The sequence below is a fragment of the Neofelis nebulosa genome, chromosome 8 (assembly GCF_028018385.1).
Source record: "Neofelis nebulosa isolate mNeoNeb1 chromosome 8, mNeoNeb1.pri, whole genome shotgun sequence".
Taxonomy (NCBI): domain Eukaryota; kingdom Metazoa; phylum Chordata; class Mammalia; order Carnivora; family Felidae; genus Neofelis; species Neofelis nebulosa.
The window spans coordinates 32,258,704-32,835,419 of NC_080789.1; positions in this window are offsets into that span (position 1 = coordinate 32,258,704).

The window sequence follows — 576,716 nt, forward strand, 5'->3', positions numbered from 1 at the left end:
AGTTGGATGCTTCAACCAAGTGAGCCACCCAGGTGCCCCATCTTTGGTACCTTTTTTAAACTTAATTTTTATGAGGGTTCATATTCCTGTTACTTTTGTGCATATCCTATATGTCCTGTGGGACTCTACCCTTCTTAAGAGCAGGTATAATTTCATTTATTTACCCAGCAAGTATTAATTACTTATTATGTTCTTGATCTCCTTCCCCAAGCACTTAACACAAGACAGAACACACATACAGTAGGTGCTAAATAAATGTTGGTAAAAAGCTAACAAAAGATAATATTTTCATTTTCTCATGCTCCTTGGAATAACTTTCCTCACTACGTCCTTAATGGTCAGAATGGAAGACTGACATGAGGGGTCTCTGTGTATATTTGGGGTCTCTGTGTATATTTTTGGTAATTAAAAAAAACTCCCACACCATAAAAATATCATTTGGATATGTCTTATTTCTAAATAAATGGTGAGATATTTGCTAATGTGGGGTAAAACTTTTTTATTTTCTCCCATAGAAGACATACATGCTGTCATTGTAATGCAGTCAGCCACCAACACTGCAAAGGAGATGGAAGAAACAAAGAATATGACAACAAAATAGGATTTTTAAAAACTGTGTAAACTTGTCACAAATTTTGAGTTCCTACATTTAACTGAAGTTTTATCTATGCTTTCTATGATTCTAATTTCTTCTGCAAAGTACAAATTGAACAATTTATGGGTTGAAGGAAAAATCTTGGCCAATGATATATTTAGAATATGTTTCTCCTTTTCTAGGTTGTGAATCCCTTGAAGATAGGGATTATTGTGTTTTTTCCATTTTGGAGTTACAACATTTCTGTAATCTCTGTTAAGTAGTAAATGCTTAATGTTCACTGAATGAAGTAATTAATTTTATATTTCCTTATTGACCTCTTCACTCCAAGATTTGTTATCTCTGTCAATATGAGGTATTTTATTGCTTACTGTATTTAAAAAAATTCTCCTCTAGAATAAATTAAGAATAAACAACATGGGGTTTTTCTCATTTTATTTATTTATGTTTTTCATCATGATAAGTGTACTCTTTAATCCCCATCTCCTATTTCTCCCATTCCCCCATCTATCTCCCCTCTGGTAACCATCAGTGTGTTCTCTATTGTTATGATTCTGTTTCTTGCTCTCTCTCTTTTTCTCTCTTTCCTTTGCTCATTTGTTTTGTTTCTTAAATTCCACTTATGAGTGCAATCATACATTATTTGTCTAAACTGATTGACTTATTTTGCTTAGCATTATACTCTCTGAGTCCATCCATGTTGTTTTAAATGGCAAGATTTAATTCTTTTTTTTATTATGAATGTATATACTTACATATATATGTATATGTGTGTGTGTGTGTGTGTGTGTGTGTGTGTGTGTAATATGTATATATACATGATGGACACTTGAGATGCCTCCATAGTTTGGCTATTGTAAATAATGCTGCAATAAACATAGAGGTGCATGTATGCCTTTAAATTAATATTTTTGTATTTTTTTGATAAATACCCAGTATTGCAAATACTGTATCAAAGGGTACTTTGTACAGTACAAAGGGTTCTATTTGTAATTTTCCATACTGTTTTCCACAGTGGCTGTACCAATGTGCATTCCCACCAACAGTGCCAGAGTGTTCCTTTTTCTTCACATTCTCATCAACATCTTTGGTTTACTGTGTTTTTGATTTTAGCCATTCTAACAGGTGTGAAATGATATCTCATTGTAGTTTTGATTTGCATTTCCCTGAGGATGAGTGATGTTGAGCATCTTTTCATGTGTCTCTTGACCATCTGGACATTGGAGAAATGTCTGGTACTGTCTTCTGCTCATTTTTAAATTGGATTATTTGTTTTTAGGGTATTGAGTTATATCAGTTCTTTATGTATTTTGGATACTAATTCTTTAACGGATATACCATTGGCAAATATCTTCTCCTCTCCCTTCAGTAAGTTGCCTTTTAGTTTTGTTAATTTTGTTTTCCTTCACTATGCAGAAACTTTTTATTTTGATGTAATTCCAATAGTCTATTTTGCTTTTATTTCCCTTGCCTCAGCAGACCTATTTAGAAAAATGTTGCTAAGCCTGATGTCACAAAGATAACTGCCTGTGTTGTCTTTCAGGATTTTTATGGTTTCAGGTCTCACACTTAGGTCTGCACTCCATTTTGAGTTTATTTTTGCATATGGTAAATGAAAGTGGTCCAGTTTCATTGTTTTTCATGTAGCTGTTCAGTTTTCCCAATACCATTTGTTAAAGAGAGTGTCTTTTTCCTTTTGTATATTCATTCCTCCTTTGCTGAAAAATAATTGACCATATAATTTTGGGTTTATTTCTGGGTTTTCCATTCTGTTCTACTGATCCTATGTGTCTGTTTTTATGCTAGTAGCATACTGTTTTAATACCATCACTTTGTAACATAACTTGAAATCTTGAATTGTGCTACCTTCAGTTTTGTTTTTCTTTTTCAAGATTGCTTTGGCCATTCTAGGCATTTTGTGGTTCTATATAAACTTTAGGATATTTTGCTCTAGTTCTGTGAAAAATGCTATTGATATTTTGATAGACATTGCATTAAATGTGTAGATTGTTTTGGGTAGTATAGATATTTTAACAATATTTTTCTTCTGATCCATGAGCATGGAATGTGTTTCCAATGTTATTGTTCCAATATTATTTACTTGAAAAATGAGCCCAAGCTTCATGTACTATGAGATTAGGCATACATGAGCTTTTAAACATTATTTATGTTTAGAACAAATATATTTAGAGGGGGTTCACAGTAAAACCTTCAATCACTGGAATTCCCACTGTGTGGGAAAATACTGAGTGATTGAAAAATATTTTAAAGAATAAAGGTATTATATTTCCTCTGAAAACTGCCTAAAATGATATCAATGAAAGGTGTCAGCTTAAATTATTTAGAGGGGTATCTATTGGAGACAGATACATGGTAAAAAAAAATACTCTGCAATTAGAAGAATGAAACATTGTAAAAGCAGAGAGGCTACAATACAAGTAGTCTCTTTTGTGTCTTAGATGACAACATAAAGCTTCCTGATTGAATAGACAAGACCCATAGTTCAGTTTCCATCTTCTCTTGTGATGTTGTGTCTGGTTGAATAGATAAAAGCTCAGCTCTGAGATGAAACACTTTCATAGACTTGGAATCCCTAATCCCATTTAAAGGGTAGGAAGACAAAGGAACAATATTAGCATATTAAAGAATTATAAGGGCTTTTTTTTTTTTTTTTTTTTTTTGGTTCTCTTTCTGTGTTTAGTATTAACTGTGGGAAAAAAAGTGATGTACAGGAACTGGCTCTTATTGGCTTGTGAGAGCCATTGTGCATATCTTCACCACCTTGTGTTTAATGTGATTTGAAATTGGCCTTGGTAGGGGCATTTAAATGATAAAAAAGGCAATTGCTACATGTCGACATTTTTTGTTTTTTCAGAGCTGGTTTATTATTGCTACTGCAAAAGATTTAGAAAGTTGATCAGAAATTTTAAATTAAAAGCAATTATTCATTATACCTTTTACCAATTTTCTGAACTCATCCTCTTCTCTCTATCCTGGTTTCATCTGCCTGCTAGATAAAATGCACCCATCTCAGTTTAAGGTACAGGCAAACCATGTATTGGTCCCTGTGTAGTTCCTTAGTAATTTAGCCATATTTACAAGCAGTCCATGTTTTCTTGCCTCTATGACCTTTTGCATATGGTGGTCTTTCTGTTCAGAAAACTTTCGCCTGTGCTTGTTTCTCACCAAATCCTACCCATTCCTTAAAACTCAGCAACAGTGTATATCATTCCTTATGGAAACCTTTTCTTGACCTCTTTCACCCCTACCATGATCTGAATTAAGCATTCTTCTTTGTAATCCCATTATAAGCTCTGATTACCCTTATTATGCCATATTTATGAAATATAGTCTGCATTAGTTTTCTATTGCTGCTATAATAAATGACTTCAAATTTAGTGTCTTAAAATAACACTTAAATTTATTCTTATAGTTCTGGAGGTCATAAGTTTGAAATGGGCCACAGTGGGCTGAAGTTAAGGTGTTGATGGGACTGTATTCCTTTCTCAAGTCTGTAGGAGACAATTTGTTTCCTTGCCTTATCCAGTTTGTAGAGGCTGCTTTTATCTGTGACTCAATGGGTGTCTTTTATAGTCAAAGTCAACAATGGCTGGCCAGTCTTTCTCACTTATTACTCTGACATTGACTCTTCCACCTCTGTCTTCCAGATTTAAGGATTCTTGTGGTTACATTTGGCCCATCTTGATAATTCAGGAAAACGTCCCTATTTTAGAATAAGCTGATTAGCAACTTTAATTACATCTGTCACCTCAATTTTCTTTTGTAATGTAACATAATATATTCATAATTTCTGGAGATTAGAATGTGTACCTTCTTGGGAGGCCATTTTTCTGCTTACCACAGAGTTATAAATATTATTTAACTTGCATGTATATAGCTACAGTTTCCAGCATTGCATAAGGGCTCAATACATAATTTTTCAATAAATTCGTATTTACAAAACCATCAATTTTTATAGAATCATGCAAGTTTAAAATTAGAACAACTTTAATGCTTTGCTCTTTTATATTTCTTGAGCTGTGATAAGGATTTAAGAAGTTAATTGGCTATGTATTCTTGTATATGTTTTAGTCTGTGCTCTTATAATACTCCCATTTTTACTCTGCTACATAACAAGTAATTGAACACATCACAATGATGACAACATATTTAGAAGTGCTCAATTTTAGTAAAAATCCACTGGACAGACTTCCTAAACCCCTGGTTAAATATTCTCATGAACTGCAAGTACTTTTGAATATTTCACCACCATTCTGTACAGTTTTTCAACATTCATCAAAAACATCATTTTCTGAACAGAAATCTGACCTCCTTAGTGCCTAGCATAAACAGTAATCTGCATTTGATTTTTATCAATTGATAAGAATTTAACAAATATTTGATTTTGATGAATATCAAAAAGTATGCCCTGTTTAAAGTCACAGGAAAAAATTCTATCTATAAGCCTCTACCTTTTAAATAGATAATGAAAAACTTTGTGTTTTTTTTTTCCATAATGAGATATGGGTTGGCAATTTAATTTGGGCTAATATCCCCAAGGTAGTCAGAAGGTTATTTCAAAATAAAGAAAATTTAAAGAAATATCTTACCCAATAGTCCAATGACAATATATACTCTCTATCTTGTCCAAATGAGAAAGGTAATATTCTCATCTTTAAATGTATTTTTACTCAACAAAACTTGCTGCTTAACCCCATAGTTCTTTATAACTACTGTGATTTTGTGGAATGCTATATTGGAGAAGCTGATTGTAGTGTGAATTAATGTAATTTAAAATTAATGCAATTTAAAATCAGAATTTTAGTATTTAAAAAGACTTTTTATACAGTGTTTTTAAATTATATTATGCAATACCAGTGTATCGATTTCGATAATGCCCATGGTATGGTTCTGGAAAGGCAAATTAAGAGAGGACATAAAAATTCAAAGGAACTTAATGCTGTTTACAAAGACATGGGGTTCTTAAATTGGAAAAATCAGCCAATTATATTAACAAAGCTAGATAAATAGTCAGCCACCAAATAATTTCTGGGCTTTTTCATATCTAGTTCAAAGTAATTTATCATATTGGACTTCCCTTCCCCCTTCCTTTAGGTATTAGGATCTGTGAAAAGTTGTCTCTTTCTACTTGTGAGATAGGATTTTTTTGGAAACAATCTTTTTTGTTTGTCTCTTGAGGTTATTGTCATTAAATTGTTCTTATTAAACACAAAATATGCAAAGTACTGTGCTGCATTATGTAAAGAACATTCAGCAGACATGGTCCAGCACTCTCATTTCTATAATCTTCACAGTTGTGCTACAGAGTTTCTGATTGTATAATTTTGTCCTTTATTTCTTTGGTTTTCATGCCTGTGAAATTGCTGATGCAATTACAGATCATGGCCAAAATTGTAGACTTGATCATAGACAGCATAATGAACCAGGGAATTATGAGTGTGAAACTCAGGGAAAGTTGTTGAACTCTGAGCTTCAATTTAATAAAATATAATATATATATTTCAAGAAATATATCTCTATAAAATATATTATAATAATTTTATATTACAATATATAACAATATATCAATAGGACAATATTAATAAATAATATAGTGTCTAAAATATATATAACATATAATTACTGTATAATAAATGCCACATGTCATATAGAATATATATATATCATATTAATTAAATATATATATATATAAATTTTCTTTTAGAATTAAATGAAATTAAGTTAAATACCTAGTACAGTTCTAGCACCTGCTATAATCGAAACATATCAAACTTTACTCTCTGGAATGACTGAATCATACAACAGAGGTACTTTTTGAAGCCCCAAAGCACAGGGGGTCCCTGAGGAAAAGTCAAGTGTTAAAGTAACAATCCTAAAAGGCAAGACTGCATATGGATATTCAGTAATGTTTTTACTATTTTACTCAAAGTTGGGAAGAGAATGCCCTGAAGGCAAAGGTTAATGGTAATGGCATAAACAGAAATCCACAAATATTTTATCCCATTATGTTTTACAAAAAGAAAATTTGGGATAATTAATGACTTACCCACCATCAATCATCCCAGAGGATAATAAATATTTTTGTCTGATTGTAATTCTTAAGCATGATTAAGGATGATGATTTTATAAAATTCATTTTTCTTTTGGAATTAATTAACCCTTTGTGGCCTTAATTTTAACTGTAAAATAAATAGTTTATTTCTGTGATAGCTTTCTCTTTAATATAAAGGGGACATGTGGTCAATTCCTGATTGATTTTATAGAACTGGTCCCAGATAACTTTGTTTTTATAGCTCAATTAAATCTTTGGGTGAATGCCAAATCATGCATAGCTACAAGTTGAAGCTAGAGTTCTGGGTAGAATTCATGTGTCCCATGTTTCAAGACACAGCGAGGGAGGGTATGTATCAATAATCTGAATAATAGCTTCTATTTATTGAGGACCTACTATGAGCAAGAAACTGCACTTGATGGCTTATTTCTATGATCTCACTTAATATTCACAGTAGGGCTACTAAAATGATTCATGTTATACTTTGAGAAGAGACAAAGAAATAGTCTCAGGAAGGTTTAAGTGGCTTTTTCAAAGAAGTCACATTACCAGAAAATGTTGGTGTTGAGGTTCCCATACTGGTCCATCTATCTGATTCCAAGTGGAGGCTGTTCCACTGCTTTTAGCCTATTTTAGCCTCAGGCACTCCATCATGGGGGGGGGGGGGCGTGTATATTGTCGAGTAGTTAGGCTGGAACTATATTTCCCAGAATTTCCTTCTCTGCCTAGTTCTGAGTTAGGGTTAACCACAAGAGAAGTTGCACACAATTTGGAAGACAGAGGCAAAGCAACAGCCATTGTGCTCTAAATGTCAGTGTTGAACTCCAGGCATCACCAAAGCTCACCTGGCTGTGCTGATATGCTGGTTTACCTTGTTGTGGAACAGCCACCAGATCCTCAGCTCCTTTATCTTCCGTGAGTCCTGGGCCAGTAAGGAACCAGTTCTAAGGTGAAGGCACCAGCTTCTCCTGTATGTCACTCACTCAGATCTACATAGTTGTAGGACCTGTTTGCCCTGATAGGTTTCAGTTTTTCTTGAGGGTGCCAGATTTTTCTGGCTTTCCCATGTCAGCTTTTCTTCCTTTCTCCTGGCTTTGCTTCCCTATAGTAACTTTAGGACCACTCTCAAACTGGAAAGAAACAACCTTCTGTAGAGTTCTCAATCAGCACCCACAAATTGGGCAACACTTAATCTTTAAAATAAATCACTTATTGTATATTACACCCTAATGCTCCTGCCCCCCTGATAAAACCATGACTGCAAACCTATAAAATATGTCTTACAGTGGTGCTCATAGATAATTTCTGCAATATTGTGATGGTGTTGTATCTTTTGAAGCAAACTATAACCTATCTCTGTTAAATTACAAGTTAAACAAAATCATTTTTTCCCTTGCTTAAAAGTGAGTGATTTAAAAAGCTAAGATAATCTCTCTAAAGCTTTTCTATTGAACAACTACATCAAACGTATTAGAGTCTCAGTATGATTTACATGCTAAAATTTACAATCATGAGGCCAAAATACCGGCTTGTATTACTTACTGGCTCTTGACTATAAATTTCACCTAAGTCATCCAAACAAATTTGCATCGGATCAATCCTAATCTTTGCTATTGAGTGTTCTGTGCTTTGTATTAATTAAGGTGATTGGCTTGTAATTACTTCGTTACTTATGCCTGTACTCAGTTTCTGCATTACTAACAATTATGTTGTCTTTAATACTACAAGAAAAGTATTACATCTAGATCTAAATTGACTTTAAAGTATTTAGAATCTATGTACTACATCAATATGTCTTCCTTTTTTTCCCTTCAGATTACACAGAAGCAGCTTAATTTAGTATTTAATTCAAGATTTTTCGATCATGCAAGCTGTGGACCTGTGTAATGTCAATTATAGACCTGATCAGAACTTCCTGCTATCTAAAATGAAGTAAGAAATGCATCTAATATGTTCTTCCATTTCCCCTATTTTTACCCTTTGTTTATATTTTGTGACTCTCCACAATAATGAAGAAACTGAGAAATGTAATCTGGACAACAGAGGCCCATTAATCTGGTAATAATAAGAACTAGTAAAGGAGTCAGAAATATAACAGCTTCATTTGTGTCCTGTTTGATGTTTAAAACCCTTCTGTATGCATTAACTTAATATTCATAAGAAATGTGTGGGATAAACAAATCTTATCAGCCTTATTTCAAAGATGAGGAAATTAAGACTCAGTGATGTTAATGCTAAAATCACAGTTCAAAGAAGTAATTGAGCCATCAATTATTGACTGTGTTGTTTGTTTAATGTAAAGCAAGTAGTATAGATAGTGGAAAGGCTATATATTATAGGTTTTATGACTCTTTCTGAATCAAAGATCTGTAATCTTAACTAAAGTCCTGTGACTTTGGGGGCGCCTGGGTGGCGCAGTCGGTTAAGCGTCCGACTTCAGCCAGGTCACGATCTCGCGGTCTGTGAGTTCGAGCCCCGCGTCAGGCTCTGGGCTGATGGCTCGGAGCCTGGAGACTGTTTCCAATTCTGTGTGTCTCCCTCTCTCTCTGCCCCTTCCCCGTTCATGCTCTGTCTCTCTCTGTCCCAAAAATAAAATAAAAAAAAACGTTGAAAAAAAAATTAAAAAAAAAAATAAATAAAGTCCTGTGACTTTGACTAAGTTAATTTTCCTGATCTATTTTTTTCTGATTTATAAATGAGAGTCACAGAAATTTATTATGAAAACTCTCCCAATATGTTTTATGGTATGGAATACTTGCTTATCAGATTTGTGAATAATTAAAATATTATTATTGGTCTTTTAATGAATATTTGTTTTATCTTTGAGTATTTAATCCTAAAATGTTTGAATCCTTATGCAATTATATTATTTTTTTTAAGTTTATTTTTTATTTTGAGAGAGAGAGAGTGGGAGAGAGAGAGTGGGGAAAGGGGAGAGAAAGAGTGAGAGGGAGGATCCCAAACAGGCTCCATGCTGTCATCATAGAGTCCGACGTAGGGCTCAAACCCAGGAACCATGAGATCATGACATGAACTGAAATCAAACGTTGGATGCTTAACCAACCAGGGGCACACAGGTGCCCCTTATATTACTTCTTAAGATTATTTTTATCCATAAGAGTATGTATCTAATATTATAGCATAATAGTTATCAAATTTTAGCATATGTTACAATCACTTGTTAAAACACAAATTGTTGCAACATCGGACTTTGTGAATCAGTAGATCTGGAGTGGGCTCCAAGAATTTGTAATTTTAGTAAGTTCTGAGTTGATACTACTGCTGCTGGCTCAAGGGCCACACATTGAGAACCTTTGTTATTGGTGAAAATATCAAAGAAAATAGAATATGATGAATAGAACCTTATTCTCCCAAAACAAACAAGCAACAAACAAAAAACCCAAAATACATGCCAAGAAAACACTTGACTGAAAATGCATTTTTAAATTTTTTTTTGTTTAAATTTTTTTTTAATTTTTCTATTTTTAATTTTATTTTGTATTTTTTTAAAAAAATTACATCCAGGGGCACCTGGGTGACTCAGTCGGTTAAGTGTCCGACTTCGGCTCAGGTCATGATCTCGCGGTCCGTGAGTTCGAGCCCCGCGTTGGGCTGTGTGCTGACAGCTCAGAGCCTGGAGCCCATTTCAGATTCTGTGTCTCCCTCTCTCTCTGCCCCTCCCCTGTTCATGCTCTGTCTTTCTCTGTCTCAAAAATAAATAAACGTTAAAAAAAATTAAAAAAAAATTTACATCCAAATTAGTAAGCATATAGAGCAACAATGATTTCAGGAGTAGATTACTTAGTGCCCCTTACCCATTTAGCCCCTCCCACAACCCCTCCAGTAACCCTCTGTTTGTTCTCCATATTTAAGAGTCTCTTATGTTTTGTCCCCCTCCCTGTTTTTATATTAGTTTTGTTTCCCTTCCCTTAGGTTCATCTGTTTTCTCTGTTAAAGTCCTCATATGAGTGAAGGCATATGATTTTTGTCTTTCTCTGATTGACTCATTTCACTTAGCATAATACCTTCCAGTTCCATCCACATAATTTCAAATGGAAAGATTTCATTCTTTTTGATTGCCAAGTAATACTCCATTGTGTGTGTGTGTGTGTGTGTGTGCGTGTGTGTGTGTCTGTGTGTGTGTGTGTATACCACATCTTCTTTATCCATTCATCCATCAATGGACATTTGGGCTCTTTCCATACTTTGGCTATTGTTGATAGTGCTTCTCTAAACATTGGGGTGCATGTGCCCCTTCGAAACACTACACCTGTATCCCGTGGATAAATACCTAGTAGTGCAATTGCTGGGTCATAAGGTAGTTCTGTTTTTTATTTTTTGAGGAACCTCCATACTGTTTTCCAGAGTGGCTACACCAGTTTACATTCCCACTAGCAGTGAAATAGAGATCCTCTCTCTCCGCATCCTTGCCAACATCTGTTGTTGCCTGAGTTGTTAATGTTAGCCCTTCTGACAAGTGTGAGTTGGTATCTCATTGTGGTTTTGATTTGTATTTCCCTGATGATGAGTGATGTTGAGATTTTTTCATGTGTTGGTTAGCCATTTGGATGTCTTCTTTGGAGAAGTGTCTATTCATTTGTTTTGCCAATTTCTTCACTGGATTATTTGTTTTTCGGTGTTGAGTTTGATAAGTTCTTTTTTTTTTTTGAAATAAAAATTTTTATTCTTATCATTATTTTCTATCCCTTAACATTTTTTTTAATATATGAAATTTATTGTCAAATTGGTTTCCATACAACACCAAGTGCTCATCCCAAAAGATGCTCTCTTCAATGCCCATCACGTACCCTTCCCTCCCTCCCACCCCCCCCATCAACCTTCAGTTTGTTCTCAGTTTTTAAGAGTCTCTTATGCTTTGGCTCTCTCCCACTCTAACCTCATTTTTTTTTCATTCCCCTCCGCTATGGGTTTCTGTTAAATTTCTCAGGATCCACATAAGAATGAAAACATATGGTATCTGTCTTTCTCTGTATGGCTTATTTCACTTAACATCACACTCTCCAGTTCCATCCACATTGCTACAAAGGGCCAGATTTCATTCTTTCTCATTGCCATGTAGTACTCCATTGTGTATATAAACCACAATTTCTTTATCCATTCACCAGTTGATGGACATTTAGGCTTTTTCCACAATTTGGCTATTGTTGAGAGTGCTGCTATAAACATCGGGTACAAGTGCCCCTATGCATCAGTACTCTTGTATCCCTAGCATACAGGAATGGGTAAATTCCTAGCAGTGCTACTGCTGGGTCATAGGGTAGGTCTATTTTTAATTTTTTGAGGAAGCTCCACACTGTTTTCCAGAGTGGCTACACCAATTTGCATTCCCACCAACAGTGCAAGAGGGTTCCCGTTTCTCCACATCCTCTCCAGCATCTATAGTCTCCTGATTTGTTTGTTTTGGCCACTCTGACTGGCGTGAGGTGATACCTGAGTGTGGTTTTGATTTGTATTTCCCTGATGAGGAGCGATGTTGAGCATGTTTTCATGGGCCTGATGGCCATCTGGATGTCTTCTTTAGAGAAGTGTCTATTCATGTTTTCTGCCCATTTCTTCACTGGATTATTTGTTTTTCGGGTGTGGAGTTTGGTGAGCTCTTTATAGATTTTGGATGCTAGCCCCTTGTCTGATATGTCATTTGCAAATATCTTTTCCCATTCCGTTGGTTGCCTTTTAGTTTTATTGATTGTTTTGTTTGCTGTGCAGAAACTTTTTATCTTCATGAGGTCCCAATAGTTCATGAGGTCCCAATAGTTTTTCTTTTAATTCCCTTGCCTTTGGGGATGTGTCAAGTAAGAAATTGCTGCGGCTGAGGTCAGAGAGGTCCTTTCCTGCTTTCTCCTCTAGGGTTTTGATGGTTTCCTATCTCACATTCAAGTCCTTTATCCATTTTGAGTTTATTTTTGTGAATGGTGTAAGAAAGTGGTCTACTTTCATTCTTCTGCATGTTGCTATCCAGTTCTCCCAGCACCATTTGTTAAAGAGACTGTCTTTTTTCCATTGGATGTTCTTTCCTGCTTTGTCAAAGATGAGTTGGCCATACTTTTGTGGGTCTAGTTCTGGGGTTTCTATTCTATTCCGTTGGTCTATGTGTCTGTTTTTGTGCCAATACCATGCTGTCTTGATGATTACAGTTTTGTAGTAGAGGCTAAAGTCTGGGATTGTGATGCCTCCTGCTTTGGTCTTCTTCAAAATTACTTTGGCTATTCGGGGCCTTTGTGGTTCCATATGAATTTTAGAATTGCTTGTTCTAGTTTCGAGAAGAAAGCTGGTGCAATTTTGATTGGGATTGCATTGAATATGTAGATAGCTTTGGGTAGTAGTGACATTTTGACAATATTTATTCTTCCAATCAGAAGAATAAACTTCCATTTCTTTGAATCCTCTTCAATTTCCTTCATAAGCTTTCTATAGTTTTCAGCATACAGATCTTTTACATCTTTGGTTAGATTAATTCCTAGGTATTTTATGCTTCTTGGTGCAATTGTGAATGGGATCAGTTTCTTTATTTATCTTTCTGTTGCTTCATTATTAGTTTATAAGAATGTAACTGATTTCTGTACATTGATTTTGTATCCTGCAACTTTGCTAAATTCATGTATCAGTTCTAGCAGACTTTTGGTGGAGTCTATCGGGTTCTCCATGTATAATATCATGTCATCTGCAAAAAGTGAAAGCTTGACTTCATCTTTGCTAATTTGATGCCTTTGATTTCCTTTTGTTGTTTGATTGTTGAACACTTCCAACACTATGTTAAACAACAGCGGTGAAAGTGGACATCCCTGTCGTGTTCCTGATCTCAGGGGGAAAGCTCTCAGTTTTTCCCCATTGAGGGTGATATTAGCTGTGGGCTTTTCATAAATGGCTTTTGTGATGTTTAAGTATGTTCCTTTTATCCCGACTTTCTCAAGGGTTTTTATTAAGGAAGGATGCTGAATTTTGTCAAATGCTTTTTCTGCATCGATTGACAGGATCATATGGTTCTTTTCTTTTCTTTTATTAATGTGATGTATCACATTGATTGATTTGCGAATGTTGAACCAGCCCTGCATCCCAGGAATGAATCCTACTTGATCATGGTGAATAATTCTTTTTATAAGCTGTTGAATTCGATTTTCTAGTATCTTACTGGGAATTTTTGCATCCATATTCATCAGGGATATTGGCCTGTGGTTCTCTTTTTTACTGGGTCTCTGTCTGGTTTAGGAGTTAAAGTAATACTGACTTCATAGAATGAGTTTGGAAGTTTTCCTTCCCTTTCTATTTTTTGGAACAGCGTGAGAAGGATAGGTATTATCTCTGCTTTAGTCTACAGCCATACCACCCTGAACGCGCCCGATCTCGTCTGCTTTAAATGTCTGGTAGAACTCCCCTGGGAAGCCATCTGGTCCTGGACTCTTATTTGTTGGGAGATTTTTGACAACTGATTCAATTTCTTTGCTGGCTATGGGTCTGTTCAAGCTTTCTATTTCCTCCTGTTTGAGTTTTGGAAGTGTGTGGGTGTTTAGGAATTTGTCCATTTCTTCCAGGTTGTCCAGTTTGTTGGCATATAATTTTTCATAGTATTCCCTGATAATTGCTTGTATTTCTGAGGGATTGGTTGTAATAATTTCATTTTCATTCATGATTTTATCTATTTGGGTCATCTCCCTTTTCTTTTTGAGAAGCCTGGCTAGAGGTTTATCAATTGTGTTTATTTCTTCAAAAAACCAACTCTTGGTTTCATTGATCTGCTCTACAGTTTTTTTTAGATTCTATATTGTTTATTTCTGCTCTGATCTTTATTATTTCTCTTCTGCTGGGTTTAGGCTGTCTTTGCTGCTCTGCTTCTATTTCCTTTAGGTGTGCTGTTAGTTTTTGTATTTGGGATTTTTCTTGTTCCTTGAGATAGGCCTGGATTGCAATGTATTTTCCTCTCAGGACTGCCTTTGCTGCACCCCAAAGCATTTGGATTGTTGTATTTTCATTTTTGTTTGTTTCCCATATATTTCTTAATTTCTTCTCTAATTGCCTGGTTGACCCATTCATTCTTTAATAGGGTGTTCTTTAACCTCCATGCTTTTGGAGGTTTTTCCAGACTTTTTCCTGTGGTGGATTTCAAGCTTCATAACATTGTGGTCTGAAAGTATGCATGGTATGATTTCTATTCTTGTATACTTATGAAGGGCTGTTTTGTGACCCAGTATGTGATCTATCTTGGAGAATGTTCCATGTGCACTCGAGAAGAAAGTATATTCTGTTGCTTTGGGAAGCAGAGTTCTAAATATATCTGTCAAGTCCATCTGATCCAATGTATCATTCAGGGCCCTTGTTTCTTTATTGACCATGTGTCTAGATGATCTGTCCATTGTTGTGAGTGGGGTATTAAAGTCCCCTGCAATTACCACATTCTTGTTAATAATGTTGCTTATGTTTGTGAATAATTGTTTTATATATTTGGGGGCTCCCGTATTCGGCGCATAGACATTTATAATTGTTAGTTCTTCTTGATGGATAGACCCTGTAATTATTATATAATGCCCTTCTTTATCTCTTGTTACAGCCTTAATTTAAAGTCTAGTTTGTCTGATATAAGTATAGCTACTTCAGCTTTCTTTTTACTTCAAGTAGCATGACAGTTCTCCATCCCCTTACTTTCAATCTGAAGGTGTCCTCAGGTCTAAAATGAGTCTCTTGCAGACAGCAAATAGATGGGTCTTGTTTTGTTTTTTTTTTTATCTATTCTGATACCCTATGTCTTTCGGTTGGCACATTTAGTACATTTACATTCAGTGTTATTATAGAAAGATACGGGTTTAGAGTCATTGTGATGTCTGTAGGTTTCATGCTTGTAGAGATGTCTCTGGTACTTTGTCTCACAGGATCCCCCTTAGGATCTCTTGTAGGGCTGGTTTAGTGGTGATGAATTCCTTCAGTTTTTGTTTGTTTGGGAAGACCTTTTTCTCTCCTTCTATTATAAATGACAGATTTGCTGGATAAAGGATTCTCGGCTGCATATTTTTTCTGTTCATCACATTGAAGATTTCCTGCCATTCCTTTCTGGCCTGCCAAGTTTCAGTAGAGATATCCGTCACTAGTCTTATCGGTCTCCCTTTATATGTTAGAGCATGTTTATCCCTAGCTGCTTTCAGAATTTTCTCTTTATCCTTGTATTTTGCCAGTTTCACTATGATATGTCGTGCAGAAGATCGATTCAAGTTACGTCTGAAGGGAGTTCTCTGTGCCTCTTGGATTTCAATGCCTTTTTCCTTCCCCAGATCCAGGAAGTTCTCAGCTATCATTTCTTCAAGTATACCTTCAGCACCTTTCCCTCTCTCTTCCTCCTCTGGAATACCAATTATGTGTAGATTATTTCTCTTTAGTGCATCACTTAGTTCTCTAATTTTCCCCTCATACTCCTGGATTTTTTTATCTCTCTTTTTCTCAGCTTCTTCTTTTTCCATAATTTTATCTTCTAGTTCACCTATTCTCTCCTCTGCCTCTTCAATCTGAGGTGTGGTCGTCTCCATTTTATTTTGCAGCTCATTAATAGTATTTTTTAGCTCCTCCTGGCTGTTCCTTAGTCCCTTGGTCTCTGTAGCAATAGATTCTCTGCTGTCCTTTATACTGTTTTCAAGCCCGGCGATTAATTTTATGACTGTTATTCTAAATTTACTTTCTGTTATATTGTTTAAATCGTTTTTGATCAGTTCGTTAGCTGTTGTTATTTCCTGGAGGTTTTTTTGAGGGGAATTCTTCCGTTTTGTCATTTTGGATAGTCCCTGGAGTGGTGTGGAACTGCAGAGCACTTCCCCTGTGCTGTCTTGAATAACTTGCGTTGGTGGGTGGGGCCACAGTCAGACCTGATGTCTGCCCCCAGCCCACTGCTGGGTCTACAGTCAGACTGTTGTGCACCTTCTCTTCCCCTCTCCTAGGGGTGGGATTCACTGTGGGGTGGCATGGCCTGTCTGGACTACTTGTACACTGCCAGGCTTGTGGTGTTGGGGATCTGGCATATTAGCTGGGTTGGATCAGTAAGGTGCACAGGGGCAGGAGGGGCAGGCTCACCTCACTTTTCCTTTGGAGATCTGCTTCCGGAGGGACCCTGCAGCACAAGGAATGAGTCAGACCCACTGGAAGGATGGATCCGCAGAAGCACAGCATTGGGTGTTTGTATGGTGCAAGCAAGTTCCCTGACGGGAACTGGTTCATTTTGGGATTTTGGCTGGGGGATGGGTGAAGGATATGGCACTGGCGAGCACCTTTGTTCCCTGCCAAGCTGAGCTCTGTCGTCCAGGGCTCAACAACTCTCCCTCCCATTGTCCTCCAGCCCTCCCGGTCTCCGAGCAGATCTGTTAACTTATAACCTTCCAGATGTTAAGTCCTGCTCGCTGTCTGAACACACTCTGTCCAGCCCCTCCGCTTTTGCCAGCCAGACTCAGGGGGCTCTGCTTTGCCGACGGGCCGCCCCTCTGCCCTGGTTCCCTCCCGCCAGTCCGTGTAGCGCGCACTGCCTCTCCGCCCTTCCTACCCTCTTCTGTGGGCCTCTCGTCTATGCTTGGCTCCGGAGACTCCATTCTTCTGGAGTCTTCTGAAAGTTTTCTGGGTTATTTAGGCAGGTGTAGGTGGAATCTAAGTGATCTGCAGGATGCGGTGAGCCCAGTGTCCTCCTACCCCGCCATCTTCCCAGAAGCCTCCGAAAATGCATTTTTTTAAATACACTTCTTGAAAGAACCATTTTAGATTTATGGAAATATTGAGAATATAGTACAGAGTGACTAATATACTGCATGCTAAGTTTTATTAACATTTTATATTAATATGATACATTTTTATAAATAATTAAACAATATGATAGGTCATTATTAACTAAGGTCTATAGTTTACTTAGATTTATTTATTTTCTTAGTTTTACCTAATGCCTTTATTTGGGGGTTCTAGACTACGACATTTATTTGTTTTTGAGTACTTCCTTACTTTTTGGGGTTTTCTTGTATGTAATTTTTTGTTTTTGATTGTTTCCTTATTTTCTGGTATAAGTTACTCCAGACTCATTTTGTATTAGTTCCTTCCCTAGGCCTTGATTTAGCCACTTCTCCAAGGATCCCTGGTTACTGTTACTGGGGATGGTATTAGAAACCCAGTTCTGATACTAGGTATGCTCATTGCTCCTGAGTTGTTTCTTTTACATCAGCTCATCTGACAGAGCAAAAAAATATATATGTATTTATACTAACTGTATTTATATATCTGAGCTAGGGCTGACATAACAAAAATACCATAGACCAGGTGGCTTAAAAACTGAAATTTATTTTCTCACAGTGCTAGAGGTTAGAAGTTTGAGATCAAGATGCCAGCTTGATGTCAGATTCTGGTGAAACTTTTCTTCCTACTTTGCAGATGGCCATCTTCTTGCTATGTCCTCATATGGCCTTTTCTCAATGTGTTCACATGTAGAGAGAGACAAAGACAGAAAGAGACATTTCTTTCTTCCTTAGAAGGCCACTAATACCATCACAGAGGGCACAACCTTTTGACCTAATCTAACCCTAATTTCTCCTGAAAGGCCCTATAGTTAGGTAGTATCACACTGGGGGTTAGAACTCAAAATATTAACTTGGAGAAGAGGACAATCATTTAGTCTGTGGCATTCCACATGTAGGAATGGATTCTAAGGATGTAGGATAGTGGTAGATGGATTATAAAGTTGGATCAGGTTGAATTTATTGATATGAGCTCACTAAACAGATTCTGCATTTACTTTTATAGCTAGGAGTTAGAAAGAATTCTAACAGTTTGGTTGAATTAGCTGAGAATTGGACCAAAAGGTGGCTCACAGTGAGTGAGTTGGAAATGTTGGACCTGGCTTGGTTTAATGCATGTAAAGAAGTTCAAAGCTTAAATACATTGGAATGTTAGAGTAGATTTGTCATTTAAGACACACATACCCATGTTGGCAGTGTCAGAAGACATACTTTTAACCAAGACTGTAATAATTAAACTTATGAGGAGAGAAGAGCCCTAGCATCTGTGAAGAGCCTGGTGATTGATCTTTTCTATAGGCCAGAGCTTGCAGTGGGAACTGTAATCACTGAATTGGGAAACTTACATACAATGGGAATAATTGGTTTCTAGGATGACAGGGCCAAGTGGCCACACTCAACCAGCAAAGGCAGGATGAGCTTGGTGACTGTAATGGACAGTGTTCTGGCAAAGTCAAAAGAGCAACCAGAATAGACTGACTTGCATAGATCTGTGGTATTGGCTAGTTGATCATGGTGTTCCTGGAAGTGAAATAGATAGGAAATCTACTGAATTCTTAATTTGTATAAACACAAAAGTTCTAGGTGAAGTGAACATAAGTCTAACATGGATCATAAAAACAGAGTCATAGCTCTTCAGTCAATTTCCAGACACGACCAAATTTATAGACTCAGAACCATATGAATGAGAGGAAAGCTGTGTTCTCCTGAGAAAGCACCCTGATACACTGACAAAATTTTATAGTTAATCTTTCCTTCAGTCTTCCCAGAGGGATTTCCACTTTCTAAAAGTGGAAATAAGCACTGAATAGAACATTTGAGTCAAATATGTAATAGCAAGATATTTATTGATTGCTGGTTTGATGGAATTAGTAAATTCACTGATATGATATTGAGTATGGAGGTCTTAATGAATAGGACCACAACATGGAAGTTGTACTAACCCAATGTGAGACACCATTTATTCTTTCCAGGTTTAAGACAAGGCAAAATTGAGCTATCAAATGTAAAAGTAGTTGAGAGAGCTATTCATTAATTAGATCTTCTGTATTTTAAGTTTGAATCCTTGAAGGTCAAGTTTTAACATACATTGGGGCACATTAACTATTTTAGTGGAGAATCCTTAACTTCTAACACCCATGAAAACTTTAATATATAAGTTATAAGGGGTAGTTAATTAATTCAGGCTTTCCCTCCAGTATTCTATAAGAAACTAAATTAGTGCCCTAGGGCCATTTCCAAAGACAGTATGGAGTGCCAAGTAGCTAAACAGAAAACTACTTAGTAAATTAAAATCACATTTGTAGATAATAATGAAATCAATACTATATCTCATAATGATGAACTTAGACAACTCCTCTTTGGTGAGGAAAATCAACATCAGACAACAAAAGACTATCAGTGCAGCTCTGCAACATTCTGTTGGCTATTGGTCTTGTTACTCTTGGTCTGAGTGTTTTCATTGGTTTGTGATCTGGAGGTCCAAACCCTCCCAATTAAGTCATTGTTTCAAACATGCATGGCAGATACTGAGGTCTGCATGTCATTGAGTGGCTAAATACAAGCCCTGCAGCACAAAGACCTTGCTGGCTTGCCTGTTACCAACTGAACTGATGACTGAGATAAAGGACTGGTAGTAATTAGTTAAACTGGAGGGCCTGACTATAAGCTAATGCTAGAGGTGCAATCTTAGCCACAGATAATTTACTTAACAAACAACATGATACCCTATTAACAAATTAGGCCATGTGACTCCTAAAAACAATAATGCCTATTGTCTCTTACCTGGGCAAAACCTTGGATTGTTGAGAGCTTTTAGATTCAGCTACCCTTCATGGGAGTTTTAATTGTACTGGTCAAGTTCCAGTGCTTTATTCTAACGATTAGAGTCTCCCAGATGGCAGTGTCACAGATTATGGCACTTATGCATCACCTTTGCTAGCTATGAAACCACGAAACCTCTTAAATTAAAAGATATTTGTAAATCAAGCTCTCAGGCCCAATGTTGCTTTCAAATTTCAAATGTACCTCAGATTTGTTATTTCACCACTATAGCCACAAAAACATGACCCCTATCAACCTGAGTGGATATCCACTTGGGAAGACTATCCCAGTTCCATATCTCAGATGATATCAGCCTGACCTTGGAACTCACTGCTAGAGGTAACATTGCCTCAGGTAACATTGCCCAGCTCAAGTCATCACTGTTGGAAATAACTGCCCCCTGCACCAGAGTCGACTTTACCCCAGACAATTGGACCACTCCCGGCAACACTCATGGGCTGCCTCTCCTAAGGACTGACAAATTGGACATGGAACATTTATTATTTTTCTTCCTTCAATATTAAGGATTCTATTACATTTCTTGAGCTCACTGTTTTCTTTGCCCATGATCTGGTATATTCCTTATTCTCTGTCAAAATATATACCCTACACTCTCATGCCTAATTGAGGGTTTTGAAGTGGGTGCTGCTATCTTTGACACTCTAAAAAAATAATGGAGCATATTACTTTTATTGTCAGAAGCAACTGCCTCATATTGATCCACCTCTCAAACCTCTGGGAAGAGGGTTTCTCACTATTGAGAACCTTCTCATATTCCACTCTTCCAACTTTACACAATGGTTCTCCCACCCATGTCTCTATGATTATCACAATTACTCCTTACCCTTGCTTACAAACAAATACCAGTAACCTTTACGTATGCATTACTGAATTATCACTTCATGTCCTCCCACTATATAACTGCTGGACCTGCAAACTTGATCCAAGGAATACAAAAATATATTATTGTCAAGAAAAACATAGCTGATAACTTTATACACTTTACACCTATACCAAGATATTGTTAGAGACCCTAGAAATTTCACATCTGCTTTCTTGACTAATGCCACATAAATAGGGAACTTGGTTATGGGCTGCTGTGTAAAAGGCTCCTTATATTTCTATTTGTTTTTCTCCTTTTTTTCCCCCTCTCATAATGTTTCCTGTACTTACAGGGCATCTAATATCCTCTTCTCTGGAAGCCTCTTCTATTATTCAGGCCACTCAAATACTCAAAATAATTGAGTTCAAATTTATGTCAATACGTCAGTGGGTCAATTTGTAATATGGACTTTTTTGAAATGCTGTCTTGACCCAGTTTTGAGGTCCTGACTAGAGGCCAATCAGTTCTTTTTTTTTTTTTTTTTTCAGCTGATTAAATCTACACACCAACCATTTCCTTTATGGGGCTATCACACACTGGGACCACTATGCACCTGCCCTAATTGCTTCTAGGACCAGATTTGACACAACTAGGGACAGCCCCTAGGCCCTGGAGTCTGAAAAATTATTCAAATTAGCCAGTCCACAGAGAGCCTTAGAAACGTAGCTAACCCAACCCTGAATGCCATATATAAACTGCCCCCATACAGCTCCAGCTTGCTGTTACCCTGTCCCCAGTTACAACCTCGTATTTGACTTTACTTGCAGCCTTCTCTTGTTTGGATCTGTAAGTAATAAAGAGTTTGACCTTTCATCTATCTGAGTGTCATTCCATTGTGTCTTGCCATCAAAAGAATCATTAAGTTTTATAAAATAACTTGCAGTGTTCCAGACCAACTCTAAGATCTGACACATTAAACCTGTATACCTGTAATAATACCACAAGAGTTGTAATTCTTTTTAGTGGATCCCACACCTGCTTTTCTGCTGGTGCCAATAAAGAGGCCAAGGGAGTTTCAGGAAACTTAGCAGCAAAGTAAATGTAAGCCTACAAAGGAGCTAAAGGCACCAATTCCACATAGGAGGTAATAAATACAAACGTTTTGATTTTCCACAACATATTAGGCATAGTTCATCAATCTGGAAGCCAATTTAACCTTCAGGAAGATTTTACTAAATACTGTCCCTAGGCCCTTACCCAAGACTCTGATTAGACTCAGATATTGGTATTCATTAAAGTTTTCCAAGTGACTCAAACACGATGACAAGTAAAGGAATCATTACCGAGTTACGGGAAGCTAACCCAGGGAAGCAAAGATGCAAGTATAAGTGGATGCTGGGCTAAATAAAAGCAACATAGCAATAGCCAATCGAAACACAGCTGAGAACCACTAAGAGCTAAATATATGATGTGTATCAGAAATTGCTGATTGCCTAAAGATAATATTTTTTCTTCTCCTTCTATCATACAGTGTTGTTTGGTGTTGTCTAGAAAACGATTATTTTCCCAATTCTTTGCATTTAGGACCTGTGTCTAATTCTAAGGGAATGCTACCAAAAAATGGTATGTGGCACTCTTAGGCCAAGGTAATTAACAAGAAGTATGTATCTTTTCCAAAGACTTTCTTCTTTCTTCTGTTGGCCAGATGTCAATGTGCAGCATAACCTTCATTCAAGTATTAAATGTGACATTGTCTGTGTCATCCTGAGTCCATGTCAGAACCTCCTCCAACTTGGAACACTTGTACTAGATTATTCACAAGAAATGTAGTTATATCAAGCTATTGACATGCCATATGTATTTATTATAGCAAATATTATACTCACATATAAGAAATTAGTAATAGGGTGCTGCCATAACAAATATAAAATACGTAGCCATGGCTTAGTGGTAGGGTAAATGTCAATAAAGCAAAAGAACTAAAGCAGGGTGGAAGTCAATGCTGTTGAGTGATGCTATGGGGAAGCTACTGTCTGTGGGAACTTTGAAGGCAGCCTGTGCCTAAGGAACCTAAAGACTGAGGAGAAATTGAAAGAACTAGAATGTCATAGCCTGTGTTGGCTATTATTGGATGTCTGTAGCAAGATATTGTAAGAAAAATATGTGCTCAGAAAAGAATTGATTCATTTTCAAACAAGAAAAATTATGGAATTATAGGTGAAACACTCATTATCATATCATTAGTTTGCAAGCTTAATGTTACAGATTTTAAAAAAATAAACATTTTCATGTATTGTAGAGCAGATTTAAAAATATGGAGCTCAAATAACAAAATATGTTTTTAATTTTCTGTCAGTTTCATATTTTGATTCATCAATTTGTATTTAAAAGGATTACGGTCAAAGTAATCTATCCCTATAATGGGAAAAATACACATTGTTATAATTCTGGCAAGAAATATCATACCTTGCAACTGTTTTTTCATCTGACTCAGAGAAATGACTGCCAAGGAACGTAGAAAGGAGTATTTGCTCATTTTTATAAGCCATCTGTTTTTTGCATAGAGCTTTGCAATTTATGAAGTATTTTTTATAATCATTTGATATTACAGTTGAGCATGGAATAGAGAGGGCAAGAATTACAGTAATAGGAAAAAAGGGTTGATGCTAGGATTAGAAACATGAGCTTTGGTGTTAGACTGGCTGGATTCTAACCCTTGTTCTTCTAGCTCCATGACTTCAAATGAATTACTTCTGTGTCCTCAACTATAAAATGAAGGTACTTTATAGAGCCTCCAGGATTGGTGTAAGGATTAAATGAGATATATACACAAAACATTTAGAAGAATATCTGACACAGGGAAAACACTCAAAACATTTTAACAATTGTTAGCAATTATGTTCTGAATAATAAAATTGTGATCCAAATAAATTAATTTACTAAAGATTACATAATGAATAAATTTATGTTCCTAGAGTAGACCCAGAATCACCAGACTTCTGATTTAAGGATTTTCTTTCTTCCATAGCACCTGCATTTTGGATAAATTAGTATAAATACTTATTCACTGATTTTCAAACTACGAACTTGTCTAAACTATGCTACTATATACAGACTTGAAAAAGATTTATGTGCCACATGAAGAACTATTAGTTGTGCTCACCACTATATGTTTGTTTACATTTCCTGGGCGTATGGAAACTTATTTCCCAGCATTCTTGATAACTGGCCACATGGCTGGCTCTAGTGAATGGACCAAGAGCAGAAGGAAGTCTGTGCATTTAAGAGCTTGTCTGTGCTTTTTCTGGGCTGTATTTCCCCACCACAGAAAGAGTGGATGCATTAGTTGAGATGGAGTGCTTTAATATGGACACAACCTGAATTTCTCAGCACCTTAAGGAGTCCAGTTGCCCTGAAATACCCAGATCCTCAGCCAACTTTGTGTAAAGAAAAAATAAACTTTAGTTGGGTTAAGACATTGAACTTTGGGGTCTAGCTGCCATATAACCTAGTCAATCTTATCTGTTAATTTTCATCATCCACTACTCTTGACACTACTCTCAAATTCCTTCTCTTTAATCAGAGCATACATACTACTATAACTTCTGTCCAATGACCTGCCCTGTGCTATGGTACTGAAATTGTGATTTCCTAAATATCATATTTCAACCTCTTCATTTTATATAATTGTTGGCCCTTTTTACTCTTTGGTACCCAAATCTCACTTCTTAGTCATTTTCCTCATTTAGGAGGCTTTTTTTTTTTTTTACTTCTTCTAATGCATCTTCCTCTCTTATCTTGTTATATAGCTTCCTGAATCTACTCTTTCTGTAATGTTTTCTTCATTATAACTGTTCATATACTTAACTGTTTTCATTGTTAATCATGTAAGCTCTGTGAAGAAAAAAAAACTGACTTTTTCTTCGTTCATCAACGTACCCTAAAGACCTATCCTATTGCTGGAAAGTAATTACTTTCTAATTAATATTTGTTGAATGAGTAAATAGTGATTGGATGAGTATAAGCATGCAAGCTTCAAAATGTCTTTTGATTTGCATTGATCCAAGTCTGTTTCCTTCCTTATTTGGTAAGCTAGGGTGAAATCACATTATTCATTGTGAATTTCTTTTCAGACATGAGGAAATCGCATTTAGGAACAAAATACTCCAAATGAAATAAGGCAGTGTTTATTAATTAAAGTCTTTTCAGAAATACACACACACACACACACACACACACACACACACACACACACACCATGCAGCAAGCAACCTTTTGTAACTAACGTCCTAGTTAAGTTTTAATTATTGATTTATTGAGCTCTCTGATGAAATGGATTTTTCCTCCATAAGATGAAGGAATAAAATCTATGTAGCTATATAATGGTGTGTGGAAGAGATCCCTCCTGGAGCATTGCACCCTAATGTTTTAAATACAAGTATCATTCTTACCAAAATATTTAAGGAAGTTTAAGAAATGGATGCAAATATATAAAGGGAAATAGGACTCTAGATTTTGTGTTGCAAAGATTTATATCTCTTTAAAATCTATAACCTTTTGTAGCTAAATCTAAAACCAGTATGTTTCTTGAATCCTTTCAGATGAAAATAGTGACTTGTACATTTTAGAAAGAACTCTTTTAAAATCAATCAAAATCAATATGATACCTAATTTGAAACTATAGTGTATAAGGCTTCTGGGCATAGAATTCTCCCAAGAATGCTCACAGTTCAAAGGAATCCCTTAGGAAAAGGGTGTAATAATTGGTAAAAAGATGGTAGAGATACATCTGTGATATTAAAGAACACTTTTTCTAGTACGAAAAGGAAGCAACTAATTGAAAAAAAATGCTGTGAATTAAAGCCCATTCTACCCTAGGATAACAAATTTAGAGTGGCAGATAAACTGGAAAGTGATTTTCAATTTGCTATATATTACAATTTATGTATGTTAATTTACATACATAAGTAAAGTATGTTAATTTAAAGTATGTTAATCAGTGAACTGAGTTTGACTATCTCTCAGAAAGAGATGCTGCTGCCCTGTGTACATTTTAAGTGAGCAAATGCCCAATTTTCCCACATTTATGAAATCTGTCTTTACTATATAATCATATATGTGAGCGCCATTCTTCACCTAATCATATGATTTGGGGCCAATGAAATATTCCATTTGAACCTCTTGACATGAGGCAGCCAGAGGCCACAGAAACAGCTCTAGAATTAAAGTCAATATATTTATGTCTAACTTCCTCATTAGATCCTTTGGATCCTTCAATTATTAGTGTCTTAGTATATCATTTAATCTCTGTTAACCCCAGTTTCATCATGTAAAATGGTATAGAAATACTGCCTAACCTTTTCAAAGGACGTAACATTTGTGAAAGTTTTAAAGAAACTATAAAATAGTTTAGAAATACTAATATTTATCAATAATTGTCAACAATTAAGTTGACTACGTTTTTTTCTTTATTTAGACTAATTTGAGTTGACTAAAACATTCCTTTGGTATTTTATAGACAGATTAATTAATTGTAATTAATTGTGGGAACAAAAATCAACAAGTGGTAAAGCATGCTTGAAAATTTCAAAATATATCTGCTTTATCAACCTGGAGCATTTGTCAGTCAGAAACTTTATTGTTTGATTCCCAGACCTGTGAATCTTCTGAACCAGTGAGGAAGATAGTTCCAAGGCATGTTCTCTTAGTCTTAACTAACAGAGTTTTGTTGTTATTTGTGTTTTTTTGTGAGTTTTTGTTTTTCTTTTGTCAAGCAGAAACATTAAAAAGCAATGGTCATCTCTTTGTCGCCATTATTTCAAAAAATGAAGACAATTGGAACATTTTCCTCTTCCCTTAAAAAGGAATATAATCTCAAATTAAAAAAGAGTCTGAACAAATAGTATAGTATGCTTGAGAAACAAAAGAGGAAAAAGGAGACTATATGACTCAGAGAGAATAGTTAATTTTAAGAGACATGGTGCCACAAGAAGACTGAGTTTTGTAGCATGAAGAGAGCAGGTATCAGAAAAGAGAAAAGCTTCCCACTATTACGGTGATGAAGGGATTCTTTTTGAGATAGGGAGCAAAGTGGGTGAGGCATGAATTGATTTCAGTAACTTATAACCCAATTTTTAACTGTGACTGGCAGGACAATTTAGATTCTACATAGATAAAACCCAAGAAATCCAACCAGATATAGGAGTTTGAGTACTTTGATCTTTTGGTTAAATTGGGGGAACTTTCTTTATCTCATTTCCTCTAAAAAATCTTTTCAAAATAAGATTGCATTAAATAGCTGGTTCTCTTAAAATATATTAAAATTCATTTTTTTGTTTACTATATAACTAATACATAATTATAACCTGTCAAAGATAGTTAGATGTTTTGTCATTATTTGGAGTAGTTACCTCATGTGGTAGAAAAGGTACTGAAATGGAACTCAGGAAACTTGTTATCTATTCTCAATTACTAATTGATTGACTTTGTATAAGTTACTTGATCTTTCCAAAATATAATTGTCATACTATGTGCATAATATTCTTCACAGTGGAGACTTTTAATAATTTTTTGTTGAAAAGAACTGAGTTAAATCAAGAAATTCTGAGAGTTGGGTATGATTTTTCAAGTTCCTGCTATATCAAAAGTTCTATGATGATTCATTCATTCAGTACTGTGGGTGGCTTTCACTGTATCAGAATATTTGTTAAAAATGTTTAATGTCATTATTTCTTTATCTACTAATTATAGACTCACATGTATTTAGGCTTTCCAAGATGGTTCAGAAAAATGAACTACATACTTTACGTATCTTGAGGACACTAACGTATTTTCTGACTCAGCTCCATTTAGAGCTCTTTTTCCAAGGTCTTTTTAAAAATATATATAATGCAGAAGTAAGTACATCCACACGTGAAAACACATACACATGTTTGTATATGTATATAATATATACATGAATATAATGTGTATTCATATATATACCTATACATACATACGCATTTCCTTCCTTAAAATGACTTCTCCAGGGGCGCCTAGGTGGCTCAGTTGGTTAGGCATCTGACTTCGGCTCAAGTCGTGATCTCCTGGTTCGTGAGTTCAAGCCCCGCATTGGGTTCTGTGCTGACAGCTCAGAGCCTGGAGCTTGCTTCAGGTTCTGTTTCTCCCTCTCTCTGTCCCTTCCCTGCTGGTACTCTGTTTCTCTGTCTCTGAGGAAATATATAAACATTAAAAAAAATTTTTTTTAAATTAAAAATATGACTTCTCCAATATTTTCATATTACATATGAAGATTCTGAGGCAAATAAAAGTTAAGTGATTTCTTAAAGTCACTTAAGCTTATTATTTTTTTAAATTTTTTTAATGTTTATTTATTTTTGAGACAGAGCATGAGCAGGGAAGGGTCAGAGAGAGAGGGAGACACAGGATGTGAAGCAGGCTCCAGGCTCTGAGCTGTCAGCACAGAGCCCGACGCAGGGCTCAAATTCACAGACTGTGAGATCATGACCTGAGCCGAAGTCGGATGCTTAACCGACTGAGCCACCCAGGCGCCCCAACTTAAGCTTATTATTGACAAAACTAAGAACATAACTTATTTATAGGATCCAATCTGTATGCTTTTATGAAGTACCATTTTATTTTTATCTTTTTGTTTTTTATTTTTTTAATGTTTATTTTGAGAGAGAGAGAGAATCCCAAACAGACTCTGTGCTGCCAATGCAGAGCCCGATGTAAGTCTTGTACCCACAAACTGAGATCATGACCTGAGCTAACACCAAGAGTCAGGCACTTAACTGACTGAGACACCCAGGTGTCCCAGTACCATTTTATTCCTAAAGAGAATGCTCTTATGTTGCAGATTTGAACAGTCACAGAAGAGCCAGTAAGAACATTAATTTTGTTTAATCATGGCAACATACACTCTATTTTGGATTATAAACAGATTAAGGATGAAACAGTCTATCAGTTGGCTATTGCTGCATAATGAACCACCTTAAAACTCAGTGGCTTAAAAGAATACCCACTTATGTGATCATAAGTCTATGGTTTGGCAGTTTTGTCTGGGCTAAGCAATGTAGTTCTTTTGGCTTTGACTAGGCTCATTCATGCATCTGTGGTCAGCTGCCAGATTGGCTGGAGGCTGGCTGATTTAAAAGGGCCTCAGCGAGCATGATTTGAAAGTCATTCATGTACTCACATATCTTGCTAAGCTTGTTCACATGATTGTTACAGATTTCCAATAGCAAGAGGGAAAGTATGCAAAATGTTTTGAGGGACACATTTAAAAGTGGCCTGTTATATCTTCTATATTTTATTGATCGAAACAAGTCATAATGCCAGCCCAGATTTAAGAGATGGAGAAATAGTAGCAAAGTTGCTTTGCAAAAAAGAGTGGTTACAGAAAGGGATAAAGAATTAAAGTCAGTTTTTGCAATTTGGTACGAATAGCATTTTTGTAACTATAGTACCAAATAGGTTTAGTTTCACGGCCTTGCTGAGAAGGGCTTAAATATCAAAATCACAGACCCTTCTTTTTAACAAATTCTGACATATACATACGTATACCAACTCCTGGAATGTATGAAGATCAACCCATGCTGAGAATCCCAAATGACAGTCATTTTGAAAAACAATTTGGCAGTTTCTCATAAAGTCCATTTCATTAGATGTTTATCTAACTGCCAGTTAAAAACTACTATTTTCTGAACCTAAAAAAAAAAAAAAAAACATAACTACTGCCATGGTGATAAATGACTATTTTTTTCAAATGTTTATTCTTTTTCTGAGAGAGAGATAGTGACAGTGTGAGCGGGGGAGGGGCAGAGAAGGGGAGACACCAAATCCGAAACCAAAGCAGGCTCCAGCCTCTAAGCTGTCTGCACAGAGCCCAACGTGGGGTTCAGACTCATAAACCACGAGATCGTGACCTGAACCAAAGTTGGACGCTTAACCAACTGAGGCATCTAGGCGCCCTGGTGATAAATGACTATTGGTACATAAGTGGGTTTTTTTTGTTTGTTTTTGTTTTTTAGTGACTTCCTGTACTAACGGCATCTCTGTCAGAAAGTTACAAAATGTGAACAATTATGATTGTGTTACATGATACAGGCAAATGTATACTGTCCTTCATTTCTTTCCTAGCTCTCTTGTTCGCTTAACTTCATGATATATAAAAATAGGAGAATGGAACAAAAATAAAGCAACTAATTAAGAACTTTTGTCTGGGATAGGGATTGGGCAAACTAGTACTTGTGGGCCAATTTTGACTTACTGACATTTTTTGTAAAGCTTTATTGGAACACAGCCATAAGCGTTCGATTTCATATTACCTATAATTTCTTTTGCGTTACAATGACAGAGTTGCATAGTTTTCATACTGACCATATAACCCACAAAGCCTAAAGTGTTTACTCTGTCATCCTTTACATAAAACATTTGTTGGCCTGGTAAGTTCATTTGTTCACCAAGCCTCTTGAATAAATTAATTTACCAATAAAAAGACTTTTTCATAATTTATTATGCATTACAAAAACAGATTCAGAGATTCCATGAAGTAAATTTGTTTTATAAACAATAAGATGATAATTTAATAAATGGTATATTCTAAATCAAACCTGGTTAGTCCTTCAGCATGGCAGAGTTAGCCCATTGACCCAAAAAGTCAATGATGGAATCAGAACAAAAAACCCAAAAAAGTGATGTTGGAAAAATATGGAGCTTATGAATAAAAAAAGAAAATTGGCTTTTGATCTAGGATCATGAAATAAACAAATGCAGAGATTTCTGCAGTTTGGACAGAGTATTTGTAGGTATATTTATGCTTTGTGTGAACAGAACTTAAAATTAATTATAAATACATGTTATAATGGAATAATGGAAGAAATTTTCTATCTTATCTCAACTGCTACAATTATTAGGTTAGAGACCATTGGCCAATGTTATCTTATTAGGTAGATTATTTTGCCTTTTACAATGGGACATGGTTTCTTCTATGTGGTAACATATGGGCTTGATTAATTCTCATCAGAGGAACATGGCAAAGCAATGTCCAAACATTCCATTTCCAGAAAATAATTTATACCAATATACAACAAAGGAATTCAATTAAAGAATTTTTTTTCAGTTTTTGCATTTGACTATGTCATGAAACTTCTTGCTTGATATAAATGCTTATTACTTTGAATTATTATTGTCAGAGATTGGAGAAAGCCTGTCTTCCAGGAATCTCATTAAGAAAGGAAAAGTCATAATTGGAAATCCTCATAATTCATCATTTTGAGTTAAAAAGAAAAATAACTTCTGGGGATGTAATATAGAGCATGGTGACTATAGTTATCAATACTTACTGTATATTTAAAAGTTGCTAAGAGAGTAGTTGTTAAAAGTTCTCTTCACATGAATAAAAAATTGTAACTATATTAGGTGACAGTTGTTAACTAAACTTACTGGGGTGATCTTTTTGCAGTATATACATACAGATCTTCTTCAATTTATGATAGGGCTGCACTCTAATAAATGCATTTTAAATTGAAGATATTGTAAGTTGAAAATGCATTTAATATACCTAACCTGCTGAACATCAGAGCCTAGACTGGCCTACCTTAAACATGCTCAGAACACTTACATTAGTCTACAGTTTGGCAAAACCATCTACTACAAAGCCTATATTATAATAAAGTACTGAATATATCATGTAATTTATTAAATCCTGTACTTAAAGTGAAAAACAGAATGGCTGTATGGGTACAGAATGGTTGTATTAAGTGTATGGGCTGTTTATCCTTGTGATCATGTGGCTAACTGGGAGCTGTGACTCCCTACCCCTGCCCAGCATCACCAGAAAGTACTGTACTGCATATTGGTAGCCTGGGCAAAGATCAAAATTCAAAATTCAAAGGATGGTTTCAACTGAATGTGTATTGCCTTCACACCATCAGAAACTTGAAAAACTAAATCGAGCCATCCTAAATTGGGGACTGTCTGTATATCAAATCATTATGTTTTATGCCTTAAACTAATACAAAATTATATGTCCATTATATCTCAGTAAAACTGGAAAAAAAGATTTATTCCCCCCCCCCAAAAAAGGCCCCCTGCTGGGAGAAATCAGCTTATATTCATTTGCTGTTCTCCTCTAATAATGGAGAATCCCTGCTACTTAGAAGCAGGAAATAGTTCAAGGACAAGGGCCTCGCTGGCAGAAGGCTGAAGAAATGCTGTAATTTCTAATTTTACAAATTTTGTGTTGAGTGGAAAATAAAAAGGAATCTCATCTATTGGTATAAAAAATTATTGTATATGAATCTAATATAGTGGATGAAATGTGAAAATTGTCTAATATTAGTGCACTGTTGAATACTGAGGTAAACTCAATGTGGCCATGGGATGTTATTTTGTTTATCAGCTCCAGCATGCTACCATTCTGTTTAGGATATTTGCATGTATATACATGAGTAAGGCGACTCTATAATTATCCTTTTTTTATAAAGCCTTTGCCAAGTTTTGTGTCATTATTCTGGCCCATGGAATGAATTTGGCATATTATTTTTCTCTCTGATCTCTGGAATAAATTTCAAAAGTTGGATTCATGAGTTTCTTAAAAATTGGTCAAATTTGCATATAAAACCTTAGGCTTGGCATTTTCTTTGTGCAAAGATTTTCAACTATGACTAAAATTCTTAGTAGGGGGCCACACATACTTTCTATTTCCTCTGGTTATATTTTGACAAATTGTATTTTGTAGGAGTTTCCAGTTATTCCAAGTTTCCAAAATTATCCTGTAACATCTTTGTTGACATTCTTATTTTTGAGATGAACCCTAAGATATGCCACCTAGATTCCCCTTTAGGACTAAAGAACTTGCGTAAGGTGCTGCCATGAGATGACCACTAGCAGGCAGCCCATTTCAGAATTGGCTCAGTAGAAAAGAGATGCTTCAACCATAAAGGGTCATGTACCCTTTATAGGGCATTCTGAATCCACTCACTGATTAGCTTATGGATATAAAGTCATGTCCCCTCATGTGAGCTAGGGACCTTCTAGAGGAGCATCCCAGCTTCAGGTCTCCCCAGAAGGTGCTTGAGGCCTTTGTTAATGCTGCACAGAAGCCTAACTTCTCCTTTAACCCATTGCTGCTTCATTCCCTTCCCTTCCACAGATGATAATCCTAACACTCTTATAGCCCTCATAATCACCATCTCAGAGTTTACTCCTAAGTATGCCCAACCTGCAAATTTTGGTCCCACAAATGGTCCAAGAAAAGAGATGTTAAGAAGAAATTTGTAAATTGTATAACATACTGGTTATCTGTCTGGCATCAAGGATCTAATCACTGGAGGTTGGTTGCCTAATAGTCCAAGGTAAGATGGGATCGTCTCATGTCTTATATTCCCTACTACTGAAAAAGGAGAACAAAGGCTGGTAACTCTCTTAAGAGTCTAGAAGCAGCATGTTGGACATCTGGGAATAATGATCCAACCCATATATTGGATGCCATGAAAGGCTTTCAGCTAAGAGCATAGACATAGAATAGAAAGGGCTCCACAGCAGTCCAGACTGCATTACAAGCAGTTTTCTTGCTTGGTCCTTATAACAGTAAATCTGTGGCATTCGGGGTATAATGGTGGGAAAAGATCTTTTTGGAGCTTATGGCAAGCCATATGAAACATGAGAGAGTCACAGAGGAGACCCTAAGTTTCTAGGGTATCTACAGTGGAAAATTACATACCTTTTCATACATAAGCTCCTGGTATGTTACTGGGCCTTGGAAGAGATGCTGTTTGACCTTGGGGCACAAAGTAACCATGAAACCAGAACTGCTAATCTGGATTCTGTCAGAAATTAGCACGTCAAATGATCAGGCAGGCCCAGCAGAAATCACTGTAAAATGAAAGTGGTACATCCAGGATACAGCGTTACCAGGGCCACCTGCCACAAATAAGATGCGGGAACAGGTATCCAGATCTCCATGTCACTTCTGTCCTGACCCAGAGGGATTAAAGCCTTAAAAGAACAAAAGCAAAACTGAAATTTTAGAAGAAACCAAAAGATAAATATCTTTCTGATCTTGAGTCAGGAAACATTCTGAAGATGAAAGTTAGGAAAAATGTCTGTAAGGTTGATGCATTTGAATATTTTAAAAATAAGAATTTCTGTAGACAAAAAGATGCTTTGAAAAGACAGCATAAAGTGACAAATTGTGACAACGTGTTTGCAACTTTTAACTAATGGCAGATTATTATTGAGGTGTGTAAGAAATTTAAAAATTAGGGGCATCTGGGTGGCTCAGTGGATTAAGTGCCCAAATTTGGCTCAGATCATGATCTCGCAGTTCATGGGTTCAAGCCCCGCTCAGGATCTGTTCTAACAGCTCAGAGTCTGGAGCCTATTTCAGATTCTGTGACTCCCTCTCTCTCTCTCTTCCTCCCCTCTCACACTTTGTCTCTCTGACTCTCAAAAACAAATAAACATTAATAAAAAATAAATTTAAAAATCAATAGAAAAAATAATCTTAAAAAAAGTGGGCAAATCACATGAAAAAAGCATTTTAGAGAAAAGAAAACCTATTTGGCCTCAAATCATAAAAGACTCAAACTTCATTATTGTTCATGGAAATGCAAAACAGGTAACATAGTGATGACATTCTATTGGCAGAAAATAACAAGTCTGACAATATTGTTTGGGAAAATGGAGAACCAGCATTTCCTTATCCATTGCTAATGAGGGTGTAAATTTGTACAAATATCTATGAAAAGTTTGTCAATGTCTTATAAGTTGATCATTCATATTTCCTACAAACTGGCAACTCATTTCCTAAGTATATCCAGAATCAGCTTTTACATATGTGCACCTGGAGAGATACATAAGCATGTCTAAGAAATGTAGTCTTTTAATAGCATAAATTGGGAAAACAAACCTCAAATGTCCATTCTCAAGAATATGGGTAAATACATTATAATATAGTGATGAAATGGAATGATAAGTTACCATTATATGAATGAATCCATATGAATGAATTTTAGCAATGCAATTTTCAGTGCAAATAAGAAGTCTTGAAAGATTTCAACCATAATGACATCCATTTTATAAAGTTTAAAATAAGCCCAGACTAAACAGTTAAACCCAGACTAAACAGTTTATTCTAAGTAATATTTTATTTAGGTATACATGTATATATGATTAAAAAAATAGGTAAGAAGTAAAAAATCTGGACTATTGGAGAAGAGGCGGAGTATAAGAGAGGAAAGAAACCTGCAGGTGGGATTATTTATTTTTAGTTCTTTGCTCGGGTAGTGGGTTCTCAGATACTCATTTTATACGGAAAATAAATCAGCCAATTCTATTAGTTTTTTTCTTGCTGTGTAATAAGTTACAACAAATTTAGTGGCTTATATATAAAAAACAACTGTTTGTTAGCTCACAGTTCATTTAAATTAGAAGTTTTGTCCCAGTGTGGCTACTCTTGTCAGAGTGTCAAGAGGCCAAAATCATGTGCCATCTAGGTTGAGTTCCCATGTGCAGGCTCTAGGGAGGGAAAACAAAAAACAAAAAACAAAAAACCCTGCTTCCCAAATCTTTCTTGATGTGTGTCTATAGGACTTATGTCGTCCTTTCCTTGCTAGCTTTTGGTTGAGAGTCCTCTTAGTTACTAGAGGCTGCCTACATTCCTTGACTCAGAAAGCTATCAAAGATATGCTGAATGCTTCTCAGGCTTGGAGTCTCTAATTTCCTCTTCTGCAGCCAGGTGGAAAATTTGATTTTTAAAGGGTTCATGTAATTAGTTCAGGCCCACCTAGATAATCTCCCTATCTCAAGGTCAGCTGTGCTATATCACGTCACCTAATCACAGGAGTAAAAATCCATGCCATTCACAGTCTGGCAGATTATTCAAGACTTGTACACCACAGGGAGGGAAATCTGAGGGGCCATTATTCAATTAGCTTCCCACTTCAATAAACCAATAAAATCAACTAACAAGGAGCCAATAATTATGATTAATCCAATATGTGCAGCAAAGTTATACTCTGATAAAAAAGCAAATAAATAAAAAATAATTTGTCATCTATTTGATTGTCTGAGCCTTCCAGTTAATATTTTATTGAGTTTTAAAGTTTAACTTTTTTTCTTAAGTGTGAGACAGTCTCCTCTGAAAGTTGGCCAAAACTTCTCAAGTAAAAATTACCTTTGCTTTAAATAATTAACTTCTCTGGGCAAGTGTGCTAATATGTAAAATCTGTTGTTATAGCAAATAGTTTCTACAAATGTAGCTTCCTATAAAATATTATGAGTCTAATACTCTAGAGATTTTTTCTTTTTTTGAGATTTTTTTCTTGATTATCTTTTTTTTAAGTATGTTTTAAGTTATGGGCATGAGATGTGGAAATAGTATGAATCTAATTCATCAGTACAACATAGCATTAAAGATCTTGAGCTCTGGAGCCTGACTTTATAAGTTTAAATACTGATTCTTATCAAACTCAAAACCCCCCAAAATAAATAATCTAGTTAAGAAGTGGGCATAAGACATGAATAGACATTTTTCCAAAGAAGACATACAGATGGCTAATGACACATGAAAAGATGCTCAATATCACTCATCATCAGGGAAATACAAATCAAAACCATGTTGAGATACCTCCCACCTGTCAGAATGGCTACCATGAACAATTCAGGAAACTGTGTTGGCAAGGATGTGGAGAAAAGGGAACCCTCTTACTTTGTTGGTGGGAATGAAAACTGGTGTGGCCACTGTGGAAAACAGTATACAGGTTCCTCAAAAAATTAAAAACAGAACTACCTTATGAACCAGCAATTGCACTACTAGATATTTACCCAAAGGATACAAAAACATTGATTTGAAGGGACACATGCACCCTGATGTTTATAGCAGCATTATCAACAATAGCCAAACTATGGAAAGAGCCCAAATATCAATCAGCTGATAAATGGATAAAGAAGATGTGGTATATATATAATGGAATATTACTCAGCCATCAAAAAGAATGATATCTTGCTATTCGCAACAACATGGATGGAACTAAAGAGTATTATGCTAAGCGAAATAAGTCAGAAAAAGACAAATACCATGTGATTTCACTCATGTAAGGAATTTAAGAAACAAAACAGATGAATATAGGGGAATGAAGGGGGAAATGAAGAGAGAGAGAGGCAAACCATAAGACACTCTTAACTATAGAGAACAAACTGAGGGTTGATGGAGGGGAGGTGGGCAGGTGATGGGCTTAGATGAGAATTAGGAGGGCACTTTTGATGAGCACTGTAAGTGATGAATCACTAAATTCTACTCCTGAAACTAATATTATTCTATATACAAACTAGAATTTAAATAAAATTGAAAAAGGAAAAATAAAAGATAAAAAAAATACTGATTTTGTCACTTATTAGGTGGCTTTGGACAAGGCATTTAATTTTCCTATGTCTAAGATTTCTTGTTTACAATGGGAAAATGTTTTATTTTCTGAGGGATGACATTGATACTGCATTAAAGTAATATAACAAGTCATACAAACTTTATAAATATTAGCTATAAGATTATGCTCATAGTCATTTTCATCATAAAGATTTATTTATTTAGAAGTGTCCTAGTGCACATGACACTAATACTTTAGTTATCTATTCCTTTAGCCTTTTCAAAAAATGCAAAACAAAAGATAGCTTACTCAGTGTTTTATAATGTTAATTATATCAGTTGTCCCTTTTATCATTTTTAAATATTTGCATGCTATTAAATATATGTCATTTTTTATTTTGACTCTCTGTGGCTAAAAACCCCTTTCATTTTCCATTTCTTCAAATGACTTGAACCTCCTTAGTTGCTGTCTGATGTTCTTAAAGTAAATCCACTGAGGTTTTGCCAAGTCCTTTCTGCTTTTTATACTTTTTGAGACTTTTTTCATTGATGTAATATATGTGAACTGACAGGCTATTTGTTGCAGTCTTACTCATTTTTCTGTCAATGGTTTATTCTTTATTAAAAGGGAATGGGAAATTGAATGAACTTGTTAAACATTTTCATTTTGTTTGCCTTTTATACCTCCTTTTATGGAGGAGATTTTAGTACACTTCTCATTTTAGTCTTATAAGATATTTTGATAAAATTCCACATCACTTTATAGTAAAACATGAAAGAGAACACTTCACCATTGAAGAAGTCAGCATTTTTATAAATCCTTGTGCCTTGATTTTTGAACGTTTCGTGAACCCAGAGTGGGTTAGTTACAACACAGTGATGTGTTTCTTTTTTTTGTCAGGAACTGCCAATATGACAACTCAAGGAAGTAAATGGTAAAATGAGAATTAGAGAAACCAAGCCAATTTCCTCTATGAAATTACATGCCATATGCTCAACATTTAGGTCAAAAAATGTGATTTAAAAATAATGAAAACAAAAGAAATGAATCTCACTTATGCTAATGAATTCTCATAAAAGTAACCAAGTAAATATAAAATAGAAAACATCCATTACTGGAGTTCTTTCTTTTTGAGATAAACATTGAAGTTCCAATTCTAGGATTTTAGAATTAGAAAGCAAGTAACCTTTTATAGACATTTGCTTAGGATTCATTGCTGAAGGTAGAGTTTGGTGCTCTATGGGGTACTCAACCCTTGAGAAATGGATGTACATGCCTGAAGGATGCAGATGTGATGGAAAGGTCAGGGTCATTTGGGTTTGAAGGAGACCTCAGTGATGACAAACAGTAGAACTCTGCCATTTCTATTAAGGGCTGGGTGTGGAGAAGGATGTTGTCCAAATGGGTTGTGGGACATTGGCAGGTGGGAGATAGAAAGGAAGTACAGAGAGATTCTTGGAGGGTTTCTAGAGTTGAAATTACCTTTGTCAATATATTAACAGAACTAAGTGGAATACACATTGGTGGAAACATATTAGTATTTAGAAATAGGGATCATCTGTAGATAAGCTGGTAGAGTCAAGTAGTAATGACCAGCCCTAATCCTTTAAGCGGAGTATGTAAACTGATTAATCCATTGCTACTGATGCCATCTCAGTTTTTTGATGCTAAATGACACAGGCAGAAAAAAATAAGAGAATGGATCTGCGAATAGATTTCTTTCATAGTGTCTTCAAATTAATCCCAGTCCAGTAAGCTAGAAGAGAAAAAAAAAATCGTTCCTTGGTAGTCAGATTAAAAAAAAAAAAAAAGTTGTTTTTTTTTTTTTTTGAACTTGTAAAACACTGAAAGGTTGTCATGCCTGGGAAAGTGTTGGGAAAAACCTCTCGGGCAATGTTGTCTAATAGAAGGATAATGAGAGTAACAAAAGTGATCCATATGTTTAATTTGAAATTTTCTAGTAGTCACATTAAAAGAGTAAAACAAAACAGATGAAAATAAATTTTTAAAATGTTTATTTTTGAGAGAAAGAGAACACAAGCAGGGGAGGGGCAGAGAGAGAGGGAGATGCAGAATCTGGAGCAGGCCCCAGGCTCTGAGCTGTCAGCACAGAGCCTGATGTGGGACTGGAACTCACAAACCGCGAAATCATGACCTGACCCAAAGTGGGGTGCTTAACCGACTGAGCCACCCTGGGGCTCCAGAAAATAATTTTTAATTTATATTTTATTTATCCCAACATGTAAAGATATTATCATTTCGAAAGGTAATCAATATAAATTATTGCTGATGTATTTTACCTTCATATTTGTATTAAGTTTTTGAAGTCTTGTGCGCAGTTTACCTTTATAGCACATATCAATTTGGATTAGCACACTCAGACGGTCAAGAACCACATGTATTGACAATTTATCTCTAGGCAATAACCAGCTCATTTTATATGTGGAATTGATGGCACAAAGAAGAAAAGAGATTTTGCCATGGCTACTGTTAGCCGGTCACTGGCTTAGGCAGAGCTAAGAATCTAGTTTTTTCCTACACTCCCCAGCAAATTAAACACATTAGATGAGGGCACCTGGGTGGCTGTCGGTTAAACATCCAACTTCGACTCAGGTCATGATCTTGCGTTTTGTGGGTTCGAGCCCGGCGTCAGGCTCTGTAGTAACAGCTCAGAGACCTGGAGCCTGCTTTGGATTCTGTGTCTCCCTCTCTCTCTGCTCCTCCCCTGTTCACACTCTGTCTCTTACTCAAAAATAAATAAACATTAAACACACTAGATGAATTGGAAAAATACTCTATTTTGTCATCATATGTTTGCATTGACAGAGTAAAAACATTTTTTAAGAACAGAAATTATTTAACTCAGGATGTTCAGAAAAGTAACAACTACATTTTGTAGACAGAAAGCTATTTTATTTGCAGACAGACACAAAGTGACATAACATAAAGATTTCATTAGTGATATAATTTATATATAAAGTATATTTTAGTAAATCCTGAAAGTATTTCATTCACTCACTTTTACTAACATACCACATAAGATAACATATTTAATTTTCCGTTATTGAAATGTTGTCTTAACCTAAGGGATATTTCAAGCAAGACTCTGAGTATTAAGGAGCAGAAATCATTTCAACTGAATTTAATAAAGAAGGTACACATTACTTGCTGTATGATCAGGTTTTATGACATGTGTAGGATGCCAATATTAGTATCTGGCACTTTATAGCTTATATGACACTTGGACAATTTTTCTGCCTATTCAAAGGGATAGATACTCAGGTAGAATCTCTTTTGGCCCCATCCTCCTTATTTAATATGTCATGTGAGGTCATTACACAGAGAGCCAGGCATTTTCCCTTACCTATACTGTTAGATTCTTCATGACAGTGATTGTTTCTTATTATAGGAGTGCAGATGCTATAATATTTAGCCATAGAAACACACTTTTATTTTTTTTAAATATTTTTAATGTTTATTTTTGAGACAGAGAGAGACAGAGCATGAATGGGGGAGGGTCACAGAGAGAGGGAGACACAGAATCTGAAACAGGCTGCAGGCTCTGAGCTGTCAGCACAGAGCCCGACGCGGGGCTTGAACCCACGGACCGTGAGATCATGACCTGAGCAGAAGTCGGACTTTTAACCGACCAAACCACCCAGGCGCCCCAGAAACACACTTTTAAACAAACCAAAAAAATCATTATAGATAAAACAACAACCCTATAGAAGGTGAGGATGGGTCATATTTGTAAACAGTAGATGAACAACACACAAAACTAAACACTGATGAACTGTATAAAGTAAATAATTGTCCACAATTATCTATGCTAATTTCTTTCTCAGATTTAGGATTATATTGTTTGTACTTCATATTCTTTACTCAGCTTTTAAAAAGTATTTGAAAGTGATTTTGCATATTTTTTCAAGTGTTGTCCTTGTTTGTTTTTCTTGTATAAATATATTTTCAATTGTGTTTTGTATTATTTGGCATATATTTCTGCCTGGGTTTGATTTTTATGTTTAGAGGGATAGGGAAGGCTAGAAAGTTTTGAAATTAACTTTGCCCACAACACACCATGTCCATAAAAAGCACTGTAAACAGATCAGATAATAAGAAATGTATTGGCCCTCATCAAGAATATTAAAAAAAAAATTTATTCTATTCTTTCTTTTTTTTTTTTCACTTTCTCAAACACCTTAACATTTAATAATGTAGAACTACTGGCAATGAATATACTGGAAAACAATATAATTATTTCAATATTAAGCTCTGTTCTATTTTATTTTTTATAATACTTTTTTTTTCACAAAACTGGAGACATTAGGCACCTAGAGACCCAGTTTTGATCCTGTTTATAGTAACAAGACTCTTTTAAACTAGGAGATCCCTGTGCCTCTACCTTTAATCCTTTGGGGAATTTTGTTTGGTTCTTTACTTTTGTACTGACTTCCAAATTGTGCTTTTGTCCTGACTTATACTAGCAAAAATCAACAACCTAACCCCCAATAATACAGCAGCTGTCATTAAAACTTACTGATAAGACATTGTTTTGATGAGTTTAAAGGGACAGCAACTTAATTTTCTTTTATTTCATGATTGCCCCATGGAGAAATTTATAAAACTGAAAAATTTCATTTTCACGAATCTTGGCAATGCTCTGTTATTTTCCTAATTTTAATGAGTGTGTTTAAATCCACAAGATATCCTGAACATTTCTCAAATCCTCCTCATCCCATGATCTACTGCCTCAGAGTTCTGCTTTCCCTGTTGTCTACATATGTTTTTCCATTCATGGTTTGTGACTATTTGAGATGGAAGAGTGAGTACTTATTGGGTGTGTCCCATTCTTCTTCCATATAATGCTGTATAATACACTGTGAGGAAGGTAGCCCTGTCTCAAGTTTACACGTAGAGAACACGTCACATTTTCAGAGCTTAATAACTTGCCACAGCTATCACGAGCTTTCACCATCTCTGTCACTCTCACCTGTACACCCTCTCTATCCTGGATGTTTGCAATAGACTTATCTCCACAGAATCTAAGTTTAAAACTTTAAAATATAAGCCAGAGAAAATAAATATTCTTCTCAAATCCCTTCAATGACTTCATATCTCACCAATAGCCAAAAGCCAAAATCTTTACAATGATCTTCATGATCTGGCCCCTTACCCCCTTCCTAAGTTCATATCCTACCACTTTTTTTAAATTGCTAACAGATATCCTGAGACTACTGGAGGCCTGACATTGGAGAGCTCACATGCATACCCAGAGCCAAAAATGTATAAAAACTTGTAATTGGTGGTAGAGTTTACTAGCTATCCATGGTTAAATAACATATTACTTGAAGACTGAATGGCTTCAAACAATAGTTGTTCATTATCTCTCACAGTTTTTGTGGAGAAATTAATGAGCAGTGTGGCTGAGATGTTTTGGCAAGGGGGAACTCTCATGGCATGGCACTTGCAGTTACGCGTTGGCCAGTGTTGCAGTCATCCAAAGGCTTGATGGAGACTAGAGGATTTACCTTCAATGAGGATTGCACACATAGTTGGGGAATTGGTGCTGGCTGTTGTCAAAAGGTCTTACTTTACTACCAGATGATCTTCTCCACAAGACTGCTGGAACTTCCTCACTACATGGTGACAGGCTTCCCCCAGGGTGAGTGATCCATGAGGCCCATGTGGAAGATGTTGTGTCTTTTAGATGCTGCCTTAAAACTTTCACATGGTTGTTTTTATATTATTCTATTAGTGGTACCAATAAACTTTGATTCATTGTGGGAGGGCATGAGTACTAGGAAGCTAGAATCATTAGGAATCAACTTTGCAGCTGGCTACCACACATAAGTTGAGTCTTGGATAAAACTGCGTATGAAACTTTGAACTGTTTCTGTTAATCTAATTTGGGTTGATTCTTATGTCAGTTCCAACACATTGAATCCTAACTGGTACAGTGGAGTCCTAATTGATTCATTAATTGGGTAGTTTAAGAGCTTTCAATCACAGGATTAATTTAAACAACAGATTATTAAAAATAGGGAGAATTTTAAGGGTTCATCCTTATAAATATGAAATAAGAGGTGACTAACTATTAATCATTGCATAACCTTCAGGATAGATTTATTTTGCCTGAACTGTGAAAACTGATACAGCATGACTTACAGTAATTAAACATATTAAATTTTTGTTGGGCTGCACTCTTGGAAAGATAGTTGTTCCTCAGGTTACATGATGGCAAAAGTTGGAATGCAACTTTATGGCTAAGTTATATTAGTTCTCATAGAATGTTAAGTTTTGAAGTAGCTTTTGAGAATGCTTATTCTTTTTTTTTTTTTAATTTTTGGGACAGAGAGAGACAGACAGAGCACGAACGGGGGAGGGGCAGAGAGAGGGAGACACAGAATCGGAAACAGGCTCCAGGCTCCGAGCCATCAGCCCAGAGCCTGACGCGGGGCTCGAACTCACGGACCGCGAGATCGTGACCTGGCTGAAGTCGGACGCTTAACCGACTGCGCCACCCAGGCGCCCCGAGAATGCTTATTCTTATGTAAGTAAATATATCTTGTTGGCATGGAGAGTGGAGGCTTGATTTTTTCATTTCTCTGCTGCTTTTGGTTAGGCATTATGTTATAAACTAGTCATTCTACTGTCATGAATCTTGTAAGACCTGTCTCTACTCTGATTCAACATTGTTTTATCACCTAAGGCAAAGAAGATGATTTTTAGTGACTTTTTAGCATAATATTCGGTTTTGCTATTCCTTAATAAATGTCCTCTCTTTACACATCAAAGAGAATATCATAAAACTTATTATGAAGCAGATATGAATTGCAAAGAAAAAGAAAAAAAGGAAAAAAGAGAAAAAATGATTTACTTAATATTCAACATTTTTAATTTTTTTATTTATTATTTATTATTTTTTAGGAACTTATTTTCAGACTGTTCACAACTAAATAAGCAAAACCTTGTTAATTACTCTGGCATGAACACTTAGGTACTGAGATTTAAGTCATCTAGATAGAGGAATATTTTTAAAGTATTAATTTTAAGAATGTGATATCATTGTTAAAATTCTTTTGCAAACATTTCAAGTATGATAAGGTATATAATAAGGTAATAATTGGAAACCTCATAAAAATAAAATGAGCCTTAACTACTCCTCTCCCTATTCAATTTTATTTTTCTTTTTCCTCAAATCACTATATTTGGTATACTCCTTTATGCATTTAATTTGCTTGCTTTTGTAAATGCAATTAAGATTTTGGCAAATTTACAAAAGAGGCTAAGAAATTGCTGTGAAAACAAAGGCGGACATAAAAAAGAAATAGCCATTTTGGTAAATTTGATAGCAAGAGTACTAAAATCTATCAAGCTCTTCTTGGAAAAAAATGGATAGGAGAATGTGAGAGGTGCCTTCAGCCAGCTCTAATTGAAGATGTACATAAAACAAAGAAGCTGGAAGCCATCATTATGACTCTTTTTATATAGCAGCAAACAAATACATTGGCAGTAAATAAACAAGGGCATATGTATGTGAAAGATAAGATATACATGAGCATTTTCTAGAATTTTGTGTAGAAAGAAATCGTAGGAAAGAAAAGGGATATTTAACACAATTTAGAGATAACAATAATTTTGTTAGGAATTATATTTACAGCAATAGCCCTTGACCAGATTATGTAGCTGATGAATTTTTGACCTGTATTCATCTTTCTGTCAAGCTTTTACCTGTAGATCCGTCGTTCTCCTTGTGATTTCTCAGAATTACAACTAGACATGACTTACCACTTTCACTTAGAGCCAGATGAAGGCGAGAGTCAGCCATTTAACATTAGGGCCATTTAACAATAATAAGGTGCTAAGACATGGATGGTAATGTAATTGGATGAAGAAATTGTATTTATGAATACTCCTGTAAGGGACAATTCTGAACAGTGAACTTGAATCTTATATTAATTGCCTTCTGGCAAATATGATTCCAGTGACCACTGGGCTTTTGCTTACATGAAACAAAAGGGAGATATGAAAGCTTCAGGCTAGTACCAAATGTCTTTGAACAATGGTGTGAGGCAAACTCTTTTATTCTTTTCCCTTCTCCCACATGACATTCAAACTCTCCTATAAATAAATATTTAAAATATATTTAAAGAACTTCAGTTTAAAGTGGTTCCAAATTTTAGCCTGTTTGTTGGGCTGTCATATTTAGTTCAAAGTTGTCTAATTTTGTGGCTAAGCATTCCCTTCATGCTCTACATCTGGCACTTGATGCCCTCATTTCCCTGTTTCTTTTTTTCCTTTATTTTTTTTAAATTTTTTCAATGTTTATTTATTTTTGAGAGAGAGAGAGAGAGCGAGCAGGGGAGGGGCAGAGAGAGAGGGAGAGACAGAATCTGAAGCAGGCTCCAGGCTCTGACCTGTCAGCACAGAGCCCGATGCAGGGCTCAAACTCATGAACCATGAGATCATGACTTGAACAGAAGTCTGAGGCTTATCTAGCTAAGCCACCCAGACGCCCCTCCCTGTTTCATTTTGTCTCCTTAGCACACATCCTAATGTACTTTGTACTATCACTAAGTTTCAACCTAGATGACATTTTCTATGAAAAACCTTCCTTGACTTGGCTAGTTGCCTCTACCATTTGATCCTCTTTTTGACCTTTAGTACTTTGGGCTTCTCCTTATCAAAACCCTTGTCATCTTGTGGGAGTAAATTCTAATTGTACTGTCTAACTGCCTTTCTGAATCATATACCTGGTGAGGGCATATTTTATCATTGTCTACCTTGTTCACTATTTTATACAAATATTAACATGGTAATTCTGCCTTTAATATATTTTTATCAAATAAATGAATTATTGATTCCAAACAACTGATGCTGTTAAATCTTCCTGGCGTGAGCTTTTAGATTTGATATTTTGGAAATTCACAATCTGTTCAGATTGCTTATTGGTTCTGTCCTGTGGCTACTATGGAAACATGCATCCAAGTTGCTGCCTATAAGAGGGTTAACTCCACCCTGGAAATGCCTAGCTGTATCTCCTTTAAGTTTGGCCATCTGTAAGTCTTCCCTTTTTCTTTGCCATCTGAGTGATGTCATTTAGATGGCCATGATCAGGTGAGGGCTTAGGACAGAGGTTTTTAATATGGAGTTTATGAAAATCTTTTCAATTGTAGACAAAGGAATACCAAAGGATGGCATTTCTTGATGATGACAAATTTCTTCCACCACTCCAACCAAAAGGAGTACCTTAGCTTCATATGATGCACTGTAGTTCACTAGGACACCACCCTGAGATTTGAGGCTCTTGTATGGAATAATCCCTTTGTGTACATTCCTCAAGAATCTGTGACAAGGGTAGACATCTAGTTGAGGACTAAAGATCTTAGATTTTACTTGTTTCTTTCAGTTTATTTTTTGCCATAATGATAGGACTAATACTAACCACATCACAAGGGGCAATATTAATTAAGACAAAAATAAACAATAGGAATAAAAAAATCCCAGGATGACAAATTTAAGGAAGGGCAATCATGAGACTGTAAGCCCAAAGACCAGTCCATGATTATGGCTATCATGAATTTTTTTTTATATTTTAACTTTTTTAATGTTTGTTTATTTTTGAGAAAGAGAGAGACAAAGTGTGGACAGAGGAGGGGCAGATAGAGAAGGAGACACAAAATCCAAACCCAGCTCCAGGCTCTGGGCTGTCAGCACAGAGCCTGACATGGGGCTTGAACTCACGTACTGTGAGATCATGACCTGAGCCAAAGTCTGATGCTTAACCTACTGACCCACCCAGGTACCCCTATCATGGTTTGAACTAATAGAAAATCCAGGGAAAGGAAAACATATTTACTGAAGGAACTGATAGTTATACGCATAACATTCTACTAGAGTGACGAGAGTGGAGAGTGGCTTCACTGGAAGACCTGTAGATTTATACTCCTTACTCATGTTTTTAGATGAGATACTTTCTAAGAACAATGGGGGTTCTTAGACAAAAGCCTTTTATTTTTTCCATTTAGAGAGTTAAGGCAAAAGTTTTGGTAAATGTGGTAGGGTCTTAGAGATTGGTGATGACGATGATGATGATGATGATGATGATGATGATGATGATGACTGATAACAATTAATAAGAGTTTAACAGGTGCCAGGGATTTTATCAAGTGGTTTATGTGATTTATCTAATTTAATTTTAAGGACAACTTTCTGAAGAAAGATTATTATTAATCTCATTTATAAATAAGTAAATTCAGTTACAGAGAGGTTAGATTACTAACCTTAAAAACAAGTGGCAGGAACAGAATTTTAAAGTGAGACTCCAGAGACCAATCTCTTAGGCACACAGATGTGAAGAAAAGAACATTGTAAATAAAGAAATATCATGAACAAATACAGAGAGTTATGAGATCAGAATTTTTGCTGTGAACAGAGATTGTATAAATTTAGCAGGAGCATAAGGATGGAAGAAGTGCAGGGGTGCCTGGGTGGCTTGGTTGGTTAAGCATCCAACTTTGGCTCAGGTCATGATCTCATGCCTATGAGTTTGAGCCCTGCATCAGGTTTTGTGCTGACAGCTCAGATACTGGAAACTGTCTCAGAGTCTGCGTCTCCCTCTCTTGCTCTGTCCTTCCCCCGCTCATTCATATTCATTCTCTCTCTCTCTCTCTCTCTCTCTCTCTCTCTCTCTCTCTCTCTCATAAACATTAAAAAAAAGGGGGGGGGGAGAAGAGCAGTGGTAAATCAACTTGAAAATACAGCTTTAGACCAGTTGAGGAGGACTTGTCATACTAAACAATTTGTACTTATTGTTGTGGGTGTAGATGTGAGAAGAAATGCTCCAAAGGAAAACATAAATTGAGAAATTACCAATGCTAATAGTATTACCAAGTCTAGTAGTCCTCAGAAAGGCAAATAACTATTGGTGAGAGAGGGAGACTTTTACATTTTCTGAGACCATTATGAAGAACAGAGTCAACATTGCTTTTCTTAATGTTTCAAAAATAGAGAGAACTTCAGAATAATAAAACTAGAAGCACAAAGTTCAAAGATGGTTAGGGCTATCATAACAGTAACTCCTTAGGTGCTCATAAGGTAAAATCTCTTTAAATATTTTGTTAGAAAAAAGTTGTGACAGACTTTCAAATGGGCAAAAAGATCATTGGGTGTCTTTTCAATAAAATGTTGGCCATTGTCTAGTGGATTCCTCGGGTTATCTTATTATATATGGATCTGACCTTTAATTCTCCTTGAGATATTTTATACCTTTATAAATTGTAGAAACTGATAGTACTGGAAATGATTATTATATGTAGAAAAGCAGTTGAATTTTGTCTGGTGGTGATATTTTGTATATGTTGAATAATATTGCACCATTCAATAAAGTCATTTCAGTTTTCCTGATTTCATTTGTGCCTGTTCTTTGAATTCTTCTTTAATTATTATTTTTTTACATCTTCCTATCTCCCTTATTAATTAATATGATAAATTTGTTATGTTTACATTTTATATTTGCATAAGTCATTATTTTTCTTAAAAATGTCCTTTAACATTTCTAATTACAGTTGGCCCTTGAACATGAGGGTTAGAGGTGTTGAACCCTCACATAGTTGAACACCCATGTATAACTTTCAACTTCCCCTAAACTTAACTACTATTTGCCTACTATTGCCTGGAAGGCTTACCACTAACGTAACAGTTGATTAACACATATTTTGTATGTTATATGTATTATACACTGTACCCTTACAATAAAATAGGCTGAAGAAAATACAGTGTTATTAAGAAAATCATAAGGAAGAGAAAATACTGCACTATATTTTTAAAAAAATCGCATATTAGTGGACCCACACAGTTCAAACCTGTGTTTTTAAAGGGTCAACTGTATTTAATCTCTAGATCAGTGTTGAAAATTTGCTTACTCTTTATAGTATAGCTCTTGTTATTGATATTATTATGGGTTTATTTACCCATAATGCTTATCAGTAGGACATTTAAATTGAATTGAAAATAATGACAATATTGAAATAGTTAATGTTCATTGTACATTGGTTTCAGGGATATTTTCATTCATTATCTCATTTCACTTTCACAAAATACAATGGAGTAAATACTATTATTAGAATACTTATTTTACACATAAAGAAAATAATGCTTAAAGAATTCAATAACACTGTGTAACAAATAAATGAGAATCAGGATTCGCACACAACTCTTGCTAAGTAAAAGTGTTGTGCTTTAACAACCAGACCACATCCTTTTTTGAACTTACTCTATAAGGCCCAGTCTCAGTTCCAACATGAATTATGGAACATAGTCCAACAATAAAAATGAATTCAAAATAACTTGTTATAGCTTCTTGATTTACTCAATACATACATAAACCCATTACAATAAACTAATGTGGTTGAGTCAGATAAATAATTCAAACTAGCTTAAATGAAAAAAAAATAAAGGTGAAAGAAATTTTTGCTTATTACACTGAAAAGTCAGTGGAGTCAACTGGTCCATTTAATGAACCAGCTGAAAGAGCTAAAATAATATTTTGAGGGTTTTCTCTTCATTTCTTGCCTCAGTTTCTCTGCTCAGTGTTATCCTCTCCAAATTAAGAAGGATAGCTCCATGCCCCCAGGGAGATGATTGCAGGTAGCTCGAGGTTACATGTCTTTATAATTTATAATCTAGAAAAGGGAAAAGCATCTTTGCTGATAGTTCCATTAGAACAATCCAAAGGAGGCTTACTACAATATATTCCACCACCGGACTAGATTGTGTAACATATTTCTGTTGTATTTCCAGTTTATTCAAATTACTTGAGTATTTTTTCTAAACATTGGCCCACAGATGTGCATAACAGCAGTCTCTTATTCTTCTATTCCTCCATTTTCTCCTATTTTCTTTTAATTCTGTATGGCAATATTTCAAATAACCACTCTAATGATAGTAGAAATTTCAATGAAGAGTGAAACAGGAAAAATATGAAGGCAAAACCAGTAAAAAATTAACACATAGGAACCTGTTCTACTTTGTTTTTTAAGTAAGGGGGATGGATGCTTTGAGGTTCTGTTTCTCTTAAAGTTTACATCTAAGAATAAAGGTCAAAGATGGTATGGTACAAACTGAAAAACATTAGAGAGAGAGCATTTAGATGGTTTGGACTTGAGAGGTGGCATTAAGAGCTGTGTTGACAAATCAAGGTTCTGCATTTTAAGTTAATATTAATCTATTCAAATTAGTTCATTTTACTTTTAAACTCCTTTTTATGACTCTACCCTTACCTACATTTCCAATATCAAAAGAATATCCAAAGTGTGATGTAGGTTGAGTTAATTAGCTCTAGTTCAATGTCATAATAGGTTAAGTGTCACCTCCCTATACTTTCAGCTCACACCCTTAAGTATCAATAAATATTTTAGCATTTGTAGTTTCCTGAACAAATTGTTGTCTGAATTAGATGATGTGAGGCTTATATATTTGTATTTCTTCTGAGCTTAAAATATGGTGGCCTAAGTTATTTCTCCTCACAGGGAACCCTTCAAGACTTTGGATTAGGTAAGTAGTGTGATCAGTGAGCTATTTTAGGCAAAATAATCTTGTATTTTTAGGAAGAATACACTGGAGAAGCAGAGGCTTGGTGTTAGGAAAACTAGTTAGGAGACCACATCAATAATGGATAAGAGGGCATGTTATTTGCACTTTTATTTTTTCAGGGAGACTAGAAAAGAGGGGATCAATATAAGAGATGTATTGCAAGTAAAATTGACAAGACTGGACAAGTAACTAAATGCGGTTTGGGTAGCAACTAAGTCAAAGACAGTTTTCAAATTTTGAGGTTGGGGGGCGCCTGGGTGGCGCAGTCGGTTAAGCGTCCGACTTCAGCCAGGTCACGATCTCGCGGTCCGTGAGTTCGAGCCCCGCGTCAGGCTCTGGGCTGATGGCTCAGAGCCTGGAGCCTGTTTCCGATTCTGTGTCTCCCTCTCTCTCTGCCCCTCCCCCGTTCATGCTCTGTCTCTGTCTGTCCCAAAAATAAATAAAAAACGTTGAAAAAAAAAAATTAAAAAAAAAAAAATTTTGAGGTTGGGTGACAAGGATAGATGGTGGTTCTTCTCATTTTGACATGAAACACGGCTCCCTATCTCAGTCTTTGTAGAATCTAAAATACAAGTATTGAGTGACATTCTCTAGCAGAGTTAAAATTGGGCACTTCTGTGTATAAAATTCTCATGATTTTCTATTACTTAGGAAAAAGAATGTGTCTTATTTTGATAGCAGATCTGTGGCCAGGAGTTAAACATACACACACAGCATTCATGCAAATAGAAGCAGCATGAATTAACAGCAGGATAACTTTATGAACAAGATTTTTAGTACATTTTTGTTTGAAAGCACTAATAAATCAGTTTTGTAGAAAACCTTTGCCCTGATACAACATTTACCCTCAAGGTAATGAAGATGGTTTCCTCATTTATTACTTGTCTAAGTTTTAACCTTTGTAACTTCCCCTGAGTCAGCTTACAATTTGGGTTTTAGTGTGATGATTTATGTATCATATTATTAAATATTCTGTGTAAAATATACTTGTACTCAGTATCCCGTAATGCCATTTTAGCTAGTGGTTTCATTTTTGTTTGTTTTTTGTTCATTTATTTTTCACTCAGTCTTTCTTTAAATCTGAAATTAAGGTTTTTAGAAGTAAAAGAACAAAAGGACATTTTTTCCCCTTTTGGCTCTTTAGGATACTACAATATTTCTCTGTTGGTAGGGAAAGGAAAAAAAATGTACTTTTTTGTAGAAATGAGGACCAATTCTCAGATTCAGGCTTAAATCTGTAGGTAGTTGCTCACCATGACCTTGTAATTGACCTTTGATCTATGAATTGACCTTTGATCTATGTATGGGGCCAGGGAACTATCTTTGAAACAATTAAATTAGCTGTAACTATAAGGTAAAATAGAGATGCTGTAGTTAGATAACTCAAGCAAAAACTGATTATCTCAGGTGAACTAGCCTAAATTAGCAATCTTTCAATTAATTTTGTTTTCATAACTCTGGATTATTTTAGTCAATTGATCTAAGAATACTGTAAAACTAACAGTGATGATAGTTGCCATATATTGAGAGCTTACTGTTTTCCCTACTCTATGTTTAGCAATTTATGTACATTATCTTGCTTAATGCATATAATTACTTAAGAGTTTAGTATTATCTTTCATGTTGACATTTGAAGTGACTAAGGCTCAGAGAAATGAACTTGCTCATGGATATATAATTTTCAAGAAGCAGAGCTATTTTATGTGATGTCAAAGGCTATGCCCTTAACCACTGTAGTAAAATTACTTGATAATGCCTTTATTTTTCTTATTACCATGAGTGTCCAAATTTATACTTTAAATGAGGTTTAAATGCCTTGATTTATTTTCAATGTGTTTCTTACAGATTATCCAGTGTCCTATTTTTTCTTCCTCTGGTCTATAAATGACTATTTGATTCATGCAAGTCAAGATGCAAGTTTTTTTTTTTTTTTTTTTTTTTTTTTTTTTTTTTTTTTTTTTTTTTTTACGTTTTTTATTTATTTTTGAGACAGAGAGAGACAGAGCATGAACGGGGGAGGGGCAGAGAGAGAGGGAGACACAGAATCGGAAACAGGCTCCAGGCTCCGAGCCATCAGCCCAGAGCCTGACGCGGGGCTCGAACTCACGGACCGCGAGATCGTGACCTGGCTGAAGTCGGACGCTTAACCGACTGCGCCACCCAGGCGCCCCAAGATGCAAGTTTTAATAGAGGAAATAAATGTGTCAATAAAACTCTTGATTCTGCATTGAAAATTGCAACTGTAAGAAAATTATATTATATTAATGGGAATTTATTGACAAGGATGATACATTATTGGTGGTTAAAACAAATATCACTTCTATAAAGATAATATTAGAAGTTGTGTCTTGCAAGTGATCTGTCAAGTGTATTTGCAAATGCTATTCTTTCCCAGGAGAAAAGAGAGAAACTTCTACTTTAACTCAAAAAACTTTCAGTTTGAAATATTAATAATAAGCATCAGAATGAGTAAAGATTGATAACTGGAATTATTTTCATGGACATGGGGAATAGTGTTATCCATGCCTAACTGTATGATGGACTGGAATTATAACACTTGCCCATAAAAGTAAAAGTTCTCAGTTATCCCTTCCTGAAGATCACTTCCCACTGATGAAAGTTGAAATGTGCATGTGAAAGATGGAGTTGGTGCTTCTTAAATGCCTGTTATTTACTTTATTGCAGACCTCTGTAGTTTTAAAAATCATTTCAGAATAAAAGTTCCATGAGCTTTGAGGAACCCATTTCAATTTTTTCCTGAGATATTTATGGATAATTTCACTATTAAATTAATATCTGCAATATTAGAGACTGAGGAAAGATAGGATTAATTTCTTATGTGAAATCACTTGAAAATATGTACTGTGTGTATGTGAATGTTTTTGTATATATGTGAATGTGTATGTGTTTAAACATTCATAATGTAAGCCTCTTATATTAAGTTACCTAGGCTTGAGATACTGGTTTTAGTGTATGACATTATGAAAAAAAAATCAAATAAATAACCAAATGGAGATAAATCATGTTGAAAGTAATCTTGCATTAACATTTATTTGGTGCCTTCTTGAGCTTAATACAGAGAAAATTAAGTAGATATGATCATTGGCCTGCAGCACATAAGCCTTAATAAGCATGAAAATGGAATAAAGATGTAAAAAGACATACACGTTATTGTAAAAATATCTAAGTAAGAGATCATGAGAAAGACTAAAATGATAGACAGTAAAATAAAATGTCATTACTACTCCAGTGTGCCTTTTCATGGTTATTGCACTGGAGCTGTTCTATAATTTCATCAATGGTTCAGGCAGGCAGAATATTTGGCAGTTTTATTACATGACTGTTCTATTTCTTGCCCTGATAAACCTTTTTCAGATAAGATAAAAAGAGAGTCTGCTTTCTTTAAGTTTACAGTGTTAAAAATGGCTTCATAGATTATTCTTATTCCCTCCTATTGTTCTTTGAAGAATTATTTTCCAACCTTCCCCTTTTTGATGACTATTCACTATTTCGTAAAAAATAAAATAAGTATCTACTCTGTGCCACGTATTGAATAAAGTATATACTTTCTGTGACTGAAGTACAACCTGTTTTGTGGTTTTATTGGCCCAAAACTTGTTCCTCAATTTGAAAGATGGCCCTCTTTGAAATTTTTATCACTGCTTTGATTAACTTTCTGAAATAATACAAAATATTACACAGTATTTTCACAATATTCACAAAATATTACACAATATTCACACAAACCTACAAATTAGAATATAGCTGTTATTTCTCTTTACCTTTCTGCTATACAAATTTAAATGTCTATCTTTCTCATAGTACATACTTTTAAGATTGCTTCAGTGACCACCTTGCCATTATCAATGTCCTTTCCTGAAAGCAATCCCAGGATTTGGCATAGTGCTGTACATATACTTTAAACAGAACACAATTGTGGGGAAATGTTTCCTCTTGGCAATGGGCTTGAAATTCTCATCAGTTTGGATAATTTGGTATTCTGATATATTTCTCTAAGGAGTATATAATCCTAAACTTTGTAATAGGATACAAATAATATTGGGAAGCACTCTCCATTTCCATATAGCTTACTATTTATTGAATTTCTTTCATGTTTTGTTATGTTGCCTGATAAGGTAAGATAAGATAAGATTTAATATTCTGGAATTTGATATTAAAACATTATTTAATCATATACACATGTTTTGAAAGTCTTTGATAGATAAATCCATATTGGGAGGAACAAAGACAATTCAATTATACTGTATTAGGCAAACATAAAAGGTATGGAGAGGTTCAGAATCTATAAGAGGACATGATAACAATCCCCAACTCTACTTTTAGGCAAAAGTAGCAAAATACAGTAGAGTTTATTAGATGAATATAAAGCCCTGAAGATTAACTATCTTTAAAGTTAGCAAAGATGACTGCCAATAATTTCTTTTATTTATGTATATGCACAATATTCTTCCCATCTAGCAGGGGAATACATTTTCTCTCCTACTGAACTGGACTGGCCTTGATTTCATTAGCAAAAATAACGCAATAGATGTGACATGGTATGACTTTTGGCCCTTATATTTACAGAGCGTATAGTTTCCATTTTTATTTTTTGGAAACCGGCCTTTGTGTAGAGAAGTTCAGGATCTCCTCCTGCCAGGGAGGCTACGTAGAGTAAAAGAGAATGAGAAATCACAAGAAAGTAAAGAAAACCCTGAAGAAGAACAAAACTTCCCCAGTCAAAAAGTAGCACATACACACACTGCCCCCTACTACCCAATGAATATGTGAGACCATATTGAATAATCCAGTAATAGTAGAGCCATCCAAGCCAGCCATACATGGGGCAGAGAAGAGCCACACAGCTTTTGCATGCTCTGTGTAGAAGGAGGAGCAAGTAATTTTTGTTTTAGTGGTCATTTTGGACCATGAGTTGTAAGCCACGTCTTAAGGACATGATTTTCAAGCAACAATTTAGAATGAGCTTGTTTTCCAAAAGTCCTGGAACATTATTTTAGCTCTATGCTGTGATTAGAGAGAAATGAATCTATATTTGTTTAAGCCACTGCCAGTTTGAGTTTCTAAATCATACTACTAACAAAGACTCTCTCCTAACAAAACACATTTAAGCTCTCTTGTCAACCTTGGCCTTCTTGCCAGACCTGCATTGCCCAGTTTTAGCAAGAATTCTGCTAAGTTAGTTTAGAGAGAATTTCCCCACCCTTGATATCTGATGGCTCTCAGTATCTGGTCAAGTTCCTCATCTTCAACCTTTGATGTGTCAGTGTTTGACCTGCCTTCAGCAAGAATCCCATTTTCACTTTAGCAAGAATCCCCTGTTGATGTCTCTTCTCAATATTTTCCCATCTACTGACTCCCTCACTCTGTTCTTTGGTTGCAAATTCTCAACTGTCTTTGCTGTATTTAGAGTTGTGCCAGATCTCTCTCCCCTGTTATGATAGTCTTGACATCATTTGCAACTTTCCGGAATAAAGTCTTCCTAACAATTTTACCAAGTGTCAGAATAATTTTTTCAATACCATCAGAGCTACTATCTTCTGATTCAGGGGTCTTTCTCAGATATTAACTTTGAGAACTCAGTGATGATCAGGCATCTAGGTTGATTTCAGAATAGCTTTTTTTCTTTTGCATTGACTGCTACCATTATCTGCATTATGGGACTAATAAGCCTATGGGGCCCCATCAATAGGAGATAGCTTACTCTTTTATGAGGAGGTAAGGAAAGTGATGCAAGATATAGAAATGTTTTAATATCTACTCTTCTAATAAGTAAGTTTCTCTTTTAAGAATGAATTATTCGAGGGAGTGTATTTTGATTGGTGTGGTCCATATTGTGGAAGTTACTAGGAATTGAAAATGTGCAGAGAAAATATGCTATTTCTGTTTGTATCTCAGACAAATTTGGGACATCTATTCACTTTCCTCAATTTATGGACCTAGTCATCCCATTGCTCTGACTCCAGAAATTTCCCCTCCAACATAATTGTCAACCAAAAATCAAATTGTTTGGTTTTGGCCCTAAGCCACAGATTTATAGAATTCACTGTACCTTTCGGGATTTCTTTTGTGTTGTCTCTCTTTTCCCTTTGGTCTTCCTGGCTTTTGATAGATACAGCTTTTTGTTTGATCTGGGAAAATCAAAAGCCTGGATCCTAGCCAGAGTAAGTCCTGCAGGGTACATATTTAGGAGAATTACATGGAAATAATGCTAGTCGGTCAATGGAATGAAAATACAAAGTCAATTTTAAACAAGAAGATTCTATGTTAGTAAATATCAGTATCATTGAGATGTCAGAGATTCTGCTGGGAAATATTTACACTTCTTAGAAGAAATTGTTATCTTATTACCAGACAATATTCTACCAATATTTTAATTTTTAAATAAAGCAAAGAATCGTAGATAGCATATAAATATGAATATATACTGTAACAGATTAAGGGAAAGTTTTAGATAATCCTTGGACAAGATAACAGATCTAATTATATATATCCCGAATTATAACAAGAATTAAAATAACTCTGGGGAGAAAAAAAAAGAAGATACATATTGGGGCTAAACCCCATAAAGATTGTGATTGTTAGAAAAATAAAATTCTTTTTTTCCCAGTAATGAATGGTGGGAAAAATGAAATCTGATGAGTGAGTAGAGACAAAGTTTATTATGAACGGACTGGATTTTTCAACAATGGCTATTAAGTTTTTTTTTTTTTTAAGAAAATCTTTGTAGAAGGGTGCAAAGAATATTTTTTTAAAGTAGGGGAAAATGTCTATTTCTGGATGGCTTATAAGATTAGAAAAATGTATGAGATGAGTATGGGGAACTGCTGTGGGAGACCAAGAATTAGGTTGTTGCTGGTGTTGCTCTGATCACTTATTTCACACTGCTTTGCAATGCAGTTTTAAAAATCTGCATTCCAATCGTGCGAAAGAAGTGGAGAATTGAAGCATTTGTCCAGATAAAGTTGTTTCTGCAAATGTATTACTAGCTTGAGTTATCTGGATAGTACAAATTTTGTTCTTTCACATGTAGATAATTATTTTTGTGTTCTCCAGGATAGGCATGGGAAAGACAATTTTTAGCTTTAAGTATGTCTGATGTATGGAAAATGGCTCTTTGTAAAATATTCTTTACAAATGATTTCCAGGCAAAATGCTGTAATTCCCTGCTCCACTGGTTGTGGTATGGGACACTCCCATTCCATGTTTTCCTGGTGGCTTTGTTCACGTCAGGGAGCTTGTTAATTTCCCAGTCCCTGAACATATGCTTTCACAAGAATGTACTCTCTGTGTTTAATTTCATTTACCTTTGTGTAACTCACCACACAGATAAGACAATTCTTTCCCAAATACAAATGCTGAATGTCTTATGGATATATATGATGAAAAAAGCCTTTGGGGATGTGACTTTTATGTTGAAAGAATGAATGAATGAATGAATGAATGAATGAATAAACTGATGGCAAAATCCCAGAGAAACTAGCAAATAGAGAATTGGCAGATTTGTGGGCTGTGCTGTCATCACTGTTCAATTCCTGAAGGAATTATAAACAGCAAAATCCACTTTTTGAATATATTATGAATAATTATTCTCTTTAAACAGAAGGTGAGTAAGGAAAATATTTCAAATGCATATCTAATTATGATTTTTCATCATCTTCCATCTTGACCTGAATCTTCATGTTAACCCTCTTACCCTAACAAAGAGGAATCAGGAGACCAACTTTATTTCATCTAGCTCTCCTTGGACCTCATTTATTTCAATTTCATTACTGACAGGACAACATCTGTGTTCTCTTCCCTTTTACCTTAGTTCTTAAATTCACCTTCAGAAATTGTACGAGGAAGTATTGGAGAATTTCTCAGTCTCTTGTTTTATTCTCTGTCAACTTATTCAGGAATAAAGACCTTCTCACCTATCTTTAAATTTTATAAAGTTCTTGAATCAGGCAAAGCATTCTACCACATGATGACTCTATTCTGATTATTAATTATTTTGAAAGGACCTTAGGTTTCATTAATTACATTTGCCGTAAAATGTAAAAGTTGTCACTCTTAAGAATATCTAAAAAGACATTTCCATTTCAATTTTTTACATTTTGGTTTTAAAATTACTTTAAAATCATTTCAGAAAGTAAGAGAATTTAAGAATTTCTTCCAAAGGTCAACGTTGTCTTTGATTCATAAGCATATGTTTGCAGAATCTAGTAGGTGGTGATATTTCATGCTTTGTTCCTTTGCAGGTCATATGCTTAGTCAGAGTTGCCCTCCTTCACCTGATACTCCTGGAAACCAGTAATAAACTTTAAATTGATCTCCTCTTTCTTCCTAACATTGCAAAAATAATACTTAGTATAAGAAAACTTACACAAACTTCTGCATCAAATTCGTCCACTTGATGTATGTGTATTTCTATTAAGTGATTAAAGTGTTGCCTAAACTCATTCCCTCCACCTGTTCTTTGAATCCCATTCCTTGCCACTTATTATTTCAGGACACTGTTTCTACTGTCTCCAGTAGCCTCCACTGTATTTCCATGCTCCTTTTTATAGCAAAACTCCTCGGAAGAATTGTCATTATTAGCTGGCTTTACATTTTCTATTTGTGTTTCCTCCTGAACCCATTTCAGTTGGACTTTTGTCAGTTTATTATACTGAAACACAACTTTTCATTGTTGTGTACAAACTCTAAACCACCAAATCCAATGACCATATCAACTCAAAGCAGTCAGGCTGTTGGTGGTATTTGACCCATTTGATCCATCTTTTCTTTTGAAATTCTTTCCTCAGATTTCTTGCAGGACATAATTCTCTTACTTTTCTTCTTAGATAATTGGATACCCATTATCAGTCTCCTTTGCTTGTCTATACATTTCTTAAATACTAATTTGGGTTGGGATTCCAGCCCTCAGACCACCTTTTGACCTATTTATATAAACTCATCCTGATGATGATGATCTCATCCTGCTTCATGTCCTTAAATACTGTATACATATTGACAGAGCTCACATTTTTATTTCCAGTACCAACTTTCTCCCCAATTGTATAATTTTTATTCTAATTTGAAATATTTCCATTTAGATATTTAATTGACTTGTTAAGCTTAAATTTTCCAAAATCAAACTCATGGTTTCTGCATTCCAAACTTATTCCTCCCATGATGCTTTTCATCCGTAAATGATAGTGAACATCTACCAGTTAATCAGGCCAGAAAGCTTAGAATCACCCTTGACTCCTCTTCTATAAGAATCCACACCTAATCCATCCACAAATCCATTCTGCAATGCCTTCAAAATAACACTCCAAATCAAACCACTTCTAATCCCCTCTACTGCTACCTTACTGTAAAACAGTGCTCTTTATCATCTGGATTATTGCCATATCTTCCTCACTCATATGTCTGCTTCTTTTTGTTATGTTATTAAAATTAGATAGAAGAAATGACAAAGAGAAGTAATGGATATACTAGATGGAGGTTAATTAGATTTAATCAATCTAAAGTATTTTTTTTTTTTTCTTTTTGGAAGGAGTAGAGTTCGGTTTCAGTTTTCATTTAAAATATGTGGAAAAAGAACTGCAAAAACCTGCATAAGGATCTCCTTTAAGTCTTTGAGTATTAAACTGTGCATAGGAAGTGTTAGATTCCATAGGGCTATGCAAAGAAAGAGGCATCATGAGGAATCTTCACACTAAATAATTACCAGGAACAGGGCTGAGAGACCTTTGAGTCTGGTAAGTCAGAATGGAGAGATCAATTTGAGAACTCAGGAAACTCCATAGAAAACTCTGGTCATGACAAAGAAGTAGAACTAAATCAGACAGAGTTATACAGAAGGGGATCTATACAAGTAGTAAACGTGTAGGTAAATATAATAGACTTGATTGTATTTTTATTTTTAAAAATTACTCTGAAAGGTTATTACCTATTTAAAGCAAATGATAGCAAAGTGTATGGAGTTTGTAATATAGGGAGAGGTAAAATTTATGAGAATAATAGTAAAAAAATGAGATTATAGAGACTGTGATGAGTTAAAGATGCATAGTTTGCCCAATAGAACACCTCACAAAAGATAATTGAACAGAAGCCAAAGACAAGATATAAATTAATACTGAAATACTCAATTAGTCCAAATGTTGGAAGGAAAACAAAACAAATAAACTATGAGATAAATAGCTGGTTGCAAAGATAAACTTAAATCTGATTATATCAATAATTATATTAAATGTAAGTGAACTAAACATGCCAATTATAAGATGGTGGCCCTCAGAATGGATAAAACAAAGTGATTTCCAACTATATAGTCTCTATAAGAAACACATTTTAATTATAATCATAGATCATTTCAAACTAAAGGATTAAAAATAATATACTGTGAAAAGTCTAATAGTAAGAAAGCTGATGTGCCTATATTAGTATCAGACAAAGTTGACTTTAGTACAAGAAATATTACTAAAGATAAAGGTGACATTTTCCAATGATAAAAGAGTAAATTAAGAAACATAATAAGCCTAAATGCCTATTCATAACACATAAAAACTTTAAACACATGAGACAAACACAGACAGTCCTGAAATCTCAGTAGGTAAATCCACAATTAATGTTGGTAATTTTAATTCTCCTCTGTCAATAATATAACAGGTCGACAGAAAATCAGGAAGTGGGTAGAATACTTGAATGACACTATCAACCAATTTAACCTAATTAACATTTATACAGCACTATATCCAGTAACATATTACTTTCATTTGTATATGGAACATCAATCAAGATAGACAATATGCTTGGCTATAAAAGTCTCAATAAATTTAAAAGAACAAAAATCACTTTAGAGCATGTCTCTGAAAGCACAAAATTAAGTTAGAAATAAATAAAAAATACCTTTGGAAAACCCAAAATATTTGGAAACTTTATACAATACTAGTTCTAAATTCATGGGGTCAAAGAGGAAATTATAAGGGAAATTAAAAAAAATATTTGAAACCAAATGAAAATAAAAACACAACTTATTAAAATGTGTGCATTGCAGCAAAAGCAATATATTGAGGAAAATTTGTGCTTTAGATACTTCTATTGGAAGGGAAGTTTGAGATCAGTGATCTAGGCTTCTGAGCCTGCACCTTAAGAAGCTCAAAATATAGTAAATTTAACCCCAAAAAGTATAAGGAAAGAAACAATACAGATAAGAGTAGAAATAAGAGAAGTAGAAACTATAGAAGATGGAAAATTATATTTTCCAAATATAATTTCAATGTATTATATTACTTGTATTTGCATACTAGCAAAAGAGTGATAGTTTGTATGAAATTCGATAGTATAAGCCTTAAAATGGGAAAATGCAACAAAATTATAATTATATGATCACTAAGGGCAATATTTCAAAACAGTATTTATTGATAGAACTATCCTGTGCTCCTGCCCAACTGTAATTCATTCACACTTTGAATAGAAAATGGGGATGGCTGATTCCTTTGGGAAGCAGAATTTATCATGCAACATGTTTTGTACTATAAGGAAAATAATAACAATGCTCTCTCTATATAAAGCCCCTTTCTTCAGAATGAAGCAAAGTAGCTTATGCATAGGATCTGTACAATCCTCCCAGGATCTCAGTGAGGAAAAGAGCAAGTTCTATGCACTTCTATTGTAAATACCTGGAACACAGCAAAATGGCTGGTAGACCCACCAAAAAAGTAGTTGATCTTGAATCCAGGTTTAGGATACTATTCCTGTTATTTCTAGTTGTCTGTTAATATGAAGGAAATGGACATTAAATTGCAAAGTTATAAAAATTAATTATGTACGTTGCATGGGTAGAAGTAAGAGTATTTCTATGCTAGGAAAAGAGACTGGAAAACCCACCTCTTATTGGATACTTCCGATTAAAAAATCGGAGTTATTTATGGCTTAATTCTATTTTCAATTAAAAAATGTTGGGGGCGCCTGGGTGGCTCAGTCGGTTAAAGCGGCCGACTTCGGCCCAGGTCCCGATCTCACGGTCCGTGAGTTCGAGCCCCGCGTGGGGCTCTGTGCTGACAGCTCAGAGCCTGGAGCCTGTTTCAGATTCTGTGTCTCCCTCTCTCTGCCCCTCCCCTGTTCATGCTCTGTCTCTCTCTGTCTCAAAAATAAACGTTAAAAAAAAAAATTAAAAAAAAATGTTGGAAAAATTTTCTGAAATTTGTAGCATTTTAGAATTAGTAGGTAATTTATTTTTAAGGTGAGCACAGTGCTTGGTACAGGGTAGGTGTTCATATTTACAGAAAAATATTCACAAATAGTAAATGATGTGGCCAAGGTCTCACAATTAGTTATGAGAGTTCTAGGGCTCCTATGTAATAGTCAGGTGCTCCTTTCCTTTAGGGAACCATCTTGTTAGAAATTAACTCCATGAAGTGAATCTTTGAAGAAGCTAAATGCAAAACACCAAAACCATTTTTAAAGCAAAGCCATACAAAACAGTAAAGGGAAATGAGAATTGTGCAGTTGGAAGAGCTGTTTAGATTACAGTGAGTGAAACATAACATAGGTTGCAAGATAACTATCTCAGACAATTAGATATGTGGTTCAAAGTATTAGAAACTAATTGATTTTTCTAATTTATTATATTTTCTAGTGATTTAAATTCATTCCAAGTGTCTTATATGTACTTAGGAATTGGCAGTAGAGTCTTGTAAATTAGTTTGAAATTTTCTACTACAAAAATTTTTGATTATTTAGAAATAAATATTTGTTCTGTTGAAGTAATTCTGTGATTCACCTGTGATTTATATTTTAATAATATTTTTTTTAACTTTGAAATATGGGAAAATATAAGCTTAAAGGAAAACAGCCCATTATACCCTATCTAGATAATATCATTAAAAAAACACATGTGCGGGGGGCCTGGGTAGCGCAGTCGGTTAAGCGTCCGACTTCAGCCAGGTCACGATCTCGCGGTCCGTGAGTTCGAGCCCCGCGTCAGGCTCTGGGCTGATGGCTCGGAGCCTGGAGCCTGTTTCCGATTCTGTGTCTCCCTCCCTCTCTGCCCCTCCCCCGTTCATGCTCTGTCTCTCTCTGTCCCAAAAATAAATAAAAAACGTTGAAAAAAAAATTAAAAAAAATAAAAAAAACACATGTGCATCATTTAAAAGTTCATCATAGAAAGCTTTAATATGAAAGATGGTATCCTCTCTTGAAAATGAAAACACAATTAAGAGTTTCTTATGTATTCTTCCAGATTTTTTTTATGCTTATTCCAATGCCTACATCATGTTTTGTTTTTACAGTAAAGAGACATTATACTCATCTTTTTGTATATGCTTTTCAATTCTAAGGTATGACAAGATCTATAAAATTCTCTTTATCAGGGGAATAATGCACCCATTTTAAGTATAGAATGTTATGAGTCTTGACATATAATTTGTGTACCCATGACCACAATCAAGCATTTCCATCACCCCAAAAATTTCCCTCATGCCTCCTGCTCCTCAATCCTTCCCCCCACTCAGTCACTGATGTGAATTCTGTCATGATAAATTCATTTTTTTCTAAGAATTCAAATATACTTACATACTCTATGTAAGGGCATAGTCTATGCACTTTTGTGTCTGAGTTCTTAGTTGTTTGTCCCAATGCCATTTATTTAAGAAGCTCTCCTTTTCCCATTGAATATTCTTGGCTCCTTGTCATAAATTAATTGACCATATATGCATGGAATTGTTTGTGGACTCTATTCTGTTCCATTGATCTATGTCTGTTTTTATTCCAATACTCTACTGTTTTTATTCCTATAGTTTTGTAACATAGTTTGAAATCAGGAAGTATGATATATCCAGCTTTGTCCTTTTTCAAGATCACCTTGGCTGTTGGGAGTCTTTTGTGGTTTCCATACAAATTTTAAGGTTGGTTGTTCTATTTCTGTGAAAAAATACTATTGGCGTTTTGATAGGGATTCATTGGATCTGTAGATTGCTTTGGGTGATTTTGTATCCTGCAGCTTTACTGGATTTGATTAGTTCTATCCCCCACCCCCGCCCTGCCTTTTTTTTGGTGGATTTTTAGAGCTTTCTGCATATATCATGTCATCTATAAATAGTAGCAGTTTTAGTTCTTCCTTTCTGGTTTGAATGAATGCCTTTTGTTTCTTTTTCTTGCTTATTTTCTCTGACTGGGCTTCCAGTACTAGGTCAATTAAAAATGGTGAGAGTGGATATCCTGATCTTAGGGGAAAAGTTTTCCCCCTGATCGTAGGGGAAAAGATTTTAGTTTTTTACCATTGAGTATGATGCTATCTCAGGGTATACTTTTTTATAGGTGAAGACATTCTGTTCTATTCTTAGACACATGCTGGAATTTTCTGCTGTCAATGGGTGTTGAATTTTTTTCAAATGTGGTTTCTTCGTCTGTTGAGATGATACCTGGTTTTTTTCTTATTTTGTTAATATTGTGATAAAATATTGATTGGTGTTTGCATGATGAAACTACCTTTAATTGTTAAAAACCTCCTGGACATTATGTTTTATCCTTTCTATATATTTTGTAGATTCAGTTTGAAATATTTTTAAAGATTTTTTGCATTTATGTTTGTAAGGAATTTTTGTCTATGGTATTTCTTCCTTTTCTTTTTCTTTCTTTTAAATGTTTTTGGTTTTGTTATCAGAGTATTTCTGGTCTTACAAAATGAACTGGGAATTATCCTTCCTGTGTATATTTTCTGAACAAGTTGCTATAGGCTTTGTACTATGCTCCCCTAAATGTTTGACAGCCTTCTCCAGTAAAAACATCTGGTCATGGAGGGTTTTTTTGTAGGGCTATTTTAAATTGCAAATATAACTTATTTAATTAATATAATACTTTTAGATTTTTTATTTCTTCTTGTGACAGTGTTAGAAATTTCTAATTTTTTAGGGTATTTTACATTTATGGTATTTTTACATTTTATGTCATTTATTGAATTTATTGCCATAAGATTGTTCAAAATATAATCTTAGATTATTTTTAGGGTCTGTAGGAGGTATAGAAATGTCCCCTTTGATTCCAAGTATTGGTGAGTTCTGTTTTCTCTTGGTCAATCTAGCTAGAAGTTTATCAATTTTTATTGAAATATTTCAAGAAAGGACTCTTGGCTCTGTTGACTTTTTATATGGTTTATTTACTCTTTCACTGATTTATGTGCTAATTAAAAAAATTCTCTTATATTTATTTTGACTACCTTTCTCTTTTTTCAAGTTTCATAAAGTGAAAACCCAGTCCACTGAATTTGAACATTTCTTTTTAGTTGGTTCATGAAACTATATATATTTTTTATTGTAGTATACTTGATACACAATGTTAACGTTAGTTACAGGTGTACAACATACTGACTCAACAACTCTGTAGGTTTTATCAATCTTCTTCTTAAAACTGTTTAGCTGCATTCTTTTGATACATGAGATATTTAAAAATATGCTGTTTAATATACTATTTTAGAGACTTTCTTAGTAGTTTAATTTAATTATGTTGTAGCCTGAAAACATATTCTTCTACTAGTTCTATCAAAATGTAGAAAATTTTGTACAATCTGTACAAAAATGTATTGGGCACTGTGTTATTTATGCAAAAAGAAAATGTATATTTTTGTATCTTTCTGGTGTACTATTCTATAACTATCAATGAGATCATGTTTGTGTTTAGTACATTGTTCAAGTATTCTGTAAGCTTATTTTTTTAAATATGAAATTTAATGTCATTTTGGTTTCATTACAACACCCAGTGCTCATCCCAACAGGTGCCCTCCTCAATGCCCATCACCCACTTTCCCCTCCCTCCCACCACCCCCCTCCATCAACCCTCAGTTTATTCTCACTTTTATTTAAGAGTCTTTTATGGTTTGCCTCCCTCCCTCTCTTTTTTTTCCCCTCCCCTCCCCCATGGTCTTCTGTCAAGTTTTGTAAGCTTCTTTATTGTCTATCTGCTTTATAAGTTTTGCAAGAGACATTTTGTAATAATTAACTGTAATTATGAATATGTATTTTTCTCATTTCAGTTTTATTTTTAACTTCTCTTATTATTTGCATACTCTTTTTGATTGGTGTGTTTTCTTGAAGAATGTTTACTTTTATCATGATGAAATATTATATCAGGTAATATTCTCTCCCTGAAGCCTATTTTATCTTAATACCAGCTCTCCAGCTTTCTTATTATTTGAATTCTCATGATACATATTTTACTTCTTTTCACTTTTAACTTTTATCTGACTTTTCATTAAAGGCTGTCCCTTATAGACAATTTATAGTTTGGTCTTTTTTTATATCCAGTGTGACAATATCTGTCTTCTAATTAGTGTGTTTAGACTTTTTACTTCGAATACAATTATTACTAGGTGAAATTTCATTGTACTATCTCGTTATTTGTTTTCTATTTGTGCCACGAATTCCTAATTATTTGTTTCCCTTTTTTACTGCTATGATGGTAGGTTTTATATATTAACTTGGCTAGGCCATAGTCCACAATTAATCTGCCAAACACTAACCTAAATTTGCTGTGTGGGCATTTTGTAGATGTGATTAACATTTACAATCAGTTGACTTTAGGTAAAGGATATTATCCGTAATAATCTGGATAGACTTCATACAACCAGCTGAAAAATTTTAAGAACAAACTGAGGTTTTCCTGAAGAAGAATAAGTTTCCCTTACGGACTATAGCATCTGCTCCTGCCTGGGTATTTCCAGGATGCATCCTGTCCTGTGGAATTCAGCTTACCTACCCAGACTCCACAATTGCATAAACCAATTTCATGAAATAAATCTCTCTCTCTTTGTGTGTATGTATGTATGTATATGTGTATATATATATATATATATATATATATATATACACACATATGTTTGCACACACATATGCACAACCCATACACACATACATACGCCATATACATACACAATATATATATATATATATATATATATATATATATATATATATATATATATTTGTTTTGTTTTTTGTTTTTTTGTTTTTTTGTTTCCTTGGTGAACCCTGATACAGATTTTATTTCCAAGAGTGTTTCTAGAAGGACAATCTTAAGGATGAGTTTTTTGAATTGGTTTTGGGTTTTAAAAAAATTTTTATCTTATATGATTAGATTTATAGACATTAATGACTCTATTTTCAATAGTAAAGAGGACATAGGTAATCAATGATAAGAATGACAATAGAGATAAGTAAAATATCATCATTGATTACTACTAATCAAACACTGTTATGGATTGAATATTTCCCCAAATATCTCCCCAAAATTCATATGTTGAATCCTAATCCCCAGTGTGAGGGTATTTGGAGGTGGGGACTTTGGAATATAATTAGATTATTAGGATGGAGCCCCCATGAATGAGATTAGTTTCCTCAGAAGAGAGGCCAGAGAGCTAGCTTGCTCTCTGCCCTCCACGTGAAGATATGTATAAGAGGTCAGCAGTCTGCATTTTGGAACAGGTTCTTCGCTGGAACATAACCATGCTGACACCCTACTCTCAGACTTCTAGACTTCAGAGCTATGAGAAGTAAATTTGTGCTGTGTATAAGCCACCCAATCTATGATTCTTTGTTATAGCATCCTGAACTAAGATAAATACCTATAGAAGGCAGGTGGAACATATGTTCAAAATTAAAAGCAGAATTTATATATTTAAATTATAAATATAAGTATATATCTTTTGTACTTATAAAGTCAATCTAGGACAATAATAGGTCAGTTATGCTGAATGTAAAAATATTAAATGTGCAAGTTAAAAATAAGTTATCAGTTTATGTTAGTTTTATCATTTAGTTCTTTTTTAAAAAATATCCTATGTTGAATTTATGCTTGTGTATTTCCTTTAAATTGTTAGACAACTTAAATTTACTAATTTCTGTTATTCAGAGAGGGGCCCATATTCAGCCTGCTACTGCTGCTATGTGGTAATATATTTTTAAAACTGAACTTGCAATTTTTTCATACTCTTCAATTACAAAAGCACAGTAGGGGAGTTTTTATCTTAAGTTTGTCTCCAAGTTGAATTACCTCCAAAGTACAACTCAAAGCATAACTCAAAACTAATGACAAATAATGTGTTGGTATTCAGTGTATGATATTGCAGCATGCATATAATATGTTACTATAGGTTTTAAAAATAAAGTTTGAATAAACACTGATGGAATTACCCAAGCTTTATCCATGGTTAACAAGAGTTCTATGACACATATTTTGGCATAAATAATATATTAGGACCCTTCCTTCCAATTATACATTGATTCTAAATTTTCATTTTTAAAACTAAAAAAGTCTAAATTATAAAAATAAATATAGCATGGCTGGTAACTATTCGCTGATTTGTTTCACTTACCATAATTCCAGCTTGACATGTAATATGTAGTTTTTATATTTAACTATTACATTAAGATTAGTCCCTGCATTTTCTAAACAGTGGAAATAGATGAGGGATTTAATATGACAGGTGCTGATTTAGTAGGCTCCAATGGAGAGTGAATTTTCTTCTTGACTGTGTGCCTAATACTTTTGGAAGGCATTGAGCATTTGCCTGAGGCCTGTAAACATTGAACTTTTAGTTCAAAATGATAGAATATATATTAATGCAATTCTTTATGTGTGCTTGATTTAAAATAAAAAAAAAATTCCTGTAGAAATTTTCCTCATTAATCTACCCACTTTGATTCAACAAACTTGGACTCAGAGCTATGAAATGATTTGCTGAATAGCTAAATGGTAAATAAGCCTAATGGATATTAATACTTGAAACCTGAGGGTAATTTATTTGACTTTGCTATCTAACTCATTCTAAATTATGAGTAACTAAAGATAGAACGCCCCAAAATTAAACTTATTAGTCCCATTTATATATTTTTGTTGTTTCTTATTACACAATTACCATGAGGAATACAGGAGGTTTATTTGAAGGTTAATATGACATATTTTAAAGATTGACAATAACCATCTGCTGTTTCTTTCCCAGATATAAACTAATTTTATCTGATAACAGATTCACTATATCTTTTGCAATGGGGAATTTTCATCTTGTGCACGTGAACCAAATCTATATCTCAAAATCTCTGATTCTCATTTTTTCCCCCATAAATTGGATCCAATTTTCCTCTGTCTTCTGGACATATTTATGTATACTTTTTATTGGGCACAAACCCAATTTTGACTATTTCCACCTCAAAACTCTTCTTTCTTTTGAATTCCCCTGTCTATAAGCTCAATATTTCTCCACCACCAAAACTTGAAACTTAGTTATTTCTTCCTCCCTTACCAGTCTCCCCATCCCATTAGTTTGGTGTCTTGTACATTGTAACTCTTTTAAATCTAGGCTTTTCCTTTGGATGCCTCCTGCTGGCTTTCATTACTCTACACTTGGTCTATTTAAATAATTTATATTTTCCTTCTGATATAACTTTGACATTGCTGCCAAGTTGCTTTCAGCAATGTTCAGTTCTGATATCATTCTCCTGCTTGAAAAATGTCAGTTCCTTCCCATTACCTACTAAGGGGCACCAGGTCAGGCACAGTAGTCTTTCCTAGAAGTTTCAGACAGGGAATGCCTATGCAGCTCCTGTTACCTTGTCATCTTAGCATTCAAAGTTATGTCTGGAGAATATTTGCATAGATATGGTCTACGGATAATAAGGCCACAACTGGTTAACAGAAACAAACAATAGAGAGAGGCAATGGGTGATTGCCTATGACTCTGAAGGAAAGCTGTCACGTAGATGGCTGAGATGCCTGAGCAGAACATGCAATTATAACCAGAGACTAATCACAGTAATTTTTAAAAAAAATACAGTTAGAGAGAAGGAATTCTGGATAGCTAACAGCTGAAAGAAGTATCTTCTTTGTAAAAGAGTGATATATATATATATATATATATATATATATATATATATATATACACACAACCCTTTGTGCCAAGGAATCTCATTTTTCCAAGTGAGCTCTTTGAGCTGGAGAATATGATCACAGGAGGAGGAAAATGGCTTACAGTGGAAACTCTCTAACCTTTTGAACAGAAACATATCTGGTAATAAAGTCAATTGCAGTGCATTATTATTCCAACAATTATCTTGTCAATTGAGGTATCTGTTTAATGTGAGACAACCCTAAGACTCATGTAAGGCTCTCCATAATATAGCCTAATCATTCTCCAGACTTATTTTTTACAATTTCTTTACAAATGTCCTGAGTTCCAGCTTTGCTCAATTATGTATCCTTACTTCTCTTGCTCTGCCTGGCAGTGTTCCCTGGGTGTTTGGTAAGCCACTTAATGTGTAAAGGGCAATCTCACCAATAGGTATCTGTATATGAAATGCATTTCAAGTTAAAAACAAGAGTAACAATGTTTTGGGAAGAAAACATGGGAATACCCATGTCCATTCTCAGAAGTCACTCTAGAACTTAATTTTTCCTTCTATACTCCATCAACTATAAGCCCTATCCTTCCAACTTGGCTCATCGAGAACCAGTATATCCTGGACGGGCAAAATCCAAACCTAATTTCTTAAGCTTCACCATAAATTTGAGATTTCTAAATTACTGTAGTCATCTTCTACAGCATTGTATCTATCAGTGCTTTCTTGGCTAACAGTTCTTTTTCATATGTAACAACATAGCTCCTCGAATCAAAAGCAATTTTAATTGTAATTTATATTTCATACAGAGCGTCTTGCACATGGTAGGTTTTCAACAAATATTTGTTGAGTACAATCTAAACAGAGGTTTTAAACTACATCCAAAAATTAAATTTTGATAAGAAGAAAGGGAAAAATGAGAAACTTTTTTAGACTTACATAAAATAAAATATTATGTGATAAACCTCAAGATTTATGAAATTTTGACTAGGATTTATAACTAGGATTTATAACCCCTATAGAAAACTTTGCTTTCTCTCCTTTTTAAAAAAGTGACAACAACCATGGGGCGCTTGAGAGGCTCTGTCAGTTAATTGTCCAACTCTTGATTTCGGTTCAGGTCATGATCTCATGGTTCATTGGATCAAACCCCATGTAGTCCTCTGAGCTGACTGCTTGGGATTCTCTCTCTCTCTCTCTCTCTCTCTCTCTCTCTCTCTCTCTCTGCCCCTCCTCTGCTTGCACACACATTCTCTCAAAATAAATAATTTTTTTAAAAAGTTACAACAGCTATATATTAAATATAGCAGCTGCAAAAGGATATCTTAATGTAAAATTTAGTGTTTTCTGATGAAGGGCAAGAATAGAGTGCTTGAATATATATGTATAAACAATTTATTGAAAAAATAAGCTATTTATTCTTATGTAAATATTATGAACCTTTGATATATTTTCATTAGGATTTATATTTTAATAGGTAAAATATTTGAAAACCTTTAGGTATAAAAGACTAAAGGATAAGTAAGTTTCCTTCTGGAAAATGCAATGAATACTGTGTGAAAAAAGACATCTACATACAAAAAAATATATATGTGCATAACACAAATATGTTACTTTGATACCTGAATGATAGGACAAGATAAAATAAGAACTACATTCTTGGTGGAAAAGATGAAAGTAGTCAGTTGAGTTGGCATAAGTGAAACTTCTAGAACATTACAATTATATGTTAATAACATTGAAAAAACTTTAGAAAGATCTGTATGTGCTTATGGAATATGTTCATTTCAAAACTCATAATGCTTCTGACAAACCAAATTGGCAATCTACCTGTTGCTAAAATCCAGATGATTTTCTTTGCTGTGACACTGAAATGAAATTGAATTGATGATTGATTCTGACACACACATTACTGCATGACAGACAAATTCCAGTTGGTGGAATATGAAGGAAGTGATTTGCGCTTCCCTCATTGTTTACCCAATTGCTCAGAGATGCAATGTCTATGAGATCTCCTGAAAAATGACACATAGATTGGGATGTAGTTTTCATTCTTTCCTTAAACTTATTTGCTAGGATTAAAAAGGGGAGATTTGATCATGTGAACCAAGACAGAGGAAGAAAACATTTCCCTTTTAAAATGGTAGCTAACTGGCAATGTAATTTTATTAAGAGCTCGTCTTGGCCAGCTGTGGGTGGGTCTCCCACTCTCTGCATGACTCCTTCACCATTTCACCTGCAGTCCACTTCTTTAAGAAAGGGTGCTGGGCGCCTGGGTGGCTCAGTCTGTTAAGTGTCCAACTCTTGATTTCGGTTCAGGTCATGATCTCATGGTTCCTGAGTTAAAGCCCCGTGCTGATTTCTGTACTAAGTGTAGAGACTGCTTGGGATTCTTTCTCTCCCTTTCTCTGCCCAAGCCCTTTTCATGCTCTCTCTCTCTCTCTCTCTCTCTCTCTCTCTCTCTCTCTCTCTCAATAAACAAACAAACAAACAAAAAGAATGGGTTTTAAAGTTATTACGTGACTGAAAGCCTGTGTTAGAGTCAAAGATGTAAAAGGCAAAATAGGGGCGCCCGGCTGGCTCAGTCGGTTAAGCATTTGACTTTGGCTCAGGTCATAATCTTGCAGTTTGTGGGTTCAGGTCCCATGTCAGCTGTATGCTGACAGGTCAGAGCCTGGAGCCTGCTTTGGATTCTGTGTCTCCCTCTCTCTCTCTCTGCTCTCACCGTCACACGATCTCACTCTCTCTCTCTCTCTCCAAAATGAATATGTTAAAAAATATTAAAAAGTAAAAGAAAAAGGTAAAAGAAGTAAAACTAGAGAGTCTCCTTAAGGGAAGTGTGTATTTCCTCGTGACTAGAATTGAAAATGTCCTCTGGCTGACATGAAGGGACATGTTAAAGAAAGGCATGAGGAGAGGGGAGTCAAATAGGGAGGAGGAGCCACACATAAAGGGTTAACCTCCTGAAGAGTCCATATGATCTACTTTCAATTCTCCGAAAATGCCACCAGATTAACTGTCAATGACCTCTCATTCACCTTAAGCCAAGCTTATCCCATCCTGCAGTAAGGGAGACTTAACCTTGCAACCTTTGTATATTTTGGGGAGTGCTTCTGAGGTGTGTGTGAGGGTTTGGATTGCCAAGACCATATATTCATAAGGTTTTGGGGTTTGGTAAGTAGGTCTAATTTAACTGATGTAGAAATTTGGTTAGTGTTGGGTGATGTTCGTGTCAGAATTGCTTAGGATTGGTGGACATAGTGAGGTGAGGATTTGATGAATAAAGTATTTTCATAAGCCAGCAACTTGCTCAGTTGAGTGATTTATGACCCTAAGAAGAAGGTTATTTACCCTAAAGAGAAATCTGTTTTCTTGAAAGAGAGTTATTTGAGAAGTGTGTTGTATAGAGAATAACTTTTTTAAGTTCCTGAAATAAACAATAAAGTCAGTCACAAATTTATGTGCCTAATCTAAAACTTCCTTGAGTAGCAAGGTCTTGTTAATGCCAACTGCTGAAATATTTCTTGATTATATTAAGCTATGTGGATGCAGGCAAAGTGTTTTAACATGGGTTGGAAGATTTCACTCAAAGCTAAAGTTAAGGCCTATGTTGGACCTTATCCTCTGCTCTCTATTATGTGTAGACATGTATAGATGTAACTTTTTAAACAATAAATAACTCAAATTCTCCTTTCTACTAACAATGTTTCTCATAGAGGCATATTTTTAAACATAATTTAAAATTTTCTATCTTGAAATGTATCAATGACAAAGACAAATTTCAAACTAGAAAAAAAAAGTATATTCCTCTTTGATGACAAAGAGAATTAAATTTTTAAATACACAATTCCTTCAATTATTAGGAAAATATGATTAATACAGGAAAAAGTTGTATAAAGAAATGACTAAGGATGAAAAATTATAGAAGTCATAATTATGAATAAAATTTAACTTAATCAGTAAATACAAGAAAAACATATTAAAATATAAATGAGATGACTTTATTTAAAAATTAGCAAAAATTCCAACATGAGAATGTCCAGTAAAATTTATAATATTTTGAATTGAAACATTCATCTATTGTCTGTGTAACTGTATGTTGCTGCAACCATTCTCGAGTGCAATTAGAGACTGTCCATCAGATTTATTAAACATGTATTCAGTTTCCAAGGACATCAGAGATGTCCCTACAAAACAGTCAGAGATGTGTATTGGATTCATGTTCAAGAAAGGTCAGTAAAGAATTGCTTACATATAAGTAGAGTTCCAGCTATCACACTGCATTTTAAGAAGCAAACTAAAGGTCTGAATGAAGGATAAGAGACAAGGAATATACACCAGCTGTCAGGGATGGTTGCAGGAAGCTTTACCTTACATTTTACTGTCTTTCTGTAGTCACATTACATGAGAGAATGGAAATGTTTTAATTTTAGGCCGCCATGTAACCAGCTGAAAATCAGCGATTCTATTATAGTGTAAGAAGGGGAGTCTCTTTTACCTGTTTCACTGAGCAAATGAACTCCAATTTGTCTCAGTCTCTCCAATCTAGTCTAGTCTCTCCTTAGAATAACTAAAGAGCTCATTAAAGTTTATTCCAAACAAAAAGTTGTTCTTTTGTTTAAAAACCTGCCACCATCCTAGAATTTAGATAATTGTAGTCAGCTTGTTAAAAACAGCCACTGCTTCCCTTTGGAAGATAAATGATAGACTGCAATTCTAGAATGTTTTGTTTTTATTTAAAATTTTAAACACATGTGGATATTTGAATGAATTCAGGAAATAAAGCAAAATGTTAAGAATTATTTATTTTCTGTATAGTAGGATAATGGATTTTTTTTTAATTAGAGAGGGGGAGAGAGAGAGAGAGAGAGAGAGAGAGAGAGCCAGCCCGAATGGGGGAGAGGGGCAGAGGAAGAGAAAAGAGAATCCCGAAGCAGACTCCACACTCAGTGTGGAGCCTGATGCAGAGTGCAGTCCCACAACCCTGGGATCATGACCTGAGCCAAAATCAAGAGTCAGGTGCTCAACCGTCTAAGCCACCCAGGTGCCCTGATGATAGATGATTTTAACTTATGCCTTGTATTTAATACATTTTCTAAATGTTTAAAAATAACTATATCCAAAAATCAGAAGAGAAATATACATTTCTACATAAAATATCAAGAAATAAGTCCCATTAATTAATTCATCACTTCTTCTATAAAATGTATTTGTATATTTTATATTCCGTGTACCAAACATTATAAACAAACTGTAGTCCCTATCTTGAAGGTACTTGCCACTGGGAGAGGTAGAAACATGCACCTACAATTACAGTAGAATGTCTTTGATGCACTGGGTAGAGGTTTGTATAGAATAGTATTGTAGCGCTAAGTATTCATTCTGCCCAAGCTGAAGAAAGTGGAAAAATATTTAAGCTGAGTCTAAATATTGAAATGGTGGGTAACAGCACAAGAAGGTGCCAGGGTGAATCTGGGAAAGCTATAGTTCTAAAAGGTTATCCTGTTGAAAGGACTGCATGTATATATTGATGTGACTAGCGGAGAATGTGTGTGTGTGAGCACATGTGTGTGTAATAAATTAGACCAGAGGGATTTGCAGTGGCCCTGAACATCATGATGTGTCATCACAAGAAGTCTGAATTTGTTGTGAAAGGTTCATGTAGACACTGAAAGGTTTACAAACAGGTTACTGCTGTCATAAGATTTGCATTTTAGGAAGTGTCACATCTCATGCCCCTTTAATAAGTGATCCAAGTTTCCAGGTAAAGTTCAAAGTATACAAGAAAAATCCAAAGTCAGGCCAATGAATGTGTTTATTTGAGAACCTTATAATGTCTACATAGTCCCATATTGTTAGTCCATGATACGACAGTATATGTTGCCTCTCTTGAATAGCCAAACTATGAATTCAATATCCATTTAAGTTGTTTCCGTTTACATAGTCCATTTAACAAAAGTTCAGCTAGTCTGTGCACAGATTTCCTACCTCTAGTTCAAACCCTTTCATGACTTATCTTTTAAACCCCGAATACTAACAACACAGCACCGCTTATCTCTGAAGTATAGTACACATGTACAACATAGGCATCACCATACCCACGCTTATCTCTTAAGCCCAGCATTGTACATGCATTCATTTTGCTATCCTGTACTTGTTGTTTCTTTCTCAATCCTTTTCACTCCCTAAGAAAACAGTGTAATTCTTGATGGAACCAAATGTTAGTAGTCTGAATGGCATCATGGAGGAGGGCAAAACTGTGTGTAGGGAGGGCAACCTCACAGAATCGACAGCTGGGAATATTAAATTGGCAAATTGGTTGAATACAGACAGTACCTGAAGGTAATATTTACAATAGTTCAAAAAGACCTACGTGTTTTTGTTTGTTTTTATCATAATTCAGGTGAAAGGTGTACCATTTTATCATGGAGCATTAAGGATCATTGGGCATTCAAAGGTATGCAAGCTAAATAGGCTGTGGAGCTTTGCAGACCTTCCTCTCTTGCCTATGAAAAGGAAAGCAAACACAAAAACAAAACAAAAACTTGTAACAGCATATGGAATCACTTTAGGAGTATTTCCACTATTAATTATGGTATTATTATCTGTGTTTACACACGAATTCCCCAATACTCAGAGAAGTTAAATAACTTGTGCAATTTCACACTGGTACAATATGATAGGATCATAGTTATAATTCTCTGACTCTAAAGCCTGTGTTACTTTATTATAGATACCATCAGTTTAAGTAGCGTTCATCAACTTCATGAAATATTGTCATCTTTACCTCATAAAAATGAAAAACATTAATTGGAACCTCCTTCTCCAATTTCAGTTTTGATTTTTACAAATATCGGTGTTTATAGGGGTCCCTGGGTGGCTCAGTCAGTTAAGCATCTATCTTGGTTTCAGCTCAGATCATGATCTTGCGGTTCGTGAGTTCAAGCCCTACATTGGGGTCTGTGCTGACAGTGTGGAGCTTACGTGGAATTCTCTATCTCTGTTTCTCTGTGCCCCTCCCCTGCTCATGTTCTCTCTTTCTGTCTCAAAATAAATAAATAAACTTAAAAAAATCACAAATATTGATGTTTATAGAACTGTTCCAGGCATTCTATGTAAAACCAACTAATAATATGACTCTAACAATTCTGCTTCTAAATATATGTGTTCCTGTGTCCTTGTCCTTAAAAATTATTGGGCATTTTAGACAACCTTTTTTTCATTTTTGGTACTTAACACTGTATGAATCTGAATTCTTTGAATACTTAATTAAAAAAAAAAAACTCCACAACTTTTAAAATAGTTCAGTTATGTTAGACTAGTGCTTTTAAAGCTTTCCCAGCTAGTAGGGAAGAGGAGAATATGAATAACCCTGGGTATTTGTAAGTATATCCCCAAGAGGCTGACTATAAATGTGAAATTTCTTTACAGTCTCATGTTTTTTCCTAAAATATTCATGTGGGTTTATATCCAATTCTATAATATATCCTTGCTTGGTTTAATAAAATCTGATTTAAATTATTTATTATCTATAAAAATTCTTCTGGTTGTTTTGCTTTATGGGCTTGGGTCCATTGCATTCAAAATAAAAACATTGCATTGGAAATAACAGAGGTTCCCATGCAGTTGTTAATTGAGAGCACTCTGCCTTAAAAGTAATTTCTACTGAATAAACTAAATCTGTGAACGACCCTTTATCATTTAGGTCAGCAAAGTATTGTATTGGATCATTTTAGCTTGGTATAGCTTTTGTCACATTTTTATTTCATTTATGCAAAAGAATAACAACTCAGTTTAAAAATCAAAATCCCTGAAATGCCCACCCCCTCAAGTTAGCCATTGGATACTTGTAGGGAAGCATTTTCAAGTTCCTTTAATTAGAACAGGACTATGTAATTCAGGAGATAACCATTCCTGTTTGAGGAACTCCTCAAACTATGCTGAGGGAAATGGAGAAGTGAGGACAACAAAGTTTGTTTAAAGCTAAGTATTTGAGTGTTTGTTATCACCTGAATGTGAGATAGGCATATAGGATGGCTGTACAAGATCCCAAATCTGAATCTAAGTAGAAAAGGAACTTAAAATATTATTAATAAGAATACCAGAGTATAGAGGGAAACATGTTTCTAAAATGAGAGTTTTTACAGGATGACATAAGTGAAAACACAATGAAATAAGCTGAAACACAGTGCATAAATGGCATTAATGGATTGAGACTATGTCCCTTACAAAGACACAGAGGTAGTATAGCTTAGACATTGCTCAAGTGACCAGTTTAAGTGTTTTTGTTTGTTTGTATTTGTTTTTTATATATATCAGACCAGAAATTTAAATTGGGTAGATTGGGCTGTCATTTTGCCAAATGAAACTGCAGTTGATTAAATGGTGAAAAGTCACTAAGTTATAAATGGTCTCGTATCTTTTATTTTTCTTGTTATTTTGCTTTCCAGTTCATTTTATAATCATTTTATGATTACACTGTCATAATGTTGGCTCCACTCTCCACTCTCTATGACTGTTTTCTCTTGACCATAGATTATTTGGCCATTAGTGGTTCTCTTATTTAAGGAAAGTCAATTTGTAAATGGTGTCCTACGTTGTACTGCAAACAGATGATTTGACTCAAACACGTTTCTCTCTTAACATTTTGTTTTTATCTAACTTAATTTTATAAACTAAACACATATGTTTTTTTGCATCTTACTTTTGAGCTCCCATGAAAGTGATCGTAAAGGAAGAAAGAGGTATAAGTAAATAGAAAGTTTGTGTGTGTGTGTGTGTGTGTGTGTGTGTGTGTGTGTGTGTGTAAAGCTAAATTAATTTACTCTATGCCTGAATGACCAAAAACAGATTGGGAGAGTTGCTGCATACTGAATTATAGTGGAGAGGGGTGCAACCAGGTGAGAACTCTGACCTGCTTTGGAGACAGTCAGAGAGATTCTGGATATAGAAACTGCAGGTATGACAGAGAGGAAGAGGTAAAAAGCAGAGCGGAATCTCATGAGGTTGGACAGGGTAGCAAATCTGTAGGAAAATATATGGTCTATGCAATACTACAATTTTCCACTTCTCTAATTCCTTTGGAATTTATCTTGATTGAGGAGTGAAGTTCAGATTAACTTTTTTATTTTCTTAAATCGCTACCCATTTGCCCTAACATAACTGCACATTAAAAGATGCACATGTGCATCTTTTAATCCATGATATTTACACTCTTTTCTGTTGCACTGATGGCTGTATTTATGTACATATTTATGTATTTATGTAAATATTGAAGAATTCTGCATTTCAATAGTGAAGCTATTTAATTTATTTTAACAGTAAGTTTCTCTATATGGTTATTCATTTTCAGATATTAACTGACCATTCTTACCTGATTATTTTTCTATTTACACTCTATAATCAGTTTATCTAGTTACAAAGAAATATAACAAAAATAGTTACTATGTTTACTAAATTGTGCACAGCATATTAATTGACTTAGAATTAATATTTTATGATGTTGAGCTTTCCCACTCAAGCTCATCTTTCCATTTGTTCAAATATAGTTAACTTGATGGATCTCTATTACTTGCAATCAAACATGAAGACAAAAACAAGTATGTATTTGTTATTGTATGGCTTGATAAAATCATAGATTTTAGAGTATACAAAAAATTTTAACTTTATTCTAATACTTTATGGATACATAGGATTACAGGATTGAATTTTATAGCAACTTGCTCAATGCAGTAGATTTATGTCAAACCTGAGATCAAATTTATTTATTTCTCATTTAGCATTTATCTCCATGAGCAATTAATATGATATGAAAGTCTAAAAAATATGTATACCATATATTTATTCAGTTTTATATATTTTTACTTTTAGTAGCAAGCCAATAGATTATTTAAAGTATTTATTTGTTTTTAATTCATGAACCACATATGAATTCTTGAAAACTGAATGTAAAAAATAATTTCTTAAGGTGTATTATACTCTACTATACATAAATTAATCTAATATATTTTATATTGTATTGTTCAATTACATGATTCAACAGAACCTTGATCATCAATGCATATCTGCACTGGCTTCTTTTTTTGTTTGTTTATTTTCCCCATTTAGGAATCTTTATAGCAAAACTTCCTGAAAGAAAGAGTTGTCTACATACGGATGCCATCTCTACTTCTTTACTTCTAATTTACATTTGAACAAATCTTTCTAGCTTATGTTTCCTGCCATGTCATTAAAATTACTGTTGAACAAAGGTCATTGATGGCCCCCATGTTGCTCACTGTGTTGGACCATGGAGACCTGCAGGATCCCTGACCACCCTTCCCAATTCACTGAACAATTCTTTTCTGATCCACTGAGCCAAGGCCACACTCGATCTTTCAGAGTCCCTAGAACATACCAAGTTGTGTCACTTACTTCATGGCCTTCTTGCTTACAGTTACCCTGTCTAAAATACTTGCCCCATTTCCTTTCATTGATGACTTTTTCTAGTCTTCCAGGACTCAGTCTAAATATCTTCTATGAGAGTCTTCACTGATCAGTCACCAGATGAAAGTAGCTACCATATTCTCATGCATTGTCTTGGTTTATGATACTTATTATTTTTGCTCCCTTATTTATTGTTTTAGTCACAATTATATTCCTATCACCAAGCAAAGTAGCTATTAGCACTAATTTCTTAATTAATACTTTTGCATAAATCAATGAATATACAGGTGCTTGGTTGAGAGCTTATGTGTCTTCATCCTGTAAGAAAAAAGTGATGGTTTTGGGTAACATGCCTAAATTTAATACATCTCAGTTAAATATACAGTTTTTGACAGCCAATAGAGGTCTAGACTGGTTGTAAGAATGCTATGTCAGTTACTATCTGTAGAGGTCTATAAGCAGATTATTTTCTAATCTTTAGAATGGAAATAATGGATCATAGAGTATACTTGCTGTGTTTGCTACATAAAACACTTGCCTACTTTAATCAGGTATGGAAAAGACTGTTAAGACATTTTCAATGCTATTAACTACTATTATTCTTAAACTGTTTAACATTAACATTGTTATCTTAGCTATTTGGTTTCACTGCCCTGTATAATCACAGCTGTTAGTATTTGACCATGCCAACGATCAAGTTAGAAAAAGAGGAAAGAGAAACGAGAACTCTCTGTCGTTGTATAAAGTATTAAAAGGTAGGCTAAAAAAATCCAAAAGACTTCTGTTAAACTTTATCTGAAAAATACTGTGGTTTATTTTAAGTGAACTTCCCTTCACTTTTCCTTTCTGAAAACCTTGGTAATTCATGGCTTTTCAAAAGGTGTTTTAGTTCAGAGGTAAGATGGAGAGGCTGCACACCTGAAAAGAAGATGACCCAGGAACAAATGAAAGGTGGAGCACCACAGTATGAGAATAAGCAGATGGCAGAGATCAAGGCCTCAGGCATGGTGAAGAAAGTGGGAAAAATTACAGAGGGCACAGGGACTAATGCCTCAAGATTTCAAAGATGTTGCTTTCATCATGGTCTATAAGAGAGAAGGAAGAAAGGATTGATGTTCAAAGCATCGCAACATTTTTGTTGCTCATAAAACCCTGCTTTCCATCCTTTGATTTAACTTTTACCAGCAGTGCATTTTCAGGATCATGGAGGGTGCTTAAGATCACAAACTCAGTATGGTTACTATAGATTTCTTAGCACTTAAGAAATTGCAAAAAAAATCAGAGAAAACCATTGACTTCTGCATTACTTTCTAATACCTAACACTTCCCAGTTGCTAAGCTCATTTGTTGCATAAGAAAAATCCTGGGACAGGAATGAAGGTAAATAGTATCAGAGAAGAAAGTTGATGAGATGAAAAAGAGAGATAGTAGGAAAGTGCCCCTTACATGTGCAGAGTTAGAAAGTTGATGAGATGAAAAAGAGAGATAGTAGGAAAGTGCCCCTTACATGTGCAGCCTTAGAAAATGAAGGCCAGGAAAAAGACTTGCCTCCTCTTCCCCAATGTATATCATCAAAAGGATAATATTCAGCTCATATTTTACAGGGAAGCATAAAATTAATGCCAACTCTTGCTACTACTATATCCTAACATAGCCAGTCCTTGACATGTGATTTTCCCCCCACCTATTCCATATCCTTTCTCCTTCCTTAATAAAAGACAAGTTGTGGCATAAATTAAGAATCATAGAAAGGCAAAATGGTATAATTAGGCCATTACAAGGTAAATCTGTATGCAATACCTTCTCAGGCTTGTGAGTAGGGAAAATTGAGTATTTAGGAATAGCTTTGATTTTAATTTTTTTTTTTTTTTCAACGTTTTTTATTTATTTTTGGGACAGAGAGAGACAGAGCATGAACGGGGGAGGGGCAGAGAGAGAGGGAGACACAGAATCGGAAACAGGCTCCAGGCTTCGAGCCATCAGCCCAGAGCCTGACGCGGGGCTCGAACTCACGGACTGCGAGATCGTGACCTGGCTGAAGTCGGACGCTTAACCGACTGCGCCACCCAGGCGCCCCAAGAATAGCTTTGATTTTAAATAGAAGTGTCTGGGATAGCTCTCTTTTGTCCCTTTTGGAAGGTTTCATGAGAAATGATGGGAAACTGAGGTATCTTTTTTCTCAGATTTAATACATTTGAGGACCAAGCAAGGTTCACATGAGAATAATTAAATAATTAAGGGAATAATGAGAATGTTTGGCATATCTATATTGTGGCTCACTTCAGCAGATAGTCCGGATAGTTCTGCCCCAAAATACGAGTGTCCACTAGAGTATCTTGTATCTGAGATTGCTCAGAAAACATTAACATCATGGGAGTTGCTTGAGGCTTAAAAGATTTAGGGTTCCAATTTAAAGATGACTGACATTCATGTCAGATCTCTCCAATCTCATTTCATTTTGTTGTACCTTATATATATTCTCGGTTTTTCTGCTACCCCTTTTGTCTGTGTGTTTTATCTTCAAATTGGGAAAGAGAATTCAATGATGACTTTGTTTTGTATATATTCTTTGGAGCATTGAAGTAAAGGGATAGAAAACAGATGAACAAATTTTATTAATAATTAACTAATTGTATATTATTTACCATCTATCCTCTTCTTTGTAATGGAAAAGGCTCCATTGTTAGGGGATTTGTTTGTTTTGTAATTTAAGCACCAGTTAGTATTCTGTAGTCTGTTTTGTGAAGTTCATATTACCGTTTTTGTATATGACTAGAAGTTCTATTTCTCAGAATCCCTTTCCATGCATACTTCTAGGTCACAGAGAGCCAAGAATATAGCTTGTGCATGATTTGAAAAGTGGAATTAAAATGGAAGCCATTGCTCTCAGAAAGTTATAGTCATCAGACATGGCATCAGCAAGCTCTAGCTTCTAACTTGTGCTCTGACTATTGGCCTTGGCAACTAACAGAAGTCTTAAGCTAATTACCAAGGGCTTAATTGCACTTTGTAGAGAAAAATCTTCCAAAGATCTCTGTATGGCTTCTTCTCTCCCCCATCTCCTTAGTACTACCACTTTGGCAGCCAGATATACATTATATCTGGGATTTTTCTGTAAGCTCTGACCTGTCCACACAGACTGGTACTTTAATGACTCTTCTGGTCCTTTAACATTTTTCTTTTCCAGAAGTTAACTTTCTCAGCTACTCTTATATGTGTGTATATGGTAATTCCTATAGCAAACTACTTGTTTGCATAGAATTTTTTGTGGCTCTGGTTTCCTAGCTAAGCCCTAACTGATAGAGATTTTAGGTGTCAGTTCTAAGGGGTAGAACCTTAAGGCTTTGATTCTGGAATTGGTTCTTTGATCTAATTAGATTTAAAGATATGAATAGTTCCTTTGCAAGTAGTAAGTGGAACACTGGGAGTCCGTCGCAAAAGAGTTACTTAAATTATCACGTTAGTTATCTGGATGGCTTTGGATGACCACATAGCTGCTGCTTTTGAAAATTATATGGAGATAAAAAGTACAAGGACCCTGGGCTTGGTTTCCTAGAAGTGCATTAGAAAACTTATAAGAAGAAAAATGAAAACCTCAGTGCTTTCCATTCCCAGCTAAAGGCCAAAGTAAGTAACTAGCAAATTTTTGTTTTTCCTGAAAGAAATCCTTATCTCCTGTAATTACGGGTTTAATATGTATGGAAACCAAACCTAAATCTGTTTTGTGGGTGGCAAAATTACAATGTAAATTAAAGTTATAGTCTTTCAGGGTCTCATGTAAAATTTAGGGTTTTGATCAGGAAACAGTAATGTTCAGAATATGAGATGGGAATATAAAGCAGATAATAATAGTTTGGCACTCCAAATTTGGAAAAATCACCCCTATTAGTGCACCCTTGCAGGAGAAGTTTAGACAATTCTTGTCTAAATTACCTGTAATGACCACTTTTAAAGTAAATAAATAATTATTTGGTAGTTGGCTAAAAAAAAGTACCTCTTGATAATCAGGTCCTAATCTTTTGTACCTATACATGTTACCTTATTTGGGGGGAGGGAGGATGGTCTTTATACATGTGATTAAGTTAAGGATATTGAGATAAGGAGATAAACCAGGATTATCTGGTGTACGCTAAGTGCTGTCACATCACAAGTGTCCTTAGAAGTACATTGAGACACCACAGAAAGAAGAGGAGAAAGTGATGTGAAGACAGAGGCAGATATTGGGGTGGTGTAGCGACAGGCCAAGGAATTCTGACACTCACCAGAATATGGAAGAAGCAAGGAATGGATTCTCTTAGAGAACCTTCAGAGGGAGCAGGACACCTTGATTTTGGCCAAGGAAACAGAGATTGGACTTGTGGCTTCCAGAATTCTGAGAAATACATTTCTGTCATTTTAATCCACCAAATTTGTGGTTATTGTTTTTTAATTTTATTTATTTTTTATAAATAAAATTTCTAAATAAAATTTAGGTAACTAATAGAGTAGAAAATGCCACATTTCCTCAAGACAGTCTTCTAGCTCCTCCCTGGCTTCTAGAGCTATGAGCAGACTCAAAGTCCGCTAGGCTTCAGGAGGTTGGATACACAATGTCATTAGGACCATTTGTACTAAGATAATTGCAAGACTTTTATAGTTGAAGAGGAATATGAGAACATATTATAAAGGTGCTGGATTGGGGTAGAAGGATATGATGCTGGAGAAGATTGAATTCATTGATATGAGACATATCAATCTGTTGATAGATTGATATGATAGAAATTCTATATTCAGTTAATTAACTTGAGAAAATTGGAGTAGATCCAACAGTTTCCATGTTTGGTTGATTGGAATCTGGACACAAATGTGGTCAATGCTAAATTCAGTCAGAATTTCCTTGATATTTGGCAGAGAAAGACATACTGACATTCAGGGAGATGGATGCTGGGATGCATTTACTCTGTATGACTAACTCTGCTTTTTCATCTCTCTTCTTCATGCTCTCTAGGAGGGCACAAAGGTTTTGACAAATGCATTGGTAAGGGTAGTATAAGCATCCTGGAAGGGCTCTGTGGTAACTTTTACAAGTAGGTCAGCAATGACAGTGGGAGAAGTTACCTTTATTTTAACGTTTATTTATTTTTGAGACAGAGAGAGACACAGTGTGAACTGGGGAGGGTCAGAGAGAGAGGGAGACACAGAATCTGAAACAGGCTCCGGGCTCTGAGCTGTCAGCACAGAGCCCGACGCGGGGCTCGAACTCGCGAACCTCGAGATCATGACCTGAGCCGAAGTCGGACGCTTAACCGACTGAGCCACCCAGGCGCCCCAGAAGTTACCTTTAAAATGGGCATTCTTCTGGATGTAACAGTGATCTGGCTGCAACATCTGTCATCCCATTGATCACCAGGGTTGATTTGGCTGATTTGGCTGGCTAGGCGGGTGTCCCCTTCCTCATGGCTCCCTGCGTGTCCCTCCTGAACCTGCACACTGCATCAAAGAGGATGACCTTCTCTGATAGAGGAGGGCCATTCATTGGTCAAGGGTAATAAGTAGCTGTGCTCCCCTGCTAGAACCTCCAAACAGGCTCTCAAGGACCATTTATAGAAGAATCCAGAGTAGTCAAGCCTCTAAGACTCCAGACACATCCAAATGAGGCGCTGCATGTGGCAGTTTTCCTTTCTTAAAAAAAAAGGACACTCTCAGTTCAGTTAGGATGATGGGATCCTGCAGTGGTGGGAGCCAAGTGGCAACAGTTAACCTGCTGTGAAACTGTAGGCATGGTTACCATATGGGCAGCAGGACCAACAGAATTAATCAGGATGGTTTGACCTTTAGGAATCTTTGGCTTTGACTGATTGATTCTGATGTCTCTACTAATGAAATAGATGAGCAGCCTACTATTCTCTATATATTATTTGATTTGATTTGTATTTGGCATCTATTTGTCCTTATTTCAACTGTATAAACAGAAGCATTCTAAGTCTGGTAAAAAACAAAAACAAAACTTGAATTAACACACAATAGAACTAAGGACCTTTAATCAGTACACAGACTTGAACTTGTAAAGAGGTTCAGAGAGATTTTAAAATCTTTTTTTTTCTTTTCTTGCATCATCCTCTCATCTAATAAAATACTAACGGTTAATCCTGAATCTCAAAATGTACATACATGATACATACAAAGAGGAGAGTATGAGTCCACATAGAGAGATTCTAACATTCAAGTTGTCTATCAAAAGAAAAGAATGAGAAAAATCCTTATGAGAGGTATAGGTTCTGCTTGAGGAGGAACTAGAAATACTCAAAGAGGAACAAAAGACATACAGGATGCTTTGTACTTCCTTTTAATAAGAGGGCTACTGTATTTTTTGGTTTTATGAGGAATAATTGCACTACTTTAGTGGAGCTGTGATTTTGCTATTGTTTTAGAGTTAAAGATAATTAAAAAATGTGTAGATGGATATTACAAGAGGATGGTGGACTGTGGTGGATTGTGTTTCATCAACATGCATTTCTACTTCTGTCTGAGGCTAGGAAAAATATTTTCCATAATCCCTCTTTCTTATTGGTGTCAAGGTAGGGTTGACCAAGAGAGGGATTTGCATGAGATTGGAGGATACAAGTATAGCAGAAGCCATTGGTCTTGGAAGGGTGTTGACAGGCTCCAGCTTTCAGATCATCTTCCCCACTACTAATCTAGTCAACAATAGTGGCTTCTAGCACTAGAATACACTTTGCATAAAAATAACAGGTTCCAAAGACTTCTCCATGACCCTTCTTTATGGGTCTGCTTCAGCAGCCAGAAGAGTATGATCTTAGGAATTTTCCTGCAAGTTCTGAGTGGCCGACTCAAGTCCATGTTCAGGCTGTGATGATGAATGACCTTGTTTCTCCATCTCCTATCTTCCAGAACTTAACTTCTTCATCAATAACTTCCCTTTTCCCTATAATAGTTTTAACTCTTCCTGAATGAATATTGACTGATATAATTAGTATTTTAATAATATTTAATGATACTGAATTTCTTATTTCTGCTGTTAATGCTATGTAAATTTCTATATGAACTATTACTATAACATAGTCATGAAATGCAATGGATAGTAAAACTATGCTCTGAAAGTAGTCACTTTCATGAAAAATCATGAAAAATCTGCTCCTCAGTAAGTAGAAAAATGTATCCTTAGTGAAGATTATATCTATATTTTTATAGATTAATTATTATTTTCTCAGTGACATCCTGCAAATATCAACTCATTTACTAATAAGACTTTTACTTCTCTTATAAATGCTATGATTTCAGGTATTTTTTCTAGTGCTATAAAGGGTGTATTAGTTTGAAGGTAAAATACCCGCTTCCAAGTTTGTGGATTATGATAGAATCCAATGGTAGATTTTATCTACTTATATGTTCTGTTCTTAATTTTTTTAAATGTTTGAAATTCACCCAGCTACTACCACCTGACTATCCAATAAAAGAATCACTAAAGCAGAAAGCATTACCTGTGTTTGCAATAAACAAATAAGTAAGCAAATAAATAAATCAATACTTTTGAAAATATTAAAAATTACCACATAAAGTAGTTTTTCCCAAATGGCATGAAGTTATTGCTTTGTTTTCCTTTAAGAAAGCAGGGAGTCTTAGTCTCCCTGATCTTGACAAGAAAACTCTGCTTATCTTTGATATTTTCATAATGCTGGCCATATTGTATTTAATGCTTTTCTTTTCTAAAACTAGCTTAGAGAGTAATATCTACTACAAAGGTCATGACTTTAGAAGATGCGTGAAGTGAAATGAGTGGCACAAAACAGTAGGTAGGAAAGCATCATACAAGTCAATGAACAACAAGGTCAATTGCTTCATATCTACTTGTGGTTGAACACAGCTGGAGTGAAAAAAGTCATAATGCTTGACTGGCATTGTGCAGCAGTGTAATGTGGAATAATAAGGGAGCTGAAATCATCAGTTTACAAAAACTGTTAGTCTGACTAGGCAAACACAGCAAGAAAAGGCAAGTTGTCAAAAATAACGGTCAAGAAAAATCCATGTGAGAAACACAAGGGTGGAATACAAAAGCACATGCCCCACACTCCTTTTAAACAACAGACCTGGAATATGGTAGTTGCTGTTAAGTTCTATTTAAACTCATATTGAACGTCCTTTGAAAGTAATATCTGTTCTGTCTACCATTGTCTGAGCAAAAATAGGATTTTTGTATGTAAGTAATATGAACACAATTTTTATTCGAGGAGTCGTCATAAAATTTTTAACTAATAAATGCTACGGTTATGCTAACATTTCTTATAGCATATATCTCAGGACAAACCTCAAATATGAAAGGTTTTTGTTGTGTTTTTCTTTCTCTCTAAAAAAGTTGTATCAACACGTGCAATTAAATATACACAAATCAATGTAAACTTTAGGGAAACGAATGTGTGGGAAATGGAGATTGTATGGTGTTAAATTAACATCTTATAAAAAATAGCACCAACATTCAGAAGAAGATCAAGCTTCTTCAAGATCAAGATGTTCCCTCTCCCTTTCCTGAAGTTTCCAAAGTATTTAAGGACATTACACATTTTGACTTCTTAACCATGGATTTACCCCTGATAAGTAGAGAAGCACAGGGCCCACTGACATCAGTGGGTTTATTTGCACTACCAGCTGAAATGAAGTACCCAGGAAATGCTTTTTTCTAAACCAAGGTACTCATAGTGTGCCTGCATTTTTTCAAGGAGTCACAGCCACCTTGTACCCACAATCAGTGCTCTCTGTACTTGTCTGGGGCTGCAAAATCAATTATAGGAACATTAAAATGGAGCAGTGCTCAGCTAATGATGCATAATGTTGGAGGTGTAGCTCTTTGCTTTTGTCTTTTTTACACATTTCCTTTTTGAAGTGAAAAATCAATTAAGAGGGTAGCAAAACACACCACAGATATTCTGAAGAAGTCTTTTCCTTCTCTTTAATGTGTTTTAGAGAGCTTCCCAATCATTAACTAAGTCATATTCAGTAAGTCTCTTGTACTAATTGTCTCCTTTTCACCTTTACGGGTGAGACAATTGACTTTCATTTAGTAAAATGCATTTGTCATTTTCAGAGACATTCAGAGAATACCATGTGGGTGGGCATCTGTGCAATTTGGGATCTCCTCTGGAAAGAGATTCTCAAGTACACATATTCAATAAACAGGAGAGTTGTCAAAACATATCCTTAAAGTTTATACCCCCAGATTTTTCATCCATATTCGTAGGAATTAGAAACATAAGGGCATGTTTTCCTATTTTTAGGGTGTCTATGTGAAGGAAAAAAAATAAAAACACAGATCCCAGTATGGTCTATAGCAACCTCCCCCTGCCAAAAAATTATGGAATACCACTCATTTAGGGAAAGGAAGGATCACAATTGGGTAGAAAAGAAATGATATGGTAACTATTTCTGTTTTCATGAAAAATGTTCAGTGGTTAGACTTTAAATCTTGTTTTTCTGCTTATAAGGTTAGTGTCCAGTTTAGATAAATAAGAGAATAAAATCAATCTTCTGGACAGAATAAATAGCAAGCCTTTAATTAGCTCTCCACACTGTGACCAATGTATTAGTAATACTGCATCTGCTATGCACAAATAATAAAACATGATATAATATCAACCTCATTTTCTCCATTTATATTCATAATTTTTACTTACTTTCATTCTGTTTGTTCCTTAGCTAAACATAATTTCTTTCTAGCTCTGCAGTTTTACTCTAATTTTCATAATTTTGTATAAATAGCCACAGTTTATACAATATGAATTGTGTTTCAATTTCAAGTCGATCACTCCAAATATAGGTAGGCTATGGTCTCTCTCTACCTTCCTATTTGTCACCATTATATAAATGACTGATTTTATTATATGAAGATATTTTCAATGGTTTTCCAGAAAATAAGATGTTCCAACCTTTACCTATAAATGATCCTTTCTCTTTGTATAGCAGTTGATTAATTATGTTTGCCATGCAGGCATTTAAAGTATTGGGGCTATGGAGAGAGGGAAGGGGGGCATAGGAAAACAATTGATAAAAGCTCTGACTTCAGATTTCTATCAGTTAAGGGCAGCTTGCACAAAAGCAAACTCCCAGAGCTAGGGGGAGTCTAGTTTACTTAGTGGAGTAAAACTGGAACCTATCAAAAATTTCCTTTAAAACTGATTTTTCATTTTGCAGTAATGCACTGTGCATGGTCTCTAATGAAGCATTTTAGATGCAGTACGTGAGAAAGGTTTCTCTCCCCTGGGAAATATCAATCCCAATAGGAAAAGTTACATCTTCCTTTAGCTGCTGGGATGGAGAATGTCAGATAAACTTTGTTGTTCTCATTCTGTCTTGCAACACAAGCTAGATTTCTGACAAGCTGTCAAGCTGACCAAAGGTTTGCATACCCTTCTTCCCTGTAGGTGATGCCTTCCCCAGCATGAATTGAAATGGGAGAGATATCTAAAAACAGGATGGAGAGAATCAGGGAATGAAATAATTAAGGTTTTTCTGATCATCTAGTCCTTGTTGAGGAAAGAGATCAGCTATTTAATAGGACTTGTTTGAAATGGTTTTGCAGTGTGAATCATAGCATGTGAGAAGGGAGTTTCTTATCTGGGACTGTGCCGTGCTGTTTCTAAATGTTGTCCCTGAAATTTTGGAACAAACACAGGAAAGGTTTTGGCTAAATGACTTGGTGGCATGTCACCTTCAAGGTTTTCTTTGAACAATTCATCTCTGAATATTTTTGGCTTTTTGAACAAATTTCTGATATTTTGCATTTCATAGATTCTCTTTTGTCCTTTTTATAAAAACAGCCTCAGAAGACTCTGAGTAATTCCTTATTTTTTCCTTCAAATCCCTTTTAGTAAGTTAATGTTTCTTTTTATTTCACTGCTTTTAAGGTTCTTGTTATCATAGCATGACTTAACTCCAATTGGAAAAATAATACATGTATAAAAGTGTAGATTATTGAGAGTGAGCATTACTGCAAAGTACAAATCTCTGAGCAGAGAGAAAAAAAGTTATGTGATACACCGTTTAGAACTGGAATTCTGGGGGCGCCTGGGTGGCTCAGTCAGTTGGGCGTCCTACTTTGGCTCAGGTCATGATCTCACAGTGGGTGGGTTCGAGCCCTGCATAGGGCTCTGTGCTGACAGCTTGGAGACTGGAGCCTGCTTCTGATTCTGTGCCTCCCTCTTCCTCTGCCCCTCCCCTGCTCATGCTCTGTCTCTCTCTGTCTCTCAAAAATAAATAAATTTGAAAAAAAAAGAAATGGAATTCTGGGTATTTCGGAACTGAACTGGGTGAGGTTTTTGAGGCACCTAAATGAGCAATATGTACTTTGGAGGGTTTCGAAGTGAGAAGCATGGAGTAGAACTTTGTTGATCTCTAAAATTGATTTCATTCTAGCCTCATCTTTCTGATCCCTGCAGTCTCTCCAACTAACCTACAAAGGGAAGTGTTTCCTTTCTTGTTTTTAAAGACTCAAATAATGGCTCTAGAATAATTAAAAAAAAAAGATTCTCTTTAACTCAATGAGGCAATGAAAAGCTTAAAATTTCTCTTTTTCAAGTCTTAGAGTTGTGATCTTTATTTACTTCAATCACGGTGCAGTTTTGGGTTGTGTTAGCTCCTATATGAAGGAGGCTGGATGTTTGAGATCCATCTGTCTCTTCTGCTGCTGGCACTGCAGCTCATTCCTCCCTGTGCATACCTCAGGAACCTTGAACTTGACTTTGCCAGTTGACTGTTTTTTAGTACATTTTAGATTCTGGGAACACACAAAAGCACACACTGAAAATACTGAAATTGTTGGGTGCCTGATGGCTCAGTTGGTTAAGGTTCGGACTCTTGGTTTCGGCTCAGGTCATGATTTCACGGTTTCCTGAGTTCCAGCCCTGCATCCGGCTCTGTGCACTAACCATGCGTGGAGCCTGCTGGGTATGCTCTTTCTCCCTCTCCCTCTGCCCCTCTCCTTCTTTCGCACTCTCTCTCTCTCTCGTTCTCAAAGTAAATAAATATTGAAAAAAATAAAAACAAAACAATTACCTACAAGGACCTGAGGGAATCTGCCTAAGGATTGTTATGAGTTAAGTTGAAGTTACTGCAGAAATAAAAGTACACACTAACACTTCAATGTTTAATATCCCTCGTGTCTTTATGCCAGACATCCTTAGCATTATCAATGCCTAACCGGATAAGTAAAATCAGTGCAAATATTTGTATTTGTCCCTCGTTGGAAACTAAAAATCCTCTCCAAATCCAAAAGGCTGATATAGTAAACAAACACATTTTCAAAGCCCTCAGAAAGCTTAAATTGTATTGTTAAAGACAGAGGAACTCCCCCACCCCCATAATGAAGCCAGGAGTTCCATTTATAATTTATCAATTCCAGTGTATTTTTATAAATAAATAGCCAAAGAGTTAATACAAATGAAAATTGCCTTTAAGCTTTGCTAAATATTTAAAGAGCTTTTGATGAAGAATATTGAATGCAAATACAGTATAACATTTGCAACATAAATTAAACTACCAAAAAAAAGGTCTTTAGGCTGTAATGATAGGTAGGCCTACATACATTTTAATTTGCAATCACAAATAAATCAAGATATGACACCGGTAGCCCATATTTAAAAATCCTTTACTTATGGGGCGCCTGGGTGGCGCAGTCGGTTAAGCGTCCGACTTCGGCCAGGTCACGATCTCGCGGTCCGTGAGTTCGAGCCCCGCGTCGGGCTCTGGGCTGATGGCTCGGAGCCTGGAGCTTGTTTCCGATTCTGTGTCTCCCTCTCTCTCTGCCCCTCCCCCGTTCATGCTCTGTCTCTCTCTGTCCCAAAAATAAATAAAAAAATAAAATAAAATAAAAAAATAAAAATCCTTTACTTATAATTAAAAAACAAATTATTTTTCTAAATATTACAAAAAACATGCTCTTACTTACAGATATGTGTTACTCCAAATATTATGCATATGTTTAAAAAAAGAAACAAAAAACTAAAATCCTTATAGTCAATGCCAAAAGTAAATTATGGCTTTGAGTCAGTGAATAAAACAATTTGAAGACTCTCTGTACTTTAAGGAATCTCAGAATCTTATAATTTATTAAACTGTTCTGCAGTCAAGAATGACCTTTATAAAACTCCTTAAGCTAAATACAGTAATGTCAGGTTCATAGTGAGAATTTCTAGCGGTGACAGCCAATATTCTTCTATTTTCTTGATTCCATTATTTCAATAATTTTTAAAAGGATCATATTAACCAAACTTTAAAATGTTGAAATATCTTTTCTTTTGGAGAAATTTAATTTTAGTGTCCTAGAACCAAATTTTGTTTTATTATGGATTCATAGATGAAAACTAGCAATCATTGTGATAGACATTACCACAGTCAAATTCCTAATTTTGTTTATTAGTATTCTGGATTTGTTTCTTAAGTATTAGATATACATAATTTTTAGCTTATTGCTAAGACTTCAGTAGCTATCAGCTGGATTCAAATCCTTGCTAGAACTCTTACTCTCTGAAAGACCAGAGTAAGTCTAGTGACTTCTCTTAATGCTCATTTGCCTCATCTATAAGGTAGGGATAAAAATAAAAATAATCTTATGGATTTTATGTGAGGATTAAATCAGTTAAATGCCTATAAATAATTTCATTTGTTCCTTCAATACATGTATTCTAATTACTTCGGGTGGTGGTGTGTGTGCTTGTGCGTGTGTGCATACCGCATCTTTATTCATTCATCTATCAAAGGGCACTTGAGGCGCTTCCCTATCCACTACTTTTTGAAAGGCCCACTGTGATTTCTATGGCATTTTACTTTCCTTTGCATTTTCCTCCTTTACAAAGCAAGGTGGCTCGGTGAGTTTGAGAGAGAGAATCTTGAACTAAAAAGTTTTCATTCCTACTTCCAGTGCTTACTAGCTGTATGATCCTAAGGACATTATTTATAACTTATTCTATTCAGTGAAACTGTTAAGAATACCAACCTCTTGATATGTTGGAAGAATAAAATGAATGAAACATGTGAAATGTTCAAAACAGTGGCTTCCCTCTATTTATTATTTTTTGTATATAATTTCATTTAGATATAAAAAGAAATTAAAATAATTTATAATAAAGTTTATTACTAATTTGTGAAATATTTATATTTTTTCCCTTCTTGGCAGTTTCTACATTTTGCTTATTTTCACAGTGAAAACGTAATACAGTGAAATAAGAAACACCATGTTTGAAACAAATTGATGAAATAACCAAATGCAAACCTTAAGTTGGAACTAATACTTTCTTAACATTGCACTTCATTTCCTGTGATTTTCTTATAGAGATGGGCATATAAAAATCCATATTTAACAAAAACTATGTTCTTCTGAAAAAATATATTTGGGAACATTGAAAAACTGTCCATTAAAATAAGACCTTCTGGTGTTTCATTGTCAAAATAATGTCACTCAGTGTTGGCAGTGGACCAGATTGCCATAGCAGAGTCTGATGGAGATTACTGTAATTATCTAGATCAGTGATTCTTAGCTGCATATAGATGTGAGATGGATTGCAAATGAAACTTTCTGAAATTATATTTAAAATTTCTATTTTAAATAGCTTTCATATTCTCAAAGTATTTTGATCCTCACAACTTCCAAAGTACTGCTGGTTGCCTACCTTCAGACTAATTCCTATTTAAATACCATAAATTATAACTTATTTCTTTAGAAAATGTTCAGGATACCAAACATTGTAATTCTATAAAAATTTTTTTAAAAAGGAAAGGCATCATCAGATTACCATGATTTTTATTTTGTATGATTCTGCATTTTTAAAATCTTCTATGAACAAGTGTTAATTTTCAGATGAGGAAAAGAGTTATTTTAACTCAATACACAATCCAATTTTTACTAGTATATCTCAGTTTTTGTACACCTTCCTCTTCTCACTCCCTTCCCATCTCAGATGAAAGACTCGATGAAATTCTCAAACTTAAAAACAGATAAATGAGGTGCCAACATTGGCAAATTAAGTCTCTTACGTCCCCCTGTTACTAACCCAAGCAGGAATAACTTCCTTTTGGGAGGTGGAGTTTAGAGAGGCATGCTGCCCCTTGGCAAGCCACTGCTCCCTATTGTGGATTAATGGTTAAGAATCTGGACCCTGGAGCCAAGGTACCTGAAATACATACCTGATTTATATACAAATCTAGTATAACTCAGCTCATTGTTTCCATTTTTGTCTCTGTAAAATAGGAACAATAATAGTATCCACTTCATAAAGCTATGATTATAAATAGAGTAAATGTAAATAAAGTGCCAAAAATCAGTGCCTACTACAGTATAAGAACTCGATGAATATATTCCTCTTCCCACTTTTTTCCTTTTCATCTTCCTCATTGTTCTTATATATCCTAACTCTTGAGATAACATATTATAATCCTTACCTTTCCATTTTTATCTCTTCGTATTTCCGATAAAAATGCACTCATTTTGTGCATCACTTCAAGAATTTACTGGGCTTCTGATTTAAAGAGGAAGCATTTATCACTTTTCATATGATCTCTTTATTAAATCATGTAGGAACTTGATAGATTAATATGCTAGCTGTCTAAGAAGTACTAAAATCAAAGGACTAAAATTAAGCTTAGACATTTTATGTCCAATTGTAGGCTGGCTAGAAAGATCTGTAGAGAGCCAAACATCTTTTAAAACACAACTTGCACATGGTTATTAGCCATAACTTGTTTACTACCGCTACTACCTCTGCTGTTGCTACTACCACAACCACTGATCCACTGATCCTTCCTATGCTGCATTTATATACTACTACTGAAGAAAATAGGAAATTCTATCATCTATTGACTACTGACACGGGCTGCAAAGTGGCTCTTCAAGGTGTCTTCATCCTGGAACATGTGACTGTGTTACCTCAGAGGACAAAAGGAACTTTGCAGAAGTGATTAAAAATCTTGAGAGGCGCCTCGGTGGCTTGGTCGGCTAAGCGTCCTACTTCGGCTCAGGTCATGATCTCACGGCCTGTGAGTTCGAGCCCCGCGTCGGGGTCTGTGCTGACCGCTCAGAGCCTGCAGCCTGTTTCAGATTCTGTGTCTCCCTCTCTCTCTGACCCTCCCCTGTTCATGCTCTGTCTCTCTCTGTCTCAAAAATAAATAAACGTTAAAAAAAATCTTGAAATGGGGGTGGGTATCCCTGATTACCTGGCTGGGTTGATTGTAGTCACAGGGGGCCTTATGAGAGGCAGGAGATCCTAGAGACTGAAGGCCATAGGATGATGGAAACAGAGATTTGAAGATGCTATGTTACTGACTATGTAGATGGGGTAAGGCACCATGAGCCAGTGAATGTAAAACATGTAGTTCAAAAAACAAGAAAAAACAAGGAAGAGGATTCTACTCTCAGAACCTTCAGAAAGAACCAGCTCTGGTAAAGCCTTTATTTAGCCTAGTGAAACTGATTTTAGAATTCAGACCTCTAGAATTATAAGAAAATAAATCAATGTTGTTTTAAGACATGAATTTTGTGGTAAATCACAACAGTAGCAATAGGAAACTGATAAGACCATTTCTTATGTTTCAAGGTTTGGGCAGTGACCTTGGCATGCGTAATTTCAACACTCAATAATCCTCTGATACCTTAGCTCAGAGAAAGGGCATCAGGTTTATGTACCAGGTATACCTAGCCCCTTTGTGTTTAAGAAGTGCATACTTTACACAAATGTACATGTTAATCCTGATTATCCAATTCTGGATTCAGCAGCAGATTTTGAGAGGCCATATTCTTCATGTAAAAATAAAGCACTTAGGGGTGCCTGGGTGGCTCGGTCAGTGAAGCATCTGACTCGTGATTTCAGCTCAGGTCATGATGTCATGGTTCATGAGATCGAGCTCCATGTTGGGCTCTGCACTGACTGTATGGAGCCTGCTTGGGATTCTCTCTGTCTGTCTGTCTGTCTGTCTGTGTGTCTCTCTCTCTCTGTCCCTCCCCCACTCCCATGTGCTCGCTCTCTCTTTCAAAATAAATAAATCAAACATTAAAAAAAATAAAGTACTTGTTTGCTTAAACGGGGATTTTATTTTAGGCTAGATAGGTTTTACTTTAAATCATTTTGAACTCACTTTTATCTCCTAATATTCAGTCAAAGAAATTAAAGTTCTGACCAAAATTTATTTCTATAGCACAAGTAAAGAAGTAGAGATATCTTCTAAGGTAGCTTCTGGATAGATAGACGTCATAGAAAAAGAGATAACTTGACAAAAAAAAAGTGCCAAAAATAGGTCACAAAGTTGCAGACTTGCACATATGAACAACCAGCTATTGGATATCTCCAATGGTAGCAGAATTCCATTATGAAATTTGTAGAATGTTATTATGTCATGAAATATACATATTTTACATCTTCCTTTTGACACATGCAGATGAAGAAGTTCCTGGTGTGATTGCATTTATGAAAAAGTTGATGGCTGGGTGTTAAAATGTGAAAAGTGACAGCAATTTTTCAAGCAGAAAAAAAAAAACCCTTCAGAATACTAATGAGAAAAGACAGTGCGAATATAGACTTGGTAGTCATAGCTTTTATTTTCTCATCTTATCTTTGACAAAAGTATCACATCCTGAAAATTGTACCTACAATGGGTAAGGAAAGGCCAAATTGTGTGTTTCTTTGACAGAATATTACATGCAAATAATGGGCTTTTTCTACAGCCTCTCCGTTTGCATTGGTTTTGAAAAACTATCATGCACAACTCATGAATATTCTGATTTTTAGTGCATACCAATGTATGATTTTTGTAAATGGTCACAGGTGCAAATTTTTGCATGAGCAATCACACTTACTGCTGTGATTGGAAACACTGGGCATATAAGAGAGGGGAAGAGGTGATATGGTTTTGTAAATATGTAGAGAATGAATCTTTATACTTTATTCACAATTTACATGTGAACTGCATTGATACTGAATTTGGCATCTAAAATAGACTTGAAATTTTTTTTTTAATTTTATTTTTTGAGAAGAAAAATTTAAATTGTCAGGTGTTTTTTATACAAACTTTGGAGGAATGTTCACATACATGCAAGAGAATATATATTTCAATAGGTTTTCACTTGGCAAATGAGGAAAGATTTATAATAAGTAAGGATTGTGATACTTTGAATCTAGATTTACTCTGGTAGAGGACAAACAGACTTATAACTGGTCAGTATTTTTAGGTAAGCCCTTCAAGGAAAAGACAATAAGAAACACATGAGATGGATCAGAGACCCCCCCAGCCCTGCCATTAAAATTGTGCCTAGCGGTAGAAGATGCCTGCCCTATAGACAGGTACTCCCTTAATATTTTGGGATAGAATTTCTTGTTCAACTTATTTCCAGATGTGAGTCCTTCTGAGAGAGAATTTTTTGTTATTTAGTGTTTATTTATCAAGGAATTTGATTTTTAAGTTTTACCATAGTTGGAAGGCAAACTTTTGTAACTACAAATTCTGTTGTACTTGAACTGATACTTTTGCTTTATCATACAACTATATCCATTAGGTGCTAATAACATGTAGACAACTGTTAGATTTTATCTGCCTTATCTCTAATCCTAATAAAAACTCTTTAATATAGATGTTATTTAACATTCATCTCAGTACTGTTTTATGTGAATATATCCTGTGTGATTAGCTCGTGACATAATGTCAGATGGCATATTCCTGTTTCTCATTTGGAATAACATACAAGTACTCTTATGAAAAAATATATATAATTGGGAGTTACACTTATCAAAAATAACACCCATCAAGTGGTAAGAATAATGAAATAATTCATAATTTCATGTCAGTGGATATCATTGCCCTTCCCTTTGTCCTTGGGGGCACTTGTTTTTATATTTTGGTGGCACCTTTGCAAATCTTCTAGGAACTCAGTGGCATGTTTCAGACTCTCCCAATCCATGCTAGACCTATCATTTGGGAGAGAAGAGTGGTATTTTCAAGTCTCAGGTCTAGAAAAAAGTTGCTTAACATTTTGAGGGTGACCATGAATTTCCATTGAGGCTCCTGTCTGCATCAACTGCCATCTTTCCTTTCCTGCATGGCTGCCATGTTTCTCCCCTTGCCCTTTAGTTCAGATGCCCGTGCCCCTAATTCCTGCCTTCTCAACCATAAGCCACACCTCCTACTAGGTGCTGCCTTAGGTTGCTCTCCATTTTAAGGACAAATCTTCTCTGAATCTGTAGACACAAACAATGAGTAGAGAGTGAAAAAAATTTATTCCCTGGAAAGTATTCCTTTTATTGACAGTTTTTTTTTCTTCCACACATTCAGATTAAATGAGTTTTCCTGCTTCATCGCTCGTGGTATCATTTTAAGCATCTTTCTTGCAACTTTTGTTCCTCCCCTAAATCTCGACACTGTTGATTCTGTTAGGTCTAATTAGAAAACGCTCATTATCTTTCTATTTGTAGTTTTTCTGTGTTATTATATTATTCTCTCTATTTTATAGATAAGGCAACTTGTTCCGAGAGTTTCTCATCTGAAAAAAATAGAGCAGCAAATGATCTAACTCATGGAACTGTTGAGAAGATTAAATTACTTAATACATATAAAGTGTCCTGTAAGAACTCAATGAATCTTAGCTATTATTATTTTGATGTTCATTATGAAGGGCCTAGGTGAACCAAACAGTAAATGGCAGTGTTGGTATTTGAGTGGTTTCATTTCTTTCTCTTTTTTTTTTTTTGTTTAATGTTTATTTATTTCTGAGAGAGAGAGAGAGAGAGAGAGAGAGAGAGAGAGAGAGAAAGTAAGTGGGGGAGGGCCAGAGAGTGGGAGACACAGAATCCAAAGCAGGCTCAAAGCTCTGAGTTGTTAGCACAGAGCTGGATGTGGGGCCTGAACTCATGAGCCATGAGATCATGACCTGAGTCGAAGTTGGATGCTTAACTGACTGAGCCACACAGGCACCCCTGAGTGGTTTCATTTCTACCATAATTTTCTTTCAGTGGAAACTAAATTATTTGTAAATGTACTGTAGAGCAACCATCTTCCATTATTTTAACACATTAATAATAAACTATTAAAAATAACATAAGGAAACAAAAAACATGTTGGAATAAAATCAGTACAGAATAACATTTCAGCTGTTTAATAATCCCAAAATGGACTACTATTGATAAAACATTTTATGTGAAATAAGGTTTTTTACTTGTCTTTCTTTTGTTATTGTAGTCAGATTCAATTACTGCAATGAACCCATGTTTGAAATTAGACCTGATGTTGCTACTTATCAGCTATAATCTTAGGCAAGTTTCTGTATCTCCTGAAGCTTAATTTATTCCAGTGTAAAATGATGATCATTAAAGTAGATCAGTATTCATTGACCACTTGGCAAGGGTGTTCTAAGCACTTTAATGGACTAGCTCAGATAATTCTCATGATAACCCTGTAGGGCAGAGGTCTCAACCCTAGATGCACAACCCTAGATACGTGATGAGGTGATTCTTATTAAATAAGGAAAACAAGAATTTGAGGATAAGGTGAGGGGATGACAGCATGAGATATTTTTAAAGTTTCTAAAGTGAATCCAATGTGTACCTCAAATTGAAAAACATCAAAATGTAAGTAAGTACTGTTAATATCTCATTTTTAGAGGTAGTCCATGTTCCTTGGCTCCCATCTTCAAAGCCGGCAACAGGTGGTCAGATCTTTCCCAAATTGCGTCACTTTGACATGGTCTCTTTTTCTGTCCCTCACTTCTACTTTTAGGAGTACCTCTGCTAACTGATTATAATCTCCCTGTTTTAAGGTCAGCTGGTTAGCAACCTTAATTCTTCTTAGTATTGTGGCATAACAGTTTCAGAGATTCTTGAGGTTAAGATGTAGACATTTTAGGGGAGATGTTATTCTGCCTGGCACTGTCTCCTTTGATGGTTCCTCCTCTTCTCCATCTTATTGTTATTGTGCCTAGTTGTCTTCTCTCTTCTTTCATTCTTTTGACACTCTCATCATTAAAAACCTGAAATGTCCACTATTGACTAGACTTTTAAATATACATCTCTAGTCCCAAACTTTTGCCTTTCTTCCAGACTAGAATATCTATGTACTTGGCATCTATATTATATTAGATATTAGTAAATATATGTAACTCAGTGTGTTCCAGGTGAGATCTTGATGTGCATCCTCACAATGCCTCCCCCCAAACCACAATGCCTCCCCCCATAACCTTCCCCATCTCATGTGATGGCAACTCCATCATTCCTTTTGCTTAACCCACATATCTTAGAGTCTTCCCTAACTCTTGGCTTTCTCTCACACTTCATCCCCAACCCATCATGAAATAATATTGACTAGGTCTTCAAAATGTAGGTATAGCCTGCAGAACATGTCCTTAACATATTCGGTAAAACAATCACCTGTGGCTTTTTAAGTCAAACTTTGTGGAATGTGTATCTCTCTCAAAAAAAGCCCCACATTTTTCACATGAATTTTACATAGGAAAAAATATAACTATATTCCCCCAAACTCAGTTCAATGTTTAACATTTTAATAAAATATATTAACAAATATTATAACAGAACATTTAAATGAACAGTTTAACAAAATGGTGTGTGGGGCAAATATTTAATCCATTCCAAATATAATTTATAAGGTTTCAGAATCGTGTAGAGACATTTAAAAAGGAGTTTCAACAGAAGAAATGACCCCTCAAATCCTTCTAGTGCTAAACAGTGAAAATACTGATAAAACACATTTTCTCCTTTTGTCGACACCTGTATTAGTTATTTGGTCATCACAAAGTATTCTGCATCCTTACATAATTATTACTTTATCTCAGATTTTTATTATGTTTTAGCTACTGTGTTTTGGCAACACATTATGGTTTTAATAATTTAGAAGAATTAGAAAGAACATTTTGGGGTACAAAGGCATTGCTCATATATCCAGAATCGGACCACTTTTTAACACCTCCACTGCTTCTGCCCTGCTATGTACCTCCATTAATTCTCACTGGGATGACAGCACTTAGTTTCCCAAAAGGCCCCACTGGCTTTACCTCCTTACCCCCTTCATGCCCTCTACCAGTCTTTTCTCATGTCCTTCCTCTGCTCAAAACCCTGTAGAGGCCCTGTCATACTAATTAAGGCCAAAATCCCTATTATAGTCTTCAAGGACCCACATTATATACCTTTATCCTGCCCTTGCCACCTGGACCTGTTCCACATTTTTTCCTCTGGCTAACTCTGTTCTAGCTATTAGAACTTCTCCTCATTTATGGAACACTCCCCATACATTCACACTTTTGCTCTTCTGTTCCCTGCACCTAGAATGCTCTTCCTCATGGCACCCTCTTGGTTAACTCTTACCATGTTTTTCTAAAATCTCACCTTCACTGTGAGGCTTACCTAACTAGCCTACTTAACACCGCAGCTTACCTTCTTGACTACCCACCCACTCCTCATCTTCCTTAACCCAATTGTCTTTCTTACAGTACTTAACTAATAAACTAATAAGTTTATTGTTTGCCTCTGTCAACTAAGATAAGCTTCATGAGGGCTTGGTAAGTTTTAGTTTCCAAACGCCTGGTAAAGCTTCACAAAATATTGAAACTGAGCTCCTCTATTGACTCATTTTCCTTTTTTGGTCTCTCCTACATGCACAATGCAACATCTTGGAATTACTGAGGGGTGCCTCAGTGGCTCAGTGGGTTAAGCATCCAACAGCTCAGAGCCTAGAGCCTGCCTTGGATACTGTGTCCCTCTCTCGCCGTGCCCCTCCCCAGCTCATGCTCTGCCTCTCTCTCTGACGAATAAATAAACAATAAGAAAAAATTTAAAAGTAGGTTTAAAATAACAGAAGAAGAATTACTTAAATAGAATCTAGAACAATTCTATTGCCGACCTCTTTAGTGGTTGTATTTCTTTCCATTTGATGAAGTAGCTGTTGCTTGCTAGACCTTCTTCACATCGTGGGTCTTTGTGTTTATCCTCTCTGCTTTACTACTGTATTATCACCTCTTCTTTCTCTCCTCTTTCTTCTCCTAGATGCCAGATTTGGCTTTATTTTTTTTTCCTTGTCTTCCTTTTTCTGGGTTGACTATTGTGAATGCATGAAAACTGAACTATTTTACAGTAGGATGTTTGTATTTATTTCCAGGTAATTCAATTTGCTAGGTATTTTTGTTGAATTCAATACGGAAAAAAATTAATCACATTACACATTACTATTCAAATAAAATTTCTCCTTAAAAGTTTTTCAAGTGAAGAATCACTTCTTTTTAGTTAGCATCTTTTATAAATTTCAATGATAATATATTTAGTGTCTTAAAGCATTTTAGTAATTAAAGTATTGTGAGAGTCAATATAGGAAGAAAGTAATGTCTAGTCCTTTAAAAATTTGGAGCATGTGATATAGGTCCAGAAATGGGGCATTTTTGAAAGAGAATATTTTGAAAATATTGCTGTGAGCAATAGCAAATGGTGGACAGAAAGTTCCCTCAAGCATTAACTGTCATTTAAGAACTAAAAAGACCTGATTTAATGAAGTAGAAGGTTTTGACCTCTCCTTTAATAAACTAATGCAGCCCTACATTGTTAAACAAACAAACAAACAAATAAAAAACATGGAAAGTAAAAGAACACAGACCTAAGTATTACAGGAGAGAGGAAAAAAAATCATTGTTTTTATACAACTAAAAGCCAGGAAGATTGTTTTCATGTCCCTGTTCAAATTGCTTTGAGGTAAGTCTATGGAATTAAATATGGTTATATATTTACTTTTTTCCCTTATGTGTTTAAACTTAAAGTGCAATAGAATATAAAATAGACAAAGAAATTACTTTGAGATACAAGAGATTAAAAAACCTCTTCTTAAAGGCTAAACACATTTCTACGTATTTATGTTTTCAATCAATATTTGCTGAATGAATCAAGAAATAATGAAAGTGTCCTCATTAAGAAGCTAGTTACCTGGCAATATAATATTTTAAGAACTGTGAATTATTTTAAGAATTTTGTTTGTAATAATAATATCAAGACAGATTATATTCAAAAGTGCATGTCTAGAAGGATTTTCCTGGGGGTAGATTATTCAATTTGCCTTTTTCAGAATGTAATGATGTTAAGTTGAAGAACAAAATGAAAGGTTCTTAAGTATTTCAGGTTAGAGACTATTAATGTGAGTTGTTGGAGAAAGTCTGTTTTATTTATTCTACAGTTAGTTATAAAACACACTATGTGCCAGACACTATGGTATTGGTTGGAGTACAAAGTTGGAAAGTGAAGGACTCAGTTTGAAGGAATCTAGGAGTACAGAGCAGACACACCTGTAAATGTTAGTATTGAATGCAGCGAGAGAGGTATGACACGGAATTATGTAGTTTTAAAGAGGGGATACTAAGTCTGTTTGAGTGATTTTGTTATAATTTCACAAAGGAAGTATTATTAGTGTTAAGACTTGAAAGATACATATAAATTAGTGTGAAGAGGGAAATTCACATTCAAAAGACAGAAAAAGGCAAGCAGCTCAAAATGCTCCTGCCTTAAAGAGAGGTTAGATTACTCAGGTGGGTGGAGGCCAGGAATTCTTTAAAATATTTAATTATTAAAGCTGTGATTAAACAACTTTAAACTGATTTTCCTTATGTAGCTAGAGAATCTAATAAGTTAACGGCAGGAATGCAGGCTTTAAAAGGACAGATACTCACAGGGCACATATAAACAGTTTGTTAAACTACTTCTTTCTTTCTTTCTTTCTTTCTTTCTTTCTTTCTTTCTTTCTTTCTTTTCTTAAATATATTGTCAAGTTAGCTAATACACATTCTTAGCTTCAGGAGTAGATTCCCATGATTCCTCATTTACATACAACACCTAGTGCTCATCCCAACAGTGCCCTCCACAATGCCCATCACCCATTTTCCCCACTCCCCCAACCCATCATCCCTCCGTTCTCTATATTTAAGAGTCTTTTATGGTTTGTCTCCCTCTCTGTTTGGAACTTATTTTTCCTTCCTTTCCCCTATTGTCTTCTGTTAAGTTTTACAAATTCTACATATGAGTGAAATCATATGATATCTGTCTTTCTCTGAATGGCTTATTTCACTTAGCAGAATACCCTCCAGTTCCATCCATGTTGTTGCAAATGGCAAGATTTCATTCTTTTTCATTGCTAAGTAGTATTCCATAATGTGTGTATGTGTGTGTGTGTGTGTGCACACTCTTTCACACACACACACACACACACACACACACACACCACATCTTCTATATCCATTCATCAGTTGATGGACATTTGGGCTCTTCCCATAATTTGACTATTGTTGATAGTGCTGCTATAAACATTGGGGTACATGTGCCTCTACAAATAAGTACTCCTGTATCTTTTGGATAATTCCTAGTAATACTATTGCTGGGTTATAGGGTAATTCTCTTTTTAATTTTTTGAGGAACCTCCATACTGTTTTCCAGAGTGGCTGCACCAGTCTACACTCCCACCAAGAGTGCAAGAGGGTTCCCCATTCTCCACATCTTTGAAGAAATTGGGGATTTATCAATCCTCAATTGATAAAAGATTTTTTTATTAAAAATCTCCCAACAAACAAGAGTCCTGGGCCAGATGAATTCCCAGGGTAATTCTCCCAGACATTTAAAGCAGAGTTCATACCTATTCTTTTCAAGCTATTCCAAAAAATAGAAATGGAAGAAAAGCTTCCAGGCACATTCTATGAAGCCAGAATTATGTTGATTCCAAAGCCAGATAAACACCCCACTAAAAAGGAATATTATAGGCCAATATCCCTGATGAACATTGGTGCAAAACTTCTCAACAAGATGCTAGCAAATCGAATTCATATTTAAAAGAATTCACATATTCATATATTAAAAGAATTATTAACTATGATCAAGTGGGATTAATTCCTGGGCTGTAGGGCTGGTTCAATATTCACAAATAAATCAATGTGATACATCAGATTAATAAAAGAAAGGATAAGAATACTGTAAATAGATGCAGAAGAAGCATTTGACAAAACACAACATCTTTCTTGATAAAAACCCTCAACAAAGTTGGGATAGAAGGAACATACCTTAACATCATAAAAGCCATGTAAAATAGGCCCACAGCTAGTATCATTCTCAATGGGGAAAAACTGAGAGCTTTTTTCCAAGGTCAGGAACATGACATGGACTGTTGTGTAATATAGTGTTGGAAGTCCTACCCTCAAATATCAGACAACAAAATGAAATAAAAGACATCCAAGTTGGCAAAGAAGAAGTCAAACTTTCACTTTTCACAGATGACATTATACTCTACATGGTAAACCTGAAAGACTCCATAAAAAAACTGCTAGAACTGGTACATGAATTCAGCAAAGTTGTGGGATATAAAATCAATGTACAGAAATCGGTTGCATTTCTATACACTAATAATGAAGCAATAGAAAGAGATATCAAGGAATCGATCCCATTTACAATAGCACCAAGAAAAATAAAATAACTAGGAATAAGCCTAACCAAAGAGGTAAAAGATTTGTATGCTGAAAAGTATAGAGAGTTTATGAAAGAAATTGAAGAAGACACAAAGAAATCGAAAAACATTCCATGCTCATGGATTGGAAGAACAAATATTGTTAAAATGTCAATACTACCCAAATCAATCTATACATTCAGTGCAATCCCAATCAAAATAGCACCAGCATTCTTTGCAGAGCTAGAACAAACAATCCTAAAATTTGTGTGGAACCACAAAAGACCCCAAATAGCCAAAGGAATATTGAAAAAGGAAACCAAAGCTGAAGGCATCACAATCCTGGACTTTGCCTGTATGACAAAACTGTAATCAGCAAGACAGTATAGTATTGGCACAAAAACAGACACATAGACCAATGGAATAGAATAGAGAGCTCAGAAATATATAGCCAACTAATTTTGATGAAGTAGGAAAGAGTATCCAATGGAAAAAACATTCTCTTTAGCAACTGGTGCTGGGAGAACTGGACAGCAACATGCAGAAGAATGAACCTGGACCACTTTCTTACACCATACATAAAAAGAAATTCAAAATGGATGAAAGACCTAAGTGTGAGACAGGAAAACATCAAAATCCTACAGGAGAAAACAGGCAGCAACCTCTTTGACCTCAGCCTCAGCAACTTCTTACATGACATGTCTCCAAAGACAAGGGAAATAAAAGCGAAGATGAACTTTTTGGTCCTCATCAAAATAAAAAGCTTCTGCACAGCAAAGGAAACAACCCACAAAAGTAAAAGGCAACTGATAGAATGGGAGAATATATTTGCAAATGACATTTCAGATAAAGGGTTAGTATCCAAAATCTATAAAGAACTTACCAAACTCAACACCCAGAAAACAAATAATCCAGTGAAGAAATGGGTAGAAGACATGAATGGACACTTTTCCAAAGAAGATATCCAGATGGCAAATAGACACATGAAAAGATATTCAACATCACTCATCATCAGGGAAATACAAATCCAAACCACATTGACATACCACCTCACACCTGTTAGAGTGGCTAAAATTAACAACTCAGGAAACTACCTCTGTATTTCTATTTATTTGTTTTAAATTTTATTGAAGTATAGTTGACATATAATATTAGTTTCAAGTGTACGGAGTAGTGATTTGACATTTATATACATTGTAAAATGATCACCACAATAAGTCTAGTTTTCATCTGTCACCATATCAAGTTATTATAATATTATTGACTATATTCCCTATGTTGTACATTACATATTTGTGACATTTATTTTATAACTGGAAGTCTGCACCTCTGAATCCCCTTTACCTTTTTTGCTCATATGTAGCAAGGCAAATAGTGCTAGCAAAGGTAGATTGGAGAGTGTCAGAAATAGTACTCCAGTGCCCAGCCAGCTAAGTAGGAGAGTAAGAAAATAAGAAAGAAAAAGAAAAAGTGCCCTCCAGTGCTTCCATTCCCCAAGAAATTATCCACAGGTCCCTTCCCCACCAGCACACACCCTAAAATTAGTCAATAAATCTCCTTTACATATGGACCGGGCACTTTACAAGCTGCTGCTTCTGTGCTGGTTCTCAGAGTGAGTGGGTTTGTGCAGAAGCCTTTCAAAGCAGAGTCTTGGTTTCCTATAAGTCCTCCAGCTCACCCAGAGTTAAGCATCTCTAGTTTTCAAAGGCAAACATTACATGGCTTATCTTTCCAGTGTACGTCTCCAGGTCTGGGGTGCTTGATATGAGGCTTAAACCCCCTCACTATGCAGTGATTAAATGAAGTATAGGTAATATGGATTATTTTAGGAAGTGCCTTTTTTTAAAATTTTTTTTTCTTAATGTTTTTATTTTTGAGACAGAGAGAGACAGAGCATGAGCAGGGAAGGGACAGAGAGAGAGGGAGACACAGAATCAGAAACAGGCTCCAGGCTCTGAGCCATCAGCACAGAGCCCGATGCAGGGCTCAAACTCACAGACTGTGAGATCATGACCTGAGCGGAAGTTGGACGCTCAACCGCCTGAGCCACCCAGGCACCCCTAGGAAGTGCCTTTAAAAGCACTGTGTTTTTAAATTATTTTCTTATGATAGATATTCTTTGATTAATGAATGTGTCCTTTCATTAATCCTATTAACATTTTTTTTCTTTCTACATGCTATGCATTATATCAGAAGAGATGAATTTCTCCACAGTAATAACATTGATTTTAAATATTATACTCAAACTTCCATATCCAATGAGAGTTTATCTTTGGGAATCTGTATATGTACTAAAAAATGCTGCCATTCCCAAAATTATCTTATAATTTTTTTGGAGGGGTAGTTGCTATAAAAGCAGGTTATAAGCTATGTCACTAAATTAGTTTTCATTACTTTAGATTTATTCCTGACCCAGACTGTAATGTTCAGCCTGATCATCAAATTTATTCCTAATGCTTGCCTCCAGATGATTCTGAGATGTTTTCAAAATTGAATCAGCTCTCAAGGAACAGATGATTTTTTTTTTACCATTATGGATGTTTAAATACATGTGCTAGAAGTACAGAAAGCAATTCCCAAGAAGTTACCTAAATATTTTGAGTAATAATATCTCTGTCAGAATAAATAAAGTAGCCTCCTTAAATGAATACTTCAAAAGGAAAAACCTCATACAAACACCCAAGTATTTGTGTACTTATTAAAAGTAATCAATTGCATTTCTTTGGAACCATACTCTCAATGTAACCAGGAAGAATTATAATTCAGTAATATTTCTTTCAATCATTTTGCTGGAATTGAAAATAAGTGTATCGATTGTGAAGTTGCTTTATGACAAAAAGCTAAGTCCTGACATGTGTTAAAAATTGTACTTGATTTTTATAAAATGTAATACTTAATAAAATATTAAATTTAAAACTGTTCATTTACAATTTTGAAGTGCTGACATCTTACAATCAGCACATTGCTGAGTGACATTCAGCCACACTATTTGGTCTCTCTGGGACCATGACAGTAGCTTCTTGATATTAGTGAAAATTATTTCATTAATTAAATTGTGCCTGGTAAGCCTGTTATTATTATGTCAATTTCTTCACGTTTCTACAATGATAGAATGAAAGTTCTAATGTAATATGAAAAATCAAATCACTTAAAATTCTATCACAAGGTTAATTTGATTTTATAGCAAAGATCCTTTTCGTTGATAAAAGCAAAAAAGCACAGTCTTCTTATGACAGGTTGTCTTATAATAATTGCCATTACATTTTTTGTTAAATATTAAATTCCAGAATTCACCCACTTCTGTTCTTATTCAAAGGAATATCCATCTTTGAAATTCTCCTCTCCAAGCAAGCATATCAAAAGGATCTTGGAAAAGCCACAGATGTGGCTCTAATCAAATGGAGAGTATGAATAATAAACAAAGTCAACAGGAAATTTTATCACAGGAATGTAAAGAAAATCTCATATGTGTCACTGATATTTTCTGAAGTGTGATACATAATTGGAATATACAATTGGAGATGTATCTTATTTAAAAAAATGTTTTTATAGAATAAAGGGAGGTAGCAATGTATGATAGCCATAAAAGAACAAAGTTGAAGGTGAAAGTTGGGCTAAAATTGTTTCCTATTTTCCCTGCAGAATATTTCAATGATGACGTGAACAAAACATTCAGAATTGCTCCATTGGACCTAATTTTTATTATCAGGAAGAAACGGATTTGTGATAGATGAAAAATATTATAGAAAGTGATGTTGTGATTTTAGGGTCCATAATAACCAAGGAATGGTATACTGGACATATCAGTCATGAGCCTTAAATCATTGAGTCCCACACAGGGCTATTCCTCTAATCACTTGGAAGATTAGGTAAAGTATAGGTCTTTAGGCACCTCTTCAGATTGACTGAAATCAAATCTTTGCAAATAGAGAAAAGAAATCTGTATTTCTTGGGTTCTCACAGATAACCCTACTGGGGAATCACGTTTCCTAGATAATTTTGCTGGGAACTGGTAGGAGTTTTTTTTCCCAGATTGAAATGATTTACTTTTAATCACTGGTGCTCCAGCTTTGCTAAGCTTTCTGGGAGTTGCCTTGTTCCTTTGGATGCAGAAAGGGTTGCACTGAAAAGGGAATTGAGGATTAGCCTTTTGTATATCTAAAAAAGAGTACTCGTAACAAAAAGAGATACCTTCCCAATATTCTACAGACCTTGATTTTTAGTTTGTTGGTTTGTTTTGTTTTTAATAAGAGTGACAGACAGTGGAGAAGAAAATTAATCACTCCTTACCTAACTTTCAGGAAATCAGACAAGTGTAGCCTAGCACAGGAAAGCTATCTGTTATATTTCAGTTCAGTTCTCTCAGGCTTTTACCTAGAGGAAATCTTTCCCACGTCTGGCAATTGGCTGACTGTCAGTCACAGTTTTCTGCATTGGGAAATTTCAAAATTTTCTGCCTTTTATGTGTATATTAGTGGAAGTTGGAAGAGGATGCATCAGAGATTACAAGCCTGGACCTATTTTAAACCTAACTTCTGCCTCATTGATTCTATGTGAAAATACAATTGTTTTGCTTCCATTGTCTCTGTCTTGAAATGTCAAGACAACCAACCAATAAGGAAATAAAAAAAGGAACAGTGAATATTCTACTTGTTTATGTAAATTTTAGTCCCTGTAACAAATATGAAATAAGATCTGACTGCACTTTAGAAGCCTTAGCTAAATGAGGTCAACAGTTACAGTCCATTGATAGTCACCATCTAATCTACATCTATTGATATAAAACATTTTGCATTATTGACTTAAAAAATTTACAGAACATCTCTACTTACATTATTTTATTTGAAAGCATTGATTATTCACTTTTAGTCCCTCACTACAATGAAGATATAATGATATCTGTGTCCAGAGAAGTTAAATAGCTTGCCCAAGTCCACACAGTGAACACTTTCATGTATATTTTTATCTGCTCAAAGCAGATTCTTCCTTGATATTTGAGAAGAGTTGAACCAAATTCTCCCTGGATTGATAAGATATATTTTGGTCACAGTATGCATATATATCTCTATTATTGAGTTTTAAACAAAGGTAAAACTCAGTCAATTTTTATAAATATAATATTTTACAAATTAAGTAGATGAGCGTTTCTTGAAACTTGGGCACATTAATTCTGTCAAGAGTTCTTGAGGTCTTAGAATGTCACTACAAAAGGAGTATATCTTGTTTCTATCTGCTGACATCTGATGCATGCCTTTGGGGAAAAAGCAGATGACAGCAGGTTATATAGGCTGGAAACTTGATGGCAAGTCAATTTGAATACAAATTTAAATATTAAAATCAATATACTGAATATGACTTATTGTATTATTCTTTGTCAAAGTGTTATTTAAGTAGAGCTGTATGAACAATGGCTCCTTACCTGTAATGGAAATCATTTTATGAATTCTCTTCCTATAAAAATGGTAACAATTAAATATCTCATGTGTTGGGGCGCCTGGGTGGCTCAATCGGTTAAGCGTCCGACTTCGGCTCAGGTCATGATCTCACGGTCCGTGAGTTCGAGCCCCACATCAGGCTCTGTGCTGACTGCTCAGAGCCTGGAGCCTGTTTCAGATTCTGTGTCTCCCTCTCTCTCTGACCCTCCCCTGTTCATGCTCTGGCTCTCTCTGTCTCAAAAATAAATAAATATTAAAAAAAAATATCTCATGTGTTAGTGCAGTTGCTTAAAGCTCATATCAATAGTCAATATTGATGAGTTTTAACGTTTTAAAGTAGAAAAATTTTATCTTTTTAAATTCTTAATTATAGCCAGCCAATTAAAAAAAGAAGGATTGGACTTAAGATGTCTTCATTCTATATACAAGATACAAGATACCTAAGGTCAGTTCCATATATGAAATCAGTTAACATTGTCCATCACATCAACAGACTAAAATAGAAAAATTACATGATCGTATCAATAGATGTAGAAAAAACATCTGAAAATTTCCAATAACCACTTATGATAGACACTCTCAATTATCTAGGAGTACAGAGCTTCCTCAAGTTGATAAAGACTATGTACAAAAGCCCTACAGCTAACTTCTGACTTAATGATAAGAAACATTAGGAACTTTCCCACTAAGATCAGTACAAGACAAGGATGTCTTTTCACCCCTTGTTTTCCATATTGTACTACATGATCTAGCTAATACAATTAAACAAGAAAAGGGAAAAAAAATGGATACAGATTGGGGAGGAAGACATAAAACTGTCTTTGTTCACAGATGACATTATAGTCTTTGTAGAAAATGTGAAACAACAACAACAAAACTCCTGGAACTAATAAATGATATAGCATGGTTGTGGGATATAGGATTTATGTACAGAAGTCCATTGCTGTCCTATGTATCATCAGTGAACAGGTGAGATTTGAAATTAAAAATACAATACTATTTCCATTAGCACTACCCCAAATGAAATACTTAGGTATAAATCTAACAAAATATGTACAACATCTTTATGAGAGAAACCCCAAAACTCTGATAAATGAATCAAAAAAAAGAACAAAACGTGGAGAGATATTCCATTTTTATAGATAGGAATACTCAATGTTATCAAGATGTCAGTTCCTTCTAACTTGATCTATTGATTCTGTGCAATATCAATCAAATTTCTAGAGGTTATTTTGTGGATATTAAGAAACTGACTGTAAAGTTTACATGGAGAGTCAAAAGACCTAAATAGACAACATAATATTGAAGGAGAAGAATAAAGTTGGACAGCTGCCACTACCTTATGTCAGGACTTACTATGAAGCCACAGTAACCAGGACAGTGTGACAGTGGTGAAAGAATAGACAAAAAGATCAGTGGAACAAAGTAGGCTAGAAATAGACCCACATAAATATAGTCACCTGATTTTTGACGAATAATCAAAGGCAGCACAATGAAGCAAAGATAATCTGTCAATAAATGGTGCTGTAACAAGTAGACATCAGAAGGAAAAAAAATCTAGACACCAACCTTACACCCTTTACAAAAATTAACTCAGTGGATTATAGCCCTAAATGTTAACATGCAAAATTCTGAAGCTCTTAGAAGGTAACATAGCAGAAAACCTAGATGAACTTAAGTATGGTGATGAATTTTTAGTTGCAACACCAAAGACACCATCCATGAAAGAAATAATTGATAAGCTAGACATTATTAAAATTAAAAACTTCTACTCTGAAAAGGATAATGTCAGTAGAATGAGAAGATAAGCCACATACATGGAGAAAATATTTGCAAAAGGCACATCTGACAAAGGATTGTTACCTAAAGCTATAAAAAGAACTCTTAATATTCAACAATAAGAACACAAACCACCTGATTTAAAAGTGGGCCCAAGATATGAACAGACAATTTACCAAAGAAGACATATAAATGGGAAATAAGCATATGAAAAGATGCTTCACATTGTATGTCATCAGGAAAATGCAAATTAAAATGAGATATGACTACACAACTATTGGAACAGCCAAAATCCAGGACACTGACAACATCAAATTCTGATGAGGAGTGGAAAAACACGAATCTCATTTATACTCAGTATAAGATCTAGCTATCACTGTGCTTGTTATTTATCCAAATAAGTTGAAAACATATGTCCACACAAAAACCTTCACATAAATGTTGATGACAGCTTTATTCCAAATCACCAAACTTGGAAGCAATTAAGATGTCCTTTAGTAGGTGAATGGTAAATAAATATGGTACATCCAAACAATAGAATATCATTATCTTAAAACAAAACAAAACAAAACAAAACAACACTATCAGGTTATGAAAAGACATAGAGGAAACTTATATGCATATTACTAAGTGAAAGAAGACAACCTGAAGAGGATACATACTCTGTGATACCAACTATATATCATTCTGTAAAAGGCAAAACTATGGAGATGTTAAAATAGTTGTCAGTCATTGGGAGTTTGTGGGATTGAATAGGTGGAGCACAAAGGATTTTTAGGGCAATGAAAATACTCTGTATGATACTATAATTTTAGATACATTGTCATTATACTTTTGTCCAAACCCATAGATTGCACAAAATTAGGAGTGAACCCTAAGGTAAAGCATGGACTTCAGGTGATTATGATGTGTCATCAGTTGTAACAAATGTACCACTCTGGTGGCAGATGTTGATAAAGCAGAAGGTTATTCACGTGTAGTGATAGGGGGTATATGGGAAAACTCTGTATCTTTCTCTCAATTTTGCTTTGAACAAAAACTGCTTTGAAAATAAAAGTCTTAAAAAACTCTACACAAATAGACTTTAAAATTAAAAACAAAAAGTTAATGGGGCACCTGTGTGGCTCAGTTGGTTGGGCATCTGACTCTTGATTTCAGCTCAGGTCATGATCTCATAGTTCATTAGATTGAGCCCCACATCAGACTGTGCTGACAGTGCGGGACCTGCTTGGAATTCTCTCTCTCCCTTTCTCTCAGCTCTCTTTCTCAAAATAAATAAAAATTTTTAAAATAAGTTACTAGAGTGTAAGAGAGCAATTTTATAATGAGATTCAATCCATTAGTAGAAGACATACAAATTTTAAACATGTATATGCTTAATAGCAGAGCCTCCAAAATACGTGAAGACAACCTTGACAGAACTTAAGGGAGAAATTTAAGGGCAGATATAAGAGAAATCGAAAATAATAGGTGTAGATTCCATTTTCAGTAGTGGGTATAATTAGACAGAGGATTAAAAGGAAATACTAGACTTGAAAAACAGTATGAGTCTAGTATATATAACAAACATCTCCAGAACACTGTATGCTACAACAGCAGAACACACATTCTTCCCAAGTGAACATGGAACATTCTACTAGATAAATCATATGATGTGACATAATAAAATTATTTTTTTAAGTTTATTTATTTATTATGAGAGAGAGAGTGCAAGCCAGGAAGGGGTACAGAGAGGGAGAGACAGAATCCCAAGTAGGCGCTGCGCTGGTAGTGCAGAGCCTGATACAGGGTTCGAACACACGGTTCATGAGATCATGACCTATGCTGAGATCAAGAGCTGACGCTTAACTGACTGAGCCACCCAGGTGCCCTGACATAATAAAATTCTTGATAATTTTAAAAGAATTGAAATCATTAAAATATTTTCTCTAATTTCAATAAAATGAAATTAGAAACTAATAACAGAAAATTTGTGAAATTCATAAATGTGTAAAAATTAAACAACACATTCCAATGAGTAAAAGAAGAAATCACAAAGAAAATTAAAAAATACATGGAGATGGACACCAGGGTGACTTAGTCAGTTATGCTGTTCCTGGCTCATGCTCTCTCTCTCTCTTTCTCAAAATAAATAAAATAAACTTAAAAAAAATACATTGAGATGAATGAAAGTGAAAACACATTGAAAGTAAAAGCATATGGAATGCAGCTAGACCTGTGTTTAGAGGGAAATTTGTATTTGGAAATGCCTATATTTTTTAAAAAGAATAGTTTCATGGGGCGCCTGGGTGGCTCAGTCGGTTAAGCGGCCGACTTCGGCTCAGGTCATGATCTCACAGTCTGTGAGTTCCAGCCCCGCGTGGGGCTCTGTGCTGACAGCTCAGAGCCTGGAGCCTGTTTCAGATTCTGTGTCTCCCTCTCTCTGACCTTCCCCTGTTCATGAGCTGTCTCTCCCTGTCTCAAAAATAAATAAACGTTAAAAAAAAATTAAAAAAAATTTAAAAAATAATTAAAAAAAAAAGAATAGTTTCAAATAATTAACTTAATCCTCCACCTTAAGGAATTTGAAATAGTACAGCAAACTAACTCAGAGCAACCAGAAACAACCAAACAAACAAAAACAGAGGTACAACTTTTGCTGGACTGACCAAAAAAAATAAATAAATAAAAGACTCAAACTATTAAAGTCTGGAATGAAGAAAGACGTATATTGTTAATCTAATACAAATCAAAAGGAAATAAGTGAGTATTATGCCAAAATTAAATAATTTACATGAAATGGTCCAATTCTGACAAAGACACAAATTCCTGATGCTAGTGAGTTAAGAAAGACAAGAAAATCTGAATAAACCTTTAATAAGCAAAGAGGTTTCATTTTAATATTAAAACTTTCTACAAAGAAAAATATGTTCCCAGATGCTTTCATTGGTGAATTCTATCAAATGTCTGAAAATTAATTTATGCCAAACCTTCATAAACTCTTCCAAAAAGAGAAAAGGAAACATTTTCTAAAATAATATCAGTATTACATTGAAACTAAAACCAGACATTTGAATGTAGATGCAAAAGTCTATAAAATACTAGCAATCTCACATCACATATCAAGAGATATACACCATGACCAATGACATTTATCACAGATGAATGCAAAGTTAGTTTAACATCCCAAAGTCAATTTAGGTGATATATCATAGTATTTTAGTCTATTAAAGACTAAAAGTTGAAGAGAAAATAATCATCTCAATGGACACAGAAACTTGGTACAAAATTTACCGCTCGTAGTAAAGCTCAATAGTTTGGGAATAAAAGGAATTTCTTCAACCTAATAAAGAGTATCTACAAAAATCCTATAGCTAACATACATAGTGCTGAAAGACTGAAAATTTTCCCTAACATGAGGAACAAGACAAGAATGTCTGCTTTCACCACTTCCATTTAATGTTTTATTGGAAGTCCTAACCAGGATTAATTAGGAAAGAATATTGTAATGTTATATGTAATGTAATAATTAGGAAAGAAAAATGTAAAAAAAAGGACTAATAAGTAATTTTTGTAAGGTTGAATGAGATGATAGATCGACATAAAAATATCAGTTAAATTAAGACTGTGATATTAGCATTAGGATAGACATACAGATCAATGGAACAGAATCAAGAGTCTAAAAATAACCAACATCTATGGTTAATTGATATTTGACAAGAGTGCCGAGGCAATTAGATGGGGAAAGCACATTCTTTTTAATAAATAGTGATGTTCAAGTGGATTTCGAAGTACAAAAGTATGAAAGTAAATTTTTTCTTCAATTCATAAAGAAAAATTAACTCAAAATGGATTAAAGATCTGAATGTAAGAGGTAAAACTACAACACTCTCAGAAGAAAACAGGATAAATCTTTCTGAACTTCAGTTATGGAAAGAATTCTTATATATGACACTAAAAGCATAACAACTAAAGAAAAATAAATGAGATATCACAAAAATTAAAATATTTGTGTTTCAAAGGACACTATCAAGAAAGTGAAAAGTCATCCCACATAATTGGAGAAGATAATTCCAAACCTTATTTCTATGGACTAAATATGCCTCTTCCCACCCCCAAATGATATGTTGAATCCAAACCTCTAATGTGACAATAATAAGAGGTGGGACCTTTGGAAGGTAATTAAATCATGAGAATGGAAGCCTCATGAATGGGATTAGTGCACTTGTAAGTAGAGACACAAAAGAGCTTGCTTCCTTTCTCTGTTCTGAACCATGTGAGGAAACAAGAAGATAGCCATCTGCAAACCAGGAAGCAGTCTCACCATAAACTACATATATCAGCACCTTGATCTTAGACTTTCCAGACTCTAGGACTTTGAGAAATAAACTTTCGTTCTGTAAGCCACTCGGTCTATGGTAATTTGTTATAGTGGCCTGGATTAAGATTAAGATACATTTCTGATAAGGAGTTTATATACAGAATATATAAAAAATTCTCACAACTCAACATTAAAAAGACACATAACCCCCCCAAAAAATGAAAATGGGAAAGTATTTGCGCAGACATTTCTCCAATGAATATATACAAATGACTAATAAGCACATAAAAGATACTCACTATTAGTTATTTAGGAAATGTAATTCAAAACCACTATACCTCTCACACCCACCAGAATCATTTTAATAAAAACAGGGGATGGAAATCTTGGCAAGTATGTGGAGAATATGGAACTCTCATACTTTGCTGGTGGGAATGTAAAATTTGGTAGCCACTTTGGAAAGCAATTTATCAGCTGTTTGGAAAGCATTACCGTATGACTCAACAATTCTACCCCTAAGTGTATATTTAAAACACATGAAAACAATACTACATTAATACTCAGATCCAAATTTTATAATTTTATGACCGTTTACTTATAGTACACAAAAAGTGAAAATTATCCAAATGTCCATCAACTAATGAATATATAAATAAAATATAATATCCTATCCAATGGAATATTATTAAGCAAAAAAATAAAAAGAATATTATGATTGCAAGGTACAACATGGATGGACTTTGAAAGTATTAGGTAAAAGAAGCCAGTCACAAATGTTCAAACAGTGTATGATTCCATTTATATGAAATGTTTATATTAGGGCAGTCTATAGAGACCAAAATTAAATTAATGCTTATCTTGGAAGGGAAGATTTGTATGGGGATAGGGAGAGTGCTTTGATGGATATGGAATTTCTTTTGTGGATTGATGAAAATGTGCTAAAATTAGATTGTGATGACAATTGTATAACTTTATCAATATACTAAAAACCATTTTAAATGGGTAAAGTCTATGTTATGTAAATTATACCTTGATAAATGTGTTTAAAAAAAATATAAAACCTCAGATTAATCTAGCTGACTGATGAGTTAGATAATTATTTTAAATTCACTTGTAAAAAATTGGGTTCTATAGCTTATCAAAACTGTAGAATATCAAATATTATACAGTGATAATAATTCCTGAAACACACTGGATAAAAAAACACAAATTTTAAATAAATAGCAGTCAGATAGACAGAATACTAACAAACCAGAAAAGAGACTAGAAGATCTAGTGCAAAAAGAAAATAATAATGAGCCTAGAATTCCAAACCAGCCAAGCTATCATTTAAAAGTAAGAACAAAATAAGGACAAAATAAATATATTTCCAGGAATACAAAGACTGAAATGTTTCTACTTATAAAATTTTCCCTGAAGAATTATAAAAGGATATTCTATATCCTCAGTATTAATCCAGTGAAAAGAAGCTACATTAAGAAAGCAACAATGAACAAAATATTGGTCGATAACAGTGATAAAAAAAGTAAGCAATGAGTCAAAAATAATAGTCCCAGAAATAGAATAATGAGAAAAACATGTCTATCACTTTGGATATGTGTATTTGAAATAAGCTGGAAGTAAAGTAATAGATAATAATAAGGAAGTTGGGAGATGAGCAGGGTTATAAAATATACTATTTTCTTTAATGAGAGGGAAGATAGACATATTTTTACACTTTCTTCATTTGAACTAAATATGCTGTTAAGAAATTTAATGGACTTTTCTAGTAATGTCAAATAATTCAGAACAACCTCATCATTGAGTACAACTGGAAAAGCTGGAGAAATGTTAAAACAGCAATAAATGTAAAAACTCCTTGAAGGCATGAGAAAATTAGCAGTAAAGAATCTCTGGACAAAGAAAACATAAAACCACAATGTTGACTCATGTATTTCTTCTGTGAAGGCATTTCTTGATTCTAGGTAGAGGCAGCCAAAGAGTTAAGAAACCACGCTGCTCTTTTAGCAACCTGTTAGGCTGGAAAGATAAAATTCAGAAGCCAGGTTCAAAACAAAACACAAAGACACATATTTTCTTCTTTAGACCCTAAAGAGCAATACTCTACGAACAGAAAAAAGAGAAGGCAGACTGTGATGGAAACTTCAACTACCTGTAGACATGCAGCTCACCTGTGTTGAGACAGACGTTAGTTAAAAGAAAGAAGAGCTACTGTAAAGCGTCCATCTTGAGAATACAGGAACTCTACTTAGAGAAAAATATTCTGCAGAGCTGTTTTTCATTTTCTTAGACTACAGCCCACAGTAAGCATTACATTTTACACAGGGATCCAGTAACACATGCACATAAGTGTTAAATTGACATATGCTTTATGAAACATGACTGACAGTATGTGTTATATTCTTATATCCATCATTTTATTTTCTACTTTTTAAATGATGTGAACATTGAAATTATTTTTAGAACCTACAACTGACTCACAACTCATTAAAAAAACACAACAGAGACTCTCTCATCGTGGGCCTAGAAACAGGCATCAATAAAGATAATTTGAGAAGACGTTTATAATTAGAAACACGTTATGCTACATCAACATAGGAATAAACTATATACTTTATATGTGTTTATTTCATTATTTCCATTTCTATAGGTAAAATAGATTTTCCAAACTTCTGAGGCAATATATTTGAAAATTTCAATGAAATGGATGAATTCTAGAAATATATAATCAAAACTGAATGATAATTAGAATATTCAAATGAACCAATGAGATTTAAATAAAGATATTGATATTAATAACATATGTACTTGTCCCCTTTCTAGATGTTATTCACATAAGGTTTTACCTACATATCTATCTTCTATCTTTCTATACCCTTCCAAAAAAAGATTATGAAAGAGATGGCTAGCTAACACTTTTTATGCATCTATATTACTGATACCAAGGCAGTGCATGAAGTTAATATTATAATATAGTTATAATACAATAATTTGCTGACTAATTGCTTGTGAGAAAATTGGCAATCAAACTGTGTATTTAAACACACAGACAGGGGCACCTGGGTGGCTCAGTCAGTTAAGTGTCTGACTCTGGATTTCAGCTCAGGTCATGATCCCAGAGTTGTGGGATCGATCCCCAGGATGGGCTCTGCACTGGGTGTAGAGCCTGCTTAAGATTCTCTTCCTGTCCCACTGCCCCTACCTCACTTGTAGGCACTTTCTCTTTCTCTCTTAAAACACACACACACACACACACACACAAACACACATATACATACATACATATATATGTATACATATATGTGTATATATATACATACATACATATATATGTATACATATATGTGTATATATATATACATACATACATATATATGTATACATATATGTGTATATATATACATACATACATATATATGTATACATATATGTATGTGTGTGTGTGTGTGTGTGTGTGTGTGTGTGTGTGTGTGTGTGTATACACACACACAAATACACACATACATATTTCTGGAACTAGAAAAACGGTTCAAAGTAAGAAACTATCAACGTGGTGCACTGTATTAATGGAAGAAATAAGAAAATTAAGCCTTGGCATGACCCTCTGGGGGGAGAGACTATACTTCCCTGCACCATGTACTTTAATTGAGTTCAACAGAGACATAAATGTCCTGTAGATCCATGGGTAGGAAATAAATGTATTTTAAACCAATGAAAATTCAGAGCTGTTTATTCAACAGCATTGTTGTAAAACAATCTAATACAATGAACAAATTGTGGAGTATACATAGGTTTGATTACATTATAACAAGAATTATTATGATTTAGATTTGTAAACTGCAAAGAGGATAGTTCTTAGACTTATGCATTAAAAGTAAGAAACTATATTTATAGCAAAGTATATATCAAATATATATTTCTGGCATACTTATACAATTAATCATCCATTATATTGATGCATATTAGGAACTTGGGTATGAGAATGGAGATAGGAATGACGAAATGAAGTAAAATAAGAGAGAGGTTTTGCACAGAATGTTAGAGGTAGTGTGCCATGAATCATACCTGAGATCCATATTAAGCATAAATATTTATAGCAAATATAGCAAAATATTAACCATTATTAACTCTGGGTCCTGGTGATTTAGATTTTTGTAATGTTTTTTATAATTTAATGTGTTTTCAAAGTCTTTAATAAAATTGACCTTTATTTTTTGCATTCTCAAATTGCATAGGCATTTAGACTTCCTTCTCTTTATCTCATACCTCCATATATTCATTGCTTATGTTTTCAAATTTATGTTATTCTTTATTATGTTATTTTTTTGCTCCTAATATTTTGTAATTTATCTAATAGTGCCTCACAAAAGAGTGTCTGGGGGTATCACTTTCACAGAAAATTTTTTAAAATTGAATTGAGTTAAATATATTGTCCTGATGTTCCTCTCTCTATATATCAAATTAGTAGTAAGTTTTTAGATTCATGGTAAATATTTTCTTATAAATTCAAATCTAGCAGATTTTATTTTAAAATGTATATTATTCTTTTCTGCCATACCATCATTTTTCTGTTCATGGCTGTATTGATACAGCTAATGATTTTGTCATCCAGTTAATATCAGCTCTTTCTTACAACCCTCAACCTAGTGAAATCTCTTTGAGGTACCTTGTTCACTTTGTACATTCAGAATCTAAAGATGTGCTTGCCACACAGAGAGCATTGAGTACATACTTGTTGAATAAATTAATTACTATAGTTAATGACAAAAATAATCGAGACTAATACGGTAGTTTACAGTATAGACAGTTATCAATAGTGTTGATCCTCACAATACAATTGTAAGGTGATTTCTATTGCCATGTGGCAGTGGAGAGAATTGCATGCTAGGAAGGTTAAGTAACTCATTTGAGGCCATTAGGTTAGTACTTCAAAGATCCATCATGTGATTTTATGTCTTCTGGTACCAAGAGATCCATAGGTAATTTAAATATATTTTCAGTCTTACTATAGAAACCCTTACAGTAATAAATAATGCAATATTAGAGAAAATATCACAGAACTATTTCCTTCTGTACCCTCTGGTCCTTTGGTTGTGTCTGAAGATCATATTCTTCTCTTTTTTAGGCTGTTGGAGGAGATGAGCAACAAAGGATTTTAAATTGATTAGTAATGTGATTGTAGAAAGTTCTATGATCCTTCCTGACTTGTTAGGCCCAAAGGGCTAATTTCAGCTTTGGGGAGAAAAACATATATATATCATATATATATCATATGTATATGATGATGATACACACACACACACACACACACACACACACACACACACACACTTAGAAATGTAATAGAACCTAAATTGGTTAGAGAGAAAGTATATTCAAACAAGAGAGAGATTAGAAAAAATAATTGAACTTTTTAAAAAGAAAATTGCTTTCTTAAGTCCTTAAATATAATGCCAGTTCAGTTGAATTTTTCTTTTCTTTGTTATACATGTTAGAATTACACTGTAAAAGTAATGGTTTTCTTGTTATATGTAGAAGAAATAGTAAGATCATTGTGCATACATGTTAATTGCATTTGCTACTTAAGTAATTGAGCATACCTAAAATATTTAACACTTTTAATGTTACTCATACCAAATATTATAAATATGATAAATAAACGGACTAAGAATCTATTTAAGGGAACTTTATTCTTAAAGATATAGAGGCCTCACTAATTGGTTTATTTCGTAGGTTTTTAATCTGAGTGCTGTATGTCCCATAAGAATTCATGGATAGAATCCAACTGGCTGCAAAAAAATTAAATCTTTGTTTTCACTGACCTCTAATTGAAATTGAGCTTTTCTCCAATCAGGAATTTTAACAAAAATCCACAGTAATATTAGCAATATCATTCAAACATTTTGATATCTCATTGCAATTGTTACAGATAATCTTGAAATATTACTTCTTCAAAATTATGGTAGTTATTAGACCCACCACAAGATACAATAATGAAGTGCATACATTATTTTACTATATTACAATAAACTATTTTAAATAGCATTTCAATATAATCACTTTTTAACAATTTTGTATATTTTATTTAATGCATTTAAATTATTCTGATTTGATGTAGCTCCTTAAACTTTACCAGACTGTCAAAGAACTGAAACACTTTTTTGAGGAGTTATATTTAACTCAGGAATATTACTATTTTATAGGTAAGAAATAAATATACTAATGGCATTTTATATATATTTATTAAAGTAAAATCATATATTTGATAAATGTTAATTATATCTTTTTCCTAATATTATTACAGCTAACATTATTATGTGCATCTGTGCTTACAGGGTGACTTTTAGGAAGTTTCAAAATATGGTAGATAATAAGTTGAATAGTGTCTGCTGTTTAGGGAAATTTGCTTGAATTTTGTTATTTGTTTGTTTTTGTTTTTGTTTTCTAAACAATTTGCCAGTGAGTTTGACATGATACTGGAAATCCCTGGCTTGTGAGGTTCTGGGGATGAAGGCAGACATATTTCATTTGTAGTCTCCCCAAAAGAATAGTTGTTCTAAAACTTTCCAGGTATCAGAAAAATTTCAGCAGGGACTAGAGATAGTTATATAGTGGAAGTTGACAGGACTATTTAATGATTTGGGGCCCAGGGCTACATCCCAAAGTCATTATAAGAATTTTTAAGATATCTCTGAAATGTCATTAGTTTGACAGAAAAGGATGGAAGTTGATTGAAGAGAAACAGATATTTCACTGAAACAGAGTTCTAAGAGCTGTTTTTCTATATTCTAAGCAATAAATTATCTGTTTTCTAAAGTCTCAATAAATTTCCTCTTTCCTAAGGTCTCAAGCAGAGGATAGATGGGCCAACATCACTGAAAGGGTCTTTGGGGATTTTTGTAATGATAATTCACTATGAGCAGGACCTCTACATTTTTATTATATAATGTTTCTTATCATGGCATAGCTTTGCACCTGCACTGTATTATAGCTTTGTGTCTTCATGACCGATAAGAATCCAGTTTCTCACCATGATGTGAGTGCCTTAGTGTCTTAATATAATATGGGAATTCCCCAGGGAAAAATTTAGTACTACATCTAGTAACAGTGAATGCTTCTTCATACTAAAACAAGAATGCAGATATTTTCTTCTGCATTTTTTTTTTGCCAGTACGATCAACATACTGTTTTTCAGGGAAAAACAGCCACCAAACATCACCAAAAATAAAACAGTACACACATACACACATTCTCCCACAAACAAACAAATAAAATACATTTTCAGGGCTTACTTATCATGTGTCAAGCATGATGCTAGGCCACGGAGGTACCCACTGACAAGGCTATATTATCACTTCCTAAGGTACTAATTTTTATTACTTTACAATAGACGCTATGATATTGTCTTGTCCCCACACCCTTTAAGTTTGTAATTGTATTGGTCTATGGGCTTGCCCTTTATTCCTTTCTTGGTCCATCATCTCTATGGTGCTGATTTCATAATAACGGTACAGTTCAAGATGTATCCTAAAGAACCTGAACTATTTAACCTGTAGATTTCCCCCAGTCTAAATGTTGCTGATTATATACTAACTATGCAATTCAAGCTATACTTCTGTCCATTTTTTTTTGTAGATAGATGGGTAGATTCATTCTCAGGTTCCATCCCCTGGCAAGACTAAAGGTAATGATGTGTTCTTTCATCAGGAGACATATTATGTCTGCTTATCTGTATCTTATGACAGTTGTAGCTGTAGATGTTCAATGCTTAGACTCATGAACTGATTGGGGTTTCATAGTGATGGTATTCTACTTCTATGATTCAAAAAATATATCAACTAGAAATACTTCTAGAAAGTGATACTTCCTTCAATCCAATTATTTGGGGGTACCTGGGTGGCTCAATAGGTCAAGTATCTGAATCTTGATTTCAGCTCACATCATGATGTTATGGGTTTGAGAGTTTGAGCCCTGTGCCCAGCTCCACACTGACAGTGGGAGCCTGCTTGGGATTCTTTCTCTCTACTTTTCTCTCTGGCCCTACCCTGGGTGTGCACGTTCTTCCTCTTTCTCTAAAATAAATAAAGAAACTCTAAAAAAACACAATTACTTGATTTTCAGTGATACAGTCTATATAGAAAAGGTAGGACATGTATACTTTGTTCTTTCTCTTTATTCCTAATTGTCAAGATAATGAATGATTTCCCTTACTATTCTCCAAAATAAAAACTCATTAATTTGAAAACGTTTGATGAATTTCAAATCATTGCAATAATTTTTCTTACTGATGCTCAAAGTTTTCCATCTTTGACTCTTTGGTACCTTTTTATGTTACCCCTGATGTTTTTTGACATGACCCTACCAATCTTTGATAGCTTCCTTGCTATCAAGGTATATGACAAGATATTTATGATAATCCTACACATTTACCACTCAATTCCTGGAAGTGGACATTTCTCTAAAGGACCCTGATTTCTTTCGGTGGGGAATGGCATTTAAAATCTGGAGATTAAAGTAATTGTCGCTATTGAATTGGTAATTTCATCTAGGCCTTACCAATGGACCAATGGCTGTGTGTGTGTGTGTGTGTGTGTGTGTGTGTGTGTGTTTATGTGTTTATGGTAATGAAGGACAATCTAAGTAAATTTATGGTACTACCAAATAAATTCAGGATTATAGGATTTAACCTCAACTTCCTCTGTATTACATTGGTATCTCTTTCGTTGCACTCAGAGAATACTCATTCACTTGTACACAGGAAATGAAACAATTAAAAAAATCTAATGATCATTCATTTACTTTATCCCACATCACACAGGAATCAGTTAACAATTTTTGCATAGTCCTTCCACATTCTCCACATTCTTCATAGTTGACTTTCATTTTTTTCTTAATTCAATGAGTAATTATATATTCTGTGCTTATTACCAGCCTTTACATCAACATCTATCCAGTCATATTGATTGTCTGCAGTTTGTTCTGTAGTAGATTCTTCAGGAAAAGTCTATAAAAATAATAATCCATAAATTTTTGTGATAAATGTTTAGCTCTATTCTTTGTACTTAAAAGTCAGTTTTTCTGGATACAAAAATCTTTGACTCGCATTTTTCCCCTTGGGTATCTTAAATATATTACTGTATTTATTTTATGGCACATTGCAATGCTTTTATGAAGTCTGAAAACTACTCTTTTCCTTATAAGTCGTTTGTCCTTTTTCTCTAGATCTCCAAAAGAATTTTTGTTGTTAAATTTGAGTGATTTTATAAAATGTGATTCATTTTTTTATTATTCCAGGTTGATATTCTTGGTTATGTTGAACATTCCTTCAATATGTAGTTTGTTTTATTTCAGGGAAATTTCTTGAATAATTTGTAGTATTTGTTTTGTTCTCATAGTTGGCTTTCTTCTTTAGGACTGCCATTATAAATCTTTGCCTATTATGAACATTGTTATTTTTTCCCAAATCATTCTTATATTTTTCTTCTTTTTGTTTTTTATTTAAGAAGATAAGGTCTTTTTTTTTTACTCTCTACTGTTGTTTTTGTCTGCTCTTTTATTCTTATGGGCTTAGTCTTCATTTGTTGTTTACTTGGTATTTTTCTTGATTCTTGAGGTAGGCTTGTATTACTATAAACTTCCTTCTTAGATCTGCTGCTTTTGCTGTATCCCCTAAATTTTGAACCATTGTTTTTTCGTTGTCATTTCTCTCCATGTAATTTTTATTTCTTCTTTGATGTCTTGATAAACTCATTCATTGTTTAGTAGTATGTATTTAACCTCCATGTATCTTGCTCTTTCCAGATTTTTCTTTTTTCTTTCCCCCAGATTTTTTTCTGGTTGATTTCTAGGTTTATAGAGTTGTGGTCAGAAAAGATGCATGATAGGACCTTTGATCTTTTTTAATTTGTTCAGATTTGTTTTGTGGCCTATAATGTGATCTATTTGGAGAATGTTCCACGTACACTTGTAAAGAATGTGTATTCTGCTGTTTTAGGATGGAAGGTTCTGAATATGTCTGTTAAATCCATCTGATCCAGTGTGTCATTCAAAACCATTGTTTTCTTGTTGATTTTCTATTTGGAAGTTCTCTCCATTGGTGTAAGTGGGATATTAAAGTCCTCTACTCTTATTATATCACACTGATTAGTTCCTTTATGTTTGTTATTAGTTGTTTTATGTATTTGGGTGGCTTTCATGTTGGGTGCATAAATATTTGCAATGTTATATCCCCTTGTTGGTCTGTCTTCTTTATTATCATATATTGTCCTTTGTCTTTGTTTTAAAGTCTGTTTTGTCTGATTTAAGTATTGCTTTCCTAAGACATCCACTTGCATGGTAAATATTTCTCCATCCCCTCACCCTCAATCTGGAAGTGCCTTTTGGTTGGAAATGAGTGTCTTATACCCAGAATATAGATGGGTCCTGTTTTTTATCCACCCTATCACCCTGTGTCTTTTGATTGGAGCATTTCATTCATTTACATTCAGAGTGATTATTGATATGCAATATATATATATATATATGTGTGTGTGTGTGTGTGTGTGTGTGTGTGTGTGTGTATAGCCATTTTATTTCTTGTTTTGCAGTTATTTTTCTAGATCTTTTCTGGTCCTTTTTTCTCTTTCTCTCTTCTTTCACAGTTTGCTGGCTTTCCTTAGTGATAAACTTGGATTCCTTTCTCTTTATTCTTTGCATATCTATCTATTACTGGTTTTTCATTTGTGCTTACCATTAGGTTCATATTTAACACATTTTGCATATGGAAGTCTATATTAAGTTGATGGTTGCTTAAGTATGAACCCAATTTTTACTGCCCCACCCCACATTATAGGTTCATGGTGCTATACTTTCCATCTTTTTATTTTATGAGTCCTTTGACTGATTTTTATAGATATACTTATTTTTACTGTTTTTGTGCTTCCTACTTTTCTTGCTGTTATTATAGGCCTCTCCTTCCATCTAGAGTCATCTTTAACATTTCTTATAGGGCTGGGTTAGTGGTCATGAACTCCTTTAGATTTTTTTGTCTGGGAAACTCTTTATCTCTTCTTCTTCTGAATATAGCAGCCTTTCTGGATAGAGTATTCTTGGCTACAGATTTTTTTTCAGCACTTTGAATATATCATGCCACCTTCTTTTTGCCTGAAAAGTTTCTGTTGAAAATCTATTGATATAGTTTTATAGGGTTTCCCTTGTATGTATCTTCTTATCTCTTGCTTCTTTTAAAATTCCCTTCTTATCACTACTTTTTACCATTTTAATTACTGTATGTCTTGGTGTGGAGCTCCTTGGGTTGATTTTGTTGGGGGATCTCTGCAGTGAGGCAGGGCATGGTGTAAGAAAGTTAGGTATAGAGTGTGGGCACTTCCTGGTTTCCAAAGATGGTCCTATGTTCATTCTAGGGGATTGGGGAAGGAGATGGCAACTGCTAGCTCCTTTGCTTCTGGAGAAGTCCTTCAGAAATCCCTGTCCCTCCAGGAAATACTCTCTGAAATGAGTAAACTACTTGCTCTCCCATTTGTACCACATGGTTTTCAGACTGCTCCTTCTATGTTGTAATTCCCTGGGCTGTTTGTCATGCTGTTTCTTTAAGGTTGGGAGCTGAGCTTCCTATTACCCTCTGGGCTCTCTCAGAACCAAGTCTGCTGATTTTTAAAATTTCTGGCTTTAAATCTTGCTGGTTGTAAGAACTCACAAAATTTGTCCCCTCTTGCTTGCAGAAAAAAATGTTATGGGGATTCACCTTCCATGTGGCAGCTCCTTGGTGTGGTATTCTATTTCTCTTCCCTCTCCCTGCCTGTGCCTCCCTCCCCACCATGGATGGTGGTGGTCTATTTTGCTCCTCAGCTTGTCTCTGCCCTTCCTACTGTCTTCATCGCAGACTCTTCTCTACCTTTTGTTGTGGACTGTTCTGCCAGTCTTCAAGTTGTTTTCTGGGTTATGTACACTGGCATGAGTATTATCTAGTATCTGTGGGAAGAGATGAGCTTATCGTCCTCCTACTCCACCATCTTCTCAGCCTCCCCCAAATCATTTCAACGTAATTCTTTTCTAAGATGGAACAACACTTGAGTACCTAGTAGATTTTAACCCTTTAGTCAATACTAGATGCCAGTGTTGCTTATACTCACAAGGTAAAGACAACTTACCTTTTGAGTATGATCTGGTCATTAAAAGGGCACAACGTTCCTATAAGAAAGCATTATAGCATTTATGGCAACTCTAATTCTGGCTGGATAGAGAGGAATATACTGCAGAATTAAAACATGCTGAGGAAAGTGGTATATTTTTGGATTCTTTATTTGTACAAAGCCCTTGAAGAATTTAGTGGCAGGAGGGATTCCCCCAACCTCACTAGAGTTCCTGTTGCATCCCTAAGTATCAAAAGAGTGGTGGCAAGACAGCTTCAGCCCCGCTGATCACTGACCTTGTGGGTACTCAGCAGAAAGTCAAGAAGAATATCAGAAGGTGGAAGCTAGACTTAATGATTTCACCTCTTGCCTCTTGTTTTCAATTTCACCTGTGACTAAGATGTCAAGTTCTTACTTTCACGAAGCCATCTACAGTGTAGCAGAGAGAGCTTGGGGATATTTATTGGCTTATTTGCAGAGTGTCAAATTGTGAATGTGTGCACAAACACGTAAATGGAAAAGGGGCATGGCACATCTGAAGAGCTTGAGAGGTAGGTGGTGGATTCCACACAAATAAACGCAAACATTATCTAAGATCATTTCTGTCATTGCAAATCAAGACCCTCTCCATTAAACTGGTTTAGAATTATGAACTAAGTTAAAGGTTTTAATGTGCTTTTAGGCTTTAAGGGTTGTGGTATACTTCTGCCCATGTGCTTTTTGTTTACCTGCCCCACAAAAACTTCTCTTCTTGACAGATCCAACAGGATATTTCAGTCACTTATGCTTTTATTTTTTTTTTTAAATTTTTTTTTCAACGTTTTTTTTTTTATTTATTTTTGGGACAGAGAGAGACAGAGCATGAACGGGGGAGGGGCAGAGACAGAGGGAGACACAGAATCGGAAACAGGCTCCAGGCTCTGAGCCATCAGCCCAGAGCCTGACGCGGGGCTCGAACTCACGGACCGCGAGATCGTGACCTGGCTGAAGTCGGACGCTTAACCGACTGCGCCACCCAGGCGCCCCATGCTTTTATTTTTTTTAAAGTATTTATTTATTTACTTATTTTTGAGAGAGAGAGAACATGAACTGGAGAGGGTCAGAGAGAGAGGGAGAGAGAGAAAGAATCCCAAGGATTCTGCACTAACAGCACAGACTCCGGGCTCAATCTCCCAAAACATGGGCCCAATTTCCCTAACCATGAGATCATGACCTGGGTCAAAATAGTCAGACACTTAACTGCCTGAGCCGCCCAGGCATCCGAGTCATTTAACTCTTTTAAAGGAGGTCAACTTTTTTCTGAAAACATTCTGTAGGAAAAGACTTTGTTGGATATTATGCAAAGAGGGAAGGGTCCAACAATAATAATAAGAAAACCAAAAGCAAACCTTCACAATTGAGCCCTTATCTTCAGTAAAGCATGGTTAAAACTGAGTACACAGAATATAATGGCTGATATGTTTGTGTTTCAAGGATGAAGCATTTTTCACCTGTGACCACTTGATTGACTTTAAACTGTAAAACTTTTCATTTATATTATTTAGAGACTGATATAGCACATGTATATGAGCTTTCAGTGGGATGCCCACTAACTAAGAAAAGAATAAGTTTTCTTAGCAAGCAGCATTTTTCTTCTTTGGCGATATGTCAGATTTTTTGATGATATTTGTTTTGTATATAGAATAAATGTAAATCTTTAAAATACTGTTTTTAAGTATTGATTTCTCCTCAGTGTGGAAAGGAGTAAGAAACAAAGACAATCTTGAAAAGAACACCAATACAGCATTCATCAGGATTGAGGTTGGAAAAAGATTTGAAATAACTGCAACCTTTTTTTTTTTTTTCGATGTGACTCAAATTACTGGAGGAGAAAAAGGAATTGTTAATGCACTATTGCCTGAGTGATGACCCGTATATGGTGCCCTCTGCTGTATCTCAGGCAGACATGATTAAATGGTGTTTGTTTTTTTAGCTATATGGTACTTGGGGATGTCATAAACATTATACAGATACTAAGCTTCCATCCCTTTTCACTGCCTTTCCCTGACACCCCCCAAAATGAAATGCTAAGTTCTGTCACCTGGGGGTAGTTATAATAACCACAGCTGCTGATATTGCCAGCGGCAGGAACAGAACTGGATCAAGGAAAATGTGACCCAAAGTACATGACTTTAAACTCTAGTTGTGACAGCTAATGCAATCACTGCCGGAGGAAAATGAGTCCCTTGACTAAACTCACCCTGATTTGTTATCTGACTAAAAATGTCTGGTGGAGGGAAAAGCCAGCATTTGTGGGCATTCTTGGTTGTTGTAGGTAATTTGATGATTGAGGCTTGATAATGACCCTTGAGATATTGTAGACAGTGGGATCTTACATACACTGTAGAATATATTACCTGTTGATAACATAACTATTAGAGCTTAGGTTTTTGTGGTAGAAATAAAGGCCACAGATAAAGAATTGCAAACAACAACAACAACCTAACCCTTTGCCATAATTAAGAACTGCATTTCTGGAAGAAATGTAACTCATTAAAATTAGAGGCTTTTAAAATGTTTTACATGAGTAAACTAGAGGGCTTTCGCAAGCATCAGCCTATGATGAGCAGATAAGACTTTGAGATTCTCAGGGAAAGGAAGACATAGCGTGTGATTCTCCTCAGATAAAAGGAAATGAAACTTGAGTTAGTAAAGGTCAAAAAGACTACTAGAAACCTGTGATAACAATACATATTTGAAAACAATTACATTATCAATCAAGTAGTTAGGCCCAACCATTGAGACTTTTCTTTTTACTGATAGCATCTATGTATTACAAAGGAGCTGATTTCCTTATTAATATATATTAATTGTTTCTAAAATCTGACTTTTTACATCAAATGAAAACATTTCCAATTAAATCTGAACACGTCCTCAACTATTACTATATTGCAGAAATTCTGCTATTATAGAGTTTTTTTTTTTTTTTTTAATTTAGAATTGTGGTTCTGACTGGTCAATAAAGATGTATCTATAAAGAAGTGGAACTGACTTTTCTCGTGAAACCTGTAGTCTTGTTCAGAAATCAATTAACTTTTTTTTCAAGAATCTTTCGAGCAAGGGTTGAATCATTAGAAAAAACAATGAACTCCTGAGTTCATTGCTTTGAAGACCAATATTCAGTTGGTTGAATAGTCTGAGATGTTTTAGTTTGATATTCAAAATGTACTTGTTAGCCTACTACAAGTCAGAACCGTTAGATTCTGAGTAAACAGTAATAAACAATACAGCCTTCATAACACTACTTACTATTAATTATCTGTCTCTTTTTATTAATTAATTTTTATTAAAGTATAACTAACATGCATTGTTATATTAGTTTCAGGTATAAAAGGTAGTGACTCAACAATTCTATACATTATTCAGTGTTTATCAAGATAAGTGTATTCTTAATCACCTTGATCTCTTTCCTCCATCCCCTCTACCCATCTCCCCTCTGGCAGCCATTAGTTTGTTCTCTGTAGTTAAGTGTCCTTTTTTTTTAAGAAGTAAATTTAGGAAGTATAATGTTGCAAAATCTTTATTAATGGAAGAAACATATGCATGTATTTCATTTATTCAGCAAGTAAGTATTGAGAATAACTCTCTATAAGGTAGTATGCAATAGGTAGCAGATACTAATGTAAATGAAGCATGGCTCCTGACTTCAGGAAGTTGAAGATCTAGAGAGAGATGTATTCTCATAACTATGATGGAAGGTGGTACAGAAAATAAGATGATAGACTTAAAATATAAAATAGTATTTTATATTTTATTAAAATCTGCATGTAGGAAGGAAGTGAAGAGGGCAATCACATCCCTATCTTTTAACTCGCCTAATCTAAGTTTTCTTTTTATAAAATGATACCACTCAGGATCCTGTTTGAAAATTGTCTTGTGATGTTCCAACAGGAAAGGTAGAAGAATTGATTAGATTTTAAAAAGTCTGATATTCCGGACAAAAAACTTAAGTTTCAAATTTTTTTTAAATTTTTTAAAATAATGTTTATTTATTTTTGAGAGAGAAAGAGAGACAGAGCATGAGGAGGGGAGGGACAGACAGACGGAGATACAGAATCTGAAGCAGGCTCCAGGTTCTGAGCTGTCAGCACAGAACCTGACATGGGGCTGAAACCCACAGACTGCAAGATCATGACTGTTATGCCCAGAATTAGTGATCCCCAAAGACCACCAGGGAGCCAAGTCCGATGCAAAAGCAAAGAGCCTTTATTCCAGCTAGCTCGATCTCAATCCCCTACCTGCACCGTCGCAGCAGTGAGATGCTGGAGAGAGAGAGCGAGTTTCAAAAGCACAAAGGTTTTATAGGGATCTAGGGGCAGTTGGTGGGGTAATGGTTGTGTCCTTAGCCGATTGGCTGGGGAAGGGTCAGAGTCCCATTGCGCAGGTTGCTGGGCATGGTTTGAACCGGAAGTTTGAACGGGTGAGTGGGAAGTTACTCAAGGGGAGGAGGCGTGGTCTGAGGTTTGAGCTGGAATTTCTTTCTGTGGTTTTCCCAGAAAGGGGGCCATATTGGGGACATAGTCACTCAAGATGGAGGACACAGAACAAAATGGAGTTGGCTGGCCTAGGTCCACTCTTTCAATGACCTGAGCCAAAGTAGGACGCCCAACTGACTGAGCCACCCAGGCGCCCCTCAAAATGGTTTTCTAAAAGAGTGCAGTTTATATATATTTCAAAGATGCCACGTTCTTTTCCAGTTGTTTCCTGAAGACCTACATTTACTTTTCTTACTGAAGGATTTGTGACCTTTTGGTGTGGTAGTACCTAGTTTCTTTATCAAAAGTAGTATATAATAAAGTAGGTGGAACTTGAATTGCCTAGAAACTATCAATCTTATTTCTTCCAAAGGGCCCATACTCTTGCTTTGACCTGGGCCTGGAATTCTTCTTTTCAGAAATCCAGTCTTTCACGTCTCTGCTTAAATATCACCTTCCTAAAAAGCTCTTTGTGAAATCCTACTGAAAGCACTCCCATATACCTGCTGCCTCAGCTCTATTTTATTTCCTTTGTTTCACTTTTATCTTAGAATTTCTTAAATTCCAAAGCTGTATTATTGTATTTGCTATTTTGTTTACCTTTTATTTATTTCTTATCCTCACTATTAGTGTGTGTGTGTGTGTGTGTGTGTATGTGTGTAGTTAAAGGCTAATATAGCCTAGGCTGAAATTCAGTTGCATGTAGGCAACTAAGTCCCCAGAAATTCTTAATCTCAAATACATCTCAAAACCTCACTTAAGCATTTGTCTGGAACACAAATTTCTTCCTTCCCAGGAGAAGGTTGTGAATGCTATGACACACAATAAACATTCTTTCCCAGATCAGGTTAGAGATAATTCTTCTTTGACAGAAGTAAAGGACAGCCAGCCACTCACTAAGGCATATTAATCTGGAGGAAGCTGACTTGTTGTCTAGCATGAATTTAACAGGTTGGTCATCATCTAGAACCTATACTTCAGTTTTCTTACAGACTGGATGTTGTATCCACAACAGAAATGTACTTCTCTCTCAGGAATGAACTTCCTCACTCATTAACGCAGGAGGCCAGACACTTGAATTATTTGGCCAGCACATTTTATCTCAGAAAGCCTGCTACTGAAAAATCAAATGATAATCAGAACAACTAGAGTCAGAATAAGATAAGTTAGGTGATTCATATGTTTACTGACATCAATTACTGATAGTCTTATGCATTTCCATAATGTAGATATTATCACAAAAGTTTCCCTAAATCATTAATGAGGGAACTTGCAGGGTAGTTGTAGTTTAAAAGAAGTTGCAGGGTAGTTGTAGTTTAAAAGTGTAGTTTAAAAGAAGATATAATAACTTGGATTTAATGTAGTCAGTTAAAAAATTAAGTTAGAAACAAACTAATTAATGTATCACAGAATAATAAAACCATAACCTTGGGGTTATTTTTCTATGGGGCAGGTAAAAGTCATTGAATATTATCCATTTCCTTAATTATGACAAAGATATTTTTTCCACCTAAGTCAGTATAAATAATAAATCAAACAATGTGCCATTCTCTAGTATCAGGTAATTCTCAGGCAGACTTGTTAGACAATTGAAATTCACATACACAGGAGAAAGTGTGAACACTTTTCCTCATAATATGTTTTTTTCTGTGATTTCCTTTTTCCATTGTTCCTCAGTCATGCTATATCCCTTCCTGACGAACTCATTTCTTTATAGTGTATGTTAATACTTTCAAGCATGGTCATGGGTAACCCTTAGTTGACTAGCAGTTGAGAAGGCCTTTCAGTCGCTTTTTGTTGACTAGGCATTCCTAATCCTTACATTGGTCTTACTGCTTTTAACTCTCAGAAGACGATTTTATAGGCTTTAAGTTCTTGGGAAATAGTTCATTTTCACTCCCAGGTACTTAACACAGGATTGGCTACAGTCCTATGTTAAAGAAAGTAGGGACAGAAGAATTTTTAAGGGTAGAATTGGACAAAACATAATCCTGACATTGGGCCTAGGGAAATGGAATCACTTGAACATTAATGGAAAATGGAAATCTGGAGAGGAAGGTGATTTAGGAAGGAACTTACGTTTAGTTTCCTTTAATAAACTATCTCTGAAAGTGACATATAAAAAATAATCTGTAAGTATAGTTATCTTGGAAGCTAATGTCTGATATTCAAAGAAGTACTACAGTAAGGAAATGTCCCAGGTTTTCAAAGAAAAAAAAAATACTGCTTAGGGACTGGTTAGCTTCAGATAACTGTATTTGGTGGCAGTGGGATTGGGAGTTATTTTTGTTTCTTCTTTTTGCTTTTCTATGCTTTCCAAGTTTTTTTGTATGGATATGCATTCATTAACTATGGAGGACAGAATTAATAAATGTTATTTAATGAAATTTCTTTGAGCCTTTTTGATGGAGAATGTGTCCTAAATATGCAAAGGGAAAGTCTGTTCAGTATATTAAAAAGTACTCTATATTTGTATGGAATTTGTGTACTGTGTTTAGAAACATTGTTGAGACCCTTCAGAAAAAGATTAATGGTGAGAGAAACACAAGGAATTTTATGTATGTTTCTATTCACACATGTAAATTTTGCTTTCAGATGTGTAATGTGATAAAAGTTTTCTTTCAAGCATGTAAAATGTAGTAGAGAAGGAATATACATTCCTTGAATATGGATGTTAGATTTTTACTTTGGATTTTGATGAAAAACGTTAAAATACCTTTTAACATGCAACATTTAACCTTTACAAATAGGCCCATACTTCTAGATTCATAATGAAAGTCGATTATTTCAGTTTTATTTTTTCCCCATGAAATTAGAGATGAACATTCTTTTTTCCCCAATGCCATATTTCCACCTTATTTTGTAATCATCTGTGTATATTATTTTCAAGCTTTACATTTCTACATAAGAAAAATAATTCCTAAAACACAAATAATATGTTCCTAATACAGTTTTAAAACTTTCAGAGGCAGGATACAGTATGATGAGGGAATAAAACTAGCTGCATATCTTCTCTAAGCAGTATAAACAGATGGTTATCTGATACATTACTCAGTAAAATTTCTAAAAAACTAGAGGAAAACCACTACATTGATGACCTACTGGGTAGGAGGCATTTGGTATTGGGATACAAAAAAAGGCCATTGTGAAATGTTGTTCGGTCATAGTAATGGCCAGATTCTATAATTAGTCTTCATAGGATGCCTAGCCCCAATGTCCGTAGGGATATCTTATGTTATGGCCTGAACATTTGTATCTCCCTCCCACCCATCCCCCACCCCTGCCTCAAATAATATGTTGAAATCCTAGCTCCTAATTTGGTGGTATTTGGAGACGGGGGCGCCTTTGGGAGGTATTTACATTTAGATGAAGTTATGAAGGTCAGGGTTGCATGATGGCATTAGTGTTCCTATAAGAAGAGGATGAGACCAGAACTTAGTCTTCCTACCTTGGGAGAATGGAGCAAAAAGCTGGCCTATTAAAAGCCAGGAAGCTGACTCTCTAGGAACTGAATTTGCTGACACCTTGATCTTGGACTTTCAGATTCCAGAACTGTGAGAAATAAATTTCTGTTTTCTAAGCCACCCAGTCCACAGTATTTTGTTTTGACAGCATGAACTGACTGAGACATCTTGAATCCAAAATTAACCCCCAGCTCAATTCTCTATGACCTCCAGCTCTGTTAGTACATTTCCATGAAAGTGTGATGTCCTTATTAACTTACTTAAATCTTTATAATAATCTTCCCCGTTACTGGTGCTTTTTGGAGTAAAACTGATTTCTTTGAAACAAAACAAAATAGTTCTTAATAAAACATGATATTAAGTTCCATTTAAATTAAAGACAATTGTTCCAATCTAAGGTCATGCAGGTATGTTAGATGTAATCTAGAGACTAAATTAGTATAATTACAGTCCAAATCTAAGATAAAACAGTTTATAAAACTTTCTTTTACATTTGACACAATTTTCTTGTATCTAATTACCTAAGCTATTATGTCAAATTTCTAATACTTTATGTGTAAGTAGACAAACCATAGTGATGCTGAAATAGTTTTACCAATTTGTTCAATAAAAAATAATATCCTGGCTTACCTTGGTTTTAAAAAGCCAGGTGGCTATGATACTTTATAAATATATCAGAATTATAATATGCAGCTTATTGAACTGCTCACAGGTGTTTGGCAGAAATGATAACAGTTCACTTACCAGAAAGAAGTACAAAGTACAAAACCAGCACAACCTGGCATATTTCCTGGTATACTAGAGCGTGTCAAAATAATAAAACTGCCCAAATAGTCATGAAGCTTTATAAAACCATATTTCTCAGAAAAATTCTAAAATGTTCTTAGCTCTGTATTTTTTTAAAACAAAATGTCAAGCAAGTAAGATTTTTCAAACAAAATATACAAATGATAAAAAAAATACCAGCATTTGCATGTAATAGCAAAGTATGACCTTCATTATTAGTGCACTGTAGAACTTTTAAGTACCTAAATGATTATAATTATAAAAAGGATGTAGTAACAGTTTTCTTCTTTGAAACTTTAAAACCCTTCCATGTGAGACAACATTTGATAAATCAGAGTTATTCACGCTCTCCTTATCAGGTCCTGCCAGGTTGATGCTGTCTTCTATCTTCTCCGAATGGCACTGGCTCTCCCCAGTCTTCCACTAGATTCGTGTTGTAATAGTTAGCATTACAAATCATCTCATCTCTGTTACCAGGCGGCCCCCAAGCCAGCATCCATGTTGATTCCTATCTAAAGCTTCCAGCAGCTCTTAGCAGAGTGTCCAGCCCGCAGTGGGCACTATATGTATTTGCACACTGTGTACTAGGTAATTTTTTGCTAGGTAGTTTTGCCAACTCTGTAAGAATCTTGACTATATTAATCAGATGGCTTACAGTCAGCTAAGATAATCTGTCTCTAAAGTTGTTTTATGCTTCTAGGTTTAAAGTAATTTGTTATATAGTCCTAGCAACTGGAACAGAAAATAAAATTAAATTCTCTATTAATGAAATGCTTAATTGAAATATCTCAGTGTATGTATATTTTAACAGGAATTTTCGCCATGTCAGAGATGAATATTGTAAGTCTATTTTCCCTGAATATAAATGAAAGCACTTTTCTTGTGGAGAGTAATACAAAGATTCTTAAAACTAATTACATAATTATGTATATCAAAAATAGCTGCAAGACCTCATGGTGATTAGAATGTCAATGGACTATTAACTTCCCCACTGTGCCATTGATTAAAGTGAAAGGATGGGATAAGCTATTACTGAAGGGTTTGGTGTATAAATTATTTGCAGGTGAACACTTGGCACCTCAAATATATATCTGTATATAGATAGATATGGATATAGATACAGATATATAGATATGGATATATAGATATATCTGCTCACTTGCTTAATTGCTTATGGTTATGTATGACTCAAGTTACTTGATAAAATGTGGTCTCTTATTACAATGAAGGAGTTCAAGATATCTGGAGAAAATCCAGATCCTTAAAATATAATATGAAAACTCTTAAGCTTAGCACTGATGTTAAATGACATAAACACCCTAGAATTTATGCGTTCTCACAAGAGTACCACTATAACATAATTCATCGTGACACATTGTGAACCGGTCAAATTAAATGCACCAAACAGAAACAGTTACAAGAAAAGCAATGTACAACCTAGTTAGTCTGTAGTGTCGTAGGCATTTGTGCCATCTTTTACCATGAAAAGGATCTTTGTCCTATAGAGGAACTACCGGGGTTGTTTTTCCATTGAATTTTATACTTTATTAAACTGATTCTAAAATATTCATTCTTTTAATATAAAAGTTTACCAGTCTGTTATAGAACCATATGAAAAATGGATCATGATTATTTCATATATTAACGTGAAGTAAAATGTAGTAAAACAAACAAAACTTTTCCACCAAAGTCATAGCTATTTATTTTATTTACAAATAAAACATGGTATACTATATACTAACACCTCACTAATGTATTTTAAAGGTGGTTTACTTATGTGGGAATAATCAGTATGATTGGTACAAACTACTGTAAAAATGATAATACAACTTAATATTCTTTATTATTTTAAATTTTATATAGTACAGTGAATTTGTTTTTTTCTCTTTTAAAAAAGGAAAAATTCAGTCTTCTTTGGGTTTTTCCAATTATTTCTTAAAGCCAAAATTTCATTTTTGTAATATTTAACACAACTCTGACATATTTTTCTAATTAGTATTTTATAGGTAGGTAAATTTCAGTACTAATATTACTAATATTTTGGTATCTTTGAGAATATACTATGACAGGGCAAATGATACATAGTTTTTAATGTTAACTTAGTGATTGAAAATAGTTGCATCAAGTTATATATATATCTTAGTAGCCAGCTGAAGTGGCTGTATTCTTTCACACATACACTTGCGCGCACACACACACACCCACACACACCCCACAGACATACAAACACACATGCACATACACACTAATAAATTGTAGCATACTGAGCCACATCCTTGTCCAATGACCTTCCCCAGGTTTTAGTAAATTCCCAGGGGCTTATGATTTCATGGCATATTTGGCTTCCAAGGTTCTGATGCTGCTGAAAATCCCTTGTGTCTTACCTCCTAAGGCTGTTCCTGTCTCTTTTCTCTGCCCTAACTTGAAAGTCAGCCCTGTTTCCCTTATTTATACAGAAGCAACATAAAACAAAAACCTTCAGAAAACATTTGGATTTTGTGATGGTCTTAACCTAAGATTTCAGATTAATGAAGGGGTTCACTTCACAGCAGTGCTGACAATTTAGAATTAAAAGCAAATATCACCATCCATAAACAACATTTGGCTAATCCATCAAGAGGAATTAGGAGACAACTTTACCCATATCAGCTCCGGATTTATGCCAGTCTGCCTGGTCTCGCTCTTCTCTATTCACTCCCATCTTCTCTCTGTATTGTCCACTTGTCCCCAAGCCCTTAGTATTTACTTTTTATGCACATGAAAATATTCATTTTATGCAGAACAATTCACTTCCTCTTTTAAACATAGGGCCCAAATGTGCAAGTCATCTGTACATTCAGTGGTGATCTTGTAGTGTTAGAAGAAGCTTCCAAATTATCTTTATTTTTCTTTTTTTTTTTTAAATTTTTTTTTTTAACGTTTATTTTTGAGACAGTGAGAGACAGAGCGTGAACAGGGGAGGGGCAGAGAGAGAGGGAGACACAGAATCTGAAACAGGCTCCAGGCTCTGAGCAGTCAGCACAGAGCCCGACGCGGGGCTCGAAATCACGGACCGTGAGATCATGACCTGAGCCGAAGTCAGATGCTTAACCGACCGAGCCACCCAGGCGCCCCTATCTTTATTTTTCAAGAGCACCTTATAGTAGGTCAGTTTGTATGGGCAGAACATAGGCAATAGAATAAATTATTGTCCCTTGTATAGGCAACTGTGCTGTGGTGGGGTTGGAGGTCAGTGTATACACTTCCATTTATACATTTATTCAAGAAACAATGAATTAATACTTGTTCAGTCACAAAGACAGTTGCTAGGAATTTAAAGTTGAATACGATCTAGCTTTTGTCTCCAAGGAATTCAAGGATTCTTATGAGAAAATAGAGAGTTAAGAGGTAATTACAGTTAGTGTGTGGTGAGTAAGAGATTCAGAGTAATATTCAGCAAAAAGGGAAACGGAAGCTTGGATGGAGTATTGGGCAGAATATACCTACACAGGATGCAATGAGGTAAGGGTCCAGTGGGGAAAGGATGTCTTCAGGGAGACAGCCCAGAAAAAATGGCACATCTAGATGATACCTAAAGAATAATATGGAATTATTAAAGTGAGGGAATAGTACTTAGAAGATTTCAGGCATAGAAAGCAATTTGAACAAATTGAGATAATGTTTGAGTATTGGATATAAGGGAAGGAGTGGCCACAGAAGGGGATGAAAGGGTAGGGTAGGTAAAGGGTGGTTACAAAAATTGTGTTTACCATTAGCAAAAACTTTATAGTAAAGTTAAGAAAATATTGATAATCTGGAAGCAAGAGAATAATTCAGCGGTTATTTTTTTTCTCAATAAAATACCTTTATTAGAATTTAATACAGATTTTTTAAAGGAAAACTTTAAGTGGATGTATTTTTTTAATTTAACTGTGCTTTAAAACATGTTATAAGTATTATTTTGAGATGGAAACATTTTTCTACTGTAAAATCTAGCTTTTATGACCAAATATAACTGCCCCTTATATATGAATAGAGTGATTCCATTTAGAAATCCACTTTAAAAGAATCCAGGTCTTTGAAAAAACCAGGTGTCCTTTGTGAACCTTCCTTTAGCTCTTTCTGGAATGTGTTTTTAAATGGAATGTGACCTTGAGCTATGAAAACTCAAAAGTTCAAAAAATTCTACAAAGCCAATATTTGCATAAAAGGAGTGGAAAAATCTATGCAGTAATTTTCTGCCCCAACACATTCTAGTGATTTTCAAATTTTTTTTCTCATCTTATAGAAAATATTTAATTCACTCAAATTATTATTTTTAACTTCCGTCTTGAATTCCTTTGAAACTATTTTATTTGGAACAAATAGCCCATACATTCTTTTATGTGGATTTTTTAAAAAGCTTTCAGTTAGCTTTAGGATTAGCAATGGTAGATCCAATGCTGTTCTGCATAAATAACTTGAGGGTAGCCTTCATTCTTCATTCAAGTGCTAACATATTTGTATGGAAAATGAAACCAGGCAGCCTTTCAAAACCAACTGCTATGGCAACCAAGGATTAGAGCCTAGATTGATCAAACTATAGCTAAAAAGTCGTAGGTGCCAAGAGGCAAGTATATTTTAATGAAAGAAGTTTTATTTCAGTGATCTTTTCTCTAGCACCTGTAATGCCTCATAATGCTTAGCCTCTCTTTACCACAAAGCACCTGTTAAAAAGATGTGCCAAAGTATAAATATTGGAGCACAAAAATGCCTTTCAGAGCCCAAAACCCATGTTGTAATGCAACAGCTGGTGGTAGAATCAGTGATCTGAAAGTCATTTGGAGTCTTAAAATCTGCTTTATGGGGAAAATGGGCAACGTCAGAACAATAAACTGACTAAATGCTCTCTCATAAGGCCACATTTGACGTTGGGATGGAATAGGGTAGATTCACTGCCATGTCTATAGGAAATAAGCAGGTGGAACTTTGGGGAAAATATTTTTCATTTCCTCCTTATATCTGGATGGATTTTATTTCATCTTTTAATCTGTGAGAATAAACATATTTTCCATATTTTATTTTTCCTACTCATTGTTAAGAGAAGGGAAAAAATGCATTTGAGGAAACATTTTTTCTGATAAATATACTTACCTGTTGTAGTTCTTTGCCTTTGTGAGGTTCTTCTGACAAATTAGTGAGGTTGATTCTCCTTACCAATAAATACAATGAATCGTGAATTTTTGAAGCTAGAACCAACTTTTAAATTATCCTCTTCCGTGATGTTCAGGTTATTCCAGGATGGCAGGCCTTGTAGGGATGTATGGGTGAGTGAGGGTGAGCAGGAAGTACATAGTAATTACGGTTCTGGACCACTACTGCCACATTATTCACCATAATGGACTTTTCGAGCAACATAGGTCACACACTTACCGATCTTTAACCTAAGGGAAGCTTAGTGCTACTCAACATATGTCCGTGAACAGCTGAGATCCACTGACTGTTGTTCCTAGTCTGCAAGCAGATTCAGAGCTTGTGCCAGAAGAAACTTGACCTGCATAACTGAGAATACTCTGTAGTTCGCCTGTGTTTTTTGTTGGTTTGTTTGTTTTTCAAAGAAAGAATTTCTTGATGTTGTTGATTTACATTCTGAAACAAGCTTCTTGTCTCTTTGGGTATGTCACATGGCTACCATTAATTAAAATAGGCAGGATCAAGTCATTTACAGCCCTAGAGGGAAGAGAGAAGCCAGCTCCAAAAAAAATTAGAGATACTATATTCAGAAGAAAGGGAAAGGTACTCATGACAGGCACCACCTCTCAGATGAAATATGCATATACCCCAAGAAATAAAAATACAATCAAATAGCCATAAAAAGACATGGACACATTTAAAATACATATTACTAAGTGAAAGAAGCCAACTTAAAAATGCTGAATACTCTATGACGCCAACTATGTAATAATGTTCTAGCAAAGACAAAACCATGAGGTGGTAAAAAGGGCAGTAGTTGTCAGGGAATGGGGGTGAGGAGACATGAATAGGTGGATCATAGAGAAATTTTTAGTGATAGTACTCTGTATTTAATGGTAATACTTTGCATGATACTATAATGATGGATACATTATACATTTGTGCAAACCCATAGAATGTACAGCACCAAGAATGAACCCCAGGATAAACTATGGACTTTTGTTGGTTATGATGTGTCAGTGTAGGTTCAACTGTAACAATCATACCATCCTGTTTGCAGATGTTGATCATGTGGGAGGCTGTGCATGTGCAGGAACAGGAGATATATTTTAATCTCTATCTTTCTTTCAGTTTTACTATGAACCAAAAAACAGCTCTAAAAACAAAGTCTTAATAAAAAAATACAATCAACTCAAAAACAAAACATGGTTTTATGCTATAAGTACTTTAAAAATATTTTAAATCCAGTTACCATACCCTGAGGAAAAAAAGGTTTTATAATTTCTGTGTTAAGCCTGAAAGAACCTAGTCTCTGCAAAGTTAAGTTCAATGCTAAAGATCATAAAGCTGGCATACAGTGAAATAGGTATGTCCATTTAGGACTCCAAAACCCATGTTCTTTTTATTATAATCTGATAAATTAGAGGTGCCATCATTTCAGAACTGGAGAGGAAGGATGGAAATTATCAGGGAAGGTTAGAGAAAACTTTCTATGGAGTTGAAAGACAAACTAAGACTTTAGGTATTGGTGAAGTTATCAAGGTAAGCAATATGGATGAAGAAGAAAACCCTCCAGGCAGAGGGAAGGGCATTAAGTCTCCATTTTTAGTGTTGTTAAAGCGAAATTGCACTGGGCAGAGCTAAGCAGGCAAGAAATACTTTATTCAGACTATTGCAATAGAGTAGACAGGTTGAATTCAAATTCCACTGATACAAAAGGCAAAAGTGAGCACCTTTTAATCTTTGGAGTGAGCTAGTAGAAAAATACTAGGTGAGATTGATAAATGGGATGTGTCTAGCACATGGAGTTATTCCTGAATTTACAAATGTTTTTCTCTGTGATCAGGCCATCCAAGTTTGCTAAATGTCGCTCTATGAACGTAGACTCCTTCCATTCTTCAGTTATCAGGGAAATAGAGGTGCTATCTCCTTTGAGAGAGACTGTCTCCAAAGAGACGGTTTCTGAGTCCTTGAGAAAGATATTTCCTAGGTTGTAAAATTGGCAAGAATCTTGGAGAAGGTTTACAAATATTTCAGAAGGGCAGAGAAAGAATTTACATTTGTAAGTTTTCTAAAGCAGATGTTCTAAGTAAAGGGAGTTCGGGGGCCTGCAGTGAAGAAAAAATCTGTCTAAGGTTTAGTCAGGTTGAGGGGAATATTGAAGTCATTGTGGCAAATCAGAATCACTAGGCACTTAATCACTAGGTTAAAAAATGTAGAGTCCTAGGTCTCACCCCCAGTGATTCTGATCTTGTATTCACCTTTCTCCATACTTATTTAAAGAATGATATTTTCCATGGGTTGAGAGTATGTGGCAAGGGGTATGAGATGAAACTGGAAGTGAGAAGGAACCAGATCACACAGGGCTTTGTATATGACACGAGGTTGGATTTTATTCTTTAGGTCAGGGTTCTACAAAGTATGGACTGCCTGCATCAGAATCACTTGGAAAGCTGATGTCTAGTTGTCACCATAGAACCATAGTTCAGAACCTCTGTGGTAGCAGTGGAGATCCAGAGATGAGCACTCTTAGCCTTTTAATGTATTTAATTCTCATTTTGTTTCCTTTGTTTTTTGGTTTTTTTTCCCTGCAGTTAATAACATATTATACATTAACCTGTAACCTATGCATTTCATTATTTTATTTAAAAACAAGCTTCATAATATCATATGAATGTATTATAATTTACTGAATGGCTCTCCTATCCTTAGGTATTTAAGTCATTTCTAAATTTCTTTTTTTAGAAATAATGCTTTAATAAATAAATTTATAAATAAATGTTTTTTTCCTTTTTTTATATTACTTCCTAGTGAGATTCCAAGAAGCAGCATTACTTAGTCAAAGGCCATAAATTTTTACAAAACTCTAGATTTCTAAACTGTTACCCAGGTAGGTTATATAAATGTATACCTTCAACAACAGTGTATGAAAGAATCAATTTCGCAGAATTCTTGCTGACATCTAGCATTATACTTACAAAATCATTCCTTTCTTCTTTCCTCCTTTCTGCCTTCCTTCTTTCATTCCTTCCTAAAACTACTTTATTAGGTGAAATATGATATTTTGTTTTTACTTGAAGATATTCATTTACACTAGTGAAATAGCATTATTGTGTTCTTTCAGCCACATTTATTTGCATGTTTGTGAATTTTAGATTCAGAGTCATTGTTTTACTTCTGTAGTGTTCATCCTTTTGGTTTGTTTGTTTGTTCCCACTGTAATGACTTTCCAGGCAATGAAGACACTGACATTTGCCTTTCAGTGATGTAGTAAACGCCCCCCCCCCACCAGTATTCTATTTATTTTTTGTTACAGCGCTGGAATTTTGATAACACTGGTTGTTTTTATTTTTATTCATTCAATTTTATCAATAGTTACTTCATGTTTTCTGGTTTGGGAGATTTTATATCATATTCTTTTTCATGTTTTGTCCCTTGTCTTCATTTAGGCATCTTTTTCTGGGGAAGGGTGGAGATGGGAGTGGAGATGGTGTGGCTTTTTGCAATAAATGTATTTACTTGTTGAAATGACCCTACCAATGTTGCCATGTGATATCATCAGTTCCATGTGCCTTCTAGTATGTTGCTTTCCATGGGTTAAAGTCTCATAATAAAAAGCAGGATAACCTTAGGGGTGCCTGGGTGGCTCAGTTGCCTGAGCATCCGACTTAGGCTCAGGTCATGATATCACAGTTTGTGAGTTTGAGCCCTGCGTCGGGCTCTATGCTGACACCAGAACCTGGAGCCTGTTTCAGATTCTGTGTCCCCCTCTCTCTCTGCCCCTTCCCCGCCTCATATGTGCACACGCTCTCTCTCTCTCTCTCTGAAAACATAAATAAACTTAAAAAAAAGAAAAAGATTTAAAAAAAGCAGGATAACCTATACTCTTGGATAGGCTGCATATGTCAGCCATCTGAAAAGCGTTATCTGTGCAACTGAGGGACAGCTGCCCAATTTTTTCTTTGGCACAGACCCTAGTATTCTGATCAGGGGCAAAACATTCAAAAGGAGAAAGACATCTATTAGGATCTTCAGTTTCTTTTACATGGTATAAGGAATATGACAACTGATATTCTAATTTCAATTTTATGGATGTTGCACTTAGTGGAACTTATTCCCAGAATCTGGCAAATGTCTCATTGTCTTTCAGCTTTATATTTGTTATGTTTTATTTTTCTTTTGAAGTCTTCATCTATTAAAAGAGGTTGATTTATGTATTATTAGTCAAACATGATTTTAAATGCAAATTTGTTTCATTCTTCTTTATCTGACCAGCAAATGGGGTGTCTGAAGAACTTGTCTCTTTCCCTCATTCCCTTAGTGGATGTAGAGTCTTGCTCTCAGTCTGAAACTGGGGAGGACATAACTGAGGACAAGCTCTCTTTTTGCTTAAGTGCAATAAGGCTTCAGCTAGTATAGCATTGAAAAAATTAAACAAATCTTCTTTTGTGTTACATAGTTTCTCTCTGGCCCTCCCACCTCTCTGTCTCTGTCTTTGTCTTCGTTTTTCTCAGTGCGTTTCTTTCTTTCTGCCATTATTTAGTTGCCTAAAATCTCATGCCTTCAGAATAAGGATAATGAGCCAGATTGTCATACAGCATTTTTTCCTCCTTACAATTTACAGAGATTCCTATATTTGATCTTCACACATTGTAAGCACATGTATACAAATTTACTGCTTAATAGTAGCGATTGATGTAATTTGAGCAGTATTAGAGCAAAGATAATTACTACTAGTACACACACACACAAACACTTAAAGTAGTTAAAACATCTGCCTGACTTTCCTCACAGTCATTTTTTTTTCATGGAAGAAATTATCTTCTGTTGTTTCAAAGCACTTGAGGATTGAGGTGTTCTGCTTAATTGAGTATGATGGTTAAAAAGAACATCTAAAGCTGGATTGCCAATTAAAAAAAATGGGCCACTGTATAATTCATACAGAATACATTAAACATAAACATAATGTTTGCTGAAACCATCATGCTCATCATTATGATTTTCCCCAGTCATTTTAATGTAGTAACTTAAATACTAGGAAACCAGGAAATAATTTCTATAGCAAAGAGGCATGCTTATATGTGGCCATCAGTATCTGTAAACTAATGCATGTAGACCATTTAATGTGTTTCTCAAAATGTGCTCTGATACCACCTGCATTGGAGTTATCTAAGATGACTTTGAAAATATAATTTCCAAGATGTACTAGAGACAGTTTTTCACCAGCAGCCTAGGTGATTTTCAGGTTTAGGATGTCACTGAAATTGAGTTGAATTTACATCAGGGATTCATATGAATCATCATTTCTTTAAGTCTCTTTTGCATCCCTTATTTCAACTTTTGGATAATTTTGACATTGTCAGTCAGTAGAATCTTTAGTTCTAGCTTCCTAGAGCCTAGTAAAGCAAATAACCAAATGATAGTTTTAAGAATTGGTATTAGGTTTATTAGTTGTCCTAGCATTTTGATAGTATAGTCTCCAGTGTAGGGGGAGAGCAGTATCAGATCAATTCCTAAGTGTCTGGCAATACCTTTGGTAATACTTGTGCTTACTTTGATTCCAGCTGCTTATTGTGTTTCGTGCTTAAGAAGTTATTTTTTTTTTGCAAGAAAGTATAAAGACCTATACTCTATATATGAATAAATATAAATAATTTGCATTTCTTGAAGGCAGCTGTAATTAAAAATATATCTGAATAAACTGAAATTGAAATACTAATTCTTTATTTGTTTTAAATGTATCTTCTTTGGAATTATGTACATATCATTGTAAATTTTTACTGGAGTAATTAACTTTGTCTCTGTTGATTCTATAATCTATGTGGTTGAGATGAGCTTATTAGTGAATGGTTTAATTAATTTAAACATAATACTAATAAGCCTAAGTTTCCAGGTTTACTTTGTATTCAGGACAGTGAGGCCATTACATAATTTGCACCACTTCCCATAGAAGTAGCCTCACCAAGACAGGAACAGATGCCCCTTCTCTTCCTGACACTGCTGCATGGTTTAACACCATTGCCAGTTAAAAGTAGCCTGGACAACACAGGAGCGAGCATCTCAAGATCCTTGGAGAGCTATTCAGATCAGCAAAGCATAGCATTTCCCAAACCAGACACTCTCAGTAAGTCCTCACGAATTCTTGTTATTTAAAGTTTAAATGTCCATTATGTTTCTTCTATAGATTCTTATTGATAAGACCCTCTTCTTAATACCACTCATTTAGAAGAGTGTTCTTATTGGTAAATTGCTAGTAGCACCCATCAACAGTTGAGCTACTGACAATTTATTGACAACAACAAATGTTGATTTGAAAAATCCTGATACAGCTTCTTTAATGTAAATAGAATCACCTTTAGATTCAAAACAACTTATGTCCTAAACAAAGGGATTTGAAATCATAACAAACTGATACACAACAATCCACTCTGTGATTTCAAATCACATTTTTAAAATATGTATCTTAAGGATATAACATCCTTTACAAACCTAAGTCCACTTACATATCAGTTCACCCTGTGATTATAATTACTTATTATTTTTAATCACAAACACTCAACTATATTTTGTGTATAATTTTCTTTATACATACATTTGTTTCACACCAACATAAGCAACTATATTCCTAGTATTATTAGATGAAGTTTCCTTCTTACTTTGTGCTTAAGTATTTTATACCATAATATATTAAATTGATGATTATATGTTTTTCTGCATAATGGTTTGAACATATTTTCTTTTTTTTTTTCAATTAAGTAAACTCTATCCCCAATGTGGTACTGTGGTATTTGCACTCATGACTCCAAGATCAGGAGTCGCATGTTCTGCCAACTGAGCCAGCTGGTGCCTCTAAATATATTTTCTAATATATCCTTATTAGTATGTGTGTATGTAGGCATTTTTGTAATTTCTTGTAGTGATGCTTGGTCTATGGCTAAAGTCAAATGTTTGCCTTGATATTGCATAATATTTTGATCTACTAGGTTCTAATAGGGCTAACATGAGATGTTTTTAATTGCAGATGGATTAGGAGATGTAGCTATGCTAGAACTGGATGCTGAGTGTGCAGAGGGTGAAGTGGACCTATTTATGCCAATATGTAGGCTTCTCTCCATTAAGAAGAAGATAATGAGCAATTTAACCAACACACAATGTCTGGAGATACCAAATGGATAGATAACTGGTCTCCAGATTCTAAATGAGCAAGAGCAGCAAGTTGGCCTAGTAAATAAGTGGCCATAAGATTTGGAAGGGGTCTTGGTTGTGGGTACACAAGTACCTATTCTGCATATCAGCATCTGCTCTTTTACAATAAAATGCTCGCACACAAAGTAAATCAAGAATTAAATTGGGATTATTTTCACAAAGTCTTTGCCATATGCCTAATGCTGTGCTTAATTCAGTAAGCCAAGGTATAGTGAAGAATAAGGTAAACTACCTAGTTAACTTGGTATGTATGCTGGGTTATAACACCAAGAGACATTTAGTAGGTCAAGCCAATCCTCATCTTCTGAGTTGGAGTGTAATACAATAGGGGCAGGATCCATAGCGATTTTGGAGAGATTGAAATGGAGGTGTCCACTGCTTTGTCAGCTTCCTACAATACAAGGTTTCTCCATTCATCAAAGGCTTTCCAGTGAGTAGATGATGCTGATGGCAAAAGGTGGGGTAGAAATGTTGGGCTTGATAATACTGGTGATGCTGGTGATATTGGTGATGCTGTATGTCCTCAGTTGAATAAGGTGACCCCAATAATGATCTGTAGAAGAGGTGGAAGATGTCACAAATGGTGGAGTTATATCCTGACCAGCGGGTGACATTCCAGTTTGGAGGGGTTACAAAATTGCTGTTGTTGGTGTTATCTGCAATGAGCATAGGTATCCAATAGTGGGAAATAAGCAAAATAGTGTGTCTAGCATCCCACAAGACCCACTTAGTAATGATTCAAGATGTATAGTGGGTTCATACCTGCAAAATCAAGATAGTACCCTGTAAATTTCTAATTATTTCTTTCTGTCATTCTTGTCACTCAAGGGAATCTATAGCTATAATGGCCATTACTTCTAGTATTTCCCTGAACGTAATTGTACTATATCATGCTAGGCTGAATATTAAGCATTTGGTAATGATGCTATACAAGAATGTATCTGCTACTAGGTGGCTTGCCATCCATCATATGTGGTGTAAACACCAGTATTTTTAGTGCCTGCGTCCAATGTTGATACAATAAAAATCATGTTTTTCATGCTTGAAAATTTTATAAAGTCTTCATATTATTTTATTAAAATTATGTAATTTATTTTTCCTTTGATCACCCAGTAGGTTTTATTAGTGGTAAATGCTATAATTTCACTGATATTATATGTGACATTTTTTTTTTTAAATAGCACTTTCCCCTTTACTTTAGTGTTTGTGGTGCTATTTAGTGGTTATCTTTACTTTTGTGAGTTATTTCAGTATTGATTCTATGCTTGTTTTACCTGTTTTACCATTACTTATCTATGGATTTAATGACTTTGCTACTTACCATATTGCTTTAGCCCAAGTTTTCATGTCTAGATTGTTAGTAACCAATCTAAGTTTTGTCTAATAAAACCATGGTACCTTTCAATTGATCCAAGAGCAACTGAATTGTAAGTGGAAGTTTCTCATTATGTTCTGGTCTTTTGCCCAATATTCTATTATTTTTCCTGTGAAGCAGGTTCCCTAGTCAGCTTCTATGTTGGATAGATACCATAGCATTCTTATAGTGAATTTTTTAGCATTACTTCTACAAGAGTAGGGTAATCCTGTTCCTCACCATGTGTCTACAATAATGCATGCATATGATTCATTCTCTGATATAAACAAGGGTTTTATGTAATCAATTTGTATAATTTGGATTTATAAGCCTTAATTTTGATGTGTTGATTTAAGATTTCCAAGCTTCAAATTTTCTGTAATTCTTGCATTTTTAATATGATATTATAGATATGTAGTTGGTATATATATGTTTCTGTTGTCAACCAGGTTTTAGGGACATGTATTCCTGAGTGTCCCTTTTGGTGATGTGCCTATATAATACTGTTGACCCTTGAACAACATGGGCTTGAATTCCATGGCTCCACTTATATGTGGATTTTTAAAATTAGAGTACCATAGATGTATTATCTATTCTGTATGATTTTCTTAATAACTTTTTTCTCCAGCTTACTGTATTGTAAGAATATAGTATGTATTACATATAACATACTATATATGTGTCAGTCAATTATTTATATTATCAGTTAGGTATCCAGTCAACAGTAGGCTATGTTTTAACTTTTTTTTAAAGTTTATTTTTATTTATTTTGTGAGATAGAGAGCAAGTGGGGGAGGGGCAGAAAGAGAGGGAGACAGAATCCCAAGCAGGCTCTGCACTGTCACAGAGCCTTATGTATGTCTCGAAATCACCAATTGTGAGCTCATGACCTGAGCTGAAATCAAGAGCTGGAAATCCTTTACAAACTGAGCCTCCCAGGGGCCCTTCTGTTTTAACTTTTATGGTAGGTTGTTTTGGGAGAATCTTAAGTTATACATGGAATTTTGACTGTGCAGTGGGTTGGTGTCCCTAACCCCTGCATTATTCACGGGTCAACTATGATTCTATCAATTAGCATTTCTATCCTTTTCTGTTTTATCACCCATTGTTCCTTTGGTTTATGCATATTTTGATTAGACTCTCTTTTTATACATGAATCATTGTGTTTTTTGTAAGTTTAGAAATTCTAGCCTCATTAGCTCTTCTAGTGAGTTTTCCTACCTGATTATTATACTTTGTTACCAAAAGGTCATCTTTGGTGAGCCGGGACATGTGTAATAAATATTGAGACATAAGCTTGTGCTATTTTCTGCCATATATCTTTACCTCATATATCCTTATTTCCTATTTTCCAGTCATTTTTTTCTCCATATTCTTGACCAGACAGCTATTTCATTAGTTACTGCCCATGAGTTTGGGAAAAGACTTTCTGGGTTTCCTTAATAGATCATTGAATCACCTATTTTATGGCTATTAGCTGAGCATATTGTACTGGTTTTCCCAAGCCTGATTCTGTCAAAGTTAGATCATCATTAGTCCTTAAGGGTACAGCCCACTGCATATTCTGGATAGTGTTATGGAGGCTGATCCATCTGTAAACTATGTATTTTTTAGTTCTGTGAATCAGGATGGTCCCCACTGCTCAACTTCTTGGGCTTAAATAGGCTCACCCTTTGGAAACTCTGGCAAATCCACTATTGGCATTGTTGAGATTTCCTCAGTTAGTATAGAGCATCTATTGTTGGCTGTGTATTTTTTTATAGGGCTTCATAGAGGGCCCAAGTGAGTCTTTCAATTGGTTGGTATCTATTCTCAGACCATGGAAACTTCCTAGTTAGAAACCCAACTGATAAAATTTGGGGTCCTGCAGTACTTTAGTCCACAGACAATGTTGTAAATCCTTGCGATTGCAGGCCCTTTAGTTTGTATTTAGAATCCTCATTAGCTGATGCCAATGGGTTAAAAGTTCAGACATCATTCTTCAAACTGCCTCTTGAGTTTCTGTCCACTTCAATTCCTACTCTTCCTGGTTATTTCATAGATGTGTCTTAATATTATCCCCATATATGGTGTGTGCTTTTTCTAATATCCAAACAGTCCTATCAGTTTCTGAGTTACTTCTTTTGTGGTAAGAGTTAGTATGCGATCTATACTGTTTATGATTAGGTGTGATATTTTTCTTCCTTCAGAGGACCAAATTATATCTAGAAATTTGATGGTAGTTTGAGGCCTTTATTTTATTTTTTTAATTTATTTATTTTTGAGAGAGACAGAGACAGAGTATGAGAAGGGGAGATGCAGAGAAGGAGGGAGACACAGAATTCAAAGCAGGCTCCAGGCTCTGAGCTGTCAGCACAGAGCCTGATGCAGGACTCAAACCCACGAACTGCGAGATCATGACCTGAGCTGAAGTTAGACGCTTAACCAACTGAGCCACGCAGGTGCCCCTGTAGATTGAGGCCTTTAATTACCTGGATTCATTGTCCAGTCTCTGAGTGTAAGGAATTTATTTAAGTCTACTTTGACCTTATTAGGTTCTTCCAAGTTATTACCAGAAATAAGAATATAATCAATAAGGGAAATGATGGTTTGTGTGTGTGTTGTGTTTTTCTGAAAGGGCTGGGATATCTTCTCTTAGAAGTTTGAAGGTATTAGGAGACTGTTAAGGTATCCTTTTGGTAACCTAGTAAACTGATATTGTCTACCTTCCTATGTGAATGCAGTCATGGGCTGGCTTTTCTCATCAATTGGTAGGATATGTTAAAGAACATCTCAGATAAATTTATCACTGTATAATAAGTTCCAGATCCAGTGGTGATACTGTTTATTATAATGCCTATATCTGAGAGTGCCCCCTCAATTTTAGGAAAATGTTTGTTTAAATTCCTATAATCTGCTATGAATCTATATGATGCATCTGACTATTTAAAAGTCCAGATAAGGCTATTATATGTTGAAGTAGTAAGCACAATAATTTGTTCTTTTAGGACTTCCTGAATATTTTCCTCGTTTTGATTATGTTTTCCCTTAAGATTACCTATTGAAGTATACTTATTATTTTAGATGGGTTGGGTAGTTTAATTGCAGTCCATTTTACTATAGTTAAATTATTATTTGGGATGTTTATGTCTTTATTGTTCACATGTTGTCCTATTACTTTCATTCCAGGATGTTTTCTAAATTGAGTTCTATAAGGAGCTTTGCCTTTACTGGTGGTCTATCATTAATTGTTAGAAATCCAGACACTCAAGTTCTTGGGTTAGTTTTCTTCCTAATCCTTCAGTTAATCCCTTCTGTTTTCTGATTTTCCTATCTTATTGGGTTGTCCCTGAGTCATTGTTACTTGGGACCCTGTGTCCAATATCATAATAGTATTTAAAATATTTTTATTTACAAAGAGGTTTTTTTTTTTTTTAATTGAAATGGCCACTATAACATAAGGACAATTGTCTCTGGCTTGGGTCAGGAGATGGAATCTGCTGAGTCCCTATAGGGGGTTCATTAGACTTTCTCTCCTGTTTGTCAGTGGCTCATCTATTAATGGGACTAAGTTTCCTGAATGGGTTGTCATAAATGGGTGAAGGTCTATTTTCTGTAGGTCTATTTCCTCTAAAATGTTAGTTCTTCCTGTTTCTCTGCCACTGCAGGTAGTTTCCGGTTTTCTAGTTGAGTTTCTGTTTTTATAATTTCAATTGAAAGGTGGTAGTCTAAATGATTTAGGTGACTTAGGCCAAAAAAGCCTCATGGATTTGGTTCTATTATGCCTATTTACATTAGGTATAGGGCTATTTTGTCTATATATATTAGTGTTAAAGCTATAGCTTTTATCTTGACTCAGTTCTTCAATTGTTCTGATCAAGTCAAACAGTTCTCCTGTGTTTCTGGCACCTGCAAATATCGTAAATATGCTGTTGTGTCCTTTAGGGACACAGACTTTAGGATTAACTTTTAATTTTTTCTGTTGCTTCTGCATGTAGCAATGAGGGTTGTCTGTCCTCTATCATAAATCATAGTCAATGGTCCTAATTTCATTACTATATTAGTAGCTTCCCCTGCTGTCTTCCGTGCAGATGTTGTAAGGGATAATATATTAGTTATAGGCCATCTTAATCTCTACACTGCTGCTACCCTGCCAAAGATCTTTGTATATTAGTATAATTTTCTCCAAATACTCTAAGGTGTTGATTAAATTTAGTGTCAGTGGCAATGTATCCAAATTACACAATCTGCTCCTATGAGGATCAGGTCCTCGTTTGGGCTATAAATCTAAGAGCCATTAGATTTCTGTGTCCACATCCATTTGTTGGAATTTCATTCTAATTTTTGTCATTTCTTGTCTAGTATAGGCTCTCTATTCAGTAACTCTTACTGGTTTCATATTATATGTTATAGTTTTGTCTATTCTCATGGGCCATTTTGAGTAGGTTAAAATTACTAAAATTAAAGGGTTATAATGATCATCATTCTGTTTGGGCTGTGAATTCGTGCCCTTAGGAGTAAAAGGATCTGGATTTCTTCCTATTCTGGAGATTAACTTTTGGACTATAGCCTTTCCTTTCTATCTGTCTGTATCTATGTTGCTAAATGCTTCTAATAAGATTGCTGAAATGTCTTCCTTAGTTGCTTTTTTACTGTAGAATGTAACTCACTGGGTTGGATGATCAGGGCAACATCTGGAGTTCCCTTAACTTTAAGTTTTGTCCAGACAAATTCTTTCTAGGTCTTTAGGGATCCTAAATCACTTCTTGAATAATGTTGATTGTGTTAGTGAGCAAAGCGTATTCACTATTGTCCTCCTGCCTTTCCCAACAGTGTTCAAAGCATGTTTTAATAGTTGCTTAATAAAGTATTCCAAATTATTTGTAATATTACAATAAGCAGTATTAAGATTAATATTGTGGCCAATGTCAACCTCCAAACTATAATAGCTCAATCAATTTTATCCATTGACTGACTGTTTATAGTTTCAGTGAGATGCTATAAACGGTAAATAGTGTATTAAGACTAAAGTTTGTGAATACAGTAATGGTTTTTAATATATTTTGGTCAATTATAAGTTTAGCATAATTTACCAATCTGTATTTCAAAATGAAGCAATGGCCAATTTTAATTATTATTAGTTTGGGTCAGGCGGCCAACTATGCCAATTGTTTTTGTTTGGGGCAAATTATGCTCAGAGACTGAGATTTGTCTTTGCCAATAATTTATTTAGCACAGATTTACTGTTGGAATTATAATTTATAATAGCAATATTTTACAAGCCAATAGCATACAGGATAATATTTCTTAATAAACCAATGAAGAAATATCATACTCCACACGAATGATAAAGTAGAATATTGTTCCAGGAAAAGGAGAGATGAAAGAAATAAAGTCCAAATATAGCTGAGGTGTACCTTTCTATCAGTTGGTTCTTGGTAGGGTTAGTGCTTACAACTAAAAGTTGGGCATCAGCTGTTCTGTTGAGTCCCTCTATGCTGGGGCACACAGCGAGAGGGTAATGACACCAGTGTTGACAGGCAAGGTAGGCTGCTCTAAAAGTTATTACTGGAGGGACCAGTACACGGTTTATACCACTGCCCATAAGGAGTAGCTTCGCCAAGGCAGAAATGGATGCCCCTTCTTTTCCTGAGACTGCTTCGTGATTTAACACCACGGCTGACCACAAATAGCCTGGCCGTGACAAGGGCAAGTCTTTCAAGATCTTTAGAGAGCTATTATTAGGTCACCAAGAGTAGCCTTGCCCAGACCAGACACTCTTGGTAAGCCCTCACAAACTCTTGTTATTTAAAGTTTAAATGTCCCTTACATAATAGCCACTCTTTATGCTCTTCTCAATAAGTCCCTGGTAGTGCACTGTCAACAGTTAAGCTACCGAGTGCCTATTGACAACAGATGTTGATAACGACATCCCGACAATATAAACAAACTCACCCTTAGATTCAAAACAATGTTAGTTAAGTCATCAACAGGTAGATTTGAAATCATAACAAACCACTATACAAATTTCAAGTTGCCAAAAAAATTAAAAAGTCTTGCAAAGTAGTGGTAACTATGTAGTGATATGAGAAAAGTCACACATATTACTTGGGGAAAGAAACTTGAATAACAACTTAGAAAACCATTTCAGCATTACCTAGTAAAACTGAGAACAAAGATCCTTTATTATCCAACAGTTTCAGTTTTATAGTATATTCCTTAGAGAATCATTTTCACATATGCACAAAGATATATGCATGAGGATGTTCAGTATAGTATTTCTTATAATAGAGAAACTTTAGATATAATCTCACTCACTATCTGTCTCCAGAAGAGCGTACAAAATTCAGCTTTTTCATATAATGGAATATTGTCTGTATAAAACACATAGGAGTCATGTATCAAAACAGATTTCAAAAGAACATAATATTGGGTAAAAAATACAAGTAGCAAAATATTATTATGTAAATTTAAATGTTTTTGATATATATGTATGTAGTACGGGCATGATAGATTTTTAATTTGAATATAGATATTCTTTCAGAACAACTAAGAAAAAGGGATATAACTTAGTCCCTAAGATATATATATATATTCATTCATTCATTTATCCACTTTATCATATAGGCAAGAACATTCTAATGAATACTTAGCAATGTATCAGTCAACATTCTAGCAGATGTGGATACATCTGTGGAAAAACAGGCAGCGTTTACCTTCTGTTGTGGCTATAAAATTTTGCTCCTGTGTGTGTGTGTGTGTGTGTGTGTGTGTATCTGATGAAATATTTACCAAATTTATACTTTACGCATTGATGCCTGTGCATTTCATCTTTCAGTTGAAAGCACTATATTAAGGGATCTCATAAGATTAGCTCAATTATTTTTAAGCCATTTGTATTTTATTTTATTTTTTTTTATTTTATCATTATAAGTGTACCCTTTAATCCCTATCCCATATATCCCCCCCCACCCCCCACCCTTCTCCCCTCTGGTAACTATCAGAGAACCATTTGTTCTCTCTAGTTAAGAGTCTGGTCCTTGGCTTCTCTCTCTCTCTCTTTCTCTCTCTCTCTCTCTCTCTCTCTTTTTCCTTGCTCATTTATTTTATTTCTTTTTAAAAAATGTTTCTTTATTTTGTGAGGGAGAGAGAGAATCTCAAGAAGGCTCTGTGCTGTCAACGCAGAGCCCAACATAGGACTCGATCTCAAGAACCATGAGATCATGACCTGAGCCAAAATTGAGAGTCAGACACTTAACCAACTGAGCCACCCAGGCACCCCTGTTTTGTTTCTTAAATTCCACATATAAGATGGTCTTTCTCTGACTGACTGACTGACTGACTGACTGACTGACTGATTTCCCTCAGCTTTATACTCTCTAGCTCTATGTTATTTTTTATGTATTTTTTTTGTTCTGTCTCATATAAATTATATATGAGACATCTCTTTTATCTAACTATTCATCTGTGGATGGACTGCTTTCATAGTTTGGCTATTGTAAATAATACTACAATAAACACTGGGGTGTGTGTGTGTCCCTTTGAATTAGTGGTTTTGTATTTGTGTGTGTGTTTATGTGTGCTTTTGCATTTTTTGAGTAAATACCCAGTAGTGAGATTCCTGGATTGTAGGGTAGTTCTCTTTTTAAAATCTGAGGAAACGTCTTACTGTTTTTCACAGTAGCTGCTCCAGTTTGCATTCCTACCAACAGTGTACAAGGGTTCCTTTTTCTCCATATCCTTGCCAACATTTGTTGCTTCTTCTAGTTTTTATTTTATCCATTATAACAAGTGTAAGGTGATATTTCATTGTGGTTTGATTTGCATTTCCCTGATGATGAGTGATGTTGAGCATCTTTTCATGTGTCTTTTTTCCTGCATGTCTTTTTTCGAGAAATATCTCTTCATGTCTTCTGCTCATTTTTTAATTGGATTATTTGTTTTGGGGTATTGAGTTGTATCAGTTCTTTATATACTTTGGACACTAACTCTTTATCAGATATGTCATTTGCAAATATCTCCTCCCATTTGACAAGTTGCCTTTTAGTTTTATTGATTTCTTCCCTTTGCTGTGCAGAAACTTTTTGTTTTAATGTAATACTATAGTTTATTTTTGGTTTTATTTCCATTGCCTCAGGAGATATATCTAGAAAAATGTTGCTATGGCCAATGTAATAGAGATAAGTGCCTGTGCACTCTTCAAGGGTTTTTATTGTTTGAGGTCTCCCATTTAAGTTTTTAATCCAGTCTGAGTTTATTTTGTGTATGGTGAAGAAAGTGGTCCAGTTTCACTTTTGCATGTGATTGTCAAGTTTTCCCAACAAATTTATCGAAGAGACTGTCTTTTTCCCATTGTATGTTCATTCCGCCTTTGTCAAAAATTGACCATATAATTGTGGGTTTCTTTCTGAGTTTTCTGTTCTATTCTATTGACCCATGTGCCTATTTTTATGCCGGTACCATACTGTTTTATTACTACCACTTTGTAAATATAACTTGAAATTTGGAATTGTGATATCTCCAGTTTTGTTTTTCTTTTTCAAGATTGCTTTGGCTATCTGAGGTTTTTGTGGCTTCATATAAATTTTAGGATTGTTCTGGTTCTGTGAGAAATGCTATTGGTATTTTGATAGGGATTGTATTAAGTTTGTAGATTGCTTTGGGTAGTATAGACATTTTAACAATATTTGTTCTTCCAACCCGTGAGCATGCAACTGACTTTCTGTGTCTATTTCTGTGTGTTAGGAAAGTCAGATACTTCTCTTGCTCCTAATAATAATAGCATTATGAAGAAGAGGTCCTGTCCTAGGACATAGAGCTTCAGAGAGTGTCTCCTATGTGTGTTGCATGTGCTTTCCTGTTGAGTCTTGGTGTCTTTTTCCATCAGTCCAGTTGTCTGCAGAGTCTTTCTTTGCCTATTGTGAGGAGTGTTTGGTCCCCAGCAAGGGTGGAAGCATTTTATCAAGATGTGCAGTGATCTGCTTGTGAAATGAAATCTGCCATTGCTGTCACCAGAACTGAGGTCCCACACAACCCATGGGTTGGGAGATGTGATGATGTGATGTAAAAAAATCTTTTTTTTTAACGTTTATTTGTTTTTGAGAGAGAGACAGAACACAATGGAGGAAAGGCAGAGAGAGAGGGAGACACAGAATCTGAAGCAGGCTCCAGGCTCTGAGTTGTCGGCACAGAGCCAGATGCAGGGCTTGAACTTGTGAACAGTGAAATCATGACCTGAGCCAAAGTCAGACACTCAGCCAACTGAGCCACCCAGACGCCCCATGTGCCAGTCTTCTGGAGGAGGGGCCTGCAGTGCTGGGACTGAAGTGAGCAAGACAGGGAAGGGCCTAATTACTGAAGTGCAGGGTATGGGGATTGGTGCAGGCAAGTTAGGTAGCAAGTGTCAGTGCTGATCTGGTTCCCACATAGGGCAGTTGTTTATGCTATGGTGGGGGGGGGGGCAGTGCAGGGGGAGGGGGGAGTTGTTGGGAGACAGGGAAGGAGCTGATGCCTGCCAGCTCATTTAACTGGCGGGATCACATCATGACCCCTGTTTCTCCATGCCATGTTCTCAGATGAGACTATTACTCTCCTCCCTCCTGTCTGCTCCCAGTGTTTTCCCAACTGCTGGTTCTACACTGTGTCTTCTCTGGCTTTTTGTCATACTGTCTCTTTAAAAGTGGAGATTCTACTTCCTGATGCCCTCTGGACTTTCCCAGAGCAGAGCCTGCCAATTTTTAAAATTCTAAGCTTTAATTTCTGCTGGTTGTAAGGACTAATGAAATTTGGCCCCTCTTTCTTTCAAAGACAAATATTACTGGCATTCATCCTCTCCATTCATGCACTCCCTGGTGTGAAAAATCTGTTTTCTGCCCTTCTCTACACCACTGGCTCCCTCCAGGCATGAACAGCATGGTCTGTTTTGCCCCAGACCACATCCTCACCTTTCCTACCTTCAATCTGGCCTCTTCTCTGTCGTTATTAATGGTGTTTATTCTGCCAGTTTTTAGGCCATTTTCTGGTTTATTTACACTGATGTGAATGTTATCTAGTTGTATTTGTGGTACCAGGCAAATTTAGGGTACTCTTAGTCCACCATCTTCCAAGCCATCTGAGATTACCTCATTTAACCGTCAATAGCTTTATGAGCTAAATATTAATCTCACTTCACAAATTAGGCACTGAGGCTTTCAGAAATTGTGCAATGTGCCCAAAGTCATACAACTAATAAGTAGTGGAGTTGGGTTTAACTTGGTTATCTGATGCCAATGTGTGCTTCCATGTGATATGATGGGAAGAGAAGAGTTGGCAGTAATTCTGTAACTTGCTCTCCACTCCTCAGGGATATGATAGGGAATTTTTACTTTGACTAGACTCCTTGCCAACACTGCATTGCCATTTACTGGCATAGAGATAATCAAATCATTATTTAAGAATGTTTTTGTCAGGATATATCTGGTCTGAATTGACTGCTTATTATAAATGCATGTAGAGTTATAGACTTATGGAATACAATTGGTTGAAGAACAGAAGTATGTCATGTAGGCTCTCAGCCTGAATGAATAATGAAGTATAAACAAGAAGCCCAAATCCAAGCAGCTTCCTTGTCTAAGTATATTGCATTCCTTGTTAGATCTCATCTGTTACTTTGAGATGGCAAATATGTCTCAAGGCAGGAAAAGGGACTTTTTTGAAGTCATGGTTTAGAACCTTTCAAATAAAAGCCTATCAAAGCAAATGGTTACATTGAAAAATTCTTAATATGATAAATCCTATGTATATTTTACCACAATTAAAAAAACAAATATTTAGTGACATAGTTGATAATTCTGATTATCAGAATGTGTGTGTGTGTGTGTGTGTGTGTGTTCATGTGGCCTTTTGTTTCATGAGTAAATGTTTATGCTGATGAATGTTGGTGGTGGCAAGGTTAAGCTTCTTGATAGACACACTCTTCTTCATTGATTTAAACATTAAAATAGTAGGAGTCTTGAGTCCTTTACCCTTAACTGGAAGTAAGCTCATACACTCCCCAACTGGGTTTCTTAACTGGTATACAGATGACTATCAAATCTTTAACTTAACAGTAAGAGTGAAAGCAGTTTCACTTTTTGCAATTTTTTTTTTTGCAGTCTGAGTTTGTGTCTTGTTTATTTGAAAGAAGACTAGAAAGATCGAAGAGGTATATGCTTTCTAGACAGCTAAAGTATTTTTTTCCCTCTGTCTCACAAAAGCCTCAAAAGCACTATGTAGCTACAGATCTTTAAGCTGAATCCAGAAGATTAATTGCTAAGTCAGGGTTTTATAATTTTTCTTTGGACCTAATGTGTGCAGATAGATAGAAAAGGCCTTATTTTTCTCTCACTGAGGTAGGAATGAGAGTAATATTTTAGATGGGGCCTGGGAGTAGGAGTTGATAGTGAAATGTGGAAATAAAAATGGGAAGACTCTTTCTTTAGTGCTGAAAACAAAGAGAGAGCAGCCCAAACAACAGAGTTAGGTTTTTTTTTTTTTTTTAAGTTTCTTTATTTTTGACAGAGACAGAGTGTGAGCATGAGCTGGGGGAGGGGCAGAGAGAGAGAGGGAGACACAGAATCCGAAACAGGCTCCAGGCTCTGAGCCATCAGCACGGAGCCCGACGCAGGGCTCGAACTCACAAACTGTGAGATCATGACCTGGGCTGAAGTCAGACGCTTAACTGACCGAGCCACCCAGGTGCCCTATTTATTTATTTATTTATTTATTTATTTATCTTTTTTTTTCAGAGTTAGGTTTTAATTAAGAACTTAATTAATGAGGTAAACTAAAATAAATGGTATACATACAAGAACTATGTAACTACAATCTACCTAATGTCTATAGAGTTGATAATAGCCAAGTAAAAAAGTGTTGACATTCCATAGGACAGGACACATTCAAATTTTAATAATCAGACAACTACTGGAATGAACTAATATGAGGAGCAAAATTTAAAACATAATATTTCAGATAATTTTAGATTTAGTATACTTTTATGATTTAAATAGAAAGGAAATACCTGATCTTAAGCTTTTTAAATCAGGGTAATTTTATTAGTAAATTCTTGGCTTTGGGTAACAGCTTTCTATAGCTTCTTCATATAAAGGTTCAAGATGATATTGTATAAAACATTTATATTTTCAATAGCTGGAAATGCTAGGTATTTTGGCCCTCCCAATTATTGCAACTACTTTAAAACCATGATATCAGGTCCAGGATGGTTTGTATTACTACTTACACATTCATTTCACTGCAATTATTCCTCTGTGACTTGATTATATGCACCTATATGACCTGCCTTTGAATGGCTGAAAGTCTGATGATGGTTGTGGCCAGGATGTATTGTAGCATTGCCTAATAGGGCTTCTCTTACACGTGAAGCATTTCTTTTGCTATAATGTTGAGCATTGTTGCAACAAGGAGGTTATTTTAAATCTGTACTCTGGAGTAACAATAGTTTCTGTGAACACATTCCTACAGATATGATCTGGTAAAAGGAATATTGTAAAGCCAAAAATATCAGGGGTTATAAAGCTAGAAGATTAGTATGTAATTCAGTTACAAAGTCAATCAACCGTAAGTCATAAATCCCTAAGAAAACAGGCTTAATTAGTTTGGGTGCACGCCTCGTGAAACATCTTGTCAGGGAACTTAATTAATTTTATTTAAAAAAATAAAAATAAAGCTTAGATTAGAAGCAATAAAAAATCCCAGTGGCATTTTGCCATTAATAGTCACTTTGTTGACATGCATGACCCAGAATACTATATTTTAGGATTATATATTGGTAACCCATAGTTAATATTGTGGAATCTCTTTGTTCCTTCTTGTGTGCAGCAACCTCACTTCATGCTATGCAATTTTAATTCAGTGAGAGTAAAATTCCCCTCTGTAAATTACTCTTTCAAGTAAGTAAAATTCCCCTCTGTAAATTACTCTTTCAAGTACGGCTGGTAATTTAAGAGCATAAACCACCTTTAACCAAGCTCTTTTGAGGGAACATATAATTTTGGAGGACATTCTCTCACTAAGTTGAAGGTAGGCTACAATTCTCTTCTATAATTCTGTCCATACTCCTTATTTTATGCTAATGTGTCAGTTCTTCGTTATTCATTCCACAATAGATTTTAATCATGATAAAATAAAAATTGATTAAAGAGAAAGAACATATTTGAATGTTTATGAAAAATGTCCTCATGTGCCATTTTCTTTTAAAAGTTCTAGTTGCATGATCATGTTGATATTCCCTAAATTATTTTAGCAGTCTTTACCCAATAATTGAAACTTAGTTTAAACATTAATCATTTTTCTTTTAACCATTGAAATATGAGAGGAAGGTATATTTTCCATATTTTACAAGTGCTTATGAAGTCAGATATCTAAAAGTTCAAGGTAAACCAAACAGAACTTAGAAATTTTCATGAAGTGGTTTCTGTTTATTTCATCTTTTTTTATGGGGAAAATATTATCTTTGTGTTAAGTCTTACCAGTTGTAAATTGCATTCCAAACTTAAATTATTATGTTTCTCACCAAAACCTAGAATCTTAACCATTACAGGTCCAAAGAGTAAGCAAAGTAAGAACAATCAATTAAGTTCAGAAAAAAACAAAACAAAGAGTCAAATATATAACTCAACATAGTTACACAGGCACAAATAGATGAATTTGGAGGTTAACCATGGTGAAGAAGAATAATTGGCAGGCCACTTGGGTAACAAATTAAATCAGCAAAAGATATATACCTAAAATCATCTTTCCTTTTTTTATTTTTTAGCATTATTTAATAATTACTAGGTTAAGCATATGAAACTGCTTCTTTTAGCAAATCAAAAACTCTTGAATATGTGTTTCAACTTAGGAATTAGGTACCATAATTTATCTTTTTTATCAAGAAAAAAAATCTCCCCTTCAGCCATCAAATATTTGTCTATCTACTTGAAACTATGCTTGGCTGAAATTTAAGAAAATTGAATATTTAAATTTTTTCTTAATTGAAATGAGGGGAAATACAGTCTCAACATGATAGACAAGTTGACTCATTTTATATATATCAGATCATGTTACTGATCTACTGAAACCCTCCCTTAGTTTACCATTTTATTCAGATTTAAAGTTTAAGTCCTTAGAATGGTATAGAATGTCCTTCATAACCAGGCTTCTCTACTTTTGAACCTTCTGACTTCATCTGCTACAACTTCTCCTTTATTACCATTGCTCTACCTTCTTGCTATTTCTTGAACATACCAGACATTGTCTCACCTCCCTCAGGGATTTTACACTATTTTCTCTGCCGACAGTATTCTTTATTCACATATATGCATGGATTACATCCTTAGTTCCTCCAGGACTCTGCCCACTATGAGGATGAGTATTTCTTTCAACATTTAATATTAAGTAGCATATTCAGAGTTATCGAACTTACTATTTCCCTTGTCACTTAGTTCTTTTCCTTCTCTATTCCACTCATACCCATTTTATGTAATACATACTTAACTTGTTTATTTGGTAATTGGCTGTCTTCACCCACTAGAATGTAAGCTCTATGAGGGCAGGGACTTTGTTTTATGACATTTATATCTTAAGATCCTAGAATGGGAACCGACATGTAGTTGGCACTCAAGAAATAGTTGAAGAAGTCACTGCATGGAAGAATAGAAAGTCTCCTCTCCAGGGGAAGTCTTGGAGAAAAAAGTCTTGAATTTCTTGCAAACATGTCTTTAAAATATTTCCATTTTGAATTTATTTTTTTTCAATAACTTATCTTGCCCAAGCAAATAAGATACTCTTAGTGAAAAGAGAAATGAATTTGAATAAATTGATATTAAGAATTTGTGTTTACATTCTCAATTAAAATAATTTGAGTTGGATTGGTAAGAAACTGGGTTTGGAAAATGAATATTAATGATATTTTATGGTACCTTAAAGAAAAACAAAAGGTATTGTATTGAGAAAGAAGGACTGGCTTCCCTTCCCAATGCATGATCAAGATGATCTAAATACAGTATGCAGGAATAATTAAGAAGCTAGAGGAGAGAGTGTGCTATGCTGTCTAGAGATACTCATTTATTTAAACAATACTTGAATGCTTACCACATGTCAGAAACAATTCTAAGTATCATGCAACTTTCAATAAGCCAAAAATGCTCATTTAAGCAGAAAAATGAACTAGTAAATAAATGAAAATAATTTTAGATGGTGATATAACAAAAATTAAAGAAGATATAAACTGGACTCCAATGGGATAGATTGGATAGTTAGAGAAGAACTCACTTCCCTAATCTGAATTCTATAAGTAAACAACCATGAAAGGATCAGGAGGAATGCTTGCCAGATAGAGGGAATAAGACACACAAAGCCATTAGGACCAAAAAGACCTTGGTGTGTACAGCACAAAGTGGAAGCTAACAGTGTTGGAACACGGGGTGCTGGGGAAGTAAAAGACACAAGTAAGGGAGAGGAGATTGAATGGGCAAGCAAGATGTGTCCTATTGAAGGCTTTGTCGGTCATAGAAAGGACATTTAGTTTATGTCAAGTGCCATTTAAAGACTTGAAGCATGGGAGTGTCCTGATTTGTTTTTAAAACAGTTTCTTGAGCTGCTGTGTGGAGATTGTAATGTTTTGTCCAGATTTATGTAAGTAAATTTTGAGTAATAATATATTTCACTTATATTAATACTTTTGGATGATGCCTTTAGAAGGGAAATATGTTCATAAATACTGGATGTAATTTTACATTAAGGTTTTATAATTTACTTAATATGGTTTTATTTTTCATTGTAATTTTGAATTACCTATTTTTATCTTTCAAAAATTTCTACCTTAGCCTGTCTGTCCCTTCACTCTCCATCACTTAGTTTTTCTAATTATTTGATAATTGGTTAAAGTGGAAAATAAAATATTCATAATTGGACTGTCTTAGTTGTGTTTAGGCTAGCTTGTATATAAAATTAAAAATTTCTTTAGTATTACTACTAATCCTATGAATATACTTTCAAACGTATTAAGCTTTTTTCTCCTGATTTACATAATTTTTCCATTTCATCATTCTGTATGTATTAGTTTCCTAAATGTGCTGTAACAAATGATCACAGATTTGGTATCTCCAAACAATATAAATTAATTCCTTCATAGTTCCGAAGGCCACAAATCATTATCATTGGAGTGGAACAAAGGTGTTAGTAGGGACACAGTCTGTCTAAAGTGTCCAGGGGAGAATCCAGCCTAACCTCTTTCAAATTCTGGTGGCTGCCAGTTTTCCTTAGATTCCACATCACTCCAGTCATCAAGGACAGCATATTCAAATCTCTCTCTGCCCCATCTTCATAACATTTTCTCTGGTGAATTACGTCTCCCTCTGTATCTCATAAGGGTACATGTGATTGCATTTAGGGCCCACCCAGAAAATCCAGGATAATCCCATCACAAAATCTTTAATAATATATGCAAAGTCTTTTTTTTCCCCCATATAAGGTGATGTCCACAGTTTTCAGGCATGAGAACATGTATATCTTTTGGGAAGTCAGATTGTGTAGCATCTAATTCTTTTGTCCCATAGATGTAGTTTGTTTGTTTTGCTCATTTAAAAACTGTTTTCTATAATTTTAATATCTGAAACAAACAGAAAGAAGAAAAATTCTGAGAGATGGGTGGTTTTCAAAGAATGTAATTTCATTTAAATAAGAAAATTGGGGACTGTAAATGATAATCCATATTAATAAATTTGACACTCTCATAAGAAATGAACTCTTTTCATTAGAATTTGATAAAGTGTGTGTTTTTTTTTTTTCCCCTAGAATTTGTGCCTCTTGATGTTGGTCAGTTCCTAATATATCTCAACTTCACTATTCTTGCCTGAAAGTTGATTCCACTACTACTAATAACTGACATTGGGGTGGGAGTTAAAACACATCCACTGCTGAGAAGCCCAGGTGTTCTCCCTGCTCCTCTCCCACTTCCAGTTCTCACTCCTCCTTGGAGTGAATCACTATTAGTTCTGATCCCACTCATCTGTAGCAGTTTGCTTCTATGCATATTCTGGCCTGCAATTTCAATGTATTCTTTTATGTAGATATCATCTATTTTTTAATTGTTCTGTGGGTCCAAATTAACTTTGTTATAAATCAATATTGCATTTATCTTATGACACGTATTTTTTCCTAATTTGCTGTAGGAAAGGTAGTATTTCAGCCCACCGTTTTCCTCAAAAATGTATTGTAATCTTACCAAGTGCCAAGCAGATTGTCACATTACAGGACTTCATTCCTAATGGGATTACACCACTCATAACTTCACAAGGTCATTAACATGACAGAAAAAAAGGTAACTAAAATTTTTGGGATTATTATAGACGAGTTCACACTGGAAGAAACATTTGGAATGGATCTTGTAAAATGAGGAAACAGAGAATGTGAAAAAAGATTTTACAGGAATAGCTAAGAGCATGTGTCAAGACAAAAATGCGTGAAATGGTTGAGTATTCTGTAAAAGGTGAGATGTTTAGTGTCTTTGGAACACAGAGTGAGGTAAGTGGCAAAAGTTGAAGCTGAGGAAATAAAAGGCAGTGATTTTTTAAATTAACTTTTTTCTATAATTCAGTAAACAAATGTTTATTAAATGCACACTATAATACAGACAGTTCTTTCATGCTGCCTGCTGCCCTTGCAGAAATATATTGATATGTCAAGACATTTGAAATTTACTAAAAGAAAGAAGAGAACTAAAACGTATTTTTAATTACAGAGATAAAATGATCAGATTTGGTTTTTAGCAAGCTGGATTTAATGTCAGACTGAAAAATGGTTTAAAATAAGGAGAAACCAGTGGCATAAGTAGGAGAGGTAGATGCAGTCTGACCAGAGATTATAGAGTCAGAGCTAAGACTCTGTCAGTAGAGATACAAATCCAGGATTATTCCCTAGAGATGTTGGTGAAAAAGAATTTCATTTCACTTATCTGCTAAAACTTGCTTGTATGTAGGAGTAGGTGTAGTTTAAGGACTGGGCTGATCTAGAGTATCCAACTTGGTTATGTGGATGCCTTGGAACTCCATTTACTAAATATATAAGAAATGAGTGATGAGTATTAAGGAGGCCACTTGTGATGAGCACTGGGTGATATATGTAAGTGATAAATCACTAAATCCTCCATCTGAATTTACTATTACTCTGTATGTTAACTAACTGGAATTTATTTATTTATTTTTTTGTCAGTTACAATATTATTGTCTTTTAATTTTTTTTTACTTTTTTTTAATATGAAATTTATTGTCAAATTGGTTTCCATACAACACCCAGTGCTCATCTCAACAGGTGCCCTCCTCATTGCCCATCACCCACCCTCCCCTCCCTCCCACCCCCCATCAACCCTCAGTTTATTCTCAGTTTTTAAGAGTCTCTTATGGTTTGGCTCCCTCCCTCTCTAACTTTTTTTTCCCCTTCCCCTCCCCCATGGTCTTCTGTTAAATTTCTCAGGATCCACCTAAGAATGAAAACATATGGTATCTGTCTTTCTCTGTATGACTTATTTCACTTAGCATAACACTCTCCAGTTCCATCCATGTTGCTACAAAAGGCCATGTTTCATTCTTTCTCATGGCCAAGTAGTATTTCATTGTGTATATAAACCACTATTTCTTATCCATTCATCAGTTGATGGACATTTAGGCTCTTTCCATAATTTGGCTATTGTTGAAAGTGCTGCTATAAACATTGGGGGTACAAGTGCCCCTATGCATCAGCACTCCTGTATCCCTTGGGTAAATTCCTAGCAGTGCTATTGCTTGGTCATAAGGTAGATCTATTTTTAATTTTTTGAGGAACCTCCACACTGTTTTCCAGAGTGGCTGCAGCAGTTTGCATTCCCACCAACAGTGCAAGAGGTTCCTGTTTCTTCACATCCTCTCCAGCATCTATAGTCTCCTGATTTGCTCATTTTCACCACTCTGACTGGCATGAGGTGATATCTCAGTGAGGTTTTGATTTGTATTTCCCTGATGAGGAGTGACGTTGAGTGCCTTTAACTAACTGGAATTGAAATAAAAACTTGGAAAATCTATTGGAGAAAAGAAAGAAAGAAAGAAAGAAAGAAAGAAAGAAAGAAAGAAAGAAAGAAAGAAAGAAAGAAAGAAAAAAGAAAGAAAAGAAAGAGAATGTTTATTTTAGATAAATTCTGAATACAATGGTAGGCAAAATTCTAATATGGCTTACAAGATTTTCCACCCCTGTTTTTGTACATGCCCTATGCTTCATCCAGAGAACAAAGAATATGATGGATTTTATTCCTATAATTAGGTTATAATAGATGGAATAGTCGACCTATAGGAAGATTATCCATGTGGGTCCGACCTAGTCACTTGAGCCCTTTAAAAGCAGTAAGCTTTTTCTGACAGGTCACAGAGGAGGAAGTCATAGATTCAAAGCATGGGAAGGATGCAATGTGCCATTGTTGGCTTGAAGATGAAGAAGTTCATGTGACAAGGTTCTAAGTGGCTTCTAGAAACTGAAAGTGTCCCCTGGGTTGCAACCATCAAGGGCAAAGGGAATTCAGTCAAATAGTTTCAAGGAACTAAAATTTTGCAACAAGAGTAAGCTTAGAAGTGGATTTTCCCCCAGACTCTTCAGAAAACTCAGTCCATCCTATGTCTTGATATCAGCCTTGTGATATTTTTAGCAGAGAACCACATTGTACTGTGCTAGACTTCTGACCTACAGAAAATGAGTTAATAAATAAGTGTGGTTTCATGCTGAAAAGTTTGTGACATTCTGATGCACAAAAATAGAAAACTAATACAAAACTAATGTAGTATATATTCAAATCAGTTCAAAAACAATAAAAATATATATAAGGCAATAACTTTCAACATGTATTAGAAAAGTCTATGGTGTTACATAAGAGTAATTTAGAGTTTTAATTAAATTGAATGATTTCCTTGAAAAATCTGTAAAGCAATATTATATATAAAATATAGAAAACATGAACAGACCAGACCACTAGGGAAGAAATTGAACATTGCCACAGGATTTTTTTACAGAAAGTAAAGAATAGATTGATTTTAGGTTAAGTTTTAAAGCTCTTAGAATCTTTCCATATTTGGCATATTGAACAGCTATAAAGAAAAATCGTCTTCTCAGTCCATTTTCTGAGGCACATATGATAGAGGCAATATAAGTTTCTGTTTCTTAAAGTCAGTCACACATATTATACCTTTACATTATTAAAAGTACTATCATGTATAAATTTAACATATGGACTAGATGCTTAATATATATTAAAGTATATAAAATTAAAATGTATAAATAAAAATAAAATATGTACAAATGCATTAAATGCTTGAAAACATGTTCAGCATAATTTTAGGAAATGTATTACAAAACAATATATCTAAAGAATCTTGTAGATACAGGAGAGGACTATCCTGCAAAAGCAAGAAGTGTATCATAAGAAATTAAAACTTATCCTGGCACAAGTTGAGGAGGTGAGTGTGGGTAGTGATAGGTTCTGATTCTAGAGAGTGAGGTTTCAAGCACTTCATGGAAATGTTTTTATGCCATGCCTAGAAGTTTAAGCTTTATCTTTCATCTTAGGTAAAGAATGCAATAATTTTTTAATGTGCAGGGTGACGTGATCAGTTATATTACTTAGAAAAGTAAGTGTGCTAACACTGTGGAGAATGGGGTATATAGGTAGAAGAGGATCTTGTCAGAATGATTGCTTAAGGTCCAGGAGAAGATGATGTGCAGAACTGAGAGTGGGCCATGAGGAGTGGGAGTTGAGATCATTTTTATGAGAAGTATCTGATGCAGAATTGACTGGATTTGGAAAGAAAAATGGACTATGTGTTAAAGGAAATAGCAATCTATTCAGAAAACTCTTAATTTAGGAGAATGAGCAGATAACCACCCCATTTGCTTGGGGAATACAAGAGACCACACAGATATGTGGTGGAGAACAATGATTAATTTTGGACTTATTGAGCTTCAAGTAACTTTGTCCATAAAAAACAAATATATATCAGTCAACAAAAATATGGTCAGCAAATTAATCATGCCAGCATGTATCTGAAATAATCAGTGAAAATTTTAGATTATTATACTTCTGATGACATTAATGCAAAATTACTGTACCTAATTATAAGTGTGAGAAGACTGGGTGCCTGGGTGGCTGGGTCAGTTGAGCATCGACTTTGGCTCAGCCCATGATCTCATGTTTATGGGTTCAAGCCCCACGTTGGGCTCCAGCTGAGAGGCTGGAACCTGCTTCAGATTCTGTGTCTCCCTCTCTCTGCCTCTCCCCTGATCATGCTCTGTCTCTCTCTCTCTCTTTCAAATAAATAAACATTTAAAAAATAAAGTATGAGACAACAAATATTTATTATTTTCAGATGAGAAAATTTTAAGTGCAAGTTATAATAGGTTTGAAACTAAAATGTTTAAAAGTTGTATGTGTGTAGGAAGCAAATAAATTTGTGACTGACTTGAAGTAACATGTTATTTTACCTTTATAGACTACCATGGTGATAATTTCAAAAGATTGTGTAAAAAATCAAAAATACTTCTATTACAAAGTCCATATAAGGGACATTTTTTGAATGTCTTGTCATTCAAGAAGTACCTAGCATGAAAAAATTAGCTTAATATTGTTAAACGAAATATTTTTGAGGAAATATATTTTTAAAGTCAGTCTTAGGACTTACTAAGAATGTAAGTTCCTACTTTAATGTGTTTAATTAAGATAGAGATAATTTTGCTAGATGAAAAAAATAAATTTCGGGTTGACTCACTGGAGATATGTAATTAATTCAGCCTAATTAGAAATGTTTTTGGGGGGCACCTGGGTGGCTCACTCAGTTAAACATGGGACTCTGGATTTCGGCTCTGGTCGTGATCACTCACTCATGAGATTTAGCCGCATGTAGGGCCTGCTTAAGATTCTCTCTCTTCCTCTCCCTTTGCCCTTCCCTTTCTTTCACGTGCATGCACGCACTCTCTTTCTCTCTCAAAAAGTAAAAAATAAATAAGTAAGTAAGTAAGTAAGTAAGTAAATAAATAAATAAATAAATGCTTTTGGTAAATCATAAGCTTGGTTTAAATACTTTATTCTTTTTCTAACCTATTTAAACCAATTGCCTTGCAATTAAACTAAGCTTACTAAGACCTGTTATTCTTCTATAGTACATTTTTGGTGGCTACTGTTAAGTTCTGATAAATGGCAAATGCAGAATATCAAATGACAATGGTTGTATACAACTCTAATACTTCACTGTGTTCCCAGACTAAGGACTCAGTAGCATTGCCAATAAACTATAAATAGTAATACTTGTATCAAAATCCACAGAATTTTTAATAGTCTACATAATGCTACAGCTTAAAGGGAAATCCGTAATGCCAAAATTTAATAAATTCTAAAAACCAATGGCTTAAATTTTCTTTAAAACATGTTATAATATGCTACAAGGAGAATGGCAAATCATCTTTGTGATATTCTTTCCCCAAATCCATAACTTCACTGTAATCAGGAGAAACCATCAAACAAACCAATTTGAGGGACAGTTTTCAAAATCCCTGGCCATTATTCTTCAGAAGTATTAAAGTTATAGATGAAAAGGTGAGTGAAAAAATGTTACAGATGGGAAGAAACTAAGGACACCTGGTCCACAAAAGGCAACATGGTATCCTGAATTAAATCCTAGAACAACAACAAAAAAAAACCCAGAAAAACAAAAAAAACCCCAGACATTGGTGGACAACTGGGGAAATCCGAATAAAATCTATAATTCATGTCTCTGCAAACTATAGCCCATGGGCCAGATGAGTCCAGCTGCTTGTTGTAAAAGTTTTATTAGAATTTGGCTACACCCATTTGCAGCAACATGGATAGAGCTAGATACTATAATGCTAAGCAAAATAAGTCAGAGAAAGACAAATAGCATATGATTTCACTCATATGTGGAATTTAAGACACAAAACAAATGAACAAAGAAAGAAAGAGAGAGAGAAAGAGAGAGACAAACCATGTGAAACAGACTCTTAACTATAAAGAACAAACTGATGGTTACCAAAGGGGAGGTGGTTAGGGAGATGGGTGAAATGGGAGATGGGGATTAAAGAACAGGCTTATGTTGAAAAAATAAAGAATATAGCAACAACCATTTATTTATGTAAAGGCTGCTTTCAAGCTTTAAGGACAGAGTTTATTACTTGGGGAAAAAAACATATGGCCCACAAGCCTAAAACAATGACCAAGTAGCCATTTCCAGAAAAAATTTACTTACCACTGATTTAACTGTTAGTATTATACAAAAATATAGAAAATATAAATATTAATTTCTTAGCTTCGATAATTGTATCATGGTTATGTAAAATGTAAACATTAGAAGCAGCTGGGTGAAGCATATATGGGAGCACTCTACTGTTTGCAACAATTCTGTATATCTAAAATTACTTCAAAATAAAATCTTAAAAAAAAAAAAAAAAAGATTGCTGGGACGCCTGGGTGGCTCAGTTGGTTAAGCATCTGACTTTGGCTCAGGTCATGATCTCACAGTCCATGAGTTTGAGCCCCGTGTCGGACTCTGTGCTGACAGCTCAGAGCCTGGAGCCTGCTTCAGATTCTGTGTCTCCCTCTCACCCTGTGCCTCCCCCTAATCCACGCTGTGTCTCTTTCTCCTTCAAAAATGAATACACATTAACAAAAATTAAAAAAAAAAGATATAATGGCTAAGACTTTTGGCTTTGAAGTCAGACAAAACTAGATTTAACCCAAGTTTGCAACCCACCAGCTGTATGACTTTCATCTCTAGAATTTTAGTAATAATAGCACCTACTCACCACAGGTTACTTTCCAATATTAAGTATAATGAGGTACTTTTGGCAACTGCGTATGATAAACTCAATTTATGATAATTTATATGTAATAATGGTAGTGTTTATCACAATATTATAAAGTATAATAACACATAGAAAAAATTTTCCCTAAAAAAGTAAATCCTTACAGGATTTTCCGTTTTTACTTTACAAAGTGGGTTGTCTCAGATCTACTGGGATTGGTAAATATTTATGGAGGAAAAAAGTTGTAATTTTCTGGTGGAATCAAGAGGGAGTATATCCATTTTCATTTTGATGGAAGTTTCTGAACAACTGTACTGCCCAGAATTAATGAATTATTCAGTGAGGTTTAGACTAATTCTAGAAGAAAAATATAGGAAGACATTAAAAATATATACATTGATCAGTACTCAGAAGTAAATGGTTTATTTAGCTTGAATATAAAATTCTCTGAATAAGCAAAATTATCTACTTAATACCATTTCCGAATGAGTAGTATTTTTACCAACCTATTAATGTAACCCTTTAAATCCTCTCTTGCGTCCTTTCAGACATAAGTCTTATGAAAGATCATGGAAACTGTCAACCTGAGACTAGAATCTGTCTCAGTGCACCAAGCATATAAGATATGAATATATTTTGTAAATTATACCTCAGTCCTGTGACTGTATCCCAACATTAAAAATATAAAATTTGAAAATCTATCCTCAAATATTGTCATTTATATTATATTAATATTCATTCCCACTGTTCCATTGTATTCAGAAGAAAAGTTTAGGAGCACTTGACCTGTATGTGTGTTTGATAATACATAGCTGTCCATTGGAGACATTGTAATTTGTTCCACCAAACACATTGAATGTTTGAGAAAATAACCCTATAGGCATCTTGGAGAACTTTTTGACTTTTGACATTGATACAGGGTTGACTTAACTACATATCCTCTTTGAGATTTGTAAAACTCTAGTATTATTGCCTACAATCTTCAGTCTTAACAATTTGAATGTAGTAGTCATGTTTTATGGCGATTGGCCTGAATTGTTTCATGTCTCTTTAGATCTGAGAATAATTAAATGTGAAATACTGCTTTTGTACATGTCACAGTATTAGATGTTAAAAATTATCAGCAATTGTTTTCATATTTTTAGAGTGAATTTTAATACTTTGTTGGTTCATCTGCTCTTTATACCTTTATTTCTCATTCTTTCCAATTCATTTGTTTGCTATTCTATACACATATTTTGGAATCCTAGATTGTGTATTTTCATGCTAAAACTTTTGAGTTTAGAGGAAATCCAGTTGGAAGTATTGCCACTCTAACCAAAGATGGCACTCTGCTGTTCCAGTAGACACCAGTTTTCTAACATGACATTCTTCCACAAGTAAGTCAGAAGTGGCCACAGTGCCTTCTCAATACAGAGGCCCACACAACCATCACTATTAGAGCGACCACAGCTGCAATCATTTTGCTATCCCTACATTTGAACCATTTCCCATGCTATTTTGCTACACATTATACTTCTTTGAAGATGAGCCTGAAGATATTGATATGCTATCCACATGATTCTGCAAGTACAAACATCGATGCAATTCAATAAATTATTTAAAAAATGTATTCTGAGTTTTGTGTTCTAGTAGACACTAAGACTGGAAAGATCAACAGATGTACCACCTCACTTCCCTATTCATCGCAGTATATATGGATTTAATACATACCTCTTTTTCTCTTTGAAAGAATACTTTTGATCATAGACCATAATGCCCATTTCACAGATGAAAGACAATTTGGACATTTGTTCAAGATCATTATTTTAAGTTAACAATCTGGTATTTGCAAAGTCTAAATGATTCCAAACCCCACACTTACAGGCACTTAAAAATTCTCTGTGTGGGGCGCCTGAGTGGCTAAGTCAGTCGGTAAAGCATCCAGGCTCTTGATCTCAGCTCAGGTTTTGATCTCATGGTTGTGAGTTCAAGCCCCACATTGGGCTCCATGCTGGGTGTAAAGCCTACATAAAAAACAAAACAAACAAAACTCTCTGTGCAGTTATGTGATAAACATCCCTTTAGCCAGCGTAGTACTTTCTCCTAATTTCCTATATTGTCACTGCAGCTAACACAACATTCTTTGGTAACATAGAGCTTTTTTGTAATACTGTGAGAAAAGAGATTCATAAAATAAGTATATTTAATTTGGTCCTAAATAATGCGTAGGACTACTACATAACTGGTAGAGATTAATAAGTAAATCCATTCATACGTTAATTTCACCAAATAATTTTTTGTTGTCTACAATATGCCAGGGGATCTTTTAGGTTCTGAGGAGTCAAAAATAGCAGAAAATGTAGCACCTGTGAGGACATTTTATTTAAAAAAGTTAATATAGATATAGCTTTAGTCAGGGGTCAGGGAAAACTAACAATGGATCACAGCTTTGATTTATGGTCATATCTTTTAAAGAATTTTATATATACAATACTAAAGAGTTTGGATTTGATTCTATAGGATAAATAAAAGTCAATTGAGTATATTAAGTAAGACAATGGACAATTAGTTTATGCAGTGTTCCAGTTCCATAATTATCACTGAAAAATTATGAGAAGTTAGACAAATGGGTTAAAATTGTTATTCCATAATTTTCTTATTTTATTTTATTATTTTTATTTTATAATGTTTATTTTTGAGAAGGGGAAAGAGAGAGAGAGAGAGAGAGAGAGACAGAGCATGAGTGGGGGAAGGGCAGAGAGAGAGGGAGACACTGAATCCGAAGCAGGCTCCAAGATCTGAGCTGTCAGCACAGAGCCCAACGCAGGGCTTGACCTCACAAGTTGTGAGATCCTGACCTGAGCTGAAGCCCGACACTTAACTGACTGAGCCACCCAGGCGCCCCCATATTTTATCTTAGATCAGAGTGCTAATTGTCAGTTCACCCTTCCTGTGGGGATAAGAGGGAGGATTTATTGGAAATGACTTGGGGTGGCAAGGAAAGGATTCATGGAACAGATTACGTCTGCAAAGACCTGACTGAAGACAGTGAGAAAGACATGAAGATCCCTTCACACAGACATGGCAACAAATTTGAGGAATTTATGCTGGATAAAGAGGACATAGGTATATGAGAGTGGTATGGGATGGTGCAAAGATGATAGAATGAACATATTTTAAGTACTGATTGAGTTAAAGAATCATAGGAGTTAATGTACTAGAGAGAGGGTTTTAAAAATATAGAGATCACAGATAAGAGCAATGCTTAAAACTGAGATTCTGGAAGGATTGCATTGATCAAAAATGACAAAGTCTAGAGAATGAGCTAGAGACAAATCATATATCATACTAGGATGTGATAATGGAAGTGCAGCTGGAGCAGGGTAGAAGACAAAATCATTGGAGGAGAGATCAAGGCATTGAGATGCCAGGGTATTGAATAAAGTACTTATGGGCTGAAATAAATCATTATGAGTTGAAATCTCTAAGACTTATGGCAGGATTAATGTTGGGGAGAGTGACAGATTGGGTGCTAAAGTCTTCAAGGAACAAGGAAGAATTGCACAGGGGTTTGTAGAAGTCTAAAGCAAGGAGCATCAGTAAGAAGGACTGAGACTAGGATGTACCTGATGAGACACTCAAGCACAAAGTTTAAAGAGGTAACTAAAACCTTAATCAACAAGATGAATAATATTTTAATGCTACATTTAACAGAAATCAAGATTAATCCAAAAAATCCATGATATACAAAATATTAAAATGTTAAATTAAGACAAGATCATGGTACATAGGGTGATTTCAGATTCAAATATCATGTCTTTAGATACCAGCTCTATCTGAGATTTCTCCTGTGAGTTATTCAAATATGTACTCATTTCTCCATTTCTATGTCTGCTGGGCATCTCTAACTTAAAATGGCCAAAACTTAACTGCTGATTGCTACTTCATTTTTCTCTGCTCCTTCTCCAATCTTTCCCACCTCGGTGATTGGCAATTCTGTTCTTCCTGTCGCTCAGGAAACAAACAAACAAACAAACAAACAAACCGTGGATTCATTGCTAAATGCATTTTTTCCCTCAAACCTCCTCCCAACATCAGCAAATTCTGTAATCTCTTCCCAATAAATCCAGTCAGACGCCTCACCACTTTTCAGCACTTTTGCTATAACCCTAGATTATGCAAACATTGTTCCCCAGCTGCATTTTTGCAAAGCCTTCTCAATTGGCCCCCTTTCTTCTGTTGCAGACTCCCTGTCAGATACTCTCTACCCTGCACTTAAAGACATGACCTTCTTATGAAGTCAGATCCGGTTACATGACTGCCCAAATGTTCTAAAGCATTCTCACATCTCAGAGTAAAAGCCAAAACTCTTACTCTTACAGTCTCATATATATGGCTCCTAGATATCTTTGCAACATCTTCTCCCACAAAATTCTCCCTCAAAGAGTTTCAGTAGAACTGGATTCCTTAGTATTCTTCAGATACATCATATATGGCCTTTGCCCTTGCTATTCTTTCTACCTATGGTGCTCTACCCCAAATATCCATATGGCTCATTACCTCACATTCATTAGGTTTCTCCTTGAGGATCACCTTATTATCATGTAATCACCTTTACTAGATCATCCAGATGGGGCAACGATGGCATCACCCATCACTCCCTATGCCTCATATCCCTCTGCATTTATATTTAAGGCTCTTATTATAACCCCCCCAATTGTGTATTTATTTGTTAGTGTATCATAAATCCATGAGGGGATGTGGTATATCTGTTTTGTTCTCTGCCGAGCACAGTATCTGGAACACAGTATTTGCTCAATAAATATTTGTGAATAAATTGGTATTTAAATAAATTACTCAATCTTTAAATATTTACCAAATATAATTAGACGGAATTTAAACATATTTAGAATCTAAATTTTAGTAATAGCATCTTTTCCTACTTTCAAATTTAAGTCAGTCAACTGAAATATTTTATTCTGAAAAGCAAATTTCTTTTATTTCAGACTATATCACTATTTAAAATATAGAGTAATACAGTTAAAATAATTATCTGAAAGTAAAGTTGAAAAACACCTTCTATTTAACCACTTCTTTTATAATTTTTTCTTTCTGATTAGAATCTGATTTCTTTTCAAAATTAAACTTAAATCAAACAGGTTAGCATGAAATGCTATCCAGAATGGCCCAATTGTTTCATACCAAACTCTAAGCTACATTTCAAGGAAATAAATTCAGCGTTGTCTCTGAAAGCTTATCAGCTAAAATTACCATACAGAATTGATCAGATATTTTTTACCTCAATCAAAAAAACTCCAGTGTTTATAATCAGAATAATTTATTTTCTTATTTATATAACCTACATTGCTTTATTTCACTTTATAAAAAGAAAGCCGTAAAACAGTGCTCCAAGACAAATGTTATAATGCACTAATTTAAAAAAAAAAAAGTGGTATAATAAGCCTCTTTGCTTTCTTTGCAGGTATACAAGTTTCTTACTACGTATTTTATTTAGCATTTTAAAAATGAATGGCTTTATTTTTTTCTTTGACCTTTGTATCAAAATCTCTTTATGCTCTCAGATTTCTACCTAATCTTAACACAGTGAGATTCCTGTCATCAACAACTCTTGTTAAATTGATAGACTAAAAGCACAAATGAGCAAAAAGGTAATACTTGTAGAGAAATCTTAGCACATCTTTTGTCAAATAACAAAGTGTAAAACTCTCCCAAACTCCTTATGTAACATTGCAAGTCAGAGCCAACTGGTTTCTCTATAAATTAGAAACTATGCTAACAGAATAGTGGTACCTAAGAAAAAAGAAAATTAAAAAGGGACGTATTTATACAGACCTGTATCTTGGCTGAAGTAAGAAAGCAAGGAAACTAAATTATGAAAATCATACAATCTGGATTTTCCCCCTCACCTCTCCGTCCTCCTCCTCCTCCTCCTCCTCCTCCTCTCTTCTCCTCCTTCCTGTTTGTTTAAACATAGAATCTACCTTACCTGTTATACCTAGGACAGACAAATGGATGTACATATATTTCAGGAGAAAATAACTTAGGAGCACAGTACATTTGCCAAATTACCCCATTTTAATATAGATACATTTGTCTCACTTCTGAGATTCTGCATAATTTTAAACTCAAGTAAATGAAATAGCAGCTTATCCAAAGGGTTGAACATTTTCCTATCCAAACTGTGAAGTTCTTTTAACATTTATATACCATATGTTGGTTTTCTTTTCTATATATGCATTAGAAACTAAGTGATTTTATAGCCTGTAGTTTGGAGCCACTATTATAAGCTGTCAGGTTTTTTGGTACCCTAAAGGAATTTGACATTTTGAATGGTTGTGAATCCTACTTTTCCTATGGATACCTCCTCTTTGCTGCAAAGCAGGGATTGTAGTTTAGAATATTTCCCTGGAATTTTAATCACTATTCTAGAATTTGAGTGATAGTGAAATCAGGTTTAATATTCTTTCTTATCATCCAGTGAATCTTTTTGGAAAATAAATTACACTTTACTCTTATTTTATGTGTTTCTCTTATACCTAAATAAAGACAATTTATAAAAAAAAATTATGTTAGGTTAACTCTCAGAGATTGATAGGTAGTTTCTAGAGGTCCATAGGCAAATAGCATAAATTGAGTATGCATTTTGATAGACAACTATTCTAGTTGTTTTACATATGTACTAGCATTGAATCAGTAAGATACCTTTATGATTAAGCAGTTAGTTTTTCTTTTCCTTATTGTTTCTAATAGATACCATTCTATTTGTTTTACATATGTGATGGCATTAGATGAATGACACTCCATGATTAAGCAATTATTATTGTTATTATTATCGTCATTTTTTTGGATAAGATAAAAGATAAAAGCTCAGGCTCCGTGCTGACAGCTCAGAGCTTGGAGCCTGCCTTGGATTCTGTGTCTCCACCTCTCTCTGCCCCTCTCTGGCTCATGCTCTGTCTCTCTCTCTCTCAAAAGTAACTAAATATTAAAAAAAAATTTAAAAAATGGGTTGGTACCAAATTTTGCCAGACTGATTCTTACAGTATCTCAGCATGAAGTTGATTTCATTTAGAATCCCCAGAATTTGGGTATCATTTTGGCCATTTGCTCATCTGGAAAACACTTTATATCTTCTGGTTCCTAAAGTATGGAAGGTACTTTAGGAAAGTACACCCCTAAAGTACGTTGAGGGGTGCCTGGGTGGCTTGTTGGTTGACCGTCCAATTTCAGTGGTCTCGTAGTTCGTGAGTTCGAGCCCCGTGTCCGGCTCTGTGATAACCAGCTCAGAGCCTGGAGCCTGTTTCAGATTCTGTATCTCTCTCTCTCTCTCTCTCTCTCTCTCTCTCTCTCTGTCTCCCTCCCCTGCTCATGCTCTGCTTCTCTCTGTCTCTCAAAAGTAAATGTTAAAAAAATTTTTTTTAAAAAGGGCACATTGAGTAGTAATCATGACAAGCATACACAACAAACACCATAATATAAAGCGAAAGTATTTGATACCTTTGCAACCAAGATAAATGGACTTATTAACCAGACTTTCCGTGGACAAACGAATCTTTCTCCAAGCATGTCATGTTCTTGTTCAAAACAAAACAAAAACCCATAGAACAAAAAAACAAAACCAAAAAACAAACAAAAAGACTTTAGTGGCTCAACATTGATTACTATTCTATGCTTGGACTCCATTTACCTGTTGTGCTTCATTCCTTATCATCTTTCTAACAAACACTTTAGACCTATGGTCTTTAAAATGTTTATTAGGCACTCTTAACAAAAAAAAAAATGCGAACTAATGTAGGCCTCACTTGCCAATATTAGTATGATTCTATATATTAATTGTATAAATGCACTGCTATCATTAGTTAATAATTTTGTTCACAATATATATTTTGGGTGAAGTTACTATTAAGCATAGCACATATTTAAAAAAAAGTCATAGATAATTTTGAATATTTTGCTGTTATTTTTTAACTTCGTACAATAGTTTTGTAGAATTCCTTTTAAGTTTGAAGAGTTTTCAAAAACAGTAACTATATCTTCTCTTATTTAAAATGCAAAATAATGTACCAAAAGGATGATCCTACATTTTCATTCAAAATTTAGCTCAACATGACCAATTATTTCCTCCCTAAGCTATAGAAAATAACTTAACCTTTCTGAGTGGTGCTCACTTTTCTGGTTTGTAAGTTTATTTGGAAAACTGTTTATTTGGATAATAAACTTGAAAATAAGGAGAAAGGAGAGCTCTACAAAGAGTGATTGTTGAAGGAATTCTTTTTTAAGAAAAAAATGCATGAGAAAACCATAAATAAAGTATTAAACTAGAAAGAAAGGAAATGAAAAAAATGGTAAAATTAAAGAGATAAGAGAAAAAGTGAATATTATGATATTGAATTCCTTCCTTATAAATCATTCATGTACATTTAGACATCCCCTAAACATTCTAATTTTTTTAGTTCTACGACATCATCTAGTCCAACCTTCTCCATTTTGTGGTTGGGAAAATTCAAGAGTAAACTGGATGTGCAGCTTGTCCTAGGTCACACTGCCAAAAATAGATATAGAAACCTAAATCTAGATCTCCTGAGGGCCAACTTCATGTTCTTCCTGGGACACCACATTCCTTGTGTGGAAAGCTCTTAGAACTGAAGTTCAGAAAAGAACACAAATTAAAGAAGAACAAAAGCCAAGTAAATCAGAAAATATATAAGAAGACAAATGGAAATTTATGTAAATTAATGGTTCTCAACTGGGGATCAGTTTTGCCCCAAAGGGGATATTTGATAATTTCTGGAGTCACTTTTTATTTGTCCCAGTTTGGGGAAAAGGAATGCTTCTGGAATCTAGTGAATGCATACCAGGGATGCTGTTGGATACCCTAAAATAAACAGGACAACCCACAGAGCCAAGAGTTATCTGACCCAAAATGTCAATAGTGCATCTGTCAAGAAACTCAAATAAAATTTTAAAATCCTAATAATTACAGAGAGAGAGAACAAGAGAGAGAGAAAGAGTAAAAACTAAGGAAAGCAGAGTGAAAACGTGGAGATGAAAACATAACAGAAATAAGAAAAGGGGAAAATATATAACAAACAAGACACTACCAATTATATATATGCATATGAATAACTTGCTGGGGAAAGCATATGTCTTCACCTATTTCCAAGTGTATCCATTTTTCTTCTGATAGAGGATGAAGGATATTTTATCTAAACAAACAAATGCTTTCTTCACTGCATAGCTATGAGCAAAAATGTTAAATAATTTTACTGGAGGAAAAGGGCAACTTTAAAATGAAACCTTTCATGGTGGGTTCTTCTGAACTCTAATTATATAAGAAATGTTGTCATGCCTTTACCATCAGAGTTGTTTGCTGTTCATAGATAAGAATGTTTTATTTTTCATTTTTTGTGTGGTGTTTGTACGTAGGGTTTGAATAATTATTTCATTTCCTTGAGGAGAAGTAAACATGTTTTCAAGTTCAGCTTCACATCAGCTATGGCTGCATGCATTTCAAAAGAACTCTTCAATTTTCCTCCAAATGTATGAAGAATCAGAAGCAAAGAGATATATTTAAATAATTATAAAAATGATGTGACACTTAAGTGATTGTGAGTTCCAGGAACCATTCTGAGTGCTTTACATAATTTATTTTGTAGTCCTTATAATAGGTAGATAGTATCAGTACAACATCCACTCGATACACGAGGAAACTGAAATACATTGAGGTTAAATAACTTGACCATCATCTCACTGAACTGTAGTACAGGTTAGATTCAAATTCAAGCATCTGGTGCCAGAGCTCTTATTCCTAATCAGCATGATATATTTTCTTTGCCAATTTTGTCTGATTTCCAGGCAATTACATTTTTGTGAGAAGCTTCAGGAGATCTTAATAGATAATTCCATGTTTTTTTCACTTTGTGGATGGAGCTGATACTTTAATTCACTTTCAGAGCTCAAAAATATATATTTAAAATGCTCCTTTGCAAAACTATGTAGCAGGAATTTGCTGCCAATGCATGAATGAAGAGTAGAGCCTGTAGACTGATGCTGGCAGAGATAGTTCCTCACTAATGTCTATTATCCCATTATTAGTTAATAAAAATAACAGTAATTTAATTTGTGTGGCTCTAAAAAGAGGGACAGTCAGCTGGCATAGACCCCTCAGTGCCTGTTCCCTTTACTTGTGTCTTGTGCCTGGAATGTAAACTTTATGTATGGAGTCCCAGCATCCATTTTAGACAGTGAGATGACCATTACAATGAATGTCCCTTACCCAATCTGACAAAGCAGAAAAGGAGCCTGGAATCTGCTGTTTATGGGTTAATGATACCAGCTTAGGAGACTATTAGATTTTGTTTACCTGAGAGAAAAATAAGCATCTTTTTATTTAAACTATTGCTGTTGCCAACCTCCTTCTGCTACTGGCAGATGAATCAAAGTCCTAAAATGTATGCTTAAGACAATGACTTATTACCCTTTGTTTTCAGCAGTGAACTTTCTTTTCTTTTCTTTTCTTTTCTTTTCTTTTCTTTTCTTTTCTTTTCTCTTTCCTTTGTTCCTTTCTTTTCCTTTCCTTTGCTTTTCTTTCTTTTCTTTAAATAAAGGAAATATGGTTTACTGAGCATATGTGTTTATCTCCTCTCCCTGTAATTCTTATTGGAATTGCAGAAAATTTAGTTTAAAGCAAGAGGGAAAAATATATAACTATATGGAAAATAAGAAAGTTATGAGTGGAACAGAAAGAAACTCAATTCTTTACATTTGTAAAGAATTTCAGCAAGAAAGGGATTAGCATAAATCTGATTGACTGAGAAACCAGACAAGTGTCTGTACACTCATGAGAAAACTGTTGCAAAGATGGTAGCAGCTGTTTTCAGTGGGGCCCTAACGGAACTCTGAATTCAATGTCATCAAATACAGGAAGAGACCACTGTGCAGTCTTCAGAGCTATTGGAACATTCATAACCCACAGTCATCATCTACTACACATCTGATCTCTCAGGAAATCCTACCACTTCTAGCTGCCAAATACGTACAGATTGCAGTCAATTGACACCCCTTACTGCTGTTATCGTCATTTCATCCGAATTATTTACACTGTGTTTCTCCTCTGTTCAAAATCCTCCAATGCCTTTGCATCGGACTCAGAATGAAAACCAAAGTCCTCCCAGTAGCCCTCCAGGTGGTAATGATTTTACCTCCACTACTGCTATGACCTTATTTCCTACCACTTTTTCCCTAAGTCACTTCACTTCAGCCACACAGCTTCTCACTGAACATGCCACAGCAATCCTACATGAAGCCTGGTCAACGACTGCTCTTCCCTTGCCTGAGATGCTCTCCCATCAGGAAACAGCACGGTTCCTTCTCTCACTCCCTTCAAGTATTTTCTTAAGGGTCTTCTTTTCTGTAAGGCCTTTTGTAACTACTTTATCTATAACTTTAACACTATCCCCCAACTCTTCCCTATCTGTTTTCCCTATTTAATTTCTTACTATTCATCACCACTCAACATACTAGGTATTTACCTTATTTATCTAGTTCAGTGTTTGCATCTCCTCACTAGAATATAAAACCCATAAACACAGAGATTATTACATTTAGTTTTATATTTATGTATTATAAGGATGCTATATCCTGATCCTTAGAGAGCCTTACCCCTGGTAAACAACCAATAGGTGTTTTTTGTTTTGTTTTGTTTTTTTCTTTTGTGAGTATGTGTATTTTTTTTTCTGTTTTTTGTGAATGAAGAATACTTTACCAGTTTGGGGAGCTTTACCAGTTTACCGTGTGTGTGTTTTTGTTTTTGTTTTTGTGAGTGAAGAATACTTTACCAGTTTTGAGGGCTAGTTGAAATCTTCCATCCCTCCGTTTAAATAAAGAGTCTTTGAAAATAATGTTTTGCCTCTAAAGTCCTAAGATCTTCCTTTTTTTTTTTTTAATTTTAACATTTATTTTTGAGAGACAGAGAGAGACAGAGTAAGGGGCAGAGAGAGAAGGAGATACAGAATCTGAAGCAGGCTCCATGCTCTGAGCAAGCTATCAGCACAGAGCCCGACACGGGGCTCGAACCCACAAACCATGAGATCATGACCTGAACCTAAGTCAGACACTCAACTGACTGAGCCACCCATATGCCCCATAAGGTCTTCCTTTTTAAAAAGGTGAATAATCTCCTTAGGAGAGATCCTGAATAGGGTTTGGGGCTCACATAAAATAAGAAAGAACTACAGTTTTTCCCACATCTCCATAATAGATATTGAGAATAATAGAAAATTCAGTTCTACTGTAAAGTGAAATGAAATGAAATGAATGAAGCTCTCCATCCCCAGAGTAAAGTTCCCCTTACTTCAAAATAATGAAAGAAGGAAGGAAGGAAAGAAGGAAGGAAGAAAGAAAGGAAGGAAGGAAGGAAGAAATCAGACTTCTAAAGTAATGATTATAAGTAATCCATAAGGAGAGGAGAAACAGACATCCAATGCCAGTTTCACTGAAACTAGACACAAACTAAACTCTTCCCCATCCAAAACGAATGTAAGACCCACTGTGGGCAGCAGAGTCTGAACAACTGCACAAGAGAGGAAGTGAGAGAAAATGCGATGGCTCCAGATAAAAGAGAGACCAACAAACAATATTTTAGGTGGATAAGGAGCTCATTCTTAGGTATAAAACCTTAATTTCATGTCTGTTTTAATGAAACTGTTGCCTGCACTAGAACCATAGATTTCCTTAGATTTGGTTTGTTACTAAAGAGCAGGGAGAATAGAGCTGAATGAAGAATTATGCAGATGCACCATAAATGCAATGATGAAATGGATACTTTCTTAATCAGAATACTCAGAGTTAATACTCTTAGAGTAGAAAAGTAAAATTGAAGAATTGCTAAAATTCAGCAATATTACATTTCTTCAATTCCTAATGATTTCTCTAAATTTGGAGATGTTAAAAAACCATTAAAAGCTTAGGTATTAGTTTTGGGGTGGCTGGGTGGCTCAGTCCATTGAGTGTCCAACTTCAGTTCAGGTCATGATCTCATGGTTTGTGGGTTCTGGCCCCACATAGAGCTCTGTACTGACAGCTTAGAGCCAGGAGCCTGCTTTGGATTCTGTGTTTCCCTCTCTCTCTCTGTCCCTCCTCTGCTTGTGCTCTCGCTGCCTCAAAAGTAAATAAATAAACATTTAAAAATTTTTTTAAAGCTTAGGTATTAGTTTTTTTTTTTTTTTTTTTTTTAATTTTTTTTTTTCAACGTTTTTTATTTATTTTTGGGACAGAGAGAGACAGAGCATGAACGGGGGAGGGGCAGAGAGAGAGAGGGAGACACAGAATCGGAAACAGGCTCCAGGCTCCGAGCCATCAGCCCAGAGCCTGACGCGGGGCTCGAACTCACGGACCGCGAGATCGTGACCTGGCTGAAGTCGGACGCTTAACCGACTGCGCCACCCAGGCGCCCCTTAGTTTTTATTTATTATACATTTTAATGAGTTTAAAGTATCTAAGTTTAGTCAGTGGTTCATAAAAAGTCCAATATCTCATTAATGTCCAAATGACAGTGATAACAAAAACAACAAAGGTAAGAGGCAGAAGATCCATTTGAATTGTAGATGTAGAAATGGAGGGACTGGGCAAAACCATTCATGTGTAATGGCAAAGGAGCTTTCTATCTCAAGGAGCATGTTGATGGGTTGAAACAGATCCAGTACCACTGTGTGTTTGAATGAGAATTCCCAACAGCCAGAGGCTGAATTTGGCTCACTGATTATCTGGGAAATGGAGTACTAACCAAGCACAGTACTGGGCCTATCTAATCCTTCTCTCCCAAAGGAAAGGCACTGGCTCTTACATTGAAATTGCAATATAATGTGAAAGTCTCACCTCCTGCAATGCATTTTTAGACATAATTCTATATAATTTAATGGCATGATTTCTGTCACAGAGCTATACTTTGAAAGTATTTTTAGGTTTCTGATATCTTACTTTTAGGAGATTTGTCTTTTAGGAAATTAGATACAAGTTTCTAGCCTCTAGTGATTCTAGAGAACAAGTATGATTCAGAGGAGCAGAACAAAAATACCTCCCCTGAAACAAGCCATCACTACCACGTTCTTGAGAAATACTAGTTCCCTACTTACTCTGTGTTCCTGGGACAAATGAAATAAGAATGCATTTCTGATTTTGTTCTGCCTCTCTAAATTTTAAAATAATGTATAATTCTTCTGGCATTAATAATCTAATGTGGGAAACCAAATCTAAGTGGGAAACCAAAGCAAAGAATCTACCCTCTGAATGTAAAACTTTTCTTAGAAATTCTGAGCAATTTATGGGGATATGTTGGTAAAAGGGTAAAAAGTTGCAGTTATGTAGGATGAATAAATCCAGAGATCTATTGTACATAATGATTACTATAGTTAATAATACCATACTGAATACTGGAAATTGGCTAAAAGAGTAGATTTCAGGTACTCACATCACAAAAATGATAACTATACAAGAATATATATTAATTAACTTGACTATAGTGATCATTTCACTATGTATATGTATATTAAATCATTATTGTGCAACTTAAACATAGACATTTCTGATTTTAAATTTTTTTAAAAGGTCTAAATAATAGAGTTGTGAAGTCTTTAGACACAAATTATTTAGTAAATACACTCTAAGTGGAGGTATCAATTTTATGTTTGTGATATGAAATGAAAAATATAGTGGATCTCATGACAAAGAGAAAGAGTGTCTACTAGAATCATGGAAAACTATATCTTTAAAAAGTGAAAATAACCACCTCCTATCAAGTACAGTATATAACTTTAGGATATAAATTTGTTCTCTGTCCCTTTTAAAATGGAAGGTATACATTAATATTTATATAGCTTCAAAAATTATTAGATCATATAAGCATTAGTTTATTAGTAATCAGTTTCTATTACTAGGGAAATATGGGCATTGTTTATTGATGCACAGATACCTTATGATAATATCTCAGCAGAAAAGAAGCTAAAAATGTGGAAGTTTAGAGTTTCCATCATTTTTACTCCTTTCTGACTCCTTGAATCAATACATTTTATGTATAGTTGTATATAGACATATACACATAAATGTATTCATGAGGATGATTTTTTTCCCTTTAGCTCTTTGCATGGAAGTCACAAATCTCTGAAAATAGATCTGCCTTAAGTTTCTATGAATCTAACCTTTTATTTTCAAACTTTTCTTTCCTAAGGAGATTGACTTTTAACTCTGCTAGTGTATTTTTGCCCCTCTGTGATACTTCTTGCTAGTTCTTAAGATCTTGTTTTTGTCTTCCCTTCCAGAGTAAGGTGTTTACTTTTAGAAGGACTGCTCAGTTTCTCCCTCAGACTGCCTTTACCCCAAGACTATCCATTCATAACTATCTTCCCTATTGCTGACCTCTGTGCCTTATATTCAACAACGTTCCTCCAAAGGATCAGGGTCAGAGCCAGAAGTCAGGAGAAAGTGACAAGTGTTTGTCAGATATATTATCATAAGTGCCCTGTTATACTTAATGTATCTTAAGGAACAAAGGAGAAAATGTAGATGAGCCAAGAAAGATCAGAAATTATTAGTCATTTAAATATTAGCTATAGTAATGAAAGCTCATTTTGTTTGTCTACAAATGACTTATGATAGGAATTTGTTTTTTAAATTGAAAAAGTAAGTAGTTAATTTAAGAACGGGACCTCAGTAGCAGGCTCTCAGGCAAGGTGAGGGTGGGGACATGAAGTGGGAAAGACATACAGAAATAAGTCAACCAGTAAACAATACTTTATGCAGAGAGAGGGAGACAATTTGTAAACACAAAGAGTTATAACATTTAACTCTGACATTCTGGAAAAGGCAAATATATATATATATATATATATATATATATATATATATATATATACACATACACACACATATACATATATATATACATACATTGACTATATATATAGTCAATTGATCTTTAATAAAGGAACAAAGGCAATACAATGGAACAAAGATAGTCTTTTTAGCAAATAGTGCTGGAACGAGACAGCGACATGTGAATAAAACTAATCTAGGCATAGACCTTACCTAGCACCATTCATGAAAATGGATCACAAATATAAATATAAATTGCACTACTATAAAACTCCTAGAAGATAGCATAGGATAAATCCCAGATGATATGGTGATGTATTTTTAGATACAACACCAAAGTCATTATCCATGAAAGAAATTGTTGATAAACTTGAATTCATTATAATTAAAAATTTCTGCTCTATAAAAGACAGTGTGAAGAGAATGCAAAAACAAGCCAGGGAGAAAATATTTGCAAAAGACACACCTGACTGTTATCTGAAATACACAAAGAATTCTTAAAACTCGATAGTAAGAACACTAACAACCCAATTAAAAAAATGGACCAAAGACCTTAACAGACACGTCACCAAGTTACACACATGACAAATAAGCATATGAAAAGATGTTCCACATTATGTCATTAGGGAAATGTAGATTAAAACAAGGTACCACTGCCCACTTATTAGAATGCCTAAAATCCAGAAAACTGACAACATCAAGAAATAGAGAAGATGTGGAACCACAGGAACACTCATTCATTGCTGGTAGAAATGCAAAATGGTACAGGCACATTGGAAGACAATTTAGTGGTTTCTTACAAAACTAAACATAGTCTTACCATATGATCTAGCAGTTGCACTCCTGGGTATTTACTTAAAAGAGGTGAAAACTTATGTCTACCCAAAAAAACTGCACATGAATGTTTTATTCATTATTACCAAATCTTGATGTCCTCCAGTAGATGAATGAATAAATAAACTGGTACATCCAGACACTGTAACATTATTCAGCACTAAAAAGAAATGAGCTATCAAGCCATGAAAAGACATGGAAGAATTTTAAATGCATATTAGTAAGTGAAAAAACCAATCTGAAAAAACCACATAATGTATGATTCTGGCTCTCTGACATTCTGGAAAAGGAAAAATTATAGAGATAGTAAAAAGATTGGTGGTGGTTGTGGTATTTATTGGGAGGTAGATAATGGGATGAATAGATGGAGTGCAGGGGATTTTTAGGGCAGTAAAAATACTCTGTGTGATACCATAATGATGGATAAATGTCATTAGATATTAGTCTAAATCCAGAAAGTACACAAAACCAAGAGTGAACTATAATTTAAACTATGGACTTTTGTGATCATGTTGTTTCATGTAGGTCCATCAGTTGTGACAAATTCACCACTGTGGTAGATTAGTAATGATCTAGCGGATGATGAATGTTAAGAGCCGAGAGTATATGGGAGATCTCTGTGTTTTCCCCTGTGAACCTAAAACTGCTCTATAAAATAAAGATTTAATTAAAGAAAAATAGAAAGGTTTTGGTCCCTTGTGAGATCACCATATAAAGGAATGAGGTGAAAATGGACATGAAATCCCTTGCTTGCATTTTTGAGCAAATTGCCATATGAAATAGAGGGCAAAGGAGAATCAGAGAAAAAGTAGTAGGTTTTGGTTTAGATATAATGTGGTCATGAGTCCATGTGCCATCCAGGTGTAATTTCTAAGACCAAGAAGTGAGATTTTTGAGCATCTTCAGCTTAAGACTACCTCAGATGTATAGACTTCGATTTTAGAATCTGGGGTATTAGAATATAGTAGAATTGGCCATGGGAAGAGGTCAGAGGAGATAGAGAAAAGGGAATTCTTGCTTGAGAGTTTTAGTTTAAATGGTTTAACTATAATACTGACATATCATTACAGCTTAAAATGCTAGTTTATATAATAAGTTACTTAAAAATTATTTTATCTTCTTATTAAAATTGGACTAGGTATCATTTTGAATAGCTAAAAATGATGGCTTTATTCCTGTGAAGAAGAATTTTTTTTCCAATGGAGACGCTTTCCAACTTAACAGAAGTCTGTTTAGTTTCATTGTTTAGTTGATCCTCTTTCAGTCTGAGGAATAAAAATGCACAAACGAAGATCTGGAAAACATAGGTCTACACTACTCCTTAGAGTATCTGTAACCACGAAGCTATCCGAACAGAATTGTGTATTTGTGTTTGAGATGTGGATTACTCACCAGAGGTTAGTGCTTAAAATGCGGACGTGGAAAGGTCAGAACTTTTATCCATTAAGCCATCAAGCTTTTTTTCTATAATAAGAGTAGATGAAAGGTTTTAACTTGAATCACAATGTAAAGTTCAACAGAATGATCATATCTCAAATGGAAAGAACAAGGCAAAAATAGTTTTGTCATTCTGTGTATTGGAATCCAGTTGTCTAAATGTCAGTAAAGAATGGCAGAGTATCAAATCTTGGATCATATCACCAAAAGCCAGAATATAGGGCAATTTTCAGCTTTAAGTTCAAATTATATTTATAAATAGGTTGCATATTTGAACCCTATTTATCTAGCACTAGCATGAGTTTAGATTTTATGGGCATATGCTTATCTATAATTATATACTAATAAGTGTGTTTCTTCATTTAAAATCCAACTCTTGGTACTGCTGCGGTATAACATGACCCACACTGAAGAAACTAAGGAGGTGTTGTGCATATTGCATAAGAAGAATTTAATTTCATATTTGGTATGATGAATATGAAGACAGATTTGGTTTCATTTTCTTATGACACATTATTGCATGAGACACTTACAGTTTGTACTGACATATTTATAGCTCTTTTATTAAATTGTAACATCTAAATATTTTCTAAGATATTACCAAGCTATTGTGTTCATATAATTTTCTTCTGAATGATAAACACTGGCTTCATTTTATTGTATTATTTTTTAATACTGTTTCATTAAATTTAATATATTTATCCAATAAGAGGAGGAAAATGAAACCAGGTTTTTGGAAACATCTGAAACACTGTCTCCTATATATTGAGAGATAATTCATATTTTCTCATAAAGACCAGTGGATTTTTATAGTATTCCAACTTGAGGAAATAGTAATTTCTGATGAATAATATCAAATAAAACAGTAAAATTGAACAAAGAAATTCTTATTAGTCTTATTTAACAAAATGATCTGGGAAACAAAGCAGACACATTCTCTGCCATTACATTCCTCATACCCAAGAAGTAACCCACTCTGCATACAGTTAACCTGAGGTGCTGATTTTTTAAAAATAATGCTAATGCATATTCAGGTTTGGTGTTTGTTAAAGGGATTGTATTGTATTCCCCACAAAGATTTGTTGAAGCCCTAATCTCCATGCTGGAGAATGTGACCTTTTTTAGAAATAGTAGGGTCTTTACAGATGTAATCAAGTTAAGATGAGGTCAGTAAAAATAGGCCTTTAATCAAATATGACTGATGTCCTTGCAAAAGATAGGAATTTGGGCAGAGCCACACAGGGAAGATGCCACGTGAAGACAGAAGCAGAAATTGGAGTTATGCTGCCCTAGGTTAAGGATCCCTGGAAGCTGGAAGAAGAAATGATCCTCCTCTAGAGGCTTCTTAAGAAGGATGGCTCTGGCACTATCTTGGTTTCAGATTTCTCTCCTCAGGGACTGAGGGAAAATAAATTTCTATTGTTTTAAGTCTCATTTTTCAGTACTTTCTTATGGCAGTCCCATGAAATGAATACAGGAATTATTAGGTCAATTCTACAATAAAATAAAAATTGAAGAGCCCAAAGTTAGAACTAGCTTTTCAAAAGCAAGCAGCCATATGATATCATCACCAAACTTTCTTTGTCACAGGTATATATACGTTTTTAAAGTTTATTTATTTATTTTTGAGAGAGAGGGAGGAGAGAGAGAGAGAGAGAGAACATGAAGGAGGAACAGAAGGAGAGGAAGAGAAAGAGAATCACAAGCAGGCTCCACACTGTCAGTGTGAGCCCCACAAAGAGGCTCAAATTCACGAACCATGAGATCTTGACCTGAACCAAAATGGAGTCAGACAATCAACTAATTGAGGCGCCCAGGCTCCTCTGTCACTGTTATCTTTCTAATTCTGCTTGCTCTTCCTCATTCACTGAGGATTTGAACATGTGGTTCAGGTTCTCTCTGGGCAACACTACTCATGTAGTCAGTGTCTGTTAATATATGCTCATGTAATCAATCCAGCAGCCTAGTCTTAGTTTCTCAGCATCCTCACTCCCAAGATCATTGCCTCCACTCCGTCTTACCTGTCCATCCGGTGTCATGGCCTAGACTGTCATTGCCAGTAACTGTGCCACTTCCAAAATCTTGATTTCAAAAGTTAGACCACTCCGTGATCATTACTTCATTTATCTTTTCATCTCACTTCTGTCCTTAGATTTTTAAATTTGACACTATCTCTTCAATGCACTTTTTTATTTGTTCCTCATAAACCTTCAACACTGTCAATCAGTTTCATTTCCCTCTGCAAGATCTGCCAGATTCCTTTCTGCTTTTGTGCTAGGTTTGTAATTTTGGGCATGATCTGTGATGATCATCTTGTCATCTATTTCTATTTGATATAGAAATATCATCTTGGCCATGAGAAACAGTCATGCATTCCTTGCCCTGACAAATTCTGAAAATTAAAGCTAATTCCAAAGTAACAGTAGCTTACCTTTAGGTATTTTCAAAGTAAGTTGCAATCCCATCTCCACTGCCTTCCTTAGCCAAGATGGAGGTTCCAATCTTCATTTTTCCTCAGTTGAAAGGAACACACGTTAAGACCCAAGTAGCCTAGTTAAAGCCCAGAACCACTATGCCTGAGGTGAAAGGGCAGGTACCCCTAATTTTACTTTGTAGGTGATGGTGGTGGGAGACTAACAGTACATTTACCTAAAGGCATTCTTCTGAAAAATTTCCCATTTCTAAAATTTTTCTTCCTTCCCCACACTGACTCTTTTTTCTATTTTTAATTTGGGTGACATCTCAAAGAATTTTAAAAAATTCAAATTATCAAATATTTCACTTGTATGTCTTGCATTCTAAAAATCCAAAAACTTCTACTGACATGCTCCCCAATATTTTACTTTAACATCTTTTGCCATTTCATCTACTCTTTCTTTTTTTAAATTTTTTTTAATGTTTTTATTATATTTTTGAGAGAGAGGGACAAAGTGCGACTGGGGAAGGGGTGGAGAGAGAGGGAGACACAGAATCTGAAGCAGGCTGCAGGCTTTGAGCTTTTGGCACAGAGCCTCATGCGGGGCTCAAACCCACAAACCATGAGATCATGACCTGAACTGAAGTCGGACAATCAACCGACTGAGCCACCCAGGCAGCCCTCATCTACTCTGTCTTAATTAAGGTAACACTAGTTGTTGTAACATTCATTGCCTTGTGTTAACAAAATAGAATTTTGTTTTTTCACTCACAAAGAGTATAATAAGTTATTACATGAACAGCTGGACTTGATTAGAGAGAAGGAAACACAAACATTCTTATCAATGCCCTAAGTCTCAACTGGGTTCTCTGTGATTTAGCTGGTCAATTCAATGTCCCACTCACAAAAAGATAGTTTACTTTTTTTTCCACTTATATCTTTTATGTGTCTTCCCCTACTTATCCTCATATTCTTATTTCCTTGAGAAACAGAAGCAATCAACGGAGCTAACCCTTTTTTTTCCACCATTAATTCCTACTTACATTATCTATCTATAGCCTTAGATTTCCTCCCTATTGCAGATGTATTATGTGGACTTTTATGGGCAAGCCTTTTACTTCTGTGCTGGATTCTATCATTTCGTTATGTTGTTATTGCTGTTGTTTCCCTCACCAAGAAAAGAACTTTACTTCCAGAGTTGTTTTCCTCTCTATATAATCATGCAATTTCCCTTCTCAGTCCCAGCCTCTAAACATTTGATTAACTCAGTCTTTTGTTCACTATCAACATACACTATCTAGATGATCTTACCCAGTCCATTTATATCCAGATGGTTACCATTGCATTATCTCCAGCCACAATATCACTCTGCATTCCAAATGCATATTCTTTATTCAACTGCTTACTTTACACTTAGATATATAATTTGAATATGAAATTCAATAAAACTAAAACAGAATGCAACTTGTCCTCATAAGAATGCTTTGCCCAAAGTTACCTACTATGGTAAGCAGAATTTTAAGATGAGCCTCAAGATTCTTACCTTACTTCCGTGTGTGTGTGTGTGTGTGTGTGTGTGTGTGTGTGTGTGTGATTCTTATATAATTTGTTCCATTTGAGGATCTCTTAATATTATGGGATCTTACTTCTATGTTATTATATGTCAAATTAACCCTACAGATATAATCGAAGTCTCTAAACACTTGGCTTTGAGCTAATCAAAAGGAATATTGCTGTAAGTGGTTCTGATCCAATCAGTTGAACTGTTAACAGGCAAAAAACAGCAACTAGGATTCTTCTGCTGGCCTTGAAGAAGCAAAATACCATGTTATAGACAAGACCAGATGGAAAAGACTCAAGGGGAGTCTAGAAGCTAAAAGTAGTATGTGGCCATCAACCACATACTGGGATCTTTGCCCGACAACCATGAGCAGCTGAATTCAGCCAAGAACTAGTGGAATTAGAAGGGTGCTCCAAGCCTCAAATGATATTGCTGCCCTCTCTGACATCTAAGTTTCAGTCTGGTGAGGCCCTGAGCAAAGTGCCCAGCTGACCCATACCCAGACTTCTTATCCACAGAAACTGAGACAATGGATGGGTGTTGTTTTAAGCTACTAAGTTACTGAAAATGTATTGCACAGTTAGTGGAAAAACCATCCATCTACTTCCCCAAAGTCTAGGCCAACAACCTCAGAGACAAACTTGCTTCTTTTCCCTCTCACAGCCCGTATCTAATTTCATCAACTAGTCTTGTGAGTTCTCCAAATATAAATAAAATTGGGCCACATCTTATGACCTCCCTATGACCTCATTTGAGTCTCATAATATGTTGCTTGAACAGCTATAATATTCTTCTAACCCATCTCTTTGTTTCTATTTTTGCTGTCTTACAGTTATTTAGCCACAGAGCACTCAGAATGGTTTTTAACAACATCAGTTACATTATGTCTGTTACCTATGATAAATTTTGTTTGCACTTTTTATCACATAGAGAATAAAATTGCTAATCCATACTGTGATTTATAAGAATCAAAATTATCTGCATTCTGGCTATTTCTTTTATATATGCTCCTACCTTTCTCCTACTTACTCCTTCTACTAGAATCCCACTGGTATTATTCATTTCCTTGAATATGATAAGCTTATTCCCAGCACAAGGCCCTTGAATATCCTGTGCCCTCTGCCTAGTATGATCACAGTCCAGATTTCATTTGATTTTCTCATACACTTCATTTAGACCTTTGTTCAGATTTTTTCTTGGGAAGAACTTCTGTCATCATCTTATCTACAATGCACTTGGTCTCCTTCATTTTTCTCTCCTGTTAGCCTGTATTATTTTTGCATTATATTAAATGTGTATGTGACTAATTATTTAATGTCTATTTTTCTTTACTAAAAAAAGAAAAAGGCAGTTTATTTATCTCCATACATTTTTTTATTTTTTGTTCTTATTATTTTTCTTAGATTAATAATTTATTAATCTTTCTTAAATTTGCTCTCGAATAAATAATTGAACTCTGCCAAATGAATGGATCTGGGTCTTACTCCAGAGAGTAACACAGGATATTTAAGATATGACAACGTTTTGTATGTGTAACTGTAACAAATATAATTTATGATTTGGTTTGTCAAAGTGAAAGAATCTTGCCTGTTGTTTATTAGAGTATTACTAACTTCTATGTAGCATATGATATATAGCCATATATTTCAAATATTAATATACATAGAAATTACATGAGGAACAATTATATACACAGATTCTTAGGCTCCAATGTCAGAAATTCAGGGGTAGGGGTGCCTAGGTGGCTCTTTCGGTTGAGCGTCCGACTTCGGCTCAGGTCGTAATCTCACAGTCTGTGAGCTTGAGCGCCGCGTCAGGCTCTGTGCTGACAGCTCAGAGCCTGGAGCCTGCTTCAGATTCTGTGTCTCCCTCTCGCTCTGCCCCTCCCCTGCTCATGCTCTGTCTCTCTCTGTCTCAAAAATAAATAAAAACATTAAAAACAATTTTTAAAAAAATAAATTCAGGGGAATAATTTTTTTTTCAAATGTGAGTCAAGAATTCAGCATTTACCAGGAAGTATCTCAGTGATTCTGATGCATGCTATCCTCAAATACAACCTGATTAGCACATACAGTGTATGTCTAGAATTTAATTTTTATTCAGCTAGTTAGTTTATCAGAGTTGTGTTTCTGCAATTTGCCATTTACTTTGCAAACACGTAAACCAGTAAGCATGTGGCTGACAGCTTATAAAATGTGTTTGAACTAGATCTATTTTGTAGAGAATGGTAATTTCTTGATTTTTCATTTTTAGTTGTATCTTCATTTGAGACTGTGAGTTTCTCTCATATTACATAAAGTTCCAGAACTGTGGTCTTCAATATGGTAGCTATTAGCCACATGTAGCTATTGGGCCCTTGAATGTGACTGTTCCAAATTGAGATATGTTTTAAAGATAAATATACGTAATGTATTTTAATGATAGCATTAAAAAGTAAAATATATGATAAATATTTTTAATATGGGTTAAGTGGTCAAATAATATTTTGATTATCTGGGATAAAATAAAATGTGTTATTAAATTTAATTTTGCTTATTTCTTTCACTTTTCTGATATGGCAACGAGAAAGTTTTTGATTACACATGGGACTCACATTTATATTTCTATTGGACAATGATGTTGCAGATGTGACCAGTTTTTGTTGCTTTAATATTTAGTTTAAGAGCCAGCAATTTTTTCTTTAACAATTGTTTTCATGATACAGATGATGCTTAGATTCTTGGACAACCTTGAGATTTTAAACCATGATTATCTCCAATTATTTTCACTGTAGAACTACTTGATTATTGTGCTTTGACTATCTGTGGAGTGCTAACTTCTAAGAAACAAATTTATTCTTATACATAAGATTTTAGCATCATATCTCTCGTTCCAAATTCAGTTGTTTTTTCATAAATATTTTTTCTTAAATGGGAAAAATATTTTATATAAAGAAATAAGATTCTGGGGCACCTAGGTGGCTCAGTTGGTTAAGCATCCAACTTTGGCTTAGGCCATGATCTCGGCTTCCTGAGTTCCAACCCTGAAGCAGGCTTGCTGTTGTCACAGCAGAGCCTTCTTGGGATCCTCTGCCTCCCTCTGTCTCTGCCCCTCCCCTGCTTATGCACGTGTACATGTTCTCTGTCTCTCTCTCAAAAATAAATAAACACTAAAAACAGTATTTAAAAAAAAGAAATGATTCCATAATAGCACTATTGGTAGCACACAGAAAAGTAAACATAATGTGGAAGAAGAGAAAAGCTATATGTATTTGAGGTGTGCAAAGGCCTTCTGACCCTTCAGTCATCAAAAACAAATTGGAACCATATATCAGAGATGGTTAATAACTGTTGAAAAAGAGGACAATGAAAATACAGATAGGACCAGTTATCAGCTGCACTGGCATATCTTGTGAGAGCAACTTACTGCAACAAGATAATAATAAGAGTGTAGGAAAATGCTATAAAATTAATTATTTTATAATGTAAATACGTACCCTTTAATTATTTAAAAGTAATCTTTTGTATAAAAAATAAAAAATTGTTTTTCTTGTACTATTTGAAAATTTAGATCCTTTTGTATGCAACTAATTTTCTTTTATCTTTTGTTATTTGTTATATTGCCTCATAGAGTGTACAAATTTTTTTCTTCTTTAAATATATGTAAATTATTCAGTTTCATTTTCTTAAATCATTCACAATGCAATTGCAATTGAATACCAAAAATGAGTCACTATGCAATTATCGAATACTGAATTCCAATTTAGAGAGTAAAGTGAAGAAAAGAATAACTGATGATAAGAAATCTACACTGAATGCCTATTTTTAAACTGAATAAAACTACAAGTAACTAAAATTTGTCTTCTACCGTCATAATGATGTAAAGAAGAACCAGAAATATCACAAAGATATGCTCAAAAATGTTAATAAGATACATTTTCCAGAATGTTCACAGAGAAATCAAGCAAACAAACTGGTTTGTGCCTAGTTTACTCTGGGTTTTAATGTGACTAGGTATTAAAGTGTAATCATGAAAAAAATCCATATTGACAAAACATAACCATGTATTGTTAAATGAATTAGTCATTACTCCATCATAAAGCTAATTTAAGCTAATTGTTTAATAGGATATTCCATAAAGTTCAGTCAAATTAATGATCTTTTTGTAGTCCTCTATTTATGTGTCTGCCTCCTCAGCTAGGCTAACATCTAGGCACAGCGTTGGTACATGAAATAGTCTCAATAAATTGTTGTTAAATAAATGAATAAAGAAATAGATGTGGGAATAAATGAATGTCTTTGATAGCTTAGAGATATTCATGTTTTGGACTCAAAGAAGGGCTGTTTAGGGGATTTCTTATTAGATATTTGCTTACCCAAGTTCTTGAAGTAATTCAGTTTTCTAAATGATTTTGACTTAGGTCAACATCTGATTTTTTTGACTGCTTAGCATCCACTTCCTTTTTCATTTTAGAGACACTCTGTTTCCCATAAGAAACCTCAATTTAAGTGAGGTTTAGTCTACCCTAACCCTATAGAAATAGGTAAATGATCCCAAATAGGTTAACAAGAAGAAGCCAAAGCTGATTATCAGAGTTCTGACCAAGACTTTTGGTCCAGAGCTTTAAGAAAATTATTTCTACTTGCTGTGCTAAAGTCTTCTTTGTCCTTGAACACCCCAGTTATATGAACTAATATGATTCTTTATGCTTGGGCTAACTTGAGATGGGTTTCTGTCACTTTTAGGTAGAATGACCCTCTCATTCTTTGACTACACATACTTTGTGGGCTTATATAGTGCTTCATTCATTTATTCATTAAACAGTTTTGAGCGCCTGTTGAGAATTAAATGTCTGGTTCTTTATGAGGTGCTAAATATACTGAGATATATTATTTTGAATCCCTGCCTTTGAAGAATGGAGATTGGAGGCATGCAGGGAGAAGGTTGGGGATACAATGGAGGTTAATGTACAAAATGGCATGGGAACACAGAAAGAATATAGGTGATAACTTAGCTTGAGAGAAAGACTTCCAAGAGAAGGTGGCATTTGAACTGCGTTTTTTCATTCGTGAGAGGGTAAAGCATTTTTTTTTCCTGCTGTATTTTTATATTTAAAGTTGCATGTATTTTATGAAGGATTCAGCAATGTTAGCTCATGTCAACCATGTTTGTTGAACAATTATCCCTCTATTTTCTCTTTGTATCTGTATTACAGGATAATTAGCTCCTACTCAAAAAAAAAAAAAAGTCCCAAAAGCTGCATAAATGTTCAACATGAAGACATAACAGTATGTGTAACCTCAGTATATGTCAACCATTCATAAAGTACAGGCCAGCTGTTGATAAGGACACTGAATATCCTGTAGCCAATGTTTTTCTTCTTTAATCCCATAAATAGCTCAAACAGTAGACATGTCACCATTTGAATGGTGGTATAGAAGCCAACTGAGTTCCGACATTCATACAGAAAGCAAGTTAATGTGCTGAACAGCCAATAATTTTGTCTTGTACTGTATCTCAGTTGCCCAAATATGAAGAGAAGCCCACTTCACCCTTTGTTCTATGTACTCTCTCTCCTAACACTTCAGAGTGTTCAGAAGAGGGGACCTCTCTGTGGAAGAGAAAATTTACCTGAGTAGTCCTCTGTTCCTTGAGGATAAGACCAATGGCTTAATGGCAATAAACTAAAAATATTAAAAAGAAAGCAAAAACTCCATCCATTAGGAGAACATCATTCAGGTGATAATAAATCCAAACAAAACTAAAATATTTTTCCCAAATAGAGAAATGTTATTCTTTTCGATGCCAAGCTCATGTTCTTTCTCTAGATTTTAGTACCCTTACACATATGTGCATGCATACACCTACATTCACACAAGCAAACATGGTCCACAATTCATTGCTTTCTATGCATGCCATACAGAATGAATAATTAATTGAAAATAGTGATATTATATATGTATATATATATACACACACACTATAATTCTATATAAATATATATAACCACCATATATATAAAATAGTGGCTCTGTAAACAATCAAAACAGCATTGTTTTAGAGGGGGTAGAACTTACATATCAAACAATGTCATTTTGTTTAATCAGAATTAAAATTTCTTTTTATAGGACATATTGGGAAATCTCTGAATCTCAGAAAATGTAAGAACCATGTCTTCAAGGTACACTGCTTCTATATGATACAGGCAGGATTCACATGCAGGTTTGTCTGATGCTAACATGAACACACTTTCTATTATACTATAAGAGAGGTAAGATAATGCAATCTAATCCAAAGGACTATGTATGTGATTCATGCGATTCTCATTCAGAGGACTAATTTTAATGTAAGGATGAAAATAATTTATAATTACCAGACAAGTGAATGTTAGCTATCGCAGGTACTTAAATTATTTTCCTAAGTACTTTATATTTCACCTGGCAGACCACACTAGTGCTATTATTTGACAATTTTAAAATATTTTTTCAAATAAATTTTTTAAAGCTTTTCAAGTAAAGTTTAACTTTAGCCTTATTCCTTGGTGAAGTTTTTGGTATTTTACATTTATGGCTAAAGAGACTTGCATTGTTTGAGATACCCAAAGATGCCATAAGTCTTCTAGGTAGTGTCTAAATCCCTGAGTAGCAATTTAAAAAAAAATCTTGCTTAACTTTTATTCTCCAGGGATTTTATATTGTCAACATGTCATGAAATCTTTATTTATCTAACTTCATCTTTTATCTCATCTTTATTTTATTTCATCCTTGTTTAACTGAAACAGGAAAATAGTGGTGAACGATTCATGTTTTCATTATTAGAAATGCCCAGGAGGTCTTGTTAAGCAGTACAGAATATAGTTGTGTGTTTAAGAACATAAAGAATGCATTTACTTATAGGTAACTGAAAATAATAGGAAGAGTGATGCAAGAGTCTAAAATTTGATGAGAACTAGTTTTAGAGTATCATCCTACATGTTATCACTTCAGAGAATTTATTGTTTAAAACCATGTTATACCCTTATCTATAAATAGTACATTGAGAGGTTATATAGTCTAGAAATGCATAACAAATTTACTTGATGACTTTCATAGGACTCCATGATCTACTGTGACTTTGTCATAGACCACTAGTTCTTTATATTTTAATGTTGTATTAGCTATTATTAATCTATTTCCATTTTTCGTGAATTAAATACATTTATTTGTTCATTAATTCTTACACCAGCATCCATTTAACAACTGCTTTGGGCATTAGCCTGAGGAGGTGGGAGTTATACAAAGATAAGTAAGACATAATGTAAATACAGGAGACAATTTTTTGACTAAATAATTAAAACAACACATGATAAGAATATGAGAGACACATGAAAAATGCTGATTAGTGAGGTGATACCAGGCAAGCTTCACAGAGGAAATGATGCTTACACAGAGACTTTTGAATGATAAATGTATGTTTGTAGTGATGTAGTTTGAAGTGGGGTTCATGAGTGAATGGTCAAGAATGAATCCTTGAGATGTTTCAGTGCAAAATGTAGTTTTATAAATCACAGGGACAGGACCTGTGGGCAGAAAGAGTTGCACTGGGATTGTGAGGAGCAATTGATTATATACTTTGGAGTTGGGGGAGCTAAAGACAAAGGAAGTTCCCAACAGGATTTTCATATATTAGTGAAAGAAAACTTACAGGATTCTGGGGGCCTAGCTATCGTCAAACTAAGGTTGTTTTTTCTTCTAGCAAGGCATTAACATTAAGACTGGGAGTTCCTGGAGGAATGTTATACTCTGCCTGCTTCAAGTATTTGTCAGTGGGCTGCAAATTATAAAGAAATTTAATTTATCTACATTTCTTTGGCCTTCATTTTCCACATCATTCCCCCCCCCCCCGCAACAATTTTGGCCCTTATATTCTTTAAGATTGCTGGAGGAAGTTGTTATCTTCTGTAACTTCTACTGAATAAGAGCATAGAGATGTCTCTACCTACAGGTCAATAGTGGTCAGTTGCGGAATGTATAGGGGAGTTTCGAAAGGCTGAGGCAGCTGAATCCAACATAGACAGTAAAGAAGTATCTCTGTGGGTGGTAAGGATCATCTGTAGACATGAAAGTTATTGTAGTGATGCACCAAGCAGAGATATGTTGAAAAACGCAACATATTAGGATTGATATGGCTATAAGAATGAGAAGCCCAATAAAGAGACCCTTAATAGTTAAACACAATCCTCCTCCAAACCAGGAAGTTAATCAGTCATTGAAAGAGTTTTTGTAAAGCTTCAATTTAGGTATTTGTATCTTTTAATAGACTTGTGACATTTTTGTGATAATCTGGGATGTATACACAGCATTATTTTAATAATGGCACATGTACCACCTTGTGCTGCTGTTAGGATATATAAAGCCATTCTGTTTTGTAGAACCACTTTGCGTATCTGTGTAATTTCAGTGTGAAGTAAAGAGATACTGTTCTGTGAATCGCTGAGTGCTTTTATGTTATATTAATTAAGGGCTTCCATATGCCAAAGTATACTTTCTAATCCTACAAATGGAGGAAAAATGGACACCAAATGATCATACCAATGAAAAATAGACCATGTCCATCTTTATTTTAAATTGGGAAGATTAGCTGGGGTAGTGATGATTTTGATAAAGTGTCCATGAATCCAGGCAAAACCTAGGTACAACAATGTATCCACCCTTGAGGAAGCAAGGGTTAGAGATTAGTTCCACATTACCATTGAGTTCCATTTGGAACTAGCCATCTGATACCAGGTTGCCTTATCCAATCAGTAGCAAACCAGTCAGTAGCCTGGAGTACAATGCTTTGAGAACATGCTTCTAATAATAACCATCCTAAATACCATGTGCTATTTGCCCAGGTATCATGTATATGATTTATTTGCTCCCAGCTTAAAATTGCCTTTTGACTGAGCTATCCAGTGGTGGGTGTCAGCCGTGATTATGCATCTCAAATTTGATATATGTCATCCTCAGTATAGTGGTAAGTAGGGTTTTATAACTTAGGCACTCATTGGCAGGCATCAATTTGTGGGTTTGTAAAGTCAATTAATGTTTTAATAGTTTGAAGGTATGAAAAAGTCTGGTTATGTCCTGGTAAATTTCATGTCCTGTTGATCATGGGCCAGGAAGAAACATTCTTCTTAGTGACAGATTTATCATGAAACATGGTATCATTATATATCATTTCTGCAATACAAGTATGTAGAGAGTGCCGATTAGTGCCTTGTAAAGGGGAAAACTAACAGGGTAACCAAGATGTACTTGATATGGGCAAAACTCCGCATGTCCAACAAGCTATTTGATTTTGTAGTTCAGCGTAATGATGTACCCATTGTAAAAAAGGAAGTCAGCCAAGATAGGTGAACAGAAAACAAAGATAAAATATACAACCTTCATTGTTGTTTGAAGAGTAGTTTCAGATCTTCTACAGGTTCATGAGAGTTAGAAGGCACATTAGTTTGCTCATTGGTTTCCTGGTAAGGCTGCTGAGAACTCTGTAAGAAAGGTATGAAGCCAATATTTGCAGGGTGTAGCAGGATTCTCGCACAGAGAGACAGGACACTGAAGCTTTTCTGTCTAGGAAGCAACTTTATTCATCATGCTGGCACGGGCTTAGTGGGCTCATACCTGAAAAACTGAGCCCCAAGCACAGCAGGATATAGCTTTTTATGCAATTTCTACTTCTTTGTCTCCCATGTATGGTGACATATAGTCTGATTTCACATAGTCCAAGTTACAGAGTTATGTCAGAACTATGCCTAGGTGTATAGGAGCTGATTGGGCCACATTGCCTTCCTTTGTTCTGAGGAGGCCTCCACCACATTCCTTAGGGACGGGCTCTACCACATTCCCCCCTTTGATGCTCACACACACTATTTTGAGTCAAAGAGCATCATCTTGGTTTGGAGGTTTATATTTCTATAATGTCATCGCACACGTGGCTGTTTTCCTTTCCATCATTGCATCAGTGAGGCTGGAGACAGACCGTATAACCAAGAGAGCTAGGCAAGGTAGGATTAAGCAAGCTCCCCAAATCAAGAGAATAATACCTATGAGGGTTTTGAATCCCTCAAAAATGGAAAACCATTTTCCTAATAACTCCCTAGGGTTCCAACCTTTCCAGGTCTGGACTGGGACATGAGAAACCTTTCTTATTCGATCTGTGATCTCCTTTATGACTTTTCCTTGATCATCTATCAGTAGGCAGCAGTTACTTAGGTTAAACCGTCCACAAACTCCTCTGTCAGAAGCAAGCAAGTAATCTAAGGCCAGGCTCTGACATTTTCATTGGTTGTAATTTCTACAACTGCTTAAAGTCTGATTATGCGGTTTTAGCATGTAAATGGGAGTGCAGTAGCCCCAGGACCCATCCCCTGCCCGGGAGGCAGGGCCATAGTATTGGATTATATGCTTGGGAGGCCATTCAGTATCTTTTCAATTGCCAATCTGTAGGGCACATTATTTCCTTTGAGTCTCCCTGTCCCCATACTCTTGGACTCCCAAATGTCCCCCTCTGGCAAGTGGGACACATGACCCTGACCAGCCTGAGGGAAGTACTGTATAGGCTTTCCTACAAATCCAGTATAGTCTATCTGGGGCTTGCTATTTGATGGCTGTGTCAACACTGCCCCAGCCTCTCAGATATGAGAGAAGTAAGACAAGGGGTAGGGATCTGGCTCAAGGTGCTCTGGGAACCCCCACCATTGGGTTTCCCAGGTGGTTCAGTTATAAAATCTTTGGCTTAGGCATGTTAAGCTTCCAACAGAGATGGTGAACTTCCTTCCTCACCAGTCAAGGCAGTTTTTTTCCAATAATTGAGGTTTTGAGGAGCCAAACCCTGGTAGTAGGACTGGGATATTCTGTTCCACTATAAGGTTTGCACAGCTCTAATTCTCTAGCTTCCCATGGCCATTGATCCCCTATGTTACTCCCCCTAGCCCCCATAGAAAACAAGTAGAGATCTTTAGAGTCTGGGCTATAAACTCTGCTAGGGCTAGAAATAGATTTTTCATTGTGGCAGTGACAGGAGGAGGACCCTTCTCCATTTCTTCATAAAAGGAATGAAAGACTTGGTGGGTCATGGCCTTATGTGTGAAAGTAGCTCTCGTAAAATACAACATGATTCCTGGGTCTGTGCCCTGCCCATAGATAAGTATACCAATCTGGTGGTCTGTTTTCCATTTTGAGTCTCCTGGGTCAAGGATGGTAATTTTTTTTACACTTATTTATTTTTGAGAGACAGAGAGAGAAAGAGCACAAGTGGGGGAGGGGCAGAGAGAGGAGACACAGAATCTGAAGGAGGCTCCAGGCTCTGAGCTGACAGCACAGAACCTGATGTGGGGCTCAAACTCACAAACTGTGAGATCAGGTCCTGAGCTGAAGTCGGACGCTCAACCGACTGAGCCACTCAGGCGCCCCAACGATGGTAAAATTAACAGGGTTACAGGTTCCCGATTGGTAGTTTGACTCAGCCATACCCTTTTGGAGGAGTGCTGTTTTGTCTTTAGTCTGCCCATGTGGCCCATGGGCACAGTTCCTATAAAGACAGAAGAATTCAAGTGCCTGGGGCCAGGAACCACACGTACCAGACCCCTCACACATGTATTTATCATTGAGTCGGTACTCTCATTCTCATGTCAGACCTCCACATGGCAAACCATATGGCAATGTGTCACCTATGGCTGTACATACATCAGAGAATATGGACACTGGCTGATTTGGATATGTAATTTGAATTTTGTTAATTAGTCGGCCCACACCAGCAGTACCTGTCTTCGGCTACCTTTACTGCTGTAGGGGTGGACAAAATGATAGTGAATGGCCCCTCCAGAGGGGTTGGACATTCCATTCCTTCACCCTTACAGCATCTCCTGATTTAAGGGAGTGAGCATCTGTGATCAGACTCACAGGTAATTGCTTCTTAACCCAGTGGTGTAAGGTGGTTAGGGTAAACCCAAGGGCCTGCATCTGTCGCCTTAGGGTTAGATGACCTATCTCATTTAGATACCCCCTTATGTCCTTGATAATGGGGACAGATATCCAAAAAGGATTTCTTAAGGGGATAACCCTGTCTGCTTCTTCAGCCCCCCACTTGCAGCTGCAGTCTGCCTCCCTGAAGTTCCCTTTTCTCTCCCTGCCTAATGTTAACACTTTCCCTATTCATCCCTCCCCCTGGAATAGGGCCACTAATGCTCCAGAACAGGGACAATGCCCCTTCTGTCTTCTTCAAGCTGATAAGGGGCAGTGTGGGAGTACAGCAGTTAGAGTCTACCCGAAGTTCAGTCAAGTGGCCCACGGTATGGTTCTACAGGCAGGCTGGCAGGCATGAGGTGGCACAAACATTGGCAGACACAAAGAGAAAAACACAAAGTAAAGATTATACTGACCAACAACATAGCATCTTAAGATAATGTCCCCAGTTCCCAAACCAGTCAGACAATCCAGGAGAGACCCTGACTTTGTCCAATTATGCCTGAATGTCATCTATCAGTTCTAAGACTCTGAGAATCGTCAGTTATATTGAAACAACACATGTCAGGGGATCTCTCATAACCCAGGTGATGGAGGAGCAGTAACTAATCAATAGTGGCTCTATTCTCCAAGAGTCCAGCCCTAACTTTATTTAATTTTTTATTTAAAGCATCTAATGCTTGTGAGGTGTTTTATAGAGTTTTGCTGAGTATAAGCAGACATTTTGCTTTATTTTGAGGTGTAAAACTTTTTCAAGAGCTGGAAGTCCTACCAGAGAAAGAGTCAAGGCATCCATTTACCATTATTATTTTGCAAATTTTTAGGTAAGCTGAACCTGGGTATTATTTTATAAAGCAGAGCTTTTATTACTTCTTGGGCCTTTCCAGTTTTGTTTTGTTTTTTTTTGGAGGCGGGGGGAGGCCTCTACCCAACTAATAAAAGTATCAACTCATACCAACAGATGTTGGAATTCCTTTGACCTTGGCATATGGGTGAAAACTAATTGTCACTCTTCCCTGGATAGCCTCCAGTTCCTTGATTGCCTGGGAGAGCAAGTTTGTGGTTGAGAGGATTGTTTTCAAGACATACTTCACAAGCTGATACTACTTGCTGAACTGTCCTTGACAAATGTTTCCTGGTAAACCTCCTTTGGGCCATTTGATAAGTTTTATACCTCCCTAAGTGAAAGTCCTGATGCAGTGCTTTAATCATCTTTTAACTCTGTGAGCTAGGTAATAGTAATTGCCTCTGCTCTGTATGTGACCATCCCTAGGACTGGAGACAGTGTCCATGAGTCAGACCCCAGTTCATTTCCTTGGGACAGTAAGCAAGATTGGGTCTTTTTTAATAATTGATATAGTGGGCAAGCTATTTTCCTGAACCCCAGTATCTACAGCCTACAATATCCAGTAATTCCCAAAAACTCACACAATTGTTTATCTGTCCTGGAGTTAGTAGCACTATAGTCTCCAATTCATTTATAATGTCCCTTCCTGGCAAGGGAGGAAGGCTCTCTGTTATTATCAAGAAAGAATGAGGAAAAATTAGCTTTCCCCATATTCATCCCAGGGGCTGGGAGAAAAATTTAGTTATAAGTTTTCTGGAGACGTCTCTAATCATTATGCTGAGTTTGGATAGTTGGCCTGGAGTGGAAAGGAGGACAGAGAAGGTGGCTCTGGTATCAGAAAGGAAATGAACAGGCTTTTTAGTTACCTGAGTTTTCCAGAGTTACCCAAGGCTCCAGGCTTCCAATAGACAGTGGGTTCCCGGAGAGCCACCCCAAAGAGCCCCAGGTCCCATCAGTCCTTTTCAGGGACACTGGTTGTCTGAACCCTCACAGATAGAGGTCCCTGAGAACATTCAGACTTCCAGTGGTTATCTCCACATAAGAGGCATGGCTTGTGGGGCTTTGACTTCTGTTGTCCCTTCTGAAGGCAGTCTCATTTCCAGTGCCTTGACTGGCCACATAAGTGGCATTTGGTATAGGATTTTGGGAAACCTGGACTGACATAATGCATAAGGCATGACTAAGGCCTCAGATTTTTCTTAAGCCTCCTTTCCTGTTTTTTTTATTTTTTTTTTAATTTTGATCTTGGTTGTAATATACCTGATTGGCAGCTCATAAGAGCTCCTCTGGGGTCCCTTCCAGGCCAACAGCCAATTTTTGCATTTCCTCTGAATATCTAGGGCTGATTGAGTGACAAATTTGTCATTTAAAATCATCTCAGCCTTAGGGGTGTCAGGGAAGATAGCCATATTTTTAATGGGAGCCTCCCCTAACCTCTCCTCAAAGCCACTGGGCTCTCATTCTGTGTTTGTAAAATTGTGGCTAATTTAGCATAATTTAAGGGCTTAACCTTAGACCTCCTTAATTTCTCTGAAGCACAAGCTTGGAAGTGGTGGCAATACCATTTCTAAATGGGATGGTCATAGTCCCAGTTAGAATCTTGGGATGGAATTACCAGAACCACAGTAGGAAACGAGAAGTTCCCTATAGGACCTCCAGCCCCATGACAATTAGTGAGGTTTTTGTTTGTTTGTTTGTTTTTCAGAGTTATGGATCAAAATCATTCCACATTTTCAGAATGCATCCCAAAGGATTATGGTCTTGGTTGGGCAATTGCCCATCTATAAGAAAAAGTCCCTTATTCCAATTTTCTATAGCTGGCTAGGAGAAACTTCATCTCTTGACACCTATTGGTGGCCAGGAGAAACCTCATCTCCTGGCCCTGCCTTTTGGCTGGCTGTTCGGCTGGCAGCCAAAAGCTCTGTCAGTCTCACAAAGTACTGGGAGCAGTCACTCTTATCCAGACTCTACCCTGACTCCGAGAGCTGACCTTGTCTTTGCTGATTTCTCCTATCCCTCTGTTTTCCACCTGCAGGACTTTGGGGCTATCGACTGTGACCAAGCAGGACTTCCCTGGTTGTAGAAGCATGCGCTAATTTTATTTTGGCCCAATAGTAGTCATCTTTACAAAAATATTTTAAAAGGCTGGTGAAAACTGATGAGGTTTTTTGGGGTGATAGTGGGAGTTGTGGGGTCCAGAGCCAACGACCAAGAAAGAATTCTTGAAGACATCTTTGGTGCAAAAAGGTAGTTTTATTAAAGAACAAGGACAGTACCCATGGGCAGAAAGATCTGCCCCAAGACCATGAGGAGAGACTTGTTTTATACCATAGAGTTGGGGGAGGTATAGTCCAGGGGAAGTTTCCGGTGAGATTTTCATAGGTTAAAGAAGACTCACAGATTACTGGAGGCCTAGCTAAGGTTGTTTTTCCCTCTAGCAAAGCATTACAATTAAGACAGTAGGGAGTTCCTGGAGAAATGTTTTATTCTGCCTGAGTCAACTATTTTTCAATGGGCTGCATGTTTTAAGGACATTTAGTTCTATCTGCCATTTCTTTCTGCCTTTGTTTTCCACATCTAAAACCATGTTTTTGTAAGAACAAAATTGGCCATCAAATGGGCTAAAAGGGCCAAAGTTGAAGTCTATTCCCTTGCCTTTTTCAGCAGTGCCCACATAAAAATGTTCCAAAGATGTAGATATCCATTTTAGAGTATCTAAGTTGTTACAAATTGGCATACACTGGGCTAAATGTAGCAAAATAGCTCCTGTGTATTCCAGTAAAAGCCCTTCATATATCATAGTCATCTATCCCTTATATGGCACAGGTATCCATTCCTTTGCTAAACAGAAACTACACAAATGTGGAGCATTTAGAAGCAGGCAGTGGTGACATCGTCACCATCTGTCCAGCCTTTGGATCGAGGGAGGGACAGTTTCAACTAAGGCTTGAGTAAAACAACTCATAAGGGTATGCTGTTTGGCTGTCCTGCCTTTTGGTTAAAATCATATATTTTCCCCATATTTTTGGGCAGACAAAAGGGAGGAAAAAAAACTTTTGTTTACCCCTTTTTTTGATCAAAAGCATACCAACAATCCAAGAAAACTTTGCCTTTTTAACAGAGAGTAAAGCAGAATCTTAATCTTATGCCACTGTATTTTTAAAATCCATTTATTTTAACCTTAGTCCATCCTGCCCACATACAAAATTTCTTTCCAAAGATTTCCCTTCACAAACAGTCTACAACTTCCCTTTGCTTTCAGATTTTGACCTAAGCCCCTTTTCTCCAAACAACCAGTCTCATTTAGGACAAAATTACTTTCTTTTACCTTCAACAAAAATGTATTTCCATTCCTTATATCTTTCTTACATATCTCCTACTTTTCTACATACAGAGTTATTTTCCTTATTTTTATCAGTCTTAATTACATTTAGCAGAATTTTAACTCTTAGAAACCTTAGTCTCCAGTGAAAACTAAGTAGTAACTAATTGTAAACTATCTGTTACATTAGATTTTTTTAGATGGCAACTTATGAATCCATTAAGCATAAAGCATGTTTTTAAACAGATCTAAATATCCTTAGTTGTTTCTTGTTGTTGTTGTTGTTGTTCTGTTTTGTTTTGTGTGTGGGAGGTGTTTTGTTTTGTTTTTTTTTTTGCCATAAAAAAAAAAGGCTTAGTAAGCAGTGCTTTAGTATTCCATTTGATTTGTAAGAGGCCTAAGTGTCCAATGAATTTAATTTGTTTATTATATAAGCAAACCTTTAAGGTTTTAGGTTACCAAAGACCCTAAAAGTTATCTAAACAATTACCCATTTGAGACAGACAAAATTAACCATCATTTTAAGCCATCTTTTTTGTTGACAAATTCTAACAGAGGTATCTTAATTATGTTCCACCTGTGTTTACTTAAAAGTCCACCATTGTCAACTTTTACCTGGGGTACCAGTGAGGAAATCTGAAGTGGGTGGTGTAAGTCTAAGTGGGTGTTCTTTGCTCTTTGACAGTAAGGGAAGGAGGAGTCCATGGTGCCAGAAGCATCCAGATGGTCTAGGAGTCAGTTATGCAGGCTGCATCAAGATGGTGCAGAAACAGGATAGGGAGGAGAAGGCAGAAGAGGTGAGGTGCCACCCAGATGCCTGGAGGCAGATAAAAGGTCAGAGGGCAGATAAAGAGGTCTCCTGAACCTAAAGCCTATCAGCTCAAACAGATGAGCAGATGCAGATTTCTTCCACCAACAAGTGGAATTAGGCAGTCCTTGTCAGGCCAGAGAAAATAGGGAATTTTCCCTAAGAAAAGGAGTTTTGGCAGATGCTTAGGAATATTCCTTAAAGTCTCCATTCCAAGGTAGACTAACTAGAGACAGTTGGCTCTAACCATCATAGCCATTGACCCAGGAAATGAATGAAGGAGAAGTCCCCACATACAGTTAGAGTAACCGGAGTGTATTAGGAGAAAAAGTGAGACAGTTAGAGTCTCCTGTGTTATTGATGGCCTGTGTGTGTGTGTACGTGTGTGTGTGTGTGTGTGTGTGTGTGTGTGGTGTTGTTTTGTTTGTTTGTTTCCAGCATCCTGGGTTAGGTTTTGGAACACTTCTATATATTTATTAGGGTTGTCTGAAAATTTGCCCAGGTCCTTTTTATTTGCTTAGAATCTTGCAAGGAAAACAGAACCTTTATGGAGCCTAATCCACCATGAGGCATTTCAGTCAGTAGATACATTGAGCATACCTTGATTTTATTTTTTTTTAACGTTTATTTATTTATTTATTTATTTATTTATTTTTTAATATATGAAATTTACTGTCAAATTGGTTTCCATACAACACCCAGTGCTCATCCCAAAAGGTTCCCTCCTCAATACCCATCACCCACCCTGCCCTCCCTCCTACCCCCCTCAACCCTCAGTTTGTTCTCAGTTTTTAAGAGTCTCTTATGCTTTGGCTCTCTCCCACTCTAACCTCTTTTTTTTTTTTTTCCTTCCCCTCCCCTATGGGTTTCTGTTACGTTTCTCAGGATCCACATAAGAGTGAAACCATATGGTATCTGTCTTTCTCTGTATGGCTTATTTCACTTAGCATCACACTCTCCAGTTCCATCCACGTTGCTACAAAAGGCCATATTTCATTTTTTCTCATTGCCACGTAGTATTCCATTGTGTATATAAACCACAATTTCTTTATCCATTCATCAGTTGATGGACATTTAGGCTCTTTCCATAATTTGGCTATTGTTGAGAGTGCTGCTATAAACATTGGGGTACAAGTGCCCCTATGCATCAGTACTCCTGTATCCCTTGGATAGATTCCTAGCAGTGCTATTGCTGGGTCATAGGGTAGGTCTATTTTTAATTTTCTGAAGAACCTCCACACTGCTTTCCAGAGCGGCTGCACCAATTTGCATTCCCACCAACAGTGCAATAGGGTTCCCGTTTCTCCACATCCTCTCCAGCATCTATAGTCTCCTGATTTCTTCATTTTGGCCACTCTGACTGGCGTGAGGTGGTATCTGAGTGTGGTTTTGATTTGTATTTCCCTGATAAGGAGCGACGTTGAACATCTTTTCATGTGCCTGTTGGCCATCCGGATGTCTTCTTTAGAGAAGTGTCTATTCATGTTTTCTGCCCATTTCTTCACTGGGTTATTTGTTTTTTGGGTGTGGAGTTTGATGAGCTCTTTATAGATTTTGGATACTAGCCCTTTTTCCGATGTGTCATTTGCAAATATCTTTTCCCATTCTGTTGGTTGCCTTTTAGTTTTGTTGGTTGTTTCCTTTGCTGTGCAGAAGCTTTTTATCTTCATAAGGTCCCAGTAATTCACTTTTGCTTTTAATTCCCTTGCCTTTGGGGATGTGTCGAGTAAGAGATTGCTACGGCTGAGGTCAGAGAGGTCTTTTCCTGCTTTCTCCTCTAAGGTTTTGATGGTTTCCTGTCTCACATTCAGGTCCTTTATCCATTTTGAGTTTATTTTTGTGAATGGTGTGAGAAAGTGGTCTAGTTTCAACCTTCTGCATGTTGCTGTCCAGTTCTCCCAGCACCATTTGTTAAAGAGGCTGTCTTTTTTCCATTGGATGTTCTTTCCTGCTTTGTCAAAGATGAGTTGGCCATACGTTTGTGGGTCTAGTTCTGGGGTTTCTATTCTATTCCATTGGTCTATGTGTCTGTTTTTATGCCAATACCATGCTGTCTTGATGATTACAGCTTTGTAGTAGAGGCTGAGCATACCTTGATTTTAGAGGGGAAAGTTTTTTTGTGTTTGTTTTTTGTTTCTGGGTTTTTTTTTTTTTTTTTTTTTTTTTTTTATCCCTGCCAATCCTGGATAAGGAGGGAATGAGGGTCTAACGGGTGACTTTTCCTGAGGAGAGGCCTCAGGGGCGAGTCTGCAAGTACTTGCCTTTATTGGCCCCTTTAAGGCAAAGAAGACCTGCACATAAGGAACTTCTGACTATTTACCCTGTCTTCTACAATATAGATCTAACTATAAGATAGCACTGTACTGAATTTTTCCCTTAGGAGACCAGGACTCTCCATTCTCCAGGAGATATTTCAGGTGCCTCTTAGCATTGGTGGGTTCAGTATCAATCCCTGATCTAGATCAGACTCCAGAAGAAGTCTGAAGCTGCCTTAAGCCTTATGAGGTCACCAAGGAACTGCGGATTGTCACTCAACACTCACATTGGCCCATTGGTCAGGTTGGAACCTTTCCACTGTTATCTTATTGGCACACAGTCACATAGCAATTCCAAGCCAACACCCAGCATCCAGCACCTCGGAGTTGCAGTTTCGTTCCTTATGGAACTACTCGGGTAACTTTGGGAGGTGATCAGGCTCCCCTTCTGCCTCTTGGGGGCAGGTCTACCAAAATGAATCTGGGTTCTTACCAGTCTGACTGGCAGCATTTCTGAACTGATTCCTGGGCCTCACCAGGTTCCGTTGTGCATTGATGGGTCCTCACCCCTGCACCCCAGGATGGTCTATTCTTTTATGGATCAAATGGTCCACTGGTGCCAGGCAAGGTCGTTTCTCCCAGTGCTCAGAGGTTTGCACCCCAGCAACAAAGAAGGTGGAAAGGCACCATCTCTGAATTCTGGGTGCAAGCCCCCAAGAAATGTAGCAGGATTCTCACACAGAGAGATGGGACACCTAGCGAAGCTTTTCTGTCCAGGAAGCAACTTTATTCATTGGGCCAGCATGGGCCCAATGGGTTCACTCCCGAAAAACTGAGCCCTGAATTCAGCAGGGTGTAGCCTTTTATAAGGCAGTTTCTACTTCTTTGTCTCCCACATATGGTGACATGTAGTCTGATTGGACATAGTCCAACTTACAGAGTTTTGTCAGAGCTATGCATTTGTGTATAGGAGTTGATTGGGCCATGTTGCCTTTCTTTGTCCTGAGGAGCCCTTCACCACATTCCTTAGAGAGGATCTCTACCACAAGGGTTTTATTGGCTCCATGTTTCATAAAGTCAACCTCAATTCCTTAAAGCTGTCTGGTTATATCTGAGTCTATGCGTGTATCTCAAATATGACATTACAGTCAAAGCCTTTGAAAAATGATGAATGTTTCCAATGGTGTCCTGTTACAAGGAGAACAGATTCTTATTGAATTTATGCAAACAACTGTAATTGCCATGAAAGAAAGAATACTCAATGAGAGTTTCTGAATTTCAGAGGGTTCAGGTAGAGAGAAATATTAAAGGCTTCAATTTGTCCACAAATGAATATTTTATTACATCTCTGTAAGTCATAGATATCTTGAGAGAATATTTCCTTAACTTGGAAGAGCAAAAACATTACAGAACCAGCAATGTTTCAAACAAAAGTCACAAAAACTATAATCATCTTCCTTAATTTGTTTAGTCCCATGTTATTAATTCTTGTTCAGTTTGAATGCAGGGCTTTAGTTAGTTCTGGAAATTCTGACCAATTTTAGTTTTATGATTTTAAAGGTATCAAAAACCTGTCTTTGTTCTTTTTAGGAATCTCCTTGCAGATGAAATACATTTCACAAGAGAAATAAGAACAATAACTATGAATGACAGAAAACTCAAAAATGGACATGGTTAAATATCTGATCAGAGGTCATATTATAGCTGGCAAAGAAATCAAGTTATTTCTGTGACACACAACACTTTGACGATCAGAATATCAAGTGATGTGCTCATACCAAAACATATGAAAACTCTAGGAATTGCATATAATCTCTAGAATAGTTATAGCATTTACCCAAACATAACCTAAGGCATATTATTTGTTTAACAATGCTACCAGAGTCACTTACATACCAAATAGAAAGGTCTAATTAGTCAGAGACTTCATTTCTAATTTAAATCCTGGGAGAAGTTTGTTATAAACCTTAGAAAGTTATAAAGCACATGCCTAAATAGAGTTACAGATCATTACAAATTCTAAAACTTAATTGTTTATTTAACCAAGGTGTTAACGAGAGATTCCAAATGCAAATTTGTAGTGTTATTTGGTTGTTAGCAAAACTTAGATGCTTTAATATTGAGAAGTTTGAAAGAAGTAATAAAAAACCTGATCCAGACAAAACATAGACTGGTTTTCTGGGCAGACAAAAGAGAAAAAAAAAATCTTTGTTTACATTCTCTTATCAAGAGCAGAGCAACAATAAAAGAAAACTTTGTCTTTTGAACACAGGGAAAAGCAGAATTTCAACCTTCTACCAGTGTACTTTTAAAAATCCATTCTTTTTAACCTTAATTCTGACCACATCTAAAATTCCTTTTCAAAGATTTCCCTTTGTAGGGCACTTTTTTATTCAACAACTTTTTTATTCAGAGTTGCTGTCTTTATTTCCATCAGTCTTAATTACATTTAGTAGAATTTTAATTCTTAGAAACCTTGGTCTCCAGTGAAAACTAAGTAGTAACTGACTGTGAATGGTCTGTTGTACCAGAATCCTTTGGATGTGAAATTTATAAATATAATTCATAACTTTAAAAACATGTTTTTCAATAGTGCAATCTTTCGATAAAGCACAAAGCATGTTTGCCAACAGACCCCAGTACCCTCAGCTTCTTTGCAATAAGAAGCCAAAAGCACAAAACCTACATTCAGTAATCAGTGTTTTAGTATTTTATCTCATTTGGAAAAGAGATGTTCAATAATTTAATCCCATCTATCATCCTAGCAAAACTTTAAAGTTTTGTGTGACCAAAGACTTGACAGCTATTTCAGCAATTACTCTTGAAAACTTTGAGACAGACAAAATTAACCATCATTTTAAGTCATCTTTTTTGCTGATAAATTGCAACAGAGATATCACCTTTAGCAAACCTAGGTAAAATAAAAGTTTCATATTTAGTGTTGATCACTAAAGACATGTCTTTCTTAAGTAAACCAACACACTTAAATTAGTTTAAGTACTGAATGTGTTCCACCTGGGTCTACTTAAATGACAATCAATTTGATCCCCATTTTCAATTTTTACCTGGGACACTGGTCAGGAAATCTGAAGTGGGTGGTGTAAATTCAAGGAGGTGCTCTTCACATGACAGCAAGGGTAGGAAGAGCCAATGGTACTGCAAGCACTGAGGATAGAATAAGAGCCAGTTATGCAGGCCACACCAAGGTGGTGGAGAAACAAGAGGAGCAGAGGGGAAGGAAGAAGAGGGGAGGTGCTGCCAGGAAGTCTGAAGGTGGATAAAAGCCCAGAGGGCAGAGAGAGAGAGGTCTCCTTTTCATAAGTCTTATCAACTTGGACAAATGAAAAGATGGGTTTTCTTTCTACTAAAGTGGAAATAGGTAGTCCATGTCTGGCTGGAGAAGACTGGGAATGTCCCTGAAACAAAAGGAGTTTCTGCAACTGCTTGGGAATATTCCTTAAAGTCCCCGCCCTGAGATAGACTTACCAAAGACAATTATCTCCAATTATTATAGCCAGTAGCCCAGGAAATAAATGATGGAGAAGTCCCCACATACAGTCCAGTAACCTGAGTCTATTAGAGAGGAGGAGAGTGAGAATGAGTCCCCTTCCTTAGGGATAGTGTGTGTTTCCTCCAGCAACCTTGGTTTACTCATAGGCCTATTTAGTCATTATAATCCAATATGTAAGGAGGAGGGTTATCAGTGTAGTTATTGACCAGCTACATTCTGTAAGAGGCTCTTAGGTTGGGGTACTGATCTACAGCCATGAAGGCCTGATCATAGGGTACCTCTGTCCATTTGCCCTGTTTCTTGCAGAAGAAATCGAACCGATAGATCATACTGAAGTCTCATGTCCCATTAGTGGGCCAGTTTTCCTCATTTCCTAAGGAAACCTCAAACAAGAGTCTTAAGATTAGCAACCATCCTGGTGACTTAGGTGGCTGTCCTATGCCCAAGACAGACAACTTTGTATAAGGACAGGAATGAAGAGAGGGCATCACGTTTCTGGGTCTTATTACCATTCTGACCATAGTACTAACTTCCAGCCAATGGCAGGTGTTCTCCTCCCTGTAGATAGCTATGGGATAGGGGATTGCAGCCTAAGCAATTGACATATTAGTGTTCCAATGAGACCAAGTCCCTGAAATGAAATTAAAGGGAGAAGTGAGGAATTACTTATCAAGTTTGTACCAAGCCTCAGAATCCAGATAAGAAGACTCAAGCCACACATTTGGGTGGCAAAATGATGCAGTTTGAAGCGGGTTCATGAGCAAACAGTCATGAAAGAATTCTTGAGAACTTTTTGGTGCAAAAAGGTGGTTTATTAAAGCACAGGGACAGGACTTGTGGGAGAAAGAATGGCACTGGCATTGTGAGGAGCAATTGATTCTACACTTTGTAGTTAGGGAAGGTAAAGACAAAGGAAGTTCCCCAAAGGGTTTCCATATGTTAAAGAAGGGGCACCTGGATGGCTCAGTCCGTTAAGCATCCAACTCTTGATTTTGGTTCAGGTCCTGATCTCATAGTTTGTGAAGTCGAGCCCTGTGTCAGGCTCTGTGCTAACAGTGTGGAGTCTGCTTGGGATTCTCTGTCCCTCTCTCTCTGACCCTCCCCACTCTCAAAATAAATAAACATTTTTTAAAAAAGATTCATAATCTTAAAAAAAAAAGAAGAAGAAGACTTACAGGATCCTGGAGGCCTACCTATGGTCAAGCTAAGATTAATTTTCCCTCTAGCAAGGCATTAATATTAAGACTGAGAGTTCCTGGAGGAATGTTATACTCTGCCTCATGTATTTGTCAATGGGCTGCATGTTATGAGAAAATTTAATTTTATCTACATTTCTTTGGCCTTTGTTCTCCACATCAATCAATAGGGTGGAGAAAGTGAGGGTGGGCATGGCAGATAAAGATAATGGAGTATGAAAAGGCATTGATATTTTCCTGTATTATTGAGTTAGAAATGGCATGTGAGAGGTGAGCTTTTGTATTTTGTATTGATAAGGAAGGGGCATGAAATGTATTGATCAAGGGAATTGAATAACCACACTTCAATTTTAGATGAATAATTGGAAGCACTTTAATGAATGAAGTGGAGGAGTAAAAACTAGAGACATGAAAATTGTGGAAATAGTGTAGGAGTAAGATGTCAGGTGTCCTGTAATTTAAAGCCATAGAAAAGCAGATGGAGCAGCTGTAATGGAACTCAAGGGATTTGCTATTTGGGATGCATCAAATTTAATACAACCCAAGGAAATGTTGAAAGCAAAGAACCTCTCAGTATTCGTTATAAGTAAGGAGACAGGGAGATAGCTCTCAAAGCACTGTCTCCTCATGAGGTTGGTACAGAAAGCTTTTATTCAGTGTCTTAGGGGGTGGGGACAGAGAGCTTGCACCTTGGTTCAGTTGTACATGTCTAGCACATCAATATGCTTGTGCATACATCCTATTTTCAAAAAATGGCAGAAAACTCTATCCTTAGGGTTATCCTTAGTATTGTAATGAATTAAAGGTAGCTTCAGGACAATGTTAGAGGCTTCTGTGCAGGTCCTCAGCTCCAATCCAGCTCAAATTGGCTTATACCAGGGACTACCAGGTGACACACACCAGGCAAAAAGCTATGCCTGAAGCACCTAGTTGGGTGCCTCTTTGACTCTAGCTGTTGGTATATATATACGGGCTTCCTGGGTGGCTCAGTCAGTTGAGTGTCCAACTTCAGCCCAGCACATGAGTTCCAGCCCTACATTGGACTCTGTGCTGACAGCTCAGGGCCTGGAGCCTGCTTTGGATTCTTTGTTGCCCTCTCTCTCTGCACCTCCCCCACTTGTGCTCTGTCCATCTCTCTCTCTCTCTCTTTCAAAAACTAAATAAACATAAAAAAAGTTATAGCACAATTCACATGTAACTTTTTAAGCCGTTTAAACTTAGAGATAACTTTTATCTCTGAAATGTCTCATTTTAGCCCTTCATGACTCTGCTTTTTCTTGGTAACATGTTTTTATAACTCAGATTTTCTATTTCTTTTTGGAACTAAAGTGACAATCCACCACTATCACTATTCCAGAGGTGTCTTCACAGGCAGAGCATTATTTAATTTACTAGGGTTGCTGTAATAGATGACTGCAAACTAGGTGACTTAAAAAAAAACAAAAAAACAAAAAAAAAACCCAAAAGACAAAAAAAAGCCAAAAAACAAAAAAACAAAAACAAACAAACAAACAAACCCAGAAATTTATTCTCTTACACTTCTGGGGCTAAAAGTCTGAAATCAAGGTGTGGCAGAGAAGTTCTTTCTGGAAGCTGCCAAAGAAGGCCTTTTTTTTTTTTTTTTTTTTTTTTCTTTCTCCTGTAGGCCCTTGACCTCCCTTTTCTTAGAGCATTTACTTTTGAGAACTTGCAGTTAGAAGTTGTTTCTCTGGCCTTTTGATAGGCAAATCTTATTAAAAGCTTTTTGTCAGTTTTACTACAATGGAATATCTTTCTCAAGGTTCACTCCTAATCTCCCAGATTCCCTGAGAGGGTGAGGAACCTGGTTTAATAGTTATAGATATCTCCTTAAAATCCTTGGTGTGAGGGTCTGGTATCAGCACATGCTCAAGACTATTTATGTGCATATATGGCAACTAATCTTTTATCCAGGTTTTCAGGGTCAGCTTTTCTCTCTGGCTCAGCAGTGGCTCTCTGGGGTAAATTATTCTCATAACCTCATTCTCTTCTGACTCCTTAACAGGGCAACTTTGTAATAGATGTTGGGCCATATGACTGTGGTCTCTAGGAATTTCTCAAGGTTCTTAGACTGGCCCATGTCTGACTTGACTCAGGAAAGGCTAGAAGACAACATATGGAGCTCCCTTAGGCCCTGTGTTCGGCATTGAATTTGCCCAGTTCTGAAAAACATAGACTGCAGTTACTGCTAAGCCTATTTAACACCTTTTCTCTTCCCTAAAATCTCTCCCCAACACCTGGCACATTTTCAGGGATTTACATTTGCTGGTAAGACTACTGAGCTATATGTAATTATGCTGGTAGGATTTCTACATTTTTGTTTTTCTTTTTCCCTGTGGAAAGGATAAGAAAATTTCATGTTCTTGCTTACCCTAGCAGGAGATCATTTACTGAAAATATATTTCCACAAACCTTCTCTGAGAATGACTGTCCATCAGGTCTCTTCTTTTACAGCAATTTCCACGTTTTCCTCTCCTAATCACCATCCTCTTAACCATTTCACAGCATGGCAGTCGCCAAACAGATGAGGTATTTCTCTTGTTTTCCCTAAGCAAATTTCCTGAGACTGCACCAAGAACTTTTGGATCACTGAATTTTTGTACTGTATTCCCAAATTTCTCAGCCTACAAAAGCTATGCATAGTTCTTGATATTTTATCATATGAAATATCTTCCTAAGTTTAGCGATGCTTTGAAGGCATGGAGGTAAGGTAAGCTATGAAGTATAGAAGAATGAAGATAAGGTTGTTCTGAATTATCTTGATTAATAAAATATGATGCCATTGATTGATAGGAGGAATACAAGACAGTTTGAAGTAAATTAGTTGGCTTATGTTATAAACATCTGAACAGAGAGGAATCGTCCCCAGAATTTTTGTGTCCTAATCCCTACTGTCCATCAACTCATCCACACTTGTCACCAAAGTGAAGCTCTAATCATAGTAATAAAAGGAAGCCTCTCATTACACAGCCTCTATTACTTAGCTCTTTTTATCTCTATGTTCTAGATGAGGGGGTCAGTATTTTATGATTTATGGGCCGATCTTGCACACTACCTGTTGTTGTAAATAGAGTTTTAGTGAAAGACAGCCACACCCATTTATTTATGTTTTGTCTGTGGCTGCTTTTGCTCTGAATTGGGAGAGTTGAGTCTTTGCAAAAAAGATCATTTGACTGTCAAAGCCTAAAGTACTTAGGCTGGTTCATTACAGAGAAAAAGTTTGCTGACCTCTGCTTTGTGGGGGTGTCCCAATTGGATGGGGAGGCTGGTGGCATGGGTGGTAAAAGAATTCATCCAAGGCAGAACAAAAGAGATAAAAGCTTATTAAATACACTGCAAGGGAGCAGTGGGTAAGACAGCAAAGGAAGAGACTGTCTGCCATGAGGCAGTGGTGAGGAGCCACAGTTATAGAGCGGAGTAAGTGGGTATGGGGATGTATGGAATATTCCTTTTATTGGTAATCTTAGGAACCATGCTTGGTCAGTTAGGGTCTGGCTATTTGGAGCTGGGTTGCTTAATGAGCCTGTTTGTATTCAGCTTGGTGTTCACTATGGGCCTTTTTGTCTTGCTTGAATTTCCATTGTTCAAGCCTGTTGTCAAAAGTGGCCTCTAAATGCTCTAGATAAAATAGAGCCAGATTATTTGCTTACTTTTCTTTATTCACACCAAACTTTACTGGAATCCTCCCCTGCTCTTTCTTAACCCAACTATCTATGTTTAGCTGGCAAAATTCTACTTATCATTTTAAGACTTGGGAAAGGGATATATAAGCATTTTGTTTTAATTTTTAGTATTGGAAATTCTTTTCATTTCCTCATAAAACTTATGTATAAACTTAAATAATGATATGGGTATTTTTGGTCAGCAGTGCAGATTAAATACTATGAATATAAACAGCTTATTGAAGGGCTGAAAGGGTAAACACAGAAAGTGGTTCTATGTTTCTCCCATTAATACTTTCTACTACGTTCTATCTAGTTTCACTCCCATCCTGTTGGCCAGACTCTCCACTGCTAGAGTGATCTTATAGCTTTGTGGTAATTTTTAAGCATAAGACCAGTTTCTAAAAAAAGGGCCAGTTTCACTTTATAGATATTAAAGCCCCCATTCTGTGTAAATAAAAGTTCCAGTTGCATATCCAATTCAAGTCTTCTGTTCCCATTTATCAAAAACAATTAGAGGCTAAGGAATGGGTAAGGAGGTTACAACTTGTTCTTTCCTCTTGTTCCATTTCCTTCTCCTTCCTGAATCTTCTTTAGACTTCAAATATGGGGGGAAAGGGAAAAATGGTGGGATTAGATATTTTTACATTGTTAAGGCTATTTTTAACTCTCTCCTTACTGACTCTTACTGGCCATTTTACTCTCTATTATGGCAAGCATCTGAATTGTTTCTTGGAGGCACATTTGTGAATTTTTTTAAGTTTATTTATTTTGAGAAAGAGAGAGAGAGAGAGAGAGAGAGAGAGAGAGAGAGAGAGAGAGTATGTGTGAGTGGGGGAAGGGGCAGAGAATGGGAGAGAGAGATAGAATCCCAAGCAGGCACCACACTGTCAGTGCAGACCTGATGTGGGGCTCGATCTCATGAACTGTGAGATCATGACCTGAGCTGAAATCAAGAGTCAGATACTTAACTGACTGAGCCACCCAGGAGACACCACACATTTGTGAGTGCAGAGACACCCTCCTGGGCTACATTCTGTAATACACCACTACTCTATCTTTATGATTGTATCCCACCTTCCAGGTCCTACTGAGAGGTAGATAAGGCAAGCTGAGGGCAAAGCACAAGCTAGCAACAGCCCCTCTACCCACCCAGGTGGGATATGTGTGATATTCCTCAGGCACTCCTGGCTGCCCAAGGACAAAGGAAAGGACAGAAAACAAATGGTGAATTGATAGAGATCACAGGACCTGAGTCTCCATCAGTTTACAAATATCTTAGTAAATTATAAGAAAAAGGCAATCTTATCAATAGCCTAATCTCCAGAAATCTATAGCCCAACATTACCCTCTCCTCCATAGTGATGTGGGAAACAAAGACAAGAAGGAAATGGCAGGTAAAATTAAATTTCCTTATAACCTGTAGCCCATTAACAAATACTTGACAGAGTATAACATTTCTCCAGGAACTCCCTACTGTCTTAATGTCAATGCTTTGCCAGAGGGAAAAACAACCTTAGCTTGGCAATAGCTAGGCCTCCAGCAATCTGTGAGTCTTCTTTAGCATATGGAAATCACTTTAAGAAACTTCCTTTGGTCTTTATCCCCCCAACTCCACAGTATATAAACAGTCACCCCTTAGTTCTTTCTACCACAGGTCCTGTTTCTGTGCTTTAATAAAATCACCTTTTTGCACCAAGATGTCTCAAGATTTCTTTCTTGGCTATTGGCTTCCAATCCCACCATCACTTCAAAACCCCATCATTACCATCAATGGTTGACCCTACTATTTGTTCTGGTGCCACTTTTTCAGGAAAACAGCTCTCTCAGATGTAAGCTTCTCAGATCAGTCTGACTATAGACACCTGTTTTTTCATCACATTTTCAATGTGTGAAAGGGATTCACACATGATGTGAAATGGTAGAACTCACACAATGTGAAATGATGGAAGTGCAGCTTGATCAACTGTCCCCATCCTTACTCCTTACCATATAATCACTGACAGCTACAGGCAACTTTCTGTATGCAGGTTTTTTTGTTTTTGTTTTTTTCCAGAAGGGAAAAATATATCAGGTAATTCATATATATTCCTAAACCCTATGGGGCATATTTCAGGTTGTCATCAGAATTATCTTTCACTCACTTTAGTTGTCCTCAACTTCTAATTTACAGAGAAAGAAGAAATCAGAGAGGAATAATCACTAATTCCATGTATTTGATTTATTTCTACTTGATCTGTCTTTTCCTCTTTTTCTCCTTATCTTTTCCTTTCTAAAGCTCATCCCTCTACCAATACTCTTCTATATTTCTAAGGACTATGACTATCCATTATCTTCTGTTTATCATCAATCTCTTTCTCTTTGCTTCTTTTCAGAATCATTTAACAGGCTTGAATTACATTTTTAAAATAAAGCCAAATAAGACAGTCTTACTGGAATAACTCCAATACCCCTCAAGATTCTTTTATCGATCCCCTATAAGAAACAGAACTCTTGACAGAGTATGTTACCCTTTCTTAATTTTTCACCTCTCATTCACTGCAATCTGTCACTTAACTTAAAGTGCTAAAATCACTCTGTGTAACTGTAACTGGATGTTAAATTTGCAGTATCTTGAAAAACCAAGATATAATGCATATGATAACCTGAAGTGAGATACTAATCTAGTACTAACATTTGATAATTAAGTGGTAGGAAAGTTTGAAGAGAACACTCCTAAAAGTCCTCAAACCCACAGACATTATGAAAGGATCTGAAGATTGGAGAGAATTTGAAGAGGAAGATTTATTTAAAGAGAATTGCCACAGTAATGTGATTACCCCTTCCTGCCTCCATCCAAATGAGAGACTGTAAATCCCCTACTTCCTTATCTCAGAACAAGAGATAAGAACTTTAGAGAGGCTGTTAGAGAGTATAGTATCTGTCCACAGTGGTTGAAAATAGGTTTAACTTCTGCATAGTAAATCTAAAGGGACAGAGAAATGGCTTTTAATTGATAGATCAGCCAAATGATTTCTGAACTCTTAGAGATTGTTAGGGAAAAGAGCACGTGTTTTTCCTGGATTTGTGATGGAATGCACATGAAAGAATGAGAGAAGATAGCAGAGGGAAGAGAGAGAGACTTAAACTCAATCCAAAATGACCACCAGAGGAGGAAACAGGTATTTGTAGAGAAGCTTATGATACTAAATATATCACCAGTTTAAATAGACTGTACGATCAAAAATTAATTAACTGAGAGTCACTTATTTGAGACATGGACTTTAACATCCTGTCAAATACCCCACATGATAAAGAAAATTTATGGCTAGGATAGCCTTTAGAATAGAGAAAGTAGAGGCTAGCACTGAGCAAAGGTAAGATGTCTGGGTTGCAGTGTCATATGGTAGAGAAAAAGGTTAAGAATATGGGCAAGTTGAAATAATACACAAGGCTACTAGAGCCGCCACAGGATATACTCAAGAAGACTCAGAAGACACAATTTTTATTAAGGTCACCCAAAATATGCTGGTGGGGGTTACCAACATCACCAAATAGAGTGGTTGTTCTCACATGCAGCCCAAGGATATCAGTAGGAGAAGCAGTCTCATAATTAGAACTTGTCTTATTAAATGACACAATGGGGATCAGGAGGCCCAAAAGCAATAGATGTCAAGTGGTGGTGGTAGTGCTTAACCACCAGAAGGCAGAGTTCTACAATTTTCACCATGACTTGCACAAACAATGAGATCTTAACCCACAAATGGCTGTGGAGATCAATATAATATGGCATCCCTAGAAACAAACAAAAGGATAGTCACGATTCTGTTTAGCATCTACTAATCAGAAAAAGTCAAGAATCTAGGAACAGTAAGATGAAGACAGTTGTCTCAATATAAGGTTAAAATCCCCTGCTCAGTCTCCATATCTGACCCAATTTTAAGGTCTGTATGACAATGACAAAAGAGATGCCTAGGTTTATAAGAAGGACTCTGTAGCATCACGATAAGGACATATTACGAAGATTCTATCAGTGCCTCCCCCAGTGGAACCTATGGAAGTATAGTTAGTTTAATGAACACTGGGGAAAGAGGGATATCCCAACATTTAAAGGACAATTAGACCAAAGATCTTAGTTGACACTGATACATGAAGATACAAAGCATCATTATAGCTTCCTGCTAGACTGGGTACATATGATAGTCAGATAATAAATTAATTTCTAGCTAAAATTCAGCTTACCTTGGATCCACAGTGTCAACATATCCACCAGTTAGTTATGTTACCAGTACCTGTGTGTATAATTGGAATGACATACTGGTCATTTTATAACCCCCATATTGGATGCTTGTCTCATGGGATAAGGAATTGTCAAATTCTAGAAGGCCAGATTCACATTTCTGAACTGCACTTAGATCTTTTTTCAAGAGAGAACCTGCTATGAAGAGTGGCATTAACTGACAATACTCATCTCAAGGTTCTCACTAAGGTGGCTCTCTCTCCCGAAGCTGCTGCTGGCTAATGACTGAACATAGTGAAGGTACTAGAACTGGGCCATTCTTACTCCTCTAATGGATGAACCATACTCCAGGGCTGCTAGAGCCTACATAAAAGTTTAATAAAGCTTAATTGCAATCTTTATTCCCATGCAATCCTCCTTTTCCCCAAATGTCAGTTCTGCATCATGGTCTGAAGGCTTTTCCTACATACTCTTAAATTTTTACAGGCATTTTTGCCTACAAATCTCTTGCGCTTCTAGTTCTGTCTTGGCATCTGCTTTCTAGAAAACTTGAGCTAAAACAAAATCTGTAACTTGACCTAAAAGGCACTTAATGATTTGGAATTTTCTGTGGCACTGGCCTTGCCAGGTACAATTTTCCCTTTTGATCTTTAGGGATACAGAGTTATTTTTATTTTTATGAACCTATATGATGTAACATTTTATGAGCTTTACATATTTTCTTATTTTGCCTGGAGTTTCTTTCTTCTTTACGTCCTCAGTTTTAATTTAGTTACTATGACTCTCAGGAAGGGCTATATAATTTTCAAGGCTCATCATAAAACAAAATTACAGGACTTCTGTGTAGAAAATAGTAAGGATTTCAAGAGAATGACAACAGAAAATAAGTCAGGTGTAAGCCCTGCTAAATGAGGCTACTGGGCAACGGCATAGTTCACATACCTATGCAGCTGGTCTTGCCTACTCATCTTTTGTGACTGAACCAAAATGTTTCATCAGGCATGTCTTAGCTGATCCTTTTTATGGAAGAGTACACAGCTTGAGCTGATGACCTTTTACTGTCAACTGATGGCCTAGATTCATACTTTATTTGTCTTGATGAACTCTTTTAAATATATCGAAGTAATCAGATCAAAGAACAATTCATAGTAAGTTTTATAATAAACTCATCCTTTATGTTGCAACAATTACACTTTTAAAGTTCATGCAGGGGTGCCTGGGTGGTTCAGTCTTTTAAGCAACTGACTGTTGATTTCAGTTCAGGTCATGATCTCACAGTTGGTGATATCGAGTCCCACGTCAGGCTCTGAGCTGGCAGCCTCTCTCTCTGCACCCTCTTTCTCTGCACCCCCATCCGTCTCAAAATAAATAAACATTAAAAAATTAAATAAAATTCATGCAAAATTTAAAATTTTAAAATAGCCTTTTTTTCCACTTAGTCTTTCATTATCAAGTATTGCCTACTAACTGATTTCCCTTTTATCATTCATCTTTTCCATATGTATTAGCTCTGACTTATATTAAGAACACATAGGGGCACCTGGGTGGCTCTGTCAGTTGAGCGCTGGGACTTCAGCTCAGGTCATGGTCTTGTGGTTCATGAGTTTGAGCCCCCGTCGGGCTCTGTGCTGACAGCTCAGAGCCTAAAGCCTGCTTCAGATTCTGTGTCTCCCTCTCTCTGCCCCTGTCCCACTTGTGTTCTGTCTGTGCCTCTCAAAAATAAACAGTAAAAGAATTTTTAAAAAGAACACCAACAAATTGGGTGTGGCCCTTGTATTCTCAAGGTGTCCTTTCATTTCAAGGGGATAAACTGTGCGGATTTAAACAGTAATCTTAATCGATTTACAATGTACTGCTGATAAATGTCTACTGAGATTGATTGTGCCCTTCACCTTTGCTTTGTCATTCTGTCAATCTCAAAAGCTCTTATTGCTAATAAAAATAAAGTAATTAGTAAAATTGCTTGGATGGTGCTACTTTCTTTAGGTCTCCTGACAAAGTAGAAAATAAAATTGCCCTTTAAGTTTTATGTGTTCATATATATTTTAAGATTATAGACATACATTTTAAGATTATAGAGTCACCAATTTTAATCTCCAAAATGCTAATGATAATTTAGTATATTGTTTTTGTTTGTTTGGAGTGTATGTCTATATTTAGACATATTTGAAAAGTATTTTAAATTATAAAAATGGTAACAGTTTTACTGTGATAAGTATGGAATATACACAGAAGTACAAACAAGACAATACAAATCAATCGTAATCACTCCTATAGATTTAATTGCAGCTAATCATTATACATTTTATCTAATCCCTATATATAAGTAATCTAGTTTAAAGATAAACTCCCCCAGCTTTAAGATATAGAAAAGACTGGATAAGATTTGTTCAAAACACCCCTGAAAATTACATTCTGAAAATCCAGAATCCTCTCCATGATTTCTGGAAATTCTGCACCTCTGGTTCTATACTTCTCTTTCCACTGAATTGGTTCTCCTGAATGAAGTTCTAGATAATCTAGCTGTTTATTTCACATAGTAATATAAGATTAATAATGGCTGTTAATGATGTTAAGCATCTTTTCATATGCTTACTTGTCATCCATATATCTTCTTTGATAAAGATAAATATTTTGTCTATTTTTATTAGTTTATTAGTTTTATTGCGTTTTTTTTGAGAGTTTATTATAAATGAACACAAGTGGTTTGTCAGATGCATTTTCCATATTTTTTTTACCCAGTTTGTAGCTAGTCTCTATTCTTTTAACAGTATCTTTTGAAAAGCAGATGTTTTTAATTTTGATGAAATATAATATATCAAGTTTTTCTTTTGTACTATTATCTAAGATATCTTTGCCAAACCCAAAGTTACCAAATTTTTCTCATGTTTTCTTCTAGTAGTTTTATAGTGTTAGTGTTCATTTTTAGGTATAAGTTCTATTTTGTGTTAGCCTTTTTAAAATTTGCATTAAAAAATGTATATATCCATTTGTTCCAGTATTATTTGTTCAAAAGATTGCCATTTATTTTTCCACTAATTTGCTCCTAGATTTTTGTTAAAAACCAATTATTCATACATATGTGGGTCTAGTTCTAGATTCTCTATTTTGTTCCATTGTTCTATTTATCTATCTTTATGCCAAAACCACACCATCTTAATAACTATAGAATCAGGTAGTTTTAGATCACCAACTTTGTCATTATTTTTCAAAGTTGTCTTGCCTATTTTAGGTCCTTTGCATTTGCGTATATTAATTTTTTTTACATTTATTTATTTTTGAGAAACAGAGAGAGACAGAGCACAAGTAGGGAAGGGGCAGAGAGAGAATGAGACACAGAATCCCAAGCAGGCTCCACACCCTGAGCTGTCAGCACAGACCCTGACGCAAGGCTGGAACTCACAAACCGTGAGATCATGACCTGAGCCAAAGTCAGAGGCTTTAAAAAAAAAAAAAATTTTTTTACATTTATTTTTTGAGAAACAGAGTGAGACAAAGCGTGGGTGGGGGAGGGGCAGAGAGAGAAGGAGACACAGAATCTGAAGCAGGCTCCAGGCTCTGAGCAAGAGGTCAGCACAGAGCCTGATGCGGGGCTCGAACCCACAAACCTGAGATCAGGACCTGAGCCGAAGTCCATGCTCAACCGACTGAGCCACCCAGGTGCCCCAAAAGTCAGAGGCTTAACCAACTAAGCCACCCAGGCGCCTCTGCATTTGCAAACATCTTAAAGTCAGCTTATCAATTTATGTGAAAATCCTTCTTGGGTTTTAATTAAGAATGTCTTGAATCTACAAATAAATTTGGAGAAAATTGACATTTAGTAATATTAGTCTTTCTACACATAGACATGGAACATCTCATTTACTTAGGTTTTCTTTAATTTCTATTACCATTTCCCCCCTAATTTTAGCATATAGATTTTTAAAATCTTCTGTTTCATGTTTATTGATTCTATTTAAATAATAATTTTAATATTGATTTTTGATTGTTTTTTTATGTAATTGATTGAATATAATTGATTTTTTATATTTAACTTGTATCCTGTGACCTTAATGAACTTACTTGTTAGTTGTAGTAGCTTTATTATATACTCCCTCTGAATTTCTACATGGAGGACGTGGTCATCTGTAAAAAACAAATAAACAAACAAGCAAATAGTTTTACTTTTTTCTTTTCAGTACGAATGTTTTTTGCCTTATTGAACTGGATAGAACTGCTAGTCATTGTTAAGTATTAAAGGCAGGCATGTTGTCTTGTTTTGATCTTTTGTATATAGGGGCAAATTTAAGTGTTTTACCACCAATTGTAATGTTAGCTGTAGATTTTTTTTGTTGATAACTTTTATCAAGTTGAGAAAACTCCATTCTACTTTTTCTAAGTTTATTTATTTATTTTGAGAGAGAGAGAGAGAACGAGAGAGAGAGAGAGAGAGTGCACATGCCTGCACTGAGTGGAGGAAAGAAAGAGACAGAGAATCCCAAGCAGGCCTGTGTTGAACTTGGGGCTTGATCCAATGAATGTGAGATCATGACCTGAGCTGAAATCAAGAGTCAGATGCTTAACTGACTGAGCCACCCATGTACCCCAGAAAATTCTATTCTATTTTTAATATCCTGGTAGTTTTTCATTCAGGAATGGATGTTGGATTTTTCCAAACCATTTTTCTGTGTCTAGTGAGATGATAATGTAGTTTTCTTTTTTGGGGTTATTAATATGGCAAATAATACTAATTTTTAAACTTGAAAACAATCTTGCATGTATGGGATAAGCCCTAATTAGTCATGATACTTTATTGTTTTTACATTCTATTGAATTCTGTTTGCTAAAATTTTGTTTAGAATTTTTGCATCTATCTTCATGAAGGACAGTGTCCTGAAAGTCCCTCTCTTTTGGAAAAGGTGAAAGCTTTTTTAAAAAACTTGTATTTACCCCTGAATTCTATGAATTAGTGGGATGGAAAGATCAGTAGTAGCAGAATAAAGTCTTATGACATGTGCTTTCTTTCCCAAATGAAATAGAAGTTTCAGTGTAAAAGCTTTTTTTTTTTTTTTTTTTTTTAATTCCCTTCTACTATGGATGTTCTTCAGGCTACAACCGCAAAATCATTCTTAAAGAATCTTTTGAACTGTTTTGAAATTCTACCCATCCTTAGCAGTAAAAGTGGTAAATTAATTGTTCCCTCTCTATCCAGCACCTTCACTTTGCCTATAATCTTTTTTCCCCCTCTACAATTATGGGAATCAATGGGTAATTCTATCAGATACTCTACTTCCCAGCCGGCTTGTATGTTTACAAGTCACCCTGCAGAATCTTCTCATCTGCAGTAAACCCAGCAGACATTTCGTAACAGTTCTGCCCCTGGGATTATAGCCTTTGCATCAGGGACTTAAATGAGATCTGGAACAAAATGGAGAGAAAGTCAAATGCTATCTTATGCCCAAATATTTGTATGGTTTATTTGTATACTTTATTTAAAAAAATTTAACATTACATTTTCTAATTTGATCCTTATAATACCTCTGTGAAAAACTTGGAAGGTATTTGTAAATTACATATAAAAATACTTGCAGGCAGAGAAGTCAATAAGTGATACAAGATATACAATACATAAATAAGCAACAAAGCCAAGGTTAAAAGTAAAGGTCCACTCTACATTTCAATGTCTCATGGAAAATGATTGAAGCTTAACTACTTTTAGAAAGCAAATTGGGGCGCCTGGGTGGCGCAGTCGGTTAAGCGTCCGACTTCAGCCAGGTCACGATCTCGCGGTCCGTGAGTTCGAGCCCCGCGTCAGGCTCTGGGCTGATGGCTCGGAGCCTGGAGCCTGTTTCCGATTCTGTGTCTCCCTCTCTCTCTGCCCCTCCCCCGTTCATGCTCTGTCTCTCTCTGTCCCAAAAATAAATAAAAAACGTTGAAAAAAAAAAAAAAAAAAGAAAGCAAATTATTTTTCTATGTTTAGAGTATCTTCTGAACCACATATACTTAACATTGGTAAAACATTTAGAAAAGTAAAATTATTTTTGTTTTGATAGAATTAAAGAGCATCATTTTATATGTTATTATATATATATATATACACATATATATGTGTGTGTATGTGTGTGTGTGTGTGTGTGTGTGTGTATACCCCATTGAATCAGAAAGGGGTTTTAGTTACCAAGCTATTATCTCTGAGATCCAAACTCTCCTTTTATGCTCTGCTTTATGATAGTAGAGCTATGTCTCTGCAAACTACATTTTTCTTTTCCAAGTGGGCTCTCTGTTCTTTCCACCAGTAAGGATTCTAGTTAAAGGGAAACTAGAAAGCCAGGAATGACCTTTCACCTTGGCAGCAGCAGTTGGCTTACTTCTTGTTTTATTTATTTTTAATTATCATTTTTTCCCTTTGATACTCCCAGAACTAGCCTTGTCATGTTACCTCAGAGGTAGTAGCATCAGCTAAACAATCCCCTCAATGTCCTGTGTTCCATCTCTGTGGATCTTCTCTTACAGGTTCCTAGGTTCTAATAACACTAATTTCATCCTTTCTTTTGTTTCCCCATCCCTGTGGGTGGTATCTGTTTCCTGCAGTTACTATATCTTTGTCAGGGCAGTGTTCCCTTTTTGTTTTAAAGTTCTTCTTATTTAACTGATTCCATGTATTAAATGATTGGGAATAGAATAACTGGTGTAGTTTTTATTTGGTTGGCCAATTTATAACTGATTAATTGAGTAGAGGAGGATATGTATTTGGAAAAGAGGGGAAAAGGCATTATAGTATTTTAATTAACAGCTCATAAAATTATGGAATTTTCAGAATAAATCTCTTCTTATATGTTCAGGAATATATGAACATATGTATAATTCTGCCATATTTTTATTTGTTTTCAAGTCATAATTTGTTGATTTTTAGAGATTGAAAAGGGAAATTTGAAAGTCCCTCTCTTTTGGAAAAGGTAAAAACTTTTTTTAAAATGCTTGTATTTACTCCTCAATTCTATGAATTCGTGGGGTGGAAAGATCAGTAGTAGCAGAATAAAGTCTTATGACATATGTTTTCTTTCCCAAATGAAATAGAAGTTTCAGTGTAAAAGAAGTGAAATTGGGTTCTACAAAGGCAATCTCTACTTTCCTAGGCTTTTTGTATCTAGTGTGCATCATTATGACTAGCGCTTTACCAACCTGATGCATCTGCCAGCACATTTTGGATGTAAACTAGTGATGGCAAACAAATAAGGATTATACTAGATCCCTTCAATGAAGGGTGGGGGCAGTGGTCAATCTGTGTCTATTTTCAAAGGGAGAAGACTTAGTAATGCAATGGGTGGTATAGTTTCGAGGGCTGGTGGTATAATCAGCGCTGTAGGTGTTCTATAGCTATAGTACTGGGATATTTGGGATATTTTACCTTCTTGATATTCTGTGAGCTACCAAGTATCCTTGTAATGCATTTCGTTTTGGGGGGGAGCTTGTTAATTAGATAAGTTAGTTGCTGTTGCTTGCAACTAAGAAATATGAATGATATATTCTTTTTTTTTTAAGAAATTCTAGGTTTCTTTTTTTTTAATGTTTTTATTTTTGAGAGAGAGAGAGAGAGAGAGAGAGAGAGAGAGAGAGAAAGAGCATGAGTGGGGGAGGGGCAGAGAGAGAGAGGAGGACACAGAATCTGAAGTAGGCCCAGGCTCTGAGCTGTCAGCACAGAGCCCAATGAGGGGCTCAGACTCACGAACCATGAGATCATGACCTGAGCCGAAGTCAGACGCTTAACCGACTGAGCCACCCAGGTGGCAAAATGCAATATTCATTTTGAGCTCATCAAGATGACAGATGAGAAAAATTAAAATAATTTTATAATTAAAATTAATACATATATGTACACATTAATAATAGCATATAAATAGTAGTAGTATATACAATATACTATATATAATATACACATTATCCACATATATACACATATGTATATATATGCACTTGTATATATGCACACACACATAATTTATGCATTAAGTAGCATCAAATAGAAACATTTAATGGTTACTAGTTTTTAAAGAGAGTCCGTTTATTTTTTTCTTTTTATTTTTTTTTATTTTTATTTTTTTTTATTATTTATTTTTGGGACAGAGAGAGACAGAGCATGAACGGGGGAGGGGCAGACAGAGAGGGAGACACAGAATCGGAAACAGGCTCCAGGCTCCGAGCCATCAGCCCAGAGCCCGACGCGGGGCTCGAACCCACGGACCGCGAGATCGTGACCTGGCTGAAGTCGGACGCTTAACCGACTGCGCCACCCAGGCGCCCCTATTTTTTTCTTTTTAAAGAAAAAGTATTTTATTCCTATACAAAATGTCCTTCTTTTCCCATTTGTTCCCAATTTTCCCTTACACTGGGGGAATATAGAGATGAAGAAACATCAGCTAATTCAAAGCTGTGATTTACAATTTAGATGAAGTGTGCTTTTCTTATGTTTGTAACCAAGATAACATTTTTATTTTTAAATAAGACAACTCCTTTTTTTTTTACTGACATAGCAAGGGCATCATGTGTCAGAACTCTGAGACTCCCAGGTGGAAATAGACTTTACTAGAATAAAAGCAGATGTAGGAATTGGGAACTCTGCCAAAGTAGAAATACCAGTAAGAATACAAAATATTTTTCTATGAGTTTGACAGTGCCTAAAGAATTTTGAGCTGTCATCAGCACTTTGGGTCCCAGAGAGTAGCTTGATAAGGAATGTCTGTATAATGCTAAGTAGAATTATAGTAATTTTCAGCTGCCTTTCAGTCTCAGGCATATCATAATAGTTTGCCATAAAACCAATACTTTGCAAATCAAGTAGATACGAAGAGAAGTCCCACCACCTGCAGGGGTCAAGCCTGTGAAGCTGGGACAAGTACCCACTCAAATGATTACTCCTGTCCCTCACTCTAATCACTATACCTTGCTCCAGAATGCTGATTAAATTTTAGGCTGCAAAAAATTGCTATCATATCATATCATTTCTTAGGTTCTGTTCAATCAACTTGATTAAACTTTGACTCTTTTGATGTCTCTCATTCTTCACATCCATCACCTCCCTTCACCTCCCTCTTGTATGTAAGTCCTTTGCTATGCAGTTTAGGTCCCAATGTTTACTACTTCAACTATACTCTTGATGATACCTTACATTTTCTTGCCTTCCTGTCTTTGCTTTTGTTTTTTACTTGTGGGGAAAATGCTTAACTACAACAAATAACTGTTTTCTCTGCTTCTGTGTCTAAGTGTTGTGTTCAAGGAATATATGTATCCCCCAGATTGGTGCTACTACCTGTGTCTACCCTCAATTGTTTTTCAAGTTTTTGCTGTAAAATTATTCTGATTTCTTTAGTGAGGGTTTTGTTTTTTTGTTTGGTTGGTTGGTTTTTTTTTTTTTTCTGTGTGTGTGTTTTGTTTTTAGTTTATTTATTTAACTTATTTTATTTATTTACTTATTTATTTATTTTTTACCGGTGACTGTTTTAAACTTTTTCCATCCAATCTGGTAACAACTTATCTTTCAAAACTCGGAAGATTTCACCTATTTATTGGAATGAGTGCCCTCAGTAAACATTTCTTCAAATTTTAGTACATTCATTATTTCCTCCTAAGATCTTGTCACAATGAATAGATTTCTTTCTTCAAATGCAAGAGCAACAGCTCAACCTATGTCCTTGATGTTATCCCCTTTTCCTTTGTCTATTAAATATATCCTTACTTTTATGTATTAGCTATATTTTTTTGTCTATTGTTTTATCCCCCCAGTCTTTGCATTAGCAGTCATGAGTATCTTCCATCACAAAATACGCTGTTTCCACCTGACATCACTTTTTATCTAGGGCTCTTTCTCTTCATCTTCATGACTAAGTTACTTAAATGTGTGTTTTTTTACCTTTTTACTCCATATTACTATACTTCCTAAGATCTGTGTTCTACTCCTATTCACTCATCTCAGTGGCCTCTCTGCTGCTAAAGAGAATGAAAATGCTTTGGTCTCTATCTTCCTTTCATTTACTGCATTTTTTGAGACTGCTGATTAATCCTTCTTTCTTGAATTTCTCTCTTATTTGATTTTCAGTCCTTTGTGGGCTTCTTGTTCTTTTCCAATCCCTCAGATTTCCTGTGTTCTCATGAACATTGCCTTCTGAGATCTTTACCCATGTTCTTTGAGATAAGATACTAGTTTCAAAGACTTCATTTACCAACTCTTTATTAATGGCACTTAAATAAATATTTCTACTCTGGTTTTCTCTCCCAAGCTCCTGTCTTATTTACTCAACTGCTTATTATTATTTCTTGCAACACTTAAATTGCAGTGTGACTCAAATGCGCATACTTCCCCTACTCAATTAATGCTTTCTCTTTTCTGAGTCTGGCAAATGTCTCTACCACCAGAGCAGCCACCTAAGCTAAATCCTATGTAAACTGATGACCTCCCTCCTTTGGTTCAATATCTATCCCACCTCCAACTAGTCTATCACTAAGTCATATTTAAAATGTTTCCAGAATTTGATCACTTCTCTGCATTCCTGCTGCCACTCTCTGTCCAGACTGATCAGTTTAGCCTTCTCCTGGGAGTTAGCATATGAACAGAGAAGTGAATGGAGTGAAATAGTAGCCCATGGAAATTTTCAGGGAAGAGTCTTCCAGATAAAGAAAATAACCAGTGCAGAGCCTCTGTTGTAGATATGCGTTAGATATGACCTATGTTTTTAAAAATATTTCTATGGTTGCCAAGTAGAGGATAGATACTAGTGGAGCAAAAGTGGAGATAAGAGAGATCAGTTAGGATTTAGCATTAAATGAAAATTGATACTTTTTTTTGAGAGAGAGAGAGAGAGAGAGAAAGAGGGAGAGAGAGAGAGAGAGAGAGAGAGAGAGAGAGAGAGAATCTTAAGCAGGATCTGTGCCAGCACAGAGCCCAACAGGAGGCTGCATCTCACAACCCTGAGATCATGACCTGAGCCAAAATCAAGAGTGGGATGCTCAACTCACTGAGCCACTCATGTGCACTTCTCTTCCTTCTTCTTCTTCCTCTTCTTCTTCTTCTTCTTCTTCTGCTTCTGCTTCTGCTTCTGCTTCTCCTTCTGCTTTATGAGAGAGAGAGAGAATGTACACACATGTGCACAAATGAGGGAAGAGGGGCAGAGGGAGAGGGAGAAGTTGATGCGTTTTTAAATGCCTGATTTGAAAAAAAATAATAAATAAATAAATGCCTGCTTTGTACTAGAAATTGATTTGGAGTTTGCCCAGAATAGTTTCAGAGTGCTCACTGCCCACAAACACATATACACACTTACTGTTCTCCAATCATTATGTAGTTCTTTGGATGGGCTATATTCTCTCTCACTTTTGAATCATCTTACATCCTGTCCTCTATCCATTCATTGCTTGCTTCTAACATCAACTCATTTACTAGGATGTAGTCCAGATGATTACTTCCTCACCTCTAAAGCTTGGGTAACATGCAATTTATGTATGCTTTCAATTCCTATCATTATATTGTCTGGTTACCAATTTACTATGCACTATATGAAGGTTCTTATTTGATGTGATATCTCCTGTACCTTATCGCAGTAAGTAGGTGACATTTAAATAAGATTAGGAAGAGCCAATCATGTAGATAAATCAGGAAGTCAAAGAAGCAGATGGAGAGATAGCAACTGCAAAGACTTTGAGATCAGTAAGATTTTATTGTGTTTTAGGAGCAACAATGAGCTAATGTGGTTAAAATGTAGTCAGGCAAGGGAGAGGAATGTGAAATTGTGTGCATACTTGCCAACATAATATTTTTTAATCTTGTGTATAATTTATCCCCTTGCACTTATATAAGGCATTTTAGATCATAAAGTGAGTTTTCATGCCAGCATTTCCATTTGCTCCTAATTACCATTCTAAGATCATTTCTTACACATTTTTTTTCTCCTCCTATATTTGAAACCTTCCCGAATCCATGCTCAGTCCCATTCATAAACACATTGTTTCTAGCCTTCTTTCCTTTATGAATGAATGCTTTCAAAATCTCCTATTTATTTATTTATTTATTTAGTTAATTTGATTATTTTGAGAGAGCAGGAGAGCATGAGCAGGGAAGGGGCAGAGAGAGTGAGAGAGAAAGAGATAGATAGAGAGAGAGAGAGAGAGAGAGAGAGAGAGAGAATCTCAAGCAGGGTCTTCACTGATAGCTTAACTGACTGAGCCACCCAGGCACCCTCTTCTTTTTTAATTTTTAAAATTATTCTTATTTAGGGGGACCTGAGTAGTTCAGTCAGTTAAGCGTTGGACTCTTGGTTTTGGCTCAGGTCATGATCTCACGGTTCATGAAGTTGAGCCTTGGATCTGGCTTTGTGCTGATAGTGCAGAGCCTTCTTCAGATCTGTCTCCCTCCCTTACTCTGCCCTTCCCCCATTTGCTCTTTATTTCTCTCTCCCTCAAAATAAATAAATAAATATTTTTTTAAAAAAATTTCTTCACATTTTACTGATATTTTGCTATGCTGTAAAAATACAACTTCTTGTGAAATGAGCAAGAGAAAGCATTACATCTTTCATTTCAGAAGAAGATTAGAACTATCTTATTTCTTACTGCTATTTGTCTGCCATGGTTCTACTGCCATCATAATTCACAAACCTTGCCTTCTAAAAATTCACTCAAAGTGTCAGTCCAGTTTTCTACCCATCATCAATACTATTATTTGTAAAGATATAGAAACATTTATCTAAGCTTCAGTGAAGTGAATACAGGCTTCCCAGTCTCTCATTGTCTACCTCCTATAACATTAAGATTTCTTAGTTCCTTTACTCCATATGCTTGTATTGCCTTTTCTTTCACTATATTTTACATACCAGAAATGTATTTTTATAACATTTCACTGCAAAAATCCTATCTTGTTCCAAGAGCTGAATCAGAGCTCTGAATATTTATTTAACCAGTCATCTATTCTTAAATCTACTATTCTTTTCTTTCTTCATCTATTTTGTGACATGCAGTTCTTCAACTCGCCTCTAATTTCCCAATTCACGTATTTTACCTACATCCTTGCCAAATCGGGACAAGATGATGGACTATATAAAAGATGTAATCTAAATTTTTTTCACCTTCATTTTATTTTCATTGTCGGAGAGGCTGTGTCCATTCATTCAACAAACATATAATGAATACCCACTCTTTCTCAGGTACTATCCTAGATACAGTAATACAACAATGAACCAAGCAATGACTGCCCTCCTTTAGCTTTAATTCTAGTCAGGGAAGAGACCATGTGAAAGTAAGACATATATATATATATATATATATATATATATATATATATATATATATATATTAATGGTAAGGCATGCTACAGAGAGGAACAAAACAAGATAATGCAATAGAGAGAAAATATGCCTATATTAAAAAAATAGGTGGTAGCCCAGTAAGGGCTTCCTGATAAAGGGATATCTACATAGAGAACTGAAGGCTATTAAGGAGTGAACTATGCAGATATCTGAGGGACTGTGTTTCTAAACACAAGAACAGCAAAAAGCCTGAGGAAGAAATGTGTTTAATTTTTATGAGTATGAGTAAAGATGTCAATAAGATTGGAACAGAGTAAGCAAGGAGAGAGTGGTAGGAAATGAATTGAGAGGTGCCACATGTCTTTAAGGTTATGTTTCTCCTCTGCCATATCCAAACTTACATCCTATAGTTCACTATTTTTTTTTTTCTGGTTTATCATTGATTTTTTATTGGGTACAGTGGTAGATGATACTACTTTACTTCAATAATAGTCACTGATTTTAAAAGTATTAATCACCTAACATGATATCCAAAACTAATGTGCTTATCTTTCCAGCATTCATATGCCTCCCCACCTAACACATATATAGCCTACATATTTTACAGTGAAAATTTAAAACATCCACAGAGAGTTTCCTTCAAAGTGTTTATTTATGTGCACCCATTTCTTTCCTTTACCTCTGTTCTGAAGGAAGAAAAAAAAACAAAAGAAAGAAGGAAGAAATGGATGAAAACTAATATTTGAATTTGACCTATTCCTACTATGGGTTCCAATATTACCCTGTGTCACTGTATAGTCTTGTGTAATTGAACCTATATTATTATTATGTTATTTCTTTGAGACATAAAACCTGGGGCTACTTTTTAAGGTACAGAGAAATGAAAGCGGTCATTGTGACTTGTGCAGATATATTTTGGTATTGTGGAAGATGCTTTCTGAAAGTGACAACAATTTTTTTAAAAAGAGATTTTTGTGTGTGTGTTTGTATTTTCAACCTGAAATTCCCAAACCTATGAAACCCTAAATTCTGAATTATGGAACTAATCATGCTTATTTCATAGTCTGTTAAAATTTAGAGATATCATTTTGATTGCTTTTCTTCCAAACTATTTTATAAATCAGTTATTTCATTAGTTACTATATGATTCAGTAAAATAAATGTGTTCTTTACTTTTTTAGTTGCTTGCAAATCATAATGCTGTTCACAAGTCTCATGAACACATGGTCAGCACAAAGACTTACTGAAAAGTAATAAAAATACTGTTCAAACAAAAATTGTAATCAAAATATCCCCAAGCTATAAACTGATAACACAGCCATTTCAAACAAAATGTGAGAGAACTCTTTTTTGGGACAAGATATATACAAGCTGTTCTTGCAATTGTGATAAATTTGCTTTATAACGCAACACTTTATTGGAAGACTCAAAATTTGTATGTTTCTTGATATTATATTGTCCAAAAGTTCACTGTGAGGGCCCAGTGTATTAATTAGTTTATACATAGAATTTGCCTTAATAATGGTAATAATTTTAATAATAACATCAACAATAATAAATTTAGGGTTGTTTTTAATCATCATCTAACAAAGAATAAAAAATTCATTGTGATGATGAAACTTTTCAAGAGCCCTGAAAAACATTTAGAAAAGATTTATTTTTCTGAAATGATTAAAAATAGCTGCAATGAAACTATTCTGTAAGATGTTGAAATGGTAGTTATATGATATGCTTTTGTTGAAACCCATAGAACTTTATAACACAGAGAGTGAATGTTAATGTGAATAAACTAAAAAAAAATCTTTGGCAGGTTAGAGAATCTCAGGGAAGTTTTCAGACCATGATGATAATTTAAATGTATTATAAAATTTTTTATTATATTTTTATTTTATTTTTGAGAGAGAGAGACACACACAGTGAGAGCAGGGGAGGGGCAGAGAGAGATGGAGACAGAATCTGAAGCAGGCTCCAGGCTCTGAGCTGTCAGTGCAGACCCGGAGATGGGGCTTGAACTCACAGACTGCAAGAACATGACCTGAGCCGAAGTCTACACCCAACTGACTGAACCACCCAGAGGCCCCTAATTGTATTATAATATATGAATTTTATATATTCATATATATATATGAATAGGGAGAGGGAAAAAGAGCTGATCTAAGTAACTTTGGAACTAAGACAAATAAACTGTACATAAGCACTATATTCTATTTGATAAAGCTGTTTTTGATGAGAGCATGAGTTAACAATTCTGATACTGCTGTGCATGTATTCTTGAACTAAAAAAAAAAAAAAATATATATATATATATATATATATATATATATATATATATATATATATATAACTGAATGGCAGATCCATCTCACCTGGCTCTCATCTGGAATTCAGGTTTCTTAATGTCAGAGTGGAAATTTACAAATAAGGTATCTTATAGTGCCAAAAAGTAGGAAAGTGCTAAAAAGAAATCCAAACAAACAAACAAACAAACAAACAAACAAAAAAGACTGTTAATGGGGTTATATTAAAGGAGCATTGAAGCCAACTAAATGAGCTCCCTATGGCTAAAGAAAACAATTTGAGCCACAAAACAAAAAACAGTATTATATTATAACCTAAAGTATAAAATAGATACCCGTAGGTCCCTGCTGTTAAAAATATATGACTGAATAAATACATACATGTAGGAGAAGATACAAAAATGAAGAATTTTGAATAAATTTTGCAGATAACCCACCTTGAGAAGAGGGAGTATATCTCATTCCTTAAATGTGGGCTGTGTACAGTGATTTTTTTCCCAAGGAATAAAGTGTGAAAAACAGGGGAAATGACTAACTTGCAGTGGAGAAATCTGGCAAACTTCAGTTCAGCCAGGTGATTAAGTCAACTTCAAAAGTTATAAATCATGTTGATAACATGTACCCTTGATATGACATGATTAAAATGATATCACTGTGATCTTCCTTTCAAAAAACTATAATCCTAGTCTAATTATGAAAAATTATCAAATTAATCCCAGTAGAGAGTCTTACACAACTTGACCAATACCACCTGAAAATCATCAAAACTATCAAAGTTAGCAAAAATAAGTCTGAGAAGATATCATAGCCAAGAGGAGCTTAAGGAGACATGATAACTAAGTGTATCACAGTAGCTTAGATGGGGTCCTGGAACAGAAAATAAATTAAATAAAAAATAAGAAAATCTGAATAGAGACTTTAGTTAATAATATGGTATCAATAATAGTTAATTATAACAAACGTATGCTAATATATTAATAATAGGAGAAACTGTGTGCAACTGTGGGTGTAATATGGAGATTTTCTGTACTGTGTGCTTAATTTTTTTTTCAATTCTAAAAGATAAAATTTATTAATGAAAATTGGTTGGGTAGTTTTAAGAATTTCTATTTTAATATTGCTAATTTGTACTTCACTGTTCTGAAGGAATTTATACCAATGATTAAGGTTCAAACTTACTTATAAAAGTTTTCCTATGATGGATAATATCTTCCTTCATATTTATAAAAGATATAAACAATGTTATTGTATTTCACACCTAAACAAGCTGCAGCTCCACAAATTTGGGAAGTTTGTTATTGGAAATTATTATGGGAAGACATAAATATTTTAGTTGTTATTGAAATATTTGTTTTATTTTTTTAATTGAAGTTACTGTTGACACACAATGTTACAATATTTTCAGGTGTACAATATAGTGATTCCACAACTCTATACGCTATGCTATGCTCACCACAAATGCAGCTACCATCTGTCACCATACAACGCTATTACAATTCCATTGACTGTATTCCCTATGCCGTACCTTTTCATCCTCACGACTTACTTATTACATAACTTTTATTGAATTACTTCATGATAAAAGCTAGTTAAGAAGAAAATATGTAACAATAATAGAAAACCCTTTTCAATCTGGAATATGAATTGTAGGTAATACACAATGATGCTTTTATAATTACACTGAATAGTAAGCTTTCCACGTGAATACTATTAATATCATTCCAAACACTAGTAATAATGTAAGTGGATCATTTAGATCCACTTACATTACTGTGGGATCAGATTGCCGACATATTAGGAAATTATATTGTGTCCATGTCATATTATTAGCATATTTAATCATCAAGATGTTGAATAAGCACTTCTGGAAATCGGAAAGCAGTTTGACCTACTTAGTTGGAAGAATTCAACAAAAAGAAAACTATTTTTTTTAATCAGGATATATTTAGCCCTGAAACCTCTTGATATTAATGTAAATATAATTTTAGGGATTGAAAGTACATATTTGAAAACACTTCATATGTCTTTCATAGGCAACATGCTTTTATTCTCTCTTACAATAATGGCAGTCTCATCACACAGGCTAGATATGTACAGTGGGAGACTGCATGGCCTTTGAACGCCAAGAATGCAGAGTTTAAATCCTGGTCCTTAATAACTCAGTGACTTTAGGTAAACAACCTACCCTCACTGTGCCTCAGTTTGCACATTGATAAATTGGTACTGATTAGTGCTGTCTACCTGGCCAGATGATGAGTTGAATGCTAGAAATAAGGTATGTAAAGCTGTGTCACAGAGTAAGTGCTCAATGTGCTTTAATTATTCATTATTAGTGAATAATTAATGACCATATATTTTTAGAACTGTCGCTGCTAACCATTTCCTTAACTGCTGATTAATAGTTTTTTTCCTCCCTTCTTCATTCCCCCACGCCCAAGTGTCTTGTATCATTTATGGCTGCATAAAGTATAACGTAAAGTTTAGGACCATACTTGAATCACACATTGTTAAACAGGAGGTTGACTTTTTTGCTTTTGTTTCTGTTTTCTGAGAAATTGAATAGATGTGATTGACAATAAACATGGGGATTTTAGTTTAGAAAAATCAAGGAAGGTGTCAAAATATCATAATATCTTAGTAAGTAAGCCCTGTGTTGTCAGGCCTCTACTCATCCTTCTAGTCTCCACATGGGCCACATTTCTCTATACTCCTTCACTCTAACCACCTGTATTGCTGCATACCAGTAACCCATTACTGCTGAACTTCCTTTTAATACAACACTTTCTCTTGTTAGAATGGTAAGGTACATACGTAAGTGTGTGAGCACACACTTGCATTGTGCACATGCACAAAATTTTGCTTAATTAACTTCTAATCAGTTTGTGTGTCCCATCCTCAAAAATGATTTATTTTGATGTTCCTGATTAAGTCAATTTTCTATTATATGCTTTCATAATACTCTACATCTTGCCTTTGTGGCTCATTTAACACTTTCACATTTCAGCTGGTTTTTGTGATTGATTAAATGTCCATCTTGCACACTACTATGAAAACATCTTTGAAACAGGAACTTTATCTTGTTTTGTACATTGCACACCCCTGACTGCCTCATCACTGCCTGCACATAATAAATCCAAGATAAGCAATTGTGGAATGAATGAAAAGACAACTTGCCTCATTAAACTGAAACAGCCCTGTAACAGGCAGAAAAAAAGTAAGAGTATTTCTTTAGACTTTGTTTCCATATTCTTCCAGACAGACTGACATCAGCTGCTTCTTGAGAAAGAAAAATAAAATTCACCCCAGGCCCCCCCCTCCAACACAGACTTGATGTCATTGATTTTTAGAACAAATATTTGAAGATTGTCTTTTCTGTTGACTTTTATAATCAACATGTAGATTAATCCAAATTTATTTCCCAACCAAAATGATATAAAACTTGATTCCAAAGCAGCTCCTCTACTATATATTGCTGGGCACCTCAGATTTTATTTTATTTTATTTTATTTTTTTACTTTTTTTTAATTTTTTTTTTTTTCATTTTTTTTTTTTCAACGTTTTTTTTTTTTTTTTATTTATTTTTGGGACAGAGAGAGACAGAGCATGAACGGGGGAGGGGCAGAGAGAGAGGGAGACACAGAATTGGAAACAGGCTCCAGGCTCCGAGCCATCAGCCCAGAGCCTGACGCGGGGCTCGAACTCACGGACCGCGAGATCGTGACCTGGCTGAAGTCGGACGCTTAACCGACTGCGCCACCCAGGCGCCCCTATTTTTTTACTTTTTGTAATTTATTTTGTTAAAGCAATTTTTTTATTTTTTATTTTTATTCAATATATGAAGTTTATTGTCAAATTGGTTTCCATACAACACCCAGTGCACATCCCAAAAGGTGCCCTCCTCAATACCCATCATCCACCCTCCCCTCCCTCCCACCCCCCATCAACCCTCAGTTTGTTCTCAGTTTTTAACAGTCTCTTATGCTTTGGCTCTCTCCCACTCTAACCTCTTTTTTTTTTTTTTTCCTTCCCCTCCCCCATGGGTTTCTGTTACGTTTCTCAGGATCCACATAAGAGTGAAACCATATGGTATCTGTCTTTCTCTGTATGGCTTATTTCACTTAGCATCACACTCTCCAGTTCCATCCATGTTGCTACAAAGGGCCATATTTCATTCTTTCTCATTGCCATGTAGTACTCCATTGTGTATATAAACCACAATTTCTTTATCCATTATCAGTTGATGGACATTTAGGCTCTTTCCATAATTTGGCTATTGTTGAGAGTGCTGCTATAAACATTGGGGTACAAGTGCCCCTATGCATCAGTACTCCTGTATCCCTTGGGTAAATTCCTAGCAGTGCTATTGCTGGGTCATAGGGTAGGTCTATTTTTAATTTTCTGAGGAACCTCCACACTGTTTCCCAGAGTGGCTGCACCAATTTGCATTCCCACCGACAGTGCAAGAGGGGTCCCGTTTCTCCACATCCTCTCCAGCATCTATAGTCTCCTGATTTGTTCATTTTGGCCACTCTGACTGGCGTGAGGTTATATCTGAGTGTGGTTTTGATTTGTATTTCCCTGATGAGGAGCGACGTTGAGCATCTTTTCATGGGCCTGTTGGCCATCTGGGTGTCATCTTTAGAGAAGTGTCTATTCATGTTTTCTGCCCATCTCCTCACTGGATTATTTGTTTTTAGGGTATGGAGTTTGGTGAGCTCTTTATAGATTTTGGATACTAGCCCTTTGTCCGATATGTCATTTGCAAATATCTTTTCCCATTCCGTTGGTTGCCTTTTAGTTTTGTTGGTTGTTTCCCTTGCTGTGCAGAAGCTTTTTATCTTCATAAGGTCCCAGTAGTTCATTTTTGCTTTTAATTCCCTTGCCTTTGGGGATGTGTCAAGTAAGAAATTGCTGCGGCTGAGGTCAGAGAGGTCTTTTCCTGCTTTCTCCTCTAGGGTTTTGATGGTTTCCTGTCTCACATTCAGGTCCTTTATCCATTTTGAGTTTATTTTTGTGAATGGTGTGAGAAAGTGGTCTAGTTTCAACCTTCTGCATGTTGCTGTCCAGTTCTCCCAGCACCATTTGTTAAAGAGGCTGTCTTTTTTCCATTGGACGTTCTTTCCTGCTTTGTCAAAGATTAGTTGGCCATACGTTTGTGGGTCTAGTTCTGGGGTTTCTATTCTATTCCATTGGTCTATGTGTCTGTTTTTGTGCCAATACCATGCTGTCTTGATGATGACAGCTTTGTAGTAGAGGCTAAAGTCTGGGATTGTGATGCCTCCTGCTTTGGTCTTCTTCTTCAGAATTACTTTGTCTATTCGGGGCCTTTTGTGGTTCCATATGAATTTTAGGATTGCTTGTTCTAGTTTCGAGAAGAATGCTGGTGCAATTTTGATTGGGATTGCATTGAATGTGTAGATAGCTTTGGGTAGTATTGACATTTTGACAATATTTATTCTTCCAATCCATGAGCACAGAATGTTTTTCCATTTCTTTATATCTTCTTCAGTTTTCTTCATAAGCTTTCTATAGTTTTCAGCATACAGATCTTTTACATCTTTGGTTAGATTTATTCCTAGGTATTTTATGCTTCTTGGTGCAATTGTGAATGGGATCAGTTTCTTTATTTGCCTTTCTGTTGCTTCATTACTAGTGTATAAGAATGCAACTGATTTCTGTGCATTGATTTTGTATCCTGCGACTTTGCTGAATTCGTGTATCAGTTCTAGCAGGCTTTTGGTGGAGTCTATCGGATTTTCCATGTATAGTATCATGTCATCTGCAAAAAGTGAAAGCTTGACTTCATCTTTGCCAATTTCGATGCCTTTGATTTCCTTTTGTTGTCTGATTGCTGATGCTAGAACTGCCAACACTATGTTAAACAACAGCGGTGAAAGTGGACATCCCTGTCATGTTCCTGATCTCAGGGAAAAAGCTCTCAGTTTTTCCCCATTGAGGATGATGTTAGCTGTGGGCTTTTCATAAATGTCTTTTATGATCTTTAAGTATGTTCCTTCTATCCCGACTTTCTCGAGGCTTTTTATTAAGAAATGTTGCTGAATTTTGTCAAAGGCCTTTTCTGCATCGATTGACAGGATCATATGGTTCTTATCTTTTCTTTTATTAATGTGATGTATCACACTGATTGATCTGTGAATGTTGAACCAGCCCTGCATCCCAGGAATGAATCCCACTTGATCATGGTGAAAAATTCTTTTTATATGCTGTTGAATTCGATTTGCTAGTATCTTATTGAGAATTTTTGCATCCATATTCATGAGGGATATTGGCCTGTAGTTCTCTTTTTTTACTGGGTCTCTGTCTGGTTTAGGAATCAAAGTAATACTGGCTTCATAGAATAAGTCCAGAAGTTTTCCTTCCCTTTCTATTTTTTGGAATAGCTTGAGAAGGATAGGTATTATCTCTGCTTTAAACGTCTGGTAGAACTCCCCTGGGAAGCCATCTGGTCCTGGACTCTTATTTGTTGGGAGATTTTTGATGACTGATTCAATTTCTTTGCTGGTTATGGGTCTGTTCAAGCTTTCTATTTCCTCCTGATTGAGTTTTGGAAGCGTGTGGATGTTTAGGAATTTGTCCATTTCTTCCAAGTTGTCCACTTTGTTGACATATAATTTTTCATAGTATTCCCTGATAATTGCTTGTATCTCTGAGGGATTGGTAATAATAATTCCATTTTCATTCATGATTTTATCTATTTGGGTCATCTCCCTTTTCTTTTTGAGAAGCCTGGCTAGAGGTTTATTAATTTTGTTTATTTTTTCAAACAACCAACTCTTGGTTTCGTTGATCTGCTCTACAGTTTTTTTAAAGATTCTATATTGTTTATTTCTGCTCTGATCTTTATTATTTCTCTTCTTCTACTGGATTTAGGCTGTCTTTGCTGTTCTGCTTCTATTTCCTTTAGGTGTGCTGTTAGATTTTGTATTTGGGATTTTTCTTGTTTCTGGAGATAGGCCTGGATTGCAATGTACTTTCCTCTCAGGACTGCCTTCACTGCATCCCAAAGCGTTTGGATTATTGTATTTTCATTTTCATTTGTTTCCATATATTTTTTAATTTCTTCTCTAATTGCCTGGTTGACCCACTCATTCTTTAGTAAGTTGTTCTTTAACCTCCATGCTTTCAGAGGTTTTCCAGCCTTTTTCCTGTGGTTGATTTCAAGCTTCATAGCATTGTGGTCTGAAAGTATGCATGGTATGATTTCAATTCTTGTATACTTATGAAGGGCTGTTTTGTGACCCAATATGTGATCTATCTTGGAGAATGTTCCATGTGCACTCGAGAAGAAAGTATATTCTGTTGCTTTGGGATGCAGAGTTCTAAATATATCTGTCAAGTCCATTTGGTCCAATGTATCATTCAGGGCCCTTGTTTCTTTATTGACAGTGTGTCTAGATGACCTATTCATTTCTGTAAGTGGAGTGTTAAAGTCCCCTGCAATTACCACATTCTTATGAATAAGGCTGCTTATGTTTATGAGTAATTGCTTTATATATTTGGGGGCTCTGGTATTTGGTGCATAGACATTTATAATTGTTAGCTCTTCCTGATGGATAGACCCTGTGATTATTATATAATGCCCTTCTTCATCTCTTGTTACAGCCTTTAATTTAAAGTCTAGATTGTCTGGTATAAGTATGGCTACTCCAGCTTTCTTTTGACTTCCAGTAGCATGATAAATAGTTCTCCATCCCCTCACTCTTAATCTGAAGGTGTCCTCAGGTCTAAAATGAGTCTCTTGTAGACAGCGAATAGATGGGTCTTGTTTTTTTATCCATTCTGATACCCTATGTCTTTTGGTTGGCACATTTAGTCCATTTACGTTCAGTGTTATTATAGAAAGATGTGGGTTTAGAGTCATTGTGATGTCTGTAGGTTTCATGCTTGTAGCGCTGTCTCTGGTACTTTGTGTCACAGGATCCCCCTTAGCATCTCTTGTAGGGCTGGTTTAGTGGTGACGAATTTCTTCAGTTTTTGTTTGTTTGGGAAGACCCTTATCTCTCCCTCTATTCTAAATGACAGACTTGCTGGATAAAGGATTCTCGGCTGCATATTTTTTTCTGTTCATCACATCGAAGATCTCCTGCCATTCCTTTCTGGCCTGCCAAGTTTCAGCAGAGAGATCGGTCACGAGTCTTATAGGTCTCCCTTTATATGTTAGAGCACGTTTGTCTCTAGCTGCTTTCAGAATTTTCTCCTTATAATTGTATTTTGCCAGTTTCACTATGATATGTCTTGCAGAAGATCGATTCAAGTTACGTCTGAAGGGAGTTCTCTGTGGGCACCTCAGATTTTAAATGGAATCCATTTAAACTCATTCCTCATGCACTGTACTGTATATGAAAGGTATTCCAAACATAAAATAATTTGCATTATATTACCTTTTTTTACATTTTCTCTTTAATCGTTTTTTTTTTCCTTAAGATTGTACCATACACATATCAATAAACATCTTTGAAATCTTTTAATAACCAGCTCTGTCTGGAATAGCATTAGGAAGCTTAGTCTTGGGAAATGCTATTGTAATTAAGGTTGTTCCGAGTCAAATGGAGTTCAAAAGAGATTAATTTTAAGCCTTGAAAATCCCATGACACCTCACATGGTGGCATGCATCCTGAAGTTAATCTAATTATTTGATGACAATTCCAGTATTGAAGATTATTTCACTTAATTGTTTTCATTTTGCCTCTTTGGGGACTCTGCTATTTGAAACAAAGTTAGGAGAATCTTTTTTTTCTTTCTAAAGGCAATTGAACCTACTCTTTGAAATGAATCAGCTGACCAATGGTCTCCTTTGGTTATGATTAATTTGAATATTTTCAATTAGTTAATTGAGGTTTCATTTTTTAAAATTCATTTAATAAATGTAAACATCCTGTATCAGTTAGGATACAGATACAGTTTATGTTATGGTAACAAAAAATAAAAGAAAAAATATAAAAGAAATCTCAGAGGTTTAGTTCTTACTTCTTTGATGTCAGTGTGATCTTCAGCCCAGAGAGTGGTTATCCATGTGATAGCTCATTGTCTATGTCAATATCTACACATGGAGTCAGGGAAGAGATACATGGAAAGTTAACTGAAAACAAATTATTCCACACAGACGTATCAAACATAAATTCCACTCATTGCTCTGAACAATTCATGTGACCATGTCTTCAGAGATGGGAAGATACAATTCCCTCATTTGCCTGGATTAGAGAGAAATAGGATGCCAATGAATTTTTTCAATGTATGTCACATAGTGAAAGAAACAAGGAAAGAAAGAAAGAAAGAAAGAAAGAAAGAAAGAAAGAAAGAAAGAAAGAAAAAGATCAAATTCTTTTCTGTTTCTCTTTCCCAGTTTAGTTGGACTCCAGAGAATGACTATTGGATTTATTTTCTTGATCTATTTGTAGTCATAAAGTTGATAAAAGCATCTGTCAATAAGCATATTCTTTACTCTTATGGGAATCACATTTAGCAACTGGAAAATTAGAGCTTACATCTTGCATATTTTTTCCTCACTTTTAGTCGGTGGTTCTCTTTGTGTCCATTAGCATCCTCTTGGGAAATAGTCCCAGTAATTCTTAATGTGAAGATGGAGGTTGTGGGTTAGGGGTTTGTATTTTAAATCACCTTAGGGAGTCTATTGAAAGTTGTTCATAAGTGATGCTTTGAGAAACACTGATCTGGGGGCATGAAATTCTCATGTGCTTACCCAGTTGAAAATTCAATTCAATTCAAAATCCCACATGACAGTTGACAGTTTTAATTAAAAATAGTAATGAAAGCATCTCTTATTGTATCAGCTACTTTTCCTCTAATAGTCAGTAAAGCAAAAGTAAAAGCAGAGATTTTGGCCACTGAAAGATCTGGATTTGAATCATAGTTATTCTAACTGGACATGTGACATTGAGAAAAATATTAACCTCTCTAACTCACAGTATTCCTTATGTTTACGAGGAGATTAAAGTGCCTACCAAATAGACTTGTGGAGAGGATCTCATGAGTTATAACTGTAAAGCGATTGACACATCAACATTAGTCATCATCCAACATTTATTGTGCGGAGCCAAAGTACCAGATATTGCTTTAAATAAATATGAAAATGTATGTTAGGAACACAACTCCAGAATTTAAAAGCCTAAGTAGTGATAAATAAAACTACATTACAGTATTAGATTATTGAACATTAGATAGATAAAATAACTTGTTTGAGACCATAGAGTTAAGTGGATTTGAGCATGAACTTGAATGCTGGTGGTTAGATACCATCATGCTAAACAGAAAGCCTGCATATATATGCTAGAGGATTTTTTTTTCTTTTCTTAAAGACTATGATGAACAACTGAAAGAGTTTAAGGATTTCAATTTCGTAAAGAATATTTTGAAAGCAGTAAAGATGGCTTTCATTTAGTTTTGTTCTGAGAAGAAATTCTGGAGTCAAGGAGGACTGTTTAAAGGCTATTGCAGAAATTTACATAAGAAAAATAAGAAATTATACTGAGGTAGTGATGTTTGACAGAAGACATATTTTTCAAGTTATGTACAATATATGTCTATAGAACTAAATACGTGATTATATATAGGTATTTAGGAAGAATGGATATTCATACTTGCTTCCTCATTTTTTTCTTGGTGGTTGGATATTTGGCTTGCACATTCATCATAGTTGTGAAAAACACCAGAGAATACCATAGAGTGAGGATGTGAATGATGTATTTACCCTTATGTATATTGAGGCTGTGATTTGGTGTAATATTCATACAGAACCAGTCCAAAAGAATACGTTATACCTGTTGTGGAGCCAAAAGAGGACAATTAGTACTCAACATAAAAGGGATGTCATCAACATTTGAGGGTGAAATTATATATTTAGATGAATGTATCCATAGATAGTGAGTAGAAATGGAAAGGCAAGCATTAATAACACGTATTAAATACCCAAGTTGTCTATTAGAATAGTTGAAAGGATAAAATATGGGTAAAGACTAACACTGATACCAAGTAAAATATAATGTCTGTTTACAGTGTTTCAGGCACTATGTTAAGTCCTTTATATGAAATACCTCTTTAATATTTATTTTAACCTTATGAGGTGAAGTAATATTTTATAACCATTTTATTAGAAAGGAAATTGAATCTTTATCATGTCAAAAATTTCCCAAATGTTGCATATGTAAAAAGTGAAGAAGTTGGAGTTCAAATTCAAGCATTCTTGACCTATGTGTTACACCGTCAACTATGAGTTACCCTGCTTCCAAGAATAACCACAAAAGGGAAAGAAAAAGAACATCAACTACAAAAATTCAGAGGATACAAAAATGAATTGTTTGCAAATCTTGACCACACTGAAGAACAGTGGTGGGGTTTTAAAGTTAGGTGCAGAATAGGCTGTTGTAGCCTGAAAGTAGAGTAGCATGTGTTTAAAACTTAAGAGATGAAGCAGTTAAGGAAATGAGACAATTGAGGATGTGGTATTGGGAGTGAATGGCTAAAGTTCAGCAGAGGTGAAGATCAATAGAATAGAAAAGAACCGTGTTTATGTTGCAAAATGCTACATGCATAGAATGGAGGGCAAGGCAGATGCTGAGTTTCTTGAAAAAAGAGGATTATATCAGTGTTACCATCTTCAAAGAATTGGAGGCTAGGACTTATCTAGGAGGTGTGGCTATTACAGAGATAAGGGAAATAATTATGTGATACATTTATTCAATTTTCAAATTTTCCCCTTATACCTCTTATTTAAGTGCTCAAGACCAGTACCACTCATTTGTCCCCCTGACCCACTTCCAACAGGGCAAGAAAAAAAAAAAAAAAAAGAGAGAGAGTTAACTGCCAAAAAAGTCAAGTTGATTCTCTTTCTGTGTGTTTGATTCTATAGTTTTCCTCTCCAACTTTCTCAGCCTTTTTGACCTTATGCTTTTGAGAAACTTCTAGAGTTATCTAATTTGACCTTAGGGTGTTTAACCCACAGGCTTTATTTAATATGCTCTAATTCAAGTTTAATCTTGACCCTGTTTATTATAGACTTCCAGTTGCCTGACTGACCCAGTTCACTATTCTGGCAACCTTCTTCTCCTTTAGTCTCCTTGGTCCTGACCTTTTATATCTTCCTGACACTCCCTGTAGGGCTCTTGGTTACCTAAGCTGGATGTGAATGAACATTTCATGTCTTTTTCTGGCTGAAAAAAGAAATCTACTTGTTCTATGTTAGAAGAAGACTCTACAATGACAGCTCCTACAATACTGTAAGACTAAAACATTTTCATAATGAAGTACCAACTAAGCCATATGTAATTTAAGTCTTGTGTCATATATGTATGTGTGTGTAGATAGATAGATGATAGGTAGGTAGAGAGATAGGTAGGTAGTTAGGTAGATAGATAGATAGATAGGTAGATAGAGGCATTTTTTTCCTAAATAGATTTATCGCTGTATTATGGAGGATAAACAGCTCTGATTTAGCATGAGAGAATTTTGGATTTGCAGCTCAGTGGGGTTTTGGCTTTTATAAGCTTCTTTCATTACAAAATTAATTATTTAAATAATTATAACAATGTAAATGAACCATCATCTCAAAATAGAACCCAATTTACTTCCTGCTAGTTCCCTAAGGGTCCTTTTTCTGTAGTTCAGTGTAACCATGTCATTGCTCCAATTCACCAATTTGCGTTCCCTGCTTTATGGATTAAGCACTGCAGGGGCTATAATGTTCTAACTACCTTTGTTTCTCCTTCTTCTTTAGTGCCATGTTAGTATTTTACCAACAAATGACAAGGTTTGGTAGGAGGCAGGAGGTGAGAACAGCACGTCTACAGAGAAATTCAGGTTAAATATATGTACATTTAATTATTTACACTTGGATTTACATATTGTAATTTGGAGTTCTGGAAAAGCATTAGACTCTCTGTTTATTGCTAACAGCATGGCACTTGGGTTTTCAGAGAAGAGTTGATATGGAGCTAATTAGAGTTAGTATTGGATATTTGGAGTTGCCTGAAATTGCCTTCTTCACTCTTTCAATAAGTAGTAAGATTTTGCTAAGTCCCTTATCTCAGGGAGGTTGTCTTAAACTGAGACCCTAATGCTACTAAATGATTAAAGAATTAAGTTTTGAAACATATAATAAGATTCTTTCTTATTAAAACCTTGAAAGAAACAGAACAGGGTACATACTTGTGTGTGTGTGTGTGTGTGTGTGTGTAAGGGGGAAGGGGTAAAAGAAAAAAAGAGCAGTATGATAGGTAAAGAATAAAACATAACTTTCCAAAGACTTACTTGTATGGCATATAGACATCCTAATGTAGCTACTTAGGAGCCAGTCAAAATATGTGATACCTAATAACTATAGGGAAAAGTAAAACCTGAATTATTTTTCACCACCTCTTTAAAATAGATTGTCAAAGTAATTATGAATAAACAAATGGAAGTTTATGGAATATATTTTAAAAGGGAGAGGGAATATGCTTGGTAATGTCCACAGTTTTGTCAAGAAATGATGGCCTTGTTGTGGTTCCACATTGGTGTAACCCAGGAGGTTAGACCAAAATCCATGAGAGGTGAGAGAGCTTGGCAGTGCAAAGAGAGTCTGAAATGGTGAGATCAAAGGCATGACGGTAGTCTTTACCTAATTTTTAATAATTTTGTTTACATTTGTAATTATTTTTTTTTAATTTTTTTAATGTTTATTTATTTTTGAGACAGAGAGAGACAGAGCATGAATGGGGGGAAGGTCAGAGAGAGAGGGAGACACAGAATCAGAAGCAGGCTCCAGGTTCTGAGCTGTCAGCACAGAGCCCCACGCGGGGCTCGAACTCACAAACCGCGAGATCACGACCTGAGCTGAAGCCGGACGCTTACCCGACTGAGCCACCCAGGCGCCCCTACATTTGTAATTATTTCAGAGATATTTGTGTAGCACAGAAACATTCATTTGAGTGATGTATGGCTCTTAGAGAAACACAGAAAGATGCCTTTTCACCCATGGGATACCTTGGCTTAGCTTACCTGGTAAATCCATGAGTGACAAGAAACACAAAAAATAGGGAATTGAGAACAACACATAAAAAGTAATTATGCCATAAATTATCCTCACGACCTCCACATGCCTGTCTTTCATGTCTATTTTTGTGCCTCTGTGCAATACTGCATGCTATCTCAATATAAATTTCCAAATTATTAATTATCTTCCTGACTGGATCAACTTATGGATGTATATTACTTATTGCATTTTTAAATTTTATTCTTATTTTTTTAGGTTTTTAAAATTTATTTTGAGAGAGAGTGACAGTGTGTGCATTTATTCACATGAGTGGGGAAGGGGCAGAGAGAGAGAGGGAGAGAAAAAGAATCCCAAGCAGGTTCCATGGTCAGCACTGAGCCTGATAGTGGGCTTGATCTCACAACTGTGAGATCATGACATGAGCTTAAATCAAGTGTTGAATGCTTCACCACCTGAACCACCAAGGCAGCCCTATTGCATTTTTTAAAATTTTAGTCTTTATGATTTTATTTCTAACATTTTATTGTCTTTACCACAATGAATTTTTGCTTTTTTTTCTATTTTTAGTTCATATTGCAAATGTAATGTATCTTTTTAAAAAACTTTTTAAGGTTTATTTATTTTTGAGAGAGAGAGAGAGAGACAGAATGCAAGCAGGGGAGGGGCAGAGAGGGAGGGAAACAGAATCCAAAGCAGGCTCCAGGCTCCGAGCTATCAGCACAGAGCCCAACGCGGGGCCCAACCCATCAACTGTGAGCTCATGGCTTGAGCCGAAGTCGGATGCTTAACCGACAGAGCCACCTAGGCACCCTGCAAATGTAACATATCTTTGTTTAAACTTTTGACCATGGAAAACATGCCAGTTTTGAAGTATTTGTTCAACTGCTTAATAAAATTATCTGGACCTGGAGAGAATTTATTTCTGATTTTATTTTTATCTACTTTTTGAGGAATTATATCTCTTCATGTGTTACTGAATTTTATATTTCACACTCCCTTTTGATTGATCTCTCATTCTCTCTTTTCCTCTCTCTTCTCCCTTTCTCTTTCTGTGTAGTTTCCCTATCAGTTTAGCAGTTGACTTTACCATGGCTAGCCTTCCCCACTCAAGCACCAGGATATAATGGTAGTCATTAGTTCCATAGTCACATATCTTAAGCAAATCAAGTCAGAGCATGATAAGATGGCTTGACCTATATCTTGGTCCTGAGTCTATATGACTTCTTACTTCTCCAAGTTCACAACTTTCTATAGGCCATAGTCCCAACACATCTTCCAAAATAGCAGAATTTGAAACCAGTCCTTGACTTCATACAGCAGTCCCAGTCTTATGTGCCCTCTTGAGAGCACACTTTTAATTGCTTTTACATCATTACAAATCCAACCTAAATGTTATTGCTCATCTCCAAACTTTAGGCAAAAGCATCATTTGATCTAATGAAGAACGTTTCAGAAAGATGAAGTGATCAAACCAGGAAGAAGATAATTTAATTCAAAACCTGCATGCATTCCATAGCAGAACTTCAAAATATCTAAAGAAAATTTTATAGAACTAAATGGATTAGATATCCACATTCATAGTCCAAGATTTCAATGTACTTTTTTCAGTAGCTGATAGAGGAAACTGAGCAATAACAAAAACAAATATCAGTTATGGATACAAAAGAACAAAGGGATAGCAAAATTAATGAACTTGTTCTAATTAGAATATATAGAGCATTGCACCAAACAATGATAGAAAATACATTCTTTTCTGAAAACCCATTTAGGAAATTCATCAATATTGGCCATATTATGGTTCAGAAAATAAGTCTCAACGAACTTCAGTAGATGGATATAATTCAAAGCATATTCTCTGACCACATTAAAATTAGCTAGAAATTTCCCAAAACTACAAAATTATATATTTCTAAACAACTCAAAAATCAATGAAAAAATGGAAATTAGAAAATATTTAGAATCTGAATTATAATTAAGTGCATACGATTAAAATTTGTAAAGGGCATCTGGGTGGCACAGTTGGTTAAGCATCCAGCTTTGGTTCAGGTCATATCTCATGGTTTCTGACTTTAAGTCCTACATCGGGCTTTCTGCTGTCATATCAGAGTCCAGTTCAGATTCTCTGTCCATCTCTTTCTCTGCCCGCCAACTCATTTTGCATTCTCTCTCTCTCAAAAATAAATAAACGTTAAAAAATTGTAAGAATCAACCAAAAGACTCCATAGAAAATTTTAGGTTTGAATTTATATTTTAGGAAAGAAGAAGGTATGAAAATCAATAAGCAATCTCCAATGTCAGAAATGAAAAAAAGGATATCACTATATATCTTAAAGATAATAAAAGGATATTACAAATAATTCATGCCAATTAATTGACCGTTTAGATAAAATTGACAATCATCTTTAAATACCAACTTTAAAAAATGACACAAGAAGAAATAGAAACAAAAAGACAAAGTAGAAATTGTTTTATATTTATCTTAACAATTAAATCTGAAATTAAATACTTTGCTATGAATAAAACTATAGGCACAGATGAGTCACTCATTAACTGCTTTGCACATTTGAGAAATGAATAGCACCAAAACATACAAAGTAGAAAATACCAAAAATAAAAGGAAAAATAAACAATTCAGATTTTTATAGATGATTGTAACATTATTTTCTCAACAATTGATACAACATATAGTTTTTAAAAATCCATGAAGACATAGATAAGCTGAACACTATCAACCTTGTCCTAATTAATATTAGTAGAACACTAGTTAACCAACAATTGCAAAATACATATTTCTTGCAAGTCAAAAATAGATAAGCCAGAAAATAGATTTGTACATATATTGTTTTGTATCATTTGTGATAAAGGTGAACCAGCAATGCAGTGAGAAAAAGGTGGATTTTTTCCCATAAATAGTGTTGAATGTATATCCATATGGGAAAATTAAAAAAAAACTTGATTACCTCAAACCATACATACGTACATATAAATATAAAAGATGAAATATTAATGTTTCTTTTTTTGATTATTTTTTGAGAGAGACACAGAGCGTGAGCAGGGGAGGGGCAGAGAGAGAGGAAGACACAGAATCTGAAGCAGGCTCCAGGCTCTGAGCTGTCGGCACAAAGCCCGACATGGGACTCAAACTCAGACTGTGAGATCATGACCTGAGTTGAAGTTGGTCGCCCAACCAGCTGAGCCACCCAGGTGCCCCAAAATATTAATGTTTCAATTTGAAACCATAGGAGAATATTTTCATGATTGTTGAAGGCAAAATTTCCTTAAATAAGATACTAACAGCATTAAGCGTTAAAGACTGAAGTGTGAAGTGGACTATATTAAAAGTAATAATTTCTGTTTATTAAAAGACATTACTAAAGGAGTTTAAAAACAAACAACAGAATGGGTCAGATATTAGAGTACATATTTCAAACAAAGGATTTGACTCCGGAATATATGAATAACTTCTATCAATCTATAAGGAAAAAAAAAAAGACGGAAAATACAGCAAAAGCTTTAAATGGGTACTTCACAAAGGATGATATCTAAATAACAATAAACATATAAAAGTGGTCATTTTATTTGCCATCAGAGAAATCAAATTAAAATCATGACATAATAATACTGCATAGCCATCAGGCATATATGAAAAAAAATACACAGAAAAAAGTAAGCAACCAAAACTCTCAAACACTGTTCTCAGCAGCATATGTTAAAAAACAAAACAAAACAAGACAAAACAAAAGAACAAAAGAACTTAACACTTTTTAGCAGTTTATTGAAATATAATCCACATACAATGCTATTCAACCATGTAAAGGGTACAATTAAGTGGCTTTTAGTATATTCACAGATATGTGCAACCATCACTACAGGTAGTTTTAGAACATTTTTCCTATCTTAAAAAGAATACCCATACCTTTTAGCTATTTATGCCTACCCAGCCATAGGAAAGCACTAATCTGATTTCTGTCTCTATAGAGTCCTATTCTGGACATTTCATGTGAATAGTAGCATATTATATACTATGTTTTATACCTGCCTTTTTTTACTTAGCATGTTTTCAAAGGTCAGTCATGTTGTAGCATATATCAGTACTTTATTCCTTTTTCATGTCCAAATCATAGTTCATTGTATGAATATAACACATTTTGTTTATCAATACATCAGTTGATGGATATTTGAGTTGCCACTTTTTCACTATTATAAATAATGCTGCTGCATACATCTGTGTACACATTTTTGTATTGACATATACTTTTATTTGTTTTGGGTATACACTGAGGAATGGAATGGCTGCATCATTTGGTAACTCTATATTATTCATTTAAGAAATTGCCAGGATATTTTCCAAGATGGCTGTACTGTTTTGCACCCTTACTAGGTACCGCTTGTTGTTATCTGACTTTTTGATGTTATACATTCTAATGGGGTATGAAACCCCAAATTCATTGGGGTTTTAATTGGCATTTCCCTGATGACTAATGACCATTGAGCATCTTTTCATGTGCTTATTGGTCATTTGTATATCTTATGTGAAGAAATGTCTATTTGAATCCTTTGCTTATTTTTAATTGGATTACTTGTGTATATTATTGAGTTATATTAGTCTTTTATATATTGTTGATGCAAGTCCCTTATCAGTTATATGAATTACAAATACTTCCTCTAATTGCATGGATTATATTTTTACTTTCTTAATGCTGTCCTTGGAAGCAAAAGATTTTTATTTATTTATTTGTTTGTTTGTTTGTTTATTTGTTTGTTTATTTATTTTGGTGAAGTCCAGTATATGTTTTTTTCTTTTGTTGCTCCTGCCTTTTGGTGTCATGTCTAAGAATCATTTGCCACATCTCATATCATGATGGTTTACCACTATGTTTTCTTCTAATAATTATATGGTTTTAGTTCTTATATTTAGATCTTTGGCCATTTTGAGTTAATTTTTTTGTGGTTTAAGTTATGGTCCAACTTCAGTCTTCTTCAAGTGACTATACAATTGTCACAGCATTTGTTACCCTTATCAAAATCAGTTGAAAATATATGTATGGGCTAATTTCTTGACTACAAGTTCAATTCCGTTGATCTGTATGTCCTCCTTGTGCCAGTAGCACACTGTCTTGATTTTTGTTGGTTTGTTTTAGCTTTTGAAATCAGGAAGTGTGAGTTTTCTACTTTTTTTGTTTTTTTCAATATTGTTTTGACTATTCTGTGTTCTTGGTGATTCCATATGAATTTAAGAATCAGCATGTCAATTTCTATGAAGAAGTAAGCTGGTTTTCTGATAGTGATTGCTCTGAATCTGGAGAACAGTTTGGGGAGTTATGCCATCTTAACAATGTTAAGTCTTATGATCTGTGAACTTAGAATGTTTCTCCGATTATTTAGGTATCTGATTTCTTTTAACAATGTCTTGTAGCTTTAATGGGTTATAAATTGAACAGTTTGGGATAACTGAGAAAATAGATGGTTCACATAGGAGTAGGGGAGGGATTCTGAGCAGAAAAAAAAGAAAAAAGAAAACCTTTCAAAGAATATTTGCTTTATTTAGGTATCCTATACACAGACATTAAAAGAGGGAGTTTATAAAATTTGAAAAGGTATACTGAACCTTGCCTTTTTCTAAAAGTTCAGGAAAATTAATTTATATCATATACTGGCACCAGAAAATGATCAAGTTTAAATCCTATTCAAAGTTATTGTAAGTAAAAGGAGAATTAGTGGTATAAGTTGCCTATAGATAGTAAAATCACCTTAGAATAAGATGCTCAGAGATCAGGACTTCTATTTCAAAATGAACTTGAAGATATTAAGAACATGCTACACCATATAAAATAATAATGCACATCAGAATTAGAAAACCCCAAAATTGAGATAATAGAATTTAGTAAGGAATAATATAAAAGAGGGGAGGAGGGGCCAACATGGTGGAGAAGTAGGGAGATCTGAAGTTCCCTCCTCTCTCAAACAAAAGAGTATTGAAGCTAAAGGACTTTGAACTCTGAGAGCCCAGGAGACAAAGAGATAGTCACTTCCAGGGACCCACGGGGACAACCTGATGGGCCAAAAATGAACAGAGGGGAGGGATCCCCTTCTGTGGAGAGACAAAGGGAAGAGAAAGAGAAAGAGAGGCTGGGGAAACATAGGACTGTATCTGGACAAGAGAAAAAACACGGACCGGCATGGAGAAAGATCCAATCTCTAACTGAGGGGCTTTCTCCAGACTGGGGCCAGCTGCCCAGATTACACACCTGAAAAAGAGGGGAGCCAGCTCCAGTCTCAGTGACTAGGTCAGGGGTGCAGTCCACAGTAGGAGAAAGCAGTCTCCTCCCTACAGTGCTATAGAATCGGACAAAACCTGCCTGTGCCTACCAGCGAGAGACCACAGACAGGGAGGTGCAGAGCAGCACTTCCCCAGTACTGGGGTGTGTGGAGCAAGAGTTTGAATCCCAGCCAAGCGCCAGGGCATGGGAGTTGGGGGAGCAAGACAAACCACCTCGTTTGTGCCCACAGCACAGCAAGGACAGCTCAAACAGAGTGGTTTGGGTCACCTGGTCTGAAGAGGAGAGACTGAGGGCTCACCATTTTTCTACCCACCACCACCAAGGTGGGGCCTCAGGGAACAGACAACAGGGCCCACAGTTAGGTGGGACCCACCTACACAACCCCCCTCCCCCTTCGCCTGGTAACTGCATATCTACTGGAGTTGGATTGATGCTGGTGAACCAGATAGCCCCTGCTCCAGACTTGCATTGCTGCATTGCCTGGTTTAACTCTCAGACAATTATTATATAGATATAATCTTCCTTCCCTTTCTCCTTTGTATCTCTTCCCTCCTCTAGTCTGGTTACTCTCCTTGTTGGCTTGTTTAAGCAGACATATTTAATTCATTCTCTTGATATATGTTCCACAGCTCCTTTATTCTCCTTTCTCTCTGGATTAGGCTGTATAGTCTCTCTTTCTGGACAACTTAATCCTCTTTTCTTTTTTCCCACCCTTTTTTATTTTCCTTTCTCTCTCTCTCTGGATTAAACCTATAGTTTCTCTGTATGGTAAATTTTTATTTTTTTCTTTTTCTACACCTCTGTCATTTCTCTCTTTGTACAGGATAAGGACTCTTCCATCAGCACTGCCTCCAGCCTGTTGTTTACTTGTAGCTGGTGTTTCTGTTTTTTTTGTTTGTTTGTTTTTGGGTTTTTTGTTTGGGTGTTTGCATTTTTTGTTTTCTGTTTTTTGTTTGTTTGCTGTTTTCCTTTCCAGGGCTACTTAAATGAACAAATCAAAGCACACCTATTTGAGGGTTCAAAACATCACTATGTGTAGGGAGATAAAGTAACCAAAGTCACAACAACAGAGAGCAAGTAACAGTCCCAGAAAAACACCTCCTGAAGGGCCAGGCCCTGGACAGTGTATGACCCCTCTTTAATATAGTAGTGCTCCCAGGTGTAGAGCACATAACAAGCTTTTAAAACATATAAGGGACAGAAAACTAGCCCAAATTATTAAATAGAAGAATTCTCCTCAAAAGATATTCCAGGAAGAAATGACAGCTAAAGAATTGGTCAAAACAGATATAAAAAATATAACTGAACAAGAATTTAGAATAACAGTCATCAGATTAATCACTGGACTTGAAAAAATCAGAGAAGACAGCAGAGAATCTATTGCTACAGAGATCAAGGAACTAAAAAATAGTCATGACGAATTAAGAAATGTTGTAAATGAGGTGCAAAATAAACTATAGGTGGTGACAGCCAGAATTGAAGAGGCAGAGGGGAGAACAGGTGAAATAGAAGATAAAATTATGGAAAAATAGGGAGCTGAGAAAAAGATAAAAAAAATTATGGGGGCACCTGGTTGGCTCAGTCGGTTAAGCATCCGACTTTGGGTCAGGTCATGATCTCACGGCTTATGAGTTTGAGCCCCATGTCAGGCTCTGTGCTGACAGCTCAGAGCCTGGAGCCTCTTCAGATTCTGTGTCTTTCTCTCTCTGCCCCTTCCCCACTCATACTCTGTCTCTCTCTGTCTCTCAAAAATAAATAAACTTTAAAAAAATTTATAAAATAAAAATTCTGGATCACAAAGGGAGAATTAGAGAACTAAGTGATTCAATGAAATGGAACAATATCCGCATCATAGGAGTTTTAGAAGAAGAAGAGAGAGAAAGGGGCCAAAAATGTGCTTGAACAAATCATAGCTGGGAAATTCCCTAATCTGGGGAAGGAAACAGACATTGAAATCCAGGAGGCACAGAGAACTCCCTTCAGATGTAATTTGAAACGATCTTCTGCATGGCATATCATAGTGAAATTGTCAAAATACAAAGATAGAGAAATTTGAAAGGGAAAAATGGGCCTTAACCTACAAGGGTAGACACATAAGGGTAGTAGCAGACCTATCTACTGAAATTTTGCAGGCCAGAAAAAAGTGATAGGAAATTTTCAATGTGATGAATAGGAAAAATATGCAGCCAAGTATCCTTTATCCAGCAAGCCTGTCATTCAGAATAGAAGGAGAGATAAAGGTTTTGCCAAACAAACAAAAACTGGAGGAATTCATCACCAGACTTTAAGACAGCCTAAGGGGGCTCTGTGAGTGTTGCAAAGACCACAAAGGACCAGAGACATGACTATAAGCATGAAACCTATGGATAAGACAATGACTCTAAACCCATATCTTTCAATAATAATCCTAAATGTAAATGGACTAAATCTCCAATCAAAAGACACAGGGTATCAGAATGGATAAAAAAACAAGACCCATCTATTTGCTGTCTATAAGAGACCCATTTTAGACCTGAAGACACCTTCAGATTGAAAGTGAGGGGATGGAGACCCATATCTCATGCTACTGAAAGTCAAAAGAAAGGTGGGGTAGCCATACTTACAGCAGACAAACTAGATTTTAAACTGAAGACTGTAACAAGAGATAAAGAAGGGCATTATATAATAATTACAGGGTCTATCCATCAAGAAGAGCTAACAATTATAAATTTTTATGCCCTGAATTTGAAAGCACCCAAATATATAAAATAATTGATCACAAACATAAGCAACCTTATTGGTTAGAATGTGGTAATTGCAGGGGACTTTAATACTCCACTTACAACAATGGGCAAATCATGTAGACAGAAAATCAGTTAAAAAAACCAATTGCCCTGAATGATACACTGGACCAGATGGACTTGACAGATATATATTTAAAACTTTTCATCCTAAAGCAGCAGAATATACATTCTTCTTGAGTGCACCTGGGACATTCTCCAAGACAGATCACATACTCTGTCACAAAACAGCCCTCAATAAATATAAAAGAATTGAGATCATGGCATATACAATTTCAGATGACAATGCTATGAAACTTGAAATCAACCACAGGAAAAAGTTTGGAAAACCTCCAAATACATGGAGGTTAAAGAACATCCTACTAAAGAATGAGTGGGTCAACCATGCAATTCAAGACTAAATTTAAAAAAAAATATGGAAACAAATGAAAATGAAAACACAACAATCCAAACCCTTTGGGATGCAGCAAAGGCAGTCCTAAGAGGAAAATACATTGCAATCCAGGCTTATCTCAAGAAACAAGAAAAATCCAAAATACAGAATCTAATAGCACACCTAAAGTAACTAGAAGCAGAGTAACAAAGAAACCCCAAATGCAACAGAAGAGAAATAATAAAGATCAGAGCAGAAATAAGCCATATAGAATCAAAAAAAAAAAAAGAGTAGAACAGATCAATGAAACTAAGAATTGTGTTTTTGAAAAAAAATAAACAAAATTGATAAACCCCTAGTCAGACTTCTCAAAAAGTAAAGAGAGAGGACCCAAAGAGATAAAATCACGAATTAAAATGGATTTATCACAATCAATCCCTCAGAAATACAAGCAATTATCAGAGAAGACTATGAAAAACTATGTGCGAATAAACAAGACAACCTGGAAGAAATGGACAATTTCCTAGACACCCATACACTACCAAAACTCAAATGGGAAGAAATAGAAAATTTGAACAGACCCATAACTAATGAAGAAATTAAATCAGTTATCAAAAATCTCCCCAAAAAAAAAAGAGTCCTGGACCAGATGGCTTCCCTGAGGAATTCTACCAGACATTTAAAGCAGAGTTAATACCTATCCTTCTCAAGCTGTTCCAAAAAAATAGAAATGGAAGGAAAAATTCCAGACTCATTCTGTGAAGCCAGCATTACCTTGATTCCTAAATAGATAGAGACCCCACAAAAAAGGAAACTACAGGTCAAAATCCCTGATGAACATGGATGCAAAAATTCTCAATAAGCTACTAGCAAATCAAATTCAACAGCATATAAAAGTAATTATTCAAAAGTAAATGATCAAGCAGGATTCATCGGTGGGATGAAGGGCTGGTTCAATATTTGCAAATCAATCAATGTGATACATCACATTAATAAAAGAAAGGATAAGAACCATATGATCCTGTCAATAGATGCAGAAAAAGCATTTGACCAAAAACAACATTCTTAAAAACCTTCACAAAAGTCGGGATAGAAGGAACATGCTTAAATATCATAAAAGCCATATATGAAAAGCCCACAATTAATATCATCTTCAATGGGGAAAAACTGAGAGCTTTCCCTCTGAGATCAGGAACACGACAGGGATGTCCACTCTCACCGCTATTGTTTAACATAGTGTTGGACATCCTAGCGTCAGCAATCAGACAACAAGATGAAATAAAAGTCATCAAAATTGTCAAAGAAGAAGTCAAACCTCCCCTTTTTGCAGACGATATGACACTCTACATAGAAAGCCCGAAAGACTCCACCAAAAGACTCTTAGAACTGATACATGAATTCAGCAAAGGTGAAGGGTACAAAATCAATGTACAGAAATTGGTTGCATTTTTATATGCCAATAATGGAGCAACAGAAAGAGAAAGAAAGAAACTGATTCCACTTCCAATTGCACCAAGAACCATAAAATACCTAGGAATAAACCTAACCAAAGATGTAAAAGTCCTGTATGCTGAAAAATATAGAAAGCTTATGAAAGAAATTGAAGACATAAGGAAATGGAAAAAAAGACATTTCATACTCATGGATTGGAAGAATAATATTGTTAAAATGTCAATACTACCCAAAGCAATCTACACATTCAATGCAATCCCAATCAAAATTACACCAGCATTTTTCTCAAAGCTAGAACAAACAATCCTACAATTTGTATGGAACCACAAAAGACCCCAAATAGCCAAAGTAATATTGAAGAAGAAAACCAACGCAGGAGGCATCACAATCCCAGCCTTTAGCGTCTACTACAAAGTTGTAGTCATCAAGACAGTATGGTATTTTCACAAAAACAGACATACAGACCAATGGAATAGAATGAAGAACCCAGAATTGGACCCACAAATGTATGGCCAACTAATCTTTGACAAAGTAGGAAAGAGCATCCAATGGAAAAAAGACAGTCTCTTTAGTAAGTAGTGCTGGGAGAACTGGACAGCAACATGCAGAAGAATGAAACTAGAGCACTTTCTTACACCATACACAAAAATGAACTCAAAATGGATGAAAGACCTAAATGTGAGACAGTAAACCATCAAAACTCTAGAGGAGAAAGCAGGCAACAATGTCTTTGACCTCAGCCACAGCAATTTCTTACTCCACACATCTCTAAAGGCAAGGGAATTAGAAGCAAAAAATGAACTATTGGAACCTCATCAAGATAAAAAGCTTCTGCAGTGCAAAGGAAAAAAAAAATCAACAAATCTAAAGGCAAACAACAGAATGGGAAAAGATATTTGCAAATGACATATCGGTTAAAGGGCTAGTATCAAAAATCTATAAAGAACTTACCAAACTCCACATGCTAAAAAATAATCCAGTGAAGACATGAGTAGACACTTTTCCAAAGAAGACATCCAGATGGCCAACAGACACATGAAAAGATGCTCAACATCAGTCATCATCAGGGATATACAAATCAAAGCCACACTGAGATACCATCTCACACCAGTCAGAGTGGCTAAAATGAACAAATCAGAAAATTACAGATGCTGGTGGGGATGTGGAGAAATGGGAACCCTCTTGCATTGTTGGTGGCAATGCAAACTGTTGCAGCTGCTCTGGAAAACCGTGTGGAGGTTCCTCAAAAAATTAAAAATTTAGAACTATCCTATGACCCAGCAATAGCACTACTAGGAATTTACCCAAAGGATACAGGAGTGCTGATGCATAGGGGCACGTGTACCCAAATGTTTATAGCAGCACTCTCAACATTAGCCAAATTATGGAAAGAGCCTAAATGTTCATCAACTGATGAATGGATAAAGAAGATGTGGTTTATATATACATTAGAATACTACTTGGCAATGAGAAAGAATGAAATCATGCCATTTGCAGCAATGTGGATGTAACTGGAAGGTATTATGCTGAGTGAAATAAGTCAGTCAGAGAAGGACAGATATATGTTTTCACTCATATGTGGATGTTGAGAAACTTAACAGAAGACTATGGGGGGAAGGAAGGGAAAAAAACTAGTCACAATCAGAGAAGGAGGAAGGCAAACCATAAGAGACTCTTAAATACAGAGAACAAACTGAGGGTGGATAGGGAGGTGGGGAGAGGGGAAAATGGGTGATGGGCATTGAGAAGGCCCTTGTTGGGATGAGCACTGGGTGTTGTATGGAAGCCAATTTGGCAATAAATTATATTCATAAAAAAGAATAATATAAAAGAAAAAATCATTTTCAGAATTTAGGCATAACCTAAAAAATACAATAGCAAATTAAAAGAGATACTGCTCTAAAAGATATATTGTAAAAAGGAAGAAAATTTTAAAGACAAGAAGAAAGTTCCATGTATGTGAGAAGAATGCTGCTGCTTTAGGATGAAATGTTCTGAATATATCTGTTAAGTCCATCCAGTCCAGCATGTCATTCAAAGCCATGGCTTCTTTATATTGACATGACACATAATGAATTAAGTAAAGAAGATCCAATTTACATATCAAAGGATTCCCTGACGAAGAAAACCACAGTAAAGAAATATAACAAATACTAAAACTAACTGGAAGAAAATTTCCTGAAATAAAAGTTAAAAAACAAAACAATGGAATTACATAATAAAAGCATACATGCTTAATATGAGAATACTGACCTAGAAGAGCCAATTTCAATATATATTTCACAAAATATTGGCTTTTAAAGAACACACACACACACACACACACACACACACACACACACACACACAAATTCCAGGAGGAGGGTATTTAGGCAGGAATACTAAGTAAATTACAAACAAAAGAAAATTAGGTTATCATTGGGCTCTTTGGCAGTGATGCTTCATTAAAGATCAAAATAGAGTATTATATTTAAGACAGTCGGTGAAAAACATGTTCAAGGAGTTAATATCTCATAGAAATTACTTTGAAGTATAAAGTTCACAAACTCTTATCTTAACTCAGGAAATACTGTTACAATGATATCTTCTTAAGAACCTATTACAGAATGAGTTTCAGACAACCAAAATGCCTGGAGACAACAAGAGCTTATGTGAGCATGAAAAACATTGTTATTTGTACAGCTAAAGTTGAATGAGGCTTAAAAAGTATGTAGTATGCAACTACTATAAATTCAAACGATGTAGACAAAGTATGAGTATCATAGGGTTTGGGAACATTGTAAGAAAAAAGTATTTCTCAATAAATATTTCTTAGTAAATATTTTGATACTGGTAGTAGTAGTATTACTACTATTCTCTGTGTAATATGAGATAATGTAAATTATTAATTATAAGAAATTCTGATTTGATCATCCCTGTGTCCTTAATAACCAGGATACTTGGTATGGATTAAAATAAATAGAGATATAACACAGAGAACATTAAGAAAAATTCTATACTACTGGATTTTAATTGGAAAAATGGGAGTATCAATATACAGAGACTTAATATTCAATATTCAGTATAGAATTAAAATGATCAACATTCTGGCATACGTGATTAATTAATGGATCTAGGCCTTACCATCAACAGCTATTAATATCACATACACAAACAGGAAATTAGACATTTTGGGTTCCCTACAAAACAAAATGTAACAAAACAAAACCCTAAAACATAAACAACAAAATATATATACCATCACCTACAGATTTTACTAATGGATTGAATGTGAATCTTAACAAAACTCTGAATTTAGCTGCTAATTTGTAGAAAATACAGAGGACAATGGTACATGTTGAATGTATCATGACTATGAAATCAGCAAAACCTATAATATGGGAAAATCTACAGATTTTTTGTAGCTAAATTGTAAGAAAGAGAATATATATATATACACACAAACATACACATACTCATATATATGTCCATTAAACATGTTTATGTTTATATAAACACCATTAAACATGTTTATGTTTATATAAACACCATTAAACATGTTTATGTTTATGTAACATTATGTTATGTAACATGTTTGGTTATATATATGTGTGTATGTATATGTATATACACATGTATATGTATGTACAAAATAAACACAAGAAATGATTCCTATAAAAGGGTAATGTTTACTTCATGGAGATGTAAGGAGTTAAGATAGAAGCAGGGCACATGGAGGAGTTCCTGGAGTCATTGTTCAAGTTGTATGTCTTAACCTGATTTGTGTTTTGCCTCATAGTATCTCATTAAGCTCTATGTTTGTTTCATGTGGTTTTCTGTTATCTGTGTTTAACAAAAATAATTTTTAACTGATTTTTTTTATTCTACATTAATGAAGTCATATTTTTTAAGGGATAATTTAAAACAGAAATAACATGCCATTGTTTTTCTAGTTGTAAAATAAAGTTCTCCAAGGCTTAGATTTAAAAAATAATAATTTAGGGGCGCCTGGGTGGCTTGGTCGGTTAAGCGTCCGACTTCGGCTCAGGTCACGATCTCGCGGTCCGTGAGTTCGAGCCCTGCGTCGGGCTCTGTGCGGACAGCTCAGAGCCTGGAGCCTGTTTCAGATTCTGTGTCTCCCTCTCTCTGTGACCCTCCCCCGTTCATGCTCTGTCTCTCTCTGTCTCAAAAATAAATAAACGTTAAAAAAAAATTAAAAAAAAATAATAATAATTTAAACATATCCCAAACTACAATTAAATATGAGTATGCTGTGGGAAGCATGTCTTTTAAAAAAAGAAGAAAAAATGGGGTATTAGGACAAAAACAAATATACCTAGAAGTTTGTACTGAGCCAAGCAAAATAGAGGGGCTTCTTATGGAAAAAATAAGAACATAGACTCTACTAAGAAGAGAACCTGGCATCTTCTAATTCCTAACACTTTTTCCCCCCTGGTTGTACTATTATGCTTTCTTTCATTACTACCTAAAATAGTCACCTGAATTAAGGCAAATTTAAAAATAATTAATTCTAAATGATACCTCACTGACTAGGGAATATATATTCCGTATATATATATAGGGATATATATATATTGGCTGCTTAGTTAAAATTGACTGAGGTAAGCAAAATGTCTATATTGGAGATATGAACAGACAGACATGTACATTTTACAGTAGCAATTTATTTTGTCCTTTAAAAAAGTTTTTATTTAAATTTCAGTTAGTTAACATACAATACAATTTAGTGATTCATTACTTCCATATAACACCCAGTGCTCATCACAAGTGCACTTTAAAAAAAAAATTAAGTAGGCTCCACACCCAATGTGGGACTTCAATCATGACCCTGAGATCAAGAGTCTCATGCTCTACCAACTGAGCTGGACAGGTGCCCCAACAAATATATTTCTTAATCCCCATCACTTATTTAACCCATCCCCCACCACCTCCCTTCTGGTAACCATCAATTTGTTTTCTATAGTTAAGAGTCTGGTTCTTGGTTTGCATCTCCCTCTCATTTTTTCCCCTTTGTTCATATGAGTGAAATTATATAGTATTTTTTTCTTTCTCTGAGTGACTTATTTTGCATAGCATAATACTCTCTAGTTCCATCCATGTCATTGCAAATGTCAAGATTTCATTCATTTTTATGGCTGAGTAAGATCCCATTGCATATATTTACCACATCTTCATTATCCATTCATAAATTGATGAACATTTGGACTGTTTCCATAGTTTGGCTATTATAGATAATGCTGCTGTAAACACTGAGGTGCATGATGTATTCCTTTGAATTAGTATTTTTGTATTATTTGAATAGCTAGCAGTGTGATAGCTGGGTCGTAGGGTAGTTATATTTTTAACTTGTTGAGGAACCTCTCATCTGTTTTCCAGAGTGGCTGCACCAGTTTGCATTTCCACCAACTGTGCAAGTGGGTTCCCCCTTCTCCACATCCTCACCAAAACCTGCTGCTTCTTGTGTTGTTGATTTTAGCCATTCTGGCAGGTGTGAGTTGATATATCATTGTGTTTTTGATTTTTTAATTGGATTATTCATTGTTTGGGCATTTAGTTTTATAAGTTCTTTATATATTTTGGATACTAATCTTTTATTGGATATATCATTTGCAAATATCTTCTCCCATTTCATAGGTTGCCATTTAGATTTGATTGTTTCCTTCACTATGCAGAAGCTCTTTATTTTTGTATTTTTTTAACGTTTATTTGTTTTTGAGAGAGACAGAGACAGAGAATGAGCGGGGGAGGGACAGAGAGAGAGAGGGAGTCACAGAATCCGAAGCAGGCTCCAGGCTCTGAGCTGTCAGCACAGAGCCCGATGCGGGGCTCAAACCCATGAACCGTGAGATCATGACCTGAGCCAAAGTCAGACGCCCAACCAATTGGGCCACCCAGGTGCCCCTATGCAGAAGCTTTTTATTTTGAGGTAGTCCCAATAGTTATTTTAGTATTTATTTATTTATTTATTTATTTATTTATTTATTTATTTATCTATTTAATTTTGGCTTATATTTCCCTTGCCTCAGGAGACATATCTAGAAAGAAGTTGCTATGGCTAATGTCAAAGAAGTTATTGCCTATGTTCACTTCTGGGATTTTTATGGTTTCAGGTCTCACATTTAGGTCTTTCGTCCATTTTGAATTTATCTTTGTAAATGGTGTAAGAAAGGGTCCAGTTTCATTCTTCTGCATGTTGCTGTCTAGTTTTCCCAACACCATTTGTGGAAGAGACAGTCTGTTTCCCACTGCATATTCTTTCCTGCTTTGTAGGAGATTAATTCATTATACAATTGTGGTTAATTTCTAGGTTTTTTATTCTGTTACATTGATCTATGTGTCTCTTTTTGTGCCACTGCCATAGTATTTTGATTATTACAGCTGTGTGGTACAACTTGAAGTCTGGTATTGTGATGCCTCTAGCTTGGCTTTACTATTTCAAGATTGCTTTGGCTACTCAGGGTCTTTAGTGGTTCCATACAATTTTAGGATTGTTTATTCTAGTTCCATAAAAAATCCTGTTGGTGTTTTGATAGGGATTTCATTAAATGTGTATTATTTTGTCTTTTAACAAAGTATGTAATTCATCCATTTAACTGCATTTAGACTATAATCAGAAAGCTTTTTTATACATGAGTGGTCCCAACTTTTTTCTTTGTTTGCTAAAGAACTTTTGGAATTAAAAAAACACATACTTTTTTTAACGTTTATTTTATTGTGAAAGAGAGAGAGTGCGAGTGGGGGAGGGTCAGAGAGAGAGAGAGACAGAATCAGAAGCAGTCTTCAGGCTCTGAGTTGTCAGTACAGAGCCTTTAGCTGGAGGCACGCGGAAGCGGGGGACGGGGGGGGGGGGGTGCTCAAACCCATGAACGCCTAACAGACTGAGCCACCCAGGTGCCCCGAATTTTTGGAATTTTTAAATTTCTTTTCTTTTCCCTTTTCCAACCTCAGAGGAGAGTCCTAGTGTGGGATTTGTTATGGGGTTTAAATGCAGAGTTTGTAGGAGTAAAAGATATGGGGAAATATGCCTATTGGAATTGAGCTGGAATTTGAATTAAGTGGTAAATAGGGAACAAGAGTAGAATTTTTAAAACATACTGCTTTATAGATTTGTTCACATTATTATAGTTACTTTGACATTGCTTTTTATTTCTGTGTATGATATTTTGACTTACGCTGCTCTGAGAATGAATCATTTTGATAAGAGATTTACATGCAGTAAACACGAAAAAGTAGAGCCTTGTATCAATAAGCTATCAGTGGGCCATAAACCACTCCAAAACATGGTGACTTAAAACAATTTATTATTTCTCACTAGCCTATTAGTTGGCTAGGCAGTCCTGATGTAAGCCAGATTCTGCTGATCATGAGTGGGCTCACTTATGTATTAGCAAGGATTACCTCTGTTTCCGGGGTATGTATGGGGAGACTTTAGCTTTCCTCCATATATTCTCTCATTCTCCTGTGGGCTGGCCCAGATTTGGTTTTGTGGCTGAAATGGGAATTCCATGGAGACAGTAGCACACAAGGTCTTTGAAACCTGAGCTTAGAAACGATGCACCTTCACTCCTGCTGGTTGTTTTTGTTTTGTTTTTTTGTTTTTGTTTTTGCTTTTTTTTGCCAAAGTAAGTAATAAGTCCAACTCAGATTCAAGGGATCATGAGGGAAGAAAAAACAAAACAAAGCAAAATAAAGCACAATAAAACAAAACTCCACCTCTTGAAGTGAGGAGCTTATGAAGTCCCATAACATAGGGTTTGGAGATAGGAAGGCTCTTAACTGGGACCATAATAAGTTAAATCAGTCTATTGTACAGTATCAAACATCATTTAAGGTTTAATTTTGTAAATGTTTTTCTAAAAGAATAAGAGCTTCAGCTTTTCAAGTTTCTATGTTTCCTTTATAAATATAGGGGTATTTGACATGTATTATAGCTTATTACTCAGTTGAACATATAAATGAGAATGAACAAAGTTAGTTACAGAAAGTTCTTGATAGTTACAAAGTGAATTTAGGGCTTGATGGGCTGCTAAAAATAAGCAGCAGAAAACAAAACCACATTGTATTTGCAATGTGTTTTCTGGAAACCGATTGATTACTTTTTGTAAGTTTTGTGTTTGTTTACTCAATGGATATGAGTTTAAGTTTGGCTGTGAGTAATAGAAGACCCCAAGTAGTAGCCATTTATATAAGTTATAAGTTTATTTCTTGGGGTCACAGCTATAAAGGATTCCATGGTGTTAGAATCTAAGTTTCTTTTTGTTCTACTATACATTTTTAATTTTTTTTTTGATTTTGGAATATGCTTAGATTTACATAAAGTTACAAAGATAATACAAAAAGTTAATGAATACCGTTTACAAAATTCCCTCATTGTTAACATCTTACACCATGTAAGAAACCAACATTGATATATTACTGTTAACTAAAATCCTGACTTTATTTGAATTTACTAGTTTTCTTTCACTAATGTCTCCTTCAATTCTAGGATTCAATCCAGGATACCACATGGTATTTATTTGTCATGACTCTGTAGTCTCCTTTGATGTGTGAGACTTTATCAATCTTTTCAACTTTTCCATGACCTTGATAATCTTGAGGCACACTGGCCAGGTAGTCTGTAGACTATTCCCCAACTGGAGTTTTTTTTTAATTTTTTTGGGGGGGGTGGGATTTAATTGGGGTTATTGGGTTTTAGCAAGAATACTAGAAGTGGAGTGCCTTTGTCATCACATCCTATAAGTGGATAGATGACATTGTTACATTAACCATCACTTGGTTAAAGTAGTGTTTGCCAGATTTCATCACTCTGAAGTTACCTTGTTTTCCTTTCTATGCTCTATTCTTTATAGTCACACCTTTATAGTCTTTGTAATCACATTTAAAAGCACATCTTTAAGGGGTGGGCACTAAGCTCTATCTCCTGGCATGGGGAGAATGTACATATATTAAAATGAAGTTTATAAGGAAATAAGGAAAACATATCTCTTCTCTTCCATTTAATTATTTATTTAATCATTTATTTATATCATTGCAGTTTATTGATATTTATTTTATACTATAGGTTATAATCTAATGATAAATTATTCATTTTGTTGCTCAGATAATTCCAGTTTTAACTATTGGGAGCTTTTTAAGGTTGGTCTCAATTTTTCTTTGACATGTCACCATCTTGTTTTTTGTTTGTCTTTACTTCAAGATACTCCAGAATAATCTTGTGTTTTCCCTGGCCACACTCTACAATAACCATTTCTCCAATTAGCTCTAGTTCCTTTTATGAAAAGGATACTTCTATCAATATGTGGGTGGTAGGTGTGCTTGTTCCCCATGAGGTGTGCATGTTTCTAGGCTGTCAATGGACAGAACTAGGTAATATATGAATGTATACTAATGCATGTATATGCAGATATTTATAATTATTTATATATCCTCTGTGTGTATACAAATATATGTATATGTGTAAACACATATATGTGCACACATGCATATTTATATATTAAATAAATATGAGTTTATTCTTATGTCCATGATCTAATCCAGTAACACATGGCTTATTCTAAATTTACTTTCTTACTCAGCTGTAATTTCCCTCTACGACAGCAAGAAATCTGGCTTTGACTATCATCTACTCTTTTACTTATTTGTTCAACCCTATTGTACACACCTATCTCAGTGTGCAACATAAGAGCCTGAAGATTCCATGTAGCATATTGAAGGTAGGGGTGGAGAATTATAGGCAAAGAACACACATAGAATTTCCTTTAAGGAAAGGTTTCCAGAAGCTGTCCTGCAACCTTTCTGGCTGATATCTCATTGGCCAAAAACTAGTCACAAGGCCACATAAAGCTGAAAACAAGTTTGGGAAATGTAATCTTTATTCTGAGAAGCAAAATGCCAACCTTAAACAAGAAACAAACTATTACATTGAAAGATGGGAAAATAAAGGGGAAGAAAATTGGAAATTTGCTAAGATTGAAAAGTTAGAAAATATTCACATTTCCTGGATATTGTTGTTACTATTATTATTATAATGAACAAAGTAAGGAAAAAGAAAATGGTCAATTTTAGAATTCATGTGGCATTTATAGAAGGTAATATAAATAGACTGGAAATATAACTTTTGTATCTTTTTAATTTATGTTTTATTCCCCTTCATCTTTGCCACTATCTATAGTCCAGTTGAATTTAAGGAAAATGAACAAGTGATTAATATATTTAAAGCCAAAATGGGTCTAAGAATTAGGTTGAGAAATCTAATACCTGCTGTCATTAAGGGGTCTGGAGAGACTATTTCAACACATTGTCTAAAATGTTCTTTAAATGTGTGAAAGAAGAGGTACTTTTATTTTTATATCAATGTTTTCCCTTTTCTTCTAACAAGGATTGCGAGCAGTGACATTAATCTGTTGACTGTTGCTGAATATATCAGATACGCTTCATAAATGTGCACCTGCTGTGCTGCTGAAAGAACCTGGTATTTTCTGATGCTCCATTGAATACAATGGACTGACAGCTTAAAGAGGCAGAACGAAAGATAGGTGGGAGGGAAGTCCAAGAGTAAATGGGTTAATAATACACCATAATACACTCTTCACTGAAACCAGTTATTACTGAAAAGAATAGGACAACAAAGTCTTAAATAAAGGCTATCTTATGAAATGTAATAATACTAGAACTTGTGCTAAAATAGATATACTCCTCAGGCTGAACTCATTATAAATTCTTAAATGCATGGTACTGTGGCTTTTTAAAAAAAAAGTCTGTTATTTAGAGGTGATGGTCTTGCATATGAGCTAGCCAAATTATGCATAATACTTATACAATATTAAAATGCAAAGAACTTTTATCAGAAAAAAATTGGCATATCATACTCCCCTATGTAACATTACATTTTTAAACTTTCAACAAAAGACCTATAAAACCTCTGGGTATAGCTGCATAATGGTTCCCAATTGTTCTAAGAAATAGCTCACTCCATGGAAAACATTATAAAGAAATTTCATTCAGCCCTAAATATGTCTATTCTTTTGACATAGGCATAGCAATTCAAGCGTAAGAATGAATACAAAATAGGCCTTACTAAACCTAAAATGGGATTTTTCTTTATTTTTAAATTATATTCCCCTTCTAAGAAGCGAGAATACTTGGGTGTAATTCAGTCTAAGCTACTACATACATGAAACTTCAGTGTGAAAGTATTTCACTAATTAATCCTTCCTTCCTAATTATAGCTGTAGAAAAGCACTTTTTCTTTATAATTTCTGAATATGTATCTTAGTACAACTTTCAAATTAAAAACTCATACATTAAAAATAATTGAGTTACATTTAAATAGAATACAGAATGTTTACATCCTTCAGGTTTCTATTATCATACAAAATATGTTTTAATAATATGAATATAATTATTTCTCTTCTGATAGAAATATGCCTTAGATTTTGCCAATTATTAACAATGATTATGATTACAATATTAATAGAATAGAAAATTTTTTTTCTACCTGAGTTTTATTAGTTCTTGTAGTTTATTTGTTGAATAATTTTTCATAATATGCAAACATTTCTGACATTTTTCAATACACATAAAATTATTGCAACCGTAGGTTTTCATGTTTTGTTGTTTTTTAAATTTTTATTTTCAAATTTGCATTTGAATTCTAGTTAATTAACATACAGTGCAATAATGGTTTCAGGAATGGAGTTCAGTGATTCGTCACTTACATACAACATCCAGTGCTCATCATAACAAGTACCCTCAATACCCATCACCCATCTAGCCCACTCCCTGCCCACCTCCCTCCATCAATCCTCAATTTGTTCTGTCCTAAGAGTCTCATAGTTTGTTTTCCTCTTTTTCCCCCTCCCATATGTTCATCTGTTTTGTTTCTTAAATTCCATAAGAGTGAAATCATATGGTATTTGTCTTTCTCTATTTTGCTTAGCATAATACACTCTAACTCCATCATTGTCATTGAAAATGCCAAGATTTCATTCTTTGTGATGGCTGAGTAATATTCCATTGGATATATATACCGCGTCTTTATTCATTCATCAGTCAAGGGATACTTGGGCTCTCTCCATAGTATGGCTATTGTTGATATTGCTGCTATAAACATCGGGGTGCATGGACCCCTTTGAATCTATATTTTTGCATCCTTTGTGTAAATACCTACTAGTGCAATTGCTGGATCATAGGGTAGTTCTATTTTTAATTTTTGAGGAACCTCCAAACTGTTCTCCACAGTGGCTGCACCAGTTTGCATCCCCACCAATTGCGCAAGAGGGTTCTTCCTTCCCCATATCCTTGCCAACAGCTGTTGTTTCTTTGCTAATTTTAGCCATTCTGACAGATGTGAAGTGGTATTTCACTGTGGCTTTGATTTGTATTTCCCTGATGATGAGTGATGTTGAGCATCTCATGTGTCTGATAGCCATCTGGATGTCTTCTTTGGAAAATTGTCTATTTGTGGCTTCTGCCCATTTCTTCACTGGATTATTTATTTTTTAGGTGTTGAGTTTGATAAGTTCTTTATACATTTTGGATACTAAACCTTTATTGGATATGTCATTTGCAAATATTTTCTCTCATTCCATAGGTAGCTTTTTTAGTTTTGTTGATTGTTTCCTTCACTGTGCAGAAGCTTTTTATCTTGAGGAAGTCCTGATAGTTCATTTTTGCTTTTATTTCCTTTGCTTCTGGCAAAGTGTCTAGTAAGAGGTTGCCATGACCAAGGTCAAAGAGGTTGGTGCCTATGTTCTTTTTTAGGATTTTGATGGTTTCCTGTCTCACATTTATGTCTTTAATCTATTTGGAATTTATTTTTGTGTATGGTATAAGAAAGTGGTTCAGTTTCATTCTTCTGCATGTTGCTGTCCAGTTTTCCTAACACTATTTGTTGAAGAGACAGTCTATTTCCTATTAGATATTCTGCCCTGCTTCATCAAAAATTAGTTGGCCATATAGTTATGGGTACATTTCTGGGTTTTCTGTTTTGTTCCATTGATATATATGTCTATTTTTGTGCCGGTACCATACTGTCTTAATGACCACAGCTTTATAATATAGCTTGAAATATGGAATCATGATGCATCTAGTTTTGTTCTTCTTTTTCAGTATTGCTTTGGCTATTCAGGGTCTTTTCTGGTTCCATACAAATTTCAAGATTGTTTGTTCTAGTCCTGTGAAAAATGCTGCTGGTATTTTGATGGGGATTGCATTAAATGAGTATATTGCTTTGGGTAGTATAGACATTTTGACGATGTTTGTTCTTCCAATCCATAAGCATGGAATGCTTTTCCATTTCTTTGTGCCTTCTTCAGTTACTTTCAGAAGTGTTCTATAGTTTTCAGAGTACAGATCTTTTACCTCTTTGGTTAAGTTTATTCCTAGGTATCTAATTGTTTTTCATGCAATTGCAAATGGGATGAATCCCTTGATTTCTTTTTCTGCTGCTTCGTTATTGATTTATAAAAATGCAGATGAGGGGCGCCTGGGTGGCTCAGTCAGTTAGGCATCCGACTTCAGCTCAGGTCATGATCTCATGGTCCATGAGTTCAAGCCCTGCATTGGGCTCTGTCCTGACTGACAGCTTGGAGCCTGGAGCCTGCTTCAGATTCTGCATCTACCTCTCTCTCTGCCCCTCCCCTGCCCATGCTCTGTCTCTGTATCTCTTTCAAAAATAAATAAACATGAAAAATTTAAAAAATAATAAAAATTCAACTGATTTCTGTATGTTGATTTCATATCCTGCGACTTTGCTGAATTCACGCATTAGTTTTAGTATTTTTGGGTGGAATCTTTCAGGCTTTCTATATAGAGTATTGTGTCATCTACAAAAAATGAAAATTTGATTTCTTTTTGCTGATTTGGATGCCTCCTATTTCTTTTGTTGTCTGATTGCTGAGTCCAAGACTTCCCATACTATTTTAAATAGTAATGATGAGAGTGGACATCCTTGTCTTGCTCCGACTATAGGGGAAAGGTGCTCAGTTTTTCCCCACTGAGTATGATGTTTGCTGTGGGTCTTTCATATATGGCCTGTATGATGTTGAGGTATGTTCCATATATCCCTGCATTTTTGAGGGTTTTAATCAAGAATATATGCTGTATTTTGTCAAATGCTTTTTCTGCATCTATTGACAGGATCATATGATTCTTATCCTTTCTTTTATTAATTTAGTGTATCATGTTGATTGATTTGCAAATACTGAACCATTCCTGAAGCCCAGTAATAAATCCCACTTGATTATGATGAATAATTCTTTTAATGTAGTGTTGAATTCGATTTGCTTATGAGAATTTTTGCATCCAGGCTTATCCAGGATATTGGCCTACAATTTTCCTTTTCAGTGGGGTCTTTGTCTGGTTTTGGAATCAAGGTAATACTGGCTTCATAGAATGAATTTGGAAGCTTTCCTTCCATTTCTATTTTTTGGAATAGTTTGAGAAGAATAGGTATTAATTAACTCTGCTTTAAATATCTGGAAAATTCCCCTTGGAAGCCATCAGGCCCAGGAATTTTTTTTTATTGGGAGATTTTTGATTACCTATTCAATTTCTTTGCTAGTTATAGGTCTGTTCAAATTTTCTATTTCTTCCTGTTTTAGTTTTGGTAGTTTTTAAGTTTCTAGGAAACCTGTCCATATTTTCCAGATTATAATTTGTTGGCATATAATCTTTTCATAGTATTCTTTAAAAATATTTTTTTGATGTTTATTTGTTTTGAGAGAGAAAGAGGGATAGGAAGCATGAACATGGAAGGTGAAGAGAGAGAGGGACTCACAGAATCTGAAGCAGGCTCCAGGCTTTGGGCTGTCAGCACAGAGCTCAACGCTCAAACTCACTAACTGAGATCATGACCTGAGCCAAAGTCAGTCACTTAACTGACTGAGCCACCAAGGTGCCCCTCCTTAGTATTCTTTTATAATTATTTATTTCTGTGGTGTTGGTTGTCATCTCTTCACTTTCATTCATGATTTTATCTATTTAGGTTCTTTCTCTTTTCTTTTTCATAAGTCTGGCTAGGGGGTTTATCAATATTGTTAATTCTGTCAAAGAACCAGCTCTTAGTTTCATTGATCTGTTCTACTGTTTTGTTAATTTGTTTCTATATTGTTTATTTCTGCTCTAATCTTTACTATTTCCCTTCTTCTGCTGGCTTTAGGCTTCATTTTCTATTCCTTCTCTAGCTCATTTAGGTGTTAGGTTAAGTTGTGTAATTGAGACCTTTCTTGCTTCTTAAGATCTGCCTGCATTGATATGTACTTCTCTCTTAGGACTGCCTTTGCTGAATCCCCAAGGGTTTAGACTCTTGTATTTTCATTTTTATTGGAGTCCATGTATTTAAAAAAAATTCTTCTTTATTAATTTCTTGGTTAACCCATTCATTCTTTAATAGAATGTTCTTTAAACTCCATGTTTGAAGGCTTTCCAATTTTTTTTTCTTGTGGTTGATTTCAAGTTTCATAGTGTTGTGGGCAGTAAATATGCATGATATGACCTCAGTCATTTTGTACTTGTTCAGGGCTGATTTGTGACCTAGTATATATGGTCTGTTTTGGAGAATGCTTCATGTACACTCAAGAAGAAGGTGCGTTCTGCTACTTTAGGATGAAATGTTCTGTATATATGTGTTAAGTCTATCTGGCCCAGTGTGTCATTCAAAGCCATTGTTTCCTTGTTGATTTTATGCTTAGCTGATCTGTTCATTGATGTAGGTGGGGAGTTAAAGTCCCCTACTATTATGGTATTATTATCAATGAGTTTATTTATGTTTGTTATTACTTCTTTTGTGTGTTTGGGTTGTTTCATGTTGGGGGGCATAAATATTTACAATTGTTAGATCTTCTTCATGGATAGACCCCTTAATTATGATATAGTGCCCTTCTTCATCTTTTATTACAGTCCTTGGTTTAAAGTCTATTTTGTCTGATATAAGTGTGAATATTCTGGCTTTCGTTTGATGGCCATTAGCATGATAGATGATTCTCCATCCCTTTACTTTCAATCTGTGGTGTCTTTAGGTCTAAAATGAGTCTCTAGTAGGCAGCATATAGATGGGATCTTGTTTTGTTTTTAACCCATTCTGGTACCTTATGTCTTTTGACTAGAGCATTTAGTCCATTTACATTCAAAGTGATTATTGATGTCACAGACTTTGAGTCTGGAGTTCTCTTTTGTCCAGCAAGAGAATGGACACAAAATTGAATATGAAAGAGGCATGTCTGTGAGGTGACAAGAGCCCCGAATAAGTGTCCTTGCTCTGCATTTATTAGTATCAGAAGGCTTACAAATGTGATGGATGTGCAGAAAGAGTACAATAAAACAGTGATCATTAACTCACGTGTGTGAGAGAAAGGGGGTTTTGAAGATACGTGGTGTCAGGGGTTTGAGTCAATACGAAACAAAATCCCTGTGCCAAGCTCATTGCTGTTTAAGGCAGGCACCAGGCACTGTGCCTATTTATCTTAATCTGTCTAAGGGATAAGGCAGATAAAGCATACTACCTCAGGGTCAATAAGACACTTCTTATTTTTATTTATTTATTTTTTGCTAATTAGCTCTGGGCAATTTCATCCTGCTGTGGCAGTCTTTCACCCTGTTTACCTGTTTACCTATTCTCGGACACTTTCATCCTATGGAAGCGGCTTCCCGCTCTATGCTTTGTTCTACACTGGGGGCACTTTCACCCTGTGGTGGCTTTTCACCCTAAACCTTGTTAACCCATTGGTGCAAGTTCATGGAATTCTTAAACTTATTCCCCACAAATGAGAGATGATTTAGTGTCATTGTGTTACCTGTAGAGTTGGTATTTCTGGTGAGTTCTCTGGTCCTTTTTAGTCTTTGTTACTTTTGGTCTTTTTTTCTCCACTGAGAGAGCCCCCCTTAAAATTTCTTGCAGGGCTGATTTAGTGCTGACAGACTCCTTTAGTTTTTGTTTGTCTGGGAAACTCTTTATCATTCTCTTCTTAATGACAGCCTTGCTGCATAAAGAATTCTTGGCTGCATATTTTTCTCACTCAGCACATTGAATATAGCTTGCCACTCCTTTCTGGCCTGCCAGTTTCTGTAGACAGATCTGCTGTGAACCTGATCTATCTTTCCTTGTAGGTTAAGAACATTTTTTCCCCTTGCTGCTTTCAGGATTCTTTCCTGAATCCTTTCAGGATTCATGGACTATGATATGCCTTGGCAATGGTGGGCTTTTGTTGAATTCAGTGGGAGTTCTTTGTGCTTGTTAGATTTGATGTTTGTTTCCTTCCCAGATTAGGGAAGTTTTCAACTATAATTTGGTTGAATAAACCTCCTGCCCCTTTTTTTCTCTTCATCTGGGATTCCTTTGGAATGATTAACAAATGTTATTCCATTTTGACATTTAACATTTTAACATTAACAAGTGTTATTCCATTTTAATAAGTTGCTGAGTTCCCTAAGTCTACTACTGTGACCTACTTCCTTTCTTTCCCTCTCCTTTTTAGCCTCATTATTTTCCATTACTTTATATTTTATATGACTGATTCACTCCTCTACTTCATCCATCCTCATTTTTATGGGCTCCGTTTGGGTTTGCATCTTCATTATAGTATTTTTAATTTTGGCATGACTAGATTTTAGGTGTTTGTCTTTGTTTTTGTTTTTTATCTCTGCAGAAAGGGATTTTCTAGTCTTTTCTATGCCTTTTTCAAGCCCAGCTAGTATCCTTATAATTGTTGTTTTAAATTCTAGTACAGACAACTTACTTATATCTGTATTGATTAAATCCCTGGCTATGAGATCTATTTCCTGTTCTTTCTTTTGGGGTGACTTTCTCCATCTCATCATTTTGTCCCGAAGAGAAGAAAAATAAAGATAGATAGAAAGAAACAAACAAAAAACACAAAAAACTAGATCCTGGGCATGTTTTGGTCTGCTTGTTAAAAGCAACTAGGTCCAAAAATTAAAAATAAGTAAATAAATAAAATGAAAATAGACAAAAAATAAAAAGTATACAAAAGTGTATAAAGTAAAATTAAAAAATAATAATAAATAAGGGAATAAAAAAGAAAAGAAATTTAAATAGAATAATAATAAAATAAAGAATAAAAGTAAAAAGGAAGCTAGATCTTACTTCCCATAGAACTGAAGCTTTACAGCACTCTATGATCAGTAGACTTGATGCAAGCAAATTGTTTGTGCTGGTCTTCTGGGAGAGGGGGTCTGTTGAATGGATTCTCAGGTGGACTTTCCCTAGTGGAGATGGCCTGCAGTGTACAGAGGGGTGGGGCATGGTGTAAGCAGTTTTGGCCTCCACTAGTGATGCTCGTTTGCTCCCTGAAAGGCTTTCAGCACTAAAGGGATTTTAACCTCCTGCTCTCCAGCCTCCGAGCTGAAAGTTCCCTCTCCCCACTCTTTAAGGAACCTTCACAGAAGAGCAATCAATCACCCCTCTTGTGTCCCTGGTTTCCAACAGAACCATGAGTTCATTCTGCCTGTGTCTAAGCTTTTTTATCTCAGATGCACGACTGAATTTCAAAACTCCAAATTTTAGGGACACCTGCTATGTGGACCTGAGCTGTTTCTCTGGGATAGTGTCTCACCTTACTTTTGCTGTTTGCTGGCCATGCAAAGAAAGTGGTCACATGATTGTGTCTCCATTCAGAGTTTGTGGCAAAACAGAGCAGAAAGCCAGCACCCCAGGTCACTGCCCTTAGCCAGAGTCCCTGCTCCTATGCCTGGGAATAGTGTAGCATGTTGGTGCCATCCTTTCTTCTTGCAACCCAGGAAATCCTCAGTCACTCCTGAAACACCACCCTACTGTGCCACCTAAGCATCTTTAAGCCATGCATGTCACTTTTGGTAGCAGACTTCTAAAAGTTCATATTTTGTGCTCAGCTTCTTGCAATACTTTGCAGTAGCTTCTGTAAGCAGACTTTTTCCCCGCGGCCATAGTACCCACAGCTATATCTTCCCCAAGTCGACACTCCACACCTCCTACCTTCCAAAACATGGTTGCTTTTCAACTGGTAGACTTGTAGTTTTCAACTGGTAGTTTTTGTTCTCTCAGAACTCTGATTGATTTCTTGGGTGTTTAGAATGATTTGATAACATCTAACTGTGTTTGAGGTATGAAACAAGCTTACTCCTCCACCATCTTAACTTCTTTCTCTCAACCACAGGCTTTTAATTTTTTACATTGCAAATTATTTCACTTTTAGTAAGTTTGGCTGAATTACACTATAATTAATCACTTTGTCCCTTGTTTTATGCCTGGAACCATGCTACAATCCTCTTTCAATGATGTTTAACTTGTATACAGACTTTCAGATAACTATTATATTTCCCTTTCAGCTTTGCTTGGCTAAACTGTATATATTTAATCCTTTAATATTTATTTTATTTTCTGAGAAAATCTTCTTATTCAGAGCTCTAAGTATTGTTCTCTGAAATTTTTTTTTATTTCTCTTTATCTTTTGAGACTGATGTTTACCATTTGTGTGGTGGTGGTAGGGGATAGCTGATTTGTGTGGTTTCCTATTTCTATAGTGGAAATGTTACCTCCATGATTATATCAAGGTATATACATTTGTATTTGGTATATACCAAATACACATTTGGCCTCTCAGAGCTTACTGGTGAAGGCTCTGGTTCACCATTCAATTTATTTATTTTTTTCTTTGTAGTCAATTGCCTCATAACCTACTAAACTGTACTATGATTATTCAAGAAATGATGATCACTATTAACTAAGTTTCTGCCCCCTGTTTTATTCCCACAATATACTTGCATGACTTTCCATATTAGAACATGCCTGGAAGTTAGAAATTCTCTCAATAGATATTTGTATTCCCTCAAACCAGCTTCCTATTCTTTCAACAGTTTTTTTTTACTTTTTTATAAATTTCAGTATATTAACATTAGATCATAATTCCATTAATTTCCTTATTTCTAATATCTGAATTCATGATTCAACAAATGAAATGATTATCTTCTAAATTACTTCTAGTTTTTCTGCCAATCTGGTCACGTCTTTTTTTTTAAGTTTATTTTATTTATTTTGAGAGAGAGTAAGTGTGAGAAGGGAGAGACAAAAAGAGGGGAGAGAGAGAATACCAAACAGGCTCCCCCCTCAGCACAAATACCAATGTGGGGCTTGATCCCACAACCTTGAGACCATGACCTGAGCTGAAATCAAGAGTCAGACAATCAACTGACTGAGCCACCCAGGCACCCCTCTGATCACTTCTTTTAAGTTCCTCATTACAGGCTCCTTCTCCCTCACCAATCCTATAGTTCAGTGTTTCTCAAATTCTAGTATATGAAAGACTCAAATGGAGAACTTTAAAAAATGTAATATCCTGGACCTAATATTCTGATTTAGTAGATTTGCCTCCCACCTCACAAACAGCATTTTTACAAGAACCAAGATGATTTTTACATGGATGATTCATGGATCACATTTGGACAAATACCACATAAATCTTGATCCTTCTTCAAAGATCACTTATGTCCTTTCCTTTGGCAATATTATCCTGTTTAGCTTAAATATGCAATGGGTTTAAAAATCTATATCATAAACCTTGTCCAAATATGTTCACTAAATACACTTTTTAAAACATTGAAGATTTAAGTATAATATTAAGACCACTGGTTCATTGTGACAAAATCCTTGTTACATCTCTCCACAAAAATATGTTTAGACATATTAAAAATTTCACCAGTGTCCCTTCAAAAGAAGAGAGATAACTCACACAAATAAAGAGCTATAAGCAATGTGGTTTAAAAAAAATGACAAACAAACAAAAACCAAAAAACAATGTGGTACTATCTAAATGTGGTATAGAATTGAATAAATGAGCATTTGAACAAAAATATTTTAAGTAGTTTCCAGGTCTCCAGCTGAATTTCTATGTCTTTGTCATTATTTGTCAGTATGTGGTATTCACAGGATTGGGGTTTGGGGGGGGAAGACTGTTCAATTATAGCATCCTGGTTTCAAAACTTCAATGGTTCTGCCACAACTAGTTATGTGAATTTAATAAGTGCTTTCAGCACAGTAACCTTTTGCTTACCCATTTTTGATAGAGGCATGACATTGTCTACTTGGATAGCCTATAGGTCCCTAGATAATCCAACTCACAATTAATTGACTAAAGGCTAACAGACTCTTCAGGAGTTCAGCAAGGGAGCAAGTTATCTCACTAAATTGTCACTTATCCATGATCCTCATCTTTTGAGCCAAATTGGTGTATCTCTTCCATTAACATCTGCTACTAACCTGGAAGGCATTGCACTCCCACATCATTCTCATCTTCACACACAACTTCACCAATAAATTTAATGCTCCCCTTAACTATATATATATATATATATATATATATATATATATATATATAAAGCTCATTAAATTTTTATGGGATCTTGTTGTGTTTTTAGGATTATAATTTCTTCAGATATTTAATTTATAGTTTAACATTTTATATTGAAATTATTTATTTCATAATTTATTTTGTGCTTGATATGTGGTATGTGTAAAATGTGATGTATTTTCCAAATCACCAATGAAATATCCATATTATTACATTATCTTTTCCTCACTAATTTTGATACTTTTTAATATGTTAGGTTATTACCCTACCTGTGCTTTTATTCTTGATTGGCAACTTTCTCATTGATTTGTATCCATTTTTCCCTTGTGAGGGATGAGAGATACAGACATTTTCATGGTAGATGACAGGATGGAAAAGTAATAACTAGTGTAGGTAAAGATATAAGACCAAATCAACCTCACCTCACTCCCCACCCCATCTATTGTGTCTTAAGATTTCTAGAAATAGAGAACTAGAAATTTGAGGATAAAAGGAAAGCATGGAAAGAATTCTGAATTGATTAAGTTTATTCTAAATTGATGAAGTTACATTGTTTCCAATTAGAAAAAGTGGAGGGGGCTTGTGACAGAAATTTCACCTAACTTTGATATGCTACCAATTTATAGTTGGAGGCTCAAAAAGTTAATTTTTAGGTGGAGAGAAAACAAAACCAAGACAAAATTATGCTTAAGCATTCAGTCTATTTTTTTTCTTTTTGATGTTTATTTATTTATTTTGAGAGAGAGTGCAGAAGAGGGGCAGAGAGAAAGACAGAGAGAGAGAGTCCCAAGCAGGCTCTGCACTGTCAGTACAGAACCTGATGTGGGGCTCACTCCCACAAAATATGAGATCATGACTTGAACTGAAATCAACAGTCAGATGCTTAACTGACTGAGCCATCCAGGTACCCTCATTCAGTCTAATTCTTAATAGTATTTTGGTTTTCTTTTCCACAGACACATAACTATTCCTAGCAAGTCACACATTCAACCTTCAAAATAAAGTTTAAAAAAGACTTTTCCTGCTCTTTTATCAATGAAAGTTTCATGTTGGAATTAATTATTTTTAATTGTATATTTAGAAGGTGACTTTTCCACATAGACAATAATTTTTTGAGTCTCCGAACCTCAGAACACTAATTTTAACTTAATTAGTTTATACATTTGTTCCACTCAGTTTCAAGGTCCCTGCCCTATTTCAGAAATTACACGTCCTTATCTGTAAAAACAGAAAGATTAACTCACACATATTAAACAGAGTTACTCATGGTTGAAAGTGATAACATAAGATGTGTGTAAGCATAGAATTTTAATTTTTATTGTGTTTAACCTTCTTTCTACTAGGTATCCCTATAGGGAGGACAGGATTGTGGATAGAAGGACAATTTTTTTTCTTTTTAGCTACATTTACTCACCCTTCCATATAATCTACATGTGAAATAATGGGTTTGTTGTTTCTTTTTCCTTTCTGGGTCATGTCTCTTTATCATTTTAAAGCTAAAATGTGGAGGTGTATCTTGTTAATTGATGTTTTAAATAGTCCTCTTCTTGATCACCAACCCAACCAAGGATCTTTACTTGTATATGGCCCCTAACCCTCCCTGTACAAGTCTCTGTTTTCTTTTCTTTTTAAAAAATGTTTACTTATTTTTGAGCAGGGGAAGGGGCAGAGAGTGAGGGAGACAGTGGATCTGAAGTGGGCTCTGTGCTGACAGCAGACAGCCCAATGTGGGGCTTGAACTCACAAACTGTGAGATCATGACCTAAGCCACACTCAGACGCTTAACCAACAGAGCCACCCATGTACCCAGTCTGTTTTCTATTACAAATACAAAAAAAAGCTGTCTTCTACTCTCAGGCTTTTTGATTTACTTCTGCATGCCACACAGATGATCCCTAAATGCTAGAAGCAACCACATGAGGCTTTTCATTTCTCTTGAATTTTCTGTGTCAAAACTGAGGGGAAAGGCTATAAATTCTAAGCTACTATTCTTCACCACTGTGCTGTATCTTGCATAAAAGGAGGTGTGAGACCGAAGGAATAAAGATATGCCAAAATACCAAGAATCTTTCATTGCCCAGACATCCATGTAAATCTCTCTACAGCTCCCATTATCCTCTGCAGGGGCAAGTCCCTCGTTTCCTAGAACAAGAGGAGAATGGGCAGATAAAGGAAGTGACAGAGGAAGTTCTTAGATATTCTTCACTTCATTTTTTTTTCTTTCTCTCTTCACTTCATTTTGAATGTTCTGCCCTATAGCTCCAAACAAATGTCATACATATGAGCTGAGCAGCTCAACTCCATAGTCTAATGATGTTCCAATCTATGAACCTCTTAATTCCATATTTTTACCAGATTGTTTAGGTATATGTCAAAGTCTAGGTCAGGACTAATTTCAGAGGCAATGATTTTAGTATGAAATATACCTACAAGTAAGACAAAATATATTTTATATAACTCTTTATCTTTTTCTCCAAACACTATTCCGTGATTTTTCAGTTACTACTATATTGTGTTCAGTTCTCTCCTGTGCAGAAGACTATTTCAAACTCTTTGCTAACTGGATCCTTCACATTTTATGGGGGAATAGGAGAGATTTCAGTTACAAACTGACTACTTTCTAAAATGGAAGAGATATTCTAAATGTTTTATAACCTGTCCCAGGGAGCATCCAATTATAACTTCATTACCTAATTAAAAAAGATTTAATGATTAGGTGTTACCCTGTCCTTCAGTTTGAGCAGTAAAGGTAAGCTAATGGAATTTTTCATCCAAGTTTTCGTACTGGAACTTTACAAGCACTGCATGTTCCATTTACTGTAATTGTATGAAATGTATCTTTCTGAGAAAAGTGTACACATATCTTGGCATAGCTTTCTTGAGAAAAATAGCTAACAGTCACAATTTGTTATATCCATCTTTTTTCCCCCTCCTAAGAAAGATAAAAACACAAGAGTGAGTGTTAAAGAACTACAGGCCTATAAAACAATTTACCAAGGTCTCTTGGAACTCAGGCTTTGAAGGAAGTTCTACCAATCTGAATGAGTGATAGAAAGAGACTCAGAGAAATACATTGCCTCGTGTATGCTTTACCAAAGAAAAATTGAACAATCCTCAGGTCATCAGATAAATTAGGAAGCTGCTTCATCCTCTCTTCACTTTATGTACCATGTTTTTAAGCTCAGGTGCTGGGCAGCCAGGAATCTACTACCCTATTCTTTTCTTTTGTCAGCAGTTGGGGGGAGGCAGATGGAGTGCCCTCTGCTCCTTTCCAGCCCCATGTGTATTTTCTGTCTCCTCACTACTGCTTCTTCTGTCGATTCTTTAAGAAAACATTTTGAATCAATTTAAAAATGCATCTTTGCATTTGATATGGAACTTGGGAAGAAAGGGATGGGGAAAGATGATATTTTTTGGACATGAATATATTTTTCTTAATAAGGGAGTCTATACACTCATTTTTATTAAATCTAATTTATTCATACTTTTTAAAACTTATTTTATATTTCCTATTTGCTTTCTAGCCATAATCCTGATTTTTTTATTTTATTATTTTTGCTAAAGTTATTATCATTAAAAAAATAAAATTCTCTGCAAGTGACTTGAGATTGATATGTTACATTTTAAACCTCCTGGCATTTCTCCTTTATTTTGAAAGACATTTGAACTCTATTTTTTCATTAAATAAGGAAGGAAACAACGAATTTTGTGATGATGATGAAATATTTAACATGGTTTTATTCTTCTCTCGCTCCCTTTCCAGCCTCCATATTAATAATAATAATAATCTCAACAGCTGTGATGGCATTATTAATTCATTACTTGTGCTCTTTTTCCTTTCTTTTTTTTAAATAAGAAAAATTCAATGGGCTTAACTCCAAGTTTTATTTGTCTTTTTGCTCATTAATGGATTAATAGAATGATATTGTCTTGATTAATAAATGTTTCTATATATAGTATACATAGTGTATATATATATGGTATATATCACTATAACCTTCTGAACATTTTTTTGTTAAGCACCCAGCTCGTAAAATTTCTCAAGACCTAAGCAGAACACAGATGAGTTTTAGAGTGGTGAAAATACTTTATATGATATAATGATGGACATATGTTATTATGCATTTGTCCAAACCCATAGCAGGTGCAATACTAAGGGGGAACCCTAAGGTAAACTATGAATTTTAGGTGATTATGATGTGTCAGTGTAGGTTCATGCTTGGTAAAAAATGTGTCACTCTGAGTAATGTTAATAATGGGGGAGGCTATACATTTGTGGGAGCAGGAAGTAAATGTAAACCTGTAAATCCTCTCATTTTTGTTGTAAATCTGAAACTGCTCTAAAAAGTAAAATAAAAAAAAATACCCTGACCTGTAATAAAACTATTACTTGAGGGGCGCCTGGGTGGCGCAGTCGGTTAAGCGTCCGACTTCAGCCAGGTCACGATCTCGCGGTCCGTGAGTTCGAGCCCCGCGTCAGGCTCTGGGCTGATGGCTCGGAGCCTGGAGCCTGTTTCCTATTCTGTGTCTCCCTCTCTCTCTGCCCCTCCCCCATTCACGCTCTGTCTCTCTCTGTCCCAAAAATAAATAAAAAACGTTGAAAAAAAAAATTTAAAAAAAAAAACAAAAAAAACAAAAAACTATTACTTGAAAGTGTTTCATCCTAAGAAGATAAACATAAACATGCCGAAACTTCTTGCAACAGTAATAATAATTGCATATTTCTAAAGTGATGGAATATTAGAAATCTTCCTCATGAACTTCAGTTTTGTGTTTTTAAATTGATGATATAATATTCATAAGGTCAAAGAGCATGTTGATGGAGTGTATTGGTAAATTTCTAATTACATGGATAAAGGATTATAACACATTAGAAGAATAAAATGTACACTTTCAAAAACATGAAGTCTAATTCTATTTTTGTTCAAAAGCATATAAATGTAAAGCATGTAAAATGCATATATTTATCTTCACATATTTATGTGGGACATGATGCATTAAGTTCTTTGGGAGAGTGATTATTTGTAATTATTATTTCTTTCATGATACTTCTTTGTAGTTTTTATTTTACAATAAATACTTCTTGTAACAGCTCATACAATAATAATTTTTTTAACATTACGATAGGTATCTATAAAACAGAAGATACAAATATAACTGAATAAAGATTAAATATATTTTTATGGCAAAAACATCATAAGAAAGTGATAGACAGAGGGAGATATTTGCAATACATATGATCATCCAAGAATTAATGCCCAAAATAGACAGTGACCTTTTGCAAATTATTATAAAAAACAACACTCACCCCAACATGCAAAGGGTCAAAAGATATAAAGAAGCAATTCACAAAAGAGCAAAATTCAAATAACCAAACATATAACATCAGGAAAGTTAAAATTAAAGCAACAAGGATATATCAATTTTTGCCTGTCGTGTTGACTCAAACAAACATAATGCATGTCAAAACTTAGTGCTGCCAAGGATGTGAATTACTATGGCCACTTGGAAGATAATTTGACAGTATCTACCAACAGCAAAATTAAACATAGCCTTTAATTTGCTTCAATACACATGCCAAACAGATAAAAGCATTTGTGCAGAGCGTTATATGTATTATGTTCTTTTCATTGTTTAAAGTGTCACAAATCTGGAAACCAGTTGAATGTCTACAATATAACTACAATTCAGCTATTAAAAACCTACAGGAATTTCTGTGGTGCAATGTCAATGAAAATTCAAGTTACTAAAAAAATAAAATAAAAATTAGATTTGTTTTAATCCCATTTTTTAAAAATATTTATTTTTGAGATAGAGAGGCAGAAGGTGAGTGGGGAAGGGGAAGAGAGAGAGGGAGACATCTGAAGCAGTCTCCAGGCTCTGAGCTGTCAGCACAGACCCCAACATGGGGCTCGATCTCACAAACCATGAGATCATGACCTGAGCCAAAGTCAGACGCTTAACCGACTGAGCCACCCGGGCGCCCCTAATCCCATGTTTTAATGAACAACATAACAAAATAAAATATTTAAATCTTTATATGTATTTGTATTTGTGTAATACATAGAAAATTGGGAGGCTGTTAACACAGCTTGCATGGATCCAGTAGGTTTTCCCTGAGTCGGTGGCTCTTCACCTTGGCTGATAATAGATATAGGTAACAGAATTACCTAAGGACTTTGGCAGTCTTGCTAAATGCAGTGGTTCAGCACCATCTGGATTATAGAAACCTATCTATCACCCCTGAGTTGGAGGCAATTTTACCAAGTTACCAAGGCAATTTTACCAGTAGAAGCTAGAAGTGCAGCAGCCCCTTTGGGGAGTGATGCAGAATACTGACCCCCAATGTCCAGGATGTGCTGTCTCCATTCTCTTCCAGGCAACTAGATTGTGTCAGAGAAACCCCTTGGAAAAGTTGGAGTGCTGGATGCACATACCAACTCTTCCCTTCCCTGGGAGAAACTGGGAACCAGGGGTGTTTTTTCTTGATCATATGGCACCAGGCTGGTGGTAGGAACTCTGGTGAAAGTGTATCCTGAATCTCCCTACCAGTTCTGATTCATCCAGCTTCGTGTTTGTCTCAGATACAAGAGTCTTTCAGTAGGTTTCTCAGTTTCTCACAAAGAAAATTTGTCTGTGAATTATTGCTGAATTGGTGTGTTCGTGGTGGGGAAGGAATGTCTACGGCTTTTTACTCTACCGTCTTGCTGATGACACTCTCCTAGAGTGTGTTTTAAATTTTTTTTTGTTCAAACTTATGTTTTTAGAGATTTAACTATGTTTTAAATTCAACTCAGGATAAGTATAGCTGTAAATTCATTCCTGTTGCTATATACAATTTTGTTGTATGACAAAGCAGCGATATTTATCTGTTCTAATGTATAACAGTTACATATTGTGTGTGTGCATTTTGTTTGTTTTGCTATTACTAATGATGCAGTTGTAGACACAGAGAAGAGATTTTTTAGAACAGTGAATTTTAACTATACATTCTAGCTATCTGAAAAGCTTAAAAAAACTAGTTTCTTGAGAACCCATTCTAGCCCAGTTGGAACAGTAATTCTGGTGATGTCTTGTAAAATTTCCCTAGGTGATTCATAGCTGCAGGCTATGGTTGAAAACCATTGCTATGATTCATTAATATCTAGGAGTAAAGAATTTTGGTAATGAAGTGGGTACACTTTAATTTAATTAATGTTAAGTTGGTTTCTATATTGGTTATACAAATCTACAGTCTGACCAAGGTATATTAGATTGCTGTTTCTCCACGTCCTTGCCAAAACTGGCATTATTGTCATTGTCATAGTTTAGACATTATTGTGAGCCTGATGAATGTCGGAGGGTTACCCATTGTGTTTTTAATTTTTATTTCCCTGCTTACTAATGAGATTGTATACATACTCAGATGTATATTGGCCACTTTTGAGTGATGTATTTATAGCTGTTTTGTCCATTTTTTTTCTTTTGGTTTTCATGTTTTTTAAAAAAATTTCCTTGAAGGATATTAGACAGAAGTGCAACATCTAGACCTGATCCATTAAAGCCTCTCCAGTGGGAGTCTTCCATTCTTCTTCATCTGTTGGCCAGATGAATAAAATCCATTAGAGGACCCCAAAGTTATAGGGGAGTATTTTTCAGCCTCAGCACTATAAACACTTGAGATCAAATAATTCTTTGTTGTTGGGGATTTCCTGTGCACTATACAATGTTTGGAACCATCCCTGGCCTCTATATATTGGGTGCCAGTAACACCCAGTTGAGACAACCAGAAGTGTTCCTAAATATTACCAAATTTACCATAGGGGGCAAGTACTGCCAGTTTTCCCAGTTGAGAAGTACTGCCATGGAGGATGGTGAAGCTAAAAAATGGAAGAAGTCTATATACCTGAATCACAACTTCACCAATGAAGAAGCCACGATATTTTCAGGTTTATTTGTTATCTAATGCAATTAAATTATCCAAATCTTTACAATTCCTTATTTTTTGTTTGATTTATTAATGAGGAAATGTGCTCGGGGCCCCTGGGTGGCTCAGTTAGTTAGTGTCTAACTTCGACTCAGGCCATGATCTCACAGTTTGTGAGTTTGAACCCTGCATCGGGCTCTGTGCTGACAACTCAGACTCTGGAGCTTGCTTCAGGTTCTGTGTCTCCCTCTCTGCCACTCTCCTGCTTATACTCTATCTCTCTTAAAATTAAGTATTTAAAAAATTAAAAAAAAATAATTAGGAAATCTGTTCAAATCACCCACTAAGATAGTACATTTCACTATTTGACAATTCAATTCTATTACTCTGCTTTGTACAACTTAAAGCTAGATTAAAATAAGCTTAGAACATTATGCAGGTGAACTTGACTCAGACTTTATCTAGTAACCTGTGTGTATGTGGGCATGTGTATATGTCTGATAATGCCTTTTATCCTTCTTTACATTCTGTCTCATAATATAGTTACATTTTTCTTTTCATTAGTATTTTATTGCCATACCTTTACTTTGCTTTCAACTATTTGTGATCTTATATTTTATAAATTTTCTTGGTTTATTTGGATTGATAGGGTTTTGTTTTTTATCTCATTTCGTTTTGTCCTCAAACAGGTTGGAAGTTTTATGGGCTCTTTTTATTCATTTAGTAGTTTCATGCTTATTTAAATTTCAAAAGACTAAAGTTAAGCAAATGTCTTTATCCACCTCATGAAAAATGCAGGTATCTTAGAATGCTTTAATGTCTGTGGCTTCCCTTTCCAATTTATGTGTAACTGTTATACAGTATCCTTCGTATTTTTCTTCCACTTTACAAATTAAACGTTGTTGTTTGTTTATGAATTTGATGTCTGTTTATATTTACCCAAATGTTTTCAGCATGTTTCTAGATTTTTGGATAACCATCTGGCATCATTTTATTTCCTCCTGATTTATATCCTTTAGAACGTTTTTAGAGAAAGTCAGTTAATATCTTCATTTATTCTTCATTCTTGAGATACTTTGACTATACAGAAATACGTTCTTTTTTTAAAAAAAAAGTGTCTTTACTTTCTCACTACTTTAACGATTTTCTCTTGGGTTTTGGCATTAAGTAGATTCATTATGGTGTATTTATGTCAGCTTCTTTTAATTTATTCTTGAGAACTATTCAGCTCCTCTATTTGAAATTGCTCTTTTTATGAATTTGGTACATACTCAAGCATTATCTTTACTAAACCCCCATTCTCCCTATTATCTTTCATTTAAGTCATTTTTGACATAAATAAGAACTTTTTGCTTTCCTTTACATGTTTAACTCTTTTTTTTTTTTTTTTTTTTGGTATGTTTCCATGTCTTTGTCTCTATGCTCACTATGGGTAATTTTTATGTCAATCTATACTAGTTTCTTTTCTCATTTGGTTGCATGCTGAGATAATAGTTTGTGGTTAGAATTCTTATAGTTAGAATTCTTACAGGAGATTTTTCTCTTTCTTCTTCCCATCATTTCTCTCTCTGCCTTTCTCTCTCTCTGTTCCTGTCATTTTTTCTCTATTTAGCTGAAGTACGATAGCTGAGATACCTTTATCACCTCCATCTAGAGGTGGGGTTATAATTTTCTAATTTACCCATTGAAGGTTATGGCTTCCAGAAGCCCTAATTTATACAGGATTTTCCATCATTCTCCCTTTCACTTGAATTATTTGGCTTTGTCCTCTATCTCTTGTACAGGACCAATTAATCTACAAACTTTAGGTCTGCAGACCTAGAAGTTACCAGGTAAGCACTACAACCTTAATTCTTAAGATTTTTATTTTCTCTTATCTTTTATCCACCAGTTCAAGTTTATAACTGGGACATTTGTGCTTCTATTCTCAAAGAGTTTTCTGGTCAAAATCAGAAACAGAATTAAGGCAGTTCTCTGGCTTTTTGAAAGTTATATCTTCTTAAAGCTTCTGCCCATTGTCCTTGAAAGAAAAGGTAAAGAGGCTGGTACTCCTGAAGTCAACTAGAGACAGCAGTATGTCCTCAGCCAAAACATGCACCTAGTGATCTTATTTCCTGTGCAATGAGATTTACAGACTTTTTGGGAGCTCCCATGCCTACAGGTGACGCAGTGGCATATAGAAGTCTCATGGATTTGTATCCATGAGACTCTAGTGAAAGACAGACCCCAGAATAACTGATGTTTCTGTTATCATTAGTCAAACAACCTGGGAAGAGTGTTGGGAAAGTGAAAAGGGCAGAAAGATTTGGATTTTAAATGATTAATATAAAACAAGTGTTACTTATTTCTGCACATCTCATTCATACCTGCTTTTTACACCTACGATTGTTCTCACAGGCTCACTCCCTAGTATGGTGATCCTCCTTGAATAGAACTGTTCATTGCCTTGTTTACATTCTTTTATATCTTCAGAATCAAAGTCCTTTATCTCCATCCATTATCTCTGGAGTTTTCTTATATGTTCCAAGACATATAAATATGCTATTATTGTGTGTGTCTGTATGGTGATCTCAGATTCAGATTTTCATAGAAATTGTATCTTGCTCAGTGTTTTATAGTAGTTACCCATCTTAACCTTCCATTGACTAGTTACAATTGTATAACTTTTAGGATGTCTATAGATGATAAAGAGATAGACATAGACACAGACATAGCTGATATAGATATAGATACAGATCCCTAAATTTTATTTACAAATTGATTAGCACTTGGTGACACAAGTGTGAATTGTACAATGGCAAAGCAGGTTACAGCTGTCACTAATAGCTTCAGGCCATGAACTGTTTCCTTTATCTCCATCCGTTGTCTCTGGATATTTCCATTTACTGGAAATATACCACACAGATACATTTTTAAGACTGTCTCAGCCCTGTTGTAATTTATTTCCATAATTTAATGTAACACTGGTGACGTGTGCAAATAGTGAGAAGAGATGTGTTCTAGTCCAAAATCATAAACCCTGAGTGCATTGTATGTATTTTCATGTGTATAGTGATGTTAATTTCCTATTTATTTCACAAAGTCTTGAATGATTCAAGTGAGATAAAAAGTGTGAATGTGCCTTAATAATAGTGATTGCTAAATATAAGGTGTTATTATTATTCCCTTGTTATTCCTATAGATACCTCAGATTGCTTTTTGCAAAGAGAATTAAATACATTTATTGTACTATTTGATAGGCTTTGCTGAGCTTGTGGTTGTATTTTATTTTTGATTTTCAAAATTTCGGACAGAATATTCCATAAGAAACTAATGATGACACTTTCAAACAGTTTCTAAACTCCCTTGCGTATGATTGCTATAATATTTTCCAAGTACTACTAAAATTTGGCATGACTTTCTTTTCTCAATACTGAGGTAACTGGGTTGTATAGTAATCAGCTTTGCCAGTATTTGCTCTCTTACAGCCCAATGATTTTCTGAAATGCACATCTTCAATTGATTAGGATATAATTTCTTGATTTATTCCTGAACAACAACAACAAAAAGCAGAAAGATCTGTTATTTTTCTCTCCTCAGGAACATTTCTAAGCCTAATGAAATTTTTAAAAGGTCGGTTAAAGGTTTACTGGTTTCTTTGCTCTTTTCCCTTAATCTTCTTAATGCTTTGTATGCCATCTAAAATTGGTGCTTTATCAATTTCAAGTGCATTTCAGTCTTCTAAAAAAATCACTCTTATTTTTCTTTGTTTCTTAACTTGTCTGTCTTGCCTGAAAAACAAATCAAATATTTGAACCAATGCAATATCCTATTAGTATAAACCAATTTAAGATATGATTCAATTTTCTATTCTGAAAAAAAAGATAAATTTGCTTTTATTAATGCATCAGCACAGACACAAATTATAGATATGAGATTATAAGTCTCAAAATTAGGCTGTTGCCTTCCTGAGAAACAATATAAAAGTATTCCAAAGAAACATTCCTTCTAAGATTCTAGACACTCAGACAAATAAATTGTCTTCCCATCAAGTAACTAGAGTTCCTTTCCTGGTAAGCAACTATCTGATAATTTGCATATCTTGGAAATTTAATGAAGTTTTAAAAATTTCAATTGTTGCCACAAAATAATAATGCAAATATGTAATTCTAAGTAATATTTAATATTGTAAATATAAGGAAATATCCCTGCTCTTTTTCTACAAAGTGAAATATGTTTTAATTGAATCTCAAATATGTCATATTCATGCCATATATATCTTCTTTTTTTTTAAATTTTTTTTTCAACGTTTTTTATTTATTTTTGGGACAGAGAGAGACAGAGCATGAACAGGGGAGGGGCAGAGAGAGAGGGAGACACAGAATGGGAAACAGGCTCCAGGCTCCGAGCCATCAGCCCAGAGCCTGACGCGGGGCTCGAACTCACGGACCGTGAGATCGTGACCTGGCTGAAGTCGGACGCTCAACCGACTGCGCCACCCAGGCGCCCCTCCATATATATCTTCTAAGAGACATGCCATTTGGACAAAATGCATTTCTAGTGCATACTTTACTCAAAAAAAAATCACCTTGGTTTTTTATTCACTTGTTTAATGTTTACTTGATGCTTTTCTCAAGTATGTACTATAAATATAAATAAGATATATTGAATACCTAGCTTGTGTCAGGTACCTTTCTTACATTAATCATAAGCCTTTCTCTAAAATAATTCTCAAAACAAGTTGTTTATCTGTTTTTTTTTGTTTTTTTTTTAATACAGCAAAAATTAAAGACCAGTGGATGTCATTAAGTTTCTCAAGAGAGAAACAGCTAGTAGGCTACAGAGTCAGAATTTAGTGTTCAGGCTAGGACCTTCTGACCTGTGTAAGCACAACGCCAGCTATGAGGAAGGACATTTCTTCAGTCTTCATTTATGGTGGATGAGAAAGTGTCTTCAAAACATATGGTATTTCAAATCTTATAGATTGATCCCTTAGACTTCTCCATTTAGGAATGCATTGTGTTGCAAATAAAATAAAGTCACATATATGTCATCAAACAATACAAATAGAGGTTATTTGTAACACATAACAAAAAGTTCACTGATGTTACTGGTATATGTTCAATAATGCTATTGATCATTGAAGTAGCCCTATAGCCCATCAGGTTGTCCCGGTATGTCCCTGGAAACCTCTCTGTCGCTTTGCCACCTGGAATCTTGGAATTCAAAGTCCTTTGGCCTCAATACTGCTTTGTTTGAGAGACGAGGGAATTTTGGATTCTCCTACTTCTCCCCCACGTTGGTCTCTCCTTCAATAATGCTATTGAGAACGAAGGCTCTTATTACATTTTTTGCTTACATATTTTTCTTTAATATTTTTCTTTTTGTTTTTTGGTGTTCATTCTTATAACCTCAGGGTCGCAATATGGCTGCTGTACCTTTAGGCCTCATACTATTTGCCTATTACAGGCCAGTGGCAGGAGAAAACCAAAGGGACATCTTTATGCATGTATCTTATTGACCTGAAAAGTGCCACATGTCTATCTCTGCATCTTCTATCTCCCTATCTCTGTGTATCTCTAACAGTAATGGAAACTAGGATTTCAAGATTTGGCATTATTTCAGAGAAAGGACAATAGGTTGGAAATGCAGTTTTGAATAGCTACCTTACAATATCTGTTATATACACGTTACCCTCCATATCTTACTTTTTTAGAAGTACCCAAAGTATGTTTTCATTCATTCATTTATTCTGCCAGTCACTCAAGAACTGTTTATTCAATATTGATTGCTAGGTGCTGAGAATATATCTGTGAATAAAAAAAATGCCTATCTTAAAAAAATACACAAAAATCAATTCCAAATGGATTTCAGGTCTAAATGTTAAAGACAAATGAATAAAGTTTCTTCAAGAAAAGATAGAAGAATATCTTTGTGACCTTGGGATAGACAAAGCTTTCTCAAAGAAGGCAAACAGAGTGAAGCACTAACTATATGGAGAGACAAAGAGAGACAGAGAGAGAGAGAGAGAGAGAGGAATATTGAACTATATTAAGATTGAGAACATCTGGAAATCAGAAAACCACCATTAACAGAGTGGACAGGAATATATAGGGCTGAAAAAAAAATAGTCACAATACATATGGCTGACAATAATTTCTAAAATCAACAAAAAAATGCCATATAACCCAATTGAAAATAGGCAAATGTGAATAAAAATTTATTTAAAAGGATATACAAATATCTATAAACATATGAAAAAGTCCTTAGCTGTATTAATCATCAGGAAATTCAAATTGCAGCAACAGTGAAATTCTACCATATACCCAGCAAAATGGCTGCAATGAAAAAGACTGAAAATATCCATTATTTGGAAGGAAATTTTAAGTATTTGAAGCACCTGAAACTCTTCAGTGAGAATACAGATTGGTACAATCACTTTTATTTTTATATATTTTTAAATTTTAAGTAGGCTACATATCCAATATGGAGCTGGAACTCACAACCGTGAAATCAAGAGTCACAAGCTCTTCCAACTTGTCTAGCCAGGTACCTCTGGTACAATTACTTTTGAAACCTGTTTGGCAATGTTGACTGTAGCTGAACAAATGTGCTCTTGGCCTAATATTTCTGTTCTAGGTATATACCCCAAAGAAATACATACATATATTCACCAAAAGACATGTGCAAGAAAATTCATAACAACAACATTGATAATAGCTCAAACCTGGAAATAACCTAAATATGCATCATGAATAGAATGGATAAATAAATCATGGTATATTTTTATAATGAAATGTCATACAGTAATGAAAACAAACAACTTAAATTGTATGCAGCAGTATGGATGGATCTCATAAACATAATGATGGAAAACATTAGAGCATACTTGATATATATATATAGCAAAGGTAACCTATACTATTAAACTCAGAATAGTAGTTAGACCTTGTGGGGAGGGTGAAGACAGGAGTAGAGAATGAAGGGAACTTCCTGAGTGTTAAAAATAAACTGTTTCTCTATCTTGGAGCTTTATTACCCAGGTGTTTTATGTGTGGGAATACATCAAGCTCCACACTGATGATATTTATACTTTTCTCTCTGAAAAATATTTTTCAATAAAAAAAGTTAAAAATAAGTACACAAAACCAGAAAAAGAAAACCAGATCTGACACTGACCTCATAGAGGTTATTGACTAATGGAAGACAGATATTAAGCAACAATCATGAGCGTGACTATACTAATATGAGTTTTGCTAAAGACATTAAAGGATAATTTCAGGTCCTTCAAAGAGAGTTAAGCAAAGTGCTTTAATTCAGATCTGAGGCTTTAGGAAGACACTTCTAAAGAAGTGAGGCCAAAGATATTATCTGAAGCATGAGGGAATTTTCAGATGAAGATTAAAGAGAAGAGTACTGTAAGCAAAAGGAGAAAAGCACGTGTAGACCCTCAGGAGAAAAAGAGTTTGGCTTGTTAGAACAATTGAAAGAGTACTAGCATAGCCAGTATAGATGGAAGGCAGCATGATGTGATTAGATTTCTTTTAAGTCTTTAAGACGTAGGAATTTCCCAAATCCAGAGATCTAGTGTGAATTCAGAATTCATCAGTTATACATTAACATTTGGTATTGTCTCCATACTAGAATTTCAAGTAACTTGGGGTCAAGTGGAGGATGGAATGTAAATAGGAGAATAACACTTCATAAGGAGAGTGTTATGGCAATGGTGTGCACACGTTGCTATGAGAAGACACAGAAGTGGCGTATTATTAAGCCATAGGGGATCAGAGGTTATTTCTCCGTAGAAGTGATAGCTAACATGAATCCTAAAGACCAAGTAGGAATGAGCAGGCAAAGAAATTGGGGCATGAACAAGGATCGTCTATTGAGGAAGGAACATGGACAAACCCCAAAAGCAAAACAAATAGTTGAGTATGGATGGAGAATAGGGTATGGGTACAGAGAGAAGACAGGTAAGGAGGGACACGTTGGATAAAGAATAAGCAAGATTCAGATCATATAAGACCTGGGCACACATGTTTAAAGAATTGGAGTAGTATTCTAAACAGAATAGGAAGACTTGGAATCAGTTTTTAACAGTGATTTGAGATGATCAGATTTAGGGATGGTATTTTTTGCTGCTATGTACTGGATCCTAGGACAATACCTGGCATATAATATGACCCAATAAATACTTGTTGCTGAATGCATTTAAAAACCAGATTTAATTGACAGTTATATGGACCTTGGATCCACTCTGTCAGAAAATCCTATTGGTATAGGGATTCCTGGGTGGCTCAGTTTGTTAGGCATTGAACTCTTAGTTTCAGCTCAGGTCATTACCTCACAGTTCATGAGTTTGAGCCCTGAGTTGGGCTTCATGCTATCAGCATGGAGCCTGCTTGGAATACTCTATCTCCCTCTCTCTCTGCCCCTCCCCTGCTCATACTCACTCTATCTTTCTCCTTCTTTTTCTCTCTCACAAAAATAAATAAATAAACATTAAAAAAAGAATATCCTGTTGGGTCTGCTGTGAAAATATGTCCATAATCTGACCATGTCACATCCCACTGCCTTCTACTTAGATTTCTGTAATAACTTCTTAACTGACTTGCTTGCATCCACACTTGCTCCTCTACTGTGCATTCTCAAGACAGTAGTAAAATCAGAATCCTTTAAAATTTAAGTCAGAAGATGTGATGTGTTCAAAACTCTTTAATGCCTTAGCTCATACAAAGTAAAATTAATTGGCCTTCAAACGTCTTGTGTAATCTGGTTCTCACTTTCATGAGCTCTCTGATCTTCTTCCTTCTCACTTTTATTCAGTCTCTTTCAGCCACATGGACTCCTTGCTTCTTCCTAACCACAACTACAGTAACAAATCATCTTTGACCCTATTGACTGAGGGTCTTTCTTTTATATTTAGTCTTTGGTCATTGTGGCCTACCTTGGCCACTCTTTTAAAGGTAGCACTTCTCCCCTGTTCCTAGAACTCTCCTTCCTCTTATAATACTTAATTTTTTATAACACTTATCACTTTATAATATATAATTTGCCTAAATTATTATGTTCATTGTATGTTTCTTTCTTTCCTTCCAGAAGAATGCAAGCTCCATGATGGCAGGATTAATTTTTTTCGGTTATCAAACTCTGTTGGCAAAAAATGTCTGTCTCATAGTTGGTGCTTAATAAATATTCATCAAATAAAGAGATGGGAGCAGGAAATGCAGTTAGAAGGCTACTATCCATTGACCAGGATAGTACAGTGCAGAGAGAAGTGGGTCAATGTACTACATTTGCAAGTGCAACCACTGACATTCTCTCAATTCTATGTAGAGTGCTATACGCCCTAGTTTCTAACCTTCCAGCTCATTGTGTTTACACCCTCCCCTGAGCCCTCTGTGGAAAGGTTTCTGGAGCTGCTTTTATAAACAGTAACGAACTTGAAGTGGAAGATGAGAAGCAGAAATGTGCCCAAGATGACTCTCAGATTTCTGGGATGAATTTCAATGTGCCATTTGAGAGACTAGAAGTACTTGAAGAAGAGCATATCTGAAGGCAAGTTCAAAAGTTTAAATTTGGTCATGGTGAATGACTCATCTAGGAGGCAAAACCATTTTGACCAAATAGACCAACCAGTCAAATGCCGAGTAGAGACTAGCTGAATTCAATTATTTGCCATTAACTTTGAAATAACTGCTTGCTAAGTGACTATATATTGACTGAAAGGGATTGTAAATATGACATATGAAGACTTTAAACTCCATGTCACTCTCAGTGTTCAATGAGAGAAATATAGTTAGGGATTTACTGCAAGGAATTGACTCACATCATTTTAGGAGATAATCAGGCAAGTCTGAAATTGCCAAGGCAGACTTTCAGGAGGGGTAAGCTGGAACTCTGGGGCATGAGTTGAAGCTTCTATCCATAGGTAGAATTTCTTCCTCTATAAAGAATACTCAGTTCTGTTCATAAAGTCTTTCAACTGATTAAACCAGTCCCACCTAAATTAACTAAAATAATCCCTTTACTTAAAATCAACTGTTGTAGACTTTAATCATATACAAAATGCCCTCACAGCAACACCTAGATTAGTATTTTGTTGAATAAGTGGGAGCTATATCCTAGTTTAGCTGACACATAAAACTGAATATCACACTCAACTCCCTCCTGTACTGCAGCTTTTATGAATTCTTTAATTTTAATAAGCTTTAGTGTTTTTTTATGCATATTAGGGAGAGGTTTTAATATAATCAAATATGTTAAGGGTCCATTTGCATCAGCCCTCACTAGCTTATTTCAACATGTGTGTCCTTGAATTTACCTGCTTTCTGACTTTCTCCTTACTTATTTTAATGGATTCCTTTCTTGTGATTCTGCCTACAAGAGTGACTTCATTGTCAGAATGCTCTAGTGTAATTTGAAAAAAAACAAGTCTATATACCTCTTTGATATGCTAATAGTAGTTTCTCTGAGTAGTAGGAGTTTCAGTGTCCTGGAAAAATACCTATTTGAAAAAAATACATATTTATATGTTTTGGATGTACAAAGCAGTTTTATTTCTCACTCTTACATTTACTACATGAATTTTTCAATATTATCACAAAGTAAACTATTATCTTTCTCCTCCCACCCCACCCACAGTCTACTTTGCTGAGAAAGCATTCATAATGAACAGCAATAGATTTATTTCATATTGTTGTTTTATAATATTGAAATTTTAAATGTTTTTTTTTAATTTTCATCCCTTATTTTCTGTGAAAGTGGAAGTTCATGGTATAATTTTAAATTTTTTTTAATGTTTATTTTTGGCAGAGAGAGAGAGAGAGAGAGAGACAGTGCATGAGTGGGGGAGGGGCAGAGAGAGAGGGAGACACAGAAGCTGAAGCAGACTCCAGGCTCTAAGCTGCCAGCACAGAGCCTGACGCGGGGCTCAAACTCACAGACTGCGAGATCCTGACCTGAGCTGAAGTCGGAGGCTCAACCAACTGAGCCACCCAGGCACCCCATGGTATAATTTTAATGCTAATCTGAATGAGGCAAGAACAAAGCACTGAGAGAACTCAGAAGAGGGAGTGAAGAGTCCTTAGTAGGAGATTTAGGAAATATTTTGTTGACTAGGAGGCAAGTTTAACTGTGATCTTGAAGTATATAAGTTTTTGACAGGTTGAGAAGGGCATATATTCCAGGTTGTGGGAGAGGAGCGTATCATGGACAGCACCACAGAGGAATAAAAGGGCTTGCAGTATTTAGGTTAAGGGAAGTTCAGTGTGAATGGAGGATTGAGTGCATGAAGTGAAATAAATGAAGCTGCAGAATGTGGTTGGGTTTGCAATTAGAGTTACATATGTCATACTGAAGAGTGAATTTGCAATAGAAAACACTCAAGACTTTGTAGACTTTCATGCTTTACTGATATTTATCGATGTGTGCCTATCACAGTGGTTTATATGTAGCAATCATTCAATAAATACCTTTGGCAATGAAACATATCCTGTGTTGTTTACAAAAAAGCAGATCTATTTTTACACAAAATAACCCTCATTGGGTTGAAGAGCAAATTTGCATGATGATGGTGAGAAATGAGTGGCAGAAAGATCGAATAGGAAGCTAGAGAAGAAGAAATTGAGTTTGAGAACTTTTTTCCTACCCATAAGCGTTTTAAAAGATAGATTTTACATTGGTATCAAGAGTTTAAACATGTTTCTGTGAAAAAGGGGCGGTTGTGCATTGTAGCATTAAATCATATTGAAACTCATCTGTGAGCAATAACATTTACAAACATCTAAAACTATATCAGCTGGAGAATAGTGTGATGCAATTTCATAGAGTTTTTATATTCCTTTTCATTGAAAGAGACTCTGAAAAACATCTTTGAGCATTGGATCAATGTTGTGAATTTGCCAACATATTTTTCTGTGACAGCAAAGATATTCAAAAGATAACTAGAAATTGGATCTGAAATAATAGTCCAGCCCTGGGATTGCATCTCTTTCTGCTGTTGAATAATTGGGTTGTATCTAAGGGTAATACTTTCTGCTAGACGGGAGTATACCACTGTGTCTCTGAAAAGTTTTTATCCAATTTGCACAAATTGATCCCAAAGATTAAAAAATTCATGGTTGTGATTTCATGTTAGACTTATTGACACCTGCTCTTACTGAGTGCAAAGACAAATTGATAAGCAATTTATTTTAATCCTCTTGGGAAAGGGGTGGGATTACTTTAGAATGCATGTTGGTTAGTTTTTAGTGGTTTTTTTTTCACCAGTGTCTGCCAACTTTATCACCCAAAATAAACTAATTTGTTTCTAAATTTGTATGATTTAAGATAGGTACTGCCTCAGAAGATAGGAAACAAAATCTCCTGAAGCTCACATTTTACTTAAAATTATAGCAGAGTTGAAATAAAGCCAACCCAAACTATTACATGCAAATAATCATCAAATATGAAAAATATTTTTATACCAATAAACAAATTTTTAAATGCATTTCTTAAAATGTCAATTTAAAAATAAACTTTGTAGGAAGAAGTTAAATAAACATTTTCAGTACTAAGTGAAATATGGACATAGATACTTGTCTAGTCCATTCTTTAATTTTTAAAAATTTTTTAAATATATATTTTTAAGAGAGTGAAAGAGAGCAAGAGTGAGGGAGAGGACACATAGACTCTTAAGCAGGCTCCACTCTCAGTGCAGAGCCCAATGTGAGGCTTAATCCCATAACTACAAGATCATGACCAGAGCCAAAATCAATACTCAGATGCTCAACCAATTGAGCCACAAGGCACCCCTAGTCAATTTATCTTTTACACAAAACACTTGATATAGTGGTCATCCATGTAGCCATGGATAGTTCTCACTCCTTGAGAGCTGATGTTTTCAACCAGAATCAGGCATCTTTCCCACCAGGCCAAAAATCTCTAGTTCATATATAAAACCAGAGAGAGAACATTTGGCTAAATAGATACTTCAGGATCAGACAGATGTTGATAACTGTGTCACTTTGGTAATAAAGTAGGACTTCTTGAGTGTGTATTCTTTCTCTTTCCTTCTGGATCCCTCTCTGACAAAGACTTATAGCATAGTGTGACTCTCAACTATATCTTAGCTTCACGTGGTATGCACGAAATACTGTAGACTCTCTGAGGGTCCTGTTTGGTTTAGTTGTGTATTTTGAAATGATAGGAGAGTATCTTCAACACAGTAGTTGCTCAAGAAATGCATGCTTAATTAAAAACATAAAAGTCTCCAGGGTTTTGTTGCTGTTACATTAAGTTAATTAACATTAATTCACATTTATTATAATTGTACTAGGAGAGTTTCAATGCTTGGAGATGATAATAGACTGCCCTGAGCATACTTCCTTTTCCCCAAACTTTGTACATATATGAATGAATTAATTGTTCACTTATGACATAAATTCCTTTCATTAATCTATTTAATATTTGAGGAAATTAAGGAATAGACTAAGTGAGTACTCTGTCCAAGGTCACAGTGCCATTCCTAGAGTTAAAATATGAATACAAACTGGGGCGCCTGCGTGGCTCAGTTGGTTAAGCGTTAGACTTCAGCTCAGGTCATGATCTCATGGTTCGTGAGTTCAAGCCTGCATCAGGCTCTGTGCTGACAGCTCAGAGCCTGGAGCCTGCTTCAGATTCTGTATCTTCCTATCTCTCTGCTCCTCCTCCACTCACACTCTCTCTCTCAAAGTAAATAAACATTAAAAATAAATTAAAAAATCGTGAATACAATCTGACTTCAAAGCACACTTTTTTTTTTTATCACTCCTTTATAAAATAAAAACTGGCCATCCATCTTAGCCAAGATTAGTATTTCCCAAATATTTGGATTTCATGATAGGGTTAATAACTTTAATTTTGTCAAGTATGGTATGAACAAAATTACTGTTGCCCAAATCGTGTACCAAATACATATAAAATATATTTCAGTACAACAATATAAATTACAATAATCATAACAATAAAGAACAATTCTTTAAATTGACAATAAAAAATTGTGAACCAATCAGTGCGTTGTCCTCATTTCAATGCTCCTGATCACAATGTTCTTATAGATGGCAATGGCAAATATTCTGGCATTGGTGAACTTCTTCAGTATATTATGTACTTTTGCCATGAACCTTTCTATTTCCATTTGTCTCTTTCTACCTAGGATAGATTTTAACATGCCCTAAAAGTCTATACACAGCAAAAGGTCATCATTTGCTTCTTGTAGAAATGAGAACATGACCATCTCATCAGCTGACCTGCATTTCAGGGTATCTGGGCATGAAGCCAGCAGCCCTAGAGAATTAAACTAGAATGAAATTCTCTTGAGTTCATGTCCAAGAAAGTATTTTTCAGTGCCCTCAGGGATCAAAGGCGAGAATAAAGCTGATTTTTTATAACTGGCTAAAACAAACTGATAGTAGCATGAATAGATAGCTGTGCTTGAGACTAAGTTAAAACATTAGTAGCTCTTCAAAGGTACAGAGTTCAATTTAAACTTGCTCTTTGGCTGCAGATTCACTGCTGATTTCATTTTAGTACTTAATTATTTCTGATAACAGATAAAAGCACATGTTTTCTTGTATTTCTTCATATGTTAAAAATGTTTACAAACTGGAGCATAGACAATGGCACCTATGAATAGTTCATTTGTGTTCTCCCCACAAATTGATCATATTTACTATTCAGAATTGATAATATTTACTATTTTATGAGAAATAAGTTTAATTATCTCTATATAGATTATCAGTTTATTTCATTTAAATTATTTTGTTATTTTATATTGCTAATACACAGATTGCATACTCTGATTCATGAATTCCCTTCTCTGATCACCAGAAAAATCATCAACATATGTGAATATTTATCCCTTTTTCTTGCCTGCTGAGGAGTGAGGGATAAAGTATTGCCCCTCTAGTCAAGGAGAATCCTTCCATCTATGCTCCCTAGGTGCCATCCCAGGTTGCTTCCTCAAGAACTTCTCTTTTGCATTTCTTCCTTCCACCCCTATTGCCTCCATTGCCTCTCCCTGGATTATCCACTTGAGCCTGGGATCCCCTATTTTGAGGCAAAACAAAACAAAATAACTGAACAAGTCCTCCTTTATTTCCACTTTTCTATTTTATGTTCACTTTCATATTAAAAAATTTTGAAAAGTTTTATACAGAGATTCACATGAAAAATCAAGGTTTTAGTGATGTCAATGTGATCATGAAAATATGGAAGTGGGGCGCCTGGGTGGCGCAGTCGGTTAAGCGTCCGACTTCAGCCAGGTCACGATCTCGCGGTCCGTGAGTTCGAGCCCCGCGTCAGGCTCTGGGCTGATGGCTCGGAGCCTGGAGCCTGTTTCCGATTCTGTGTCTCCCTCTCTCTCTGCCCCTCCCCCGTTCATGCTCTGTCTCTCTCTGTCCCAAAAATAAATTAAAAACGTTGAAAAAAAATTTAAAAAAAAAGAAAAGAAAATATGGAAGAGAGGCAAAAAGTTTATTTTTTATTCATGTCATTTATTTATTTTTTTAATGTTTATTTATTTATTGAGAGAAAGAGAGAGAATGTGCTGGGCACAGAAAGAATCCCAAACAGGCTCTGGGCTGTCAGTACAGAGCCTGATGCAGACTTGATCTCACAAACTGTGAGATCATGACCTGAGCAGAAATCAAGAGCCAGATGCTTAACTGACTGCCACCCAGGCACCCCTGGAAGCCACAATCTTTAGTAGTCTTATCATGAAAGTGGATCCCTTCACCTTTGTCATATTTTACACGTTAGAAGCAAGTCACTAAACCCTGTCAAGGGGTTCACAAAAATGTGAATATCAGGAGGTGGGATCACTGAAGGCTCTTGGAAGTCTGTCTACACTCATTTCCCAACTACTGATCATGTAAATGTCAAAAATAATTCTTCAGAAAGAATAAATATGATGTAACAGCAATAATAATTTCAATGTAATATTAAAAATTATACAAACATAAATGAGATTATTAAGTGCATAAATAGAGCATACAAATAACCAAATGAAATGTAATTAAAATTTTATTGAAATATCAAATAGAAAACATCAGAATGATATAATGAGTACATTGAGCCATAATTTAAGATTTTAAAGAAAAAATGTGGGTATAGTCTCCCACACCTGTTTTTTTCTTTTTTTCCAGTATGTATAGAAGAAAAGACAGGGCCACAATAATTAAACAAGATTGTAATAGTATTGTGTAAGGAAGTGTTCTAAGTAGCTTATGTCTGTATTATGCATATTATTATTTACAAATGCCATTTAAGTATTTTATGTATGTTATCTTATGAGGAAGCAACTGCTATTATTTACCCATTTTAAAGATAAGGAAACTGAGACCAAAGTATCATAGCTAATAACTGATGGAGATAGGGATTTAGAGTGAAAGGAATTGTTACTAAAAATTATGCAGGAGCAACAAGCATAAACTAGCCACAATTTGCTTACCTTATTTTTCTGTAATACACCAGGATTGGCCTGTTGAGATGGCTACCCAAAGGAGTTTTCATAAAGGAGATCACTGATAACATCCTGTCCATCTTTGTCTCTGTATGAGTATAAAATATATCTGTGGACCAAATACGACTGCTTCATTCTCATTGCATAACAACCTCTTCTCATACACTTTTTTTTAGTTTATTTTTTGAGAGAGAATGAGAGTGGGGAGGGGAAGAGAGAGGGAGAGAGAAAGAATCCCAAGCAGGCTCTGCACTGTCAGCACAGAGCTCAACGTGAGGCTCAGACCCACAAACCATGAGATCATGACCTGCGTTAAAACCAAAAGTTGGATGCTTAACTGACTGAGCCACCCAGGCACCCCTTTTTTTCTTTACATGAGTAAGAGCAGTTGAGGAGCTAATGTTATTAAGATAAGGTTACCAATATGAAAGAGTATGAACAAGACTAAGACTTTAATAAAACATATCACTTGGTTAACTAGTGTATCCCATCCCTAGTTCTGCCAGTTAGCATAACCTCCTACATCAGGCAAATTCTGGTTGTATCAGTATTTAACTGGGATGATTTTGACCTCAGGAGAATTGGGCAATATCTGGAAATATTTTTGGTTGTCATGACTGGAGAAGTTGCTCGTAGCTATTGGATAGAGACCTGGGAGGCTACTAAACATCCTCATGTGGGATGTTTCCTTTTATATGAAGGGAGAAATGAAGAGTTCTTGAGTCCTTTACTTTTTTTTTTCCTTTACTGTGAAGAGAACTGCCTACTTACTTATATGCATCTATATAATATTGATGGCAGTCATTAGGACAGTGAGTTAGTAAATCAGTTTTAATACTGAGTGAAAGAAGTTCTCACTTCAGCGCTCTGATCTCAGAGCAATTTTTCATTGAGAATCTCACAAGTGATTGTCAACACTTTCAAAAAATATCTATGCCGACCTCTTGACCTCTATATCAGAAATAATATATTAATCCATCTTCCCCTTCAAGCAACTTCATATTATTATTAATTATCAAAAACTGATGTGTTTCCAAAAAAGGCAACATTAAAGAGAGGGGAAGAAGAGGACTGCTAATGAGAGCTTAACTATAGGTAAAAAGAAATTAAAAAAGTATAGAATATCAAAACTTTAAAAAAAAATAGCATGCGCTAAGTTAGATTAATAAATTTAATGTATTTGAAGCACCTATAAAATATTGTCAAAACATATTTAAGTAAAGGAAGGATGCCTCAAGCATTAGGTTATTTTATTGGCTTACTCCTATCAAAGTGTCCATGAATTTTATTTTGATATTTCAGCTACTGAAGTGACAGAGAAATTATGAATATTTTGTCATATATTATAGGTTACATTTAGAGAAAAGTCACTAGCAAAACAATGTAGATATAGAACATCATTGCTATATGTTGTGCCTATACTCACAAATCAGTTTAGAAAGGAAAAAGTTAAACAATTTTATTTTTTAATGATTAAAACTTTGGAAATAAAACTGGCTTCTTTTTTTTAATCAGTAAACATGGAAAGGCACAAGGAATCAAATTAAGATTACATGATATATCACTACACAGAGACATCACTATTAAAATTGTCATTCTTCCAGGTTTATGCACATGCTCATATACAAATGGAATCTTTCTGTGAACTATTTTATATTTTTTTCTGTGACTTTGAAGATAGTTGACTGATTCAGTAAAATAACCATTTAATAACAAGTTTGTGCAAAGGCTAATTGCTGTTTTTGAGACTAGATCTGAGTACAATAAGCTATATGGTATGGGTTATTTTTTCATTGTTTTTAGTCTTACTGTTTTAATTTTTTTAAGAATCATTTTCCATTAGGGGCGCCTGGGTGGTGCAGTCGGTTAAGCGTCCGACTTCAGCCAGGTCACGATCTCGCGGTCCGTGAGTTCGAGCCCCGCGTCAGGCTCTGGGCTGATGGCTCGGAGCCTGGAGCCTGTTTCCGACTCTGTGTCTCCCTCTCTCTCTGCCCCTCCCCCGTTCATGCTCTGTCTCTCTCTGTCCCAAAAATAAATAAAAAACGTTGAAAAAAAAAATTAAAAAAAAAAAAAAGAATCATTTTCCATTATAAGAAAATAATCTTTAAAAAAACCTCTGAGATATTTCAAGTGTAGTCTGAAATCCAGTTACCCTCATACGTATATTTTCTTTTTTTTTTTTTTTTTTTTTTTTTTTGGGACAGAGAGAGACAGAGCATGAACGGGGGAGGGGCAGAGAGAGAGGGAGACACAGAATCGGAAACAGGCTCCAGGCTCTGAGCCATCAGCCCAGAGCCCGACGCGGGGCTCGAACTCACGGACCGCGAGATCGTGACCTGGCTGAAGTCGGACGCGTAACCGACTGCGCCACCCAGGCGCCCCATACGTATATTTTCTAAGTGATAGAAAATATTTTGAGTTGTCTAACTTGAGTTGTCTACATCCTTTCCTATAAAACACATGTATGCATGCACATTGTTATATGAATTGATCATAAGATTAAATTAATATTGAGGAATGATTCAGAAGACAAGGAAACTTTGTTTTATAAGGCCTTAAGGTATATATCACAAATTTGGATATATAAGCCCAAATGGTGTCAAGACCATGATGGATCTGAGACTTTATGCTACTTGCAAGCTAATAAGCTAGTCTGCTGACATTTTATGGATGCTGGAAGCAAACATGAGACTCTGGGCTCAGAGACAAAAGATAGTTTATTACACTGCTACAGTAGTACTCAATGTATGATCATTTCTTGTGGTGTTTCCTGAATCTAAACTCCTATAGAACGATGCAACAAAGCAAAGCAAAGTGATGCATGCATAGCAGTGAATTATAAAACACACTCACACACCCGCACATGCACGTGCACACACACACACACACACACACACACACACAAATGCAAGCTCATGAAACTCCCATTCCTTTTTTTTAAATTTTTATAATTTTTAATTAATTTTTTAAGTTAAATCCACATAAGTTAGCATATAGTGAAACAATGATTTCAGGAGTAGATTCCTTAATGCCCTAAATACCCATTTAGCCCATCCCCCTCCCACAAACCCTTATGTTCATCTGTTTTGTATCTTCAAGTCCTCATGTGAGTGAAGTCATATGATATTTGTCTCTGACTAACTGATTTCACTTAGCATAATACCATCCAGTTCCATCGATGTAGTTGCAAATAGCAAGATTTCATTCTTTTTGATTGCTGAATAATACTCCAGTGTGTGTGTGTGTGTGTGTGTGTGTGTGTGTGTGTGTGTGTGTATATACCACATCTTCTTTATCCATTCATCCATTGATGGACATTTGGTCTCTTTCCATACTTTGGCTATTTTTGATAGTGCTGCTATGAACATTGGGGTGCTTGTGTCCCTTCGAAACAGCACACCTGTATCCCTTGGATGAATATCTAGTAGTACAATTGCTGGGTTATAGGGTAGTTCTATTTTTAATTTTTTGAGTAACGTCCATACTGTTTTCCAGAGTGTCTGCACGAGTTTACATATCACGAGCAGTGCAAAAGAGATCCTCTTTCTCTGCATCCTTGCCAACATCTATTTTTCCCTGAGTTGTTAATGTCAGCCATTCTGACTTGTGAGAGGTGGTATCTCATTGTGGTTTTGATTTGTATTTCCCTGATGATGAGTGATATTGAGCATTTTTTTCATCTGTCAGTTAACCATCTGGATGTCTTCTTTGGAGAAGTGTCTATTCATGTCTTTCGCTCATTTCTTCACTGGATTATTTGTTTTTTGGGTGTTGAGTTTGATAAGTTCTTTCTAGATTTTGGATACTAACCCTTTATCTGATATGTCATTTGCAAATATCGTCTCCCATTCTGTTGGTTGTGTTTAGTTTTGCTGATTGTTTCCTTCACTGTGCAGAAGCTTTTTATTTTGATGAGGTCCCAATAGTCCATTTTTGGTTATGTTTCCCTTGACTCCGGAGACATGTTGAGTAAGAAGTTGCTGTGGCCAAAGTCAAAGAGGTTTTTGACTGCTTTCTCTTCCAGGATTTTGATGGCTTCCTGTCTTACATTAAGGTCTTTATCCATTTTGAGTTTATTTTTGTGTATGGTGTAAGAAAGTGGTCCAGGTTCCTTTTTCTGCATGTCGCTGTCCAGTGATTCCAGCATCACTTGCTGAAGAGACTGTCTTTATTCCGTTGGATATTCTTTCCTGCTTTGTCAAAGATTAGTTGGCCATATGTTTGTGGGTCCATTTCTGGGATCTCTATTCTGTTCCATTGATCTGCATGTCTGTTTTTGTGCCAGTACAATACTGCCTTGATTACAGCTTTGTAATACAGCTTGAAGTCCAGGATTGTGATGCCTCCAGTTTGGTTTTCTTTTTCCAGATTTCTTTCGCTATTCAGAGTTTCTTCTGGCTCCATACAAATTTTAGGATTGTTTGTTCTAGCTCTGTGAAGAGTGATGGTGTTTTTTGTTAGGTATTGCACTTAATATGTAGATTGCTTTGGGTAGCATTGACAGCTTAACAATATTTGTTCTTCCTATCCAGAATCATGGAATATATTTCCTTTTTCTGTGTGTTTCTTTTTCAGTTTCTTTCATAAGCTTTCTATAGTTTTCAGCATATAGATTTTGCATCTTTTTGGGTAGATTTATTCCTAGGTATTTTATGGTTTTGGGTGCAATTGTAAATGGGAGTAATTCCTTGATTTCTCTTTCTGTTGCTTCATTATTGGTGTATAGGAATGCAACCAATTTCTGTGCATTGATTTTATATCCTTCCACTTTGCTGATTCATGGATTAGTTCTAGCAGTTTTTTTTGGTGGAATCTTTTGGCTTTTACATATAGAGTATCAAACTTCTGAGAAGAGTGAAAGTTTCACTTCCTCCTGGCCACTTGATGCCTTTTATTTCTTTGTGTTGTCTGATTGCCGAGGCTAAGACTTCCAAAACTATGTTCAATAGCAGTGGCGAGAGTGGACGTCCCTGTCGTGTTCCTGACTTCAAGGGGAAAGCTCTCAGTTTAGCCCATTGAGGATGATATTAGCATTGGGTCTTTCATATATGGCTTTTATGATCTTGAGGTATGATCCTTCCATCCCTACTTTCTTGAGGGTTTTTATCAAGAAAGGAAGCTGTATTTTGACAAATGCTTTCTCTGCATCTATTGAGAGGATCATGTGGTTCTTGTCCTTTCTTTTATTAATGTGATGAATCACATTGATTGTTTTGTGGATATTGAACCAGCCCCAAATCACATGTGTAAATCCCACTTGGTCATGATGGATAATTTTCTTAATGTATTGTTTGATCCGGTTGCCTAATATCTTTTTGAGAACTTTTTCGTCCTTGTTCATTAGGGAAATTGGTCTATAGTTCTCCTTTTTAGTGGGTCTTTGTCTGGTTTTGGAATCAAGGTAATACCAGCTTCATAGAAAGAATTTGAAAGTTTTCCTTCCATTTCTATTTTTTGGAACAGCTTCAAGAGAATAGGTGTTAACGCTTCCTTAAATGCTAGGTGGAATTCCCCTGGAAAGCCACCTGGCCCTGGACTCTTGTTTTTGGGGAGATTTTTGATTACTAATTTGATTTTACTGGTTATGGGTCTGTTCAAATTTTCTATTTCTTCCTGTTTCAGTTTTGGTAATGTATATCTTTCTAGGAATTTGCCCATTTCTTCCAGATTGCCCATTTTATTGGCATATAATTGCTCATAATATTCTCATATTATTGTTTGTATTTCTGCTGTGTTGGTTGTGATATCTATCCTTTCATTCTTGATTTTATTTATTTGGGTCCTTTCCTTTTTCTTTTTGATCAAACTGGCTAGTGACTTATCAATTTTGTTAATTCTTTCAAAGAACCAGCTTCTGGTTTCATTGATCTGTTCTACTGTTTTTTGTTTGTTTGTTTGTTTGTTTGTTTGTTTGTTTTTGATAGCATTGATTTCTGCTGTAATCTGTATTGTTTCCTGTCTTCTGCTGGTTTTGGGTTTCATTTGCTGTTCTTTTTCCAGCTCTTTAAAGTGTAAGGTTAGGTTGTATATCTGAGTCGTTTCTTCCTTCTTTTGGAAGGCCTGGATTGTTATATACTTTCCTCTTAGGACAACTTTTGCTGCATACCAGGGGTTTTAGGCTGTGGTGTTATCATTTTCATCGAATTCCGTGTACTTTTAAAATTTCCTCTTTAACTTATTGTTTAGCTCATTCATTCTTTAGTAAGATGTTCTTTAGTCTCCAAGTATTTGTTATCTTTCCACATTTTTTCTTGTGGTTGATTTCAAGTTTCACAGCATTGTGGTCTGAAAATATACACGGTATGATCTTGATCTTTTTGTACTTGTTGAGGGCTGATTTGTGTCCCAGTATGTGATCTATTCTGGAGAACATTCCATGTGCACTGGAGAAGAATGTATATTCTGTTGCTTCAGGATGAAATGTTCTGAATATATCTGTTAAGTCTACCTGGTCCAGTGTGTCACTAAAAGCCATTGTTTCTTTCTTATTAGATGATATGTTCATTTCTGTAAGTGTGGTGTTGAAGTCCCCTACTATTATGGTATTATTACCAATGAATTTATGTTTGTGATTAATTGATTTATATATTTGGGTGCTTTCACATTTGGAGCATAAAGGTTTACAATTGTTAGATCTTTTTGGTGTATAAACCCCTTAATTATGATATAATGCCCTTCTTCATCTCTTGTTACATTCTTTATTTTAAAGTCTAGATTGTCTGATATAAGTATAGGTACTCTGTCTTTCTTTTGGTGACCATTAGCATGCTATATGGTTCTCCATCCCCTTACTTTCAATATGAAGGTGTCTTTAGGTCTAAAATGGGTCTCTTATAAACAGCATAGGTGGATCTTGTTTTCTTATCCATTCTGTTACCCTCTGTCTTTTGATTGGAGCATTTAATCCATTGATGTTCAGAGTAAGTACTGAAAGATAGGAATTTAGTGCCATTGTGTTTCTTGTAGAGTTGGAATTTCTGGTGATATTCTCTGGTCCTTTCTAGTCTTTGTTGCTTTTGATCACTTTTTTTTCCATCTTTTCTCCCCTCAGAGATCCCCCTTAAAATTTCGTGCAGGACTGGTTTAGTGGTCACAAACTGCTTTAATTTTGGTTTGGGAAACTTTTAATTTCTCCTGTTTCAATGACAGCCTTGCTGGATAAATAATTCTTTGCTGCATATTTTTCCAATTTAGGACATTGAATATATCCTGCCACTGCTTTCTGGCCTGCCAAGTTTCTCTGGATAGGTCTGCTGCAAACCTGATCTGTCTTCCCTTGTAGGTTAAGGACTGTTTTTCTCTTGCTGCTTTCATGATTGTTTTCTTGACTGATTATTTGGTAAATTTGACTATGATATGCCCTGTTGATGGTTGTTTTTTTTTGTTGAATCTAATGGGGGTCTTCTGTGCTTCCTGGATTTTGATGTCTATGTCTTTCCCCAGGGAAGGAAAGTTTTCCACTATGATTTGCTCACATAACCCTTCTACCCCTTTTTCTCTCTTCATCTTCTAGGACGCCATTGATTCTGATGTTATTCCTTTTAAGTGACTCACTGATTTCTCTAATTATTAAATCGTGCTCTTTTGCCTTAGTCCCCCCCCCCTTTTTTTTTTTTTTTGCTTTATTATTCTCCATACGTTTGTCCTCTATATTGCTCATTCGCTGCTCTTCCCCATCCATCCTTGCTGCTCTGGCACCATTCGAGAGTGCAGTACAGTTATAGAATTTTTTATTTCATCCTGACTAGCTTTTACTTCTTTTATGTCCACAGAAAGGGATTCTAATCTATTTTCAACCCCAGCTAGTATTCTTTTTATCATGATTCTAAATTCTGGTTCAGATATCTTGCTTGTATCTGTGTTGATTAAGTCCCTGGCTATCATTTCTTCCTGCTTTCTTTTGGGGTGAATTCCTTCATTTCATCATTTTGAAGGAAGAAAAGGAATTAATAAGGTTAAAAATACTAACATTAAAAAATTAAAAACAACAACGCACACACACAAATCAAATAAATGAGGCTAGATCCTAGGTGTTTTGGTCTAGTTGTTAAAAGGAGCTTGATAGGTTAGAGAAAGAAGGAGGAAAAAATAAGAAAAAGAAAATAGAGGGGAAAAAAGAAAAATAAAAGGAAAACGTTTGAAAATTTGAATAAATAAATAAAATGAAATATTTAAAATGAAATGATGGAAGTAAAATAGAATTTGAATAATTCACAAAATAGTAAAAAATATAGTAGAAAAAATTAAAGAAAAAATATTTTTAATAAAAATTGAAAATAAAAATAAATTGTTTCTCTTTCCTAGTCAAGAAAAAGAAAAGAAAGGACAAACGGAAAAAAAAAGAAAACTGAAGAGATGGACCAGTGAACACACTGAAATACGATTGAAATTACATTTTCCCCTAGAAGCCAAACTATTAATCAATTTATAGTCCGTAAACTAAGCAGGCAGAGAGACTTGTGGTGTTGGCTCAGTGGGCGGGGCTTAGCGTAACAGCTCCTTTGTCCACTAGATGGTGCTGCTTAGCTTAATGGGGAGGATTTTTGTGGCGCTTGTGTGTATGGAAATGCGCAGGAGGGGTGAAAATGGCGTCACCCTGTTACCCAGTCTCTAGTATCAGAACTCCGTTCTCCCAGTCAACAAATCGTGCATCTGTTCTTTGTCTCCGGCTTCTGTCCACTTCCAGCTTTTACACTGTCCATGACCAAGCCGTCAGTTTGCCCGGTGGCACCTCCCTCCTGAGTTTTGTCTCAGATGCGGCTGTGTTTCCCAAACCCTCACTTCTGAGGGACTGTGGCTTTGACCTGCTCAGACCTTTTGGGGGAGAGTCTCACCGAGCTATGGCCGGGTGCGGCTGCACCCAGGAACGTTCGCGGGACTGTGCTGCTGCTGGTGCTCAGAGAGTGTGGCTGGGTGCCAGGCTGCCCCAGAAAAAGTTCATGTTATTGTGTAGCAGCAGCATTTTAGGGGTTATAGAAAATCACAACACACATCTGGCACCAGGCTTCACCCTTAATGACTTTGTTCCAGCACCAGTGAATATGGTTATTCTCTAGGGTCTGCTGGCACCTTTGCCTGTGGTGGAGGGGAGGGGGGCACACAGCCTCTAACAAACGTCCTCCCAGCAGGGCAACTGGCTCTATCCATGTGGCCCGAGGACCCCCGGACCTCACTCTCCTCCTGGGGATTCACCCTTCCCACCAGAGCACCACCAGGTATTGAGCTTCAGAGTTTCAGACTCTGCACTCCCCCTGTTTATAGAGTCTTAATGGAATTTAAACCCTCTCCTTTCTCCTTTCTTCCTTTTTAGTTCAATCCCTGTGGCTGTTTCCACTTTTCCACTTTCTCTTCAACTGCTTTTGGGGGGAATGCTTTTCCCGTACTCTCCCCACATCTGCATCCTCTCTCCACAAGCAATAACGGCTCCCTGTCCTCCACAGCTTCTCTCTCTCCCAGTTCACCTCTCCATGCCGAGCACCTGCTGAGTTCTGTGATTCAGGTTGTGCAGATTGTTGTGTTAATCCTCAAATCAGTTTTCTAGGTGTACAGGGTAGTTTAGCATTGATCTCAGGAAACTCCCCATCTTTTGTAATGGGCTGCAAACAAAGGAAGCTCCTTTGCCTTGGAAGGAGACATTCTTTTGATTATACTGATTATAAACAAGTCTGCCCTTTGCTCTAGATGGAGATACTATCTATGTCTTCTACATCTGTTTGCTCTACAAACATCCTTGAAAAGATAATCTGTAACAAATAACTCTCAGTGCTTCTGTTTGCAAGACTGCAGAAATGTTAAAGATTCACAGAGAAGTATCTTCTAACACATGGTAGTTCAAGGATCAACAGAGTCATTGATTTGAACAACCTTGGGTGGATTGCCTAGTTTTTTAATCAACATAGTCTAACACAGGGCTAATGTGATCTAAAACAAACATGTAAATCAGGGAATAATGTTATAAATTCCTTATTTGATTATTCACTTAAACCACTATGTGTGAAAATGTTCTGTCATAGTTCATCTTTCCATGAAGAGAAAAAAGGTAAAATAAAGTGTTCTCCTAAAAAGCACCCTATAGGGGTGCCTGGGTGGGTCAGTCAGTTAAGCATCTGGCTTCAGCTTAAGTCTTGAGCTCAAAGTTCGTGAGTTTCATCCCCAGGTGGACTCTGTGCTGACAGAGCAGTGGAGCCTGGAGCCTGCTTCGAGTTATATGTCTCCCTCTCTCACTGTCCTTCCCCTGCTCATGCTCTCTCTCTCTATGTCTCTTTCAAAAATAAATAAACATTAAAAATGTTTTAATTAAATAAAAAGACACATTATAAGTTTTTGAAGCATGCTATTGACTATTCATTTAAACATTAAAATAAGTATGAAGTCACACCTCTCCCTTTCCCTTCATATTTTTGCCTCTAATGTTAACCACTTTTTCAGTCTCATACATGTCCTTTCAGCTTTTATTTATGCAAATATAAACAAATATGAGTAAATGTTTACTTTCCAAGTTTCTTAAGCAAAAGTAGTATATTGTTTCAAAATTCTATTGATATTTTTATTTGATGCATATTGAATCATTTTCCCCATCTATATACACATATAAGAGAAAGCTTCATCTCTACAGAGTATTTTGTTATACTTTCATTATACTTTAGTTTCAATTACAAAATTCTTTATCATTGAATAAATGAGTTTTTTCAATACCTTCCTACTTCAGTAATGTAAAGATGTATTTCATACATGTTGCGTTACACCTGTGCAGGAATAACTTCAGAAAGAACATTACTGGGTCAGAGGGAAAATGTGTTTAAAACATTTGATAGATATTGCCAAATTACACTCCATATGTGCTGTAGCATTTTGCACTCATCAGTGGTATATAAGATTGTTTGCTGAGAGCTTTATTTAAGTTAATGATGCTCAAACTAGATATTTATCTGCAAATCATAAAATTGGTCCATTTTAATACATATCACATACTAATATAACCTTAAAATGCATTAATGATTCAGATGCAGAAAAAAATCATAAAGCTATAAACACAAGAACAGAACATAGGTAAGCGGCTTGCATACCTGGATAGATAAAAGTGTTTTGACAGAAACACACACACACACAAACATCATCTGCATGATAATTATAATATTAAAATAATAATAAGGGAAAAACAACACTGACAAGAAGAGCAATGAGAGAATAGTAGCCCTAAAAGATTTATTAATACAGTAATGAAAACCTGTGTTACTGGTTTGTGAGTAGGCAAACAGCTAAAAAAAGAAAGGAAAAAGAAAAAAAAATCCTCAAATACTGACTCAAACACACGTGGGAATTTAGGGAGTGATTTCAATTAGAGCAGTTAAAGATAGGCTCTTGGATCTTGTTGGACATTTTAACTTTTTCTCATTTCTCTTAAGGTTCGATTTTTTTTTATTATATTCTTTCCTCCCTCCCTCCCTCCCTCCCTCCCTCCCTTCCTTCCTTCCTTCCTTCCTTCCTTCCTTCCTTCCTTCCTTCCTTCCTTCCTTCCTTCCTTCCTTCCTTCCTTTTTGTCTCTGTCAGTTCTCTTTCACTTTTAGGAATTGTCTGGCCATGTCTTTCTTGAGTTCTTATATTCCTGCTATGAATTTTACCTTCATTCTCTGATTGGTTTATCATCACTGTAGTTGCTTTTAACTCATGGTTGATCTGTTCCATAGCAGTGTTTATCTAATGAACTATATTGTAGAAAAAATTCTGGTACTATCATTTATATAATCTGTATTTGAATATCCCTTCTTCATTTCTGGTTCCCATATTTGGGTAAGTGGCAATTTTATGGACCAGCTCTTTGCAAGGGATTCTTGCCTGGGAGGGGAGGGGCAGAAGCAGTAGTGATGGAGTAGATATCAATCCTTTGCAAAGGGCTTCTTCTTCTCTTGATGATTTGCTATTTCCTTCAAACATAGTTTGTCTTTGTAGCTAAGCTTTGCTTTCTCTGCAAGTTTAGGCAGGTGCTAGAAGTTTTTCCCTACCAGCCCTCTGCTCCCAGAGTTCCATCATCAGTCCCTGTCACCCACCCTCCCCCATGAATGCATCCAATATGATTCCCTTACTTTTGAAAGGTAATTTTGCTGGTGCTTTCAGAGGTTTTCATTCTGTGCCTTTTCCTTACCTTTTCTCTACCCCTTTGCTACTATTCTGGCTTCTCTAGGGAAATTTGTCCTGCTCATAACATTTTTAGTTATGATGGGGTGCTCACCTTTTGAGAATGATTTTTAACTGGAGGTATTTGAGATTCACCATTGCTGGCATGCTGTGGCTCAGCTCCCTGTGTAACTTCTTACAGAAAGTTTTACTGTACTCTATTGGCCTGAGCTATTTTGGTAACACTTAGAATAATATTGCAATTTTTAAGTTTTAGTTCTCATAGTTTGTATGAAAATTAGAGTATAGATTCCCCCCCTCCGCCCCCCTTTTACTTTGTTTCTCAAGGAGGAATGGTAAGATTCAGAATTAAGTTGCTGAAAAAAAAAGAACTAAGTTGCTACAATGTTAATACAATAAATTTTTTGAGTGTTTTATTTTTAATGGGGAGTTTGATGCCCAACTTAAAGTTAAAAACACATTTAATCAGTTATAATTGATAGATTCATTACACATAAATATTGATAACAGACATATGGTTTTATTAAACAGGGAAATACGGCTTCATAAAGTTAACATGATCTAGTTAGTGTAAAAAGTTATCTTCTTTATAATTTCTGCCTAATCTTTATTGTAGCAGTTCAGAAAGTACAGGGACAGCTTTAGGAGGATTGATACTCTCTGGAGGCATCTCAGAAGTTATATCTGATAAGATATTAAGTGGGACTTTGAGGAACATGATATCATTGAGAAAATTATATCAAGAAATCACTCTCTGACTTCTTCTTACTCATTGAAAATTTCCCTATAGCCAGCCTTAGCATTGTATTTCAAGTTATTCACCCTGGAGATCTAGTAGCAAAAAACCCCACAACTTTCTTTTTTGTTATTGTTTACTTTTCATCTCATCAGTGCTGGCTTCATTTTGCAACATGTATGTCACTCCTTCAGAATTAACTTTGCATACTTTGCATTATTAAGTCATTCATTTTTTACTTTGTCTTGTTTTAAATTGCAAAAAAAAATTCAAAACTATCGATTGATTGGAGTGTATCTCAAAAGCATACAGCACTGTTCATATCCATTTTTAATATTATTTATTATTCTATTTTTGTCACAAGATCTATCCTTTGCTTATAATGCTGAACCCTTTTAATCTATTACTAACCATGTTAAGGAATTATCTCTCTTAGGCAATAAGACCATTTTATTTAATAGATATAAGATGTGCATTTAAATGAATATTATTTTTCATAATATCCATTGTTACCCATTATAAAATTATTTTACTTCGTGTTGTCATTTAATCATTGTGGGAAAATATTTTATTTTCTTTCAGAGACAGTTCCAATCAACAATGGAAACCCATTCACTATTTTATAGTAACTGAATACTTCTTTTGGTTCAATATCTATTTCTCCTTCAAAAGTTAGTTAGATGAGCTAGGTTGATTGATTTCAGCTCAGCTCATTCCTGCATCTGTAGTTATTTGGAGAGTTTTCTGGGTTGTGTCTGATCTAGGACAACCTTACCTGGGACGGATTACTGTCCTTCCTGGGACAAATCACTACATGTCGTCTCTCATTTTCCATCAGCCTAGTTTATTGTCATGGTAGTCACAGTGGTCAAGAAAGAGAGCAGAAGCATTCTATTGGCTAAAGCAAGTCACGGAGCCATCCCAGATTTAGAGGGTAGAGAAACAGTCTCTTTCCTTGGTAGAAAGAACTTCAAAGTCACGTTGCCTTGGAAAAGACGTACAAATAGACATACGAAAAATTGAGGTCTTCTTTATAATCAGTGTACCAACTGTTGCCATGTAGAACTACCCTACCCCAAACCCTGATATTTGTTAATTACAGTGGAGATCAACCAGATCTTCCTTTTGCCTCCTGCCTAGGTACATGACTCAAGACCTGGGGCTGTCAGTGTATCCAAAGACCCTGATACAGTAAAAGTTCAGAGCTGGGCACATGACCAAAAAAGTCTCTTCTTTTTAGAATACAAGCTGATAGTATACTTCAGAATAAGGGGAAGCTTACAAAAGGAGACACGAGTGATGGAGGAAGAAACAGAGCCCTGATACATTATTTTAGACCCTAAATCAAGATGTCCTGATGTTAGAGTCCATCTAGTTTTTGAGAAGTCATATTTACACTCTTAAATAAATCCCTTTTCTTAACAAAGCCAAGTTGAAATAGAGTAGTGTTTGCTTCAAAGTGAAAACTATCTGAGATAAACTTTTGAGGTACATCTATGAGAATATGAACCGGTATAAATTCATGTGAATGTTTCTTGCTATTTTGGTGTCATATATTAATAATTTTAGTATAATTGACTGAGTGCCCAAAATAAGAATATTATGAATTAATAACCTGAGGGTTATCTGCATTTTACTTTTATGTGATACATATATTTCATAATAAAAATCCTTTTTACTCATTCATTAAGTTGATCACTTTTTTTTAACTTTTATTAAATGAAAGATATTGGGTTAAGCTGTGTGTCTTATGAATTAAAGAGATAAAGCCATTATCCTTGTGGAACTTATGTTTTTAATAATATTTAGAATCTTGAGATATTTAGATTTCTGGAAAAAAATTGACTTGCTAATCTTAATAGTATCAATATTGAAATTGTGAATGTTAAATGATGGACTATTTTAAAAGTTAAGTTTTAAAAAACCTGTTCAGCTGTTTTTGAGACATGACCAGCAGAGTGAGAAAATCTATTTTATTCGTTTTTCAAAAGTTGCCCTTTTCTAATGTCAAGCAACTACAGAGTGGATGAACTTTGGAAGTGTCAGTCTTGGAGTGTTATGCAATTTGTTCTGAGTATGAATTAGTCAGGCTGAGCCTTCGAGTGCATTAGAAATAAGGAAGATGAGCTGAACACATCCCTAAAGGGCAAAAATACTTCTAGGTCTGTTTAACTCACTTGGTGCATTTTTTTTTATTTTTTGTTTTTGTTTTTTGTTTTGTTTTGTTTTGTTTTTACAGTGGAGATCTCCCAGTTTTACTTACTGTGATCTTATCCGATAATATATCCTTAAAATCTTATGGTCAGGACATAATAGACAGAAGATTTCAAATAAAGGAATGACATTTTGGGAGGAGATGGCAGGCAGTTGATGACTAGCCAGAAATGAATAAACCTGCTTCACACAAAAGATGAAAGCTATAAGGACATTTTTTTTCTACAGTCATCATGCTTCAAATCTGTACCAGTTTAAAGTTACATAATTAATTTACTCAGCTAGCATTTTATCTGAAAATCATAAAGCCCTTAGTGTGATTGTGTTTTAACTGAATTCACAAATTTTCAGTTGAAGTGGTCAGTGTCTTTAATACTATAAAACACATAGTCATATCCTAAAAAGACCTTTGCCAGTATACAAATAGTAATACCACATACTACGGTCACACTACGACTCCAGGATGCTGCGATGTAGAGATAATTATTGGGAAGTTCAGGGAAAAATGCAACAGAGCAAAAAGGAGAAATGCTAGAAGCAAGTGCATACAAGGACCTGGCTGGAAAGATATCAACTCCTGCTTGTTTCCCCTCCCTCTGCCTTTACTAGTCCCTGATAAACTCCATCTGAACACTGAAACCTATCCCTCTTTTTGGAACAATCTTAACAAATACAATCCATAGCTCAGAGTATATCTATTTTTTCTGCTCCAATTCTGGGAGCTATCCTTCCCCCATTTCATGTGCTTTCCCTGGCTTTCAGAGAAGAGGCCATGTATGTCCCACCCTGTGTTTTGGCTATGCAATCACTCAGGGCACAGGGATTGGTCCACAAGTGAACACATTACCCATATGGAGCCAGTTAGACCCTTATAATGTTTATACCGTGACAGAGATTAATTATTCTTATATTTATTTTGTGATCACTTTAATGAAATGTTTCTAATATTCTAAACACTATTCCAAGTAGTTTGCATGGAAGAGATTATTTAATTCTCACAACCACTTTATGAGCTGTAATACTATTATACTCATTTTATAGATAGAGAAACTGAGGCTCAGAGGTATTAAGTTGCTTGCACAAAGTCGTATAGCTTTTAAGCTGCAGGACTAAAATTCTAAATAATACTGGCCCAAGCTGCCTTCTCTTAACCAACTTATATTATTTCTATTCTGAAATTATAAATTATAAACACTGCATGAGCCTGAGCCTACTAGGGATCTTGTTGGAAAAGAAAGCCAATAGAATAAAAGCACAGCCAATATAATAATAATAGTATAATAATAATTATATACATACATACATATGTACGTATACATGCATAGAGAGATTCACAATGACATTATTTGAGCACATCTCCCTTCAATTTTAGAATAAATTGCAATAGTTTTCTCCATTCTTTTTTTTTTTTTTTTTGGTAGGCTATTTCTTCTCTAATAAATATAGACAGAACAATTACTGTCATGTGGTACATAGATCTTGGATACAAAGGATCTTGATCCTTTGCTATCACATTCTGATAGTTTGATAACACATCAAAATGACTGTTTTTGAGAATTGACAAGTCTGGTAAATGGCTCTCTTTTCTGGAAATAGCCTCAGGTGTTTATTCATTTATTTACCTTTACTTCCCTCATTCTTCCATTCTGAGAGTATTATACTGAGATGGACTTTAATAATTCATATAGATGAATTAGTTCAGGTAATTGTGAGGGAAATAAAACATCTAATTATATATCAGAAAGTATTACATAGTAAAGGAAAATCATCCATGGGTACTTTCATGCTCCATGCCAAAGCAGGAGGATGCCATTGCTTAGGCATCCTCAAAACACAAAAACAAATACAAAACGGATGAACATAAGGGAAGGGAAGCAAAAACAAGGGAGACAAAACATGAGACTCTTAAATATGGAGAACAAACAGGGTTACTGGAGGGGTTGTGGGAGGAGGGATGGGCTAAATGGGTAAAGGGCATTAAGGAATCTACTCCTGAAATCATTGTTGCACTATATGCTAACTAACTGGGATGTAAATTTAAAAAAATAAATTAAAAAAAAAACACAAAAAGAACTCTGTCCTTGTTTATATTCCTCAGCACACCAAAGGAATCAGTTTCCAAACAGTAATAGAACTCATGCAGAACATTCCCACATACGAAGTTTGTTTTCCTGCACATATTCTGTGGCCTCCCTTCTCCACTTCACTCCAGGCTGTCATCGTGCCCTCACTCTCAGCCAGCTGTTCAGCAGTTAAATTACTGCTTTGGATAGTTATTATAGAAAGAGGTATTTCAAAATTTCCAGTAAAGTACTTCTTTAACAAAAGGAAGAAAACTTATGTCACTGTTTTTGTACTTTATTTCTTGTAACATATAAATAGAAGTCCTTAAATGGGACAAGCTGAAGAAAAAGTAAAAAAAAAAAAAAAAAAAAAAAAGATAAAAAAGAAAAAGAAAAAAAGCCAGAGTTGTTTTTGCTCTTAGCACTCACTAACATACAGAACAATTCTCTCACTTACCTGGCAAAATCTCTTAAAATCTCTTAAATGTAAAGCCAGGACCCAAATGTGGTATTTCCTTTTTCTGGGATTAGAGTCTGGTATTTATTCTTACGCAGTTCCTAAAGCTCTGACAAACTGTGACTTTCTTTAAATGCGATTCTGTTGTCTCTTCAGGACCTGTAACTGGATGTCCAACATCAAATAACTTTAGCCTTTAGAGTTTCTTTTCTTCTTTTCTTTTTGTATTTTTTCTTCTTTATGATTTTCTTTTTTCTAATTGAAGTATAGTTGACATACAATGTATTAGTTCCGAGTGTACAACATAGTGACTCAACAATTCTGTACATCATGTAATGTTCACCACCATGATAAGTGTAGTTACCATCTGTCATTGTACAGTACAATGTTATTAAAATAATATTGGCTGTTACTGACTATTCCTATGCCGTACTTTTCACTCCTGTGATTTATTTATTTCATAACTGGAGCTTGTACCTCTTAGTCTTTTTCACCTATTTTCCCAACAACACTCCCCCGGGGAATATCAAAACACCAATCTGCCTCTGTATTTATGAGTCTGTTTCTGTTTGTTTTATTTTTTAGATTCCATATATAAGTGAAATAATATAATACTTGTCTTTCTCTGTCTGACTTATTTCACTTAACATTATACCCTCCAGGTCTATTCATGTTGTCAAAAAGGACAAGATTTCATTCTTTTTTATGACTAAGTAATATTTCATTCTGTGTATGACATCTTCTTTATCCATTCATTTATTGATGGGTGCTTAGGTTATTTCCATGTCTTGGCTATCACAAACAATGTAAAAATAATGCTTCAATAAACATAGTGGTGCATATATCTTTTTGAAGTAGTGCATTTTATTCTTTGGGTAAATACCCAGCAGTGGAATTATTGGATCATATGGAATTTCTATTTTTAAATTTTTGGGGAAACTCCATACTGTCTTCCACAGTGGTTGCACCAATATATATTCCCACCAACTGTGCATAAGTGTTCCCTTTTCTTGACATCCTCACTAACATGTTATTTCTTGTCTTTTTGATACTAGCCATTCTGACAGGTGTGAGGTGATATCTCATTGTGGTTTTTATTTGCATTTCCCTGAGGATTAGTGATGCTTGAGCATCTTTTCATGTGTCTGTTGGCCATCTGTAGGTCTTCTTTGGAAAAATGTCTCTTCAGGTCTCTTCACTATTTTTTTAATCAAAAAATTTTTTTTTTTGGTGTTGAGTTGGGTGAGTTCTTTATGTATATTGGATATTAACCTTTTATCACATATATGATTTGCAAAATATCTTCTATTCAGTAGGTTGTCTCTTTGTTTTGTTGATGATTTCCTTCTCTGTGGTAAAGCTTTTTAGTTTGATTAGTCCTAATAGTTAATTTTTGCTTTTGCTTCTTGCCTGAGGAAACTTATGTACAAAAAAAATATTGCTATGGCTGCTGTCCAAGAGATCATTGCCTATGTTTTCTATCCTGCTCTTATATAGCTGCTTCTCACATAGACCCAGATGAACCATGACCCTTTCTTAATTTTGATGGCTCTCTGTGTTATTTCCTTTACCAGCTGAGGCCAAAGTTTAAATTATCTTTGTGATTCTTTGTTCTGAAACATTGTGGTTTTCCTGAGGGATAATTATTTTACTACTTTCTTATAGATAATTATATTGCCATATGTATTTTTATTTTGAAATTTAAGCTTTTTAAGGAAAAAGTTATTAATCTTTTACTGAAAGTTTTTGATGAAGCATTTATTTTTCAATGTAATTTTTGTATACTTTGGTTTGATTCTTTAGTAATCTTTGAAACAACATTGTCTTTAATTACCAGGATAAGAAGTGCAGCCAGGTTGAGTGTGTGTGATAACTTAATTTACATCTTTTTCAACAGAATACCAGTTAGTTCTGTTTGTTTCTTCAGTGTTTTATGGAGGCAGCTGCCTTAGTTTTGTGTAGATTGATACACTGACTCAATCTACAAGGATTCACTTTGGCTCCAGCTTCAAATTCCCAGTTCCTTAGAGAACAATTAGGAACTCTGTTGACAATTGCCGATAGCTGAAGTTTTTGAGTGAGTCACACAGCATATTCAAACTACAATCTGAAACATCAACTCTGTTAACTCTATACCTAGCTCTATCCCCCACAACATCACCAATATTGTCTATTATGTCTATAAAATGTCACCTGAATCTATCCCTTGACCTAGTGCAGACTTTTATCATCTCTTAACTGAAGTTTTAACTTTCTACATAATATTCATGTATCCATTCTCTTTTATCCCATCAATCCATTATGAATATTGCTGACCTTGTTTTTTTATAAAAGAAAATATTTGCAAATAGTTCTCTTGTTGAAGAACTTGGTGATACTCTGTTTCAGAATAAAAATCTAATGTCTTTACCATTATGTTCTGGGACTTTCACTTAGCATAATATTAATAGCTAACATGTATTCTGTGTTTACTATTAGTAATATAGTATTCTAAGCACTTTTCATGCATTAAATTATATTACCAAGTCATTATTACAGATGAAGTAACTGAGCTAAGAATGTTTAAACAAATTGCCTAAACAATAACTAGGGAAGCCAGGAAAAGAGTCTTTCTTTAGAGATTGCATTCTTAGTAACTGTGCTCTGCTGTTTCTCTACTCTTGGGACCATAGTTATTTATGTACCTAAAAACTTCCTCCTCCCAATGACTGTTGAGCTCCTTGTTGGAAGGGGCCGTACCCAAGTCATGTTTATATGTGTCCATCACGTAACTAGTGTTTGATTGTTATCAAGATATCATTATGTTCTTGAAGAATGGAAGGTGAATTTACTGATCTTGTCATTACCCTTTCTACATGTTGAATGGGGAGCAGAGAGAAAGAGAGGGGATTCTCCATAGTTTCAGTACAAACTTATTTGAATTAGCTTAGGGTATATATTCTTTCTAAATAAAGCACTGTGTACAGAGTGGGGGCAACAGGTTGTCCAATCCTGATTCCTATACTAAACCCTTGCAGACATAAAACAAGGCCTTCCCTTTGTTGGGAGTGAATTAGTCATGAATCTCTCATGTCACTTCATGGCTAGATATTAACAGCCAGTTTGCTCAGATTTATTTATATTCCAGTATAGTAAACATAGAGATGTCTCCTTTCCATCCCTAGAGAAGATTCACTTACAAAGCAGGATAATAAAGATCATATCTGTCTTTGGAGAAGAACATATTCAGATTGCCAGCATCCCTTACATAAGACCAAGGGTTTCCTAGTCTCTGATTTCCTCTATTGTAATACATTTTCACAATGTGTGCATTCAACATGTGGCCCTAATTGTGTTGCTGTGTGGGAACAGCGGCTCAACTAACCAGAATTGAGGTGATATTCTGGCTATTGTCATTTTTAACAGTAATAAACAACCTTTATTCCTCTGACCCAGAGGTTTTAGGTTTTTCTGCTAGCATATATGAAACTGTGGCAAGATAACTTATCTTGAAAATCAAGTAAAAGCTCTGATTCTTCATAATTCCTGACTTAAAAACCCATAAAAAGTCAGAAGGGAAGTTAAATTCTGGAAAGTGAAAAACAGAAATAGTCGTATGGACAACTGTATGAGTAATGTATTAACACCAGGAACTAAGTTATTTTCCATAGCTATTTCCCTGGAACCAAGCAGCATCTGACTTTATACTTGTTAGAATTTTCCTCAACAAATGAATGAATAATAATACAAAAAGTAATACTCCACCTCTCACCTTATTGTGGGCTGAAAAAAATCATTCCAAATAGTATTTATGGTTTAAGTTCCCTTCACAGGGCTTCTAAGTAACACACAAATCAAGGCTTTCTCCTGCATATCTGTTTCATTGTTGCTGGATAGTTTATGAGAGTTAGAGGTAATTTTTATTATGATGTAATTTAGATAATATGTTGTTGGCAAACAAGACACACTATCCAAATAAAATCTCATCTCTAATCCACCCACTGAAGCCACTATTTAAGTATTTAAATATAAATCAATAAAATTTTACTTTCTGAGAAATAGATTCAAAAAGTAAAAGGAACCGTAATGTTCCTGATATAGAGAAAATTTAAATGAATTGCTTAAGTCATAACTAAGAAAGCCAAGAAAAGTCTTTCTCCAGAGCTTATTCTCTTAGTAACAGATCTGCTATCTCTTTACACTTGGGACCATGGTAATTTAAGTGCCTACACACCCTCTCTTCCAAATGCTAGTTGAGCAATTTGTTGAAAGGCACTGCCAGTGATTCTTTATATCAGTACTGTTACTTAGCCTTACTGCAGATGACCTCATGAGAGTTCAGTACAAGACCTTCTGTACAAATGTTCTATTTCATATTTCTTCAAGTGAAGCTCCCAGTCTTGATGAACTCATGTGATAAACTAGTTCTGTGCTAAGAATTTTTAATGACACTTATCCTATCATTTGTAAATAAAGATACTTTTCCTTCTTTTTGCCCCAATTACTATAATTTTCATTTTCATTTATTTATTTGTTTACTTATATATTTATTTTGCCTTCTTGGAGAACCTATGATATTCAATATAATTAGGAATAAAGATTCTGACAGTGGATGTCCTTGTGTTGTTACCCAGTCTAGGGAAAAGGCATTCAACTTTTGCCACTTGGTGTGATGTGAGCTACAGGTTTCCTGTAGATGCCTTTCATCAGTTTGAGGAAGTTACCTTCTATTACTAGTTTGCCAAAAGTTTATATTGTGAAAGATTATTGACTTATGTCACTTTTTTGGTTTCTATTGAAATCATTTGTTTCCTTTCTCTAAATGATATTGCGGAATGAATATTATGGTAGCTGTCAGAAGACTGTAGAAGTGAATATCATGTTAAATGTAAAAAATAGGTGAACTGTGTCATTTAGGAATTATTGGTTGAAAACTTCACCCAAATTCAGGAGCTTAAAACAGCAATCATTTATTATTGTTTAAAGGCAGTGAGACAGCTGCATTTTGACTGATCAAAGCTAAGCATGACCACTTAATGCACCAGTGACAGGGGATGATCTGTGCTTCTCATGACAGTTTTGGGGGTTGGCTGGGGAAGCCCTGCTCTTCTAGTATTTTATCCTTATTTTGTTATCATCAGGCTTGCTGGAATGTTTGATGCTACCTAAGGTCAAGGCTCTAAACTGGCACTCTGTCTCTTCTGTCTCATTCTATTGACTGAAGCAAGTCATGTGACAAAGTTCCAAATTAAGTGACATGTAAATATAGTCTGTCTTATGGCAGAAAGTCCAAATTCACATGACTTTGGTTACAGGAAAGGTGAATAATTGCGGCAAATAATGTAATCTACTACCTGAAGCAAATATTGAAAAATGCTAATCCAACAATACATTAAAAGAATTATTCACCATGATCAAGTGGGGTTTATTCATGGGATGCAAGGCTGGTTCAATATCTACAAATCAATCAATGTGATACATCACTTTAATAAAAGAAAGGACAAGAAACACATGATCCTCTCCATAGATTCAGAGAAAGCATTTGACAAAATACAGCATACTTTCTTGATAAAAACCCTCAATAAAGTAGGGATAGAAGGATCATAGATCAAGATCATAAAATCCATATACCAGAGACCCACCACTAATATCATCCTCAATGGGGTAAACTGAGAGCTTTCCCCCTAAGGTCAGGAACAGGACAGGGATGTCCACTCATCACTGTTATTCAACATAGTATTGGAGATCATAGCCTCGACATTCAGACAACTCAAAAGAATAAAAGGCATCCACACTGGCAAGGAGAAAGTCAAACTTTCACTTTTTGCAGACAACATGATACTCTATATGGAAAACACAAAAGATTCCACCAAAAAACTGATAGAACTGATTCACGAATTCAGCAAAGTTGTGGGATATGAAATACACAGAAATCGTTTGCATTTCTATACACCAATAATGAAGCAACAGAAAGAGAAATCAAAGAATCGGTCCCATTTACACTTGCACCAAAACCATAAAATAACTAGGAATAAACCTAACGAAGAAGATGAAAAATTTATACACTGAAAACTATAGAAAGCTTATGAAAGAAATTGAAGACACAAAGAAATGGAGAAATATTCCATGCTCCTGGATAGGAAGAACAAATATTGTTAAAATGTTACTACCCAAATCAATCTATATATTTAATATAATCCCTATCAAAATACCACCAACATTCTTTAAAGAGCTAGAAAACACAACCCTAAAGTTTGTATGGAACCAAAAAAGACCCCAAATAGCCAAAGCAATCCTGAAAAAGAAAACCAAAACTGGAGGCACCACAATCCCGGACTTCACAATGTATTACAAAGGTGTAATCATCAAGACAGTATTGTACTAGCACAAAAACAGACACTCAGATCAATGGAACAGAATAGAAAACCTAGAAATGGACCCACAGACGTATGGCCAACTAATCTTTGACAAAGCAGGAAAGAATATCCAATGGAATAAAGACAGTCTCTTCAGCAAGTGGTGCTGGGAAAACCGGACAGCGACATGCACAAAAATGAACCTGGACCACTTTCTTACACAAAAATAGACTCAAAATGGATGAAATACTTAAATGTAAGACAGGAAGCCATCAAAATCCTCGAGGAGAAAGCAGGCAAAAACCTCTTTGACCTTGGCCACAGCAACTTCTTACTCAACATGTCTCTGGAGGCAAGGGAAACAAAGGCAAAAATGAACTATTAGGACATCATCAAAATAAAAGCTTCTGCACAGTGAAGGAAACAATCAGCAAAACTAAAAGGCAGCCAACGGAATGGGAGAAGATATTTGCAAACAACATATCCAATAAAGGATCAGTATCCAAAATCTAGAGAGAACTTATCAAACTCAACACCCAAAAAACAAATAATCCAGTGAAGAAATGAGCAAAAGACATGAATAGGCACTTTTCCAAAGAAGACATCCTGATGGCTAATATAAATCAAAACCACAATGAGATACCACCTCACACCAGTCAGAATGGCTAAAATTAACAATTCAGGCAACAACAGATGTTGGCAAGGATGCAGAGAAAAGGAAATTCTTTTGCACTGATGGTGGGAATACAAACTAGTGCAGCCACTCTGGAAAACAGTATGGAGGTTCCTCAAAAAATTAAAAACAGAACCACCCTATGACCCAGCAATTGCACTACTAGGCATTTATCCAAAGAATACTGGTATGCTGTTTTGAAGTGATATATGCACCCCAATGTTCATAGCGGCACTATCAACAATAGCCAGTATGGAAAGAGCCCTAATGTCTATCGATGGATGAATGGATAAAGAAGATGTGATATATATATATATATATATATATATATATATATATATACACACACACACACACACACACACAATGGAGTATTACTCAGCAATCAAAAAGAATGGAATCTTGCCATTTGCTTCAATCTAGATGGAACTAGAGGATATTATGCTAATTGAAATTAGTCAGTTAGTGAAAGACAAATATCATATGACTTCACTCATGAAGACTTGAAGATACAAGACAGATGAACATAGGGGAAGGGAAGCAAAAATAATATGAAAACAGGGAGGGGGACAAAACATAAGAGACTCTTAAATGTGGGAAACAAACAGAGGGTTGCTGCAGGGGTTGTGGGTGGGGGGATGGATAAATGGGCCAGGGGCATTGAGGAAGACACTTGTTGGGATGAGCACTGGGTGTTATAAATGGGGTATGAAACACTGGATTCTACTCCTTAAATCATTATTGCACTGTATGCTAACTCACTTGGATGTAAATTTAAAAATTTGAAAATTTTAAAAAATTAAAAAAAAAGAAAAATGCTAATAATTGTTAAAATTGTAGGTATTCATTATGCTCCTCTCTTTACTTTTATATCAATATTTGAACATTTTAATAGTAATAAAATAAAAAATCATTTAAAACAGGAAGATGAGGGATTAATATATATAGCATGCAAAGAATTCTTAGAAATTGACAAGAAAATAAACTAAAATGAAAATGGCAATGTATAGAAATAGAAAATTTGGAATATCACATCTAAATTTCTAATAAACATCAATATCACATGCATCCTGAGGAGTAGAAATTAATCTAAAGACGAGTAAGGCAAAATATGTTTTTAAAAGATTAAATACTGCTAGTGTCAATGATTCTGGGAAAAATTTTTTTTCATCTTTTGCTGGTGGTTATATGAATTGTTAAAGCCTTTCATTGGAAAACAATTTAAATTGAAAATTGACACGGTGGCTTTTGAAAATATATCCCATTAAAATATAACATCGATAAATGCTTACCAAAGTATTGTACTGAAGGATGAAACGTAATGCCCTTCCACTGACAAATGGTTGAACCTAGTATCATCCAACCAATAAGGAAGGACTTCATTTTTATCAACGGACTAGGAAAGATTTCCATGGTGTATTCTTGACTACAAAAGTAGATTCACATAACTGTATATAATACGACACTATTTTTTAAAATTAACATTGACAAATCCTACATATGAATCAATATGTTGGTATATAATTATATGATTATGGTTAAATACATTGAAGGACACCTATCAGGTTATGATCATTGGGTGTAGAAGAGTGAGGATTGGGGAAAGAATGGGAAAAATAAGACAAAATAAAAAAAATGTCTCTAACAAAAATGCCATGTATTATATGATATTACATATGTAAATTCCTATAGGCATGTAATAGTATTTTAATGTCTTTAGTAATAGTATTTTAATAGTATTTTGATGTCTTTCCTGTGGTCTCAGAATTCTAGGCTTTATCCTCAAAGGTAAGGACAATGGATTTTAAGAACTCCCTAAAAAAGGGATCCAGACACACTCTTGTGGGATTAATAGTGGCTACACTCATTCAATGATTGTCACCACAGCATGCTATATAAGAGAGGCTATTTATCAGGAATTGAGGATTCAAGGAAGAAATTTGAAAGCATAGAAAAGACGTGGTAATGCCCCTGGCTTTTTCTTTCTTTTTTTTTTTTTTAAGTTAATTTATTTATTCTGAGAGAGAGAGAGACAGAGAGCACAATCAGAAACCATAGTTAGAGGAAAGGACCCTCAGAGTACTACTCAGAGAGATTATCCTGAGAGTCTGAGTCATTGTTCATGGAGCTGGTTTTTATTGTTTTTTTCTTTGTTATTCTGTTTTCCTTCTTCCCTTCCCTTCCCTTCCCTTCCCTTCCCTTCCCTTTCCTTTCCTTTGCTTTTCTTTCCTTTTCTTTTCTCTTTTTTCTTTTTTCTTTGCTGTTCTTTGCTTCTTTCTTTCTTTCTTTCTTTCTTTCTTTCTTTCTTTCTTTCTTTCTTCTTTCTCTTTTTCTTTCTTTTTTTGTAAAAGGCAAAAGATTTATTTGATCTAAAGAAAAACCAGAGTATGTGGAGCTAGAGTTTTAAGACATTTCTTGGTAATGCATGGAGCACTCATTTGGATTTAAAGTGCACGGTCACTGGGCCTCATTCTCTACTAAAGAAATTGAGAACTCCCTTAACAAGTGTGGAAAGAGGAAAGCCATGGACAAAATCATTTCTACTTGTTGGTGGGACTGAGATAGAACAACTCTGGCTTTAGTGTATGGTGGCTTAACACTGTCTTGGAAGGACTTTACCTGAAAGGGACTTTAATTGAGAGTCTATGACTGGATATATTGCCAAAAGCAAGGCCTAAGGGACCATTGTGAAAAGCCACCAATGACCGTTGTCTGTGTCATTAGTCTCTGCAGTAGGGCAGTAATCTGGGTGAAGAATCTACACACACACCTTCAGAGAAAGAGAAAAGAAAGAGGGATAGAGAGAAATGGCACTTGAACATTTAGACACTTGTGGTAGAAGATATGTATGTTGGCAGCCAACAAAGGTTAATAGATAGCTCCAGTGATGGAAACACTCCCTCCTCCTAAAAAATTCTAATCTAATCCTAGTGGAGGGAGGAGAACGACTGAAAGTTAACACATGCTTACTTTCTCTTTACTGTTTTTTCCTGGTCTGAATAGAGAAAAGAAATCTTACATTGAATGTAGGACAAAAATACTTCCTTAGCTTAGACTAGACATTTCATTGCCTGAAAGTGACTGTTAAACTTTGAGTTCTGACCACATCACTGACAAGGGCAGGGGAGTAAGAACCATCACGGCTGCTTAAAAGTGAAAAATAAACTAAATGTACCCTACCGAGTTCAGCACATCTTTATAAAATCAAGGCATTGGGGAGTTTATACATTGTGCTTCACATATATACACATAGATGTAAGCAAATCAATTGCTAAAATATTAATGTTATAGCAAATAAACAGGATTTCAGGGGTTTTTTTGGGTTTTGTTTTGTTTTTTGTTTTTTACATGAAAGCACAATCCCATTCAGTTGTAACCTGAATTTAGAATTAGAAATTGGTATTGATCTTTCTTTTACTTTTTATTTATTTTTTATTTTTAAAGTTTATTTATTTATTTTGAAAATGAGAGAGTGTAAGCAGGGGAGGGGTGGAGAGAGGGAGAGAGAAAATCCCAAGCAGGCTCCACATGGTCAGCACGGAGCCTGCCGTGGGGCTCAAACCCATGAACTGTGAGATCATGACCTGAGCTGAAATCAAGAGTCAGACACTCAACTGATTGAGCCACCAAGCGCCCGTGGTATTTATCTTTCTCTTAAAGCAAATGCATTTTCTTTAGGCTTATCTCTAATTGCAACTATCCAGACGCCAGCAAAACCTCTCACCCAACACACACACATGTGCATACATGTCCTCGCACACATGGACGCAAGGAAAAGGTCTTCCAGACACCAACGTTAAGTTTCTGAGAGACCTTTTCTGCAAAGATGCAATTTGTGTGGCTCGTTACAGTATGAGTCTCAGTCAAAAAATATACAAAGGCTGAAATATTCAAATATGCAACACAATCAAGAAAGCACACAGCTGATTGTTAAAATATGCAGCCTGTTAAGTACATCCCATTAAAGACAATTTTAGAAACTAAAATATGTTTGGAAATTAGTAAAATAAATGATTTCATTTTGTCAAATATATTCAAATATTTCAAAAGATACAAGAACTTGTGAGGAAAGAAAGATACAAAACATTCACATTCCTTTAGTGAAGAAAGCCTAGCCTAGGTCTGTGGGAGTGGGCTCGAGTGTGGTGAGAATGAGGGGTGAGAACTAGAGTAAGCGATGGGGACCCTCTATCACAGATTTTCTTTTGAAAATCTTGGAAAACTAGAGCATGGTATGGTGAATATCAAATGGTGAGATTTGCTCTTCCTTCCTTCCCTAGAGGAATAGAATTTTAGTCTACTAGAAAAGATATAAAGTGCCTAGGGGATAGTAACTAAAGTAGAGAAAGGGAGGCGTTTTTGCAAAATTGGCAGAAATTGCCTTTTTATCTTCCAAGAAAATGTTGTGAGGCAAAACTGTCAATTTAGCACAGTTTTGCTTTAAAATCATTTCCTTACTTTGCGCATTAATTTTTAAAACTTTTCTTCTCCCACAAAGAATAAAACTGTACCATTGAAATACTGTGGTTGATACTTATGCTATGTACCTTGATTATGTTGTGTTGATCATTTCATGTATCTTTATTTAATATGAAAAGGAACACTTAAAAATATTTATAGAGTCTCCACTTTTGGTGAATTTGGCTTGTGATAGGAGAGGAGATGGCTGGTTTCACATAAGCAGGCACTATGCAGCCTTTCCATAAATGTGCAGATGGTTAATTGGTAATATCAAGTAGTCTTTTGCACAGATGGGGGAATAAAAATGATTAGTGAAAATTACACAGGAAGATTCATTCAGATCATGGCAAATGTAACAGCGCAGGAGTTATGGTTTATATTTGTGAGCTAAAATAGGGCATAAAGAAATTGGCCTATCAAAAAAGCTGTAATCAAGTCAGTGATCAGTACCCAGAAGTCCTATAACATATTAAACTTATGGTCATTTTAGAAAGACTCAGAAGACTACAATTTAGCTTTTTTCTTACTTAGAATTTTCCCTCAACTGATTGTGAAAACATTTATTAGGAATCATATTCTCTCAGCAACAATAGTTTTGCTTATAAACACCTTTGGGAAATTTCACTCATTTTAAGTTTTCTAGTTCTTTTCTTAATTACTGAGGTATCCCACTTTTAATGCCTACATAAAGGCTAGTGTGGCTTTTATATAAAACAACAAAACCTTAGAGATACATCTATGAGAATTTTTGTTTTACCATAGGTCAAGGCATATGTGAGTTCTTTCAAATTGCATTCTATACAGTGACTTTTTTTTTTTTTTTTTTAGAGAGAGAGAATCCTTGGGACGCCTGGGTGTCTCAGTCTGTTGACATTTCAACTCTTGATTTTGGCTCAAGTCATGATCCCAGAATCATAGGATCAAGCCCCACATCGGACTCCATGCTAAGCATGGAGCCTGCTTAATATTCTCTCTCTCCCTCTGCCCCTCTCCCCCGGTCATTCTGTCTCTCTCTCTCTCTTCTCTCTCTAAAATAACAAAAAGAGAGAGAGAGAATGAATCCCCAACTTAGAAGTTTGGAAAGGTGATTCAACCACACCTTTAAAATATTACTTAAAAAATTTTTATTCATTTATTTTGAGAGAGAGAGTGTGTGCACAAGTGGGGGAGGGGCAGAGAGAGAGGGAGAAAGAAAGAATCCCGACAAGGCTCCTCACTGTCAGTGCGAGCCCAATGTGGGCCTTGAACTCACAAACCACGAGATCATGACCTGACCCAAAATTGGATGCTTAACTGACTGAGTCAACCAGGTGCCCCTAAAAAAATTCTTAAATGTAAAGGTCAATGAGTTTTATTTAGAAAACTATTAGTATATTGTTATTGGTACTTTTTTTAAGGGAAAAAAAGATAGATTTTTATTTATTTTTATTTATTTTTAATTTTTTTAATGTTTATTTTTGAGAGAGAGAGGCAGAATGAGAGTGGGGGAGGGGCAGAGAGAGAGGGAGACACAGAATCTGAAGCAGGCTTCAGGCTCTGAGCTGTCAGCATAGAACCCTACATGGAGCTCGAATTCATGGACGGTGAGATCATGACCGGAGCCAAAGTTGGACACTTAACCAACTGAGCCACCTAAGGTGCCCCATGAGATAGATTTTTAAACTCAATGCCAATATAAATTGATTTTTTTTTTACTATTAATCCATATTTTATTGAAACCACTTTTATAAATAATGTTTTAGTGAACTTGCAGTGTGTTTTATGGAATTATAATGTAGGTTCTTGAGAGCTTCTTATTCAAGGTCTTTCAAAGAGCAATTTAAACACCAGTTAGAAGTATAATGGAAAAATAGCTCACTCACAATGGCAACAAATATGTACTATCCCTAGGTATAGACCTTTAAGAAATATTCAGGCTATCCGTGAAGAAAATGATAACTTTCTCTTCAGTCACCAATGATGTTTTGTGCTTTTTGGAATGACGTTTTGAAAATACAGACATGTATTATCTTAGAGAGGAAGACACAGTAAAGATCAAATTTCTCTAAATATTTCTCTAGATTCAGTGCAGTTCCAATTAAAATTCCTATGGGATTATGTAAAGCTTGATTAAATGGTTCAAAAGATCGCCTACAAGAGTATAAAGGAAAGAGATTATTAGAAACATCCCAAGAACAAAGTAGGGCTGGAACATACCCATTCAGAATTCCAAATGTATTAGGGAAATATAGTAAGAATAATTGTATAATACTGATTCAAAGATAGACGCACAGGAGCACCTGGTGACTCAGTCAGTTAAGCATCCAACTCTTGATTTTGGCTCAGGTCATGATCTCACGGTTCATGAGAATGAGCCCTACATCAGGCTCTGTAGTGATGACTTGGAGCCTGGTTGGGATTCATTCTCTCTCTCTCTTTCCCTTCTCTCTCTCTCTCTCTCTCTCTCTCTCTCTCTCTCTCACTCAATTTTTCCCTTGACCCCCCGCCACTTCTGCTCTCTGTCTCTCTTTCAATATAAATAAATAAACTTAAAAAGTAAGATTGGCACATTAATTTATGGACCACAGCAAAGAATAAAAAGATAATATAAAAATGAGAATTTTGTGCATAATAAAGTTTGAGAAAAGGGCATCAGACAATTAAGAGATTAATAAAGGAAAAATTTGTTTTCTTAAATTCATTCAAAGTTTATTAAACATTTTGGTCTTGAATATCTACTACATGCCAGAACCCACTCAAGTTGCTAAGAGACAGAAAACTAAAGAAAAGAAACAACCTTCACACCATTAAGAGTGTAAGTCCAGGTGGGAGAAGGCAGAAAATAAATAATAAATAAATGTATGGTATGTTAGTGACAGTGCTATGAAAAAAGAATAAGGGAGGTAGAGTTTGGCTGTTGAACAGAATTGTGCTATTTTATAGAAGGTCACCAGGGAAGTTGTTCTCCTAAGTGGCATTTATAGACAAATAAGATACTTTTGTATAAAAGATTGGCAAATATGAGAAAAAAAAGATGACATCAGCCATAGGGAAAGAGGCAGTTTTACGTGATATTGGTGAATGTGTAGATTCATGCAGATTTTCTGCTATGCATTTTGACAATATGCATAAAATTCTTTTCATAAAGGAGATAAACAACTGGCAAAGGTTCATACTGAAGCACCTTTTATATTGACATGAAAAGGAAATAACCCCAAATTTATTAAAAGGTCATGGGAGCAACACCTGTGTGGCTCATCAATTGAGCATCCAATTCTTGATTTTGGCTCAGGTCATGATCCCAGGGCCATGAAATTGAGCCTTGAATTGGGCTCTGCGCTGAGCATGGGGCCTGCTTGAGATTCTCTCTTTCTCTCCCTCTGCTGCCTTCCCTGCTTGTTCCTTCTCTAAAATAAATAAATAAATAAATAAATAAATAAATAAATAAATAAAATTTTAAAAGGCAGTGGGAAAATAAAATTATGGTTATTCACACAAGGAGAGGGATTATATAACCATGGAAAAATAGAAAAAAGCTTTGCTCAATAAGAAAAAAAGTTATAATATTTGGTTGGAAGTACAGTATAAATACATGAATATAAAATTACATATCAATTCATATTTTTTCTCCCCTCTTCTCTTACACACATACGTGTGTGTGTGTGTGTGTGTGCACACGCACACACACACCTTAAAGGTCATTCATCAAAATTTTATATAGACTGTCCAAGGGAAAAGGAATTTTAAGTGTTTTTTTGCTTCTTAATTTTTTACTGTTAGAATTATTTAGAGTAAGCATATGTTATTTTTATAATGGCATACAAAGTAATTTTCTTGTTTTAAAATACTCTATAAACATCGATTCTGTAGTAGTTACAAAGAAGTTACTATACTATTAAACAGGTTAATTAATGAAATTAAAAAAATAAATTTCAAACAAACATTTAAAGTGAAGTAGAATTGTGAACTGAGATTAATGCTGTGTTCTGTGATTGGGGCAAAAAAAAATGGTCACTGGTAAAGTCAAACATACAAAATACAGATTGTCATTTTCTCTCCATGTTACCTTAAGTAAGGTAAAAAGATAGTAAGACTTTTGAAGGCAGTGCCACTGAACAGTCTATAAAGAAGGGTAATACTGTGAGTAAATCCTAGAGCAGGGAAAGTCCTAAATTGATACCCTAAAGGAAGGGATTCCCTTTCTTCTCAATGTTTGCCCTTGAGTCATCTTTCTACTTGAATTAGGTAGGCATTGAGTTAATAAGCAGTAATCCCTTTGAGGAAGACTTCATTGAGTTGTTATTAAAACAACAGTATTAAAGTTGTCTCAATGAAATCACGAAGGAAAAGAAGAAAGATGATAAAGATTCATAACAGTTCAAATTTAGTGCAATCACATACAATTTGTACCTTCTATTTAAAAATTCTTTAACATTTTAGCTTTTGTTTAACAATAAGCTAGTATTGTCTAACAGCAGCTAGTTTATCCCTGCAAGGGATTATGTTCTATTGTAACCATTATCAAATAGAAAAGCATGCCTCTGGATTTTTGGTGTGTGTGTGTGTGTGTGTGTGTGTGTGTGTGTGTGTTTTGTTTTGTTGCTTTTTATGATCACTATAACAGTAGCTGTTCTGGTTATTTGAAACACAAGAATATGTAATCTCCCAAATCTGTTTCTTTCTCCTTATTGCTTTCAAGATACATATTTACCCAATCTAGAAGGTCTGCCAAGACAAAAACTAAAGCTTGACTTTTAATTCTTTCCTATCTCTTAAACAGTGACAGTGCAGTATCTGTCATTGTATCTTATTCTTTTTAATGTCTTTAAAATTTACCTCTTTTGAGCCAAAGCATAAGAGACTCCTAAAAACTGAGAACAAACTGAGGGTTGACGGGGGGTGGGAGGGAGGGGAGGGTGGGTGATGGGTATTGAGGAGGGCACCTTTTGGGATGAGCACTGGGTGTTGTATGGAAACCAATTTGACAATAAACTTCATATATTGAAAAAAAAATTTACCTCTTTTTTTCCCCATCTTCACTGTTACCACCTTAGTTCAGGCTTTTATGACTTCTCACCTGGACTCAGCAACAATCTCAAAACTCTTTGCTTTACTGTCATCTCTCTTATATTCCATAAGACCTTTTGTTTCCATAGTCTTTCTTAAGCATAACTTCAATCCTTTCACTTTGGTGCTTAAAAACATTGAATGGCATCCTCTCTTATTACAAGATAAAATATAAAAAAGTGTAGAGTACCTATCCACTACACACCCTCCCCACTCTTTTCTAAATCAGAATCTGATATAATCACACTCCAGTTACCCTAAAATATTTTAATTGTTTGAGTTGTCTGTGCCTTTGGGCTTTTTTACACAGGATAGTCTGTCTGTCTGACCCTTATTTCTTTCAAACCACTCACCAACCTTATCACTGTTGTTAGTTCTAAACTGGGTTAACATTTACTAGTCCTTTAAAATCCTACTCACATATGACTACTTTTAAGGCACTTTTTCTGTGTAACCCAATATGAGATAAATGATCTCATAGCACCTGGACTTACTGTATCAGAATCTTCTTTGCACTGCATTGTAATTATTGGTGCATTTGTTAGTTTCTCCTAGTTAGAGCTCCTGATGAGAGGAAATTTATTTAAATCTTCATATTCCCTGAATCTGGCACAGTGACTGTGATCAATAAATACTTGTTAGATGTAGAATCTGAAGATAACACATCTTATCTATATGAATCTATGAAACCTCACCAAATGGTTATCCTTAGGCCATCAGAATAGAACTAGTCTTTTGGCTTCGGGTTTTGTTTTGTTTTGTTTTATTTTTACTTTTTTATGTACGAATTCATAACACACATTATGGTATGTTTATAATAAAGCATAAGATCATCTTTCTAAGGCTATACATTAACAAGTACTTTTCATATTAAGTTTGATTTTAGTAAGTGTGATCCTTATACTATATATCCATAACATTTTATGAAAATGAACAATCATTGATTCATCAGATAGGAATTGAATATATATACTATATGTCAAGTACTGGCCTACAGTAAACTCTGGAGTACAAAAAATAACAGGTATATTCTCTATTCTTTGGGGACAGTAGATCTTAATCTTCTCCATGGGACAAAAACCAGTGCAGTTAGCCTATTGATAAGGTCTCTTCCCTGGATAGAAATATAAGAAGCCTATAAAAATCAAACAAGCTTGTTGATTGGAGTGAATGTTAGTGAAAATGTGAAAAACTAAGAATTGTTTAGCTATGATGACCAGCTTATTTCACATATGATATTTAAACCTCTTAAAGTGGGTAACTATCGAACGTTTATGTTACTTCATAACATGAAATTATTTGTGATTGCCACTAATAGAGGTTTATACCAGCAACATTAAAAAAGAAAGCAGAGTGAGATTTGGCACAAAGGCCTTGAGGGGGAATATTATTTTGGCAAGGAGGTAGAAAGGGAAATAGAAAGGAAAATAACTGTTTCAGCAAAGATGTGAAGGTAGCAAAGTTAATGAATAAATATTTTGGGTTTGAGCAAGCATTTGGAGTAGGAGAAGAACAAGCTGCTCTGGAAAGGCAGGCCTAGTTAGATTAACCAGTCCCTTGAGTTGAAGCTTAAGGAGCTTGGAATTTATCCTGCAGGTAGGGGAGTGAGGTGTCCTATTTTTTATTCTGCAAATGACGCTATTGAAATTGTGTTTTAGAAAGATTGATCTGGCTGGGGATTGTAGGATGCATTGAAAGGAAAGAAACCACCTGTAGTGAAAGAGGAATGCATAAAAGATGTGGCCATGGAAATAGAAAGCAAAAAGGACATAGAAATTTAAATTTAACAGTTTTGTCAAGTAGAATATGCTCTAATGTCTGTTTCATGTCTATTTGCCCTGTCTTTTACTGTTACTAATATTAGGATTAGCAAATTCAGTCAAGCTGGTTATTTCAAACATTTGGGATGTTTGGGGATGAACCTAGTTGATTAACATCAATGTTTACTTTTCAGAGTTTATTTGTAATTTGGAAAACTCAGCTCACATCCATACCTTTTCTTTGTCATCTTCTGGAAAGTAATCAGAATAAAGGTGGCCTGGACAAAGAAAAATAACTAACTCCAGGAAAATGGGGAAAGTGCAAAATAGAAAGGCACCTAGTTTTGGGTTAAGCACAGTGCTTTAGTACAATCAATACGCACTAAAGAATTTTTTTTTTCCAAGTACATTAGCATCAATACTTTATCACTTGATGCCCTGGATGAAATTTTTAAATTTTGTTTAGTTTTTTTTTAACGTTTATTCATTTTTGAGAGACAGAGAGACAGAGTGCAAGCAGAGGAGGAGCAGAGAGAGAGGGAGACGCAGAATCTGAAACAGGCGCCCGGCTCCGAGCTGTCAGAACAGAGCCTGATGTGGGGATCGAACACACAGACCGCAAGATCATGACCTGAGCTGAAATCGTCCGCTTAACCGACTGAACCACCCAGGCACCCCCCTAGATGAAATTAATGTAGAATTGGAATTGGAATCAAAACCAATGAATGCAAGTATGAACGACTATAGCATTCAAAATAAATGGAATAATAAACAAATTAGTCTTTTGAGAATTGTAGAAAGATAGAAAAAAGGAGACTGTAGAAAGCAAGCTGTCATTTTCAATTCAGACTAGATTCACGTGAGGAGAATGCCCTGTCAGGTTACATAAAGATCGTTTTTCAGATAGGTATATCATCCAGGTGTGAGAAGTGTATCCTGCTGCGTTATTAGGAATTGCTTCCTGGTAGGAAATACCTCCTACCGTCAAAGGTAATGATCAAGCTACCATATTGTAACAGTATAATTTTAGTTTAGTCTCTGGGCCAGATTCCAGTTAGGCAGGTAAGGGCCTATTGCAACATTAGTTTGTATATAGTATATAAGAATATATCCTTCAACATATATAGTTGCAGGAGCAGAAGGCATTATTTCCAAGTCTTATTTCATTCTCAAGCCTCATATTTATGCCTTTGCTCATGGTTTTCCACTGATTATTTGGTCTTCTGGCTTTTACATAGCCATCCCCATCAGAAATTCATCATCTTGGGGCACCTGGGTGGCTCAGTCAATTATGGTTCCAACTTCGGCTCAGGTAATGATCTCATGCTTCATGCATTTCAGGCCCCCTGTTGGGCTCTGTGCTGACAGCTCAGAGCCTGGAGCCTGCTTTAGATTCTATGACTCCCTCTCTCTCTCTGCCCCTTTCCCACTTGCACTCTGTCTGTCTCTTTCTTTCAAAAATAAGTAAACATTAAAAAATTTTTAAAAAAGAAGAAATTCAGCATCTTTAAGAGGATACATAGCTAATTTTCATCAATTACAGAAATGAACAGGAAGATCTTTTAATAAAACCTGAGGTAAAGGTAGCTATCTTAGTCCGTTTGGGCTATTATAACAAAAACACCATGAATTGGGTGGCTTATAAACAATACACATATATTACACAGTTTTAAATGTTGGGAATTCCAAGATCAAGGTGCTGGTCAAGGTGGTGTCTAGGGACAGTTGACTTACTCATAGATGGTGCCTTCTTGTCGTATCATTAGATGATGGAAGAGGCAAGCAAGTTCTCTGGGATCTCTTTCTAAAAGGACTAGCCCATTCCTGAGGATTATCAACTAATCACCTCCCAAAAGCCCTCTCTCCTAATAACACCATTTTGGGAATTAGGATTTCAACATATAAATTTGGTGGAAGGAGTGGGGGTGGGTGGGTAGGGCACAAATATTTAGACCATAGCAGTAACTCAGATGTCTATGAAACAGAGTCATTTTTGCCCTCCTAAGAAAGTAAGATAAAATACCATTCCTTTGTTCCTTCTTCTTGATGAGCTGATAGTCTGGAGGAAAAGAGAAAAAGAAAAAGAGATGATTAGATTATTTTTTTTAGGCAGGATATCCTAACTGTTCCAGAGCTCATCAATAGATTGAATTGATAATTACCTTACTATAATTTCTAATCCTTGTTATTTTTTAAAAATTATTTTTTGTTACATTTATTTACTTTTGAGAGACAGAGCACAAGTAGGGGAGAGGCAGAGAGAGAAGGGGACACGGAATCCAAAGTAGGCTCTGGGCTCAAACTCACAAACTATGAAATCATGACCTGAGCCAAAGTCAGACGCTTAACTGACTGAGCCACTCAGGCACCCTGCTAATCCTTGTTCTGAATTCTGTCTCTTTAAGCCATAATACTAAAAAAATAGAATAATAGCAATTTTATAATTGCTATAATTGCTAACATTTCATTTTCGAGACTATATATTTCAGTCATTTCTTCTGAACGCACTTTAAGCATACTTTAATCTATATACTTACCCTTTGAGACAGATGTCATGAGTCTCATTTAGAATGTAGCAAATTGTAACCTAAAGAGTTTAAATAACCTAGCCCAATTAGTAAATGGCAAACCCAAGTAAAGAATCTAACTTGGTTCAAAGCTTACTTTAAGAATTACACAATGCTACCTTGTGCAGTTCTATTGTGCTGCCTGGGGAAGGCTCTTTGGAGGCAAGTCAAAGGTTAGCAGGTCACAGGGGTCATAAATGAACAGAGACTATTGTTGAACTGTAGTTAAGGGCTGCTCAAATGATTTCTCTTCTTTTCCTAAACATTCCCAGCTTAACTGAAGTTCATGCTACAAGGCTATACTACCCATTTCTCTTTCAGATTATGCACTCCTTTCCATCTTTCAATTTATTTATTCAAATACTTCTAATATCACTATTTTTTGGCCCCCTTGGAGAAATGGGTTTCCTCCAACCCTTTGATGTTTCAGCCATTTAGAATCCATCTCATATTCTCAATCCCTTCATTCCCTTTACAACTCAGTTTAGATATGATAGTTCTTCCCTTGCAAATAGTCTTTAGTTCTTTACCCTTCCGTCCCATAGTCATAGTCATCTGATTAATCTCTTTTCTCTGTGTAAACCCAACTGAGCAAGAGACTAGTGCTGGGGAAATTCAATAGGATCTATGAATTTCAAATTGACTTTTAAACTATCACACTCTACTATACTTTCTTATTCTTTGATATTACTATCTCCCATTTTTCACATATATTAGTGTATCCAACTCTCCTGTCCTCCTACTTTCTGTTAGTGGTTTGCTCCATAATTCCTAAAGAAAACATAGGCATTCAGATAAGATCCACTGATACCTCTGATCACCAAAGCCAATAATTTGACCTCACTTTTGTATGTGTTATATTCCTTTCTTCTCATATAAACAGAAGTGTTCTTATCCTATGTAAGCCCAATCCACTTGTGCTATAGATATTGCCACTTGAATAATAATACATTGGCCTTCACTTAGAATAATTCAAACTACTGAACAAAATATATGCCAAAATACATAAGACCACCACAAAATAGGAATTTATACATCTCTCAGACAACTGTTCAAGAACAGACATTTTGATCTACAAATTATTTCCTCTGTTGAATGATTCAGAGACTTAGGTTTTTTTCTACCTTATGGATTAAGATGCCTTGGGGCCTTAGTATTAAAAAGAAAAGGAGAACATGGAACTTGGTATGCATATCCATTACTTAAAAGTGACTGACATCACCATCTCTCTCATTCCATGGGTGATAATTAATTCCACAGTCAATCCAGAAGATTAACTGGGAAATACAGTGTCCAGTATCAGACATCTACTTCTAAGGAAAAACTCCTATGTTTGAAAGGAAGAGCAAAAAATACGGTATACAGAGGCACCAGGGTGGCTCAGTCAGTTGAGTGTCTGGCTCTTGATCTTGGCCTCACGTGGGTTCTGTGCTGGCAACAAAGAAACTGCTTGGGATTCTCTCTCTTTCTCTCTCTCTCTGCCCCTACCCTGATCTCTCTCTCTCAAAAAAGAAATAAACTTAAAAAAAAAGAAAATATAGTGTACAATTAGGCCTCTTTTCCATAGGGATATGACAAAAGATATCAGGTGGTAAATAGTTTGCTTAAGAAAAAAGAATTAAAGAAACAATGCCTGTTTTCTTTAAAGCCTAGAGGGGAAAAAAATCAGTTAAAAAAAAGTACCAATTAAAGACAGAAGTTTTCAGAGTGGATCAAATAACAAGACCCATACCAAATAATTATGTTGTATACCTGGAAATAATGCAATGTTATATGCCAATTATACCTTAATAAAAAATTTTAAAAAAAATTAAAAAAATCTGACATTATGTTATCTAAAATAAACCCACTTTAAAAGGCAGATTTAGTTTGGGGCGCCTGGGTGGCGCAGTCGGTTAAGCGTCCGACTTCAGCCAGGTCACGATCTCGCGGTCGGTGAGTTCGAGCCCCGCGTCAGGCTCTGGGCTGATGGCTCGGAGCCTGGAGCCTGTTTCCGATTCTGTGTCTCCCTCTCTCTCTGCCCCTCCCCCGTTCATGCTCTGTCTCTCTCTGTCCCAAAAATAAAAAAAAAAACAAAACAAAACAAAAAAAAACGTTGGAAAAAAAAAGGCAGATTTAGTTTAAAAGTAAATGGATCAAGAAAAACATATCATACTAATACTAATGAAAATAGGAGTAGATATATTAATTTCAGACAGAGCAGACTTCAGAGCATTTAGAAAAGTTATCAGGAATAAGAAGAACATTATATCTCAACAAATGGTATTGGGATAACTTGACAGCTACACACAAAAGAATGAAACTGGGCCACTTTCTTGCACCATACACAAAAGAAACTCAAAATGGGTTAAAGTCCTAAATGTGAGACCCGAAACCATAAAAATCCTAGAAGAGAACACAAGCAGCAATTTTTTTTCCGACCCTGGTTGTAGCAACATCTTTTTAGGTATGTCTCCAGAAGCAAAGGAAATATAAACAAAAATAAACTATTGGAACTATATATAAAAAAATAACAAACAAAAACAAAACAAAATGAGACAAAAAAAACAAAACCTCTGCACAGCAAAGGAAACAACGAAGAAAACTAAAAGACAACCTACCAAATAAGAGAAGATATTTGCAAATTATGTATTCAATAATGGGTTCGTATCCAAAATATGTAAAAAACTTATACAACTCAACATCCAAGAAACAAATAATCCAATTTAAAAATGGGCATAAGACATGAACAGACATTTCTCTAAAGAATACCTACAGATGGCCAACAGACATGTGAAAAGAGGCTCAATATCACTCATCATCAGGGAAATGTAAATCAAAACCATAACAAGATATCACCTTATACCTATCAAAATGCCTAAAATAAAAAACACAAGAAACAACAAATACTGGTGAAGATGTGGAGAAAAAGGAACCCTTATGCATTGTTGGTGGGACTGCAAACTGGTGTAACCACTGTGGAAGACAGTTTGGAGGTTCCTCAAAAAATTAAAAATAGAACTACCTTATAATCTATTAATTGCGCTACTAGGTATTCATACAAAGAATATGAAAACACTAATTCAAAAGTATATATGTACACCTAGGTTTATTGCACCATTATTTACAATAGCCAAATTATGGAAGCAGCCCAAGTGTCCATTGATAGATGAATGGATTAATGTGGTATATTTATATATACAGTCGAGTATTATTCAGCCATAAAAAGGGCTGAAATCTTGCAATAACAAGGATAGATTTAGAGAATATAATGCTAACCGAAATAAGACAGTCAGAGAGAGACAAATACTACATGGTTTCATTCATATGTGGAATTTAAGAAATAAAACACACACACACACACACACACACACACACACACACACACACACACAAGAGACAAACCAAAACAAAGACTCTTAACTATAGAGAACAAGAAGATTGTTACCAAAGGGGATTCAAGATCAACACGCAAAATTAGATCACTTTTGTATATACCAGAAATGAAATGAACAAGTGGAACTTGAAATTACCAACAGAATATGAAACAACAACAACAAAAAATAAATCCAAACAACTGAAATACTTAGGTATAAATATAACAAAATGCGTATAAGGTCTGTCTGAGGAAAACAACAAAGCCCTGATCAACAATCAAAGAAGAACTAAATAAGTGGGGAAGTATTCCATGTTCATGCATAGGAGGACTCAATATTATCAAGATATCAGTTCTTCCCAATCTGATCTATAGATATAATGTCATCCCAATAAAAGTCCCAGAAGGTTATTTGTTGGATATCAACAAACCAATCCAAAAGTTTATATGAAGAGGGGCACCTGGGTGGCTCAGTCAGTTAAGCGTGTCTTTGGCTCAGGTCATGATCTCACGGTTTGAGCCCTGAATCAGGCTCTGTGCTGACAAATCAGAGGCTGGAGCCTGCTTCTGTCTCACTCTGTCTCTGCCCCCTCCTGGCTCGCACTTTGTCTCTCTGTCTCTCTCAAAAAATAAATAAACACTAATAAAATAAAAAAAAATAAAAAAAATAAAAATTGATATGGAGAAGCAAAAGACCCAGAATAGCCATCACAATATTGAAGGAGAACAAAGCTGAAGAAGTGACACTACCTTTAAGACTTCAAGACTTATAGTGTAGAATTACAGTAATTGAGACAGTGTGGTGTTGGTGAAAGAATAAACAAATAGATCAATGGAATAGAATAGAGAACCCACAAATAGACCCACATAAATATAGTTAACTGATCTTTGACAAAAGAATGTTTTCAACAAATGACACTGGAATAACTGTGTATCAGCATAAAACAAACAAACAAACAAACAAAAAACTACACATAAAATTCCATCCTTCCCAAAGTTAAAATGGGGCATAGACCTAAATATAAAAGATATAACTATAAAACTACTAGAAGATAACAGAGAAGAAAACCTGGGTGACATTGGATATGGGGATGGATTTTTTCTAAATGTTCATTTATTTTTGAGAGAGAGAGAGACAGACTGTGAGCATGCCAGGGTCAGAGAGAGAGAGAGAGAGACACAGAATCCAAAGCAGGCTGTAGGCTCTGAACTGTCAGCACAGAGCCCAACATAGGGCTTAAACTCACAAAATGCAAGATCATGACCTGAGCTGAAGTCAGGCGCTCAACCGACTGAGCTACCCAGGCACCTCTGGTGATGACGTTTTAGAAACAACATCATGGGACCTTACATGATCCCAAAAAAACTAATTGATATGCTGGAGTTCATTAAAATTAAAAAAACTTCTACTCTGCAAAAGACTATTTCAAGAGGAAGAGAAAACAACCCACATACTGCTGGAAAATATTTGCAAAAGGTATATTTGATAAAGGATTGTTATCCAAGATATACAAAGAACTCTTAAAACTCAACAATAAGAATATAAACAACCCAATTTAAAAAATGGGCTAAGACCCTAACAAACACCTCATCAAAGAAGATATACATTGGCAAATAAGCTCCGTTGGAAAGATGCTCCAAAATATTTTATCAGTGAAATGCAAATAAAAACAACAATGTAAATTCATATAACTAAGTGAAAGAAGCCAGTCTGTAAAAGGTTCTATGCCATATGATTCCAATTACCTGATGTTCTGGAACAGGCAAAGTTATGGAGAAAGTAAATAGATCAGTGGCTTCTAGGAGTGGGGTTGAGGGGAAGGGAACAGTAGTAGGAATTAAAAGGTGGAGCACAGAGTATTTTTAGGACAGTAAAAACCCTCTATATGATACTATAATGACAGATACATGCCACTGTCTGTTTGCCTGAACCTGTAAAATGTACACCACCAAGAGTGAACTTTAATATAAATTATGGATTTTGAGTGATTATTATGTGCCAGTGTAGGTTCATCAGATATAACAACTGTACCACTTTGGGGCAATATGTTTGTGATGGAAGAGGTGATGCATGCGTTGGGGGAGAGGTACATGGGAAATCTCTGCAGGTTTTTTTTTTTAATTTTTTTTAATGTTTCTTTTTTTTTAAATTTTTTTTAACGTTTATTTATTTTTGAGACAGAGAGACAGAGCATGAACGGGGGAGGGTAGGAGAGAGAGAGACACACAGAATCTGAAACAGGCTCCAGGCTCTGAGCCATCAGCACAGAGCCCAATGCGGGGCTGGAACTCACAGACCATGAGATCATGACCTGAGCCGAAGTCGGTCGCTCAACCGACTGAGCCACCCAGGCACCCCAAATGTTTATTTCTTTTTGAGAGAGACAGGGACAGAATGCGAGTGGGCTAGGGGCAGAGAGAGAGGGAGACACAAATCCGAAGCAGGCTCCAGGCTCTGAGCTGTCAGCACAGAGCCCAACGCAGGGCTGGAAGCCACAAGCTTTGAGATCATGACCTGAGCGGAAGTCGGATACTCAACCAACTGAGCCACCCAGGCACCCCTCTGCAACTTTTCTGTTTTGCTCAGTTTTGCCTAAAAATACTCTAAAGAAAAATCTTTAGAAAAAGAGGATGTGGTCAACTGTTTTCAATGGTATTGAGTAACTGGATAAAATGAGAAGAGGGTAGAGACTATTGAAATTAGAAAGCATTACGTAATTCGTAACTTTAACAAAAGTAGTTCTAACGGACATTTGGAAAGTAATTTCAAATGATGTGAGCTGAAGGGGAAAAATGTTAAGGAATTGCCAATTGTCTGCAAAAACACTTTTGAATATCTTTGCTGTGATGGTGAGTACCGAAGTGACGTGTAGGTTGAAGGATGACATGGTTAATTTGCAATAAGTGTATGGCTATGTGAGTAAATGAATAAAGGAAAGTATAAGTGAAATGTAAATATTTCTGAAATTCTTTGAAACTGCTATTTCCATACAAATGTCAGGTAACACAGCACATTTATTCATAATGTTGCATTTATACATCATTGAGAGAGAGATTTATGCCTTTTTGACGGTTGTTTACTTTTTAAATAAATAATGAGATTTTCTTGATTCGAATGCTGACAGCCTTCAGAAACCTGTTTTGGCAGCCTGACACTTCTTTCCTCTCACATTATCACTCCCTTTCAGATAAACAGATCCCACACTGATAGGCTTCAATAACAAGAGTTCTAGTTACTTATTAAAATCTAAACAAAATGTCTACCTTTACATTTCAGTATAATGCAGGAAATTTAGTTCTGAGGAAACACTGCTATCTTTAAGTCTTTCCAAGTAAGAAGGAAAATATAATATTAAAAGAGGTGTATATGCTTTTGTGTCCTTTGTTAAAATAATTTTTTTAAGTTTGTTTATTGAGAGAGAGAGAGAGAGAGAGAGAGAGAGAGAGAGAGAGAGAGAGAATGGGGGATCTCTCCCAAACTGTGAGATCATGACCTGAGCTGCAATCAAGAGTTGGACACTTAACTGACTGAGTCACCCAGGCACCCATTTTGTGTCTTTTTTTTTTTTTTAGAAAAAGGTGCCTATTTTAGACTTTGGCTCAGGACATGATCTCATGGTTCATGAAGTTGGAGAGTTTGAGCTACACATAGGCTCTCTGTTGTCAGCAAAGAGCCCACTACTGATCCTCTGTCCCCCTCTCTCTGCCTCTCTCCTGCTTGCACTCTCTCTCTCTTTCAAAAATAAACATTAAAAAAAATTTAATGCTTATTTGTTTTTGAGAGAGAGAGACAGAGCGCAAGCTGAGGAGGGGCAGAGAGAGAGAGGGAGACCCAGAATCCAAAGCAGGCTCCAGGCTCCCAGCTGTCAGCACAGAGCTCGACACGGGGCTGGAACTCACGAACTGTGAGATCATGACCTGAGCTGATGTCAGACGCTTAACCGACTGAGCCACCCGGGTACCCCAACATTTGTTTTTAAAGAAAATGATGCCTATTTTAAATGAAATGTAAGAACAATTCCTGCATTGATTAGTTCATCGTAGAGTGGGTCATATAGAAATAAACATATATTTTATTACTAACCTCCCCCAAATAGCACATTCTCCAATTCAACTTCTTTGCAGGGCTCAGAAAAAGTACATTTCTAAACATCTCAAGACCAAATGTCAACTTCTGCCAATGCTCAAATTATTCCCTTTTGTCTGATGCCATAGATCTGGGCAAGCAGCCTTGGGGACCAGAGAGAAATGGGAATATACTCTGGGGACTTTTACCACAGGGCCTCCATATCAAAGCTGCATAGAGAAGCCGATCTCTGGCAGTTAGAGGCTGAAATCCAGTTTACGCTTTCCTCTTTAATGAGCTCTGTCACCTGAAGCAAGGGACATCTTCTAATTTGTTCACACACAGAAGGCTTCTATTTGTAACTCAAATGAAGATGCTATGTAGACTAGCGTTGGCTCTGATAACCACTTCTCAGAAAAAAGTCCAGACAGCACAAATATGTAGCATGTGTGTGCAGAGTTGTCTGGTTCCCCACCCCCACAGACTGCTTCTCTTTTGTTCTTTACTACTCATTATACAATCCAAGAATTAACACATTTATTGGCATTCTTCCACCTGCACTCTTCTAGGAATCTTGTATATATTTTCTTTATTTTTTTATATTTCCCTCCAATGTCAGTACAGTTATTTTCATTTTAAAGAAGAGGAAATTGAGAGTTTAATTACATTGCCAAACTACCTAATAAATAGCAGAAACACTTTTATTTTTTATTTAAAAATTTTTTTTTGTATTATTACATTTCTTTGTTTTTGAGAAGCAGAGTGAGACAGAGCATGAGTAGGGGAAGGGCAGAGAGAGAGAAGACACAGAATCTGAAGCAGGCTCCAGGCTCCAAGCTGTCCACCCAGAGCCTGACGCAGGGCTTGAACCCACAAATTGTGAGATCATGACCTGAGCCGAAGTCGGACGCTTAATCAACTGAGCCACCCAGGCACCCCAGAAACACCTTTTAGATTCATGATTCTGACACTGGAGCTCATTTTCTTCACAATATACAATTTAATATTTATGTGATCAGGTTTCTTACCAAAATGCCTCTGATTGGTGAACTACTTATAATATCCCCTTAAAATATGCATACCCTGCCACTGAAACATCGCAATAATGGTGTAGAGCAGAAACGACAGATAATAATACCTTAATTCCACAGATGAGAACACTGAAGTTCAACAAGGCTAACTTGCCCTTCACCACAGCCTCTAATTTATGAAAGTAGAGTAGGACCACTTCAGATTCCTTTTCTCTTCTTCTGTCCCTCTTGAGTACACTACCCTGTTGAATATATTTTATTTTTATATCAGAATCAAAATGCCTTTGATATTTCTACTTCTAGTCAAGATGGTGTTACTTGAACCAGATTTAACCTCCTGGTTCAATTAAAAATGAAAAAAAAAAACTAGAAAAAATGTTTATTAATGATTTTCAAATATAGATTATAAAGACAGTGAACCCATAGAGAAGGGAAATGGGTAATGTGAGCCATTCAATTGTCTATGCTTACTGTCTTGAGAGAGTTCTACATTTTTGTCCAAGGGGAGGGAACCCAGACATAGTTTGGCAGTCTTCTTGGATTGAGAAGACAGAACAGGGAATCTGAAAGTCCATGGTGACTAGAGTTCATAGGGCACACTGGAGCTTCTGAGGGTTTCCTCAAGCCTCCAACTGAATACTTATCAGCACATGCTATTGACAAAGCTGTGCCAGACTGGGAAAGAACAAACAGAACATCAGAATAAAGAACACCTAAAATTTACACAGGGTCAAAAGTAGTTCTTTTTACCACCAGCCAAAATGAAAAAGCCTCATAATGCTTAGGGTACTGGACAGAGTTCTGAAAAGGGTTTTGTCTCAGTAGGTGTGTGAGAGATGAAGGTGTGAAAGATGAAGGAGTAATTAACCCGACACTAAATTCTGCCTGATCTCACCAAGAAAGCTTAATATCAGTGAAAGGATGAAACTGTTCACAAGTAATTTAATCACTATCCAGAATAAAACACAGTAATAATTATAAGAATACAAATATATCCAGCACACAACAAAGTAAAAAAAAATCACCAGGTACTCAGAGAAAAAGGAAAAAAATGTCTTATAATGAAAACGATTAATCAAACAGTCAAGGTGCCTAGGTGGCTTAGTCAGTTAAACACCTGACTCTTGATTTTGACTCAGATCATGATCTCAGTTTGTGAGACTGAGCCCCACATTGGACTCTGCACTGACAGTGTGGAGCCTGCTTGGAATTCTCTCTCTCCCTCTCTCTTTGCCTCTCTTCCACTCATGTGCTCTCTCTTTCTCTTTCTCTCTCCCATCTAAATATAAGTAAATAAACGTTTTACAAAAAGCAAATGGCACAGATAATAGAATTAGTAGACAAGGATATTAAAATAGTTACCACTGTATTCCATATGTTCAGGGAGTGAAAGTATATATTGATCATGTAAGATGTATGAAAAACCCAAATCGAGTTTCTGCTAGTGAAAAATGCATGTTTGACATGAAAAATGCACTAGATGGATTAAATGTAGATTCGATACTGCAGAAGAAAAGCTAGCTAACTTGAAAACGTAGTGATGACAATCATCCAATAAAACACAGAAGGAAAAGAAAAATAAGCAAAGCATCAGTAATCAGTGAGACAGCTTTAAGCGGCCTAACGTAAGGACAAGACAAAAAAAGAAAAGGCAATAAACTGCTGGATGCACATATAAGAAATTACACATAGTTAGGGTATACAGTTTCAGATATGCATATATGTACACATATGTACATATCTATGGTATCATCATCACAATCAAGCTAACGATGTCTCCCGAAGGTCTCTTGTTTCCACTTTGTCATCCCCCTGTCTTTGTAATTCCTTCATTCTCTTTTGTCAACCAAGAATCCCCAGGCAACCACAGATCTGCTTTCAGTACAGTAGATAAATTCTCTAAAAATGTATACCTATGGAACATACAATTTCACTATATATTTTGTCTGGGTTTTTTTTGGCAAACCCCCTCTTTTTGAGATTCATCAATGTTATTGCATGTGTCAATAATTCATTGCTTTTTATCACTCAGATGTCATTGTGCAGATATACTGCAGTTTGCTTATCCAATTACTTTAGGCTATTACAAGTAAAGCTGCTATGAACATCTGTGTACCAGTCTTTGCATAGCTGTTTTGCTGTCTTTTTCTTGGGTAAATACTTAGGAACTGAATGGCTGGATCATAGGATAGTTGCCTGTTTAACTTTTAAACTGCCAAACTATCTTCCAAAATAATTGTACCATTTTATATCCCGCCTGACAGTTTGTGAGAGTTCCAGGTACTCCACATCTTTCCTGACATTTTATTTGCTAAGCTATTATTTTTTTTAACAGTTCTAATAAGTATAATAGTAGCTTAATGCAGCTTCAATTTGAATTTCTCAAATTACTTCTTTATTTTAAAAAATTAAGTTTTTTTTTATTTTGAGAGAAAGAGATTGGGAGAGAGAGTACCCTAAGCAGGCTCCACACTATCAGCATGGAGCCCAGCTTGGGGCTCCAACTCATGAACCGTGAGATCATGATGTGAGCTGAAATCAAGAGTTGGATCCATAACTGACTGAGCCACCCAGGTGCCCCTCTAAAATGACTTCTGATGTTGAGTATCTTTTCATGTACTTATTGGGAATCCATATGTTTTTTTGGTAAAGTGTTCATAGTTTTTGCTCATTTTTTGAAATGGGCTGTTGTCAAATTTTGAGAATTCTGTATTGATTCTGGGTTGAGTCTTAGATGTATGTTTTGCAGTATTTCATGTTATTCTGTGGTTTATCTTTTAGTTCTCTTGACAGAGACTTTTAAAAGGTAGAAGCTTTTAATTTTGAAGAAATCAAAGTTATTAATATTTATCTTTTATTAATTTTGCACTTGATATTCCATCTATGAAATTTTTGCCCAACCCAAAATAAAGACATTTTCCTCCTATGATTTCTCCTAGATGTTTTATAGTTTTAGGTTTATATATTTAGGTTTACAATCCATTTTGAGTTAATTTTTGCCTATGAGTTAGGCATGGATTTAATCTCATTTTTTTGCCTGTGGATATCTAATTGTTCCAGCACCATTTGTTGAAAGGACTTTCCTTTCTCCGCCAAATTGTCTGTTTACCTTTCTTGAAGATAAGTTGTACATATGTATGTGAGTCTATTTCTAAACTCTCTATCCTGCTTCATCTCTATTTGTTTATGTTTGTGCTAATGCCACACTATCTTGATTGTTGTGGCTTTGTCCAAGTCTTGGAATTGAGGAGTGTTTATCCTCTAAGTTTTTCTTCTTTTTCAAAGTTATTTTGGCTATTCTAGGTCCTTTGTGTGTCCACACGAGTTTAAGAATGAGTTTGTCGGGCCTGGGTGGCTCAGTCGGTTGAGCGTCTGACTTCAGCTCAGGTCATGATCTCACGGTCCGTGAGTTCGAGCCCCGCGTGGGGCTCTGTGTTGACAGCTCAGAACCTGGAACCTGCTTCGGATTCTGTGTCTCCCTCTCTCTCTGGCCCTCCCCCGTTCATGCTCTGTCTCTCTCTGTCTCAAAAATAAATTTAAAAAATTAAAAAAAATAATGAGTGTGTCATTTTGCACACACACACACACACACACACACACACACTAGGTTTTAATAAGGATTGTGTCTAACCTCTAGATCAATTTTAGAAGAATGACATTTTAAAGAGATTGCCTTCTCAACCTGAACATGATGAATCCCTCAATTTATCTAGTTCTTCTTCAATTTCTCTTAGCCTTATGTATCTTGGCCTGATTATCCCTAAATATTTCATATTTTTTCCAATTATTCCAATTTCAATTTCCAATTATTCATTGCTAGTGTATAAAATAAGCCATTTTTATATTAATCATGTATTGTGAATATCATATTAATTTCCAATTTCAATTTCCAATTATTCATTACTAGTGTATAAAATAAGCCAGTTTTTATATTAATCATGTATTGTGAATACTTGCTAAACTCATTTAGTAGTTTTAGTAGCTTTTTTGTTGATTCCATTAGATTTCTACAAGACAGATCATCTCATTTATGAGTTAGAACAATTTCTCTTTTTCCTGTCTAAACTAGATGCTTTTTGTTTCTCTTTCTCACATGTATACACTGGGTTTAACATTCAGTAACATGTTGGATAGAAATTCTGAGAACAGACATCCTTGTCTTCTTGCTGATCTTAGGGAAAATCATTCAATTTTTCACAGATAAATATGATATAGATACAAGATTTTCATGAATACCTTTTTTTTTTTTGCATTAACTAGATAGAATGATTTCTTTTACCTACAGTGGAATCTGATACAGATATTATTAAAAGAAAGAAGATTTATTTTTCTGTGAAATTAAAAGTGCTTCCCATCATTCCAATGCACATACAAACCAATCTTTTCTTCACTCTATTATGTCAGATCCTGATATTAGTTGGCTAAGGCTGCCATAATATAATGCTATAAGAACAGATGACTTAAACAATAGAAATTTATTCGCACAGTTCTGGAGGCTAGAAGTCGAAGATCAAGGTGTTGGCAAGTTTAGTTTCTCTTAGGGCACCTTTAAAAATATGTTCATTTATTTATTTTGAGAGAGAGAGAGAGAGAGAGAGAGAGATAGTGGGGGAGGGACAGAGAGAGAGGGAGAGACAGAGAATCCCAAGCAGTCTCCACGGTCAGCATGGTGCCTGATGCAGGGCTCAATCTCACAATTGTGATATCATGATCTGAACCAAAATCAAGAATTGCATGCTTACTGGACTGAGCCACCCAGTTGCCCCTTGGGGCACTTTTCTTACCTTAAAGATAGCCATCTCCTTGCTGTGTCCTCACATGACCTTTTATCTGTATGTATACATCCCTGCTGTCTTTGCCTCTTCTATTTTATTTTACTTTACTTTTATTTTATTTTATTTTATTTTGCCTCTTCTATTTTATTTTACTTTTATTTTATTTTATTTTATTTTATTTTATTTTATTTTATTTTATTGAGAGAGAGAACAAATGGGGGAGAGGGGCAGAGACAGAAAGAGAATTTTTTTTTCAGTTTATTAATTTTGAGGGGTGCAGAGAGAGAGGGAGAGAGAGAGAGAGAGAGAGAGAGAGAGAGAGAGAGAGAGAGAGAATCCCAAGCAGGATCCAAGCCATCAGCACAGAGCCTGACTTGGGGCTTTATCCCACGAACCATGAGATCATGACCTGAACTGAAACCAAGAGTTGGATGCTTAACTGACTGAGCCACTCATGTGCCCCTTTTCTTCTTATAAGGACACTAGCTGTATTGGATTAGGACCCACCCTTATGACCTCATTTGATTTCCGTTACTTCTTTAAAGGCCCTGTCTCTAAATACGGTCACATTGGAGGTCAGGGCTTCAACATAAATCTGAGGAGGGAGGAAAAATTTAGTTCATAATAATCACATTGTTAAATTCTAGTTATATGCCTTAGTTATTGTTCATTAAATCCTAGCTGAGGGGTGCCTGGGTGGCTCAGTCGGTTAAACGTCCGACTTCAACTCAGGTCATGATCTCGCGGTCCGTGAGTTCGAGCCCCACATCGCGCTCTGTGCTGACAGCTCAGAGCCTGGGGGCCTTCTTCCGATTCTGTGTCTCTCTCTCTCTCTCTGTCCCTCCCCCGTTTATGCTCTGTCTCTGTCTCAAAAAAATAAATAAATGTTAAAAAAAATTTAAATAAAAAAAAACAAATCCTAGCTGAATCTCATATATACCCAAAATTTAAAACATATGTATATAAAACAATTTTATAGCACTCTAAATGTATATTGCTGTGTCATCTATTTTTACCTTAGCAAATATCTTGAAGAAAATAACTCCGGGTTTTATGCCATAGAAGTAATAAAGGTGTCAATGGCATAGACTTCGCAATTAAACAGATCAGAATTTCATTTCTGGTTTTTGCCTTTTAAAAGCACAGGCTCTGGTATCAGAAAGTCTTGAATCTTGGCTCTACCATTTCACAGTTCTGGGTCTTGTTCAAGTTGCTTTAACTCATTCACCTTTATTATCTTCAAATGCAAAACAGGAAGAGAACTTGTGAAAATTAAGTGAATGTAAATGTGACCACTTTATGAAATGTTCCTGGAACATAGTTAATGCCAGACACACATTTTTATTTTTACTATAATTTCTTCTCTTCTTCATTTTCTGTGTTATGGGGAAAATACTATCTATGCATGCTGGATTGCCTATAGCCAGGTTAGTATAGTCAAATCTAACAAAGGTTAGAGATTGCTTTCCTCAGAATTCCCATTGCTGTGTATTTCCAAGCTAGAGTTTACTGACGAAAAATCATTTGCGATTGAGAAATAGAGATGGGTCCAATACAGTGGCTGTATTCGATGTGGTGATCTGAACTTAGCACAGTGTCCAACATACAGGCACGCTCAGTAAATGTTAATTTCTTTTTTTTCTATACTATACTTTATGAGTATATAACTGTATATTAAGTATATGTTACATAAGTTTGTATTAAATTCTATAATTATTATGTAACATAGTTTCTGTTGTGTTGTTCCCATTTCATGAACTTGCTACCTGAATTTCAGGTGATTTGCCCAATACTGCACAGAGAAAAAAATGTGAAAGCTGGGATTTAAACCCAGATCCTGCTGATTCTAAGCCTCATATAGTTTTAATAAATCTGTTTTGCCTACACAGATAAAACTTAATGAAAGACTCATGCTTCACAGAGTATGATTCCTACTAAAGATGTCACTTACATATCAGTTTCTGATTACTGTGCTCTTAATAAATAATAGAGGGAGGAAAGTTCATTCATGAGCTAGATAAGCCCCACATAAAAGTAATTTTTTTTTTCTTTTAATGTTTTTATTTATTTTTGAGAGAAAGCGATCACATGAGCACAAAGGGAGAGAGGGAGGCAGGGGATCTGAAGTGGGCTCTGTGCTGACAGCAGAAAGCCAGATGCAGGGCTGAAACTCACCAACCATGGGATCATGACCTGAAATGAAGTCATATACTTAACCAACTGAGCCACTCAGGTGCCCCCAAAGTAAAGTTTTAATGTGTGGGAAAAAAAGATAAGAAATGTGGATTCTTATATTGATAGCAATTAGCTTCTAAATGCCTAATGTAACAAATGTCAGATTTTATATATTTTAATATTTGTTCTGGTTCTGAAATTGTGTACCTGTATATGAGGTTTTTCTACCTTCAATGATATTTTAGTTAAGGTGATAGAACTGCTATAATATTTACACTCCAAAACCTCAGAAGCTAAGTGCAACTGAAGTTTATTTTTCAATCATGTAAGTCCAAACAGGTAGATCTGATAGGTGGACAGTCCTCTTTGAAGATGAGCTGTATAGACACTTGCTACTTCCACTTTGCACTGTTTCTGTATTTAAAATGTGGATCTCCATGCTTCCTAGCTCCTCTACGTGAAGACAGCAGAGTGGAAAAAACTTAAAGAATCAGGTGTGAGAGGGTTTCAAGGACCCGGCCTGAAGGTGGTATGTATTATTTCTACTCCATAAGCTATATATCAGCTACACTGTCACCCCTGCCTGCTAAGGATGCTGAAAATGTAATACAGCTGTGTGTACAGAAAAGCAGAAACAGGATTGAAGATGAGAAAGGAGACAGCCACAAAGGGTAATGTCATTTTACCGGAACAAAATATCTAAGTCTAGAAACTTAGGAGACATTCATAGCTTGAAAATAAAATAGTTACGCATAGGAACTTAGATTAGTTCTTGCATTATAAGTATGAATAAAGGTAAAGAAAGAGAAATTTTATTGAAAGTTTATAGGAATGGTACTAGAAACAGTGTTTCTGTTACACTGATAAAATACTTAAAATGATGATATAAAAATGACAGATATTAGGCCATTTTCTACTACCCTTATGAATGTTTTTTCTCAATCGTCTCAATAACTCATGAGATAGGTTCTAAAGACTTGAATGTTCAGCCAGAGAAACTGAGACTCACATATATTATTTCTTCAAAGTTAAATGGCAACAGGGTGGACCCAGATTTGAACTCACATACGGAGACTCCAGTGTCATGCTCTACACTGTAGATAATCCCTTTAATAGCTTAGCATTCTAAAAAAAAAAATCAAGCATTTTTGCCTCATCTAGTCTTTTCAAATATCACAGCTGATAAATCAGAATAGTTTGTTTCCTTTTGGAATTATATATTGAAAATAAGAAGCCTTGTGTTTTGTTTTGTTTTGTTTTGAATAAAATAGCTTAAAGAAGGAAATCACAGAAATAGGTGCTTTCTCAGCTTCCTGTTATTCTCCTGTGTATACAATTTCAAAACATATTTTAAAAAGTGTGAAGTAGCTGCATGTGGTCATATAACTTTCTTTAGCAGGAAACCCGAGCTTCCAAGGAAATCTTTCAACCAAATGCTAAGGGTGAGGGTATGAAATAGGTGAAGGGATGAACACCTAACACAAAATGATTCTTGCTTGTTATCTGGTAATTCAAAAAGGTGTTGGCTGACGAGCTCTGCTACTTGCTTCTTTGCTACAGCTGTCAACCAAATTACTCCTGTTCCTTGGCTCAGTTCTTTCAAGCCAGACTTCTGCTTAATCGATGTTTTCAGATGTTGTTTTCACTTTTCAATAAGCTTCAGAACACCATAGCATCTCGGTTCATATTTGCACAATGTATTTCAGTTTCTTTACTGGGCCACAATATTTGGCCTCTTTCTCAGAGTCTGAAAGGTGTGAGTCCACTTTGCAAAAGGAACTGAATTTGCTTAGAATTTCCTGTGGTGTCTGGATAATATCAATCTCAATTTGATAATATTCTACTATTAGTAAGTCAACTTAATTGATTATACTTCTGTGATTTTTTTCTTCAAATCAACATTGTCTTTCAGCATACATATTGCATAAATAAATATTTACAACTCATCTCAACCCACAGATTATTTAAACACATTATTTGAAAATGACCATATATTTCTGATTGAAAGGTGACTAATTGGGATTAGTGGCTGGGTTTACATGCAATTTATTTTTTTGAGTGTGCAGGGTGCCTATAAATGAAAATATGCTATTTAAATCACTGAGGTTAAAGTTATTTGTCTTTAAAAGGTCTAAGTGCATACTGATTAGGTAAATTTTTTCTTCCTTTACCATAAGACTCTTGTGAAAGTAAACCTCAGGAGTGAATTTACTTAAGAGAATCTCTTGTCTTTTTTCTTCAACATAGAATGCCCATTAAACAAAATTATTTGGGGTGTGCCTGGGTGGCTTAGTCGGTTAAGCATCCGACTCTTGGTTTCAGCTCAGATCATGATCTTACAGTTCCTGGGATCCAGCCCTGCTTTGGGCTCCACACTGATGGTGAGGAGCCTACTTGAGATTCTCTCTCTTCTTCTCTTTCTGTCCTCATGCTTTCTCTCTCTCTCTCTCTCTCTCTCTCTCTCTCAAAATAAATAAATAAACTTAAAAATGATTTGGAATTTTAAAGCAGTCGTGCAGACATTCTCCCTAGGGACTGTGAGATTTAGTGTGACATTAAAGACAGTAGAGGATGACAGGAAGAATAAATATCCCAACTAAGGCACTGATAGTGCAGATATAAATTAAGCTTATTGAATAAAATAAAATGAGGTAATATCTAATTCTTTCAAATTTAATTACAATATAGGGCATATGAAAAATATTTTCAGATGGGGATTTAGAATAGTCTTATGATGTGCACATGAACATTTTGCAAAATCCCATATTCTGTGAAACAATGCAAATTATAGCATAAGTTATAATTTTGTTGCATGCAATAGTGCCACTGACTTAATTTTTTCAACTGAATTTCTTTAAAGATTTAATATTTTAAAAATATTTTTCCTTTTACAACTCCTTTTACAAAAGAAGTAGGTATTATAGCAGCACAATGTGTGTGTATTGATTTGGAGTGTGGATGTGGAATAATTAAATTGGAATTTAAATTTTATGTTTCAATTACTGCAAAATGTGGTTCAAATTTCTATATTGAACTTTGAAAATAGCTTGAATATTGAATACACCAGAATTAGTAAGAATTTATTTTAGGTAGGATAATAACCTAAATAACTTGTAATTATTTTAGAGAATGTCCTTAGACACATGATTAAGTAAGTAATAAGTGTTCAGTGTTATAATCCCTGAAACTTACTTCAAAAGTGTTCAGTAAAATTTAGAGGACAGATAGAAAAATAAATAAACATAGCAACTATGGCAAAGTATTGATAATTGTTGAATTCAAGTTTTGAGCATAGCATTCTTTTAACTTTTTGTACATTTGAAAATATGAATAATAAAAAATGTTGAAAAAATTAAAAAATCATAAATCAGAAGAAAAAACCTACATTGCATGATTGTCATTTAAGCAAAGGAAATTTTAAATGTTTGAGGATAGATATTTTCTTAAATTCTCTTGTAAATTAGCATAATAAATAGCTAAAGACTATTTTATTTATTAATCAACAGTATCCTCACGTATAGTACTTGTTTTCTTAATGTTACACACCTTCTATCTTCACTTATATACAATTGAAAATATAGGGGCGCCTGGGTGGCGCAGTCGGTTGAGCGTCCGACTTCAGCCAGGTCACGATCTTGCGGTCCGTGAGTTCGAGCCCCGCGTCGGGCTCTGGGCTGATGGCTCGGAGCCTGGAGCCTGTTTCCGATTCTGTGTCTCCCTCTCTCTCTGCCCCTCCCCCGTTCATGCTCTGTCTCTCTCTGTCCCAAAAATAAATAAAAAACATTAAAAAAAAAAATTTAAAAAAAAATAAAAAAAAGAAAATATAATATTTCCTGTGAATAGTTTAAATACTCAGTGATATCAGTAGGTATGTGTATAAATGAACTCTAATTATACCCTGGGGTAGCGTTTAATGATCATTTCACATTAGGCTTTTACTCAGCTATTGAAAGCCATTGAAATCTTAGTACTTAAGGAATATTGTTTGTACTTAAGCAATATTCCTATTGTTTCTAATAGGAATATTAGTACTTCCAAAATTAGTACATTCCAATTTTTCCATTAGTACATTCCAACTAATAGGAATATTAGTACATTCCAAAAATAACTACAACAAGTTTTTTTAGGATATTACTATATAAATAGCAATTAACTTAAAAAATAAATAGAATTCTTTGTTGAACTGAATGGTATTCAAAATATATAGATGATAGAAATATGGACCACACACTGCTACCACTCTATGAACTATGGAGAATATGGACTTAAATATGCCAGTGATCTTCAACCATCTAAACAGTACCTAAAGTCTAAAAGTCTATTCAGTCTTCTGTCCATTCACTTAAAGGAGGCTTGTATCGATTACTCTAATGAGAAAATTTGCTGCTGTAGTCAAGAGAACAGTGCTGTCTTTGACTAAAAAACTGAGACCCTCTTTGCCAATATCTGTGACAACATTACATCTGTTTTGCCGGCAAAAAAAAAAAAATTGCCAGGTAATATAAGACTATAAACCAATAAATAACTTTAGTGTTTGCTTCAGGAAACTCCTAGAAATCAATTCGTCAGTGACAAGAATTTGCTCACCTGGGCAAACATCTTACTTACCAAATGACAGATAAAAAAATCTCTTAACAATTCAGGAATACAAGGAACATATCTTAACATAATGAAGCCCCTATATGATAAGGCTGCAGCTAACATAATTATCAATGGTAAAAGATTGAAAGCTTTTCCTCAAAGATCAGGAATACAACAAGGGTGTCCACTTTCACCAATCCTAATCAGCATAGTATTGAAAGTCCTGGCTAAAGCAATCAAGCAACAAAAAGAAATCAAAAGATATCAGAATTGGAAAGGAAGAAATAAAATTGTCTTTATTTACAGATGACATGATTTTATATACAGAAAATTCTAAAGACAACCAAATTAAAAAAAAAACTGTTAGATCTAATCAATGGATTCAGTGCAGTTGCAAGATACAAAGTTAACATACAAAAATCTGTAGCATTTCTATATACTAACAATGAATTTTCTGAAACAACAAAAACGATCCCATTTACATAGCATCAAAAATAAAAATACAAATAAATTTAAATAGGAAGGCGAAAGATCTGTACTCTGAAAACTACAAGACGTTGAGGAAAGAAACTGAGGAAGATACAAATAAATGGAAAGATATCCTGTGTCCAGGGATTGGAAGAATGAATATTATTAAAATGTCGATACTACCAAAAACCATCCATAGGTTCAATGCAATTCCTATCAAGATTTCAATGGCATTTTTTACAGAAGTACAAAAAACACACCTAAATTTGTGTGGAACTACAAAAGACCCCAAATAGCCAAAATAATCCTAGGAAGAAAAACAAAGCAGAGGCTATCACATTTCCTGATTTCAAACTATACTATATAGCTATAGTCATGGTCTGACATAAAGACAGACAAAGAGATCAATGGAACAAAATCAAGAACTCAGAAATAAGCACAAGCATATACAGTTAACAAATATTTGACAAGGGAGCTAAAAGTACTCAGTACTTCAATTAATGGTGCTGGGATAATTGGATATTTACATACAAAAGAATTAAACTAGATATCTTTATACCAGTCAAAAATTAACTCAAAGTGGATTAAAGACTTAAATGTAAGACCTGAATCCATGAAACTCCTAGAAGAAAACATAGGAATAAAGCTCCTTGAAAGGGGTCTTGGTAATGAGTTTTTGGATAGGACATATAAGCATAAGCAACAACATAACACATAAGCAAGTGGGACTATATCCAACTAAAAAGCTTCTACACAGCAAAGGAAACCATCAGCAAAGAGAAAAGACAAATTACAGAATGGGAAAAAAGTACTTGCAAACCATATATCTGATAGGGGTGTTAATACCTAAAATATATAAAGAATTCGTCCAACTCAAAAAGCAAACAAAACAACAAAAACAGTGACAAGAAAAACACTATAACAACCCAATTAAAAAATGGGCAAAAAACCTGAATAGACATTTCTCCAAAGAAGAACTATGAAAGGCCAAATTAAAACAAATTAAATGAAAATGAAAATCACAATGAGGTATCAGCTCATGTCTGTTATCAAAAAGACAAGCGATAACAAATGCTGGTGAGGATGTGGAAAAAGGGAACTTTTGTGCACTGTTGGTGCTATTGTAAATTGATATCACTACTATGGAGAACAGTATGGAAGGTCCTCAAAAAATTAAAAATAGAGCTACCATATCATCTGGGGTGCCTGGGTGGCTCAGTTAAGCGTTTGACTCTTGATTTGGGCTCAGGTCACGATCCCAGGGTAATGAGATTGAGCCCCACATCGGGCTCCACATGCCTAAGATTTGCTCTCTCTCTCTGCACTTCTTTCCTGCTCACACATTCTCTCTCTCTCTCAAATAAAAAGAATAATAATACCCTCTTTTTCTCTGAAATAATAATAATAATAATAATAATAATAATAATAATAATAAAAGAACTACTGTATTATCCAACAATTCCAGTCTGGGAATATAGCCAAAGGAAATGAAAATACTAACCTGAAAAGATATCTGCACCCTCATGTTCATAGCAACATTATTTATAATAACCAAGACATGGAAATTACCTAAGTGTCTGTCAATGGATGAACAGATGAAGGAGCTGTGCTAAATACATGTGATGGAATATTATTCAGTCATAAAAAATGATAAAATCCTACCATTTGTGACAGTGTGGATATGTCTTAAAGATTTTGTGCTAAGTGTAATAAGTCATAGAAAAACATGTACTGTATAATCTCACTTATGCATGATATGTAAAATGAACAAACACTCAGAGAAAAAGAGATCGGACTTGGGGTTACCCGAGGAAGAAGGTAGGGGGAGGGGGAATTGGAGGAAGGTGGTCAAAAGGTACAAACTTCCCATAGTAAGATAAATTAGTACTAGGGGTGTAACATACAAACAACATGATTACAGCTAACACTGATATATAATATGTAGGAAACTCATTAAGAGAGTAAGTCCTAAGAGTTCTCATCACAAGGAAAAATGTTTTTCTCCCTTTTTCTTCTTTGTTCTCTCTTTTTTTTGTAACCTAATGGGAAGATACATATTAGCTGAACCTATTATGGTAATCATTTGACAGCATGTGTAAATCAAACCATCATCTTGTACACCTTAAACTTATACAGTGATATAGGTCAATTATTTCTCAACAAAGCTAGAAAAAAATGAACCAACTAAAATCAGCATCCAGAAAGCAAGAATAAATAACAGCTGTAATATCACATTGCCAGAAATGTAGTTTACCATTAAAGAAACTTAAACCACATACATTTTTTCTTACATATGGCCTATCAGATATGACTGTATTACTTAAAGAGAATAGAAAATTGCTTAAAAATAAAATCGTAAATAATCTTTATCTTTGGGAATCACAAATACCAGAGTTCTGAATACAGTAAGATTTTAATAAAAACATACAATACTGTATCTCACTCAGCATAGTTCCACATTGTTGTAGCCTTTGGGGGAAATTATACAGTAGTTGAAGCTTGTTTGTGAATTATCTCTTCTCTTGGCTTTCTCAAGATCTCAGTCTGTATAGAAAAAGAGGTTTGAGTTTTATTCATTCTAAGCATGAGTGATGGAAATCCATCAGTACTAGATTATTTGAACTATACAACTAAAAGAAAATCACAATGTAGAAAGCACTATGATGGGCTTGGATGGATTTGCGTGGGAGAGGTATGTTTGTGTGTGTGTATAAGATATACATATCTTATCAAAAAAAGTACTTGAGGTCTTTGGAGTCAAATCTGTGTATCATTTCAGGCTCAGCCTTTTATTATTTGTGTCATCATGTGAAAGTCTCTTAACTTCTTTGAGCCTTAGTTTTCTTATATCTTAAAAAATTGGGTCACTGACCCTTAAGTCCTATAATGATGTGAGGATTAAATAATATAATATATATAATATATAATATATATAATATATAATAATATACGGGAAGCATCTTTTATTGTATTTTCTACTCTCAAAGGGGCCATAATCTAGCTGAAGAAACAGATGAATATAAGTAAATAGCTATGGAGCAACCAGTGTTAATGTAGAAATGAAACATTACTATCGCATGAAATGGGTAAAGATAATTCTTCTGGTAGTTTATGGGTACATGTCTTATTGGCACATGACGATTTCAGTGCTTCTGAGCATTTGAAATCACACCAACAGGTAGTTACTGTTTTTCAAAAGGCTCTGCATCACACAATTGTGAATACCTTACAGGTAGGAATATCATCTTGTCTCTCACTTATGCAGTAGTAAATTTTTTTAGATCATGGAATTAGATTGCCCACTGAAATATAAAGAAGGTAATACACCATGGGTGAGAGGATGTAATTATCATAACTGCCTTTCTCTTCACCTTGTCCCTTGAAGTGTAAATTTTAATGAGATAAAGACTTGAAGTAGAAAATAGCTCTATGGGTTTTGTTTTTCATATGAAGGAAGGCTGAGCTGGGTTGAGCTTACCGGCTTCATTCTCAGTGGAGAAGTGGATGTTTTGTTTTAAAAATGCTCTGACTCTCTAACACCTTAAGCAACTTCACAATCTCACAAATTCATTTTGTAGCTCCTGCTGCTGATTTTAATGATGTCAGTGTGCCAGTTATTATCTACTTTTATATTTTTATTTTAAATATAGTAGAGGAAAAGGTAAAGTTAATTTGCCTTTTGTTGTTTCTATTGTCTATATAATTTCTGAAGAAAAAAAAAATAGAATACTGCCCCCTCTGGGGGAAAATAAAAAATCTTGAAACAGAAACAGCAAATGCAATTTTGTTTACTTGAGAGGACAATATTCTATTCTTACACTATATATACAAATCTACTCCTTTGATTTCTCAGTTAATTAAAGTGGAATCCTCTTATGATGAGAGTCATTATTAGAGTCAGATCACACCGATTATAAGCCTATGCTCTTTAGATTAATCCCTTCCCCCCACTTACACACACATCCTAAATGGCTTTCTCTCTTTTTTTTTTCATCTATACAAACTATTCCTGTTCTTCAAGAAACACTTCCTGATCTCTCAGCTCCATATTCTATATCCCCCCATTAATTTTCTTAGCACATTTTTAGATTTCATATTGACTTTTATTCAATGCCTATTGTGGTCCAAGTTAAAAATATCCTTTTCTGAAAATATTTTTTTTAAATAAGTATGTGCTACTGGGTTCAATTTCCAAGGCAATCCATATGACCTCAAAATGTTACTGCTTTACAATATTTAAAATGAAAATGTAATAGTATTTACATATGGATTTATTGTGCATATTTATTAAGGTAATGCATCTCTAGGATTTAACCAAGTACATAGTGAATGTTTAAGAACTTTTTTATGATAATGATTAATGTCTATTATTGCTATAGTAGAGTCTCTGCCTCCAACAAGTATTTGATACTTAAATAATGCAATGTTTTACATAGTTATGTAGATGATAAAATTATGAATCCCTCAAAGGTTGTGATAATGTCACTGGTTTCTTTCGTGTCTGCCCACCCTTTGCAATACTGTGCTTTATTCAGAATTAGGCATATACTAGGAAACTGCTGTTTAATCACATCATATTATTTGGGATAGTTATTAATTTAATAAACATTTATTAAATTCCTTCTATGTGTAGAGAACTGTAGTAAACACAAGCCTTCTTTCCAGGAAATTCACAGAAGATAAATTAGAGTTAGAAAGTAGAATCCTAGTGGAAAAGGACATTTATTATGAGATGAATACAGCCCAACAGATTCACAACATTCAGAATATACACATATATTTAAGATATATTTTTGTTTTTGTAGATCATACAGTTTCTGTTGCAACTATTCCACTCTGTCATTGTAGCATGGAAACATCCCTAGACAATGCATAAACAAATATTATGTGGATATGTTCTCATAAAACTTTATTTATGGACAAGAAGTTTGAGTTTCATTCTTCCTTTGATATTTTTCCCAGACACTTAATAATGTGAAAACTATTCTTAACAACATCAGTTTTCACAGAACGAAAGCAAATAATCCTAAAATTTGTATGGAATCACAAAAGTCCCCAAATAGCCCAAACAATTTCAAAATGAGGAACAAAACTGGAGTTATCACAATCTCAGATTTCAAGATATACTACAAAGCTGTAGTAATCAAAGCAGTATGGTACTGGCACAAAAATAGACACATAAAGCAGTGGAACAAAAGAGAGAGCCCAGAAATAAATCCACTTTATTATAGTCAATTAATCTGCGATAAAGAAGGCAAGAATATACAACAGGAAAAAGACAGTCGCTTCAACAAATGTTGTTGGGAAAACTGGACAGCTACATGCAAAAGAGTGAACTGAATCACTTTCTTACACCATGCACAAGACTGCACTCAAAATGGATTAAAGACCTAAATGTGAGGCCTGAAAGCATACAATTCTTAGAAGAAAACGTAGACAGTGATTTCTTTGACATCTTCTGTAGAAACATTTTTCTAGATAGTCATCCTCTGGCAAGAGAAACAAAAGCAAAAATAAATGATTAGAACTACACCAAAATAAAAAGCTTTTGCATAGGGATGGAAACCATCAATAAAACAAAAAGGCAACCACTGAATGGGAGAAGATATTTATAAATGATACATCCAATAAGGGGTTAATATCCAAACTATATAAAGAACTTCTACAACTCAAAGTAAAAATACAAACAGATAATCCCATTAAAAAATGGAGAGGCTCTGAATAGATATTTTTCCCAAAGAATACTTACAGATGGCCAACAGAAACATGAAAAGTTGCTTAACATCAGAAATCATCGTTAAAATGAAAATGAAAACCACAATGAGCTATCACTTTATATTTGTCAGACAGCTAAAAAAAAAAAAAAAAGGTAAGAAATAGCAAGTGTTGGCAAGGATGTGGAAAAAAAGGAACCTTCCTGCACTGTTGATGAGAATGCATATTGGCACAGCCACATGGCAAATAGTATGGAGGTTCCTCAAAAAAATTAAAATGGAGTTACCATATGGATTCAGTAACTCCACTATTGTATATTTACCCAAAGGAAACAAAATCCTTAATTCAAAATGTTACTTGCACCCCTATGTTTATTGCAGCATTATTTACAATAGCCAAGATATGGAAGCAACCCAAGTATACATCAATAAATGAGTAGATAAAGAAGATGTAGTATATATGTATACAATAGAATATTACTCAGACATAAAAAATAATGAAATCCATTTGCAATATCACGGATGGACCTAGCGGGGGTATAATGCTAAGTGAAATAAGTCAAATAAGTGAAATGCTAAGTGAAATATGATTTCACTTATATGCAGAACTGAAGAAACAAAACAAATGAACAAACAAAGGAAAAAAAAATGACAAACAAAGCCAGACTCTTAAGTACGGACTACAAACTGGTGATTTCCATAGGAGAGTTGGTTGGGGGCATGGGTGAAATAAATCAAGGCTATTGAAAGTACACTTACATTGACAAGCACTGAGAAATGTATTTTTGAATTAAAAGAAAAAATATTCCAAAGAAGTAGTCTTAGCTTGTAAACTATATAAAAACAGGTAGTGAGTGAACCAGGTAGAGTCCACAGGCCACAGTTTGCTGATTTCTGGTATGTATAATTGTATCTTCTTAGGCAGTAACTGTTTTTTCTCTCTGCTATGCTAAAAAGTCTATGGTGTTAAATGCCAAAAGAAGATTGAGATAAAGTGTTCAGGAAAGCCTCATGAAAAGTGATGATTTTGTGCTGCCTCCAAATTTACTACCAGTGGGGAGCAATTAGCTTCATTCTCTTCCCTCACTAGAAGTTGCAGGCATAAGTCAGGTCAGCCAACTGAGAAAGTGTACGCTCTTTGGCATACCAAAAACTAAATGAAAATTCCCTGGACTGTTATGTAAGTATTTATTTATCTTGTTCAGTCATTAGCATTATCATATCTCCACAGGACTTTTTTCTAGTTAGTCTTGGCAATATATGCAGAATTTCTTAGAAGTATTTGACTATATTTTACAAGTTAAGTAATCTTTTCCTTTTGTCTGCCACCATTTTCTTCTTGGAAATTATGGAGATTTCAATGAATCCAGTTTACAGCACTTTGTTGCTTATGAAACGTCCCTGGCTTTTAGTCATCATGACCCCAATTTGAAAATTTTTTTATCCTTAAATCTGACCCCTTCCTGCCATGCCCTCAAGCCTCGGTTGCACACAAAAGCCAGAATGACCCTTTTATCACACCTAGGCTGTAGCATACTTTCAACAAATAACCTGGCAGTGGCTTTGGAAAATATTTCCTGGGGTGTGTTTATACAAAATTCTGTAAGATGTAATACCTTTTTTCAGTAATTGGAATATGCCTATAGTCACAGCTAATATCTAAAATCTTGAAATGTGTGACTCTTACTTGTTAACCCGTGATTTTGTTCTCTCGAGTATTCTGTGGCTATGGCCACATTCATTTCATAAGCAATATCCTTTTTCCATTAGGATTCTTCTCTCTCACTGGGTTTAAAGAAAGATTTATTTTCACTCCTACAGTTAGTCTGGCTTTCCTGACTTCTCTATTCTTTTGTTGTCTCTTTGAGCTTGTCTCTTGGTGTTATGGGATATTTTATATAGGTCATGCACTGTATAGGTATTATCTCTTGCTGAATCCTTTTGTCTCCTTCAAATGTCAAATAACCAGCCTGATAATACTCTAAAATATTCAGTGTTTTTCAACAGATACATCTATGTGTATATAGAGTTAAAACATGATTTCTTCTGAAAATTATTTTTCCTTTTCCTCTCCATCCAGACTATTTACACTAGAGAAATTCTATGTTTACAAGCTATAACTTCTTTTCACTCCCAAACAAAAAGGAAATTCAGCAATATATACCCAAATGCTTCTTTTTACATGAATAACAGTGACGCATCTTGGCTTGGTGATCAGAAAAAAAAAACCATCAAATGTGGGATTAGACCTATATTCAAGTTTTTAATCTTTGTGTCTGTCATTCAATCAAGCCATTTGACTTTACTGAGTTTCTGTTCTCTTATCTGTAAATCTGGGAATCATAAGAGCAATAATATCTACCTCTAGAGTGGTTGTGTTAAATGTTTTATAAATGCCACTTATTATAACAGTAAATAATCTTGAAAGATTGCTCTTTCTCATAGAAGTACAGAGCTTGTCTCTCCCAAATTCACTTTCCCGCACAAGCATTTACAAGGAATGGATGTTTACAGAATCTGTGGGAGGAAGGGGAAAAGAGTTTGCATCACAGATCACACACGAAACTAGGACAATAAATCCCATTTGTATTTATTGCTGATTTTTTTTTTCTGCAACTGTCTTCTCTTGACAATTGCCAAAACCTCTCTCTTATCTTGTAGAGCCTCTCAGGCCCTTTATTTTTCCCCAGATTTCAGTCCTGGCAATTAAAGTTTCTCTTTCCACTTAGCCTATTCCAAGTCCAGCAGCCAGTTAATCCTATCCCCCTAGGAACATATTTTGGCAGCCACCTCTTATATTAAATATGCTTACTAGTGGTCTCATTGAATCCTCTCTTTTCCCCCACTCCACAAATGCCCCAAGAGCCTTGTCAAAACATTCAGTCTAAGAAACATCTCTTCTATAAGCAAATCAACTGCTTTGATATTATATCACATGGTGGAAGGAGTGTAAACTGTAAATTGACAAACCTTGTAGTAGATAATTAAGTACAGTATCTAAACGTAACAGTACTTTAGATCAGTAAGGTCACAACTTGGCATGAATTTGGACATCATACATATATTTATTCCATAAGTTCTAATTAGACAAGCTTAAACTTTGTTAATCATGAATGATCTATACTTTCTTTTGTAAAACAGAATTGTGTTTCAGGACATCCCTGCACACTCACACACACACACACACACACACACACACACACTCTCTCTCTCTCTCTCTCTCTCTCTCTCTCTCTCTCTCACAAATGACAGAACCATCCCATTGGGAAAAGGACACTTATTATTGAGACCCTTCTCTTTCTCAGATCCATTTTTCTTGCCTACTGTGCCTATCCATCCCTGGCATCACATGACTGAGAGGACCACTTCTTCTAAGCTTGACATTACAATACTGCTGCAACATTAACCTGGCCTACTAGTTCCCTAGAACTCACTCTTTTCTTTCCAAAATAATAGCTAAGGGCTTTATAGATAACAGTGTCAATATGTTAGTTGTTGTCTAATTTCTCCTCACAAGTAAATCCATGTACATTTCATTTGGTATGTTTAGAATGATGAGGCCTTAAATGAAAATGTTAGGCATTTTGTGGGAGATCTTTCAGGTCCAACTTCCAATTTATGATATCATGACACATAGCCCATTTCAAGAGATAATGTGAAATGCCCCATTTAATTGGGTTAGTTTGATGTGGCACCATTTGAAGGCAAGTGAGAGCAGCCATTTGGAGGACGATAAAATTTAGGATCACAGACTACTCAGTTAATCTGAGGAATTTGCAAACATTTTATTGTTGTAAATGACTTAAGTACAATCTTTTCTTTTAAGGAAATTATACAGGAATGTCCTAACATACTGTGGTTATTAATAAATATGCTTGTGGATTGTTCTAAGATTGTTCTTTCTTAAGTAACTCAGTTCTATATATCGATTATCTTTTTAACTCTATTAATCAATTGTTCAACAGATTTTTTGGTTCTTATTTATAATATTTTTCTAATTTTGAGGATATAATGGTGGTGAAAACACTATCGTTGCACTTGCTTCCTTAATCTATGCACAAAAGTGTGAATTTAACATTTATTTCTTTCTACTATTCAAATATGAATTCAAGAATCTTTAATTTTCAAGACATTTGTTCTAGCACGAAACTTGAGAGACAACAACTTTGCAAAGTATGCAAATGAATTGTCCAAAAAATAATAAATAATACAAATAATAGCAAATGTAACAAGAGATTACTAATGTAGGGAACCCATTATAGCTGTTAACTCGTTTCATCCTCACAGCCCTATGGCTTTGATACTGTTGCTATTTTATGGAGGAGGAAACTGAGGCAGAGGCTTAATTTAACTGAGTCTTAATATGCTCAAGATTACACATAAGGAAGCAAATGGTAAAATGATAAAATGTGGCTCTCTCTTAAATCTTTCAGCTCCTAAATAAACTTCTAAAGCCACAAGAAATTCTCCAAAAATAGTCAGCAGGGCCCTTTTACCTGGATCAAGGGAGTAACTTATTACTGTTTATACTTTTTAAACACATGGAAAGCTTTAGAAAGACTCACTTATTTATGTGCCCATGTTTCTGACCTTATCGGATACTCTCTTTTCCAACTATTCTTTTTTTTCTTCATTTTGATTTCATTTACAGTTTCCAAAGCTAAGATTACATGTAGCTTTTGTTTATTGTGCCCGCAGATGACTAGCTCTGTGAGTGGTTGCATGGTCACTTACATTGGTTTTCCTTAACAATGGAATTCTTAATTCTCCAATATGTTAATATGTATTGTGATCTCCCCAGAAGATAATTATACTTTGAAGAGTTTCTCATATTTATCTGCTCCCCCTTCAAATTCTTGATGTTTTTATATATGCATGTCTTAAAGGTCTAGTGTTCTTTGGAAGTCACTCTGGGGGAAAAATGGACTGAATGGTTATAATTAAGATACCTGTGATGATAATATGTATGTTGACTATATGAATATTAAAACATCTAACTTGAGTAATTCATCAAATGAGATGGGCCAGCCTTTTAAATGCATAGAAAGATATAAGAAAGTAAAAAAAAAAAATTGCAAAGCCTTCTGTGAATCCATGTTTACTGCTGGGTTTATGAGCTCAAAATAGTTTCCGTGACTCCCTTGCTCCTTTCCTTCTGCTGACATATGGAGAAATGCACTAGAAAACCGTGAGGACTCTTCATTTCTATAATTTCATCTACCCCTACTTTCCCCCTATTATCATTCTTTTCAAATAACCATAATTTGAAAACACGAATCAATTAGGATCGTGTTTTCAAGAGGATCAATTATATTAAGCTAAAATTATATCCAAGCCCTGTGAATGTGTTTCTTTCAATAGTCTATTGCTTTTCAATGAAATGAGTGGCAAAAAATTTGTGGTCATCTTTAATCTACCAAAGTATTTTTTTCTTTCATATTTTACTTTCTTTTCAACTATAGTTCTAACATGTAGATTAAAAAATACTATATTCACAAAATGCCTTAACCTTTTTAATAATTTAATAAGCAAATCATTATTTTACATTAAATATCTGTTTCCAAAGGAAAAAATATGTGGAGGCAAGGTAGAAAATGTAAGCAGAGCGGCTTATAAGATAAAGCATCTAGGAAGTCATTTATATGATTTTAATTAATGCTCATTACACTCTAATGCTGACTGTTGTCAATTCCAATATATCTAAGTCAAATGCTTAAATGCCTTTATTTTTTTTTATTGTTGACAAAATGCATGGAAAAGAAGATGGTGAGTAATCTGTTTCTGTATTTCCCCCCTTTGGCAAGCTTAACATTGCCCCTGCTTCCAAAAAAATGTTAAAAGAAACCCTCTTCTTCAAGAGAAAATTATGGAACTCTTACAACTGAGTTAGGTCTCTTAATGGTTATGAAATATATAATTCCCTCTCCTTGTTTGTTTTTGATTCCATTTCTGTCAAGGATTTCTAATAGTAAATCCAGAGGTGGTATGACAACTTGATTAGCTTACTGTATTTCACATCTGTCTAAGTTTCAGTAGATTTTTCATACACAGACTCAAATAGATACTGATAAAGAATTTTCTTTAGGGAATGAGTTTCCCTTCTGTACCTGGTTGATTGGTGTTGTGCTGTTATCCCTGAAATAAATATCTCTCATTGGCTGGCCAGCATCTTGAGAATGTGCTGCTCTACCAAAGATAAGACCCCAGCACTTGACACAAAACTTGTGAATACTTTAATTTTGTTGGCTCTGTTCCTCTGAGCGACTCTAGAGGCATTTGTTTCTGAAGAATGTCAAAAAAGTAAAGAGAGGAAAAAAAGTGTTTGTAGTTAATGATTTTGGCTAACTACTAAATGCAGCCAAGTTTTTGTCTCACTGAATGAAATGGGATAAAGATAGGGAAATGCTCATGTCAGTGTGTAGCTTGTTTATCTGTGGTGTTATTCATGCTACTGAGCAATGAAGGCTGTATTTCCTCAGAAGTTTTTAACAAAATGTTATATTTGTTGGAGGTTGTCCCAGTGGAAACCTCCTTGGAAACCTTGGAAAAAAGTGGTCAAGGACCTTGTCATGTCAGAGAGAAGAATTCTGAAACTCACAATGGAAAGAGCATTTCATATCTTTGTGTTTTTGTATGTCTCAAGCCAATGTTCTGTATTATCTTTCTTCTCAATAATATTCTTCATGTCTTCACAAACGAGCCTGCTTTTTTTTTTTCCTTATGAAAGCAATTTTCATCTCACTTTATTCCAGCAGGTCTTTAAATGTTACTTCAGTCAAATGGTTAATCATTGGCTGGTAAATTTTTGATACTTAAAATTTTATCCTTTAATAAAATTTATTTCTAGAATTTTGTGTAAGCTAGCTTTTGCTAGATAACAAACCACCCAAAATATTTTGTTGTTTGAAGTAACAATCAATTTTAATTTCTTATGAGCCTGTGTGTCAAGTAGGTGATTTTGCTGATTTAGACCTGGTTCAGTTGATTTTGACTGGGCTCACTCAAGTGTGTGTTCAATCACCTGGTGGTAGGCTAGAGGCTACCTGATCTTAGATGACCTTTGTTAAGTAACCGAGTTCTCCTTCACATGATAATCACATCACTCCATAGGCTAACCTGGGGACATTTTCATGACAGTGACAAGAGTGTAAGAAAGTTGGATTGTGCAAGAGCTAGTTCAATACTCTGCTTGAATCAGATTTTCTACTGTTCCATTATCCAAAGTAGTCAAATGGTCAGCCCCAGAAACAGTGGAAGAAGAGACTACTATCAAAGGGCATTCATTGATATAGGTAGGCATGAAACACTATGTCCATCAATACCTTCTACCACAAATTTTATCTGAATAAAAGACATGCAAACAAAGACTAACATATAAAGGTACCCACTGCAAGGATCATTGAAATATGAAAATAATGGAAATGAACCTAAGGAATTGATTAAATAAATGATGATACATCCATAGATCAATTTTATGTAGTCATTGGAAACACTGAGAATAATGTGAATAATATGGGAAAACATTTCTAATATTTTAAGTAAAATAGTAAGGTATAAAATTGAATATGCAATAAGGTTTAACAGTTAAAAGCCTTTATATATACCTATGCAAATAACAACAAATCACAAAAAATGTTAATAATGATTACCTATAGGTGGTGAACTTAAAGAAATGTTTATTTTTTTATTTTCTTTATTTCCTTTATAATCATCATATAGTATTTTATACATATAAAAGAATATAAAATAAACATTATGTAAATAGTAGCCCATGATAAGCAGAATTCTAAGATGGCATCTAAAATTCCCTTCCTTGGGTATTCTATACTCTGTGTAATCTCTTCCCCTTAAATGTTAAGAGGGATTATGAATGTTACAAATTTTATTCTCATGATTAGATTATATCACATGTTAAAACTGAAAGATTTTGAATGTGTAATTAAGATCCCACATTAGTTGGCTTTGAGTTCATTAAAAGTAAAATTATTTAAGGGCACCAGGTGGCTCAGTCAGTTGAGTGCCTGACTTGATTTCGGCTCAGGTCATGATTTCGAGTTCTGTGAGATTGAACCCCACACTGGGCTCTGCGCTGACAGTGTGGAGCCTGCTTGAGATTCTCTTTCTGCCCCTCCCTCCACTCTCTCAAAATAAATAAATAAACATTAAAAAAAAGTTTAGGGGCGCCTGGATGACTCAGTCAGTTAAGCCTCTGACTTCCGCTCAGGTCATGATCTCAGTTTGTGAGTTGGAGCCCTGCTTCGGGCTCTGTGCTGACAGCCTGGAGCCTGGAGCCTGGAGCCTGGTTTGGATTCTGTGTCTCCCTCTCTCTCTATCCCTCCCTGACTAGTGCTCTGTCTCTGTCCCTCAAAAATAAATAAATGTAAAAAAAAAATTAAAAAAACAAAAACAAAAAGTAACATTATTCTAGGTAGTCTGAGCAAATCAGATGAGCCCTTAAAAGGGGCTAGATCCTTTCTGAAGAAAAAAATTCAAAGCATGAGAAAGATTATTTTGCTGTTTTTGGAAAATTAAGATGCCATATTGGGAGAGGTCCATCGGACTATGACCTGAGGGTACCTTCTAGGAACTCAAAGAGATCCTATGACACTCTAAACAAGAAAATAGTGACCTTAGTCTCATAGCCCAAAGGAATTGAATTCTACTAACAATCAATGAACTTAAAAGAGGTCCTCAAAACTGAGGAGACTGTAGCCCTGGATGAAGCTTGGATTTCAGTCAACTAACCTGTACCCAGACTCCTGGCCCATAGAGACTGAGAAAATAAATTTAGGATGCTAAATTTGTGGTATTTTGTTATGCAGCAATAGAAAACTAATATACAGCCTTACAGAGCAGCACCATTTCTTTCCTGGATTTTCTGGATAGTTGTTGCGGGTAATAGTATATAAATCAAAATCATGCCAATCTCACAGACAGAGTTGGCTAACATTATTGTGCATATTCTTTCTCACAGCCTCTCAAAATGACAGTTTAACCCAAGTTACTCATGAATTGAGAGTCACAACATTTAAGTTTTGCTACCTGGACAGTAACAGAAAATTAAGTAGACTAGTAGAGTCTTGGAATTGACAGGTTTTCCAGCTATCACACAAATATGCTTTTACTGGGTGGATCAATCAATATTTGATTAAACAATAGGTGATGAGTAATGTCCCCATGGTCATAATTAGCAGCATAAATCTTCAGCAAATTTAGAGCCATGTAAATATTTTTTTACATGAACAATGTATAAAAACATCACGAATGACAGTAACAACCTAGAATTTGACACTGTATCATACTTGGTGTTCTTCTATCTTTGTTACCTCTGGTAGATAATTATCTTTTCCTCCAAGCTCCAGCTTAGCATCAAAATAATTTTCAGGACAGCAACTATAACCAATACATCTGCTTTGGCATGGGAAATAAAATCAATTTTCCCTTGAGAGAACATAACATTTATTCATGATTTAAATAACTCATTTTTTTCCAGTGCATTCCAGTAATTGAAGACTAACTAGACAAAGTCTGTTTCATTCATTTCAATTACAACTCTAAAATGGACTAATAGAATTCGTTGTAATAAAGCTCAAAAGAAGAGTTAACAAGATTTGTGAGAAAGTGGCATCAAACATACTATGCTGATTCCTTTTCCTGAGGACTTACTTAGTCCAAAAGTGGCTGGGTACCATTGTAGCTGTAACCCTGAATTTGAGCAAGGCCACAACCATACTGTTATAAGAATATTGATTCCTTATAATTTCTTTGGACAAATCTCCGTGGTCTTTCACTCATTTACCCTTCCAAGATCATTGTGCAACTTTGGACAGTGTCATCTGGACTTCAGTTTATACAACGTAATAATTTAGTCTGTATAAATATAAGATGACTTAGTCTATAGTAGCAGTTGTAAAGTATGGCCTTAGATCAGTAGCATTAGCATTACCTCAGAACCTCTTAGAGATGTAAATTTTTTACCTGTGACTTAATGAATCACAAACTCTAGGATTAGGGGTGGTCAGCAACGCATGCTTAAAGAACAAGTCTGCGAGGTGGACTAGATTATCTCTGGAGACATTTTAGATCTGATGCTGTGTCCCTCTAGCAGCATTAGGTTGTTGCACACACAACTGTGATTTTTCAAAGTCCCAGCTTAGCTGAACATGAGGATTTTTAGTTTAGAAAGGGACCAAGGTTATCCCTCTTTGGGAATGGTCAGGTCTACAGTGTTGATTTTAAAATTAAGGAATTGCTTGCATTTGCCCCCAGTACACTTCTCTTTTTACTCTCTCCGCTGAAGGTCCTAGCCACTCATGCCCCCATCTTGTCACCCTTGGCTCTAGGAAGTCACACTCCCAAAAAGAGAGTTTTGGTTTTGATGTAAAATGAAGTCTCTGCATTGTAGATAGATTAAATTCATATATCAGAAACTCTTGGAAATTCATTCCTTATTTCTATTAAAAAAACAAAAACATGAGAGAGAAGAGGTTATTCGCTTTGTATCTGGATAAAACTAAGTTTGAATTCTGACTTTATGATTTAAACTTCTGTAATATTCTGTAAATTACCTGATGTCTCTGTGTCTTTTCCTTTATAATCTGTAAAAACAGAAATACTGACAACCCTGAAAGAAGACACCATGAATGCAATTACCTGGCATGTAGCAGGTGCTCAGTAAATTGTATTTTTGTTCCATTTCCCAGTCTCGACAATCAGGGATTGGGTGCCAGACAACTCCATTTTCCAAAACCATTTGCTGCCTGAGCTAGCTGGCCTACATCCACAATCCCCGTGTTCCAGACAGATAAACTTCTACCTACTGACTGGACATTTCAGTTTTGTGGCACCATCATCATCACTGATTGTTTCACTTCACTTTTGACTACTTTTCATCCTCCTACTCCCTTTGCCAATGATGGTTTGTAGTTGGCGGTAAACAATCTAATCTCAGGAAGCATCCATGGTAGTAACAATAATGATAAGAATTTAAACTAATAATGAAGTTAGTATTTATTGAGAATTTACCATGAGTCAGGTACTCTTATATGTAACGATTAATTGGCTCATCAAAGCAACTTTTATTTATTTATTTTTTTTAATTTTTTTTTTCAACTTTTTTTTTTTATTTATTTTTGGGACAGAGAGAGACAGAGCATGAACGGGGGAGGGGCAGAGAGAGAGGGAGACACAGAATCGGAAACAGGCTCCAGGCTCCGAGCCATCAGCCCAGAGCCTGACGCGGGGCTCGAACTCACGGACCGCGAGATCGTGACCTGGCTGAAGTCGGACGCTTAGCCGACGGCGCCACCCAGGCGCCCCTCAAAGCAACTTTTAGACATAGGTAGTAATATTATCCCCATGTTATGGATAAGGAAACTGAAGCAGAGAGAAGACAAGTATCGGGTCCAACATCACAAAACAGAAATGACAGAGCTGGACTAGGAGTAAGCATAGAAATAAAATAGGATTTTTTGCAGAACTTTCATGGAAAATTTAAAAATAACTAGACAGCTTAAGCAAAATATTTTTAAAGCCAGACTCACATATAAAGTTCTCAAAATGTAATGATATTTGAAATGAATAACTATATTGGGGAAAATAAAATTCGGCTTATATTATTGTCCACTTTGACATACTTCACATACAGGTTCCTCAATTTATTTGTAGTGTCCAATATAGCTGGATCGAGTTGTGAAGTATGAAGTGTGTATTTGTGGATGTGTGTATGCACTTATCCGTGTGTTTATACACAATTTTCACAGTACAGAAATCAGACTGAGACACCTTCTGAGTTTAAGAACCAGATGAAATTGTCAAGGATCATTTGACATGCCGAATTCTAAAGTACATAGTCTAGTACAAACATACATACCCTTACAGTTACCAGTTACTTACTAATACCATTGTATCTGAATAGGGTAAGTTATCAAAGAATAGACAGGTTTAATTATATACAATCTGTTTCCAAAACTGGGTTTGCTATCCCCTTCAGCACTCAGAAGGTACATATAATATTCATTCAATCATCTGTGGGAAGTCCAAATCTCAAGAGGCATTAAAATTCTCAGGGATAGGGGAAGAGAAATATCATTGTTGTAACCTTTACCTCTGAGTTCCTATTCCAATAAATTAAGTCATTGTAGGGATTGTTTTATCATCTCAACCATATCATTTCTCTCCTACCATGTTGACCTAAATATAGAGTTCTACCTTTTTCTTTAATTTCTACAAAACAGCTACATGCCCCCACCCTACAACACCCACAGAGCATTTTATTTATTCTTTCAACAAATATTAGTGAAATCTACAATATGGGTTATGTACTATCTAGAAGCAGGGATATAAGTGAGATAGATAAGATCTCTTATGTATCAAATCTAATGATTTGTAAGCAATAAGTATTAAATAAGAAAACAGGAGATAGTGGTACATATTCTATTTTAAACATTTATGTATGTATGTATGTATGTATGCATTTAAAGAGCACATATGTAGACGTAGGAGAAGACTTGACAAGACACAAATATGGCAAATAAGCCAAAGACAAGAATCCAGAATGACTAACTCCTCTAATTTTGTCTGTTTTTAGAGGAAAGTGTGAGTAATAGACTTTTCAGGAGATGATGAGGGAAAGTGAGAAAATTTTCTCTTTACAATTAAATAACTTCAGAATCAATGTTGGGTATCCAGCTAAAACTTCTTCAGCCATTTCTGTAATCCCCAAGCTTCCATGGATACTGTGATACTTAGCTGCTCATATTATCTCCCTTAATCCTCTCTTTTCTCTTCTTTGTTCTCCCTACTTCCAGTTTATGCTCATTTGTGTGCATAACAAATTTCTTCCTCCTTGTCTCCTCCACTCTATGAGCTAAAAACTAAAAGCCAAATGTTCTTTCCTTCAAGTAATTTTTAAACAAACATAGTTCTTGTTCAATGAAGAATTCTAGTAGATCAGCTAATAAGAAAATATATTTCAATCCCACTAAATAGGAAAGTCAATTTTGATTTGCAAAAATTTGAAAATAATTTCAGTAATGATTGGATCATTTTAAACATTGAAATTAAATAAAAAAATAACTGTATTGAAATGTTGCCTAAGATATTCACTAAGAATGTTTAAATTACTGGCCAGCTTTGATGGTTTTTCAGGTCTGTTTGTTTGGAACTTCAATTAAAGAGTTAATTACAGTGTAGAACCTTGTTGTTCAAATACATTTTTGTAAATATTCTACTCCACTTTTTTATAGTCTTTCTCAAATTTCGGTGGCAATTATTACTATTATACTTTAAAATCTTATAGATAATTGAATTAATGGCTTAATAATTTATTATTTAATTTTAAAAAAATTTGTTTTCCATTTCAGTTATTGTACTGCAACATTATTGCACCTCTTTGTAATATTGATGTGATAACACTATATAACAGAATTCTTTTCTTTTACAACTGTTGTTCTTTTACAAGAATGCTGCTCTATTAATCATAACTGTGGCAGCTCAATTCTTGGATTGTAGCATAAAATGTAATTTATTAAAATCTGTTCCAGCCAGATCTGAGACAGGGAGTTCAGTATTTATTAATGCCTTCTCCATTTTAGGCTTAGGGAAAACTGAATTAAATACAGCAAAACTCGGGGCACTGTCTTCACACTCAATTTTTTGAGGCACAAAAAAGTCTCTATCAACTAAAAGACTAAAATAAAAATCAGTTTCTGAAGGCTTTTGACATTTTTGTGTTTCTTTATCTTCTAGAGAATTGCCTTTATAATTAAGTGCTAAGCCACTATACTGTATTTTCTTGTAGACTGATTCTTTGTGTACATATTTAATATATATTCAAGAAAAACATACTTTTTTCTGGTAGGTACTATAGGGAAAGATGACAATTTGTTGAGGGTAATAGAGTACATACTTTGTAAGCTGTTAATGACAGAACAGTAAATGTTTTCAAAATAATTAGATGCTCTTCAGAATTTATCTTTTCTGTTTTCAAATGTTTGTGTATTTTTACATAATATAAGAATTGTTAATAGTTTCTTTAGTATTTATTTTAAAAAGAAAAAAAATAAAAATCTTTAAAAGCATTCCAATATCTCTATTTTAAGGTTTGTGGTGACTTTCTAATGTGTCAAGTAGGTTAGACCAAACTCCTCAGAATTTCCTTTGTTCTATGCTTCCTATTAAGGGAGGGGGGAGGGGGCACAACAAATTCTAACAAGATTTGGAGGGTGAAGGGAAGGTAGCGGTCATTTTTCCATTGCTGTCCATGTGCTGACTCACCATGTGGCATGAAGGAGCATTTGGACTAGGTATGTGTAGGATGCCTTCATCACCAAGGTCAGCAACAAGAATGGCACAGAATTCAGACAGCCCTTGGGGAACTCCTAGGTCTTGTTTCTGAGATTCCAGCCAGCTCATGATTTGGCATCTATCAAATACAGTGTGTTAGTGATGGTTGATTTTTGTGTGTGTTTGTTTTGAGTTTTAAAAAATTCTATTTACTTATTTTTTATTTGTATTTTGTCAGTATAAATAATTTCTTCTTCTGAGTTACACTACTTCCTCACTCCACCTCTAAGAGTAAATACCTTTAGAATGCAGCCCACATAATCTCTTTGTATTACTCTCTATGCAACACTGAACACAGTCACTTGCACATTAAATTCTCAATAAATAACTGTTGGATCAAAGTGAATCTGTCAAAAATGATGAAGGGTCTGAGACTTTACCCTACTTCTAAGCTAACAAGTTATTCTGCCACAGTTTCATAGATGCTGGCAGAAGGCCAAAGACCCCTGGTGTAGAGACAGAAGACTTTATGGCTCACGATACAGCAAGCAGCATGAGCTTCACGTGTACATCCTTACTCTTTCCCCAAAGCCCTAGGGAGCGCCATGAAGAATGGCCCAGATGGATACTGCACCAGCCGTGGGTCCATGTCATAACTGTGGCATTCTGAGTTTAGGTTTTTCCCAATCTTATTATGGATGGAGACAGTTATTGTCTCTATTATCCTGGTCAGCAAACCAATGTGCCCACTAGCTCACAGGCAGACACTTCGTCTATCCTTTCAGGATGGTTACTGCACAACCATCTAAAAAGATAGTCCAAGCCAAAATTGTCACACAATGCATGAAAAACTGTGGAAAATCACACCCCTCCCCACCACCCCAACACCCCACCCCCACCCCCCAATAGAATCCTCTACTGGAAAACAGTAGCTGTTTCTTAAACTCAGTGAAATGGCATTTTGAATATCCTTTATATTTAAAATGTTGGTCTGTTTACTTATAATACAGTTTTGTTTTCTAAAGATCTCATTCCCAAATATTTACAGCTTGGGACAAAGTTGCCTCATACTCTATAATTAAGTACCATTGAATCTGGCATGTTATCCTGCTTTAAAAGCATATTGCAAATCACATGCTATTAATCTCCATGGAGATAGCTGAGCTGTCAATCACTTCTTAAATTCACAAAAATTCAGTGGACTGTGCGGAAGAAATTGGAGCATTTGGGACTAGACAAATCTATATCAAGTTGTTCCTGGGAGATATGGTGACCAAAATAGCTTACTTGGGATGCACATCCAATTTCATTCTTTTTCTATGCTAAATTTTAAACCAAGCTATTCCAAAGAGATAAAAGAAATATGGCACTTGCAGTGAATGGTTGGAGAAGTAAACTATTTTGAATACATGGTTGATAGTTGATTATTAAGAATGAGGTAAAATAACATTGGAAAGTACATTTCTAAAAAAGCCAAACCATGAAAAATATTTATATGTGTGCAAATTCTGCATATAATCACCAGAAGTTTGAATTTGAGTTTCCATTTATTTCAAATATAGGCTTATGTGGAAAACATTAATTTCATAATTTTAGAGGAATTTATGTGTGAAGGGAGATAACAAAATGAATGCACCCTTAACTAAAAGACCATGTGACTGTATGACATAATCATTATATTACCATATTGTGTCTTTATGTCAGTTTTATTTGAGTCTTTATGTCAGTTTTATTTGATATGCAGGAAATTTATGAAAACCTTTATTTTATTAACATTAGAATGGATTCAGAGAGTTTATGTGTTTTTTCCAAGGTTTCAGAGCTCTTAACTAACAATGTATTTACTAGAGCTCAGCACTTCTTGGCTAGAGTTATTTTCACTATGTTATAAATTCAGTTTGATTAATAATATCTATCATTTATTAAACATTAAAAATGTGTCTGGCACTGTGTAAGGAGTTTCCTTGGGCTATCTCATTTAATTTTCATAACATCACTACCATATAGGGTTAATTATTATTTTCAATATATTCAATATGTGGTAATTTTACAAGGTCACAGAGACCATAAGAATTTGATCCCAGCCTCAAACTTAGGAATTCCAGAACCAGGAATCTATCATTTCCACTATCTATCACATCATCAACCACTTAAACTTCAACAGAAACTCATTAAAAATGTAAATTCAAGCACGTGCTTTTAGCCAAAAGATTAACCTTAGAGGAAAATATCAACAGAAAATTCTGTCAGTAAATAATACAGTCTATCATGTATGATAAATAAAATATCATCAAGCCATCTCTTTCAAAAGTCATTTTGAAATATGTTAGCAGGTGAAATATTTTCATTTCTACTGCCGAGAGTTAACATTACATTCACTTTGTGAGATATCCAGTGCTCATTTGATCTGGCTGATGATTCAGAGGCAGAAGCTAAGCTTAGGTTCTGTTTATTATTCTCTGCAAATTTCATATTACTCTGTGATGTTCTAGAAACAAAACAATTATTATTCATCTCCCACAGGGAAAGCAAAGCTGTATATAAAGCTGTAGCCAGCCAGTTTCATTCCTACAGCAGCATTTTATGAAAGTTTCCCTGCAATTTTGTTAAGGAGAGAAAAATAATCAGAATGCATTCAAATTTCAAAATCCTTGAAATCCATCCCACCTACAAATCTAGTAGATTTTGAAGTCACATTTCAAAGCAGTGGGAATTCAGAAGAATTTACTGTGACATGCTGCTAAGAACAAAACAAAACAAAACAAAACAAAACAAAAACAAGCTACAGAAAGATTATTTGTATTGGCTTTGCCTTTTGAGAAATAGATAAGACATAATACAGTGTTTACAAAGAGCTGCATCACAAAGACTGAGAAATTAGAACAAATTTAACGTTAGAGAAAAATAGATTTTTCTCATTTTCCATTCCTTTCCTTGAGGAAACTTTTATGCAGATATACAACAGAACACTGTCTTGATGATGATGATGATGATGATGATTGTTATTCCAAATTTTTATTTAAATTCACTAGTTAACATACAGTGTAATATTAGTTTCAGGTGTGGAATTTAGTGATTCATCACTTACATACAACACCCAGTGCTCATCACAAGTGCCCTCCTTAATTCCCATCACCTATTTCACCCATCCCCCCACCTCACCCTCCCTCTGGTATAACCATCAGTTTGGTCTCTATAGTTAAGTTTCTTGATAATATTATAAACTCTTAAATATATGTGTGGTAAGATCAGACATTTTTGTGGAAAATAATTTACATTATATGGGAAAAGAAAAGAACAATCCAATGGCCCCTTTTCCAATTAATCCTTTGGACCAAAGTTGCACTGATTCAGTTACACCACAGCCATTACACACTCTAACTTAATGTTTAAACCTGTATTTTGAATGAGTTTAGTGACAATTTTCAGCACTTTCTTTAGAAAGTATGATGTAAGTAGAAAATGTCTCATTAATCTCTCTGAATGAACTTATGGTAAAATATCAAGTAAACAGATTTTATTTCTTTTTCTGCTTTCTTGTATTCCTAAATGAAAAATTGTAGAAATCTCTTAATTTAACACTTTTTCATTACAAGATGTCAAATGAATCATTCTATAGTGCCATCAGAAAATTCTAATTTTCCAATGATGCCAAATTTAATAGTCTTACTTGCTTTAGTGATACTTAGTTTTAGGTAGGATAGCTTGACTGTGTAGCTTACTGGAACTAATAGATCCAGGTGGAATAAATTATGTCTTTTGTTAAGAAATAATATTTTTTAAGTTCATTTTTGCGAGAGAGTGTGCGCACGAGTGGGGGAGGGGCAGAGAGTGAGAGGAGACAGAGGATCCGAAGCAAGCTCTGCTCTGTCAGTGCAGAGACCCCTGAGGGGCTCAAACTCACCAGCCATGAGATCATGACCTGAGCTGAAGTCGAGAGTCAGTCAAGAGTCACTGGCTTAACCAATTGAGACACCCAGATGCCCCAAGAAATAATATTTAAGGAGCTGTCAGGATGGAATTTCCTTGGGGTTCTCTCTCCCTCTCTCTGTTTGCCCTTCCCCTGCTCTCTCTTTCTCTCAAAATAAATAAATAAACTTAAACAAATAATAAATATCCTAAAAAATGTACTAAATATACTAAATAATAAACATACTAAAAATAAAAATAAACTACAAAAAAAGTAAAAAATAATATTTAAAAATATTTTTAAAAATGACTGTAGGTGGGATATTCATAATAAAATTCCATTTTTTAGGACACAAAAATCCCAGTGTATTCTTTTTTTAAAAAATCCCAATATATTCTAAAACTTACAATAGTTGACCACATTATCTGATCACAGTGCAATAAAACTATACATCTAAAAGCCACAAAAAAAACATTCTCTTATTCATCTACAAATTATACCAAAACAAAACACAAAACTGCTCTTAAGCAACTCAGGAGTTATAAGGGAAGTTTTATCACAAATATCAAAATCTTTAAAATTATGGCAATCAAAGCCTAACATATAAAAATATATGGGGAAGATAAATAGGGCTCAAAGGAAAACTCTTACATTTAGTACATGTACTCATGGAGGAAACAAAAAAAAGGAAAAATAACTCAGTCATTCAAGACACAACAATAGGAAAGTTACAATAAAATTAACAGAAAGGCATAATGAAGAAAATGACCAATGTTAAAGCAAGACTTGAGTTAGACAAATACAAAGGAGAACCAAAAATCAGAACTTCTTCAGTACTTGGTTGTTTGAAGAGATGCTGTCTGCTGCACCATCTTGCAAACATGAGAAAAATCTGAAGACCAGTGACGTTGGCAGGGCAGACAGATAAAAGGCTCTGGCTTCTTCATTCATGGAACGCACATTTATTGAATTGTTACTCTGCTCTAGGCATGAATCAAAGGATTGGGAATGAAACGGGGGAAAAAAAGCTATAAAAATCCTTGTTGTCACAATGTTTACATTTTAGTATTATTCAGGAAGGTCAACCAACTGAGGGAAAAAAAAAACAAAAAATGTAAGTTAATTTTACAGTATACAGAGGTATATGGGAAAAGTAAAATGGAGTAAGGCACCTCAGGAAATATGTGGATGGTAGTGATTTTTAAATAGCTTGGTCAGTGTAGCCTCAATGGGAAGATGATATTTGAATAGACTTGAAGGAACTGAGGGTGTTAGCCACCCAAAGCCTTCAGGGAGGTATTTATCAGGGAGCTAGCAATATGATCATATGCTCATACATTTTTGTAGAATTTTGAGAAATTACATTTTTGGATCTTCAATTAGGTACTATTACTGTCTCTTAACTTAAAATTCGTCTTTCTAATACCCCTATTTTTGTAGGGTGGTGTCTCAGTGTCATAGGCATTTTTGGAAAACCAGCTAAAAAAAAAAGTTGAGCTGGGATACATTTAATATGATTACATATGAGTTCAGTGGGATATATGTATATAATTCTCAGTAACTTCCATTTATGGTTATTATATGGCTAGTTATCCCAACAGAAGTATGACTTCTGGAAATAATTCTATTGCTCATGGAACTGATACTTTGAGGGTTGTGACCTAAAGGTGAAGGGCCAGAGACCATATGATGTTATGAGTTATGTTACCCACAATTTCATGTTATTGCTCTAGAGTATAGAGATTTTGATGTGTATGGTATTTTTCAGCTTTTTGAGAATTATAATTTGTTGTGATTTATTTTTTATTCTAATAAAGATTTACTTTTTACCTTATTTTATAGTAATAATTTTGTGTTTTTCTTAACAGATTCCAGAGTTTATTTACTTACACAGTAAGAGATTAACTCAGAGTGGCCATAGGGGCCAAATCACAGAGGACAGCCTAATAGAAATACACTGCAAGACACACACATAATTTTATAGCATCCAGTAGCCACATAAAAAAAGTAAAATGAAACCAAAATAATTTAATAATATATTTTATTTAACCCTATACATGCAAAACATTATCTTCTAAACATGTAATCATCATAAAACGATTAATGCAATATTTTGCTTTTTTTTTCTTTTTTCTCATAAGAAGTCTCTCAAATCCAGAATGTATTTTTCACTTAAAGCATAAGCATAGCATCGTTTGGACAATCCACATACCAAAGCTCAATAACCACATGTAGCTAGTGGCTACTGATAAGGACAGCAGAACATTAGAACATGTAACTTTAATGAAATGGGCAGCAATAGAAGGCAGTCAGCAGAGAAGTGACATGATCTGATATATAGTATAAAAGAATCACTCTGCATTTAAGAGTAGACTGTAGACATATAAGGTTTCAAGTAGAGAAAGAGGTTAGGAGGTATCACAATAATGCAGCCAGAGAAAAGGTGCCATATATCAAGATGGCAGGAACGGATGCAGTAAAATGCAGTCAGATTCTGTGTGTATTTTACAAGTTAAGACACCAAGATTTCGTTAATGAGTAAAGTGAGAAAGAAGGGAAACGTTTTATGAGAACTGGACAAATGTTAATTAATGTCATTTATTGAACTGAAAGCTAGTTTGAATTTATTTATTTATTTATTTATTTATTTATTTATTTATTTATTTTTGTTTTTTGGGTTCTTGTTTTCGTGATATTTTCGAGCCAGTAAATCAACCAATCTTAACTCTTTATGTGATATTATAAATGTCTCTATTTTATAAGTCATTTTGAGTTGAGTTCCTTCTTAAAGCTGAAAGTTGAATGCACATATTATGAAAGGTGGTGATATGTTTTCATTTCATTTTTCCAGATTTTCCATATTCTTCTACCCCAATAAACAAAACATAAACATCATAAGTTAAAAAGAAAACACACTTTGGGAAATGACTGATCCTGAATGTTATTTAAATAAGATGTGTACATGCCTGGTTTTACTTGGGCAGCACCAGTTAATGCCTGTTTTTCCAGTGTAATTATTGATACCAGCTCCTTCGATTCTCAAAACCCTTGGCTTAGAAAATAAATAACATACTTACAGTATATTACCTTTTACCACAATATTGTCATGTTACAAACTATCCCCAAACTTAGTGGCTTAAAATAAAAACTATTTATTTTTATGCATCTGAGCTCAGTTGAATGAATCTGAGCTTGAATGAATGAAGCTGGCTGAGCCAGCTTGGATGCTTTTCTTAGCTGGGCTCGCTTATGCTTTTGAGGTCTATTAGCAGGTTGGCAGCTACCTACTGGTCTAAAATGACCTCAGCCAAGATGACAGGTATGTTTCAGTTGGTCTTCCTCTAGCAGTCCATCCCTGGGCTTGTTCTCATGGTCAATTCAGAGTTTTGAGAGGGTAAATGGAAGCATGCAAACTAAAAACTAGCACGGCATCATTTTCACACCAGTGCACTAGTATATTCTTTTGGCTAAACAAAACCACAAAGCCAGTCCAGACTTAATGGGGAAAGGACTAAGAAGTTACAGAGCAATGGTTGTTAGACATGCTAAAGTCATTTTCTTTTTTTTGATGTGTCAGTGCAATCAACCAGTCACTTTGCCTCTTCCTTAAGTCCCTTCAGTTTTCTCTAGTCAATTACACATGCCTTTTCAAAAAACACATTTCGAAATGTTAATTCTTAAAAAAAAAAATCTATATTCTATAAAGCTTTATGTTATGGGGCCTCTACGATGAACTCATAGTAAACATTTGACAAACTCACTTTATAAGATTCATTTCCTTGACATTTTTCTCAAAAATATATTTCCATGAAACTTCCAAATTCCCCTAATTTATTTTAATGTTTGATATAGATAGAATTATAGTTATATTTTTGTCTGCATATTCTTAAAATGAGTTCTTCCTTCCTTTATAAGTAAGCCAGCTGGGGAAATATCAGACACAATCATCTAACAAAACTTGCCAAAGAGGTTATTTGCCTTTTAAAATTCAAGTGATTATTATAACCCAATAAGCATTTCCTTGAAAACTACCATATGCTCTTGATTGCTGATAACAGTTATGAGTATTCAGGAAGGCTGTATATTGATTTCCATCCCTTCAATAACAGATCTAGTGTTTTCTTTTATTATCTAGTGTATGTTCTCATCACTGTTCTTCAATATAATTGTTCTCTATAATTTTATACTATATAATGTCTCCCATTCAAAAATATAAAATAGTACTTAAGGATCTTCAAATATATATGATATTAAAACTGTCTACTAATTAAAATGGCCTAGTGTCTGTGTGTGTGTGTGTGTGTGTGTGTGTGTATATATATATATATATATATATATATATATATATATATTATACTAGAGCTGCAATGTCACTTTTTATCACTATATATATTCTAGAGCTCCAATATCACTTTTTTGGAAAACTCATGTACTAGGACAAACTTCTTTCCAAAGTATCTTTTCCTTTAAAAATAGATTTCTCACTTGTTGCTTATTATATGGATGCCACTGGGGCCTGTGAAATACAGTTTCTTATGTATAAGTACAGATTATTACAAAATAAAGCCTTTTTATTATTATTCAGAAAATTGGATAATTTCCACAGTCTCACAAAAATTATTGGCTAAAGCTTGCTCAGTGGAAGAATTGTTGCTTCATATTTCTACAGTGTATTTTGGGATTAAGCAAACTTCATGATCCCAAAATCTCCATGTTGAAAAATGCCTTGAATAAAAAGATACAGTAATTTTTAATCATCTTCATAAAATACAATTTTGTAAACTTTCCCAAAATAAGTGCAGAGTACAACATATGAGGCTGTTATTTGCTTTCGGCTTTAACAGATATTGTCACATTAAAACAGAGTATAATTATTTTCCTTGATTTTAAATATCAATAATTCTTTCTAGATATTTTAATTTTTTTAAGTAAATAATCTATTAAGCTATTGAATAGTTGTGGAAAACCCATAAAAAGGCTTTCATATAAACACACCCAGAAAAAAGTATACATTACTAAAAAAAGTATACACTTAGTATGTACCCAGAAAAAAATATACATTACTAAAAAAAGTATACATTTAGTATGTACTAGTAATCTTTTAGTAAATAGAGGAATGGAACACATGAATACTTTTTTTTTTAATGTATAAGAGGGATACACAAGAAAATGTCTATATTGTTCATGGCTTATTCTATAATGAAGCCATCTGTTACAAAGAACAAGAGGCTGAGTCAAAATGACTGCTTATTGCTAATATTCTAGTCATCCAAGCTATATTACAAAAATTTATCTGATCAAAGATCATGGTGGTTAAGTAACAATATGATATGCTTGATATAAGAAATTTGATAGTTCCTAGAAATATGATATGATTCTTGATAACAAATATAGATTGTCTTTCAAAAAAAAAGAGATTACCCACTCAATATTATTGAAATTCTACACTTGCAAAATTCCAGTTATGCAATTGTTTTTATCTCTTACTACCTAATTAACAAAACTGCAAAATAATTTATTAAAGTAATTGATTCCAGAAACAAGCTGTTTTGTTCTGATAGTCAAGTGAGAAAAAGCAGAGATCTAAACAGGGAAATATCTAAAATCCAAATACATGGTTACAAATACATGAACTTTTCTAGAAGGAGTAGCATGGCCCAACACCTGTGAATTAATATTTCATAAAGATAATCATGCTTGTTCACCATAGTCTTAGGAAATCCATCCATGGTAATATTGAATCAGTTCTTTCTATTCTATTTCAGGTATTTTGTGTGTATCTCTTCTCTTGTGTGGGAATGAACAACTTCTTAGATCATTTGAGGTCAGTAGAAATCCAAGTTTCTGTATTGCTATAGTGTACTATAATGATTTTAAAATGTTTGTTATGTTCTAAATTTTAACTCTGTTAGCTAATTTGATGGTTACTTTATATATCTTGATTCTCTCTGTTTCAGTCTGAAGTTTCCATTTTTTCTACCCTCTCTCTGGTCTTGATTCTATATCTGTTTAGGCATCCATTGAAACAATGTTTTTCTTGGCAACTCTTTGACTTCTTGATATGTAGCTTTCCAGCAGAATAACCACCCAACTAAATCCAGGCCACCCAACTAAATCCAAGTTGCAGAAAAATTAGCAAGTAAATTCTTGTATTTTAAGCCCCCAATTTTTAAGATGGTTTATTCTACAAAATTAAATAACTGATATACTCCATCCCAAATATTGGAATTCAGTGTGGCACTGTCCATTTTAAAGCTCTTCAGGTGATTCTGATGTGAAGTTGCTGTTGAGAGCAATAGCCTTAGAAAGTTGAGATCACAGAACATTTATCCATAGAAATTCTAAGTAAAAATATTTGAACACATTAACTTTTTAATACTAGGAAGTGCAGGGCTTAATATATAATACATGGCTTTGGGACCTATTTCTGAACACAAAAGGCTTTGTGTTAAATATAGATTGTTGAATAGAAAAAATAGAGTTGTCACTGGTGTGTGCACAATTTTAGAAAAAGATTTAATGAGTTTGCTAAGAAGACTGGATCACGATTAACTAAGTTGTTTATTTGATGCTTTTAATTAAATTATTAGATAATAATTTTGTTATATTACTGGGTTTTGTTAAAATATTAGATCTGGTATTATTTTGTTAAATTTTTAGTGCATTTGAACAAGAAGTTTGTCATTTCCTATAAACTAACATTTTCCTAGAGTCCCTTAGTCTATTCCGATGGGGAAATATGGGAAAGTTGCAAAAAAACAAAAATAGAAAGGACTTATAATTATCTTGAGGAATTATTATCACAAGTTTTATCATTGATTCTGGCCTATTTAATATGTTTATTAAGGTCCATGTTAAAGATAAGTATTAGCTTATTACATTTTCTTAACACTGATACAGCAATAATAGAGATGCTAGAAGGAGAAATAAAAATTAAAAAGTTTCTTCATTAAATATATGTATTTAAATTTCTGTTTGCCTTTTAATTCCTTACAGTGGTGGTGGTTCCTTAACTCAGGTGAAACCTTAACCGGGCGCCATAAATTCTGTCACCTCTCTCCTACCGAATAAGCCTGTGTCCCTTTCAAGTTACAAAATTAATTTCACTTTATTAATTAAAATGTCCAATCTTAGATCATAATCAAAATTCTAAATTTTATTAAAAGTTGAGGTTTTGGGGGGGCCTGGTTGGCTCAGTTTGGTTAAGTGTCCAGCTTTTGATTTTGGCTCACGGTTTGTGATTTTGATCTCACGGTTTGTGATTTCGAGCCCCCCATCAGGTTCGTTGCTGACAGTGTGGAGCCTGTCTGGGATTGCTTCTCTTTTTGCCCTTCCCCTCCTCACTCTCATGCTAAAATAAATAAATAAACTTTAAAAAAATGAAGAAAGGAAAAGTATTAAAAATTAAGTTGAAACTTTTGCAATCCCCAGGAGTTTCTGACATTGACTCGTTCTCCCATGAGTATTTTGCCAAGATATTTCAGAAGGCTCCCAACACCCATCAAAGGGAATGTGTCATTGGCTATTAACTAAACAAAAAATCAAGAGTTTCTATTTTGTTTCTCTTTCCATTATTCCTTCTATCATAATGACACCTTCATTTTCTTTTCTATTAAGATTTAATGCCTCCCCATGAAGTCCGCTTTGATAAGACTTAAGAAATGTAATTTTTCCCTCACATGAGTGACTCAGATCAGGTCCATTAGAAACATTCATAACCCCTGTTAGGAATATATTTTCAAATTTTTTCCTTCCCCCCAAAAATTGCCACTGCCCTTTTGTTCCATGGTATAAGTGGTTACTCCACCTGTATTTTACTCACTAGACTTCGCAGATGAGAGGTTATGTCAGTCCAGAGGACACGTTATATTCTTTTCAAGAATCCCATTAAACACCCTGTCTCTAGGATTAAGAGGATCCTCCACTCAGGATCAACTTGATTCTTCAATAACCTTGATGTTGCCAAGTGGTTAAGTGTCATGTAGCTGTTTTTCAATAATCTATGTATATGTCACATATGGTCCAGCAACTACTTTTGAATGTGGTGTTGCTTAATTTTAACATCCTGTTCACTAGTGTTTATTTATTTATTTATTTATTTATATATTTATTTTTCATTTCCTCCTCTAATCTCAGATCTCTGATATTGATGTGGCTCAGGACTGAATACTTAGGTCTTTGCTTTCTTTTTACTCTCTCCCTAGGTGATTTCATACTGTCTCCCAGCTACATGCTGAGATCTCTCAACATCTTAACATGCAGTCTGAGTAGGCAGTCTGAATACCAGATTCACATGTCAAAATGTATAAACAAAATTTTGGTTTGGATGTCTAATAGACATCTCAAAAATAAAATAACCCCAAACCTCTGATATCACCCACTCTCTATGCTCCTCCTACAGTCCTTACTTTCTTGGCAAAAGACAATTCCATTCTTCTGATTTCTTAGCCTCATATCGTGAGAGTCATCCTTAACTTCTCCTTTCTCAGTTTTCATTACCAAGTTGTAACATCCTGTTAGGACTTCCTTACATATTGTTCTAGATTTGGGTTACTACTCCTTCTACTGCCCCCCAATTGTGCAGACTACCACCATCTCCTACCAAGGTCTCTTAACACCTTCTCAAATCCCCACCAGTTTTTCCCCGTCTCCTTTTCCTCCTCCATTTCCTCTATAACATATTATTCATCTATTTGTCCATAGCCACTAGGATGTGAGCCCCATGACAGCAGGGACTTAATTTTGTTCACAAATTTCACCTAGCTAATAACGCATCCTCAGTAACTACTTGTTGAATGAATAACCAAACTAATTTTAATTCTTGATAAGTAGTTATTACTTTCTCAGTCATTTTGATTAGCCTTTATGTGGAATGGTCTTATTCTTGTAAGACTCTAATAAGCCAGTTCGACTCTGGCTAATACAAATGTATCCATTATCTTAATTCAAAGCAAGATAAACCCTTGAGAATATTCTATTATTTTACTGTAAACATTACCAAAGGGTATTTCATAATTAGTTTGTACTATGGAGCACCCAGTAACCTGGGTGGTTAAGGATGCTATTGTGAGGCATATTCCTTTGCATTTATAATCTGTAGTGTTTTCCCTAAGTGTTAGTGATTTTTTGTTTGTTTGTTTTGTTTTGGGTTGGTTTTTGTTTTTTGGGTGCCTTTTTTTTTTTTTTTTGCTTATTTTTTCACTCTTTCTGAGCTCTGACACAAAGGTATACAGTATTTCCACTATAAGATGTCCTTCTTACTGCTAAATCTCACTAATCAGTCAGTCATGCTGTTTTCTTATGGAGCCATAAAAGTCTTAGAAAAACCTTTTGTTTCATGTTTGGGCATTTCTTTCTTCACAAACTGATGGAGGTCAGGGGTCAGAAAATAAAGCAGTGAGACTAGGAGAATAATGTTATCCTTGGGCTGTAGTTCCAATTTCAAATAAACATTTAGAGAAATTCAGAGGAGAATGTGGGTTTACTTCTGAAAAAGAAGCACTAAAAATACAAATTCTTACACTAAACAAAGCAGTGAAACAGCTGTGTATACTGGCTTACTTAGCTGTGCTCACCCTAGCACTCTGTGTACACCTGCCTACAGCACAGTTTATCACGATGTCTGACCCTCTGCCATGTTTATGAGGCTCCCCTTTATAGACAGGCTCTCATTCCTTTCTTTATCAGCAATAAAAAGCATGCTTGATCCACAGTAACCACTAGGTTAAACTTTTTTGATGTTAATTAAATTTACTGCCATATTCTGACGAATTACTAATGCTTTTTAAAATTTGCTATGATGATTTTAGGATTTTCTCTTTTGGAATTATCTTCTAAAATATTTTGCTGCCCTAAAAATGGATTATTTTCTCTTTTATGCTTTTTAGCATGTTTTTGTTGTTTCAATAATAGGCATGGATTACTTTTGTAATTCAACTGTAAGTTTAAGAAGAATCTAAAAATCATTCTTATTACCTCATTATCTTAGTTAATATTTGTTCTGAAATGGCATTCACCAGCCAATGTTTACTGAGTACCTAGTATGTATAGGTTTCTATATTAGGTACTTTGAGAAATACTAAAGTAAGCAGAACATATATGTTATCTCTAGACAACATGGCCTGGAACTCATCTGAAAGATATGTCTGTGAGTGTGTGGAGGCTGGTGATGGATGGGGGGAGTGCAGTGGGTGGGAGAAAAGAAGTGCTGTCTTTAATAACTTTGTCATGGTAGAAATAGTGACCCAATAGTAAGCTTCTGTTACACTTCTTATATTATTTGGCATGTTGATAAATAAGTCCTTTACTATTTATAAAAATAAAGTAGAAAAAAATACATTATGGGTTTCTAAGCAAAAGTATTTAAGCAGAGGATTTGTAGATACTGCTTGTAGGTATGTACCAATCTCTAGAACTGGATTCTTTGCTTAAGAACAATACATAATAGGCACAATCTGCTCATCCCATCTGTTGTCCGTGAGAGGAAAATCCATTACATGTAGTAATCAGGATGATCAGGTTAGATGTTGAGAATTTTCCAATGCCTTCCCATCATATCAAGAAATATAAAACAAATCAGGCTGAAAGACAATGTGCTTAATTAGAGCTAATGTAGTAGGCGGTAGAGTCTGGGGTGTTGTTTAAATGCTTTTCTTGATGGGCTATCAGAGCAGCTTGAAATGCATAAGAAAGGGAAAGATGTCTATGAACCACTGAGTGTTGTAAGCAAGGTTGAAATTGAGTAAACAACTTAAATAATTGAAACATTGAACAAAGTTGATGATTTGGGGCCCAATAATTTGAATTATAGCAGAAGAAAATAATTTTGGAGAGTGTCGGCATAATTAAAAGATGCCAAAGGGTTGGATTAGCTAAGTTTAGTCTGGATATTTGACTCTCAGGATTTAGAAAGGACGGCAAATCTTTATAGATGTCAATAAAAAGGAGGCCAATTAAACTGATGTTATAAACTGATTAAAAATCATTTCAGATTAAGGGAATTAATTCTTGTATCATGCCTGGCTTTAAAGCTGGGTGCTTATAAAAAATGTGCAGCAGTTTAAACACCACATCTGTGAAACTTTTGTGAGAGGGAATCTCTGATTCAATTCCCGTTTTCTGTTCAGGATGTTTATTTACTATGCTTACTGATATTGCTACTTTTTCAGAAAAAATATCATATCTTTGTGCCTGTAGTAGATCAGTGTGAAGTGTTTCATCACGTTTTTTAATCTGAAGATGGAATGTAATTTTTTTCTGACCTTTCAAATATATTTTTCTTCCTTGTTAAATATCTAAAGGCAACAGGAATTGAAGCACAACAAATTGAGAATTTACCTCAAAATTCCACTGTAATACATTGCTATTTTAATAGAAATTGGGATTTCTTTGAATCTGGAGCCTTCTATGGTTTTATTTTTCCTTTTTCTTTTCCTTTTGGTTTTTGTATTATCTCTAAAATTACACACACACACACACACACACACACATATATAAATATCTATATATCTATATATACCTTACTGTGTAAGGTAATATATTCACACATTCTGGGGATTAGGACATGGAAAACTTTGGGGATTCATTAGTATGTTTAACACAGCTACTTAAAGATGTGATGATAGTGACCAATCAGCTTCTAGGTTCAAGTTTTACAAAACTACTTTCAGAGTCTGACTGTTGACCTCACCTTATTGTATTAACTATATTTTGGATCCTAACATCTGATGAATGGCCAGTAACCTAGACAGTCTTGTACTATTAATTCTGTTGTTCTTGGCTTCTTACATTTTGGGGATCATGTGGCTAAGCTAGCAGGAAGAGACAGATACTGTCACAAAACAGCGAATATGGACATAAATTTCACAATATAAATATGAAGACACATTTATGCCTTTATTCAATGTTGTAGCCCAAAGAGACTCCAGAGGACGCAAGAGAGTCCTCTGTGTCCATATGGTCATTTGCTTACTCATTATGCCCCGGATTCAGTATCATTTTCTGCCTAATTTCTCCTAACATGAATTTGGCTCTATATGCCCCCCCCCCCGCTTTTATTACTATTCTAATGCAGAAATCCAAACATCTCTAGCAGATTTCCATAAATAAACTGTCTTCACTGGCAAAACTTAGAAGAGACAGTTATGAGTCTATGCTGGCCCTGAGAATTATGTTTACCCATCATTACTTTAGTCACAAAATATGTCCAGGCTGCTGCACAAAACTCCTCCTTAGAGAGAGAAGCCCACCATTGGAAATAAAGGAAAAATGGCAGATGTTTTTGACCGTCCATATCCAAGGTGCATTCTGATTGACAAGAATAAAACATACTTTTTTCAATTAATTTTGCTTTTCCAAAAACTCTATGGTTGCAGAAGCCCTGAAAAGCTGCAAAGAGATAGGACCTCAAATCTTATAAGGATATGAAGCTCATATACTTTTTTCCAAAACAATTGAAAGTGATCATCTTACTTAACAATTTGATGGAATGTGTCCACAGGAATATTGAAGCTGAGTAAGACTGAAGTCTGTGCAATATTGGGAAGGGGAGCTGTCACTAAAAAGAAGATTACAAAATACTTTTTGTAAATTTTACAAAAATATATGATCATGTCAAATATTGATAGAGTCTTTCTTGGAAGGAGTCTACAGAAAGTGAGGGGCTCTGAAGGTTAAACTCAGTAAGTTTGGCCATTGGTTTATCAGTGGATGTCCATCTCCCATTAACATAAAGTTATTCATGTAATACATGAAATTATTCCCTTGCTTGCTCAGTATATAGTGGAAATTAATAAATCTGTATTCCACAGGACACACTTATTTGGCTATATCCAATGCAAGGTACCCAGAAAGAAGAGAATTTTTTTTTTCCTGAAGAGTGAGCCATGTCTACCACAACATGTTTCTTTCTTGGAAGAAATGTTATCATTTATGAGTCATCTCTTCTCCTAGCAATGTTACTTGTATCTTAACCAAGAAAGCAGTATCCTCCCTTTACAAAATTGGAAATATTCTGGAATAAGGGACAGTAGTGGGATACTTGGATGCTTGAAAGAGAATATTAAAGTTTCTTTAAAAGTGAGACCATTCCAGAAATAAAAATAAAGCAACTGGTCTTGCTAAGACAATAGAGCAAGGAGAGGTAAACATGTCTTGGACTTTTGAGTACAGAAAGTTCAATGATCATCAATGTAGTCAGATCTTTTTTTTTCTTTTCTTTCAAGAAATTTGTCCATGTCATTTAAATTTCAAATTAACTGACATAAAATATAGAGGAGACAATAGAGACTGGAGGTGACTGGGATTTATGTCCAGAAGTGGGCACACCTCTCCTTCCAGGCCAATAGTATGGGGAGCTGAGGCCCTGTAGTCAGTTGGGCTGGTTTCAGATTACTTCAGGATGGGCTAGCTGTAGTTACCTCATGCTTTGTGTGGGGTGCTGGTGGCCACATAGCATTTCTTGTCCTTGGGAAGTAGCATATGTTCAGACACCTTTTTTCTTGTGGCATCTCTTCAGTCTCAGACACAAGTATCATGGGGGAAAGGGGTTGCACACAATTCTTGCACTCCTTCCCAATCAGTGGACTGACCTGGCTTGTTTCTCTGGGGGATCAGGTAACTGATGGATTTGTCTAGTAGAGAAACAACATACAGAATCAAATATGCAGTTGCCATCTTTATCTGATGAAGTTTGTGAAAATCTGTCAGTCTCTATAACCAACCTGGCTTTCACAGGAGCCAAAGAGGCTAGTAAAATGAGTAATGATTAGAATTGCCAATCCTGCCAGTATCCAGGGCTTCGTGAAATTACCAGTCCCCCCAAACTCCTCCATGATTGTGTATTGCCTGTGGTTTACTCTGAGAAAGGGGTCGTTCCAAGGACAGAGAATTTGATCCTTTCTTCCCAAATAACCTTCACTCCTAGGTTCAGAAAGTCAAAGTGGGAATTCTACCAGGTGTTAATATATCTATTTCCATTCTGCATTCTGGAACTGGGGAAATAAGTATGGGATGAGTCTGTTGTCACAGTGAACAAACTGTTAAATGTGTGCCAAAGCACTTTCTATCTCTGGACCTCCAAAGCTCCTACACCAACTGATGGGTGGGCCACATAGCATTTCTGGTCCTTGGGAAGTAGCATATATTCAGAGGCCTTATATAAAAGTGTCCATAAATCACAGTATTTTTCTTTTACTAGAGTATGGTCACACTGGCAAATGTCTGCAGCTTTGGGGACATTTGAGGAAAGCTGGGCCTGCGGGGAGAGTATCCATGGCACACATCTGAGACTCTTGCAGAGTCATTCTCCAGAAGGCTCCAAGGTTATCATGTCTCTCTTGGTCTAGGGGCTCAGAGTCCAACACTTAAGGCTAAGACTTATAGCTAGAAAAAGACCATGATTGTTTATTGTAGCAACTACTAATTCTGGATTTTCTTTCTCAGTGGACTGCCCAACAATTTCATTTCTAGGCACACCTGATCAACTATCCATTACCACATATTCCTGAAAGTCACATTGTCTAACTTCCATCTTGTCTCTGTGGTTTCCTGTGTGAATGACATATACTCTGTTTATGATGGTTGAGGCATGTGCTCCTATCACTCTTTACCATCTCCTACCGTCATCCCCTGCAATGAGAGACAGTCCCCACGGAGATTTTCAAGTTTGCTGGTGCCTCCCTTGCCAATGTATTTTGAATGCTTCGATGAAGGGAGTGAACTCCTATTTCTCCCAGCAAGCATAGTTAAGGGTGGATGAGCAGGTTGCACATCACAGATACATTTTAACATTCCTGATTCCTTATGTCTTCTGACTTCTCCCTGCCTTTCTCAACAGTATACCAACAAAATTCCGGCATTTGACCTCATTGATCTGATACAGGACCCAGAATATCAACACCTCTTGTAGGTGATCAAAGCAATTTTTTAAATCACAAAACCTTAGTGAGTATATTCATGTCGGTGAATTTAGTCCAATTAAGACCTTCATGTTATCCCTTTGCCCTACTGCTCTTAAAGCTTACTCCCTCCCACACGCTCAGGCTTTTGCCAACACAGATTGGCAAGGTCCTGCAAACTTTCAGTGTGTAATCTCTCTCCTGTAAGAAAGTCCTTGGACCTTTTTCTATTCTGGCTACTTAATGTTTTTTGTTTTTTGTTTTTGTTTTGTTTGTTAGTGTTTATTTATTTCTGAAAGAAAGAGAGACAGAGCGTGAGCAAGGTGGGGGGCAAAGAGAGACAGAGAGAGAGACGGAGAGAGAGACACTCAGAATCCAGGGGAGGGACAGAGAGAGAGGGAGACACAGAATCCGAAGCAGGATCCAGGCTCTGAGCTGTCAGCACAAAGCGGGATGCAGGGCTCAAACTCACAAACCGCAAGATCATGACCTGAGCTGAAGTAGGATGCTTAACTGAGGCGCCACCCAGGTGCCCCTATTCTGGCTATTTTAAAATCTTAGATCTACCTATATTTTGGGCTCTCACCAATACATATCAGTAAAGTCAAAAATTCTTTTATGTATTGATCACCTTCTCCCTGAGCAAAGGAAGAATGAATCTGTAGGGACAAACAACAACTAACAATATATTACAAAACAAGCAAGAAAAATCACTAGGAGTTATAGATATATATGTAAGTCAGTTTAATTACAGTGCTGGTTTTAGAGGGTTGTACATATGTCACGACTCATGAAATTGTACACTTTAAATCTATGGAGTTTTTGTTATAAAATTATACTTCAAAAAGTTTAATACACCTAAGAAGCTGAGCACTTTGTACTTATCAATATGAAATACTACGTAAAAACTCTTTTCAAAAATAAAAATAAATAAACCTTTACCAAATCCCTATTATTTTCCTTACTTTCCCTTTCTCTAGAGTACTTTCAAAAGAATTTCTAGAGACCTGTCCCTTTTTCTAGAGGACTTTTTAGAGAATCCCTCCATCACACTGTATTGCCCTGTGGCCTGAGGGTGATATTCCTTTTTATTGCTAACAGCAGTTAAAACAGAATTTTCTCTGCTCTATTCCCTACAATATACATCCCAAGATAATTGTCTACTCCTCATCCAGAGAAATAAGCACAAGTGTGACCTCCTTAGACACTACAATAATGATGTTCACTGACACTCAAGTTCAGCATTAGCCTTCCCACCCTAGTAAATAGCTACAATGTATAGTTTCATGCTGACCTGAGAGGCACAGTTACTGACTGGGAGGCCTTTCAGTTTATGGATTTCTGGTATGATTGATAACTCTGCCTCTTTACCATCCTACTCAAGAATTGGCTGTAAGTAAAGATCATGCAGGAATTAAGGCAAAATTAACACCTTAACGTAGAATGTTTGAAAGAACCGATTTAGTATATGTTTTTAATTATCTATGTGAAAAAACTGTTCTATCACCTACTTTTTTCAAAATGGTATCCTGTATGGTTTCATAAATGTTCCTATGATAAAACACCTAGAAATTTTGGAAAAAATAAGATTAGCATAATTTTGAGTGTATAGTTGTACTTGTGAGATAATAAAATAAATTCTTAAAAGCAAAAGAAAAACAAATAAGAAAACTTGGTTCCTTTTTAAATTGGGTGGGTTTTTATGTTTAAAATGGCTCACAAACATTTAAAATTAATAGCTTGGAAGGAAGTTGTAGTTTTAGAAACAGAGAAACTCTTTTTCCCCTAAATCCATAATTAAAAAAAAAAAAAAGATTTGTGGTTTCCTTTGGCTTTAATTTCTTCCTTTTATCCTCCTATCTTATAATCCTGAAGGTGTTTAAATGTAGTAATGTTTATTAGTCCTGTGATTATTTTGTGGAAGTAGAAATCTTAGTCCTTTTATAAGGCAATGAGGGATAGAGGAAAGGATTTATATGAAAGAAAGAAAGAAAGAAAGAAAGAAAGAAAGAAAGAAAGAAAGAAAGAAAGAAAAGAAAGAAAGAAAGAAAAGAACAAACCTGCCTTCTACTCAGCTTTCCATATAAATGCCATAGGAGCAAACAACAGTCAAAGTAAAATCCAGTGTGTATAATGTATGGGGACATTGAGGTAGGAAATGGGGATATAATTGAACTCTTGGTACCACTGTTGCCTTACCTGAAAAATGGAGATAAAAATACTTGCCTTGCCTAGCTCATAAAATTGTTTTTGAATTTTTTGAATCAAGACGGAAAAATGTCTGAAAACATTGATAGTCTGTACACTATCATGGTTGTGACTCTGCCAGCATGTCCCTAATTCTGACATACTATCCATTCCTGAAAGCTAGTGCGTTTTTTGGTTCATGACTTTTCAGGTCTACCATGTGCAAGGCAAAAAGATACACTATTTTAGAGGAATATATGTATATATATATATATATATTTCAAATATGATGCTAGGCTCATATTTGCCATCTCAAAAACACATTTTCGTTTAGAAATATTTTGCATCCAACAGAATGTTGTAGCGTTTCTTAGTGATTGATCTTCCAAATTTGGTGTGCAAAGAATTCATCTGAGAAACCAATTTTAAAACGTTTATCCTTTAAGTGATTCTGATTCTGGGTAAGATTTTAAAACATACCAATTTTAACAATTACTCTGTGATTCTGATAGATGTGGTCTGTGGGCCATGCTTTGAGTAACACTCTGAGTTGGAGAGACTCTTAGCTAATATTTACTATTCCAATACAAACATTTAGGTATGTCTTGGGGCTGGGTGTCTCATCTCCTGCCAGCGCATACTCTATGTTTTTACGTGTTTCCAAAAAGTGTATGCAGAAGAGTGTACTTGTGAGATAATAAAATTTTGTCCTTTTAATGAACTTGATAGGAAAGTAATAATCAAGAGAGGGAGAGAAAAAGAAATGAAGAAAAAGCAAAATAGTATTAATTGCACAATGACGTTTGGCACACAGGGACTATGCAGGCTATTACCTTCACAAGATAACATTCTGAATATTTACAACTGTATACTGACTCGTTTTACAATATATTTCTTAAAGAAAATATACATTAGTAATAAAATGTTCACATTGATTAAAGAGACAAAACTCTAATTACGTGAGTCTATTTTATAAAAATTTAGCACCCAGGATTCTTGCATGCCTGGATTATAACCATGTCTTGCAAATCAGTTAAAGTGAAATATAAAGTTGTGTATAGGAGAAACAGAACTATCCTAGAGGTCATTAGTGGCGGCTTTAAAATCTATTGGAAAATCAATGTAACACCAGTAAAATGAGTAAAGAAGGTCTCTATTATTTTGTTGTCTATAATTGGTACAATCTTATAGCTAGCAACAACTAAAAATTTTTAACTTGAATAAAATTATACTAATGCTTATTTCTAGAAGTCTTGTAAGAGTGGTCTGCAATTAAATAAAAATATGTAAACCACCGAATATGGTTAAGACACTGTACACCTTGTGTAAATTACAGGCTATTAAATGAGTAAAAGGCTATTAAGATGGGATACAGTCTTCTAAGCTTAAAGATTAGCATTTAAATGGATAAAGGAGGAAGAAGCCGGCATGTGATCAAGTCAGACTGGTTCAGTGGCTGGAACAAAGAACATGTGAGTAGTGGGGAAGAGAGAGGGCTAGTGGACACAGGAGAAATACACTTGAGCTCACTTAACTTTCTATTCCAAATTAATGTTATTTATTATTACATTTTATCAGGATTAAGGCATTAGCCTTAAATCAGCTATTCAACCCAGCTAGATTATCAAATAAATTAACTAGATACATTTATAGTATAATTAACTACTTATCCCATTACCTTTCACAATGAAATCAAGCCTACAACTCAACAACTAATTACATAGGATTAGTTTTCAGGGCAGACACACCACATTTTTCATTCTCCTTGGAATTAATGAAACTTCCCATTCAACAATGTGCATTTCATCACCAAAGTCTCAAATTCCCACTGGGCAGCAAGGTATTAGTATTTGAATATTCATAATGATGCTGAAGTATAGTCAGTGATTGTATTTTCTGTGATGAAAGTAATAGTAAGAACAACCTTTTTTCATGTATTATAAGTTTTCTGCATATTACTGGGACCCTTAGGGGGAAAATTCCATTAAAGCAAATCAAATTAATAAATGTGCATCTAGCCACACCATCTACATTCATCATTTCAAAATTATAATATCATTCACCTTCTATGGTAGAAATGTAGTTATTGTTATAGATCATCATTACAAGATCAATGTCTCTAGCTTCAAAAATATATTTGTCTCTTTTGGCTTCAAATTAATCTGCTAGCAGGAGTCTGGTATTAATTCAATGTATTAGTATGAAAATATGTCCATGAATATTCATTAATGAACATCGACTTCTCAATTTAGACAGTTAGCTTTTTAGTATAGTTTCTTTTATTTTGCTTGGCCACTATCCATTATTACTTTGCATTTACACAGCAGCTTTCCTCCAAGGAGCTTAAAGTACTGTAGTTTAATTGTCCAAAAGAAATGGTGTCAGGGTAGAAGGAAGGGAGGTAGAAAAATGTGTTTCCTGATTGTCTTAGGGAATTGGGAGATACTTAATTTTAATTCTGGCTTGAAGCCCAGACAGTGAGGCTGTGTCTACACAAGTGAAGTTGTGTTTGAGACTTCTAAATTTTGCTTTCATGAGTGCATGTACATGGAGTCCCATTTCAAGAATTCACAACATTATTGTCTAGGCCAATAGATCTCAACCTGGGACAGCATTTCCCTCCTCTCCATCCTCCCCCAGCATGGGGACGTTTGGCAATGTCCAGAGTTATTAAGGGCATGAAAAGAGTGTGATACTAGCATCTTGTGGATTGAGGCCAAGGATGCTCCTAGAAATCCTACAATGCATTGGACAACTCCTACAAAAAGAATTACCCAACTTCAAATATCAATAGTGCCAGGATTAGAAACCCTGATAAGACTTACTACTGCATATAGACTTGATTTCTCTGGAGTTTATTCAAAAAGTAGTAAATAACAATAATAGATGACAAGTATAATTCTGATTCTAGTGAAACCTCATTCATAATAGGGAGAATTTTCAGAATGGTGTAACTTGTATCTTTAACTCATCTCAGAAACAAAATAAATTTAGACCCTAGTTTTCTGCCCTGTATCTAAAATAATAAAGGAACACTTTTCCAATTCCCATTTTGTCTGGAGTGTCTGAAACCCTCTCTACTTTTTCTGGAGTCAGGTTAAGTTTCCATGTGGTGTGCCCATAGTTAACCCATGCAAATGCCAGGGGGATCTCTTCCTTCCAGTGAACAAAACTGACTCCAACTATTGTCACTTTTTTTTTTCCCCTCAGAGAAATCCAGTACCTTCCTTAGTAGGTCTAAGAAGAGAAATCTTAAAACTGAAGCTTTTTAAGAAAAGAATATTAGCCCAGACATGTACACAAAGTAATCATGCAATTATGGAACTTTCCTGTTCCTGTTAGTGGAATCTATTAATTCATCAGTAACATGGCTGAGAGTACCTTAAATCTTTCAGTATTCTAAGTATAATACTTAAACATACTACTAAATATAGTACAATATAATGTAATAATTTCAAAAAGCACAGTTTACATTTAACTCTTGTCCTTGTCTTGCTAAGGTACTTTTCAGTTTCCTCCAAATTTCTCCACTCCTAGGGTTGGTTACATAATAATTGATCACCAAAATTGGAACTTTTGGAGAGTGTGAAGGGGAACATTAATAAGTACTCTGTCAGTCAGGTACTATCAGGTAACTCAGAAGTATTTCCAGGAAACTGTGATATATTTGTGATGATTATACCAACTCTACATATCTCAAGTAATTTAAACCCTGGCATCTGTGATTTTCTTCCTTTTTTCTAAGATCACTCTTGATATCAAAGTTTCCTGAATTATGCTGGCCCCTGTACTGAGAACAATTTCTTAGTATCAGTAGAGAATTCATTGGGCGCTCACCTTTTCCAGTATTATCGTGATTTTCTTGATTTCCTCTGGGTAGCCACCAATTCCTACTGTACATCAGGCACTGCCACTGCCATTACAGTACTCTGGAGTCCTCCTGAAGCCAAATCTTCAGAGTCAAGTGTTTAAAAATGGGGAAAAAAATGCCCCCTTTTCAAAAATCAAGTCTGAAGCACACTGATCTTCTAGCTTTGAATTTTATTAAACCTTTTCAGACAAGATGTCACAAATGTATCTCAATTTGTGGTTGCATAGAATCTAATTAAATTTTCAAATATTATTTATAACATAGAATATATGAGCACAAAACAGGTGCTGCTTTGTTCTAGCACCTTCAGATTTTTCATGCATATACCATATACATCAAACATAAGTTTATATATGGCTAGGCTGATAGATAATTCTGATGGAATTATCATATGCTTTCCCTTGCAAAGATAAGACTTTTTTTTTAACTGATTAAGCTTATGGCCCATGACTACTTCTCTTAGAATGTGTTCTCCAACCCCAAGAGACTCCTTAGATCCTTATGTAAGTAGGATTCCTATAGATTCATCCAACCATAATATGAACATGTCCAGAAAGATTGGGGTTCACACAATTTAGAATTAATCTAGGATTTATTGACATATTGGAACAAAAAATGAACAAGTATATTATTTTTTATTTATTTATTTAATGTTATCTATTTTTGAGAGAGAGAGAGATAGAGAGGGAACATGAGCTGGGGAGGGACAGAGTGGGAGACCAGAATCCAAAGCAGCCTCCAGGCTCTGGAGCTGTCAGCACAGAGCCTTACACGGGGCTTGAACCCACAGATGGTGAGATCATGACCGGAGCAGAAGTCAGACACTTAACCAGCTAAGCCACCCAGGCGTCCCAACAAGTATATTATTTTAGAAGTAAAAGTGAAAATAAAGGAGGCAGCTGGCAAATAATTTCTAATCATCCATAGGTAAAACATATAGTTATAAATGTGGCTGACTTTTATTTTTCTACATACTTCTTATTCATATGCATGACTCTCCAGTCATCTTTTCTTGTATGTCAATTTCTTAAAAGCATAAAAGTTAAAACTATTTATGCTCACTTGGCTATTTTGAATATCCGTATATTATGGACTGACACATCCCCTCCCCTCAAATTCACATGTTGAAGCCTTCACCCCAGGGTGACTGCATTTGGAGGTAGAGCCTTTAAGGACAAAGGATATAACCTATTTTCCTATATTACGTAGCACAATATCATTAGGTGACTGTCAATTATTTTCTTAAGAGAAGGATGTTTTCTTGAATGTAAATGAGTCTTTACTACACTATTTCCATCACCCTTTGCCATGGGTTTTAAATACCAAGTTAACCTAATAACTGGAGTATAGCATGCACTTTCCATAAGTACAGCATTATTTATCTGATACGTTTATCTAATTTGGCTTGTTCAATCAACCTTATGTACACTTTACAATGTTTAAGGATTTTAAAATGGTTTTAGATAATTAACATTTTGGTAATGCTATTGGCTTCTGATAGAAATGTCTCCAATGACTTAATGATATCTGGCTGACTGCTTAAATTTCTAATTACATATTCTTTGGGGTATATAGGTAGATCAGTGCTTAAAATCTAATTTATCCATCTAATTATTTCTTTTTTAAAAGGAGTACCCTATTGGGAAGCTATGTAGCATATGCATTAGATCTCCATTATCTTTCTCCAGGTAGGGCATTCCTCAATAATGAGTGAATTAAGCTTAAGCTCTTAGACTGTAGCATTCTATTGCTATATGATAAAGCTAATTCACTTGCCTGTGATAGCAAAGAGGTATTGGACTGCTGTAAAATTCTTTAAGAGCATTTGGAAATGCCCTTTTCTATACAGGCTGGGAAAGAGCAAAAGGGAGGAAGAAATAGGAACAAGGATGAAAAATAATCTCTCTTAGCTTCATGTCCATAGCAACTGATGAGGCAGTATTGCTAATGAGCCCCTTAGAGGTGGCACAACTGAGGCATATTAAAAATCAAGTCTGAAGCACATTGATCTTCTAGCTTTGGATAGAATTTTATTAAGCCTTTCCTACAAGATGTGACAAATGTGTCTCAATTTGTGGTTGAATAGAATTTAACTTCTGCAAGTTAGGATATCATCAAGAGTCATGGAATAGGGGGTCTGAAGAGCACTGATAACAATAGTTACCATTAATTAAAGGCTGCCTAGATGCCAGGTACTGTACTAGCCACTTTATGGTATCCTTACAGTAAATATTATCACCACCTCTAGGAAGTAGGAATTATAATACTTTTATTTTTTATTTTTTTTATTTTTTTAACATTCATTTATTTTTGAGACAGAGAGAGACAGAGCATGAACGGGGGCGGGTCAGACAGAGGGAGACACAGAATCCGAAACAGGCTCCAGGCTCTGAGCCGTCAGCACAGAGCCCGATGCGGGCCTCGAACTCACAGACCGCAAAATCATGACCTGAGCCAAAGTCGGCCACTTAACCGACTGAGCCATCCAGGTGCCCCAATACCTTTAAACATAAAGAAGCCAAGACAAAAAGAGAAATGAATTCCTCTAAGGCTGACTTAGGTGTAAATGCTAAGATTTGAACCCACATATATCTGAAGTGCTTTCCAGTTGGGAGATTCCTTTAATTCAGTCAATAAACATTTACTGAGCACCAACTACAATTATGGCTCTAGTTATACAATTATAAATAAGTTAAAGACCTTGCTCTCTGAAAGCTACTTGCTAGAGCAACACTTATTTCTCCAAAACTGGGAAAATAATATTTGAAGGAGGAAGAAAGCTTCTAGTCCCCTCAGAGTTATGAGAAACCTCAGGAAACCTGAGGAAGTCTCTGTGTTTGAGTATATATACATATATACACACATACCTCATTCAGAAGTATGCTATTGAAATACTAACAACTTACAAATACTAGTAAGTTATTTATCAGGGATAAAGCATTATCTATTGATATCATACCTGGTTTATTAAGCTTTAGATTATAGACCTGGCCCTCTTATAAGGAACTGACACAAGAGCTATAGTATTGTTAAAATTTCCTTAGTATGAATCTGTGATGAGTAAAGCCCTTTACAGTCTAGCAACTGTCTTATTCTCTAACCTTATTTCTACTCCCTCTTCTATAGATACCCTCATATTCTTGCAATTCTGAACTACTTTGATCCTCAAACTGCCTTATTCTTTATTGCTTCATGCCTTACTCAATCTACTACCTTGCTCTGGAACAAACAAACCACATACATCACAGCCTGGAAACATTTCCAGCCTGATCTCAAGGCTTATTTCCTCTAAAACATCTGTGACCTTTACATGACTTTGGGCCATCTTTGTTTACTTACTTTTCTTTGCATTCCTATTGTACTCTTTGCATACTTCCATCAAGAATATTTGGGCTATTGCAGCACCTGAGTGCCTCAGTCAGTTAAGTGTCTGACTCTTGATTCCAGCTCAGGTCATGATCTCATAGCTCCTGAGACAGCCCTGTGCCGGGCTCTGCACTGACAGCACTGAGCCTGCTTGGGATTAGCTCTCTTCCTCTCTCTCTGACCTTCCTCCATTTGTACACTTTTTTTTCCCTCTCTGTCTCTCAAAATATATAAATAAACAAACAAACACAAAAATAATATTTAGGCTCTTGGTACCATTTACTTGTATCTCCTCCTCACATAACTATTAGATGTTTAAGGTTAGCCATTGCCACAATAGTACATAACAAACTATCTCAACACTCACTAGCCTCTGATAATATTTACTTTGCTTCTGAAATGGAAAATAAAACGAATGGTTAAACTGACATATTCTCTCACCAACAGTTTGTAAACATCCCATTGTTCAGCCAACAATTAATATTGTGAAAGTTTATAAACTCTTGCTTATTTAGAAGAGGTAAAATAATTTTTGATTGTTGTTTTACTTTAGATGCTCTATTCTACTTTTATTATTTTTATAATAATCTTTACCATAATTAAATATTGAATTTTATAAGCAAGTTGTCTGTGTCTATTAGATAATTACTTGAGTTTTCTCCTTTAGTCCATTATGTGGTAAATTATACTTATTGGTTTCCTAGAGTTCAAACAATTGTATTACTGGGATAAATGCACATTTATCAGGACACATTTTCTTTATTATTACTATAACTATTATTATTACTTCTTGGTATAGGGATCAATATAGTTACATTTTATTTAGAAATGTTTCATTGTGCTTACAAGGATTACTGGCTTTTAAAAATTTATAGATTTTATTTTTTTAGAATAGTTCTAGGTTCACAATGAAATTAAGAGGAAAACACCAAGAGTTCTCACATACCTTCTGCTCACACACACACATACAGTGTCCTCCACCATCAACATCCCAAGCCAGAATGGTACGCTTGGTGAGAAATGAGAAAGCCTATATTGATGCATCATAATCACTTAAAGTCCATAGTTTACGTTATGGTTTACTCGTGCTGTTGTACATAGTATGTGTTTGAGCAAATGTAAAATTACATGTATCCATCATACAAGTCTTGTACAAAACAACTTCATTCCCCTAAATTCCCCTGTACTACCTATTCATTCCTCCACTCCTTCAGACTTTGGCAGTCTCTGATCTTTTTTACTGTCTTCATAGTTTTGTCTTTTACACAATGTCATCTAGTTGGAATCTTACAAGATGTAGCCTATTTAGATTGGCTTCCTTTATTTGATGATATGAATTTAAAGTTCCTCCATGCTTTTCATGGCTTGATAGCTCATTTCTTTTCAGCACTGAATAATAATCCATTGTCTGGATATACCACAATTTATTTATCTATTCACCTATTCAGGTCATTTGGGTTATGTCCTAGTTATTCCCAGCTATTAATGAAGCTTCTATAGCATCCACGTGTAGTTTGGGAGGGTGGGGGCATGCATTTTCAACTCAATGGAATAAAATACCAATAAGCACAATTATTGTATTAATATGTTTGCTTTGCTAAAAATCTGCTTTTTTTTTTTTCCAAAAGTGACTGAACTATTTTGCATTCCCACCAGCAATGAATGAGAGTTTCTGTTCTTCCACATCCTCACTTGGTGTTGTCAGTGTTCTCAATTTTCACCATTCATTGAGATGTCTTCCTCCAGTTTTGCAGTAATTTGTGCAAACTTCACAAAACATTTGGGAGAAACTTCCTTTTTATTCTCTTGAATAATTGATAAAAAGTTTTAATTATTCTAGGTGCTTTTCTTATAAATAAAGTTTTGTTGGATTTTTTTAAATAAAACTAAATATTCTACATGTATTTGCTTTTTAACTAGGGAGTTGGTTGATTTTTATTAATTTGTATTACTAACATCATTTTATTCATCCTACTGGCTTATTTGTGTTTTCTATTAATTCTGATTGGGTTTTTTGTCACATATTTTGTGTATAACCTGACACTTAGGAATGACTTTTACATATTAAATACATTAAAAAATGAAAGAAGAGTAAAATTCTGTGACATGGGAAAATATGTGAAATTTAAATTTCACTGATGCAGTTACAAGACCAAAGTATTTTGAGTGCCACGTGTATTGTCATACCAGGATTTTCATTTTTTTTTTAATGGAAGTGTATCCCCATCGTGTCAAAACAGGAGAGAAGAGAAAGATGAACTTCAAAGGTATTGATATTTAGATATAGTGCAGTGTGGGTTATTTGGTATCCAATTAGATAACAAATCATTGTGTTATTCAAAGATGCTATAGTTAAGCTAAATGAATAAAATATATCTAAACATTATAACTGCAAGCACCCGTCACAATATCTCCAACCCCAGGACACAAACAGCCATAAATATTAGAAAATTTAAAATGGAATTTTTCACCACTGCGGAATGAAAAAGGAGACTACATCCAAAGTAAGTGGTTCATTTGTTGATATCAGTATTTGGCACTATCTATCTGTGTGAAAAGACATTTATGAACATGAAATATGTAAAGTCTCATTACAGATTGGCATTAACATATGCACATTTACAATGAATTTTGGTGATAGAAAACACCAGCTTTGAACTCTAATTAAACAAAATGTTATCCCCCGACCCAGCCCAATTTTTTCCCTCAATGATAGATCTGTATCACACATACACACACAGCACACACACACAGTTGCCAATAATTAGGATTATACTTTGAACATCATGAATTTAAAAATTTCTGGAAATGTGTTTCACTTTTGTTACATAGGTTATCTACATAATATCTTGTATTTTACCTTCTTTGTCCTTCAAAGCCTAAAATATTTACTGCCCAGGTCTTTACTGAATAAGTTTTCCTATACCTGTCTAAAGTGCATAAAAATCTTTATGCCTCCAAAGAGCAATAATTTTATGCTACTATATTCAGATATTTTAATTCTGTAGTTGTTTCTAACTCACAGCTTAAGTAATTTTGTTATTGATTAATATATATAATATATAATTATAATATATTATAACATAATATATTAATTGATTGATATATATATTAATATATTAATAATATAAATATATACTAATATATTAATAATATAAGTTTAGATATACCCACATGTTTTCTAGTATCTAGTATCTAGTATCTAGTATCTAGTATCTAGTATCTTTGCTACCATTACTTTTAATGCCTCAGACCTTCCATTGTGGATCCTTTACTTTCTTTCTGAAGTATATCTTTTAGAAAGTCATTTAGGAAAGACTCCATTTTGTCTAATCAATATTTTCCCTTTATTCCTAAAAGATAATTTTGCTTAGTATATTTTGGAAGTTATTTTAACTCAGCATAAGGAAATATTTTCCTTCTGTCTCTGAGCTTCCATTGTGACTATTGAAAATTCTGCTGTTTGTACTGGGTTCAGATACTCAAACAGTTTCTAACTTCAAAGTATTCATTACCAATCTAGACTGTATACTATAGCTAATTTAAACATAACCTAATTATCAGGCTATAATTGTTTTTAATATTCTGGACTCCATGACACTTGTGCCCTCCTTTTAAAATATTAACAATATTTTAAATCTGAACTATAGAGAAATTCATGGTCAGAGTGAAAATTTCAAACATATCAACATTGCTGAAAATTTATCACTTTGTACTCTGGCTAATAATGATAACATATAACTGTATAATAGTGCTTCTCATTTATGTATGTATATCCACATATTTTTTAATTTGATTGAAAATTAAAATATTAAAACATTTTCAGATACATTGTTCCATTTCATTCTGGCAAAAGCTTTATGAGTAACATAGCTTTGGTGGACTGTATTTAAAAAAAAATTTTTGCAATAATACCTTCTACCTCAGGGTCCTTTCTTACACTGTGACTTAGACACTCTTTTCCTTCCCACTACAAAGTAGGGTCTATGCTTCCTCTTCTTGAATTTGAGGGTGCTTATGATTATGACAAATATGACAATCACTGTCATTTCTGAGATTGTCAGAAAAGCAATATTATATCTGCCTGGCTTTCTCTGGGTGGGTGCTCATTCTTGGATCCCAGCCATTCCAGTAGCCATGGGGAGATGCTAAATGTAAGTGTTCTGGTTGAGAGCCCAATTGACATTCTTGGTGACAATCAATATTAACCACCAGGCCTGAAAGGGAGGGAGCCTTCCAATGCTTTGATCCCAAGCCATTGAGTCAACTCCAGCAGGTAATGTCTATGGAACAGAGGGAGGCTGTTCTTACTAAACCCTGCAAAGTGGCAAAATAAATCTTTATTATCTTTTTTTTTTTTTTAATTTTTTTTTCAACGTTTTTTATTTATTTTTGGGACAGAGAGAGACAGAGCATGAACGGGGGAGGGGCAGAGAGAGAGGGAGACACAGAATCGGAAACAGGCTCCAGGCTCCGAGCCATCAGCCCAGAGCCTGACGCGGGGCTCGAACTCACGGACCGCGAGATCGTGACCTGGCTGAAGTCGGACGCTTAACCGACTGCGCCACCCAGGCGCCCCAAATCTTTATTATCTTAAGCCACTAAGTTTGGGACGGTTTGTCGCTCTGTCACAGATAACTAAAATAGTTATTACTTTTACTAATTTAAACATAAAAGGCCTGAGTTTCAAAACAGTAAACTGACTTTTCTAAGGTTCACATAGTAACTGAGTAAAGATATGGATTCAAAGTAAAATTTTATAATTCTAAACACTTTACATATTTTAAGATTGTTTAATTTCATACAGGACTCCAAAAAGATACATACTGCTATTGTCACCAATATCCTGATGACAAATTTAAGGCTACGGAGAAGTTGAGGCAAATTGTCCAAATTTGCAAAGGTTGTAAGTCGCCATAGCCCAAATTCAAAACTGCTAGCCTCCCTCCCAAGTATATTTTCTTAACCATTACATAATCTCAGCCTCTTCCTCTTTTCACCAATGCGTGCCTACTTGACAGCTCTAAAACTGTAAAACTCTGAGAGAGGAATTTAGTTATATAATCCAAATTATTGGTTTGGTGGTCTAAAAAAGCCATAGGTTCTTTATACAATCAAATACACATTCACGTAAATGGGTGCACATTTTTTTCAGAGGATTATAGACCACCTTGAAGCCAATAGATTTAAATGTAGGTTTTCAGGAAACTCAGAATCTCTTCCTTACACTATAATTGGACCTCCAGATTTCTAATGTGTAAGCAACAGAAGGAATTTATTCTATAATGACCAAAAATGAAGAAATTGATGAGTTATTGTAAATAAAGCTGAGATAAGATGAAGATCAATTTTGTGTTATCAAGATACATTGGACAGTTTCCCAACTGCATAATCATTATAGGTAACATTCTCCTTTATCTACAATCTATTTGGGGGATATTACTCTTTGCTTCTAGTTCCTTGAGCGAAAACATGATATTTAGCAGAACTCAAATAATAAGCTGTCATCTAAAGTGTTTAGGTACAATTAGAATATATATGTTTCAAAAAAATTAATTTGATTGTGTAAGGGTTAAGAAAACCTGTTTGGGAGTGAGGTTATTGGGGATGACACTAAACTGTGGCCATATACTACCTATAAAAATTTGCAAAATTTTCTTAATGTCTTTGCCTTAACTTTGCCATCAGTTAATTGAGAATAATAGCATTATATGTGGTATTGGAGTCTACTATGGAATTACACAGTTTTAATATACACAGAATTTCTAGGGTAGAACCTAGAAAATAATAGGTTATTAGTAACCTATATATATATAGGGTGTGTGTGCACACATATCTGTAAGTGTATATTTACGTGCATGTGTTCTGAAATAAGCTTATAATACATTCCTGTAACTTCACAATTTTTGATTTTCATTTCATACTTACAACCAGTTTTAATTTCCTTATTTTTAAACATAAGACTAAGTTGTAGACTTCTTGTATGCTACCTGGCAATATTTTTTTCCTATCAAATCCTTTAGACAAGGAACAAATATATGGAGTTAAAGTGAGGTTCAAAGACATCCTACATGGAGTGAGGCAGTTCAGATTTTATGCAGAACAATGATATCAACTAGCAATAAAAACCAATGTTTGTTAGTTATGGCTATATAGTTTAGACTGTTAAGTTATAAACCAGGAACAGAAGGTCTACATGGCCATGCTGGTAGGCTAAGATGCAGAATATAGATCTCTAACATATGTTTAAGTCCTCTGGTAGATGAAGAATTACCTAGAAACATAAGGATGCACAAATAAACACACACATATACAGGAAACATTTCATTTTCAACTGCCAATTCAATCTCATATGAGTCTGAATGCCATTCTGATACCACAAAGTTCAATTGAATTGCACTTCTCAGCAACTGGCTAATTCAATCATAGCACATAGAGTTTTCATCAGTTTTTAATTTGCTTAATTTTTGTGAACTGGTGGTTCAGAAAATTTCCCATTTTTCAATCCTAAGACTGTAGGGATAAGGCCCTGTGCTATTCTTTCTCTGTGTCATTTTCATTTCAATATAGATTTTATAGTTCATTACCTGTCAATCAGTTTTAAATGGTGCAGTATTCATTTTATCATGTTCTGTAAAACTATTTTATGCTTCTTTCAATGTCTTACATTCATTTTAAGCTGAACCCTATTTATTTCTCTTAAGAGCTGTAGTCATCTGTATCTGTGCACATCTGAATGTGTATTTATTTTAGTAAATGCAACATTTTGCTTTATATGGTATATTCATTTAGGATATTTATTCAAGCAAGTGAATACTGAGGAAGCAGTACAGTGTGAATGTTTTATCTGCAACAAACCATTTTATGTCCTATGTTTTCATTTATCTCAAACCTTGAGGGATACAATTTCAAATACAATTTGAGACGCTGACACTGTATTTTGTCACCCGATTAGATTAGATTATTCTTAATCTAATAAAATATATTTACATAATTAGCATTTAGAGCACTAAGGAAAACAAACATAATTTCTTAACCTCAAAGTCTTCACACAAATTAATGTTTAAGTAAGTACCATAAGGAAAAGTGTATATATGTTTAGATTGGAAATTATCTTTCTTTTTCATACAGGTTTGTTCCTTTTTCCCACTGTCACATGTTTTCTTCATTCGACATCTTTCTCTTCTTAAAATAGATATCAGCTTTATTTCTCTTCCTTTCACTAAGGAATATTGAAATTTTTTTGTTATTTAAAAACTTTAGATACATCATGAATCTAACAAGAAAACTTAGAAAAATTTCCCTCAGGAACTAATTAGTACAGGTACAATTTTACTGAGGAAACTGTTTTTAACTTTTGACCCATTGACTAAGGAACAATTTAAGATGATACTTATCACACTCTTTTTAAAGTATACCAGAAAAGTCTTTTTGATAAACTTGTTTGGAAACTAATTTCAAGTTTCAACAATAATTTGTCTGGTGTGCTAGTAAATCAGTTTCCTAGAAAAGCAAACAAAATCCTGATTTGTAGCATTGACCAATTTCCATAGTAAATTTTCCAATCATTGCCAATTTAAAGACACCAGTATTTAAACAATCAGCTCAAAATAGCTCAGCACACCTCTGTTTCCTACTATCTACCCTAAAATTTCTCTGAACATTAAATGTAGATGTGGATTAATCCAGGTGTCCTCTGCATTTTCTCTTTGCCAAATACGTATTTTTTTCTTTCCATAATTAACTTGACATACTGTCTTTCACATACTTTTGCACTAGGCAATTAAGGTGTTGGGATTACAGTGGCGTTCATGGGGTCCGGAGATGACAACCAAGAAAGACTTCTTTGGTGCACAAAAGTGATTTTATTAAAGCATGAGGACAGGACCCATGGGCAGAAAGAGCTGCTCCTGGACCATGAAGAGAGATTGGTTATATACTATGGAGTTGGGGGAGGTAAAGTCCAGGGGAAGTTTCTAGTGAGATTTTTATATGCTAACGAAGACTCCCAGGATAATGGAAGCCTAGCTATTGTCAAGCTAAGGTTGTCTTCCCTCTAGCACAGCATTAGCATTAACACAGTAGGGAGTTCCTGGAGAAATGTTTTCCTCTGCCAGACTCCAGTATTTGTCAGTGGGCTGTAGGTTATAGGGAAATTTAGTTATATCTGCCATTTCCTTCTGCCTTTGTTTCCCACTTAACTATGGAGGGGTGAATTTGGGGTTCTAGGAAATGGAGTCTGTAGGTTTCTGGAGATTAAGTTATTGATAAGATCACCATTTTTGTGACTTACTAAGATAGTTGTAAATAGATGGAGACTCAGGTCCTGCAGGACTAGGATCTCAATCAGTTAACCTTTGTTTTCCCCTTTCCTTTGTTCTTGGGCAGCCAGGAGTGCCCAGGAATATCACATATATCCCTCCTGGGGTGGAGGGAGGGCGTTGGCAGTCTGTCAGCTTGTCTTCTGCTCCCTCATCAAGCATACGCACCACACTCACTTTGCTTTTTCTCACTTCTGATGTATTGGATTGTCATTCTTCTTACCAAATCCTTGGCTTTTCCTATTTTCAAAATTAATTTCTAAGCTTACTACTTCCTTGGAAACCTAGATAGCTGTATTTATTCTATTTGCCAAAGCACTTTAGGAATTTCATTATTTTTTTCCTTATTCCTTTAAACTACATAGCACTTTTGTATCTCTGTATAGCTAGCTTATTTTTATAACTTTGTCACATTGTTGTATTTATGTAAAGGAAAACATTATGCATATTTATGTATTAGAAAATTGAGGCATTTGTATATAGAAATATGCCATATGCTTATGCCTTTATGCTTTGCATGTGTTATTTTAATCTATTTTGTTTTTTCTTTCTTTGAAGAAAACTTCATAAGGCAAGTATCCTTCAGCTAGAACATTTCTAAGCACATAGCCTTCTGCTGTGTACACAAGGGAATTCTCAATAATTGCCTGACTTTCTCTAAGTGCATCTCTAACATTGCCTTTACCAGCCTAAAAAAGCCACGCTGTCCATAAGTCTACTTCCTAAAATCTAGGGCTTTTAGTTCTCTATTATAGCCTTTCTTTAAGTCCCTAGAAAAAATGATAAAATTTCCAAATAAAACCTTTGTCTTCCTTCATTTTATTAACTTCCTGACACTCTAAACTTCCTCTGTTTTCCTGTTTATTGTGGAGTTTGTAAATGTTTATTTATTTTTGATAGAGAGAGTGCATGAGCAGGAAAAGATTTGAGAGAGGGGGGATAGAGGATCTGAAGTGGACTCTTCACTGACAACAGGGAGCCCAATGGGGGGCTCAAACTCACCAACTGAGAGATCATGACCTGAGCAGAAGACCTCTGCTTAACCAACTGAGCCATCCAGGCAACCCTGTGAATTTTATCTTTATTATGCACACTTAAGGGAGAGAGGCATGAAAAGTTTAATTCTTTGACAACTTAGTCCCAAGAGGGACTAATTTGAAGATTAATACCAATGAAACAACTAAGCAATATTGCATCTGTTTATTTTTTATTCCAAAGAATACGGTGAGAATACAATGCATCAAATGTTTCATTCAGTTTTGTCTTGCCCAGAGTAGATTTTCATATTTTCACAAATAAAATTTTTTTTTTCTTTTCTTTCAAGGAAAGCACTTTCTGTAAAAGCAGCTTAAAAAAAACAACTAGCCCAGAATATGTGATTGGTAGGGCAAGCTGAGAGGCTTGTAAAATGCAAATTGAGTAAGCACTAGGAAGTGGAGTGCTGAGTTAGGAGAAATGCCAAAAGTATTTGGAAGCTCTTAACACAGAGGGGATGGTAAACCCAACCACAAAAACAGGGATGACTGACTGCTTCATGGGCTTGGGAAGAGTTATTCTATTGGGTCCATAAGAACCACATAGAGAGCCAGCAGCAATAGACTTCAGCATTTGATACTGGGAGTAAATCAAGCAAAAGCTATAGGGAAAAATCCTGAGTTTTAACAGTGCAAAGGAACCATCAAGCTGCAATTTTTTTCTCCTGTGAAAGAACACTGAGTTATGGAGACAAAGTATACATAGATCCCACAGATCTGATTTCAAATCCTAGGACCACAATTTACTAGCTGTGTGATCTATGTAGGGTTGCTTGATTATGTAGAACACTCAGTTACATTTGAATTTCAGTTCACCAAGGGAAGATTGTTTAGTATAAGAATGTCTCAGGGGTGCCTGGGGGGGCTCTGTGGGTTAAGAGATCGATTCTCCATTTCAGCTCAAGTCATGATCCCACGATTCATGAGCTTGAGCTTCACATCAGGCTCTGCACTACTAGGGATTCTCTCTTTCACCCTCTCTCTCTCTCTCTGCCCCTCCAGCACTCTCTCTCTCTCTTTCTCTCTCTCTCTCTCTCTCTCTCTCTCTCAGAATAAATAAATAAACTTAAAAAAAAGAGTGTCCCAAATAATACACAGGATATACTTGTACTTAAAATTCATTGTATATCTGAAATTCAACTTTAACTGGGCATTCAGTATTTATATTTGATAAATGTGTTAACATTAGACCTAGGCAAGTTATATAATATCTCTAAGTATCACTTATCCACAATAAAGTGGCAACAATCACACCAAATGGAACAGAAGTTATGAGGACACACACACACACACACACACACACTCAGGATGTGAAAGTATATGGATAATACCAGGGTCAAGGTAGTTCTGGTAATGAGAATTACCAGCAAACACTATTCTGGGTATGTAATCATAAAGGAGCTTTATTTTTCTTCTTTTTACACCTTTATATTCTCTGGGGCTAATCCTTCCCTTTACTTTTGATGAACTTTAGGCAAACCCAATTAGTGTGGTCTTGGCGGCATTTATCCAAGCAGGGATTAAATATGCTTTCCTTTACATGTTTTGATGTAGCTCTTGATCTTGAGACCTCTCCCTTTCTCAAGCTTAGTCCTGCCTTAAGTAGAAGCAAGGTGGGATGGGATTCTTCTTTTTTTTTTCACCATTTATTTATGTTTTTTGAAACTTTTATACCAGGTTGCATACCATGGTTTCTCACAAAACTAAGGAATGTGCAGAGAGAGGTAGGGGCAAGGTGTGGGGATATCTAGAAGAGAAAAGAAAAGGGGCTATAAAATATCTTATTTGATTGCTTCCTGTAATGCTGTTACGTGTGTTATGTAGGTCTAACCTGATGATCTCTGTGCCTGGGAGAGGTCTAAAGTGATTATTACTGTGATGACTAAGTTTTTTAAATAGTTATTTATTTATTTTGAGAGAGAGAGAGCACAAGTGGGGGAGGGACAGAAAGAGAGAGGGAGAAATAGAATCCCAAGCAAGCTCCACACTGTCAACACAGAGCCTGATGTGGGGCTTAATCTCAGGAGCTGTGAGATTATGACCTGAGCTGAAATCAAGAGCCGGACATTTAACCTACTGAGCCACCCAGGCCCTCCTGTCACGACTAATTTTATAGGCTGTTTGTAAACACGACCCTCCAAAAAATATGTCTCCATTCCAAGAAGTCTATGACTTCCTTTCATTTTGGTTAATCTGAACATGTTATTTTAGTGGTAGGACTGAGGCTTCAACATGTAGAAGTTTGTATTATTGAGAGAAAACATCTGATAAATTCAAGGTCTGAGAATCATTGTTTAAAGCAGTACTACTATAAAAATATGCATCTTATTTTAAATAACATTCATTATACTTTTTCTGTTTAAGGCTTACCACTCATAAAAAGTGTTTCATTCACATTTTAAAAAGTCTAAAATAGTATTCATTTCTTAGGGACAAATGTTTCTGATATATTTTATCTATGAGAAGAGAGAAAGTAAAATCACAAAGATATTGACTATTATATGATATTAACTTAATTTAGCTCCCGGACTCATATTATTCTTCAAGTGGAAAATTCAAATTCTGGTAGGAATGGAGGTATGGAATTCTAAAGAATAAGCAAGCTTAATTAATTTAAACAAAGAGTAGGGGAAGGTATCTTCTGTATGGTTTTTACTCACAACACTTGTGATACCAAATTGAGTTTTTTTCTTCCACCCAACAGCCAGTTTTCTGACTTTCTTGACATCACTGGGTGTCCTACATTCAATTCAGTTCTAACACCAGCTAGGATTTAGTGTATCCACCAGGTTAAGGGATCAGTCCCACAGGCTGCCCCCTTTTCAGAAGCTAATTACAAGTCTGAGTCACCCATACTTCTGAGGTACTGGCTATACACACTTAGGTTGTTCTCACAACCACCTCCTCAAGTGTGATAATTTGCTAGAACTGCTTATAGAAGTCAGGAAGTCACTTTACTAGTACTGGTTTATTACAAAGTGTATAACTCAGGAATAGCCAAATGAAAAAATGCATAGTGCAAGGTTGGGGGAGGGTTACACCATACACCCTCTCCAGGCATGCCACCCTTCAAGCACCTCAATATGTTCACCAGCTAGAAGTTGTCTATACCCCATTGTTTAGTGGTGTGTGTGTGTGTGTGTGTGTGTGTGTGTGTGTGTGTTAGTTCCATTATGTAGGCATGATTGATTAAATTATTGGCCATTGATAATTGAACTTAACCTTTAGCTGCCTTCCCCTCCTCAGATATTTGCAGGTGGGGCTGAAAGTTCCAACCTTCTCATTACAATGGTTCCTCTGGCAATCAGCCCCCCTCCTGTAGATATCCAGGGGCCCACCAAGACTCATTTTATTAGCATAAATTCAGATACCATGCAAAGAGGCTTGTTATGAATAACAAAAAATGGTCTTATCACTGCTTGTCACTGAGGAAATTCCAAGGGTTTTAGAAGCTCTGTGTCAGGAACTGGGAACAAAGGCCAAATGTATATTTATTTTTATCGTAGTATTTTAGTTAGCTCAGGCTGATATAACAGAATATAGAAGACTGGGTGGCTTAAAAAACAGAAATTTATTTCTCACAGTTCTGGGGGCTTGGAAATCTAAGATCAAGGTGCTGGCCAATTTGGTTCCTAGTGAAAATGTCTTCTTGGCTAGGGCAGCTGCCTTCTCACAATACCCCCATATGGAGAGAGAGAGAGAGACAGAGAGAGAGAGAGAGACAGAGAGAGAGAGAGAGAGAGAGAGAGAGAGAGAGAGAGAGAGAGAGAGATCTGGTCTCTTTTCCTTCTTTCTTATAAGGAGACTAATTCCATTATGGATGTCTTACCCTCATGACCTCATCTAAATCTACTTACTTACTTCCCCAAAGTCCAAACTCCCGATGTTATCACACTGGGAGTTAGGGTTTGGACATATGAATTTTGGGGAGAACACAAACATTTAGTTCATAACAGAAGAGATTTTCAATCAGTGTCGGAGAATGAATAAAGGTCTTCCAGATTTTTAGTTTGATCTCGTCTTACAATCAAGATCATATAGGGAATCTGGTGGAAAAGTGGACTTAGATTTTACCTATTCCTTTACTGCAGGCTCTTGCAAAAAGAAGAATGCTTGTTTGCTCTCATTAAATATTTACTGACTATAGGCCTATAAGCCTGAAAGTGTGAATGAATGAATAAAAAAAAGGATGATGCAAACATTTAAGTAAAATTTACTTTTAATTATGTACTATAAATATTAGTTATAGAAAGTGTTTTTTTACTTGAAAAAAATTTTAAAATTTTATTATACTACATTGTGTGCATACATTATATGTGTATATATATATATGTGTGTGTGTGTGTGTGTGTGTTTATATACACATACATACACACACACACACATACACACACGCACATATATATATGCTTTTTTTGTCACATTTCTGCAAATATTACCTTTTTTCTTGTATTTGTATGGTTTGCTCTTCCTCTTGAGTGAATTAGCTTTCTTAGACCTCAGTACTAAAACTTACCTTGTTGATAACCTCCTACACTTCAACTTGTCAGGTTTTAAAATTTTATCCTATTCTCTAGGTGATAACCATCTCATCCAAATTAATGTTGTCCATGATTTAAGGAATAAGTTTTCTATCCTAGAATCCCTAAACTCTGAATACATTTCTCACAGCAAACATGGACCTGAATATTAGTATAATGACTTCTGATCCAAAAAAAGAAAAAAAAGACAATGTGGACTCAATACCTGTAATTATCATCCCTGGTATATGAAACAGATGAACCAAGTTCAGTCCCAGTAAGACCTCTTATTTCTTGAATATTTTATGGCCAAAGATTCTCTGGGTCCCTCAGGAACTGAGCATTTGAGATTGTCCCATATTTACTTGGTTAAGTGTATGTATCTATAGGAGGTTTCAGGCACTTAACAAATGGGTATAATCAGCCCTCAGTCTACCAAAGTTGATGAAAGTTAATGATCTAAGAAAGTAAATGATTTGGAAAAGAATTCTTGCTATTGTTGTGTCCAATAAAGAAGTGCAAAGTTGTATTCATTTAAAATAATATTATAGGGATGCCTGCATGGCTTAGTCATTAAGCATCTGACTCTTGACTTAGGCTCAGGTCATGATGTCATAGTCATGAGATCAAGCCCTATGTGGGGCCCTGTGCTGGGCATGGAGCCTGCTTAAGATTCTGTCTCTCCCTCTGCTCCTCCCCCACATTCTTTCTCTCTCCAGCTCTCAAAAAAATTATAATAATAATATTACAAATAACATCCACTGTATAAATGTACAGCTTCTCTACCCTAGAAATATCCCAGAGACATAATATAGATTAAAAGATATTAAAAATGTTCATACAAATAATGGAATAGAGGCTTGGCCATGCCTCATTGAGCTTAGTATTCTCTCTCTCTCTCTCTTTTTTAATGTTTTATTTATTTTTGAGAGACAGAGAGAGAGAGAGAGACTGCAAGTGGGGGAGGGTCAGAAAGAGAGGGCAACACAGAATCTGAAGCAGCCTCCAGGCTCAGAGCTGTCAGTATGGAGCCCGATGTGGGGCTTGAACCCACGAACCTCGAGATCATGACCTGAGCTGAAGTTGGCTGCTTAACCAACTGAGGCATCCAGACACCCCACGCTTAGTATTCTGAAACTGGGCAGGCATTTTATAGAACCTTTAGGAAAAATTTTGATGCTGCAAGACCCATAAAAAAAAAATACTGTTCTGTAATAAGGTTCCTTTAGGATCCTTACCTTAGAATAAGTATATGATATTGAAGAAAATGTATTTGTAGAAGGAAAAGTTATTAAAATAATTACAGGGAAGAATATTTACCTCTGTAATTGTAAAGATTTTTAAAAACTACCATACCAGGAGCAAATATGCAAATTTGAGTAAAGCAAATTTATAACATATGCCCCTGCATCCGTGAGATTAGGGTAAATGACCTCTACTGTTTCAAGTAAGGCTAGTGTTTTATGATGTATACATAAGAGATAGTTTAGAGAGTTGCAGTGTAGCCTCTCCCTTAAATTGTGAAATGTTGAAAGATTGCTGTTTATAGTTTTCTTCTCCTATTCCCCACTAGACCTTTGAAAGTAAACCAGAAAAATAATTATCAAATAATTAAATTTAAAAAACACTCTTTTTGTAATTTGCATGAGTCTACTTATATTTCAGCTGTTAAGGCCCATCCATCATTCCACAGGTAGTTATTATCCGCTTGCTTGAGATGTACCAGATTACAATGGGAAACAAACATAGCCCGGTACTACATAATGAAAGAGAAATGGAAAATGCTAAAACATTGTAATGCCTGATTCACGTATTATGAAGCTTAAAATTAAGTGAATTAAAATAAAGTTATACAGTAATTATGATACAATTTAGGGCAGAACTCTAAGACTAGTTTATGTCAAGAACAGTGTCCTGTAGTCATCTATAATGCAGAGGCAGACTGACTTGGTTTGCCTTCTGGCTTATCCACCTGCTGGCTGTGTGACCTTGGACTAATTTACTTAGCTTCTCTGTGTCTTGATGTCCTTATCTATAAATGTTTGTAATAATAGTGCTTATCTCCTCAAGTTGTAAAGCACTTAGGACTGTGCCCCATGTTTTTGAAGTAGGAGTTATTGTTATTAGGCGAGAGATCTTAGGTTTGTTTTTAAATAGTGGTTGAAAATAAATATTGGAAGTGGGAATGTTAAGTCTCTGAAAAGCTATGTGCGACTGGAATTAACTATTTTGTTCAAAATGTGGATTTGATTTGTTAAAAATACTGAAAATGCTGGATGTATAAAAACAGAGACTGGCCATTTTCATTATATTACTGATTGATTTTTTTTTTAATCATTACTATGGCAAGAACATTTGACATGAGTCTACTCTCAAAAAAATTTAAGTGTAGAATACAGTATTATTAAGTATAGGTACAATGTATTGATTGATTTTTAAGATAGTTTAATTCAAAAAACTTTTAATATGAAATCATTTCTATAGAAATAAAAATAACAGATATCTGTGTACATTAAAGCAAAATATATAAAGCAAAAATATAAAAATTTATATGGATTTTTCTGAATATGAGCAGAATATGTCCTTATCCTTAGGATGTATACATGTCTTTAATCAGTTTCTTAGCCACATCTGTCTCTAGTGCTGTGTCAATGGTATTTAACTGAAGAATGTATTATTTTCAATATGGAAAAATTATTTTAATTGTTTTCAGAAAATATTTCCTGCACTATTACTCAGAGTTTTATTTTATGGTTAATAGATTTGAAAGTTTTGACATTTCAGGGTGCCTGGGTAGCTCAGTAGGTTGAGTGTCCAACTCTTGATTTCAACTCAGGTCCTAATCCCTGGGTTGTGAGACAGAGCCCCATGTTGAGCTCTCTGCTGAGCATGGAGACTGCTTACCATTCTCTCTCTCCTTTTGCCCCTATCCTCCACTCACTCTTACTCTCTCTCTCTCTATAATAAAAAATAAAAAAGAGAATGTTTTGACATTTTCAAAGCTTTTTTTGGAAGATCATAATATCTTAATTGAGATACTATTTTCTCTGTACCTGCTGAGCACGTTCTGCTACATGGGGGATATTTTAGTTTCATATTTAGTATTAAATTTTGTAAATATTTTAGACCAATTATTTTCACAAGTATCTGTCAGAAGTAAGATTCTTCACATACCTTGTATCTTAACAAGTCTTTCATTTTATTTTATTTTTTTTAATGTTTATTTGTGAGAGAAAGGGAGACAGAGCATGAGTGGGGAAGGGACGGAGAAGGAGACACAGAATCTGAAGCAGGTTCCATGCTCTGATCTGTCAACACAGAGCCTGACGCGGGGCTCGAACTCATTTTCCAAAATCTGTTTAATTTAACATCAGAGTCATCACAAATAAATTTCTGGTTGAAGTCTTACGTGAATTTTTTGAAAATTATAAATTTTCAAAATTTCATCTTCTATTTAGATTGATAAAATATCTCACATTAGTTGATAGCAGTCATATGTTATGTATATACGATGGCTAATTCCAAATATATTGCTGACTCTCTTAATTTGTGTTTGTGTGTGTGTGTGTGTGTGTGTACATATACAAAAATATAGAGATTGAAGTTGACATACATTGTTATGTTAGTTTCAAGCATAAAGCATATTATATATAAGTCTATATATTACACAGTGCTCACCCTGGTGAGTACATTTACCATGTATCGCCATACAAAGTTAATACAGTGTTTTTAACTATATTCCCTATGCTGGAACTTTTCAACTTCTGACTTACTTACTTTATAACTGGAAATTTGTTTTAATCCCCATAACCTAATTTTCTCATCCATCTAACCCCACTTCTCTGGCAGCCACCAGTTTGTCCTCTATATTTATGAGTCTGTTTCTGTTTGTCTGCTTGCTTTGTTTTTTAGGTTCCACATATAAGGAACACATGAAATCATACACATGAAATCATATGGTACTTGTCTTTCTCTGTCGGATTTATTTCACTTAGCATAATACTCTTCTGTACCCATTCATCTATCATTGGACCCTCAGGTTGCTTCTATATTGGCTATTGTAAATAATGCTGCAATAAACATAGGGGTGCATATATCTTTTCAAATGGGTGTTTTTTTTTTTTTCTTTTTTGGGTAAATACTCAGAAGTGTAATTACTGGATCATATGGCATTTCTATTTTTAATTTTTTGAGGAACCTCCATACTGTTTTCCATAGTGACCACACTAATTTACATTTCTACCAACTGTGCATAAGGGTTCCCTTTTCTCCACATCCTCATCAACACTTGTCATTTCTTGTTTTTTTTTGATACTAGCCATTCTGAGTGGTATGAGGTAATATCTCATGGTGATTTAGACTTGACATTTCTCTAGTGATTAGTGACATTGAGCATCTTGTCATGTGTCTGTTTGCCATCTGTATGTGTCCTTTGGAAAAATTTCTATTCAGGTTCTCTGCCCATTTTTAAATTGAATTTTGGGTTTTTTGGTGTTGAGTTGTATAAGTTCTTTATATATTTTGGTTATTAACCCCTTATTGGAAATATCATATGTAAATATTTTCTCTAATTCAGCAAGTTGCTTTTTCATTTTGCTGATTGTTCCCTTCACTATGCAAAACCTTTTTTATTTTGATGTAGCCCCAATAGTTTATTTTTGCTTTTGTTTCCCTTGCCTGAGGAAATGTATCCAGAAAAATTGCTAAGGCTGATGTCCAAGAGATTACTGTCTGTTTTCTTTCAAGATATTTACAGTCTCTGATCTTACATGTAGGTCGTTTATCCATTTTTAGCTTATTTTTTGTATATGGTCTACATTATTTTGTATGTAGGTGTCCGGTTTTCCCAATACCATGTACTGAAGAGACTTTCTTTTCCTTCTCATATATTCATGCCTTCTTTGTTGTAGATTAATTGATGATACATTATTTTAAATAGTTTTTTAAAAGTTCCATGAAAATAAGATCCACCAAAATTTGTATTCATAACAAGAAAAACACAAGTTTATCTTCAATGCTGATGTTTTAAATTGCATTTGGAACAATCATATAAAGTCAAATATTTATTTCACCATTGAAAGGTTAACTTCAAAAAGCTTTATTGCAATAAATTGGTTGAGAACTCAATTTTTTCTTGAATTAACTTTACTGATTTTCTATTTGAAACATTTAACAACAATGATATAAAACTGCTTTCTAAGTTCTGTTAATGAAGCCTACTCATGAATAATTACTAATTCACTTTTCATATGTGTATAGAAAATTATAAATGGACACTATTAATTGAGAATATTCTAATTATGACCCCAATTCATTGTTTACTAAATACTCAGATACATAGGAATTTAATGTTTACATGATTTCTGTGTTCAGGCCTGCAAATTTTGAGATATCATAAAATTTAAAACTGTTTGTGGATTAAAGACCACTTAAAAGGCAGTAAGTGAGGTTCCTTTTTACTTGTTTTTTTCTGAATGCCAACTGGTGAGAATTACTTGGAAAAACCTAGTGGCTGAAAGCCTACTTATCTACCTGTTGAAAATGTTCAACCCGTAAGAAAATGTCAAAAATATTGACAGAATTTTGTTTTCTTTTTCTTTTATAAATGTTGGAGGGTAGAGCTTAATGCTAAAAGAATCATTTCACACTTTTTTTTCCAGGCTATATATAAAATCTTAAATACATTCTTCCTGGAAGATAGACTCTAAGAAACACTTCCTTATTTAGTTTCACAGACTGTCACAGACTGTCATCTAATCATCTTCATATCTTTCTCTGAAAAAGAAAAATACACTTAATTCTTGAAAAAACCTGAAATCCATAATGCATTTCAATGCTTTAAGATTCAGGTCAACTTTGATTTCTGAATGGCAGCCTTATTTTGTTTTTCTTTTCTTACTCCCTGTTGGGTTATCAATTCATGGTTTTTACTTTTGTGTTAATTTTAAGTGAAGTGTGCAATTATCTCTGAAATATTTTGTATTAAAGCTCTAGAAAATATTTCATTTTGTTGCATCCTTTAAGTAGAAATGAATATCTATCTCTCTGCACCGTGCCTGGGTCAGTGCCTCTCAGTCATTTTATTTGCCTGCCCAATTTGGAGTTGTAGACTAAATTTGACTTTTCTTACAGCTTTTATTTTCTCAGACCTGCTACATCTACCACTTGCGTAAAGTTTCTTTTTGGTGCACATCATTGTTCCTTCTCCTTATCTATATATGTCATTGGGAATTAGAGTAGTTGATTATTACATCATATCTAGACAGAAAGAAAAACAGTGAGAAAGAAAGTGGGAGGAAAGGAAATGAGAGGAAAGGAAACAAAGGGAAGGGAAGGGAAGGGAAGGAAAGGGAAATAAAAGAAGAAAGGAAGGGAAATAAATGTGTAAATATGTATTTTGAAATACTTTAATATGAAGAGATGGCACCTGGATAGTATGAAGACTCTTCATGTGTGCTAATAAGATAAAAAAAAAAAGTAAGTAGGTAATTACCTTTCCTTTAACCATTATTTTCCCATTATTCTAAATCCTCATTGATACATTACTATACTGTATATGGGCCGATAAATCTTATATTTTAAAATGAAATTGTATGTACCAATGAAGACCTCAAAGAGTGAGGCAAATGTGAAGTTTTATCTGCTATGAATATCATACAATTGATAGATCTTTAATCATGCCTGCCCCCACCCCTCACTTTTTTTTTGACAGTTAGTTTGTAATGCTAGACATCCAGTTGGATTTGACATGGTCTTAGGCATGCTACATAAGCCTGATTCTTGAGAAGAATCACATTGAATCTTACGATAAATCCTTGTTGATCATTAATTTCATTTTTCTTATTATTGCTTTTATTATTGGCAGAAATAAATTCAGAATTTCATTAGGAACTTCTGATCTCATTCACCTCTGCATGCCTAGAACAATGTCAACATTCACTGGAAGGTTGACACATGTTCAAAGATGGTATAGTGAATAAATTAAAAGAGAAAAATTGAATACAAATAATGAATTTATTTTGCCTTTATTATAATATACTGTTTATGCTCCTTATTTAAATATACTTTATTTATTATGATCCATAGAAATTCTTAATTTTTAAAAACAATGTTTTGGGGCACCTGGGTGGCTCAGTCGGTTAAGCGTCCGACTTTGGCTCAGGTCATGATCTCACGGTCCGTGAGTTCAAGCCCCGCGTCAGGCTCTGTGCTGACAGCTCAGAGCCTGGAGCCTGTTTCAGATTCTGTGTCTCCCTCTCTCTCTGCCCCTCCCCTGTTCATGCTCTGTCTCTCTCTGTCTCAAAAATAAATAAACGTTAAAAAAATTTTTTTTAAATAAAAAAAAATAAAAACAATGTTTTATGTAAAACCAGAAAAGAAGTGGATGATTTCAGTTCAAGGAAATAGTTATACCATCTGGAATTAGTAGTAATTCTGTTTTTCTAATGTACAGAAACTTCCTGCTGAGGGCATTTCATCTTTTTTTGTTTGTTTTTATCTTACCATTAAAAGAGAGATATTTTAAAACATATTTGGCTCAAGCACTATCAGATTTAGGGAGAGACAGAGAAAGAGAGAGAAGGAAATTATGGGGTAGGATGTAGAATTTTCACAGAAGTCTAGTTGACCATACTTGGAATATGAATAGGGACCAAGAAAGGTTCTGATATTTGGCAGTACTTACTAGGGTTTTTCACATGCGTAGGTTCTTTCAAAGGAACCATCTGGCCCAATGCTGGCTGTGCTGAGTAGAATCTGAGACCATGGTTAGTGTTGCATTAAATCTGACAACCAAAAGTTGCTTCTATTTTTATACTGGTAATTAAGCTACATTGTAGTACTGTTGCATTGATTTATGAAGTTTTGATGATCATATTCCTGTTTTCTGAATGTATCCCTGGATGGTTAATGATAAGATCTCCTGAACTTTCCCTGTGGAAGGCGGTTGAAAAGGGTGGCCAGAATTACTCTACTGAGAAGATCATCCAATAAGGAATCACCTCCAAATGAAAGTGTGGAAATTGAGAAGAAGTTGAGAGTGGGGTGAGGGGATGGGTTTAAGCCAGCCAAAAATCAGATAGATAAATGCCACAGAAGGCAACTCAGTCTAATTAAACACTGAGTTTGATTTTAGGAGACTTGAGTTATAGACCACATTCTGCCACTGACTTGGGTAAATTGCTTGACCTTTCTGAACCTAGATTTTCTCATCTCTGAAAAGAGGAGGAGGTGGAATATTGAATTAGATGCTATAAAAGGTAAATTCCACTGCTAACATGCAGTCTGTTCTATACCACCTTTCCAAGTTTTGCCTGATAGTTTCCAAATCCATAATGTCAATAAAGAGCTGAAGCCTAACATTAAATTTATAGAGGACAAAGGCACATCAGTGCAACTTTAATTAAAGGTGGGAACTTGCTTGGATGTGCTAACTGAGCAAAAGAATGAATGATTTCTGAGTCCAAGATGCAAGATGTTGTTCCATTTAAATGGAAACATTTTTTAAAGTTCCATCAAGGGCTGTTTATTTTTTATGTTATTTCAAAAAGGAAGTCAAAGAATTTTGGACCTGTAAAAAAAAGTTCAAGATACTGACAAGCACTGTATTCTTTGATACCTACTGTTGAACTCTATGGATATTACTATATCACAATTAGCAAACTGTATTCAATATGTTGGAGTATAATTATTTTTTTAAGTCCTAGTATAGTGCCTAGTATTTAGAAACTCTCGGTATATATTTGTGGAATAAATGAATATGTGTATTTAAAAAAGTAGGTCAACAAATGGTTAAAATTCTGATTTCAATCACATATTCTGGAGACAGTGCCAGACAATTTTGAAAACATTTGGGTAATAGATTGATATTCAGGTTTCATCTGGATCCTTTCCAGCATGAAATCCTTCAGAATAATTGCTATGAAACTGTTGCTGTTTACACAACCATTAAGCAAAAAATTCATTTAAGAAATATTCAATAAGAATATTATAGGTGATGAGGAAATGAATACAGTACTGTTCTTTTGCACTATAAATAGCTTAAACTATGTTCAGGATCTAGTCCCTAGAAATTATTCTGAGACTAGGAAACAGATCAAGGGAATCTTTGGCAAACCCTGCAATTTCTTACTGAAAAGTTTGTCATTATGGGCAGACCAAGCCAAGAAGCATGAGAGCAGATGGTGAAATGCCAAGTATAAATAAATTCGTGTCTCTCTCTAGTATCCTAAGCCTAAGGACTTGGATATGGACCAACACATACTACTGTGGACCCACTGAGGAGCAAAAATTATTCAGCAATCATCACAGTAAGGAATGGAATCCTGGAGAGTAATAGCAACACTTCAGCCATCTCCATTACAAATCCTTCATGGTTTCTAGAAGGCCATTTGGAAGGCAGGGAACCTGCCAACGCACTTATGTAAAGTTAGCTCCAACTTCTGAAGATGCCTCAGGAAGAGCCATTCAGAGTATTCCATTTTTACTTTCTGTTCTTTTGGAATTTCCTACTCATCTGTCCCTGCAGGTTATTTTGAGTATTAAATAAGACAGTTAAATAAGATTACTTTGAAAGATGGAGCCTTCTATTTAAAAATTATTTAGTTATACTACTTTTATTATCACAAGTTCTTAATTAAATTCCAATTTTTCTTTGAGGAAATGTCCCTAGAAATAATGAAGTTGGTTAGAGTGGCAGAAACATGGGCTCTTTCCTTCAAAGAAATAGTGGTGTATATAGATAAAACTTCCAAACATTTTCTAGTATATAATAAAACTTAAAATTTAATATTTCACAGGCAAATTAATTATCTTTTAAATTGATTATATTTGGAAAAGGATAACTGTATTATGTGAAATAACTAAGACCCCTGATTCATTGGATTCTATGATAGAGAAATATACAAGAATCAATCAATTTAAGAGTGAACATAGTAAAATAAGCCTACAAGATTCAATAGAGTAAACAATGATTATATAATGATGTTCACCTCATGGAAATGAGGTTTATCAATGCAAATTAAATAACTTAAAAATAATTTTCCAAATTGGACCAATAATACAATACCTAAATTGAGAGTAACTATGTAAATGGGAGAATAATAACTTATCCAGTTAGTTTTATTTAAGAAGACAGATACCCCAGGGTTAGAGATTTCCCACTAAGCAATTAGTTTAGTGATTTTTAACCACTTAATCAACAAATGATCCATGTTTACTATTTATTGTGTCCTGTGCTTGAGGCATTGATGTGATAACATAAGGGTTGATGTCAAATATGTTTTCAAACATTTGCATATATGTGAGTACATACATAAAGAAACTATATTGTTTTTTGATATTATAGAAAATATGAGAGGTGCCTGGGTGGCTCAGTCGGTTAAGCATCTGACTTTGGCTCAGGTCATGATCCACGGTTCTTGGGTTCGAGCCCCACATCAGCTCTGTGCTGACAGCTTGGAGCCTGGAGCCTGCTTCTGATTCTGTGTCCCCCTCTCTCTCTGTCTGCTCACACTCTGTCTCTCTCTCTCAAAAATAAATAAATGTAAGAAAAGAAATTCAAATATATTTAAAGAAAGAAAATATGAAAGAAACATTATCAGTAAAATTAAATTAAGATGTTTTCTTTCATTTTGTATAATCTATTACAATTCTTCCTAATTCATTATTTACAATCTTAAATTAGATACTAATTCTAAAGGCTTATTTTGGGATACTATAACAATATTATTTTTCTCTTACCAAACACAAAGCCAAATCTTCTGATAATGAAAATTTTATAAAGTTCTATGAATTATTGTGTGGAAATTGTGCTGAATTGCACTGGTCCCTACTCAACCCATTATACAGTGGCACACTCATGTAACAACTACTTATTAAATGCCTATCATGTAATAGGCACTGTGCTGAGCATACACAAAGTTAAAACACTGCTCTCAAGAAACTTTCACAATGGTTGAGGGATAATTAGTTTAATAAAGTAGCATGAAATATACAAAATTAAGCATTGGCATTATGAGGTATATAAGCAAGGCAATTAATCATCCATGGTAGCTCAATCTACTGTTTCATTATTTAAGTAGTATTGTGATCCATCAGTATGTGTGTGTGTATATATAACAAATATAAAAATAATTTTAAGTTAAGAGTTGTTGGCAGAAATACTTTTGACTTTAATATGGAAATGATTGTTTTAATCAGTGGTATTTATCCTTGACATATTTTTATTGACATTAAACTTCCTTATTTGAATTGATTATTTATTTTGCACAAGATTTGACGTACTTACCTTAGGAGATGCTAAGGAACTATTATTGAATAGTCTCAACCCACTTAAAAAATACAAAATAAGTATTACTGAGTTTCTTTTTATTTTTTTAGATTTTTAAAAAATATTTATTTTTGAGAGAGAGAGAGCGTGCAATCGGGGAGGGACAGAGAGAGAGGGAGACACAGAATCTAAAGCAGGCTCCAGGCTCTGAGCTGTCAGCACAGAGCCTGATGCAGGGCTCGAACTCACAATCCATTAGGTCATGACCTGAGCTGAAGTCGGACACTTAACCGACTAAGCCACTCAGGCACCCCAGTATTGTTGAGTTTCTTACTAGTCATTTTTCTAAAATATTTTCATTTCTGAGAAGATAGATTTCTATCAAAATATACTATTTGAAATGTTTTTGACTGAAACAATCTTTAGTTCAATTGAATGAATACAGGTATATGCCATATAATACAGTCAAAATATGTTCTAAGTTCCTTTAAATTCATAAGATTGGGAAAAGTGATATATAACAATTTTTTTTCCCAATTTACAAAACAAAAATAATTAGGGAAATATTTTAATTGGTGGTGCACTTTTTCATATGCTTTCCTAGAATAAAAATGAGGATTCTGTACTTTCTTTTGATTATTTAGACATTTAACCATACATTCTTGTGTATGTGAGTGTGTGTGACATACATATATATCACATTTTTTGTGTGTATTTATTGCTTGATATGTGTATGTGTGTGTAAGACAAATTATTAATAAATTATTATACTTCTATCTTACTGAAATGTTAAAATCTTTCTCACTAGTATATTAAAATACACACATTTTCTTATTTAATTATTTGATCAGCCAAGTTAAATACCGGACTTAAGTTAGATACAGTACAAAGATGAATGGGAAGCAATCTAGGTCTTCCCTTATCCTCTCGTTTATAATAGTAAATCAGGACATTAGACTGTAATGGTTTTGCAGAGGCTAAAGCATTAACTGCCTGAGTGTTTTGGGGAAAGCGTCATTGATAATTATCTAACTCAGTTCTTAAAATTTGACATATTTTAAATGTACCAAAATGCATTTAAACTTCACACGTTTGCCAGGATCGCCTCAGATCTTTTGCTTTAAAGAAACAGAATTTAACAATAGCGCTTGAAGCCCGCTTGGCAGCTCTGATTCCCTTTCCCTCCTTTCCTCCCCAGAGATAACTACACCAAGGTTATGTGCAATATTTCCACACAGGCTTTAATACTTTAGCTATATAGCTATCCACAAACAATATACTTTGAAATATTTATCAGTTCTCTCATATATTGCACATCTCCTTCTGCAATATGCTTTTCATTCAAAATTTTTATATACATTCACGTCAATACATGCAGACTGTAATCATTCATCTTAATTGTTGAATTGAAATATGCTACATATCATATTTTCTTTATCTACTTGCCTAGTGATAACATTTCAAGTACCACACCACTGTAAATAGTGGTTCAGTGAACATTCCTTTGCATGTCTCATTAGATGCATATTCAAGCTTTTTACTAAAACATATATTTAGAAGTGGCATGGCTGGTTCCTGTGACATGTGCACCATCAGCTATTCCAGATATTGCCAACTTGCTTTCCAATTTTAGATCGCACTCAGCATAGCCCACATACTTGATATTCATGAAACTTTTGATTACAGGCAATCTGGTAGGTCTGGAGTAAAATGGCAGTGTTTTAACTTGCATTTCCTCAATAGTAACGTGGTTGAGCAAATGTTCTTCTGTTTATTGCCAGTCAGGTTTCCTTCTCTGTAAATGATCTGTTCATATGTTTTCAATTATTTATTTTTTTCTGTTATGTTTTTCTATCTACAATTCAAATGCTAATCTACGATGACATATATACATATGCATGATCATACATACATATCTTTTTTACACTTTGATTATGGTTTTCTTAGCCATATCAAAGCTTATATATTTTGTATTGTTATCAAATGTATCCAGTTTTTAAAGTTTTCTGAATTTCTATGATTTTAAAACATTTTTTTCTTATCCCACTAGCATAAAGATGTTTTCTTCTAAATTTGTGGGGTTTTTTTTACATTTAACCTTTAACCAGAATATATGCATTTATATATTAAGTATGTAAATAAGTGTGTGTGTGTGTGTGTGTGTGTGTGTGTGTATGAATACCGAGATGCAAGGATCCTTCACGTGCTTTTGTTTTTCCTCCAACTGGATGGCTAGTTGTCAAAGAATAGTTTCAAAAATAATTCTTACACTCACCTACTGGTTTGAAGTGCTCGTTTTATTACATGTCAGATTCCATATGTGCATCCATTTGATTTGAAAACACTAATGCTATTCCTTCTATCTACATTTCTTTTTCTATTCCATTGCAAACACCACTCTATTTTAATTATTATGGATATTAAATATTGGTTTTCCTTTCCTCTTTTTTTCCTGAGAGAATATTTTGATTCTCCTAAGATATTTTCCTTGTAAAGAATTTTCCTTATAAATTTCAGCATCATCTTGATGTTTTTATTGGCAATGATTTGTTGAAAATGGATTGAGAAGCAATTGACTCTTTACAATGTTAGGTCTTAATATCCACTAATATTGCGTCTTTTTATTTATTGGGTTTTTATATCCTTCAATGAAGTTTAATTTTCATATAGAAGCCTTACATATATATTGTTATAGTTATTCTTAGGTACATATGATTAATGAGACATGTTTATCTCTTAGTTATTACTAATGAGTCATGGCAGGTTTTAAGGAATAATATTGTTTGCTATAGTTTTCTCTTATTCTGTTCTGTTTTATATTTTTTAATTTAATTTAATTATTATTATTATTTGCATTTTGTTTCCTCCTTTCCAAATCTTATATAGTCTACAAAATAGTATCCACTAGGGTCTCCATGTCAATATAGAATAGCACCTGTGATGACTGACTTCTTCCTATTCATAATTTTGAAAAATGAACATCAAATTTTAACTTTTTTAGTTTCTTTATCCCTGTGCTATGTGCTAGAAAGTCTTTTCAGACTGTGATATTGAACAACCCTAGGGCTCTCTTTATTTATTTCCTTTTCTCAAGGACCACTATCTTGCACTGTCTTGTTTAATGCTTGAAAACTATTGTTTCAAATATTGTTTGCTTTCTAGTTTCTAGGATGGATGGGCCAATGTTTTTGTTTTACTTCAACATGGCTTGAAGCAGATATCCAATTTTCAATCTTTAAAATAGTTTATTTGTATTTCTTGCTTTCTTGGGTTGACTAGATCTTCCACTTCAGTGTTAAATAGGATCACTTGTTTAGGGGTATCCTAGTCACATTCCTTATCTTAAAGGAAGATGTTAATGTTCAAAATGGATGATGTTTGCTCTTTCCCATCCTGCAAGATGGTGGGTGAAAAAGCTGAGAAGCAGGATACTAAGGAGAAGAAGCCTGAAGCCAAAAGGGCTGATGCTGGTGGCGAGGTTAAGAAGGATAATCTCAAGGCTAAAGTGCTAAAGGGGAAGCCCCACTACAGCCAAAACCCTGTCCTAGTCAGAGGAATTGGTAGATAGTCCTGATCAGATATATATTCCAGAAAGGCCAAGTTAAGAGGAAGTATTCAGCAGCTAAATCCAGGGCTCAGAAGAAAAAGGAGAAGACTCTTAGTTCTGTCACAAAACCAGTTGGTGGTGACAAGAATGGTGGTACTTGAGTGGTTAAACTTTGTAAAATGCCGAGGTATTATCCTACTGAAGACATGCCTTGAAAGCTGTTGAGCCGCTGGGGAAAAAACAAACAAACAAACAAACAAAAAAACAACCTTTCAGGCAGCCTGTGAGAAAAGCGTGAGCTAGTGTCACTTCTGGAACCATTTTGATCATCCTCACTGGTCACCACAGAAGCAAGAGGGTGGTTTTCCTTAAGCAACTGACCAGTGGCTTGCTACTTATGACTAGACATCAGGCCCTCCATTGAAAAGGATATCAGCAAAGTGAAAATCCCCAAACATCTCATTGATGCTTACTTAAAGAAGAAGAAGCTGTGTAAGCCCAGACACCAGGCATATGATATCTTCAACACAGAGGAAGAGAAGTATGAGATTACAAGAAGCACAAGGTTGACCAGAAAGCTGTGGACTCTCAAATTCGGCCAAGAATCCAAGCTGTTTGTCAGCTTCAGGGCCACCTCCACTCTGTTTTTTCTCACAAATGGAGTTTATCCTCCAAATTGGTGTTCCAAATTTTTACAAAGAACCCAATTAAATCACTGATCCATTTAAAAGGAAGAAGAAATGGATGATGTTTGCAGGAGATTTATGGTAGATGCGTTTTATGAAGTTGAGGTGTACCATTTTATTATAATTTGATAAAAGTTTTATAAAAAGTTGTTTATAATGACTTTTAAATTTGATCAAAGGTATTTTTGGCAATTAAAAATTTCTATTTTAACGAAGGTAATAAATTAAATAACATGAATTTTCTAATTTTGAAAAATAAACATCCCTAACCCTGAAATAAATTTGTATACTTGAAATAATGTGCAGTGAGAAATTATCTGTTGATCCAGAAAATAATGTAAGTATTTAGGTACATGTATTCATACGCATATGCACACACATACACACACACACACACACGCATGTTGATCCATTAAATACTCGTGTAAATGCTTTTGACATTTCTGACTTTGCTTTTGAGATAATTTTTTTTGGCCAAATTGGGTGTCCTTTGTTAGAAAAAGAGGAAAACAAGGATTTCTGGAGGATTTTATTTATTTATCTTCCTATTATTTATTGTTCTAAATACCTGAATGTCTGGGGTTGCCACTGACTGATGAAAACTGAAGATCAAGCAGTTTTAGTGGCAAGGTGATGCAGATTTTGATGTTCATTCTACATAGATTTGGATATTTTAAATTTGAAATATTAACTAAAAATCCAAGTGGAAATGTCAAGTAGGCAATTGAATACTTACAACTGGATTTTGATGGAAAAATTAACCTGAGAGTTATTTTGTGTTTTTCAGATTGAGACTGACTTGAGAAAGATAAGGCCTTTCTCATTGCTCTGTTTAAAATCATAATCTCCATTCCCCAGAAAACATTTTCATGCTTCATTGAGTTACTTTTTTTACCAGAACACTCATTAAATTTTAATGTACTAATTATTTACTTTTTAATTTTTCTTAGCAATCTTTCCTACTGCAATAAAAACTCTAAGATATTTATCTTTTTTTTTTAAACTGTTGTAAACAAGTGCTAGAGTAGTGCCTGGCGCATATTAGGTGTCCAATAAATACCTGTTAACTGAATAAATTAATTATACTTTATTTCTTTTTCTGGCCCCTTAGAGTTTCCCTCACTTCAGTTCCTTAAAATTATACTTTAAAAAAAAGACACTCCCATTTCCCACACTTAAAGTTACTCAGTGTTATAAAGCATTATTCTGTGAATTTAATTTTCCATATTTTTTTTTAAATTTTTTTTTTCAACGTTTTTTTTTATTTATTTTTGGACAGAGAGAGACAGAGCATGAACGGGGGAGGGGCAGAGAGAGAGGGAGACACAGAATCGGAAACAGGCTCCAGGCTCCGAGCCATCAGCCCAGAGCCTGACGCGGGGCTCGAACTCACAGACCGCGAGATCGTGACCTGGCTGAAGTCGGACGCTTAACCGACTGCGCCACCCAGGCGCCCCTTAATTTTCCATATTAATCTACCTTCTTTTTCCTTTGTGTTGTATTTCTTTAATTTATGGCTTTCTCTTTATTATTTCTTTATTTTTGTTTCTTTTAAAATTTTGATTTGAATTGTTGGCTTAGCAATTTTCACTTTTTCTGGCGTTGAAATATTTTCATCAGAAGGTATACGTTTGCCTCTAACTACTATTAAGCTGAATCTCACAAGATTTAAAATAGAATTCATTGCATTCATATCTTTCCATTTTGAAGTTGACTTTTGTAGCTTTCAAATACAGCTTGACACTATTTAAAATAAAAAAATACATTTTAAAATAAAAAAATATATATATATTTTAAGTTCGAATGTGTTATTTCAGAGAACACAGTAGATAGTAATTATATTTATATGGTGTTTTTATCTAACAAATCACACAGGCATACGTTCTATTCAATCCTTAATACAACACTATGCAATAGGTAAGGCAGGTAAAATCATTTCATTGTTAAGATAATTAGAATTCAGAAGTTTAAGGAACTAGTAAGCAAAAAGCTTGAACTTGAACTTAAACTCAGTTATTGTTACCTTGAATTGGGATTCATTTTTTTTTCTTCCCAGTACAAAAACAATGGTTCAAGTATTCCACTCTTCTTTCACACTTATAAGGAAACATAGTATTGGCTGATATATCTTCTAATGTGCAGCATTGTAATGCGTATACATATAAGCAGATTCATATTTCCAATTTTCTTTTCAATTTTAATAAATGCTCCCTCCCACCACCTCATGGCCTTTTAATGTTCCTAGGCAAGAAGGCATGAATTTACGTTATTAGAATCCCATGCCATATTGCACTTATTATGAATTATAGTTATTAAAATTAACTGAAGCATGAGAAGAATTTTTATTTATACAACTATAATTATTTCCAACTTTACAGCTGTAAAGATATCTAAGTATCCTTCAAAGAATGTGGACTTTTGAAAGTGACAGACTTAGGTTTGTTAAGCAGAAATTCTCAGAGCAAGAACTTCTTTTTGAACACTTTGGAACTCATTTCTGTATTATTATCTGAATATATCACAACAGTACTGTGTTTGTTCTGTAAAGTACTGAACATATTAAAGCCAAATCACCTAAGTAAGATAGAATAGTTTTGACTTGTCAGGAAGTTTTTGTTTTGTGGGTATAGTGGGATTTTAGAAAGAAGATATGTATGTTGTAGTGAAATGCACATTGATTTTATGGTCCAGACATTGAATTTAGCATGTGACTTTACTAATCACTAGATGACTTTGAGCTTAACCTTTCCAATCTTTTTAATAATTTTTTAAAAGAATTTTGTAATGTTTATTTTTGAGAGAGAGAGAGAGAGAGAGAGAGAGAGAGAGCGCGCGCATGAGCGGGGGAGGGGCAGAGAGAGAGGGAGACCCAGAATCCAAAGAAGCAAAATCCAGGCTCTGAGCTGTCAGCACAGAGCCAGACACGGAGCTTGACCTCAAAAATCATGAGATTATGACCTTAGCGAAAGTCAGAAGCATAACCGAGTCACCGAGGCACCCCTCCAATCTTTACTTGTAGGTAAGATTTCTAAGTCCAAATAAAATGAAAATTTATAAATAAGTATCAAAATGAGAGTAACATGTTCAACTAACAGAACTATTGATATCTGTTACTTCACATAGCTATCATAGTCTTGGCATATTCATATGCCAGTCAAAGAATAGGGTAAGAGCTAACAATGATGCCACATCAGGAGTACCAGTAAATTTTGATGTGGACTTGCACATTCAGCAGAGGTCATCTGAGGACTGGTAGTCACTGCAGCTTCATCTTTTTGACTTTCTACTTGCTTCTGAGTTAAAATGCAATTAAACAGGACGCCTGGGTAACTCAGTAAGTTAAGCGCTGGACTTCAGTTCAGGCCGTGATCTCGTAGTTTGTGAAGGTTCCAGCCCTGCATCAGGCACACAGCCTGCTTGGAACCCTCTGTCTTCCTCTCTCTCTCTGCCCCTCCCCAACTCTCTCTCTCTTTCAAAAATAGATAAATATTTTTTAAAAAGTTTTAATGCAATTAAATAGAGAAGACTGAGCTGTTGTAAGTCACTTAATGCCACTGTGTGAAGGCGGAAGAGGAGGCAATCATTTCTGAGGAGAAAATAAAGAGAAGAACTTTTGAATCCAAATGCCCTCAAGTTAGGAAATTTGTATAGAAAATATCACTGGGGACACCAAAGATCTTTACTGGTCTCAGACAAGGGCTCAATACCACAAAAGAAAATGATAAAATTAGTTGTTTAGAACCGAATTAACTAGTAAATTGATGTATGGAGGAGGCAGCAAACATAGAAATCAATTTACAAAAAAATGGCAAAAATGGGCGGTCAATTTACAAAACTTGATTCTAAATAAAAAAAAAACTCAGAGGCTGAAAATTACACATGTAAAAAATAGTTAACTGACTCAAACATTGTTGACTAATATTGCAAAGGATATAGGAGCATAACTGTTTCCATATAATTCTCAGAATATGCCCCCCTCAAAAGACATAATCTTTATTCTACTTTATATTCACATTGATAAATTAAATCAACTATGCTTAATAATAGAGGTTGGATTGGCTTTAAATTTTTTTTCACTAATTTGGATTATAAAAATGTAAAATAAACAGAAATTGTTAGGAGACAATGTGGCAAATTGTGGAATATCCATTAACATCCATTACCTTTTTATCTTCATAGCATCCTGAATTTTACAGCTTTGCAGTAAGAAGGGAATTCAATAGAGGGGCGCCCAGGTGACTCAGTCTTTTTAAAGTCTGACTCTTGATCTTGGCTCAGGTCATCATCTCATGGTTTGGGAGATCTGGCTTTGCGTAGGGCTCTGTACTGACAGCGCAGAGACTGCTTGGGATTTTCTCTCTCTCTCTTTCTGCCTCCACCCCCCATTTATAAAAATTAATTAATTAATCAATTAAAAAAATAAAGGAATTCAATAGAATGTTATGGCATTGTTTTTGTTGTTTGATTTCCTCCTTGCTGTATGCCTATTGTCATATAATGGACAGTTAACAATATTTACTGATTGACTGAATTGTTTCTCATGCCCTAAAGCTGTTTAGTGTAGACAGTCTTTCTAGCTACAGTAATTGGTTAGAAATGGACACATACTCAAACTCAGATAAACCAGAAAAAAAAAAAAAAACCCAAAAAAAAACAGGACCAACAGAATTCAGTTCCAGAACTCTGACAACCTACTGCTCAGTGGACATTTGACATTTTTCCTAATTTAGACTGAGAGGGCAATAAATTCCATGTGCTGCTGGTTACTGCCTTGGGAACATAAGGGGTTAACATTTCTGAGAATGTAGCTAACATTGAGAAAGTATAGCCAGGTCCCCTCCTTTAAACTATGGGTAAAATCGTTTCTAAAGGAAAATATAACCCCTGGGTCATGACTGATCGTTTGAACTGGGTGTACAACAAAAAACATCACCATCATTTAGCTACTAGGAAGTCTTCCTCATCTCAGCAAAGGATACTATTAACACATAATCCTGGTCAAACTTAATTTTCTCCTTCCCTCCATTTTCCAATTCTAATCAAATACCAATTTCTCTTCCAAAGTAAATTTCACATCTTTGGTGTCCGTCCGTCTGTTTGTTTGTTTAATCTTCAAGGTTACTTCTCTAGGTAAAGCCAATATTACCTCTTATCCAGATTATGGCAATAGACATATATATCTTGTTTCCATCCTTTTGTGCCACCAATCTATTCTCTGTACTTTAGAAAGAAAGAATTATTTGAAACCTAGCTTTCTTCCCCACCTCAACATGCTTCAAACTCTTCCTTCAATGCCTAGTGTATTAGATTTATGGCTAAAATTTTGATATAAATATGAAAGTCTTGCACAGTCTTCCTTCTGCTCACCTTCCCAAACTCTGTTTACTACTGTCTTCGGCATTCATTCTGTTGTAGCTCGTGTCTCCTTTCTGTGCAGAAACACAATGCACTTTTTCTCCTTCAAGGCTTTTCACTTGCTATTGACTTTGCCTGAAAAAGTGTGTCTCTCCCATGGCTGGCTTCCTCTGATCTTTCATGTCTCAGAATAGATGTCAATTTCTGAGAGAGGCTTCTTTTTTGACAACCTGTCTAAAGAAAACTTAAGTCCCCAACCTAGGTTCTCTAGACCTCATTCCTTTTGCAGCACTTCTTGTATAAAGTAATTATCACACTTAATTATCTGGGAATTCATTTATGGTCTGTTAATTCCAATAGAATTTAAAGATGATCAGATCTTGTTCATTGCTGTCTCCATAGGAGTTGGCCCATAGAAAGCATTCGAGTCATATTTGCTGAAAAAAAAAACTATATGACATTATTCAAGCATGCAATGTGTGCATTTATGATGAGATAGAGTTGTTGGTGCCTGATAGGATGGTGTTGCCAGGACCTCTTCTGTGAGAACCTCACACACTTATTCAAATGAGCAGAACCCTGTGGGTTGTATATTTGTCTTTCAAATGACACTTCCCTCTTGATCCTGCTTGCTTAGATAAGGGGAACTAATCAGGCTGGGCTAAACAGGTTCTTTATTGAGAATTCACAGTGAGAAATAGAGAAGTGGAGATTGGACATGAGTCACATTAATGGTAAAACTTGGTTAAAAATGATGACATCTGACATCTGTTGCTAAATGCTATGGCTACTGCCTTAATTTTTGCAGTCTTGCTGTTTACATATTTTTCTTGGATTTTTTTTGAGCTATCCCTAATATCTCCTAATAAAATTTCATTTTTTTCCTGAAGAAGTTTTAGTGGAGTGGATTGTGCAAATAGCAATTAGAAAATCTTCATATAGGGGCGCCTGGGTGGCGCAGTCGGTTAAGCGTCCGACTTCAGCCAGGTCACGATCTCGCGGTCCGTGAGTTCGAGCCCCGCGTCGGGCTCTGGGCTGATGGCTCGGAGCCTGGAGCCTGTTTCCGATTCTGTGTCTCCCTCTCTCTCTGCCCCTCCCCCGTTCATGCTCTGTCTCTCTCTGTCCCAAAAATAAATAAAAAACGTTGAAAAAAAAATTAAAAAAAAAAAAAAAGAAAAAAGAAAATCTTCATATAATATATAAATGTTTTTTTTTCACTTTAAAATTCTTTTATTTTTGTTGTCATTTAAGTATAGCTGACATACAATGTAATATAGTTTCAGGTGTACAACATAATGATTTACAATTCTATAAATTACATAATGCTTACCACAATAAGTGTAGTGAGCATATAATGTTATTATAATATTATTGACATTATTTCCTCGCCGTACTTTTCATCCCTGTGACTTATTTTATAACTAGAAGTGTTTGCCTCTTAATCCCCTTCATGTATTTCTCATATCCTCCCCCTCCACCTGCAGCCACTGGTTTGTTCTTGGTACTTATGAGTATTTCTGGGTTTTGTGTTGATTTATTTATTTGTTCATTTGCTTTGTTTTCTAGATTTGAAATATAAATAAAATCATATGGTTTTCTCTTTCTCTGTCTTATTTAACCTGCATGATACATTCTAGGTTCGTTCACGTCATTGAACATGGCAAACTCTCCTTTTAATGTCTGAGTAATATGTCATTAGTTCTTCTTTATTCATCCATCAATGGACACTTAGGTTGCTTCAATATCTTGGTTATTACAAATAATGCTGCAATAAACATACAGTGCATATATGTTTTTGAATTTTTGTTTTCGCTTTCTTTGGGTAAATGCCCAGTAGTGGAATTACTGGGTCATATGGTATTTCTGTTTTTAATTTTTTTAGGAACTGCCTATACTGGTTTCCATAATAGCTTTGCCAATTTACATTCCCACTAATAATGCAGGAGGCTCCCTTTTCTTCTCCTCACCAACACTTGTTGTTTCTTGTCTTTTAGATATTAGCCATTCTGACAGATGTGAGGTTGTATTTGACTGTGGTAAGCATGTTCTTTATATAAAAAACATTTCAAGATAAAATAGATTTAGTAGCTAACCCAAATAGGAGAAGTTTCTTAGTTATTTGTAAATATTTACTATTGTTTTGAACATATCAAGTTATTTGGGAATAAAAGTATCACAGGAGACAAGCTAAATAGATTAATATATGTATCTATACTCTATGTGAAACTATTCTGGTTGAAGTCTTTTAGTTTGAGGATTGTTAATTTTCTGAACTTTTATTACCCATTTAGAAATGCTGCCAATTCTATTTCATTGGGAGTTCTTGCTGAGGATGCTGGGAATCTAAAAATATGGACAGGGGCGCCTGGGTGGCGCAGTCGGTTAAGCGTCCGACTTCAGCCAGGTCACGATCTCGCGGTCCGTGAGTTCGAGCCCCGCGTCAGGCTCTGGGCTGATGGCTCGGAGCCTGGAGCCTGTTTCCGATTCTGTGTCTCCCTCTCTCTCTGCCCCTCCCCCGTTCATGCTCTGTCTCTCTCTGTCCCAAAAATAAATAAAAAATGTTGAAAAAAAAAAATTTTTTTTAAAAATAAAAAAAATAAATAAATAAAAATATGGACAAACTAAACAAAATTAGATTAGCTTGCACAAATACAGGTTAATATGTCTAGGGCATTATAACATGAAACAGATTACATGAGAGGGACTTGTTTGGAGAAGAAGGTTGCCAAAAAGTTTTCCCTCAAGGATGATATGCTATATATCCAAACATTTTATAATATTGTGCCAAGTATAGACATACTTAGAGGAATAGCAAGATAAACCATGGAGAGCAAAGATATGGATTGAATTTATAAAAATAGGACACATAATGGTTTATATGGTAATAATATCACTTATTTGAATTTATATAGCATCATTCCTCTGAGGAGATAATATAACTATATAGTTATCCATATCATTTTATTAATCTTTAGTATAAGAAAAAAACAATCAAATTTATTAATAAATCAGGAAAAATATAAAGTAAAAATTCAAATCTGATCTCTTTATGTGCTGACAAAGCTCTCTTCATTATATTATAGCCTCCTATAACAGGCAAAATAGAAACAAAAAGAGCGTTAATAGTAACAACAAAACCACGTGACCACTTATTAATATATTATAAAAGACCAAGAATGTGGTTTAATAATAAAAAGAGTCTAACTTGAGGCTTACATTAAAAAGTTCGTCAACCTTTTGTTATTTCTATAGAATACTTAAGAATACTTATAAAAAAGATAAAATACAAATCAAATGTTAAGATGGCTTCCATTAAAAAGATAAACACAAATAGTAAAACAAAAGAAAAATTTTATTAAACTACTCAAGTAGCAAGAGGAATAAAGAGATATTTAGTAGTAGAAATCCAAGACTTTATGTATAAAGGGATGAACCAAAAACCTGTCCCATAAATGATGGGCAGGAAGAGTTAATGTATTTTAAAGAATTGGAAATACCTTTTCTGTTTGAAAAGTAGCAGTTTGAATATGAGCTATAAAATTTGTGTGTCAGGTGTGCCTGGGTGACTCAGTCAGTTAAGCATATGACCTTGGCTCAGATGTGATCTCATGGTTCATGGGTTCGAGCCCCAGGTTGGGCTGTGTGCTGACAGCTCAGAGCCTGGAGCCTGCTTTGGAATCTGTGTCTGTCTCCCTCTTGCTCCCCCCACCCCCGTGCTCACTGTCTCTCAAAAATAAACTTAAAAAACTTTTTAAAAAGAAAATAAACATTAAAAAAAAAATTCCAGGGCTGCCTGGGTGGCTCAGTCAGTTGGGCGTCCGACTTCAGCTCAGGTCGTGATCTTGCAGTTCATGAGTTCGAGCCCCGCATCGGGCTCTGTGCTGACAGCTCAGAGCCTGGAGCCTGCTTCGGATTCTGTGTCTACTTCCCTCTCAGCCCCTCCGCTGCTCATGCTCTGTCTCTCAAAAATAAATAAACGTTAAAAAAATTAAAAATACACATTTAAAAAGATAAAATTTGTGTGTTAAACATTATTTTTAACACTGTTTTGAATTAAAGCTACAATGAGAAGCATTTCTGAAATATACACATAGATACAAATTTATGTAACTCTGTTTTCCTCTCTCATCCTATATCAGATATGGCTGTGTCCACATCTGTTACCCTCTAGTTTATGCTATGAGACAAGGTGTGGCTTTTATCTTTGTTTTCTAACTTTTAAGAGAAAATGTCTTGGTGTGAAATAGATTTCAGTAACTGGTGGTATCATGAATGAATATTATTTTGTTACTTCTTAATTAATTTTATGCTGACATAATATTCATTCTTTCACCAATATTTCTTCAATTGATTCTAAGTTTAGAGGGGTATTTCCCACCAAAATTATATGATTCCTTTTACTTCTTTCAATTTTGGGGCTGATTTTTAAATTTCTTTCCTCATTTGCAATTTATTTTGTTGTAGAACTAAAGTGAAGTTCACATTTCTTTTTCCTAAGCGATAGTGTAACAGATGATGTTATACTTCCAAAATCATGTTTCTGACTCTTTCCATTAAGTCTTATCATAGTAAAGAAAACAAAAGATAAAGGAAGTGACATATGGGTGGGGGGGTGGATGCTAAAGCTACAGTTTTCTTAATCACATTGGAATCATTGTCCCTTTTCTTACTTTTGACTTTCTCTGCTTCCTTAGATTTGCAGTTCACTTTAAGTATTAGCATTAATGCTTTTTAATTAATAGGAAAAAATCCCTGAAATTCTAAAAAGGATAAAAATAGAATAGCCAAGCAGTTCCTGGGGGGCTCAGTAGATTAGGCCTCCAACTTTGGCCCAGGTTACAGTCTCACATTGGAGAGTTCAAGCCCTGCATCGGGCTCTCTCCTGTCAGCACAGAGCCCACTTTGAATCCTCTGTCCCCTCTTTCTCTGCCCCTCCCACATTTGAGCATTAGCATGCTCTCTCTCTCTCAAATAAAAAAAATAAAAACTTAAAAAGATTATAATAACCATTTAAAAGAATGGACTACCACTCTGGTGATGGAACATTTGCCTGAGTAGAGAGTTATGAACATATGTGACAGGTGGAATCATTTTAAGGACCTGAGTTTTAGGAATTGGTTTTAGGTAATGTGACCATGAAGCCCATGATCAAAAGAAGGACGCTATTAAGAATAAAATGTGTTGTTGCTTTAAACTTGGGCAGTTTCTACTGGAGAAACTGAAATATATGGTACTCTTGCCTTAGGGGATAGGCTTGACCTTGCAAGCTTAGAGGAGTCTGAGATCAATTTTTAACGGCAGTCACTTGTTCTAGGTACACAGCACAATGCTTGTAGAATAGTAAGTACTTAAATATTTGTTGAAAAAAATTAATGAATGTTGCCATACAATCCAGCAATTTTATACATACCCAAAAGAAATGAAAGCAGGGACTGAACCAGATATTTGTACCCCATGATCAACAACATTATCACAATAGTCAAAAGGAAGAAGCAACTCAGGTGTTACAGACTGAATGTTTGGATCCCTCCCAAAATTTATATGTTGAAGTCCTAAACCCCAATGTGGCTGTATTTGGAGTGGAGACTCTAAAGCAGTAATTAAGGTTAAATGAAATCATAAATGTGGGGCTCTATTCCGGTAAGGTTAGTGTCTTTATAAGAAGAGATGCCAGAGAGCTATACACACTCTCTCTGTTTCCTTATGTATGACCCCAGGAAAAGCCATGGAAGGGCACAAGGAGAATGTAGCCATCTACAAGCCTGGAAGATAGCTATCCCCGGAAAACAAATTAGCCAGCATCTTTGATCACAGACTTCCATCTTTGATCGTAGACTTCTGTCTTCTAGAGTTGTGAAAAAACCAATTTCTGTTGTTGAAGTCACCTAATTTATGATATGTTGTTTGGTGGCCCAAGCAGCCTAATACAGATTTTGGTAGTGTAAAGTGGAAGGCTCCTGTAACAGGTATCTAAAAAAAGTGGAAGTGGCTTTGCCCTGAGTAGAGAACAGGAGAATTTTTGAGGAAGGTTCTGGCAGAAGCCTAGATTGCCTTGAAGGGACAGTTAATAGAAATATAAATAATAAAGGCAGTTCTGTTGAGGAAGAAAAGAAGAGAGCTATGGGAGAAGCCTCTGTCATTGTAGAGAATACATATATCATCATGAATAATGTCATTAAGATGGGCATTAAAGGCCATTCTGGAGAAGTCTCAAATGGAAATGAGGAATAGGCTGTTGCAAAATTCAGGAAAGGGTATCCTTGATACAAAGTGGCAACAAATTGGGCTGAATTATATTTTACTGTTGTACAAAAGGTAAAATTTACAAGCAGTGAAATTGGATATTTAGCTGAGGATATTTCTAAGCAAAGTGTTGAAGGAGCAATTCCATACCTCTTATAGTAAAATATGAGGGGAGGGATACATTGAAGGAGTAGTTGGGCAAAAAGAACCAGAATTTGAAGATCTGGGTATTCAGCCTGTCCATGTTGCAAAAACTGAGAAGGCTTATTCTGAAGAGGACACTAAGGATGTGATTGAACAACCATTCGATGAGGAAATTAGTATGAGTATAAACTGGAAATTAAATCAGTTTTGTCAGTAGAAGCTGCAAATAGAGTTGGAATTATACCAGTAGAAACACTGCTGACTGGGAATAAAAAAAAAAAAGAAAAAAGAAAAAGAAAAAAAAAACAGAGAAAATGGGACAGAATGAAGGAAGATTGCTAACAAAACAAGGGATGACTTACCCTGAAGGTGATTCAGAGATCATCACTCCCACATAGGCCCTGGGAGCAAGGTATCTCCATCTCAGTTTGGGAAGGCAGGGCCTTAATGAAAGGTGGAGTCGTGGAGCCATGCTGGAAAGCATGAATATCTGTTGCAGCTGCCCCTATGGGCCTGGAGGGCAGAGCATGGAACCAAACAATATTATTCTGGAGCCATAAAATCAAAGGATTTTAATCAAAAGCATCTTAATGGACACTAAAGTCATTAAGTAATCTTTTGAAATATTGTAATCTGATTAAGTAGATGAGTGAAGACTTACTTACTATAAGAGGGGTATATTGAACTGAGGGGAAATGTTTTTTTTTTTCTGACTGTTCAATGTACTCAGTCCCCAGACGGCTGAGTAAACACACTGCCTTCATGGAAAAAAAAAAAAAAAAAAAAAAAAAAAAAAAGACTTTCTTAAGAAGAAAAAAAACCACACCAAGATCAAATGGAATTTAATTTGCTAGATGATTTTGGACTTACATGGTTGCATCGGATCTGTTCCTCCTTTCTTCCTTGTTAGGTAGTCAAAGATTTTCATGACCTTCATCTCTAGTCTTGTCTTTAATTGATATAGATCACATGTCCGTGCTTAATTCACATATGATAGGGAAGGACACTAATTACTAACACAATGGGTTTGGAAGGAAAGGAGATAAACCCATAAGATTATCTATCATATTTCACTGATTAAGCCTATCAAGCCATCATATTTAAATGAATTGTTAATATTCATGAATCTACATATAAAGAAATAAAGTCTCAGGGCACCTGGGTGGCTCAGTTGGTTAAGTGTCTGACTCCTGATTTTCACCCAAGTCATGATTTCATGGTCTGTGAGATGGAGTCCCGCATAAGTCCCTGTGCTGATAGCACGGAGCCTGCTTGGGATTGTCTCTCTCCCTCTCTTCTCTGCCCCTCCCTCATTCATGTGCACATATCACTCTCAAAATAAATAAACACTAAAAAAAAAAAGAAAGAAAGTCTCTACAAGGTTATATACTTGAAAAAAATCACCAAGCAGGTGGCAACTTATTAAATTCTGTCAAATAACTTCTTAACTTCATCCACTTGGCTGATTATCTACCGCTCTCAAGTCACTCCAAATAATTATAATCTTTTTACCGACTAGCACAATAGCCTCTACACCATGTTCATTACCATCAATGTATCTCCTCTCCACAGTACAGCCACAGAGTTCTCTTCCAAACATGCACCTGACTATATCATTTTGTGGCATAAAAGCACTTGGTGGCTTACCGATATTTTTAGGACTGAGACCAAAGCACTGCATGAACTTTCCTGACTACCTTTTAAGCTTCATGTTGTATCATTTACTTTTCCTTTCCCTGGTCTTTTTAAGTTTCTTAAATATATTATACTTCTCATAACACAGAGTGTTTACCTGTGAGATTCATTTGCTTAATTTTTCTTTGCTTAATTAATTTCTTTTTACCCTTTAGACTCCATGTCAAGAGTTGCTTTCTCATGTGTGCAATCTCAACCCCTCCCCAGGCTAGGTCAGATTCCAGTACATATCCACATAGATTTATTTGCTTTGTTTTCTGTTTTTCTTGCCATTATGTCATTATTTGATGAATGTCTCATACACACACTAGCTAATACACTATGAGACTAAGAAGTCTGACTAATTGTGTACACCGAGTCTTTAAGATGTTACTTAACATAAATAGATACTCAACAATCTATTGTTGAATGAATAAGTGTGCCAGAAAGAGAAAGTATATTTTCAATGCTTATTATTGCAGAATACTACCCCAGAATAACAAAAACTGAGAGTAAGTTGTAATCTAAAAAAATAAAATATTTTATCATTTCAGTATTAAAATTTGTAGTAGATATCATATTCTGATTCTTTCATAGTCTTACCATTTTAATCTACCATCATACATCACTACGATACAATCCATAGATTGCTTCCAAGTTACATAACAATGACTATATATAATAACATGATTTTTAGTGGTATTTGAATGTAATTTCTTGGAAAAAAGAATCTTTACATTACCTAAAGAATTTTATCCATTTATTAATTGATTAATATTTTTGGTGTGCCTGAAAAGAATTGGAATTGAAATTACCTTCTTTTCTCGATAAAATCATGGTACTATCTCGAGATGCAGCATAGAGTGTTTATAAATGGTTTTGATGTTCAAAGAAGCTGCCTCAGTAGGATAGGAAAATAGATTAAGAAGGGTTTAAGTTTTATTATCTTTTTCTCATTATAAAATATTTTGTAAACTGCTCTCTTACTTATATTTCCAGTGCTTCATTAGCACAGACATAATAAAGTTTTATTTTTGCCTTTGATATCAGGGAAATCCTGCAGGACAAAGAAGAGTAATACTGGGTTCAAAAAATAATTTTTTCCCCCAAAGGCCAGAACATTGCAACACCATTCACTTATTTTGTATCAAAACAGATTGTTTTGATATAAACTGAACTGTGTGTGAAAAATATATATAGTCGTTCCTGGTAAGATAAGAGCTGTGTAATTTTCAAATCTTGTAACAAACTATGTCACCTGTTTGAAAAATGTGTCATTTTTATAATGAGTTTATGTCAGCACAATGTGTCAGATGGTAGCCCTAGGGAGTGAAATTCTGTTTGTCCACTTACTTTGCATCCTATTTTTGATCTTTAAAAATAGACTGAAGTGATATGTGTGTCTTACGATTTTCTGGCTCTGCTATCTCTAACACCTTTCCTTATATGCACTTGTCAAAAATATAAGGATCTTTCATCACTAGCAGCATACTATATTGCTATACAAAGACTATGCCAATACTATGAGGAAAAATGAAAAAAAAATTAAAAATCTGGACTTTTTTCACTGAAAGCCCTTATTTCCTAGACATTTACATTTTCTTCTGCTTTGCCTAGAGATAACAGATGGCTGGGTGGTGATTTGGGATGCTAATTAGGCTGCTGTGGTTTTCAGCTAACCTTAGGTAGACAGAGTCCTTTGGGGGCTGATTACCACTATGCCTTTTAAAAATGCTAGCAGATAACCATTAAATACCCTTTCCTAATGAACTTTTTATAAACAATAAAACTATGATTAACTCTAGTATGTGTATGTGTGTGTGTGTGTGTGTGTGTGTGTGTGTGTGTGTATAAATCCTATACCAGCAATTCAGTAATTAAATGCACTGTAGCATTGTAAGAGTGATTTTTAAAGTTTTAACTGAGCTCCAAAACTAGTAGGCACACAACAAATGTAGACTAGTAGTATTTTTATGTGAGTCATTGAACCGTCTGTAATACAGTGACACAAAGGGAACTCCAGGCGAAGTAGATTCTCCAGGGGCAGAGTTAAGAGCTGGGAAAATTTAGTCTAACTCAGTCATCTTGAATAAAACACTGAAAACTGAAGGGAAAGAACATGAACATTATCTCTGGTACGATATGTTAGGAAAGAACTATGATTAAATACACGAATGGGTAATGATATCCTATACAAAGGGAGATTTTTATCCAATTGATGTATGTGTGTTTTAAGATACTGTAAATGATATCTACATCAGTATTTATTAAATAACATTTTACGTTTATTAACTGATTAAAAGATGCTCATGTTATATTTAGAAAACATACTTGGATAAGAAAATTGTTACATGTGGGGCACCTGGATGGGTCAGTCAGTTAAGTGTCTGGCTCTTGATTTCAACTCAGGTCATGATCTCATGGTTCATGAGATCCAGCCTTGCGTTGGTCTCTGCTCTGACAGTATGGAGCCTGCTTGGGATTCTCTCTCTTCCTTTCTCTCAGCGCCTCCCCTGCTCTCAATCTCTCTCTCTCTCTCTCTGTCTTTCTCTCTCTCTCTCTCTCCCTCTCTCAAAATAAATAAACTTGAAAAACAAAAACTGTTACATGTTGAAATGGAATACCTTTTCCTGAGCCCCAAACAATATTTTTTTTTAAATAAACATGAACACATTTTCTTTCAAGAATTGAAATGAAGTTATTTGAAATTTTAATTTGAACTGAGATCTGAAGTAACATTTAGATGTGGAAAGTTGTTGCAAATCTGACATTGAAGGTAAGTCTAATATCTGAATCAGTGCTGACTTTAGTAGCAGAATCAAACAATCTCAAGTCTCCCATACAATGTATTTATCTGTCCAGAAGCAGGAGCAGAGTAAAGTAGTTGAAAACAAAAGTTCTGGAATTAAAAAGTCCCTGGTTCAAATTCTGTCTGTAACATTTATTGAACTTGTGAAATTGGACACATTTTTTAACCCTTTTTAACTTCACTTACCTCAAGTGACTTAACTGTACATGGCTTCTGTAAAAACTAAATAAGGCAATTCACACTAAAGATTTACCACTCAGCCTAAAATGTGGTAAATATAGATGATATCATCATCATCATCGCCTTTGGAGGGATGTGAGAGATAAAATTATAGGTAAATACAGTATGCATTCTAATAGCAAACACAGGTTTGAGGTTTGAGGTTAGAGAAATAATGTTAGAGAAAATAAGGTTAGAGAAATAATGTTTTCTAGGAGTTTTATAAAAATTCCTTCTATAATTGATCTACTCTAGTTCATGTGTTTGGTAATGGTGGTCAACACGAATTCAAAAGAAACAGAAAAAAATTAAATATACATCAACTGGATTTGGATTATGAAAAACCTTTCTCTGTTCTAAGTTGGCTATGAAAACAGGTTACTTTTCAGTAGAGTTGCACTGGATTTATTGAACTGCATTTCCAATATATGGAAATTTTAGTGGCAAGAATATGTTTTAATTCCTATTTCCCACCTATGTTAATATCCCCTCATTTCTAAGATTTATACACTTCTATATCAAACATTGTTTGAGCATAATCCACTGAAGTGCATGCCCATGTGATTTAGTAGTTACCAAATAGTTTATATGTTAATAGTTTTGGAACAAATTCATTAAAATCAGAAAATCAGAGATTCGGTTCTGTACTGGCATCAGTATTTTGTCTGCAGAGTCCAAAAGGGGTATTGCCTCCTGATGTGTCATCTTTTACATATTAATATGCAAATTTATATATATGTCAATGTGTTTCCTATTTTAAATTAAATCAGTTGATTCTAACACAGAATTTCATTATTTCAAGTAAAATTTTACATGTGTTATTTCATTTTATTTTCCGTGGACTATTATCTCTGTTCCAAGATGATTCATTTTGAGAAATTCTACCCCATTTTACAGATTCCTCAGATTTATCTGTGAGGTACACAATATTCACTTAAGATAATTAAAGCTCAGAGAAACTAAAGGACTTGTCTAAAGAAACAGTAAATCAGGGGCAGAACTACAAGTGTAACCCAGATATTTTTATTGTATTGCAATGTACTTTCCATTACCTATTTGTTTCTTTATTTTACATATTCGTATGTGTGTGTGCACCTGTGTTTTCTTATAAGGAAAGGTATTTCAAGGCCCCTTAACTGGTATGTGTTTGTCATACTATTCTTACATCTTGTATCTCAATTGTCCAATACACCTCCTCTTTATAGAAGTTGCTTTGGGGGCCTGAATGGCTCAGTCTTTTAAGCGTCAGACTTTGGCTCAGGTCAAGATCTCGCAGTTTGTGGGTTCAAGCCCCACGATTGGGCTCTGTGCTGACAGCTCAGAGTCTGCAGCCTGCTTTGGATTCTGTGTCCCCTTCTCTCTCTCTGCTTCTCCCTGCTCACACTCTGTCTCTCTCTTTCTCTCTCTCAAAAATAAATAAACATTTAAAAAATTAAAAAAACAGAAGCTGCTTGTTTACTCTCCGTGCTCCATTCACTCTTCTTGACATGCTCAGCTATTTTGAAATTTTGATCAAAACAAAACTCATAAAAAATTTACTAATTTACTTCTCTTAAAAAAAGAAACATTAAAAAAAATAAGCAAATACTGATGTTTTATCTAGTCCCGGATTCTGAATTTGAAATAACAGCAGGAAACAACCAGTTGAAGAATATGGTATTTTCTCTGAAAATCTTGAAAGCCCGTTAACTTCAACTTTTCCATGAATGTAGCACAATATGAATGTACTGTTTCTCTGTTGATTTGTATTGTTATTGTATTTATATTATGAATGTAGAAAATGCTTATAAATAAAAGACTGCTAACTTTGTGCAGCTTCTAGTCACAATACCATCCTTTTAACAAATCACTCTGCCAGGTAGGACCTCAGGTTTGGTGAACTAGGAAGACTCAGTCCCTGACTTTTTTAACTTTTAAATCTAGTTCAAATATGAGAGGAGAGAGACTTATTTCTGTAATGCAATGATTTAGAAAAATTAATGAACATAGCATATATCATACCAGGAATACCAATTAGTAGATTGCTGGCCCAATCCAGATAATAGGATTCAAAATATGGCAGTGGCAATGTGATAGAAAAAGAAGAATCATATCAAGGGTCAGTTTTTGTCTCATTAATGTTTGGTTAACTTACCCTGTTTGTCTCTTTTCTGTCTGTTTTCTGAAGGAAACATATTATTCTAGTTTCTTCCCTCACATTATCAAAAAATAACCTCTAGACATGAAGAAAAAAATAGGCTGATTTCCAATTATTTTATCTTTTATTTTTTTATTTTGACAATTCATTACATTACATTAAAATTACAATCATAGGGGCGCCTGGGTGGCGCAGTCGGTTAAGCGTCCGACTTCAGCCAGGTCACGATCTCGCGGTCCGTGAGTTCGAGCCCCGCGTCGGGCTCTGGGCTGATGGCTCGGAGCCTGGAGCCTGTTTCCGATTCTGTGTCTCCCTCTCTCTGTGCCCCTCCCCCGTTCATGCTCTGTCTCTCTCTGTCCCAAAAATAAATAAAAAACGTTGAAAAAAAAATTAAAAAAAAAAAAATTACAATCATAGTAAAGACAACACAGATTTCTCAAATGCTTACTTTTTATCACATTTAGGTTACTTTTTTTTTTTTTTTACCTCTCACATGCACACACAAACTCTCCCTCATGCACATACATACAAATGTACATACTTTTTTTTTCTGAACTTTTTTAGAGTATGTTGATGTCCCTTTACCCATAAATACTTGGGTGTGTATTTCCTAAAAATTAGACATAATCAGGGGCGCCTGGGTGGCTCAGTCAGTTAAGCATCCGACTTTGGCTCAGGTCATGATCTCACAGTTCGTGAGTTCCAGCCCTGCATCGGTCTCTGTGCTGACAGTTCTGAGCCTGGAGCCTGCTTCAGATTCTGTCTCCCTCTCTCTCTGGCCCTTCCCCTCTTGAGCTCTGTCTCTCTCTCTCAAAAAAAGATAAACATTAAAAAAATTTAAAAACTAGACATAATCCTACAAAACCACTGTACAATTATTTACTATCTCATGTGTTTCAATGTATCCAATCTAATCTTTAGCAACTCAATTGTCATTCTCTGGCATAAGGTCTGTTTTTCCTCATCTTTACTCTGCTTACCCATTTATTCATCTGTCTCACGAATTTAGATTTCCACGTACAAACCTCTAGCCAATTTCTAGTTATTCCTGGCCCTAAACTTAGGAACATGACCACATCTAACACATACCACAAAAAACCTATCCTGACAAGTTGAGGTTCTGATGGAGCCAATAGTCATCTGGCCAGAAATGAGGTTTGAGCCTTCATGGGGCTCATCTGTTTCAGGGAGGAACACATTTTTCACACCAATGTCCATGAAGATGAACTGTGCTAAAGCCTATGCCCTTGAGCCTAGAAAATGGAAGTAATGAAGGTGATTTACTCCATGTAAGTCTAACTTCTACATGGGAAAGGGTTTCCTGTGGAAGAGAGTATGGTCAATGTACTGTACTTTTTCTCTCTCTTCCACCACCCCACCCCCAGGAAGGTTTCCATAACAAAACCAGATAAAATACTTCAAAGGCAGACAGTAATCTCTTTAAAAAAAAAAGTTCCTTTAAAGTGCAAGTACAAAATAAATTTACATATTTATACAGCACATATTCTAAATAGTCTGTTACATGAATAATTATACTTTAAACATGAACCTTAAATAAATGCATTCTTCAGTAGGAAAATACATATTTAAATGTGATGTAACAACTCACATATTTATACAGGATATATTCTAAACACTATGTAACTTCAATAATTGTACTTTAATGTTGTACTTCACATAAATGTTTTCCACTGGCAGAACATATCTTTACTATATAAAGATGAGCATAATGCCCTTTATCATGAAATTATACATGTGTTTTTTTTTTGTTTTTAAGGTAGGTAAAGAGTACCGATGGGAACTAATGTATAATGCCTATTGTGCTTAGTGTCGTATCTATTAGATTCTAATATCTGACTTATTGCAATATCTTAGAAACTGGTCTTCTTATTCCTGACTTGTCATTTTCCCAAATTATTGCCACTAACTGGTGGCTACCAGTTTTGTTTTGTTGCAAGAAATAAAGATGGCAAGTGTGATCCTGCTTCAGATGTTTGTACTATTTGAGATTACAAAACTGTAATTCACTAATTTATGATTAAATTATATAACAAAATCATTAAGGGACAATATCTCTTTTCTTACTTATTTTGCGGATAGAGAAATAAAATATTCCACATAATTTCATTTTAGAATACCTCATGTAGGGGTGCCTGGGTGGCTTAGTTGGTTAAGCGTCCCACTTTAACTCAGGTCATGATCTCACAGTCTGTGAGTTTGAGCCCCGCGTCAGCCTCTGGCTGAGAGCTGAGAGCCTGCTTAGAATTCTCTCTCTCTCCCTCTTTCTCTGCCCTTCCCCCACTCTTTACCAAAATAAATAAACTTAGAAAAAAAGAATACCTCATGTATGTGGTGTTAAAGTTATTCAGTATCTTGGGGGACTGTGTGGCTCAGTGAGATGAGTGATTGACTCTTGATTTCAGCTCAGGTCATGATCCCAGCATCATGGGATCAAACCCTGAACCGTTCTGTGCTGACTGTGGTGCCTGTTTGGGATTCTCTCTCTCTCTCTCTCTCTCTCTCTCTCTCTCTGTCTCTCTCTGTCTCTCTCTCTCTCAAATAAAAAAAAGTTAAATTAAAATTAAAAAAATTAAAAAATATATTCAGTATCTTGACTGTCGTGGTGGATACAAGAATCCTACACATGTGGTAAAATTGTATGGAACTTTAAAATGCACACATACACCTACCAAAATGACCACAGGTAAAACATAATAAATCTAAATCAGCTATTGTATCATATCAGTATCTTGGTTGTGATATTACACAATTGTATTGCAAAATGATACCTTTGAGGGAAACTGAGCACAGTATACAAGGAACCTCTGTGTATTATTTCTTACAACTGCATATGAATCTAAAATTATTATGACAAAATTTTAAATTAAAAAAATGATACTCTTAAACGATTTTGTTCCAGTTGAATATTATTAAGAAAAATATTTGATATTACACATTTATTCTGCATCAATTTGAAGTTTATCTCAAGGAATGTTGTTAAATATATTCAGTTTGCAATAAGAATCTAGGCAGATGAATATCATAAAACATGTATACTCAATATCTGATTATTTAAAATAAAGTAGGACTATTATTTATTATATTTTGGATAAAAATTAAAAATGTTAATTTGCCTGTCACAATCAAAGAATTCATTATGTTGCTAATTGGGCTTGTTTTGTGATAAGAAAGGTAGATATTTTCTTATGTGTGTTTTACTCTCATTTCTCTTGCTTTCTTTTCCTTTACTTCCCAACTTCTACATCACCATTCCAATCCATTTTCCACGACACAGCTAGAACAGACTTTTTTAAAAATGCAAATGATTCTGCTACTTCTCCATGCCAAAGTCATCAGTAAGTCTTGTGGCAAGAAGCAGATTTACCACAAAGCTAAAGAAATTTAATCTTTAGGGTCCCTTACATGCACAGACTCTGCCCAAGGCTCTGTACTTATTTTAGAGGTTTTAATTTTCTGTTGTCTTCAAGAAGGCAAAATATGATTATACTTCAAGAACCATGAAGCTGGAAGCCAACGCTGCCTGTCATCTTTTAAGTTATTTATTTATTTCAATTTTTAAATATTTATTTATTTTTGAGAGAGAGACAGACAGACAGAGTGTGAGTGGGCGAGGGGCAGAGAGAGAGAGAGAGGGAGACACAAAAGCTGAAGCAAGCTTCAGGCTGTGCGCTGTCGGTACAGAGAGCCCGGACACAGGGCTCAAACCCACAATCTGTGAGGTCATGACCTGAGCCGTAGTCAGAGACTTAACTGACTGAGCCACCCAGGCACCCCCTATCATTTTATTTCTTTCTATTTCTAGTGGTACCCTCCAAGCCCCTCATCCTCCTTTTGCCTGGATTGCACTAATGGCCAAATGATCTTGTCTTCCTATGGCAAATAGGTCAAGCCTCCCTCAAAGTTCTAGTTCTAAAACTCTAGTCTTATTTTTTTTTTTTTTATACCCACAGCTATTTCCTAGGCCTCTTCCTTAAAATTGGAGAAGTCCCTTCTTACCTAAATGTATTGAACTGGATTTCCCCCTTCCAACTCTCCTTCAACCAATTTCTTTTTTACTCGCCCACATGTTCACATTTTCCTTCAATTTTAACTTGTCTACATGCATATGTAAACTCATTCAGATTTGTTTCTGCTCAGACACTACAGCAGCAACACAACTGTGAAGGACACACAAATAGGCCTTGGGATTCCTATTCCTATCTGGCTACTGCTTTTTATGTTACAAACTTCTTGTAAGTAGGCTCTGCACAATTTATGTTTCTCAGTTCTCCCCTCTTCCATTAATTGTCTGAAACTTACTCCCAAGATTATTAATAAACTTTCTGCTAAATCCCGTGTTGTTTGTTTGTTTGTTTTTTAGTCAATCCTAGTTTATGGTTGGCCTGTGGCATGGCTACTTATTCCTTGAAATACACTTCCTGGGGCTCCACGGTATTCACCAGAATCCTGCTGTCCTCCTACTGGCCTGAGTGTTCCATTGGGTTCCTATTCCATTGTTTATCCCTGAAATGTTCCCATACTAGGCTTACTTTTTAAAAATTTTATTTTTTAGAGCATTTTAGATTTAGTTCAACATTGAGAGGAAGGTACAGAGATTTCTCATATAATCCCTTTCCCTCACAAGCAAGCCTCCTTTTTATTTTAATTAAAATTGTGTAGTGTTTATTTATTTTTGAGAGACAGAGTGTGAGCAGGGGAGGGGCAGAGAGAGGGAGACACAGAATCTGAAATAAGTTCCAGTCTCTGAGCTGTCAGCGCAGAGCTGGTCACAGGGCTCGAATTCATGGAATGCGAAATCGTGACCTGAACAGGAGTCAGAAGCTTAACCCACTGAGCCACCCAGGTGCCACGGACATAGCCCCCCTTATCATCAACATCCTCCACCCAAGTAGTACATTTGTTACAACTAATGAAACTATATCTGTTATCCATCACACCATTATCACCCAATGTCCCTAAATTACATTGGAGTTCACTCTTCATGTTGTACATTCTGTTTGGACAAATTTATAATAAACCTGTCATTGTAGCATTATAGTGAATACTCTCACTGCCCTAAAAATACTCCATGCTTTGCCTGTTCATCCTTCCCTTCTCTCTAATCCCAGAAAACCACTGATCTTTTTTCACTGTTCCATATTTTTATCTTTCCTAGAATGTCATAGAGCCCGAATCATATACTATGTACCTTTTTATACTGGCTTTCTTCACTTAGTAACATGCATTTAAGTTTTTCCATCTTTTCAGCACTTGACATCTCGTTTCTTTTTAGCACTGAAAAACAGTTCATTGTCTGGATATGTCATGGTTGCTTTATCCATTTACCTACTGTTGGACATCTTTGTTATATATAACTTTTGGAAATTGTAAGATGCTATAAACATTTGTGTTCAGGTCTTTGCGTGGACATGTGTTCAACTCCTTTGAGTAAATACTGAGGAGCATGATTGCTGGATCATATGATAAGAGTATGTTTACTTGTATAAGAAACCTCCAGACTGTCTTTCAGTGTTGCTATACGATTTTAAATTCTTACCAGCAGTGAATGAGTTCTTCTTGATCCATGTCCTTACCAGCATTTGATCTTCTAATGTGCTGAATTTTGACCATTCTAATAGGTAAGCAGTCATATCGTGTTGTTTTAATTTGCATTTCTCTGATGACATATGGTGTAGAGCATATCTTTGTATGCGTATTTGTCTTCTCTGTGTCTTCTTGGTGAAGTGTCTGTTAGGGTCTTCAGTCTATCTGTGTTTTTAGTGGGTTGTTTGTGTTTTTTTTTTTTTTTTTTTTTTCAAACAGGAGAAGTAGGCATTTATTTTCATTCCTAAGCATTATCCATCATTAATTTTCCATTCTTTGACATCCTTGCTTTTATTATTTTATTTATTTATTTATTTATTTATTTTTTAATATATGAAATTTACTGTCAAATTGGTTTCCATACAACACCCAGTGCTCATCCCAAAAGGTGCCCTCCTCAATACCCATCACCCACCCTGCCCTCCCTCCCACCCCCCATCAACCCTCAGTTTGTTCTCAGTTTTTAACAGTCTCTTATGCTTTGGCTCTCTCCCACTCTAACCTCTTTTTTTTTTTTTTTCCCTTCCCCTCCCCCATGGGTTTCTGTTACGTTTCTCAGGATCCACATAAGAGTGAAACCATATGGTATCTGTCTTTCTCTGTATGGCTTATTTCACTTAGCATCACACTCTCCAGTTCCATCCACGTTGCTACAAAAGGCCATATTTCATTTTTTCTCATTGCCATGTAGTATTCCATTGTGTATATAAACCACAATTTCTTTATCCATTCATCAGTGGATGGACATTTAGGCTCTTTCCATAATTTGGCTATTGTTGAGAGTGCTGCTATAAACATTGGGGTACAAGTGCCTCTATGCATCAGTACTCCTGTATCCCTTGGATAAATTCCTAGCAGTGCTATTGCTGGGTCATAGGGTAGGTCTATTTTTAATTTTCTGAGGAACCTCCACACTGCTTTCCAGAGCGGCTGCACCAATTTGCATTCCCACCAACAGTGCAAGAGGGTTCCCGTCTCTCCACATCCTCTCCAGCATCTATAGTCTCCTGATTTCTTCATTTTGGCCACTCTGACTGGCGTGAGGTGGTATCTGAGTGTGGTTTTGATTTGTATTTCCCTGATGAGGAGCGACGTTGAACATCTTTTCATGTGCCTGTTGGCCATCCGGATGTCTTCTTTAGAGAAGTGTCTATTCATGTTTTCTGCCCATTTCTTCACTGGGTTATTTGTTTTTCGGGTGTGGAGTTTGATGAGCTCTTTATAGATTTTGGATACTAGCCCTTTGTCCGATGTGTCATTTGCAAATATCTTTTCCCATTCCGTTGGTTGCCTTTTAGTTTTGTTGGTTGTTTCCTTTGCTGTGCAGAAGCTTTTTATCTTCATAAGGTCCCAGTAATTCACTTTTGCTTTTAATTCCCTTGCCTTTGGGGATGTGCCGAGTAAGAGATTGCTACGGCTGAGGTCAGAGAGGTCTTTTCCTGCTTTCTCCTCTAAGGTTTTGATGGTTTCCTGTCTCACATTCAGGTCCTTTATCCATTTTGAGTTTATTTTTGTGAATGGTGTGAGAAAGTGGTCTAGTTTCAACCTTCTGCATGTTGCTGTCCACTTCTCCCAGCACCATTTGTTAAAGAGACTGTCTTTTTTCCATTGGATGTTCTTTCCTGCTTTGTCAAAAATGAGTTGGCCATACGTTTGTGGGTCTAGTTCTGGGGTTTCTATTCGATTCCATTGGTCTATGTGTCTGTTTTTATGCCAATACCATGCTGTCTTGATGATGACAGCTTTGTAGTAGAGGCTAAAGTCTGGGATTGTGAGGCCTCCTGCTTTGGTCTTCTTCTTCAAAATTACTTTGGCTATTCGGGGCCTTTTGTGGTTCCATATGAATTTTAGGATTGTTTGTTCTAGTTTCAAGAAGAATGCTGGTGCAATTTTGATTGGGATTGCATTGAATGTGTAGATAGCTTTGGGTAGTATTGACATTTTGACAATATTTATTCTTTCAATCCATGAGCAGGGAATGTCTTTCCATTTCTTTATATCTTCTTCAATTACCTGCATAAGCTTTATATAGTTTTCAGCATACAGATCTTTTACATCTTTGGTTAGATTTATTCCTAGGTATTTTATGCTTCTTGGTGCAATTGTGAATGGGATCAGTTTCTTTATTTGTCTTTCTGTTGCTTCATTGTTAGTGTATAAGAATGCAACTGATTTCTGTACATTGATTTTGTATCCTGCAACTTTGCTGAATTCATGTATCAGTTCTAGCAGACTTTTGGTGGAGTCTATCGGATTTTCCATGTATAATATCATGTCATCTGCAAAAAGCGAAAGCTTGACTTCATCTTTGCCAATTTTGATGCCTTTGATTTCCTTTTGTTGTCTGATTTCTGATGCTAGAACTTCCAGCACTATATTAAACAACAGCGGTGAGAGTGGGCATCCCTGTCGTGTTCCTGATCTCAGGGAAAAAGCTCTCAGTTTTTCCCCATTGAGGATGATGTTAGCTGTGGGCTTTTCATAAATGGCTTTTATGATCTTTAAGTATGTTCCTTCTATCCCGACTTTCTCAAGGGTTTTTATTAAGAAAGGGTGCTGGATTTTGTCAAAGGCCTTTTCTGCATCGATTGACAGGATCATATGGTTCTTCTCTTTTTTTTTGTTAATGTGATGTATCACGTTGATCGATTTGCGAATGTTGAACCAGCCCTGCATCCCAGGAATGAATCCCACTTGATCATGGTGAATAATTCTTTTTATATGCTGTTGAATTCGATTTGCTAGTATCTTATTGAGAATTTTTGCATCCATATTCATCAGGGATATTGGCCTGTAGTTCTCTTTTTTTACTGGGTCTCTGTCTGGTTTAGGAATCAAAGTAATACTGGCTTCATAGAATGAGTCTGGAAGTTTTCCTTCCCTTTCTATTTCTTGGAATAGCTTGAGAAGGATAGGTATTATCTCTGCTTTAAACGTCTGGTAGAACTCCCCTGGGAAGCCATCTGGTCCTGGACTCTTATTTGTTGGGAGATTTTTGATAACCGATTCAATTTCTTCACTGGTTATGGGTCTGTTCAAGCTTTCTATTTCCTCCTGATTGAGTTTTGGAAGAGTGTGGGTGTTTAGGAATTTGTCCATTTCTTCAAGGTTGTCCAATTTGTTGGCATATAATTTTTCATAGTATTCCCTGATAATTGTTTGTATCTCTGAGGGATTGGTTGTAATAATTCCATTTTCATTCATGATTTTATCTATTTGGGTCATCTCCCTTTTCTTTTTGAGAAGCCTGGCTAGAGGTTTGTCAATTTTGTTTATTTTTTCAAAAAACCAACTCTTGGTTTCGTTGATCTGCTCTACAGTTTTTTTAGATTCTATATTGTTTATTTCTGCTCTGATCTTTATGATTTCTCTTCTTCTGCTGGGTTTAGGCTGCCTTTGCTGTTCTGCTTCTATTTCCTTTAGGTGTGCTGTTAGATTTTGTATTTGGGATTTTTCTTGTTTCTTGAGATAGGCCTGGATTGCAATGTATTTTCCTCTCAGGACTGCCTTCGCTGCATCCCAAAGAGTTTGGATTGTTGTATTTTCATTTTCGTTTGTTTCCATATATTTTTTAATTTCTTCTCTAATTGCCTGGTTGACCCACTCATTCGTTAGTAGGGTGTTCTTTAACCTCCATGCTTTTGGAGGTTTTCCAGACTTTTTCCTGTGGTTGATTTCAAGCTTCATAGCATTGTGGTCTGAAAGTATGCATGGTATAATTTCAATTCTTGTAAACTTATGAAGGGCTGTTTTGTGACCCAGTATATGATCTATCTTGGAGAATGTTCCATGTGCACTCGAGAAGAAAGTATATTCTGTTGCTTTGGGATGCAGAGTTCTAAATATATCTGTCAAGTCCATCTGATCCAATGTATCATTCAGGGCCCTTGTTTCTTTATTGACTGTGTGTCTAGATGATCTATCCATTTCTGTAAGTGGGGTGTTAAAGTCCCCTGCAATGACCACATTCTTATCAATAAGGTTGCTTATGTTTATGAGTAACTGATTTATATATCTGGGGGCTCCGGTATTTGGCGCATAGACATTTATAATTGTTAGCTCTTCCTGATGGATAGACCCTGTAATTATTATATAATGCCCTTCTTCATCTCTTGTTACAGCCTTTAATTTAAAGTCTAGTTTGTCTGATATAAGTATGGCTACTCCAGCTTTCTTTTGGCTTCCAGTAGCATGATAAATAGTTCTCCATCCCCTCACTCTCAATCTAAAGGTGTCCTCAGATCTCAAATGAGTCTCTTGTAGACAGCAAATAGATGGGTCTTGTTTTTTTATCCATTCTGATACCCTATGTCTTTTGGTTGGTGCATTTAATCCATTTACATTCAGTGTTATTATAGAAAGATACGGGTTTAGAGTCATTGTGATGTCTGTATGTTTTATGCTTGTAGTGATGTCTCTGGTACTTTGTCTCACAGGATCCCCCTTAGGATCTCTTGTAGGGCTGGTTTGGTGGTGACAAATTCCTTCAGTTTTTGTTTGTTTGGGAAGACCTTTATCTCTCCTTCTATTCTAAATGACAGACTTGCTGGATAAAGGATTCTCGGCTGCATATTTTCTCTGTTTAGCACACTGAAGATATCGTGCCAAGCCTTTCTGGCCTGCCAAGTTTCAAAGGAGAGATCAGTCATGAGTCTTATAGGTCTCCCTTTATATGTGAGGGCACGTTTATCCCTTGCTGCTTTCAGAATTTTCTCTTTATCCTTGTATTTTGCCAGTTTCACTATGATATGTCGTGCAGAAGATCGATTCAAGTTACGTCTGAAGGGAGTTCTCTGTGCCTCTTGGATTTCAATGCCTTTTTCCTTCCCCAGTTCAGGGAAGTTCTCAGCTATAATTTCTTCAAGTACCCCTTCAGCACCTTTCCCTCTCTCTTCCTCCTCTGGGATACCAATTATGCGTATATTATTTCTTTTTAGTGTATCACTTAGTTCTCTAATTTTCCCCTCATACTCCTGGATTTTTTTATCTCTCTTTCTTTCAGCTTCCTCTTTCTCCATAACTTTATCTTCTAGTTCACCTATTCTCTCCTCTGCCTCTTCAATCCGAGCCGTGGTGGTTTCCATTTTGTTTTGCATTTCGTTAAAGCGTTTTTCAGCTCCTCGTGACTGTTCCTTAGTCCCTTGATCTCTGTAGCAAGAGATTCTCTGCTGTCCTGTATACTGTTTTCAAGCCCAGCGATTAATTTTATGACTATTATTCTAAATTCACTTTCTGTTATATTATTTAAATCCTTTTTGATCAGTTCATTAGCTGTTGTTATTTCCTGGAGATTCTTCTGAGGGGAATTCTTCCGTTTGGTCATTTTGGATAGTCCCTGGAGCGGTGAGGACCTGCAGGGCACTTCTCCTGTGCTGTGGTGTATAACTGGAGTTGGTGGGCAGGGCCGCAGTCCGACCTGATGTCTGCCCCCAGCCCACCGCTGGGGCCACAGTCAGACTGGTGAGTGCCTTCTCTTCCCCTCTCCTAGGGGCGGGATTCACTGTGGGGTGGCGTGGCCCGTCTGGGCTACTTGCACACTGCCAGGCTTGTGGTGCTGGGGATCTGGCGTATTAGCTGGGGTGGGTAGGCAAGGTGCACGGGGGCAGGAGGGGCAGGCTTAGCTCGCTTCTCCTTAGGTGATCCACTTCAGGAGGGGCCCTGTGGCAGCGGGAGGGAGTCAGATCCGCTGCCGGAGGTTTGGCTCCGCAGAAGCACAGAGTTGGGTGTTTGCGCGGAGCGAGCAAGTTCCCTGGCAGGAACTGGTTCTCTTTGGGATTTTGGCTGGGGGATGGGCGGGGGAGATGGCGCTGGCGAGCGCCTTTGTTCCCCGCCAAGCTGAGCTCTGCCGTCTGTCCAGGGGCTCAGCAGCTCTCCCTCCCTTTGTCCTCCAGCCTTCCCGCTTTCTGAGCAGAGCTGTTAACTTATGACCTCCCAGACGCTAAGTCGCGCTTGCTGTCAGAACACAGTCCGTCCGGCCCCTCCGCTTTTGCCAGCCCGACTCGGGGGCTCTGCTTGGCCGGCGAGCCGCCCCTCCGCCCCGGCTCCCTCCCGCCAGTCCGTGGAGCGCGCACCGCCTCGCCGCCCTTCCTACCCTCTTCCGTGGGCCTCTCGTCTGCGCTTGGCTCCGGAGACTCCGTTCTGCTAATCCTCTGGCGGTTTTCTGGGTTCTTTAGGCAGGTGTAGGTGGAATCTAAGTGATCAGCAGGACGCGCGGTGAGCCCAGCGTCCTCCTACGCCGCCATCTTCTGTTTGTGTTCTTATGGAGGAGTTTTAAGAGTTCTTTGTATAGTTTGGGAGACAGATATGTCTCTTGTATGTTTTTTCTTCCAGATGTGACTTGTCTTATTCTCTTGACATTGTCTTTTACAGAATAGAGGACTTTAATTTTAATGAAGTCAAACTTACCAATTATTTCTTTCATGGATGGTGTCGGTGTTGTATCTAAAGTCATCACCATACTGAAAGCCATCTAGAATTTTTGCTATGCTATCTTCTAGTTTTATAGTTTTGTGTTTTATGTCAGATCGGTGATACACTGGATTTAATTTTTTATGAATGTCAGTTGTTCTAGTACCATTTGTTGAAAAGATGATCTTTGCTCCATTGTATTGCCTTTGCTCCTTTGTCAAAAACCGGTTGACTATATTTGTGCCAGTCTGTATTTGGGGTCTGTATTTTATTGCATTGATCTATTTGTCTATTCTTTCACCAATCTGAGCAAAAGTGATATGCTCATTAACCTTAATTGAATAATCATACGAATAAGTTGCTAAGTATAATCCATGATCATTGTTATTTAGGAAAAATACACTACTACACCCAGTGAGTATATGGCAGCTAAGCCTGATATGGAAAGGGTTTCTTTGAGAACATATATTTGAGCTGAAATCAAAGCAGAAGCACGTATTAACTTACCAAAAAGAAGATAAAGTATTGCAGGTGGTAGTGGCAGCAGGATAAACGTCCTGAGGCAGTACATGGAGCTTTTGAAATTTTGGACATCTGTCATGAGTTGCAGAGACTTTTGTAAAAGCAGTTTAATTTACTTTTGGAGTATTGTGTCTCCTCTACTGAATGTACTGGTCGTGTTGCTCAAGTCCTTCTGTCTTCCCCTTGCCAGGGAATGTGTATGTAATCCAAGCGAAGACAGTCATATGTTTTTTCCTTCCAACATGACTTTGGAACAGGATTTTTTTTTTTAAGGAAAATAAAATTGGAGCTCATTCATTTCTGTATGGACACATTAAGTACTTCTCTCTAGATTCCAGCAAATCTTTTTCTTTCTTTTTTTTTTCTGTGCCTATTTTCCTGTTTTCTTGTCAGTCAGTCTGTGAAGTCTTCCATTTAATTCTTGATAATTTACCTTTATGCTGAAGTTAGTTCAATTCAGTTTTAATTTTTCACATTGAAAGAACCTAGCGATATATATGAAAAAGAACATGGAATTTTTGAATACAAAATTGGTCATTGTGGGTGAGTCAAAAGAATGAAAGAATGAACCAAATATAATTAGGGCAGAGAAAGGGATGGATAATACCCATTTTGAGTCTGGTTTAAAGATTATGTCTTTTTGTTAAGATAATAGGAGAGCCATTATTATAAAATATTGAAGAAGAGTTACATGACCAGATTCATGCTTTAAAAACATAGTTCAGGATTGTTAGGAAAATACAGTGTGAACAGAAAGAGGAAATGCAATATCATTTAGGAAATTGTTACATTAGGGAAACAAAATTTGGGAAGGAGAAAGCAGGTGAATTTCAGAAGTATTTAGGTCGCAAAACTGACAGATGGGTCTCTCATGGTAGCAGAAAGGAATAGTGAGTATATAGGATGACCCTTGGGTTTCTTGAAATATCAGATATGGCTTTCAGGATGAGTTTCTTAAGTCTCTGGTTTTTAGAACTAGGTAATATAAAATGCCATTTGTAATGAAATGGGAAATAATTGAAAATTAGATTTAGGCATATTTTAGGTTAGGCATTGAATAAGCTAAATTATTAGCAATTTTGAGCCATACAAGTAAAGATGTCCTGTAGACATTAACTATTTGTGTCTGAGGCCTAATAAATAGTTTTGGGGGTCATCTCCAGCCAAGACTTTTCTGAGTTCCGGATACATATGCCAACTTCCTATTTGGCATCTCTATTTGGAGGCCTCCAATGCACTTCATACTCCATTTGTACAAAACCTGAAGTCTGCCTGCACTCTCCTCAAAAAGCACACACTCTTCCTCTTCGACTACTGCTCATCTCAGTGAAGATCACCACTATTCACCCAGTTCCGCAGCCAGGGATGATAATTATTTGTTCTTTCTTCTTCAGTTCCCATTTCAAAAACAATCAACAAGGTCTTTTTACATCAAAAATTGTTCTCAAAATAAGTTTGATTTTATTATATACTTATGCCATACCATAATTCTTTGCTTTTATTATGCAATTGTGAACATTAAACTTTGCGTTTTATCTAGAAGTTGAATATATTCCAAAGAATGATGTGTGTGATCCTTTTAATGTCAGACGTTATTCTCTCTGGTTTTACTATTGTTATTAGGTTGCTATATTTAAATTTAATGAAGCATTTATTCTCAATCAAGAAGACCAATGAGATGATACAATTCTATAAGTCTGTGGTATGAAATCAGAGTAATAAACTTTATTTGGTGTGAGATGAGAAATGATTGAATATGCTTTCTATTCATTAAGATTCTTTTATTCTTCTTGTATGATATTTATAAGTCAAGTAAATAATAAAAGGTGTGAGATTTTTTTCCCCCAATCTTTGCTGTGAACTTAAGTCATAAAGTGTAAAGGCAAATCTTCCTGGAGAAGGACAACCTGTTCCGTTTTATGATCCTAGGATGCAACAATATAAAACACAATTCACTTCTGACATCCCATGGTAAAGTCAATCTTCATTATAAATCTACTCTTCCTAAACATGTAAGTCTTTTTAAAGAATAAGGTAAGGGGGGAAATAACACAAAGTAGTGTATGTTGCTTAATAAATATCAAGTTTTGAAATAGTTATTTCAAATGTCAACATAGGAAATTCAGAGATTTTGTACTCAAATAAAGGAAATTAGTGTATGGATTTATAGTGTGTTAATAAAATCTGTATAATACACATAAAATATGTGTAAATGTATAACATAAAAATTTCTTCTATTGCTCCTAAATTAACTAGAAAAATAAGAACAAAGAAACAAAAATAATTCCTTTCTTAGGCAACTGTTTTTCAATTTTCTCTAAGCAAACAAGCAAAAACTATCCACATTTTGAAAGTTATTCATCCACTGAACTAATTGTTTTTAGTATTATTTTGCCTTGCATATTGCATCTTTCCAGTGCTATTCACATGTGAAGTATTTCTTAGATTTGATCCATGGACCACCGCACTTACTAAATAAAAAGATTTCTGATCCCTGCCGCAAACATATTATAGCAGAAAAAATGGGTATCGGGTCTAAGAATGCATTTAAATTCCACTCAGTGATACATTAAATTTTAGAACGAGTGCTATTGAAAACTCCCCCAGGGGTGATTTTATTTTGCCATACAGAAAGTAATACAGAGAGTAAGCATCAAGCAAGAAAAGGCGATATCAAGTTTACATTGCTAACAAGTAAAACTGATAACATTTTTGGACTTGAAATCCAGTGGCCCTCCAAATAAATGCAAATTTCATGGTGAATATGATCTTTCCAAAGCAAGGAAGAAAACCTAATAGAACAAATGTCACTGTAAGTTTTAGGATTTTTGCCCGTTTTATTTCTTGCCTCTCTAACATGTAACCTAAAATTTTCATAGCCAGGAATAGATGTTTTTAAATTATTGATTATCATAAAATTCCATACTAATTTCAATCTTCTTTATTCTTTTGCACATTCTCTGTATGTGTAAATACAGAGTACATTTACATAGATAAATTTAGAAGGATAAATTCATTTTTGACATACTGTAATAAATTTACTTGGACCTACTAAATATTTTATTTAAGAGACCAAGCTATATATAACACAGGATTTTTGTATCTTCAAATATAGGCGAGTCCTCTAATATATATTTTATGTCATTAGGATTAAAAGATAAGTTGAGGGGCCCTGGGTGGCTCACTCGCTTGAGGGTTGAGCTTCTGACTTAGGCTCAGGTCATGATCTCACGGTTGTCGAGTTTGAACTCCACATCATGCTCTGTGCTGACAGCTCAGAGCCTGGAGCCTGCTTAGGATTCTGTATCTCACTCTCTCTCTGCCCCTCCCTTGCTCATGCTCTGTGTCTCTTTGTCTCAAAAATAAATATAAACATTAAAAAAAATTTTTTTAAAAAGATAAGTTGATAAATAGATGCTTATGAAGAGAATTTGGTTAGCCTAGATTCTGACAAAAGAGTTTATTACCTTTCTGTAGAAAGTACTGAATTGTTTAGTGATTCCTCACACTCCCTCCTCCTTTTTGGTAATTAAATTACTTTAAAAAATGATTTTTAAGTGTTTCCTTATTAGTACATGCCTATTGCTCATATTTGAGATAGATCAAATTTCAGCAAACTGTGACCAGAGGGCCAAATCCAGCTTGCTGCCTGTTTCTGCAAATCCAGTTTTATTGGAAAACAGCCAAACATATTTGTATTGTCTATGACTCATTTCATGATACAGGTGCAGAATTCGGTAGTTGTCACAGAGACAGTATGGCCTACAAACCTTCAGACATTTACTATGTGGGTCTTCACAGAAAAAGTTTGCCAATCTCTGTGGAATACACCTAGCATACTAGACAACTAGAGTGAATCTATTTCTTCCTATTATGGCACATTTACATTCAGTAATAACTGTGAAATGAACTGAAAATAATGGCTAGAAAAAATGCAGGCAGTGAAAAATTTCTTTTGTTCTGTGTATTTTTATATTCATGCCATTAAAAAATAACAAAGTAAAAAAATTTAAAAATAATGGAAGTATATAATACAAAAAAAGAGAAAAGGGTACTGTTTTACTTTTTTTACATTCAATTATTTTTAAATGGGAAAACATGTACTTATAATTGGCCCATAACAGTCATCAAAAACAAGCTCACAGTAATTTATAAGTGAATTTTAATAAAACTGTCTGGAATGTCTATAAAATACATATTTTAGACAAATAGCAAGTTGCACCATTGATGCAATGCTTCTTTCCTCGATTTTAACAAATACAAATAAAGGGTAAAGAGAAGAAATTTAAATTTTTAAAAATTGCTAAAATATCTTTAACGAAGCAAAACATTGCACTCAGAATTTCCACTCCCTGCTTTAAATTTTAAACACAAGTAAAAACCCCGAGTGGAATTAGAATAAAAATGAACACAAATTTTGTTTCTTTGTCTTTACAATCACTGCACGATCATTGTTCATTTCTAATCTATTATTTAAACTCAGTGATAGGAAGTACCACAGGAGCTGGAGACAGAAACTGTGCCCAAAGCAGTGCTGAACGATTTTGAACTGCTGTGAATTTATTCTTGAATGAAGTGTGGGTATTCTTCCAGTTGGAATACAAAGGTGTACGTAATATATCTACATGCTAGTTTCAAGGTTACTATATTTTGAAACTCGGCAGTAACTTCAACAATTACATAGCAATTACTTTATAAATGATTTGTGTTTAAGTCTCCACACACTGTACTTTCTTATTATTTACACAGCTGTAGATATCTCCTATTGCCTGTTCTTGTTACACACTGTTTATGTTCTATTGAATTTTTGCAATGTCTTTATTTCTTAACAATTTGCTTTTCTGGCTCTTTAATATTTATTTTTTCTTTACCTAAAAAGTGAAAATATCTTCCATCAATCCTAAATATCCTTACTTTTCATGCCACTTTATAAAAATTCCTTTTCAAATTTCAAGCCCCTTGTGTCACTTCATTTATTTGGACCTTTATAAACCCTCACATGCAGAACTATCAGCTTTCTTCTGTGCTCCTCTAGCACTTTATTCATACTGCAATTATACTACTTGTCATATGGCTAAGACCATTTCTCTCCCTGCCTCTCTTTCATTTTTGCCTTCTGAGGCCACATAATGTGCTATGATCATATGATCATCACGAAAGCTAATGCAGTACTCTGATTATACAGTAGGCATTTGGGAAAATTTCCAGAGACAACTGGAGCCAATCTAGATGAGGATTACAAGGGAATCTTATAGTGGAATTACATTTGTGTAATTAAAGTATTGAGTCTTTAATTTTAGCAATAAAAGTTGTTACATATTGGAAAATACAATATGCTTTTTGAATTCTGTTTGAAGGAATTAAAAATGCACACACACACAAAGAAACAAAAAGGAATTTCCTCATTTCTTTTTCCAGTTTAATACCCCCGAATTTTCTTCTTCACCACCTGGGACACTTATATGAAATTTTTGCCATAGACATTTGATTGTAGTCTGTTTACTGATAGACTAGAGTAATTATTATTGTTGTTGTTATTGAATATGTTAATATTATTTTTATTATGTATGTAATTGGTGCATTCATTATTTTTTTTAAATTTTTTTAATGTTTATTTATTTTTGAGAGAGACAGAGACAAGATGCGAGTGGGTTAGGGGCAGAGACAGAGGGAGACAGAATCCAAAGCAGGCTCCAGGCTCTGAGCTGTCAGCACAGAGCCCGACATGGGGCTCGAACTCACAGGCTGTGAGATCATGACCTGAACCGAAGTCGGACACTCAACTGACTGAGCCACCCAGGCACCCCGGTGCATTCATTTTTAAAATAATTTGTTCAGGCAACTTTACCCAATGCCTACTTAAACATTCTATAAACAGGAAAAAAGTAACTGCTTTGTGACAACAAATTACATATCATTAAGACAGAATTATATTTTCTTTCTGGAAAAAATAAAGGAGACATTCACTTATTGTTTCAGAAGCTTATAATTTACTTCATTTTCTTCTGAAAGGTAAACTTTTTTTTTCAAATTCTGTTTTTAGCTCCTTCAACATCCCTTATTTTCCTTTGAGAACAAGGTGAAATGATTCTTTTAGATGCTAGACATTAAAAGAAAGGAGAGAAAAGCTATTGTGGTACTCATTGAAATCTTAAGCTGTGATCTAATTGTGAAAAACACTTTATAATGATGTCTTATCATTTGGCCTAAAATATATATTTTTCTCTGTGAAAGGTACATCTATCTTGATCTGGACACTGTAGAAACAAACAAACAAAACAAACAAACCAAAGATGTGCCTTCGTATTATGCAAGAATATTGGGAAATTACATGAATTCGGTGCTCCAAAAATTTGTTTTTCTTGAATTTCACTTAGTATTTTTCAATAGCTTCTACTGAGGAAAGAGTGCCTTCTTGTTTTCACTTTAAGAACATGGTGAAAGATCCAGCAGGAAGAAAATTAGTAACAACTTAATTGAACTGGACAACACCATTGATCAATTGATAATTGGCATCTATAGACTATTTCATTCAACAATAACAGAATACACTTTTTTCTCAAGCTCACATAGAACATTTACTAAAATATATCATATTCTGAGACATAAGAAAGAAAAAATAGAAATCATACAATATCTGTTCTCAGACTAAATGCAATTAAACAAGAAATGATAACAGGAAAATTCCAAAATACAGAGATTAAACAACATACTACTCAATGACACATGGATCAAAGGAGATAAATGAGAGAAATTTAAAAGTATTTTGAACCAAATGAAAATGAAAACACAATTTACCAAAATTTGTGCAATGTAGCCAAGTCAATAGTTAGAGGGAATTTTATAGCATCAAATGCATTTACTAGAAAAAGAAAAGTTCTAACATCAATAATGCTAAGTTTCCACCTTAGATAACTAGAAAAATAAGAGAAAGTTAAACCCAAAATAAAAGGAAAGAAAGAATAAAAATTAGAGTTAGAAAGCAATGAAACTGAAATAGGAAATCAAAAGAGAAAATCAATGAAATCAGAAACTGGTTATTTGAAAAGATCAATAAAATTGATAAAACTCTACCCAGGCTAAGAAAAAGGAGACAGAGAGAGAAAGAGAGCTGGGGAGAGAGGGAGGGAAAAGGAAAGAGAGAAAGAGAGAGAGAGAGACATACACATAGATTACTACAACAAAAATAAAGGAAGGGAGATTACTAAGATATGTAGACATTAAAAGGATTATAAAGGAATACTATGAAGAGTTATATCTCCACAAATTTGATAACTTAGAAAAAGTTACCAGTTCTGTGAAAGATGCAATTTGCCACAATTTACACACAAAGAAATTGACTATCTGATTAGGTCAGTAGTTAGTAAAGACATTGGACCAATAGTTAATAACCTTCTGAAAGAAAGCAAAAGGCTCAGATGGGGTTCACTATTAAATTCTACCAAACATTAAGGGAAGAAATTACACCAATTCTCCACAATCTCTTTCAGAGGATAGAGAAAGAGGAGATACCTCCTAACTCATTCTATGAGGTCAGTGTTACCTTAATATCAAAAGCAGACAAAGATTTTTTTTAAGGTTTATTTATTAGTTTTTGAGAGAGAGAGAGAGAGAGAGACTGAGTACGAATGGAGGAGGGGCTGAGACAGAGAGGGAGAGAGAGAATCCTAAGCAGGCTACACACTGTCAGCACAGAGCAGGATGCAGGGCTTGAACTCATGAACCATAAGATCATGACCTGAACCCAGATCAAGAGTCAGAGGCTTAACTGACTGAGCCACCCAGGTGTTCCCCAGACAAAGGCATTTTAAGAAAGAAGACTAAAGATTAAGATTTCTCATAAAAAAACATGCAAAAATCCTCAAAAAGTATTAGTAAATTGGATCTAACAATGTTTAAAAATAATTATAGATGCAACAAAGTGACATTTATCCCAGATATTGAAGACTGATATTTATCCCAGATATTTATCCCAGATGTGATCAACATTTGAAAATCATTTAATGCAATGTGTCACATCAACACACTAAAGAAGAAAATGCACACTATTATATCAATAGATTCAGAAAAAGCATGTGACAAATTCCCACACCTATTCATGATAAAAAACTCTTAGTTAACTGGGAATAAAAGGGAACTTTCTCACCTTTATAAGGAATATGTAAAAAAAAACAAACCAACAAACAAATAAATAACTTCTCCATCTAACATCATATGTTAGAAGGTAAAAACCTTAAATCTTTTCCACTAAGATCAGGTAGGATGTCTCCTGTCACCAGTCCTTTTCAGTATTGTGCTGGGAATTCTAGCTAATACAAAAAGACAAGAAAATGAAATAAAAGGTACAGATTGGGAAGGAAGAAGTAAAATTGCCCTTGTTTGCAAATGACATGACTCTTTAGTTAGAAAACTCAAAAAATTAGACCAAAAACTCCTGAAGCTAATACACAAAAAATTATAGTACAACGTTAACATATAAAAACCAATCATTTTCCTATATATCAGCAATGAAAAAGTGAAATGATATTATAAACACAATGCCATTTTTATTAATATCCCCCAAAATGAAATACTTAGGCATAAATCCAACAAAATATGTATAAGGTCAATGAGAGGAAAATTACAAATCCGTGATGAATGAAATCAAAGTATTATTACATACATGGTGAGATATTCCATGTTCATGAAATGGACTACTCAATATTGTCAATATGTTCTTCCCAACTTGATCTATATATTTAAGGCAATCCCAATCAAAATCCCAGCAAGTTATTTTGTGAATATTGACAAACTTATTCTTTTTTTTTCAACATTTTTTTTTTTTTATTTATTTTTGGGACAGAGAGAGACAGAGCATGAACGGGGTAGGGGCAGAGAGAGAGGGAGACACAGAATCGGAAACAGGCTCCAGGCTCTGAGCCGTCAGCCCAGAGCCTGACGCGGGGCTCGAACTCACGGACCGCGAGATCGTGACCTGGCTGAAGTCGGACGCTTAACCGACTGCGCCACCCAGGCGCCCCTTGACAAACTTATTCTAAAGCTTACACTGAAAAGCAAAAGACTCATAACAGCCAGTACAATAGTGAAGAACAAAGTTGTAGAGCTGATAAGACTTCCTGTAAAGCAACAATAATATAGACTATGTGACCTTGCTAAAATTACAAATAGATCAATTCAACAAAATATCGAGCCCAGAAATAGACTGACACAAATATAGGCAACTGATTTTGACCAAGGAGAAAAATAAATTCACTGAGGAAATTGACAGTTTTTCCAACAAACAGAAGTGGAACAACTGGATATACATATGCAAATTAATCCAGATCAGACCTTTTCACAAAAATCCACTCACAAAGGATCATAAACGTAAAAGTAAAATGTAAAACTATAAAATATAGGAAAACAAAGGAGAAAACCTAGATGACTTTGAGTATGATAATACCTTTTTGGATAAAACATCAAAGACCTGATCCACAAAAGAAATAATTGATAAGCTGGACTTCATTAAAACTGAAAGTTTCTGCTCTGCAAAAGTCAATGTTAAGGGAATGATGAGACAAGCCACAGACTGGAACAAAATATTTACAAAGGCACATCTGTTATCCAAAACATGCAAAGAACACTTAAAGCTTAGCAATAAGAGAACAAACAACCCAATTAAAATGTGGACCAAAGACCTTAGCAGACACCTCATCAAAGAAGATATACAGATAGCAAACTGGCATATGAAGGGATGATCCAAATCAGAGAAATGAAAATTAAAACAGTAATAAGAGAGGACTACACAACTAGTCTAATGGCCAAAATGTGGAACACTGACAACATGAAATTCTGGGAGGATGTGGAGCAACAGGAACTCTCATTCATTGCTGGCGGGATATAAAATGGTACAGCCACTTTGGAAGAGAGTTTGGTGGTTTGTTAGTATACTAAAATTAACCTTCAAGATGAAACATGCTCTTCCTAACGTCGAGCAATCATGTTCCTTTTTATTTCCTCAAAGAAGTTGAAAACACACATTCTTCATTTCTCTTACAGTGTCTTTGATCTCTAGCATTTCTTTTTGTTTTTTCGTAGGATTTCTAGCTCTTTGTTTGCATTGGACATCTGTTTTGCATGTTGTCTATTTTATCCATTAGAATCCTTGTTATAGTAATCATAATTGTTTTAAAATATTGGTCTGATAATTCCAACATCCCAACCATGTCTGGTTCTGATGCTTGCTACACCTCTTCAAATTGTGTTTTTGCCTTTTGATATGCTCTGTAATGTTATCTTGATTGGTGGACATGATGCCCCAGGTAAAGGAAACTGCTGTAAATAGGCTTTTAGGAACATGGTAGTGAGGTGTTTCTGGGGAATGGAAGCTTTTTATAGTTTTATGATCAGATCTCAATCTTTAAGTGATCCTATGCCTCTGAACTTTTTTTCACAAACATTTTCAGTCCTCATCCCCATCCCCTTTATGTAGGACAGGACGGCTAGAGTAGGCTGGAGGTGGGTATTTCCCTTCCCTTTCCCTTCGGTGCTCTGACAACAGAGAACAGACAACTTTAACAGGTTATGCTATGGTTAATGAGTTTCTCCTGAGGGCAGACCTTGTTAAGAGCAGAGTGTCCTGGCATATTTCAAAATGGTTCCTTTCCCGTTCCACTGCCAGAAGCCCAAGGGTATTTTTCTCTGATATTTACTGTGGGAATCTTCCAGAGCTCCAGGGGTAAATTTCACAATATCATGGGGCCATTCTGATGTTTGGTTCCTCCTAGAACTTTTAACTCTCAGAGTTGTGGGCCTGACACTAAGCCTCCAGCAATTCGTCAGTTATGGATCAGGTTTTCCTTCCTGAGCACTGGAACCAGTTCCTGCAGCGGTATCTGCTCAGGTAGGCACTGGCACCCTATATTTGTCTGTCTCTTCAGTCTTGGGGACAGCTGTTAGCCCTGTGTCTTCCCCTCTCTTATGGATCCAAGATGAGTTGTTGATTTTTCAGTCTGTTTAGCTTTTTACTTGTTAGGAAGCACAAGTGGCAACTTTGAAGCTTCTTCCATGCAAACCCCAAATGGAAATTTAATTACTTCTTAAGATGTTAGTATGTATAATTTAGGAAAAGGGAATATGGATATAATTCATATCAGTTGAAAAGTAATCATGACAGCAGCTACTGTTTAGTTAGCACTATTTTAAGCTGCCAGGGACTGTGTTAAGTACTTTCCCTGCAGTTTGCTATTAATAGAAATATTAATATATGAGCTCTGAGAGTTCACATTTGAGGCTAAAGGGCACAAACCTACTTTTAATCCATTTTTGCAGCATTGCAACATAAAGTCATAAAAATCACAATTTTAGTGTCACTAATAAGGGAGTAACCATTTTATAAGAGAGAATTGCACATAGTTTTTCTGAAAGTGTCAGGCTTGTTCCAGATCATTTCATTTAAAGTAGATTGTTCAACAGGAAAACCTTGATATCTAGCCCATGGCAATGCATTTATCATACTATGTTCTTATTAAAAATATTTTCCTAGCAAGACACACGTATCACTTAGATGATAAATATAAGAATCAATCTTTGCCCTCAAACATAATACACTTCTCCATAAAGTACTATGTACCTGGAAAATACCACTATGGAAAAAATATATAATAGCAAGCAAACAACAAAACAAATATCCCCAAAACACTTGCTCTTGATCAGTTTTCTTAAATGCTGTTTAACAGCCTTTGCAAATATATGTGCTTTGATAACATAGCATAGTGATGTCTTAAATAAAGTGATTTTTCATTTCACTATCAAATTGAAAATTGTATATTTTACTCCAGCCATATGCATTTTGTTGTTATATCTATATGCATAAAAGTTAGGAAGTCATGGGGGAAGGAAATTCACTGAAGTATTTCTATAGTTGTCTTCTTTATGCCCTAACATTATGGTGCTTATGTAAATAATTCCAACAGTTGGTAACAGTATAAGGTGTTCAGTATATTTAAATGGGTAATATATGCCTATGGAAATAATTTTCTGAAGGCTAAAATGATATGGTTTGTTGGTTTCCTAAAGTAAATATTTCTTTGTCTTCTACTTCTTTGTTCATATAAATAAAGCATGCTTAGCATACAAAATATTTGACATTAAATGTAGTAATGTTGTAAATTTATAAACATTTATCTTACTGTGTGCCATGTCACTGCCTCCAATCACCCAACATAAATCAAAGTCCCTGCTCAAAATATGTTGGGATGAAAAAAAGAATAGATAAAAATAGCTGATACCTCTCCCGTCAAAAAAAAAAAAAAAATCAATGAGGAAAATAAAGGTGATGCAACTTACCTTCTTTACAGCTGTTCTTAATCAAGCAACTAAGTTTATGTGCTTTGCAGATGGATCAATAGTGGCTCACTTACAGAACAGATAGCTATAACCAGGGCACAGGTGTATATACTGATTCTTATTTGCCTGCAGTCCTCAAGTATTTGGGAAATAAGTATCTTAGAATTAAATTTTTACATGCAAAAAGGCTTATACTCAATTTTTATTATCCTGCATTTTACCTAAAATAAATATAAAAAATAAAATAAATTGCCAGATACTTTGCTATAATAATTATAAAGAACATTTCTTTGAAGTAAATAGTTTTTAAAACCAAATACCTTCTATAGTGTGTATACATGTGCACACATGTGTGAATTTATTTGTACTTTGTCCATCTTTGTGCATGTTATAATTTTTTAGGCCTAAAATTTCATTTCCACGATGGAATTTGCACAACGGGCAACCACCACTTTGTGCCTGGAAGCTTGAGGCTGATCCTCTAGATTCATGTCTGTTTCGTTCCTCACCCTAATCACAATCAAATTCTTCACTTGGTTCTGTGATTGGCTTGAGAACAATTTGGATTGAAATCACACGAGCAACACAGATGGTATCTAATATTGCGTCTCAGTTTTTGGCTTGACTCTGTAAGCTGCTTGCTCGGTGGTGGAGGAGAAAGGGAGAGCTGCTGACAGATGACAGTATTAGGACAATCATAGCCAAGATAGACTGGCACCATTAGAGTGTTCAACAATCTGTTTTATATCTCCATGTTTCTAAGTCCATATTATTAAACAAACGTGTCCTTTTTTACAAGGAACATAACACCTGAAACAGAGGCCACTTTTTACTCTGTAAATGTCTCATTAAGCAGAATGATTTTTTTAAAGATATCTATATTGAGTATCAGGCTACATGTTATAGAGGTTAACTCTATGTAGTAGTAATATATTAACTTCTATTAACTCATTTAAATATATAATATACATTTATTTTACATTTTTGAAGGCAAAACTTATATTTCATTATAACCTGAAGCAAGTTACAGATGTGCATGTAATATTAATTCAGTAGTTGACTATTGATTTTTAATAGTTAAACATTTCAATTCACCATGGGTATCATTTTGAGAAAATTATAGGCATTTCAAAAGGGCAAGTATTCCTTTCAAGTAAATTATACGTAGAGTGTATTTCTTCTCTAAGATGAATGTGGATGCAATGCAGAGGGATTTTTAAAAATCAAAGTACAAAGTAGAAAATGCAAATCAAATATATTTCAATCACACAGAGATGATTGTTAACTTACAGATATAGTTTTTCTTTTCTATGTCAATTTCTCAGTATTTATGATGTATCACGTATGCTGTTTGTTTAGGAATAGTCTCTCTTTTCATTTGTAAGGTAAGTTGGAAGATGAGAGAAATTGGTTGTGAATATGTAGCAATTTGTACATAATATAATGATGGTTGCAACCAGAGTTATAAGGGTCTGGAATAAAAGAGTAAAAAGTCAATACTTATGTTTATCATATACTGAGGATTTTCTCATGTTCATCTAATTTGCTTTTAACAGCAGCCCTCTGAGATAGGCATTTTATTTCTCATTTTTCATTTGAGAAACTATTTTCTGAGAAGATGGAGAATTTATCCAAGTTGATGTAACCTGTGAATAATGAAATCAGAGTATGTTGCTGCTTTTTCTAAATCCAAATCATTATGGTTTTTTTTTTCCTCTAAACTTTTGTCCAATAAGAAAATTAGTAAAACCATGTGTATTCTGAAGAATATATCAGCAAAGTGGGTTAAATATTTTATGGAGTGTATTAAAGAAAAAATTAGGGGCGCCTGGGTGGCGCAGTCGGTTAAGCGGCCGACTTCAGCCAGGTCACGATCTCGCGTCTGTGAGTTCGAGCCCCGCGTCGGGCTCTGTGCTGACAGCTCGGAGCCTGGAGCCTGTTTCCAATTCTGTGTCTCCCTCTCTCTCTGCCCCTCCCCCGTTCATGCTCTGTGTCTCTCTGTCCCAAAAATAAATAAAAAAAAAAAAAAAAAAAAAAAAAAAAAACATTGAAAAAAAGAAAAAATTAAATGTCTCTAATTTTGAGTCTGGAAAGTGTAAATTTGGTTGGAATGAACGAAAGTAATGAATTTCCTTCACTTTTGTGGACACATCCCAGATTTGATTACTTTCTACTCCACAAAAGTGATTCTACTGATTTTCCTGCAGCTAGATTATTATAATGGTTGGTAATATTTTTCTGTCTTAGCCAATGAACTATCAGTATAAGTTGCTTTAATGAGCCTTTTTCAAAATGGAAATCATGAAAAACTCAGATTGGCCAGTTTGCCACAGAAAATTTAGTCTGCTTAAGTGCTGAGTTTAAATGTTTTTGTTGGATATAAAAATTGTAGGAGAACTTGACAACACCTGATGTCTCTGTGTAATACTTCATACGCTCTTACCATAAGATCCAGGAATTGTGCTGCTTGGTGTTTAGGAAAAGGAGTTGAACATTAATGTCCACACAAAAATCTGGACACATATGTTTATATTTATTCATTGTTGCCCTAACTTGGAAGCAATCAAGATGCCTTCAATAGGTGAATGGATAAATAATCTGAGGTATATCTGGACAATGGAATATTATTCAGTGAATAAGAATAATAAGCTATGAAGCCACAAAAAGACATGGAAGAACTTTAAATGGCAAGTGAAAGAAGCCAATGTGCAAAGTCTACACACTGTATGATTCCAAGTATATAATATTTTGAGAAAGGCAAAACTATGGAGAGTTAAAGATCAGTGATTGGCAGGGGCACAGAAAAAGAAATGGAGGGATGAATAGGTGAAACACAGGGCATTTTAGGGCAATGAAGATATTCTGAATGATACTATAATTGTATATACGTATCATTCCACGTTTGTCAAAACTCATAGAATGTACAACACGAAGAGTGAACCCTAATGTCAATGATGGAGTTTAGTTCATGGTATAGTAAAAATATTGGCTCATCAATTGTAACAAATGTCTAATGCAAGATATCAGTAATACGGAAAACTGCATTGGGGAGGTTGGTGGCAGGAGGGTATATGGAAATTCTTTGTACTTTCTGCTTAATTTCTTTGTAAGCCTAAAAATGCTATAAAAATAAGAAAAATTAGGAGAAAGTTAAATATTTAGTTTAGAGTCTGACCATAAATTCAGCAATATACACATTCTACAAAGTCTCTCTTAATTCTCTACCTCATGTTTCAACTAACACTAAATGCTCCATTTTCCTTAATAGCAAAACTAGAGATAGTTATCAATATTCACTATCGCCATTCTTCTTTTCTTCCTCCTTTTAACTCCTTCCATTTCTAAAGCTCAACCAAAGCTGTTCTTACCAAAGTCGTTGATAACTTACACATTGCAAAATCCATTGATCAATTTTCAGACCTCTTGTGAAATATTTGACACAGACTATCACTCCCCATTCCTTTCTTGCCTCCACATAATTCTGTTTTTCATATTCTAGGATGATATTCTCAGTCCTATTTGCTGCTGTTTCCTCATTTCTTTGACCACTAAAGGTGAGGAGTGCCCTGGAGCTCTGCCTTTGGACTGCTTTTCTTCTCTCTCCTCATTAATTCATTTGTTCATTCTGAGTTTGTTTTTTAATTTTTTTATTGTTTATTTATTTCTGAGAGTGAGAGGGAAACAGAACATAGCAGGGGAGGGGCAGAGAGAGAGAGAGGGAGACACAGAATCTGAAGCAGGCTCCAGGCTCTGAGCAGTCAGTATAAAGCCGGATGCAGGGCATGAATTCACAAACTGCATGATCATGACCTGAGATGAAGTCCGATGCTTAACCAACTGGGCCACCCAGGGGACCCCATTTTCTGAGCCTTATATCCCACCTATCAGCTGATGAATCACAAAGTATAATGCCCAGCCTGGATCTCACTTTTGAAATATGGATTATGTATCCACGTTTTTAGTCAATATTTTTAGCCTTACTATATGTCAATCAAACTGAATCCTTCCTGAGCTACACCTTCTTACACCAAAACTACTTCTCTTCATGCCCTCTTCACCTCAGTAATTGGCTCACTATTCTTTCAGTTCCCTGGACCCAAGCCTTAAATCCATAAATCTACCTTTTTTTCTCCCCCACAGCCCGCTTTCAATATATAAGCAAATATCACTGGTTTGACTTTCAAATTATATGTGCTGAATATGAATACTTCTCATCATTTCTATTTGTTATCTTCATTCTCATCCTAGTCCCCATCACCTTTTCCTGACCAGATTAATGACACATCCCTGAAGTTGGTTTTCCTATTTCTGCAACTGCCACATAACAGGCTGTTCTTAATGATGAGCTATCTCATCGGGAGTAAAATCTGACATTGGACTAGAAAGCTGTATACCAGAGCAGTCTGATGGAAATATTATGTGAGACACATATGTAATTTTACATGTTCCAGTTACTGCAATTAAAAAGAAATAAGAAAAAGGTAAAGTTAATTTTAATACTGTTTAAATATTTTACCTCTAATCATATCAATATGTACTCAGTATAAAAGTTATTGGGATATTAACTTTTTTTTCATTGTAAGTCTTCAAAATCTGGTGTGTATTTTACATTAACATAACATCTCACGTTGAACCAGCTGCATTCTCAAAGCTCAATATATTGGTCAGCAGAAGCTTATAGAGTCTATCACAGCAGCCCTCACACCAATTCATTATCTCTCTGCTCTCTGCATTTATTTTACTTCTCCTTAATTCATTTTAGCCTTGTTTTGTCTTTTTCCTGTGGTTTGAACACACCAGCCCCAACCCACTTCAAGATCACTGCATTGCCATTCTTTCTATAGGAATATCTTCTCCTTGATAGCTACAGAGCTCACTACATCATCTCTGTTTTCTCAAATAACAGCAATTCTACTACTTTTCTAGTTCCCCTTAGGCCATTTCAATCTCTCCAGTCTAGATAATACTGCTTTTCACCATGTGAATTTTTTAAAATTTTTTAATGTGTATTTATTTTTGAGAGAGAGAGACAGAGTGTGACGGGGGAGGGGCAGAAAGAGAGGGAGACACAGAATCTGAAGCAGGCTCCAGGCTCTGAGCTATCAGCACAGATCCTGACATGGGGCTTGAACTCAAGAGCTGTGAGATCATGACCTGAGCTGTAGTCAGACACTTAACCGACTGATCCACCCAGGCACCCCTCTCCACATGAAACTTTTAGCATTTAATCATTTTTCCTGTGTGTGTTTGTGTGTGTGTGTGTGTTCAGTTTGTATCTGTGCCATAGAATGTAAGTTGTTTGAAGGCAAAGATTTTTGTCTGAATTCACTGCTCTATTGCCAGAAACTAGTACAGTGATGGCTTATATTGGATATTCAATAATTAAATATTTATTTAGCAAATAATTGTAAAAATTAGAAGGTCTAGACATTATAAATTAGAATAATATGGTGTGAGACTGCATTTAATTAAAACAACCATTTCTGCAATATTTTGCTAAATGTATATATTTACCTATTCTTAGGTAAAAATCCACCTCAAAATGTAGTGGCTTAAAACAGGGATCAGCAAAACTTTTATGTAAGTGACTATGTAATTATTTTCAGTTTTGTAGTCCATAAGCTCTCTACTGTAACTAGTTGACTCTACGGTTGTAGCATTAAAGCAGTTGTAGATAAAACATGAAGTGGGTGCAACTGTGTTCTAATAAAACCTCATTTATGAGACAGGGGGCCAATATATGGGTCCTGGTTTTCCAAGTCTTAAAATAACAATCATTAATATCACTTATGAGTCTGTGGGTCAAGTGGATGGCTCTGCCAGTTTAGACCAGGCTTGGCTGATCTTAGTTAGGCTTTCTAATGTGTCTCAGATCAGATGGCAGGTTTCCTGAGCTAATCTGGCTTCATTCACATGCCCGGTGTCTGACTGTTGGCGGAGGCAATGTGAATAACTCGAAATGGTCATGTGGAGGCTGGCAACGTTCCAGGGAAGAAAATGGAAACAAGTAAGCCTTCTTGAGAACGCATTCTATTGGCCAAAGAAAACCATGAGGCCATCCCAGATTTAGTGATAGCCTATCAGATTTACTCTCATTGGAGACACTGCAGAGTCAAAAGGCAAAGAAGTATGTTTACAGACAAGTGCAAAATGATATCCAGTTTTGCAAGCTATCTACAATTATATGAATTTCATACATTAAGCAAACAGTTTCTATGAAATAGCCTATTATTAGAAATACTCTGTGCCAGTGTCAACTATAGATACAAGCCCAACATTATTTCCTACTTAAAATAGTCACCATTATCTTAGCTTAGAGCACTGTTTGAATTTGACAATTAATCTTTGCCAATATCTGTAGGTATCCGTATACTACTTTGATCATACATGTCCTATTTTTATTGTTATCTAACTTATCAGAGCCATCTGGATATGTACAATGACTTTTAATTTGTAATTTTAGCTAATGGTTCTTAGGAATTCTATTTCATTATTTATATTATGGCTGAAGTGCATCTCTAGGGGTGCCTGGGTGGCTCAGTCTGTTAACCATCAGACTTGGGCTCAGGTCACGATCTCACGGTTTGTGCGTTGAGCCCCGTGTCAGGGCTGACAGCTCAGAGCCTGGAGACTGCTTTGGATTCTGTGTCTCCCATTCTTTCTGCCCCTCACCCACTTATAGACTGTCTCAAAAATAAATAAACATTAAAAAAAAGAAATAAGTCTCTAGTCAAGTTATGTTAATTATCTTATTTTGTTAGAGAATACTGAAACTTCATCTCCTGAAAATAAAAAATTCTAGATTTTAATCTCTAGTGTTAAATATCACCATGATGCCCTTTATTTTGGTAGTACCCTAGAGGTAGTGATTCAGTCAAATATTTTATTACCTGCTTATCTCTGTTTGTTCATCAAGCTGTTTAGAAAATGAAAGCAGATGGAGCTGGTCAGAAATGTAGTTCATAAAGACAGTTATACATTAAAGTTTGTAATAGATAAACACGCAGTGCAGAAAAAAACTTTATTTTTTTTTGATGGTAGCAATTGATTTTTTTTTATATACTGTCTTATCTACCTAGAGAAGAAAACACTCTCTAAAATTATTTTCAGAGTAATTTACTATTCAGAAATATATATAAAACTAATGAAAGGTAGGATATGTTCTAACAAATCTACATTTTAATCATAGGGAAAATTAATAAATATTTTTAAACGGAAGATATTAAACTAAATAATAGAAAGGTATCTGTCCTATATTAACTAAAACCTCATCTATATTAGAAGAGGTTAGAATTATAAATTAATTATACAAATAATTTCAACTTATCAGGGCAAGTTTTCCTCAATTGTCTAAATCTTTTGAGTAACTTATCTTGAAAACTACCACATTTATTCTTTTGATTTTGAGTAAAATTGATATTTCTTGACACTGGATGGATTGACATGGATATTGAGATGCACTTTGGTATATTGTCTGAGTATCTTCAATTTGAATGATTAATAGTGAATGTTATAGCTATTTATGGAAACATGAAATTAATTTACTCTGGAAACATTTCTGGCTAAAGTAAGCTATTGTAAGGAGAGATATTGATTAGAACTGAATGTATCATGAAAATGCTTACATTACTTAAGTATTTGGCATTTAAAAACATTTATGCATTTTATTATGGAAAAATATTTGGCTTAGAGTATTCCTTAAAGTTTCTTTACATGAAATACATCATTAGTGGGGTACCTGGGTGGCTCAGTCAGTTAAGCATCTCACTTTGGCTCAGGTCATGATCTCATGGTTTGTGGGTTTCAAGCCTCGCATTGGGCTCAGAGCCTAGAGCCTGCTTCTGATTCTGTGACTCCTTCTCTCTCTGCACCTCCCCAACTCACACTCTCTCTTTCTCAAAAAATAAATAAACATTAAAAACAATAAAAATAAAAAGAAATACATTATTAGTAAAAGGAAAAACTTAATATTAGGACATTTTCTCTAGGAGTCAGTGTTTTAACACTCTTGAAAACATAAATTCCCCAATTATTCTTTACTCAGAAACAGTGGCTTTAGCTTCAAAAAGCCTCCAAGCACTCCTAAGTTCACACATATATAGATGTGCACACATACATACACATACATATACAAGCATTATACTCATACCAAAGACAATAAAGCCTGGCATATATTGTATTCACTTATTGTCATATGTAAATTTTACAGTTTTGAGTTTAAAATAATAGTATTCCTAAGGTTGCAATTTTAATTCTAGTATTTCTGTTTTCTCACCTTATGCAAAATGAAAGTATGTCTTTATCTAAAGGATTAATTGGCATATTTAAAGTTGAAATATAATACGGTAGTAAGATGAAAAGGGATTTAATCATAAAATATTCACTCTTCCATAACAATATTTACTCTCAAGTTTGCTTTCTTTCTTATTTCTTGATAGACTTAAAGAAAAACAACTTTAATTCCTCTCATCCAATTATTATTTTAATGTTAAAATCCCTCTTGGCTTTGGATCCACGAGTTCCACTCAGTATCCTTTTATCTTCTTTTGATTGGGATAGCTAGCTACTCCCTGACTTAGCAAAAACAACACAAAATAAAACAATTTTAAAAACCTCAGGTTAGAAGAGAGAAACAAACTAAAAGAGAAACTTTCCTTCCAAGATCTCATTTTTTTGCCCCCATTGAATCCTTGTAGCAGGAAATCAGAAGAGAAGATTATGGCTACTTATTATTTCTGCTTACCAATTATTAGAATCCTGAGATAGCTGTTTTCACAGAAAATACCACATTTTGTTTCACAGTGAGGAAAATTTTCAATTCTCCTTAGATATATTTCTATTTCACTCTGATAACTGTTACTGATTAAACTATAAAAATTGTAGGTTTTCAGGAATTTCTGGATTAGGACTTTTGCAATTAATTCATTTAAAGTGTTCAAAATTCAATAGAGTATAATTTAAATTTTGTAATTATAATTTTTGTATTATAAAAAGTAAAATGATATGCTAAAATCAAATAATCATTACACATTTAGTCAGCCTTTATATGTTACAGAAATATTTATGCATGATCTCATCAGTAATAATGTAAGCAATTTTTACATAGTTTGAGCCTTCAGAAACTGAAAATTTTTAAATATCATTATTCTTGTCCTGTCTCTCCATGATTTCTATTAGTTTGCATAGCTTTTAATGTCCAAGAAACATGAAAGTTAATGGTTGTGTATTATTACATAGTCATTTATATTGCAGATGTATTGTTCAAACATTTGAGTCAAGATACAGGAAAATCTATTTTTTTTACACTGGTTATAAGGAAAGGGTAGTCACCAAAGAGACCAAGACATCACCAAAAACATGCCGGAGAAAGAGTTACAGACAAGGATCATAGCAGAAATCTTGACTTTAGTCACTACATACCTACTAATAGCAAACACATCCTATCACTAGTTATAACTTGCTCAGCAGCAAGCCATAATGCTTGGTGGGTGTTCAGCAAATGTTGGAAGACTGCTATGCCAGAAGTAGCTGTATCTTTTTGCTAGGAAAGGAAAATAAGAGTATGTGATATGGGAGAGAGAGATGAGAGATGATGAGAATATTAGTGAATGCTGCTACATATGATTCATGGACCTTGTTGTTATTTTAAATACATGGATTATTGGGACACCGATGTTGCTCGGTAGGTTAAGCATCTGACTTCAGCTCATGTCATGATTTCGTGGTTCCTGGGTTTGAGCCCTGTGTAGGGCTCTGTGCTGGCAGCTCAGAGACTGGAACCTGCTTCAGATTTTGTGTCTCCCTCTCTCTCTGCTCCTCCCCTGCTCATGCTCTTTCTCCCTCTCTCTCAAAAATAATAAATAACCTTAAAAATTATTATAAATACATGGATTATTTTACATGCATATATTAACCTGACAGAATAGAGCCCGATAAAATATAGAATGAGAGGAGGGGAATAGAATAGAAGAAATGAAGAGTGCAAAGGGACTTTCTGATGAACTATCCTAAATGAAGTGAGCTGAACAACTACTTTTGTAACATAGTTTTACCTACAGAAAACACAGTCAAGTTAATCAAGAAGACATTTGATAAACAAGTAAGTCTGAAGAGCTGGGCATCAGGGAAGTCACAAAGGAACTGCAACATTTTTACAACTATTGTTTTCATGCTTTATTTTCCTGCTCAGTTTGATAATTTTTGTTCTTTTTTTTTTTTTTTTAATAGGCTTCCTGCCCAGCATGTGGCCCAACGCAGGGCTTGAACTCATAACCATGAGATCAAGACCTGAAAGAGATTAAGAGTCTTAGAGTTACTAAATACACATATATATAGCAACCCAGTCTCTCCCTTTTTTTTTTTAAATGATCTGTTGAAGCCCTTTCTTCCATTTACATCTACCAATTGTTTCCCCCATTACCTATTTTCCCTCTCTGCCTTTAAATATTGTCAGTTCCATTTCTCATTTTTCTTTCAAAATGCAATACAAAATAACAAAATTTATTATTTTGCAAAAGATGTTTTTTCCAAGCACATGAAAATAATTTAATTTAGAAGGACTTCTTATAATTCACGTTCATAATTTCATATTAGGATGCACATTGTGAGATGCAACCTATAGTATTTGAAACTCTTTTTATCTAAGCTGTGGATTTTTATAGCAATAACAATGTAGGTGAACTTAAATAAATGTTTAATGAAGAAAATATACTATCTATATCAATTTTTTTGACCCCAATAAATAGTCACTGTCTTGACTGACATATTAAAATAATGTGAATTTAATTGAATGCCATATTTTACTCTTCTTTTTTCTTTGGATATCATATGCAGCATAAAATTTTTCAGTAAGTTTCTATTTTATAATATTGCCTCAGATGATTTTTATTTTATAAAAGTAAGGCTTAGAGTGCAGTAAACACAATGAAAGTGATAGTCTATAAAACAGGGACATGATTCAACAAAAAATTAAGTTCATCAGTCAATGAATAGGGCTAATAAGAAAATATAGCAACATACTTAGTACATAGTAAGCACTGCATAGTAGGCACTATTGACTAGTAATAATAACGATGCAGATGATGATGATGATGATGGTTCAGATTAATCACCCTTAATGGTGATGAGAACTCTGTTAGTGATGAAGCAGGTTCTATTAGGTGGAAGGTATAATCTAGATATTTAAATATACGACATAACCTGTAAAATGGAGTAATATCAAAAGGTTTGAGAATATCACATGGTCCCAAGCTACATTCTGTGGTTGTTTTATTTTCTAAGTGCCATGGTTCACGTTCAGAATTTATGTATATGCACATATATCCGTGTTTTTTGTTTCTGTTTCATACATATTTTGTCAGAGACTTTTTTTCCTCATTGATTTGGAAAAGTTATATTACAAAACTGAGTGTAGATCTATTTTTTTCAACAGTATAATAAAATATAAATTTCACTATAGACAATAGACCAGACAGTTTTAAAATTCATACAACTGCTTAGTTTAATATGTTAATAAGGGACAAGGAAATATTACTAATTATCATTTTATTTTGCATGCTTAGAACGCTAATACTCATAGGTCATTTCAGATAGAGAATTTTCCACTGTTTGTTCTTCCAAATAAAAGATCCAATTTAATACTCTTTTTCATAAGCTAGTATCTGGTTGATTTTTCTCTAATAAGGAAACTAGGAGTTACCTATAGTTGTTTCATATTTAAAGCTTTAAATGTGGTTTTTATTGACCAATCTTTATCATTTGTTATTGCATGAATAGGTGTTATTTATCTTTTTTTATTTAGCTTTGACACTTATAGCCAGGGAAAAAGATTTGTGTGGATTTTTGAAGTCAAATTTATAGACTGGCTTGATGAACACTTAATAAAACTATCCAATGCCTTAGAGTTAACATTATATTCTTGTATGTATAGTTCAAAATCATGCCATTCCATAAAGCAATTACTTCTTGTGGAATAAAATGTCTGAATGATAACGACTACTGTATTAATGCGATAAATTTTAAACAATGCTAAAAATATTTTATTTTGTTGTGGCAACATCTTTCTAATTTACTCTCCAAATTTAAATGTGCTACTTAAAGCCTGGAGGATAAAAAGGAAACCAGGGGTGCCTGGGTGGCTGTTAGGTAAGCATTTGACTTCAGCTCAGGTCATGATCTCGTAGTCTGTGAGTTCAAGCCCCGCGTTGGGTTCAGTGCTGACAGCTCAGAGCCTGGAGCCTGCTTCGGATTTGTGTCTCCCTCTCTCTCTGCCCCTCCCCTGCTCACTCTCTCTCTCTTTCAAAAATAAATAAACATTAAAAAAATAAATTAATTAAAAAAATAAAATGGAAACCAGACTGCTAGAGTTTCTGGAATATTCTGATTATACCAATGAAAAATAAAAGACTACTTTATTTTTTTTTAATTTTTTTAAATGTTTTATTTATTTTTGAAACAGAGAGGGACAGAGCATGAGCAAGGGAGGGGCAGAGAGAGAGGGAGACACAGAATTCGAAGCAGGCTCCGACCTGTCAACACAGAGCCCGATGTGGGGCTCGAACTCTCGAACCGTGAGATCATGACCCGAGCTGAAGTTGGACGCTCAACTGACTGAGTCACCCAGGTGCCCCATAAAAGACTACTTTAGATTCAGGTTATACACTTTTAAATCTCAAAGATATTTCTGAATTAATTATGACAAATAACACTAAATACATAGTCACATGACTAAACGAGATCTAGTACTAAATAATACTTAAATATCAGGTATATTTAAATATCCGACTACTTGAGTCTTCAAATATGCCACACACTTTCCTGCCTTGGTGCCTGTTCATTATTCTTTTTTTTTTTTTTTTCCAGTGTTCTCTCCCAGGTAAGCTTATCCTTCAAGGCCCACTTAATTATCAACATTTATCTTAGTCTTTCTGTGATTTTCTTCCAGCAATGAATTGCTCTGTTTCTCTGCTTCTTTAAAACCTTGTGTTTAACCTCTACTACAACACATTTTACACGGTGTTATAATTATTTCCTTAGGTATTTGTCTCTCCATAAGATTTCATATTTCTTGAAGAGAATGTCTAATTCTGACAGACTTTGAATCCCCAGCTCAAAGCACACAGCCTGCTACATCTTGATTACCTAATGCATATTTGCTGAATGAGTGAATACACAATCAGTCAAGAGAGTCAACCAATCCCAGATTTAAGGCCAGAATGAATGATCACGCTGTGACCTCAGAAGGTTGTTAAGCGAGGTACTGACAAGCCAGGTGGGATTGTTTTGTGGGATGGTAGTTCTTATCTAGCTGTTTGTGGATGTAGTTTATGTGAGCCAACTGGCCTGGCCTGTATATGAAGTTAATACTCCTAACTCTGACTTTCTTATATGAATCACACTTATGTGCTGCCTAGTGAGTGTTCTGAAATACCAGTCCTGACACTTTCTCCAAGTTAATGAAGATAACTCAATGTATAGGATCATGTATTTTATGGTTCTAAATTCATTGATTTAAAACCTAGAATAAAACTGTAATGCATACAACACATAACTATCTTTGTGAGACCCATTGGAATAAACTTATCAGAGGAGGCTGTCAAATGCATAAGTTACTTTTTGAGTATGTCTTTCTCTAAGGTGTTTTAACTCCTATAGGTCTCTAGAAGAGCACTTACTAAATTAATATTATAACCCTTCTGTTCTAATGTATCTCCCAATGAATTTGCTGTATTCTGACACTCTACCTATACCTATGCTATAGTCAGCATGTACAGGTCCAAAATATTCCTTCCCTGAAGGCTTCATTTTTATCTGGATAGAACTGTATTTAGTCAAGATATCCTTGAAAAGCCACTTGGATTTAGAACTCCTAAGGTTTTATATTTTTTGCAGTTACTGAATCTTCACATTGCCCCCAGTCAGTCACATAACTTCTCCATATCTAGATTTATTCTATTGGAGGAGTAGTATAGCATAAAAAAGTCTTTAGATTCACAAATTAAAGGTTTTTACAGAATAAAACCCTCTTTGGTTACTTACACGTAAGAGAAAGATTAGCCCTGCTTATATTACTTAAGTCAGCTCTATATACTTGCCAGCAACCTGAAGCTGGGCCTATCTAGGTGGGTATCTGGCTAACTTTGCTTGTTCTGTTTCAGTTAATGATTTCTGTCTCTATTCTCTGGCATGAGCATACAATGGATACTCAACAAAGAGTCTCTGAATGAAGTAATTAATTCATCACTCATTCATTCATCCAAAAGATACTTAGCAGTGGCAAATATCAAACTGCTGGTGCCAGAATCTTACATTCTATTAATTCTGAGGATTATTTTTCCCAGCATTTTAAAAGGCAAATTAGTAATTAAATTTTCTGCTAATGTTGAATACTATTGACAAATGTCACAGGGGAAAAGACTTCATGATTTCTTAAAAGATAAGGAAAATAGTAAGTGTAGGTGTTGATCATTTGTCACATACAAAACCCCATGGTGAATAATGTATTGATAATATTTCTTCACCAGATGTCTTTATGAGATATTTACAGGTAAAGAAATTAAGATCAGGAGAAGTTAGCAAACTAAGTTCATACAATATGTGATGGTGTTAATATTTGTAAACAGGTAGGTTCTAAGATCTCAATAATCACTGCTGGAAGAGAACTAGTACTTCTGTTACCAGAAATTTTGTTAATATTTGCGTGTGTGTGTGTGTGTGTGTGCACATGCACATGTGTAAGCATTATAGTCATCCTTCCAACTACTAATACATTGTCAAACAATTAATAGAATATACTTCAACCTGGGTGGTTAATAGACCAGAGCTGTACTCTTAGACAATCTCTTCAAACTTTACCCTTTAGAAAGAAGACTGTAATTATAAATAATTGGACATATTTTTTTTCAAGATTGGAAAAGAGGATTTAATAAAGCAATACCAGGTTAAAGTTAAAGAAATGAGACTTTATTAAAGGTCAAATTAACCAAAGCATTTTTGGGGAATGGAATAGAATATTTTTTTTTTTTAAATTTTTTCCCACGTTTTTATTTATTTTTGGGACAGAGAGAGACAGAGCATGAACGGGGGAGGGACAGAGAGAGAGGGAGACACAGAATCGGAAACAGGCTCCAGGCTCCGAGCCATCAGCCCAGAGCCTGACGCGGGGCTCGAATGGAATAGAATATTTTTATATCTTAGTAAAATTTTATATTTAAGGTGTTGAAATTTATATTTGTTAAAACAAAAAGAGAAATTGTGTTTTCCTTCCAGTGGATTAATATAGAGATGGAGTTAAAGCAGTCCAAATGACTGCTATAGTCCTACAATTAATAGTGTGTATCAGAATAGGTAGTTCTTGCTAAGCTAAAATTCCTCAGATCTTATAGTTTATAACAACAGTAATAATAGAAATAATACAGATTCATTTGTGGTTCATGCTGTGTGTCCACTGATGGTCAGCTATGGATTCTGCTCTACCTTATTCTGACTCAGAAATGCAGGCTGAGGGAGGCTCTATCTCAATGCTTCTGTGATTGCTAAGGCAGGAGGCAAAGGATGAATAAACCACAATTTGGCTTTTAGAATCTTTTCTGAGAAGGATTGTATATCATTTCCAATCACATTCTTTTGTCCAAAGCAAGAAATACTGCCATTGAAAATTTTAAGAGACATAAATAAGTGAAATATTACTATATACTACTAAAAGAGAAAACTGGGAATGTTTGGGGGACTAGCACACTGACAAAGAAACCCAGTAAGAATTTTCATGAGGCCAACTGAGGAGAGATGTTCCTTCAGCTAAGTTATCTGGACCACAACCATAGCTGTATTTTATAGTTACTAGAGGATTTGGGATATCAGTTTCTAAAACTTCCTTCCCACTCAGAAGTAAACTTTTATAACAAAAAATTATTATACTTTAATTTACAAAATTATCAAAGTAACCATCTGCCATTTTTCACTGTTCAGAAATTTTTCCAACACCCCCCCACCCCAAGGAACACTCTTCTTTACATTCAGATTTTCATTGTAGAGAAGTGGATGATTTAAGGTAGTCTGCAACTTGTAAACAATTTTCAGGGACAAGTTATCATTGCCATTGTATTTTACAACTGTTGAATGTACATTAGTTTCTTTGTTTTTATTGAGATATAATTGACATATAACATTAATTTCAGGTGGATAACATAATGATTCAATATTTGTGTATATTACAAAATGATCACCAAAATAAGTCTAGTTAATATCCATCTTTATATATAATGGCATTATTTTTTTCATAAGAGACCTTTTAAGATTTATTCTCTTAGCAACTTTCAAATAGATAATACATTACTATTAAGTATTGTAACCATGCTGTGCATTAAATTCCCATGAGTCATTTATTTTATAACTGGAAATTTGTACCTTTTGACCCACTTCACCCATTTTGCCCACCCCAAGCCCCCACCTCTGGCAGCTGTCCATCTGTTTTATGAATGTATGAGCTTTTTGTTGTTGGTTTGTTTCAGATTCCACATATAAATGATACACAGTATTTGTCTTTTTCTTTCTGACTTATTTCACTTTGCATAAAGACCTCAAAGGCCATCTATTTTGTTGCAAATGGCAAAATTTCTTTCTTTTTTATGGCTGAATAATAGTCCATTGAATCTTGCTCTCTCTTTCTGTCTCATTTTAACCTGATTATCTGTGATGGACACTTAGATTGTTTGTATACTTTGGCTATTGTGAATAATTCTGTAATAAACATAGAGATGCAGATACATTGTTTTGAGTTAGTGTTTTCATTTTCTTAGGTAAATAACCAATGGTAGAATCACTGGTTCATATGGTAGTTCTATTTTTAAGTTTTTGAGGAGCTACCATACTGTTTTCCATAGTGGCTGTACCAGTTTGCATTCCCACTAACATTACACAAGAATTCCCTTTTTCCACATCTTCACTAATATTTGTTACTTCTTGTCTTTTTGATAATAGCCACTCCAACAGTGTGAGGTGACATGTCATTGAGGTTTTGATTTGCATTTTCCTGATGATTAGTGATGTTGAGCATTTCTTCATGTACCTGTTGGCCATCTGTATGTCTTCTTTGGAAAAATGTCTACTCAGATATGCCTTTTTTTAAAGTTAATTTATTTATTTTGAAAAAAGAGAGCGAGCACAAGCAGGGGAGGGGCAGAAGAGCGAGGGAGAGAGAGAGAATCTGAAGCAGACTCCATGCTGTCAGCTCAGAGCCCAATCTGGGGCTCGAACACACCAACTGTGAGACTGTGACCTGAGCTGAAATCAAGAGTTAGGCTGGGTTTCTAACTGACTGAGCCACCCAGGCACCCCTGGATCTGCCCATTTTTAAATTGGATTGTTTTTTGCTATTGAGTTTGTATGAGTTCTTCATATATTTTGGATATTAACCCCTTATCAGATACATGGTTTGCAAATATCTTCTCCCATTCAGTAGGTTGCCTTTTGTTATGTTGACAATTTCCTCTACTATGCAAAAGTTTTTTAGTTTGATGTAGTCCCACTTGTTTATTTTTGTTTTTGTTGCATTGTTCTTTTACGTTGGTGTTTTCTTGCCTAGGAACTGCTGGTCAATGCAATTCCCACGAGCACAGCTTTTTTTATATATATTTTAATAGTAACATCCTTGAATTCTTTAATCAATATCATGTTTTTGTTTTGTCTTTTTTTGTCTGTGTTTGTGTTATTCTTATTCAAATAATAAAAAAGTGCTAAACTGGACTTTTGCTCTTAGCTACTTGGTGAGTTATGTGAAACAATTACAAACAAATCCATTGATTTTTTTAGCCCTTTTAAAAAAAATAGTTTTAGGTTTATACAAAAATTGAGAGAAAGTATAGAGAGTTTCTAGATTTGCTCTGTCTGCACAAATTTCTGGCCATACATAATTTCTCCTATTATTAGTGTCTTGAATTTGTGTGGTATATTTATTATAATCAACAAACCGATATTGATACAGTTATTAATTAAAGACCATAGTTTACATTAAAGTTCATTTGTGTGGTTCTGTGTATAGTTGTATAATGCCATGTATCCACAATTAATGTGTTGGTACAGGCAAAATATTTGTGTATCCTCAAAATTTGTATATTGAAACCCTAAACCCCAGTGTGATGGTATTTAGAAATGCAGCCTTTGGGAAGGCTGGATTAGGTAATAAGGCTGGGGACCTCATGATGGAATTATTGTCCTTATAAAAAGAGGAAGAGACACTCAGAGATTTCTCTTTCTCTACTCCCATGCACCAAGGAAGACCATGTGAGTATATAACCAATATGAGGGCACTCACGTCTGGCTTCCAGAGTCCAGGACTGTGAGAAATAAATGTTTGTTATGTAAGCTATCTAGTCTATGCTAATTTGTTACAGCAGCCAAAGTAAACTAAAGCAAATATCATACACCCTTAGTGTTCCACCTGTTCATCCTGCCCTCCCTCCCTCAAACTCCTAGCAACTGCTGATCTTTTCACTATCTCCATAGTGTTGCTTTTTGAAGGATGTCATGTAGTTGAAATCATCTAGTATGTGGGCTTTTCAGATTGGCTCCTTTTATTTAGCAATGTACATTTAAAGTTCACCCATATGGCTTGATAGCTCATTCCTTTATATTGTTCATTAGTATCCTATTGTATGAATACACCACAGTTTATTCATCCATTCACCTATTGAATTCACCTGTTTGCTTACAGTTTATATGGGTTATGAATAACACTACCATAAACATTTATATGTAGTTTTTTTGTGTGTTCTTGTTTGCTTTTCTTTTTCAATGTGGAGATGAATTTTCAAATCAGTTAGATAATACCTAGAAGCATGAGTGCTGGATTGTATAGTAAGAGAGTGGGGTGAGGAATGGGCAAAATTGGTGAAGGGGAGAGGGAGATACAGGCTTCCAGTTTATGGATTAAATAAATTACAGGATTAAAAGGCACAGCATAGGGAATATCATCAATGATATTATGACAGTATTTGTTGTATGGTGACAGATGGTAGTATAGCATAATGAATAGAGAAGTTGAATCACTGTTATATACCCACAACTATACATTGTGTATCAACTATACTCAAAAAATTGCTTAGACTGTTATAAGGTAGAGGAGGGACAGTAAAGTGTCCTCCAGACAGAGAAGGCCCCCTGCCTTTTGTTGTTGTTGTTGTTGTTGTTGTTGTTTTGAGTATAGTTGACATGCAATGTTACATTAGTTTCAGTGGTACAACTTGGTGACTTGACAAATTCATACATTATGCATGTTCACTACCAGTATAGCTACCACTGGTTCCATTACATTGCTATTACAATATCATTGACTGTATTCCTTCTGCTGTGAGAAGGCAGTTTGAGACTGAAAAAGGAAGCAAGCCACTCAATACCATTCATACGGTTTGATTCAGGGGATCAGGTGGATGGGTAATCTAGGCACTAGGCAGCTATTCTCTGGATTGGACCTTAATCCACAGCTTTTATGGAATTAGACTTGTGTTGAGTCAACACATAGTTATCTAAAGTGGCACCACCTTCCCACATTCCGGTCAGGGCATATATTATAACCACCAAGGGGCCTGGAACTTATAGCCTTGAGAGAGGTCATTGCATGGGCATGAACAGGGTAGAGGGCCAAAGATGGAGTCAATGTTGTCAACACTTCTACAGGTTTGTAGGAAACTGCTAAACTGTTTTCCAAAGCAGCTATAACATTTTGTATTCTCATCAAGAATGAATGAATCGCTATTGTTCTACATTCTACCGAACTGGTATTGTCACTGTTTTTTGTTTTTTTGTTTTTTTGTTTTTTTTGGAGGTGGGGATGGGATTTGGCCATTCAAGTAGGTGTGTAGTTATATGTCTTTTTGTTTTAATTTACATTTACAGCAAGACAAATGGTGCTGAGCTCTTTTCATATGCTTGTATGCCACACACAAATAATCTTTGATATGGTGTTTGTTCAGAACTTTTGTCCATTTTTAACGATTTATTTGCCAACATTTTGTTGACTTTTAAGCGCTCTTCATATATCTAAGATAAAAGCAAAGATTTTCTCTTAATCTGTGGCTTGTCTTTCCTTCTTTTAACTATTTTTTTCACAGAACAGAAAGTTTTAGTTTTAATGAAGTCCAACTTCAAGGTGAGCAGAATATCTCTCTGTTGCTTCTTTTTAAATATTCACCTGGTTAGATGAGGCCCATAATGATAATGTCCATTATAAACAATGTAAAGTCAAGTAATTAGGAACCTCAATTCTATCTGCAAAATTCCTTCACCTTATCTCATAACCTAATATAGGATTAATATACCATTATGGTCACAAGTCCTGTTCATGCTCCAGGGGTAGTATTGCACAGAGCATATACACCAGAGGGTAGGAATCCCAGGGACCATCTTAGAATTCTTCCTACCACAGTCCACCCTCTGTCCCCCAACTACCCACAACCTTTCCAAATGCAAAATGCATTCACCCTCTCTCCAGGTTCCCAAGAGTCTCATCCCATTGTGACATCAGCTCACAGTCCAAAGTTTTTTCATCTAAATCTAAATCTCATTAACTCAAAACCTCAAAGTTCAAAATTGTCACTTCTAAAAAGATGTAGGTGAATTTCTTGGGTATAATCCATTAAGTACAACAACTTAGAGCACAATTTATTTCTCTGCTCATCCTAAGCTATTTATATCATTGAACCAAAGGCACATGGGTTTTCATTTGTTTGGTCTCTCAAAACATTAGTACAGAAACTCAATAATGAAAGGAAGTCAGAAAGTTTCTGAAGTAGAGTATCTGCCTTAATGGAAACTTCTTTGAAAAATGTTGACAATCCATTGAAATAGAAAGTCCACCTTAATGAAAACCTTTGAAAAATGTTGACAGAAGAAATATTTCACAAATATTAGTGTCGGTTTCATATCCCTTTGGAAAAAAAAAAAAAGGAAAGTTCCATTTCCATACATCATTTAGTATTATTAGAAATTATTGATCCATTGATACTAGAATGAAAAAAGTGGGCCATTTAGTTAAATGTGTAATCTGTGTGAGCTTTTATAACAAAGCCCAAATATAGTTTTGATCGTACAGCTTTGTGAGGATATATTTTCATTTTGATGGTGTAGTTTTATGTAGAGGAGTTACTCCCTTTCTTTCTGAGGAGTCTTAAGAATATGTCTGTATATCTACATTGTTTTAAAGTCAAAGTACTGTAAGACTTATGCCAATTAAAAAAACAGGAGACTTACCTTTTCACTCCCTAGGGACAATTATTTTCAGTGCCTACACTTCTTATCTGTGGCATTTGCTTCTGTATTTCTGTAGCTTAACATTTATATATTAGTTTCTTCATTTTAGATAACTATTGAACTTCTGATTCTTTTTTTAATTTTTTTTTAACGTTTATTTATTTTTGAGACAGAGAGAGACAGAGCGTGAACAGGGGAGGGGCATAGAGAGAGGGAGACACAGAATCTGAAACAGGCTCCAGGCTCTGAGCTGTCAGCACAGAGCCTGACATGGGGTTCGAACTCACAGACCGTGAGATCATGACCTGAGCTGAAGTCGGACGCTTAACCGACTGAGCCACCCAGGCGCCCCGAACTTCTGATTCTTAATCCTTCTAACCAATAATAGTCTGTGTTGTTTTTACGATACATGATTCTACCTTTTCACATACCCGTATTATATTTATATGCTTGGTTTCAAAAGATGGTGTAACTGGATTTTTAGTATGTGTCTTAAAAGATTTTCCCATGTTAGTAAGTAATATTCTGGTAAAATTATTTTACTTGATGCATATGAATCAAGCATATGCTTGATCAAGTGCAAGTGCATATGAATCAAGCATATGAGTGAAGCATATGAATGCTTCATTATTTATTTAAACAACATTCTAATGTTGGAAATTTACATGTCATTCTAATCAATTCTTTCATTCAATTAGTGACATGTGTCTTATCTGTGGATTACTGGTCTGAAAATTTTAATTATTTAGGCCATAGCTTAGAAATTGAGCCTTCTCAAAAATGCAACCCCCCCCCCCCCACATCATCTCATTCTCCACCCCCCCCCCCCCCACACACACACACATCCTCGAATCTGTTAGGACACTTTAAAAAAAAAAATTTAAGAAGATAGAAACCAGCAGAAACCCACTCAGAGGTTAATTTACCATGAAGTAGAAGAACAACTCTGAGGTTGTTGTGTTCAAAGGATACCCCCAGAAGTAGACACAAAACAGCCAAAACTAAGAAGTAGGAGCCTGACATCAAGGAAGAAGAAAGAAAAGTCTGGAAATCAGAACTCAACATCAGAATAATCAGAGATTCTTTAACTTAAAATTAAATATTTATACATTCCTGAATAGCCCATCAATGCATCATTAGATTCCAATATGCACATAGAATCTTTTTTTTTTCTTTTCTAATTAGAACCAATTAACCATAAAGGTAGAACTGATTTTGATAGCCACTGTTAAAAAGAATAACAGGGATTTTTAAAAAGGAATGAAGGGAATTATATAATATATCTTAAAGTTCCATATTTAAGAATTCAGGTTTTGGAATATTTTTGACACTTAGGAGATAATATTAATTTCTGAACATTTGATAGTCAACATGTTTGTGAAATAATAAGAAATAGATACATATCGGTCTCTGCCTCAGGTTCCTGCTAGTATTTTCTGTTTAATCCCATTTCCTGACACAGTGTTCTTCAAAAGTATCCTTGGAATTTCCTGAGTGATAGGAATGTCTGATACAAAGCTCCTAAATCCCTTGGAATTCCCTGAGTGATAGAGTTTTGTTCTTTTGTTCTGATGAGGTGACTCTTAGCGTACCTGCTCCTGCATGGGGCTGGTCACCAGAAAAACAACACTGATTAGAAGTTTGAAACTTTGAGTCCCACCCCCTATTCTCTGGACAAGGGAGAGACACTGGAAATTGAAGTAATAGTTGATCATGCCTATCTGATGAAGCCTCCATAGTAATCCCTAATATACAGGGTTAGAGATCTTCTGTGTTGGCAAGCGCATCCATATGCCAGGAGGGGGCACAGTCTAACTCCAGGAGGATGGAAGCTCCTGTGCAAAAGACTCTTCTAGACCTTGCCCCATGTATCTCTTCATCAGGTTATTCATTCATATCCTTTAAAATATCCTTTGTAACAAATTGGCATTAGTAAATATACTGTTTTCTAAGGATTCTGAGAGACACTATAGCAAATTGTCAAACCCAAAGAGAGAATCTTGGGAACTTAAATTCATAGCCAATTGAACAAAAGTTGTGTGTAACTTAGGAACTGACTAGTTGTGACTGACATCTGAAAGAGAGGTCAATCTTGTGGGACTGAGATCTCAACCTGTGGGGTTTACACTAACTCTGGTTAGTGTCAGAATTGAATTGTAGGATATCTAGCTGATGTCAGAGAATTGGTCAGTGTGGAGAAAGCTTTCACATAGAACTCACACAGAAGTAGAGGAGAAACACAAGATTATATCTTTATCATGTAAAAAAACAAAACAAACAAACAAAAACAAAAAAACAGAGGCTTTCAATGGCCAGGTCTGTATTTGGATCAAAATCAGCTATATAACATGGTGCCCATAAATGAATGTCCCCAAATTTCAATCTTTTCAAAATTAGAATGAACATATTGAGGAATATATCTGTTATACAAAAAATCCTGGCATATAGAAAACATGTAGTAAATGAATCCTATCATAATTATTCACTGACATTAAATTCTTCACACTCTGATAACAATGGAATTAATGTGAAACTGTGACAGAAAAAAAAAAAAACATTGTTGAAACTTTCTATCTACCTCATAAAATTTTTTAGTTTTAGAATACATGTTAAAAATATTCTTATCAACTTATACTTCAAAATACTTTTAAAAAATTACATGTACATGAAGAAATACTATCTCTTCCTCCAAGGCTGAAGTAAACTGTATTTGACAACATTTGAGCAATTCACAAAACTTTGAAAGTCCCATTTCCTCTTAGCATTTTGTCCTCCACATTAGACAAGTTTATGTTTGTTTCTGTACTGTAGCAATGACGTCTCCAATCAATTTACAGTTGCTTTCAGGTTGGATAGTTCACTTCAGTGAATGCTCACATGGGTACTCTGTCCAAACAGCATGAGTGCAAATGCAGCTGGCATATCCACAAGAATATGGTATCATGAAGCTTGTGGTTTAATTATATCAAGTATAGAATTTTAGCCATTCTCTAATTTATTCTAAAGATACATCACTTTAATGGGGTTTCAATGAACTGTGTGCCAAAGGCATGGTTTTAAAAGCAAAATGTGCTGTTTTTTCTTTCCTCTGCAGAACCAAGGGCATTGATCAGGCCTGTGATTAAGTGCTAAGTGAAGAATATATTCCATCAGCATAAGCCCTCATTTATTTCCCTTTGATTACAAAGAAACTATGTGCCAGGCTACTATTTTTGGCTAAGCACTGACATACAGTAAATGTTAAGCATGGTCAAGGAGTCTCTGCAGATGAATTGAGAAATTCAGGGAGTATGAACGTGTGTGTGTGTGTGTGTGTGTGTGTGTGCACGTGTGCACGTGTGTGTATCAGCTGTTTTCATCCAGTAATTATATATTGCCTGACATTAATTTTGTCTGTATCAAGTGAGGAATCTGGGTAACTTTATGAATGTGTGTACTGGATAGAGAATGTGAGATATACTGTTATCATTCATTCTTTCATTTATTCAACCATTGGAGCCCTGATCTTATGCTAAAATATGCAGACACTGTGTGAGCACATGAATATATAGGTGTATTTTTCTGAAGCTGAAGTTTATGAGGGAGATGAATCCCAAGAAAGGATCACACACTCGTGGCATTATAGGAGAGTAATATTGAAGAGTTTAATAAAGTCACAGAGTGTAGGATTTCCTAAGACAATAACACTTGAGCTCAAGGAAAATAGCAGTGAACCAAGTAGCAAGACACATGTGTCTACATTTTGGTGACTTGACTTTACTACTCCCTGGGAAAATCACCATTTTAGAGATGCCCTTCCATAATAAAAGGGGATTATTCTTTTATATGGGGAAGGTCTTTTTAAATTTCCCCTTCCTTGTCTTCTTTGTATCTTCTTCTCGCCTTCAAGAATTTGGATAAATGATTCACTTAAAACAATATGGAAATAAACTGGTAACGTTCTTAGAAAACCATAAATCCACAGGTAATAACATTAAACTTTGAAATGCTTTCCCCAGAAGCTTTAGCTTCATGTTATGCCTTTGAACCCCTGGCCAGGTAGAAATACAGAACAACATACATAAAGGAACAATCTTTGTAAAGAATAAGTGAAAGCAGTTTTCTCTGACAGAAGACTATAATTAACTGAAAATTCAGAAAAAAAAAAATCTTCCCTTACAACTTTCTCAACTGGCTTTTGTGTTAAATTTGTGAATCTAGAAGTTTCAGAAGATAGTTTAAATGAATTTTATGAGTTTCTCTAACTACTTACATTTCTCCTTAAATGTTAGATTCATATAGTCTAAAGATCATGCAGATTTATAATTAGACCATATAAAACCTAAAAACATACACCATTTTCTTTATAATCTTCATGAATTTGGAACTGCTATTTGGGAGAACATCAGGAATAATTTGTGTTTATAATATCATTCTATTTAAATATATATTGCATGTTCCTGTATATCTCCGTTACCATGTGATTGCTTCGCATTAACAGGTTCAAATTATAACACTATTTTTTTAGCTCTTTATGAATTTATGTTTGATTAATTCTTTTCAAATACAAACGTAACTTTGAAAAGATCTTATAAGGTTATCTGTTTCATTCTTTTAAACCCTGGAGCCTCATCTAAAATTTATAATGTGGTCCTTTGTCTATCTTGTTTCAATTGAAGGTGTAACACACACTTTCATCCACGTAACCCTTATTTCCCTAATTCTTAACCAACCTGTCAACACTAATGGGTTTATAGGGAAACAGATTTGACTGCCATCTTTTCTGTATAATTTAAACAGGCTTTTAAGAATGTCTGGTACTTGGTTGAGGGCATCTGACTTGTGGTCATGAATAAGTTTATTACTATTAGGTATCAGTTTTTGCCAAAGTGACAGACTGCTGAGGCCACAGACAGGATAAGTAAGAAGACCCATCCTTTCATTGCACTGTGTTGTATTAGAGATTATCCAAACTGTACGGCTTGTTTCCACATAATTTACAGGATTTTCAATGAAACAGATCTTTCAAATCTAACTCATATCGTCCCTCCACTCTGTAAGGATTATTTGTCAAATATGGGCTGGAACATAAGGCACAATTGAGATAAAGATCCAGTCATATAATCAAAATCACTGTCTCTGATGCGTTCTTTTCCTGGGTTTAGCTTGCTTCCTTGCTTCATGTTTCCTTAAGAGTCCTTCAAAGATGGGGCGCCTGAGCGGCTCAGTTGTTTGGGCGTCCAACTTCAGCCCAGGTCATGATCTCATGGTTGGTGGGTCGAGCCCTGCGTCAGGCTCTGTGCTGATAGCTCAGAGCCTGGAGCTTGCTTTGAATTCTGTGTCTCCCTCTCTCTCTACCCCTTCCCTAATAACACTCTGTCTCTCTCTGTCTCTCAAAAATAAATAAGCATTTAAGAGTCCTTCAAAGAGGCTTTGATCTTGCAAGTAAATAAGCTTCTGGTGAGATCACTGCATCAGTTCCCTAGACATACCTAAACATGTTGGAATTCCAGTTGGGACTCAACCTGAGACTTTCACTAAATGCTTACTATGTCTTAACACCATATGTAACCCTAAAAGTTCAGAAATCTGATACGTTGCTCCTATTCTAAAGTAGCTCAAAATCCTACTGGGGATTTTGCAAATAATTTCAATACAGTGTGAAGTCACTACAATAGTTCTTTGAGGGTACATAAAAACTGATGACTAACTTTCCCATAACTATATTCCAGCTTAGTTTTGCTTTTGTTTGTTTTGGTATTTATCTGATAGGTGATCTGCTTCATCTAAGTGTCCCACAGAAGTCTTAAATAATATTGAAGGACCAATTTCTTTGGAAAGACATAGAGATAAACCGATTTATGCAACAACAGCAAACATGTGTGCATGTGTATGTATGTGTGAATGGTTTTAGTGTGTGCTGTGTTAAATAGTGTTCCTCCAAATCCACGTCCACCCAGAATCTCAGAATGTGACTTTATTTCGAAATGGGGGCTTTACAGTGTCAAAGAGAGCCAAAGCTATACACTGATTAAAGTAATAAAGATAGGTTTGTTTGTTTGTTTCTTCCAAGATTTTATTTAAATTCAAGTTAGTTAACATATATATAGTGTAGTATTGTGTAGTGTAGGTTTCAGGGGTGGAATTTAGTGATTCATCACTTATATATAACACCCAGTGCTCATCATAAGTGCCCTTCTTCATGCCCACCACCTATTGAGCCCATCCCCCCTCCTACTGCCACTCCAGAAACCCTCAGTTCATTCTCTATAGTTAAGAGTCTCTTATGGTTTGCCTCCCTATCTGTTTTTATCTCATTTTATTTTTCCTTCCCTTCTCCTTGTGTTCTTTGTTTTGTTTCTTAATTCCACATATGAATGAAATCATATGGCATTTGTCTCTCTCTGACTGACATATTTTACTTATCATAATACACTCTAGCTTCATCCACATCATTGCAAATGGCAAGATTTCATTCTTTTTGATGGCCGAGTAATAGTCCATTGTATGTATGTGTATATGTATATATGTATGTGTATATCTATATAAGCATATACACACCACATCTTCTTTAGCCATTCATCAGTAGATAGACATTTGGGTTCTTTCTGTAGTTTGTCTATTGCTGATAGTGCAGCTATAAACATTGGGGTACAGTACCTTCGAATCAGTACTTTTGTATCTTTTGGATAAATACCTAGTAATGCAGTTGCCAGGTTGTAGGTTGTAGGGTATTTCTATTTTTAACTTTTTGAGAAAACTCCATACTATTTTCCAGAGAAAAACTGACTGTACCAGTTTGCATTCCCAGCAACAATGTAAGAAGATTCCCCTTTCTCCACATCCTCGCCAATATCTGTTATTTCTTGTGTTTTTGATTTTAGCCATTCTGACAGGTGTGGGGTGATATCTCATTGTAGTTTTGATTTGTATTTCCCTGATGATGAGTGATGTTGCACATCTTTTCATGTGTCTGTTAGCTATTGGTATGTCTATTGCAACACCGGGGAAGATACTTTAGTATGGAATAGAGCTCTATTTTGAATATAACAAGTAATAGTAGGGATCTAGAGTTAAGAAGCAGGGTGAGGGAGTCCGAGGGTGGAAAATTGCTAAGAACATCAAAGGTAAGGGTATTCTTGCTAATCCTGCTTAACAGGATTCTTGGTGAAGGCAGGCCAAGGTGATCAGATATCAAGGATGGGGATGAGGAACATGATCAGATATCAGGGGAGATCGTATAACAATGGTATGGGAATGACCTAGCAGGATTTTTTGCTAAGTCTGGGTGGGCAGGCGAAAGAAGGATTTGGATCAGTGTTGAAGCCTCATCTAGAAGAGGTCTCAGAGGAACCTGACTAAAATTTGGTGGAGAGAGATGTAATTAATTAAGATGAGGTCACACTGGATTGCGGGGGTGGGGCGGGGGAGGCTTAAGTTCAGTATGACTAACAGCAAAGACATGGCCAGACTGGGGAAAATACCATATAATTCTGGGGCAGAGATTAGAGTGACTCACATACAAGCCAGGGAATTCCCAAGGACAACCAGAAGGTAGACAACAACCAGGAGCTAGAAGAAACGTGAGGGAAGATTCTTTCCTAGAGCCTTCAGAGGAAGCATGACCCTGATAACATCTTGATTTTGGATTTATAGCCACAGAACTGTGAAAGTAAATTTCTGTCATTTTTAATCACCCAGTTTGTGGTGCTTTATAATGGCAGCTCTAGGATGCCAATACATAGTGTTATGTTTACGTGAGCCCAAGGAAATGGAGAGTTGAGAAGGATGCACGTACAGCACAAACGGTGCTTCTGTTTTGGGAGGGAGGGAGAATGACACTGGAAATGGGGTACAGGAGAGGACTTCACACTGTAAATTTTCTTTTCTCTGTTGGGGGCACACTTTACATTTTCTGTATCTCTTTTATAAGGTGTTTCATCTTTTTTTCAGCTTTGTGTTTTTAGTAGTATGCAAATTTCTTTCTTATGAAAGAAAGGAAGGAAGGAAGGAAGGAAGGAAGGAAGAAAGAAAGAAAGAAAGAAAGAAAGAAAGAAAGAAAGAAAGAAAAAGAAAGAAAGAAAAAGAAAAAAAGAATATAGACAATGGACATGGGGAAAGTTTAAAACTTTAGAGGAAGGCTGAGAAAATGTACCTATGCATCAGTTAAGTGAATATCACTGTGTTGGGTTAGGGTTCCTTGGCTTGCCTCTTTACAATTGCCCCGAACAGACCCTGAAGTATCATGAATATACTGATGGGAAGCTTTAGTTTTTTTTACATCTTCTATATTAATATCTTACTATTTGGGGTTCTATATTTCAAGTGGTTCCTTACATATAAGTACCAATCTGACAATACGTATCAAAAGGGAAAAATGTCAGTGTTCATGCTCACATTTTTGTAACTTATATCTGGTATCTCACCCACTGCAAAATATGCAAGTGTTCTTCATCATTGAAGATCTCTTTTCCCTGCTAATGACACTCTGATACTGTACCAGTGAACTGCAAAATTAAATAGGTATGTCCACAAAATGATTTTTAGAATATTTGGACATTTATGTTATAAAGAAACACTATATGGTGGAGCACATATGGTACTGACCTAGAAGTCAAGAGTCTATGTCGGGAATCATCTCTTTGTCAGGTCTCTTAGTCTCAATATTTACACTTTTAATTGGATATTGTCACCACATATTTTGAATATATGTAAAAAATAAATATTTAAACACTTACCTTCAAAGAAGAAAATATGTATAATCACATGCTCCATGAAGGCAGAGATTGTTATCCATTTTGTTCACTGCTGAATCCTCAGTTCTTTGAACAATATTTTTGCATATGGTTGTGTTCAATAAATATCTATCCATAAATTGATAAATGGACATAATAATGCATATACTAATGCATGACTTAATTTCCACCAGCAATTATTATCTCTGCCTTTTGCCAAGAGTGCTAGGAAAATTATATAAATGACACTGACCCAGATATTCAAACACAAATGAATTCTGCACAATAGAATTCAGGTAAGATCATATTGTCAGTAAACCAAATTTTCGACTAATTTGATTGTTAATTGGTTTTTTACAAGGGTTTTTATTTAACCCATTAGTTTATCTGCCTAGGTAAAATAGAGACCAATTACTATAGTTTGCAAATTTCCAATTACCCTGATTAATTATTAAGGGTGTGATATTCTACAGAGGCATAATTGCACTGACATAATCTCTCAGTGTCCAGAAGACTGTATTTGGTGACTTATAATTTTTCAGCCTTTTAACATACCTATTTCACTGAAAATTACTTCCTCTTTATGTTATTGCTCTTACAGCTTGATTATATTTTACTACAAACTATTAGGAATGCTGACATGCTTATTAGACTTATGGAGCTTTAAAAAGCATTTTTTAGATTCATGATGAATGTAAATGCATGTGAAGAAAAACCTTACGTCTTAACCATTCTTTTCATATATATGTGTGTGTGTGTGTGTGTGTGTGTGTGTGTGTGTGTGTGTGTGTGTATGTAAATGGGCTTAGCGATGTCTCATTGCTTACTGGCTGTTACAAAGAAAGCAAACATGATATTTTTCACATAATTCCAGATTTAATAAGTGTCTATATACTTTTTTGTGCTATATTAGAAAATATAGTTGCAGGCTTTTTTGGGTTATATTATATGCCACACTGTCACATTAGAAAATAAATTCCGTCTTTAACATCACTAGAATATGTAATACACAAATTACAATGCTTAGAATGATTTCTGCCACTGCAGTAAAGATAAGTTCAAAGATAATTAGATAACTTTCATTTCAATGGTTTCTGGATTAAGCTACAATGAGTTGTTTATGAGAGATCAAATATTAAAAAAACAAATAAACAGAAGCACAGGAAACTCGTTGACTTTTCAAGGAAAATAAACATTCATGAATTACTTACAATACCCACAGCATATGGGACCCTCAGGTAAAAGATAACTGAATTGTTTCTGGACTATTTCCCTTTGGACTGAATGGAAAAGTCTTAGCTTATGCACACCATGTGACAGAAGAGTGTTACAACAGTCTAGGGATGAGGCTGGGAACCACACATCCCTCTTGTTGCTGTTGTCACTTAATAGATATTGAGGTCCAAGTGCAGTAGAGAACACATAATTAGGCATGGTTTCAGAGCAGGATATTAACAACTTTTGTTAATGGAAAATGTCTAGACACTAAAACAATTTATTCTCCTCGTCTTTAGCAACCTTAAGGCATATCAGATTAGGTTTCCTATGAGAGATAAGTTTTGTGGAAAGATTGTAAAGTCCAGAGAGCTTAAGAATCAGACTTCTTAGAATTACCTTGGTCTCCCCTGTCAAATGTCATTAAGACTAAATTATTGCATTCTCTGGATACAAGTTGATTCTATTTTAATTACAGAATGTAAGTTTCTTCATTGGTTAGCCTCCCTAAAAAGTTCAAGCTGTTCCTTGAGCATTTTCAGTAGATATATCTGCCTTTGCCTTAATATATTGGGAAGTACTAATATATATATGATTAATTACTGTGGACCATCTTATCATATTTTTCTAGTATAGCCAAATGTAATAGAAGGTAGGGTTGACAAGAGAGTAGTCAATGGTGGGGTATTCTTTTGCCATAGGAAACTAATTAACTATATGGACATGAGGAAAAAAATAATGCAAAAAGATGTAAATAATTGTTGAAAGAAAACTATTTATTAGTATAGTTAAAATTACATTCCTATCTAACATTGAAGATAAAAAACTGTGAAATAAAGATTATTTCATAAGAGATTTTAATAGAAATTTCCTTCTTCATCCACTATGCCCAGGATATGTGCATCTGTGTGTGTGTTTGTGTGTACACACACGCACATATACATATTTTTATTATTATTATTATAGTGTATATAGATTGTATATTTTTTCTGGAAGGAAATATATGCATATATGTCTATCTATATTTATCTATCTTCTTATTTCCTGGAATAAGATTAAGTTAATCACACCTTCATCAACATGTCATAAGAGGCTGAATGGCCAGTACAGACGTTATTGCAGGTGATAACTGAGTTGAATATGAAATTAAAACATGTGTATCATGCAATAGTTGGTTCTCTTAGAATTGGTCCCTCAGACTCCCTTTGTACAACTAATAGATCTTAAAGACATATCTAACTTCCTGCCTTTGTTATTCTAGCTTGAAATTTTACCTAATACATTTTGCATTCTTTAACCAAGAATATGATGTACTGGTTCTAGATAACAGTTTTAATTACTGTTTAGTTTAGAAATAGGAACATAAATCCCAATAGAAATAGAGTAATAGAAATAATTTAGACTCAATTAAATGAAAGCATGTTTTGGACACTTCAGTGATAATACTGGTTGTCTATTGTAATTAGACTTTATTCAGTTCTTCTACTAAATCAAAATTCACTTAAAGATTCTTAAGGAGAATTTCTTTTTTACTAAGCTTACTTTTTGACAACCCATATTGAGAAGAAATATCTATTGTTAGAAAAGGTAAAATTAAACAGCAGAGCCATCATAGTAAGATGGGTTCACAAAATGTAAATAAATATACCACAAAAAGGACTTCACCACAAAAGGGAAAGTATCTTACTTTAACAAAACATTTCTTACATATCAATATGGAATAGGTAGAAAAATCTAAGATGAGGTGAGAATATATTGAAGACTAGATTACCAGTGTGACATACTTCAGTCCACAAATGCACTATTTTTCTTAGTTTCTAGAATTTAAGAGGAAAATTAATGTTCAATGAGAACTTATAATTTTCTAGATAGTGTGTTACACGATTTCCTTAGGGTGACTGTGGTGGTCCTGTTTTTAAAAATGTCAAGTGTACCTGGTAGCGACAACACGATCTAAGTAATTATCAGATCTCTTTTCCTTAGACAGGAGACTTGGTGGAGCGGAGTTCCCTGGGGAGGAAAATGGGGGAAATGAATAAAGAAATAAAAGGCACACTCAGACAGATTTTGAGCTTGAATCTCACAGGTTAAGTGGGTAAGGATCTAGATTCTCTGTCAATGAAGAAAATTCCTTATGAATATATGAGTGTTATTTTCAGCAGTATTACTAGAAGATGAGGGAAGCTTCTGAACGATGTTAATTTCTGATTACATGATACATATTTCACTCATAATTTTCTTTTATTCTTCAAATTATGTACCTTTTTTTTTCATTTTTGCCATCTTAGGAGGCGTTAAAATATACAAGAATTTTGTTTTAGGTGTGGAATCTTTCCCAGCAATGTGGGACCTAATAGATTGGATTCCAAGAATAGGCAAACTGCAAAATAAAGCCCACTTGTGTCAATGGCTGGAGAGACAGAATAACAACCCAAATATCTAATCCACATAGGTCATTTGTGGAGACTAAAGAAATCAAAGAAAATATGTCCAAAGAAAGTATGTCCATGGTTGACGAATGAGGAAAAATAACTTCTGGGTAATGAGTAGAAGGTGGGTTGAGGTTATCCTTTTGTAAGATGCCGTTAGTTCATTGTATCCTCTGTATTGTTAAAAGCATAGTCAAAAAAGGTTGAGTTGACTTTGTGATTCTTTCAAGTTCTAGAAATGTTTTTATGTGCATATATTTGTTCTGATATACATCCCTGGGAAATTTTTTCAGCCTTTCCAAAAATGAGATTATTAATCTGTAAAACAGGGACATACCACTTAGTGTTCTTAACAGGATTATATAAATGCTGATAAAGTGTTCAACATAGTGTCTGGAACCTAGGAAAGAAAAGAAATTTGTTAACTGTTATTTATGGTTATTAAGTCACATAATAAACTGTTCAATTCCCTATAATCTAGTTCTATAATCAGATTTAATTTGTATAACAACATTTTATTCGAAATCTGTTAGTTTCAGGTACACTGAGATCTGTGTTGGCTTTATGAACAATTTAACTATAATTTGCTTCTGTCTCCAAATAATAAGTTTGCTTTTCTTTTTCTGTTTTTAGATAATACATTTAACTGAATATTTATGTTAGCATTAATGGGCTTAAATTGATATACTAAAGGAAAGAAGATAGACAACAAAAATATTTCCCTTTAATATTAACAGGAAATGTCATTAAACAGCACTTGTCATATACATGTGAGACTTTATTTTAGCTAGAATGATGGGTTATGTTACTTATGTCTTTTTGTTTCTTCCTTAGAATGAGTCATCAGAGCTTTTTGGTTATAGTTCAATATTAGCAGAAACTGAAAAATGATACCATAGAGGTTAGATACCTAGAACTGTGGGTCTACAGATGGATTATCAAAATGTTCACAAGTTTCTATTAGGCACCTTCCCCAAAAAACAAAATTTGAATTAATGTATCACTTGCCAATTAACTACTGACAAACAATAATATTAAAACCACTCTTTGGGTACCTGGGTGACTCAGTTGGTTAAGCATCGGACTCTTGGTTAGGGCTCAGATCATGATATCAGGGTTTGTGAGTTTGAGCCCTACTTCTGGCTCTGCACTGGTAGCCTCCAGCTTGCTTGGGATTCTCTTTCTCCCTCCCTCTTTCTGCTTCTCCCCGCCCCACCCCCCACTTCCCAAAATAAATATATGAACATAAAAAAATAAAAAAAAAAAAAGAAAGAAAATCACTTGAGGTGTCAAGGGGAGGGAGTTTTCTATGATTCATTCCAGCAAATAGATCAGTAAAAAGGTATAGTCTTTATGCAAAGGTTTGTAGTTAGCCAGGAGACAAAGGAAGCATTCTGGCTAGTTATTATGGAACTGCTTTAAAATTGCAGATGCCCTAAATTTATAGCTTCTGCTGTTTTCTATATCACTTTGCAGTTTGCAGTTTAAGAGAAAATGCCATTGCTTAATGACAGAGAGTTATGTTTGGGTTACACTTTCCTTTGTGGAACAGAATTAGCACTCTAGGAAATACAAAATTATGTTTGCTCAGCCTGGTAGCTTCAAAGATGTAGAAAAAACATATAGAATGAAGGTACAAAGGAAAGGTAATGTGGGAAAAATAACAGGTTTGTAAATAAGTAAACCTTTACAAACTTAGGATGTCTATTTCAAGATGTTTTTATATGTCTATGAAGTGACTGCTTGAATAAGCTGCTTACAACACCTCTTCACCTAGGTGTCTGTCACCTTATTGAAAACCAAGACTTTAAAACATGTCTTTAAAAAACACATTGAGTCTTCTAAAGAACTCATTTCTGAGCCTCATTTTAGTGTTGTTTTTAATCTATGTGATACATATTTTTATTCTCTGACATTTTTATAGAAATTTCATTAGCAATGTTATGTGTACTTTTCCTCAATGATCTGTTTCCTTTTTATTTCAGTCAATTTTAATATGGAAGTTTTCTCTAAAAGAAATGTATGCTCATTTTTCATTGCACAAAAATTGAAAATAAACTCACAAAAATTGAAAAGCCAACGTGGTCTGCAAGATTATTATATTGCAGACTGTTTTACTTCCGATGTTTCAGAAAATATCAATAATCTAGAGCAGAGGTTGGCTAACTTGAGATGTTCAAATGTCAAATAGAAGTATTTTAGGGGTGTCTGAGTGGCTCAGTTGGTTAAGCGTCCAACCCTTGATCTCAGCACAAGTCATGATCTTGTGGTCCATGGGTCTGAGCCCAGTGTTAGGCTCTGCACTGGCAGTGTAGAGCCTGTTTGGGATTCTGTCTCTCCTCTCCCCCTACCCTGCTCATGCTCTCTCTCTAAAGATAAATAAACTTTAAAAAAAAAAGAAGTATTTTAGACTTTATGTGCCATGTGGTCTGTTTCCATGACTTGACTCTGCTGCTGTAGTACAAAAGGAGTCCTAGACAATATATACATAGTAGGTGTGGCTATGTTACAATTAACATTTATTTACAAAAACAGTCCATAATTTTGTCTGATCTATAGAATAAGGGACTTATCCTAGGTATCAGAACTTGCCTCATTAATATTTTCAGTATCTTCTTCAAGTCACTTTTTCTTGAATAGGAGTAGGTAGATATGGATAATGGATAATTGTATGTGTGTGTATGTGTGTGTGTTTGGCCTGTATCTAAATTTTCTGTTTGTATTATCTTCCACTTTACGAATATTGGGATTTACATCCTACTATAAGAAAGTGAGATACTCACTTTCCCACACTCTCTTACAGATAAAACTAGTATTTTAAATTAGGCATACCTGACAATATAATTGAATATACAAAATTATGTAAATAATTATGTTTCAGGAAGAATACCTTCAGGCTGGGGGTGATAGCAGAGACCACGGCAGGACATACATTAAGTTCCCAGGTGCAGTTGCTTGCAGAGACCAGGACTGTCATAGCGGGCAGTGGGCAGTGTAATCTGGATTGCACTCTGTGCATTGTTAAGCAATGGAAGATTAATGTATTCATCGGATGAGCATTTTGCTAAAGCCTTGCTTGTTTCTGACTGTTTGCCAGTTCTTATGCTTGTAGGTTTTCTTGTACGTGTGCTCTCTTACCAAATATCCTTTTAATGAATTACTTGTGGAGGTGTTCAACGGGAGGTCTTATTGCTTGAAACTGACATCTCTGATACAGAAATTTGTATTTGGAGAGATCGTGGTGAACTGAGGGAATGTTAGATTGAGGAGTTGGAACCAAAGGTAGTAAAAATAATGCTAATAAACTGAGAAATAGTCTCTGGAATTCCAGAGCTTTCAAAATTGTAACTGATTAAATTATTACCAAATGTGACCTAATATGAAGTGACCATCAAACACAAAGCTTATCAAGAACTTGTAGCTGCTCTTATAGAACAAAATAAAGTTAAGAATAATTCAGAATTGGTGTGGTAGGAGTTATCACTAACTCCACTACACAATCTGAAGAGAAGAATGACAACATGAGTTTCCAATTTCAATTTTTTATCCTTTGGCACAGACTTTCTCTTATGACACTAAGTAATCTCTTGTAAATAAAGTTGAAACACCATAATATCACTTCTGAGAAAAACACCAAAGTTTGATTCTGTAGGCTTCCTTATTGCAATATTAGTGAAACCACAGCCTTATCAAGTATCTTAAATGAAAGTTAGGGCATTGAAGAAAAAAAGAGTGGGACCCAAGGAATAAGAATGTGAATATTTGGAAAGATTGGAGGACTCAGGTTCATCTGAATTCCTAAACCCAATGAGCTTTCCTTGTAAACTGAATAAACTGTCACATTTTTGTCTACTGTGACAGTCCCTCCTTAAAATGCTGAATGTTTTTGTCTAAGGAATTTTTTTACATGAGGGAGCCAATGTGCTTAATGCACCCATGTCAACAACATGTTGTTTTAGCCCAACTTCTAAACCGAATCAGTTTCCAGCAAGTGCTTGAGGCTACTCAATTAGAGTGTCAAATTGGCAATACAAAACATTCACATGATTTGGCATTTTATTTTTGAATACGTATTAGTTTATTTTATTGAATACTTTATTATTTTAAAGAACTATTTGTTCCTCCTTGAGAGGATTATACATCAATATCCTAGCCATGTCTCTTCAACTTATTATTAGGCATAGACACTTTATTTATTTTGGCCAATGGAAAGTGGGAAAACCTAAATTGTGTTAAATATAAGTAGAAGCTATTAATGCGATTCTGTGATTGAACTTCACACTTTACACTCTGCCCCCTTCCATAAGAACAAATGGTCCCAGATAATAAGTCCTCCTTTAGACTTGGCCCTAGAATGAGATTATACATAAGCTAGAGACACAGGTGACCCAAAGTCCATGAAGAATATAAATAATGTTTCTGATCATAAAAAATAAATGGTCTGTTGTAAGTCATTGAGACTTGGTGATTTTTTTGATACTGGAGTAGCATTGGTGAAAATATGAGGAATAGATTTGGTAACAGATTCTAAAGCTGTTTCCAGTGACAAAATTATGGAAAGTTAACTTGGACAGAAACCACCAATATACATACATTTCCTACTTATTCTATATTCAGTCTTTTCTAGAAGAGCAAATAATTTGAATTGTTAAACTCATAGGTTTAAAGCACTTAAGTAAATAAGACCGTTCAAATACATTGATCATGTGTAACCTCTCAACCTACTTCTAAATATGTCTCCTGAGAGGGCCCAGAAGACAGTGCTTTCTCTAAGAATACACTAGGGAGGTCATCACTAGCATTCATTATATCCATATTCATATCTTTAATGCATAATATATATTATCTTCAAGGAATCTGGGACACAAAGGTGAAATGTGCTTCCTGATTTCAAAAGATACTAGGGTCTCAAGGTGACAGAAGACAAATGGTAATTTAACTTTGCTGGCAAGGTGGTGAGGGTTACCATGACAGGTAACTTAGCCAACATTTACCCAGTGGTACAGAGATGACCATGTTGTTAATGTCTTAATGCTTTCTAAAAACAAAAACACTGTACCTAATCCGAGCACTTTTACAGAGTCATGGAACCCTATTTACTTTCCAGTTCTGAGTTTGTCAAAGTCTTAGAGCACCTTGAAAGAAGAAATGTAATATATAACAAATATATTACAAATATATACCAAATATATAACAAAGCACACAGGAAGCAACTGATAGGATACAGAGTATAAGATGATTAGGTACTTCACATTTCTAGAAGGGTGGTAGAGGAGAAAAGTTATATAACTTTAAATTTCTGGAGATGGGGAAAGCTGGAACAATAGGAATGAATCAGTCTGAATATTCAGGGAAGATAGTACAAGCAATAATTTGCAATCATTAAATTATAAGCTTCAAGAGTAATAAAATATATTTTCAAAAACCTAAACTTATTTATATTAAGAGTTTTGTCCATTTGTCTACCAGGTTTTTAGTAAATTGAAATAATTACTACAATGAGAACAACAAATTTAATTAGTAATGGATGACATTAATTTGCCTTAGACTACATAGATAATTTTAAAAATTCTGAGTGTTGATGTGAATATTGAATGATTCATAGCATTACATTGATTTAATTACTTTTTAATTATTAAAGTCCATAAAGCAATCACATTTTTAATCTTAAATTAATAAATTCCCATTTAATTTAGAGAAATAATTTTGAAGATATATTTTTTCTGGCTATGACTGAGATTTATGAATTGCTGCTTTAGGCATTTTACTTAAATTTTTTTTTTCAACGTTTTTTATTTATTTTTGGGACAGAGAGAGACAGAGCATGAACGGGGGAGGGGCAGAGAGAGAGGGAGACACAGAATCGGAAACAGGCTCCAGGCTCCGAGCTGTCAGCACAGAGCCTGACGCGGGGCTCGAACTCACGGACCGCGAGATCGTGACCTGGCTGAAGTCGGCCGCTTAACCGACTGCGCCACCCAGGCGCCCCTAGGCATTTTACTTAAAGAACTACTAGAAAAAGGACATTTTTTTTCTGGTATCAGCTTTAAAAAAATAGTGTGTTTGTATCTTGCGATATGTTTTAATTTTAAATCCAGTGAATGGTTTCGACTTTGCTAAAGTTGCAGGAATCCCTTTGATTGGGTGGAAACAATATCACATGATGGGTAACAACATTAAATATGGGGACAGACTGTCTAGGTTTGCACCCCAGCTCCAACCTTACTATTCCCTAATATATTTACGTGTAATTTCCTCTTAATGTTGTTGTTATAATGAAATGAATAATGCATCTAAAATATTTGCAGAAGTGCCCAGTACATATTAAAGAGTGCCTATGTGTTAGATAAATCTTAATCTTGACAAAAATGATATGTGGAATTCAGATATACTTGAAAAATTCAGGTATTAAAGTTTACATTTATATAAAGAAATACTTGACTGGCATCAAAATACCCAGATGATTCCTATGGTATGTAGAAAGGTCTTGTTAGGATACATGAATTATCATGACCTTATTGTTTACATGCTTTGTAATTTCAAGGAAGCAAAAGTCATTCTTTAAAGCAAAAACAATAATATTGAGCTTAAACCATAGGACTGAGATAATTTAATGGAACAGCTTCACTCATGTGTCTTATGAATTTCTGATGGGAGTCCATAGATCAGTTTCTGTAGATGGGATTCTAATAATTAGGGCTAGATATGATAATGAGTGGGCCTGGCCCATACTCTCAGGACAAAAAGCCCATGTAGGATTTTAAGGTCAGTTTTCAAGCCACAAATGCAGGACAGGCCAGTAGAGAGAAAGAACACAATCATAATAGTTGGCTCTGCAAAGGACAGGCAAAGTGAAAGATACAGGTTCAAAAAATAGTCTGGAGAGACTGAGAAAGGGAAGGCTTTTTAAAGCCCATGAGTGGCAAGAAAATGCTTTACTATACTAAATTAGATTAGCCAGCACACTGGAAAGTACCATCTAAGTTTATAAGTCATAAGTATTAAACAGCAACCTCCACCCACTGCTGTCCCAGGTAGACATTATTGTTCTCTTCACAGAGTTTTAATTAAAGCAACCACTGTGGTCCCCCATTAATTCACTGTTATGAAAGACTCATTACTTTAAGATAGGGAGTTTTCCTAAGCTCTACATTGTAGATCCCTTGTTTTTTGGTGCTGATTCCTCTTCAGGGAGCTTAAGTTGCAAAAGAAGCAGAAGAAGTAGTATGTGGCATTGATTCTGGATAATTTCTCATCATAGCAACTATCAAAATCTTCCTGGATCCAAGTCACTTTCAATAAGTGGCTTCCTTCACTGACCTATTGTTGATCCTGATCCCCTGATTTCTCCTTTAGACTAGGTTGCATTCATATTAATTATTTTTTCTTTCAGCATTTGTCTTTCCACTTTCGACCTTAAGGCAGATGGGATTTTCTAAAGGTGTGCACACCGATATATATCCTACTTGTTCTTCTAATTTTATGTTGACACCCTTCTTTTGAGAGATGGAGGTCTGTATTTTCTATCCTTGGAATTGGTGACCAATATATTATCATGAAAGTGATGCTATGTGACTTCTGAGGCTTTTGTCTGCCTCTCTCTTGAGCAAGTGTTTGAGGAGCCTGGTTTGGCATATACTAAATCAGATTACACTGAAATCACTATCCTGGGGGGACCACATGAAGAAGCCACATAGAGACAGAGAGAGCTGCCTAAGGAAATCCAGATGTTCCACCCTTCATGTATTCTGTATGTTCTCAGCGTGCCCTTAAATGATTCTAGCCCCATTCTCCAAGTCACTTGAGGTGATGCTCAGTAAAACAGAGATAAGCTGCCATAAGCAAAGGAAATATTGTTGTTTTAAACTACTATGTTATTGAGTAATTTGTTACATACCTCTAATGACTGGGACAGGGCCCTTCAGAAATTGGTATGTGAGTCTAATGAAAGTCTATATATGTGACAGCATAATACTGTGTTCTCCATTCCATTTTGGCTCTCTCCTATGTGTCATTGAAGAAAAAGACCTAACTATTAAAGCTTCTTCAGTTTTTATTTTTTAATTTTTTTTTAACGTTTATTTATTTTTGAGACAGAGAGAGACAGAGCATGAGCAGGGGAGGGTCAGAGAGAGAGGGAGACACAGAATCTGAAACGGGCTCCAGGCCCTGAGCTGTCAGCACAGAGCCCGACGCGGGGCTCGAACTCACGGACCGTGAGATCATGACCTGAGCCGAAGTCAGCCGCTTAACCGACTGAGCCACCCAGGCGCCCCAAAGCTTCTTCAGTTTAAGGTCATATTCGAACATTACAATTTTCATCTTATATCTAAACTTTGTTCTCTCCATTCTATGACCAATGCATGGAGAGGTGTCAGCCGTGCATGTTTAAATTTTTCATATATGTTTCTCACAGACCTAGTAGAAATTTTTTAGGTTATTGAATGTTGCGATAGTACCACTGGATCATAAGATACTTTTGTTCAAATCATTTAACCTGAACATGAGGACAGCTTGTCCAGCTATTAAAGAAAACATTAATGTACCTTAAATAATACCATGCATAAGGAAATGATGTATTTAGCTTGACTTGCATTTTTTTTTTTTCTGGATAAGGTCCAGTTTTCAGTTTATCAGTTGCCTTCTGGCTCTCTGTGTATAGTGCAATTAAACAACTCTGCAATATTCCAAAGGCAAAACCTGAAAATAATATAATATAATTCAGTCTGCAGTATGTCATTTTTATTAAAGAATAAGCTGTTAAAAACAAATTCAAAATTATATGTTAAATATTAGTTTTTATTTTCTACATATTTTCTTGGTTATATTAAAACAGGTTTTAAATCTGTAAGACAGATTTATATATTTTATTTGATAAAATATTATACTAATCTCTCAAATAATAAAGTATGAGGTTGTTTATGCTTTGACAAAAAATCAAATAGAGAGATAAAGGGGATAAGGACGATTTGTAGAAATCTGCCTGATACAGTCTAGGGTGAACTTTCTCCTGGTCAATTATATGTTATTAATTGGAACTTGGCAAAGGGATGTAAGATGTAGGCATCTTTATATCTGGACACAGATATGTTTCTTTTGAAAAGCAGCAGAAGTTGGATGAGGTCATACTGTCAACAGAAGAGAAAATCAATTCTTATCCTTATTTAACCTGTGATAAATATTGAACATTGTGTTGGACTCTTAAATTCAACTTCAAAAAGAATATAAGGTATATGTAAATATATAATGTTTTTGTAGTTAAAAATTTTAAAACATATACTCTCCTAAGAAATATTATTTGGTTTCAATGTCAGAAAAACTCATTTCCTACATGGTTGAGTGGTAGAATGGTTGCAATAATATAGTATAGGATTTCTCTTATTTTTAAAATATCTATGTATCTATCATCTATCATTTGATTCATTTATGTGTGTATGTACATATAATATGTTTGCATGCATCTGTTATTTAATATTCATAAGAGAAATAACTTTCATAAGAGAAATAATTCACTGATATAAAATCCTTTTCAATTTCTTCAAGTCTCATTTTATCATTAAATTAAATAGTGAAATCAAAACTGATAAAGTGGTATTATAAGTATTTAACATAGAAAATTAAAATTCAGAGGAATTAAATAACTTTGCCAAATTTACATAAATCCTGATTGCAAAGTCCAGTATTTGAACAAGTGTTTTAATTCAATATTTATTCATTCATTTATTCAGTTAATGCTTATTGTGATCCTGGAGAATATATTTGCAAGACACGTAATCAAAATAGATTAATATCAAAAATATATCAGGATGTTATACAAATAACCAAGAAAAACATAAACAATCCGCAGGAAAAAATGGCATAAATAGGTATCTCAAAAACAAACAAACATGATATATTATAGACAATAACATAGGAAGAGATGTTCAACTTCACTAGTGTTCAAGGAAATAAAAATCACAGCCATGATGGGATAATATTGTATATCCACTTTATTGGCAAAAAATAATAGATTATATTGAAAAATAATTCTGACAATAAATGTTGAAGAGCATATAGACCACTGCGATCCATTCATAGTGGGAGTGACAGGATATATCCACTTTCAAAAAGTTTGGTGTGACAGTTTAGCATCTCATAATTATAAATTTATACATGTACTTCTCTCTAGCAATTTAAGCGAAAAGTATCTGCTCAAGAGAAATAATTTCCCTTGTATTTCCTGAGACATGTGCAAGGATGTTTATAGCTCAGTATTATCAAAAGCAAACTCCTAGAAAAAGAATCAAGTATTCATTGACAAGAAAATAAAAAAAAACAGGTGTGCATTTATACGATTAAATATCATATATCATTCAAAATGAACAAAAATATAGATGATTCTTAGCAAATAAAATGAATAATTCTCTAACAAATACATAGAAAATTATGCCTTTTTCTGACATTTTCATACTTCATTTTTCATTTTTAATTAGTTATTATGCAAACATAATGTCTCTTGACTAAATCCTAAAATAGATTCAAGATACAATTAGAGGAAATGTAGATTGTATTTATGTGTATGTCTATATGTCAAAACCTTAAAAATATAGCTATAAGAAACAGTTATCTTGCTAGCTATTCCAATTGTTTAAAAAACATTCCAAAGAAATTCCACATATTCCAAATTAATGGATCCACATATACCCATTACCTAAAAATAACTCGCAAGCATTTGCCCCAGTTATTTTTGCTTCTTTTTTAGTGTTGTAGGGTTTTTATACATAAGCAGTTTAAAGGAAATTCCAGGTACCATGTCATTTCACCTCTACATAATTTATATACATATTAATTCAATTCTAATACATAAGAACCATAAACAGCTTCTTATGTAATATAGTGCATTATAATAATAATTTGTAATTTTTGGTATAAATTTTCAAATTTTCTATTTTCAAATTTTCCCACTTTTCTCAAAAGTTAGTTGTTAACACTTTTTCTTTTCCAAAATCAGGATCCAAATGAATATTACACATTACATTTGGCTTTTATGTCATTTAAGAGTCTTACTTTTTCTTTTTTTTTTTTTTTTAATTTTTTTTAATCTTTATTTTTGAGAGAGAGACAGCGTGTGAGCAGGGCAGGCACAGAGAGAGAGAGAGGGAGACACAGAATCAGAAGCAGGCTCCAGCCTCCGAGCTGTCAGCATAGAGGCTGACGCGGGGCTCGAACTCATGAGCAGTGAGATCATGACCTGAGCAGAAGTTGGATGCTTAACCAACTGAGCCACCCAGGCGCCCCAAGAGTCTTCCTTTTTCTTATGTTTAGGTATACATATGGCAGGATAAAGACAAAAACCAATTTAGGATAATTTCAGTAGAGGCGGAACAACTTATTTAATATAGTTCACTAAAACTTTATAAAAAAACTGTCAGCAAATCAATAATAGAAGGAAAATTCCTCAAAGTAATAATGTAGCTATAAAAATCCTACAGCTAACATCAGAAATAATATGGGGTCATAAAATCATAAAAAAGAAAAACAAATCTATTCTCATTAATTCTATTTTATATATATTTTGGAGACCCTTGCCAATACAATAGGCAAGAAAAAGAAAGTAAACAAAGTTTGAAAAAGAAGTAAAACACACTATATTCATGAATAGTATGGGCATAATGCATACTTCAAAAATCTGAATAAATCTAGAAAGCTTATTAGAAATAATAAGTGAGCTTAGCAGGTTGTAGAATGGAAGATCAATACTGACATATTGTCTGTGTGTGTTAGTAATAAACAATTAGAAAAATAACTTAAAAAATTAAATTGACAAGTATAAATCGCTGCTGAGAAAAAAAATGCCTAAAGAAATGAAGAGGAGAACGATGCTTTTAAACTGGATAACTCAATATTATTAAAATATTATGAGCTTGTATATGTATATCTGTTATCCCCATGATGAACTATAGATTTGATGCAATTCCAATTAAAATACCAGCACGTGATTCATCTTCTGGTAGTGACCAAGTAACTGGCACTATCCACTACTGAAATCAACTGTAGCACTGGACAAGATCTGAGGTAACAGTTTCCAGGCACTAAACAGTATGTATCAGAATACTTTTACTTTTAAAAGAAGGGAAACACATAAGATAAGCCCAAGGTAGCCTCTTGATCACTTTGTCTCTTCCTTGAGACATTTTCATACAGTAGAATAGAGGGTGGGAAGTGAGACATTCCACTTCCTGATATACATGCCCTAGTGAGAGCCACCCTCCCTTCACCCCTACCTAAGAGAACTGCTTTTATTGAATAGAAAGTGGAAAATGTGGTGATGTCATTTCTGTGATTAGGTTAGAATAACTTCTATCTTCCTAGCCAACTCTCTATAGCCTTGTTGGCTTGAGTTTGATGAAACAAGCTGCATGTTGGGAATACCCATGGAGCAAGAAACTGATGGCAGCCTCTGGCCAAAACCAGCACAGAACTCTGGGCCCTCACTCTCATTGCCAACAATCACATGAGCTTGGATGTGCCTTCTTCCCCAGTTGAGACTTTAGATGACCATAGACATTTTGATTGTAGCCTGTGAGAGACCCTGAAATAGAAGACCCTGAAAAGCTTTGCCTGGATACCTGACCCACAGGAATTATGACAAGCATATTTGTTGTTTTAAGTTTCTTGATAATTTGTTATGCACCAATTTATAACTAATATACCTCTCAAATACACATGGGACATTTTCTAAGATATATCATACTCTGATATTCTCACCATAACGCAAGCCTCATAAAATTTTAAAGAATAGAAATCATACCAAGTATGTTTAGAGAAGGTAACAAAAATAAATTAGAAATCAGTAGCAGAAAAAGGTATGATAAATGCTCAAGTATTTGGAAATTAAGGAACATATGGAACAAAGGAAATATGCAGGGCAGTTAAGCATATTTTGAATTAAATGAAAATGAAAATTAAGGTATAAAAAATTGTGAGATACAGTTATAAAGTCATGTTAAAATTGGTGGCATTAAATACATATGTATATATATATAGAAACATAAAGAATTTATTGAATTCAAGTTCAACAATGAATGAATGAATGAATGAATGAATGCAATAAATATCATCAAAAGTCCTGAAATCATTCTTCATAAGAGAGACAAATGACTAATGAACACTTGTGAAAAGGTGATCAAATTTATTAGTGATAAGAGTAAAGTCAAATAAAACACACATAAGATCCCACTAGACACCCATGTGAATGGTTAATACAAGAATGATCATCTCAAATAATACAATCACTTTGGGAAAATGTTGTCAATTCCTTATAAAATTGTATGTATTATATCTACTCCTATTTTTCACAACTGTAATGGAAACATATACCCACACACAAAAACTTTTACAAAAATAATTAAAGCAACTTTACTTTCAATACTCAAAAGCTGAAAAAAATCCTAATTTTATTCATTCTCCAGCAAGAGAATCTTCAGCAAGTCGAGCAAAGTTTAACAGTGAAATAGAGAAAGGAAAAGAAGGGAGGAAGATGGAGGGAGGGAGGAAGGAATGAAGGAAGAATAAACGGATATTAAAGGAAGAATAAATGCATATGAACAATATAAAGGAAGAATAAATGAATATTGTTTTATAAAAGAATAAATTCATTATAAAATTTTATTCATTTTATATTCATTCGATGGATTATTATTCAGCAATACAGTGAAACTACTGAAACGCTTACATCATAGTTTTGCCTCACAGATACTATGCTGAGTGAAGGAAGGCAGACACAAAAAAGTACTGCATTATTTTTTTAAAAAAGTGCTACTCCATGTATGTGAAATTCTAGAATAGAGAAAAATCAATTGTAGTGAAAAAAGCCATAAAAGTGGTTATCTTTAAGGCAGCTTGACTGAATGGGGGCATTAGGGAACTTTCTGGAATGATTCTTTATCTAGACATGTCTACATGCATGTATGGAGATTTTTCAAATGTCAGCACATTGTACATTTAAGATTTGTGCATTTTCTTTATGTAAATTTTACCTAAGCAAAAGAGAAGTATAAACAAATATTGAATTCTAGTTAGTCATGAATGCTTTTTTGCAGTAATACAGCTTAGAAATTCTGAAATTACCTTCTTGGTATTTTAGGATTGATAACAGGAGCTAGGTTTATAACTTGGAGATGGGTATTGCAAAGATGGAAAAGGATAAAATTAGAATTTACCCTGAGCTATAATACTGATAGCAGCATGAACTCAAAGTATTTAACATAGATGAGAGATGAGAGATGAGAGAAATAGAACTAGAGTGGTAGAGAAGTACAGAAAGACATGAGGTGGATATTGCTGTGCTTTAGGAAGAGGCTTCTGTGCAGGGGTTGTGGGTACATTACTAGAAAGCTCTCTTTTATGTTGTTATCTCAAAAATTTTAAACATATGGCTAGTCTGAATAGCCATCTCCACTATTCTCTGATGTGCCTTCTCTGGAATCCTCTACCACCAAATAACTGAATCTACCTCCATTGTATCTTACCTGTACAATTTGGTTATATATCGTAGTTTTTCTTTTCAAAGCATCTATACCCCAATGACCCCGTTTATTCTTCCTCCCTCCCTCCCTCCCTCACTCCCTCCTTCCCTCTCTCCCTCCCTCCATCTTCCTCCCTTCTTTTCCTTTCTCCATTTCACTGTTAAACTTCTCAACTTGCTGGAGATTCTCTTAGTGTGATTTTTGTGGCTGATTTTTCTCACCCTGGGATTTTAGGAACGTCTGAATTTTCTTTATTTTCCCTCTGCTATCTATCTCTGACCAGCTTTTAATTTTGTATAGAACCTAACTTTTTTTCTCCCCAAACATTCTTTTCTAGCACTTTCAGGATAATTTTCCACCTACTTTTGTTAAAGATGTTGTTACTGATTTTTTTTTTCTTAGCTGGCTGTATTCTGTCTCTTTTTAAGATGAGTTTGGGGGTGTACTAAAAACTCTGCCCCAGTCATAAAATTTCATGACTAGATCTGATATTATAAATTTAAGGAAATTAACCCTTACACAGAAGATATTCAAAATAATGTTAACTTATTTTGAAGGTCAACGGGTGGTTGCACAATATGGGCTGTATAAATAGCTGAGTTATTTTCTACATTTGGGTTTTTATTTTGACTTCTAATGTGTTTGTGTGTTCCTATTACATTATTAGAAATAAGAAAAATGTAATCATAAGTGAATAAATGGTGAAATTATTCTTTGATCCAGTGTTTGTGACAAATCTTATGTGATGAAAATTTTAAAAATATTCCTTAAAAATAAAGACACCTTTATTTATTTATTTATTTACTTGCTCACTTACTTACTTACTTACTTACCTACTTACCTACTTACCTACTTACTAACTTAAGTAGACTCCACACCCAGCTCAGAGCCCAATACAGGGCTTAAACTCACAACCCTGAGATCAAGACCTCAGCTGAGATGGAGGCAGATGTTTAATGAGCTGAGCCACCCAGGTTCCCAAACCATATTTATTTTTGTAAGATATATTAGATGGCCAAGATGGACTTGTTCTAGGCATTAGGGATACAGTGGTAGACAAATGTTTCTGTCTTTTTGTAAGTTAAATTTTAGTGGGAAAGAGACACACAGCAAATGATCCAATAAAAGATTAATTTTCCTCAATATTTAGCAAAAATATATGCAGAAGAATATATAAAGTTGGGTATAGAAAATTAAAGTTTGGTATGGGTGGTTGGGGAGTCTTATTAAATAGACTCTTTTCTAACTTGGCCAGGTTCTGAGGCAATGAAACTTAAAGCAGAGATTTTTGGAGTCAGTTAATTAGCATGCAAAGATATTGCAGGAGTATTTTGGGAGCAGGTACACCGAGTACTAAGAACATAAGGCAGAAAGGAATTTGGTGTTTTAGAGGCATAGAGAAAAATGCAAGATTTCCACAGCATAGCAAGTGGGAGGGCTGCTGGAAAGTTAATAGGATTAGGCTTCTTCCTAATGATAAACTGATCATGTAAGGCCCTCTAATCCATTTGGATTTTATCTCCCAGGTAAATATCTGGATTTTATTATGAGATGGAGAGAAACCTTTAAGCAGGGGAGTGATAGGTATGATTTTAATTTACAAAATATCACACTAGTTGCCTTTTAGACTTATTAGAATTAGAGAAAATGGTTAGGAAATTTTTGCATTAACCTAGGCATAGGGTAACTTGTACAGGAGAGGCAGTGATGAATGGTTGTATCTGATAAGTATTTTAAAGGTAGCAGCCATAGATCTTGCTGATTGAATGTAGTAATGGATGAATGAATGGAGAAAACAATGACTTATAAGTTTTAGGCTTGAGCAAATGAGTTAATAGAAATGACGTTTAGTGATCTAGGAAAGATAGGGTAGTAAAGCTTGAGAGAGATACAAATTACTCATTTTGCTTGGATTATGTTAAATCTGAGCTATTTATTAAGAGACCAAGTAGCCTCCATATCAACTAGTTAGTTGGATGTAGATTTCTACCATTTAGGGAAGATGTCATCGGTAGAGATGTTTATTTCAAAGACACCAATAGGTGACATGTCACGACAGAAATTCTCCACACTAGCAACCAAGTAAAGAAAAAAAAAAAAAACAAAAGAATGGAGATCTGAGAAGTGGGTTCTGAGACACTCCAACATTTAGAAGTTGGAAGAGGAGATAGGGATGGAGATGAAAAAGGAGCCGCAATGAAATAGAGAAAAAAATGGGGGACTTTGCTGTCCCTGTGGCCAAGAGCATAGAAGTATTTAAAGAAGAATGGAGTGAGCTACTATTTCAAAATTCAAATTCTCTGTACTTTACAATTATATTAGTAAAAAAAGATAAATGTGTTTACATGTGTTCCACTGCTGCTCTCTTCCACTTATTTGTGTTTGTTTTGTGTTTGTTTCTTGTTAGTGGACAGTATTTTTTCTTTGCTTTCATTATCACTTAATTAGATAATTATAATAACACTTTAGTTGGACACCCTGCTGTGGAATAGCCAGAAAAGGGCTTTTTTTTTTGGAATGAAGGATTTGAAAAATTATTGTTTATATGCATGGCTGAATTCCACAAATGCATTTGAATGTGGGGACTGCCAAGGAAGAAACATTATATAAAGATATCATTTGAAATTGCCCCATCCACGCAAAGGCATCCATAGGAGCTCAGCTTAGAGTAAAGGCACAAATTGGAGCGGGATCACAGCATTTGAAATGGGTAATACATTCACTTTTATTTAGTCTTTCTGTGCAGTAAAAACAATTTGTTTTGATATATTTCCAGGTATGATGATAGTGTATAAAAAAGGAGATAAATCAGCCTCAGTTCTAGTCCTGAAATAGTAGTAAATTTTATATTTGATACATCTGAAAATATTGGAAATATGACTTGAACTGCCTAGAGAAAGCTTGTTATTATAATTACAGTTTTTCTTCTTCTATTAATGTGAATTTATTAGGTGCCTAATTAATGTTTCATGTTGAATGAATCATACTGAAATATACTTATTGTACAATTTGTCTATTTCTAAACATAAATGAGAGACACTATATGTCTAGAAGTAGCTGAATTACTGCAGAAGTTATACATTAAAATTGTCAAATATCTTTAAACTGTTTTCTATGATTATCTGGCACAAACTAGGAAATATGAGCAACTTTAGACTGATAATGAAGAGGATCAGAGAGACACTGCCTAACAAGTTTTAGATCCAGTTACATTAATTGAGACATTTAAATGTGGACCGATAGAACAGTTCTTTTTTTTTTTTAATTATTTTTTAAAATTCTATTTTTTTAAGTTTACATCCAAATTAGTTAGCATATATTGCAACAATGATTTCAGAAGTAGATTCCTTAATGCCCCTACCCACTTAGCCTATACCCCCTTCCACAACCCCTCCAGTACTCCTCTGTTTGTTCTCCATATTTAAGAGTCTCTTCTGTTTTGTCCCCTCCCTGTTTTTATATTATTTTTGCTTCCCTTCCCTTATGTTCATCTGTTCTGTGTCTTAAAGTCGTCATATGAGTAAAGTCATATGATATTTGTCTTTGACTGACTGATTTTGCTTAACATAATACCCTCAAGTTCCATCCATGTAGTTGCGAATGGCAAGATTTCATTCTTTTGATTGCTGAGTAATACTCCGTTGTATATATATACCACATCTTCTTTATCCATTCATCCATTGATGGATATTTGGGCTCTTTCCACTTTGGCTATTGTGGATAGTATTTCTATAAACATTGGGGTGCATGCAACCTTTTGAAACAGCATACCTGTATCCCTTCGATGACTACCTAGTAGTGCAATTGCTGGGTTGTAGGGTAATTCTGTTTTTGATTTTTTGAGGAAGCTCCATACTATTTACCAGAGTGGCTGCACCAGTTTGCATTCCCACCAGCAATGCAAAAGAGATCCTCTTTCTCCGCATCCTCACAAACATCTGTTGCTGCCTGAGTTATTAATGTAGCTATTCTGACTGGTGTGAGGTGGTATCTCATTGTGGTTTTGATTTGTATTTCCCTGATGATGAGTGATGTTGAGCATTTTTTCATGTGTTGGTTGGCCATCTGGATGTTCTTTGGAGAAGTGTCTATTCATGTCTTTGGCCCATTTCTTCGTTGGATTGTTTTTTGGGTGTTGAGTTTGATAAATTCTTTATAGATTTTGGATACTAACCCTTTATCTGATATGTTGTTTGCAAATACCGTCTTCCATTCTGTCACTTGCCTTTTAGTTTTGCTGATTGTTTCTTTTGCTGTGCAGAAGCTTTTTATTTTGATGAGGTCCCAATAGTTAATTTTTGCTTTTGTTTCCCTTGCATCCAGAGACGTGTTGAATAAGAAGTTGCTGCAGCCAAGCAATTTTGATGGCTTCCTGTCTTACATTTAGGTCTTTAATCCATTTCGAGTTTATTTTTGTGTATGGTGTAAGAAAGTGGTCCAGGTTCATATTCTGCATGCCACTGTCCAGTTTTCCCAGCACCACTTGCTAAAGAGACTGTCTTTATTCCATTGGATATTCTTTCCTGCTTTGTCAAAGATTAGTTGGCCATACATTTGTGGGTCCATTTCTGGGTTCTCTATTCTGTTCCATTGATCTGAGTGTCTGTTTTTGTGCCAGTACCATACTGTCTTGATGATTACAGCTTTGTATTGTAGCTAGAAGTCCGGGATTGTGATGCCTCCTGCTTTGGTTTTCTTTTTCCAGACTGCTTTGGCTATTTGGGGTCTTTTCTGGTTCCATACAAATTTTAGGATAATTTGTTCTAGCTCTGTGAAGAATGCTGGTGTTATTTTGATAGAGATTGGACTGAATATGTAGATTGCTTTGGGTAGTATCGACATTTTAACAATACTTTTTCTTCCTATCCAGGAGAATGGTATCTTTTTCCATTTTTTTGTGTCTTCTACAATTTCTTTCATAAGCTTTCTATACTTTTCAGTGTATAGATATTTCACCTCTTTGGTTATTTTACCAAATACTCCTAGGTATTTTGTGGTTTTTGGTGCAATTGTAAATGGGATCAATTCCTTGATTTCTCTTTCTGTCACTTCATTGTTGGTGTATAGGAATGCAACCAATTTCTGTGCATTGATTTTATAACCTGCAACTTTTCTGAATTCATGAATCTGTTCTAACAGTTTTTTGGTGGAATCTATAGGGTTTTCCATATAGAGTAACATGTCATCTCCACAGAGTGAAAGTTTGACCTCGTCCTGGCCAATTTGGATGCATTTTATTTCTTTGTGTTGTCTGATTGCAGAAGCTAAGACTTCCAATAATATGTTGAATAACAGTGGTGAGAGTGGATATCCCTGTCTTGTTCCTGACCTTAGGGGAAAAGCTCTGTTTTTCTCTATTGAGGATGATATTAGCATTGGGTCATTCATATATGGCTTTTATGATCTTGAGGTAAGATCCTTCTGTCCCTACTTTCTTGAGGGTTTTTATCAAGAAAGGATGCTGTATTTTATTAAATGCTTTCTCTGCATGTATTAAGAGGATTATATGGTTCTTGTCCTTTCTTTTATTGGTGTGATGAATCACATTAATTGTTTTCCAGATATTGAACCATCCTTGCCTCCCAGGTAAAAATCCCACTTGGTTGTGGTGAACAACTTTTTAATGTTGTTTTGAGGCTAACATCTTGTTAATGATTTTTGCATCCATGTTTATCAGGGAAATCCTTTTTAGTGGTGTCTCTGTCTGGTTTTGAAATCAGGGTAATGCTGGCTTCATGCTAGCTTCATAGAAAGAGTTTGGAAGTTTTCCTTCCATTTCTATTTATTGGAACACCTTCAAGAGAATAGGTGTTAACTCTTCCTTAAATGTTTGGTAGAATTCCCTTGCAAAGCCATCTGACCATGGTCTCTTGTTTTTTGGGAGATTTTTGATTACTAATTTGATTTCTTTACTGGTTATGGGTCTGTTCAAATTTTCTATTTCTTCCTGTTTCAGTTTTGGTAGTGTATATGTATCTAGGACTTGTCCATTTCTTCCATATTGCCCATTTTATTGGCATATAATTGCTTATAATATTCTCTTATTATTGTTTTTATTTCTGCTGTGTCAGTTGTGATCTCTCCTCTTTCATTCTTCATTTTATTTATTTGGGTCCTTTCCTTTTTCTTTTTGATCAAACTGGCTAGTGGTTTATCAATTTTGTTAATTATTTCAAAGAGCCAGTTTTTGGTGTCATTGATCTGTTCTACTGTTTGTTTGTTTGTTTGTTTTTTCGTTTAAATAGCATCAATTTCTGCTCTAATCTGTATTATTCATGTCTTCTGCTGGTTTGGGGTTTTATTTGCTGTACTTTTTCTAGCTCTTTACGGCGTAAGGTTAGGTTGTATATCTGAGACCTTTCTTCCTTCTTTAGGAAGTCCTGGATTGCTATATACTTTCCTCTTATGACCGCTTTTGCTGCGTCCCAGAGGTTTTGGGTTGTGGTGTTATCAATTTCATTGGTTTCCATGAATTTTTTAATTTCCTACTTAACTGCTTTGTTAGCCCATTTATTCTTTAGTAGGATGTTCTTTAGTCTCCAAGGATTTGTTACCTTTCTAATTTTTTTCTTGTGGTTGATTTCGAGTTTCATAGCATTGTGGTCTGAAAATATGCACGGTATGATCTTGATCCATTTGTGCTTGTTGAGGACTGATTTGTGTACCAGTATGTTGTCTATTCTGGTGAACATTCCATGTGCACTGGTGAAGAATGTATATTCCGCTGCTTTAGGATGAAATGTTCTGAATATATCTGTTAAGTCCTTCTGGTCCAGTGTGTTTTTTAATGCCATTGTTTCCTTGTTGATTTTTTGATTAGATGTGTCCATCGCTGTGAGTAGGGTGTTGAAGTCCCCTGCTATTATGGTATTACTATCAATGGGTTTCTTTATGTTTGTGATTAATTGGTTGATATATATGTGGGTGCTTCTACATTTAGCACATATTTACAATTGTTAGATCTTCTTGGTGGATAGACCCCTTAATTATGATATAATTTTCTTCTGCATCTCTTGATACAGCCTTTATTTTAAAGTCTAAATTGTCTGATATAAGTTTGGCTACTACAGCTTTCTTTTGTTGACCATTATCATGATAGATGGTTCCCCATCCCCTTACTTTCAATCTGAAGGTGTCGTTAGGTCTAAAGTGGGTCTCTTGTAAACAGCATAGAGATGGATCTTGTTTTCTTATCCATTCTGTTACCCTATGTCTTTTGATTGGAGCATTGAGTCCATTGACGTTTAGAGTGTGTACTGAAAGATATGAATTTATTGCCATTCTGTTGGTTGTAGAGTTGGAGTTTCTGGTGGTGTTCTCTCATCCTTTCTAGTCTTTGTTGCTTTGGTATTTGTTTGTTTATTATTTTCATCTTTTCTCCCTCAGAGAGTCCCCTTAAAATTTCTTGTAGGACTGGTCACAAACTCCTTTAATTTTTGTCTGGGAAAGTTTTAATCTCTCCTTCTATTTTGAATGACAATCTTGCTGGATAAAGAATTCTTGACTGCATATTTTCCTGATTCAGCACATTGAATATATCCTGCCACTGCCTTCTATCCCACCTAGTTTCTGTGGATAGGTCTGCTGCAAACCTGATCTGTCTTCCCATGTAGGTTAGGGACTTTTTTTTCCCTTGCTGCTTTCATGATTCTCTCCTTGCCTGAGTATTTTGTGGATTTGACTATGATATGCCTTGTTGATGGTCAACTTTCGTTTAATCTAATGGGAGTCCTCTGTGCTTCCTGGCTTTTGATGTCTGTCTTTCCCCATGTTAGGAAAGTTTTTCAGTATATATTGCTCACATAACCCTTCTACCCCTATTTCTCTCTCTTCCTTTTCTGGGAACCCTATGATTCTGACATTGTTCCTTTTTAATGAGTCACTAATTTCTGTAATTCTTAAATTGTGTTCTTTTGCCTTAATCTCCCTCTTTTTTTCTGCTTCCTTATTCTCCATAAGTGTGTCTTCTATACTGCTGATTCTCTGTTCTGCCTCATCTATCCTTGCCGCCGTGGCACTATTCAAGTTTGAAGACCAGTTATAGCATTTTTTATTTCATCCTGACTGGCTTTTACTTCTTTTATCTCCACAAAAGGGATTGTAATCTATTTTTGGCTCCAGCTAGTAGTCTTATTGTCGTGATTCTGAATTCTGTTTCAGACATCTTGCTTGTATCTGTGTTGGTTAAGTCCTTGGCTATTATTTCTTCCTGCTCTTTCTTTTGGGTTGATTTCCTTCATTTTGTCATTTTGAAGGGAGAAAAGGAATTGATGAGGTAAAAAAATTAAAATAATTAATTTAAAACATATATTAAAATTAAAAAATTGAAAACAAACACACACACACACAAAGATTGAATAAATGATGCTATGTCATAGGTGTGTTTTGGTCTAGGTGTTGAAAGGGGCTTGATAGATTAGAGAAAAAAAGGGCAAAGAAAAAAGAGAAAGTCTTTTCAAAATTTTTAAGAAATGAATACACTGAAGTAGACTAAAATAAAATGACGGAAGTAAAATAGAATTTTTTACTTGTTTACACAAAAGTAAAAAATACAGTGGAAAAAATTAAAGACAAATTTTTGTAATAATAATTGAAAATAAAAATGAATTTTTTTGTCTCTGTGTTTTCACAAAAAAAAATGAAAAAGAAAGAAAAGAACAAAAAAAAACACAAAGAAAGTTGAATATATGGACTGGTAAAGAGAATGAAATATGACTGAAATTACTTCGTTTTCCCCTAGAAGTCAAAGTATGAAACACTTTATTCCATAAACTAAGCAGGCGCAGAGACTTGTGTTCCTGAAGAGAGAGGTTGGCCCAGTTGGGCAGGGCTTAGTGTAATGGCTCCATTGTCCACTAGATGGTACTGCTTAGCTTACTGAGGTGGATTTTTGTGATGCTTGTAGGTGCATATGCACGTGCGTGGGAGCGGTGAAAATGGACTTACCCAGCTATCCAGTCTCTAGTATCAGAACTGTGTTCTCACTGATCAGCAGTCATGTGCTTGTCCTTTGTCTTTGGGTTCTGTCCACTCCCCACTTTTACACAGTGCATGACCAAGCCCCAGGCAGCACCTCCCTCCTGAGTTTTGCCTCATATATGGCTTTTTTTCCTGACCCCTTACTTCTGAAGGACTGTGGCTTTGGCCCATTCTGCCCCTCTGCAGGAGGGTCTCACTGAGCAGTGTCCAGGCCTGACTGTACCAAGGAATGTTTGCGGGACCGTGCTCCTACCAATGCCCAGAGACTGCGGCTGGGTGCCAGCCTGCCCCATGAAAAGTTCATAAGGTAGTGTAGCAGCAGCATTTCAGGGATTATGGAAAATCACAATACACATCTGGCACCAGGCTTCACCCTTAACGACCTTGTTCCAGTACCAGCGAATGTGGTTGTTCTCCGAGGTCCCCTGGGTCCTTGCCTTTGGGGGACCCACACAGCCTCTACCATGTGTCCTCGCAGCAGGGGAACCACCTCTCCCTGTGTGGCCCGAAGAGCCCCAACTCCTCTCTGCTCCTGGGGATTCACCCTTCCCACCAGAGCACTGCCAGGTATTGAGCTGCAGAGTTGCAGCCTTTGCGTTCCTGTTGTTTACAGTCTTAATGGAATTTAAACCCTCTCCTTTCTCCTTTCTTCCTTCTCCCTTTTTAGTTCAGTCCCTGTGGCTGTGTCCACTTTTCCACTTTCTCTCCAGCTGCTTTTTAGGGAGGGTGCTTTTCCTGTACTCCTGCCCCCCCCCATTTCTGTCCTCTCTCCACACGCAAAAGTGGCTCCCTGCCTTCCATGCTTCTCTCTCCCCCAGTTCACCTCTCTGCGCTGCCTACCTACTGAATTCTGTGATTCAGGTTGTGCAGATTGTTGTGTTAATCCTCAGATCAGTTTTCTCGGTGTGCAGAATGGTTTAGTGTTGGTCTGGTTGTATTTCATGGATACGAGACACACAAAAAACTTCCATGCTGTTCTGTCATCTTGGCTCCCCTACCGCCACACCAGTTCTAATGCCTAGGACATTAAAGCACTTAAGGTTTTTATTATCACATTATTATTTTGAGTTCTTAGGTTCAGCACCTTGGAGGTTCCATATATTTTCAGGAAATAGATTCATAATACATATTTTTAATATTTATACTTATATTTTATATTCATATTATATTTATATTTATACTTATATTTTATATTCATATTATATTTATACTTATATTTTATATTCATATTATATTTATATTTATACTTATATTTTATATTCATATTGTGTATATTTATAATTTATATTTATATTTATATTTATATTTATATTTATATTTATATTTAAATGTAATGTTTGTTGTTGTTTACCAACATCTTCACTAATAGAGAAGAATAAAATAGGTGAGGTTTTGACCCAAATAGTAGAGTTTAGCTTAGATATGTCATGTGGTGTTTGGTTTCTACTGTGTAATTAACCCAGTTTTTCTCTTATTAAATATTATTCTAATTTATTTTCACTTTTAACCAACATATAAGTGATATTGTTGTGTGACTTAAGGTACAAACTAATCTGCTGTGAAAGAGTCCTTGGGATGATTGGAGCAAGTAAGTTGAAGAAGTAGATTCGGTGTGGCCTTTCATGAGACAGGATGGGGGTGTTGTAAATGGGCTCTATACCATGATGTCTGCAGAATTTTCCAAAGTGGTTTTACCAATATTATATTTTTATCAGCAATTTATGAAGTTCTAGTTTCTTTGATATTTTTTTATCTTATCTCACAGCAAGTGGGGTGTTAACCTCCATCATCACATTAACATTTTAGCAGACTGGAATAGAAACATGTGAAATGGAGAGCAAGATAGTTTTTTATACAGCGTAATAGGGAAATTGTTCACCTCATGCTTATATTGCATTGATTGTGCTTAGTCACATGGCTATGCCTTATCTGAAGGGAATCTAGGAAGTATCTGTTGTGGTTTGGAAGTCATGTGCATTAAAAATTATTTTACTATTGGTGAAGGGGAGAATGGATTTTGTGGGGACCAAACAGAAAAATGCCACAAAGAACTAAACAGGATGATGATAACTTGGAAACTTTTCAGCTCCCAACACACTACCCCTTAAGTCCAGGAGAGTGCATACTACTGTTAAAAGAACATAATTAACTTAGGTTATTTCTTCAAGATTTGAGGACATTAACTTTCAATAGACATAGCATGCAGAGATAGAGATTACAGAATATTTTTTATTAAATTTAAATTTTTATTTAGAAATGACAGTTAGAAAATTTTGTTTTAAAAATTCTTTAAGAAATATTTTTAATGTTTTTTAAATTTATTTTTAAGAGAGAGAGAAAGACAGAGAGAGTGCAAACATGGGAGGAGCAGAGAGAGGGAGGCACAGAATCTGAAGCAGGTGACAGGCTCCGAGCTGTAGGCACAGAGCCCGACATGGAGCTCAAACCCACAAACCAGGAGATCATGACCTGAGTTGAAGTCAGACGCTTAACCGACTGAGCCACCCAGGCACCCCAGATTTTAAATTCTTATTCCAAATTGTTCGAACTTTCTATTTTTGTAGCATCTTGTCATTTTAGCATTTAAAATCCCATTTCTAGGTATTTCTGAATATGACTAAAATGCAAGATAAGAACTCAAGTTCTTACCTCCATGTAAATATTATATATTTTATAATATACCTGTATATAACATGGCATATGAAGCTGGCAAAATTCCATTTATCCATACCTCACCACAAAAAAATCTTTGAGGAATGGGGGTAGGGGGGGCAGAAAAAAAAACTTCACCTTATGCATGTCAGATCCATCTTATGTGGACTGAATATGTGAGAAGACTTTCCATTTGCGATCCCTTGTATCATTCTTTGGTGTTCATGGCTCCTCCTCTGTGATAGTTAGTGTTACAGTAGGTGATCACTTCAGTTGTGTAATGACCTAATATAAGTATTCTAAATTCTAAGTTCACATGGTGCCACTCAATTTAGAACCTTTCTTTAAAAATGGAGATCACAATCTCTTAATTCTCCCTTGAACTCACCCTTATTTTCTTTCCAGTCTTTTTTTCTCTTTTATCCTTCACAAACATCTCCCCTGAAAATTCTCCTAAAGTATCTTCTTATAGTGTGTACCTGGCTTCTGCCCATTTATACAATCAAGTTACACTATTTAATAGTAGTATGGCATATAATCAAATATTAAAATACAAAGATCAAATTAAATTTAAAAATATAATTTGAAGATAAAATCTGCTACTATACTTCTTTTTTTTCAACGTTTTTTTTTTTTTTAATTTATTTTTGGGACAGAGAGAGACATAGCATGAACGGGGGAGGGGCAGAGAGAGAGGGAGACACAGAATCGGAAACAGGCTCCAGGCTCCGAGCCATCAGCCCAGAGCCTGACGCGGGGCTCGAACTCACGGACCGCGAGATCGTGACCTGGCTGAAGTCGGACGCTTAACCGACTGCGCCACCCAGGCGCCCCAATATACTTCTTATGCCATTAACCCCATTGCATTATAATTGATATGTACCCACACATACTGATTATTTCCATGATAAATACTTACAATTACTAATTATTATTTAATATGTTTCCATTCACCCCCCTAATGATAATATAGAAATACCTACTCTGATGACTTTTTAATATTATAGTTTTGAATATTATAGTTTATATTTGATTATAGTTTATGAATATTATAGTTTGAATTTATAGTTTATGTAAAAGTTAACTTGAAATAGAATACTGTATCAGTTTACTAAACCTGCTGTAACAAATAACTGAAAACAGATGCTTAAACAATAGAAATGAATTGTTTCGCATTTCCAGGCACTTAAAATTCAAGATCAAGGTGTGGCAAGGTCATGCTCCCTCTGAAGATGCTAGAGAAGGATCTGTTCCAGGTCTTTCTTCTAGCTTCGGATCATTTCTTGGCTTATGCCAACATAATTTCAATCTTCACACAGACTTTTCCCTTCTGTACATAATGTCTATCTGTCCAAATTACTCCTTTTTTGTAAGGATGCCAGTCAGATCAGGACCCATCCTAATGACCTCATTTTAATATAATAAATTACAACTGAAACAACTCTATTTCCAAAGAAGGTCACATTCTGAGGTACTGGTAGTTGATTTCAACATAGGAATTTGGGGGTGACAGAGTTCAACCCATAACAAATATTGCTTTGTTTTCTTCAAGTTTTGTAACTGATTTCTAATGCATAAATTCTGACATAAAATTTCTATTGAGGACCATCCTAACCTTTGCATTTGGGTTGGTATTTGATTACATTATATACTTTTTAGAGTGTTGAAGATTTCGTCCATCACTAACTAAAGTAAATATTTTCACCTTCATAGTATTATCCTCCTAATTAAAGAATTAATACATTGAAAAATGCAAATGCTCCTGGGAAGAAATGTGAGGTAAAATCTTACTATATGGATGGCGTTGCTGAGACCGTGAGAGTATTGACATTGACAAAAGACAGAGATCTCTGTGTCACCAAAGAGAAATGGTCCAGACGTGGGGCAGTTTGGGATCCTGAAGACAAGTTTCTCTCTACAATGTTTTGAGGCCACAGTTTATCTACTGATGTTCTGCAGGGCTTTTCACTTCCTGCCAAGTTAATCTTTAGCTGTCTCCATTCTTTCTGTCTTGCTTAAGCCTGAAGTAAAATTCACGTAATTCTATGCTTTCATTCATTTTGCTGTTTCTATGCAGGACTTCTTTTTTTATGAACCGACATTCTGGGTCATTTCATAGGAAGTTGATATGGCTACTTGTCAGAGTTTGGTCTTTTCCAAATCAAATCAGACCCTCGTTATCCTTTAAAACTCTACTTAAACCACAGAACTGCATTAGATAATCTTATAAACTCTTCATTTTGAATTGCTCATACCTAAAAATAATGAGGTTTTCAAAGCAGAAGTTAGGAACAATGAACGAAGTGAAATATCTAGTATGTTAAAATATACAAGGAAAGTTAAAATATAAACAGAGTGGCCACAGGGAATGCAGTAAAAGTGAGAATTCAGAAATCCTGGCTATAGAGAAGATGATATTCAAGCCAAGTCTCATTAAATTTTAAAGGGCGGAATGAATTGAACAAGCTGGAATATTTGGGGAGCATCCAGGGAGCTGACATCAAAGCTCTCTGATGGCGTCCAAGGATGTTTAATTAATCGTTTGTATGTTAAAACAAAGTATCATGAATTTACAGGTTACACAAATGATTGCAAAGCTTTTTAAATTGGGAATAAAATAAAATAAATTGTAAGGGGCAGACCCTATATTTCATGTGTTTCAGGCATTAGATTAAGGGATATATATGTGATTTCTTATGTAATCACCACAAAAATTATTATTCAACTTAATAATGAAAAAGTGAGTTTTATATTGGAGACTTAGAGGATATACAATCAGTATTGGTGTGAAGTATAATGTGAATTCAGTTTACTGAGAAAATTCTGAAATCAGTAGTTGTTTTAAAACTACTGTGACTTGCATTTTCCTTCTATTTGTTTGCCTAGGCCAGGTGGCCAATCAGCTGAATCCCCTCTGAAGACATAGGCCATTTCTTTAGCTGTTTGTTGATGCGTAGCATGGAACAGAGAAGTTAACATAGATGTACAGCTTACTGCAAATTCATAAAATATACAGTGTGTCTCATATCTAGATCGGGGAACACGGGAACATAGAAGTTCTTTTCGTTTCCCTTGCCAGGTATGAACCCCTCAAAGAGAAGTTTACCTTGATTTATAATACTTCAGATTACTTGCTACATAAATGGATGAACACAGCATAATTCTTTTCTGTCTTCCTACGTTTGTTATTATATTTGTGAGACTCAGCCATATATTTATGTTCTAAACTGTAGCTTGTTCTTGCCTGTTTTATGCTATTCTGGTGTGTGAATAGACTTTACACAATTTATCCATTCTATAGTTGGATTAACATTTGCTATTTAAATAGTTTGCATTTGGCATCAATTATAGTGTTGTTTTGAAAATTCATGTCTTCGGGTGAACACATGTATGCCTTTCTGTTTTATATACACTAAGAAATAGAATTGCTGGGGCACAGGGTATATTTATATTTAGCTGTGGTCCACACAGAAAATTCTCCGAGTGGTTTTGCCAATATTACACTCATAATATATGACAGTTCCAATGCTGTTCATCCTCACTAACACTTGGTATCTTTTTCTTTCATTTTAACCATTCTGGTGGGTGTATACCTGTTGTAATTTTTTGCAGATATTCTATTGAGTTTTCTATTTATTTGTTTGTTTATAGAAGATTCTTTTACATATGCGTGATATATAACATATATTATGAATACTAATCACATTCAGATTTATGTAATGTGATATATTGTGTTTTTATATATTGCTGAATTTAATTTATTTATATTTCCTTAAGAATTTTTGCATTTATATCCATGGGGGCTATTGTTCTCTAATTTTATGTCCTTGTAAGATCCTTTGCTGGTTTTATAATCAAGGTTATACTTTCTTCATAGAAAAAATTTCCTCTATTTCTAAAAACTGTAAAGGTGTAGTATATTTATGTATTTATTCATTACTTATTCATTCATTCATTCATTCATTCTGGAGAAAGAGAGAATGTGAACAGGGAGAGGGGCAGAGGGAGAGAGAGGAGGAGGGAGAGAGAAGCTTAGGCAGGTTCCATGCTCAGCACAGAGCCCAACATGGGGGCTCAATCCCATGACCCTGGAATCATGACCTGAGCTGAAATTAAGAGTTGGAAGCTCGACCGACTGAACCACCCAGGTGCCCAGGATGTAGAATTTGTAGTGGGATCTCCTTTACATTGCTGCTCTTGACAGTTTTAATATTTTCCTATTTTGTTTTGCTAAATCTTCCTAGGGGTATTTGATTTTTAATATACTCAATTAAAAATTCTGTTTCCTATTTAATTTTACTCTTTTATCAGTAATTGTATGTGTACATTTATTAGGCTTAAATATGTATTCTGAAATACAAGCTTTAAATCACTGATTTAGCCTTCCTAAGTTTCTAGTATACATAACTAGACTCTAAATTTCTCTGTAGCATATCTCTTGCTGCTTCTCACAAATTCCTACCTTTTTAATGTTTTGTTTTTTTTTTTTTGAGAGAGCGAGAATGCACAAACACAAGTGGGGGAGGGGCGGAGAGAAAGGGGGACAGAGGATCTGAAGTTGGCTCTGTGCTGACAGCATAGAGCCTGACACATGGCTTGAACTCATGAATCACAAGATCATGTCCTAAGCCAAAGTGGGACACTTAACTGGCTGAGCCACCCACGCGCCCCTGCTTCTTCCAAGTTCTAATACACTGTATTTTTATTTTCTTTCACTTAAAATTCACTTACAATTTTCTGATTTTCAGTTTTAGTTCTTTGATACATATACTTTTAAGCCCTTGGTTTGATTTCTAATTAAATGGGGATTCTTTAGTTATCTTGTTATTGTATTCTAGTTTAATTCAATTTTGTCATAAATTGTACTCTGAATAATATAAATATATTAAAGTCTGCCAATCTAATTGTCGATTTTTAGATTTCTTCTTTTAGTTTTGTCAATTATTACTTTATGTATTTTGAAGTTATATTGCTGGTGTATACATGTAAGGTTTGTGAGGTATTTCTTTTGGATTTTTCCCTTTGTATTACGATACATAACATTTCTGTACTCATTACTTTCTCAAAGTCTAGAATCTCTTCAATTCTATTCATTTTTAAAAATGTTACTTTTTTCACAATTTGCTTTTTAAGGCAGCAACTATTGTCTTTACTAATTTTCTTAATAGTTTTGTCTCCACTCTAATTTTTTTTTATTATTTTATATCTTCTTTCTTGAGTTTTATCATAGTATTTGTTAGTTTATCTCATTAAATAATACAGTGGGGGTCTTTTTCATGTATTTTGTCACTTTCTAATTACTTTGTGGAAGTTTTGAAATATTAGTTTATATTTTTCATCAGTTTTATGGGCAGATTTTCAATAATTTAAATTTTTTTTCTATAGACATTATTCAACTTATTACAGTTTTTTGTCTTATAAGAAATTCTTGGGAAGTTTGCCTGTGATACTGTTCTTGCTTATTTTTATATGAAATTAATTTGTCTGAATTGTTATAAGAGAGAAATGGTTACAAACTGCTTTTCTGTCTTATAATGATTAAAAAGGCATGACTTTATATTCTCTGAGGTCTCCTGATTCTTTTTTCCTTTCCCTACACCTAGAATTTTTTCTTCTCTCATTTTTATTTATTTGTCTCAAATTTGAAATCAATAACTTCTAGATTTTTTTTTTTCAGTATGGGGCTTGTTCTGGAAAATAGCTTCAGTGGCTTGTTGTGCTTCAGCCCTGAGGTGGACAGAGAGGGCATGTGGCCTGCCATAATCCCTATGTCATGGTACCTGTACTGTTGTGTAATCCATTTTTTTCTAACCTATAGACGATAGCAAAAAAGATGATATGCTATTCCTTCTATCATGTTACGTTATTTAAAACCACACTTTACTATTTGTAGACTTGTTTTAGAGACTTTCTCTCTTACCTGGCTTTAAGGAAGTAAGAGATTGTTCCTAGAGGTTTACATTGCAGGAAAATTGGGGATACTATCCTCCAGGAGATAGCCAGCAAGAAACCAGGGTAATCAGTTTTAAATTTGCAAGGAAATTGATTTTGCCAACAACTTGAATAAGCTTAGCAGTGATTCTTCCCCAGTAGAGGTGTCAGATGGGAATGCAGACCCATCAACATTTTGATAGCAGTCTTCAGAGACCATTAAATAGAGGACCTGTGTAAGTCATGTCCCCAGATTCCTGACACACAGAAACTGTGAGATAATCAACGTGTGTTATTTTAAGCTACCAAGGTCATGGTCATTTGTTATGAAGGAGTAGATATTTAATACAGTGCCTTCAGACCTTGCTTTAGAACACTTTTAATTACTTGTGGAGATGCAAAACTCTTCCAATTTCAGCTACAATTCTCCAATAATTGGCTTTCTGCCCTCTTTAGTAAGGACCTTTGACTGTATTCTTTTGTTCTAAACTCTGGCAGACACACTTCTCTTCCCCCTGCTGATGCAATGTTTGGTTTTAAGCTATAGGTGATTTTTCTCCATTTCTTGTGTTTTGGGGTTCGTGGGGAAACATTTTCACATTTTCAGTTTTATTTTTAATTTCTTTTTTTACATTTATTCATTTTTGAGAGACAGAGGCAGAGCACAAGTGGGGGAGGGGCAGAGAGAGAGGGAGACATAGAATCCCAAGCAGGCTCCAGGCTCTGAGCTGTCAGCACAGAGCCAGACGTGGGGCTCAAACTCAGGGAGTGCAAGATCATGACCTGAGCCGAAGTTGGATGCTTAACCAACAGAGCCACCCAGGCGCCCCAGTCCTTTGGCATTTGGTTTTTAGTTCAAAAAATTGTGAAATCTTAGCAGTTACCTTTTGGAATACCCTCCTTCCCCTTTTTAAACTTTTAGAAACAGTGCTGTTTCGATTCTAACAGTACCTATCTCATTTGCAGATGTGCAAGAATTTCTCTTGTTCTATTCTTAAAAAAGAATTGCTGGTTTATAGGCTATTTGAATGTTCAGCTTTATAAGAGGATGTGGAATTATTTCTTAAAGAAAATATTTTAATTTACACTTGCACCAAGGTAATATATAAGATAAGCCACTGTATCTAGAGTGACACCTGGCATTGTCAAACGTCATAATTTTTACCAATAAAAGATTTACACAGGTCAAAAGGTTTTAAAATTATGTTTAAAGTTTGCTGTGGCTTTCGTATGAGATAGCCAAAGCAACTACAAGATTTTCAAACTTAACCAGTTTATTTACTTCTCTCCTCATGAAGGATTTATATATGTATAAGTAATACATGATCACTTTAGTATTTTTTATATAAAAATGTATATCAAAATTTACTTCCTTGAACTGAGTTTGAGATTTCACATTGATTATTACATGACTCCAGTGGGCAGCATAGAATGAATGATGTCACTAAGAATTTTATATATCTTGTCAGTTGCCACCCTTACTACATTTCCAATTCCTTGTCCCAGAATAATAACAAGGGAACAGATTGATCATAATACTTTAATGAATTGTCTAAGGTCACACAATTAGTGTGTGACAGAATGGTTTGTCTCATAATGGTTAACACCATATTTCTTTGGAATTGATATTTTTACCCATCCTAAAGAGATATAATGTGTTCAATAAGAATTTGTTTTTCTCTGTTTGAAAAACTATTCATGTTTTTCGTCATTTGCTAAAATGGTACCTTGAACTCTCAGGATTGTAGGGCTATTTGGTTTAAATATAGCACATACTCAAATGCTAGTAATGGCCAATCTCAGGAAACCACTTATTAAGTAGAAATTTATTTTATCTCATACAATGTAAAATTAGGAAAACTTTTGGAAAATGTTTTATTAAAACTTCAAAGCAGCATATAAAAACATTAAACATTTCACATAATCTCACAGGGAAAAAAAGTAATGGAGAAAAGACTTTATGAACATCCTTTTTATACATTTTTTTCTTCATAAAGTGATTAAGTCTAGTCTGAAGGAAATTTGATTTTCATTCCACATAAATCTACATTAGTACCTTGGTTCCAAAGTTTGATGGTAATTATTTTTTTTTTCTTTCTGCTATTCTAGTAATAGATCAATAGTTTCTTTGAGGAATTATGAAATGTATTGTCTTATGAAAAGTACATCAATTTGATGCTCAGTTTAATTTTTTTATAGTCTTAGGCTAACTTAGTTTGAATAAACTTGACTATTTTAATATTGAGACTCCATTGTAATAGGAATAATTATAGGACATGAAGTCTTGTTCATGTGTCATTTATTTCAAAACTCATAGACACCTTTCAAAAATGTAATAAATAATTTTAGAACATTAAAATGGAAACAAAGTATAAAATTGATTTAACACAGATAATTTTATAAATAACATGTTCATTCACAATGGAGCTGCTTAAAAGTTTTAAAACATTGATCAACACTCATGTTGTGTCTTTGTTTTTCAGAACTCTTCCTCTTCTATATTCAAAGATATAGTAGTCCTTGTTTTGGATTACATATTTGTCAATTTCATATTTGTGTCTTTAGCACTTTCTTACATTTTGACATGACAAGATACTCCAGGCTTATCTCTAAATATCCTACCCCAAGTATAGAATTGGCCATTTCTCTGAGGCTTGTTCCTTTATTTGAGAATAGAATTAGAAAGCTAGATCATTCTGGTGGCTGCTCTTATTGCCACTGAAACTTCTTTGCTTCTAGGCCCTCTCAGCTGACAGAGCAAGGAAATTTGTGTGTATGCTGACCAGGGATATACACATATCTGTAAATATTTCCATAGGTTACCATCTGTCTGTATTAAGCCAACATAATACCAGTGCCTCCAATTCCAATCCACTACTACATGGATTATTCTAGCCTCCTTCCCTTGCTTATCAGAAACTACCACTCTGTGATACACCTTACTTCTACCATCTACCCTCCGTTTACTTAATTGTTCAATTCCAGAAACCATGTATAGCAGTGTGAGAATTGCTAACCCCATACAACACGGGGAACAATTATAACTGTGGTGATTATGTGAGGTTTTTGTTGGTGGTGGCTTTGTTTTTTGTTTTTTTGTTTTTTGGGGTTTTTTTTGCATTTAGTCTTTCAGATTCTATTCACTTTTAAATGCCTAGAGCACCACAAATGTCCCCTAAACACTGCAGTGAAGGTATTCCATACATTTATAACAGAGTAAGGTTGATTTGTAACATTCTTCATTCTATCCTGGAATCCTCCAACTTTCAAAATGATTTTTTAGAATTTGCATACATTAAAGTTCACTCTTTATGTTGTAAAGGTCTATGGGAAAGACACTGTATATGATTATATAACCATTGTTACAGTATCATAGAGGGTAGTATCACTGTGTTAAAAATATCCCCTGAAATGCACCCATTGCACCTATTCAAGACTTCCTTTCTTACCCCAAGCCCTTGGCAACCACTAATCTTTTCATCATCTATATAGTTTTACTTTTTCCAGAATGTTATATTCTAGTTGGAGTCATATAGTGTGTAGCATTTAGAGTTTTGCTTCTTTCATTTGGAAATACTCATTTAAGTTCCTTCCATGCCTTTTTGTGCCTTGCTACAAAGCTCATCTTTTGTCCCTCAGTAATAACCCATTAAATGAATGCAGCACAGTTGTTCATCATGGTTGCTTCACATTTTCTTCAGAAAACCAAGAGAGACTCAATATATTCTATATGTTAAATATTTTCATGCAAGGAAAGTGGTGCTTTCACAATCCTTGGTAGAGCAAAGGAAGCTATCAGCCACCATAATTAAGCTTATGGTGGCAAAATTCATGTTCTACCATATCTTGTGAAAGTCCACTCCATGTCTAAAGACTTTCTAAGAAGCTCTTGACAACTCTTAAATTGCATGTGGTTCTCAAATCCTTACCGGAAGCTCTTGTGAATCTTATCCCTGACCAAAGGTAAACTTACTACTACCATTGGATAACATTTGGACCCTTCTTTTTTAATGCCTTCCAAATGTCTGGGCATTTCCTTTCCTTGGAGAATAAATCTAGGTCCATATTAGAAAGTAGATTCTTGTAAATTTAGTTTCTCACTCTCTTCTATAATTTAATAAGAACATAAGAGGGGTGATGTTGAGTTGGTGACCGTTAATCCAGTACAAGAAGCTTAAAATGTAGAGTTACTAAAGGAAAATTGTGATAAACTACTTAATCTTAGATCCACCATTTTTGTTTCTCATGCATTATTATTTCCTCTGTGTTTTCCTTGATATTTCTGTTTCTCTGTTAATTGAATAGTGCTTTTCCAAAAGGTTATGCACTTCCCATTGATATTTCACTTCATTTTGTTTTAGAGTGTTGCACTTTCCTTTGAAATTAGGATATATATTTGTAGGTCCTCACCTATCATTGTTCACCTGTGTATAACTGATGTCATTTTCAGTTTTTTCTAATAATACATATATATGAGGTATATATATAGGATATCGAAGAGGACGTTATCATGTTTTTGAGATATCCTGTATTCAATATGCCAAAACACCCATTACTATATGGAAAGTTTTACATTGCTAATCAGTTTGTTCTATAGATTAAAAAATACAAAGAATATACAAAGAGACAAAAATCACTAGATAATGTACAAAAGCAATCAAGATTTTTGCCTTTTAAATTCTCTGAAAATAGCTTAAAATTGCTGATTATGAGACATGGATTATTTTCTTGAATATAGATCCTTAATTGTGAAGGTATGAAGAAATTATTCCCACACAAAGAAATGTCTAGACTAGGTAAATTTGGAAAGTACCTTAATTTCTGTATAGTTTTTGAAACCATTACCTACCTAATCTATATTACCTACCACTACCATTTTGTTTGGCACTGTGTTTTTCCATAAAGTCTCCTGCAGACCTCTCTGCCCTTACTGTATTATCCTGGCAGTTGGAAGAGATGGAAGCATATCACTGTGCCAGTAACATACACATAATTTAAAATAATTGAGGAAACAACAAATTATTAGAGTGAACATTAAGATAAGACAAGCAAATGCAGATGTAGAATATCCTGATATAATTTTAATCTCACACTAGACAGACTTAAAGGGCTGATAATTATGTTTTGTTTCATTTTTGTATTCTCAAGTCAAACATATTTCTCTGAAACATTTAGGTATTCATTCAATACTTGGTCAATGAATCAATGTAGTGACTAAGACTTGTTTGTTGGTAACATACATTTAACAGATTCTTCCAGCCTCTCTGTTAGGGGAGGATTTTTTGTATTGCAGGATTTGGGCCGAGGATTGGAATACTTTATCAGATCTCCTATGGACTATAGAGGATAAACTGAGTATTCTGAACACAGGTCTAAATGATCAATAGGCTGTCACCTACTCTCTAATATAACTTTATTTTGAAGTGTTAAGTTTAAATAATATTGGTGAATTTTTTTTCTTTTGATTTGATATTTTATTTCTAGTTTTTCTATTCATTTTAAGATCTCTTTTTTTATGTACTCTTTCCTTGTTCATGAATTTTGAGGCTGCTTTAAATATATGAATGAGGAAATGAAATAGTAAGATATCCGAAAAGATAGTGAGCATAAACTGATGAGAACAAAGTGTTGGAATGGTGTGAAATGGACTGGTACCAAATGAAATTGGTATAGGGAGGAGTGAGAGCCACCCTGAGTCCTGGAAAGGAAGTGAAGCATGATGGAAGTTGATGGAAGGTAATGGAGAAAAGAAGGGCATTAGCCAAACATTACCAAGGTGATTACCACACTCTGGTGGAAAATCATTCAGTGGAAACACTTTTCCCCATCTATTTCAATTTTCCATTCAATTGGTCATCTGACAGCTACAGTATAGCTTCCCAAGTTCCTTACTAAAGAGGGCTTTCTGAATGATTTCAAAAGTATATTAGAAAGGGTCAAGGAACAAGAAATTAAAATTGCTTTGCTATTAATCTGTAGAGAATGATAGACAAGCATGCATAATCTCTACTTAAATTTAAAGCTGTGTCTTTGCTCATTTTAGGGTCTGTGTCCAGCCTTGGGATTATATTTGGAGTCATCTGCCTAAATAGTCTGGATAAAGTGCCACAATTTTAAGTGAAAACTAAAATATTTACAAAGCATTATCAATTTTGTAAAAATCATAGAGAGAAATTGTGAAAGCTGCTTCCAAGCAAGGGCATCTGATAGATTGGCTTTGCAGAACAGGGGCTGGATTTACCTTTCACATACTATTTTCAATGAAGTGTGAAGTTATAAAGGGAGTTTTGTACACTAAAGCCATAGACAATAACTGTGCCCCATTACCCCTAGAATGGGCCACATACGATGAATAATTACTTAGGCTATAAATATTGTCATCTACTACTTGGTACCTGGCTGGATCAGATAATACTATAAAAAGATGTTTTCAGACTAATATTGATAACCTCCAATTTTTATATTATACAAGATTTTTGGCAAGCATACATATATGTAAACTTTGAATAGTCTTATTTGGAAATATCACTTTAGGTAGAAATATCTCTTTATGTGCAAATAAACTACAAGAGGAAATATGGGAAGAACCCAACTATAAATTAATTTTTGAAAAGTCTCCAAAGTGAGAGTATTCAGTTTTAGTCACAGAGGCAATAAAGGGTTTTTGAATTACTGAAGTATTTCCCCTTTCCTACTCACCTGAAAACTGTATGGACTATAGCATACAATGTCAATTTTTAATAGTGGAGAATTTTGATGTGGTTGGTCGGTAGTCACTCTGCTACTTTGAGCCTGAATGCAGGGTTATTTACCACCCAACTTGAGCACATTTGGAATGGAGAGATGCGCATAAAAATATTAAACTACATGTAACAATGCCAATAGCCATTGAAGAAAATGCTAAAAGTTCCATTATTAGTATATAGAAAATGTGTAAATTATTGAAATCCATAGAAATTTTATAAACTATAATTTAGCTATTAAGTTTAGAACTATTTTTTCTTTGTTTACAGAAAAAAGGGCAAAATATGCCAAATGCAGAAAATAATATATATTTTTTAGTTATTTAAAAATCAACAGTATGTAATCAATAAAGAACATTTAGAAAATACAAATTAAAAAAAAGAAAAAAATTACAAATTTTACCATGGCCAGTAATTTATAATATCCATTTATTACAAGAGTTGAATCTTACTGAAAATACCTAGGGTTATTCCTTTGTATATTTATGAGGATATCCATAATGAATCAATACATAGTGAGACTGTATAAGAAATATTTATGTTTCTGCCAGATAGGTTTTTACTTTTTTTCCTCTGGGTAAAATTTACTAAAACGTGGGACCTGAGCTGAGAGAGAAGTCTTGGAAGTTATACTATGACTGACTTAATATCTATTCTGTGAGAACTCCATGGAGAGTTGCTACTCCAGAGGTATGTGTTTATATTTCAAGTAGGGATGAGACCTGAAACCATGTGGACATACCCAAGGATGTAAAGTTTGAGACACTAGTTAATAATTTAGATTGAGATTTAGATTCTGCCAGATTTAGATGAACTTTTCTCCCTGGTGCCTCTCTTGACTTCCACCTCCACCCTGGTGGACTTCCACCACCTCCCTGGTGCCTCTCTTGCTTCCACGTTGGGCAGCAGATTTGCATTACAATGTGTGTCAGACAATGCCTTTCTTTTGCTCCAAAATCTCCAGTGGTTCTCAATCAGAATTATGTTCAAGTTCCTTAACATAGCCTTTAGTGTCCTAGAAAATCTGGCCTTTTGTTATTCCTATATCCAATTTCCTTTTCTCATTTCATTCACTTTCCAGCACTACTGACTTTGTTGCTCTTTTTTGATCACCCCAACTGTTTTCCTACTCTGCAGCAATTGTACCTATCATTTCCTCTGCCTGGAATAAACTGTGTGTGATCCACTCACTTCCTTTGAAATTTTTGTGTTCCAGTATTAGCTTAACAGAGATACTTTCAATGTCTACCTTCTAAGAGATATCTATTGCACTCTTGAATTTTTTTATCCACTTATACTCTTTTATTTCTTTTCAAAGAATCTCTCATAATCTGTCATTGTTATGTACCTTGTTTGTTTGTTTACTTATTTATTTCTCATTTTCACCCAAACATAAGCTCTATAAAATAAGGAACATTACCTATTTTGTTCATTGCCTATAAAGTACATATGGTTTGTGTGAATGAATGGATTTACATATATGAACAAAAACAATAAAGGTGCATAAAACAAAATATGCCTAGCATGACAAAACCCCAAGCATTTGTCTTGATTGAAAGAGCAACAGTGATTTTATTATATAGAATAATGAAAGTAATATGGATGAAACTGTCAAAAGCTAATTGTAGATTAATGTCACTCTTATGTTATTTTTATTAATATTTCTAATTGACCATAGAGAACACTAGAATGTATGATATTCAAAGTGGCACACATTTAGAATATAAACTTGTATAACTATGCTAATGCAATAGTTAATACATGAGTTAGGGGAGCCAAGTCCTCACAAAGTCTTATGTTAGAGCATTTGGAAAAATGCCTATGATTCTCATATGAAGATAATTTGATGCATTTCATAGGTGATCATACATGGCTTTTTGCAATGTATTAAGTCACACATATTAAAAGTGATGTACAGTCTAAATGAGTGTTTTACTCCTGTTGCTCTGTTTGTTTCTTTTTAATGGCATTAATATTTATTAGTTAATCTAGCCTACATTTTTTTATTTCTCAAGTGATATGAAGAGTCTTTAATTTTCCTTTGAAGTTTGGAAAGAGACAATTAAGAACCACGGGAATCAAGTGCATTGCTCTCCAAGAATAGTAAAGAAGAACTGTAATTTGACAAGTAGGGAAGGCTGGTTAAGGACATCCCACAGATTTGATTAAAACTTTCAAGATTAAATCTGTTTTTGTCTCTTTATGAAATTGGCATGGAAGAAAGAGCTGCTTTTCCTAGGCTATGATTTTACAAAGATTTATATAATTTTATATGCCACTCAAATATTGTGATTCAATAATACATTTTTTGATCAAAGGAAAAAAATGTGCACTGTGGAGCATGTAGGATAAATATTCTCTGTATAATTAATAGCCTGTCCTGAGATCAGGGATCAGGATGCACACTGATATTTCAATCCTAAATACTCTATATGAAAGATGGACTGCTCAATATATCTTTCATGTAAGAAGTTTATGAGGTTTCCTTAATAACTTATCAGGTAGTATAAGACCTTACTGTGTGAAATATCTGGCAATATTTCATTTCAGATATACAACTATGGCCCTGTAACACAGTGTGGCTAGGAAAGGAACTGTGGCAGTTAGGTTCATACTCTCACTAGATCTTGTGCAAGGAAAAGTAATTACTTCTATTGTATCTTTGACCCTTTGTCCTGGTTAGTATTTGACTCTCCAGTAAATGAAGTGGTATATCTTGGAATAAACTGTAATAACTGGTATAATAATGCCTTTTTAATCTTGAGTTACACAACCATTAGTGTTCAGCAAGTGAAATTAATGAAATTTATCTGAAGGATTCAACTCAATTAGATACATCATAATCCATCTTCCAAAGCAATCAACTTAAGACATTATTATAATTATGCAACTATAATATCAAATTACTGAAAACTCTGTGTATCCAACCGAAACATTATGTAATAAGGTCTCCTTCATTTTATAAATTTTCTATTCCTCTGTGAAAAGGACAATGACATTGACCTTCTAACAGTAGAGTACACGTATTTTTTTTTTTTTTTATATTGGAGTAGTGACCAATTTTCATTGCTTATTTGCAATTACCGAGATAACAGAACTAGACATGTTCTCAAATAAAATTCTCAGGTCAGATTTCCTTTATTCACCTCTACTACTCTACTTCTCAACCCAAGATAACTCTTTCTTTAAATGTTTTTTAATGTTTATTTTTGAGAGATAGACATAATGTGAGCAGGAGAGGGGCAGAGAGAGAGGGAGACACAGAATCCAAAGCAGGCTCCAGGCTCTGAGCTGTCAGCCCAGAGCCCGACGCGGGGCTCGAACTCACCAGTCATGACATCGTAACCTGAGCTGAAGTTGGATGCTCAACCGACTGAGCCACGCAGGCGTGTCCCAAGATAGCTCTTTCAATCAGATGGTGTTCTTTCCTGTGATGCTATATTCCTTCCTGCCCAGCACATATGTGCATATTTTCCCTTTTCTAAATACGAGTTCTGACCTAAGTAATAGTGAGTTGTGATTTTTTTCAATAAAGAATTTTGACAAATAAATTTGAAAAATTGATGAAAAATGAAGAAATTGCAAAGAGAATTTGACTTAGCTGAGCAGAAATAAGGTCAAATTAAAATATATGTTGTAAAGAAAGCTGTTAAATGGGTAAAGCATCTTATAGAATTGCATGTTCTCTTTTGCTTTCGGGAAAAAAAAATACCTGTTAGCTTATAATACATTCAATAACTGAGTGTTTTCCTTATATTCCCTTGCTATAACTTTCATTTTTGTATAATTAGGTTAATGTTACATAACAAATAGGTAGTAAAAGTAAAATTATCAAGTGCCTTTTATACCCATCATAATCAGAAGGAAGGGAAGGAAAATAAGACCTTGATCATTCAGGAAAAATGTGTCCAGAAATATCTCTGTGTAGTCTTCTGAGGAAAGACAACTACTGAAAACGTGAATAGTCAAATAATAGCGCACAGTTATGAAAACTGCTGAATTCAGTGGTAACTGCAGAAATGTATAGAAGAAACTATAAGGAATGAAACCAATGGATTCCAGTATGTTGGATATTGTATTAGGTAAGAGGTGATGGCTCTTATTTACAGTTATTTATGCATTATGTAGCCATTGTTCACATAAGGGATTTAGCATTGTAAGAGAAATTGTCTAGTTTCCAACCTAGGGGAGTATGTGAAATTGCTCTCCCTCAAGTATTCTTAAAATTCTCTTCTGTATCTTCTTTCTTCTGGTCTGTTTCTTTCTGCCTGAATAGCATTCTTTAGAAGTGTCTTTTGTTAAGGTGTTTTGGTAATAAACTCATTTTTTTTTTCTTTAACCACTCATACTTTACTTCCATTTTTGAATATTTAGCTGCATATCTAATGCTAGATAGATATTTATTTCCACTTTGTGCTTTTAAGTTATTATTACTGTCTTCTGGCTTGTGGCTAATGAAAAGTCTATATAGATCTTGCTTTGTATGTAATCTGTATAGGTAATTTGTATAGGTCTTTCTTTTAATGTAATGTCTTTTTTTTGTCATTGTTTTCAATCCATTTGCATGATTAACATTTTGTAATTAGACCATAGTGGTAAATATTCTCAACAAGTACCTAGGAATGCAATATTTGCTTGTTCACAATTTTGCTATGCACTGGCAGGCAGCTCCAGTGGTTTTCCACTTGGATCTTCTTACATGTCTGTATTCTGTGTCTAAGAGCCAGCTATCCACTCAGCCAATTGCTTTGTAAGGCTATGTTCAACTGTGCATTCAGGAATTGAAGGAAAATTGAAGGATGTGTTCACAGATCATCTGGACCCGTGGTTAAATGGATTCAGCTCACAGCACCTTCAGTCATTTGACCTTCATAATTTTTCTCTCTGACAGTAGACCACCATGGTGTTTGGGGTACTTAGGGATTATTGTAAATGTATAACCCATGACCAGACATCCCTGTTTTGTCTTGGATTTTCTCCTGGTATAATCACCACATTAAATGCTACAAATTCTTTTAGGAAAGTTGAGGAGAAATAGTTAAAGCACACACGTGTTGCAGTGCTGCAATAGCCTTCCTAAGAGGATTCATTCCTTACATTATTCAGGGGAGTCTGCATGTGTGAACTGGCTCAAGTCTGGAAATTCAGTGTGGGACACTGATTTTCCATTATGTTGTTTCATGTTATATGTCTTCCACCAGATCTAGATTTAAAACTTTTTAGTAAACAGATTAAGCAATATTGTACTTGACCGTTCACTGACGATGCCAATAGGTACTATCGCTAAATGCCACAATTTGCTCTGCTGTCTAATTATTGTAATCTGCCTGCCTTGTCTCTGGTTTGTATGTGTTGTCACTTGAACTTTATGACTCAAGGGTCTCATCACCTCCCCCCAAATCCTAGAAAACTCATTTCAATGTTGATATCTATACCATGATCTTTAGTTTTCATGATATAGCCACTATAGAGTTTTCTATGAATGCTAAAGCTCTAGTGTTTTAGGAATACTCAAATTTACATTGTTAGAATATGGCTGAGCCTTTCACACATGAAAACACTCAAATTCCTACCCTACTAAGATTTTGAATAAATTCTTTTACATTATTGCCTTGTATCTTCATTTATTCAAAGCCACTATCATAAATTCATCTTGATTGGTGTTGTGGTATGTCTTCCCTGTTCTAACACTCTTAGAATACATTCTCATCCAAAATCCTAATTTTACCACCCTTCTTCAAGGAACTAACTGTCACAGTTGAGTCTTTATTGAGTATTCAAGTACAGAGAGGCTAACCTCCACAAAGAGAGAAGGAAAGCTTGCTTTTGTTGACAAGGGGACTCAATGTATTTTGAGAGTTCAAATTATTGAAAACCATTATAATCTCAAATATTCTTATTCCAACGTTCAGTCTCCCATTTTCTCTAGGAAAAAAAGTTCTGATTTTAAAATAAGAGGACCAGGGATACTTTGAATTCAACATGTATAGTAATTCTGCAAACCAGAAGGTCAAAGTTTAGGTCTGTTTTTCAAATCATTTGTCTTGTGGTTATATAGATAAGATATCTTACCTAGTTAGTAAAGAAATTCTCTGGTCTCTGATTTGTGTGTATCAGATCTTGAGTTGGTTACTTTCTTCTGTACACTCTAGTGCCATAAGACTGGGTCACCAAACTTGTGCTTATTTTCGTTATTTTTTCCATCGCATTCCAATACAAAAGCCAGTTTGTTTCTCAAAATGCTGCCTTGAAAGGTGATACATTAAATAAATTGTTTCATTACTGAAGCTACATGCCATGAACTACCAGAGTCCCATTAATTATTGGCAACATATTTATTATGCTTTCTAATCTAACCCAATTAAGCAAATAATCTCAGATTTCTATTTTGAGGTTAAGTTTCTAGAGAACTATTTCTTATACTAAATACTATATCATTTATGAATTAGAAAAACAAACACCAATGTAGAGGGTTTAAACAAAAAGAGACTACAAAGAAAGTAGAGGCTTTCACATGTGTTGGAAGGGCTAGAACCTGCTTCTTAGGATC